The 576,716-nt window shown below is 37.1% G+C and overlaps 11 protein-coding genes and 2 long non-coding RNA genes across 26 annotated transcripts in view; 5 read left to right on the top strand and 8 right to left on the bottom strand.

Annotated features, from left to right (window-relative positions):
- Positions 1-1,929, bottom strand: part of osgn1 (oxidative stress induced growth inhibitor 1) — a 7,314-nt gene extending 5,385 nt beyond the window's left edge. Inside the window, exon 1 of one of the 2 annotated variants that reach the window (XM_082137093.1) lies at positions 1,727-1,929. The gene's annotated coding sequence lies outside the window, so the exon portion shown is untranslated. The remainder of the gene's footprint in view (positions 1-1,726) is intronic. The other variant, XM_082137092.1, reaches the window with a different exon arrangement.
- A 3,441-nt stretch (positions 1,930-5,370) lies between these two features.
- pigu (phosphatidylinositol glycan anchor biosynthesis, class U) lies at positions 5,371-15,369 on the bottom strand. Its single transcript, XM_082136468.1, has 12 exons — positions 15,222-15,369; positions 14,320-14,384; positions 14,151-14,210; positions 13,789-13,851; positions 13,524-13,633; positions 13,299-13,399; positions 12,265-12,362; positions 11,292-11,446; positions 11,068-11,211; positions 10,848-10,972; positions 9,049-9,191; positions 5,371-7,554 (listed from the first exon to the last, which is right to left on the bottom strand). The coding sequence occupies exons 1-12, from the start codon at positions 15,349-15,351 to the stop codon at positions 7,441-7,443; spliced, it is 1,308 nt and encodes a 435-aa protein (XP_081992594.1). The 5' UTR covers positions 15,352-15,369; the 3' UTR covers positions 5,371-7,440.
- Positions 15,370-129,849: 114,480 nt separating this feature from the next.
- On the bottom strand, positions 129,850-376,130 carry ptprt (protein tyrosine phosphatase receptor type T). 11 transcript variants are annotated; one of them, XM_082136321.1, is made up of 35 exons: positions 375,794-376,130; positions 325,752-325,873; positions 295,098-295,369; positions 289,047-289,128; positions 287,284-287,399; positions 286,061-286,235; positions 264,435-264,728; positions 239,589-239,885; positions 232,394-232,503; positions 223,442-223,643; positions 221,581-221,683; positions 219,183-219,456; positions 210,792-210,828; positions 208,806-208,862; positions 200,929-201,064; positions 195,886-195,918; positions 189,250-189,279; positions 185,118-185,269; positions 181,585-181,662; positions 180,405-180,440; positions 170,903-171,090; positions 163,829-163,916; positions 157,034-157,110; positions 155,451-155,487; positions 153,555-153,652; positions 152,549-152,665; positions 150,638-150,792; positions 146,720-146,855; positions 144,059-144,208; positions 141,012-141,185; positions 139,383-139,514; positions 138,103-138,228; positions 134,845-135,008; positions 133,637-133,772; positions 129,850-131,574 (listed from the first exon to the last, which is right to left on the bottom strand). In XM_082136321.1, the coding sequence occupies exons 1-35, from the start codon at positions 375,871-375,873 to the stop codon at positions 131,521-131,523; spliced, it is 4,518 nt and encodes a 1,505-aa protein (XP_081992447.1). In that variant the 5' UTR covers positions 375,874-376,130; the 3' UTR covers positions 129,850-131,520. The 11 variants fall into 11 exon arrangements, with proteins under 11 accessions (XP_081992447.1, XP_081992446.1, XP_081992449.1 ...); XM_082136320.1 differs by lacking the exon at positions 189,250-189,279 and having other exon boundaries at positions 139,374-139,514; XM_082136323.1 differs by lacking the exon at positions 195,886-195,918 and having other exon boundaries at positions 139,374-139,514; positions 189,250-189,276.
- Positions 376,131-410,203: 34,073 nt separating this feature from the next.
- Positions 410,204-418,901, bottom strand: LOC309474128 (uncharacterized protein). The gene is made up of 3 exons (XM_082136494.1): positions 418,275-418,901; positions 413,213-413,519; positions 410,204-411,183 (listed from the first exon to the last, which is right to left on the bottom strand). The coding sequence occupies exons 1-3, from the start codon at positions 418,783-418,785 to the stop codon at positions 410,862-410,864; spliced, it is 1,140 nt and encodes a 379-aa protein (XP_081992620.1). The 5' UTR covers positions 418,786-418,901; the 3' UTR covers positions 410,204-410,861.
- LOC309474201 lies at positions 414,119-414,481 on the top strand. Its single transcript, XR_014197236.1, has 2 exons — positions 414,119-414,199; positions 414,349-414,481. It is a non-coding gene; the product is annotated as an uncharacterized lncRNA (long non-coding RNA).
- Positions 418,902-419,454: 553 nt separating the features above from the next.
- Positions 419,455-433,550, bottom strand: rbl1 (retinoblastoma-like 1 (p107)). 2 transcript variants are annotated; one of them, XM_082136361.1, is made up of 22 exons: positions 433,269-433,550; positions 431,925-432,058; positions 431,287-431,487; positions 431,142-431,206; positions 430,323-430,451; positions 429,467-429,612; positions 429,290-429,354; positions 428,993-429,179; positions 427,463-427,629; positions 427,199-427,311; positions 427,006-427,109; positions 426,672-426,809; positions 424,708-424,872; positions 424,461-424,596; positions 423,853-424,083; positions 423,550-423,740; positions 423,277-423,453; positions 422,607-422,678; positions 422,354-422,438; positions 421,637-421,773; positions 421,371-421,532; positions 419,455-421,016 (listed from the first exon to the last, which is right to left on the bottom strand). In XM_082136361.1, the coding sequence occupies exons 1-22, from the start codon at positions 433,425-433,427 to the stop codon at positions 420,846-420,848; spliced, it is 3,135 nt and encodes a 1,044-aa protein (XP_081992487.1). In that variant the 5' UTR covers positions 433,428-433,550; the 3' UTR covers positions 419,455-420,845. The 2 variants fall into 2 exon arrangements, with proteins under 2 accessions (XP_081992487.1, XP_081992488.1); XM_082136362.1 differs by having other exon boundaries at positions 421,637-421,770.
- Positions 433,551-434,046: 496 nt separating this feature from the next.
- Positions 434,047-476,199, bottom strand: chd6 (chromodomain helicase DNA binding protein 6). Of its 2 annotated transcripts, none has more exons than XM_082136294.1 (38): positions 474,877-476,199; positions 472,428-472,479; positions 464,610-465,118; positions 462,822-462,969; positions 461,514-461,663; positions 461,339-461,404; positions 460,942-461,000; positions 459,446-459,563; positions 459,136-459,222; positions 458,908-459,042; positions 458,583-458,704; positions 457,608-457,851; positions 456,846-457,022; positions 454,933-455,076; positions 453,080-453,335; positions 452,755-452,965; positions 452,174-452,369; positions 451,871-452,035; positions 450,977-451,156; positions 450,373-450,483; positions 449,915-450,117; positions 449,469-449,668; positions 448,648-448,807; positions 448,274-448,363; positions 448,057-448,160; positions 447,683-447,812; positions 447,499-447,574; positions 447,346-447,394; positions 446,312-446,567; positions 445,418-445,626; positions 443,446-445,305; positions 442,617-442,756; positions 442,154-442,369; positions 441,433-441,909; positions 440,552-440,785; positions 439,927-440,070; positions 439,731-439,835; positions 434,047-439,061 (listed from the first exon to the last, which is right to left on the bottom strand). In XM_082136294.1, the coding sequence occupies exons 2-38, from the start codon at positions 472,452-472,454 to the stop codon at positions 437,988-437,990; spliced, it is 8,832 nt and encodes a 2,943-aa protein (XP_081992420.1). In that variant the 5' UTR covers positions 472,455-472,479; positions 474,877-476,199; the 3' UTR covers positions 434,047-437,987. The 2 variants fall into 2 exon arrangements, with proteins under 2 accessions (XP_081992420.1, XP_081992419.1); XM_082136293.1 differs by lacking the exon at positions 474,877-476,199 and adding an exon at positions 474,585-474,870.
- LOC309474222 lies at positions 461,673-462,301 on the top strand. The gene is made up of 2 exons (XR_014197258.1): positions 461,673-461,997; positions 462,135-462,301. It is a non-coding gene; the product is annotated as an uncharacterized lncRNA (long non-coding RNA).
- Positions 476,200-480,285: 4,086 nt separating the features above from the next.
- ripor3 (RIPOR family member 3) lies at positions 480,286-520,097 on the top strand. Its single transcript, XM_082136369.1, has 23 exons — positions 480,286-480,608; positions 499,629-499,737; positions 504,353-504,502; positions 504,594-504,672; positions 504,756-504,779; positions 504,880-504,933; positions 505,034-505,183; positions 505,435-505,498; positions 505,594-505,637; positions 506,510-506,635; positions 507,260-507,405; positions 510,341-510,470; positions 510,949-511,161; positions 511,734-512,114; positions 512,601-512,737; positions 513,613-513,814; positions 513,929-514,058; positions 514,345-514,500; positions 515,456-515,614; positions 515,826-516,028; positions 516,439-516,522; positions 517,096-517,186; positions 519,766-520,097. Exons 2-23 carry the CDS (start codon positions 499,640-499,642, stop codon positions 519,861-519,863), a joined length of 2,919 nt encoding a protein of 972 aa, XP_081992495.1. The 5' UTR covers positions 480,286-480,608; positions 499,629-499,639; the 3' UTR covers positions 519,864-520,097.
- Positions 520,098-521,649: 1,552 nt separating this feature from the next.
- On the bottom strand, positions 521,650-523,736 carry blcap (bladder cancer associated protein). The gene is made up of 2 exons (XM_082136601.1): positions 523,615-523,736; positions 521,650-522,498 (listed from the first exon to the last, which is right to left on the bottom strand). Exon 2 carries the CDS (start codon positions 522,375-522,377, stop codon positions 522,114-522,116), a length of 264 nt encoding a protein of 87 aa, XP_081992727.1. The 5' UTR covers positions 522,378-522,498; positions 523,615-523,736; the 3' UTR covers positions 521,650-522,113.
- A 931-nt stretch (positions 523,737-524,667) lies between these two features.
- On the top strand, positions 524,668-532,838 carry tmem74b (transmembrane protein 74B). Its single transcript, XM_082190294.1, has 2 exons — positions 524,668-524,895; positions 528,019-532,838. The coding sequence occupies exon 2, from the start codon at positions 528,068-528,070 to the stop codon at positions 528,755-528,757; it is 690 nt and encodes a 229-aa protein (XP_082046420.1). The 5' UTR covers positions 524,668-524,895; positions 528,019-528,067; the 3' UTR covers positions 528,758-532,838.
- Positions 532,839-536,793: 3,955 nt separating this feature from the next.
- psmf1 (proteasome inhibitor subunit 1) lies at positions 536,794-544,893 on the bottom strand. The gene is made up of 7 exons (XM_082190154.1): positions 544,520-544,893; positions 544,133-544,285; positions 543,958-544,040; positions 542,738-542,926; positions 539,333-539,386; positions 537,179-537,337; positions 536,794-537,057 (listed from the first exon to the last, which is right to left on the bottom strand). The coding sequence occupies exons 1-7, from the start codon at positions 544,646-544,648 to the stop codon at positions 537,006-537,008; spliced, it is 819 nt and encodes a 272-aa protein (XP_082046280.1). The 5' UTR covers positions 544,649-544,893; the 3' UTR covers positions 536,794-537,005.
- A 10,160-nt stretch (positions 544,894-555,053) lies between these two features.
- On the top strand, positions 555,054-575,786 carry rspo4 (R-spondin 4). Its single transcript, XM_082136549.1, has 5 exons — positions 555,054-555,256; positions 560,814-560,996; positions 561,403-561,540; positions 563,694-563,891; positions 573,394-575,786. Exons 1-5 carry the CDS (start codon positions 555,112-555,114, stop codon positions 573,483-573,485), a joined length of 756 nt encoding a protein of 251 aa, XP_081992675.1. The 5' UTR covers positions 555,054-555,111; the 3' UTR covers positions 573,486-575,786.
- Positions 575,787-576,716: the final 930 nt, after the last annotated feature.

Genomic DNA, 576,716 nt, shown 5'->3' with positions numbered 1-576,716 from the left:
CAGGAATTAGATTTCTACTAGTAACAATTGTTGATATCAAGAACAGACATTTGCACTAGTAACCACGTATTTATTGATATTAAAAATTATGATTTAAAAAAAATAAATGCATTTCTGATATCGATATGTGCAATCGGAACTTCAGAAAGTAAGAAATCTATTCTTGATATCAACAATTGAATTTGAATGACAGGCAATGGTGACATTTAACTAGTGAAAATACAATTACAGATATCAAGAATTAACATTTTTACTAGTGGAAATTTAATTCCTGATATCAAAAATTAGCATTTAAACTAGTAAAAATTTAATTGCTGATATCAAGAATACATATCCTGGGAATGAATACAAAGTCAAAACGGCTTGCCATATAACAGGCATGATTACAGAAGTTCGGTGTAACCATGACTGTGCAGAATTTGTTAAAGTAACCGTGTCCTCTTCTAAAGCTCTTCGCGCCACGGTCGACCTCGCTGAGTCATTCCGAATAGTTGACCACACGACGTGACACTTTATTTACTCAAATACACTTTAAATATAAGCTCTGGTCATTATATGCATGCATATAAATATATACATGTATAATGCACGTAGCAGCAGTTTAGAGACTTTTCCCGAATTCTTGAATGAAGTCCAGGGCTGCGTGAGTGGATTTTATCTCACAGAATTTAAAGGGATAGTTAACCCAAAAATGAAAATGTTGTCATCAGTTACTCACCCTCAAGTTGTTCCAAACCTGTATGAGTTTATTTCTTCTGCTAAACACAAAAGATGATATTCTGAAAAATGTTGGTAACCAGACAGTTGATGGTAACGTTAGCCACGGACTTCCATAGTAGAAAAAATAAAATAAAATGCTTTGGAAGTCAGAGGCTACCGGGTTAGCAATATTCTTCAAAATATATTCTTTTGTGTTCAATAGAAGAATGAAACTCATACAGGGTTGGAACATCCTGATGGAGAATTTTCACTTTTGGGTGAACTATCCCTTTAAGACACTTGTAACAGCCATTTCCTACTTGCTTATCAAACAAAAATGATTCGCTATTTGCAAGTAGGGCACCGTGACAGCGAACCGCGTGCACAGGTCATTCAAGGAACTAACGTTAAAATAAGGCGTTCTGCGCTTCACAGAATTTTCCAGAGATGATTTGCGTTTCCCAGCGACGACTTCATCGTTTCTCAGACGCATTTAACGTTAGCTGGTAGGATGAGCGAATAGCCTTGATCAGATACCATCAGAATGCAGCTCAACTGGGTTGCATCTACGGAAGATTACACGAAAGCCGGTCACCGTCCGATGCGTACGGTACGTAACTCAGATGCTTGTGTTACGTGCGCGTGCGCTTTCATAAGCGTGCTGTCCAATGTGTCTGTATCCAGACCTCTAATGGTCCAGACATGCCCACGAGACAAGACAATTTCAATATCCGACGGACACATTACGACGCAAACACCTTAGATGACACAAAGATGAGTTATAATGACCTAGGAGATGAGATCAAATATGACGTAATTCATCAAATCACGTTTGGTAATTATGTGATGCGTCTTACATGAACGATCCGTTGCATTTGTCACGTGACAAATGAACGAAAGACTCGGAAGGAAAAGTAATTATTTGTGTTCCCTGTAAATTATTTTTGACTGCATTATAATGATTTCTTAATTCAGAATATGATTAAGATTGCGTAGGTGGACGGCTTGAATGTTAAAAGACACCTACCTTTAATGCAAATATCCGAGATCCAAATAAGTCACGCTTCACTTAAGACAGCAAAGTCTTGAATGTACAAGCATGCAACGATATGTTAAAACAAAATGTAAAATACACACGTAGCTTCCTCCTGACTGTAACGAGAGAAGCCGCACAGTGCAGCCCACGATACTCGACTCGTTTTATAATTCTTCTTCATAGTCCGTCCCATACGACCCAATCATCGCGAGTGTTAAGATATGACGCTTATGATTGGTGCAGTGTGGGGTGACGTATGAGCGTCTTGTAGCTTGTAGTTTTCCACTCACTGACAATGATATCGTCCCTGATTGGCCTGAATCTTGCTGTCATTCTACATCCGCCAATAGGCAAACGTAGCGGCTTGAACTATCGCTACCATTGCACCTCCTTTAATGATGACCTTTTTTGACTCCTTAAACAATTATTTTAGCCTTTCTTTTGTAATAACAATGTTAATTATTTATGGAAGATTCTTTATTCACAAGATTAAATCTCTGAACATTTATTCATTACAGAATTGCAGATTTCTCATGAATGACAGAGAACTGCCAAAGGCTTGTGTATTTTTTGATCATATATTTTGTTTGTATATTTTGTAACTGTATCGCTTGTTTTAAAATATAAATAATCATTTTAATACCCCTGACTCTTTCCCCCCGTAAACCAATCTCCATATTCTAGTTACATCAACAACATGACATAACATCTAAAATTGTACATCTGTAAATTACATCATAAACGGTACACTTAATAAATATCTGTATTCATTAAAACAATTATATATATTTCTACTACTGTATTAGATTGCATTATTTAAATCTTTATTTCTTTTATTATGTCTGTATTTTCTTCTGCTCTGGAAGCTCCTGTCACCAAGACAAATTCATTGCGCGTGTGACTAAACATACTTGGCAATAAAGTTAATTCTGATTCTTATTCTGAACAATTGTTTATGGCTGGATATGGTAACTTGTTCAGGTGACACTCACTTCCTGTTACTTTCTACGACCCTTTTGTTTTAATTTGTATTATTTTTGGTTTGAACTTCATATTCAATTTGCTTCTTGTAAAAATATATGTAAATCAATGTTAGTATTTTAGTTACAGCCTAAACAATAATTGTACGAGACTATGAGACATGCTAACTAGGTCAGGTTATGCAATATAACTAAACTTTTGTGTTACTTTCTTTGACCCCCTCCCTCCTCAAAATGGAAAGAAAGTTTCCATTGTTGGGAACTAATTACTTAAATCCTCATTCAAGGTCTTTTCTCAGGGGGGTGTTTGGGTTTCCATGAACATTTTTGTTTTGTTATGAAAGGATACTTTTTAATACTTAATACTTTTTAATGGGAAACAGCTCCTGTTTTGCAGCTTCAGTGTGTGACTAAGAAGTAGAACAGTGCCTAGAAATATGATCACACATTTTAAAAAGGGAACCATGTTGCCTGTAAACTGAGGTCATTGATATTGGTGTTTAATTGAAGGACAAATATAAAAGTATGCTGTGGTATATTACATATATCTTGGACCCAATTCATATGCATTCACATACTCAAAGGTATTTAAAAGAATACTATAGAATGTTACAATGTTGCAATGGGTTCCAAAACAGTATATAGCCTATATATATTATTTTTTTTTGGTCAAGATGGAACAATCTTGTGCAATGTAATGGCAAAAAAACATCATTACAACATTGATTGAAGCTTGGCTACAAGTTTTGAGGTTTGAGAAGACTGCTTCATTATGTTCTTGGATATCTACCAAACAATTTACTGAATGAATATTGTAAGAATATACTGTCTTTATAGCCCTCCATTAACACCTTTCATGCTGTACCTATCAGCACTATAGACTGTAAAAGATCAGCACATGACTCGACAAGTTTCCAGTTAGGCAGAATGAGGGGCCCTCTTCAAAAGGCTCGCAAAAGCATTTCCCTTTAGTCTATCCAAGAGTCAACGGCACTCACAAAGAGAACCAAGTCTGTTATCACAATACATCGCTTCATCAGCTCGAGGAAAGAATGGTGACATGAAAATCTGATTCAACAGGTCCTGTGTAGTTGTCATGGTAGCTCATGTAAATGCTTATGCAACATTGTCCAGTGAATCAGCACATAAACCACACGAGAAAGAAAGAAATTGTGGTGTTAAGCAAACTTCAGTTTAAGTATGGTTTGTACTGTATATTGTACGCGTTGTTAACATTTGTAAGCATTTGAAAGATTATGTGTATTTTCAGTTAACTTTAGTCAGATGCATTTACTTTGTTACTGTGCCTCAGATGTAATCAACTCTGTGTTTCTTAAGGTGTGAACCAAATGGCCCATACAGGTGTACGACCCATAGAGAATGATTGGTGTGAATGACAAAGAAACAGCATTGCAGGGTTGATCGATCTCCTGTGGAGGCCCTAACAGTTTTCTATTGTTTGTAGCCCATTTGTCTTCATGCATAAAGTTCTGTCTCACACACAGAACTCTGGGTTAAGATTGCTGAAGGGTGACGTGCTAACATCGCCGCTGAAGGACTGCTACACTACAAACCTTCAATAAATTCTTCTCTCCACAAGAACTCTGGTCAAGCTTACTTATTTTATGTATTGGAGAAATCGAATACATTAACGAGCCACCCAAACCACTGCTCGGCCAAATACAGCAAAATCTAACACATTAGATTAATTAAATGTAAGCAACAATTACAATCTTTACAGCTTAGATAGTTAATTAAAAACATACTATTATTCATTTATTAACTTTAAATGTTAAAAATGTATGATTGTAGAAATTAACATTAACCATAAAATGCTGTAAAAATTTCGCTCATGGATGGTAATAGTTCATGTTTTCTAAATGTGTTAGCTGTTAACACACACAACCTTGTTGTAAAGTTTCACCAGACTTTGATTCCATTGACAGGGAATGACAATTTAATAATGTAAAAAAAAAGCTATATCATTTACATATTAACTTAATTTGACACTTCTATAGCTGAAGATATATTATACATTCAAATGTAAATGATCTAAAAAATAAACATCTCAAGATAAATATGATGTAATATACAAAACAACCCGGTAGTTATATAATAATTCAATCCATTGGTAGGTCAAAGGACACCAAAACAAGCGAGAAAAAAAAAAGTAATTATGCGGAGTCATTCTGACTTTCAGGCAGGATTGATGTACAAAGTAATGAATGTAAAATAGTTTTGTATTTTGTGGCAAATGCAAACAAGCAGGTCTGTACAACTAATTTTGACAATCAGAAGCAGGTGGGGTGCGGTTGCTCAATTGCAATATATATATATATATATATATATATATATATATATATATAATGTATACCGTCATTTGTCAGCTAGACTCACAGCTCTCATTGACCTTTGCCAGCATTTAAAGGAATGCGTTTGCAAGAAGTCTTTTATTCAATTCATTCATCAAGTCATGATATCAGCAATTTGCTTGAACTGTGACAAACAATACCTGCTGACATGAGAGATTACACTTCTTGTTTCTCCATGAAATCCCATGACAGGCTGAATATAAATTGCACTTTTACCTTAATGAAAAGATTACAAAATCTCTTAACTCAAGAATCAACATGTACTTTAACAAAACAACACAACTGAGAAATAATCTTTATTGGCATTTTAATCACAACATAATTTACAAATCATTTAAAATCAGTGTCTTGACATCCTAAACGGCCCAAACTCCTTTCAGACCGAATGTGGAACCAGAGTAATGTGAAATGGAGTTCATGTAATGCGTAATACTTCAGTGTGTACATTTATGAACCGCTGGCAGGCATTCAAAATAAGAATCCTGAAAAAAACATAGTATTTAAAATTTCATTAACAACTTAATGAAGATTCCCTGCAGTTCCACCTCTGATGCAAGCAGGAGAAAAGCCCTTAATCGTGCCAACATTTTCACAGTTCCCAGTCCATTCAGTTGTTTCTAGTTTGGTACCAATAGCATATTTATGAAGTTATGTCTGCGTAACCTTGTTCATCCAAAGTAGAACAGGGGAGGAAAATCATCCAGAAGAACACAATAAATAACCCTCATGACGCTAGTCCAACTTAAACAAAGGTTACTATCTCTTTTTACCCACTCAAACTGGTCGGTGAAGGTCAGAAGCTTCAGTCAAAATGCTGTATTACACTAATAAATTTTTTTATTAAAAAACACGTAATCAGTGTTTCTGTCTTGAGTTCGAGTAACAATATCTAAATATCGACAAAATACAAAATAAGATATAAGATATAAAATATATAACACAAAGTGTAGTTCTTAAGTCAAGAAGAAGTCCTTAGGTTAACAAAAAAGTGAGGCTTAAAATATTTTTTAAAAGTATTTGCCAATATGGTAAGAAAAGTTAAATTAATTGAAAATTAAGCTTATTTTTACTCAAAATCAAGACAAAAATGATTACAAGTTATTCAATTAATTTCCTGTTAGTAACAGTTTAATATACAGTATGATATAAAATACTGATGACAATTTAGTGGTTTAAGGAAAATATGTTTGCGTTATACAGGAAGTATGTCATTTAAGGTCAAAAAAGGTACGATAAGGATGCGTGATAAGTCATTACATGTGTAAATAAAATGGCAAGCATTTGTTTGTAAACCTTTAGTATCTATATCTTTATGACATTAGAGATGACTTCCACACACTAGACTTTGGATCAGGTGACCTCATAATCAAAGCCACCTGGATGTCTACACCTTCCTACCTGGCCAAAGGGCGGATTATTAGAGAAGTCTGGAAACAATACAGGCAATGGAAAATCTTATCATTTAAGGACAACAAGGAAGGTCTAACCACAAGATGGCCGAGTCGTACAGGTGCGCAATCGTTCGATTCACGTGCCCTGGAGTAAGATCTAAAGCACAGATCTACAGTAAATCCAGACGGTCATTTCCTAATCCCAAGGAAATCATTAATTAGAACAATGAACACAATTCAAACCATCGCCAATTAAAAAAATAAATAAAATTGCAGTGCAGTTTAATCCCTCATTCTGTAATAACACAACTGTCGTACAAAAAAAGCATAAAATCAAGAAAAGAAAAGCAAGTCAAACCAAGAAAAGCATTCCCAAAGCATAACCACCTCTTCATGTTCTGCTAAAACGTCCACAAAGGCTCTGAGGGGTTTGTCATTTTCTGCAGTCAAAGTTTGTACCATCACTGCACATTCATGTTATACCCTCTGCTGACCATGACGTCAAACTGCACGTCCAACTAAACAACCTCACTGTTTAATAAAGAAAGCAAATCCTTTGAAACAAGACAGACAACAAGCAAAACAAAAGTTTTGTGAAAATAACCATTCTACTACCCACCTCTTTTTTCATTGCATCATTCAAGGGATCCGAATAAAGGAAAAGCAAAGTTCCTGTATCATTCACATACCTTCAGTCAGTCCCATTATCAAAAAAGTCTCTTACAAAACAGCTTTGGTCCAAGAGGGGGTGTCAACATCCAAACATAAGGTAAAACTCTCAGATGTGAGAAAGAAAGTAACAGGTTTTGAAAAAAGAAAGGAGAGAGAAATTGAAGTGAAAGTAAAAGACCTGGGAAAAAAAAAATCTGTAGTGTGAATGGAAAGTTAAATAAAAAAACAAGTAAAGATGTGGGAGTGTGAGGCAGTCGGTGAGATCTCTTAGTCCCGTGAATGAAAGAAGGTCACTTTAACACAAGAGTGGCTTCAGTGCCATCTTCCTTCTTCAGGTAAAGGCCGTGCGTCAGGTGATGTTCTCGACGCAGGTAGGCATAGAAATAATCTGACACCAGGAGGATCTGTGGTGGCATAAACACACATGACATTGGTTCATGTAGTCTGTAAACTTTACTGTGAATTTTCATAGAGCTCACTAAATGAACTTTCAGTTTCGTTATGAATTCAAACTATGACAAATATGTGTTGAAAAGGTCATTTATAGAGGAAACCACATGCTTTAAATTCCTAGATGTTGGGTGCACTTGCCTCATGTGTAATGCGTGCTGCCAGCAGTCCTGGTTAACCTAACACGGGACTGTTTAGCTGAAACTAATACAAGCTAATGAATTATGAAACCTCGTTGCTACAGCGATTTTTCCACTCACAATTTGTTAGTCAAGTAGCTTTAAACACTATCGTATCCAAAGTTTTCAATCATCAAATGCTAGGAGTGGATAGCTATATTTGCGGTTAACCTTTATTTGACTAGTTTTTTTTTGTTATGCATTTCAATAGGTCCTTCTTTCTGACATCTATCTTGCAACCTGACACCAGGTTTTGTGTACTACTTCCATGAGTACAGGAAAATATCTGGCATGACAGGCTTCTGCCATGGTCTAATTAGCATAGAAACTGACTCTCTTTTGAGAGCTATAAGAAGAAAATTTCCTTTTTTGTTACCTTAAAGTAGGGGTGTCCAATCCTGTTCCTGGAGATCTACCTTCAGCTCCAACCCTGATCAAACACAACTGAAGCAGCTCATTAAGATCTTCAGGAGCTCTTGATAATTACAGACATGTGTGTTTGATCAGTGTTAGATCTGAACTCTGCAGGGAGGAAGATTTTGAGGAACAGGATTGGTCACCCCTGATGTATGCCTACTACAGACTGTGTGATTTCGGCAATCCTATAAGATCATTACAAATCACATTGTACGACACGGATCTAATAAACTTGGATACGACATGTATGTAGTGTAGACTGTTTGATGATGACACCTATTGAATCTTAGACTACGACACAAGTTAGTATCGAAGAATAAAATTTCATCAGCATGTGCTACTGGTTAACAAATAGAGCAAGATGAATCATGCTTTGGCAATTGTGGTTTTTATGGGTGTTGAAAAAAAGAGGAGGAAGCGAAAGAGGAGAATATGGCTAGGGAAAAGAGGCCAACTTGGTACGCCAATTTTGCAAATGGAGCTTGAGGTAAGTAGTTTTAAGTTTTAGCGGCATGATCAATACGCCATTTCATGTTGCATTTTTCCTGGCTAGCCAGTAGACGTCGTTCATAGCAGCAAACACACTGTGAGATGATCATGCTACATTTTTGACACTGTCAGAAAATGATCACACACTATCTTTGGTCTCAAGACCGTGACAACGGCCATCTTTGAACACCTCTCTCTGTATGACGTACGACCAGCATTTAGGAGTCAAGACCACAGAAATCGCCACGATTGGTCAATCTTTTGTCTGGGAAAGCCCAAAATTCTACAATGTGTACTGGGCATTAAAGACTTGTTGATTAACATATCAATATTGTTTTTAGGTGTCAAGATGGGACCCTTTACCTGTCCAAAGTTGAAGAGCAACGTGATGGCGTAGTAGAAATTAGAGTTGGCACTGCCAGCGTATATCCACAGATGCCAGAGTACAGGAAAGAGCGCTGAGCACGCCAACAGCACACATGACACCAGAAAGATGTTTCTCAAAACTGAGATAAGGGAAAGAAAAAATATATTTTTTTAACAATTTCTACAATTTAATACATGCATCTGATTTCATTAAAAAGCTAGCTGGCAGATTTCAACTCACTCCACTTGCACAAAAACAATCTGTGAAGCTCAGCAGAATTTGAATAACTGTCATTCAAAGTTTGTCTGCCAATACAAGTCATGCACTCTTAAAAATAAAGTTTCTTTATTGGCATCAGTGGTTTTGTGAGGAAACTATAACATCCATGTAACCTTTCCATTACACAAACAGTTCTTTATAGATGGAAAAGGTTCTGTAGAATTTTTAAATGTTCTTCACATAAAAAAAAAAAAAACATGGTTAACATGGAAAAACATGGTTAGTTTAAGACTGAAATGTTCTTTAAATCACTGTGAAAACCCCCTTTTAGAACATTAATTCTAACATAAAAATGATCTATAATTATTATTTATTATTAATTATTATTATAATAAAAATAATCTACAAAATCGCTGCAAAATTCTTTGTAAAGGTGCTTTGGAAAAGTGCTAAATATATGACAGTATTATATATATACTCCACATTTTATTAATTCACAGAGAAAAACACACAAAAGAAATGACATTAAATAAAGTATACTTTTGCACAATCTACACTACTGTTCAAAAGTTTGAGGTCGGCAAGAAGTATCTTAAGCCTCGTTCAGACTGTCAGTCCAAATCCGATTTTTATCAAATCATATTTGTCAAGTGTAAACAGCAACAACAACAAAAATCACATGGAACGCAATTTTTACAAATCCGTTTTGAGCTACATACATATGTGGTTTGAAATCCTATTCAAGTCGCATTTCTGGAAATCCGTTTCAGTCTGACTGCTCTGATCGGATTTCGCGTGGTTTATGTTATTTTATTATATATTATGTTATTTGTTATACGTAAATATGTCCAATGTTGTAATAAGAAACATGCTGAAAGTTGCGGCAGAAATAAGGTAGTGTTGTTGCAAAGTGTCGGTCGAACAGAAAATTACAGGTTTTGAAACCGGCGGAGATGACGGCTCGGAATAAAGCTGGCTGCATATTGTCATGTTGTAAATAAGACAACATCTGTATTGCAAACCCGTTGCTGTTGTTGTTTTTGTTGTATGCCAACCAATGCAACACTATTGACATAGTTTGAAGATATTATGGAAAACAAAAAAGCGCGAAAGAGAAAGAACGAAAGGGACACAAATCAGATCTGAACAGTTGCGATACACAGCGTGGACAGTAAATCATTTTAATCAGATTCCAAATGGATAAACAAATAATCGGATTTGGACTGACAGTGTGAACATAGCCTTATGCTCACCAAGGCGGCATTTATTTGAACAAAATACAGTAAAAACGGTGATATTGTGAAATATTATTACAACTTACAAAAATGATTTTCTATTATATTTTATTTGAAAATATTCCCGACTAACTGATAACTCATATAATAATACAATTTTTGCAATCAAATGCTCTCTAGAATGAGTCCGATTAGCAATACCAAGAATCAAATGGTTTATGTCTATGATGTAATTGACGAGTGACCATTTATTGTTAAAAAAGGACAATGCCTTTTGATATGCCCAAATTTCCTGTTTCATTAGGAAACCTGTAAACATATTTAAATGAAAAGAGACTCACATCGGTAGAGGTGACTCCAGGCTGGCAAAAATGCCATGTAGAGGGCGACATCTCCCACGGTGGGGTACGACTTAAAGATGGAGATGATGGCAATCTGCATGAAGATGAGGAATACTGGATGCTCCCTGTTGGAATAAATGTTACCCATAAGCGTGCTCTACATGCTAAATGACTGCATTGCTGTATGTATAGCTCATGTTCAGCCATATGCAGGACCTACTTGAGTTTGACGGAAAGCGGGATGGTGTAAAAAAAGACATTGATCTGGAAGACGCAGATGAAAAAGAGACGGAAGTGCTCAAACATCTCTGCGAAGAAGTACCAGAAGAGTCCGATGTTTGGAGTGAGATCTGGAACAGAAAATCTGTGGAAAACACACAAACACATACTGTAGATATCTGAATAAGTATTTGGCTATAGTGTGATGTATGACTGCTGACTGACATGAATCCGTAGACAGAAGGGATGAAGTCCCAGGAGCCCAGGAGAAAGAAAGAGAGTCCAGTGATCACCACCAGACTGCCCACATATATGAACGCATACTGAAGAGTGAAGGACCAGAAACTACTCCTCCTCAGGTTCACTGGGATATACAACCTCTGAAAGGGAGACACACAGAGAGAGGTTTCATTTTGGTCATCAGTGACTACGTTTACATGCACCCTCAAATTGTGGCTATAAAAAAGATTTAGGCAATATTACGATTAAACTTTACCTCATGTAAACACAATACTTCAATCAAATTGATGCAATTAAGCTCATAATCGTAATAAAATATGTGGCGTTTGCCATTTGTAATCACAATAAATAGGCATGTAAACACTTTAAATCGCATCTATATCCACTCAGACCACTGTGCGCATGTGCTTGTGACGTACACGGATGATGTCATCATGCGCAGATTCGTAAACATAACAGTAATGAGAAACCAGACTTCATTCGCCCCAATGGAAAGCAAATTTACACTGTTTGAATCATTCCCTATGCCCTATATAGTGTACTATGTGCCATTCACCGACCATATAGAAAATAGTAAATGTGTGAACAAGTGACCGATTTCAGCCGCACCTTCAGCATCTATTTATAGTTTATAGTGGGGCGGGGCGCTTCAGAGTCCATAGGACATTTGATTGGACAGAAAATCTGATAAGAAGCTGAAGTGCAGAGTGATGTCATCAAATCATTGATCCATACTGACGTAAGTGAAAGATATGAGAAGTTTTGAATGCGTATATCTTCTATATCTGATTTTGTCATTGTTTTGGAGCACATACATAACAGTAAGGCTAACATATTCATACTAAAAACGTAAATTTTTATTTCATGGGGACTTCAAGGCCTTACTCTGATTACTGGAAATCCCATTATAGGTGCACATGTAAATGGTATCTGCACTAGTCTGAATTCTAACTCTCACCTGCAGGAGGAACAGAAGTGCAGGAGCAAACAGGGTCAGAGGATAGATGGATTGATATGTGGCCAAGGCCAACATTATCCCGCTCAACAAGGCACTACCTGAAAAAATAAAGACAACAACACAATATACTGTAAACCTGTCCATCTATATACATAATGCCATGATCTATAAATAGTAGTTACTTATGACCTGCTGTCCATTTCTTAATAATTACACAAATCAAAGACTGTTGAAGCTGAATGTGTTTCCGATTGATGTGTGCTGATCTCTGTCATTCCAGAATAAGACTGGTGATGCTTCATAACCATTACAACTTCTTTGCATATTTGCATATTACCCACTACCATTCAAAAGTTTGGGGCCGCTTAAATGTTTTAAAAAGAAAATCTCTTATGCTCATCCAGGATGGATTTATTTGATTAAAAATACAGTAAAAACAGTAATATTGTGAACTATTATTACAATTTAAAATAACTGATGGCAAAGCTGAATTTTCAGCATCATTATTTCAGTGTCACATGATCCTTCAGAAATCATAATAATATGCTGATTTGCTGCTCAAGAAACATTTCTTATTATTATTATAAATGTTGAAAACAGTTGTTTCAGGTTTCTTGATGAATAGAAATTTAAAAAGAAGAGCATGTGTTTCAAAATAAATTATTTTGTAACATTATAAAGGTCCAGATCTAGTAAACAGGGTTAGCGTGCGAGCACAATTCCAAAAAAGCGTGATGGGTGTGGAAAGTTCTGCGAATTATCTACAGAAGACACGCAAATTAAAAAACAAAGACGCAGCCGGATCATTTGGAGACATGTTTTTTTTGGGTGGCATTCGATCCTTGCTAAATAAAAGTATTAATTTCTTTCAAAAAAAAAATCGTATTGACCCCTGACTTTTGAACAATAGTGTACGCACATGCAAACAATGCTTGTATAGTGGCTCAGTGGCTCTATGATATCAAGACGCAATGTCAAGACAAAGTCACAATACTCTGGAAGTTTCGATTTTAAGACGTTTGTATTTCACTCACCTTTTAATGTACAGAGAATGAAGAGCGCAATAATGGCATTGTTCAGCCCACAAGTCGACTTTGCCACACAAGACAGGATGGTGAAGGGGTTCAACAGATAACTGGAAGACAATCAGTCAAATGAAAATGCATGCCTTAGTTTTCTGGCTGAAAACATATTGTTGCTTTATTTTAAATGAAAAAAGTAATAGCATAGTCTTGATTTAAAGCTTGATCAGAACTTACAACATGGCAACTTTGAGAGGGATGTAGAACATCTCCTTAGGAGATCGGAGGAGCTCCAAACAGTCGACGGGATACCGGTCCGATTCCAAGGCATATTTCTGTTTTCTAAACTATAAAATACACCAAGATGAAAGATATTTTAATCTATCAAAAAAACAAAAAAAAAAACAACGTAATAATAAAAAATGAATAATAACAACTAATAAAAAATAAATTAATAGGCTCTAACTTATGAAACATACACAAATATCAAGCTATAACTTACCACATTCTTGTTATAAATCTGGATCGACAGATAAAGAGCCACTGCTGTGATTCCATCTGCTATCTGGTGACATAATGTTATTTGAGTAAGTTTACATGTGTGAAGTTTGCACAAAAACACAAACACAGTAGTTCTATCATTCAAACACACTTTCTGCATATTCAACATCTTGTTATGAGTTATGACATCTTTTTACTCCAAACCGCTTTTTGTTTGAAATGTACAACCAACTGGAAAATATCATTGAAAATTGCATAGTAAATCACATCTGGGATTGTCGCTACCACTTGCCTTTTTAGCACGGTCCAATGATGTAAGAAAACAGGAATGACAAACAACAAGAATAAGGACTTAGTACTTACCATAAAAACAAGCTCTGCATAGTCGACCACAAAATGAAAGAGGTATATGATAAGGGGTGTCTGGAAGAAATAATAACAAAAAAAAGCTGACATCTGACAATAGAATTGAAAATTTAAAGAAAATAGATCAAACATATAGATACTGATGTGTAATTCAAATAGAACTTACTTCATGAAACACATCTCCTGAGTAAGGCGAGACCCCAAGATCCAACAAGGCAAGACCCTCCACAACTGTTTAATCCACAAATCATATTTTGCATTAAAAAACTATAACAAAGAATTTGAAGACCATTGCATGACCCTTTAAAAATATATTTTACAATGACAGCACTGTCCTACAGTGTGACATGGCATAGCCTACTCCATCTAATACTATTTTACACAACAATTCTGGTATAATTATTATACATACATATTATATTATACAAGAACAGCATTATAATAATTAGAATATTTATACACCACAGAACTACCTAAATGAAAAATTGTCTTATATAATTTTTTTTACAAATAACCTTAATGTGGATGAAATAAATAAAACAATTAGATTACATTTAGATTCAAATGTACATTTATTTAAATTCTATGTATTTATAATTATAATAATAAATCAATAAATCACATGCAGGGAAGTGAAATGACTAATACTACTGTCAGGTGTAAATCACATCACTTCAATGTGGACTCCAGGTAATCAATATTTTCCACAGTTTATATATAACATGGATGATGGTCACATGCTAAATCAAACTGAATAAAGCAATTTGCAAAAAGCAATCAATGCAATGCAGAACATACAGTAAGTACAACTAGATATTAAGGTGGGTGCCACAACTAGCTGGAGTCCAAAATTGCATATTCCATTGATGCTGAACACTTGAGATGAGATATTACAGTAAACAATAACGTTATTAACAATAATTAACTTAAAAATACAGTATGGAAACGTGATGTGCAGTCAAAATCTTCAAAGCATGTCTTCATTTGACAGCTCAGCAATGAGGCTGCTATGCAAGAACAAATCATCAGTAATACAGCCTCCCCATACAGAAATATACACGAACAAACCTCGTTTCCACGCATTCAAAGGCGACACCACCTCGACCCTTTCTGAAATTAATTCTGCCAAACTGGATCGGAATAAAACGGCTCTTATTGTCACAGCCACTATCAGCAGGAATGTTAAAGGAGCCGCCATTTTTGTCGCGAGGAAGAAGCTATCAGTGCGATGCACTCTGGGAAACGTAGTTCACCACCACTTTCCTGTTTAAAGATTCATAAGGAAGAAAATGGAAGCTTCGTTAGTAGGACGGACCTGTAATGGAATTTATTAAAATTTGTTCAATGATCATGGATCTAAGTTACAACTCTTTCCTGGAGTAAAATTTTCAGATTTCCATGATAGCTTTTGTGCACTCATTTAACACAGCACAACACAGTAAATAGAGTAGGCCTAAATCATGACGGTGTCCTACTTCAACCCATAGGGCCCTATTTTAACGATCTAAGCGCATGGTCTAAAGCGCACGGCGCAAGTACACTTAGGGCGTGTCCAAATCCACTTTTGCTAGTTTAAGGATGGGAAAAATTATCTAAAGCGCCAGGCATGGTCTAAAAGGGTTGTCTCTATTCTCATAATGAGTAATGGGTGTGTTTTGGGATTTACGTGCGTTAAACCAATAAGAGTCTCATCTCCCATTCGCTTTAAATGCCAGTTGCGCTCGCGCCATGGCGGATTCGCTATTTACATGACGGAATTTGACAGTGGAAAGACCGAAGCCGTCTGCGCGAGGTAAAAGTGCGCAAGCAGACGATCTACGGGACAAGCCAGATTCCACCATATCTTTATGTACACAATAATAATCTTTTACATTGTAATCCTTTTATTTTAAATATTTGGCATGTTTGTGTGCTGATGTGTGTTTAATAAGCAGAGTGTATGCGCATTGTGGACCCGCCACATAAAAAAATATTGCGCCATTGACTTTAGACCAGGTTTCATTGGTCAATGGCACAGTCTATTTCTGTTGCCTCAAAATAGCAACGTGCCAACAAAGTCGCCAGAACACACCTCGTTTTCAGACCAGCACGCCCATGGGCGCACAAATGGGCACAAATGCATTTGCTATTTAAACAGCGTGGCGCAGGACATGAAAATGATAACTGCGTCGGACTGAAACTAGCAAAAAACACTTGCGTCGCGCTTGCCGCTGCATTGCGCTGGGTGTAAGATAGGGCCCATAATGTTATTCACTGGTCTGAAAGATTTATTTATTATCTGTACATTTGCAAAGGGCGACCATTGTCCAAACAACATACAAATGTTAAGACTTTATGAATTGACTTTGACTATAGCCTACATAAAAAGCGTTCCATTAATTCTAGACATACATATAGTATATACTAGGCTACTATATGACTCATCTAAAATAATACTTTTTCATTATGAAATTAGCATGTTACATTTTCATATTTTCTCCTTCATTGTAATACATCTGACAATAATTTAATCCAGCTGCTCAACAAACCATGTAACATTTGGTAAACATTTTAAACTGGTATAATTTTTGGTTTGTAGTAAAATATCTAAATGACTGGTTTGGATATTGCACGGCTACTAGGCTACGTTAACATGAGGCTTCAAAATACTGCCGATGCCACTGTTTTAAACGGTATTGTCAATACGGTGCCGTAAGGTGTATCTGCTGCAGTTACACTATTTAAAACGTTCATTTGTTGTTTATTGGTAACCAGACAGGTGGTAGCCATTGACTTCCATAGTATTTTTTCCTACTATGGAAGTCAACGGCTACCATCAACTGTCTGGCTACCAATCTTTAAAATATCTTCTTTTGTGTTCAGCAGAAGTAAGAAACTCATACAGGTTTGGAACAAATTGAAAGTGAGTAAGTAATGACAAAATTGTAATTTTTGGGTGAACTATCCCTATAAGAACATTGTATAAAAATGTGGTGCAGGATTTCTAACCGACCACAAGATGGCAGTGGATGAACACTCAATAGCTCCTGTTCATAAACCAACAAGGGCTTTCGATGGTAAATGAGTCTCTTGTATTGCCAAAGAACATGCCCGGACTACCCATAAGCTTGTAAAACATTTTTTTTATTTTTATATTCAATCCAGCTTTTATGTCCCATTATGGTCTTACTGAACCTACCAAGGCTATGCTGACCCAGAAAGAGTCCCATTACACAGGCCAAGAAACATTTATGGTTATGGATACATTGTCAGATTATAGAGAACCCATGTCAATAAGCTATAATGACACATCAGCCAGTGAAGGCTAAATTGAGCTGATGGGAAGATGACTAGAGCGTGTGTCAGATGATTACTGAGTGTGTGTGTCATAAACCAGAGAATCAGGTAATTTAAAGATGTGACTATGAGCTTGATGCGCACAGGATTGTGGGGGTCTCAGCGGGGGAAGCGGCAAAGTTCAAGGTCAAGAAAGATGATGTTGGTCTGGGGATGTAATGAAATCGGGAGGAGAGCGCATTAAATCTTTCCCCCCAGACACACTACAGTCTGCCCCTGTTTCTCACTCTGGGCAAGGCTGGAACGGGCCGGTGAGTGGATAAAGATTATCAAGCAACCGTGTTGACTGACACTGGCTCGCCCTTCTGAAGAGTGGCCAAAGCACCAGGCCAGGTAACAGCATGTGGAGAGAAGCTGAGCAGTGAGTCAGTGAGATGTGGATTGAGGATTAGAAAACAGAAAGTTCGGGATGAGAAGAGTGACCTTAGAAAGAGAAAGAAATAAGAAAGTGTGACTGAAATACATTTTTAATATTGCATGCTGAGCTACGTGTTCTGTTGAGATTCCCAGAGACCCAAATTAATCTATATTTCTCTTTCAAATATTTTAATATGCTCCTCTGAACTAATCAAAACTCAGCAGATAGATATCATTGAAGCTTTATTCCCCTTTTGATCATAAGCATGCATCTTTTCATTTTTTTTTTTATCAAGAATAGTAATATTACCTAATATTGTTTCTGATTGTGCTCAAGAGGACCCTGAAACACATTGTACAAAAAAAAGTGTTAAGCCTTTTAAAATGTTTAAATTGATTAATAGTAAAATTCCATCAAATTGAATTGAATGATCCTTTTAATTGAATAATTGAACAATCCTTATTCAATTAAAACATGTAAGGATTATTCAATTTCATTTTTATGGAATTTTACTATGTATATTAGTGTATATTAATAATAAAATATAACATATTTTGTTGAGTTTATAAACAGGTAAATTAATTAGCAGTTATTCATGTTTTAACAAATGATATTGGTTTATTGTTAAACAATAGCCAAATACATTGTAAAAAGGAATTGCTGAGAAAACATAATAATTCAACTCAACTTGATGCATTCAATTAGGTTCCCTGAGAACAGGGAACTCGCACTGCATCGATGACACTATTGGGGAATGCCCCCAACTGATGTCTGAAAAGCTATCCAATCACGGCAATCGATATTGACCGGCGACAGCCTATGGGCGCCTAGAGAACATGTCATCCTCTTTTTGTCTTCAGGTACTGTTTTGTCTGATTTGCAATCACCTGAAAAAGGTAAGAACAATTATGGAACAAGTGAAATAAGCATTTCAAGAAGTGTGTGGATCCGTGTCTCAGGTTTCTGACACCAGATTACACACACAACTTGTGCGTTTACTGTTTGGGCTCAGAGCACGCACTATCAGCTCTTGAGGGATCTGATTGTGCAGAATGTGAGAGTTTTCCTCTAAGAAATCTCTGCTCTCGTCTGGCCCTCTTCTCGAGGGAAGAGGGACAGACATCTATGCCAGGAGATTCAGGTCCCGCTCGCGCTGAGGCATAGCAGAGACTAGAATCGTGGGGTTTCAGAGGGAGCTCGCCGAGGAGTTTCAGAGAGTTGTTTATCTCTCATGTCCTTCGGAGGCTCGTGAGTTTGAGCTGCCGGATGAGGATGTGTGTCACTAACATCCCCTGATCTGACAGCGAGTGCTCTGCTGGCAGCCCAAGAAAGCAGGAAATGGCTGACGAGGGTGAAGAGGATTTACAACCCGAATCCTCACAGCCACCCTGCCCCGCGTATGATGAGTTGTAAGTGTTATGGAACGTGCTCACCGTGGCTTTGCTGCTGCTGAATGCGCAGGGGAAGAGACCGCTTGTGGCAGACTTTACGAACCGTTTCTTTCCAGCCATAATGCTCCAGCTCCCGTGAGCCTTCCATTCCTGCATGAGATTGAAAAAGCATGGAAGAACCCGTGTCCATTGGCATCAGCAAGCAAACTACGCTGATGTTAGGGGATGCGTGAACACGGGTACGTGTCGGAGCTTCAATTGACGAGAGGTTCGCGAAACTATCTCGCGGTTGGATAGGCAACGACACTAAGTGCTCTGGCCCTGCCTTTTAAACAAACATTGTGCTTAAAAGGCAGGGCATACGCGATGGCTGGTGAGGCCTTGCACACAATGGCTGTGTTGCAAACATATCACGCTGATCTGCTGAAAGATTTGGACCAAGGTCAGGGTCTTTCCCCTCACGCAGTGAAAACAAGCTGCGCCTCACTACAGATTAGCTCTCCTGGCCACCATACATTCAGCCGCCGCGATCGGAAAAACTCGATGGCGGCGATGGTGGCCAGGGAGAGGCATCTGTGGTTGAACTTGGATGACATTGGGGAGAAAGAAAGCTTTCTTCTCGATGCACCAGTGTCGCCTTCTGAACTTTTCAGCACCTCTGTTGAGATGGTGACTGGAAAGTTCAGAGAGGCGAAGGCGTGCTCGGCTGCATTAAATCCTGCATAACACTGCGGTCTGAATCTGCACACTTCCTACACCAGGCACTTCTTGCATCAGCCCTGAGGCAGGACCTGTGATGAGTGATTCCTTCAATTTGGAACCCTTCTGTAGGTCTGGCGTCAGGTTTGGTTGTAAGTGCGCTCTTTCAAGCTTTTTATGGTGATAGGCCTCCATTTTGTGAATGTCGTTTAGGCCATTGCTCTACGGGCAGCAGGTTGAGCTCTGTAGGTCTCCTCCCTTTACAAGAGTTTTTTAGTAAGGTTGAACAGTAGACCTCGGTTCTCTATTAGAAAGTATTAAGGGGTGTGTTAGGTAGGGTTTTTATAGGAGTAGAAATAGGGCCCTGAAGTTCCCATATATAGGTAGGCTATGCATACCCTTCCCATAGGCCTCCTCTGATTAGAGTCGTTAGGCTTATATAGTGTGTAGTGCCAATTTGTGGTAGTGAACAGGTTGGCCGTATTATACGGAACATTTCTAGTCAGGCCACCGTTCATCCGAGCATCAAACAGACATTTCATCGTGAGATGGCTTCCTCCCTAGCAGGAGTTTTTCTACTGAGGCCACCGCTCTGTCAAGCTCCAGATATATTACTACAGAATCAAGCGTTGGCCCTCGTCAGGCCATCTTGATAGCCACCTTACACTAGAGCAGTAGTTCTCCTCTCCCTTTTGAAAGTCGTTTTGAAATTATAGCTCTGAACTTCAGAAATATTTGTTTGGCTTAGGCTGAGTATCTAGGATTTTTGGTGGCGGTCTACTAAGCATTCTCGCCTCGAGCCTCTCAGTATCTGAGTGTAGTTTCCTTAGACCATCAGGAGATTTTATTCCTGTAAATCTAGTTTTTCCTTGTACTAGCCTCCTCTTACTCAAGAGTCATCTGGCCAAGGCCCGCCTTTTGCATTAGGTGTAAATGCTAGTGGTGTAACAGGGTAGATAGCAGCATGGGTAGCAGGCTACCTTCAAAAAGCCTCCCATGCAGATATCTATGGGCGTTGTCAGGTCTTTCTCTCTAGAGAGTAGGAAGCAGTGTGCTCAGGCCTCCGCCCTTTACAGCTTTGAGTGTGGTAGCTGGCAGCACGGCCTTAAGTTTAAAAGGATTTTTCTTCTGAGCCCCTTGAATATAAAAATTCAAGTCATCAGGGCAAATGTCGTTGGCCACTTACTGAGGCCTCCATTCCCTTGGGGAAGTTTAGTAGAGAATATAATATCTGTCATGTACATTTACAAGATAATAGGCCTCAACCCTGACACATCCCCTCAGGGTCATGGCTGATATTGCTCCCCTTGTTAGGGTCGTTAATTAGAGTACTTTGTTACCCATAGCTCGTATGTTATCCCCCTTCACCACCCATGCTCAGGTAGAGACAGATTAGTGACTCCCTCCCACTTGGGATGGTTGAGTATGCTCCCTTAAGCCCTCATTATGCTTCTGCGTCAACTCCACGGCGTAGCTACGCCGTCACTCCAACGGCGTCGTGACCGTTTTATGGTTCTGCGTCGGGTTGCGTTGCATCGCGGTGCATTTCACCGCCAGAACGCTAGGGGGGTGGTGTGGTTCGCGAATCTCTTTCCTAGTTTGTTTTGGTTCCATGCGCCGGTTCCGCTTTTTCATTTCCGACAATGGCGAGCGAAAGAGAGAGAGTGTTGTTGCAGCTGGAGCTAATCAACAAATGATTTTATTGCAAATGTTTAATCGTAGAAGAAAAAGACGTCAGCGAAGGTGGTCTGTACGACCAGTGCACGAAGACAGGGGAAGGATTGGCGAATTTGTTACGGTTGTTCGACCGCTGAGGGACTTGGACGAAGAAATGCACTTTAAGTATTTTCGGATGTCGAAAGGTCGATTTGACGATCTTGTTCATCGTTTAAAGCCGTTAATACAGCATCAGACTACACACAGTATGCCTATTGACCTCGCTCAGAGACTGGCAGTGACTTTAAAGATTTTATCTTCGGGTGCAAAGATCACCGGGTTGGGCTACAAAATGGGTTCGACCACGGTGCCATGGCAGGATAATGTAGTGTCCCGTGGCAGACTTGGTTAATTACTTGATATCCATGATGTACCCGTGAACATTGTATTGTAAATAAACAACAAACTTTTTTTCAAAACAAACATTGATTTGATTGATTGAAGTTTATTTCTAGCAACAACAAAAAAAGAAAAGAATATATATAAATATATACATATACACTACCGGTCAAAAGTTTTAGATCGGTAAGATTTTTTTATGTTTTTAAAAGAAGTCTCTTCTGCTCACCAAGGCTGTGTTTAGTATATAAAAAACAATAAAACAAAACATATTTTATGACAATTTAAAATGACTGTTTTCTATTTTAATATATTTTACTCCGGAAATGATGTATAATCTGACCAATCACAGCCCCTGCGGTCTGCGTCACCGCGACGCGTAGTTACAATTTTTTGGAGGTGCACGTCAAGCTACGGCGGAGGGGTCGCGTCGAGGTTCGCGTCGACGCAGAGGGGTCCGCGGGGGTACGCCGTCGATTCGACGCAGAAGCATAAAACAGGCTTTAGAGCCAAAGCACTGCCCAGGCTGACGCCCGTGACTTTTGAAGCTGTAGGCCTTACAGTAGGCCTCCTCGATACTCCGGTAGCGTAAGATTGTACTCTCCTTGCTTTGAAGGATTGATTCCTTCTGCTGAGTACACTGCCTGTTGACAATGTTAAATAAGTATAACCAGGTCCACAGAAATGTCTGTGAGAGCACCTAGGCTTCTGATGGCTCTGCATGCATCCTTCCTACCAAGTAGTTAGGCCTTAACAGGCCTCCTAGAAGGCGGCTCCCCTACGAGTTGGATGCTTAGCATTGCAAAGGCATTAAATATCATGTTGCAGGCCCCATGGAACCTCCCTGATTTTAGCCCAGAGCCTGGTCAGTACTTATCAGATTGAGCATAGTGTTCCAGAATCTATCTGAGGATCGCTCTGTTTGAATACTTAACTCCCTAAGTCTGGTTGGAAGGTCGAAGGACTCTTATGAGGCCTCCCTGTTAGATTAGCCCAAGAGCTGGAGGTGCTTCCCTTATAAGAGCCCCTTTAGAGTGGCCAGCCTCCACAGGGCTGAAGCACTGTGTAGATCCAGGACCAAGTAGAGTTACTCCCCTCGTTTGCAAGGGTTACAAGCGCTATGCTGAGTTCTACTCTCCAGGATGCCCATTTCTATGATCCGGTTTGTGAGTGAACTACTGCAGTAAATTGCAGTTTTTCCCTATTGGATTTTGTGAGAGACTCTGTTTAGGAAACAGACAGGTTGTTGGCAATGCTAGGTCAGTAAATTTTACCAGGTCAGCATCCCTGGTGGTATGTGGGGTTGACTTTATGTTCCCCTCAGAAAGTGACTGGACGGTACTCCTTTCGGACCCCCTGGCCATATTCCCTTAAACGAACCCCTTCCATGGAAGCTGTTGGTTCCAATCCTTTGAGTGGCCTTGAAAGGCTTTCCGTTGTTCAGAGGCCACTTTGAGGCTTATAGTTTGGGCAGTGACCGTAGGGAATAATGTCACTGACAGCCTGTATGTGACCCGAAGGGGGAGTTCTTGGCATTTCAGGTTGAAACTGCCAGTTCTGACGTTTTGTCATGAGCCATGATTGGCATGCACTCCCCTCAGCATGGTGGGATTGTACACCGTTCCCCAATAGCGTTATCAACGCAGTGCGAGTTCCCTTTCGAAAGGGAACGTCTAGGTTACAACTGTAACCTCTGTTCCCTGAGAACAGGGAATGAGACACTGTGTCGTTAGCTATGCCTTGGGGATGCCTGCTGAACAGTCCCTTCAGACGAAAGTGGATGACATGTTCTCTAGGCGCCCCTTTTATACTTCCGGGTCGCACGTCATAGGCTTGTCACCGGTCAATATCGATTGCCGTGACTGGATAGCTTTTCAAACACCGGTTCAAGTGGAGGGCGTTCCCCAATAGCATCATCGACGCAGTGTCTCGTTCCCTGTTCTCAGGGAACAGAGGTTACAGTCATAACCTAGACCTTTTCTCAACTATTCTCGCAACTGTTTACTGTTCTGAATAAAATCCTGACAGCAGTATCTGCAATAATAATTTATCCTCCACATCCAGGTCAAACAGCCTCTGCAAAAGTGGATGTCGACTGCAAACTCACATTCAAGTCAGACTCTATTCAGGTGTAAAACGCCCACGTTTCATGATGTTCATGGACGTTCCATCCAGATCCCAGTGAGTGAAATCAAAATTTTTTCCCCTTTCACATTGTGGAAATCAAATGGGTTGTGAATTGATTTCTTGAAGACTTCTTATACATACAATTTATTATTTACTGGGTTAAATGCAAGTTTACATTTTTTCCCTGTGGTCTTATCATTAAGTTACTGACAGCTGCCATCAACATTATCAACCAACTCAAGTTGACCCAAACTTTAGAATGTTTGCTGCAACTTTGAAAGGATTCTTTGAAATGATGAAAAGTATTACAACAGAGGCAGAAGTCAGACAGCCTGTGCTCACCTTTTAAACCCCTGCCTATGATGTTTTCTCCATTCTCTTGCTTTTAATTCAACAGGAGTCTCTTCTGTTTGACTGAGGATAATTCCGTCCTGCCTGAAACTCAATGCATGTCTTTCTCTCTCAGAATCTCAATGTTCTGCCTAGTTCGTGAAGATCAGCAAATAAAAACTTGGCATAGGATGTGCTCTCATAAATCAAGGTGACAAGTATTTACACTCAGTCAGAGATATCCTGGTTGACTTTGAACATGGGATTTTTATTGACAGAATGAATAATATCCAGAAGAACAAGGTAATAATGCCACAATCAATGTAAAAATTTAGAACACACCTTAGTGTCTCAGAATAAATTTAAATGAATATTTATTCAATTCTTTTTTTTTTTTGCTTGAGTTAGGCGAAAACATGACAACAAAATTATTTTAAATGTAATCCTGTTTCGCAGGCATGTATAAACATACAAACCGTTCACCTGCCCAGAGGCCTCCACTGATCCGAGAGCCCCGAACTGTCACAGATATTGTGTATATACAGTAAATGCATTGTTTTTATAGTGTAGGTGAAAATTATGCTAATAAGAATTCATTTCGAAATCAGGTTTTGTGACAAGAAGTAGTTAGTTATATCGTTTTGCATGGAGGGGGAATGGAGTGCAGATAATGATCAACAGAAAAGTGTTTTAAGGTAGCTGCACAGATATATTTTATTATTACACTTTTGCCCAAGGCGATGCAGGTAATCATAATGCTGTAGGAAAAGGCCCCTTTAATATGAGACGTGTGTCAACAACAACAGTCCACCAGGACATCTATCTCCAACTCTGATCTCTAATATTACAGGGATAACCAGGGATTTGGTGACCCAGTGTTACAGACAATGCCAATAGTGATGAGGTGAGAAGAATTCTGATGTACGCTACAGTTCAAGAATGATTTTTTTTATTCAGCATCAAAAGTGACAGTAGAGACTTTTATAAAGTTTATATTTACAATAAATGCTGTTCTTTTGAACGTTCTATTCATCAAAGAATCACGTTTTTCACAAACATATGAAGCAGCACAACTGTTTTCAACATTGATAATAATAAGAAATGTTTCTCGAGCAGCAAAGATCGATGCTCAGGTAGAGACAGATTAGTGACTCCCTCCCACTTGGGATGGTTGAGTATGCTCCCTTAGAGCCAAAGCACTGCCTTTGATTTTTAATGATTTCTGAAGGATCATGTGACACTGAATATTGTGAAATATTAAAATTTTAAACAGCAGGTTTTCTATTTTTATATATTTAATTTTATTCCTGTGATGCAAAGTTTTTATTCTTAGGAATCCGTTTTTATTCCTGTGATACATACTGTATATAGCATATGCATGTGTGTGTGTGTGTGTGTGTGTGTGTGTGTGTGTGTGTGTGTGTGTGTGTGTGTATGTATAGCATATTTATACAGACCATGCCTCTGCCGTATTTTTGTAAAGGGAAATAAAGGTCTAAATAAATCAAAATGATTGTTCCTGTAAACATTTTTACAGAATCTTAAACTGAATGATAGACCTATATAATGCGTTGACATTATAGTTCTGTAAAGCACATTTGTGTGAACACGGGAGAGTGCGGTGCAGATGAAGGGCTTTGTGAAGTGTTTGAGCACTGGCATGAGTTCCAGTTACATGATTACCTGGAAAACATTATGACATTTCCAGCAAATGATCACAGGCTGAATTAGGAAGAGCCTACTTACATATTACTTGTACTTTTACTGCCATATGGAAGTAACAGAGTAGTACTGCACTGTGAGATGTTTTAGGGAACAAACATTTCAGCTGTATTCTGGAATGGGACAGTACTAGCATTGGCCTATTGGCCAGTGCACTAACTATTGAACTAGCTAAAATGTTACTTGATGTAAGAATGGTTTATTCGGTTGCATTTAATTTTACAGTACGTGTACTTACCTAAGAAAGTACTGGTTAATATAAGATAAATACATGGGTTACAGTTAGGTTTAGGGGTAGATTTAGAGTTAGTACCTTATTACCCAGTTATTGTACTTACTATAATAAGTACATATGTACATGGGGAACATGACTGTAAAGTAAAGTGCTGCATGAATAACATGCATTCATTGAATATTGGCATCTTTTATCATCATATTGCAATACTTCATTCACGGCCATGTGCACAGTGATTTTATCTAGGATTGTCGCACCTCTTACCCATGGTAAAATCATTGTAACACACTGCCTCAATTGGCTGATTGCTTTAATCTAATAACCCGAAGGCACTACGGCTGCCTCAGTCGGTCTATTCACAGGTAGTTTTCTGAAGGCATCGTGGCAGGACAGCACGGTTAATGTCTCCTGTTCATTTTTCTTCGTAATAGAACTGTCAGTGGGAGACATGTGGCAAAAAGGACGCGCTCTGGCTCAATAGAAACAGAGTTTCCGCACGGCATGTGGAAAAAACGAGACACCCGCTGGTTGGGGGGGAAATGAAATTCACACCGCCTGCCAAGAACCGAGGCGATTCATCACCTCTAAACTGTTCTGCCGTGGCTGGTGTGGAATAATTCACCGTTGGGCGACAGGTCAGGCCACAACGGGAGCAATCGCACCTGCCCTCTGCTCCTGATGTGCGTCGAACGCCCGAGAGACACACCGCCATGCGTGCCCTAATTGGAGCGATGGTAGCTATTAACCCTATTAGCACTAAAGACCCATGACCCCTCTGATGGAGGAATTAGAGCCTCAAAATGGGACTGATAACCTTTTGAACTAGTTTATTTACACTGCTAAACCTCACAATAAATATAAATAATTAAATCATAATTAGGAATTTTACATGCTTAGCCAACCAAAATATACCATTATAATCTAAATGCGTGGTTATGAGTGAGAAACTTTATCATTTATAATTTACTTTAGGCTACAATTGATAAACTGTAAATTGATAAAAAATATTGCACTTTATTCCTGTTGGTTTTGTATTTATATCAAAAGATGGTAAAAAACAACAAACAAAAAAAACCCAGCAACAACAATGTTTTTGTTCTTCGATCGAGAGTGCTTTTACCATAGACAGTATAAGAAATGGACATAGCGAGTCAAGTCAATTAGAAGCACTCACTTCCTGATGGTCGAGCGTACTGCGCAGACTCAAACTGAGCTTGAGGACGTAGATGTCACGTGAGCAACCCATCTGTCTTCTAGTAGCTGTGCCAAGAGAAATCTGAATCATTCCCTTCCGAAACTTGCAGAGACGGAGAGTGTGAGTAGGAGGTGTCCATAAGCTAGGAGCAGGAGCAACTTTTGCTAAGTATTCTGATTAATTATTTTGTCATTTTGCCTCCACGTCCCCCCGATTGACCGCGAGCTTCTCCTCCCGTCCATACGGTAATCTCTCTACTGTGCGACAGAGAGTCGCGTGGTTATGACGCAATCGTTAGCCTATTTTTACAAAAACTGCTTCTACGGGGCCATAACGTAAGATACAAGGTAATGGAGCCTTTTACACATTTTCGTGTTTCTTTAGAAATAAATAATGGACAAATGGAGTCTTTAAACGCCTCAGATGTAAAGTTATTCGCTGTCAAAGTGACGCCAAAATGAATGGGAGTCAATGGAATGCTAACAGCAGGTGGGGGTCCACTAATCAATGGCGGCGCCCGGGGAAGCTTCAGTGTTTTCTGAAACATTTCCCCCCTGGCTTTTACGTGCACGCCATGTGGAGCCAGTGCGCGCTGCCGGAAGTGACGCGACGACACCACTTATTTCGCGATACATTTCGCTTGTGGGAACGCGTCAAGACTTTTTTTGAGGAGGTAACCATGGGAACACCTGCTTTATGGGACTGTTCATCAACAAAATGTAAGTTAATATTGATATTATATTGCTTGTGTTTAGTTATCTAGGAGACAAGGGACTACGCGGGTTGCACGCGAGCAAACCTTGACAGATTGCGATCAGAAAATTACTGGCAAATATTCTTAAACATTTAAAAGTAATATTGATCATATTACCTAGGGAGATCTGAGTATTGGCAAAGTTGTGTTTCATTCAGGACAGTTTGTGGGTGAATTTTAACTTTAATTTAAATGAGATTTGGTCTAGAATTTCATGTGGATTTATTTTGTTATCACGATAGTTTCCACCAAAACAATATAGGCTAGTTACTACTGCTACAGTACAATTTACATTCATATTTACTATTTGGCAGATGCTGTTATGTAAGGCAGGGACTTGCATATATTTTCAGACTCAATATAATTATAGCCTCAATTTTAAAATATTATAAAAATGTATAAAATATTATTAGGAAAATATTTTTAATTTCCTTTAAATTACATCAATATTTTTTTCCCACTCACTATTGTATTGTACTGTTAGATGTCAAATGTTATATCAAATTGTATTTTTTATTTATTTATTTTAATCAAATAATTTTTTTCGTTTCATTTTATTTCTATGATTTCTTTTTTGTCCGATTTTTTACACTGTTTTTCCTCTGAACTGTTCCACGAACCCCCTAGCACTCTCTTGATCCCTGAACACCAGTTTGAAATATTTTATAATGAAAAATCATAAATTAATATGGGATCTCCCTCTGCTAGTGTAAACCTCATTTTTTCTTATTCTTTAATGAATTTATGTGGTGGATAACAAGATACAGCACTTTTATTGGTAACACTTTATTTTACAGTGCCATTGTTACATATGTTACATGTAGTAATAACTATAAATTATGCATAATTACATGCAACTAACCCTAAACCAAACCAAACTCATTTCCTACCCTAAGTACAGTTACTTAATTTCCCACAGTACTTAAATGTATAATTACAGTGTAACAACACTTTGACACCTTAAAATAAATTGTAACCCTTTTATTGTAGTAACAGTAGCCTATGGTACTTTGGTGTAGTTACCATGGTAAATTCAGACCCTCCCTTACGAAAATGTCACATTTATAATACAACCCCATTTCCAGAAAAGTTGGGACGTTTTGTAAAATGCAATAATATTCGCAATCTGTAATTTGTTAATTCTCTTTAACCTTTTTTTTTTAACTGAACAAAAGTTTTCCAACATTTCCACTGAACAACATAATTATATTTTGTAAATATAAACAAATTTTGATATTGACGGCTGCAACACACTACAAAAATGTTGGGACAGAGGCAAAATAAAAGTCAAAAGATTATCCAAGTTAGATTATCCAACTCTTTTTAAACAGTCCACAATGAGTATAGGTGAATAGGTGAGGGCATCATGTTTGGGTGTAAAAGAGCTTCTTAGTCTTTGTAAGTGAAGATGGGTCATGATGGCTCACCACTTTGTGCCAAATATCATGAGAGAATTGTCAAACCATTCAAAAATCACATTTCTAAATGCAAGATTGCAAAGAATTTATGTATTTCACCATCTACCATACATAATATTGTAAAAAGATTCAGGGAATCCAGAGAAATCTCAGTCCGTATAGTGCAAGGCAGGAGACCTCTGTTGAATGTGCGTGACCTTTGAGCCCTCAGACAACATTGCATGAGAAACCATCATGCTGGTCTGTTTCATACAGCCACATGTGCTCAGGAGTACTTTGGAAAAAACGTTTTCACTGAATTCAGTCTGACACTGCAACAAGAAATGCCTCTTGAATCTCTGTTATGCAAGGAGAAAGCTATACATCAGTCCTATGTGGAGATGCTGGTGAGTTCTCTGGGCCCGAGCTCATCTCAGATGGTCTAGAAGACAGTGGAAATGTGTGCTGTGGTCAGATGAGTCCATGTTTCAGCTTGTTAATGGAAAAAAATGGACATCGAGTTCTCAGTCCCAAAGACGAAAGGGACCAACCAGGCTTTCATCAGCGACAGGTGCAAAAGCAAACATCTGTCCTGGTATTGGGGTGCATCAGTGCAAACGGCATGGGTGACTTGCATTTGTGTGAAGGTATGGAGGCATATATTTGGATTGCACAGAGACATAAACTGCCATCAAGATGACATCTTTCCTGGGAAGCAAGACAATGCCAGGCCTCATTCTGCACGCTAAAACTGAGTGGTTCTCTGCACCATAGATGGGATGTGCCTGACTGTCTGCCGTCAGTCCAGATCTGTCTCTCATTGAAAATGTATGACCCATCATGAAAAGGAGAATCAGAGACAATGATGACCACAGACTGTTGAGTAGATGTCAGGCGAGATTGGGCAAATATTCCACTTGCAAAACTTCAACAAAAGTGTAATTAAAAGGAAAGGTGATGTGACACCATAGGTGTCGATTTCGGTGGGGACGGTGGGTATACGTTACCACCAGATTTCGTCATGAGTCATTTTGCACCCACCACTTTTAACTTAACGTCCATAATAATTGGACTTTGGGTTATATTTTTGGACAGTTTTCAGTGGTTATGAGGAGCAATATGAGAGAGAAAGGTGGTGATCGTTGTTTAGGTACATTAAACCACGTAAAGCTTTTTCACGTTATATATAAAGCATGAGAACCGTGGGGAGTCAACCCACAGCCTGTCCTGCTGAAAATGTGAAGCAGAAACGCTTAATGTCAGATAACGTCCATAATAATTGGACTTTATTTAATGATTGTGAGTTAATATTGTTGATTGTATAGTTACTGGAATAGGACAACATAGATATGTGTCAATTGTCTTCTTGATTATAGTAAATGTATCTACTGCTCAAATGTATAAAAGTCAAGTCAAGTCAAGTCAAGTTTATTTGTATAGCGCTTTTCACAATACAGATTGTATCAAAGCAGCTTCACAGTATTAAATTAAAATAATACAACAAAGTTTGTTTCAAGAGGAATTTATTGATTGATAAAATTAAATTAAATATCCCCAAAATATCCCCAACTGAGCAAGCCAAAGGCAACAGTGGCAAGGAACCGAAAAACTCCATCAAGTGACCTAATGGTGTCCTAAAACTCCATCAGGTGACCTAATGAAAAAAACAAAAAAAACATCTAAAAACATCCTAATGGAGAAAATAAAAAAACATAAAAGGGGGTAGGCGTCAATAAGCTTAAGCTTCTGCCTACTCCTTTTGAGCATCATATCCACATTGTTATTTATTTACTTACTTATTCATTTGCGCATGTATCCTTCTTTAGTTTTGCCTACTGTGCTGAAACTTGTTACTATGTAGAACTTTGTGGAACTCAGATGCTCAAATAAATAAAGAAATGAAATGAAATGAAATGACTTTAGGTTAGATTTTTTGACAGTTTTCAGTGGTTATTATGAGGAGCAATATGAGAGAGAAATTTGGGGATCATTGATCATTGTTTAGGTACATTAAACCACGTCATGTCATATTGTCATCATGGTAGCCTACTTATGAAGCAGAATAGTGGGTCATATGTCTAATGCTTTTTGAAAACTTAAGGCTTTCTTCTTCATAAAACGAGTCGGACATCATCACATTTTTGTATACATTTTTAGGTATTTACATTAGTAAGCTACAGGACATCGTCTTTCAAAACATAACCTGCACGAAAAAAAATAAAAAATAAATATGCGTCATTGTACCCAGCACTTCTGAAAATGCACTTCCGAATGCGTCTCTGTCCCCAGCACATTTCAGACCACATGTGTGACACAGTGGTAAACATGCCTTTTTTGGAGTGTGTAGCAGCCATCAAAATCAAAACGTAAAAACAATTTTTTTAACTTTTTTTTTATTAAGTTGGTCAGTGAAAACATTGGAAATATTTTCTTTGTACATTTGTCAGTTAAATTCGAGAGGATTAACAAATCATAGATTCTTGATTTTATTGTATTTTACCAAAATGTCCCAACTATTCTGGAAATGCGGCTGTAAATTCTCTCAGACTTTTCCACCTTCTTTTATTACCTGCTCTATGGGTTGTATAACATGCTGGGCATGATTGGTAATATTCTGTACCCTGTTCCGTTGTGTGATTTATAATCTGTTTTCCTACCTCTAAATGAATCTCTGAAACACATACATTTATAGCTTACATAAACAAGAGAGGCAGAAAAAGACGAAAACTTCTTTGATTTGCAAGTATGTGTACTTTCTGCAATATTTCATTTAGATTCTTTTATACTTGTATACAGGACTTTTTTTGTGTTCCACCTTAGAAAGAAAGTCAATCAGGGTTTTAGACGTGAAGGTGAGTAAATCATGACAGAATTTTCATTTTTGGTTGAGCGTTCCCTTTAATTTACAGTCATTGATAGTGGGCTAAACAGGTAAGAGCAGTGCTGTAAGTGAGTGTTCATTGTGAATCTGTTTCTGAGCGTCATATCTACACACTCCACACAGCACCCTTGGCTTGTCTGTTCAGCCTCTTGTCTTGATGTATTCTCTCCTCACACACACACACACACACACACACACACACACACACACACACACACACACACACACACACGCGCACTCACACATCAATCAGCTACCCCAACTATCACGTCTCAATCTCAGACAGACCTCGGTCTGGAACCTGATCAATCAGTCCCCCTCTGTGGACACTTGCGCACCCGCGACAAGACAAGGTCTCGGCTGTCCCTCGAGATGCCTGTCTGAAACCTGTCACACATAAATAATGACAGGAACATCATTAGAGGCCTTATTTATAAGGACTCTGCTGGATAAATCCTCTTAATCTCTCTCTCTTTTTATCCTCCATTAAACTTTATGCACTAGTCCCCGTGGAGGAGAACGAAATACCGAGGTTCATTCAAGTGAAGGAGAGAGACTACAGACTGAAGGTGGTTAAAGAACAGCGCTTTGACCTAAAGCCCAAAACATGCAACTACGTGAACGCTGTCGTTTCTAGCCACGCAAGCTCGATTTCATGCGTCGTTGCGTCTGGACTTTGTCGGGCTGCAATTCATATTCATAGCATTCTCAGCGTTGCTGCGAGGGCCAATATAGCGGACATTAGCAAACACAGTTTCCGTCTGCAGACAGTTTTCTTGTTCAGATCAAATACATTTATGGCAGAGCAACAGTTTAAAGAAAATCCTGCTGAGGAAGTTAGTTCAAGTTGATCTAGCCACCTGCATAATAACATCGATTTTGATGATGCAGACATTTTCAAGCAACTCTATCGCAAATGCAAGTGTGTCTGCATCGTTTGCAAAGCATTCATGTTTGCATTTGTGTACTAGAAGTATGTGTGAGGTCATAAACATTAAAATTGAATCCACAAAGAAAACCCAATTCCTAAATTTATCTGCAGTACAGCTCCATTAGCATATTCACATGCATATTAATATATTTCCATTTCATATTCATAGCAGCGTACTTATTCTAATGGAGGTTAATGTAATCCAGAGAGGCACTTAAAAGCATATCACATGACTGAGTCTGCTAGTCCTCTAGTCCTTCACAGTCTAGAATCTCAGTCTGCTGCTGATGTCATCTCATATAATTGTATTGTTCTCGCTACGCTTATTATCACATTAATAATATTTGGAAAGTCTTCAAGGGCCATTCAGATCCACTCCTAACTGGGTTTAATCTAATTCTGTGTTTGCCACAACAAAACCAGTCCTGGGGCAAATTATTCAATTATTACATATATGTATTAGGTGCATGAGAGGCTAGCACAATGACTTGAAGTTTGGGGAACTATTTGTAACCAACTAGATTTTTATAGCGATATGATTTCATTTCAGCTCCACATTTTACATCAGCTTCTTTCCATCAACATCATTCCATCTCTGAAGCTGATTTAACCTGATATGAGTTAATTGTTTGGCTTTATAGTTTGCATTTATCTCTCTAGTGTTTAATAAAATCATGCTAAGACCAGAAAAATAAAACTCGGAGAGATAAAAAGCAAAAAATTACAGCCAAAGGGAATTTTTTTGTTTTGTTTAATTGTTATTTGATGAATTTTAACCTTTTAAACTCAATTACCATGCTGACCATTTCTCCGGTATTATTAACAAAATTATTGTCCACAGTCTAAACATATAAAGCTCAAAAACCATGAAGGAAGAATAGTAATATTCAGCAATATGTTTTTCTTTCTAAGAGAGTAACAAACGTATAAAAATGCATCCTTAAAGGTTAAGTGTGTAATTTCTGTGCCGTTGATTGAAAATGCAGGACTAATGATTGTTTTCCAGTGTTGTAGTGTTCACACTTCTCAGGGAAATCAACCCATGAATGGCTTATTAAAGTTCTTTGTTCTGTATATGGACTGGAGGAAGAAGAAATCTGCTTCATGTGGTATGTGAACACACAGTCACGAGTCATCAGTATGCAGTTAAAGTTATCATGCCGTGCGTTGACCTTACCCTCAGACTCAGGACTCTGAGCTCAGATCTGTCTTCATATCCCAGAGCAGTGAAATATGTCCACATAGACATTTCAATTATTCTGAATTAAACTGGAACCCTTCATTAATATGCCCTCCCACCAGATGGAAAAATGTGTTTAGATTCAGTGCAATGAGAAATAGTATGTAAATTGAGACAAGATTGTGTTAGCATTGAACGTTGGCATTTAAACACAGAATAAGAGGAATCTGTAAACGTAGGATGACTAGAATTATGGTTGAAGAAGTTCATTTTGCATATATGCTCTTGCAACCTTAGTAAATCAATGCATTTGACCTTTTTATTTTCTCTAATGGTAAGTAAATTAGTTTTGAGCTGGCAAAGTGTCTGAAAGATGGCAACAAGTCAAAATGAATGATCAGATGCACCATACCGCATGATGCAGCAATAATTGCTGGAAAATCTCACAAAAGAAAAGGGAAAGTTAAATGGATACATTACAGAGACTCAGACAGGAAGATGTATTTGAACCCAAAACATTTTATTAAACAATATGAAAATTGATGGAATAGCACAGCACTGAAGAGAACAGGCAATTATTCAGGTAAGTTGAAATCTTATAACGAAAGAGATATGGCAAGTAAATGAGTTTTAAACTGAAGAGTAATGGCAAGCGGGTGAACTTGACAGGTAAACAACAGTCTATTTGAATGAATGAGAGTTACAGAGTCCTTGAAGTGGGCAAGAAGGTGAGTGTCTGTGTCCAGGTGAGTATGAGGGAAAACCACAAACCAGAGACTTTGTCAGGAATGTTCAATCCTACTCCTGGAGGGCCACTGTCCTGCAGAGTTCAGCTCCAACCCCAGTTAAACACACCTGAACCAGCCAATAAAAGTCTTAGGCATACTAGACACTTATAGACAGTTGTATTGAGGCAAGTTGGAGCTAAACTCTACAGGACAGTGGCCCTCCAGGAGCAGGTTTAGACACCCCTGCTTTTGGCAGATAAGGGAGAACACTGGAGACTGGAGAATGAAGGAGACCTGGGGAATCAGGTAAGTAATCCTCAGGTAGACAACCGAAGGATTAATAACTTTCCAAATCCGAAGACAGTGGAAACAGTCTGAGATTCTAAGTTGGTGACCAGACCTGGGGTGCGTTTCCCAAAAGCATCGTTAGCCAACAAGTTCAACAAGTCAGTGTTTCCCGAAACCATCGTTCTAACAAACATTCGCAAATAGCATTGCAAAGTTGTGTGTTTGGGACGACAGCTCTCGACCTATGGTTAGAAGCAGAGTTTTTAGTTTGCATGACATGTGGACTTAATAAATCCTTATCTTGAGCAAAATAAGCAAGCTGACATTCAGTACAACCTGTGTCTTTTATTTAGAATACATACAAATGTCATTTACATCTTTTAGTTTGTCAAGAGATTTAAAGCACCGTTTTTGAAGACTGCGCATGTGCGAACGTGCTCTAGGCTACTATGTAAGAACGAGCCTGTAAATGAATCTGAAAATAAAGCAAAATAACTGAGAAAAATGAGAAATAGTCCTCAGATGTGTCTGTAATTTATAGCAAAACATCTAGAGTTAATTCGATCTCAAACAGATTCATTAAAGGAAGTTATTACTCCACCACGTGCGTGACGTCATAAACCAACGTGGTTGAACGACCACTTTGCGACAATACAGTTTCGGGAAACAGTCGTGACTAGCTAGTTGATTTCTTCAACGATGCATCATACTATGGTAGTTAAGCAGCGAGTTACGTCGTTGTTCGGAAACGCACCCCAGACCCAGAGTGAGTAGGGGGTTCGCGTTCTCCAAACGAAAGTGAAGAACTGAATCCCTTCACGAAGGGCCTTTCCACACGTCCGTTTGCGAAGGGAACATGCAATGGTCACTTCAAGGAAGTAATTTAATCATTTATGGACATGTTCTGCCCTCCGGAGTGAGATGATCATAGGGATGCTCACTTCTGATTGGAATTTGCCCAGAGTCTCTTTTGTAGAGCTGTAGTGTCAGGTACAGGATAGTAGGGGTGTTCGGTTCCGGTTTTTTTGGAGTCGACTCCGACTCCCGACTCCTAATTTTGGAGTCGGTGGAATCGACTCCTCGACTCCATTTACTTTGAATTAAAATAGGGTCAGGATTCAGAAGGTGAGTCTCAATATGCTTCCTCGTTTCTCGCTCGTATGTCCTACGACCCTGAAACCGGGGAAATTAAACCAAGGCCCACCATCTTGTCTAATCTTATTCTAAAAGTGACGTATTTTTGTAAGGGTTGTAAAGGATTTTACTGTCATTTAAATTTGGTATATATGGACATTAACTCCTAAATAAACTCCTTATTTGGATTTACATTTCATTAGCTGAATTACGTGTTTTATCTAATTAAATATTTATCTGGGACTGTACAGGAAAACATATAACTAGCGTTACAGCGTTTACCTCATCCATCTCATCTTGACTGGTGCTTGGCCGTTGAAGACTTGCGAGTTCTGTTCGATGAAACGTTTCCACATGCACGACGTTGAACTGTTGAATTTTAAACAACGTTTACAAATATCACAACGAACTTTAGTTTTGTCTTCGGTCTGGTTGAAATATTTCCACACGGTTGAGGTCGGGGTTGCCATTATAAGTTAACGTTACTGTATTCAAAAACAGTCATCACTCAACAGTATCACTCAATCAACCACCACTTACCAATTATGGGCATGTCCCACTCTCACCCTGAGGACTGGTACATGATTGGTTCGTAAAACCTACTGCAGTGTTTTGTGCCAATCACAACCAATTGACTGTATTGAAACACATCATGATTGATTGAGCCGCAAAACAGACCCAACAGAAAAAAACTATTATTGTTCTTTGTTTTCCTGGCATTACTTATTTTTTCCTCTCATTTCTTTATCTTTTTGTTTTAATTTCCGTATCTTTACATTCATTATAATCTTTTCGTTATAATGAACTGTTGCTGTGTTGAACTTGAAAAAAACACTCGACACTGGGAGTCGATTCCTGACCTGGAGTCGATTCCGACACTAGGGCTAGTGAGAGTCGAGGAATCGACTCTTTTGGAGTCGACTCCCCATCTCTACAGGATAGTTCATCTAACAATGAAAAAGGATTATTTACTCGCCTTCATGTAGTTCCAAACCTGTATGCACTTCTTTTCTACTGCAGAAGATTTTTTAAAAATGTCTCAGTGTTTTTGGTCCAATGTTGTTAGGCTATGTGCAATGCAACAGTGTGCTGTAAAAGATTATTTTCAAGCATTATAGAGGGTTGGAGAGGCCATATCAGCATTTCTTTATGACACTTTAGCCTGATATTTTGCTTTCACAAGCTTTTCAGAAAAACTGATACATATGTCACCATGCTGGAGTAGCAGTGAGATTTGTAATAGGAATGGGTATGCCTTCAGTTATACTGTTAGTGACAGTACACTAATGTCTTGTCTTTACTTTTCTTTTACTTTATCTGTTGATTAAGTGATTTCTTTCCCATCGTCTGAGGCCAGTGGTAGGTCATTATATTGGCCATAAACATATACTCGTAGAAGGTTAAACAAGTTCATTTATTTTGCCACTGCTTTGATGATTAATTGTGTCTCATTATGGAAAATGATGACAATAAAGTGCATACTGCTGTGTGGCGTGAGAGATGAAAGGAGGAAACATTTCAGGAGTGATTTTGTTAGTTTTTTTAGCAGCTTGTCACTCATAATTAGAAAATTGCTATATGTGTTTGTGGACAACTGAAGTGTTGGTAAAGGTTGAGGAGGGAGGAGATATATCCTCTGCACATTTCACTAATTAGAAACCACTTGTCCCCAGTTGATTGAGCAAGCGAAAGAAAAGGCAAGTGTTTCTTTATGTGGAAGATTCTTTGAAACCCTGGTGAGAAATCAAAGGATGACCTTCTCTGTCTGCTCAGCGGCGTTGCTGTGGAACTCCTGTGGCGAGTGGAACTCAATGCTCCGAAGTGGGAATCAATATGACGGAAAGGTGGGATAACTTTAGTTCCTCCTCAGTGGATGTGTGTGCCTTTTACTCTTCAGAATAGCAGTCTTTTATTTATTTTTATTTCTAATGTCACTAGGGGATATAGTAGATCTAATTTAAATTTTAAGTTCTCAGTTATGTTACTTTTTATTATCAACTTTGTCTTTGATGTTTCTCCCAAAATTTGTGTTAAATTGTTCACACGGTGCATTAATTTGAATAAATGTGTATGCTAATTTAATTATATTAATTTATTGTGTATGCAGTTGTGCACATGTATATTCATACATTTTATTTGCCATAATTGTTATTATATATAATGTCACCCTTCTCTCTCTATATATAAGCAATGCCCATTGAAAAACTCATATCAGTCAGCCATAAGCCCAGTTTATTCTGTGTGATTTTGGTGTATCTGTGCCCATCTGCTTACCACATTTCAGCTTACCCATATCCTATCTGGCCAGTGATTTCCCTGAGCAGAGATATGATTTCATTACCCTCCATTTACTTCTAGAATGGCCTTCGTTTTGAGACGTGATGACATCTTATCCTTGGAGGTAATGCTTCCTCTGGGGCTCTTGATGTACTTTATTTTTAAAAACTACTTGGAGAAGTCATTGTGACCCAAAAGAAGAGATTTTTTCCCTTTCTCCAATTATCCCCATTTATGAAGCAAATCTATGAATGTATCCATGTATTTGAAATAACTTGTTCAAAGTTATAGTCTAAGAATGGATGAAATCTAACAAAACTACTGCGAAACATGGATAGAATTATATTAGTTTCAGTGTCCAAGAACAGGTCCCATGTTTATGGCCTCTCATATATACGTATAATAGATATAAATGGCGAGTATTCATATATATTCAATTCAAATCATGCATTTTCTTCAGATTTTGTTGTTTTAGGCAAATTGGTTGAATGTCAGCAAGAGAAAACTGTACTTCTCTCATGGAATTTTTTAATCATTGTCCGCCCACCCTGACAAGCAAGGTTCCCTTTGAGTAATTGAAAAATGTTCTGATGATTAAAGTAATATTCTGCTAAGGACCCTTTTCATTATTTTCAGTGCGCTTTTGAAATTACATTTATTGATTACTCACTAATGGCTAAGAATACACACAGGGCTTTACCTTTAGTTCATTAATGAACTCAAATGTTTACAAATATTGATTTTAATACACTAATCTCTAGTGATGAAATGGTTTCTGTCTTCTTTTCTCCCTCATGAGGGTATGGAGCCATCACTTTAGCTTCATTTTCCATGCAGGTGTGCAGTGGGATTCAGAGATGTCATTCAAATGTAGCGTCCCTACTCAAGATCTGCTTAAGACTGCTTTTCAGGTACTTTTTTTTCTTCTAAAACCATTTTTTTTCCTAGCACAAATAAGTTACTATATTAAATATAATATATATTGTTAATAAATATAAAGGTTTTTATTGTATAGTTTAATTTTACACCATGTTTACAGAGTGGAAGACTTGTGTAGTCCAGATACATTATGTGAATGGCACAAGTTAGATGGATATTAGATATTTTTCCATCCGAATTGTGTTTAATTTATGAGAAAACTGCAATATCGCAAAAACAGTTAGCGAATAAAGCATTGTTTCTAGCCCACGTCCTTGAGAGATCAAAATTGTTTCTTGCATGGAAATTGGCACTAATTTGCATTTCAGAAGTGTATGAGAGCAACATGTTTTATTTCCATCTTTGAGCAAATTATTCAGTCACATGACTTGAGGCAAAGTCACTTGACTTTTTTTGACGTGTACAGCAGAAATGAACTTTGGTGGCGAGACACTCCCTGCATCCCGATGTCCATATTATCCATCCTAAATAGTATGTGAGATTAAAATAAGTGTGTCCCAAAACATAGTATGTTGAAAAGAGTATGCCAGAAGTCCCCGGATGGTCTACTATTTCCGGTAGATTTTCGAAATGTGGATCCGTGCACACTATAACAGCTAATATTGCCCACAACCCATTGCGCTTTGGAGGAGGATTTGGTTCAGAACTACAAACACAAGTAAAAAGTGTTCAAAAGACTACAAAACATGGCGGGTTTGCACCACCGACGGTTGAGAGGTTTAGAGAAAGGGTTTCGAGTGAATTATAATCATCATTTAAGCTGATAAATGTTTTGTATTTAATGTTATATTTCATTTTTATAAACTTTTATAAAGATCCGTTTGGCCATTAACTTTTAAATGCATTTTGTATTATGAGGAGAGTCTCCGCATGAAAGACCCGCGACTGGCAGTTTAACATGCAACTTCTTTTCTCTCCAATACGGTAGGAAATTAAATTAAATATAATGTAGAGGATTTTAACTGTGACAAGATGATTGACATGCTAGTTAATGGTGACATGGATGTGTGTAACTAAGCGATAGAGAGCAACCGATAAAGACACAATTTTATGACGTGATAGTATGTCCCAAAGCTTGTCTACTCTTCTGCTACACACTTAAAAGTATGTACTTTTTCTTTACAAAAAGTGTACATACTTTTAGGGCGTAGTATAAGTCGGTGAATTGGACGCAGCAACTCTGTTTGGTAACCAGTGGTAGATTAGGAAAGGCGTTTGGGAGAACACTGTTATTTTTGTAATTTTATTTGGTGACATGCTGCATTTACCTCATGTCGTAATTACCGTAATTTCCAGATGACAACACATGTCATTCTGTTCATAGCTGTTATTTGCTAATTGTGCGTTTTTATAGCAACACTATCAACGCCTAAACTAATCTGCAGGGGTTAGTTGGTACAAGTAGGACATCTCAGAAAATTCCCAGCTTACATGTAGTAAATACGAGCTCCATGAAGTTGAAATCTCGCAATTACGGTAATTATGACATGGCGTGAACGCAGCTATAGACATAACATGTTTCGCAAGAACTTTGCCAGCAAACAGCCAATGCGAGTACTTTTGTGTTTGCCTGAATATGTTGTGCGGGCAGGCCACAAGTCTTATTCTCCTGTCAGAATCATGTGTTTACACCGTCACTCGTTTACTTCTTAGTGGGAGGCAAATCAGTGGAGCTGAATTCACAGATAAAACGACACTGTCATATAAACAGTTACATGAAAAGGTTCCATAAATCATGCATGACATTTCAATCTTTCCTCCCTTGTCACTTCAGCGGGTGACATTTCTGATGAGATGGAAAAACACTGACATGTACCGTGTGGTTAAAGGGATTAGCTTCGTCTCTGAATCAGAATATCTCACTCTCTCTCTCTCTCTCTCTCTCAATTTACCACTGTGGATGAACTTAAAACTAAAACGAAATTAAAAACACCCTTCACCATCAATCTGTTGATGGATGGCAGATTGTGTGCCGCAGTATGAGGCAGTTCAATCAAACTAAAGTGTCTCAGACTGACTATTTTTGGATATAGTCTGTTTAAAGATTTAATGAACCAAGGCCAAAAAATTTTCATATTTTCCCCCCATGTTGCTGTATGCCGGTCATTACGTCTCAAGGTAATCTGACTGTCAAGTATCTACCAATTTATCTTTTTAAAAGTAACATGACATATTTGTCATATTGGTCTGATTCTAAAACCAAACCTAAATTATATTTTAAATGATTTAGAAGATGGAGTAGTCAGCATACCGTAACCTCAAATTTTACATAAAAATTTATGTACTAAAACTTGCCAAGTTTCTTGGCTTACTTGCTAAGTTTTGACCATTCTGACATATGCTGCAGATCATGAGTTATACATGGCAAAGCACTTTGGTTAAAAAGCATGATATACTCATCCAACTTTTTAAAGTAGAGAGTTAGAAAAGTGAAGATTATCAAGACGAAAATATGGGCTTTGTGGTTGCTAAGTTCTTTTTAGGTACTTGATAGATATAGGAGGGACTGCAGTCATAAATATGAATAGAAATCTATGAGTTTGGGAGAGTTTTTGCTTGTCAGCTAGAAACTGATTCAGATACAAAATATATAGGCATCTGATCAGTTATGATCAGGCTTTATGCATATTTTGCACATTTCAGATAAATGATATAAATGGCACAAAATAAATGATCAAATTGTACATTTATGTAAACATCTGGAATATTGCCTTTTATTTTTTAAATATTGCGATTTTGTTTGTTTTTTTGCTCTCTATGAGTGTGTCTTGCTGACCCTTGCAGAAACTAGTAGTCTTGCTTGCAATCTTATACAACCTTTACTATTCTCAACCAGTTTGACAAAACAAATTTGAAAGTCATTTTAAATGAATGACAGCCCTTACAACAAGCTCATTTAGATGCCGTTCATGAGTCAGGTTGCCACATACAATGAGTAATTGTTGGTTGCTTCCGTCCTTCATTTCAGCAGATGAAAATGTCTGCCAGGTACATATCAGTGGAACATTTTCATACTGATCATGCTGTGCTATGCAGTAATTCATATTCAAAGGCAGTGAATCGCCTTTAACTGAGAATATGAAGCCCCTTTAGGGGGCACGACTTTTATTATTGTGTTGTGCTATGAATACTGACACAGTTAAGTAGTGAAATTTACAACATAATGCCATAATATGCTATATTGTTTAGGTTGACATGTTTTTAGAGGAGCCAAACAAGTGCAAAAGAGATTCCAGCTTCAGGAGCCCATGAAATCAGAGTTTTGTGGCTTTTAGTCCATTCCTGTTAGCTTTAACGTTGAGAAAATAAACCTTTTGGAGATACAGTGGAGATACAGATACAGCATTTAAAATGTAGTCTTTAAAGTAAATTTTTTGCCATTATTTACTAAACCTCATGTTGTTCCAGACCTGTCTGCTTTTTCCACTGAATGTGAAAATAGTCCTTAGGACATTATAGAATACATTTATCTTGTGAAAATAACCAACATATACATCAATAAGCACTGAAAATCTTGACAATAGTTACACTTTACAATAAGGTCTCATTTGTTAACATTATGTATTAAATGAATGAACTAACAATGAGCATTACATTATTTATTAATCTTTGTTAATGTTAGTTAATAAAATACAGTCGTTCATGTTATTTACAGTGCTTTAATGTTAACAAATACAACTTTTAATTTGAATAATGTATTAGTAAATGTTGAAATTAACACGAAGATTAATAAATGCTGTAGAATTATTGTTAATTCTTAGTTCATGTTAACTAATGTTGACTAATGAATCTTTAGTGTTACCCTTTTTTGTACTTTGGAGCTAATCCTTTTGTCTTACATTTAAAAAATAACAGCATATGGGTTAGGAATAACATCAGGGTATGCAAATAATCACAGAATTCAACCCCTATTTAAATTTTTATTTTATTTTTATCCAATATGCCATTAAGAAATAAGTCAAAAAGGCAAAATTGTGTCTCGCGAGTCTTTTAGGTTTGGTTACAGTGCTGAAACACAAATTAAAAGACATATGAACAATAGTGAATATTATTAGAGATAACTAAACCATCACAGTCTCTGTGATATATCTTGATTCGTTCCAAACTACCTATCTGCCCTCTATCCTCAGATTATTGGCCACATTAGAAGTCATTTCTTTGTTCCATAGGGCTAGTCTGATTTCTTTATCTAATAAACCAGTCCTCCGCTGTAGAAACATAGTGTGAAAATGTAAGAATGCGGCTATATGATCTGTTATGGGTTTTTAATAGTTTAATATGTATTGCAGATATCTGAGGTGGCAATTCTGAGTCGTCACCTAAACTGTTATCATATATAGACTGTATATGTGAAACAATAAATGCAATTTGCACGTGTCTACATTTGCGGCATCTCCATATGTGATGTCCTTGTTCTTTTTCTTCCTTTTTTGTCCTTTTGGTTTGCCTGCAGTTTGATCTGTGAATGTTTCAGACTGGCTTTGAGTGACTTTTTGTCAGTCCGATTTATGAGCAATCACAAATTAGCATCTGCTTAACACCATAAAACCACTTTAAACCACCGGATCAATTAAAACGAATCTGATAATTTAATTCATTAGGCTGTAACATCAAAGTGGATAGCCGTCCTCACTTCCCGTGAGAATTAGAAATGTGTGGCGCGTGCCATAAAATGGGAAAACGTTTTGATTAGACCCACATACCCCAGATAAATTGACTTTTTGAACATTTTCTACTGGAAGTTTGCCAAGGGAAACATGGATTTCTGTCCTTCATTTGTCAGTGAAGGCTAACAAAGCTAAGGAGTTGGCTAAAGCCGCCTTTCTTTGCTATTTGAATCAAATAAATGCAAGGCGATCAACTCAGGGATTCATCTGTGTCCTTGGAGCATTTACATAGGTTGTTTGTCTTTCGCATGAAAAGCAGGAGAGAGTGGGCGTTTATCTGCTTTGAATCCCACCTGATTCCTTCCCCCTCATTCTCTCCTTTCATCCAAACATCCTTTGCCTCTCTATCATGCCGAGCATTAATCCTTGAGGAACACCAACAGTTTCTGTTATCAATTATTAATCCATCTCCATAGCAATGAAATGCAAAGATGCCATTCATTGGTCATTAAAAGATTGTTCCCACGCAGGAGCACATGCATGTATTTAAGGATTACATTTAAACTATTAACGTTTAAAAGTCATAATCTGTGTACCATGGTACAGGAAGGATATTTTCATATATGAGCCTAATTAAATGATTCTCATATTCATACAATGTGGCATTTTCATAGTACTCCAATGTGCTTCAATAAATAAATAAAATATTACCATAGTACATGTCCAAAAAAGCATGGTACACATAAGTTTTTTAGACCTGTATCATGGTGTTCTTGGAACTACCTGAAGTACCATGTAAATACCATTGTGCATACATTTTCTTTGCTGTACCATAGTACTGTCCCAGCAGACATGATATATACCATGGTATTAAATGATTAACATGTTCATATACATAACCACAATGTTCAATCGACTGTAGTTTAAATAATAACATGGTATTACCATGGTACTATATCAAAAAAATTATAATAAAAAAAAAAATGGTGTTGTTATACAGTACATCATGGTGCTAAATTATTTCCATATTCCATATTCCACATCTATAGAATATACAATATGTGTTTTTGGGCATGGTACCATGGTGATATTTTATTATCTCAAGACACTTTGTAGCATTTTTTTTTTTTTTTTTTTTTTTTGAATATTGAATAATGTTTTTAATTGTTTGAACGTCACAGTTATTTTTAACCATTGATTTAAATATTTCAAAATATTTGAAAAATACTATAGTATAATCATTTACCAATATGACATGACGCCTTTGAGCAGTTTGTCTGCAGTTCTGTGTCGTAAGCGTGTCTTTCCAGGCTGTTCCATCTGAGCCCACGTACAGACACAACACTACGCCTGCTGTGCCGGTGTTTATCTGTGACGCTTTACCCCTCTCAGCCATCCATGGGAAAAACAGACGGAATAAATGAGTCTTCTGCCAGGGGGCCGGAATACACAGGTAGAAGGAACCCCCAGCTGTTTCGGCTCAGCAGCAATTTTCATACTAATGCAGGGAAAAAAAAGGGAAAAAGTCGCTCCTGTGGCGCAATCTAATCACTGATATTGACATGAAAGAAACAGGTTTAATAAAGAACAGATATCTTTGGAGTGAGGTGGCGGCTGACGGATGCGGTTTGTCAAATAGACCCCACAGAGAAAATGTTTATAGAGCCAGTGAACATGGAGAAGGGACATGTGTGAAAAATGAGAGCTGGGGGAAGTTTATGCAGGTTTATTTTGAGTTTCTCTGTGGATATGAATTTAAAAGAGAGGAGAAAGTGTGTGTAAGGCTGTGGTGGAAGAATGCAGCTTCATAACTATGGCTAAATAGTGTTTTACAGGAGAGTTGGTTTTCATACAATGATATGAAATGATCCAAAATGGACAAAAAAAACCCAATAGAGGTAGTGCATATGACTTGCATGCTGTAGTCAGAATCTTCCGAAGTCATACAGTAGCTTTGTGTAAAGACTTCTGTTTTTACTCAATATAACGTCCCCTCCTTTCAGAGAAATCTCTGGCTTGAGGGCGGGGAAACCTGTCACTCACATAAGATCAACCAATAACAAACCACAACCATCCAATCAATTCCCAGTGGTCAAAATCAAGTCTTGCACTATTTTCTTCTTCTTTTTTCTCTCTCCAGAATTTTGACTCCATTAGAACTGTATTGAAAAGAGTAGCTCAAATATTTTGCAAGCATTTCCATTTCTGTTGAAATGGCGTCAAATGGGTTTAAAACAGCGAGTAAATTATGAAAAACGTTTAATTTTTGAGTGAAATGAAAGCTTTAGCATAAGTTCTGCCGGGAAGACTCAATTACTACGTCACCTATTGCCTTCACTTCTATCCAATCATATTCTCATGCTCATGTATAAAAGCTCGGTACTTACACATGTTTGAGTTCGCAGATACTGAAGCGACGATTACCCCCATCCTCCCCACCACCACCAGGATGGTCCTGTCCATAACTCCCGGGGGGTCTGCTGCGCCCCTGCCTTCATCTTTAGGCAGGAATTGCAGATCCGATACTCTCGGATTATGCACTACGGACAGGGCCTACGCCAAATGACTTTGTAGATTATCAGCTTGCTGAGCTGTCAAAAAATGTACGGTTTATTGAAATAATTCTCCCGAGTCTTTCTGGTAGAACTGTCATTGAATGATTGTCTGATATGAAAACAAACCATGGTATGTGTGTGTAAAAGCCGTAAAAAAACAGTGCATAAAAGGTATCCAGTGGTGTGTATTTACCTCTTAATATCTTGAGTTTTTTTTTTTTTTTCATTGGTTTCCATTAAGAAACATCCAGAAAGTTGTAGTGTGTACATGCTCATCTTTGTTTAACCTCTGAATAACAAACACACAGTCTAGATTCCAAATTTCTAACTGGGGATGTTCTAGATTGTTCCTACAATCATCTCAGAACTACTTTAGCCCCCATTTATGAGGAATTTTGTCACTTCTGTAGAGAATGCTCTGGATTTAGAGTGCAGGTTTTATATTTAAATGCTAACTAAGACCCGTACCCTACCTGAAACTGAGTGATATATGCCTTGATTAATATCCCCCTGGCTTAAGCCTGATAAGAACCTGTGCGTCTAGCTATCTGCCTCTGCCAGACCTGAGACAATCCATCAGACAGTCCTAAGAGAGTGAAGCATTCAGGGTTTGGTAAAGGATGTAAAGGCGTATTATCTCTAGCTAACGGCTGCACACAGATAGAGGCTGTTGGTTGTGTGTGTGTGTGTGTGTGTGTGTGTGTGGTGAAATATAGCACCTGTAAGACCGGATTGGTCCCAGTGTTATTAACCTGAGAGCGCTGGGGTAAAGGTGAGTAAATCGCAGTTCTATACCATGATAGCCCTCTAAAGCAGTTACTGACGAGTTAACGAAAACACCCACTGGCATGACACTGTTGCTGCCTTTCTAAATAGCATGCGAGATAAGATTTAGTGCATCCCAAATATATGTGGAAAATAGAACTTTCTCCGGTGGACTTTGGAAGCGAGCAACTGTGCATGCTTTTCCAGCTAGTTCTGCCCACAAAACCTGTGCACCTGAAGAGGTGGTGGGATGTCTTCAGGTTAAGAAAAGTAGTGGAATATAAGGTCAAAGGTGTTACAGAGTATTTTAAAATAACATGAAATTTAAAAAAATTATAAAACAATGAATGTTGATTGATGCTAATGTGCAAAAGCAAACTCTATGCGATTAAGAGGGAATGTGTTATCAAGATACAATTGAATGATGTGACAGAATGTCTCGGTACTGATACACACACACAAAATACACACACTATCATTCAAAAGTTTGGAGTCTGGGATATTTTATTCATTATTCTCACCAAGGCTGCATTCATTTGATCAAAAATACAGTAAAATAGTAATATTGTGAAATATTATTGCAATTTAAAAAATGGTTTTCTATTATAATATACTACACTGTATGAATGTGTAATTTATTCCTGTGATCAAAGCTGAATTTTCAGCATAATTACTCCAGTTTTAGCATCACATGATCCTTCAGAAATCATTCTAATATGATGATTTACGGCTCAAGAAACATTCCTGTTGTCAATGTTGAAAACAGTCGTGCTGCTTCATGTTTTTGTGGAAACTGTCAGTGATAATTTTTTTGCAGGATTTTTGATGAATAGAAGGTTCAAAAGAACAGCATTTATTTGAAATAGAAATAGTTTCTAACATTATAAATGTCTTTACTGTCACTTTGGAACAATTCAATGCGTCCTTGATGAATAAATACATTACATTTATTTCAAAACAGAAAAAGGCAATCTTAATGACCTCTAACTTTTGAAACGGTGTACCATTAGTTCATAGTTAAGAAATGCGAATTGTGAGATTGCTTAACTCGACAAGAGTAAAATGTGATTAAAAAACGGGCTTAGGTGAGTTTCTTTCTGGCTGGCTGGAACTGTACATGGTTAAAGAATGATAATCTGGCCCTCGCTAATATTAGTGACGTGAGCGTCAAATCAAACAGTCTACTAAAGATTTATGGCCCTGAAATTTACTCAGTTCACCTGTCCAAAGTTCTTTTTGGGCCCTGGATGCATGGAGTTGAAAAGGCAAGAAATGTCAGATTGATTGTTGAAACATTTGCATGTTCTAGGCAACTCTGTAAAGATCAATTCATCCTGAACCTGACTGTCGTGAACAATCTGGCTAGGCTGATGTTTTGAATTGTTAATTGCGTAGCGTAGTCAGCTGTGCTGAACGTGGCACAATGTTTGATGTGGATCTGGAGAGACAGGAGCACAATTTATAGTAAATAACAGATGATTAATTTACATGGAATTTATTGGATCATTATGATATGAATGCTAACAAATTTGAAAATGATTTCTTCTCAGCTCATAAAGTGCAGAACACTTCACCCGGGTGCGGATTTTAATGCCAAACCTACATTATTAAAATCTCATCAATCAAGAATTTAGAGAACTATGTGCTTAGGGTAAAAATTGTCTTGTCATTCTCGCAAAATTGTTCTCACGTGTGCGGTTTTACATTTTCTAAAGAAAATGTGCACTGCAATCTCACTGCAATGATGCTTCGGTATCATGGGTGGGATGAGACAAATAATATCAATGGGAGATAATATCATTATTTTGCCCCCAAACCCCCACCCCAACCCATGAGCCTATCCTGAACCTTTCTCCAGTGTGAGTTTATGGGATTCCTATGGAAGCTTGTTTCCGCCACTGAATAATAAATAAATAATAATAATTGCGACTTTTTATCTCACAATTCTGACTTTTTTTCTCACAATTGCGATATATCAAGTCAGAATTGTGAATTTTTTTCTCAGAATTGCGAGATATTAAGTCAGAATTGTGAGAAATAAAGTCGCAATTGCGAGATATAAAGTCAGAATTCTGAGAAATAAAGTCGCAATTATGAGATATAAAGTCGCAATTCTGAGAAAAAAAAGTCCGAATTGTGAGATATAAAGTCAGAATTGCGAGATATAAACTATTCTGAGGTAAAAAAAAAAAAAAAAAGTCCCGTCTTTTTTTCCCCTTAGAATTGGACTTTATATCTCACAATTGTGAGTTTATATCTCACAATTCTGAGAAAAGATGTCAGAATTGCGAGATATAAACTCGCAATTGCGTGTTATAAAGTCAGAATTGCGTGATATAAAGTTGCAATTGCGAGAAAAAAAGTCCGAATTCTGACTTTATAACACGCAATTCTGACTTTATAACACGTAATTGCGACTTTATTTCACGCAATTCTGACTTTATATCTCGCAATTCTGAGAAATAAAGTCAGAATTGTGAGATGTAAACTCGCAATTGTGAGATAAAAAGTCGCAATTATTTTTTAAAATGTTTTATTCTGTGGCGGAAACAAGCTTCCATAGATTCCCCCTCCAACCCACCGCAGAATTGTAAGTTAGATTATTTAGAAATAATACATTCTGTTCAACACAGTTTGAAGTATAACTCATGTCTCTAGCAAATGCAGTGCAGGACGAGTTATGCATTTAAAGATACCTTTAATCTGAACTTTTTTATTGTTAATGTTGCTTCAATACTATATGTATCTGACAGAAAGGACTAAATTATTAATATACTGGCTTAATAGCTTGTCTTCTCAATGATCCAGTTCCTTCAACTATGGAGAATATAAACAAATAGGCAACTGTATAGTTCTCTTCTTTGCATCTGTTATCTGATTTCCTATTGGCTTAGAAGTGACATACATCTGTGGCTTGTCACACCCCACCTCCCTGCTATGTTCAACGTTTTTAATGTAACCTGATGTCAAAACTGATTCCAGAATGCAATCCAGGTGTCTGTTAGTCAACCACCATAGCAATGACAACCACAGCAGAACATGCTGGAATATTCTGTTTCAACTTGGAAAACTGTATCACTTGTGATAATTCAGCCTTTTAGATGTCTGTGTGGGAGAACTTAGCTTTGATTCTGAATCTGATAAATGCTATTAACCTGTTTTTGATGCTTTTTTAAGCAATACACACATTGATCACATTGATCATGGATATATAGCTGAATACTTTTTCTACAGTTGGGGATGGGAAGTGAAATGACTTGACCTTAGTACATTCCTTGCACATTTGGCATATGAAAGGTGCTATGAGTAAAATCAAAAGCTGTACCAACCTGGCTTCAGTTTACCCTTTATTGCATACTGTGAATTTACAATCAGGTGATCTCAGGGTTTCCCAAACTGGGGTTCCCCAGTGCATTTCCCCATCCAGAGGGTTTAAATCTGAAATATTAAAGTAAATAATTTTAAAATTAAAATAATCAAAATAAAACACTAAAAAGGATACAATATTTTAATTGTTTACCTGGATGTCATGTAACCATTAACCAACATTAGATATATTAATTTGTAGGATGCCCAGATTTGTATGTAGTCATGCATTCTGACAAAAAAAAAAAATTTCAATCAACATATACAGATTTTAATATTGAATAGTAAAAAATTAATATAATACATAAATAATAATTTAATAATATTTAATCATATTATTTGTAGATCTTCCACCAGGGCCTTTATTTTTATGTTATGTATGTTATGTATGTATGAATGTATGTATGAATGTATGAATGTATGTATGTATGAATGTATGTATGAATGTATGTATGAATGAATGTATGTATGAATGTATGAATGTATGAATGAATGAATGAATGAATGAATGAATGAATGAATGAATGTTTCTACAGTATCACAATCTCCCAAACCCCTGAACTGTAGGCATTTGGGAGACCCTGCTCTAGACAGCAAATGTCTTACATTTCCCCTCATAACACTGCCAGCACATGTTGCCAAGATATTAGGCTCTTCAACATAATCTGTTTCATTCTGTCTGTCATATTCATTGTAATCATTCTGACGTTGCGTTTCATTTGTTTCAGCAGGAATGCTGGGTACTGACTCCTGCTCCCAGTGTCTAACTTTACACAGGTCTGGCATTGGGCCTAGAAAGAAGACAGAGCCAAGAGACACACTTGCATATCTTTCAATGCCACAGATATTCAAGGACAGATGAGAACTTCATTTGAGCACATACATTTACATATTGGTTTCAAGTTTAATTGACAGTTAGTCTATATACTGTACTTGAATTTTATGAGCTGAAGAACCAAAACTTAACTTGATTTTATGATTTAGCTGATGTGAGCTGATGTCGGTATACAAGCTCTGTTCCAAAACCAGTGAGCTGTCTACAGACAGTATTAAAAAGCACCATAACTGCATTCTCAACACTTCTCATATATTGTGACTCGCTATCACACAGTTGGATCTTTGAAATTTATAAGTGTGACTTAATTTTAAACTTCATTTGCAGAAATGTTCTTGCAGTTTCTTCAAAATCTTACAATTCAATGGCCCAGATTCATATTTGCCCTTTTTAAATCTAATCCTCCACCTTTACTTCTTGAATCTGACCATTTTTACCCCGCAACATCTGTAGCCATTTATCAAATATTGACTTTTCACCAAACTTCTGCATTTATCCACTGCTTATGTATAAACATACACAGCCTAATGTTAATGAGGTCACCATATTGCTTATTAGCATCAGTGGTGGCTTCATTAGCTGTGGTTAATATGGTGTAAAGGGTTCACACTGCTGGGCTGCAGCCAGCTGGCGCTTTAGCACTACAGTGGCAGAGGATTGGAATGATGGGATTGCATGTCTAAAATGAGAGCATGATTTGGGGGGTTAATGACACAGTGTCCTTGTAGTTGTGTAGACAATGCAGATGCCATTGCTGGAGGCTTGTGTCAATCTATTAGGCCTTTCCTGCAGAGAGAGACAGGAACTTTAAACCAATCCACTGAAGAGATATGAATCGCTGACTAAGAACCTGAAGTTTAAGAAATGCTGTTCAATAAGTGCATTTCATTATTATTTATTTAGGAAATCTGCTCATACACCACTGTTCTAATGTTTGAGGTTGGTATTTTTTTTAAATGTTTTTGAAAGAAGTCTCTTATGCTCATCAAGGCTGCATTTATTTGATTAAATATATATTAAAAACAGCAATATTGTGAATATTAGTACAATTTGAAGTATGTGTTTTCTATTTTAACATTTTAATTTATTCCTGTGACAGTAAAGCTGAATTTTCAGCATCATTACTCCAGTCTTCAGTGTCACATGATCTTTCAGAAATTATTCTAATAAGCTGATTTGATGCTCAAAATTTTTTTTTATTATCCATGCTGAAAACTGCTAAATATTTTTGTGGAAACAGTGATACATTTTTTTTCAAGATTCTGTAGTGCAATAAACAGCATTTATTTGAAATAGACTTGTTTTCTAACAATGTGAGTCTTTACTGTCACATTTGAGTAATTGAATGTGTCCTTGCTGAATAAAAGTATAACAAAAAAACATAAAAAAAAAAATCATACTGACCCCAAATTTTTGAACAGCAGTGTAATTATAAAAAAAAAAAAAACCAATTAAAGCAGACCACAGTATGCAGTAATAAATGTTTCAAACATTAGTATATTGTATTCACATGACTATTGGTGGATGCCTTCATTCTTGTTCTGGTTTTATTTCTAATCCAGTTTTGAGTTAAAATGTCCTTGCTCATGTTATGGCAGTCCAATCATACAATGATATGCTAAAAAAAATGCAGCAACATTTTTACATTTAATAGCTGTTAACATTGTTTTAGTAAATAAATGTTTTAAAATATCATGTCAAAATGACCTTTATTTGTTGCATTTTCATGTGTTGTTGCTAATGGGGCAGAAATGACATACTTGACCTTCCGAGGAAACCTTAGTGAAGGGATTGCATTCCCCACTTTCATTTGGAACAACCCCTCGAAAACTGTTTCTTTCCAGCTGTGCCCTTCAGGGGCTAAAAGTGTCATTTGGAATTCGCTGACATTGACAGAGGGTTTTCTGCCAGCACTTCACAGCCAGAGCAAGTCTATAATACAAAACTGGCTCACAAATATTTAGCATTTCAGGTGGTTTTGGATGTGAATTCTGATCATGGTACTGAAGCAGTAAGTACTGAGATTTCCATATTGATAAACTCTGCTTTGATCAACACCCCTTTTCTCAGGAAGTAAATTAGTAATACTATTGCAGGGTAATGGCTGGCCTGAGATAAATCCCTTTTCACCTCCTTAATTATTAACATTGCATTATTTTTCACCATAGGGGTCAATACCTCTCTAATGACACACAATAATTTCAGGCTGAATTACAGCTATAATCCTGTCCCTGCTGGCGTCATCCTTCAACACACACACACACACACACACACACACACACACACACACACACACACACACACACACACACACACACACACACACACACACACACACACACACACACACACACACACACACACACACACACACACACACACACACACACACACACACACACACACACACACACACACACACACACACACACACACACACACAACCTTGCAGAGTCTTTTGAGTCTAGTCTGTTCAAAAACATTTAAAATCATTTGAACTGTGATGACCTTACAATTTATAACTTATACTTACAATAGAAATGATTAGTTTATTTAGATTTTGTATTATTCAAACTAACCAGGACTGAAAATGTTTGAAAATTGTGGTTCGATGTAGAGGTTTAGACAATTATCAGACCAATTTTCTATTACTTTGTTTTCTTAGATATTTTTTCTTTGTATCCTATGATTGCCACCAAATCACTTGTGCACTGTATTTTTACCTGGCAGACTCAATTTTCATGACATATTGTAATTATTTTCTTTTAGAACTTGATCCATATGTGATTGTGTGAATTCTGCAGTTCAATAAGTGTCTTAACAACCTTCAGATGGCGTGTATGTGAGTTGGGGATACTGGCCAGACAAGATTTTTGCAATTCGTGCAAAATCAATATGCTTTTTCAGTAGCAATAATGTAAAATGGTTACTTGTTAGCAAAGAGATGCTCTCTAAAAACTGAACCATGGAATACAATTGTGTAAGCAATTCATATAGTTAAATAATGCATTAGTCTCTTTGATCTGGAATATTGTGGGATTTTTATATATTTTTTTTCAGGACAAGGACCAGTTGAAATTAATTCTGCATAAGTTTAGGCCATTATAATATTACATTATAAAAAATAAAAAAATTAACTAGAGCTCCACACAAGACTGGTTTCTTTAAAACCCCAGTTTTATTGCCATGGTTTAACTTGAATTAAATCACCAAATAATATATATATTTTTAACAACAATCTTTTTCTTTGCATTGTGCATTTTTCACGCAATGCATGGCTTTGTCTAAAATAATATATATTATATAATATAGTATAATAATAGATTTTTTTATATATATTAATTCTTTCCTGGTTGCATGCCCGTAAACATAAACCAGGAACATAAAGAGTTCCTGTTGACTAATGCACTGATTTTCTATCATGTTGCACGTGTTAAAGGTTAATTAAATCTTGTTCATTTCTAAGCTGAAATGACAAACACATTGAGGCTGATAACTCGGGCACCTCTAATGGTTTCCACGAAGATTTGACTTTCTGTGATGTACACCTTGATTAACAATTCTTTTAATGGAAGAATTAATTGGTTCAATTCATTCACCTCAGATCTTGACATTTGACACAAATGTGTGTTTTGGTGCCTGAATCATGGCATTTGAGTAATTTGGCACAACAGTAGTCAGAAATTACTCTCTTATCCTTTCCCCATCAATTATTAATATATCACCTAATTTATTCATTTTTGAAATAACACTTTTGACACTGATAAAGAAAGAAAACCCATCTAATGTGAATGCTTATTCAGATTATCATATTTATTATCATGTTTGAGGTTGTTTTTATTAACAGCTCAAAATAATGTGTTGTGTTTTGAAATATGGAAACGTGAGACAAGTGTTAAAATACAAAAACATGCATTATATTTAGGTAACTCAAAATATGCTTCATTTGGTAACTACTTTTTACAGTGCAATAGAAATATAGGGTTTGGATAGCACAGGTCAGATTATTCTGTCAGATTTTGATAAATTCATATTAAAATCTCTTGAATTCTCATCGCAGACTTTGGCATTTTGTAAAATCCCAGCACCGAATGAGACATTGAGGAAATTGGGGTCTTCTTATGAGCTGAAGCATCTGGTTCTTCAGTGGACAGAGGACAACTCAAAAGGTGGAGCTCAAAGACAAACCTGAGTAATTATGTATTATAGAGTAATCACGTGTATTCATCTCATAAATATGATAATTCTGAAATTACTTTAAGGCTGCTGAAAGTCCTGGTGGACTCTGAGGTTGCCAGTGCTTCTTTTGTCCTCCTTCATTGTGTTTTAACAGGTATTGTTATTACTCCTCATAATCACAGTTTGTCCAGGAGAGGTCTCGCCCTCACTGTGCACTAATGAATGTGTATTGTCCTTTGGCGTGTTGGCACTGGCCACTTTGTCATACATGTGGTCCTTGTGTGTACGGTACTTGTGCCTCAGATTCCCTCTCGCAAGCAAGTTTGGCACTGGACAGCGGGCATCCGCTTTGCCAGCAGCTCGATTCTCTTGGCACCGTCACCTCTCGCAAAGCAAAGAATCGAAATGAGCTTTCAGCTTCAGAAAAAGGCCCTTGTAGGCACACTCGTCCAACGTCCAATTCTTCATCCAAAAGCAGCCTTTGAGCTCATTTTGCATGCTGGGAATTTATGCTAGTTGGTATGTTTAATTAGTATGTTTTGAGGTGTGTAATTGTTTCTGTTAACGTAGATGTGTGTTCTGAGCACAATGGCCACATTGGGATGACAAGGAGGAACAACAGAAGGTTCTGGATGGGAATGAACTCACATTCAGTGTTGTTCTGTAGTGGTCAGAAATCCCCTCTGGATCCCCAAAGCCTCAGTGCTCTCCGAAGCCATACGTACAGAAGGAGAAAACATATCTCTGTCATTCTATCTGTCCGTCACTCAATGGATCCTGGGCTCTCAGAAGCCGAAGTCGTCATAGTTGGGTAAACTATGACACAACTAAGACTCTATCCTAGTTGTGAATGGGAGATGAAAGCAAATATAATTATTGTATTCCCATTTGCTCCAAAATCTGTGATAGTGTCTCCACGACTTTCCAAAAAAGGCAAAAAATATAGAGAGATTGATTACCGTCACTCCTTTAGGCGTTGAACTTGAAACACTCACACAGTAGTAATTCGTTGAATTTACTGGCAAGATAATGCAACACAAAGTATATTCAATTCAATTAAACTTTATTTCCAGACTCAAGGTCCATTAGAGAGAAAGCAAACATCAACCTACACAAAATCACATACAATACAAAACATTTAAAATAGACAATTCTGCCAATACTTTCTCATAGATGACTGGTATTGCTCCACACTTAGCTTAGGGTTTGACAATAATAATAGCATTCTGTGAAATATCCAGCCGACAAATACATTTATACATCAAATTTCTCAGTAAAACCATAAAGGTTTTTACTCTTGACATACAAAATAGATTACTTGCACTGCTCCACCTTGTTTTTTTAAATATAATCCTCATACAATCATTGTAGGAAACCTTAAGCTTACATATGCTTACTTTTTCTTAAATTAACCCACAAAGGATCAGTATATAAAGAAGGACAGTATGCTCTAAAAAGGTTTATCTTGATCCTGATCCGAACACATATAAAATGTCCTCACCAACATATTAGCTTGGGCATATAACATTCGGCGCTGCCCAGTGCCTATACATATCGTCATCATCATACATTTCATCATTAATGATATGTCCCAAATATTTTGTTTTAGTGCATAAATTTAGTATTTGCCCTGACAAATAAAAATCTGGAAAATGAAGGTCCTTATCCCCTTTTGTTCTACATATCATGGCAACACTCTTCTTTGCATTATATTGCACATTACATTTTACACCTCATCATTTATAGCATTATAGATGTATATAATAAAAAATAAAAAATAAACTTTACTAGATTTGCGATGTTGATGACTATGGAAATGCTTCATCACAGTCCATAAAAAGGGTCCATCGATCTATCGTTCGATCTGTCAATCACTCTGTCATTCTATCATTAACTCTTAAGATATATTGGTCTATCTATCTATAATTCTTGGAAAGTTGCCTATCAATGCAGCATCCTGGCCAAATTTGCCCCTTGGCCTCTGTCCATCATGGCCTCCTAATCATCCCCATATACTGATTGGCTTCATCGCGCTGTCTCCTCTCCACCAGTAAGCTGGTGTGTGGTGGGCGTTCTGGCGCAATATGGCTGCCGTCGCATCATCCAAGTGGATGCTGCACATTGGTGGTGGTTGAGGAGATTCCCCCCTTCTATGTAAAGCGCTTTGAGGTCTCAGAAAAAGCGCTATATAAATGTAACGAATTATTATTATTATTATAATGCCCTAGCAACCACCTAGAGCACCCTAGCAACCACTCTGCACATCTTAGTGACCACATTAGCAATTTGGCTGTGGGTTTTGCAAAGGCACCACTCATTTTTTATAATTTTTTTTTAGATAGTTGCACTTTTTAAGAATTAATAAAGCCACATTCATGAGTTTTCATCAGGCCACTCTGATATTGAAGTATTTTTTAACTATAAAATAATGTCACAATTATTCCAGATATTTGTTTACTGTGAGGGAACAGACTCATTTATCACAGCCAGTGTGAGTTTTTCTTCTGAGCAAAGGCGACGCTTCTCAGCCAAACGGTGGCAATAAAAGAGAGTTTTATTTGCATGAGGTGACAGTGCGGTGGAAGGCATCAGCCATTATCTGTTATCATAATAACACATTAAAACACCACAAACTCTCTTCTCACATTTCTCGCCCAGCTTCTCAAAGTGCTGTCTTAGGGTTCTCCTGCCTTTGCCGTTCTCATCCTTCATTGAAGCGTTCAGATATGCAAACCGAGCCCAGGGGGAGGCTATCTGCGCTTGACAGAGGGGTTAAGATGGTTAAGACGTGGAGCTCGGTTAATTTCCCGACTCTTTCAGAAGGGGGAGTGTGTCGCTCCGCTTTGGAAAAACAGCTTTTGTGAGATTATCGCATGTGTGAACAGAGGGAAAAACTCGACAAAAGAGATGGCTCTGTTTAAAGCCAACACAAAGCTGGGAGTGTTTTTTTCACCATGCTTTGGTGATTGTTCACAGGATTTTATGTGCATAGCTGTGTATTTTTCTTTTCTCTTTTTACCCAGCCCCTTTCTCGTCTACACACGATTTCACACAAACATCCTTTTTTCATCCCTGCACTTTTTCCTTATGTTCTCTTCTCATTCCCTTCAGGTCAAGCATGTGGCTCTGAGATATGTGTGCATTATCAGATGAAAGATGAGAAGAACCAGCAGAGAACCTCTCCGTCTGAGACTGAAATCTCTGATTAGAACTTCAGTGAAGTTACTGAGTTCCTCACAAAAAGACGTTTGGGAAGAGAATGTTCCCTGCTGGAAAATCCAGATAAAGCCGTATTAAATTGGTAGATGGTCTTGCGTGATTTCTAGCTTGTTCAGACATTTATGGTCACTGATTTAAACTCATTGTTTGTAACCATTTGCTGGTTCAATCTGGTAATTTATTGTCTTTAGTTGGTCCAAGCTGTTCTTAACAACAAAGTTCATTAGAACAACCTGAAGCTACTAGTCGGTGCAAGTTTTACTGTTCATATAAACTCATCATGCTGTGAGTACATAAACGGCCTAAAGGCCCGTTCGCATCAAGGACGATAACGATAAAGATATAGTTCTAAAAATCTTTAAATATAAAAGAAGAGCATCCACACCACAACTATAATGGCACAGAGGAACGATATCGTTTGAATAACTTTCATAATGATTTTTTTTTCCAGTGATAAAAACATTAACAGCCAATCAGAATCAATCCTTCTTTAAAGAGCTCGAGCATTTAAAGTGACAGATGCTGGTATGGACACTAATAGTTCTCATTATAGTTAATAGTTCTTAATGTGAATTACCAATTATTGAAGTCCTGAAATATATCTTCTACCTACTCAACTTTCACTATGGACAGTGAGCTACAATTGTCCCCCTTTTCCATATGTTACCTTTCCAATGCATTACATCAGTAGATGAGCGCTCTGCTACAAACCCTTCATCTGTGAGAATTACTCTCTGACCTTATGCCTCTGGTGTGTCTGTGTGTGTGTGTGTGTGTGTGTGTGTGTGTGTGTGTGTGAGAGTGTTTTGGAGTGGTGGTCATGCTGCTTGAAGATATTTTTTTTGTCAGTGTCAGTGTCAGTGTCTTTCGGAGGATGAGAGCATGCTGTCTCACTTTCCTCTCGCTCTCCCTTTCTGTCTGTCTATATGTGTGGGTAATCTAGTTTTAGTTTTACGAGATTTTGCAATATTATTTAATGCTATTGTATCAGCATGCCCTCTTACATACAGTATATAAATATTTTGGGTAATCTAGTTTTAGTTTTACGGGATTTTGCAATATTATTTAATGCTATTGTATTAGCATGCCCTCTTACATACAGTATATAAATATTTTTATACATATTTTGTCTATAAGCCTGTTAATACGGCAAAGTTTCATATTTATTAAATAAAATAAAATATATAAATACTTGGAAATCAGAATCAAGTCTTCACCCTGCACTTCCACAGAGTTTCCATAGGGGGAGACAGAGCGATTCTGATGGTGCTCTCTCGCCCCACTGGCCTTTGAGGTCTGTATCAATATTTACAGCCAGGCGATAATTCTACAAACACGCATGAACCTTCAGATAGCACTTCAGAGGAGTAAATTTATATTTATATTTTGGGAATTTGCAAATGCACACAGTGCCTGAATTACGTTTCTTTTTTCTTTGAACAGAACTTTTCTATCAGTCCAGCAGGGTTTAAGCTCTGTCTTCTTCATAAAAGCAATAAGAGCATAGATGTTTCCATATCTTGTTGAGCCAAGAGTCAGGAGGCGGATCATTCCTGTTCTGCAGTATATATATATATATATATATATATTATTTTTTTTTTTTTAATGCATATGTTGCAATTTAAGGAAATATTTCTATAACACCAGTCTTTTGGAAAAAAATTCTGTTCAGACTTATTTAGTATGAAAATAAACTTGTTATTTACAAGTTGGCCTCTGTTTAGTGAGGGATTGACCTTGATATTGCTTCATGCTTCATTGCTGTTGCACTCATTTTATCAAAAGAATATGAAACGTTTTAGTGTGATACAAACCGACTAATAACACAAAACATCACAGAATTCCTAAAACTCATTGCTAATACATAATGATGTTTTCCTCACTAAAATGATGTCACTTCCTTAATGATGATGTCATTAGACACTGGCTTTTGTTAGTGATAGGGATGGAAAGTAATGCTAGGGACAGTCAATAATCTATAAATTCATTACTAAAATAAAAACAACATTTGATTAGAGAAAGCAAAAATTCTAGAAACACCTAGAATATTTAATCATAAAATATATAGCCCTGGGACAGGGTTTAGATTAAGCCAGGATTAGGCCTTAGTTCCAATAGCGAATTTCAGTAGCAATGTGCCTTAGAAAAAAATGGTGTGAATCTTCAGACAAAACAATGGCACTGACATATTTTAAGATATGCCAGCTCAACTTTCTTTCAGTTAAACAGCTCAAACATGCATTTTAGTCTGGAACTAGGCTTAAGTCTTGTCTTTGAACCCGGGGGATAGAGTATATATAAAATATTTAGACTATATAAAGTCAAGTTTTGGTTAATTTCTATGTTAAAAGTTTGTGCACCACTCAAGGACATAACAAAAAGGTGTCAACATCTACTTAAACTGAAATAGATCAATTATTTAAAGTTTGTCGCTAGATCACCTAATCGTGAATTTCATCTTTAATAAGTTTGAGTTTAATATTTTACCCAGGAAATTAAGACATATGATATGGGACATGAAATGAGAATGTCCGAGGTCAGGAAACTGTCTCTCTCCACCTGGTCTCACAGGGCGGATGATTGCTTCTAGCGCTGTATTAGAAGTGTGACAGGGTTTTGGTGTGAATCCCCATCCATAAATCCCTCCAGTCAGAGAGAGAGAGAGGGAGAGGATGAGTGAGATTGAGAGAGTGAGAGATAGTATGTCAAGTGCCACGCTTTAGGGGACTTTAATTAGGATTTGTCAGATTGGAAAAGCTAATGCTTCTCCCTGACTCCGACACGGATCAGAACAACTGGAGTGGGCTGAGAGAGAGAGAGAGAGAGAGAGAGAGAGAGAGAGAGGAAGAATAAATACTTGGAAATCAAATAAACTGCAAAATGGCCAACCATCTCTCCAGAGAGCACAGGGAGGTTACACTCGCTTCACTGGAGTGGAGAAATGTGGCAATGAAGAGCCGTGCTTCTCTTTTCCACACGCTTTCTGAGACTGAGGGGAGATTACCATGCTCTGTAATGTTATGAGGTTTATCACTCATTATTTGTATCTATTCAAAGTAGGTAGCCATCAGGGCTTTAGAGTAGATGGGCTCCATTTGAGCTACACTGAGAGTAGAACGATCCCGTCGAGTCCTCATCCAAGGTCATTTTGAGGATTGCGTGGTTGAGTTACATCCAAATCCCCCAAAATCCCTCTGCAGCAATTTAGGGTCTCTCAATCCAAGCTGACCCCTTTAGGTAAGCCGGAAACTAACCTGGATTGAAAGTATCATTCTCGTTGTCTACATCTTTTTATACTTCGTGCTTTGCTCCAAAAACTGTGTTACTCCCTTTGAAACCGTCTACCATCAATGCATCTTTTACATTTACAAATGTATGAATGTCTTTTGCATTAGAAAGAAGATCAAACCAAGTGGTATCTACAGTATAGATACCGCTGGAACTTTTCTTATTATTTTTGCACAATGACTTTGGTATTTTTATCTTCATTTTAGACATCATATCTATTGTTATATCATTTTATACCTAAAAAACTATTTTTTGTGAATTGCTTTGCTTAAAAATGTGTGCTTGTGCTTTATTCTGTCAAATAAATTTAATTATTTGCTAGTGCAATGACAATCTACTGTTAAAAAGTATAGGGTCAGTTTGATTTTATTTTGAATAAAGCTAATATTTTTTATTTAGACAGTAAAGACATTTACAATGTAAGATTTCTGTTAAGTGGCACTACTGTTTTCCACAGACTGTAATGGCTGCTGAAAATTCAGCTATTTCATCACAGAAATAAATGACATTTTAAAGTATATTGAAATCCAAAAAATAACTAAACAAAAAATGTTTCTGTATTTTTTTAATTCAAATAAATGTAGCCTTGGTGAGCATAAGAATCTTCTTTCAAAAGCCTTTAAGAAATCTTTTCAACCCAAACTTTTGAAAAGGTAATGTACATTTTTAAGTGTCCCTCTGTACTGTCGCTTCAAGAATTCAAAATCAAGCCAAAATGCCTCTTTAAAAGTTTTTTTTTAATAATAATTTACTAACACTCTCCTATAACATGAAGCCTTTAAACAAAGTCATTGAATATAATTTGTGTGTTTATGTGTTCATCCACCCATAGAAATCTCTCTAATACTGACTAAAAGACACAGTTGAAGTAATCAAGGACGTTACGGCCAGCACTCTGCTTTGTGTGTCTATCGGGGTTTGTGGGTCTCTTTCACCTTAGTTTGACTCAGTTATGTGTAAGTGTGTGTTTGTGTGTGTTGGTTGTGAAGTCATCTTTTTAGAAAACAGACTCTCAGACCCCCCACTGATGTGGCAAACACAATGCGCAAAGACACACATATTTGCCAAAAACATGTTGAGAAATCTCAAGAGCTGTACACACTGGAGAAATATAAACAACTAAGGAAAGAAACAACAGTAAACATTATATTTTTATTTTCTTTTATCAAACTAATGGAGCTGTTAGCATGTGTATATCAGATTCAGAAGTCTTTTAGAAGTGTTATTTCCAGAGCTTTTTGCAACTTTTGATTATATGAGAGACAGAGAGAGGGAATGGAATCGAGACAATTTACAGGCGGGTTCAAACTTGTACAGTATCTCCCACAAGAGCACCAGGAGCATCTGTTTACGTAACTGTTTTTTTTTTTATATATATTTGTTTTTTATATTTCTTTATGTTGTATGATGTTTGCCTGGTATACTTTTTCGTTAATCTTTGCAACACAATGATCTTTTTGATAAAATCTGACAGATACACAACTACCACTTTGACGCTTCAAAAAGTTCATAAAGAGATCGTAAAACTAATCCATATGAATTGAGCGGTTTATTCCAAGTTATTATGACGAGACCCGATCACTTTATATGATGAACAGATTTAATTTAGGCTTTTATTCACAGCTAAACATTGATCAGCAAACATAAACAGAAGTTCAACTGAACCTGCTTGACGCGTGAGTACAAGCTTCAGGTTCTTGCTGAAGCTCAAACGTGCTGCGTAACACGAGAATGAATCTCATTGGTTCTTGCTGAAGCTCAAATGTGCTGTGTAACACGAGAATGAATCTCATTGGTTCTTGCTGAAGCTCAAACGTGCTGCGTAAAACAAGAATTAATCTCATTGGTTCTTGCGGAAGCTCAAACATGATGCGTAACACGAGAATGAATCTCATTGGTTCTTGCTGAAGCTCAAACGTGCTGCGTAACACGAGAATGAATCTCATTGGTTCTTGCGGAAGCTCAAACATGATGCGTAACACGAGAATGAATCTCATTGGTTCTTGCTGAAGCTCAAACGTGCTGCGTAACACGAGAATGAATCTCATTGGTTCTTGCTGAAGCTCAAACATGATGCGTAACACGATAATGAATCTCATTGGTTCTTGCTGAAGCTCAAACGTGCTGCGTAACACGAGAATGAATCTCATTGGTTCTTGCTGAAGCTCAAACGTGCTGCGTAACACGAGAATGAATCTCATTGGTTCTTGCTGAAGCTCAAACATGATGCGTAACACGAGAATGGATCTCATTGGTTCTTGCTGAAGCTCAAACGTGCTGCGTAACACGAGAATGGATCTCATTGGTTCTTGCGGAAGCTCAAACATGATGCGTAACACGAGAATGGATCTCATTGGTTCTTGCTGAAGCTCAAACGTGCTGCGCAACACGAGAATGAATCTCATTGGTTCTTGCTGAAGCTCAAACGTGCTGCGTAACACGAGAATGAACCTCATTGGTTCTTGCTGAAGCTCAAACGTGCTGCGTAACACGAGAATGAACCTCATTGGTTCTTGCTGAAGCTCAAACGTGCTGCGTAACACGAGAATGAACCTCATTGGTTCTTGCTGAAGCTCAAACGTGCTGCGTAACACGAGAATGAACCTCATTGGTTCTTGCTGAAGCTCAAACGTGCTGCGTAACAAGAGAATTAATTTCATTGGTTCTTGCTGAAGCTCAAACGTGCTGCGTAACACGAGAATTAATCTCATTGGTTCTTACTGAAGCTCAAACATGATGCGTAACACGAGAATGAATCTTATTGGTTCTCGCACTTCACACGAACATGCTTGAGCTTCCGTTTACCACAACTGATGTGTGAGTTTGATGAATGTTTTTATGTGAATAAAAGCCTAAATTCAATCTGTTCATCATATAAAGTGATCAAGTCTCTTCAGTAAATTTGGACTAAATCGCTCAATTCATATGGATTAGTTTTACGATCTCTTTATAAACTTTTTGATGTGTCAAAGTGTTTGTTGCGTATCTGTCAACGGAGGGACAGAAAGCTCTCAGATTTCATCAAAAAGATCTTCATTTGTGTTCTGAAGATGAACGAAAGTCTTAACGGGTTTGGAACAACATGATGGTGAGTAATTAATGACAGAATTTTTGGGTAAACTTTAATGTTTTTTTCCTGAGCGTATCGAAAAAAGCGCAAATCTGTTTCCGATTCTAAATTCATGTTTTTAATGTGATATTGAGTATACTTTCCACTCTCTTGCTGGAAACCTCATAAAATTATCATTTGAGACACTATCTGCAACAACTATCTGCAACAGTCATGTAGAGGCCAAAGCGGGACATGCATTTACATAAGTCATGTGAAAGAGCCTTAAGTCTTCACAACATCTTAATATAAAACGTTTTGTCTTGACAAACCTTGTTTGGTTCTGTAATCCTGCTGTGGCCAAGCTCTTGACCAGCATTTGTGCCTGTGAGGGTTTTGGCTGGCGTGAGAGTGTGTGACAGATGAGTGGGGAGTGTTCGCAGGTGCTGGTTGGCTCAGAGTAAGACATACAAAGGCTGGAGCCACACAGAACAAACAGAAACCTGGTAATTGTCCAAATTTGATCTCATTTGTTTTCTGGACCACAAGCCCTCAGGTAAATGTGGATGTATACCAACATACTGGTTATGGTCTCAGTATTCTGTATGTTCACAGTATTTCTACTCAAGACAAAATACATACACACATGACATTAACACCGTCAAATGCGGGTGGATTTCAGCAATGGTGTGTAACGCAGTCACTCCTACTAGCCACTTTGTCGAGTTGAAATTTTTATATAATTTTTGTTTTGTTTTTTTTGTCAAAAATATAGATTTTTCGATACATATCAATACTGAAATATCTAAAATGCTTCCAATACACACAAACTATCCTCCTCTCAATCACTTGTTTCATTTGATCTGGATATAGTTGGTGTAACAGGGCTTGAATTTAGGCGTGGGATTGCACGTATTGCGCAGAATTTGACTCATAGTTTTGATTTTGATTTTGTGCTCACACCGAAGTTGAGCGCACATAAAGCGCCTCCAGTACTAAATTGAGTTCTTTTTCGATGCTTATTAGGGGTGTAAATCGGAGCCTACATGACGATTCGATACGATACCGATTTCTTAAGCCAACGATTCGATTATTTTCGATACTTCAGAATTCCCCGCGATACGATTCGATTCGATTCGATACGATTCAATACTCGATTTTTACATGATATCTATTAAGTTTCAAATAAATCAACAAAAATAATATATAATTTGCCTTTTATTGAGTATACAGAATACAATTGCATGTCACAAAGAAATTGTTTTTCCACCTCCACAAATGAATGTTGTTCATTATGTCGCCTTGTTGAGGTAAATTGTAGTTTTCCTTGCTTTACCCCGGTCTTAAAGTAAAAAAGATGACTGTGAAAAATAGTAGAATTAAATTAAATACATTTATGGTGAGATTACTACAATTTATTTAATTAAACTCATTTATGGTGAAATTACTACATTTTCATGTCAATCTGTGTTCATTTTGACCACAAAACATGCGCTGTCACTTTAAATCAGCGCGTGCAGCACAGCATGAATAGACTCATGGTGCGTTCAAGTCCTCCTGGGAATTTCGTACGTACGAGGTGGGAAGTCGTGTTGACGACGTGAGGTGCGTTCAAGTCAGTTTCGTCGGAGCAAGATGGTGGTGTACCTTCTTTTAATGAATAACACGAAAATATAGCAAGTTTTGTTAACTCTGCTTATAGAAAATGAAGAACAAAGAATGCGCATCGGGTGTGTTTTTCTTTTTATGTTTTTAATTAACTTATGAGGCCAATGTAAATTAACTGTATCATTATATAATTAGTTAATTGTTATATTACAAGTAGGCTATATCATATTTTGTGCAGAGAGCTTACTTTGTTATAAATGAAAAAGCCTTACAATGTCACTGCTAAACCTGTAAGTGATAGGCTATATTTTACTATCACTTTGCTCAACTACAGACGTTGCATTCATTGATTCCGCCATGCTTCTCACTGACACGCCCCCAACTCGTACAGATCGGGGCTTAAAGAAAATCCCGAGCTCCCCACTGGTATTTACGACATTGTGGTGGCGTTCATGTGCATTCAACTCGTAAATACGATCTATACGAGATGACTTGAACGCACCATCGGTGTGGAAACGATCTCTGCACTGCTGTATACGCACCGCAACTGGAACGGATAAACGGACCGCAACCACGTGCAGTGTGAAAGCTCTGACCTGTTAACATGGGTACTGAAAACAATACGCACCGCAAACGGAGTATGTGTGAAACGGGCGCAATCAGACAAACGGCAACATCTCTTACCACTGCTCCATCTGTTTTCCTGAAGCCAAAATACATCCACACCCATGACTTGACGCCGACTGGAGTGTGTAACATTTCACTGTCATTGCCAGCTCGCTCTGAAGGATCCATCGCTCTTGAAAGTCAGACTCAACAATGTGTGTGAACATTGATAGACTGTGAAACGTAAGTAACGCATGTGAAGCGTGTGAAGTAGAAGACAATAATGAGGTTAGCGCCACCCGCAGCTTATTGGTTGTACGCATTTTTCGGAGCAGATCGCTGAAAATAGACAGGCGGCAAAATAAACACATGAATCGATACTCTTGCGGACGCATCGATGCATCGAATCGTCGGCTGTATAATCGATGCATCGATACGAATCGATTAATATTTACACCCCTAATGCTTATTGCACTTAAACAGAGAAATGTGCACAAAATCATGTCAAAATAAACAAACACAGTCAGTGATGTTTTAAGTGAACGTAAACAGTTGAGAAAGAAAAAAGGTTAATATCAAGCCCTGCATGTATATACAGTGCTCAAAGTGCACTTCTATAATTTATTCTGTTGCATACCCTCACTTTTTCTTGTGTACTGGCACTTCTCACATGTTGCCGGGACTCTGACCGCCCCGTCCACCGAGAAGCGATTTCAACTGAGGAGGACCCCTTGCAAAATCCGGTGCCATTTAAACTTGAAAATAAACCCTGACTTTTTTCATTTACATCAGAATTAAAGGGATAGTTCACCCAAAAAATGACACGTCTCTCATAATTTACTCACCCTCATGTTGTTCCAAGCCTGTATGAGTTTCTTTCTTCTGTTGAACACAAAAGAAGATATGTTGGTAATCAGACAGTTGACGGTAGCCATTGACTTCCATGGTATTGTTCTCCTACTATGGAAGTCAATGGCTACGGTCAACAAAAAAGGGTGATCACAAAACAGATAATGTTGCAAAAATAGGTATTTTATTGCAAAGTTCTAGGGGAAAACATAATGAAATGAACAACAAAGAAAAAATTCAAACGCCGACCAGTTCAACCATGGCCACAAGGTTGATGGGACAAACGAGTATCTCATGATGGTAGAGTTCTGCCACTCGTCCATTTCTGCAAACCGCTAGAAAAGAGCAAAGAGCATGAAACAAGCCTACACCAACACCACTGGTTGGCAAACAGACACTTAAATACCAACAGCCCATCCAGACCAGGTGTTCACAATATCACAATTACATACGGGTGGTGAAGAAGAACTGACAGAAAGAAAAACAAAAACAAAAGAACCGTGACACACCATTAGCATTTGAATTAAGATTTCAATGATGAAATGAATTAATTTAGATTTTTTTTTTTTATCTCCCCAAGGCCTAGATTCTGTTTAAGTACTTCAGTGGTGTGAAGTGATTAACTTTCCTGTGGGACTGCAAAGAAGATCAAAGAACTTTAGTGTGTCCTTGAAATAATGCCACTACGTTCATATTACAAACATTAGTGGGACTTGTTTAGGTAAGCATCTATATTATTAAGCAGGCCTATTAAACGTAATTAAAAGTGTAACTCGTCTGACCCCATTTGTGTTATAGAAATGTTTGTAGAATACTGGCTTATATCATAAGTGATCAAACTTAAGTCAAGACATTTCTATGCAAAGTGGATTTAAAAATGCAAAACAACGTTTTTGTTTTTTTAATTATACCACAACATTATTTTTTCAACCCAAACAAACACCCCCCCCCCCCCCCCCCCCAAAATGCACAAACACACAGTGTAAGAGTGGATGTCTCTTTATCATAGCAGAAGCGAAGCAAAATAATGCTTTGCGAAAAATAAAGCGAAGATGGTGAATGAATGACAAGGAAGAACAAAATACAGTACACAAGAGTACATAAAAGCAAGAGTTGGTTGTTAGTCGCCAGTAGTACAGCAGCTCCAGACAAACAATGACTCTAAAAACTGTCTTGTTACTAAAGCTAACATTACAACAACAGCATATCTTAGTCCTGTGAAAAATAGAAAAACCAATGTTACTCAAAGCAGTATTAATGGAAACACGTTTTCAGGCCTTCCTGGGTCTCTTTAGCACTGGAAAGCTGTGGAAATGTGTCCTTAAGCTCTTGCCTGATCAACCCTTCTTTTTCAAGTGATATTCCTCTGACCCTTTCTCTTTTGTAATGTCTCTCAGCCATCTCTCTTTCTACAGTCGTTCTTCAAATCTCCCACTTGCTCACTCTCTCACTCCCATCATGAGTGGACACGCCCCCTTCTGCTGATTGGCTATTGTTATCTATTGGAGTATGTTGTGGTGCTCGGTCTGATCTACTTTCAACAGCGTTTCTCAGAATCACTTACTGCACCTTTAATAAAATAAAAAGGTGTACTTTCATCTCATCTCTTCTCTGATGACGTGTTTACTAACATGAAGGCGGGAAAACCTGTCACTCACATGAAATCCATTAATAGCAAACCACAACCATTCAATCAATTCCTTAATGGGGAAGGAAAGATTTTCACAACTTCCGTTTCACCAACTTTAAACATGCAACTCAAATAGGTGAAATGATTAACTAATTGTTTTTGTTAAATATCTGATCGATATTACTATCACCAATATTATAGATCAGATATGGAAAGTTGAGCATTGCTTTGTAGGATACAGTATAGTGAGTGTTCAGAGAAAATATGCATAGTATACATACTTTATACTGTAGAAATAGTATAAATAATATGGTAGTATGCTATTCTGAACACAACCTCTGCCAGACTTTTAACACGTGTGTGTGGTGTCTGTGTGTGTGTGTGCGTGCGCGCAAGGGATCCATCTCTGATTAAATCATGTTCCAGCTATCACACCACCTGTTCAACACGTCCTGACTCGCACACACCTCATTACCCAATATGGCCATTACATTGATTAATCACGAATGTTAATTGAAATATGGATCTAAAGCCTGCTACATATAAATTAGAACATTTAATGAGCATTAGCGGCAGTGGAAAATGTCTCAGCAATGTGAGACTCACTGAAAGAGTGATCCCCTTCTGATTTTCCACTTTCCACTCGTTTTCCAATAAATGGTCTAAATGTCCTAAAACAAAATGCTTTTAATAAATTAATGAGATATTAAGATGTGTTTTTAGAAAATATGGCTAATTAGGTTTGTTTTTCTGACCTCATTGGCCAATTGTTTTTAATCAAAATTCTACTGAAATTTAGTCAGGTTTGTGCCTAAAAAGTATTTATAACATTTATATATGTATGTACAGTATGTATGTATATTATGTATGCATGTCAGTACGTATGTACTGTATGTATGTATGTACAGTATGTACAGTATTAATTTATTTATTTGTCTGTTCCCTGAAAACAAGTCTCATTATTTTACACAGTTTCTTCTCAAGAAAATGTGTCTTGATTTAAGGATGTTTCGATTTTTTTTTACTGAAAAATAAGACAATCTATATTTGTATTATTATATATTATTGGCGCATTGAGTACTCAGAAGAGGCTGAAGGGAGCAAGTACCACCCCTTGTGTCTCCACAAAAATAAGGCCACGATACCCCTCCTTTAATAAATGTTTGAGTGTATAAATAAAAAATTAATAATGCTGCAAGGCGCTTAAAATGTTATATAGGTAATATTATACACGCTTTAGGTCATGGACTGTAAGTTGCATGTGGGTAAACATGCATGTGATTTGAGCTAGTGAGATATTGGATGGTGAATTATTTATGGTGCTCCCAAACAGCTGAAAAATATTGAATGAAAAAGGAAAGAGAATGTTTTTTTTATGTGACTTGTCTCATCTGATGAAACATCACGCACAAATGTGGGCCTCCTGTTTTAATCATGCACACTCGACGAGGATCACCTGTCATAAGCCTCAGAATAAATAACCACATAAGCAGAATAAATAACCATGAATGTGAGAAAACTCCCACAGACCTTAATTACCACAGTAATGGAGCCAGAATTCCCATTTGTCTTTCTGTAATTCCAGAGCTGGAACCTGAGCGTATGTGTCCTGAGACAACCAAGATTTACAAGTGCTCCCGATGGTCGAGGTGTAGATTTATTCGCCACCGCACACATACACACACTTACTCCGGACAATGAAAGTTTAATGTATCAGAGGCTGTAAGGCAAATTACCCTGCTGATTACAGAGGGAGTATGTCCACACACACACACACACACACACACACACACACACACACACACACACACACACACACACACACACACACACACACACACACACACACACACACACACACACACACACACACACACACACACACACACGTCAAGTCACCTTTATTTATATAGTGCTTTTTACAATACAGATTGTTTCAAATCAGACACACACACACACACACACACACACACACACACACACACACACACACACACACACACACACACACACACACACACACACACACACACACACACACACACACACACACACACACACACACACAATTAGAAATTACTGATGATGATCTTGGTGAAATCCAACACCTTTGTCATATTATTTCTGTCTCTCTCTTTGTAAATGGGATGGTTTGAAAGTCTGTAGGAGATCCACAACACTGGCCAGCTTTCATAATATTTGTCAAAGTGTAAAATGATAGATGAGATGATGAAGTGATGCCCTAAATTTGAACTTCATTTTATTATATTCTCTCTCTATAATTAAAAAACTGCTGTGAGTTTTATTTCAATAAAGAGGGCCTAATTCTTTTTCTTCTTCTTTCATATCGCAAAATATGCTAGTGATCTCACGTTTTAAAATCATGTAAAATTGTCCATCTGAAACATTCTCAGGACGTGACTATACCGTTCAAAGTTTGGGGTCTGTGAGATTTTTAAATGTTTTTGAAAGAAGTCTCTTCTGCTGCACCAAGGCTGCATTTATTTGATAAAAAATTAAGGTAAAAACAGTAACATTGTGAAATATTAAAAGAACTGTTTTCTATTGTAATATATTTTAAAATGTGATTTATTCGTGTGATGCAAAGCTGAATTTTCAGCATCATTACATTGCAGTCGTCAGTGTCACATGATCCTTCAGTAATCATTTCAATTTGCTGATTTGTTGCTCAAGAAATTTTTTGTATTATAATCAGTGTTGAAAACAGTTGTTCTGCTCAATATTTTTGTGGAAACCATGATTCTTTTTTATTCCAGGATTCTTTCATGAATATGAAGTTCAAAAGAACAGCATAAAAAACCCCCCAAGAATCTTTTGTAACATTAAAAATGAATTTACTGTCACCTTTGATCAGTATTCACTGAAAAGTATTAGTTTATTTTAAAAAAAAATTAAAAAGCTCATTACTATATACTTTTCGGACCCTCAAACTTTTGAAATTTTGACCCCAAACTTTTGAACTCCTCCTGTATATTATTGTCTTATTTGTTTCTTTTTGTATTGCTCCAAAGGGATCTTTAGGAGAAACATATGAGACATCTGAGTTGATACTCAAATAACTGAGAACTCCCTTTATGTATTTCAGGCTATGAAAGAGCAACTTCTGAGAAATTAGTTTTCTTTTAGGCAGATGTAGATGAAGGAAGTAGAACAAAGAGGCAAATACAAAACTAAATCAAGATAAGCATTTAATTGTACAAAGTGCCTGAACATTACAAAACACAATTTATCATCAATTTCAGAAGTCTCTTTTGAAAGCCAAATGCTTACTGAGGCATGCAAGGAAAGCCGACATGGACACAGCGACGTTGAACTCCCACAGACTGGCAAATCGCTGGCTAACAGACTGTTTGAATCCCTTTATAAATGTGACAGACACTGATGCCTTGGCCACAGCCAGACAGTTATCTCCAGACTGAAGAAGACCTTTTCAAATGTGACGGTTTGAATCACATCTGTCAAAACTGAAAGGAGAAAATGAAGATTTCGTCCCAGTTAAGCATAAAAGATGGCATTAACCTCCACTGAGCTTTATGCAATGTTAAAATACTGCTTTAGAACCTCAACAGAGTTTTCACAGGCCATAAGACATGTTTATGGATTCATATGTGATGTCTTTTGAACATTAGACAACTTCTCTTTTTGATCTAGTCCATTTTGAAAGTGTAAATTTGACATCTAATTCATCTTTCTAGTAGTCTGGGAAAACCCAGACAAACTTCCGGCAAATTTAGATTTGCTCTGCAAGTAGTCTGGCAAAGAGCCCATTCAAGCCGATTTATAATCTGTCCAAATCGAGGCACCAATCAGAAACGTTAAGGCGGGCTTTACACGATGACGATCGCTCTGATTGGTTTTAGGTCTATCTTGCGCCCAGAGGCATTTGAGCGACGTCCGTTGGTGAAGCGCACCAACTTTTAAATGCATTATTATATTCAAATTGCAAACACATGAGGACAGTCTCCATGAAAGACCCACTGGCAGATGAACGTACTACTGCATTTCTCTCGGAAACGGTAGGAAATAATTAAATTAGATTTAATAGAGGATTTTAACTGTGACAAGATGATTGACAGGGCAGTTTACGTGACAGGATGCACGCGACAGATCCGTCCGATAAAGATGACGAAGTAGTATGTCCCAAAGCTTGCCTACTTTTTTGCTACACATTCAAAAGTAAATACCTTTTCTTCACAAAAAGAGTACATACTTTTATGGCGTAGTGTAACTTAGGTTAATTGAGACGCAGCATATGGCTTTACATGATGACGATCGCTCTGATTGGTTTTAGGTCTATCCAATTGCGCCCAGAGGCATTTGAGCGACGTACGTTGGTGACGCCCCTTTGGAAATGAGTTAATAATGAAGCTTTGCCAGACCATAACTCAGTTACTACTGAGAATGGTCTGGTTTTAACCAGGCTATCTTTCTAGTTTATGTACACGATTAATTGTTGCACATTATTCCAAAGAAATGTTTTTCTTGGTAATCTGTCATCAAACTTGTTCCACCTCTGAAAAACTTTTCTTTTCTGGTGAAGTTGTCGGTTGCACTTTATTTCGATGGTCAACTTTAGACATTCTTCTTAGTAACTACATGTCAACTATCTCTCATTGACTGTTAGGTTAGGGTCTAGGTTTTAGGGTTTGGGTTAGTAGAATAAGTTGATGTACTTGCAAAGTTACTTATATTCAGTATGTCTGTTGGGGACTTGTTGGTTTTGTTCATGCTTTCATGTCTTTTTTTTTTTTTTTTGTCTCAGTCATGGCCCTCATGTGATGCTGTCATGTGCTAGCCTTGGTTCATGGCTGTGTCCCAATTCAAAGGCCACGTCTTCAAAGGCCGCAAAGGTCAGACTGAGCTTTGTTAAATAGGACGGTCTAGTCTACGGAGCAACTAGCAACTGTGAGAGCTGCCGTTGATGAGTGGCAGTAACATTTGCACTGGACTTTTTTTAAAGTTATTTTAAACTGTCTGAAAACAAAACTGTCTAAATATCTTCACCATGGCCCGATTCTGTATGTAACAAAGAGTATATACTATATCTAATCACATCTTAGTAAGATATAAGTCAACATTTGAACCGCTTTAAAGTTTTATTTTTACATTTGTATTATTAGATATTTGAGAATGCTGAAACCAAATACTTGCATTTAAAAGTGTAATTCAGCAATTTCTCTAAAAAAAGTAGTCGACTTGTCACTGGCGCGCAATGAATTCTGGGGTAGGCAAGGCCACGAAGGATCCATCTGTGTTATCCTTCATTACACGGGAAACATTGGACGCATTTGGAGGAGGCTTTGAATTAAGACCTTCGTCGTGACGCAATCGGCCTTCGAATGCGCCCTTCGAAGGATGCAGCCTATGAATTGGGTCGCAGCACATGTGTTATGTTCTCATTAGTTTGTCTAGTCGTATGATGCCCTGCTCTGTTTGTCATTGGCTCATTATTTGATTGCTTACAGGTGTTTCTTGTAAGTCATTAGTCCATGTATTTAAGCCCTCATGTTTGCCTTGTTACTTTGTTGGGTATTGAAGTAAGTTGCTGTCTTATATATAATAAACTGCACTTGGGTTCATTGCATCATCGTCCTCGTCTGCTCTGTGTCAGCACTGTTACAGGGACCATCAAAATAAAGTGTTAGCAGATATTAAGCAGACAGTTAACTAATACTCTAATCAGAGTTAGTTGACATGTAGTTGCAAAGTTACGTATAGTTAGTAGAATGTCTGAAGTGGACAATAGAAATAAAGTGTTAGCAAGATTTCTTTTCTGATTATTCATTTCACCCGAATGTAGGCCTACGTCACAATATATCCGTCACTACTCCGGTTGCATTGCTTTAGGTACATAAAAAGTGGTCTGCAACACCCTAACCGTGTTCCTTACACAGTATACATCCACAATAGCTACATTAAAACCGATAATTATACTCTTGAACAGCCCACAAGTTTAAATGAATTTAGAAATATCCATCCATCTTCATGATCGGGTTTCGTCCCCCCACCTCCATCACCCCCCATAGCGCAGTGCTCCTCTTTAGCCTGCACTGGGATTAATTATTTTCATTCTCCATAATTTGGTCCCAACACCTGTGAGCAATGAGGACAGCGAAGTCTATAATTACTGCACTCCATCATCCAAACAAGGTTTCCACCCTTAAATCTAACGCAATGAAGTCGTGATAACGAAAGAGGCTGATGTGTGTTGTGGGAAATGTTAGGGGTTGATGGCGTACGTTTCTAATCATTCTAATCATTCTTTTATTGATGTGTTTCATGTGATTTGTTTTCTTAAGATGGAGAGTTTTAGGTTTTTTAGACAGCTGCACATGAAGATAAGGTAGATCTGATAGTATTCAGGATAGATGTTATGGAGATTAAAATGCATTTATTAAAATAAATGTACAATTATATCATATATCTAGCTAAATCATATATCACTAGGAGACAGATTGATTAATTCATTCAAAGCAGTGAATGTTCATTTCATGCCTCAGTATGTCACAAATATAAACTTCCTTTTAGAAGTATTTCACTTTTTTTCATGCCATAGGCTTTACATAGAAATGATTTTAATGTCAATGCATTTTATGCTTTGCTTTTTTGGAATAGGTGAAGGAGATTTCTTTAATATCTTCATTGTTTCTTGTAGACAGCGATGAGATTAAGTGGAGTGCAAATGAAGATGAAGTGTCTCACTTTCTCAGACCCATCTCACGATTCTTCTCTCGAAGTTCAGAAGAGATCTCAAAAATGTCTCGAACTGCTCAGATACCAAAGTCTGCAAGCAAAGGTCAGAGCTCTCAAACATTTCTCATCGAATTCTTCCTGATCTGAACTGCTATCCACAATCATTTTATTGCACTGCATTCTTGCTGGATGTCAAACACCGTCTTATTTGTGTTGATTTTTATTCACGTGAAGAAAATGTAGGTGAAAATTGAGTCTGAGTTGATACTTTTAAATGAGTCATAATTTTCCTCAGGGTTCAGAGGAGATGCTTTCATTGTACATGGCAGTACTGTAATTAGGATCATTGAACGATAGACTGTGTTGTTTTCATCTTTGTTGACTCAGACAAGTCTCGCTGTGTTTGCTGCAAATGTATTGTGAGGTTGTCATCAATAATCCACTCTGCAGCTGTATGGAACAAATCAGGGAGCATACAGGGTCTAGAATTCAAACAGAGTAGTCTGCAACTTCAGACAAGTCTTTCTTCGGAAAGCACACTGAAAATGCACTCAAAACATCATGTTTTCAGCTCATTTCTTTTGAGGTGAGCTGTTGAGATCACAATGTGACCGTGAAATGTCAGTAGTTAATGTTCTTTTGGCCCCTATTTTATCTGAAAGACGTTTATGTCCAATAAGAAGGTCATAACGTACATCTGTAAGTCAGGATATTTGGACATTTTTGAATGACATTCTTTAATTGGCATTTGACAACATGTTTAAAGTTATCATCTTAATATTATTAGGTGTCATCAACTGGCATCTTGTCAGCTTATTAAGCTCATGTCTAAAATGACCTTCATACTGAGCGATTTGCAGGGATGATGCGACCAGTTGTCAATCATTCAGTTGTTTTTAATCGTCTTGAATCAATTGGATTTTAAAAGTAAATCCATTTTGATTTTAGGTGTACTTCAGAAAAGCTTCATTAGCGAATTTTTTTTAATGGCTATCAGGGATTTGATGCACATAGTAAACGTGTTGAATGATTGATGGGTCATGTGCACTTAAAAGCTTCTTTCAAACAGAAATAAAATCAATTCTCTGTGCAGCTACAGAACACATAAAGATGATTTAAATGCAAGCTTATTCAGAGAAGTGTCTTTTTACCAGCACAACGATTATAAACTGGCTAGTTGTCAGAAATCATCTCTTCATCAAAAAAATGGAGTTTCCCCATAGGATACTTCACAAAGAAGACCTCTCAGCTCTGACAAATGTCAGTAGATCAACCCAAACGAAGGCGCTGTGATGCCTGCAAGAATCTGCTCAAATCCGTTAGGATGTGACAATCAATTTGGAGAAGTAATTAGCACACCAATTAAGAGTTATTACATTGATTCTCATTATATATCAATTTTCCACTCTGTTCTCTCTCTCTCTGCTGTTGGAACATCTAATGAAATAAATTGAATGTAATTGATAAAATAAAAGGCATCATTTAATATGTCAATTATCAAAACGAGGTTTTTCTCCATATTAATTTTTCCCAGCACTAGGGGATTATGTGAAAGCATGTGCCAATTTTGAAAATCCAGTAACTCGTGAAGAGAAAATAATCTGAGCATTATGTAACTGACATCCTTTGCTCACATTTCATGCCAGAGTTTTGTTTTAGCACCCAAACTTTTAAAGATGAAAGATTAATGTGTTGATCTCTATGAGACCCATTTTGTTTACTTTCTTTGATCATTTTCCCTCCAATAATTATTGATCGCATGTTTCATGGCAGAGGTGTTGCACTTTATTCTCTCTTTAGTCAGTGTTTAGTTTAATCAGTCTCTAGTCTGTTTTTTGTATGTTGAAGTATTTGAGAAAGTATTTGATCTTGGTGCATGTGGGCTGAGTTATTAGAAAACACACATCAACCACACGTACATTTTAAATGCTTTATTTTGATTCACAATTAAACCCAATATCTTTTTTGAAAAAACTTTTATATTTTAAATTATATATTTTTGTATTTTTAAATATATAAAACTATTTTATTTGTGCCAGTTTATTTAAGTATTAGAGTATGGCGTTCTAATTTATTATGCGCTTTATTTCAGCAACTGCAAAGTCAAAGTTCTTGTGTTCCATCTACATTGCCATTGAATAAAAATTACATTTTTGTTTTGGTTCTACTTTTAAACTAGAGCACATTCAAATATTCAATTTCACAGATTAAAGAGTGAGTCTGTGTATAGAACCGTTTTCTGTTTTCGAGCGAGGCTGAAATCAATGAGCTTAGGTTAATGTGCAGCCCACACACTACTCCCTAATTAATGACAGTAAACATGTCATAAAGGTCGTAAAGGATATATGAACATTCAATAGTTGCTCATTTCAAAGGATGTTCAGGAGGGACTTGAGGAATGTTTATAGTAATTACTTGTTGACCGGGGGAAACGTAGGCGTGTTTATTTGGCGATTCACACACCAGCACGATTAGATCTGCCTGACATAAGATCCTGATAGAAGAGCTGCAGCACTGAGACACAACTGAGATAAAAATGTTTTAATGTCCATCTAATCAGCCCTTTTCTTGCTTTAGAGAACTCTATATTGTAATCAGTTGTCTTGTTTACATTTTGTTTTCTGTAGTCTATTTTTTTGGAATAAGTATTATTGTTCATACTTTGGGTTAGTGATTTGAACAAATACGTAACCCTAAGCTTTAATGCATAATTTTAATTGTTTTTGCCACGGATATGAATAATACCTCAAATTATGCAGCATGATGAGGAGAGGTGTGCTAACACTTTCCTAATTGTTTGGATTTACAGGTGAAAAAAATGTATAATAATCACATTTCCTTTGGAGGAGCTACCGGAGACATATCTATAGAGATTTTCACCACCCACACCATATTGAGCATGCTCTATTATTTTCCTTGTTTAAATTGAATCTATATTTGATTCAATTGATATCTGTATTCTGGGAGTATTCTGAGGCCACTTAATAACATACCGTATTAATACTGCCACTTCAAAACAAAGTGCAGTTTATTTACCATTTCTGGTTAACATATTAAATATGCTTTTCAGTCGAAATTAATTGTCAGCGCTAGCCTTCAAGAGTGTCAGGACAGGCTTTGCCTTAGGCAGAAGTGTTGTTTAATATTACAGAACTCTGGAATTATTCCGTTCAGATAATGGCATTATCTGGCACCTGCCTCGGGCTGTAACTCTATACATATTTAATTAATTTGAGATTTTATGGCTGACTATCAGAGTGTCACCTTCGCCAGTCATTGTTTGTACTCTTGAATCACTTCAGAAGTCAATTTTCTTTTTCAGAAAATGGTCAGTGAACAGTAGAAAATATTGATCATCCACCTCAGGATTTCAAATCAAATATTAAATGAGGTGTTTAATTTTCTATTCATTTTGGGTTTGCTATTTCATTAATTATTATGTCAAAAAAGATATTATAATTATATCATAAATATTATATCAGAATATTCATTATATCAAAAATAAATAGACAAAATGTATAATATAAAAAATAAGCCAGAATGGGTAAGTGTATGCGATAAGATGTTACTTCCTGGGTGTTTCTATTTTGTATACTGGTAAACATTTTTATTGCTAAAAATAATTTTAATACAATTTATGGAATTCAATGTGTAAGGGGCTGATAGGTCTTTAACTCAATTTGCTTGTAATCACGTCATTCTCTACAGAGCACAGCTGATTTGTTCCTGCTGTATCAGTGGCCAATGAGCTCTCTGCTCAAACTTCAAATATTTGAAGAAAAATCTGCTTTAGCAGTGCAGCGCGCTTTCAGAAATCCTCCACCTTCCCCAGCTCCACCTGTATAGATCTGATATGGGTAATTGATGTACGCTTTATTTTACAGCAGCAGCAGCAGCATGTCTTATTTGCTCACAGCAGCGTGTCGTGTATGTATTGGCAGTAGCAAGTCCTGTACTTGCTCTACTGCAGCATCATAGAGCAGATCTATTCCGCCAAAACAAAACATATCAACACTGTCAAATCTATTACCATGCAAAACACTCAGAGAGTTGTCATGACAGAAATGAGTGTTAACGAGTTCCGGTTCAGACTTTTTGTATGTGCTGTGTTAAATATATAGCGGTTTTACTCAAGATGCCTTCAAAGGAGTGAGCAGAAATGAGCATAATCATTGTCCATCGCATATGCAGATTGATATCTAAAAGTTTTTTTTTTGTTCTCACTAACATTCGGATATTAAAATGCAATAAACGGCAACAATACAAATAACTACCTAGGTGATGTGTTGATTACCTTAAAAGTCCATAGATATTGTAAGGCTGGAAAAACTGGAACAGAGGGGAACTCTCTGAGAGAACAAAGGAAATTAACATTTGAACTCCCTCTTGTGAAACTAGCACCATCATTCAAGACACGATCACACTTGAGTTGACCACCTCCCAATTTACACATCATGCCCTTCACCCATCCCCACCTAAATTCACCCAAGAATCTATATGGTTTAATGTGAATAATTATCATACAGTATTACACATGTTTGGTATAATTTGAAATGTCTCAGTGCGACTGGTACAAAGGTGTCATTCCCAAAGAAGTAAAACAAAAGGTAATACGGTTTTTAAGAGTTTAGAGATAACTGGCACACAAAAGAGGGTGGGTCTCCAGGCAAATGGCCTCCGACTCCCAAAAGGTGTAAACTCAATGCAAATTCTGCCCCCAGTAAGTCTGTGACGGTGATCAATGCAAATTCCCATTGCTAGCATATGTTTCCATGTGAAAGAAGTTTCTGTCTATATAATGAAATGCAACCAGAGGATCAGCGCGATTCTGTACCTCAGATCAGCCTGTGATGCAGAGAGTTGCTGAGACTCTCAGCATCATGTATTTCCTAATGTCAGGTTCGCATCTCTTCTCTTTATTCCAGAGCATTTGATGTTTTGTATTGATTATCTTTTAACTGATTATGTAATTGGCATGATACATTTACCTGACATAATAAATTGTAAACATTTGATTTTATTCTAATCGACATTATTTTCAGTAAAGAGTTAAAAAGAATAGTCAAACATTCGCTCACATTTAATGATGCACAGATATCATTAAAACCTTTTCATTCATGGAGTCAGAATAATGAGAAAATGTATTTTATTTAATCAAATTACTTTGTCACGAGGAAAGACCTTCACCCGCTGACCGGATGCCTCCATTGGGCTGATCGAGCCGGGCCTTACAATATCGCAGTCAGTTCATACTGCTGTTAACACTTTCTCCGACAAGCAGATCCGATGATCCCTATTTTCCCATTTGTTCATGTGACGTTTGACATAAAGCCTGTTGTAAGTAATTTGTGTATCATCATGTTCTTACAACAAAAGGGAGACATGGGAAATGTAATGGGACACCAATTTGTACGGAAAGTGTCATTTGCATTGCTCCCGCATTGCACCTTTCTGTCCCTTTTTCATATTTTCTCTCCTCCCCCCCCCTTCTGTCTTTCAACCTTCTCTTTTCTCGGTCACACTTTTTTTCTGTGGCATCAAGGGAACAATAGCAACCTTGAACTGTTGAATTCGTTTAGTTAGACCGGCTGACTTCTTGTTCAGAGGAAATCATCCAAGACCAGCATGTCTGTTTAGATTAAAGGGATGCTGGGGAGGTTCTGAGATGTTGAGGAGAGAGAGAGAAAGAGAGAGTAATTAAACCTAATAAGTCAGAGGGACCTTTCATTCGCCCAGGGTTACTAATGAGACCAGCTCCACCAAATGCTATATCCGCTAACCGGAGACCACACGAACCGCAGGTGGAAAGACAAATGAAGGAGAATGAAAGAGTTGAGCACAAATGATTCTGTTTATCTGGGTGTAAACTAATGGATACATCTGAGTGAATGCTGGAGCCTTAGATGATGTAAATGAACCTCACTGTGACTTTTTGTTTTTAATGTTGCTGTAAACCTTGTTTGACTCATTCTGACTAGTCATTAACAAATCAAAGTTCATTTTTGGGTGATAGTATAATAACATTAATGAGAAGGTAACATGATGACTCCTGAAGCACAATTGAACATCTTTGTTGCATAAAAGTTTTAGGGCTGGCAATTAAACATGTTAATTTAGTGTGATTGATTATTTATTTATTTTTACAAAAAATCTACAAATAAAACCTGAATTAGTATCAGTAGATACAAGAAGTCCTTTATTCCTGTTGCGATCATGTTTTTAAATGAATTATTACAAAATGTGTGTTATTGTGTGCATGTACATGATATACATGTATACTGTTGTCATAACCAATTTTCTTTCGAGTATAATTAAGTAAAGTAGCTCATCACATGTTTCATTTCTGAATGAATCAGTGTTTGGAACATATTGAACAGTTCAATGACTCCCATAGAGATATCTATTTGTTTAATTCCCAAACATATTGAATCGATTTGGTGAATGTCTGTATAAAGGAGTCATTGAATGATTCATTCAGCTAATTAATTTAAAAACACTGATTCATTCAGGAACAAAACAAGTGAATGTTTTAATGAGTAAGTCATTGAACCAGTCACTTTCTTCAATTAAATCATCATTGGCTGTGTCCCAATTCAAAGGCTGCATCTTTTGAAGGACTCAGACTTAGAAGGCCACAAAGGACAGACTGAGCGTTGTTAAATGGGACAGTCTAGCCTACGGAGGACTGTTCTTGTCTCCTAGCAACTGTGACAGCTGCCGTTGATGAGTGACAGTAACGTTTGTACTAGACTTTTTTTGAAAGTTATATTAAACAGTTTGTGAACCCTGTTTTGTTTTTAGACAATCTAAATATGTTCACCATGGCCCATTTCTGTATATAATAAAGAGTATAAACTATATATAATCACATCTTAGTAAGATATAAGTCAACATCTGAACCACTTTAAAGTTTTTTGTCTTTTTTTAATTTATTTTTTAACATTTGTATCATTAGATATTTGAGTAAGTTGAAACCCAATACTTACATTTAAAGAGTAGTTTGGCAATTTCTCAAAATAAAAAAATAAAAATTATAAAAAAAATGATAATTCCTGTCGTCTCTGGTGCGCAGGGAATTCTGGGATAGGCAAGGCTGTAAAGAATTCATCTGTCGTATCCTTCATTTCACGGGAAACGAAGGGCGCATTCAAAGGAGCCTTCGATTTGGGACACAGCAATTGTTTTTAAATTAATTAGATAAATGAATGATTTGAGGATTCACTCATAAAGATAGTTACTTGTTGCCACCTACTGGCGTTTGGATGATTTGAACTCTGTTTTCCAAACCCGCTAATCGTACCCACGTCTGCATAAAAACAGTGGTCTGGTGTACAGTTCACGTGAACTCTGGTACATTTCACTGCTGATATGAACGCAATTGTACTAAATCTCAGAAGTGAACCACTGTTGATGATGTATGGGTTAAATACAGTAAAACTGTGTGTTTGTGTGTGTTCTCGCTCACTTTTCTGGCAAGCGTGACTGACACACTGCAAGCAAAGAGAATGTATATCTCATCTCTGCTCGCCCTAGGAAGACGCGGACTCTCGCGTTCTTTAGAATATTTGCAGTACATTCGTGGCAGATTGATGCAAGTGACACCATGTGACGCTTCGAAAACTAAACCAAGGTAAGCATTAGCATTAGCTTTTAGCATTAGGGGGAAGAAATCGAACATGGGTTTGGACCAGGCAATCAAACTAAATGTGAAAGCATCCTATGATGTACCAGAATCCAAGTTTACTATTATTACAAATGTTTGGTTTACTTTTTTTTTCTTTTTCTACTTTTTACTGTCGTCCTAGCCATTACAAAAAGTTACTCATCAAAAGCAATTTTTACTTTCACTTGGAAAGTGTTCATTTAGGACTGTGGATGTGCTGTTGATAAAACATACTTTGACAATACATCACCTTTTCCATTCTTTTCAATCCCACTCATCCGCCCCTTCATCTACCCACCCTTTCATTAAAATGACAGTAAACACCCCTCAAGTAAAACTCACCCCAGGCTGCAGAGGCTGGCAATCGGAGTGATTTGTGGAGTGCAAAACATCTCGCAACATTGATCGTCACAGATTGAAACTCTGTTTCCTTAACCATTCATTTGGCATTTATAATGGCCTGCAGTTTTCCTGCATCAAACCCCAAATCTTCTCCGCCTCACTAGACTTTTACCATTTAGCCAAGCTGTAAATTCTATCATCACAATTTCATCATTATGTGTTGCACTAATCCACAAAGCTATTACTGTTTGATTAGATGTTTAACTTTCTCAGCTGCACACTAAAGATATCTCATCCTTTAATTGTCTTTATTCCTTTCTTTCCTAAAAGGTGAGAGTGACAGTAATCAATTCAGTGAGGAATGAAGCACAGCTAAATCTGTCTAGAGGACTGTGCATGACACAAGAATGACTCATTACAAAAGAATAAATATTTGTGCTTTATGTAATGTATTTCAAAAGCAATTTCAGCACAAAGCCATGCATTCTGGGAAGATGTTTTTACGGGAGCCAATGCTTTTGAAATAGTTTTCTTTTTGGGTAATAAAGGAGATGAGAAATGGTCAAATGATAGATGGACTTGTATTAACTTGAATAAAGTTAAAGGGCAAAATAAAGGGATCTTGTGAGATTTTGTCATGAATGGAATGCAATTTTCTGAATATAGGAGATGGACCCAAGGACAAAAGTAGTCAGGGCATATGGTTCACAATGAGCACATGCTATACGGCTCGCTCTCTACCAGAGAACCCAGATGATTTATGAGCACGGCTCATGAATTCAGACACAGAAGCATAATATTTTCTACGTTTGTCAGCGTGCCCAGCCCAATGCTTATGATCCACAGAACATTTTTATTGGCTAGAAGTGGCTCTGTAAGGCTCAGGAGAATTAATGGAGTTCTCAATCATGTCTCCTTAAATGCTTTAGAGAAGCAAATAAGACAATCGTTGACATGCAGTCAGAGAATAAAGCTTTGAAGTCAACATGAAATCAAACTTTAACCCATTTACTTTCTTGATCCAATCTATTCACAATGGATAACATCTAGTCCTGGCCAACGTTTTATTAAACTTTGTTTTGCTTAGAAATATGGAATTATGGAAATTAATGCAATTTCTTGTTGACTTGAAAATTAATGTGACTCAGATATTTTGGTTTTGGAAGATTATTTGTATTTGATGAGAAGTGTTTGAACTCATTTTTCGTTAGGAAAAGTCACCATATCCTGACCAAATTCCTTTTAAAAATAACCCATGATGCCCTTTTACAAAGAGTTTTTGGATGTGTTATAATGCTTCATTGTTAAAAAAACCACATTATTTTCACATATTTTGACAACACAACCTCTCTTCCCAGTTTGTAACACTGTTTAGTTCCTGTCTCTATGAAGCCCCTCCTTCCAAAAAGCATAATGTGCTTTGATTGGTTGGCTGGACCAGTGTGTTGTGATTGGTCGACCGTTTGGAAAGTGTGACGCCCCTCACCATAACCGCAAGTTTTAACACACTGTAATGCAACTCAACCAGGCCTCGTTCCTTTTATTTTGCATATTTGGACGGGAATTATTTAAATGAGGAATATTGTGACATGTACGTTCTTGGACGAAAACTCAAGACTAAATCGAGGCGTTTTAGGTTGTTCAGAAACACTGCACATTGATATAGAGAATAACTCTCTTTGGAGTGACATTGTGCTTTGTAACTTTGCAAACCTTTTTCATGCTCAAACAGCAACATTACACACTAAAGAAAGATGAAAATGTAAAAAAGAATAATAGGTCCTCTTTAACACTTTACATTTCTCAAATCATCCCATCACTGGGCAGCTGAACCCCTTTCTGTTATCTCTCCTCAGAAAGTAGAGATATGTTTATCACCCCTTGACTCCAGACCAAAAATCTCATTAATGTAATTCCATTATCTGTCCCTGGTAATTCTCCTCTAATGATCAGCTTTTTGTAAGAGTTTTATCTGACATGGAGCTAGCCCTCCACATCAGTAATCCCTTTTACGACCCGCCATTACTATCTAAAAAAGAGAGAATGATGAAAAAGAACAGAAGTGTACTTTTTTCTTTCTTTCTGAGAGCCTACCTTATCTGTAGCATTTGATATCTGTCTCCCCTCTCATTTAAGACCCTATGACCAGGCAATTGCTGAAGTAAGAGGTGTCAGTATACAACAGCTAAACCTCAGCCAAAGGTTTCCTGTGATGGTGACCTTTACTTTTACACCTTGACCTCAATCTTGGTTTTATCTGTCCTCTGCCCTTCATAAAGGCAATACACAATGCTTTCTTTGGAAGAACTCCAGCAAAGATAACTCACAATGATATTTTGCTTTAAACGGTGATTGAAGTCATGGTTTTAGTGATTGGTCAGACAACCTTGACTTTTCTTTTTTTAATTTTTTTTACAAAAAACAAAATAAAGTCTTCACAGGTAGAACAATTAGTCTTATTTTGGCAGTCTACAATTTGAATGTTCTTGTCAGATAATTAAAACAAACAGGTTTAAAACAAGCAGTCTTTACAGCTTTAATGTGAAGAATATTTACATTTATTTTCTCTTTTCACATGGTTACAATAAATTGTTACTATAACTGTTTTCAACATTGATAATAGTAAGATATGTTTCTTGAGCAGCAAATCAGCATATTATGATGATTTCTGAAATATCATGCGACTGAAAATTCGAATACAAAATTATTTTAATTGTAATACTATTTCATAATATTATAATTTTCATCCTGGGTGAGTATAAGAGATTTTCAAAAACATTTTACATAAATATAATTTAAATTTAATTAAATACATCATGGTAGTGTTTGTTGTACTGAATCTACTTTATGCTGGTTTTAATAGAAACACACACACACACACACACACACACACACACACATTAAAACATTTTACATAAATATAATTTAAATTTAATTAAATACATCATGGTAGTGTTTGTTGTACTGAATTACTTTATGCTGGTTTTAATACACACACACACACACACACACACACACACACACACACACACACACACACACACACACACACACACACACACACACACACACACACACACACACACACACACACACACACACACACACACACACACACACACACACACACACACACACACACACACACTGACAGGATGAATTGTATTAATCAGAATATGTGGGGAAACACACCTAATTTGTGATTAAAATAATGTCACGAAAAAAAGAAAAGAAAATGTAATGGTCTTCATAAAAGGTTTTTTGTTGTTGTTGTTGTTGTTGTTGTTGAATAAATTCTTTCTTTTTTTTTACCCACTTGTTGGATTGACTAAATTAGGCATCAGTGACAGCGAAACAAGAATTTCCAATGATTGTAAAGCCAACCAATATACTAAACAAATGTTAACATTTGGCCTCATAAGATATGGAGGAAGGTGCCATGTCCTTCTATGCTATTAGATTCAGTCCCAAATGTCTGCCTTTTTTACAGGCTTATTCTCTCATTAAGGCTTGTTTGCCCTCTGCAATCAGGAGCTCGAGCTTATTGTTGGACATTAACAATTTAAATCGTTTTTGCTTTTTATCCTGCCAATTGCAATTACACTCTTCCAGAGGCACCAACTAATGAGTTTCCTCTTTCATACTCCCAAGACTTACGGCTGAATAGATCATCTTTCCCTCTCTGTATTAAATATATAAATAATGGCCGACAAAGATTAACACAAAAGGTCTGCGTGAACATCTCGGGCCGCCTGGAGACCGCTGTTAGTGGAGATTGTTTTAATGAGAATGCAGTGGAGTAGAAAGCTGCGCTCACAGGTTCTGTCCCAGCGTCATTTCCACACATCTGAGGTTCTCCCTCTCTGGCCTGTTGAAGCGAATGGGGGTGTGTTGGTAATTATCAGACCTCCGCTATCGAGTTCTTCGTGAATGGACAGAAGGAAATTGGTCTGTCCTCCTGGAGAATCTTTGAGCTTCTGGGTCAGTGCGGGTTCATAATCATCACTTCTGCGGGCACCAAAAGTGATCTAAACCCACAGCACATGATCATTTAGAGCTATTTACATATAAACCTATATAACAGTGAGTATTTACTGTAAACTTTTACAGATTGGCCCTATTCGCTTCCATTTTACGTGGCTCACTGTAAACCCAGAAGTTTTTTTTTAGAGAAAATGTTTGTTTTTTTGTGGCTATAAAAAAAAAAAAAAAAAAAAAAAAAAGTTGCCAGCCACCAGCAGCATTTTTTCTCGAAATATTTTGTTGTATGAATATCTGAACATGCAATATATCAAAATAAAGAAGAGAGCCTCTGCTTTTAAACACTTTATTTATTATCAACACAAAAAACCGAAAGGCTGAGAAAATCATGTTTTTGTCAAAGTAGACTATGAAGCATTGTTTTTATCCAGAGATTCTGAAGATTATTCTTTCAGAAGATGCATAACAGCGCCCCCTACCATATAACAGTAAAAACATGGATTGCGGAAATTTCCGTCAATGGCGGGGAAAGAGTTAACATATGCCACAAGTGCTGTTCATTGAGTCTAACCCTTAATATTCCTTTTATGCATCTTTCTCTGTTGACGGCCATTCAAAATTAGCACTGCATTCTGTCTTTTCAGAAGTCTTTCTCAGTGATATTTCTCAATGGATTTAGGAAAAAAAAGGACAAAAATGCTTGAGGTTGTATTAAAATGTATGACTTTTTTTATTTTATTTTACTAATTTTAGCACAGAATATCTCTTCTGAAACTCTACAGTGGACCAATATCTGTAGCAAAAAAAAAGTCAAGTGTAAAAAACAAGCACATTTGTGGGGATCCTCCACATTGTATCCAATTACCGGCAATGTTACACTGCAAGAAGGAAGTTCCCTCTATAGAGATTAACGAGGATCGATCGGCAAACAGATTCTCATCTCAGAATCAATTAGCATCCCCTTTAGCGCTCTGAGAGAGGTTTTATAACGGTGACTTTGTGCAGGATGCTGTGAGAGCATCGATCAGACCTACATCACTTCAGATTCTTAATGCTCTCTGCACTCTGCTCTCTCATCCCTCTTGTGTTCTGTGAAGCTTGTTTTTTCTCTAATTCATTTAATGTAATTAAAGCAGAGGATAGTAAGTCAACAAACCTGAAGATCCACTAAAGAATGAGCAAGCGGCTTACGATGAAGAGGATGTGATTACACATGGATGCAAGTCAGTAAATAAAAGTAGGCTATACTTGATACAAGACTCACCATTGTATTTGGCTGTATTGTGTTTTAAGTACACAACCACTTGAGGGAATAAAGTTTATTGATTAAAAACGAATTATCCATATTGATATGATAGCAGTTGCTGCAGATTTGTCGGCTGCACATCCATGATGTGAATCTCCCGATCCACCACATGCCAAAGCTGCTCTATTGGATTGAGATCTGGTGACTGGAGGCCATTTGAGTTTAGTGAACTAGTGAAACCAGTGTGAGATGATTTGAGCTTTGTGACGTGGTGCATAATCCTGCTGGAAGTAGCCATCAGAAGATGGGGACACTGTGGTCATACAGGGATGGACATGGTCAGCAATAATACTCAGGTAGACTGTGGCGTTTAAACGATGCTCAGTTGGTACTAAGGTGCCAAGAAAAAATCCCCCTCGCCATTCAATCACCACTAGCGGCCTGAATCGTTGATACAAAGCAGGATGAATCCATGCTTTCATGTTGTTTACGCCGAAATCTGACCCTGTCTGAATATCAGAGCAGAAATCGAGACTCATCAGACTAGGCAACGTTTTTCCAATCTTCTATTGTCCAATTCTGGGTGTGAATTTTAGCCTCAGTTTGCTATTCTTAGACAGCAGTGGCACCGAGTGTCTTCTGCTGCTGTAGCTCTTCTGCTTCAAGGTTGAAATGTGTGGATATTTGAGTTACTGTTGCCTTTCTATCAGTTCGAACTGGTCGTTCTCTTCTGACCTCTGGCATCAACAAGGCATTTCTACCCACAGAACTGCCACTCACTGGATATTTTCTCTTTTTTGGACCATTTTCTGTAAACTCTAGAGTTGATTGTGCGTGAAAATCCCAGTTTATCAGCAGTTTCTGAAATACTCAGACCAGCCCGCCTGACACCAACAACCATGCCACGTTCAAAGTCACTTAAATCATCTTTCTTCCCCATTCTGATACTCAGTTTGAACTTCAGCAGATTGCCTTGACCAGGTCTACATGCCTAAATGCATTGAGTTGCCGCCACGTGATTGGCTGTTTAGATATTTGTGTTAATGAGCAGTTGAACAGATGTACCTAATAAGTGGCCAGTGAGTGTATATATATTATTTTGTGTTTCACAAAAGAAAGAAAGTCATACAGAATTTCCATTTATGGTTGAACTATCAAACAGAAAGCTTGCATGACCTGGTACAACAATTTAAACAGTAAAGCTGTTTTTCATATGATAGCATGTTTGACGCCCTTCCTCGTACATTATTTGCATTGACTGTCTCTCTTTATAGAAACCTGGCAGCAGACTTCCTCAATCTCACAGTCTGTTGGAGCTGCACATGACCTCCTGTTCTGTCTGGCACGTTTCAAACACACACGCACGGCAGACTGACTCCCACGGAGTCGTGAAGGTGCGTGTGTGTAAGGGGAAAGTCAGCCGTGTCAGACCTGAGCGCTGTGGAAAAATGTGAGATCTAATGAGAAATAACGTGCTGAAGCTGCAGTTGCAACTGCTGCTGTTGTTGTTGTTGTTTTTTATTCTTACATTTCTAATTTTCAGCTGGTAGTCACATCAAAACACAAGCCACATAAACTCTTAATTAATTATAATTCACTTGGCCATACTGTAATGGTGAGGCAACGATAGATAGATAGATAGATAGATAGATAGACAGATAGATAGAAAAGTTGTTCCAATTTAGCAGATTTTTAAGTATACCAATTAAGTATAGCCTACCGTACAGTAAGTACAATTGCAGGGTATTTATATTTAAGTACATAAATATGTAAATGTATTTGTAGGATAATTAGGGTTCCATTATGGCCCCGTGTTAATTGCCCAGATGGATTTCATGTCAGATTGCACTTGGTACTAGGTGGGACCCAAGTGGGCAACATGCACAAGACCCATCTCGGTCCCAGCTGCCATCGTAAATCTGATCGCTTAGAAAAGTAATGAGACACACCTCTCCTCAATAAACATCTCGATATGCGTTATTATTCATGTCTGTAGCACAAACGGATGGTTGCCTTCGCAAGCACCAATAATAAAGCAACTGACCATATAAAAACACATAAACGCACTGAAGAAAGATTAAGCTAAGCTAAGCTCTCTACTCGCTACTTCACTGATATGTCTTTGGCAGTTTCATTATTGCTCATTATTGACTGACATTTCAGCTTTTGTTTGATTAAACTGTAATGTCTACATCATGTATCAGCACATTTGACATTTACCACCAGAGTGAGTGTGAGGTGAACACTCATTTACTAAATGAGCTCTCTCGCTCAGCTGAAAGATATGAACGACTGAAGAAAATGGATAGGGCCATTTCCTGCCCGATATGACCCGCTTCTTATTCCTCCTCTTTCTGAGTCATACTCCACAGCGCTCATGTTTCTGTTTAATTATATAATATCTGAGTATTCTGATGAGCATGTCCTTCATATGTGATTATTTAGTGGAAATGATTGTAATTGCACATCATTATGGCTAAAATCATTCATTATATTAACACAGACACTTTTTTCATAGCTCCCAAGTTCTCGTTTTCAACTTTATCTCGGAAGTTTCTTGTAAAAAAGGATGAATTACTAAAATTTGTATGAGAAATGTTTGAGTTCATTTTGGAAATCCTGATATTTTGATTGAAATATTTTATATTTAGATACTGAGATTTTCAGTGAGTTTTTAAAAAAAAAGTATTATTATTGAGATACTATAAAAAAATTGTATATTGTTTTGAATTAGTTTTTATTTTTATATTTTCCATTTTCATTTTAGTTAAAATTTTTGTCATTTTGTTGAGCATTTTTAGCCTGTTTAATAAAGCTTTCCCCCCAATTTTTTACCCAAATTTCCCAAATGAGCTTAAAGTGGCTGACCAATCACAACACACTGGTCCAGCCGACCAATCAGAGCACGTTACTCTTTTCGCAAGGAGGGGCTTCATACTGGGAAGAGAAGATCAACAATGCAACAATGTAAAATATGTGAAAATAATGTATTTTTTTAACATTTCAAGCATGAAAACCTATTCTAGTAGAGCCCAAAAACTAAATAAGGATAAGACATAATCGGTCCCCTTTAACGTTGTGGAAAAAGAAGGGGTCAAAGAGCCATTACTCTAATGTGATTAGAGTAATACATAGGCTACATACTTAAAAATCAGGATACTCACAGAGTTGTTTCCTTTTACTGTATATCACCAGCTAATACAGTGAAGATTTGAGTGTGGACGGCTCTAAATGTTCATTATCAGTGGAAAAGGGCCATGAACTCTAAATCATATTTAACAAGTCCTGTCCTTCTAGTGCTCCATAAAGAGCTGCCAGCTGAATGATACTAATAGACCTTCGTAACGGTTTGATTTGCCACATGGGAAGTGCCTCCAGAACTGCGATGTGTCATTGTTCATTCCTATTCTCTCTCTCTCTCTTTCCCCAGATGTTATTCAACTTTCAATCCGTTCTATTTTTCCTTCCCCCCAGGATATTATTCCACTTTTAATTCTGTCGTCTCTTTTTCTTTTTACCTCACCACGTTCGTTAACGCTGCTCTTGTCCTCATTCTTTTCCCTTTTGTTCCAGCTAATAGTCTCGGAGATGGTAATAAATCTCGACTGGCCCGGTTGAGACAGACGAGCGGCGACGTTGACGGATGGTGAGGAATTTACAGGATTACAGGTGGAGTCGGCTGATTGATTGGGTTTGCGTTGCACACGAGAAGAATTACTGTCGGAAGATGCGAGATGATGGGCTGATGTATTGCTCAGCCAAGCCTGATGAAGAGGAGAAAATGGACTTGAACAATGGTTTTACAAGCTTCCATCTCACTCCCATTCACATCTGTGGCAGCGTGTCTTTGTGTACCTGGTGCTCTTCCAGAATTAAAAACAGAACCCAATTATTCTTAGACAAGAACAAGCTGGCAATAGCAGTTCAGTCATATGCTTCTGTAGGACCTGTAGGCACAAACACACTGCAGCTAAACACAGTTGTCACTCAATCCTGTTGTGTACGCAGCATTTGGTTATTTATGATAGTAGCATTCTACAATCAAATCTGCTAGGTGTTAATGCAGTGCTGATGCTGACAGCTTCTCTGAGGTAAAAAGAGTTCGAAAACCACATGAGGTACGTTGACACACAAAGGCTGACATCGTCTCTCTCCATCAAAGATGTTTCCTCCAGCCATGCGGTTGCAGAGTAACCAATACGCTACATGTTGCTGACAGCAGTTTATTAATGATTGCTAGATAATTATACATTACTGTCCAAAAGAGCTCCACCAAACAAATTAAAACATTCCTATGGTTATCAATATGCCAATCATCACAGTTTTGGCAGTTACTTGCAGTGGTTCTTAACTGGTGACCTTGGACTGAATATTTTGATAGAATACTTAATTATACTTTTAAGTATATCTGGAAGTATACTTTGCTTGTAGTTTACTCTTTTGATATACTTTTTTCACATAGTTTTACTAGTGTCTTATAAACTTACATTGTTTGAAAATACTGATTTATAAAGAAAACAGATCATCAAACAATAAACAACATATAAATCAAAACTGCCCAATGTTTCCGAATGAAATGTCGACCCAGGAATAACTGTGAAGCTTTGAGGGAGTTGATGGACTCGATCTACTCCATCTGTTTTGATCTGGATGTAGTATTTGACAAAACTGCGTTTTTCTCAGCTTTTTTGTTTAAAATATTGCAAAAAAAAAAAAAAAAAGAAGCTTACAAGTATACTTTTAAGTATAAAACTATTACCTAGTAGTTTACTGAGAGTTTACTACAAAGTGTACTTTCATAAAAAAAATATTTTGCTAAAAGTAGACCTATCGACTAGAAAACAGTACACATAAGTTCACTTGTAGTATAGTTGCTGTACAAACGAAAACTTTTTGTAAATTAGTTTCATTTAAAGTAAAAATATACTTGAACTTTTCTTAAGTATACTTAATAAAATGAACTTGAAGTATATAGGTACACACTAAATCAGTGTGTGTATATGATGTTCATACAAGATTATCCATGGAATAAATAAAACATTGAAAATGAAAGTTATATGAAAATGATATGAAAGATATATTCAATCTTGTTTACTAATGTAAGAAAATTATGAGTTGAGTTGCCACTTGATGTTCAGTGTAAAATCTTATACCTGAAGCAAAACCAGCAAAGAACTATTAAGGTACTTTAGGCATTGAACCAACATTAAAAATAAGCATAATGCTTTTTTTGCCAATAGCTTCAATCAGCCGTATTACAGAATCCAGGCATGTAATTATGGCTGTATAATGATGAAGGGTATTTGGCTAATATTATCCAGTTCATAGCCCCTGAATCTGAACATTCCTTTAGTGTTTCATATGTATTGTCTTATGAAAATATATGGAACAATGTCAGGGAATGAAAACAATAGGCTGTCGTTTGATGTTTTACACATGATAATTATGTTGTGTGATTGGATCTGGCATCTGAACCTAACTTTGAGGTTGAGGAGTACTGTTAATGAAGTACTTTAATTATGTCGCATAAGCAATTAGTCATAAACTAGCAGCTGGTACTGAGAGATAGATTTGCTGTAGTTTTTCTTTGGTAGAGCAATGATTAAAAGCCATCTAGGGTCCGACCCATTGACACCAACTAAACAGCTAATTTGAGCTCAAATTATCCATAATAACTGTTAACACTTCAGAATACTTCAGTATATATAGAAGTATTAGATGGATAGATAGATAGATAGATAGATAGATAGATAGATAGATAGATAGATAGATAGATAGATAGATGGATAGAAAGAAATGTAATAATGTTCATTATAATTTTCAATGTTTTATTTATTTTAAGAGTAATCAATTAAATATATACAGGTATAGATAGACCTTGTTCGAACCACTCAAACAAACAGCGCAATGTTTTGAAAGAACCTCAGGAAGTCATTAAACCGAGACGGACAAAAAATATTTTCATTTATAATGGGAAAGATTAGGGCCATTTTTATAAAAAGCCTGTAGAGATTTTTGCCTTCTGGAAGCTGAAAATAAAATGAGTAGAAACTGGATGGAAACCAGGGGAATGAGCAAGTGAATGTTCATGTAAGCGTTGAATCACATCGACTCTAACCTACACCCACCACAGACTGATCCTCTTCAGCCAAGAGCTGCATAAAAGACTTCATTAACCTCAAATATATGTTTATAAGTCACAGGGTATATTTACAGAGATTACATGTGTAGATTAGATGCTCAGAGTGGTACTTAAGACATTTGATGTGTTTGTGTGCCTGAATATTTATTGTGAAAATTTCATTTCAAACTCTCCTTTTTTATTTTATTTATTCCCCACGAGGTTTGAGTGGACAGCTCTCCATCACAATGCTGTGTTTGTTGCTTTTTTCTTTTGATTGCTCCATTTGCACTTTGCCGAACTCTACAAACCTTTTTCTCGCACAGATAGCTACTTGAACAGGGACAGAGAGTTTGTCTGACACATACTGAGTGGAGTAAAATAAAAGCTCTTTGTTGCAATGTATTATTCATTTTATACATTGTAAACATGTACAAACAGAGGGAATCTTCCAGACATTAATGCATACTGAGAACCATTGATGCAAGCCTATTGATTGCCTACAAAATCCATAATGTTTTGTAAGTAGATGTGATCTTCCCCACTTCAGAGTAGTTCACCCAACAATCTGAGATATCCCTCTTTTTTTCTTCTACCAAGGAACACAGAAGTTTTGTGATTATAAATCAAGTCAATCTTGTAGTAAAATGAACGCTCTATTTTTGTAAGAATTCTAAGAACGACACAAATCGTTCAAAATTATTCTCTGATTCATCAGAGAATCATGTCCTACTTTTCACTGAATCTTTCTTAAAAGATTCCATCTCTAATTTTATGAACAATTTTTAATAACCTTCAATAGTGACTGAATATTTTTTTAGCAGCTCATCAACATGTGCACCTTTAGTTTGATGATGGTTTTGAGGGTTAGAGAGAATTGTTCTTTATTTGGAAAGAAATCTTTTTCAGAAACATCTATTTAAATTAAAAGCTAAGCTATATATAGCTCTCATATTCTAGCTCTCTCATTAAATAGATGTGTATAATTAAAGCACACACTGGATTGTGATGGGTCGATACGAGCACAAGTTTCTCAATATGGAGTCCAAGCCGATACTCGTAATTGAGTGCGACACGGAAACGACTGCACATCAGTTACGTCTTTACTCCATCGGTCTGCCTGATGAGAGCTTAGCTCATCGTGCTGGAAAAGTCATTTATATCATTGACTTTCTCCCTGACGGCCGACCAGATGAAGAGGTTTTCCTAGACTGTCCGTTAATGAGCAGACAGTAATTATCACAGCAACCTGAGTGAGTCAGATACGTCCATTCAGCTGAATTCATTCATTAGGCCTGAAGCTGATATACACTGCACATTTAAGACCTGCAGTTCACACCAGCACTGTTGCTCTTGTATGAAATTGCTTTATATTTGTGTTAGTGCCCTGTGCCTAGACCTGCACACCCACCTGAAGGGATTTCTGGGTTTATTAAAACTTAAAACCAGCTTTCGAATCTATTGTTTGTTTGGATGCAGTAACGAATGTAGTTAAATAATAAACCAAGTGGCATCTGCAATAATACTAGAACTTTCTCAAAACAAACTTTAAAGTTTGACAACCGAAAAGTGTCCAAATAGGAAATATATAAATTATCATAAAAGTGTGCTTGTCTTATCTTTCTTTAACAGAAATGTCACTTATTTTGATATTTAATGCAATGACATTCATATAACTTTCCCTTATTTTCCCTTATTTCCCTTATTTGACAACCGAAAAGTGTCCAAATAGGAAATATATAAATTGTTAACATAAAAGTGTGCTTGTGTCTTATCTTTCTTTAACAGAAGTGTCACTTATTTTGATATTTAATGCAATGACATTCATATAACTTTCCCTTATTTTGTCTCAAATATGCCTTTTATTAGGACAGCTTTACGGACAAATATACAAAATGTCTGCTGTAAATGGCAGAGTGTAAAAAGCACTCATGGGTGTATCATTCTTTACATAACGCACTTCTAACAGCTTATTGTTAATACTCATTTCCTCATAAAAAGAGATGATCCCTTAAACTGCATTTCATATTTAAGACACATCACATGCACAAAGTGCCTTTGTTGTAAAACGGGGCTCAATCCCTGATGTTATTTACTGTTGTCTGGCATTATAGCGCCTAATCTTCTTCTCGAAGGCAGTATCCGGTCATTGTCGAACGATATGCTAAAGAGGGTTTTAGTCTCTTTTCAGCGTCACAAAGGTTTTTTTAAGTACTTAAAAGGACAGTTAATCTTTTAAGTGTGTTTGACAAGTGCATTAGGGTCCCTTGGCCTGCGCTCTGCTCTTATTTACAGTCTGTTTTTTGGCACTCAGACCCACTGACCCAGAAAGCAAAGCCCTATTGTTTTTAAGCCTCCTTTATCTCACAATAGGGATGGTGTGGTAAAGGGAATAGGACTGCGGAGTCCTGATCTTTCATATTTTTTAAACACACAATGGTTGCTTTTAATGGATGATAGTGTTAAGACAGATTTAAAAGTCATGCAAGTGCAATTGCAGTTCATTGGAAGATGGAATCAGCCATGGGATGCTGAGTTATATAAAATAAAGCATAGGAGTTGTTCATTTTCAGGCAGCACAGCAAAATGCATAAGCTGCATGCCCAGCTTTCCATTTATTGTATTCTGTCAACACAAATGAACTCTGAGCTGCAAAACAGGCATAACAACACGAATTAAATGCCGTAGGTTCCGTCTCAGACACATATCATTACACCATTGCGTGTTTGTTACTGTCAGGGCCGCGGTCGTAAATCTGGCAGCGTGTCAGTTAGAGGTGGCTGGAAAATTAGGATGTTATGGATGGGAAGCTCTCGTGCACTTACACACACACTCTCACACCCTTGAGATGGCAGATGAGCGATTTTCAAAGAGTAGTAAAGCTGTCTGTCTCTCCTCTGCATGTCCTTGTCCGTTTCGTTCCATACCACCGTCTGTCAAACAGAGCCCTCCTATGGAGACTGGCACTCTCTCAAGAATCACACTGTATTTCACTGTCTCTTGCAATACTTTTTGAGTCTTTATCAATAAAGAGCTGAAAGTCTTTACTGTAAAAGTTAATCATCCAACACTCTTGGGACAATTTTTTGTACTTTTACAGAAAAAGATGCCAGTACATTCACATTCTCTGTAGTCTTTGTTATACTTACCAGACCAGAAGACATCAATAAAATGTACATATCAGTGTATAAAGCACAGTACAAAAAGCATACAGTTATGTAGAGTCATTTGGGAATAAAAAACATCCTTGTTCATTTTTAATCTAGTCTTTCGTCAGTTTTTTTAGCAGTCTAATCAAGGGAAATAAACAAGAAAATCATGGTTGCTATTGCATCCTGGTTGACCTTTGACCTTAAATACCCTCTTGCAAAAGCACTCAAACACATGCTACTTATTTAAACTTCAAGATAAACTGACTTTATCATTATGGAGCTAGAGAGACTTGTCTTTGATTGACTGCACATTTTCATATATTTGTTACTGGTGCCGTGTGCATTGATGCTACCTCTCTTTTGATGGATTACCCCTTTCATCCAAAGACTTGATGTGAGTTTTGTAACAAATTAGAATAAGAGTGTTGGATTTGCCAATTACTGTATGACAGAAACAAAACAAATCACCTTATAGGAAATTACATTTTGAATATGCCTGGAGATTTCGGCTGATAAATACTGTATAAATAAAGGGAGCTTGAGATTTTTAATGGAAAAGTCAAAGAAATAGTCCACCCAAGAAATTTAAAACTCACTATCATGTTGCTCCAAGCCCATATTTTATCATTTTTTCAGAACACAAAGCAGGATCTGAAGGCTGCTGTTTTACACTCTTTTCAGTGTTTTACAGTCTTTTTCAGCTGTGATAATGAATAAGTAACATTTACACACTGAGAGTTTGCTCTGACATAGAAAAGAAAGCCACAGCAGAGGTGTGCAACAGATAGTAGTTGTGTTCAGTTTCTGAATGATTCAGTGTTAATGACTCATTCTTTGTCAGGCTGCATCCGAAATCGCATACTTCCCTTCTATAGGTCGAAAAAACGGATGTGACAAAAGAAGTATGTTGAATTCACATACTCCTAAAAGAGTACCCGGGTGACCTACTTCTTCCGGTGAGATCCTGAAGTGTGCATAGGATAGACACTTTACTATCCGAGGCCACAGTAGAGGATTTGTGAATGATGCAACTGATGCTGGTAGGTCACATGATAATGACAACATGGCGAATGTAGTATTTCCAGATTACATTCATTCACAAATGTATAATATATAACTATATAGCCTACTATATAGGCCTACTTTTTAAGCAGTTGCTAAGTAATTACTTATTCAAAATAAGTAACTTCTCAAGATGCAGTTTTGGATGCAGCCTCAGACGTGTGTTTTGTTCCTCAATGAATCTGCGTTTGTGAAAGAATCGCTTGAATGAATGATTCAATCACTCACTCATAACGATTTCGGTGGGTCCGAAATTGCTGAGGTACATTTGACTTCTCAGAAATATAGCGTTCTAATGTACTTCTCAGAAATATACTTAAAATTGCCCTATAAACTTGACTTATACTGACAGAAAAGTCTAAGGGCCCTATTTTAACGATCTAAGCCATGGTCTAAAGTGCAGTTAGGGTGTGTCCAAATCCACTTTTGCTAAATGGTCGGCGCGCCAGGCGCATTGTCTAAAGGTTTGTCCCTATTCTCTTAAAGAGTGTGTGTTTTGGGCTTTACGTGCAATAAACCAATCAGAGTCTCATCTCCCATTCCCTTTAAATGCCAGTTGCGCTCGCTCCATATGGCGGATTCGCTATAGCCTACATGACGGAATTGGATAGTGGAAAGACTGAAAGTCTCTCCAGAGGCAAACAGATCTGCTCGTGCGCGAGGTAAAAGCGCGCAAGAAGATCATCTACGGGGCAAGCCGGATTCCACCATATCTTTATGTACACAATAATAATAATATTTTACATTGTAATCCTTTTATTTTTAATATTTGGCATGTTTGTGTGTTGCTGCGCGTGATTCATGCACAGGGATTCATGATCCCTGTGTGTTTAATAAGCAGAGTGTACGCGCGTTGTGGACCCACCTATAGGCGCACATTACTAACGCGCTCTTTAAATAAAATAAAATAATTGTCAGACTTAAAGTAGCAAAAAACACGTGCATCGAGCATGGCGCTGCATTGCGCTGGGTGTATGATTATAAGATTATAGATGATTATAAGCCCCTAAGTCTCTTTGGCCTAGACTTGTACTCAATCTTTTGATCGAGATATACTTAAAAGTATACTTGGCTTGTAGTTGTGTACTCTTTTGATTGAGTATCCTATCAAACACTTTTCCCCCACATATTTTTTATATACTGTCTTATTGATTTATAAAGAAAACCGACATGTTCCTAATTCTGAGTAGGCCTATCTGAATTTTTGTGTAGGCCAGTCCACTGGCAGTGTGCAAAGGAATTTATTTCAATTCTAGGCTACTTTACTCTTTCCCCACCACTGACTGAATGTTTTCACTGTTATACAGTAGGGGGCGCTATTACACATCTTCTGAAATATTTCAGAATCTCCAGATCAAAACACAGGAGAAGAAGCAGAAACAAGTGATAGATGATTGCAGACAAATATAAAATTACGCGCATAAACAGCATATACGTTCAAAACTGCCTAGCATTACCGAATGAAATGTTGACAAAGGTTAACAAATGTGAAGCTGATGGACTCTATCTACTCAATCTGTGTTTTGATCATATTTCTGAATCCCATTCGGACATCTTTGACAAAAATGCAATTTTCTTAGCTTTTTTGATAAAAATTTTGCTTTTTTATGAAACGTACCCACATTCAAGTGTTGATAAAAAAGAATGCATGAAGTTAGAATATAAAAGTATACTTTTATACACTAAAAAGTGGACTAATTTAATCCCAAGTAATATTGAAACATTACACTTACAAGTATACTTCTAGTCCACTGATATCAGTATACTAACATAAAGTATAGGCCTACTTACTTGAACTTTACTTAAGTTCTAAAATGGACTTAACTAAAATGAACTTGAAGTAGCCTATACTTATTTTTGGTGAGGGAAACTCGCCATATTGTCATTATCATGTGACCTACTAGCGTCAGTTGCGTCAGTTCACTTCCATTCATAAATCCTCACCTATGGCCTCGGGATAGTAAAGTGTCCATCGAATGCGCACAGAATCTCATTGGTAGTAGTTAGGTCATCTGGAGACTTTTCGCCTACTATTTTTCGGAATATTATGTATTTGGACACACTCTGTTGGCGTACTGCTTTTTGCATACTATATAGGAAAGTAGGCTATTTGATTTCGGACAGCGCTTGTTTTGTTCCTGCATGAATCAGCGGTTTGAATGAATCGTTTGAGTTGAAAGATTTAACCAACTCACTCATAAAGTCACTTGCCACCACCTACTGGTGCATCAATCTAACATACAGCACTGAAAAATAAAGGAGGAAAGCCATACAGTTTGGAAACAACATTAGGGTGAGTAAATGATGACAGAATTTTCTTCATTTTTTGGGTGAGCTATTCCTTGAAAAGAGATTTGTGAAGCTGTTTATGGAAATGACACTTTCACTGCATGAGCTGTTTGTGATTCAAATCTGATTTAGAGGTTTGCTGCACACAGTTACAGAATGGCATTATGTAGTTTTGTCATTTATTGCAAAGGTGTACCGCAGTTTGGCATTTTAGAACCACAGGATGAGTTACCTGTAGAAGTGACAGAAGATGACAAAATCTCAAGTGTCATTTTGTTGCTCTTTTTGTTTCTTCCTCATCTTCTTTTGGTCTTTCACAATGGATATTTTTTTCTGGACTGTTTCAATCACCCTTTTCTGCTCCTCTCAGCAGTCCTCCTCTGCAGGAGACAAACAGCACAACATAAAACCTTCTGCCTCCCGCTACTTCCCCTTTCATCTCATCCTTTTCTTCCTCTCATCCTGGCATTTTGTCATAAGCTGCAGTCAGAATCAAATCCTCCGATTGCCACATCTGCATCAGAAAGGAGGACAGAAGATTATCTGTGTAACAGTACCATTTCGGATACAACAGGTGCACAGCAGACATTTTTCTTTGTCCCTTGCTGAAGAAATGTTTACCATCCAGAAAAGTTTGGAAACTCTAAACTAGGTTTTTACTTTTGTTGATACAAAACACACCAAACTAATGGTGGGGAGTTGTGATTGGTTGCCAAGGTGTTGCTAGGGTTTTGTGTGGTCGCTAGGGCTTTGCTATGCAGATGTTGATGCATTTTGAATGCTTTTTAAACATGTGTGTTCTGTGTGTGGTTGCCAGCGTGTTGCTGTGCAGTTGCTGAGTTGTTCTGAATTGCTTTTAACATGTTGTTTTACAGTTGCTGAGATGTTTCAAAAGGTTTTTAGCAGGTTGCTATGCGGTTAGTATAGGGTGTTATCAATGGTTTTTCTTTGCAGTTGCTTGGGTGTTTGTTTGGAGTGATAACTTATCCAGCACCACATGAATGTATTTTGATCTGGGTAAGTTATGTTCTGAAATGTAATATATGAATTTGAAGATTGTTTAAATGTCTAACACTAAGGATGAGCAATAATAACAACAGTGATGCTTGTCTTATGAAGTCTGTCAGGACTTCATGCATTGGAGGATTTTATCCAGTCTCCTGCTATTACTAATCTTGAACTTTAGCTCATAATAATATTGTGTTAATACAGCGAAAATCAGTTTAAAAAAAGAAGTCAATGAAGTAATTATTTATGTGTTATTTGGGGTGAGAAATGTCATGCGCTTCACTGCAAAGTTGTTCATTGAGCAAATCGTGAATTATTGAACACTCAATTTTCCAGCCAGCCATACAAAGCAGTACGGCATCTGAAGAGCAGTCTAGAAACTTGTCGTATAACGTGGTCATGTAACACGTTTCACTGAATTGTTTCTGCTTTTTTCATTGAACTGGAAGGGGGAGACAGCGAGTCTATTGATAATGTGCCTCTGGGCATTCAGACAGCACCTGTAGAGATGTGGCTCCTCAGTGACACTGTCCTCTGTAGACAATAAGCTGCTGCAATATGACCTTCAGGCTCCTGAACTCAATCTGTGTGTAGCTGACAGTGCTGTTGACGTCCTAGTGGTAGGTAAGGGATTTTACTGTACATAATCTTAGTAGCAAAAACATGTTACATTTGAATAGTCAGAAAGAAGGCGTCAAATGGTCACATAAAACTAAATTACAATAGCTTTTGGAACGAGAAACTAATATTACAAATGCACCCCAATGAAAACAAAAATGTATGTGATATGATAGATGATGATAGACACTATATAGAGTGCAACAGTTGGGATCCGGAAGTAAAAACTAAGGAAATTGATTTTGAATGATAACTTATAAACCTTTGAAGACAGACCTACTGTGAGCTATGAAGTTGTCAGTTCATGGTATTTGCTTCTGCTGAAGGCGTCAGCCCGCTTTATTTCAGCTTATTTTTAAAATAATCGTGTTTAATAATGGAATTCCTGCTGAAAAACTACATCACCTATGATGCTGTACAGAAGATTACACCAATCAGAGAGTCGAAAAAAGCAACATGCTACAAAATATCTCTTTAGCTCCACCCACTCCCATGAGCACTGCGAATGACGGAATCGAGTCGATCTCCCTATAAGCTCTAAAAATACTGAAATGTTTGTATGCATATTTTGCAATAAACTTATTGTTTTATGTTTACATATAATCAACATTTGTAAATGAGTAGTTTAACATGTTTAACATTTGTAAATGAGTAGTTAAACCCTAACCCTATTTCTACATAATTTTTAATTTGATTATGCTGTTCGCAATGCTTCATGGGATTGTAGTTCTTTCCCTCACTAAAACCGTTAAAGGGATACTTCAGGATTTAGCCTTAAGCTTTGTATTAGTAGAAAACCTGTAGTATTTTCGAATTACCGTGCTTTCCACCCTCATGTCCCCCTGAGAGGAGAGATTTATGTATTTTTTGTCTGGAAAAAATCCTCCGATGACGCAAAAATCGTCATTTTGCGTCATTGGAGGATTTTTTGGCCAGAGGCTAAAGACTACAGCCAGTAGTGGGAGCTGTCCTGCATGTTTTCAACCCGCCCATAGGAGGTGGGATCTCATCTCACTCACACATAGTGTCAGCCATCTTTCTTTGGAAGCTAAGCTAGCAGGCTCTTGTTCTGTGGAGAAAGCTGAGTAGTAGGGGTTAACATCCTCTTTTTCCCAGACATGTCCGGCCGTCAAGATCGTCCAAAATGTCCGGGATTCGGCTTTTGCTTTCTGCAGTTGCCATTCATTGTTTACATGCATACCTTTTGTTTCAATCTAACTGAATTCATTCCGATTGGTGAATCTGAATGTAGTGGTTACATGAACGCTAAACAAGTGATCGGTTGATGTGCATTTTAACATTGCTGAGAAAATTCCCGCTCCTCCGTGAGAGATACGAGACCGGCTCATCAGTAATCACACCACCGGCCTCGCGCCGTTCTCCCGCGCCCCTCACAGCCTCTTCCTGCTCGCCACAGTAAACATAATGAATGGCGACTGTAGAACGCAAAAGCCGAATCCCGGACATTTTGGGCGATCTCGAAATCCCGGCAAACTTGTCATGGAGACTCACTAGTAGCCTAGCCTTGTTGTTTTCAACTGCGCTCTCTTACCGGTAGGCGTGGCTTGGGAGTGGCCTCCTAGGGCAGCGAAGCAAGTGCATTCTGGGAGTTGTTGTCTTTCATCCACATAAGCCAAAAATACATTTTCTGGCTTTTCTCAGTCTAGAAAGCTCCAAATTCAAAAATAATTCCACATTTCTTCTACATAAATGACCTATTTTAAATACACATTCATCTTTCCAGAGGTGAAGTATCCCTTTAAGTACACAGTCTTGTACCTCATGTCTTTTTGTCGGATTTTCAAAAAAGTGTTTTGCTTCAAATCAAAATATGTAGTGTTATGATTCACCTTGTAGCTGATTGGCTTGGTTCATGGTTTAACTCTTTAACGAAGACTGTTTTAAAATCCCTATGGGAAAAATGAATGAAAAAAAATTATAATTCCGGAACCAGCGCACTATTTACAGTTCCATTTTTGCTTTTTTCAGTGAGGGGTTTTAGACAACATCTAAAAAGACAGCTTTAATATCATAAACAACTAGTGCATAGAGGAAGGCAAAAAGCCTGTGAAATGTGTTTGGCCTGATGCTTCCTGACGCTTTCACTTTATCAGCAGCTATGGCCTGTCTAACCCCACTCGTCCTCCATTCCCTCCTTTATCAGTCACTTCTTCTCAGGGGTGGTCAGACTCACCAGCAAACATTCGATCTAACTATACGCCACTGCTGCTACTTCTGTCTGACACTGATCTAGCCCTGGGAAGATTTGTGAGCGAATGGAGGAGCGACAGCTGGAGAAGGTGCTGGAAAATGGAATCACAGCTGAAAAGGAATATTTAGAGATTACAGGAGAAGACCATATAGGGAAAGGGAGGGAAAACAAATAGTAAACTAGATTTGTGACATTATCTGAAGAAAAAGTGGTTGCTAGAGTATTGCTGCGTAGTTGATAAGGGGTTCTGCGTGGTTGCTAGGGCATTGATATGTGGTTGCTAATGTGTTTACTTTAGTGCATTCCTATGTTATGCTTGGGTGTTCTGTATCATATTTCTCTGTGATATTCTGGTCCATGGTTTGTAAAAGTAATACTCGTCTTAGCAAACCCATAAATAAAGCAGAAAGATATAGAGAGAGAAACAGATCGAAAGAAGCTGTAATTACACTATCCTCTCACTCTGGATGTCTGATATAATTAAATTTAGCTGGGCAGCTGTCACCTGTGGACTGATTTGCGGATGATAATATTGCAGATGTGGTTTGATGCTTGATTATTTTACAGCAATCTACATCTGAAAGAGTACCGCCTCTGTAAAAAACAATTCTACACACTTAAACTCATTCTATGACATCTATGCCTGTTGTTTTCTCGAATCCGCATGCCACCCCCCCCAAAGCTGCATTTTCACGCCTTATTGAACACAGTATGCTAACGAGAGGAATTACTCATCAAGAGAATTTGGAATAAAAAAATAAAAATAAAAAAAGCATTTGAATGATGCATGATTCAGTCTGATTTGTGATGGTCATTGAATGTCACGAATGACAGAGATGTGATTGATGTGAAAAATCACAATGAGATCACAGTGAGAATGTCCAAACAATTTCTCCTTGACAGTAATGAGATTAAAGTGAGCAAAAGGAGACTTGTGATCTTTTCCTCCATATTGTGACATAATCGGCCCTATTTTAATGATCTGAAACGCAAGTATCAAGCGCGAAACGCAAGTAACTTTGTGGGCGGGTCTTGGGCGCTGTTGCTATTATACCAGCGGGATAAATGACTCTTGCGCCCGACGCAAATCTAAAATGGGTTGGTCTGAAGTAGCTTCATTATTCAAAGGTGTGGTTTGGGCGTAACGTGAAATAAACCAATCAGAGCGTCATCTCACATTCCCTTTAAGAGCAGACGCACTTTTTCCATAGCGGATTGATATTATAACGGCGGATTTGCCAGGAGCGGTTCACAGCCGAGGAGACCGACGTTCTCATCAGTAAAACACAGAGAAGTGACATTGGGGATGGAGAAACACACCCAAATAAGCTTCGGTTAAACAGGTGTATAATAATTTTGGTAAATGTGTAAGCTAGATTTATGCCTATTTTTTCACATCTTCATGGACACAACAATGATTTCCCTCGTGTGTTAATATTTTTCCTTGTAATAATGTATGGTTTTCTAAAAATGAGAACTGCTGCGTCTGTGTGTAGATGAGATAAGCAAAGTGTATGCGCGTTGTGCACACGCTACATTGATTATGGCCAAGCATGCGCCCTTAAAATAGCATATGAATAACATGCGCAATGCGCCACTGACTTTAGACTAGGTTTTTCCTGGTCAGTGGGGGAATTGTTTTCTAAACCTGCAAAATAGCACCAGGGAACGTTTGCGCCGGAACACGCCTCCTCTTTGCGCTGAACCGCCCCCAGGAGCGCAAATGCATTTGCTAGTTTACCGACGTGCTTCTGTGGAGGGAAAAGTCCGCTGTGCGCGGGTGCAAAATAGGAATGATACATGCGTCGGTGTACAAAGTCAATTGCGCTGGGTGCAAGATAGGGCCCAATATGTGAGTGAAATGGCTTCTCAACCAAAACACAAAAAAAGTGATTTTGTCCAATGGGAATTGATTGGATGGTTGTGGTTTTCTATTGGTGGATCTTATGTGAGTGACCAGTAGTCCCGCCCTCGTGCCAGTAAACGCGTCATCAGAGAAGAGAAGAGATGTAAATGCAAGAGGGGTAAGTTATCATTTATAATAAATACTGTAATATTCCATAAAGCAAGAATGGTCCATTTTCATTTCATGTTGACTTTGAGATATTTCTCTTGAAAAAAAAGATAATCTTTTAAATACTCTGAGAAGTATATTTCGTAACTATTGATATATTTGTAATGTTTTAGTTTTTCTTGAAAATCACATATACACACACATGCATGCATCCATCAGATTTCTTTTCTACGAGTCCAAACCAACAAGATGTCTTATTTTTTTTCCTCTCTTACACAACCAATCAAAAAAGACAGGAAATTACCCTTCACCTAAAGCCACTTCGGTTTTGTAAACAACAGCACTATCTGTCCTGTGTTGCTCATGATGGAGTGCTCCTCACATGTGTGTCTTCGTGTATAGCTGTCTGTCAGCCAGTGAGTGTTACACACGTGTGTGTGTGTGTTTGTGTTTGTGGGGGCCTCTGGATTGAAGCTCCTATCTCTGGTGTGCAGCTGTGAAGCAGGTCGTAGGGACACATCTCCAGCCTGTAAATATAGCACACACACGTACACACAAGCACTGCCAAACCAGATTAACACCCAAATAAATCACCTTCAGAGATGCTCTGCTGAACATAAAGTAGAGGATCAGGCTAAAAAAAAAACTCTCTGTACTGTCCTCACCACAACCCTCTTCTTTATCTTCTCTTAGTTAGTGGATTTTGATAAGTTAAGTTTGGTCATGGGATGTTTTACTTGCGTTAGACGTGTGTGGATATTTGTCATGTTGCAGATGTGCTTTTGCAATGTACAGTACAAACTACAGGGACAATCTCTCTGGAGCAACTAAAGTTTAAGTGATACTGTATTTTCAGTGGTTTATGTTAGTAGCCTTCCAGTATGTGGTTCACTTCTTAACTGCATGGATCAGACCTGTAAAAAATTTATTTGCATGAGCTCCTTACCTATGTAATTCCTATGTTTTAATATTCCCATTGTATTGGATCAAATATATATTCAAATATATTCTATAATTATAACATAGGATATTAAAACATAGGATATATATATATATATATATATATATATATATATATATATATATATATTTATATTTATGTTTTTTTATATAATACAATTAATTAAATATAATAATAATAATAATAATAATAATAATAATAATAATTAACAATTTATGTTAAAAATCCCCCTTTCTCTTATCAGAATGATACAAACAAAACATGTTTCCCTTGAAAATATTATTTTAATTGGTAATCAATTAGTATCACTTTTCATCCAGTTGGTTGTTTGTAATATACCTTTAAATGTGCTGTATGTCAGTTTTTGGACTGTACTAAAGCATAAAAATACCACAATATATTTGCAGAGATTTAGGAAACATGCTAAGTTCAAATACTTGTTTCACCGAAAAACAATGCTACAGCCAGTTATTATATTTTAGAAATATATGCATTCTGTGTTGGAATGTCTGTTTTTGTTCGGGTCAGTGTGATGCCGATGCCACTGCCGATTTACCCAATAGTATTTTGACACCCAGAGTAAAGCAGTGTATTGCAGCCATGAAAGCTAGCAAATGAACTGGGTCAGAGATCACAGATTTTACCTGACCTAAAAAGCCTTGCCTATAAAAACATTGTAAATGTATACATTAGCTGATCATCTTACAGTGTGAGGCTTGTCGCTCTCCACTGTCAATTACGTGCGTTCCTGTTGCGTGTCCTCATCTGGCAACCCGCGTGAGCGTCGAGTCTGCGGAGGAGGAACAACTCCAGTATTTAGAATTTGGCCTGCAGTACCCATTCCAAACACTAGTAGTCCATATTACATACTGCACCTTTAACAACAATAAAAAAGCCAAATCCTTAATGACATCATCCTCCAGGAAGTGACATCATTTTGGAGTGAAGTCAACAGCACAAACATGATGACAGCACAACCCCCCCCCCCCCCCCCCCCCCTTCTCATTCCCCCAGTGAGCAGTGGATAACTTCAGCTCTTTGTTTAATCAAGTTACAGTGAATACATTTTAAAGGCCAGAAGAACATCCCAAAGTCTCGTAACAAAGTTTTATTCATTCCAAATAATGTGGGTGCTTTTGTGTAGTTAAGCAGCATGTTTGGCAAATATCACTTTTTGCCACGCTCATGGTGTGCTTCATGTTTTCTCACTCATTGTTTTCCTTCACAAATCCGGCATGGATTTAAAGCCCATGTAAATGCTGCAGCTTGTGTATGCGAGTTAAGAAATGTTTCTGAGGAATTTCAAACACCAGTCACTGATGTAATTACATTTTCTGCTTTTGTAATAGTAAGACTTTGCATTTGAATTCAGTATTCTTGGCTGAAACCAGTGCTGTGTATGGTTGCAGTTTTCTAAAATGGCTGATTAGCATAGTTACATAAAAACATCAACAGTGTCTTTGAAATAGGCCTTTTATGTTATATGGGAACAAGAATATGAAAGAACCTGTATTTTAAACCTGTTCCATGTCAGAATAAAAATATTATATAATTTTGTCACCACGAAGTATAGAGATGGTTTGCCTTGACAGAATGCCCCTGATGGTAGATGTTAGAACTACATTTTATGACCATAGCTGTAAAGTATAGTATATCAAGTATATCAAACTTCTCGAATTTATTATAGTGTGCTCTTGCTGCTTATTTTTCACTGTAATGGAGACCTAGAACATTACTGTTTAATTCAGGGTCACATAATTGTCAGACTCAAACTTCATATGTCTAATTCAACTAATTACTGCACCAAAATTACATTTCAGCCATGCACAACTGATCACTTGGCTCTCTTTGAGTAAAGAATTTTTAATTTTCAACTCATTTTTACGGTTGAGAGGTTAGTTTGTGAATGCGCTGCGTCCAACTGATAAATTATGCTTTCCTAAATTAGATGTTTTAAAAATTGCTTTAGGAAAATAGGCTCTTATTTTATACCCGTGCACAGATGGTGTCAACCAGAATGAGAACTGGAAAATGAAATAGCTGACAATGGAATTAAATATGCTACACGTAGAGCCAGTATTCAGTAGCTGTAATAGTCTGATTATACTGTACGGTTCATTACAAAGTAATGCACTCCTTTAATTGCATTTCCTCTATTTGAATATTTAAAAATAATTATAATAATTATTAGATATTATGTATAGAAAAGCCATAGATATTTGCTTATAAGAAGAGAATATTGCTCACCGTTATTTTACATGACAATGGATACACTCAGTTTGGTAATTAAAACCATGGTAATTATGTTTAAAAATCATTCGTTATTTTGCCATTATGTTTGATCCATACCACTGTAGTTTGAATAACGTGAATACCGTGGTATGAACATCGGACAGCATTCGTGTATTTACATAGTGCTCCAAGGTACAGTATTTAAAATAATAACATGATGTTACTATAGTTATGTATGCAAAAATAATACATAACATTACCATGGTGCCAATGTCCAAGAAAACACCAACATTGTACTTTTCTGTACTTTTGCTAGTGTAAAACAAGTAACTATGAGGCAGCGTACATCCCCACTTTCGGCACAATGAGTGCGCTTCTAAATGCAGTGTGTTACTTTCAGACAAATTGTTTTCCTAGAGGCTTCTGATCATTTGGAGGCAATAAGACGCTCAGCTCAGGTGAGGCTGCAATGGAGAGAAAAAATCTAAATAAAGTGAGAAATTTAGCGTGGATTGGATACCACAAATTCCTTTTTTGTTTGTAAAACAAATGCTGATATCACAGTATTAAAAAGGCATTGAGGTTTAACACGATTTGTGGTTTAAAATGAAATAAAGCCCAAGCGAGCGCGGCTTTATTGCAGAGAGAGGAAATTGTGCTCCCCTATTCCCCCCGCAGTTCATTTGCAGTCATTCTCCACAAAATCAATTTTCAATTTCCTCCATAGGAAAGCACCTTGATGCACGCCGCAACAGCCATGCTATTTACGCTTCATTAGCCTAGCCCTACATTAGTTTTCTTTTTTGTGAAGATTGTGTACTTTAAAAGCAATTTTGAAATTTTTCACAGCTATGTGGCATTACTTAAGCTAATGTCCACTGGGTGATGTTTCGCATGGCTTCTGAATTTCACTTAGTGCCAAGGCAACTTTAGCTAATGTTTTAGCCTGGAGTGCAATTCAAGCATTTACCACCAAATGTGCTCTGTGTCTTTAGTAGAGGTGTTTATTGGATGTGAGTATCAATGACTTTGACATGAATTACAGTAAGGTGTATTTGACTGTGTAACATAAGCATGCAAATAAACATGGTAAATAAGGAGCTGTAGTGACTTAGGAGATGCTTTTATTGAAGTGACTTGCAGCATAGTTATTAAAGGGAGCAACCTAATAAGAGAATCTGCTGAAAGTCTGTATTACCTTGAGAAAGCTATCCATTAGCATTCCCATTCATCTCAATAGCTCACATCAAATGCAATTTGAAATGTCATGCGTCTGAAAACTAGAGTACTTGATGCGTTTATAAGCAGTTAATTTACATTTGCTATTTATGTATTTATGTGTAAAGTATGTATTTAGTCCAAATGCACAGCTTTTGAAGAAACTTAAATTTTGCAAGCATAATAGTGTAGTTACGACATTTACCAGCAGGGTCTAACTGGACCATGCTAACCAGCCAAGCCTTGACCTCCTGCTTGGACTGATTTTATAAAAAAAAAAAATAAAAAAAACTAATCCTCAATGGAAAAGGTGTTTCTCTTGACATGCAGAATTTTTTTTTAGATTTAACACTGAATTGCAATTATGGAAAGAAGGTGAATTCCTCTGATCTTTTTGTCCTTTGACACACTGTTAAGTCTGCTTGTGGTAATTGCTCTGAAATAGAAGAGAAAAGGCACTGGAAGACATTTGGGTTTCAGGGGGAAATTAAGAGACTTTCTTTCGTTTCTTGCTGAAATGACAAGAACAGAAATGCACAGATGAGCCCTGATGGTCTATTCAAGTGGGAACATGACAAATGGCTTAAAAAGATTATATTTCTGGAAAAGAATAGGTTAGGCTATTGTTGGTATTTATTATATTGTAGGGTATTGGTAGAAAGTTGATTAATGTAAGTGCTGTATTTTGAATTCGGGCTGATTTGAATCAAATGACATGATATGCTGATTAATTGCCTATGAAAATATTTGCAGAGAAAACAATGACATTAATTCAACGAGATTACATTATTGTCAATTTATCGTTGTTTATTTCCAGATCTATTGTCAGTATAATTTTTTCCTCAGAAGTTGCTGTTGTGTGTAAATTTATAAATAAATAAATCTCTTTTTTTTTTATTTTTTTTTTATACATAATCTTGAAGTGAATTTCCCCTTAAAAGTGTGGATTTTGTGACCTGAATTTACAGGAAACCCATCTAGAATTCATTAAATCTGGCAGAAATAAATAAGCAAGTAAACAAATACGCACATGCATGCATACAAATAAAACATGTGAAAATGTTCAATACAAGGTTGTCTGCTGTGAATGAATCTGTAAATAATAAGAGATGCATGCCCCCCTGCTGCATTCACTTTAAAACATGTCTGTATGCTAGTATGCTCCCTCTTTTCATTATAGAAATAAGTCTGTCTCTTTGAGCAAAACCTCTAGGCCACAGTTCCGTCCTCATTCATGTGCTGCTGGTACCAGTTTGCTGTACGCAACCAGCTTATGGCAAGAGAGAGAGAGAGAGAGAGAGACAGTATACAACAAAAGAGAAGTTCTTAATCCAGGGAAAGCCTGTTGTCTTGCTTTGGAGTGGAACAAAGTGAGACATTTTTGGCACATTGCGGAGACACCGCCACATTCTCGGAGCCTGACTAATAAGACTGCTGAGGTAGGGAAAGAGATGTTCTGAGGCTCTCAACATTTGTGGCAGATTTTTGATTCTTTTGACAAGTTTTCTTTTAAAAAATGGTATTTCAGTAATGCACTTGAAAGTAAAAATGTGTGCATAAGTTTATAGAAGCGTAAATATGGAGATCTTTTTTGTCAGCACTTGAATTACTTCCAAGTATCTTGCCTCTTAACTGGTTTTGATTCAGGACTCAACCTTCGTTTTATTCAGGCTTTTTGCTTGTTTCCAGCAATAGTCTCTTTCTGGCCTCTTTGCATTTATCATGAAAGATTTGTCGGGTTCATGACACTGAATTTGAAAGACTAGATGTAACTGTACACAGACAAGATCAGGATGCAATTCTATCAAACTAGTCTAATACCAACACTTATAATTTTTCAGTTTAAAAGAGGGCACTATGCACACAAACACGCGCACACACACACTATATATATATGAGTGTGTGTGCATGTGCGTGTGTATGTGTGTATAGTGCCCTCCTTCAGATATTGTGTGGGTAAATTTGATTATAATGTCGTTTAGATAGAGAAGAAGGAACTATAAAAATGCATTATGCTTTAAAAATCCATATAGAGATAATTCAGACACTACAGAAATACTTTTAAGGATTTAAAGGATATACAGTATACTCACACATACATAGAGTACATGCATACACACATACACACACACATGTATGATTTTCTCTCACACTTTCTAGGTCCTCCCTCTTTATCTAAAGGGCATTATATTCAAATTCACCCACCTGATATCTGAATAGCAAAGCCAGTTTAGGTAAAGCAAAGTGCCTTTGTTAGAGTCTCAAAAGCCAATGGCTAAGCGCAATAATTCAGTTTGATAGATTTGTGATTCGATGGTGCAATTAAACCCAGGTGATGTGCGCCACTAAAGATCCCAGCCTTTGTGAGCGTTTTGAAATGAAGAGGATCAGAGAGGCACAGGCTGATCTTGGACCTGTCAGCCCAGCTATGCCATCAGCATTCCTCATTTATCTTTAATGGGCTCTCGCTGACACGGGTCCTGTCAGATCTGACTTCTCAGCTCAGTATTAGCTCAGCCACACTGTTTCAAAGAGAAGCAGGACCTGGCGTGTTTGATCAGGCCTGTCAGGCTGTCGGGACACAAGCGTTGCAGAGCTAGACCTGAAACCAGATCAGAAGATGTGAGGGCAGTTAGACCTCCACAAGCATGACCAAGCACAAATCCAGAGAAAAACTAAAATCATACAGTAGTGGGCATCCATATAAATACTTGTTTTACCCTTCATTCCTGTAGTTTTACAGTACATGACTATTAATGTGCCTTCTAGCAGTTTTTGACTATATATTTAGTAAAGACACAGCATAAAATATACACTCTGAGATGCGTTGGTGCAATGCCACCAGTTGAGAAACATTATACTATATGCTAAAATGAAATATTAGTTATTTATATTTTGTGTAATATGTATATATGTGTATATATATATATTTATTTATTTATTTATTTATTTATTTATTTATTTATTTATTTATTTGCATGTATATTGCATGTGTATTTTGCTCACAAAATTTGAGCAGGACATATACCTTTGAATGGCCGTCAATGGAGGAAGATGCTTTTTGGCCAGTGTTATTGTTTTTATGAATTTTTAATCATACATTTAGTTCTTTAATAAAATATATAGTCAATATTTCAGCATGCCAGTCATTAACTTTAGTCAGTTTTACTAAAAGGGCATCTAATTTTAGTCAATAAAAATAACATTTTAGTTAATGAGAAATTAATTGAGTGCAAAATTTAACCAATTATTCAAACATTTTATATATTAATTTAAAATGTTTGAATATTTGAGCTGGTAGATAACTATCATGGTTCTATGTAAACCAGACCAATCTTGACCACACCATCCAAGGGTTCAGTGTTTGGCTGGTTAGCAGTGGGTCTTTTAGTCTCTATAGGACCTTTAGGAATAGCTCACTCAAAAATTTAAATTATACCATAATTTACTCACCCTCAAGCCATCCTAGATGTATATGACTTTCTTTTTTCAGCCGAACACAATCAGATTTATATTAAATAACCTGGTAAGAGACAGGAGGATAGTATTTAATGTAACTCCGATTATGTTCGGCTGAATAATATTTTTCATTTTTGGGTGAACTATTCCTTTAACTTGTCATTTTATTATAATTTGTAATGTTTTTAAAACTGTTATGATGCGTATCATGCTTTTTAGAATTATTCCAGGACTTGTGTCACATAAACCTGTAATCACACACCAATCTTTGTTTGAAATCCATTAGAGAACAAAAGCAGATGGTTTAACCATTCACTCACAAATACTCCCTATCTGTCTCGATCCCTATAGGAGCCGGTGAGTTGAATAGTTTCCATGTTTGAAAATGCATACAGCGCTTCCCAACACCTCAATAACTGTGCAATCTTGCAAATTGCATCCAAAACGATTCTCTATGGATGGTGTTTCTTCTTCCAAATCCATTCAATCAGTGAAGCCTTTAGCTACTGTCTTTATAGAATACTAATGAAACTCAACTTATCATATAAATAAGAAACACGATGGGGACGAATCATAGGTGTTTGTCTATACATCAGCGCACCACTCGCAGGTGCAGACGTTAAAAACATGTTCTTTTGCTGCATAATCACATTCTCCTTCAGTTCTTACTGCTCAGACAGTGGTCTCTGCTTCTGCAAGCTAATACATATTTTGTTATGAAACGAAAAGTTCTGGAACTTGGTAAAATAATCATTGGCGTGCTGCAGAAAAGTGAGTGATGCCTATCTCATGAAAATACATAAACCCATCACGTCTGTTCTCCCAAGGATGAACTCGTCTTGTAGTGCCTAGGAGAATTGATGGTTTTCAAGCTGCCTTACCCGCATAAATCCTGTCTGACATTCATAATTTATTATTTTAAACCTCACAGTTACTATTACAGCCTGTATAATGCAGCTCTTAAAGTCTGCGTTCTTTCATCAAAGCTGTTGAAATGAGGTAGATGTTAACAACCACCGATGTTGGGGAAAATATTTCCAAATCCCAGCTTCCCAAGCTACTCGTACTTTAAAGAACTTAAACTCAAACTACACATTTGAAAAAGTACTTAGATATATACAAGATACTAAAGAAACATTGCTGGCTATATTTAAGGGAGAAGTATCCAAACCTGAATGACTTTCTTTCTTCTATGGAACAAAAGATGTAATATTTTGGTATGTTTAAGTCTTCTCTCTTAGCATTGTGTGGGGAACAGACTGAACTTTCCATGTTTCCCTCAGTGAGCTGTTGACCCAAGAACTGCTGCGACTGGAGTCAGTGAGTTACAATCGAATTAATCGAAATGAATCAATCAGTCCATTAATCAGCAGGCTTATTTAAAAGAACCAGCTCAAAAGAACGATTCATTCACTGATCCTGTTCCAACTTCCAACTATTACATGCCTTCAGAAGACCTATAGCTAGGGTGACCATACGTCCTGTTTAACCAGGACATATCTGGCCAGGATTTCGAGATCGCCCAAAATGCCCGGGATTCGGCTTTTGCTTTCTACAGTCACCATTCATTATGTTTACATTATTACGTTATTTGACACTGACACGTACGTGCCAGCTTTGCAGGTCATGCATTCTGATTCACACGGATCCCGATCGAGACGAAAACACAGGAATTTTCTTAGCAATGCTAGAACGCACATCAACCGATCACTTGTTTAGTGTTCATGTAAACACTACATTCAGATTAACCAATCGGAAGTAATTCAGTAATACTGAATCAAAAGGTGTACATGTAAACAAAATGAATGGCGACGAGAAAGCAAAAGCCGAATCGCGGATATTTTGAGCGATCTCGAAATCCCGGCCGGACATGACCTGGAATATGGTCACCCTACCTATAGCACAACTGCCAGTTTGGACTTTAATCTGTCCTTTTGTGTTCAACAGAAAAAAAAAGAAAAAAAAGAAGAAAAATCCAGATTTGGAACAACATGATGTTAAGTAAATGGTTACAGAATTGTATTTTTACTCTTCCTTTAAATATTTAGCAAAAAATATATGTAGAATTACTGAAATTAATGTTGATTGTTAATGGACCGCTTGATGTACATGATCCGTCTGAACATATGATTTACTAAATATAAGAATATGTGTAGTTTAGGATATTATTATTGAGCTACAGATAAATATACACTACTGTTCAAAAGTTTGGCGCCAGTACGTTTTTTTTTTTAAATAAATGAATATTTTTTTCAGCAAGGATATTTAACTAATCAAAAACAATTAATGTTACAAAGGTTTCAAATAATTGTTGTTCTTTTGAACTTTAAATTAATCAAATAATCCTGAAAAAAAATTATGACTCAAAAAATATTAAGCAGCACAACTGTTTTCAACATTGATAATAAAAAATAAATGTTTCTTGAGCTGCAAATCATCATATTAGAATGATTTCTGAAGGATCATGTGACACTGAAGACTGGAGGAATGATGCTGAAAATTCAGCTTTGCATTACAGAAATAAATTATGTTTTAAAATATATTAAAATAGAAAACAGTTATTTTAAATTGTAATAATATTTCACAATATCACTGCTTTTATTGTATTTATTATCAAATAAATGCAGCCATAATTGGTGAGCATGAAGAGATTTTTCCCCCCAAAAAATATAAAAAATATTTTGAACGGTTTAGTTATTTCCGTCACTTTTTGTTTCCATCACTACATTTAGATAGCAAGTTTCCTAGGCTGGCAGTCTCATCAGCTGATTTTCTTCTTGTTTTCGTCTTCCATCCCTCTGGTTTTGCAGTCGATCTTCGCTGCTGCTCTGGCAGTTCCCTTCATATTTATAACTTTCACAATTTCACCCCTCCACACGTAAACCAATAACAAATTCAGCGGGAGAATCCCATGATTCAATTCCCTTTAATACTTTCTTATTACCCACACTGCTGGGGTGTCAGTGCTCCGTGAGGGGGCGGCGCTCATTCCCTGACCTGGTTTGATGAAGTCACGAAGGACAGTAGGTGGGGGAACCTCGGTTACTCAGTGACACTGAGATGAAACCCGGCCCCGAAAAGCATCATCGACCGGCAGATTTAAATGACATCAGAGCAGCGAGACACAGGGCAGAAAGCTCGACGGACGCGCTGGTCATTTTTCAAGGGCAGCGATGTGTGATGAGGAGAAGAGGTGTGAGGAATTGCAGTGCTAAGAACACAGGAGAGGAGGATATAGAGTCTATCCTCAGGAGAACAAACCTTCAGACTTATAGTTCAGACTCAGATAGAAGACTGCTTACCGAAGCACCAAACTGGTTGTGGAGAGTAAAGAATGTACTAGCCAGTTTGAAAATAATATCTTAAAGTCACCATTAAATCATAATATTGCAGAATTTATTGTAAATGATTTATCCGTGCACATCATTATTTGTTACAATTCATGTGCTCATAATCTTTAATCAAAATATAACTTCCTACTTTTTGCAGCATCACCTCTTCTCTTCTCGGATGATGTGTTTGCTGGGATGAGGGTGGGGTAACCTGTCACTCACATGAGATCCACCAATAGAAAATCTCAACCATCCAATTAATTCCCCATGGACAAAATCAAGTCCCGCCTACATTTTTTCTTGTTCAAGAAGTCGTTTCACAACTAACGCAACTTCCGTTTGCCGACTTTAAGGAAAAAGCAGCTTTTATAAGCAGATAACAACCTTAAGCCCCTTTCACACCGCCAGCGATTTTGTCGCTGCATGTCGCCAGCGACAGAGATTCATGTCGCTAGTGGGCGTTCCCACTACGGGTTGCCTATAAACGTCATTAGCATTTAAAAAAAAAATGTGTCTCTGTATGTACACAGAGACATATCGTAAAGAACAGGGAAATTGCTAACAGCTAAAATCAACTTCTCCTCCATCTTGACACGACACCGCAGTAGCAGTACAGCAGACGGATCACGTGCACTCCACTGACTTCACTCCTATTGGTTGTCGCTCGCGAAAATCACTTCTCATTTGCATAAAGTTAAAATTTCTCAACTTTTGTCATGTCTCGCGTCGCTTGACACGCCCACATTCTGTCGCTAACGGTCACTGTCGCTCGTGTCGCCGGAAGTCGCCAGCGCTCCATTGAAATGAATGGGATCATGTCGCTTTGTCGCTGCGCGTCGCTGGCGGTGTGAACGGGGCTTTAGGCTCATTTATGCTTAATTTTGTTACCCACCATTAATAGTGTGGCATCATACACTTTCATATTGGTTAAATCAGTTTTCAATTTGCATCACAGCACCAAACGACAAAATAGTGAGAAAAGAGCCTTACAGTTCAGTGTTATTGTTAACTAAAACCCCAAACTAAAACTATTAAGAACTGTTTTTGGTTATTGAAATAAAAATAATAATAAAATAATAATATATTAGATTAAAAAAAACTACAAAAAAAATGAAAGCTAAATAGAAATATAAAAAACATAAAAATGTAACTTAACTTAACATAAAATGTAAACATAACTAAAATTGTAACTAAAGTTAAATTTAAACGGTATAATTTTTTTTTGAAAATAACTGATCAAATTATTAAACTAATTCAAAAATAGCCATTGAATTAGTTGAATAATTTAATTAGTTATTATTATACATTTTTTTAATCTATGGCATGAGGGAATAAAACAAAATCAAAATCACTGTCAAGTGTAAGAAAATCTCAGTGATTGTCACACAAAACTTTTTTCTCACTGGTAAATGTGGCATACGCACCTTAGCTATGGTGCTTATAACTAAATCACGAGTGTTTACTTTTGTGCAAGATCCCACGAAGATGAAGTGCAAATATACAAAAGAAAACAGCGGAATAATTCCTTTGTCATATGGAAAACAATGTGTGATGGGTAATGTACAGTCATCTGGTCATTATCACAAAATAAACCCCAACAGCGTGATCTCGCTGACTGCATCCCGCTCATCACATGGCTACTTTGCAAAATAAGTAAACAAATGCTCAGTAATTATTAATGTTGAGTTAAAATGACTTCAATATGTGAGAGGAAAGAGACATGCTTTGGAGGAAACCAAATATACAATCTAATAAAATATGCATTCAATGAAATAATGCAAAATTGAGTTTCACCCTCTCTTTAGGTCGCTGTAAAACGATGAGTGTGTGAAGTGCTGTAATTGGATCTTCCTCGAGACCTTTCGAAGGACTCGTGCACCATACAATTGAATCTAGTCACTTTGCAACAGTCAGCCCTTCAACGCAAACATTTCATCACCGCTTTTTGGAGCGCCACAAAACAAGCCACACGTATTTACACAATTAAATTAGCACGTCCGTCTTCGAGAGGCAATTACTTTGGGAATGGTAACGTCTGGCAAAACTGTTGCCTAATCATAGAAGATGCATCACGACTCGCATCAGACGCTGACCTTCACAGTCGGCTTCCGCGACTTAAAATTAATCACAAAAGATTGTGTTCAAAGAAAATTGCTATCTTGTGGCACATGCAATTATTGTGTTGCATAACCATTATCAGAGTGACCTTATACAACACGGCAAAATGCTGCTCTTGTGGGCTTTTATTGGAGGTGTGAAAAGCTCGCCGGAGCCACCGTGTAATTGTATGTATGCTTATACAACATCCCACTTACACACTGGACCAAAGAGTGTCTATGAGGAAAGCACGAACCTTTGGCAATTTCGCAAAATTACATTGTGCTTTTTGTCGTCTAACCCCTGTGATTGGCCCTGTTAGAGGAATAGCAAATAATGACAGAAATGTACTGAGAAATGATACTATTAGAGGGTATCTGGGCCGTGCGGTTTAGAGTTATCTTGGCTGTCTGAGGAAGAGGGATTGGAGTTTGGCTTTGAATTGTCTGGTCGTGTGATTGGCCATCAGGCCTGGTCCAGCTGTCTCTTTAGTTGTAATGTGTGTTATGTGGGTTCAAGCCGAGGTGGTGTTGCCCAGAGGCTTCAATAATATCATGGTCATCATCATATTTGTTCTGCAATGAGCTGGAAACAAGAACATTGGATTTGCCACAGAAGATTGTCTTTTCCAATCATCTTATGCAGTATTATCCAGTGTTGGTTAAGCAAAAGTTTGGAATCTGTAGGATTTTTTTAATGTTTTTGAAAGAAGTCTCTTATGCTTATCCGGGATGCATTTCTTGGTTCAAAAATATGATAAAAACAGCAATATTGTGAAATATTATTACAATTTAAAATAACTGTTTTCTATTTGAATGTATTTTAAACTGTAATTTATTTCTGTGATGCAAAGCTGAATTATCAGCATCATTCCTCCAGTCTTCAGTGTCACATAATCCTTCAGAAATCATTCTAATATGATGATTTGATGCTCAAGAAACATTTCTCATTATTATCAATGATGCGGAGAGTTGAAGAGAGCTGCTTTTTGTGTGTGTGTGGAAAATGTAAAAAAAATAAAAAAAATAAAAAGCATTTATTCAGAGATAGAAATCTTTTGTGACATTAAATGTCTTTACGATCACTTTTAATCAATTTAATGTGTCCTCACACGGACACACACACACACACACACATACACGCGTGTGTATGGAAGAAAAAAATAAATATATACATATATATATATATATAGTCACAGTGCATTTGGATGGAATGTATGGTTAGAGCAGGTCTGACATTTTTATAATATCTCTTGTGTTATTTTGAGTTCCATAGGGAAAAGTCATAGGGAAAATGTTTTGAGTGACAAAACAATAATTTTTTATTGTCCAACTGAGCCGTGGTGCATGCTGGGAGTTGGAGCTCCATCCCCAGGTCTGTGGATACATGATGAAATTTTGTTAGTTCAGTATAACTATATCAAGTAAAACTCGCACTGGTCTGCCTCTACTCAAAGAGCTTTTACTTTCTTGTCGCTTCTTGTAAGTAGTTACATCCCAACTCTAAGGTCACCCAACACAGCAACATTTCCCTTGTCCAGCTCTGTACTGTGGTTTGTGAGTCACATCATCTCTCTCTCTCTGTCTCTACTTCGTCCCTTGTGGTCTCTCCATTCCCAGTCCCAGTCTGCCACTCTCAGGAATCAATGGCGTCTGACTTCCTGAATTATTCCCCTCTCTCTGCTCTCCATTTCTAAATCCGCTGACCTCCACTTGTATCAGAATCTGGCACCATCTGCAAGGCCCGCAGCCCTCAGTCCTCTCAGTCCTCTCAGTCCTCCCTCCGAGTGTCTCCAAACAGCCCTGACTCTGTGCCAAGATCCTCCGCCAACACCAGAGCGGACAGACCGGGGCAGATCCCGTCTCTCTGACCGCTTTCCCAGCTTTCAAGGTCGGAGAGAGGGGAAAATCTCTGTACTTCAACCAAATCTTGTGCCACTCGGTGTAATGTTGGCATTATTTGCCAAATGGGTAACCTTTACAGATTAAATGTGGAATTCCCAGTGGATGTGTGATTCCTTGTTGCGAGCCCAGATTTAGAATTGAATTCGAAATGATTTGCATTAAGGGATTGGCAGAGGGAGGATTCCAAATTGTCTTACAAATGACTTGAACAGTTTGTCATTCATTAAGGCCAACTAATGAATTCTACTTCATCATGGCCTTAACTGTGATTCCTAAAATGCATTTTCACATTGCTTTTTCCAACTTTTGAATGTAACTCTTCCCACATTCTTCTCCGGATATGAATGATGCTTAAATCATTTGCTAAAATATTAAAATTAAGCAAGTGCTGAGAAGCCACTAGATATGTGACAACCAGCAGCACATTTCCCTCTGAAAATGTATAAATCGAACTGTTGTTCTGATTTTGGTTACTGTACTGAATGACAGCTGATCTGATCACACTGACTTGATCCTCACCGGGGCATTTACTCCAGTAACTCAGCCTCAGGTTTGTGTTAATGTCACGGCCATTAGTTAATCTTGCTGGAGAAGGTTGCAGTGACTGCCAACCCGCCCTGCACTTGTCTGATAACATCATGTCAAGTCATTAAAACAAGTTATACAAAATATAAATGCAGAATAATAATAATAATAAAAAAACAAACATATTTTAGAAAATAATTAGCCATTAAAATAATTATTTGATTACAAAAAACAGTAAAAAGGGTGCAATATTTTTTTACAATTTGTAATAACTTTCATATTTGAATATAGATTAAATAAAATATATACCTTTGATGGCATGGTTGAATTTTTATCATCATTACTCCACTCTTCGGTGTCGCATGATCCTAGTTCATATTAGATCATCATTCTAATAAGCTGATTTGCTGCCCAAGAAACATTTCTGATTATTATCAATGTTGAAAACAGTCGTGCTGCTCAATATTATTTAAATGGAAACTGATGCTTTTTTTTGCAGGATTCTCTGATGAATAGATAGTTCAAAAGAACAAACTTTACTGGAAATAGAAATCTATTTGTTACATTATAAATGTCTCTCACTTTTAAGCCCAAACTCTTAACGGTACAGGGTATACACTGTATGTATATATGACATGTACAGTGTTAAACATCATTACATTCACATTTTTATGAAATTTTAAGGGTAGCTGATCTTCCCAGTCACATATGCATTGACATACTGTCATCTTGTCATTCAGTTGTGATTATTTAGTATATGTTTCATCATCTGTTCGAGCCTGTAATCTATAATTAAAGCAAGACGGTTCAATCAAACACAAATCCACATGTGATTTTCCATGAGATCAAAGCATCATTTTCTTGATTTTCGCAGCCTTCCCGACGGATCACGCAGTAGTGCAGTCCAATCTTCTGGCAACCTTGGGTGTGCTTTACTCTGAGTGATACCGCTGGCAGCAGCTCTCCATAGGGTTCCTCACATATACCACAGGTGTGAAAAAATAATGTTTATAAACAGTGTTAATAATTCATCAGTGCTGACCTGCCTCGCAATGGCCTTGCTGCGAGAGGGGGATTAATAATTTGTGGATGTGAGAGAAAAAGCCCGCTGGCGGACAGAACTGACTGACAGACGCTATGAAGTGATGTCTGCAACAGACAGGCTGGAGTACTGGACCACTAAACCTTCTAGAGATGATGGAGCGGCCACCATTACAGCACCGTCCGTGGCTGAAGCGTTGCATTTTTAACCTCTTGTAGTGTCTCAAACCAGATCAGAAACCCTTGGAATAAGACTGCCGCTTTTTTCAGTAAATAAAATTTGCAAAGTCTCACAGGGAAGTAGCAACGTGAGTTTGAGCCTGGCCTACATCATTTCCTGTTTTACAAAGGTTCAAACTCTGCTGATTTAGGAACCACTAAAGGTAACACCCTTTTACTAAACCAGCTAACAAACAAACCTTTAAGTCTTTCTTAAAGCTACACTGTGTAGGATTTTTTCCCATCTAGCGGTGAAACTGTATATGTATATGATTACCAACTGAATATTACTTTCTAGCCCCTCCCATTCCGAGGGCGTTTTAACTCCTACGGTGGCCGTATTATTTCAAATCTGCCGGCAGTCATGAGTAATCCCCCCCTCGCATTCGTCACGGTGCCACTGAGTGTAAAAACGCAAAAGACGAAGCTTGAATTTCCAGGTATGTCCCTCTTTGTCTAATGTATTTTCAAGATGGATGCGCAACATGGCTTCCGCCATTCGAGCGACTCGCTCGTATGTATTCTAAATAGCAGATTATACACTTACGAGAATACTTAATTAGTTGGTTGAAGTGATTACACATTAATGAGAATGTATAATTTTGAAAGAACAAAGTGTTTTTTGCTAAAAATCTACTTAAAATATTACACAGTGTAGCTTTAAGCAATGTTCTAGAAAAGGTTTTTCAATATGTTGAGCAATAAGGAACAAATCGTCCTTTTTACACACCGCATCACTCGGTTGATTTATAAACTCATTTAAATCAAAAGTTGCCATAATAAATTGATGAGCAGAAAACAAAACATAATATAATAGAACAAACGATTCCGGACCTAAACCTACCTACCCGTAACCTAGCTAAGACCTCTCTGGTCTTCAGAGGGTACCAAACGATTCCGGACCTAAACCTACCTACCCGTAACCTAACTAAGAACTCTCTAGTCTTCAGAGGGTACCAATTGAGAGGCAAGCCTCCCCGGAATACCTCCAAAAACAAAAACAAAAATAATAAAGAAAACAATAAATCAGTAGACCGTAGTGAGAACGGCGCTAGACACGGCTCCCTGGTTTACTCTACCTACCCGGAGATTGCTTAGCACCACCATTATTATTATCAGCTCAACAAAACAAAATGAATCAGAGTAATCCCGGACGAGCCCCCAATTTATGTTACGAACCTCTGTTTAAATTTGGTGGAAAGGGGAACATAACACAAAGAAGGACACGTGAAAGAAAAATACAATGCTCAATCATTTATTTAAATTACGAAACTAACCGTAACAAAAAGGAAACACACATCATAAGAAGATTTCTAACCTAACACAATATAAAAAGAAAAACAATAAGAGGACAACTCCAAAGTACCAAAGCAACAAATTATTAACAAAACCACAATTAAGAAAAACCCAAAGAAGACAGAACAAAACAAGTCATTATTCACTAAAAATTGTGGTTGAATACTTTTTTATGGTACTTTTTTGTCCTTTTCATAGCTTTTGGTAGCCACTGCTCCCAAATCACTTTTTTTGGGTGTAAATTGAAGTCTGTTCCTTACACGGTTTTTTTCTTCTTCATTTTTTTGGGGTGAACTATTGCTTTAATTTGAATCAAGATGTGCTTGTTTGTCTTGGTGCAGTGAAATAAGAATTTCAGCGTAGCACAAACTTCTTTTTTTTAAAGAAGAATCTTTTACCTCTTCGTTTGAACGAGTAACGCTTTTCCAGCTCATAAAGGAGCATAATTGCTGTGTTGTGTGTGAAATAGCAAGAAGAGTTATAATGGGTAGTCCTCAATATAGTGAACGCTTCACCTATAAACCCACACAACAGGCTAACAACACAGTGATGAAAATTCAAGAATTACATCTCTCTAGTGTGGCCGGAAACAAATATGTACTGTCAAAATTACATTTTCAAGAAAAACAGCCCCTACTTATTATTGTGGAAAATGACTTTGGTGTGAAAATTTTTGTGTACATGCAGGTCATGAGTTAGTTTTAAGGATGACTTTAGGTAACAGTGTTGGGAACGCTACAGGTACTTTGAAACTGTAGTTTGCTATAGTTTACTATGTATAATCTATAAGTTTACAGTTTACTATAACTATATAATCGCATCTCTCGGATTTACATCATGTAAATTCATCAATTTATCCCAAAATACATAAAAGTAAGTGGCTGTTGAACAGGGAGAAGAATAGATTACATTTTATATTTTCACTTCGTCAAATTATAATTGAAATTATAATTGCAGCTTCCATCAGTGTATGGAATTTATATTTAACAAACTAGAAATGTCTTTTTTATAGTACTTCATTAAATGTCTATTTGAATGTCTGAAACCTAAAATAAACATTATGTGGTATAGTTGGGGGGACAAATTGAAAACTGATCTGAGGGGTCAATACCCGATTTTGCCCCCTCCTGGCACGGGCCCTCGACTGAACATGTAATACGCATGCGCATGATGTCACCGTTTCCACAAATTTGTGTTTTAATAGTTTACACAAAGACAATAGAGGTATCGTCTACAAAAACGCGCACTTTGAAACCTGTTTTCCACTCTGCTCTTGCTGGGGAAACCAATTTGCAAACTTTTCATAAATTTGTCTCTAAAGCTTTTCAGTAAGATGTAATTTAAATAGAAAACAGCACAACAACTTCTTTCTGTAGTTTTAACTCCTGTTTTCTATCAGATATCCTCTGCTTATATGACATCAAAGGTTATTTCTGTACTAGTCTGGAGTGGATCTCAGAAGACTCGTCTGGCTTTATACGAGTCTCTGCTGCAGTCTGGGTCTCGACTACTTAAAGAAGCACCTTCACCCTTCACAGTTCTCATTGTCTTTGATGTCGGGTCTGTTCATGAGGGCAGAGGAGATGAACACAGTTTACTGAGCGCACGGCCCATGCAATGACCTTTTGTCTATCACAACTATCAAAATCATTTTCTTTCAGTGTTTTTTTTCAACATCTTGACTTTCTCTGATTTTTAATAGTACATTATATGCAATCTGCAAATGTTTTAAACAGTATTGGTTTAATGTATTCACATAACCTCGCTGCATTTCCTGATGTCATAATGCAATGCTTTTATGATTTTTGTATAAAAAAATTTGTTTGCAGGCCAATTAAATGACTAATGACTTTACACAACCCTGTTTTCAACTAAAAACTTTTTCTGCATTTTGGGCGTTCATTTACATGACCGTGTTTTGGGGGCCTGAAAACACAAACTTTTGAAATGCAAGTTTTTGAAAACGATACCGTTATCATCTCTGTGTAAACAAAAACTGTGACGTCATGCGCATGCGTATTATGTGTTCAGTCTATAGGAGCGTAGTTTCTTTACAAAGTGACATCGCCAGCTACTGGGCCTGGCAGCAGAATACAGTGTTTTTTGTGGGTTTCGCAGATCCATGAGAATGGGGATCATTTTGACAACGTTGTCGTCTGTACAAGAAAAACACACAAGAAAAGGTTTTCCATTTTTAGTACATCATAATCGTGCAAATGGACCCTACAATTTTTTTATTTTATTTTTATATGGCATCCGGTTCATGCAATGCAATGGAAATGAAAGGTCAAGTCGAGTGCCTTGCATTATGGGATGCAGCCTCCCACCTATTTTAAATGAAATGACACAGATGGCACTGTTTCCTCAGAATGACCCCATAACAGTTTTGTTTCCTCAGTGTCTGTAGAATTGTAAAGTGTTGCAGATGTTCGGATGTCATTACTGGGAACTGTGGGATAGTGAACGAGAAACAGAACTTCAGCGCTTAAGAAAAGTTGCTGTTCAACATTTTGGTCCCTTTATTAATGCTGTCACAATTCCAAACAACAGAACCACCATGGTCATGAAATTACCAGCTCTACATACCACTTTGCTAGACAAATAAATGATAAATAATCATCGAAGAAAATAATGAAAAATACACGTAGTGAAGTCAAACAAAAAGCAGGCAGTGAATTCATTAAAATTCAAAAGGATAAAAAATAAAATCACAGTCCAAAAAAAAAAAAAAAAAAAGGTGCCGTAACCTTTGTTTTCAGTGAAACATTCATATATTCTTCTGCAAAATACGTTTCAGCAGTTCAGAAACAAATATCACAGTCAAGTCACAGTTTTCGTGCAAAACTCTTGGATTTACAGTTAAATTCACTTGCTTTTTATCACACTGAAAACATGTAGATGTTTTGGAAAGTTTCGGAAAGCTTGAGGAGTTTGAAAAGCCTCTCAACCAAATTCTGGTTTAGAAAATGTTGTATTCAGTTGCCAGCTGTTTATTAGTCAAAATGTAGCGACACAATGTTCCTGATATGCATCTCGTCTATGGTTTGGTGGCTGTCCTTCAGTTTAATGTGAGAGTATGGCACTTCAAATCAAACGATGCAACAGGATTTACACATACTGTAGATACAAATATACTTTGGGGGTAAATCTCACAAAAAAAGTTCCAGGACATAAAAAAAAAAAAAAAAATTACATGATTTCAGTTAAATTCTGTTTTTTCATAAAGCAATTTTTTTAGTCTTTATTTTATAATTTTTTTTGACAATGCAATTATTTTCTTTTTTTTGCCTTACAGTAGACAATTAACGGTCTTAAAATAGCCTCTATTTTCTTGATGCTAAATATAATTTCTTATTATACAGTAGTATATCATTATTTGTGAGATTCACCCCTGGAGGTAACAGACATATAAAGTGCAAATGACAAACAGAAAATACTTCAGATACATTTTTAATCTTTACCATTCACTGCCTACTAGAAACCAAAATGGCAACATCTATTTCTAGAAAGAACAAACACTAAAAGAAAAGACAGAAACAGCAATAGAACAAATATTACCCAAAACCTCCAACTTTCGAACATCTTTATGCTGGTCTGTAGGCGAGCGGCATACGTGTATGAGAAAGCAGGCAGAGTGAAAACGCACCGAAGGGAGGAACCACAAAAATCATCAGAATAACAAAAATATCCATCCTCACACTTCTCTGCAAATGCGCTTAAGCTTTGTTTTGAAATTTTTTTTTGTTGAATTTTCTTTAAATCTGTACAGAGCTCAGGGAAAGTCTATTTGGTTGATCCCAGCTGGCATGTAGAAAGAAGCTTTTTTTTTTCACCGTTGTTCTTTACATTGATGGGTAACATTCAAGGCGTATAGCTAAAAAGGAAAAGAACTGTACAAGATCACTTCACGGTCCAGGATACACGCTCTGATGCTGGACATTGACAGAAGAAGAAAGAAATGGCAAATTATGTTTTGTTTTATTTATACAGTATTTTACAGTGAAGGGTTGAACTTTAGTTCCCTGTTCTCATCACAGAAGCTCAGAGGAAAGCCTGAACGATGAGTTTGTGATGAGATGAGATGTCATTCTGGAGGAGAAGAGAAGATTGCTTTGCTTGTTTTTCCCTCTTCTTCATCTTTCGTTCGTTCAGAAGGCGTTCAAGCTTTCCAGAGCCACCTCGTAACAGAATTTGTACTGCTCCTAAACAAAAACAGAAGCGATTGCAACATGTCATTAGCAGTTCAAAGGCAGAGAAAAGGACATTGTCCCTTTAACCCCTGCATTAATAATGCAGTATGATCAATATACGCTTTATTAGAGGAAAAACATCTGCTTATAATGGAGAAACAGGGTCAGCAGCCATACCTAGTTGATACATTTTCATTGTGCACACTGTAATAGGAATGTCACTCTAGCCAATGGCTTGTCTAGATAATTTTTTTAATATTATTATTATTATAATTTTTTTTTGCAAGCAGGAATGCAGCTATTTGTATAGAGACACTACTTTTTACATTTTACATTTTCAATATCTCCCCAACCAACCCGGAACAAACTGCCTTAGAAGAAATTAATTATTTCAAATTCAAAATAAATTAGCAAAAAAATTTATAAATATTAAAAACAATAATTAAAAATAAGTACTAAAAGAATTAAGAATCGAATAAAAATTTGATTAAAAATAAATGAATGAATGAATTCCGGTTGTTTCTCATAAACCTGTTTTTTTAAACTCACAAATAGGAAATTATAGCTGCTAACGTATTTTATTTAAGTGAGTATAAATAACATAAAAATCACAAAAGATATTTCCATGAATTTATTCGGATAAAAGATTAATTTCTTTTCCAGGCCCGGAAATCTCAGGTTTTCCATGGCCATGGGTAACCTAGTCTCGCACAGCCAGACCTTTCATTGGCCCAGGATCGCCCAGAGGCCGTTTGACTGACATGTAAAGAAACCAATCACAGTTCATTTTGTTCCGCATCATGTTTAGGGGAGTGAAAATTTAACGTTTGTCCCTACAATATTAGACCGGTGTGTAAAACTCTTGGATGTATTTTAATGAGTCTATGCCGTGAACATTATATACTTCACACTTTTGAAAATCCAGTGTTTAGTTGATCCTGATAAGCACTCATTGGGTGCGTTCCACTTCACTTTTAGACATACACTCACCAACTTCCCTAAGCACTTCCCCCGAGCCTCCATTTTGAAGTGAGTTCCACTTTGTCAAGGGGGCGAGGGAAGTTTATGTGAATAAGCCCTCGTCCCCTCGATTTACACTTCAAGCAGCTCTAAATCTCACAATTCAGTTTGAATGTGACGTCACAGCAGATAACTGTAGTGTATGATATATTCATTATTGCATAATAGTTTATAATATATTATGTTGAGATTTAATCGCATAATACTTCGCATATCAATGTTCTTATGCATATCTATGCTTATGTTCATACGTCAAGTTTATACGATTGATATTTTTTTCCGTTATTTTATTTTTCTCCAACAGCTCACCGATAGGATTTTATATGTTTCCTCCAACGACTTGTATGCATATAGAATGGTGCATAAAAAAATAAAAAAAATCATGCAACACACACACACACACATCTCCCGGAAATCCTGTAGAATTCAACCAATCAAATGACGACTTTGAAACTCCTGAAGTGTTTCCAGTTAAGTGTGCCATATGCATTAGACGTTCATCCAGCAGTCCATGGCCAAGACGTCTGGGTAATATTTTCGTCAAGGATCATATCAGATGCACAGCTGTGGAATCGTTCAGTTTTCTCCAGCTGAGCGAGATGTTTCGAGAGCAATCAGTGAAAAAAGTACAGGACAGATGTCTAAATACGCCTGAAATGGCCTTCAATTGGATACAAGATGATTTTTTTTAGAACTGCAGAAAGTGCAGCTGTCTGTCTCGGGTTTGAGGTGAACCAATGATTACTCTCTTTTTCTGTCTCAGAGCGATGAAGATCAGCAGACAAGAAAATAGCAAATAAAAAAACAAAAGCTTCCCACTAGATGAGACTTGTGATCGGAACTAGTGTAGAAGAAGCTAACTACAAATGACTAACAAAGAATCAACTCATGTTAATGCCTGGAACGTAACAAGCCTATTGGCTTTGTCAAAAGTCCATTTATTATGTCCAGCCACATACTAAATATAAATACACATTAATTATAAATACACAATAAAACTAAAACACACTAATTTATAGCAGATATACTGTTGTGACAGACAAGTGTAGCTCACCATTGTCTCCACCATGTTGGCTTTGTTGTTCCTCAGTGTCTTTACTGTGTGGAACACGTCCACGATGTTCTGCTGCTGGATCATCTCACAGATGCTACAGATGGCACAAAACGTCCCGCTGCGTCCTCCACCAGTCCTGAAGAGATCAACAACAATAAGCCATGAGAAACAAATCACACATCCCGTAATGTCACAGATAAGCAGAGTTAATATCCCATAAAATCACAGCTTGACTTATGCTACATTTCTGAAGATCGTAGTCCTCACAGCTCCAACCTTAAAGCTGATGTGTGTCGTTTTATTTTCATGTTAAAACAGTTTCTCGTATCCCAGTGTAATGTGCAGCCATTCGTAGGCTGATTCCCTCCAACCTCCAACCATTGATGTCGTATTATGTAAGGTTTAGAAAGGTTTAGTCTTTACTAAATTGCTTTAGATTACTAAAGCAAGACTGAGGGTTGGTATTTGAGTCTGGATGTCTGCTTAAACAGAGGACATTGCAGAAATAATGTTAAATCAAATAACTATCACTGATCACGGGTCAGTTTTACACGATTAGCATCAGTACAATAATGTGAGACAATCATCTTCAAAATGAATCGTGCGGTTTGCAGAATGTCAGCATTACTGTGACATTTTTAAATAATTTCTCTCAGGGAAACTGCTCTGCATTCAACAGCTGAACTTTTTTGACAGTGATGGGAAAGTAATGAAGTTGTCAGATCTTTTGTATCTCTCTGTCTTTAATTTGTGACGGTGATAAGATTGTCCTTGGCTCAAAGGCTGGGCGGTTTTATCCTTTAGTCCTTTTAAAGCTGCAGTTTTAATCTACGATTCTGTATCGACTGGTTTGAGGTGCACACAGACTTGGATGAAAAGCTGTGAAATGCACATCTTGAATGGTCTAAATGTGCTGTATTAAACTCATTTGAGCTACATTAACAGTGTCTAACATATGTCAAAAACTATAAAGAAATAAGTCTGACATTAAGCACAAAAATTTTACAATTAAGATATGATCAGAAAGGCATTATAATCAGGTTTATACAGCACATACCATACAACATTGTTCTGCTATGTGTTTTTCTCAGTTTTATTAGTCAAATCTGCTCCTCCCAGGATTTCACCAACCAAGACTAACCCATTCATACGTTTCTATGTTTCTGGGTTTGTGCATAATAGCGTTGTGTTGTGGAGGTCACACTCACAGGCAGTGGACCACCGTGCGTCCATCGCCTCCGTCATACTGCTCCTGCCACTTGGCCAGTCGTCTGACCAGCTGCAGGATGGAGCGTTTGGACAATGGTGTGTCTCTGTACGCTGGCCAACCAATGAACTGGAAATGCTGGACCAGCCGGTAGCCGTCTTGAGGCTGGAAGCAGAACAGGAGATATTTTGAGAACATTTATCCAGAAGCCATTACTGTCAACTCATGTTTCACTAAGTAGAGGCTTTCACTTCATGATCAAATCAATTGATGGATAGTTTGTAGGGTTAAAGTAAGAAGCTTAAATGCATTTTCATGTTGACTTTAACATTTTAGTTGTCTCTCCAAAAGCAATTGGATTTAAGAGGCCTTATTATGCCCTTTTAGAGAGTCTTGATTTAGTTTTTGGAATCTACTAGCTTGAATGTTAAAAAAACATTATTTTTTTTGACATTTTACATTGTTGCGGCTCCTCTCTTCCCAGTCTGTCAGTAACACTCTGTTTAGTTCCTGTCAATATAAAGCCCCTTCTTCTGACAAAACACAATGTACTCTGATTGGTCAGCTGGACCAGTGTGTTGTGATTGGTCGACTACTTTGAGTGTGTTTGGGAAATGTCACGCCCCTTACCTTATCAGTTTCAACACACTCAACTCAAAAATTCTTTAATAATAATTCGTTACATTTATATAGCGCTTTTTCTGAGACCTCAAAGCGCTTTACATAGAAGGGGGGAATCTCCTCAACCACCACCAATGTGCAGCATCCACTTGGATGATGCGACGGCAGCCATATTGCACCAGAACGCCCACCACACACCAGCTTACTGGTGGAGAGGAGACAGAGCGATGAAGCCAAAAAGGCTCCACCCACTTTTTTTCTTGCATATGCCTTGGGGGAATTATGTAAATGAGTGATATTGTGACGTACGTTCTCACGTATTTTTATCTCTACGTATTTTAAAAGAAACATCTGAAACAAAGTTGATACTTAAATTAAAAATAACTGAGAACCCAGTTAATTCTCCCTAGCTTTGAAATAGCACCCTTGAAACAATAAGCAATGCAAGCTGGTAAACGATTGTAAGCATTTTGTCTGGATATATAACAGTCACAGTACCTCCAATTCTTGCAGTGACACTGAAAAGCAAAAAATAAAACATCAAAACAGAAGCAAAAGCAAACAGAGACGTCAGCTGGATACTACAGTCAGACTGGATCAGCTAAATGAGAGTCATATTTCACACAATTTGCCATCGATGGAGCCATTTCATGGCAAATTTGTGAAGCTGTGGCACTTATTTATTTTGTGCCGCTATGCTGCGCCGACAATGATTAGCTACCCGGTAAACCTCGCCTGTCACCAGCGGTTAAAGAGAATGAGGGGGAAGAAAAGAGAAGGAAAGCAGGAGGAGGCGGGATGAGTCTTCTGTAACGTTAGACGCTTGGAACACGTCAAGCTTCAGTAATGACTGCTAATGTGCACCAACAGAACGCTGAAGCTAACTCGCATGGAAAAGAAGAAAGAAGAAGAAAAAAAAAACTATGATCTGCTACACAAAACCGATCCATGGCTTATATCAGCTGGTGCAGGGTGGTGGTCAAGTTAATGTGATTTTTGTGCTCATGCATATGTGGCTAGCAAAACGAATCACGCTGAAAGACGCATGAGATGTGCTGAGTGTTGAAATCATGTGGATTGAGAAGGACTATATAGTCGTGGACCCTTTTTGGCTTAATGTAATTTCTCACTTCACTAACTCAACTGCTGTCGCATTAGGAGTCAAATCAAAGGGACTTAAGTGAATTTTTATCTCTTCTTGAGCTGTAGGATTTTTGTGATAAATAAGCAGTTTTATTTTAGTGAGTCACAGTAAGGATTGTTTGATACAGTGCACATGTACTGTATATAAGGACATACATGGGGGTTCAAAATGGCTAATCTGTTGAGGTTCATCATCAGGAAATCGGTTTGAAAATTTTTTTTTTTCTAGTTCAATTTGATAGTGCTAGTAGCACACACACACACACACAAAATCACATTTAAAAAGTAAAAAATAAAAATATCAAAACACTAAAAATTTAAGTTTTAAACAGTTTTTATTTCTTGATAATGACACTAACAGGAATAATTTGATCGTCTTACTGTTGCTACGGTTTCCTCTGGTGAACGTGACTTTTGTTCACAAGCATCTATTTAGCAGCAGGAAAAATACACACTAACTTTTAAATTTATCTTTTGTTTTGATGCTGAAATGTTTGAAAAGTTCTTTATGAAATTGGTTATTTTATGTAAAAAAGCATTTAGTCAGTCATTATCACAAAATAAACATATGATCAGAAAGCAAAATTAATATGTAAATATCATATATGTATACACACATATTGTCGCTGTCGGGCGCAAACCTTGTTTCTCTATATTTCGCCTTTTTTTTAGCATTCCTATTGGTCACCCTTTACATCTGTGGGTTTTGCAAATATTGAATGAATGAAAAGTATTGAAGGGAGCATGAGACTAAACCTCGTAACTCCATTGGATCCTCAAACTGTCATTGAAAACTCGTAACTCTGCCCAGCCTCAATCTTGAATGAAGTGCCTCACACATTTTGGACAGTCTCTGCTTGTTTGCAATGCAAAGGTAAATAAAGAACTTGTTCTTTGAATGAGTACAGCATTTCTTTACTCAAGAAACACTAAATATAAAGGTTAATGTTTAGTGTATTTGAGGAGAGGAGAAGAGTGTCTTAGTCTATCATTTGACATCCAATCATAGCCAAACTGCCATAATAGCTTGTGCGTAGCACTTCATCTTTAATAACATGGGATTTTGGCCAAATGACATAAACTGAGCTCCCATATAGCTACAATAAACTTTATAACCTGTAAGTTGATGAAAACATAATGCAATGCACTTACTGCCGCAGATGTCGCCGTTCTAATGATGGACAAAACATGTATGTCAGAAATTCGCAGGTCAAAAACCTCTTAATTCCATTTGAGCTTAATTTTGGTAAAGTGTTAATATAATAGAATGACACATGCAAGTAATATCTTACAGACCCCAAACTTTTGAATTGTAGTGTACATATCAAATTTGCACCGTGGCCTGAAAAAAAAAACCACACACACTGACAACGCTCTGACAGACCTGATTGGAGCTTGTGGATCAGCCAAGGATAAAATGAACACATTTCTGACTCCGTCACGCAGAGTTATTAAACATCCAACAGTCCCTTCCCTGTGCACTGACCCCACTTACTCGTGCCATGTTGCAGATCCTAAAAATGCGATTGATAATGTCCTCGTCAATGTCAGCGGAGATGAATTCAACCTGAATGGGGCCGTAGCAGCAGGAGCCTTTCTCTGGCCAGTACTGCATGCAGAGCTGCAGCGGGGGCAAGAATTACGGCAAATAAGAACACTGAGCAGAAGTTCACATCCAGACAACGTGACTCAATAATGGACATCTAAAGAGTGCAGGAGAAATAGAAATAACTCTATCATTTTAAAGTCTACTAATTTGAACTCAAATTGCAGTGTGCCAAAGAAATCTGTTCCAATGATCCCTCACTTACTCAAACTTAAATGAGTCACATCACGATGAATCAAACTTCCTTTGATCTTCCGAGATAAAAGAGTTTGTTATACTATGAAAATATAATGTAACTTTCAGAACTCAAAGGAAAAGAGTGGAGAACTTCAGACCATTTATTGAACTGAATCATCTCATTCTTAACTTCTGCAAATTTCTGACAGTACACTAAAATGCAGACAGTGATGGAAACAAAAATACAAATATGTTATGTTATCATTATTAAAAGTTATATTAGTTATATATTTTATATACACTGAATGCATATATTTCATATACATACTGTATACACTTCCGTTCAAAAGATTTTTATGCTCCCGAGGCTGCATTTATTTGATCAAAAATACAGTAAAAACTGTGCTATTGTAAATATTAGAATTTGAAATAAATATTCTCTATCTGAATATATGTTCAAATGTAATTTATTCCTGTGATCACCAGTCTTCAGTGTCAAATGATCCTTCAGAAATCATTCTAATATGATGATTTGCTGCTCAAGAAACATTTCTGATTTTTATCAATGTTGAAAACAGTTGTCATGGTTAATATTTTTGTAGAAACCAATTTTTCAGGATTCTTTGATGAATAAGAAGTTCAAGAGAACAGCATTTATTTGAAACATAAAGATTCTGTAATGTTATAAATGTCTTTACTGTCAGTTTTGATCAATTTAATGCATCCTTTCTGAATAAAAGCATAAAAAAAAAATCTAAAAAAAAATCTGTTGAACAGTAGTGTCAATTTTTTATATTATATATAATTTATTATATTAATGTATGCACAAACACCTTTTGCTTTAGACTGCAATTTTGGATTAGCCCTCTTATTAGATTGAGAATCATCCAATAAAAGCAATCTAACAATATGAGGAAAACGAACCCTATCATCCACCTTAAGAAGTGCAATAGATAACAAATGGAGGCGAGGGGGTCAAGTACCTCACATACCTGCGCAGCGTCCATTTCATTCAGCATCACAATGGTGGAGCAGTTGTAGTCGAACACTAGCCTCCAGAAGTCGGCCACGGTGTTGGGCAGAGGGTGCTGTGTTACGATGAAGGCTGCCGGCTGTTTGTGACTCTAGAGCAATCAATAAGAGAACAAGTTAACTCTTCCTTCCAGCACTGAAGATGTGCCTGGACCCAACACATCCCAACGTGCCTCACATGTGTAATGACCAAAACTTAATGGAGACCTGCAGAGGGACAGGAAACACAGAGACTGAGTGATAACCTTGCCAGGGGATTCATTGACATGGACTGCCGAGGCTCTGTTTGAGACAAGCACACAAACTCTTCTACCACGGGTTGGCCGTTCAATTCATTTGCTGCTTATCTTCTTTTTTTCATCTCGTTGTTCTTTATCTGAGGTGCGTGTCTTCTGCCTTGATTATCCTTTTTGGATGCTGCGTGAAGATGCTGGTTTATGGTACGAGTGTGATTATGATCTATGTGTGGAGATTACGGAGATGTGATCTAATCTTGTACTTGTTAAATTGGCTTGTTTGTGAGATTGTCACTGTGTGATCTCCTGGGCGTTCTGCTCCGCTTACGTGGGATTTATCCGAGCGCACTATGAGAAGTGATGTAATATAAAGTGTTTTAGTTATTTACTTTAAAATACTATACAATTATATATCCGTTATAAATATATAAAGCTAAGTATATTAGCGTCCACACCAGCGGATGATAACGTTCTGTTTATAATAAGCGTGATCTGCAAATTTGTCGTCTGCAGCTTTAAAGGTTTGATCTCTTTAAATCAGGATGGATTCTGATTGGCTGTCAATGTTATTATCATTCATCAGCTAGAAAAAAATTATTGTGAAAGTGATTCCAATGATATCCGTTATAGTTGTGGTGTGAAGTCTGCTATTCTTTTATATTTAGAACGATTTTCAGAAGTCAATCTTTATCGTTATAGTTTTCGTCCTTGGTCATTCATTCTAGTGAATCTGTTTGTTTAGTCCTTAAATAAACCAATCCAAAAATGACTAAACTATTCAAGGCCCTACATGGCATTTTAGGTATTTTAATTATGTAGCATTTTAGTAGTATATAGTGTAAATGTATCAGTTCAAGTTTGATGATCTTAAATGAGTTTATTCGCTCAAAAAACCCTCATTGTTTTTGTGCCAAAAAACTATTGCTCTGATTACATTATGAATTGCATCATTAGAAAGTTATATATCATCTCTTATGTAACTTCAGTGTTGCTAGCTACTTGTTAGTAGCTTATAGCTAACTAACTTTTAAAAAGAGTATAGCTTGACTCTAGTTTAACTATTTTAAATTACAAGTAACCTATAGCGTCAAGCTACATTTTCATAGTGTAGTTCAAATGCAGCCGCCAACGATTTAATTGCAATCAATGTAAAAAAAAAAGAAAAGAAAAAAAAAGGCCTATTTATTCCAGTGTTGTAGAAAAGATGTAAATTGGTCATAAATACCAAAATAATGACTGTTATACCATTATAAGTAGGAAAAAATATTACCCCTTTAAAGTTCAATGCAAGACTAGACTTTTTACATTAAACAATGTAGGCCAGGTGACCTCTAACAAAGCAATGAAACTTACGTCCATCAGCGCAGCATTGATGTAATTGCTGGACTCGCCGTCAACAGAAATGAGGAAAGGCAGGCAGCGGTCTACAGCGAGGACGTCCATGCTGCGGTTCTTATCGTGGTTACGCGGGAGCAGACCAACGCTGCAGTCCTCCGGACGAACACGCGGTGTCACTATATTCAGAGTCTGAGGAAGAAGACATGAAACACCTTTAAAACATAGAAAAACAAATTGCTCTCAAACATAAAGCTGCTCACTTGGGGAGAAATGGTGCATTTATAAAAAACAATTCCACTCGCACTGCTGGTCCAACCACAACCAATGCAAATATTTTAGTAAACTGAAGGTCAGTCATTACTTATGTATAAGACACACTGAAGAACATAGAGACATTGAAAGAGATGCAGATGGAGAGAGAGAGAGACAGACAGTGAAAAATGGCTTACAAGAGAGAAAGATGCAACGCTAGATAGAGAACGAAAGATCTGGTAGGAAAGAAAGATCGAAACATATTCATCATATTTTATGAGACGCCTCACAGATCTGAAGCTTTGCTTCCCCTCAGACGGCAGCAGCTCACTCATTTCACAGGGAATACAAAACATAAAGGCACCATGAAAAGAAACAGCTCAGCTCTGGGCTTTATGGGGCTCTTGCAGATCGCCAATGGCTCGTACAAAGCGTTTCTCCCCTGACGTCTGAGTCACTGTCTTTACTCACCTGCCTCATCTAATGCATTAAGGACACCACCACGCTTTGCCGATTGACTTTTTTAAAAGCACTTCGAATTTAGGGGAAATCATGCTGAAATCACACCAGAGAGCTTGATAAAGTTGTTAGAAATAGCCGCGAGGGCTTCAGCCATAATACAGTACTGCCAATCGACAGCAAAAAACCTTGGAGGATTCAGTAAATTAGGCCTCCATGTGGGCTGCGCACTGATTATAGTTTAAGAGCCGCAGGAACACGAAGCATGAATCTTTAAAAACACGTATGTTTCAACCGTTTTTAAGATAAATCACAAATGAGATCTCTTCTGTGTCTCAATTGTTCCTCCTAGATTGTAATGAGATTGAATAGAGAACAAATGCAGGACAATATTCTGAGAAATCGGATGTTGTTTCAGAGGAGATTTCAAACAATTCCACAAGCTATGTTTCCATTCACCTATTTTTAAGCAAATTTGCAAAAATGCTGGCTGGAAAGCCAAGATGTGCATAAATTCTAAAAGTGTGCATAAAAACAATTATGCACGCTCAATTGGGGTGGATAATTTTTTTATCCAACAAGAAGATATAAGCATGATCTACGTTGGAAACACATTTACTGAATTAATCGCTTGATGCGCAACAAAAAACTGACTTTGCCTCAACAGAGGATGTGATTAGATAGCTGGACTAATTAGCAGACCAATTTCATTGCACATCATCTCAAATGTTGGTTTGGTTATTCTCAAATGCCTGCACCAAAGGTTTCATGTTGTATTCCAATTTTGTGCACAAGTTAAATTCTCAACTTTGGATAAAAACATAGCTGCAGACCAGTGGTGTAGTGGTAAAAAAAGAGGTGGGTAAACTATAAATTCTGGTGGACCACAACTTGATCACCCGGTATGTGGGCCACTGCCTACTGGTGTATGTGTATCCTGATGACATCGATATAGGCTATCATTTGATGGTACTACCAAGGGTATCACTGGTTGTTCCCTCATCATAGGTCACACAATCACTATTCAGTTCATACATTAATCTAAGTTCTTGTTAAAGAGACTCAAAAAGGAATAATATGGTTGAAATCTATAAAGTTCACTAAATGACAAAACAGAGAGAACAAAAATATTCAAGAGAGATCGAGAGGGAGGCTTATACCCAGGGCTTCCAATGCAATGCACTTGTGCATAATGATTAGGGATTTGGGATTATTTTCATAGTTGATTAATCTGTTGAATATTTCCTCGATTAATTGATTAGTTGTTTGGTCTATCAGAAAAATGTGGATCAGTGTTTCCCTGTAGAGGGAAAAGTCTTTAACCTGGTGCAGGCTTGATTCCCTCTGAATCTCTTGTACAGTTGGGTTTTGACATGCTCCCTACATTAAACCAGCTGCCTGTAATGAATTAAAAAAAATCTCTTTTGTTTGCATCATTTTAATGATTCCCTATTGCGGCTGCGATCAAGTTTCATTCTCGCACAGCTTGTTTAGTAACTTCACAAGCGTGTGTTTTCTGCTACGTGTGTGCGCCGTTCTCTTTGTTCCGTGTGTGTGTGTGTGTGTGTGTGTGTGTGTGTGTGTCCGCGCGCTGCGCTCTCTGCTCCGTGTTTGCGCGCTGCGCGTTCTGCTCTGTAGTTAACGGCCCAAATGCACGAATCATGTGCCGATCGGCGATCACGCACTGGAAAAGCAAAGTCCGCTCACATCAAGTGAAATTTAGAGGTGAATAAACGCAATGTAGAGGTGGATAAACGCACTTTGGAGGTGGGCAAACGCTATTTCCAAATTATAGGGAGGTGCGTAAACAGCGTTTACGTGCGTTTAGCCTCCACTACATCCCTGCTCCAGACTGTTCATATCTACAACTGCTCAAAGGTGAGAGATCTCAATATGAACTCCTGTTATTTCTGGTCAAATTCTAATAAGACCAAATGATCTGAGCTACGCTATTCACAATAATGTTTTAGGTCTGCACTTTTACTGTATGTCTACAATTGTCCCATTTTTGTCTCCTGAGCTACAAAAGAGCAACCCGTGAGAAGTAAGATTTATAATTTAGACACAGTGATGCACTAATTCTTGTAAAATCATAATACAATTTTTTTGTAAAATAATACATTCAAAAGAAATCTCCTGGTGTAAGAATCGATTTCAGATTTTTTTCATAATGTTGAAATGTTGTTGTTTTTGTGTGTGTGTGTGTGTGGTGGCAAATACCAAATTATCAGCATTTTGTTGTATCTACAGTATTTTCACATCTAAGAAGGTATCTACAAAAAAATGTATAAAAAAACAATGCTATTTTGGTGGAAATGGTTTATCGTGGTCCATTTGTGTGGATTTCTCACCTGAAACTCATCTTTGATCTGGCTGGAGTTGGTCTGAGGGTCCAGTCTGCTGATGTTGTAGTAGATGGCTCTGAATTCACACACTGGGATAGCCGTGTTCCCACACAAACACGCTTCCAGAATGGCATCATGCACAAACACATACTGCTCCTGCAGAGAGAGAGAGAGAGAGAGAGAGAGAGATCAACACTTACAAAAAACACTGTGGTACAGAGATGCTAATATCACGGTGCTTATGAAATTCAGTACCATGGTGTGTGTGTATGATATATATATATGGAAGCACTATGTTTTATGAATCATGTCTTGTGCTTGGTGTCCAACATTTTCTAGTTTGCCTAGTTGTTTCTCTGCTGTGAGCTGTTTTAAATTGTAATAATATTTCACAATATTACTGTTTATATATACATACAGTATGTGTGTGTGCTACAAATATATTTGAATATTATTTAATCAGTTTAAGATTTAAAAGTAATGCAATATCTAGATTTACAAGTCAACCATTTTGAAAGCACTTTTAATTATCTCACTGATAATGACTGCAGCTGCTGGTAGGCCACATGAGAAAACCTCCCTTTGGCATTTTAGTGCTACTTTTTTAATAATAAAAACAATAATCACAGTTCGAAAATAATTAAGGGTTTGATTTAAACTTTTACATCTTCAAACCAGCCAGTGTACATAATTCATGAACATCCAAACACATACAGTACGTTTCAGAAGCCCAAACTCGAGCTGAGAGTGAATGCCGCACAGCATCATTGCAAATCATCAGGGAAATATGGAGTCGATACCCCTCACAAACGTTCGTATGGAGCAGTGCATGAACATTGATGCATGAACCGCAGTTTGCTGAAGGGAACTCCTGCCTCAGGGACGTTTTATATTGATTTAAGCGTTGCAACTTCTGATGCTAAAGTCCTGCGGCGACAGCAGCATCCCTCGAAACTGCTTCAACTGCTGCCTTAAAAATGAGATCAAGGGGGCTAATATTAAACTCCTTCCTAAACCCCAGCCCCACATATTGGCCTGAATTATCCATATTTTAGCTCAACAATGCCTCCGGCTTAAAGGTTTGAATGCTAATGTAGGCCTTTGATCCACGCTAAGCTACAGTCAAGCTGAGCTGACCTCTCGTACCTATTACTCCATAACCTGGTGAGCACTTCTGCAGAGGTCTGAGGACAAAAGACGAGGAAAAAGCCTTTTAAAAGATTAATTGCTGTGTGTTGTGTCTGTGGAGGATTATCTTTGAATGAAGCTGCAGGCTGACACAAAGTGCCTCCCAGAAGCCATTATCACCGGCACTGTGTTTAGTGTTAGGCCTTTAAAAGCATGCTGTCCTCACAGCAAAAACCTGTAATATCTGAATAGAGCGAATAAAACAGCACGTTGATTTGATGTAGTATGTGATTTAGTAATTTATTATTATAAATGATTTATAATAATAGTACCTTTTATATTAATAAAAGTAATCAAATGTATCCAAAATGTTATATTATTTATAACAATAGTCATTTATTATTATACATAGGCTAATAATAATTATAATAATTGTACTAAATAATAATTAGTACAACAGTAAGAAGGTTTTTCATGTCAAATGCTTGAAAATCAAGGCTTAAAGAGTTTTTAATCAGATAACACTAGTGTCAAAATATCAAAAGTGAATTAATTAATAAATACATTTATTAATTTATACTTACAGTGTATCGTTATTGCTTTGTTGCATTTTAAAACAGTGCAATACTAATTTTCATCCACCACTAGGGGGCATGAATTTAAATTCCAATATTCAGTCAATTCTGCCTGTCATGGTCTGGGCAATTTCATGTTCAGGCTGTTTTGATGTTATAGTGTGTGGATTAATGTAGGGAAAAGAAAGGTTATCTAAGTTTTAAGTTGAAAATAGATGGCTTCAATATCATCTTCACAGACTGGAGAGCTTAGGCTATGCGAGTAAGCGAGTGAGGTTGCAACTGAGTGTTGAAAGTAACACATTAAGTAACACTTTTTTTAAAACAAGTACCACAAGTTTCTTTGTTTTCCCATTTATTGATTGGCAGCTCTCCTGTCCTCATGTTGAGAGAAATCAGGAGTAAGTGCAGAGGCGTTGTGCGAGCTGTGTGAACATGAGGATTATTGTAGTTCTGGACTAAATGTGAGCAGGCATTCACTCATCTCACTCAAACTTAAAAACAGTGAAATGCAAACTGAGAATATTACACAAACCTGCAATAATTAAATATGTTAACTTACAAAAATATACTTTATGTATTTAATCTCACTTTATTATCGAATGTGTTTGCTGCTGACTTTTTAAAAAGTAACTAAGTAACATAATTAGTTACTTTATTTGGGAGTAACACAATATTGTAGCGCATTACTTTTAAAAGTAACTTTCCCCAACACTGGTGACTGAAAAGTACAATAGTGACACAGGATAATAAATGACTGCATTAGTGAGACTGAGACAAGTTTAGTGAGTGAATAATTAAGAAAGTGAACAAATTATTAATTTAGCAAATGATTAAATAATTCAATGAGTGAGCATCTAAGCACAATCTGGTTGCCTGAACGACAAACTCTGCGGTGAAGTTGTACAGGGTCATGTAAGATACATGGTGAAACAGTGTTGTTCAGGGCTGTAGGGCTGCTCACCTCAGTCTGGACCATGTTGACTCTCTGTGAGCGCAGCTCTCTGATGCAGTTGAAGATGTCCACTACACCCTCACTCTCTGCCATGTCCAACATAATGTCCACTGCAATGAAACAGCCTGTTCTTCCAGCGCCAGCACTGCGGAAATCACAGAAGGATGAGATTCTTCTAACTGCATGATAACCTTCCACCAGCTCCATTTCTGATGGAAGACTACACTGTGATGGAGAGGATGGATCTAAATTCTCATTTTAAAATATTAAATGAAAAGACAACTTAATAAATGTATATTCAATTGTATAAACTATATATTATATAAATTTATATTAAGACAATATTAATAAATAACTCATTCATTAATTTAATAATTCATTCGTTATTCTTATAGATGAAAAGCAAAAATGCATTTGGTTTGATGTCATGGTGGAGACTTTCCATTGAATACTATGGTTTTATTTTCTATCAATGAAAATTTACACAAAAATATTGAGCAGCACAACTGTGTTTAACATTAATAATAATAAGAAATGTTTCTTGAGCAGCAAATCGGCATATAAGAATATCATGTGACTGGAGTAATGATGCTGAAAATTCAGCTTTGCATCACAGGAATAAATTACATTTTAAAATATATTACAACAAAAACCAGTTCATTTAAATTGTAATAATATTTCACAGTATTACTATTTTTGCTGTATTTTTGATTAAATAAATGCAGCTTTGGTGAGATTAAGAGACTACATTCAAAAATATTAAAACACCTTAATGTTTCGAAACTAGTGGAAACACTATACACACAACACACACAATTGTTCAAAGTATGGGATCAGTAAGATCTTTTTTAATAGAAAATAATACTTTTATTCAGCAAGGATGCATTAAATTGATTAAAAGTGACACAAAGACGTTATAATGTTATACCTAACCTACAGAAAATTATTTTGCTTTTTTTTTTTTTCATAAAGGCATGTGTATTTATAGCATTCTTCTCGCAGGAACTGCTGGTCTCCACAATCCACGCATTTTAAGATTTTACTATGCTTCTGGGGACATTCGGTCCTCACAACATGGATAAAAACCTGACCCACACACACACAACACATTCATAAGGCGGAGATTTCTGCTAGGATCCAAATGTTAGGTGTTACGAAAACAAGGTTCTGGCAGACCAAGATGCTTGTGTGTGAGAGAGAGCATTTGGACAGAAGATGTGCTATCAGTCACTCCAAAACGGCTCTCACACACACACACACACAAATACAGAGCAGCTCCACGGTGCCACAGATTGGCCGTCACTCACAGTGATTAATGGTGCGAGTGGTAAACAACTGACAGAAAGAAAGCAAGGGACGGAGAGGGAAAGAGACAGGGAGGATGTCCTTTACACCTCACATCTTCAGTCACTCATTCACTATTATTATCATCCCCGAATTGCCATAAGATACAAAGTGTTCATTAGTTCAATGTGCCAAAAAAACCCCCACATTTCATCTTCACACAATCAATCTAAACTTAATATTTATTTGCTTGTGTTCCTTTTTAAGGAATAATACCTAAAATGTTCTGTCATTTACTCAGCCTCATGTTTTAAATCTGTAAGACTTTCTTTCTTCAGTAGAACACAAAAGGAGATGTTTAGTAGAATGTCTTGGCTGCTCTTTCACATCCGTTTAAGTAAATGACAGACACTATCAAGAAGCAAAAATGACAATAGAGCTTCATTAAAGCACCATAACAGTAGTCCATATCACTCATAAGTCTTTAGAAGTCATATGATAGGTTCTTGTTACAGTCCAAAATGTTTCAATGGTTCACTGGTAATCTTCCCCTCTGTAAATCTTAAATTTTAAATGCACTTGCGTCGAGTAGAGTTCAATATGGCACATATTCAGGCACAAAAATCAGTTTGTTGGGTCAGGTTTAATATAGTGACCAACATTATTGGTTCTCAAAATGTTCCTCAGAAGTAAAGACGGTTTGTAACGTTCTGAAAAACTTGCTTGAATCAAAATCTTAATCTCTGCACCAGGAGCACTTGACACTTGAGCTAATCTGTTCTGGAAGTTTCTTTGTCACATCTGCTTCGTCTCCGGCATTGCAAGGCCGACTGCAAATTTACACTGCCACTTCACAGTCTCCTGCTGTCACCTTTCATTCCCAAACCTTCTTCCCAAACGGCTCCCAATTACTCCCCACAATTGTGAGTGCGTTTCTATCTATCCATGCATCCATGTTGCGGACAGATTAATGGGTGAGTGTCTATCCATGTGCCGAAACTTCCAACATTTGTGAATGTGTCAGCTCGTGAATATGTGTGAAAATCATCATTTCTCTTGTAACTCCCTGGGTTCTTTTCCCATTACATGTAAAATTAGTTTTAATAAATTATTTATCAAAACACTCAAGGACACCTTACAAATAATAAGATACATGAACAAATAGAAAAAGAAATGAATACAAAAAAGCTGTATCAAACAAGCTATTCTCTGTCAGATGAGCAAGTACCTGTCGAGCAACAATTTTTACCAATAATTTAGAAAGAAAATATAAATTAGAAATGGGTTGAAAATGTTCAGGGTAATTATGATCCGCAACAGGTTTCTTAAGTTTGGGAGATATAGCTGCTACTGAGTACTGAATACCAGTATTAAGGGAAGAATGATTTGAGTTGAGTTATCAGGACTTAACCAGATGTGTAGGAATAGGATCAATAGGACAGTTATGCTGAAAGCAAGTTCTGGACTGCCAAACATTTGAGATAAAATAAATGTGTTTCATTAAATACAGTTAATGAAATCAATTCATTTGCCTAATTTCACATTAAAACAGTTCCACTTTGTTCTGATCTTTTACTAAATACTCATGGGAATAAAATAGCAGCAGTATCTGTGTCCAACACAAACACAACAATCCTGTACTCATACTCTCCTTTATCAGTAAATGATGGAGAAGACCTCCTGAAGGGCAATGTTTGTCAGGCGCTATTTAACATCATGGAAGCTTAACACAAATAAAAAATATAATCTACAAGAAAATTAAAACACTTGTGGGTGGCAGTGTTATTTTTATATAATTTATATACTATTACAATACTTATTATATTATATAATATTTTGAATTACTTTTGTTTTTAATATTTTCATTTTAGTGTAAGTTTTAGGAAATGTTTTATGTGCTTTCTCATTTTTTTTGTTTGTTTTCATTTATATTTCTTTCTTGCTTGAATAAATTTTTTTTTTTTTTTGAGATTTACTCATTTTAGTACTTAAATTTACACTTAAACAAGACATTTGATTTCGGTTACTCTCTATTTTTAGGTGTCTGTGTTACAGTATAATTATACATTATGTACTGAGTAATAGTAATTATCTACACTTACTATAGGGTTAGGAATAGGTTTTGGTTTAGGGTTAGTCACATGTAACTATGCATAATTTATAGTTATTACAACAGTAACTACATGTACCGTGGAATAATGACACTGTAAAATAGTGTTACATTTATTTCTAATAATTAAAATGCTTTTTAATAGTTTTACCCTAGCAACTGCATAGCCTTAATCAGCAAGTTTAATTCAAAAATTTTAGCAAATTTAATATAGCCTATCTATTTATTTATTTATTTATTTATTTATTTATTTTTATTATATGTAATGAAATCCATAATAAAAATGAGAGTTTATGACATCACCTTGAAGATCAGCCTAAACAAACCTAAATTATTTAAAATTATAACTGGATATTTGTAGCAGCCACTGAAAGGCCTCAGAGAGGATGTCTAATTTAAATAATCAATGGATTTCTCGTTGTACATTCATAATCACACTGTTAGCCCAACTTTACACCATACTTTGAACTTACAGTAAATGTATGTAAGAAAAGGAAAAAAAAAAAAAAAAAAAAATCAAGATAAGAACACACCTGCAGTGCACAGCGATGGGCCCTGCGTCTGGAGGATTGAGGAACTTGACCTGGCGGATGAAGCCCAGCAGGCCTGTGGCGTAGCAGGGAACGCCGTGATCGGGCCAGCTGGTGAAATGGAACTGCCGGATTTCCCGGATCTCGTGGTGACCCTTCTGAAAACAAGAGCATATGGTGAGCTTAATATCTACAGGTGTCATCAACTGAAGGTACAGTAACAGGTATGTGATTATGGTAGAAGATGGGTAGGATTACGACAGCCAATAAGTGCATGTCAATAAAAAGCAACACCATGTGGTATATTTTGCAGTGTTTATAGTGTAAATACCAAGGTGTAGTGCAAGGCTTAACAATATGGAATAAAAAATAAATAAATAAATAAACAAACAAACAAAAAAATATATATAAAAAAAGAAACATTTTTTAATTAAAATAAATGTATTGTTGAACCCTCTTATAATTAAGGTATCATGAAATACGTCAACGCAACACTGTAACTTAGTTCCCCAGAATGAGTGTAGAAAATGCGCTGGAAAGTCAGTCAGGGCCTCATGGTCAGTGTTTGAACCACAGCACAACAGCACACATGTGGTTCGATCTGTGCGAGCGCTGAGGCTTTTCCACACACAGTGTTGTGTTACAGTAGAAACCTTTTCCCATTACTTCCTTACTAGCACTTAATGCTCTGATAAGCTTTTAATTATAATTTGGGTTTGAGAGCGGCGTAATCCATGCCTGGAGGTGCTGATACCACCAAGCGAGGACCCATGTAGCCGTTAAATGCAGCTTGTGTGCATTAGTGTGTGTGTCTGGAGAGTCGTAACTGAGCTGCTATAGATGACGAGAAGTACTGAAAGCTGGAAAAAAAAAAGGAGAAGACGCTCTAATGTCCAACACTTGGGGATGAAATGCATACCTAGACACACAAGGACACTCAGAAAGATAATAAATAATTAATTAATTATTATTATTTGGTATGCAATGTGACCCAGACATGTTGGATTTAAGGAGAAATTTCGAGGGAGAAAATTTTCTCTGGAGAAATATCTGAGAATCAGAGATTTAAGCTAAAGTCCCCAATTGATATCCAGAAAACATCTCTTGTCATTTTCTGCTCACACTCATTATGAAGCACAACTATGTGCTGAGAGGAGGATGTACCCTAACAACTCTCTTTCAAAGTTGAGGAAGCGTTTGAGAGGCAGCAGCCTCGTGAGACAGATGGATTGAGTGATTTAAGAAAGTTGCTGATGACATGCTGCTCCATACCGCGCTCTCCCCCTCAAAAACGACTCTCAGACACTAATTTCACCCACTATCAAAGCTTCCCTACATCTGTTCTGTTTGGATTACAACATTCAACAACAAAACTCTACCGTTCCTTAGAGCTTTCTTTGCGATTTACTTTCATTAGCAAAATATTGTCTGTTGGCTTTTGTTAAGATCTTGTAAAGTTTGTTTGTTAAAACATCGTGGTTAGGTTTTTTTTCTTCAATTTATGCAGATCTGACATCAAGCTGTTCCTGTATAATAAGAACAATAAAAGTGATTGAGTGAGAAATGCATTATGAGCTTAAACACAAGCTGATGGTTCATATGGTATGGATGAACACAAGTCTGGATGAACATAAGTCTGGATGAAGAGATGCATGCAGAGAGTGCTGAAAAGTTTTTATTTCTGAATGTACTTGCGAAACAAAAGGCATGAGTTTTCATATTTTGAATCAAGTTTATTTTTGGCAAGTTTTAATTCAAGAAAATGGTTATATATATAATATAATATATACAAAATTCCATTTTGAAGCATTAGTATAAAAAAACTGAGAACACCCGAGCAATGAAAGAGCAACCTCTGAGCAAATTGAGAGACATTTCTTTTGTATGGAGAACAGATGGAGGATGGGTTTTTACCTTCTGAACAGTAAAAGTCCTGATCACATATTCTGCAAGAGGCTCCGTTTCGATCAGCGTTACTTTGATGTCTCCGTACACCTCGGTCTCGTCAGGCCAATACCGCACACATTTCACCTTTACGGACACATAGACACCCACATGTACACATTATAACACAACACCTGCATCTTAATTTGTTTCAGTATTAGTCTATTTTACAGCAAGGTCTAAGTCAAGTCGGCATTTGCAGAAACAAGTCCCTGATGACATTTGAAAACACAGAGAGGTGTAATTGGCCACCTGTCAGAGAGGATGTTATCTCTGAATGAACAACCCCTGTGGTCCGAGTTCACTGGAGCCAATCATTGAACACCGCTCAATTATACTCATTGTGACATCAAATGGCTCTCGTTGGGGATGTTGTGAAGGACTTGTGCACCTAATTGTGCTCCATTTTAGGATGTCCTCCAAAATGCTTGACTCACTCGTTTAAAGTTCCCCTTGTATATACAGAAACATCCTTCTATATGATTTCCGCTTGCATTTACAATAATTGGTAGATCATTCATACAAACTGTAAAAAGTTATGACAACATATGTTTTAACATTGCTTTAACAATTTTTTTTTTGTCATGTAATTTAAGTTGAAATGACTTAAACATCCAAGTTCATTGTACTTAAAATTCAACACAGCAACCTTTTTTTGTTTGCCATTTAAATATGCCATATTTTGTGGGATGGAACCCACAACCATAACGTCGATTGCTATGCTTTATTCTTTGAGATACAGAAACATATTGCACGTTTGTATTGGTTTCTTGCTAGATGCTACTTCTAAAATACATTGCGCAAACATGCACCTAACTGACAGATTTATATATTTGCGTGTTGTATTTAATGTCGACACACTCAGTTTAACTGCTAGACCGTAGTTAAATGTGTAACAATTGGAGGAACGCTTTGTAAATAACATTCTTAATCCTGTGATATTTATTAAGGAAAGAGATAATTACAAGAACCCTACCCTGCCCACTTCCACCAGGTTGGTTACCATGACGATACTGGCAGAATTCTCTTGCCAAATCATCCTCCAGAAATCCCTCACGGTCTCCTGCATGGGGCCTAGAAGAGAGGAGGAGGGACAAATTTAGAAGCAAACCACCACCAAGATCACGCAACACTCACAAATCAACTAGAAATAAGATGCAATGTTTCTTTATGGATTCACAAACAGTCCCTGAGGGAAACAGTAGTTCATGCTATATCCTGGGTTGATCTTTCTGGTGACCAATACAGGTGAAGTTAATTAAGCAGCATGGTGGAATACAGCACACTAACAGTGAAAGCTACTTCAAAACTAATCTAGTTAGTAATTTGCATTTTTACAGTTGTACTATAAAATCTAATTATTTTTAATAACTAATTTAAAATATTTTTTTTTTGTTGCAGATGCACTAACTCCAGTAAAACTATACTTAAACTAGTAAGCTACACTAACAAACACTACTTACTCTGATACTATTTAAGTGGGCAATATCTTTTTAAATATGAAATATTAAAAACAGATGACATACTTTCCAGTAATGCTTTTGCAGTGTGTACCTTGCATATTAATCAAAAGGATCTCAATTAGGGTGACATTTACTTAATTTACAAATATTTTACACTAAATACAACTAATAGAAGCAGAGTAAGCATTCAAAACCCAACATAATAGCTGTGTCCCAATTCAGAGGCTGCATCCTTCGAAGGCCGATTGCGTCACTGCGGCTCGGCGAAGGCTGTCCCAATTCAATGACTCCTTCAAATGCGTCCTTTGTTTCCAGTGCAATGAAGGATAACACAGATGGATCCTTCACGGCCTTGCCTACCCCAGAATTCATTGTGCGCCAGAGACGACAGGATGTTTTTGAGAGAAATTGCCAAATTACACTTTTAAATGCAAGTATTGGGTTTCAACTTACTCAAATATCGACTCATATCTTACTAAGATAAGATTATATATAGTTTATACTTATTATATAGAAATGGACCATGGTGAACATATTTAGACAGTTTGTGAACCCTGTTTTGTTTTCAGACAGTTTAATATAACTTTCAAAAAAGTCCAGTACAAACGTTACTGCCACTCATCAATGACAGCTGTCACAGTTGCTAGGCGACAAGAACAATTCTCCATAGGCTAAACCGTCCCATTTAACAACGCTCAGTCCGACCTTCATGGCCCTCGAAGGATACAGCCTCTGAATTGGGACACAGCTATAGTCTTTTAAATGGGTCATGAGACATCAAATGTGCCTTGATCTTTTGACATATAAGATGTCTGTACCAATTTAAACATTCTGCAAGATTCATAGATTCAAACATCCTCCTCATTATAAACAAGGCTTATTTAATCAAGCTCTGAAAACGGCTAGTTTTGATATTGGGGGATCTGTGACATCACACAGGCAAATTAATTTGCATTTGACTGTCATCAGGGAAAGACATTGACAAATCCATTCATCAATCATACATCATTGCAACATAGGCCCCGCCCACTGTTATTCAGTCACTTAATGGCTGACATTTGCCTCCACTGGATGTGAGCGTTGTGTCGCGTTACGTCAAAAGAAAATAGAAAACATTATAATCACTGACGCTGTCTACAATGGATACAGTATACAGATGCACGTTCAGTTTCTAAAATACTCCATGCACTTGAGTCTGTCGACAGCAGGACAAATGGAAGAGTGAGAGAACGTTCGCTTTGACGCGTCCATTTTAAACAGCTCGTTCGCATCTCTGTACAGACTGTTGGAAACAAGTGAATGCTTTAATCTAGGATGTTCTAATTAATCATATTTTTACTTTGGATATATCAACATAGATGTGTAGATTGCGTTCATGTCAGAAGAGTTCTCTTGGTTTTGTTAATTACCTTGAGTGGCTATGTAGTGCCTTGGTCTGTGGTAGCCCTGGGAAACAGAATGAAAAGGGAAGATGAAAATTATTCAAATGAAACTAATTTCTCTACCTGCTCAAACCACATGCAACAATGAACTTGCATAAAGACTTTGTTTGAATCAAATTCAGCACTCAATGAGACATTATAATTTCACCTTTCTGATACCTTGGGTTCATTAGCATTTTAACCACTGTGAAACAAACTGGCAACCAATGTAGCTTTGCTCCTGTCAAGCTTTTAAAGCATCGCTGCAGTTTACGACCGGGTCTGTGGTACGACGGAGAACATAATTGTTTTATTATCAGGAATAAGATTGGGTGGCCTGATTATAGCTGCTGCGGGGCGAGAAGCCTCGCGCTGAAGCATATCTGCACATGTTTACTCTCCATTTTGTAATGATCACAATCATATCGACTGTGTCTTTATGGTGTTTAGATCAAGTTAGTGGATTTAGAGGAGCCAGGGAAGCACTTTCATTTGAGCTGTCGCTAGCTGTGGACATGGAGCGTAGAGTCATTTGCAGCAACTCAGAAGAGCGTTTAAGAGCAGAAATCCCCTGTATCTTCTATTTGTTGTAAGTGAGGCTCTCGGAAGCGTAACACATAAATGATGCATTAATCTATTAAGCCCTTCTTTGACAGCAAAGACTGAAGTTGTTCTGGCATTTTAAGGTGGTTACGCAAGACACATTTTAAAGGTCATTAATATTATATTCAAACTTGAAGATCATTATTTCTTTATCAGCATATACTAAGCTTGTTTGATGTTTAAGTCAACTTATACATATACGAAAAACAAACATATACTGTACCAGAAATCTGGATGTATGAATATACATCACCGTTCAAAAGTTTGGGGTTGGAAAGATTTTGTTATATTTTTGAAAGAAAGTCTCTAATGCTCACATAGTAAAAAACACTAAAAACACAGTAAATAACAGTAATATTGTGAAATATGTTTTACAATTTAAAATAACTTTTCTATTTGAATTTGAATTTTAAAATGTAATTTATTCATGTGATGGTAAAGCTGAATGTTCTGCATCATTACTCCAGTCTTCAGTGTCACATGATCCTTCAGAAATCATTCTAATATGCTGATTTGCTGCTCAAGAAACATTTCTGATTATTATCAATGTTGAAAACAGTTGTGCTGCTTAATATTTTTGTGGAATCCATCATAATTCTTTTAAGGATTCTTTGATAAATAGAAAGGAACAGCATTTAAATGAAATTTGATCAAATTTTGACATTATTTGAAGCTCAGAAAACGAACAGTTATGTCTGGGTGAATGTGATTTCACCAAGTACATTTAATCCATACCAAGTTTTTAATCCTGGAACAACACTACTATCAACCAATCAGATTTGAGGGACAAGTTTACAGTTTATGTCAGGTTTAGGCTTGCAACTATGGTTAGGTGCTCATACATCACCTTTCCCTCTGATTTTAGGTTTAGGGCAAAATTTTCAGACAAAAATTGTTGATCCAGGAATATGTCTTGGCAAAATCATGGTGACCGTCATGTATGCTGAATGCAAATGTGTCATACTCACGTCTATATAGTTGGCGTTTATGTAGTCAGAGTGGGGGTCTCCCTCCAGCAGTTGCAGTCTGACACGAGTGTGATCGTCTGTGGGGTCAAATATTCACAGAAGAGCCGGTCTAAAGTTACACATACACTTTAAAGGGGAGCTACACACACATGAGCGGTCCAGGAACCACATCTCTTGTATTCACAATGTCATTTACCCATGGCAGACGTTTTGTGTGTGAAAAATGACAAACTCTACAAACAAATTTGCTGTTTTTTTTTCCTCCAGGGTCAACAAGGATTGTCAATTTGAGTATACCACTTCAATATAAGGCACAGTATGAGATCTATGCCAGCAATCCATTTCAACAAAAGACAACACGTTTAATGTGATTTACCAATGGGGCCAATGAATTGTGTTTTTTGAAAAGACCTGCAAACCACAGCATCTTCTTTTTTTATATATTTTAAAGCACTAGTTTCTAAGCAACTCAAGTCTGGGTGCCCCAAGTTCAGCATTGCACTCGGAATTGAAAATGAGGATCAGACAATTTTCCCGATGTACAGTTGGTCAATGATGTAATTGATTTAATTAATCCAGCACCGCCAATCTTCATCTTGTCTTTGCTATAAACACTTGACCTGCTCATGTTTAGCACGGGTACCATGCCTTTCCACCCTTGAAAGGTGAAGCTGCATGTCTTGGCAATTACGACGACACTTCGGGAAAAGTGGAAGAGGGTGGAAACGGAAAGAGAGGAGGGGTAAAGGAAAGGTCTGACACTAGCTCCGCAAACCCGTGTGGCGTTCTGCTTTGATCACATGGAGAATGCAAATGCGCTGTTGAGGCATGTCGACTCCAAGCCAGCGGATGTTCTCTGATGGCAGGCAGCTCCACAGAATCCCTCCAGATTTCTCTCCGTCTTTCAGTTTATTTCATTCCAAGGAGAAGCAGGCCTGTGTCTAGAGCTGTAAGCGGGTCGTGAAGGTTGTTTACTTTCAGACAGCCCCTCCTTCCTGTCCAAACCTATTGCGTTTTTTATTCTATCTGCTCAAAATTCACAGGCTTATATTTTTTTAACTTCACACTTTCTTCATTTGCTCCTCCTCTCTCGCTCGCCTCACAAACATCTCAGCTGTCTCTCACCGGTGCTTTGGTCTGCCTGCTGACCTCTCTGCTCCCCGAAAGGGAACATGCGTGAAGGAAGCAGAAAAGAAGGAAATTGAGGGATGCGGAAAGAGAGCGAGATGGGGCTAATTAGACGCCACCGAGTCAGTTGTCATAACAGCGAGCGCTCGGCAGGGTTCTTCTCCGCAGTGAGGGGCCAGACACAAAGCTCTAATTGGGAGAGAATGTCCAGACTACAGACGAGTGCTGTGATGCATGGGTACAGTAGCTCTGAGTCAGCCCTGCTAAACTATCCAGATGTCTGGATGATCACCTAGACGTTACAGTGACGTATGATGATGAGTAGGGTTGCGTCAAAGTTTGAACTTTGTACTCTGTGATTTTTGTACAAACTGGTACTTTTGTTTGTTTAAAAGAACCGCCCCAAAAATGTCAGCAGTCTCTTAATCAGCGCGTCCTCTCTGCTGCTCTTATATATAACCTCAGTGTGTGAGTGCATTATACACCTAAACAGCCTATTAAATCCCCGCTTGGCAGAAAAGAGTGTCAAATGGGCCAAGTGCTGTCGCACACACCTCGTGGCGTGAGAGCGAGGCACTCTAATCCAGTTTAATCCATTTCCATCCGCTCTGGGATAAGACGCTCTGCTCATGAAGTCTACCTGAGAGGGTTTAAGAAAGTAGCAGAAGTGTTTATGCGAACGCTTGAGCTTTGAGAGCTTGGTGTTAGGACAAGTGTCATCCTAATCTGAAAGAGATTCATTTCGGATGGTTCATTTGCACCAGTGGCAACAAAAAGGATATATTTCCCCACATACACAGGACTTATTATTAAAGAAATTAATTTCAATCTGTTATTCGCACCATTTTGAAACCTCAGATTGTAATGAAGTGATCATATTGGTTTATATAACTAGCTAAAGGAAAGAAACAACACAAATTAGATTCATTTAAAATCTCAATTGGTTTCTCCTAGACAATAATGAGATTAAATGGAGCTCAAATAGAGACTCTTGCTGACCTTTTTTCACTTTTGGAATGTTTTACTGAGAGAAAGAACCCATCTCACATATATCATCTCACATATATCTCAAATGCTTCTCAGGTTTTTCTCTAAAGGAAAAGGCAATTACAAGGCAGAGATTTGTTGATAGGCAGATGAAAAGTTGATACTGAGCGATGGAAGAGCAACCTCTATATTGATGATGCCTTAATCGATTAATCGTTTTAATGTAAATAAGGAATGAATCTGACTTGGTGTTTATTCTTGGTTAAGAGCATTAATCGATGACGATAAACAAACAAACAAAACCAAGGGCATAATACACTACACTACACGGCTCATGTGAATGCTAATACTCTTGCTTTGGTCAATACATCAGAGGAGTTTTTTTTTTTTTTTTTTTTTTACCAGAAAGACTTCAAGGGAACATGATGATTCTGGCAGCACTACGTGAAGGGAATAAATGTCAGAATTTTAGGGAGCTCAGAGAGAAGAAATGAGAAGGTGTCTTCATCCAGACACATGGATCCACACATGCAAAGCACTTAAAAGAGCAAGACACGCTCTCTTCTGTGTTTGGACTAATGAAGACGAACAACCTGGACATTTATTATTCAGCAGGTGCCTTACCTTGCATATTTTAACCTCAGATCCACAAAGGAAATTATACTAACTGTTTAAAATGAGTGACAGTTTGTATAATGAGCCAATGTGTGCTGGTTATCCATTGGGGTTTCATCCCTCTTCATGGGATGATTGTGTGATGTTAGTGTTAGCTACATGAATTGCATCATGTGAGAGTTTTTTTCTGTAAAATAACCGAATTTAGCTCATACTATGACATAAATAACCATTTCCGCTGCATTACGAGTACAGCTAACAAATCGGGTAACAGCAAAATGATGCAGCCAAAAATAAAGATGATGTCATCATGTGCTTACCCCTCATGTTGTTCCAAACCTATATGACTTCTGCAGGACACAACAAAAAGATATTTTGAAGAACGCTGTTCCAAACAACATTGGATCCATTGACTTTCACTGTAATAACACTGATACATTTTTCAAAATATCCTTTTTTGAAGTTAGACAGGTTTTGAACGACATGAGGGTAAGTAAATGATGACAGAACATTCATTTTTGGGTGCACTATCTCTTTAACTATTTTTACATGCTGTCTTATAAACAATCATGTTTTTGGCATCCAATACAATAGATTTGTTTAGAAATATACTAAAGAATGGGCCAAATTAGTCCCAAATAGTAAACTTACAAGTATACTTCTAGTATACATTGAGATTAGTATACTTACTCCATAAAGTATATTTAAATATACTTGAACTTGAAGTATACTTATTTTTTGTAAGGAAACTTATCACAGCAGCCAGTGTAATTTATCACAGCAGCCAAGCAGCCATTTCTACAGATAAAGTATTGATTAAAAATCGCTCCATGTAATATTTGCATGTATTTCACTCATGAGAATATTTAAGAAGTTAGCTTAGCAACAGGTTTAGGGCCAGGCTCTATTTGTGTTCCTTTACAAAAATAAGGTTGTCTTGGCAACTAACTGAAATAACTACTAAAATTACTATAACTGAAACTAACATTAAAGTAATATAGAAATATATTATATATATATAAAAAAACTAATAAAAATGACAAAAGCACATAACTTAATTACTCAAACTTATGAAAACTAAAACTAAAATATGAATACATTATATAACACTTTAATACTCAATACTAAATGAACTCTTAATGGAACAGACTTTGCTTCAGGAACATTCCTGTGATGCCTATGCCTATTTTCTTCTGCTTTAAAGATCTAAGCTTTATCTCTGCAGCGAATGTTTATAACTTTTTGAAATTCAACATTAAATTCATGAAATTCTTGTAAAATACTTTATTTTAAAGAGCTGCTATCTTGTTTGATATTTTTAGGTGCTGTTTTAACATTCCATTACCAAGCTCTCTCTGTTTCACTGTCTGTCGTGCATCGTGATGTCATTGTCCTCAGCTTTGGGATCAGACCCTTAGCTATGCTGTGACTCATCCGTTCCTTTACAAACCTGCTGCCAAAGCATTTACTGCAATCTCAGTCCAAACAGAGCTTGCGAAGGTGCTCAACAGCATGCATCTGTCAAACGCCCTGTGCCAAATTATAGTATGCTCACTGTCTGTACATACCTCCCTCCCGACCATAATGGACGAAATGTAATAATGAGGAATCATTTGGAAAAGATACAAAAATCTCAGTGTACACAGGGAAGGAGAAATTGGTTTTGAAGGTGAGCAGGAGTAAATACGAGCCGCCGTTCCAAACCAACCCCCCCCCCCCCCCCCCTTCTCATTCTCTGATATGTAAATGTTTGCCAATAACAGTTTATTTTGGGTGTAGAGTCTCGTGAATTATAGATGACCATATGGGCTTGAATGGCTGACACTGCCTGCTGAAACACTGAAGGGATGAGCGAGACTGGACAGATGTCTCTAATTGAAACGGCTTTCCTCGTCTCCCATAAATTGTCAAAGTTAATCAAGCAATGCACGGCCAATTTTGTTTGTGGGTTAATTTTTTTCTTGGCTCAGTTTGTAAGACATCGCTCCAATTTGGGGTGGTTAAACATGAATTCACATAATGAAATGCTTCACAAAACATCTTCCTCCTTTGGCTGGTTGACTTAAGACTTTTCAGTTACTTAAAAACCCATTTTCCAAGTCCAAATGCAATACAGTTTGATATTAAATGTAGTCACACATTAAAGCTAAAGCATGAAGCTATTATCATATATAGTAGGATGGGAACTATCTGCTTCAGAATATATATAATCATAATTACTATATCATTTTCATATTTTGACCATTTTTTGTGCTACTCTTTTAGTCAGTATGAGGCATGCTTATTTAACTATTAATGGGATGTTTTGTTAAATGCAATATATTATTTCAGGCTAAAGTCACAGTTACAAGCAAACCAACGCCCTAGGCACATGGTGTTAAATAAAGCCATCAACATTTTCACTATTTTTCCACAAAAATGATCCTTTGTACTGATGAACAGCCTGATGGACAGTTTTCATTAGCAACTCGTATAATTAAGCGGGTTTAACTAATAGCAAATTCATCATAATACCCGCTGGCCATCAGCGACTGACAGGTTATTTCATTTAGCCCACTGTTTCATCTCATTTTTAGAGCGCCGTGGCAGTGACAACTAAATGATGTAGAAGAAATATATGTCAACAACTAGATATTACTGAATGCTGCTACATTAACTAAATAATTAGCAAAGTGTACCATGGCAATACCATGTTTTGACATTCGAAAGAATTCTTTGAAATGCTTTTTTTGTAAGAAGTGGTACAATATTGTGTTTTTTGGACATGGTACTACCTTAAAGTGCTGTAAATGTTGTAAATGAATATGCTAACAATTCAGCACCACACTATCTAAAGTGCCATGATATTACTTTCTGACATCCTCACTGTAGCAGTGTACTTTCATAGTACTTTTCTTATTGTAAATATGATATATTAAAAACAGTGATGGGAATAACGGCGTTATAAATAAACGGCGTTACTAACGAGAGAGACCGAGTGTGTCCGAGAACGCGCTCGACAGATACCGAATGTGTCCGAGCATAAATACTTTATTTATAAATAAATTACACATATCAGCATTTGAATAATCTCTGTAGCATATTGGTATCATATGCAATGTTTTAATTAGTTTATATAACATAAACTCCAAAATAACCTGCAGGGAACGTTCAAACATATTTGTTTGACGGTTGTGAGCACGTGCGGCAAACACGACTAGAATTTGGCTAAAATAACCTCTGATGATGACGTTCTCTGTAGGTTATAAAAATAAACCCCCAAAAGATTATATTGTATTATTATTATTTATGTTGATACATTGTTCAGTATTATATTGAAAGCACTTTTTGTTAAACTTACTATTGTGCGGAAGAAAATACTTCAAGTAGGCTATACAGAATGTCTACCAGTTGTAAAGGTGTGTGAGTTTTATCATTTTAATTATATGCACTAGTGTATGTGTATGTATATTTTTATTAGGCTACTATTTATTTATTACATTTCTTAAGAAGCATAATTTATTTTTAGACTTATTTGTTGGCCAGTTGTGGTCTGTGCAATAAATATTAAAAGTTCTAAACCATCTATTGTTTTATTGTTGCACTATAGTAATGATAATATTTTAATATTTAAGTTAATAGGTGTCTCTCACATTGTCCCACAGCAACATTAAAATAGTGTAGATTAGTGTACAATGTTTTATAATAATAAGATGTTCTATTTAGTGTCAATTTCATTAATTTAACATTTCATATTGGGGGTATCCAAGAAATTTCTTATATTTAAACTTTTTTTTTTTTTTTTTTTAAGTAACGCAATAGTTACTTTCCCTGGTAATTAGTTACTTTTGTAATGATGTAATTCAGTTACTAACGCAGTTACTTTTTGTGAGAAGTAACTAGTAACTATAACTAATTACTTTTTTTAAGTAACTTGCCCAACACTGATTAAAAACAGGGCTTCTCACAGAATATAAAAATAAATAGTCATTTGTGTGATCGAGGTGATGAGGTGAAAGAAGCCCAACATTTGACTTTTTAGAATTTTAGAACACTATTTGGAATCCTTGTTGTTTCAGTACTCACAAGCGATGATGTTGCCGTAGCGATTCTTGTTGCGGTTCTCGTCCTTCTTGGCAGTTTCCCATGGGGCCGTTTGTCCCTCAGCCAGACCCTGGAATCAAATCAAAAATACTTTCAAATCCAAATGTTCATCCATTACAGAGACTGTGTATACATACACAAATATAACTAAAAGACATGTTAGAAGTGAAACTTTTCACACTTTGAGATGTTTTTCTGAAATAGCAGGTCAGGTTAGGTGACTATTTTTCCTTGATATCACTGAAAGACTCTTGAGTGTGGAAGAGTCCGGTAATTGTAGACTCATTCTTTTGCCTTGGGGCAAAGACAAGACTCTGAAATTTCAGACAAGAGTGCTGAATGGTGGCCACTTAAAGCTGTAGTCCAATCTTCATCCTGTCCACCACACACACAAGACAAGCCATTTACTGTGACAGATCAAGAGAAACAACCGTGGTCTGTGTCTGCATTAAAGAAAGACTTCATGGACAATGTGATTCAAAACAAGCACATTGTAAAGATGAATTTGAGGGTTGATGCCGCAGTTAACCGAAGGCCTGTGAAATAGCAGAAACAGAGATTCGGACGAAGATAAGAGTTCGTTCGCAGAGCTCATGATGTGTCTCTTTTCTTTGCTTATGTTTTTCACATTTAATTCATGGTAAAACAATATAAAAATTATGAAAATTCACTGGAAGGTTTCCATAATTGATAATGTTATTGACATGAGCTCACATACTGCCAGTCAAAGAACTCATTATAAATTCATTGCCAGTTTGTATAATTAAGCGAGTTTAATAGCAAATTCATAATAATATAACATCCAAGATATTTAATTTGGCCCACTGTTTCATACTGACAACTATATCTTTTAGGAAAATCACATAGTGAATTGTGCTGCTGCATTAATAAAAAAGTAATACTAAATAAATGAAAATGAAAGTATTAAAATAAAAAATATATATAATAGATCAAAATTCAAAGATCACACAAAAAATTTATATTTTTGTATATAACATTCTTATATAAAATGTTATCATTTTTTTAATAACATAGATAAAAATATCTATTTTTGTTCTCTTTTCATAGAGTGGATTTTACAGATTGTTTTGGTTGGGTGAATCAATCTGCATCAGATGGGGTCATGTATGTAGAAGAAATGTTTCTCCCTCCCAAGGCTGTATGATGCATCCCATCTGGAACTAGTGAAGCATCGAAGCCTGAACATAAAGACCGTATCATCTCTGCTGTACTGTTCCTTCACGTGCATTAAACATGATCTGGCACCTGTGAAAATCCAAACCTTACAAAACCTCATTTTTGTTGAACCTCTCTTTCATGTGTGAAATAAACATGATCTGGCAACCCTTCCAATAAATCAGTCACATTCCACTGCAGGGAAACTGGGATCTGGCAACTCTGTCCATGGTCTCTTTATAACCACGGTACATTAAGGGTAACTGAGTCAGTTATAGCCAAACTCTCTGTCTGTCTGTCAGAATGTCATGCTAAAACTGTTTGAGGGCTTCTTAAATGATACATTTTGAGACATCTGGTGAGAATCGCTACACAAAAGGCCTTAAACCTTTGTCTTCTGGTAGTGAGCCAAACTTATTCTTCATTTGTTCTGTACTGGATTTCTCATGCAACCGCCAAAAATGTACTCACTGGAGCCTCTCTCGTCTTGTGATCTTCTGTTTTTGACACTATTAAAGGTGGGATCAGTAGTTTTTGAAAAACACGTTTGAAAACTGTGTCGGGCCGAGTACCAAAACACACTTGTAACCAATCAGCAGTAAGGGGCGTGTCTGCTAATGATGGGGAGGAGAGAGCGCTCAGTGCACACAGCACAGACATTAGATGAACCACTACAGAAAGAGAGAGAAGGCAGATAATATTAAAAAAAAGAAGCTTATGATCAGGCAAGAGGTAGAACTCGTGTTAATATCAGAGAAGCTTGAGAGAACTCAAGGAGCGGAAAGGCCAAACATCGGACGCCGAGTTTGCTTTATTTCTTCTCGATAGGCGAGTAATATTGTTTAGCTTTGTTTCACAGAAATAATATATGCTGGCCATTGCTTGAATATGCTTGTGTGTCATCTTTGCTTGTTTTTTTCATTTGCGATCTTATTGTCATTCGCTTCAGCTATGAAAAAGACACATTCATTTCCACACCATATAAGCCTGGAGCGTCTAAACCTCCTCCACTGTGTGTTTCACGCGTCGGCTCCCAAAGTGTGTCTGAAAAGTAAGATAATATACTCCTAATATATGTTTGTTTCCTTTGGTTACTCATTTAGTGATCAATATAACCCCCTAATCTTGTTATAGTTGTAATATATTCGTTACTATGACTGTCATGCTCGTGCTATCGAGTTGATCATGATTAACTTTGTGTTTTTGGGATGGGTGTTGAGCATTGTTTTCCACGTGAAACGGAGCTGAACCATTGATGCGTTAAAACACGTATTACTACCAAAACACATTCGACATGGATTACCATAGTAACACACTGCTTTCACTGATTGATGACATCATACCCTCGGCTGGCAGGTACAGCAGATTCCGCCATAGTCGTTGCCTGGGTTACGGTCGCGTATGTAAGAGTGGGGCGGAGCTATCGAATTAGGGGCGAGATCCTTTTGGGGTAGTATAGGGGCGTGTTAGTTTTGGTGATTTCAAATATCAACATTGGCCAAAAGTGTTTTTCAAAAACTACTGATCCCACCTTTAATACTTCATAGAAGTGACGAAAAGACAGGGAACAAAAAACAAACAAACCGCCTTTACTATGTGTGTGGGCACACAGACAGCAGACAAACTGTTAGACCTCTTCCAACCCCACATGACAACCATCATCTTCATCTCCAATACCAAACATTTCATAACCCTTCCACACTTTCTACTGTTCATCACTTTGTTATGTTGTTATCTAATGCAATGCCATTCACACATTAAATGTGTCTTAAATGTTGAAATACTTTATGGGACCACTGTAACCTTCTCCATTTTTTAACGTACCATTAACTACTCGCTTTTTCTTCTCTCTCTAACATGAGCACAGATGCAGGATCACACATCTGTCAGGCTGAGATTAATGATGCGATTGTGCTGACATACACACACAGGTGGCCATCATCAGCTTTTACCAACATGATCAGATCTGCATCATTCACTCCCTGTCCATCATATCTCATCCGTACCCTCTCCATCCCTTCTCAACACTCTCTCTCTCTCTCTCTCTCTCTCTCTCTCTATATATATATATATATATATAGACACAGTTAAAACACATAAAACTTTCAGAACAAAATATTTTTTTAAATGACTGATATAGCCACTTGATATATTAATAACTGGGAAAATTATTTTGAACAACAGCCAATAATTTTAACTAATAATATGTTATTAATTAAATTCATTCAATTAATAAAAAAAATTTTATATGAACTTAAATTAAATTAACTTAAAATATTAAATTAAATCAAATGAGTCAGATTGTCTACTGATGAATCATAAAGTCCAGATTCAATGCATTTTATAACACCTATCTGTCATGTGAGTGGATTTTAATTCATTAGCTAAACAGCTCATCGCTCTATTTTAGAGTGAAGGCAAAGTTAAATTATTGAGTAGCAGCAACATTAAAATCTCATTTACAGTAAAAAAACCCCAGCTCTAAATTCACAGTAAAACATGCAATATGGGAAATGCAGTATTTGCCCCTAATGTGCTCTCGCTCATATCAGCCAGTCACAAGCCAGTAAGCAAACACTCCATTCAACTCAGTGTAAATGTATTGAGTTTCTCCTCCTTCACTGCATATAGGAAAAATGACTTATTTCTGAGGCAAGGGTAGAGATGGGCTGATGCAAAAAGCTGCCAACTTCATTTGCAGGAGCCTGAGAGGAACTTGTGAGGCAAATCAGGTTAGAAGAGAGAGGCGATAACAAAAAGGCGTTATAAAAACGTCTGCCTTGATGAATGACCCTTTAAACAAGGAGGCACGAGCTCTGGTGCTATCAGACTGCCTATGACAGGCATGAGCTGCCAGCAATACATCTATCTCACGTTTACCTCTACACTTCGGACGGCCCAAAACAGCCTATATAGGCTAGTCCCATTCCAATTGTGAAATTAGGCTAGACCTATCCTAACTCTTAATAATCAAGTGATCCTGAGAAAGAGAAGAGGTTAGGGCTGACCTCTTTCTAGATCTCCTTGGCTAGATTTCTTTATTTGTGAAAATGTAAATTGGACAAAATATATATACAGATCAGGTGCCGCAATTTTGATATGCATTCTGTTGTCTCCGAATAGTAAATCAGATGTATGACAGACATTTCTTCTTTAAAAATCCAATATCTTTGCCCTTTTAAAGATGCTCTCAATCCAGGTGATTGAAAATTTGGACGCAGAGAGCATTCCCACTTTAATTCAATGATATCTATTGTTGCCAGAGCTATCCATCAAGACTGGGTCTGAATACACAATAATAAGCAAAATATGATTTATACACTTACTCAAATAAATTTCTCTGCTGAATCATGTTTATACACTCTTTTGATAGCCTACCTAAGACTATACCTACATTATTAAGCATGCTCAGAATAACTGATTCCAGACAATAAAATTCTGAATATGTTTACAAGCCAAAATATTCAGAACATGCCAACACTGCTTTCACTAATAATCTAATAAGTATGATCATACTACAATAGTTACTACATGACAACCATTTCTCTCATCTTGGAGGGCAAAAGGATAAAAAATTTCAAATAGTTATTTTTCAAGAAACACAAATTACTCAAATTAAAGGAACATATGGCCCCAAAAATGCAGAATTGTGCATCCTCGCATCCTCGCTTTCACTCATCCTCGCATCTTTATGGTCTGTTTGTCAAAAAAAAAACTACTTCATAGCTTCAGAAGACTTATATAGCTCAATATAATTTTTTTAAGGTGCTTTATTTGATGCTTTAAAGCTCCACTCCCCATTCATTTTAATTGCATGGACAAGAGCGGACAGATATCTCAAGCTTGTGTTTCACAGAAGAAAGAAAGCGCTTAGAATGACACAAGGGTGAGTAAATGATTACAGAATTATAATTTTGAAACTGGAACTCACACAAAGCAGCTAATTCAAAGCCACAACTGGAAGGAAATAGATTTAGAGGAAAAATAAATGACCTTATCCTTCCTCGAGTGCAATTCAAGTTCTAAACAAAATGACAGAGCCACAACAATGCCAATGCACGCTTTCCAATCATAAAACAGTTTACGCTATTGAAACATCTGCAACTTAATAATGGAGAAAATCCACACACAAAATTTTTATTTTCAAATGACAAGGAGACAATCTAACAGATGCAGTTTTTATGTTGGTGACCTTAGTGAATAAGCAAAGGAATTCTGTATTTGTTTTATTAAAGTGAACCGATCATTTGTAGAGACTGCAGACATAAGTTATCCTTCAAACTCGAGGTTGGCGTGCTTTTTTAAAAACTAGAGTATGACATGCTATTGACACAAAGGTCTTTGCATATTCCTACCCATACAAGTTTAGATAGTGAAAGATAATTGGTTTTATTGTCACGGGGATTGATGTTTTGTGAACCACTGTGTGGGCAGATTTTTCCTAGATGAGCTTCGTATCTCACGTGACCTTTTCTGAACAAAATGCCAGTATGTCATAGAGATCCACAGGCCTGCTTCTTTTAATAAGCACAGAGGCACTTTAATTAGTTATTCAAATGTTTTGGAAATAAAACAATATGAAAAAACACACAAGAATCTGGCAAACATGATTTAAAAAACAAAACAAGTATTTTAATAACCCCCTAAATAAAACAGTTTTAAGATTCATTTCACATCAATTTTCTTTGGGTTCACTGTGCATACAGAGGCAAAAACAAATTTCATAGTTGCACGGCTGTTATAATTACCACAGAGAGGCTTGGTCTAACAAATTCAGTGTATTCACTTTTATATTGTTTTTGAACATAATCATGTGTCCACAGTGTGTGTACACAGTCACCCTATGGTGGTAACAATTCATCCACTCCGTTTGTTATTTTCCCCATGAATCTGAAACAGTGTCTCAAAATGAGACGTTCAGGAATGTGCTCCAATGTGATGTCACATCGCACAGGCCCCGCCCACGACTGGCGACAGAATCTGCCCTATTAGCTTAGCTCCTCCCCTGAGTGAGCTCTACACAGTCCGTCATGTTTATCTCCTTGCCAGAGCATTTAACAGCAACATTGCATCCAGATAATACACTTTCATGATGATGAAGAACTGCAATGTCAGGTAATGGAGTGAGAGGTTAACCTCAAAAAAACCTATTTAATTAGTTTTGGCAGAGTATCCGAGGCACAAGCTGTAAAGGCACAGCGCTATTCTGGATAGGGGGCGGGGAGCAGCAGCTCATTTGCATTTAAAGATACATGCACAAAAACAGTATGTTTTGCTTCTACTAAAAAATGGAGATGGTCCTCACTGCAGAACATGAAATCCACGGGGAGGAGTCGGATCTAGATCCAACTCCTCCCACCTTACATATACCTAAACCTACCCATCTCCACCCCCTGATCCCTAAACCTACCCATCTCCACCCCTTAATCCCTAAACCCACCCCTAAACCTACCAATCTCCACCCCTTTATCTGGATCCAACTCCGCCCCCCGGATCTCGTGTTCTGCATTGAGGTGCTACTGAAAAAATGGGCATTTACAACATGATATAATAAATGATCTGTGGGGTATTTTTTTTTTTGCTGAAATTTCACAGACACATTATGGGGACACCTGAGACTTATATTAAATCTTGTAAAAAGGGGCATTTAAAACGTAAGCAAATGATGTTTTGAGAGCTACAGCAGAGAAAGATTTTCAGCAATGTCTCACATAAAGATATTTTATGGCTTCATTCATGCATCATTATAAGACTTAATGCAAATCATTGTCAATATTCTTTAACCTACTCTTGTGTTCAGGGAAGAAAGAAAGCAATATTGAAAGTTTCATTCTCGTTGATGTCCATCACTCAAGCTCAGCACACAGATTTCGTTCTTACCTCGTACTCCTCTTTAAACCCGTAACCCTGCCCACACTTCATCTGGGTGATGTGTTGGAGTAAGTCTGCCACTCTGATGGCCGGTTGGAACTGGCCGGCCTGGTAGGACATCTCGACTGACTCACAGCCTCCATATGGGTATGTCTGGATGGTCATCGAGGGCTGGGACATCTCACTGTGGCTGCCATCTGTGGAGGAACAATTCAAAATCCTTGAGTATCCATCACCAATGTCCGATTGCTGGTTTTATCCCCGAACCATGAGCAAGGCACCGATCCCTGGGTTGCACTTCCCTTTATTTATGGCATAAAGCAATGTACAGGCTCTACCAGCCCTGGTTATTTTATGTAGTGTAAAGTTACCTTAGAGCAGTGTGTTTAATTTACTATTTATCTTGAAAAGGCATAATTCATTTTTACAACCTGTTGGATTTACAATCTCCCACGTATGTTACAATCTATAAATGTAAAAGCCTTAGGCAAACTAACTAGAAAATGTGCAGGTTGAACTGCTATAATTAAAAGTGGATATCTGTTTCAGACCATCTGAAAATCAAATTGGATTATTTAAATTTTTCCTACTGCTACTAATATTATAAATATTTAAATATTATAAATATAATTTTTTTTAAATATAATAAATGTTTTTTTCTGCACATGTATATAATCCCTATACAGAAAAAAAACAAAAACAACATCTGTACCATTTTAAATGTGTATAATAGGCTTGCTGCAGTCGTCTGTGTTATCGGTGTCAAACGGTTTTCGGCTGTACACCAATTACATTACTTGCCAACCACAACACTGGCCCCCACTGCCTTTTTGATTTTTTTTTATAGAAATAAAAAGCATTTAATTCAGTTGGACAACGGACACTACAATTATAAACTAAAAGCGTCTGCTTTGCTCCATTCAGCAGGAGCTGCAGGGTCACAGCACCGTTCAGCAGGAGTCAGATTTCACTTATCACGTGACGAGAGTAAAGAGAGATGACTGACAAGACAATGACAGAGGATTCTGTGTGCAAAAGATCCTGAGCGTTACTGACAAATATCTTATCTTGTAAAATGTGCAGTCAGTACCGCCGCGTGATACCTATGCATGATCATGAATTCGAAAGCGAATGTGAATAGCGAGCACGCATTCAAAAGCGATTGCAATACCCCGCATATTGATAGCAGCTCCCTGATGCCCGCAAATTATAGGCCTATACACAGAGTATGCATGATTGTGAAATAGAATGCAAAAGTGAAAAGCGAGCGCATACCCAGTGTTATCGATAAATACCGGTGTTGTCGCAAGTTGGCCAGAGGGGAACTGGTTTCTCCCAAGGTTTTTTCTCCATTCTGTCACCTGATGGAGTTTGGGTTCCTTGCCTCTGTCGCCTCTGGCTTGCTTAGTTGGGGACACTTAATATTCAACCATATTGATCTGACACTGTTGAATGAGAACTGAACTGAGCTTGACAATGACATCATTTTTTGCAGAATTGCTTTATAGATGAAATTAACTGATTTAATAATTGATGATCTTTACAACGGAACTGAATAAACACTGAACTGACTTCAGCTGAACAACAGCTGAAATGCATTATTTTCCTGTTATCACTGTGAAGCTGCTTTGAAACAATCTGTATTGTATAAAGCGCTATTGAAATAAAGGTGACTTGACTTGATTTAATTTAAAAAAATGTCCTCACAGTGACATCCCTAGTGTATACTTAATTTCATATATAACTTTTAGGAGTATGCTAGCTTATAGATGAGCATAAAGCAAACAGACGTGGACTAAAATACACAAAACATAATTTTGTTTTTATGGGGTTTGATTAACCTAGCCAATCACAGCATACAGATGCCACAAATTCTGTAGAACAAAAAAAAAAAAAAAAACTTTTTCAAAAAGAAAACAAAGAAAAAACAAATATTTGCAATCTAGGATATCATGTTGCTCTCAAAAAGAGCACAGCTTTGTTTACTGTGCACTAATACCTCTCAATCAAGACCAAACCCGTGAAATCTCAGCTAAGACCTAGACTACTGTGAGCTATCTCTGCTTCATTCAATCACAGACTTCAGTGAGCATTTATGGATGACAATATACTGAGATGCAGACAGTCCGTCATTGCAAACTCTTTTATTAGGATAAGACTGGGAAGTAGTTTATTGATGTTAATGAGTTCATTAACTAGAGGAACGGGGGAAGCAACTGATAGAGATTTTTTTCATTTGGCCTCCTTTAACCAGATAAAGCATAATTTAGATGCATAAAGGGATGGAATATCACTCAACAAATTATTAATGTGGCTATTTGCATCTTAATCGCCTTGAAAATTCATTATACACTTAAAGTAATTCTGGGGCTGAAAAATTTATAATCCACACCAAACATCTACGCTTTCGACATGGCAAAATATGAGTAATTTTGCATGACGTGTTAGTGCCATTGCATTTCTAGCGCCAGAAGCAAAAAGTTGAAAGTATTAGCGAAGACGGTGCATTATGAAGAAAACGATTATGCCAGAATCATAGCTTCAGGAGGGTCTTTTTAAAGGGCACAAAAAAATAACCAGCAAAGAGATGCTGAGACTGCTCAATGAAACTGAACAAGTTCACAACCGGCACACACAAAACATCTCTGACTGACTGATCAGTGCACTTTGACGTTTGTTAAGCCTTCAAAACATACTGTACATAGGCAGCTACTGAGTAATGCAGCAAAGAGTTCCAGTTCCCGTTGACTTGACAACGTATGGACAAAAAATACAATGGAAGTCAATTGGAACCAATCTAAAACTGTTTGGTTACCAGCATTCTTCAAAATATCTTCTTTTACATTCCATAGAAGAGAGAAAGTCATACAGGTTTGGAATGAAAGGAGGGTGAGTAAATGATGACATAATTGTCTAACTATCCCTTTAAGTTAGTTATTTAAGTTAGTTATTTACAGAGACCAATAATTTTTCAGATATTCACACTTTTCCAACAATAAATGGTCCAGTGGATCTCTAAAGAACAATGCAATCACACCAAGCCAACAACTAAACCCAACAGCCTCAAGTGAGAAAAGCATAGCATTTTAACCTTGAAAGAAAGACATTACTCAAGTAAGACATTGGTGTATTACTCAGTAGCTGCCTACAGTATGTACAGTATGTTTTGTAGCAAAAAATTAAATAAATGTTCAAATTAATGTCTATAAACACTATTGTGCACAAAACCATGATACTTACACATTCCAAGTCATGAATATTTATTTTGGACTAGGCAAATTCAAATGGGAAAATATGTGCTTATGACTTACAGTAGATGGTAACATACAAACAGTAAAAGAGAAAAAAAGTGTGCGATAGAGAAGTATACACTGGAGACTAAGGTCACTCAATTTACTGCCCCTCCTTCTGCCTTTCTCCTATCAATTTTTTCTTAATTAATTATTCATATGTTTTTGTCTCAGCAGCATGAAGCGAATCCCAAAGTGCCGGCCCAGTGGGTGTATTATGTTGTTAAAACGCGAATATAATATCGAAGAACTCCTGCTCTAGAAACAAAAGGTCAGCTGCACATTGTAGGTGATCTTATATATCAGACAAGTTAACAGTTTATGGAAAAACTGTTAGGTTTTGTAGTTTTGAATCTATAGAATGAAGAGTTCTGACAGTTGATACAGTACAGTACAAATTAAACTAAACCATTAGCATATTCTACTGTGAGGTCATATGGGATTTGTTTAGTCCTACAAACACCTTAAGATGATGGGAACATAAAACCATGTCAAAAAACCCATATTGAAAAACAATATAAATACTAAACAATACTCTTATATACGTCATTCCTTAAAGATAAAGTGCGTAGTTTCTGCACCAAATAATAAATTGATTTTTACATTTTCTGAATTTTTTTTATTCATTAATAATGTTTTACATTGAAAAAAGTCACATCTTTATTTGTGTGAAAATTGTGATAAATGACAAACAGCAGAATGTGACTTATCTGCATGGGTAACCACTATCCATGTGCATGAAAGTACACAAAAGAATATTTCTTTCTATTACATTCCTTTTTCGGACAATAGCGATATTCATACAGGCATAGCGAGATGTGATTCATACAGGCCCAAATTGCATTTGGAGATCTTATATTTACTCTATTTCTCTACAAGATCAAAATTTTGTTCTAATATATTGCACATCTGCACATCTTCTCTTTGTAACACATTGCTCTCTCTGCATTCCTCACAGTTGCAAAACATAGGTTTGAAATGATAAAACAATATAAATACTGTTCAGAATGAATGCAAAAACAAAAAGGTAGCAAGAGATTGTGTGGTTTTGAAACTACTCATGCATTTAATGCACATGCTACGCAACTCAATATTACAATGTGTGTATTGGACTATATTATTAAGCATACTACAGTTCATGTTATATATCAAGTGAAAGAGAGAGAGAAAGATGCATGCCAACTAATCTCCTTAAAGAGGTAATTTTCTCATTTCTGTCCTGTTCCATCCCATAATGGCTTCTTTCATTTGAGCATGAACTCTTTGTGGCCACAGCATAATGTGCATTCAGATGTAAACAGCTAAAATGACATTAAAGCTCAATTATCGGCATGCACAATTACATTATGATAAACTACTATGGTGTTTGCCATTAACAATAATTACCTATTGTTTATCACAATAAAGCACAGGTGACTAAATAATGACATTGCAAATTACTTTCAGATGTCATATGTGAATGGGTCTGCTCTATAAAATATGAGTATATGTACACAGTGCTGTCAGGTAAAAAGAAATTAAAGTCATTATTATTATTTGCAAAAGATTATAAAAAGCTTTACCACAGGCATTGTTGCATCACATAAAATATGCAATATGAGGCTTTGTTATTGCTAACTTTTTGTCCTTGGCTACAAATACATGTCAACAATGGATGTCTCGTTTGTGTCTATTTTTTATTTTTAAGACACTCCATTAAGTCTTGCGAGCTCTAAAAGAGCAACCTGAGCAATGTTATTACGCTGAATGCCATTACGCTGAGTTACGCTGGAGTTGTCAGGCTAACCAGCAGAATCAAGCCCGTCCCATAGCGGGTTATCCATTTCCCGGCTCTAAAACTATTGTTTCTCCATGAAACAGAACCCTTGTGTCTCTCTCTCTCCGTTCCCATTTCTGTTCCTCCATTCTGTTTTTTTTTTTTTCAGTTTCCATCGATCCTACAGATACACTCCACTACAACATCTAAATCTTTCACTCTTTATCTTGCTCTAATACACTGCACATGCCCTTTTTCTCTACCATTATCCTCTCTTTCTAACACAATGTCCTCTCTCTCAGGTGCAAAAAAATTTTCACCATTGGACTATACTCATCAGATGCATTGATGATCATCATCTCAGCGTGGTTTACTGGAGAAATGATTTTAGGAAACAGTCGGCTCGAGTCCTCCCTGACAGTTCCTGTATGTGATTACCAGGGCTTTCATCCCGCAACATGATCGATAGCCTGTAAATGAACTGGAAGCCTCACATAATAGGCAGGTTTATAAATGATTAGGGACCGCCAGTCTTTCTCGACCTCGTAATCTCAGCGACATCATTTCGGCAGGGAGCATCTCCAGAACAGAAATATGACCGTCTCCGCTCGGAGCGAGTGGTGGTGTCTGTAAAACACAATGAAAAGGCCTTCTTCCTCATTTATTGCCCCATTCTTTTATCTACACTAGTGGCTGTATTTCCTGCTATCTTCTCTCCATCTCACTATCTTTACCCTCCACTCGATTTCACCTTTTCAATTCTTCTTTACACAATCCCTTCTTATTACAGTGATTGTTACACTAATCCATTCAACCATTGTTTTGTAGATACTCTCAATCTTAGGTGTGCTATCTATTCCTTTTTAAATAAACGTTTTTACTTTAAATTTTTTTAAGCAATTCAACAATAGAGTCAACATGCATTTGAAACACATTTTACTGCCGTGACATGATATTCAATAGGGAAAAAGCAGGTCAAGACATAATTTTACCCAACAGAATCACCTGAAATAGAAAGTCATTTCATATGCAAAGGCACTTTATTTTGAACAACATGCACTGATGGATTGCATGTGCACAATAAAACTAGGAGCGTGTTTTAAGAAAGCAAATTGCATGTTGATATTAAAATTTGAATTTGTTTTAAACTGTATCTTACTGACAATGATTACATCATTCTAATTTGTACCTTCTGATTTGTGATTGGTCATTTCTTCTTTTCTATTTAATCATCTACAGCAAAGACTTCAGATAAACACAGAATAAATCCTGCCCTCTGAATAAAAGAGCCAATCGCTGATTGGTAAAGTCATTGAGCCTCTGGATCAGAGGTGCGTGTTTAGAGACCCCTGATCCAGCCTGAATTTTTTATTTATTTTTTGTCATTATTTGAGCATTTTGAAACAAAATTTATGAGACAGTTGTTGTCAGATTAAAAGTAAGCTTTGGAGAATTTGATGTTTCCCATTTCAATTAAATATAAGCTGTACTTGCATGACTGAAATAGCTGCCCGAGAGGCGTTTCAAAGATGGCCGCTGAGTGAAATGACTTGCCTTAAAGGGAATTTGTCTTGAGCCACAAAGACAGTTTTGTATTATGTGTTGATTCCTGTGCACAGCAATACACGAGCAACATACACTGAAAACACTATATATAGTACCATTCAAAAGTTCAGGGTCAGTGAGATTTAAAAAAAAATTTTTCAAGACTTGTACTTTGTTACAAAAAATGATATTTTAAATAAATGCTGTTCTTTTTAACTTTCCTGACGTTCCTTAACTTTCACAGAATCCTGAAAAAAATATATCATGGTTTCCACAAAAATATGAAGCAGCACAACGGTTTTCAACATTGATAATAATAAGAAATGTTTCTTGAGCAGCAAATCATCATATTAGAATGATTCCTGAAGGATCATGTGACACTGAAGACTGGAGTAATGATGATGAAAATTCAGCTTTGCAATCCGAGGAATATATGACATTTCAATATATACTAAAATTGAAAACAGTTATTTCAAACTAAAATAATATTTCACAATATTACTGTTTATACTGTATTTTTGACCAGATAAATGCAGCCTTGGTAAGAATAAGAGACTTCTTAAAAAAACTGTTAAAAGAATCTTACAGACCACAAACATTTGAACGGTAGTGGATAAACAATAGACAATATATCATATTTATACAGAATTAAAGACTAAAATCTAAATATACAAACAGCTTCAACACTACTTTGGCTTGCGATTGCCAAGTATTTTCTTTAGCATATCTTCTGACGTCACAGAGTTCCACTCTAACTCGTATTCTTTTCCTCTGATCCATTCCTTTCTTCCTCCAATAACTCCCTCTCATTGAAGTTCATCTCTCATCCTCCATCACTCCCTACTGCGCTCCCTCAATCTCAGATTTTCTACTCTTATGTTATTTGTTTGATCATCCCTCTGCATCACTGGGTCAGGTTGGGATGAATCTCTCATACAAGAGCTATGAATGTAAAAGTATATTCCACGTCCAGTTTCCAAATATCTCAGTCCAAATGTATTGCTCCAGTTGATAAATGCCAAAATCAACTACACAAGTGCTTGATGGTTTTTCCCCACTTTGCTCTCTCTCTCTCTCTTCCTTTAAAACATCACCTGTGTGATCATCTTGCACTAAGCAAGCCGTCTCCACCTTCATAACCTCTGTAAATACGTTTATTCTCAGTGGTTTATTGGCGTTGAGTGCGTTTGTGTATGGGGGAGTCACAGTCTCCACTGCTGAATGTATCCGAAACCGAGAGTTTTCAAACTCCTACTAGAAGCTGTCTGGATCAGAGGTGCGTGTTTAGAGACCCCTGCATCTGAGCCTTTTTAGAGTGAACCTTTGAAATGAGCTTTCGGACTGACTTTAAGCCCCGAGCCCACAAAGATATCTATCAGAAATCCCTTTTGAAAAGCTGCCTGTAAACGCTTTCAATATCTCCTGAAGAATGAGTAAAGGATGAAGCTTTCCGTGACCAGGAAAAACTTGAAAATGTCAGCAGTCGAGCTGAAATACTGTAGTTTACTGTAGCTACTAAAGTGAGTCCCTGGTATGTTTTCATTCATCAGACGTTAGTCAGTGAAGGCCACGTAAAATGGCGGGTTATTGCTATAAATTTGAGACATTGTTGAAATCCAATAGTTTGATTTTACAATTCAGAAAATGTTGTAAACTGCTACTTTGCAAATGTCTCTCAAAGCTTTCAACGAATCAAGTGCTGCTGAGATTAACTGGAAATGATAAATAATGATGAAAAATAGTGATGACTCGAAACACAAGAAGGAAACCATGCAAGAAGGCAAGCAAGAAAGCTAGAAAGGAAGAAAACACGAAAACATACAAATAAATGTTCAAATGAAAAACAAAAGATAGAATGAAAGGATGGATGGAAAGAAAGAGGGAAGGAAGGAAGAACAATTGAATTAAAAAAGAATGTCAGAAAGGAAGGAAGCAAGGAAGGAAGGAAGGACAAATAAACAAATACATTAACAAATGAATAAAAGAAGAAAGACAAAAAGGAAAGAATAGAAGAAAGGAAGGGACGAATGAACAAAAAAGAAATAATAGAAGAAAGAAAGAAAGAAAGAAAGAAAGAAAGAAGGAAAGAAAGAAAGAACGAACGAAAGAAAGAAAGAAGGAAAGAAGGACAAAAGAACACAAATGAGTGAATGAAAGAACAAACAAACAAACAACAAAAGAACAAGAAAAAACAAAAGAATCAATAATTAAAAGGAGAAAAATGAATTAATAAATGAAGAAGTTAATGAAAGAACTAAGGAGGAAAGAACAGAAGAAATGAAGGATGGATATGTGTGTATTATAAGCTATTGCCATTGGCTGTGAAACGGTCAAACTGTCTTTGAAAAGACACATTTGTGTGTGTGCTTGTGTGCTTGTTTGTGTGTGTTTGTGTGAGCGTGCAAAACCCTGTCACACACCAATCTGCCAAATCTGAAAATTAGCATTCCGACAGCTAACGATCCGATTCAAATCACTTTCCACACATTGGGATATAAACATAGACTTTGTTTGAACTGACAGAGGGCTTTCATTCCTGTAATCTTGCTCAGCGTGGGACGGAGGCATCAGCGTGAGGAGGACGCCGCTGACTCTACTTAAACCACATTAGCTGCCGCAAAATTACAAGCTGCAATTAGTTTGATCGGATGGGAGCAAAAGTCTACAGCGCCTGCTTTTGACTTCAAAGGTCAATGTTATGATCTTTCATCATCTAAACCCATACTTTATGACTCAGAGAGATTTTTCACAGATACACACGCAGGTTTGGAATGGAACTGGTGATTCACCTATGAATATTCATATTGTCTAAGATCAGCTTCCTCCTACATTCAGATCAAAAGTTACAGAAGTAAGGGTTTAACATCTATAGAACTGAACAGCGTGATTTATAATAAGTAGAGGAGGAAAAGTCTCTTACCTATAGATGCTGTGGCAGGGACTGGCTCCTTAGAAACTGTAATTAAAAACAGAATACAACTGAAACCCAATTTTTGCTTTGACACAAATGCCACACAGTTATTGTTGTAGAGTATTGTTCTGAGATATTGAGCCAGATTTACTGAACAGGGCAAATTAGTGTGAGAGGGCAATCCCATTAAAGCACAGATGGAAGTGGAAAGTTCTGCGTGTGATCTACTGACGACGTGCAAATTAAAGACCACAGTCACAGCTGGATCATTTCCATAATGGAAAACGCAATCTACCAAGAGTAGCGCAAATTAGCGTCTGGTTTAAGACATGCTTTTTTTGGGTGGTAAATAATGGCGCAAATACTAGTAAATTGACTAGCGCAAACCTTAGTAAATCACCTAGCATGAGTCAGCATACTCTCCTCCTCCCATAAATTTTGCATCTGAAAGGGAAACTTACGGTGGCCCAGTAGTGCACACCACAACGAAATCAAGCCGCAACACAACGGAATTGCTCCCGACCACTAGGGGCTCTCGGAGCGCGGTAAAGTTTTTCTTGCCACTGTTCTATAGAGTCGGCAGTCTTACAAAGATATCAATACCACGATTACTTTTAACAGTATGTAACCATTGTATATCGACATGAAATATTAATTTAAAATCACTTATGTGCATTATAGCTTATTTATACTCGAGAATGCTTTGACACACTACAACGGTGCATGATGCCTAAGGTAACGTCTGCCAATTCCACCAAGTGGTTAAAATGTATAATTTGTATTAATTAAAATTACTTTTGTCCAAATTCTTGGTTGTATTGGTAAGACTGACTTACTACCGGTGACATTTTGCCAATACCTCCCTTCATGTATTTACAGTAAACAATTAATTTCAGGAAAAATTACTGTATTTCACGTAAAGAGTTTTTTCCATGTTCCAATGGTTTAAACATGGTAAACTGCATTAAACGTTCTGCATTCCTACTGGAAACTGAAGGCATAATAAAATTAGCCTAAATATTTAATAAAGTAACATAAAAGTGGTAGGAGAGCTTCTGCAGTTCTGCAGCTCTTTCTGTGATGGCACTGCTGATACATTGTAGGGTTCAAACCCACAACATTTTGGTTACCAGTCCAGATATTTAACTACTATGCCTCATGAACGCAGTCAACACAGAATGCTACATACCTGAGTAGTAAGAGTTGAGGAGGGTTTTGCTCTGGAGGCCTTTACCCTGGATGGAGAAGGAGCATGGAGAAGAGGAGGCTGGGAAAGAGAGAGGAGAGCACTTAGACAATTGCTTTACATCCACCACATCATGTCTAGATTAATAGCAGTGCTGCGTTGTGACAATATCAGTAATACCAGAATACTGGATTATTAGGTCATTTTCTGCAAAGGAGACATCTCACTAATAAACTGCATCATGCTGTAGTCAGCAAGACCTTTAAATGCCATGGACTATTTTGAACATAACCTAGATCTGTATAGTTTTATAAAGGATTTTTGAAGACTCACACACAGAAGGACTTGTTGAAAGTCACAAAAACACACTCCGAGCATCACACACTCCAGCAAACTTCCTTTACTCTTCTCGGCTGGAGCTCATATCCTTTTTTACTTTCCAGTTTAATCACCTATCACTCCAGATCTCCATTTACACAAATCCCCACGTCTCACACGTGTCGGAGCATACGCATTCACTGACTCACATAAGGATCTCAGAAAATGCTTTCACAGCAAAAGCTCATGGGCCAGTGAGGTGAGATCGAGAGCGTCTGAATGAGAGAAGCGTGGAAGGTTAGAGGCAGGTGTCTCTGTGTTCATTTAAATGGTAATACAGCTAAAATGCTGAGTGTGTAGGCTGGGATCGCTATGATCTCTATCTCACACATCTTACGCTGAATCATCTTTAAAAAGCCCTGATTCAAAAAAATATAATAATGTGTAATTGTAAGTGTGGAGCCAGTGAGAGGAAGGTCTGGATATAAATGAGAAAAAATGTCAGTTCCAATATGAGATACAAAGGCCCACAAGAATTTGGTGCCCAGATTGGAAGGTCTGTCATTCACAAAGTTCTATTCTCTACTCCAAAGATTTTCCTCCTGGAATCGACGCAAAATTTCAATTAAATTAAAAATAGAAAATTCATAAAAAGAAATTAATTGGAACAAAAACACAGTAAAGCCAGCTGTGGACTAGTGGTTAGTACACATGGTCTGACATCGTGAGCGACCAATTTTTTTCACTAAAAGAGGTACGATGATTAGTCTATATTTAATACATTTTGTAATGTTAAGATCATGAGAAAATAGGATTTGCACTGCAAAAGCAAAAAAATTAATCTAAGAAAATTAAGCAATTAAATAAATTTGTTTTCCTGTCATTTTTTTTCTAATATAACAGGAAATCTTAATTCAAGATATATCCACTGAAGACAAGTTTTAATATCATACTCATGTAAATGAGAAAATGTATCTTATTGAAAGAATGTTTAGATATTTTTCTGAACAACAGGACAAAATATTGATTAAGAAAATTATTTTGACAGATAAAAATCAATTGCAATTTGCAGTTCCAACACAAAAACTACCTGATGCAGCTTTAAAGTTTTAGATTAAAGTGTCTGATAGTGTATCACAAGGCCTTTGACACTTTTAAAGAACTGCTTACAAACAGCAGTTATGAGCTGGGCTGAGCTCTAGATTGTTTTTGCTTCAACACCACAGCTGAGATTCATGTCTATAATAAAGAGCCTGTACTTGTGCTATAATAGTGACTCTCAGACCATTAGATAAACAACAGATAAAATAACAGTCTCCAACTACCCCGTGCCTGTAATGATCCGAAATAAACATACCAAATGAACTGCATTTGCACATCAACATACCAAAGACATTCAAAAGAACTGAGAAACACTACACACCCAGAACACATTGCCAATCAATGTTGATTTTAAAGGAAATAAATGTGATCATTTTGCATAATGACATTCTCTCTCTCCATGCATCTTGCTCTTACTCTCTATTGCCTCCTCTTCGTCCAGCTCCATTCAAATTATTCTGTACACAAAGGCCACAGTGACATTTTGTGCAGAAAGCGACTCAGAAAGACCCGTCCTAATTACAGCCCCTTCACAGCATGCCAGAGCCCACTTAAAACTGAGAATGAAAGCACGAGAATGAAAAAACGCCTAGTCCAAATGCCACTTGCTATTCTTCTCTAGCGCCTTAAAGCAGCACGTCAATAGCGGAGTCTCTTGGTATGTAGAACGCTTTGGTCCATGCTGTTTAGTGACAAAATAGCTCTCTGTGATTAGCGATGCTCAGATCTGTGAATGGCAGGTGCGAGACGGTGGCGTCCCATCATTTGGTTTCCTGACGGACGCTTAGTACAGACAATCAAGGAGAACGGTGAGTTGAGTTAAAATGACAGATTGTTGACCCCTTTTGACCCCTTTTAGGGCTTCCCGAGCTCATCACCGGGATGGTGGGACGTGCAGGAGGTTCGTGTGATTGCAGTAATGAGTCCTGAGACTGGAGCGCACACACACTTCAAAAGTGCTTCAAAAGATCGAGGTATTTGGGGAACGTGGCTATTCTGTGACCTTTGGACTATGACTTTTGAGATTAGTGGAAAAGAGCAGGAAGTTCTCTAAAGAGAAGCAGTGTAAAATGTCTGACAGAACATGAAACTATTTCTGTATCTTTGAACATACCCTCTGATGTTCATTTGTGTTTAATTTGTGCCACAACTAGTAAAGAGGAAGAGATGATCGGTTCACACTGCTTGAACTGAAGTGGCTATCAAAATTACATTTAGTGTTTGGATTTCGTAATAAAATTGACATTTTGAAAGCTGAGACTCTGTTTCATATCAAAAGTATAATTGCGATTATTGTGTGACAGGTGCGCTACAAATAATGTTTAGTGAAGTTTTCACACAATAGAAAACAGCATAGACGAAAAGATGGATCTTAGGATTTAAAGAATAGATTATGGTTCATCAAAATGAAGATCGATTAAAATAAAAGCCCTAGCATTCATTCAGCTTATGTTTACCTGTTCATGAATGCTTGTCATTTCATGTGCAGAAAATAGATGCTGACAGTCAAAACATACCATTGAAAAAGTGTTCATTAAACCTCACTCTTTCGGACAATGATTTTGGTCTCTGATAAAAAACTCCAGCTGCCGGATTTTCAGGTTGTCAGAAGTCCGGTAAATTAATAATAGCTTCCCAATTTTGAAGTATGCTGAAAATAACACTTACGTTTTTATTAAATTATTAATTCATTGGTTCATGTATGTATCCATTCATCCATGTGTTCATTTATTTCATTCATTTGTTCATTCAATCATTTGCTTACATTTTCAGTATTTCATTCATGCTTTCGGTTAATTATTTTTTTTATTTTGTTCATTAATTCGAACATTTGTTAATTTATTATTTCCTTTATTTGTGCATTCATTAATTCATTTGCATGTTCTTTTAATACTTCAGTTCATTCATTAGTTCATTAATGTATTCATTCATTGCTTAATTTTTTCCATTAGTACATTTGTTTATTCTTTAATTCAGTCATCCATTTATTCGTTCGTTTCTTCATTTGTTAATGCCAACTTTCCTCTTTAACTCATATTGTTATCAGAGCACAGGAACATTTGAAATAAACAGGTAATATCAAAAAAACAGGGCTGCACAAAATTTGCTGAACTCACAGAATCCATTGAGGTCCTGGTTGCTGGTGGAGAACGGATCGTCCTTGTGTAACGTGCTGACTTTTCCTGTGCTTTTATCCGCCGTGCCTACGGGTCCCATCTCTCTCTGCGTACTGCTGCTGGCTGTCTCCTTCTGTTTTTTAGCTAGTTTCCTTCAAATTCAGCCACAACAGGACAAGTTTATACACATGATCAAAAAGAGAAACTTCATTGTTTTGTTGCAATGCTTTTGGCTAGTGCAAACCGTTTCACTGTTTCCCAATGCGTACTGTAAATGTATGAAAAGTAAAAGTAATGACTTTACTTTTTTTTTGGGACAAATTCTTAAAAAATGTTAGTTACTGCAAGACTTGCCAGTTTTAGGTTTGACATTCAGTATGTACAACAGCAAGAGAGCACTAAACCAAAGCACCGCCAAAACACTGCTGAAAAATTGACATACAAGACAAGCTCGCACAGACAGACACTGGGCACATAGAGGAAAAGAAGTGAGAATGGCTTTTGACTATTCAAATGGCATCGACTGTAAGATTTCTGTAATATAATCTAAAAAAAAAAAGATTCTGCAGTGATATTTGCCAGTAAACCTCAAATCAAGAGAGAGAAAACTCAAAACCTTGCCATGCAGAACAAAGACACTAAGTCTATTGATCAGGAAAATGTTGCACATAAACATATTCACTCGTATATACTGCAAACAAATACATTAATATACTTTAAAAGAGATGCTTTTTATTAAAGGGTTATTATAGAACTGTTGCAATGGGTAGATAATATATAAATTGACACAGGATAACAGATGCAATATTTCATTACCTACAGATTTACTACTCCTTGAAAGCTTCTTTTCCTGATTAAAACTGTGGCACATAGGTAGTGACCTGGCTTTTAGCACTCTTGACACATTAAGCTGTTTTGTTCAAACCTGGTTTGCAACATTTCCTGATCTCATCCCACCTTTTCACCTGTAATTCCCTGCATTATTAACCATAAAAATGGGCCAAAAAATTATATGGCAGTCTTTATAAAGGCAGCAGACTTCACTTCTGCTGGTCTTTGATTTGTTAATTTGTCTGGCAGTTCATAAGCTGGAGTCTCCCCACACGTTAGTACACAAAACTTCAAGGAAGATATTAGTGTCAGCGATGGATTGGAGTCATCCAATAAAATGACTCTTTGATTCTCTAGGTCCCACAGAACACCATTTGACCTCAATATGAGCTCCCTTCTCTTACGGGGCCGTGCTGATAATAACTCTTTGTTTTGTTATTTTCTCTGCTGGGAATTTATATAAAAAATATAAAAAAAATCAAATAAAGTTTCAGCTTTCACAGAAACCAGGCCAACCTTTAAAATTGGGGCCATTCTACCTTGGTTAGAAAATAAATTCAGTGTAACATTGGTTTTTAGTGAATGAGGATCAAAAGAGGACCAACTACTGTTCAGAAGTGGGCCTCAACATCAAGCAGCAATAAGAGAAGGGTCACGACTTTCCAATTAAGCAGTCAAGCTTCAATGTGATTGCTAGTGCTGAGATTTCACTGTAGAAACGGCAAAACACAAACTCTACACCAAAACAGCATGTTCCTTAAATAGATGGCATTTTCAGACAAAAGCATCAACAAACCATCAGCTTGTCTCACAACATGCTGAAGGTCACAGTATTTTATAATAAAACACCCATCAAATGATAAAACTAATGGAATACTGCAGTAATGGGTCTCGTTTCAAGTGCCACAGAATCTAGACACATTGTAAGTGGAATAAACTATAGATAATCCTTATTTAATTAATGTCAGAGCAGCACCTCATTAAAAGTGAAGGCTATACTATAGTTAGGGCACCATAAACGTCTTTATAGCACCAACTTTGTTAATGGCATATTGTAAAAGAGAGAGAGATAGAGAGAGAAGCGGGGAACAAGAGAGACATAGCTCACGTTGGTCAAATAGAGATGAAACGGTGTTAATTATAATGACACAATTATAATGACCAAAATAATCACGGTTATTGTTAAAATTAGCTGGAAATGTTAAAAAAAATAACATTACACTTAAATTTAAAGTTTATATTGAAAACCAACAAACAAATAATAAAATTAGGAGCACTATGCATATTTTAGAATGCACATTAGCTTATTTTTCATCAACTGGTTAAAATGTACAAAAACTCAGGCTGAATGAAATTGTAAATCCATTCTCTGACTCTGACAGTAGGTGGCGCTTATGGAAAAGCAAAAATAGAGCTGTTTCCTTGTACACAAAACAGCGCTAAGCTAATAAACACTACTTTATTAGACATTACATGGAGGTAAGATGAATAGAAAATCCCATCGAAACCTTTCTGAAGACAGTCGTTTCATTCAAAAATACATTCATATACTTAATCATTCATAAATTCATATAATTTCCCTCAGCACTCAGTTTTAAAGGTTGTAGCGGTGGTAAAACCTCACTGCCTTACGTCATGTTTTCACACAAAACAAAACCTATGGACAGTATTTACCATGACTCTTTCAAATCGAAGGTAATACTAACCTTCAAGAATTTTATCATGGTTTATCGTCAAACCGGTAACCGTTTCATCTCTACAGTAATTTTTTTTCTTCTTCTCTTCATTTAAGCATGAAATTCACCAAATGTTCATTGATAAAGCTATCACATTTGGTTGATCTAAAACTTCAATGGTGGAAATAGCACAAAGCATATGCATTTGTGACATCAGAACATGCAAAGACAAGGCAGCTAGCCAGGAGGTGCATGTCAAAGCAGAATTAGTAAGCATGCAGAACATCTCAAAATAGCATTTACACCATCCCCTATTTTTCAGTTGCATGCACACACAAGGTTGCAGTAGGTTAACTTGTAGGGCAAGGCATTAGCAAGGATAAGGTCATGGGTTTGATACCCAGGGAACACAGTGTTAAAATTGTATTGACTTCTTCGAATGTCACTTTGGATAAAAGCATCTGCCAAATGTGTAAATGCATGCACACACAACCTTAAACATGCTGATAAATCAGGAATAAACATTAACAGCATATTATATTATGATTGCTATATCACTATACCATCCTAAAATCATAGTACATACTAAAAAATATGCCGACAGTGATATTGGTTTTATTACAGTATATTCTACTAATATCTTAGTATACTTAAAAGTATGTACTTTTGTATGGAAAAGTTTCAGATTACATATTGCAATACTAAATCCGCATGTGCCGACCGCAACATGCATACTGAAACCATCACTCAATCACTCCCAGAACATAACCCCATTGAAACTGAGAACGAATCGCTCTCCGGATTTGGGGAATATATTGGCGTCACGGCTAGCTTTAGCCTGTAGCTGTCTGTCTATGCCCTCTCAGATGATATCCTTTTGAAAGAGCTCCTCCTGGCTGTGTTGTTACTTTCATCTATATTTCAGGAGCAGGGAGAGAGGAGTGAGAATGCACATAGTAGTCCGACTGTGAATCTGAGCTTTCAAATCCTTTAACGTGTGAGGTAAACATCCTGCAGCTAGGCTCTGTTGCACACAGAGCAAATTAAACAATCCCAAGTAGCAAAATGCTGAGGAAGGCATAACAGTCGAGGTAACAGTAAATAGTTTAAGCGTAATGGAAAAGTAATAAAAAGTATAGGTGGAGTCCGCAGACCAAAGGGAATAACATAACAGTGGAGCCACATCAATTTACGTGCACATGAGAGATATTTATAACTGTAGGCCTGCTAATATTTCAATGCAAACTGAAAAACTGTTAGGTTTATGGCACATAAGATGGTTTATGGGTAGAAATGGGTCGTGTTTGACGGAATATGGAAGTACAGCGAAGTTAAAACATTGGTGCAAAGTGTGATGAAGTATAAGAATGATTTAACAGTTTACTCCAAATTAAAGTTCTCTTAGTTTCGAAAAGCTTTGTTCGCCATGGCAAAGTTAAGAGATATTTGGTTCTAAGATAATTGTCACTTATTTTCATTTAATTCTTTCATTCTCTCACCTTATTCTTTTAATGAAATAAGTAACTTTTACACTGGTAAAAGTACTTTGTAGAAATGGATAATAGGAATGCATCAATTTAAGACAGGGATTGTTGATTAGATGTTTTGTATTTAATGCTACTTACAGGTAATACGAGTAGGAATACGCATTTCTTCTGGAGCAGCAAGATGAGGACAAAATAAAATAAAATAAGAATATGTAAAATAAATTAAATATAATATATAAAAAGTAAAAAATAAGAAAATTAAGCAATTGTCAAATAAAGTATAATTTTTTTTAAATATTAAAGTTTTAGTGAAAATAATCACAAAATAATGAAATAAAATATCAATATGAATATGTAAAATATTATAAAATTAAATATAAAATTAAAACAATATGATAATTAATACATTATCAATTAAAATGTAATAAAATAAAAATATGAAAGTATTAGTGAAAATATCACAAAATAATAAAAATACCAAATAATACCAAAACAAAATAAAGGACAAAAAAAAAGACACATTGATTAGTATCAGTACTGTAAATAAATAGATATTTAATGATAAAACTAGTAAAAACTGTTTCATGTGCTAATGACCACATAATGTTTGGATCAAATAAAAGAGTGCTACACAGCTTCATGTAGATCAGCTACGGATGTCTGCTACCTGAGGCTGTGCGGCTCTAGTTGCATTTAGGTTAGTAAATATCCTTTGCATTAGTAATAGTTAATAATAGTAAAATGACCATTAAGCAATAAATGAAATGTATGAAACTGCACATCTGGCTCCCCTTCAAGTGAAAATAATAATGGAAGAGAAAGAGAACAAAGAGAAGGAAGAGAGTGTGTGTGTGTGTATACTGTATACATGTAGGGTACAACGGAGCTAAAGGCACACCTCAACAAAAATGTGCATTTCACTGTTCTCATAGTGTATGATTGCAGACAAATTAGACGTTTTTATTAAACATTGATGGATCAACACATTTTGTGTGAAAATAAATCATAAAAGTGGTTTGTTTTGTTAAAAAATCAATTTTTAAAATGTTAAAAATATATATATATATATTTTTTGTAAAGATTCTGAAAACATTCTGGGAGATCCCATCATTTTTTTATAGCTTTACAACATTAACAATAAATGTGATATTTTATAGTATGATATAATTATTATTATTTTTTTATTTTTTTTATGATGGTTTCCTTTTAAATATAGTGATTGATTATCTCTAGGTGGATACCTAACTTAATATACATGATATTTACCATTTGAATCTAACCATGTCATGTCAACAAATGGAAAAGTCAGCCAGCTGTTTATTATCATGTTATTTATTGTGCCTTTTACCCCCAATTCTGTACTTCCGTTATTGAAAAACTGTTGCTTTAAATACGTTAAACAAAACTAAAAAACATTAACAAGACTTTTGCCTCAAAATATAGTCAATTTCATCGATTCTCATTTGCTACATAAATCTACATTTACAAAAAGAAATAATTTTTTGATAAATATTAGATAAAATTAGCACAGAATAAACGTTGTGTTGCTTTCCACGATCGCGTCAAGGATCAGCCAAATTTCCACGTGCATAGTCAAAAGTGGTTGTTAGGAAAAGTGCTGAGCAAAATTGTATTTTTCCATCTAGTGTTAAAGGAGAATGAAGTCAATGCGCCTTTAGCCCTGTTGTACCCTATGGTGGGAGTGTGCTTGGAAAGCTAAAGGGATGGATAGGAATGGTGGGGGGTTCACAGACATATTGTAGCTCTGTTCTCTGTTATGAGCTTAACAGAGACAGAAAGAGAAAGGAGGAGGACAAGAGACACCAAAAGCAGTTGGCAAACACATCACGCTTTTGCTACTCCAAAATGAGGCCTTGTCATCAACGTGTGTCAGTGTTTACGTCTCTGTGGACTGGTTCTTTCCAGGTAAAGACAAGAGGAGATACGCTAGGACAGCAATAGTCTGATATGGTAATAAAGACCAGATGGTGTCTGTTAATGGCGATTCGATTAACTGTAATATTGGTGATGACATGCAAGTGAAGTTGTCAATTAGCGACTTCGTGGCCGTCTGCTTCCTGACTGCGCTCTCACTGATTTTTATCATTCTCCTGAAACATATTTTACATATTTTTATTTTTTACAATTTACAAATAACCTTCACATTTGCCACTTTGTGCAAATCTGTACGCTAAAACGAACCCACTAAAGGAATCATGCATTAGCCTGAGCTATTAGCATGTTTATCATGCTAACAACTGACAAACCCTTTTTTTTTGCCACTTTAATCCAATTAATAGTCACTCTATTGAAATAAAAATAACATTCAGAATTTGCCACTTACTGTAGCGCAAAACAAACCCACAAAAGTAATGATGTTTCAGCCTGAGTTATCTAAACAATATACAAATATCTTTCGAAAGTCCCCACCATGTATAAACCTTTATGATGATATGAACTTGCTTAAGAAACCATGTACTAGCCTGAGTTATTAACATGTATTTCACACTAACGATTTGTAAATAATGTTCAAAACCTGCCACTTGTCACAAACCTTTACAATAATACACACCCGAATAACCATGCATCAGCCTGTCAGCACACACAGCTGCATTAAGTCACACACACACTAAATTCCCGCCTGTACGCTTCCTGTATCATAAAAGCAAGCTATAGCACCCAAACTGCTCGCTTTATCGCTAAAGCAGCACCAAAGTAAATATATTTAATGACCCTGTGACTTCTCTGTAGGCAATAAAAACACAGTTTGGATATGGGCCGTTATGGCAAATGTGTTTTGCGGCGGGCTGACGGTGCTAAAACAGATGCAAACAGTCGATGCGTTTGGCGGCATGCATATGCAGCGGGGGCATCCATCTTTGGCCATTTCATCTCAATGGCCCTTTAAAATGGCCTGCTGACATTGTTCTGATGATATTAATAAAAGAGAGCGAAGTGAAGAGCACCACGGCGGGCGAAGGTGGCCATAAATATTAATAGAGTAGAACTGCGAGGAGCTCACAGCATAAGTGGCCTCTTTATTATTTTTTGGGGGCTCTCCCGTGATTTATCATCATTTCTGCTGTGAGGAGAAAGTGTGATACTCACAGTGATGTTACACGCCTGTATTGTGACTTTACATGGGAAAGAATGAGGGTGAGGGTAGATGAGAAATGGTTTGTTAACTTGACAAAGGCTGGTTTGCCAAAGACTTTGTAGAACTTTATTTCAGCTAATGACTAAATAAGATGCTCTGGTTTATTAGATCATAAAATTGTTCATTCATCCATTCAGGCTTGAAAGCATACGCACAATCGGCTGACAGGCACGAAGAAGTGTGCACACATGGACAGACTCACACACCTACTCTATTGAATTTATAGAACACTATCTTTCTGTCCGTCCGTCCGTCCGTCCGTCCGTCCATCCATCTGTCCTATCTATCTATCTATCTATCTATCTATCTATCTATCTATCTATCTATCTATCTATCTATCTATCTATCTATCTATCTATCTATCTATCTATCTATCTATCTATCTATCTATCTATCTATCTATCTATCTATCTATCTATCTGCCTGCCTGCCTGTCTGTCTGTCAGTCCATCCATCCATCCATCCATCCATCCATCCATCCATCCATCCATCCAATCATCCATCCATCCATCCATCCATCCATCCATCCATCCATCCATCAGTATTTAGTACCATGGTAGCTAAATCTGACATCCTCAAAAATAAAAATGTATATATCTGAAGCATTATATAATGGCAATACCATAGCACTTTGCTATATACCACAGTAATGAATGATTATCATGTTCACATATTATGGAATTTACATGGCACTACATAGTGTAAACCATGTACAATACTACCATGCACCAACTACCATGGTAAATGTTCAAAAACAAAGTATTACCATGCCATAATATGTACTAGATTATAGTTACAATTGTGTTGGTATTTGCATCAAATATGCTAAACACAGAAATTTGAACGTGTTTGTGACGCGCTGGAACAGACCTTTTTGGTTCTAGCCACCGTGCATACACGTTTGAGTTTCCGTGTTTAGCATACCGCCACCTACTGCACGACACCTGCACTACAGCTGATGTAAAATAAAGGATTGTGCGTAGAATAGCCGGTATTGTTTGGTTAAACAAAATGCTTAATTGGTCCCGATACCGATCCTTGAGATCGTCTCGGGACATCCCTAAATATATAGTGTTTTATGCTATCACATTGCCCTCCGGTAGCAATCATCTATTATTTATGTCATGCTTTATGTCTAGGTCTGTCATTGATCGAAAGCGTAGATGTGCAAGAGCGTCACTCCTGTGTGTTGAGTGCAGGGTCTCACTGAAATCTCTGTGTGTGTGTGTGTGTGTGTGTGTGTGTGTGTGTGTGTGTGTGTGTTTAATGGTCTGGGACTGAGTAGTGTCCAAACGAACTCTGTCCGAGATCGACTCCCTCATTGCTCCATCAGAATGCTGACCGAGGTAGAAATAGATCAACACTTTGTGAAATAGCTGTCCTGCCTATGCATATGATTACACACTGAATCATCACATCCATCTATTTTCAGCATGGTCAGTCATAAGCCACTATATTTTACATATAATATATCTGCACCTCATGAGAGCTCTTAGCAATAAAGCACTGATCTGGAATCAGATAAAGCCACTTGTGCACTTCTTGCTTCATGCCAAAACGCATCCTAAACCAGGATATCTGATTGAAGGTATTTAAAGGGGCCATGTCATAAAAAGTCCAATCTTCCTCAATCTTTTGAAATAATAGGGTTCTACGCAAATGAAGGATCCCAAAGTTGATTTTTAACAAGGTATTTTAAGCGTTCAGGCAGAACAAGAGCAGATCAAATCAGCGTGGATTGTTCTATGAATCTGTCACAAAGAGTCTGCAAAGAAGATGATAAGATGGGGCAGAGCCAATTATTTTACCTGACATTAAGCACTGATACTTATTTCACCTGCACAGAGGTTAGCCAATAATAACAGAGAGTGTTCACAAATACACCTCAGTCTTTGCAGATTCTTTGTACTGCGAAAAACTTAATTGTGGAAAATTATCTTTTACTTTAATTTGCAAGAAAGCATGACTACTGTACGGAGCCTGTGAAGTGAAATTTACAGAAAAAATATACATCAGCTGCACATTTTAATATTTTGGTTTTGTTTTGTTTTTCAGGAAAATAGCATTTCAGTGCTTTGAAACATAAAACCGAAATTGCTATTAAAAGGGGCTGATGCATGTCAGCTTATGGAATATTGCTATAAATATTTCAGTGCTGTTATGTTTAAGAATTTCAAAGAGACCTTATTTTTATTTATATTGATTTATGGTGCTACAACATTCTATTTAACCGGCTGTAAAGAAAGCCCACAACGCATCGGTTTCTGGTTCCGTATTACAAAAAGCCACTTTATTGCCTATGCGATTCCAAAAAGAAAATGTACCATAAACCATAAATCGTTTACCTGTTACTGTTGCCCTCTGTAATCCAAGCCAAACGACCTTAAGCACTGACATTATAATGTCTTCTCAGTAATGTTGCAGTTGTGTGGATTTTATAAGATTTTAAAAGACCTGGCAACCTCGGAGCTTTAAGCTAAATCCTCTATACAGTTGGCTGTGTAGGTGGCTTGGCGTAGGAGTAATCATCCTTTGCCTTCATGAACATAACATATTAGCTTAACGGCGTAGTGCAGCACACGAGGCAGGGTTGTGACAGTATTAAAGAGGAATAATTACCAGCTAGCCTGGATTGTGGTATAAAGTGTCGTTTGAAGCCACTCTCAAAACGAACAAGAGCAAATGAAGTGCCCTTTTCACTGTAATTGTTGCACCATGGGACACATGCTAATGCTATTTATGAGAAGGTGATCTAACAGGCAACAGGATTCGCTATAGAAATTAAACTTATTTTAATATGCTAATGTAGTGACATTTGAACCGCCCTTAAATTTTTCCGGCACAAATCACTGCAGATTTCGCTAACATTTAACAGCGACAATGCACAACAACAAGCAATTAAAATAAGAGTGAGAATGCAGAAGAAAAAATAAACACATTAAACACAGGCCACATTGATAGCGAGCAAAAGCGTAATACTTTCACAATTAACACCAACAACCATTATTGCTCTGCTCCAAAACCTAGTGAACTGCCTACGGAGTAAGCGTTTTAAGGCATCATAGATGCTCAAAAGATGCTGCCTTGTTTTTAATGAGTCATCGATGTATCTTTCACCTCTAGGTATATATTCAATGCAAACCCAAAATGCATCATGAGCTCATTAAAAAATAAATCTAAAATAGAGACGACGCAAGAAAAATCTCAGTTCTTTTTACTGATAGTTTTCAGCATTGAATAAATTATATACGCTATTTTAGGCAATTTAGTGTTTTGCATGGTAAATTCTATTAAAATAAACATTCTGTATGACGCATGGAGTTGTTGCACATGTACAGCGTGTTCCAAATCGGTTGTGTTAGACGGCAGGTGGCTAAGTAGGCAGTGAGGCAGCTCACTAGGTTTGGGAACAGAGCTTAAATTTAAGCACTAATACAAACAAATCAAGATGATAGATTCCATGCATGTGCCAAAATGTGAATGGCAAATACAAGCTAAAAAAAAGTAAAATAAATGAAGATACGTGTATAACACGACACAAATGGGATCAAATAAAACAGAATGGTGTGCGAATGGGCTCAGGATGCGTACTGTGGCTAGAATTAAACATACAATACCCCACACTTAGAGTTCTCCAGGTGTGGATTTCTCTAGCAGACGTAGCCCAGAGGAGAAGAAATAAAAGACAGGGTATGATTTTAGGTTAAGTAACATACGCTCACACACGCACACAGACTAACATCACCTCTTCATACTTCACAGCAAATAATACAGCATCTGAAGGTTTCCTGTGTGTTAGGCCAAACATTGCGCTGCATGTAACTCATTGAGGTTTGACTCTAGCTGAAATGGAGAAGCTTGAGTGCTGAGATGGAGATGTTACGTTGTCCCATGCCTCACATTTAATGTTTCAGCTTAGCGCTTGTTATCCACAATCTACATAATATATATATATATTAATTTTTTTTTTTTTTTTTAAAAAGCACTATACAGCCAGTATGCCTTAAAAATACAAAATGGCCAGTATACATCTGATATTAATCCATGTGAGGTTAGTTTTGAAGTGTCAGGAACATGTCTGGGTCACATTTCTCCCCAAAATCAAAAGAAAAAATGAAGACCTTTCTTTAAAAAATTTTTTAACTAAGCTGAAATTCTCATTATGGTACTGTGGAGAAAAAATATTAACATATGAATATATAAAATGTACCATGTGTGTATTTATATATATATAAATATAAATATGAATGTATGCATCATGATAATGGTAAAGTGCTAATGAATTCTGAAGTATTTAAAAATGAATACAAATCTAATGACAATCACCATAATGAGAAATGAGAATTTGAGGGAAAATGTGTTTAATTGTCATGAAAATTGTCACAGTGCAAAAATAGCCCATAATAGGCTTTCTTTTATTAAAAATACTTTGATTTGGATTGAAATGTGACCTAGACCTGTTCTTGACAGCTTTTGTGAGAGAAGGAACAATATGGAATATTGCACAGGCAGAAATGTGAAACAGCACATTAGACTTTATGGAGTACCATCCCCAATGCATGTTCTTTCAGGTTGAGTACGTTTAAGTATCCAAACTGAGCGGCACCAGAGCCAAATCTCCTGTGACTCAATGCAAGAAGAGAGACACAATTCCAACTTTGAAAAGATATGCGAGCCATCCATTATTAATTACAATCTATCCAAGGCTTGGTCAAAGATGCCTGAGGGGACATTTTAGTACCAAGAAGTAAAACATCAATTTGCCATTAGACTCAGCCTGTCCACTCTATTCGTCCTTGTATTATTAGTTTAAAAATGAAGTCCATCTCTCCTGCCTTTAAAAAAACATGCTTTACACAAGCTCTGAGAGATAAAAAAGCATAGCTTATGAGCTCGCAAGCATTTTGATGCCATGCACAGAAATAATTCATGGTGACTGAAAGACATGTAAAATGCTGCAATTCATGAGACATCATCGCCTGACTTAAGTGCTGGTGTCAGTGGCTAAAATATGAATGATCAAAAGAAGTTGAGGGATAAGCAATTTAGTCTTTTCTCCCAAATACAAAATGCATTAGTAAGCAACTAAAGAGCAGACATCTACAATCATTGCAAATTGAATTCTCGGATGTTAAATTCTTGTGCCCTAGAATTGGTTCCACGTCCTCGTGAGCTGCTTCCCAAATTCCCTAAATTCACCTCAACGTATTTGAAAACAAAAACTGTGTTATCTATTAACATGGCTGACCTTTTAAACAGCAAAATGAACATAGACGACATTGCTGCATGATAATCAGAAAATTACCAAATATCTGACATTATCACTGCTGATCTAAGAATGCCTTTAAAATTCCAATTGAATTTCTGAATTTGAATTGAGGTGGAAAACGAGATGCAGAATTGCAACACTGCCTGATATACTAGTCTTTCACTGGTATAGAAAGGTACTTAAAATGGTACTACCTTAAAAACTACCTTTAAAAGTGACTAAAATGTTTAATTCAACATGTGCATGTGCTATGTATTTTTGTTTTTGCTAGCTCAGCAACAACATAAACTTTAACCGACTGCCCTAAAAGGTAGCTGCCTACATAGATAGCTGACAGGGAAGAAGCTCACATGCTACAATACATTGGTGTCTAAATGTATGCATGATAGCTGTAAAGTTTTCAAACCAGCCACAGTCTGAGCTATTTATGTGAATCCAGACTTGTAGAACTTTTGTATTTGCATATTACTTCTGCTACTATGACTCCCACATCAGAAAACTGACAAAAAGCACAAACTATTATTGTAATATTCAAGCTTCAAGATTCTGCCTTATGAATAGCAGAGGAGCCCTTCCTTCATCGACTGTGGAAGATGAACACCTACAGTACTAAGGCCATTCATGGTTAACCTTTTGATTCCTGCTCTTTTAATAGCGAGATCTATCATTAAGTTTCAATTCACACAGCTCCAGACAGTGATGCATTAACAATAGTGCTGTCAAGCACTCCTTTACAATTCATGGTAATTAGAGCTTAATGATTTAGCTGGTGTTTTCAACCACTATTGTATTTCTGACTGTGGCTCGTATTGGCAATGTGCCGTGCACTCTAACTAAGCTCCCCGTGATCACCTTGTCCTTGTGAACAATCAAACAGGTTTAAAAAACAAAATATAAATAAAAAAAAGTCCTAGGTTTAGACTAATATGCATAAAGACGTAGTCAACTTAATCAGCTATTTGAGTATAGCAGCATGAGTGCGGACCATAACTATGCAATGAAGAACAGGAATGGTCACAGTGGGATCTATATTCACTACTGCCCTCCTAGTATTGGACAATGTGCAAATTATATAATGACTTTCATGGATGTCTATGTTTTAAAGGACTTTCCATTGGTTCTTAAATGTGTAATCCATATATTTAAATTTTTTAAATATCTTCTCCAATTATAAGTAAGATACGTATGAGTCAATTATAAGTAAGATTTTAGTAAGCAAGGACTCGAAAATCGCTCTAGACACTTAAATTGGCTATTTTAAATGCAGAAAGTGTGCTTAACTACAATGTGAGTCTGGATATGTGCCTAGTTATCATGCTCTTCTCCATCATTTGATGAAGTATTTCTGTTGTGTCTTCAAGAAAATGTACACAAATATTCCTTTAAAATAAAATACTATTTACTACCAGTTTTCAGTGGTCAATAATAGGACATTATTAATTGTATCAGGTAAATTAGTCCAGATGTTTGTAAAAATATTAACCTAAATTGTGGCAAACTTACTTTCTTCAACTAGTATTTGAATGCAGCATACTATGTTTAGTATGTGATATATAGTAGCTGGTGGTCAATGGCCTATATTTTGGCAATATATTATAAATAATTCAATTTAATAATGCAAAATGAGACATGCATAAACTTATTTCTTATACAGACATATATATTTAATAATAAACATTAATTTTTTTCATTGTGAATTTTCATTCAATATAGTTTCATATTGAATGTCTCATTTTGCAATATTAACATTAAATTATTATTATCTATAAGGTGAATATAGTGGCAATTCATTTTTATTATGTTTAAAAACAGAAACAGTTTATCATCAAATATCTATATGGACAATATAATGCCAATCTAGTAGTGTTGTCAAAAATATAGTTTTTTCGATACATATCGATACTGAAATATATAAAACTGTTCTGATACAAATTTCCCACGGTATCAATACACTGATACCTGCTGCACTTTCTCACTCTCTATTCTCTCTGACAGCGAGTTGACACACACCCGCCTTCTCTTATCTCATCTTATTCACTCTGGTTGTATAGTGTTGGTGTTACAGTGCCTGAATTTTTGTATAATTTTACTAATTCTCGCAGGTTTCGCATGCACACATAAAGTCGCCACGTAAAACAGCTCACAAGTTGTAAACACAGTCGGTTACGTATATGCTGTGTGTTAGCTATTGCAACAAAATTACCTCATTGTAAAAACACAAATACATTGAGCGGCCAAACATTTAGGTGAGACAACTGTAATTCCCTTTCAGTCGGTCACGTTCGACGTACGTTTCCGTTCCCTCCTTCAGGGGACGAGGATTACATATGTAACCGAGACATTGTAACTGATCAATATAATTTGAATAAAAGCCTAAATTAAAATCTGTTCATCATATAAAGCGATCGTGTCTGTTAAGAAGACTTGGATTAAACCGCACAATTCATATGGATTAGCTGTTATGATGTGTCATGCACTTTTTGAAGCTTGAAAATATTGACTGACTAAATTTTCAATGGATAGACAAAAAATTTGAATAATATTAAAAACATACAAATGGCAAAATAGTATCAAATATCAGTATTTTTCAAGGTATCACATCACATTTAGAAATTCCAGTATCATGACAACAATACAATATAGGATAAACATTTATGATGTAATATTATTTATAAATATCAATAATGCAAAATGAGGTATGCATAAAATGTCTAAAAGATTTAACAATATTTACTGAAAATTCACTAAAATATTTAAAAATAAAGTTTATTATTAAATACCGATACATTTATAATGTAGACAAGACTGCAGATATATTTTGTAACTGACAAAAGGCAACTATCACTTCTATTAATCTCAAAATGGCCAAATATCGGCTTATCGATATATCTGATATATCAGTTTATTGCTAATAGGATATTTTTAATCGCATCCCATCTATCTCAAACTTTAGTTTGACTTCAATTTAAAGGGTTCAAACCTTAAATAGCAGGTCGGACAAACACCCCCGTAATTCCTGTCTAGACTGAATAAACTGTTCCAGACAGACACTAGAGGAAAGACCTACGAGCGAGGTGTGTTGGCGTGCGGCAGGGACAGCAGAGGCACTATGGTGGGCTCTTGTAAGGCACAATGACATGAGGGGGTGTGCTGGGGGGGGGGGGGTAAAGATGGTGAGAGGAAGTGATGTAATGAAAGAAAGCCAGTGTGCATGTTTCACCAGGAGACACAAAAGCTGATTATGTCAAAAGCAATGCTAACTAACACCTTCAAATTCCCCTGAAAAGACATGTCTCAGCTATTATACATTCAAACATGAGCAACTATATATACAGTACATACATTCTATTATTCATCATAATGTTAAGCTAAAAGTGTGTGCTAGCAGTACCTGCGTTTGAAGGTGAGAAGAACGCCCAGGAGAATGATGACAAACATGAGGATTCCCGCAATGACGCCTGCCATCTTTACAGTGCTGTCCACCTGTTTTTCAGGCTCTATGTCATTGGAATTCTGGGTAGATGCACCTTTAAAGCAACAAGTACATCACAAAGAAGAGAAACAGTCTTTAACTAAGACAAGAGCTGTTGAGAAATGTTCTATGGTGACACACACAAAACCAACACATACAAGAATAAAATGAAAACACATAATAATGAAGCCCAATCAAGCACGTCCCACATTCACACTCTTTCATTGGCACAATCAGTCCAAATGAAACATATTCAAAAGAAACACACATTCAAAATTAAAATAATTAAATGCATTTAAATTTAGACAAAACAAATGCACTAGTGACACTGATCATTACTGTGTGGCGGGTCTATGGCAAAGGGGAATCGTTTATTGAATGGCATTAATTAACAGGCAACAGACAAAAAAAAAAAAAAAAAGACCTTAAGGAGCTTTTCAAATACTGGATCACTGTGGTGAAATGAAACACTTTAGGGCCTTTGGATTTTGGGTTAGAGAATGCAAATAAACTGAAAGACAATTCAATGCAATAAATGCAGGCGTGAATTATGGATACAAGAATGATTAGAAAAACAAAAAGAGGATGAAGGCAGAGAACGAGGGTAGAGATTCATGCAGATGTACAGTATGTGTGTCTTTGTGTACATACGGGTGTTGCATACTCGCATGCACCACATCTTGCAGGACGTTTTGTTGACGATATATTGTTATTTTGATATCTGTATAAAATCTTTACAACCATGCATGACTTTTAGAAAATACTGTTCGGATTAGCGTGGCTCCACACCAACGGCTCATTTTTCCTTCATCGGGCATGTAATTCTACTGTGAAATTGCCATTATTTCTATGAAAGAATTTCATCTGTTTGCTGTTGCCGTAATTCACTTTTGAAAAGATTATAATCATCTTGATATTTTTGCATTTTATTTTCAAAACATGAACTAAATGAAACATTCCACCACTTAATAATCTATATCAATCTTAACAATGCAAAGAAGAAAGGATGCATATACATACACATTTTTTTTTATATATAAATAGTTGCATAAAATATCTAAAGATGCACAAACCTTAGAAAAGCATGTAATCCCTGCCTTCAATGATTAAACAATTATGTTGTTATTTTTACCTTCACTTTACACTTCGAGAATTTTTCTTAAACTGCCAGTGCGACATCTTTAACAATCTGCTGCATATTAACACATTGATCTCTCTATGTGGGTGGTTTGCTTTCATGTAAGCTCAATCATTTGATTTATTTATTTCCCTCAAACCGTACAGTTCTTTTAAGCATGAGAAGATTAAACATTCAAAAAAAATTCTGGAACTGTATGCTGAAGAGATAAACCTACACAAAAAGTCCTTTTATTAATCAGTATTTTTGGCTTGTTTTTCAGTTCAAAAAAAAAAAAAATATGTATAAATGCCAATGGTGTAAAAACACATTCAAGAAATTCTCACTGAAAAAAGTCTCACTATTTCATGCAATTTTGTTTAAGGATGTTGAGATTTTTTCACATAAGAAAACATGACAAATACTGTGCCGACAGCGATTTGCAGTGACATAACAATAAGAAATCATTAATTTCCAGTGAGTTATTATAAACTACTTGTATATGTGTCCACTTATAATGAAAACAAAACATTGTGCTTTTATAAAATAAAGAAAAGAAAACGGTGCGCTTTTTGCCGTCTCCTGATTGTGAACTTTTTCTGAAGCACGTCACAAAAATTAAACAAAACTCAGCGAATACTTGCCACACCAGCATGAACAAATATAGAAACATTTAAAATATTTTCTAATTCAAAACGAAAAACTAATATTTTCTGTTTATGTATGAGCATGCATGAGACGCTGCAAAAAACGCGATACAATTGCGCAACAGTTAAAGACGTCCATGTATCGCATTTACATTGAAAAACAACAGAAAAGTAGCGCAGTGGAATGGAAAGATGCATTACGTGTGAACTTGCCCAAAGGCAACGTACGCAAACCCATGGGTGTCGGTAGCCTGGAAATCCAGACCTAAATCTAAAAGATTAATGGTCTGGTGTCGGTCAATGAAAATCGGCCAGCTCGAGGGGCGGCACCAAGCATGCATTTGAAAATCTCACAGCACGCAATTGGATAACACTACGACCAATCACAACAATAAACCCCATACGCTTAGCTACCAGCGGAGCTAACTGGTAGATTAGACTCTTCCGGTCGGCAAAACAGCAAAAACACCCTTCTTGCAAAGGAACGATTCGAGCGGTGTCTTCTGTTCCTCTTTTGGGAAAAAGCCAAGTCTAACTCGTTCATTGTAGCGGCCAAAGCCGTTTCAAACAACTGGTGTTCATCCATAGCCATCTTGCAATGTTTACTAATGACTTCGACGTCGCAGCGCTGTCGTCTTCTGTTTAGCTCGCCTCTGGCCCGCCTATATCAGATAACCCGATGTGATTGGTGCAGCTCAGATCGAGGGGCATATTTAATGAGCTCCATTCCTCGACACCAGAGTAACTCGCTGAGCAAATTCAACTTGTGCTCTCGCGAGAACTCTGGTTTACCAGGGAAGGGTGTCGGAACCATTGTATATGCACTTTTCAGAGCGCTGTCAGTCAAATCCATTCCACTTGAGGAATGCCCTAAAAAAATTAATGAAAATTAAATCCATTACACTTGGCTCATTCAGAGTCCAGGTAGATCTAAGTCAGTTTAATCACCGTTATATATATTAATGCGTTGTTTTCATTGAAGTGCGCTGCGCACACACAGAAACATTCAGGAGCACAGAAACTTGTTATCAATGTTGCCCCACAACTTTAAGTAATAAAATAGCTTGGCTACTGAAACGCTACATTATATTTCTCAGCAACGAAAGGTTACGTCACTATTCTATTACTATTAATAAGTAATTAAACTCTGCTTCGTTGTTAATAGAGAGAAGCTGAACAGATGCAGATTTGAATCTCTCTCTCTCTCTCTCTCTATATATATATATATATATATATATATGTATAATTAATTCATATAAATGCTATAGTTTGTTCATTCAAATAAATGTAACCTTACGCACTTTATCTCTGTGTCTGATTCAAAGCGGGCAGAATGCTAGATCTAACGAGCGTGACTGATGAAAATAAATCATTAAAATTAAATAATGCACTTCGCGTCAGGTGGTTCTCTGCCTCTACGTTGTGCATTAAAATCGTTTAATGCACAGCTAGCCAAGGATTAGCCCCTTACTTGTTTAATTAAAATGCCCCAGAATCCCGGAAATGTCATCTACTACAGTAAACATTTTCTGGGGGAGGACCCACCCACATCTATTTATTTGCTTCTGACGCCAGGATTTCTATTTCCTGTCGCTGTGCAGGCTCTTTTATTGCATACTGTAAACAGCCCAATAATCCTTTTCTTTAAAGGCTTAATTTATGTCGCGTTGACCAGTCTGTCGATTAAAAGCAGTATCAGTTAAGTCAAAAATGTGATGTGCAGTCAGGTTCGAGTGTGTGCGTTGTTCAAACGAGTGTTCTCACTGATACGCTTGTTGTGATTCGCAGAGTTTTGACGAGTTTTATAGTCTTGATATTGTTTCTTATTCAAAAGTGGTCAGCACTCCCAACCTAAAACCTCTTCCCGCGCCCCTGTCCGACGCCCATGTGCACTGCAGACCCCTAATGCCAGGTTGAGACTACATGATTTTTGTCTGTTACAATAGTCACTATGACAGATTTGAGATTTTGACTACTAAATTCATGTCGTGACATGGACAAGAAATATGTCTTTACTGGCTACCGAAGTGGCGTGTTAGGTAAATACTAATTCTAGAACTCGCCGGGTTGCTGAGGCGCCTCCGCAATCGTATTTATCTTTTTTCACTCTGTTGTGGTAGTCCCTCGAGGACACATCATTAAGGCAGGAGTATTGTTGCCATAACTTCACGAACCTTTCCTCCATTGCATAATTCTACCAGGCAACAGTTTTGGTTTGCCATGTTTGAAAGCTCTGTATGGAAGAGCTTCTGTCCTCTTATTGGTCAGTGTCACAGATGTGACAGAACCCGTGTTGGAGGACCGAAAAAATAAATAAAAAATGCTAGTCTTTCTGTGGAGACGTTGTGAAGATTTGCAGATGCGGCATCGGTTGTCGTCTACTATAACACACTACAATAGATAAAACAAAAGATTCTTGCGTCCCCATGCCCATTGTCGTTTACGAATCACCACGACACCCTATGCCAAATGAATCGTGCCAAAATTGGGCTGATATTGTTTAGTCTGAACGCGGCAAGCAAGACACATATATTTTAAACTGGAATTTGAAAACGATCACAAGTTTAGTTTCTTCTGACCTTTGAAATAACACTAAGCCAATCTCTTCTAACCTTGCTAGTCTTTGGAGTGTTTTCTAGCCAAACACTTTTTAGCTCCATCCAGAGCTGTCAGAAGGTGAAGGCAGCGGTATGGATGGTTTACGCGGATGGACTATGTGTTCTCCTGACTCTATCAATGTGGTAACTGAACTCCATGTCCTCCAGTCTGCTCTGATCTGATTGGGTTCAACAGTTCATGATTCACACACACAAACACATTCACACACATAATAGACACTTTCGCCATGATGTGGTTCTTTTCTGATACCATCCTCCCAACCAGCACTATCTTCACAACAATATTAATCTTGACCTACCAATTTTGACTCATTTTACCAACCCTTTAAAGACATCACAAAATCACTTCTCATAGAGCTCTATACGTCAGCATACACCAAAAAAACAGATGAATTTATAGCACATACATTTAAAATACTGATCAATTTAAATGTGTGTCCAATCTACCCTCAAAATGCCATCTGGATAGAAAATGCCACCTACTTCTGACCAGTAATAGCAAGCAGTACATCATAGTTTTGGAAGTGTGTCTTAAAGTAAAATGTATTGGCCACTTTGATGTGTTTCAAGAAAGCTTATCCAAACAAAATTGCTAAGATAATGCTTCCCAACACAGTTCCACAATGTAAAAGATGGCCAATACAATACGGAAAAATTACACACTTCAGCTTTCAATAGTGATTTTTACAACAGTTACCACACATACCACCCACAACCTAGTAAAGGCAAAGAAATAGCTATTCTATGTGCTTTTATTTCTATAATTTTGACATATTGTTGGTTCTAATGACTCTCACACCTATCTGAATCTTAGCAATCATGCAGAAGTGCTCTTTTAAGACCTATGCTATTTCCTTCCCAATATACGATTGTAAAATTATACAGAAAAACTCAAACTCCCCTTGATTAGAAACACTCGCCATGCATTTCCCTTCAACCACTTGCTCTGCATGTATGCCCAATAAAAATATGTGAGTATGCAAATCCTTATATTTTGATGGGGTAAAATTAAGTATCAAAGAGGAATTATTATCAATACCCATCATATTAAAACGTAATCCCTACCATATACAGGGGGCGTTGGAGTGGGTGCATTTTAATTGCCGGCATTCAGCGATACTCTGTGGTTCTGTTAGCATGTGAAAAAGGTACTTTTGTGTAACTTTATTTAAAGCAGGTCTGTAGGCCGAGGGATTACGCAAGGGTTTATGGGGGTGCATATCACCGTTGAAATCTCCACGTCTATTGTTCGCCAGTCGACAGGATTACGGATGCATCGTTGGATGCATCTAATAGGATTATAATCTCAAATGGACTCAGATTAAGACTAGGCAGTCATGTAAACAACCCATGATGCTAATGGCTCAAAGAAGTGTCCCCCTTTAACAAATACAAAGAGGTTAAAGGGTGGATTTTAAATACATGGGACTTAAAATGTACCAGCATTGCTGGTGTTTTTGTTAAATTTAGTTAAATTCCAGATGGGAGCATTGAGAAACAAAGGGTATTTGTGTAATCAAACTGTCAATTGATTTCAAGCTCAAAGTGTCCATGCATAATGCATGATGTGCTGTGTTTGTTTCTTTTGCTTGTTTTAGGAACTGTTGGGACAATGCGGCAAACACAACTAGGTTTTGCTTTCTAATGCTTTGTGAATATTACTGGCACAAAAAAGTGTTTGGAAAAGTCACATCTAAAAATGTATGAATTTCATTGCATAGGAAACAAAATATCAAACCGAGTGACATCTGCAAATAGATATTATTTATTAATGCAAATTTTAAGTTAAATACTGTATAAATGTTCATTTAAAACCCAACAATCTTCTTTTAGTAAATTGTGTTGCTTGAAGAGTGTGCTTGCACATTCTTTCTTTACAATAAAAGCTGCTTGCTTTGATATTTTGCCATCTGTGCATATTCAAGTTTCAATTAAGTTTGCAATTATTTTTTGGGGCCAGTGTGCACTCAAATTCAACTCTCAAAATATAATTATGATCCTTATAACTGCATGTCAATATATATATTTAAAATGTAAAATGACGACAGCTTTAATCTGCATAATTCAGACGATTAAGCATTGTAACGGTTCACTAGCTGGCTAAAAGTCGACTATCTCCTGTGCAATGCAGATATCCAGCAAGACCCTTCAGAAATGTGAGACATTTTAGTGCAAGCAATTTGTAATTTCAGTCAGGGCAATTGAGCATATTGTATGTGACTGAAGAGTGAAATGGAGAAGCAATGAGACGTGGACTATATTGCACTGGAACTAAAGAGCTGACACCTGTGCATGTGCATGTGTGTGTGTGTGTGTGTGTGTGTGTGTGTGTGTGTGTGTGTGTGTGTGTGTGTGTGTGTGTGTGTGTGTGTGTGTGTGTGTGTGTGTGTGTGTGTGTGTGTGTGTGTGTGTGTGTGTGTGTGTGTGCAAGGGCTTGACATCTGATCTGAACAACAAAATCCACCCTTCAATATATAATAGAAATAGAAGAATTATATGAACATACAATAAGCAAATATAACAAACACACTCAATACTTCCACACACACATTGTATATGTGCACATGAATATATATCTGGAATAGAAACACACACAAACATACAAGCGTACTTATGTACACAAAAAACATGCTGGCAAACACACTCACACTCACATGCACACACACACACACACACACACACACACACACACACACACACACACACACACCGGTTAGGCTGGCAGGGTCAGAGTGTATGACTGGGGTTATGTTGGGTGAAGCGGTCACATGTAAGGGGTGGAGTTTTGAGGTAAGGCAACGTATATCACTTTACGCTCACATTTTGCTCAGAAACTTATTAAGCTCTAAAATATCTTTAGGCATATCCACATTTAAACAATGGTCTGAATTAATAAAACAATGGATTTAAAGCCAGCCATAAAAAAGTATATATTTTATATACACACACACATTTAAAGCCAGCCATAATAAGTATATATACTGACTCCCGGTAAGCAACAGATCATTCAGAAGCAAGATTATGTAATTTCTAAGAAGGCAATATTTGAATAAAAATCATAATGAAATCAGTTTTTCAGAGCATAACAAGGTCATGAGCAAAACTAAAGTAGAAGGGGATATTTGTTGTTTTTAAACATGAAATATTAATATTTAATATGATCATTTAAAACATGTGGGCGGCACTAAACATTCTCAGGGTACCAAATTACATTAGTGTCAATGAAGTCAATGAGAATCAGCTAGACTTTTTAGTGGACCAGACATGCAAAAAATGCATTAAGATGTCGATGGAGAGAAGCAGAATAAAGGAACAAGGTCTGGGGAAAAAAAGAGAGAAGGAAACAACAGCAGAAGAAATGTGGATGAAAAGAACAAAGAAGAAAGAAAAGTTTGACTATGGTATAATATTCACCTTCACTGGGAATGACAAGTATGTAGGGCGTGGTATTTTGTCCCCTACCTATTACCACTAAGACAAGGTTTTACGTTCCAGGCCGGCATGCATGAGAGAAAAGAAGGAAAGAAAAAATAGTCTAAAGAATTATGTTTTCAACTTGATCATCTGAGCTTCCTTCCAGTGAGTAATATTTGGCTGGAAAGGAAACTGAAATGTATATGATACAACAGGTAGGCTAATGCGCAAGGGAAAATTTAAATTACTCCAGAATCATCTAATGGAACTGACAGAGTAGGCATAAGAAAATTGTATAAAAAAAAAAAAAAATGCAATTTATTTTTCCAAGTTGAGGCCTTATGTGGCTTTTGTCTGCAATTCTATGAAAACTGCAAAGAATAATAAAACTGTAATAAAAAATGTTTTAAAATAAATACATTTAGGGGGAATACACTAAGACTGAATTGCGTCTACTGTCATTTATTTGCATTTGCATTGTTTAAGCACTCGATTCAATAAAGGAATTATGCAAATGAGGTGCCTGTGCTACAAAATGTGTGCTGAATTCAAAATTGCATGTTAATATAATAGTGCTAAGATGTGGAGGATGCAGCAGATTCCTGCATTTTGACATACTTAACTGCGACCCACCTGAATTGGTTCTTTAAAATACAAAAAGTGCACTCTGTGATCACTAGAAAATGAAGACAAACATATCTTAATGATATTTTGCTGACCGCCTACTCAACGTGGGAGGTAATATTTCCACAAATAATCGTACCAGGCACAAAACACTGGGTTTCATGAATAAGGCGCAATCTTAAACCAGTTGCACACAAAAAAGAAATGTGTTTGAATTTAAATGAATGGAAATTACTTAATTTAAATACAGTGCAGTGCTATTTCATTCTCATTAAACTAGAATTTAGATGGAGAGTGAATAAGACGAATAAGGTTTTTACTTACAGTAAATAGAATGCACAAAAGTCACGCAACCGTTTTAGTGAATTCACCCCGTAATCTAAACCTACTAAAAACTCCAACATTAAAAAGACAAGGAAAGGTAGAGAAACCTTTAATGTCTGTATTCAAGGCATCACCAATTTTAAACCATGTCTTTCTAAACAAAAGTTTTTTTTTTTTTTTTTTACAATCATAAGAACCCAACTCAGGACGGATCTATCTGGGATATGAAAGGAAAACAGGCCATGGGAAGAAAAAAAAAGCCTGACATGGAGCAAAATAAAATGAGTTCAGCAAAACAAACAAACAGGTGTGTGCAGAAGCAAGCTTATTGAATAAGATGGAGAATAAACCATAAGGTATGAAAGAAAACTGGAAAAGAAAGAATGGGGAAGAAAAAAAATGCGATGAGGCTGAAGCGCTGCACGGCTATAGTGTCTCTTTATCCGTGATGTCCATTAAATAATAGAAAGTCTCTTGTGATTGCTCTTTTCCTGGAAGTGATTATGTAAAAGGATCTTTTTTTACGGAGAGAGGGGGAAATGAAATGGAGCAAAAGAAACTGAACAAAATTGTTGGCCAGAGGCAGATAATCATGCAGGTAAAATAAAATGGGATTTCAGTTTTTTTCAATGAAACCGGGAGCGCTAATCTCAGTCTGATGCAAGTGAGGTTTTTCAGACTGTACAATGAAAAAAATTCGTCCTTTTTTAAAATATTTATATATATACACCTCATCATGTTTAGTAATGGGTTCCACTATAAAATCAAAGGTCTATTAAGAATACAGAGGAAATAACATTTATAATATTAGATCTGCTTAATTTCAACCAAAACATGACTTGAGTTTCATTGAGTGTGTTGGGCTACAGGAACTTAAATTAAACAGAATTATCCAAATATCAACCCAGCCAAAGAACTTTTCCAAAGCATGTCTCATCTGAATATACAAAGAAACAAGCAAAATAAGTGAATAAATCAATAATAATAATAAAATGTGTCATTCATACAAACTAACAATAAGTGAAACAATTCTCATACCTTTGGTAGCTAGTCGCACACAGTTGATTTTGGTTTCCTGGAAGAGGAGAGGAAAGTTTGTGTTTTAATTAAATGTCAAAATGATACTGTATTGAGGAACATTGTTTTTGTCAAGCTTGAGTTATCTTAGTAATTGCAACACAATGAAGTGCGGGTTATTTTCCATCATCAGGTGCATGACATTAAGAAACAGTTAATTATATAACAACATTTCTAATGATAGTGAAGGATTCACAAATGCAGTGCTGAGGCCAAAACAGAGAGAAGCCAACATTACTGTTACATTTCCCCATGCATGTAAAGTCACTACAGCTACTGTAAGTTAAGTATAGGCATTTAAGGTGACAAAACTTGTACATATCATACCACATACTACTTGTTGTGATCTACTTGAATAATATGAATACAACTGTTAATTTAGATGACAGAAAAACATTTCTATTCTATTCTATTCTATTCTATTCTATTCTATTCTATTCATTCTGTTCTGTTCTGTTCTGTTCTATTCTATTCTATTCATTCTGTTCTATTCTGTTCATTCTGTTCTATTCTGTTCTATTATATTCATTCTGTTCTGTTCTGTTCTGTTCTGTTCTGTTCTGTTCTGTTCTATTCTATTCTGTTCTATTCTATTCATTCTGTTCTGTTCTGTTCTATTCTATTCTATTCATTCTGTTCTATTCTGTTCTGTTCTGTTCTATTCTATTCTATTCTATTCTATTCATTCTGTTCTATTCTGTTCTGTTCTGTTCTGTTCTATTCTATTCTATTCTATTCTATTCTATTCTATTCTATTCTATTCTATTCTATTCTATTCTATTCTATTCTATTCTATTCTATTCTAAAGCATTCATGGCTGCCTGGAATGCCAGTTATGATGATAAAAATCTCGCTCGCATCCTTGGAATGCCATGTGTGGCGTGACAGGTGTTAATTAGTCGGCAGATTTCGGTGTGAAGTCTGCATGGAAGTTTAGAGCTCTGAGACAGGAAGCCAGATGCTACCATGTGTTTCTGTGAGCGTTTACAACAGCCTCTTGTTTTGAATAGATCTGCTGTCCTTGTGCACATCATCTCAGTAGACACGTAAACAATAATGCCTTCACATCACAGGGTCTTGAAAGGGTTTGCTAATGGCAATATTTCATTAAGTTATATTGTATAGCAGCCTGTGTTACACATCTGAAAAGTGTGCCAATCTCAGCGTAGCCACAGGGAGCTCTTTAGCATTCATTGTTTTCTTCAATGCTCATCTTTCTCTTTTAGGTAAACTACTGTCTTGGAGGAGCAACAGTTTGATGAGAATATTGCAAGCTAGCTGCCCCCCCCCCCCCCCCCCCCCCCGTTTAACTCTGGTTTAATAGCACAGACATTTGAAGATAAGTTTATTACCAACACAGCAATGCAAGAATGAGCATTAAGTTGCATTTGCAATGCACTGGCTGAGCATTCACACCTGTGTTTGAGCACATGCCCAGAGTGTGCTCATACCCTGATTAGTGCACTACAAGTTGCATTTGATAAAATAATCAGCTAAATGACAGCCTACTAATAAATAAATCTCACAAACACACAGTTGTCAAAATTCACTATTAATTGTTCTTTTTTGCTTTTTTTATCACCACTCAATATCACTTAAATGTATTCTGTATTAATCATTCAAATTAATCTGCCAACTGATTCTTTACACCGGTGATTTACCAGTGTTTTGTCAGATGAGAAGTTTATCTATGTATAATCTTTTTACTCTTAATTCCTTTTATAACTGTATCATCTTTAAATCATTTTAAATTCCTTTTATAACTGTTTTAATTTTCCTTTCTGTGTAAAGCACTTTGAATTACCATAGTGTATGAAATGTGCTATATAAATAAACTTGCCTTGTCTTGCCTTTCCTTTACAAGTACAGTATGTTGTTACCCAGAGACATGAAAAAAACAGACTAAAAAGTAGTTTGTTTGCATAGTAAATGCTTATTTTTTGCTATAAAGGTAACGTGGGATAAAAATTGATGCTATAGCTAGTGTGTGGTTGCTAAAATGCTGCTAAAATGTTGTTAGGGTATTCTGGGTGGTTGTTAGATGGTTACTTGCTGTCTCAAGTCAAAAGAGTCAATCCTAGAGTCTATGACATTCGGACCCCTATGTAGATATGGCCCCAGTGCCTCCTTTAAAGTAAGTCTATGGGATTTATCATCTGCCAACTCAAAATCTTAAGTCTGATTGCTTAGAAAGGTAAAAGCACACATGTCCTCAACAGGACCCATGATTTCAGGTATCATTTGCATGTTGCAAATTATTAAATGACTAACCCTAACATAATAGTAATGAAGCTCACCTTAGAAAACACCACTAATAAATCAATCGGAAAAGCATATTGAAGAGGCAATACAGGCAGTCTCTTCTCCTAGCATTTATTTTATAACTTCACTATGCCATTATCAGTGCCACTCTTCAGAAACATTAAAAGTCCTCTTGGCAACACTTCATTGCACGTATCAATTTGGCTCACGAGAATCAAAACCAATATGAGTTTCTCAAATACATTCAATGCTGATGAATGCAAACACAACACAGACCTCAACTCACACTGTTGACACTGAAAAATTAACCGTCAATGCAGTGGAAAAGGGCAAATACTAACATGTGACCTTGCTGTCAGTGGCGGTTTGTCCCATCTGATTGTGGCATTGAAGCAGGGGGTGGATTGACACAGTGAGGCAGAGAAGGGTCCATATGTGAGCAGACCATCTGTCTGTCACAGAGTGCTATCGGACATGCAGGGTCAAACACACTAGCCAATGTAAAATGGGTGAAAGTAATATTGTTCAAGTTTTAAGAGGATTTACCATGCAGATATGGATATATACTGGATATATATGGATAATGTTTTTATATAAAGATTTCTATTCCAAATAAATGCTGTTATTTTTTAACTTTCATCAACAATCCTGAAAAACAAAAATATGAAAATGAATATTAAAAGCATGACTGTTTTCAACATTGATAATAATAGTCAATGTTTCTTGAGCAGCAAATCTGCATATTAGAATGATTTCTGAAGGATCATGTGACGCTGAAGACTGGAGTAATGATGCTGAAAATTCAGCTTTGCATCACAGGAAGAAAATACTAAATTCAAATAGAAAACTTATTTTTAATTGTAACAATATTTCACAATATTACTGTTTTTACTGTATTTTATATCAAATAAATGCAGTGACTTCTTTCATTTTAACATTTAAACATAAAAAATAAAAAAATGACTGACCCTAAACTTTTTAACAGTAGTGAATGGCTCTCTGAAATATACCAAGGTTCTGAAATTCATGTGTTTACATGTTATTCTTTGGTACTTCCAAGAAAAATATGATTGTACCATGGTAAGGTAAACTAACTGAGTAATCATCATGATAAATGAACTTCAGTACCATAGTACATATCGAAACTCTGATACCATCACTGAATTATCCTCCAGTACTTTTGGTAAGAGAAAAGGGTGAGAGGAAGGAGGTGAGGGCCGCATGTTAACAGTGCTTCGTTTCTGAGAGCAGCCTGAGCGCTGGGACTTGGGGAATGGAATAATAGGAGAGGGTCTCGGCTGATGGGAAACATCCCTACAGGAAGTGACAGCTGAGCTATACTGTCTGCCCCTCCAGTCAAATAATTCACTGACAGACTGTCAAAGGCTTTTTACGATGACTGGGTAATGACGGGGAGAAAAACGCAGAGAAAGATGGAGAAAGAGGTCTGAAAAAGAACAAATCTTAGCAGCTCAGGGGAAACTGCAAGGTGAGAAAAGAGACTTCATGTAAACATTTAACTCAATTATTACTGATAGACTACACTATGACTGTTGGCAGATCGCATATCAATACTGGATTGTTACATTTTCTAAAGGAAAGGAAAGTGATGCTGGTCTGTGCAATGATGCTAAAGTGTTGTGGCTCATTATCAGGGTGTTGCTAAGGTATGGCAAGTTGCTCTTAGCACATTGCTGTGCGTTTGCTATGGTGGTTAAGATAATCTGAAACAAAATGGTAGCAATAAAGAGAAATGAAAAAAGGGGACATGCATGACAGTTTGGAAAGAACGTAAAAGCAAAAAGAGAGAAAATAAGCTAATAACTCCACAGACCAATCCAACTGACTGCAGTTTACTAAGCTTGAATGACACGTTTGCATTGATGTGTTTAAAAAGAACATGGGACTCTTATGACAAATGCTTAATGGTTAGCTTGAGAAGTTGAAGAATATGGATTTCATGTCACTGTCCAGCTTTTTGCCATGTCTACTAGAGCTAATCCACATGACAGCAGATTTACAGTCAATACGTTTTTCTAGTTGGTCACTCACTCAATTCTGAAGCATGTTATGGATTAGTTAGTCATTACAGCAGTTTTCTTGACACGCTGGCCACGATTCTCTTCTGATGACAACAGCTACTGCTGGAACCCAGGAACACATATCTATCTATGGTGACAAGGGAAAATACATTGTTTTCTGCAAAATTTGGGCCAATAAATTGCAAACTGTATACGCTATAGACACACTATTAATTTCCCCCAAAACCACAAAGCAACCACCCAGAACTCACTAACAATCACTAACAATGCCATAGCAATGACACAGACATTCACACCATCAGCAACTATATCATGGGACAAGAATGTAAACGAGACTTAAACTCTTTTGACTTGGGCCAGTAAGCAACTATCTAATAACCACCCAGAACACTCTAGCAACCACATAGCAACACCCTGGTAACCACCCACAAGACCTTGGGACGGCGAGTTCTGCACAGGCAAGCACTATTTGTTTTTATTTTAAATAAAAGCAAATATCTAGTTGTTTTCTATTTTTTTTATCTATTTATTTGTCATAATCAACTGTTGCGTGTTGCACAATCAGGCTGATCAAAAAAATCACTTCCTAGAAGACGAACAAAAGAGAGATAACAAAATCACAAATTAAAGTATATCACAATTTAAGCTGACTTCATCCAGTTTCTGCAGTGTTTTGAACAGATTTTGAAATGGATGCTTATAATTATGAATTATGAACACGGGTATGAATGATTACAACAACCTCCTGAGGCAATCATCTACACATTAGGGGCTCGGGAGGAACAACGCTCCAGTGAGAATGAATAAAAGAAACGTGCAGTACAAAATGACAAAAGGAAAGTGTCATCATCCAGTCGTCTGGAGGTATTTGAGACAGCGGCGCTACAATTTCAGGAGCTGTTGCTTTCGAGAGTAACACCTCCAGTCTGGTGAAATGTATTACCAAGAGGATTAGGCAAAAGAAACTAAGAAACAAAACAAAAAACAATGGCACGAGTTGCTTTCGCTGTCTATAGTCTTTCCATTAATACAGAGCACTCTGTTTTTCATAAAGAACAAAGGAAAGCATGACAGCTGAGTGCAGTGTTAGGTGTAAATGAAGAAAGAAACAGCGAGAGATTCTTAAAAAACGTGTGAAACAAGCACAAGATGCTTTAAAAACACTCCCAACCGCCGCAAGAGAGAAATGTTTTGTCTCCATCCAAATACTATCAGCCGCTGATGAACTGTACAGAACAACAGGAAGAGGGTGATATACTAATTAACCCTTGATTAAGGCTATTCCTATTTCATTTCTTCAATTAAGAAGCAATTCATCATTTTCATGAATATATGAATACAGCTAAGTATTTCACTGCACTTATAAACAGTCCTATTAAATCCGCTTCGAGCAGGATTCGAACCGGCGTCTCCGGCATGGGAGGCGGGCGAGCTAACGCTAACGCGCTAATACGCCACTTGAGGCCGGGGGAGTGAGGTTTACTTGCACAGCTTTTACTAGCTTGACACCGTTACGCTAACCACCATAAACGACACTCCCATCCGAGTCACGGCACCAATGTAACCGGTCCTACTTGACCAGCTCCAAGCGGGATTCGAACCTCCATCTCCGGCATGGAGGCGGGCGTGCTAACAAAGATGCTAAAAACCACAATCTCCATTCCACATTGAGCAAATGAAAACTCTAAATGCAAACCTATTGGACAGTAGGCAACAAGGCACACAATTTGGGCAATTCATAGGGTTTTAAAATAAATCAATAAAAAAAATCTAATCGATTAAAATAAATAGATATTAAAATAAATCAATAAATATTAAAATAAAATAAAAACCTACCAATAAACCAAAAGAACTAATAATAATCATCTTAATTTTATTATTCCTAATATAATTTGTATTATTATTATTTAAATTCTAAAGAGCATCTTGTACTTCAATTGCCTTTCCTTACAATTTGATTTAGAAATAGTGCTGCTAAATAAATATTTCTTAAATATTTCTTAATTTATGTGACATGTCAACTGACCATTTAACACTTGACCATTAAACACTTTGTTTGCTTGGTTATTTTTTTTAATAATAGCTGCCACACTCCAACAAACAGTGATTTCCCCTTTGACAGGTCGCGGCTTTTAAATGCAAGCTGTTTTCCTCTAGAGTGTTTGTTCCTATTAGAGCGACACGTCAGTGGAAACAAAGTGCCACAAACTTATCCTTTCACCCGCCACACACCGAAGACAGGACATTCTTTGCAGGTTCCATTTTGTTAAAAGCTGCATGTGTCTGTTTCAATCTCTGTCTAGTGTGAGTTCAGCCACTTAAACGAGTGAGTGCCTCTTCACAACTCCGTATCCCTCTTTCAGAACAAAAGACGCCTGCAGCGGCAATTACTTGCTCTTTTAGCCCGAGTGTCTGTGGTCCTGTTCACAAACACACCGGAGGGACAAAAGCAAGTGGAGGAATCCTAATTTAGCTTAGAACAGTTTGAGACCACTATTCCCCTGACTGTCCCTCCCCCTCTCGCCATCTCTGGCAAGACTGATGTGATAAAGTTTATCGAAAGCGACCTGGTGCTATTAGCAGTGCCAGGAGAAGCTCTGTGGGCAGCGGCGCTCTGAGATGGCATCGTTTATGGACTGCTGCTACACTGAGAGATCAAGAAATCACAGTATTTTTGTCTCTAAAGGTCGAACTGAAGATGAGGAGGAAGCAGCCTATGATTGGCTTAAACAGAGATAAGAAAAAGTATTTTAACACCCCCAAAATTACACACTTCATCTTTAAGCAAATGAAAAGGCCTTTAAAAGTCATGCTGGCATTTCGCCTCTATGGGAAGTATTAATGATGACTAGCAAATTTAATGTGGACTACAGTTCCCTGCTCATGCTGACATTATAGAGCAAAGATCGTTCATTAGAGAGCATTGCATTCTATTACTCATTAGAAATGATGTTCTGGTTTTATGAAGTAACTTTTACAGTGGCCCCTACATGTATTTGGACACTTAAGTGACACTTTAACATCTCTGAATGTTTAGATATATTGGGATACACTGAAAAAAATTTGATAGAGAAAGACTAGTATTTTCTTTAAAAACATACTCCAATAATCTTTGGATATTTACAGCTTTATTTTTAACAGTTTAATACAAGACTTGAAACGTGCACTTGGAGTGATATTTTGTTATCCAGTGTAATCACATTATTCAGACATTATTAAGTGATGAATTATTGTCCCAAAACATTTTGGGGACACTTTATAAAGCAGTGATATTGTTTTCTATTTGTATGCTTAAATATCATTTATGCACCAAATGCATCAAGTCAATAAATTAATCTACTAATGACAACTGCTGGATCAAGCCGGTTTGAATAGCTATCAATATGACAGGTAATCTAACCACCGAATTGTATTGTGAATTTATTTGTTACTTTGCGCCGTGGAATAGAAATTTTTTTAAACGATTTTTTTTTTTTTAATGGCACACATTTACACCGAGCGTTTCTCGAACACACTTGGAACAAGGTAAGTTGAAAACAAATCTGAACTACCAACCTAAATCCATATTTTATGCATGAATCTCCAATCAAATTATCTGGGTCACGGTCTGAGGTTGTTTTTGAGTGCTTTTCTCCAGCCGCCTGAGACTGAGAGATCGAATTGAATCAAATCCAATCAAATCGGGAACCACATACTTCAAAACGTGCAATGCAGCAGGCCCAAGCAGAGCCTTTACAGAGCGCATTATACCTGCTAAATGCTAATGTGTGAAATATATATATATATATATTATACATATAGGCCATGTTCTACTAGACTTTTTACCATGATGAGAACTGGGGGGAAATATGCTTGACTGCCATGAAGATAATGACATTGCAAAGAAGTTTCATTTTTAAAATATAATTCATCATTTCATTATTTTTCATTCTGGGGTGAAATATGACCCAGCCAGGATTCATGAGATTTCCAAATCAATACTCAAGCGTCAACATTTATCAAGAACAATGAACTGGTAAATGAATTAAGCAGTAAATGAAATACTCACCCCATTGGCTTTGCTCAGGGCCTGAAAGTAAATGCTGTAGCTTTTGGCTGGTGACAGCGGTGCGTTCCAGTAGCCATTATAAGTCTTGTTATCTCCTATAGTAAAGGGCTGTACCACAGCAAGGCTAACAGGGGGAAGTTCAGCAGCGAAATAGTGAGGTGAATCCAAGATGGAGGCATTTCTGAAACTAACAGGAATGGAGAAACACTCCAACACATCAGCGGCTCGGCGAACTTTCTTCTTCCGTTCCTCTTGAACCACCACTTGATAAGCACTAGAGAAAAAATAAGTTGCATTAATGAAATAAATATCAAAACAAGGACCTTATATGTAATTATTGTAATTTCTCAAGAATATTAATGAAGAGGCTCTATTTAAATAGGGTTCTTTTAAGTAAAACATGAAACCTGTTCACAAGACATTTAATGAGAAACAAGATATTCAATAAGAAAACAGTAGGGCATGACTTGATTCAATGCATTGGGAATTATAAAAACTACCCTTCGTCTTAAGAATAACATGCACTGATGAATTGTGCACAATAAGACCAGCAGCATTGCATTAAGAAAAGTAAAAAGTGTCCATTTTGATTTCATATTTCTTTAAGCATATGTTTGCCGCCTCTTGATTTGGGAAATATCTTCAGCTAGCGATGACACATCCAAAAAAAAAGAGAGAGGCAGTTGTGTCCGAGGCAATTTAACAAGCCATTAAAACCATCAAGAACTTCTCTTCCCGTAGCTTTCTAAGAATGACAGAAGGCCCTGTAGACCATCAAGGATTCTCAAACGCTAACAACTAGCTGCTAAACACCTCTATTAAACCCTCTTTTTGAAAAGAAAAAAAACTCTTTAAACCTGCATGAGATCCAAAAATACACAGCTTCTCCTCATGAGAGAAAACTATGAGGCAGGCGATGCGGTAGAGTGCCAGCAGAGGGAAATCTCTACTACGGTAATTAGCTGGAGGGGAGGTGTGCATGGGGCTTTTTGAAAGTGCTCATCATGGGGAGGGATTGGAGAGAGGCATGTGTGTGTTTCAGAACACGGTGAATAGATAAGGACATTTTTTGAGCTCCCTGTGCTAATAGTACTTGTTTGCAATTATGTGGTCTTACGCCAAGAACATACTTCCCAATTATGTGCAATTAGGGAAATGTCTGTTTCGCCGAAAAGATGTGGCAAATTATCCTAGCCTCTAATCTGGCATCTTTCATAAGGGATAATTTCCCATGACCAAAGAGGCCTGCCTGCATTTCTCTTTTAAATACACAGGATCTCCATTTCAAACTAATGGCTTTAAGTGCACACTGGATGTCGTGTGTTGTGTGTCCGCTGTAACCTCGGTCGAAAGCTTCCGTAATTATAAACAATTTTCAGTTGCGGATTTTTCATAAAGACGCTTATGGATTGCCAGGGTCATATGATTTATAGAGCACACTAACAATGGAAAAACATCCCTAACAGTGGCAAAATTATTTTCACACTTGCTTATTATTCAACATGCATCAGTTTTTTAGGTTTTTGTTTCACTCTTAAATATATATTAAATATAAATACGCAAAAATTAAAAACAATTGTACAAATATAATATAATATAATATAATATAATATAATATAATATAATATAATATAATATAATATAATATAATATAATATAATATAATATAATATAATATAATATAAAAACAACTCAGAATAGTGCATGCAATCAAATCATTATCATAATTACTGATGAACTCCCATTGCACATCAACTGTGCAGTTCTTCCAAGTTAGTGGCGACTTGCAATTTCGAGAATTTGCCAAAATCTGTTGCACATTCACAGACTGAATTTCCACACAGAGAAAGACTCTGTTTGTGTGCCAAAACACAGCCAAATGGACCAGGATCCCCTCGAAGGCCTAGCATACAAATGATGCTTATTTGAATGACTGCATTTAAAAACCCTCAGGACCCTGAGTGAATCAACAGTAATGCACTTCTTCTTTCAGACTATGTGCTGGACCCCTCTTTGATGATTGGAGAGAGGGATCATGGGTAATTTAATGTATTCTTGTGTGTGTTTCGCATCTGTCTGCAGATTTAAAAATAATTCTTAAAGGATTTTTTTTTTTTTTTTTAGCATGTCAACGAGTATCTACAGCTCTACAGCTGATGTTTGGACCAACTTTCAGGCTCCAATCTCTTTCATTTATTAACAGCAAATTACAATTTTAAATTCACTCATCATATCCTGTCCTCTCTATATTCACATTTGAATAAAAGTGTCAAAAGACCACAATTGACAAGTACTTTCCAAGACAATGTGTTAATAATTGCACACAATATCAATCAATGTAAAACAAATAAGCAAAATAGATTGGACTGGCCAGTGGCGTGATGAGAGGCAAACTCACCTGACAGGAGCCCCTCGTGATTGGGCGGGTTTTAAGAGGACGGTGATTGTCGTGTCTGTCTCATTGAGAGGAGAGTCGGTCTCATATTCAGGCATGGATGGAGCTGCAGACACAGAATTATGTTAAAGGACAAGGACTATAAAGAAGGAAAGGATATAAAGAAAGCACATACTGTATAGCTCAGAAAACCTCATCTCAAGTGACAAGGACAAATGGAAGAGAAACAGATGTATAAAAACTTTTATAAAAACACTTTTTGTCTAAAAAGCCCTTATTTTCAGTCTATGTAACACAAGCATGAATTAAGTATATTTGCAAGTATAAAATGACCAATATTTCTGAGTATACAGTAGTGGCCAAAAGTGATATCCAGCCTAGGAAATGAGACATCTTCACGCTTTATTCAAATATTATATTTTAATCTAAATTATTATGTAATAATATTTTTAAAAAAATGTTAAATGATTTTTGTAAGCATATTGCATAGTTGTGTAAGTAAATTGCTTTATTTGTGATAACACAGTGAAAACTGCCAAATTGTGTGATATCATTTTTGGCCGGGCTGTCAAACAATGGAATTATGAACATATGCAAGAATAAGAGAAAACCAATAAAATAGTAATATCTGATTATGTTGTAGTCAATGTATGCTTTGTATCTATGAATTTGTTTTGCATATTAAAATAAAACCTGTAACTGCAATTACTTGCTCTTTTAGCCCGAGTGTCTGCAGTCCTGTTCACAAACACACCGGAGGGACAAAAGCAAGTGGAGGAATCCTAATTTAGCTTAGCTAATTTAGCCTGTGTTGTCTTAAAAAAACACTTTTTTTAGACAAATACCTTGACCAAGTTTAGTGTTTTGTTCTTCCTTCATATTTGAAATATTAAAAGAAAATCAAAAAAAAAAAAATCCTCATATTTTGATGGTTTAATCAAACTTACAGTGTCATAAAAAAACAAATACCCCCTCCAGACATGACTTTTGACCACTACTGCATGAATGCTCCACTGTAAGTACTGTACAACTTCTTGACTGTTTTTACAAACTAAGAGATATGTCGAAGTTGTTGTCTGTGGCAATCGACAGCATGCTGTAGAATTTAGAGTTTAGCTTGTTTTGAAGCCTGAACTCAGCTGCCATTCAAACCCACTATGTTTTAATATTATGTATAATTAATATTCATGCTTTTGTAAAAACATTCATTTCACAGTATTTACTCCTATTAGAAAGCATACCGTTTGGAAGCCTGACTCAGAGGTCATTACTATGTAATCATACTGAAAATGTCACTCTCTCATTACAGTGTTTAGATTCAGTGAACAATACGGTTTTAATAAATGGTGTCTGGCGTGCTGCACAAATGCCACGTCATTATGAAACGGAACGAACTGACAGCCGCGGGCCACAGAAATTGGGCTGAACTTGTGGAGGATGTTGTTTACGATTCATGTTCTCATTATTCCGTTCACTTTACATTAACTGTATTCCAACGATATTCATTCCAATAACACAACACGCTAATGAGATTTTCGCTCCAGCAAAGCTTCTTTAAGATACAAGAAAAAGTCAAAATGACAAAACTAATTATGCAAATTTTAGCAATGCAAGTGATAATTAGGTAAGCAATCAAATGAAGCTTATTTAACCCAATCAGTTCATGTTCTCTGAAATAATTTCATACATTAGCATCAGTCTGTCCGACGTGAATGCTCTATATCCATGAAGAACAAATGTCTGTCACATTAACTCAATTAAAATGGAACCTGAGGGTCTGTTTTACCATAATTGTGTATAATTATCACTTCACTGTTGGAAAATACCCAACAATCTGAGCTGAACCCTTGCCTGAAACCCTCACCTGCGATCTTGGTGGCTATACGGCTGGTCACGGGTGGGCCGAAGCCTTTGTTCGTGCTGGCTTTCAACGTAAAGTAGTATGTGGTGCCAGGATATAACCCAACGAAGAGATGATGGGTCTCATTTTGGAGTTTGAAGACCCGGCCACGTTGTGTTGTCAAATCTGCACTGGGGTCCAGGGAGCCAAGAGCCTTATAGGTGATCTAATGAAAGAGACAAGTCCATTCGATTATCACAATCACTTCATCAAGAGTCTTGGAGACAAAAGCATGCATTCAAATGTATTATACTAAGAAATTACAATTATGACATAGTTTGTTTACCATTATGTCGTTTCAAACCCAAATTACTTTTGTACATTTGCATCAGTGAAGAGAGAAAGTCATAAGGGTTTGGAGCAACATGAGGCTGAGCAAATAACAGAGATTAATTTTTCCTTTAAGCATTATTCTTAATAACATCAACCTTTTGAAACATGGAGAGCAATTTAGCACTGAATTTTTTTGTTTGGCTGGATCTCTTTCAGTAACTTTGGCTTTTCTGCACTTATTTTCTCTCCAAATATTTGAGAGAATTTCAGTGACTAGAAATGCATCCCAAATCCAATATTCTGCTTACAATGAATAACAAGCACATTCAGTGCACTGTGCTGTAAATTCAAGCTGCTTATTAAAACACTTTTACGTGGATCTGCTTCAAACATGTATATGTTGGAAAACAATATCCAGCAAAGAATTAACATGCCCCAAAACAATGACTAAACTAGGTTACAGATAACCATTGTCATGCTAAGACGCGCATTCGTCATATCTCAGAGGAGGCTGATGGAAATTGATGGTCACAGTGTATATGGGTAATCAAAACATTTTAGCCCTGACGTTTCACACTTCATAACTCCATTCCACAATTCAAATCAAATAAATTGACAGCTGGGTGCCTGGCAGGCCTGCTGCCTAAAAGCTTTTCATGCATAGTGGAGTGATTCAGAATGCCCTCTAAACACTCTCTCTCTCTCTCACACACACACACACACACACACACACACACACACACACACACACACACACACACACACACACACACACACACACACACACACACACACACACACACACACACACACACGCACACACGCTCGTGACTGCTCACTGACCACAGGCAAAAAAAAAAAAAAGAGTCAGGAGAAGCAAATCTGCACATTCAAACCAAATATCACTCCAGAAAATCCACACACACGTACAGACACAAACATGAGAGAAAGACGCAATGATGAAATTTTTCAGACATCAGAATAAGACGACTTGTCATTCTAGTGATTCTGAAATTAAGAATAATATGACATCGACATGCTGTTTTTTTTTTTGGGAGCTTGACACCCCTGGAATATACACTACCACTATATACAGTGTGTATATTTAAAATATATAAGACATGCAGTAACAGTCTCCAAATATAGGTTTTCCTTTTCAAACTATAGTATCACATTTTTATGCTTTCCAGTGCCATAGTTTTGATTTAATATGCTATCATGTTTAATGTTCGGTCAGTAAATCACACAGTGCCACTGAGGTGTGGCGGAGCAGCCCGATGTAATATACTGCCAAACACAAGTTTACATGTTATGGATTATAAATCAGTCTTAATAGAGAATTACAGCCTGAATGTTGCTTTTACAGCTGACAATTTACTGTACATGTGAACTGAAATGTTTAAAACCCTCTTCATGCCTGTTTGGACAAACAGGTATTTCCCTCTCTCAACGTTATAAACAGCATGCTCAATTCAAAAGACATCATCCCATTCTTATTTTTGCTCTTAAATGTAGCCTTATCTTGCCACAGACAACATGTTTGACTTATCTCTCAGTTGATAAAAACATTTAAAAAGTTGAAGCAGTCAGTTAGATACTTTCACAGGTTTTCCTGTAAATGAAAGGGCATTAGTGATTGATGGCAGGCTTTTTATTAAAGGTGTTTTTAAAATACCATCTATTGCCTTTAGCATAGCTCCTGTGTAAATTTGTGCCCTTGTTCTGTGTTAATATACTCAGCCAACAGCGGGTCGTATTGTTCTTCACAGCCCAATGAAAAAGAAACCGTGAGTTGGCTGAAGGGTATTGTTCATGTAATATACAAGCAGCTGGATAATTCGGCTGTAAACTGAGATTAGATAGATAGATAGATAGATGATAGATAGATAGATAGCTAGATAGCTAGATAGATAGATAGATAGATAGATAGATAGATAGATAGATAGATAGATAGATAGATAGATAGATAGATAGATAGATAGATAGATAGATAGATAGATAGATAGATAGATAGATAGATAGATAGATAGATGTCCTGCATCTCTAATTTATTATATGTCATTAAAACAATGTGTCCTGCACAAAAAATGTCCAGTATTATATTCCAGTAACTAAATGGAGAAAAAAAGTAAAAATAAATAACCATAAGAGATCAAAGGCCAGCATGGAGATCAATAGGCCTCCAATTACTCTGTCATCACTTAAATGTCCTGATGGGGAAAAAACACAAGGGATGATCAATCCTGTAGAAGACTGAAAGTATGAAATGAATAGGCGAGGATGGGGGGATATATCTCCTGTTCTCGCCTGTCCTCCCTCTCTCTTTTCAGACTCTGTTGTCAGGGGAGACAGGAAGTGTTGGCCAGGGGGCATTTGATGCCACGCGACAGACTGCTAAAAGTGGCCTAATGCACTACTGAACGCACTGTGGCTCTCTGTTAAAAGAGCCGCTTGAGTTTAATTGACCACAGCTGATTTCAAAAGGGTTCATTTCCCAGTTCAGTAAGGCAGCGGAGATGGGAATGCGGAGAAAACAGGCCTGTTTGTGGGAGATATTGGATTTATGGCTACTTGGCTTCAGCAATAAGGGGAAAAAAAAGAGAGAAATGCTGTTCCAAAACATAATGAGTGGCCTTTTAAGGCATCATGTGCACTTGCAACAAAAAGGTTAAGTACGCTGCCTCTCTTAAGGTACTGTACCTTGTTTTGGCTAAATGCATTGTGATGCAAAATGCAAAGCTCAATAAATAATTACTAAATTATTATGTATAATTAAAAGTTGAGAATTATACCCATTATTATTTATTTTTTTAAATGTATTTTATGCTTATTAGAGTATACCATGGTTAGCAACATGCTGTTGTCTCAAGTCTTCTGAGTTGCTGCCTATATAACTCGTTCCTTATCGGACATTTATGAGAAAAGTAGGCAAATCGGCAACTGTTATCTAGAGTTATACAAGCAGAAACGTGAAATGCAAAACTAAAAACCCAAGCTGGATTGGTTAGTAATTCCTCGGCAGGAGCCTCGTTGAAGCTAGTCATCTCTTGAGATTTATAATTGGTAAACAGACATGCTGAGAACAGAATATTTAGTATTTTGTAAGTTTTGAGGGTTTGGGATGCCAGAAAGAAACTAGGTTACACAACATTTGGTGTAGAAAATAATATTGCACTCAATTCTGCATGCATAAAATATAAAATCAAAAAAGTATAGAAGAAAATACAGCACTATACAAACACTAGAAATATAATAGTAGTAACAGTCAGACAGAGTTCCAGTTCAAAATTTATAGAATTTCCATATTTTATCTGCCAAACAGATTCCACAAACTATGCAAATTTCATACACAAATAAAGTGGGAGTTTCTGCATCTATGGATAAAAAAAATAAAATATGTCCCCAAGTCCCCCAGTGAATCTCTGCAATTTCATCACTGCTTTAAACAATGATACCAGACGAATCATTCAAATAATGGTGCAGTGTTCTTCTAACAAAAAAAGTGCACAACAATCGTAGAGAAATTAATGGAAAATGTCTATAGACTTTGTGATACAAACTTCTGTCCTCCTAAAAGTAAAAAGTACACATTACTTTCCATGTATGACTCAGAAAAAAACATGCACAATATGCTCATGAATATTGTGTTTGCTTGCTACTAAAACTCTGAATATCTTTCAAAGATGCTATAAACCTGACAAACCCAGTGACTACAGCTCACTGCATCAACCGGGTACGTCCTTCTTCTCTGCCGACTACTAGCAATGATACACTAATGTCTGCTGTGTCGGACAAAACAAGAGCACTTAAATCTCACTGTCTCATGATACACGACAAATGGTAAATAAAAACCACACTCTCAACATTAACCCAGATTTAGACCTTCCTCCAGCTGTCTCTAGACCACACATGCAGGGCCGTGAGCCCATTAACCGGGTTTATCTGCTCTAGAGAGCTAGGGGTTACTGCTTCTCTTAACTCGAGTGCTTGCAACTCAACCGTTTATTGATGGAAATGAAAACAACACCATGACGTGAGGAGGCTGGATGTGCACAGGTTTTCCTCTATCCCGTAAGGGCAGATCAGGCTGTTTATCTTCGTTAGAGGTGAAAACTTTCCCCACCACATCAGCACACAGAACGACAGCTCTTTACTTTGACTTATTTAGAGATTTATACTTACAAAAGACTATTATGGTGGTACCGTGGTACATCGATGTCAAATAATAATACCATGACACTGAATTATAATTTTTATATACTATAGTATTTACACTAACATTCAAAAGTTTGCGATCAGTGTGATTTTTATTTATTTTATTTTTTAAGAAATCTCATGCTTAGCAAGGCTGCATTTCTTTGATCAAAAGTAAAAACAGTAATATTGTGAAATATTATTACAATTTTAAAATATATATATATTTAAATATATTTTAAAAAACAATTCATTCCTGTGATGCAAAGCTGTTTTTTTTAACATCATTACTCCAGTCTTCAGTGTCACATGATCCTTCAGAAATCATTCTAATATGCTGATTTGCTGGTCAGAGAAACATTTCTGATTATTATTAATGTTGATATAATAATTTTTTTTATGCTTTGATAAATAGCATGTTCAAAAGAACAGCATTTGCATTATAAATGTGTCACATACTTGCGGAATAAAAGCATTACCTTGTTTTGCTGACCCTAAACTTTTGAACAGCAGTGTAACATTCTAACAGTGTTGGGCAAGTTACTTCGAAACTGTAATGCGTTATTTATTACTTGTTACTGTCATTTCAAAGTAATTCGTTACATTACAATATTACTGTATTTAAAATGTAAGGCATTACACTACTATTGCATTACTTTTAAGTTACTCTCACCAAAATAACTGCAAATATGGATTTGGCAATCTAAATGTAGCTCATGATGCTCAATTAGCTCATTACACTCAATTAGCTCATTACACCCAGTAGAAGGTGATGTGGTATCCGACTGAGCTTGGACCCATAAGAAATTTTACCATGATGTACTATAGTACATACCATGGTATACCATAGTAGTACCATGGTAGTACCATGGTACCTTACATCTAACCATGGTACATACTATATAGTACTTCAGATATTATCATGGTACCATGGTACATTGCATGGTACTGTAGATGTTACTATGGTACATAGTATGGTACCTCAGATTTACCATGGTACATACCATAGTACCTCAGATATAACCATGGTACATACTTTATAGTACTTCAGATATTATCATGGTACCATGATAATATCTGAAGTACTATACTGTACAGTATGTTACTATGGTACATAGTATGGTACCTCAGATTTACCATGGTACATGCCCTAGTACCTCAGAAATAACCATGGTACATTCTGCCGTACATATTACCATGGTACATACTACCTCAGATATAACCATGGTACCTCAAATATTACCATGGTACTTTGCATGGACGCATGGTACAGACATCTTTTTACTTTAAGCCCGGGGTAAACTTTAGGCTTAAACTTTAGCAAAAATAAAAATAACTAATGAATAATAACTAAGCCAAATATTTTTATTTTATTTTAATTATTATTGTGAGTGACTGCAGTAGTGTGGGCATAGGCCATTTGGTCTATGAACGAGTCATAGATCTCCAAAATCAGTTTTAAATGTATAATTTAATATTAATGAGATTTTTATTTAAGTAATGTTCTAATTCTAGATGTTTGTAAATGCTGCATGATTTTGACGTGGTTTAATCAATTGCCGTGCGCGTGAACTTTGAACATTCATGTCGCTTTCAAACACTGGAGCGGCCGCGGCGCAGAGTTGCCATGGAAACGGCGCTGGACCACTGCGACTGGTAAGTAGGAAACTCCCTCTCTCGCTGTTGAGAATGTACTATCCGCTGCAGGCTCACTAATCTCGGCTCTGTCTGATTAACGTACAGGAAGTGAAACATTTTGCGCGGACGTTTCTCCTCTGCTGATCTCGCGGTGATTTTGGCGAATTTGTATGAAGAAAAAAAAACTACCACTTTATTCCAAGTTAACTGCTTGTAACGCGCGTTACTGACATTTGTACCGAGTAAAATATTACTTTTTTTCCCCCAGTAATGCCTTACATTACCGCGTTACAGCAAAAAGCAATGCATTACAGTAACTAATTACTTTTGTAACGCGTTACTCCCAACACTGCATTCTAAGAATACTATGCAATCATAATCATGAATTACCATGGTATCATGACCCTTACAAAGAAGTACAATGTACATTTATGGTCTCTGTTGCTAATACTATGGTACTTTGAAATATACAACATTACTGAAATTACTGTACCATGTTTTTTAAATGGTACTCCATTGTACTTATAATATCATGATGCTAGATGTCTAAAATACCATGATAGTACTGTGGTACTTTTTTGTAAGTAGTGCAAAAAGCCATGGTATAATACCATGGTACATTTTGTTACATTTTTGTTGATGAATATTCATAATCCATAATATTTACATGATGCTTCATGTAAAGGGTATATAATACAATGGTACATTTTTGTTAGTGCAGTATAACTTAAAATACAATGTTAAACTATACTACAATGGTGCAAAAAACATGGTATGATAGATATGGTAGACTCAAGTTTCTGCATAAATAACAGTAGCCGCAGAGAGTGTCAATATCCCTGTCCATCACTTCTCCAAAGAAACAACCGTCAGACATGTTCTTTCTCTGTAAACAAAGTGGGTGGTTTGTTTCCATGTAACTCCAGACAGGAAGCCATCAGAAACGGCATACGAGACACAGCGGAGGGGGAAAGACATCACGTCATCGCAAACTCACAACATGTCACGCAAGTTAAACAAAACAAAGATCAAGAATTAAAAACCTGGCGTGTGTAGAAATGTTCCGCTATTTACTCTTCCTCATTTGCATGGAGATAAAGAAAAATAAAGAAGCATGAGGACAAAAGACACCTTCCTTTTACACAACTCAGTGTTGATTAAGGAGCTGTTGAGGATCTTCTCTGTCTTACTTTCCCTGCGCCTTTCATATGCACACTCTTATTTTGTCAGCAAAGCAATTAATTTCTGAAAGGCTTTGATGGTTTGATAACAGGAGGCTGTTGTGCAGAGAAATGAAGGCAGAGGAAACATACAGAGAGAGAGAGAGAGAGAGAGAGAGAGAGAGAAAGATGGGGGGGTTGATCAAAAGTATGGATTTTGATGCAGGACATCTCAGGTACTCAGAAACTGATCTGAAACCTATCTATCTATTTATCTATCTATCTATCTATCTATCTATCTATCTATCTATCTATCATATAATGTGTATATATAGCCTATATATAGATAGATAGATAGATAGATAGATAGATAGATAGATAGATAGATAGATAGATAGATAGATAGATAGATAGATAGATAGATAGATAGATAGATAGATAGATAGATAGATAGATAGATAGATAGATAGATAGATAGATAGATAGATAGATAGATATGTATATGTTGTTTTTAATATGCTTTATATATAAACAGTATTTTTATACATTTATAATAACATAACACAGTAATTAAAGCAATACGTATTCATATGGTTTACAATATAGTGCATTTGATGATATATAATACTACATATGAAGAATGTTTAAAATATTAAGGGTATCATATACAGTATATTGCAAATAATCTTTCACACTATCCAAAAAAAAAAAAACACTATAGATTTTTTATGTTTTTATTGCTATTTTTTGCACCTCTATTTTATTTCCTTCTTTGGGAGTCTAAACTTTTCTAAAGCTGTGAAGCAAGAAACTTGCTTGCTACAAACAGGGTCTTTCTGTGACCCTTCAGCTGCATTCATCTCTGCACCTTCCCTTTCCTGCCTCTGAGCTCTTTGTCCTAAGTCTAATTTGTCTGAATCACTAAAAGCGAGGAGAGGAGGCATACGGCTGCTCAGATCTCCAGGATAATTCTATTGGACGCTTCTAATTAAATCAATGAGGGCTATTATAGCAATTATCCGGCCAAATGGGACTGCATTGTGTCCGCTCGATACATTTAGTAAATTCTGTCAATCTTCTTATCACCAAGATGGCACATGCAGTAACCCCATTTTAATGATGTCCCAGAATATGCGCAATGTCTCGCGTGTGGTTTCTCTTCCTCATCAAATCAAAGAGATTGTGAGGCTCTTTTGTGCCTCCAGCCCACTCAAACACACACACACACACATTAAAGCACAATCTGGCCATAATTTGTTTTTGTCATGCAGTGACTTCATTTCTCTGCTTGTAATGTGCATTACAATAAATATACATGTATATCCATAAGGCTGTCCAACAAAATGTCCTGCAACAGAAAATAACTTTTACCAAAACGTATACTGCTACCTGATTTTACCACAGAAATACACAAATAAAGATAAAATGTTCTAACTGTGTTAACAATCACCATTGTGCCCTTGAGCCAGGTACTTAACCTCATTCAAATTCAATAACTGTATAGCCTACCTTACTTATAAAAACTTCTATAAGTACAAGTTAGATTGTGTGTCAATATGGGAAAAAACATTCAAGTCGCTCAACACCTTCACCTCTGCTGTATAGAAGCAAATAAAATAATATAAAATATATATATTTAACATTTCCTCACCTCATAGAGAGTAATGACTCCATTAGTTTCATTCGGGGCCTTCCATTGCATGAAGATTTTCTCCTCGTATGGGCCTGTCTGAATGGACTCCATAGGAATGGGGCCAGGAACTAGTGTAGAAACACAAACACACATTCACACACATTTAGCATTCTAGGTTACATTTACAAATGTTTAGTCAACAGTATTGTATCTATAATTCAAACACTCTCCCATTAAATCAACACCTTGATAAAAACACGTGATTGTTTTGAGAACAGAGGTGACGTAGGGTGACAGAAATGGCTTCGGTTGCTGGGTAAAAGGTAAAGTGAGGCGGGCAGAGATTGGCTGACTAAAGAAGTAAAACTATGTCAAACACACCTCAGCCGCAATATTCGAAGTGTGAATTGTAACAGCTTTGCTACCCTTCAGTACCGAGAGGTGTTAACAAGTGCTACGAGTACAACTGCGCGCATTTGCGTGTGTCTATTTGCATATTTTGTGTGCACATCCCCTCTGGCACACATTGCAAGTTTTCCAAATATATTCTTGTTAGAACATCATTAACACCCTAAAAACCTGTTTCCAAGATGTCATCATCCACACAAAGCTTCATCCTGCTCTCATATGCCAGCATAGCATTTTCAGAGATGCTATGACGTGACAATTTTATAAATCACCATGCAAATGTGATAATTTGTGCCAGTTTGACAATAGCCCATACATTATGTTAACTTGAGGCTAGTTGTCTTGGTTTGTGTCTTTAACTTGACTGTTAGCGATGACACACTAATGAGTCAGACTGTTCCTGACGGTGTGTGTAAAAAGAGCTAATGACTTAGCTAAAAGGCTGTTTAGTCCAACTTAGCAGCCCTATAGCGCTGTTGTTTGCTTTGCACTTAGTCGTGGCTAATTGGGAGGGCAGATTAAAGAGATGAGCGTAGCAAGGCCACAACGGGGCGAACGGGAGAAGCGTCTTGGGCACAAACAGATTAGCTGGCGGTCATCTTGAGCGCCAAAGAAAAGAACTAAAACATCTATTGTTCATGCAGCATTTAATTTACACGGAAACAACACAGAAGCCTAAACCTTTGGCACTATCATTGCTCGGCAAGCACTGATATTTCCTCGAGGAAAAGCTAATCTAGCTGTACTTTTATTTTGGAAATCTTTTATATTTCACAAAAGACAAAGTTTCTTCGATCTCATGATTTTTGCCCTTAATCGTAATTAAAATCTGAATAGTCTTTGGCATTTATTCTTCAATGGGAAAAGACTTCAAATACAAACACTTTTACTGTGAGTGTTTAAACTGAGATCTGAGAGGATGTATTCTTAAAACATGAAAATCATTCCACAAAATTATGATTTATGCAATAATGGCATTTTTATCCAAAAGTTTCACCATTACGGAACAACAATTTAATGTGCATATGAGTTTAAGTTCAAAACTGATTGATTTAACTGAAGTACACTGGTTTGCTTTATTATTAGCAGAAATAACTTTCCTGAACTAATCACCTGAGAACAACTGCAACAAACTATGGGCCCTATTTTAACGATCTAAGTGCATGGACTAAAAGAGCAGTGCACAAGTTCACTTAGGGCAAGTCCGAATCCACTTTTGCTAGTTTAAAGATGGGGAAAATGGTCGGCACGCAAGGCTCATGGTCTAAAAGGGTTGTCCCTATTCTCTTAATGAGTAATGGGTGTGTTTTGGGATTTATATGCAATAAACCAATCAGAGTCTCATCTCCCATTCCCTTTAAATGCCAGTTGCGCTCGCGCCATGGCGGATTCACTATTTACATGTCGGAATTTGACAGTGGAAAGACTGAACGTGTCTCCAGAGCGCAAATGGATCTGCTCGTGCGCGAGGTAAAAGTGCGCAAGAAGATCATCTACGGGACAAGCTGGATTCCACCATACTGTATCTTTATGTACACAATAATAGTCTTTTACATTGTAATCCTTTTATTTTAAATATTTGGCATGTTTGTGTGCTGATGTACGTGCGTACCTGTGTGTTTAATAAGCAGAGTGTACGCACGTTGTGGACCCACCTATAGGCGCACATTACTAACGCGCTCTTTAAAGCCACACTAAGTAGAAATTGTGTTTTTGTCAAACAGCGACCCCTAGAGTCGCTGTGGAATACTTGCACTGTCGTAAATATATTATATTATAACGTTTTTACATGATTGCAGTAAATCACAAGTAAATAGTCTATAGTCTAGGCCTACTGTATAATTTAATTTGTGTTGTTTTTATTGGAATGTAAACATTACAAAATGCCAGATAACATCAATTAAGTTAAATGTACGTCGCATTATTTCATAACATTGGCCGTTATGATGTCATTAGACATGATTATTGCAATTTATCATAATAGTTTGCAAATTGTGCTCGTTTACACTATTTACAACCTCTACGTTAGGCTTATTTATGATAATTATGTGAGATATTGAAAGCTGTTCTCATGATAATCGCAGGAATCAACGTCAACAGCGTCGTCTGCTATCCCTCAGGACTACGTGATAAATACACCTCACAACACCTGAGTTCAGCTGGCAAACTAATTCGTGAGGCATAGCTATCTGATTTATCAAAACGATTCCATTTACACCTGGTCACATAAATGTATTTTTGTGAAACGGTTTCTTTACTTTTAATGATGAAGATTGTGTGTTAAGCGTCTGCGACTTACTTTCACTTTGATTTGCGATACTTTGCACGTTGGCTTGATGCAGTTGCTCATCTGCGGTGATGCGTGTTCCAGCGCGTCGTCATATCTGGATATAACATAGCCTGTACAACGCTCTCACACGTTTTTTTATTTATTTTTTTAGCATTTTTGGGAGGAGTACAATTTACATATGTGGTTTCAACAACCATATGCATTTACAATTGTCCAGTTTCGTCTGGAATGCGTCTCAGATCTCCTCCTGAAGTGGTATGAGGGATCGGATTCAAATCCGTCTCAAATGCATTTCGGAGGGCATTTAAACCTGGACTTTGCACGATCGGATAGCTATCCGATCTGAGAAAACGCTGGTTGGCCTCTCACGTCCAAATTTGACGAAGTGGTGGGGGAAGTGACGTATGCCGTAAAGCAGTCGAATTTTGTAGTTCTTTTTGTGCTCTGGTTACTACCCGAACCCCGAAGTTACATAGTGCCAGTAAAAGCGACACAGACCCTGTCAGGCTATGGCAGACGTGTCATTCAACCTATTGTAAGTTGATGTACCATCACAAGGATCTTGGAAATATATTATGAAGGTTGAAAAGTTACATAGTGTTGCTTTAAATAAAAAAAATTTAAATAAAATAGCAACGTGCCAACAATGCGCCAGAACACACCTCGTTTTTAGACCATCACGCCCATGGGCGCACAAATGGGCGCAAATGCATTTGCTATTTAAACAACGTGGCGCAGGACATGAAAATGATAACTGCGTCGGACTGAAACTAGCAAAAAACACTTGCGTCGCGCTTGGCGCTGTATTGCACCGGGTGTAAGATAGGTCCCATTATAAAAATTATATGAATATGATACAAATTAGAGTGAATACAGATAATTTGTCAATGGAAATCTCACTTATGCCGAAAAACAGAAAGTTTCTATTTACCTCACTGAACGGATCTCATCTAATATAATTTTATCTGTTTAATTATATCGCGACTAAGTTCCTCTTGAAAAGGTAACGAGGTTGAGATATTTGCCCTCAATAGCTATTACAAGCTGAATAGTCACTGGCATTTATTCGTCAATGGGAAAAGAATTGAGCTAATCAAAGAAAAGGTGAAAAACACTCTCTCACTGAGAAGCTGATGTCAGATATTGTACTGCAAAGTGAGGCCAGTTAAATTACATTTCCAACAATTCTTCAAAAAGCTTGATTGGGCACTAGCCAACAAGCATATTAAATCACTGTTACAATGAAATATAATTAGATCCAGTCCTCCGTCCACTGTCTTTTCCACTATATAACCATGCCTGTGGCTGGAATGCTTCTTTACATATTAAAGTGATGATACAAGACTATGAGTGATGTTTCATTAAGTTTGAGGTGCAAATTTATTAAATTTTTTACCATTTTATGCTTGCCCCTCTCAAGATACAAATACCTTTTAAAAGGTTTCGTAATTGTCGCACGTTCCATTTTGTTTCTGAATCTTACTGATTATTTTCATCTCTGAATAAATCCCGAACAACACACTCGCTCTTTTCCTGTTTATGCTTGTTTACGGGTAAGCAGGTTTCAGTACAGGGTTCGGTGTTGTTGTTGACCTTATAAGGTGAAAATTGTCTGCCGTCCTCATGTTAATTTCACCCTCCTTCAATTATCACCATATAAGGTTACACAGAGAGACAGAACAGCTTCACTATTGATATGTTGCAGCTGTCCGTCAATTTGCTAACACAAAGGACAGCAATTATAGGTTTTCATATGCAAAAATACATAAAAAAGGAAAAACATCAGTGCGGCAACCAAGAGCAGATACTGAATAACCAAAAGAGTTCTATCCATATCAAAACAGACTCATCAGAACATGAAAATGAAAACTGAAAGAACATGAGATGAGCTTGAATTATGCACAATAACCTAATAATCTAAGGCCTGACAACAGGCTTTATTTCACATGGTTTTATAGCACAGCATTAAAAACAAGCTGGGAGAAATTAACTGTAAATGGAGGCTGAGCGCTTCCCTCTGGGAAATTTTCAAATTAAGCGCTGCAAGCAAACCTTCCCTCCGTCTGAGAAACATTGTGTCTTTTCACAGACTGTGAAGCTTTAACATGCTCTACGTTTGGGATTTCCTTTTAACTGCAACACATCAATGGAACAGATGGATTAAAGGAGGATGGCTTTCATCATCTTTGTTTCATATTTGTTGCTTTTCTTTAGGAAGAGCAGGGCAGTGCTATGGTCTAACAATTCTGTTTCCATTTACTTCTCTGAGTGGATCTGACTTCTATACAGAACTGTAGTGATTCCCAAATACACAACGCAGAGAATCTAGTATCTTGTAATACAAACACTTTCACAGTGAACATTACAACTACTGAGATCTGAGAGGATGCATTATTAAAACATGAAAATCATATCCAATGTTCACAAAAGTATGATAATAATAATAGTAATAAATGTTTCTTGATCATTAGAATGATTTCTGAAGGATTATGAGACAAGAGTACATTTTAGATTTTAATAATATTTCATATTATTACTGTTTCTACTGTATTTTTTTTATCAAATAAATGCAGTCTTGGTGAGCATAAGACACTTTTTTTTAAAACATCAAAAATCTTACTAACTTCAAACATTTGAATGGTAATGTACATGTATGTAAATAATCAAACTAGCTACTACAGGCAACTAAAACGTACAATTATTCACACATGACCACAGTCAAAATCGAATCTAATCTAATCCAAAAAATAAAAAAAATTAAATAAAGATTCTCTTAGGAATAAATGTTGCCAATTAATCTGCATAAACTGCAGTATGTGTGTATACCGTTTATACACACATACAGATAAGCAATTAAACAACCCCAGAAGAGATTGTGAATCTCCTCCACTAATTACAAAATTACATCCCTGAGATTATAGTTTAATAAAAGGCAAAAAGCTGCTTTTTATTTTAGAATATCTCTAGAGAGATTAGTCTTTTGTTGTCACTAAAAACAGGACTATTGGTTTTCTTTGTTCTTATCATGTTCCAATGCTTTTATAAAATAAAGAAATACCGAAAGACAGTTAAAAGCAGTAACTATCCCTCCCCTCCTAGGCTATAAAATGAAACAAAGTACAGAATTTGCTGTCTTTTAAATCACTTTTGGCAATCTAAGTTTAGTTCTGCAAACTAAGTTTATTTTTGACCGCCACACAAAAGTAAGATGAATGACCACTATTGAAGAGTACTTCCCAAAAGATCACGGCATTTCCATCCCTGCACTTTGAAAAGCTTCAGAATTGCATTCAGCCGGAAAGAACATGTGAGCGCTCCAAGACAAAGACTTGAAAAAGACCCTTCAGTCCTCAAGAACCAGAGGTAAGAGTCATTCATTAAAACATGGATAATTGAAATAATAGGCTGGGATTATTGAACTTTTCCCATTTCCGCATTTAAGGATGTGGAAAGTGCCGTGGCATGTTGTGAAACTAACTTGCAAATAGCTACAACTGTCAACATTTATCTATAACAGCAGAGTCCCTGATGCAAAATACTGGCTATATGAAAGGATGTTCTAGCCTGTAATAGCTGTGTTTACTTCACTGTACAAAAGAAAAATATTAACCTCCAGCCTTTCTGTACATGTGCCATTCCTCCAGCGAAGGTTAGTGGTTAATTCACTTATTCTTGTTTAATTCAAATACCAAGTGCGATTAAATGCCATAAACCAGTGTTAATCATTTCTGTACCCAACAAACTTCCATTTAAAATGTTCCTCAAACAACCTTCAAGTAAAAAGATATAAATTCAATGAGAAATAGACAATCAATGTATTTATAATGCTTACAATTATACCTCTCTTCTGGGATTTTTTTCTGATAAGGCTAAACCAGTGTTTTGGTATTAAAAAGCTATGCTTTTCATGCTATTCAATTTCAAATTTAGTTGTTTTAAGAGTTTTGCTGTCAGTATACAAATATATATATATATATATATATATATATATATATATATATATATATATATATATAATGTGAACATGACTCTTTGAAATACCTGAATCTGTAATAATGAAATATAATGACCACTAAACTGTATAATTGTGTCGTCTGGCAATTGATTTCCTACAAGCTGTGTTTCTTTCATGTTTCTCATAGCACTCCATGGTCTCTTTCCTTTCAAAATATAAAATAATTTCCTCTTGAATCAATTTTACATTTATTTATTTGTATATTTTAAGTAGCCATGGTAATGTTCAGTCAGGTCTACTTTTATAACTTATTTTAAATTAAATGAACCATGTGAACCATGCAAACATGATTAGTGCATTTATAATTTGTTTAATTTGTAATGAGAAAAAAATTTATTTGGATGTTTGTTTGCCTATCTGTGAGCTAAAGTTGACAGCATTGACAGCAACACTAAATGTAATCATTTGTATGCATACTATAAAATACTCATATTAATTTTGCTTAACATTTACGAAAGAGAATTCTTTTCGATTCCACCATCTTGCTTATTCAAGCTCACCGTCTTCCTCTGTCTGTTTGACGATCTCCTCGCTCTCCTTGCTGCCCTCAGGGTTGGCCAGCACCAGCCGTAGTCTGACCGTCACGAAAGGCCTGAGTCCCCTCAGAGTGTAATGAGAGGAGGTCGGTATCAGCTCCTCAGCGGCAAACTCCTGCTGGTTGAACACATACTGGTACTGGACGGTCAGGTTAAAACTGTGGCAGCGTGTCACCGCATATCCAAAGGTCTCCCACTGCAGGGTCAGCTGACGGGCACGGATGTCCACAACGTTCACGTTCTGGGGACCGTTGACTGGATCTGTGGGGAGAAACGGGAAGGAAACGGAAGGTCAGAGATAAATTTGACAGGAAATTTTGATTACAAGGTCATCTTGACATTGAGACAATATACCAGAACAATTATCAGAAGAGATATTTTTCCTCTTTTGCTTGTTCCATACTCTCCCAACAGCCATGTTGAATGGATAATGTACATTTCTAATATATGTACACGACATTTCAAACGTTTTGGGGTTGGTAATATTTTTTTGTCTCTTATGCTCATCAAGGCTGCAACTATTTGATAAAAAAAATACAGTTAAAACAGTAATATTGTGAAATATTATTACAATTTAAAATAACTTCTCATTTAAATATTATTTTAAATGTGATTTATTTCTCTGATGTCAAAGCTCCATCATTACTCCAGTCTTCAGTGTCACATGATCATTCTAATATGCTGATTTGCTGCTCAAGAAACATTTCTTATTTTTATCAATGTTGAAAACAGTTCTGCTTAATATCTTTTTTTTTTGTGGAAACCGTGATAAAAGTTGACAGAAGAACATCATTTGTTTGACATATAATTTTGTTTGCGACAATGAACTTTTTTCTGAAATACTTGATTCTGACTGGTCAATTGTTGCAGTTTGCAGTTAAATATTTAAAAACATGTTGTACAACAGTGGAAGTGTTTGCATTGCTTTGAACAACATGGCAGCTGATCAGGCATTAGAAGTTGATGTTCAAACTTTGTTGTTTATGTGCAACATGTTTCGTGGTCAAATCACAACTTTTTTTCCGATTATGACTTCTTTTCAACGTGTTAATTCGTTAAGCCGTCATTACATTGTGCGTCAAGTTATCACTACGACACACCCCATACGGCAATGATCCTGGCTTTTGTTCACACAGGGCGCGTTTCGGGACTGATCCCGGCAATGTTACTAGGTCCCCATCCCGGCATCAATCCCGGGACGTGTTTGCGTTCACACAGAAGACATTTTTACGGCAATTTCCCGGGATCAACATGCTGTGTGAAAGGGGCTAAACAGTATCAGAGACTCGCCAGTGGATCCAGTGGGCTTGTTGGACAAAATCTCTCACACTAAGTCCTCTAGATTAGAAGAAAAGCATAAAAGAGGCAGGCGACTGGTTTTTGACTTTGGCCTTGGACGAATCTTTAGGGAGCCGAATGTGAAAGGGAGTTTTAACGTCTTAAGATAGTTTACATCATGGCTGCTCTCTTAGGGCGCTTTCATTCTCAAAGTTCTTAGAGTTCCTGTGTGCAAAGCAATTTGAGCAATGTGAGAACTGTGTCACGTCTAGGGCAGACATCAGCGTTTTTCGGCTTCAATGGCTCATTCATCAGTGGTTCACACATGGGAGGCTTAGACTTAGACTTACAAAGTTTGAACTGAATTGTGTTCAGTTGCATTGTGTTCAAGATCAAGCAAACCAGACAGATTGGTAGGAAAGTCGGGGGAAAAAAAGATCCATAACTGATTTTTTGTCTGTACCTAATAATAAACAGGAAGCCAAAGCCTCATTTTAGGTCCTCTGTGGTACATTTGCACTGTTGCTTAGCTCTTTTGCTTAATCTTAGCTGAACAAATTACAGAAAACAACAACAAATGACCCAAAACCCCAAATCCTTTGTTCCTGAAGGCCAGATTACAGCTAATCTATTAATCAGAGTTGGTTCTTATCTAAAGGTGTCATCTAAGCAGATTTGAGACTGTAAATCCTACGTGACTAAGCCTCACTAGAATGGCTATAAATGCAGAGACATATGTCGGATCGAGCAATGTTTAGGCTCTCGGCCAGCAAGGGTCCATGGCCAACATGTAGCCCCCCGTCGAGGGGAGGTGTTGGAGGGGTAGGGGATTTGCCTGGTGGACAGGTGCAGGGTAACAATATCACCATTAAGCTGACAGAAAGAGGTGAATGTGTGAGAGCATTAGCAACACGCTAATGCTCGGCTGCGGGGTACGCCGTGGTGCCATAGGTGGGCTTATGGAGCCTGGATGAGGGCTGGTGTAGTTTAGCAAGGGGAGATGCTGATGGATGGCGAGCGTATAGGGTCATTAATCGCAGACGTTGGGGAGAATTGCATAAGAGAAATCAATCTTCAGTACTGCTGCTGCGCTGCTTTGGCGCGATCTCTTCAGACCCAAACGCCCTGCAACATTTATCACACCTCCACCATCCCTCTTGCTCTCTCTGGAACGGGAGAGGAAACTGCAAGCAATAAACATATCAATAGGTGTCCACCATACCCAGATGCGTGGGGTTTTTAAACTGAGATATTCAGATGAGGGAAAAACAGAGGCAGGGAATGAACAACAGCACAAAAACAACTGTGAAAAATGAAATAAAACAAAATGCGTCTCATTCCAAAATGAAATTATATATCGGCCAAAAGCCACTCTGCTTCCTAGATATCAGCATAGAGCATTGAAAACGACATGATGACCCATTTTAATTTTTCTAAATGAAAGCATTTTAACGGTTATTTGCTGTATGAAACGAAGGGAAAAACAACAGTAAAAAATATACATATAAAATGAAAGCATCATAAAAATGGAAAGATTAATACAATTTTAAATAAAATGAATACATTTTTTTACTATTTATATGATCAAATAAAATAATTAAAAAAAATTAACAATCATTTACTTAATTATTTAAAAATTACGTAATACCCATTTATGAATTATTTTTTAGATTAATTAAATAAAAATAAAAAATACTAAATTATAACAATAGATATTATAACAGGTTTACATGCATCAAAAGGTAAAAAAAAACTTTCATTTTCTCATAGTATACATTGCACATCACCACATTTTTCAATTATTCTCAAACCACTCAGTTGGATGAATCAGTCTACTCTGCTCTGATTGGCCAGATGGCCCAGTCTGTTGTGATTGGTAGATTCCTAAAGCTCAGTGATTGTACACACCCTAAAGACAATAACGATGACGTCGATCTTACCATATCAATCCGATGATATCAAACCGATGTGTAGCCTATATTTCAAATTTATTGCGGTGCACATGCAGGAACTATCAATAACAGCGCATATGTTAGCCCATGCACTAACGTGAATGACTAATGTAATTAAAGTTTGCAAAACAAATCTTGCTCCATCCTTTATCTTTAGTCAAAGTAGTAAGAACGACAGATAATCTGCATTAATAGACACAGCTTTAGGTAATAGTGGCCCACAGCTGATTAGCATTAACTATTTTGTTAAGACAGTAATAACGTGAGTTAGCCGGTAAGCCGGAAACTTAAACAACATAAAACACTAAACTACATATTTTGAACACCCGGTAGAAAATATATACATCAATAATTATTCATACTTACAGGTTGTGATTCTGAGGAACAAGCTGGGCCAAATAAACTGGGTACTGACCCATCTTTCAAGAGCAAGCGTTTTGCAAATCCCGAATTGAACTCCGAGATTTGGGAAGCAGTTGACAGTAAAATGACGTGTTTAAGGGCGGGTCAAGTTGTTCGCGGGCAGACAACGTACAACATAGGCAGGCATAATGCAAATATATTATCTAGCAACATAGAACCAAAACACAGTGGGATTAGAATTACAGACGACTCGTTTAGGCGGTTCAGAGTTGATTCTTTTTTTTTAGGAGACAGTAACTTTATCTAGCGTGCACTTTTGACTTTTCATAACGTTTACATTCACAAACAGCTATATTACACACTGCTTGACAGGGAATATGCGAAAAACCATAATAGGGGCACTGTAATTATTATTACTCAGTACTTAAATGTATAATTACACTGTAACAGGGACACATTAATATAAGTGTAACCAACAATAAAAACCAGCAGGCCGACAGATTCATTAGTACAGTACTAAAGAGCCTGTGCTTTTCTTGAGTGAAAATGTTCAGATATTTGTTCAAGGTTGCACTTTGCCTTCAAAACTCACTAACCTTCACTCACAATGGTCATTTGTAGGCCAAAGTGGCACCATCGGTTACATGAAAACATGACCAACCTTCAAAAACATTTCCAACCAATCGAAGATAAAAAAAACTTCAAAGGTTAAAAGACAGTGTAGAGGGACACAAAATACTGTATATAGGCTTTGCTCCAAAAACCAGTGAGCTGCTTTGCTGTATATTGCCATAGACTGCTGTCTTGATATAAACAAAGAAAAGATATGTCATAAAGGTGCAATTCAAGATTATCTCAATAAAACTGATAATCTGATCCCACACATGCCTTAAAATGCTGTCTTGGTAGGCATCTCACAAAGTTTTGGAACAAAGCTACAGTATAGTCATTGTGTTCACAGCACATAACACAATTAAGGAATATTGGATGTGGACAGGAAGTACTGTTAATGCATTTATAGTATTTGATATCCAAAGTCTCCCAAAGACTTGAGTCACCCCATGCAGTGACACGACTCAAATCAATTAGATTAACACTGGGAACAGATGTTGGGTCGTTTCTCTCCAGAGTGTTTTTTAATTACTGTCTGCTTTTTTGTTGATGCAGTAAACAATACTTAGCATTTAACTCTGGATGTAACTTTAAAACTTCTCTCTTAATTAGGTGATGCGTAAAGCAAAACCGCTGTACTTTGCGCAGCGTGAAGTGAGAGTTTGTGAATCACGCTGGGACTTGACGTTTATGTCGGGTTACATTTACAGCTAAGGATCATCTTACGGCTGCAGAAGTCACAAACATTGACATCATATAGAGGAGTTTCCTCATACATGTTCAGCATAAGCAGTTTTCACCTTCACTACAGCATTGCGTACTAAAACACAAAGCAAAGTTCTGCTATACTGTGCTACTGCATTTTTGCCAAGGGCATGCTGAAGGATCGAGTGTCACTGTGTGGCAATGTTGAACATTTTAAACTGTGTTATATAAAGAGGAAAACTCGATTTTCATGAGGATACCAGAAAAGATGCTTCGTTAAAGTGCTGCGTTGCAATTTCACACGATTCAGTACGTTCAGTGTGTGGATGGAGGAAAGAAGGGTAATTTAAAGGGATAGTTCACCCAAAATTCTAATTTTGCCATCATTCACTCAACCTTTTGTGATCCACAGAAGAAATAAATGAATACAGGTTTGGTACGACAAGAGGGTGAGTAATTGGTTTCATCATTTTTGGGTGAGCTATTTCTTCAAGCGGCAGCAGCTGGCAACATCAGCAAGAGTTTCAAAGGCAACAAAATACATTTGGTTTGAAGACGCTGCGATTTCACACTGATGATCTTGAGGGGAAAAAAGTAGAAGGGAAACAGGGGAAACGGAGAGATAGACTTGGCAGATCAAAGGCAATATACTCTCTGTGAGGCCGACACTGCCGTCTGTCTGGTTGTCCCTTTGTGGGTTTGCTGTTGTTGTGGTTTATCCTGTAGAACACAATAACCTCCAACAGCCAACTATACTGTCTATTCCATAGTGCTTGGCATTCATCTAAACAAATAAACCCTTGACTACATCCTTTTTCCTTTCCCTTTTATACCTACCTTGAAAATGTAACAGCAACATGGTATACTGGACATGTTCCACACCAAGTGTTTTTCTGAACATGTATCATAATGATACTATGGTAATGCCATGGTATACACTAGTATTCAATAGTCTGGAGTCAGTAAAATTTGTTTTTGAAAGAAATTAATACTTATTCAACAAGGTCACATTTGACTGATTAAAAATGACAGTAAACCATTTACAATGTTAAAAAAAATCCTATTTCAAATAAATGCTGTTCTTTTGATTTTTATAATAATCAAAGAACCCTGATTTTTTTTTTTTTTTTACAGTTTCCACAAAAATATTAAGCAGCACAACTGTTTTCAACATTGATGATAATCAGAAATGTTTCTTGAGCAGCAAATCAGCATATTACAATGATTTCTGAAGGATCATGTGACACTGAAGACTGGAGTAATGATGCTGAAAATTCAGCTTTGCATTACAGGAATAAATTACATTTTTAAATGTACTGAAATAGAAAACAGTTATTTTAAATTGTAAAAATATTTCATAATTTATTTTTGATCAAATAAATGTAGCCTTGATGAGCAAAAGAGACTTCTTTCAAAAACATCATACTTACTCCAAACATTCCAGCAGTGTTATTGGTTTATACTTATATTTTGGTATGAATATGGTCATCATTCAGTAGCATGCTATATATATCAAAATATAATGGTATTATCATCAGGTACCATCAGGAAGTTCTCTCTTGCTTATCTTTGTTCTTTCCTTCAATATCTGTAAGAATTCAATTATCTACCTCTTCAAATCCCTAAATAACTGAGATTGCTTTGTCAACCAAACTATTCATTGACAGACAGGAAGACAAATCCAAACTGAAAGCTGAATACAAAGACAGAATGCTGAAGAAAATGCTCAACTGAAAGATGTGGAGAACAGCAGTTGGTCTGAAAGTGGAGAAGCAGCCTTTGCATTGACCAAAAATATAATAATTCTTTATCATATCTTATTGGTTCATTCACTTTTTTTTACAGAGAGCAACTACAACAAGACAATGTGAAGTAAGGTGACACACTCTGTTGTTGTCAGGTTACCCCATTGCTATGGGAACTGCTGAGGTGATAAGAGGAGGTCAGATGGATTTTCTCATTGTACACACACAATATTTAAAATGACCAAACTTGATATCACTGTCATCTGATCTGAGGACAGTGTTGAGGCTTGTAGATCAGATGTTTAATTGCTGATTGCAGATGCTGAGTATAATTTCCCACAATTGCAGAAAACAGCCATTTTAACTTTCATCCACTGGTACTCGGTGGTCATAAATGGGTTAAAAATGGACAAGAAGCAGAGAGATGCATTGTTTCAATAAAAAATCTGTACAGAAAAAAAAAACAATACACACAGGGGGGTTTTAAAACGAAAAGCCATAAGACACCCTCACGCAATCCATTCCCAAAAGATGACTCCAAGTCTGTCTTGTTATTGTTCAGCCTTCAACTGGTTGCTGGATGGGGAAAAAAGCAATCACCCTTCCCTCTTCCCAAGTCAATCATAAGCTCCAAGATTCCAATCATTTAAACCTTCCAAGATCAAAACAGTGTGAACTGCCTTTCTCTCCACTTCCTGCCGTAATGACTTCATGCAACGAGGATCATGATATATCAAACGGCGGGCGGCGAGGAGGAGAGCAGATCGGTAGGAGTTGGGATAAGAGTGGAGGGGAAAAGTGCTTATATTCATGAACTCCGCGGGGGGGGTTCAGGACATTACGGAAAGAATGGGAGTACTTGTAAGCAATCTGTTGCAGAAGGGGGGCGATGCAGGGCAATTGTGAAGAGACTTGGAGAGCTTTTGAATCAGAAAAGGTTGGAGCAGGCATTAAAAAAAGACATACGAGAGCTTGTGTGGTGGTCGCGGCTGTGTTTTTGTGTGGATTGCTGGGGTGTGAACACAGTTTAACTAACATTAAGAACTCTAATTCTACAGACCAAGAAACCAAACAATCACATTCTGAACCCACAAAGCAATTCTGCATGCTTGAACATGCAATTTGATTGTCATATAAAACAAAATTGAGCTTTGTCTCCTCAAAGAGGTGATTGTTCCTTTGCTTTTTGTTCAGAGTTGAAGTGCTTTCTGGCCTCGGCTTGAAAACCAAGAAAAATATCAACTTAAATTAATAAAAAAAAACTGTGATAACTGCAGAAAAAAATTATGAAGCCACAAGCATATACAGTATCGGCCCACTGTGATGAAAAGATGAGAATAAATCCAAAACATCACATTATTCAACCCACTTTCATGCATAATCAATGTCACACTATTTAATTCAATCATCACACAATGATCGCTTTCTCTTAACTGCAGACAGACGTTATAATTAGTAGGGATGTCCCGATCCGATCACGTGATCGGAAATCGGGCCCGATCACGTGTTTTCAGACTCGATCGGAATCGGACGTTACCTCCCGATCAGGACTCGGATATATATGTATATATATTCTCATTATTTTTTAACACATCTATAGTTATGCGGTGGCACAGAGTTACGTCGGTTTCACACTGCACGCGAGCAGAGCGTAAGCAGCGCAGGAGCAGTGCGTATGGTGAGCAGGAGCAGGACACGCGCGTTTTGCTTTCACACTGGCAGCGTTTGTCACGCGCGGCTGAACCGCGGGTTGTGTAGGCTACAGACAGAGTAGGTTACTCTATAATGGATAAGTTGGCATTGCTTTATTTCGTTTTCAAATACATTTAAGAGAAAAGACTTGTCAAGAAGCTTATTTTATTAATAATTTCATTTATATAACTTTTGGTTCATCTTTGTTTTTATTGTTCTGGCAACAAGTTTGTTTTTGGACATTTGTTTTCTTTTTAAATTGCTGTTGGTCATTTGATTGACTGTTTAAAACACAATAGATATCATCAATGGCAATGCACTTTTTGGATAAAACTGCGGTGTATTTTGGCCATGATCAATGCAGTCACTTTAATTCAGCATAAGCGGCGCAGCAAAAATAGACTCGGCGCCGAAACGATCGCGGCACTGCTGCTCTGCTCTACTACGCACTGCCGCGCCACCTCTGCGTGCGGTGTGAATGCTCTAATCTGTTAACATGGGCGGCGAAAAAAATACGCGCTGCACGCGTGCAGTGTGAAACCGGCGTAAGAGTTAGGAGTGCAGTTCCTAAAAGCACATTACTGGCTTTGCAAACACTGTGGCACTTTTATTTGTTTACATGCCTGCCGGGTATTTTAAGTTGAGGTGCTATTTGTTTATATATTAGACTTTTTTTTATATTTACTGTTGCACTAAAGTCCAAAAGTGAAGAATTTATGTTATTTATTACTTGATTGTTCAAGCTACCTCACAGAAGTGCTCTGTTTGTTAACAGAGTTGTTGAATGTTAAAATAAGGTGAATTAAATAAAAAATAAGGAACATCCTGGATCAGTTTTTTCGCTCTTCTTTATTCTTTTTTTAATGTATTATAGAAGTATCGGATCGGGACTCGGTATCGGCAGATACTCAAAATCAAATGACTCGGACTCGGACTCGAGGGCAAAAAAACCTGATCGGGACATCCCTAATAATTAGCATAAAAATATTAATGCACATGTGTGCGTAATTTTCTCAATAGCCCCTTTCACACTCCAATCCCGGTAAATTGCCTTAAAATTGCCAGAATTAATTTACCGGTAAATGCACATATATGCTGTTCACACAAGCAACGCCTTTCTGGCTTTTTACCGATAAGAGACCATTCACATCAGCTCCAAAATACCGGTAAATTCTGTAATGTCAATCATCGGAAGTGATCTTTAAACGCTGCGTCGTTGTCTTCATCCGCCCGAATGAGAAGCGCTTTAGTTTCACTACCTGCTCAATTTGACAAAATTATTTGACATCTAAGTGAAACGCATAAAGGGATGATCAAACAGAATGTGTTTTTTGCTCTTAAGAACACGAACAGCGCATAATAGTATCCATTCGACAAGTTGAACAAGGCGTGGCTTAACGGTCAATGATGATCATTTTGCGCATATTTACTTTTATTTATATACATTCATCAACTCACACATCAGTTGTGGTAAACGGAAGCTCAGGCATGTTCGCTTGACTTTCGAGAAGCAATGAAATTGATTGACTGGAGGACATCTTCAGAACAAAACAGTTCCAGCTGTATTTATTTCAGTTCACTGTTGGCCTGAAAAACTATGGAGTGTGTGCATAAAAGTGCTGATTTAGTCATTTCATCAAACATCTGATTAATTATTATTTCTGAAGAAATAATGTACTAGGAACAAAGACTTCAGCTGTAAGGGTGCTAGTTATAATGCTTAGTCCAAATGAAGAAGACGGTAGATGAGGTAATGCCAACATAAACGTTGTTTGTATCACACTTTTTCAACATTTTATCACAATGGTGATAAAATCCACAATGGTGATGAATATAATGACAAACAGCTGTGATGATTCATGAGTGTCCATGGAAACTGATCAAAGGAAACGGAAACAAAGGATGAATACAAACTAAAAGTCCATGAAAGTGAAAGTAACATGAACATAAACGTGACACTAGTATGAAGCTTTCCTGTAGCTCAGTGGTAAGAGCATTGCGTTAACAACGCAAGGTTGTGGGTTCGATCCCAGGGGATTGCACATACCTATGTATAAATGTATAGGATAACGCAATGTAAGTCGCTCTGGATAAAAGCGTCTGCCAAATGCATAAATGTAAATGTAAGTTACATGATATACATTTTAATTGGCCGCTCAATCAAAGGCTGAAAAAGGTTACAATATTGCTATTCCCCTCCTATCGAGAATGAAAGACCTCTCTGTCTCAGATGACCTCGACTGGAAAAGGCCAAGGAGCACATTGCTATGCGTGAATTATGAAGTCACTCTGAGCAGCCTGAGTCTCAAAGGACCCAAACGCCTCAGTAGACAGTAGATCTGTGATATTCACTCAAAGCTCTAAAAGAGAATTGCAGCTAAATTTTTCGTATGATTAATTAAATGTAAAATTGTTGAATTAAGTGCAATGAACATAAACTACAGCAGACTCAAGTATTTGGACACTTGCAAGTCAAATGTCTGAATGCCATTACATTAAATGCAACAAAAAGATTTAGAACGGTGTAGTCTGATTCATGAACAAATTACTCTTTTTTTTATATATATATACTTTAATATCGAACCTCAAATTCAAAAGTATGCTTATGCTAATTTAAAAATATATATACACACCACTTGGTTTGCTTTTTGTATTTTGATTCAATAATCTATCAATCTACGCACTACTCTATCAATGAGGAAAATGACAAAAATTGCGAGATAAAATCACTGCTTAAATGGCAAACGTTGTGACCCTTCTCAATGCCAAGTTGACCAGTATATATCTAATTTACAATTATATATCTAATGCAATGACATTTAGACATTTGTAAGTGTCCAAATACTTTTGGAGCGACTGTAAGTTGCAACTTATATCACTTTGATTTTATTCAAAACATTAAGAAAAAAAAAAGAAAAAAAAATTGTTTTCATGCTGAAGTGGGTTAAAACTGTTTACAGTGCATGCAGCATTAATAATCACATTATACGGTTTTTAAATGTTTTACAAACCAACAACAAATGTAATTGAATTTTCACTGCATTCTATTTATACCCGTCTGCTGTGAAGGAAACTTCCTCATTTTTCTGTCATTTTTGGACACACTTTAATGGTTGTGCCCAACGCTGTGTATTTGGTAGGTGTTTCTGGGAGCCTGAATGAGGGGGGCAGCTCCACCTGTCAGCCGCCTCTGGTCAGCACGCTATCTGCAGTCATGCACGTCAAGACGGGTGACAGCTCCAAAGGGAACTAAAGAAGAGGGCTGTGCTCGCTTTTCCCCTCCAACTCTCTTTCTTCACATTGTTTTCCTGCTCTCCAGTCAAATAGCTCTTCAACCAGCCATTCCCCTCAAGATAAGCCCCCCATCTAGCATCTCTCTCATTCATTTGGAGAACTAACTCTCTAATCCCTGCACAGATCTGTTGATCTTTAAACAAAAGGTCGGTTCATGCAAAAGCGAGCACATGAACAAAATGCACCATTAAAATGAAAGCGAACACAAGCCTTTATGCCTTACGAAACGTCGTCCTCTGTGAGTACATTTCACTTTTCTAGACAAAAAAATCTGACAGTGCAGTAAAACACTTCACTTGCAGCCCCCCATGCTGCACAGCGCTCGTTCACGTCTCTCTTTTTACTCTCCTTCCAGCTCTTTTATCAAACTGAGATGATTACGTTTAGGATGGGTTGCCTGGAAACAATTTACAGAAGAGTTGACAATTAAATCATCGTTACTCTTTTAATGTGCTGCGGTGAACGTACCACCTGAGTCTGCCTGGGCTGCTTATTAATGATTCCTCATTTTTTGCATGCTGAGAATCTGACATTGTCATTGGCAGCTTATGTACCTGCTCCCTAATGCACCAAAACCCACAGTGCATCTGGTTGACGGGTCCAAATATAGTCATGCAGAGTAGAATGGAAGACTAAAAATGTTACTTTATCAATGTGGATGAAACCAAATGTATCATTCAGTGCTAACCGACAACCTAAGTTTGTGATTTCATGGCTGATATAAATGATTAAATATGGCATCTAACAGAATCATTAAATTTTTAAATGCATAACATTTTTAACAGTGGTGTTAGCTAAGGTGAGCATCACAATTATATGTTTCGAAGGTGTAATTAGCGATTTGAATGAAGGATTAAATGTTGATAAAAAAAAAAAAATCTCAAGAATTCAGTCTATTATGTAATATTTTGTTCACTATTTTTCACAGTTATCATGTAATTTAATTCATTCCAAAAATACACATCTACTGGAAAATGATGCAAAAACATCACTGATTAATTTGATTGGTTTTTGATGAATTATTGTTTCTAACTAATGTTCATAAGACCATGACAAATAATTTTTGCAAACTTAGCCAGCTATCTGTATTAGCCAACTAATTATCTTGGTGACACATCAAACGAATTGAAGACAACAATGTAGAATAAATCACAGAAAATAAAACTTAAATTTAATAAATGTATAAATAAAAAATTTATACTGTAATTGAGGTCAATATACAAGTACAAAGACAACGCACTTTTCAATGGCAACGCAGGTCTGGGCCAGTACGACATCCTTATAGTTGAGCCCTGATAAATGACTTATTGACTGGAGTAATGGACTCGTTTCAAAATATTGCTGTTTTCACTGCATTTTTTTTTTTTTTTAAATAAATGCAGCCTTGGTGAGCATAAGAGACTTTGAAAACCATTGCAAAATCTTACTGACCCACATCTTCTGAACAGTGTAGATCAAGAGAACAGTGTGGAACTCTGGGACGAAATTTCCACACAATAATTTGGGAAGAGAAATGCTGCAAACAAACTCATTTTAAAGTAACTGATAATGACCCCAAGATTACTGAAAGCCTTCATCAAGAAAAGCTGCATTATTCATGGACAAGTAATTAATGCCATTCTCTTCTTCTTCCTCCCTCTCTCTCTCTCTCTCTCTCTCTCTCTCTCACCCTCCAATTTTTTCATTCTTCTATGTTCATTGGTCCATCAAAATGGAAAGATGGCCTAAGGCCAGGCCTACAAGAAAACACGACTCCAGTCTCGAAAAACATCTGGTTGTCAGAGAGGCGAATGTGAACGCGGTGTTGTAAGTCTGAATCACAGTAGGATACAACCTAGAGCTACATCACAAAGTCTGCTTCTCCTGTAGATAAGGGGGTCCTTTGGGGGCTATTTTTAGAATCGGAACTCATAATCATGAGAAGTTCATTAAACGTCACCCAAAGCCAAACACAGCCTCCGTATGTTGGTGCCCAGTGGGCGCTACTCTCCCAACAAGCAACCGCCTCGTCCTCCCTCTATAAGATGTTCAAATTAATTAAGGAAAGGTACATTTTCCTCTCATCTCCATTACTGAAACAGTAGCTGCATTTCCAAATTATTTGAAATACATTTCCTTCTCTCCGGAGCAGTCTTGTGTGAGACTGAGATTTATGTGGCTATCTGCAGCAATTACACCCACAATTCTCCTTGTTTGATGTATTGTCATCTTAATTTATATGCAATACAAACAAATAAAAGCTTGACAACCACTTTGGAGGGAAAAAAGTTCATTTAAAACAGCAGAAGAACTTGAAAAAAAAAAAGTATTGTGTACCATTACATTTAACCTGGTTTCCCGCTCTCTTTCTAATGTGTTTACATTAAACAAATCTATATTTGTCCCTTGTAGTAAACATATTGATTTATTCATTGTAAAAGTTTGATTTATGTCCACAGATAAATCCTTTTTTTTTTTTAAATCAACAAATGTGGTAAAGCCACATTTCCCACGATCCAGAGGGATTGCTGTGATTCTGTATTGAAGTATTCCATGTTAATATAGGCATGAAATGAATAACAAAAGTATTTGAGAGGAATTGGATTCCACTGAGGATCCGATTGGGTCATTTTTGTTGAACAAAAGAGAAATTAATATTTATGCTGAATGTTTCTCTTCTCCTCCTCTCAGTATTTCTCCCTCTGTTTCTCACCCATTCAAGTCTTTTGTTGAAGTCAAAACAAATTCACAATAACATTCATTACAGTTTCTTCAAAATGAATCTTTGAACAAAGTCACCTGACATTATTGAGCACCAGCTTTTACCAGAAACTCCTAAAACTTAAGAATAAAGCAACAATTTGTATATATATGCATGCTACTTGGGGCACAAGTTACTGGTATTTAAAATAAAGAGGTTTTTCTATAATGAAATTTCCCAGGTTTAATATAAGTCCTTGATTACTACAAAAAGTAATTTAACTCATCCATCAGTCTTTAACCCCTTAGAATTCCTGCAAAATGTGCCCTAAAACGCATAAAAAGGCATACCCAAAATAAATTGGATGCTGTTCTTGAACCATTTGGAGTATATGCATGGTTTTGGTCTCTTTTGAAAGGGGACACTTTGAGGTTTGTTCATTTTTTCTCACATACAGCAAACATCTTCTCACTATCCGCTAGCTGCCTGTCCCCTGAACACACTGTAAAAAAATGCGGTCTCTGTTGACAGCCCAGGCTCCACAAACGGCAACAAAAACAAACTGGGCCAGCCTGGACCAAGAAGCATAACAAACAGTGTTCCAGCCAATAACCGACAAGAATGATTTGGGGGTGGGGGTTGGGGGGTTATTGCGCGTACACATGAAGGGGGGTGTGAAGGAAGGAGAGAGAAGCAGGAAGAGGGAAGTTAGCTAGAGGAGAGATGTCCTAGACAACGACAACGACTAACGTTAGAATTATATTCTCTTGCCTTTTTGACATGGCCGACACACGACCAAAGAGACGACATTCCGATGAACAAAAAGCAAATAGGAGGGAAAAGAAGAAGGAACACGTGAAGTCCCGAATTTACATCGGAAAAGCCTTCCAAAGGTGACGAGAACTCGACGGGATGAGGAGGAGGAGGAGGGAGGGTCGAGCTAGCCTCCGTTTTGTTTGACGATACTTCGAACGTCAACAAGAAGTGATGTCACCCAACATCGCTTAGAGCATCTTTAATAACAGACAAATGCTAAACATTAAAATGTACTCCAGTCCCAAAGTTATTTGGAAATTATTTTGTAATATAGATTTTTTTAAATGTTAGTCTCTTATGCTCAAGGTTGCAAAACAATAATATTGTGAAATGTATTACAGTTTAAAATAACTGCTTTCTATTTGAAAATATTTGAAAATGTAATTTATTCCTGTGATTTTTCAGCATCATTACTCCAGTCTTCAGTGTCACATGATCCTTCAGAAATCTTTCTAATATGCTGATTTGCTGCTCAAGAATATTTTCTGATTATTATCAATGTTGAAAACAATTGTGCTGCTTACTTAAGCATTACAGACCCCAAACTTTTGAACAGTATTTTCAAAGACTTAAACATAAAATATAAGTTTTAGAAGTATTACATGACGCTAGTGTGATAAAATCACTTACTAACCCAGTCTTTTGAAAGTTATGTCCAATATTTCAACTCCTGTAATGACCATCTAAAGCCAATAAACCTTGTAACTTTCAAATATTATGTGCAAACATAACTCAGTTTACATGGAGAAAAATCTCAGGAATTCATCCACCTAGAAAAGTAGTCCCACCCGCTAAAAGATGATTTAGATAACTTTAAAACTCAAACAACACGTTTGTCAAGAAGAATTAATAAAGTGCTTTAACAAAAATACATTTCTTTTAAACCCTCTTAAAAGCATCATAGGCTTTCATAGTATTACTGTACGGCACATTCGATGTTTGCTTGTTTTTACAAACTGAGGGACACATCATAATTATTCTTTGTGCTAATCGTCTATGGCATGTTACAGATGCTGTCAACAGAGCTTAGGTTATTTTAAACCCGGAGCCTTCCTTTAAGTACAAGCATTTTAGGAGCTCAATCCCTTCACTCACATTCAGTCGGAAAGCCACATTTGATGAGAGATCGTGATGACAGAGTGAGAGGGGAACTACAGCAGCTGATGTAAAATACAGAACGGCAACTGTATTGTAATTCAGGGAACATCTCCCAGAGGGCAATCTGAGGGTGTGATCAACCATCAAAAACTCGAGCAGACATACAATGTATTCTGATGTGGCTCAGGGAGGCGGACGGATGCTGTGTTTGGCAAATGGGGTGTGATGGGGCCTCAAACGTGGCACAAGAAAGATTTAGAACTCCTGTTGGAATACTGTGAGCACCTAAAGCACACAAGCTCACTGCATTACAGAAACAGGTGTAGAAAGGCCTTATGCATACTAACATGTCTGTACTATTATATGGACATATTTTTAAAGGCACAGTTCACCTGAAAATGACATTCTATCATCATTTACTCAGCCTAATGTTGCTCCAAACCCATATGATTTTCCAAGTCTTCTGAAGCTATATGATAGTTTTGTGAGGAACAGACCAAATTTTAAATTTAGATTCTCTAGAACTGATATATATATATATATATATATATATCTTTTTTAATTTTTTTTATTTATATATATATATATATATATATATATATTTAATATACTGGAGAATGTTTTACAAGAAAATCTTTCTATTTCGAATTGACATGTTTAATTCAATGTGTTGCTGTTTCTTTGTACTTGTCAAATTTACTAGCAATCTCTGAGTGAAAAATATTTCAAAGTAAATCCTATAATAATTCAATTGGTGTAAATACTACAGTGCATTTATAGTGTTTTATAGCTTGATCATGTCGCCATTTCCTTTGACTGTATGGAAATCGACTGCAAAATATTCTTGTCCTGACCCATGACATGAAAGAAAATAAGTCAAATAAAAACAAAATAAACAAATAAAGTTCTGTATAAAACAAGTTATTAGACATTATTTTATTTACACTTAAATTAACCCCCCGGAAATGACCGGAATTATTTTTTTTATTTTTTTTTGAGCTATCCCTTTAAGGCTATATGAAAGTTAAGAATAATATTCTTGAGTTTCCAGGGACTTAAATAATCACTGCCACAGGCTCCACTGCAGAGGCATCACAAAACCAACTTTAGAATCACAAAAAACAAAGTTTCTATCTCTCTTTCTCTCTATACTTGTCTATCTCCATCCTCTCTCTCTCTCTGCCCCCTGTGCATTATTCACCATCTCTGCACCGTGACCGCCTGGCGTGCTGGGAAAGACAATACAGCGTATCTATGTGCCTGCTCTGTTCCGATACAGAAATGTCCTCTCCGTTTCTCTCCTGCCTCATTAGCCTTTCTTATTAAAAATAAAAGCTGGATTTATAAAACATTTTTTTCAAAAAAAAAAAAAAAAAAAAAAACTCTAATATACACCATTACAAAGAAACTACAGTAATCAAGAAATAAAGATGTCCATGCTTCAAAAAGGTAAGGAGGTTGCTAGGTGATCATTATTAGATCATTATGACTACAAACAGGGAGCTCCGCCCAAAACTCATGCCATTGGCTAAACCACAAACAAACAATGTTTTAGTCAGACACTCTTCAGGCAGTTAACCTAGAAATGTCTTACATGAAGATGTCTATGCACGATGATAACAGTGTTTTTTACATTCTGTGGTTTTAAAAAACTGCATCACTGCCCCTTTAAAGAGTCAACTTTCATTACCATTCTGTCACTGTAAGGTTCCACTCACATGTTTTATGCAACTGCATTTTATTCAAAAGTCAAAAATCCATTACAAAAACCTCTCACTGATAATGATAAGGCTGTGTTCTCCATTACTGAGCAAACAACTATTTTCATTCAGGTAAGACAATAGAGCACAGGCATGTGTGTCATCTGCTGCCATGCTGACGTCCAATGATTCATGACAAAAGTTGAGACTGTAATTGTTTTATGAGGACATGAGGTCATCTACAGGAGCTAATAGGTGATTTTATTGCTGTCTGAAATGAAAAGTCTCCTTTTTCACACCCATTATCCAGAGGAAAAAGTCTAGGCTGATTGACCTACTGTTTAATTTAATTCCCATCTGAATTGCCAACTCTGAGTTTAAAAAAGAGAAAATGGCCAAAAATGAGTTTTGAGAGTAATCTTTGACTACTGATAAGTGCCACAGGGCTATTATTTGACACTTAGCACGGTAAAAAGAAACTGGATATTTGGCACAAAGTTGGCCAATTAAATTTGATTTATTTTAAATTAAACACATGAAAAAAATTTAACAGACTCGTTGGAAAATTTTAAAAAAAAATCATACAATTTATTGCAATTTCCAGCAGAAATGAATACTAAGCTGTTTTTCCTCTGTCGGGCCGGAACAGTAAGAATGGTAAGGAACAGTTCCAGTTATATTTTCACTTGCGCTTGGTTTGGTTCGGCACCGGACCGGATTCTCAGCACGGAATGGAATGGGTAAGTGATAAGAATGGTTCAGCCCGACGCTGGAAAAGCGGCTCTAGTGGCCATAAAACACCAACAACATTTATTCCTTTTCATACAAATTATAATCACAGGGCAGATTATCGATATATAAAGATTATCCTTTTGCTGCAATTCCTTACACAATACTATTACCTCAAAACTCTTTCACCACAGTCGATGTTTTGTATAATAATACATTTTGATGTTTGCATCACATAACCAGCTCCATATGTGTGTCTTGTCTAACGCAGCACGCTTGCTTGGTTGATAAACCCTATCAATTCACGCTTATATGTTTCGGGTGAAACTGGATGCACTTTTATCGCCACTCACTAGATATTTCACTTTGAAAGTTTCGCGAAATGTGCACGAAACGTTATATAATTTGCAGGAATGTCACCACAGGCATTTGTTTCCTGGGTTGATAAAGTGACATTGAATATCAGCAATAGATGCCTGCTGATTCCATACGAACAGTGCTAAAGACAGTAAAGGACACGTTAAGCTGCCTGAATCTCTGCATATATATAATATCATTAACTGATGGAATGCAGAGTGCAGGTCTCTCAGAGCATATCCGTTCATAATGTTAGGACATAAGCCAGAAGACACATTAGGCCCTCTAACTCAGAAATATGTTGGTAATTAACTCATAAAGTGGAGGTGTTTTAAAATGTCATAAATTTAACAAAAAATAGTCCCAAAGGCCACAGCAAATCAAAGAGGTTCTTTATGACAGGCCTTATCTCAAGGTTTCAGGCTAGAGGGGGCATGGTAATTGACCTTAGGGGTGTGTGTGTCCTGCTTTTCCACGAAAAGCAGGAAATGATGATGAAGGACCGTCTACAGGTAGAATAAATTTGCTTTAAGATCTCAGTGTAGAATTTATAGCGAGGGGATAAAAAGATGAGATATTGCCACTGAGAGCTTTGTTGTTGAAAAATTGCTATATTAAATATTAAGAGCAGCACAGTCACTTCAATGGATATTCAGCAATTAAGAATACACACATTATCACCTCCATCTTCCTGCCCCTGCAGAGGATGAGGATTTATCGTGAGTGATATGGAAATATATTCAAATAAATCCACTTTGCTGGAGAGTCAAGCAGAGGACTACAGTCTATCCATCATTTGTTCTGGATGGAAGAGAAGAGAAAGAATGAATTGATGAGAAATCTTTAGACCTGAATATGTCTGTGCCACAGAGAGTGATAGAGCAGGTCAAAAACAAAAAGGTAGAGGGGAAGATGTAGAGCGGTATAAAGAAAGCAGGGGTAGGAAGGAAGGAAGGAAGGAAGGAAGGAAGGAAGGAAGGAAGGAAGGAAGGAAGGAAGGAAGGAAGGAAGGGAAGGAAGGAAGGAAGGAGGGAAGGAAGGAAGGAGGGAAGGAAGGAAGGAAGGAAGGAAGGAAGGAAGGAAGGAAGGAAGGAAGGAAGGAAGGAAGGAAGGAAGGAGGAAAGGAAGGAAAGAAGGAAGGAAGGAAGGAAGGAAGGAAGGAAGGAAGGAAGGAAGGAAGGAAGGAAGGAAGGAAGGAAGGAGGAAAGGAAGGAAGGAAGGAAGGAAGGAAGGAAGGAAGGAAGGAAGGAAGGAAGGAAGGAAGGAAGGAAGACTAAATTATTGACTAAATTAAATGATTATATGAAATGAATTAAATGAAATAAATTAATAAAACAAAAAAGACAGCATTAAAGGTCAGAAGGAAAGAAAAGAAAAAGGAAAGAAAGAGCAATTTATTTATCTTTCCGTATGAATCCTGCTAGTAAGTCTGTGAAACTGAGGATATATCTCCCGAAGGATTACACCAGTGCTGTAGATGAGAGGCTGAACTGCAGGAAAGTTATTGTAATAGATCTCAACTGTCAACAGTATTTTCATCTTATCCAAAACTTCCTTCACTGACTCGAACAATATTAATATTACTGAGTCAATATCAGATGGATATTGGGTGCCTTTCTTTGATCATGGCCTACTTAATAGGATAAGATAACTAGGCATAAATCTGAGGTATACTGGAACGGATAACCTATCTTTTCAGTAATATTGTGAAAAATCATTACAAATTAAAATAAGCATTTTTAAAATATATTTTGAAAGTAATTTATTCCTGTGATGACAACGATACTTTTTACCATTTTTAGCAGTTACACGTGTTACATGTAGTTACTATAGTAATTACTGTAAATTTTGTATACTTACATGCAACTAAACTTAACCACACCCCAATCCTCAGTACATGTAGTTAATTATTATTACTCAGTATTTGCATGTATAATTACACTGTAACACAGACACCTTAAAAACGAGTGCAACCAAATTCTATAGCTTGTGTCAAAGTTTGAAACCCTGCATTGACTCATGGGTAATAATAACTGAAGCATGTCCAATAGCAGAACAAGAGCCCTGAAGAGTGTGTGTCCATCCTAATTGTCCTGCAGCACACACACAAACACACACACACACACACTCAGTTCCTCAAGCAGGCCTCACCTGGCCAACACCTCCACACCTGTCTGCTCTAATCAGTGCTGTGTGACAGATGTGCACCGCTGTGTGTGCGCGCATGCGTGTGTGACAGGTAGACAGTGCCGTCACTTCATAAACACATGTTCTTTCCGACACGCTTCACCTCTTTCCAATCCCTCTGTCTGTCCTGTCCTCTCACTCCTAAAATGCCTCCCTGCCTGATGCGATGAAAGCTGACAGTGGATTTCACATTGATCTCCACACACAAACGTGCCTCATGAGGCTTTGATAGGTGCTGCAATCAGCCTTATCATTGCGTTCTTTGACCTCTCTCTCTCTCTCTTATTATCCCTCAAACTCTCCTGCTATATCAGCAATTTTAGACAGTGTGGATTTTTGATAAAGCCATAGACGTTTTTTTTTTTTTTTTTTTTTGGTACCTGAATGCCAATTGGACCCTTATACACCAAAAGTTGAAGAGCTCATTGTGCTGCGGGCAAGAGTCAGAATCGTGTGAGTTAGATGCCTGGCTTCCAGCTCATTAGATAGGCTGTAGCTTGAATCTCAAGGGCAGCGTGTCATCGGGGACAGTAGTGGTTTTGTTCCATTACAGAAAGTGTACGAAGGTAAAATACAAACATTATGTGTCCTGGGGTTTATATTTGTAGGTCTTGTACAATATAAATTGTGGACATGGCTTGTAAAATAACAGGTGTAAACATACTAGGGCTGCCCCAGACTAAAGATGTTTCTAGTCGACTAGATGTCGTTCATTTCAGCCATTAGTTGACTAATTGCACATTCATATTAATTTAATTACTTAACATATATACTGAAGTGAACCATCATGAGCCTTTAATATATATAGGCATAATATAGCGTTCAAGCGCACACATAAAGCTAGCCGCAAAGCACCGGCCAAAGTAATGATTATTAATGTGTCGGAAAAAAATTGCAAGGAGACATTTTAATTATTTATTAATAAACTAGTGTGTTCTGAGTCAGTGTCAGCTGCAAAGATGAAGTAGTCGACTATTAGGGGGCAGCTCTAAAACATACAGACAGGAAAATTAGAGAGAAAATGTAATACTTTGCTATGCGGTTGCTAAGGTGTTGTGAATGGTTGCCAGGTCATTGTTATTGTTATGTTAAGTTCTGATTATTACAAGGTTAGAGGGTTGTACAAATCCCTGCACTAAGTATAGCAGCTGTATTGTTTACATGCAATACTATCCTTGTATTTCTGAGTAAATATTGAAACAGAAACGCAAGATGTATGTGTGTGTGTGTGTGTGTGTGTGTGTGTGTGTGTGTGTTTCTGTACACATACAATGACACCCTCCAGTTTGCTGGTGTATTTTAAAGAGGACACACTTCTGTGTGACTGTATTAGCATACCAATAGAGCTCCTGTGCTGCAGAGCGGAGGAGAAAAATTGAATTGGAAGGACAAGGAAGATCAGTGCTGTCGGCTGGAAGCAACTTCATTGGATCAAATATGTGTGCGAGTGTGTGTATATATTTAATAGACGGCTACCTGCGGCGAGCTGGCATGAACGCACTGATTATGCAGAACAGTCTCACCTGGACAAGTAAAAATCTGAAACAAGCACACACACATCCTCAACTCGCACACATATCCATGGCAAAATACTCTAAAACAATAAAAAAAGAACAGAAAATGGATGGTGAATATTCTGTCATCAACACGCCTTCACCTTTACGACACGTGCATATTTTTTTGCTTCAATACAACCAGAAGTGCAGTGCACATCACACCAGAACAGGGATTTTTTAACTACTTTTTTGACGTTTGGGTTATCCAAATAAAATTTTGACATTTTCAAGGTAAACTTTCGAAGCCTAGTATGTTAGTAAAAATACAGAGGCCAAATTTGTAAGGAACGGAGTTGTGCAAAAATTCAGAATTGAAGAACTGGCTCCCTTTCAATTCATGTTCAATTTAAATTTGTCTTGGAATAACAGGAAGAGGAATGCACTAAAGTACTAGTGCTGGGAAATGAACTGTTGTTCCACTCGAGTCCATTAAAAGCTCATTTCTCTAGGCATCCATAAATTCATCCATCTGTCTAAACTTTGTCTAGTTTGCAAAAAAAAGTTTGCTTTTCTTTGACTAGGAATCTAAAACGCATTCTCAATTCAGTTCTGAATGGTGCACAACTCTGTCTCCCCCTTCAGATGTCCATCAGGATGTTTCAGGCTGAATTTATGAGAGACAATGTGTGAGCACTTGCACATGCACATACATGTATGCATGATCATGTCAAAGAATGAAAGCATCTGAGGAAGTAAGGTAGAGGGAAAAGAGAATGAGGGAGTGTGAGAGGAGAGAGAGGAGCCTCTCTGGATCTCCCCCCACTGTTTCATCAATAACAATCCAGCTCCTTCATCACATAACCCTCACCTGGATCTCACACTCACACACACAGTGACTTCCTTCACCTGGATCACAGACTTCCCTACTTCCAAGGGCTCTCTCATCTGCTCCCATCATCTCATTACCTGTCACTTTATCAGATCAAGAGTGTATCTGTCTATTTGAGCGCCGCTCCACATGCCACCCAACTGCGTTTATAATTACACCCGAAAATTGTTCCCACCTACAGCCTTTGTCTTCTCTCCTGCTCCCTGCCATCATTCTGCAGTGGAAATGTAACAATGTCAATTATCATTACAACTAACACCTTCACCCCCTCATAAATCATATCAAATCATCCCAGTCTCTCCCTATAGCTCATCAGGAAACTAGACAATAACAGGTTCTCATTTTGTCCCTTTCTATCTTTTCTTTGTGGGTATCTAGTTCTGACTGACAAAGGGCTTAAGCGCTGTCTATTCACTCACTCTGCCATTACTCCAGTCTTCAGTGTCACATGATCCTTCAGAAATCATTCTATATGCTGATTTGCTGATTTTCTTAGTATTATCAATGTTAAAAAAAAACGGTTGTGCTCTGCCTACTTTCCAGGATTCTTTGATGAAAAGAAAATTCAAAAGGACAGCATTTATTTAAAATATAAATCTTTTGTGACATTATGACATAATGTATTAGTCACTTTTGCTCAATTTAATGCATTGAAATGCATCATTTCTTCAAAAAATAAAAGATCTTACCGACCTAAACCTTTGAATGGCAGTGTATTATACGAATATTGGTATATACAAGCATATTAAAATCATACTAAAATATTAAAATCAACACTAGCTTCAACATAATAGCTGTGCATATTTTTTTATTTTTTTTGAGTTATGTTTTTTCATGTTATGTAAATTAATTTCTAAATAAAGGCTTGTTAAAATTCAACAAAACTCAAAAACATCACATGCAAATATTACACAAGCCTCTGGGAATTCAGTTAATTTCAAATAATTATTAAATTAAATACAGTATATATAAAAGAGTGGTTTAACTACTAATAACACACAGCTCCTGCATTAGAGCAAACTCGGATGCTTTAAGTGTGAAATCCAATGAAACAAACAGAATGGGCACTTTATTGTAGTGATTGAGTTTCCTTTGCAGAATGAGAGAAACACTGAAGAGCAACAACCAGAAACAAGTATGTTACTGCTAAACTCTCCAAACATTGATCTATTACATTGCTCATCTCATCGTATTGTGTGCAGTATAGAGACACTTACCAGCACATTTGGTCCGAGTGATGAGGGGCGGTCCCGGCGGCCCAGTGCCACCCTCCCCAGGTCGGGTCAGAAGAACTTTAATCTCATACTCCACATCTGGGTCCAAATGCCAGAGCTTGTAAGTCGGCGCATCCACGACGTGCGTCTCGGCCCAGTTCCCAGTGGTGGTGCGGTACTCCACCTCTTTCAGGATGATGGGGCCATCGCCGATGATGGAGTTGGCGTTTGGTTTGATCCACAAGTAGGTGGCGCCAACTGCAAGAAGCTCAGGGGGAGCAATAGGTGTGGGGGGCGCTGAAGAAGAAGATGACAGAAAGTTTACATCAGGTGATCTTTAATTATCACCACACAACCAACTTTCATGCATCAGCATCATAGAATGGCAAGTCTTTTTGCGATTTTATAATTATGCTACCTTCGTGTCCTTCTGGGAAGTTCCTACTTACAAATTAAGATGACATAATCATTTAAATTTGTTGATTGATTCTCTCTTTTTTTTTTTTTTGGCGCTTTAAATCGAAAAGCTTTTTAGCACTAGTGCAACAAAATGAAGAGCAAAAGATGTGCATTCGATCTATAATCCATATTTTATCCATATTTTTGATTCTTCTTCATCAGTAGCACACAAAACGTTTACAATCTAATGCAAACTATACCAAGCAGGTTTAATACATGAACAAATCCATATTTAAAGAAATAAAGTGACTGCACTAATGTTCATGAGCCATCACGGGGAAATTTTTTTCAGCAAATTAAAAAAGTTGTTGAAAGAGCAATTAAGGGCTGTAGCAAGTAATCTCACTTCACTGTTACACTGTATTCAGCCATCATTTCATTTGCTTTTGTAGTGCAAAATGGTGAGAGGAAAATGAAGGCTGGAATTACAGTGAAGCGTGCGGCCGAAGCTCTGGAGCTCATTAAGGGATATCACACAGACTTGCTTGGCCGGCAGAATTGTTAGAATAAATGGAATGAAACGTTTCCTGGAATCCCAGTTGAGAAGGTGGGCTATAGCTTTTCCCTAAACACTTAGCTAAGCTCTCTCTCTTCCTCTCTTTCCCCATCGCTTCTAACCCACTCACATTAAATCCACTGGAGACAGCTTATGGCTTGCACTGCATTAACTTCCTGTCTCTGCCCGTCTCTTCCTTCTTTCTCTCTCTGCCGTTGAGCACCCAGATTTACCCTCAAACCTGTGAAAGGTAAACAATACTTCTTTGTTTCTTGCCTCCTTCCTTCATTCCTTCCTTCCTTTCTGCTTTGACTTCTTCATTACTTCCTTTTGCTCTTGATTTCTTCATCTTTTCTTCCTTCCTTTCCTTCCTCCTTCTAGTTTCATTCCTGATTTCTTTCCTTTCTTACTCCGTACCTTCCTTCCACTATTTGTTGTCCTCCTTTTTAGGATAGCCTACTTTCCTTATCCCTTCTTCCTTCCTACATTTCTCCCTTTCTTTTCTCCTTTTCCATCATTTAATCCTTTCCTTACTCCCATTAATTTTCCTTCTTTCCTTTCTCTCTTTTCTTAATTTCTTCCTTTTTTCACTCATTCCTTTCTTTTCTCCAAGTTTATTTCATTCATCCTTACTTTCTTCTTTTCTTCTTTTTTCTTCACGTCTCCCTTTTTCTTCCTTCCTCATTTCTCTTTTTTCTTTCCCTTCTTCCTTACCTCTTTTTTTCCTTATGTTCTTGGTTTCTTCCTTCTTTCCTTCCTTACTCCATTTCCTTCTTCCATTCTCACTTTTTTCTTCGTTATATTCTCCATTTTTAACCTTCCATCTTTCCTTTCTCCCCTTTTCTTTCTTCTTAACGTTCTCCATTTTTTCTTCAATCATTTTCCCCTTTCTTGCATTTTTCCTTCCTTTCTTCTTTTCTACATTTTTCTTCTTCCTTTCTCCTCTTCTCCCTTTTTCTTCATTTCTCCCTTTTCTTCATTTCTCTCTTTTCTTCTTTAATTCAGTACTTTTATATTCCTTCCTTTTTCTTCCGTTCTCCCTTTTCCTTCCTTTTCCAGGCTTGTATATTTCAAGTAAATAAAAGAACCCTAGCAACCACATAGTGATGCCCTGGCAACCTCTCAGAAAACCTTAGTAATGACCTGGCAACCAGCCAGCCACCCAAACTAACATTTTCTTCATAAAATGTAACAATTCAATTATTTCAAACAATATTGTTTCCAAATTCATATTATATGTCCCTGATGTAAAAAAAAAAAAAAAAAGAAAGAAAAGAAAAGAAAATGAAAAATTCATTTATTTGATTTGATTATTTATTTCTGAGTTCCTGGCTTCCATCTTCTAATCGTCTTCTTGGCACTCTCTCTCAGCAGGAGAGGGGGCAGACAGACACTAATCCAGGGTTAGAGGTGAGTAGCAGTGCATGAAGGGTTCATCCGAGCATGGAAGAGCCACCCAGGCCCACTCTAATGAGAGGCTGCTGTCTCTACTGTGCCATGTAATCAACTGAGCCAGATTACCAAAGCCCATTTACCCACAGCTGATAACCACTGACTCCCTCCGCTGCCCGGAAAGGATACGCTAAGAGAGTTTAGACGTGACCCGTCAACCTCCGAAGCTTAAGAGCGTTTAGTGCTTAAAATGAAAATGAAGGTGGGAGAAAATAAAAAACGATAACAGGAAGGAAGGTGGAATAATAAAAAGTAAACAGATTACCACAAAAAAAAAAAAAAGACAAGAAAAACTTTGTATTTTACATTTTTCTGCAGAAACTGTCATCCCAAAGTCTCTATGATATTCTGGTTTTTAGACTAATTTAATGTAAATCTATTAATTTATTATTTAGCCCATTTTATTGTCTTAGAAGACTAATATACATGTAATACTGAAGCACAGGTGTTTTAAGCATATGGTTCAAATCCCTAACCTAACCATAAGCTATAATTTGCTTTAGTAAGCCCCAGTAATGATGACTGCAAAACATATCTTCAACACTTTAGTGTGAAATGAGATATTGCTCATGGACAATGCATTATTTATCATATAATGTACTCCAGCTTGTTGTTCATCAAGGTAGCTGTCACATCTAAATTGCAATTTTGAAATAGTGCCTTTGTTCAAATCATTAATACACTTCCATCGTTTAATGCACTTTCAGCAGTCTTTATGTCAGCACATTGTCCTGGCGTGGGCATTTATGGTCCTGCAGTTGATAAACTCGGCGATTAGTGGAGTGTTTTTGGATTGCACATTTATGATTGCAGCTGGATTGAAATGAGGTTTGGGTGCTATTGATGACTGGCTGAATCTTGATGATTGCTTGTTGATGATCGGGTGTTGAGTGTTATTGTGCTCTGGATGATTGACACACTATTTTGAGCTTCCAGCCCTGATGATGTGTACTATATATATAATGTGGTTGTTGATTAGCACAGTGGTTTGTGGCTAGAGAGATCAACAGATGTTCAATATGGGGATGTTAAATCATTTGATGTCTATTACATACTTTGTAGTGGCATTCAGGTCACTTATTGCTTATAGGAAGCAACAGTTTTGACAAAGAAATAAGATATTTTAGTATCATGACAAACAGCAACTAATAAATGAAAGTGCAAGAAGATAGAGAGGGAGTCCTTGTATATAAATACTTTGGCAGAAAAAAGCAAATATACGAATGACACAAAGGCTTCAGTTTAGTTAATCTCAGCTACTTTTTAAATTCTCCAGTTCTGATGTCAGTAAATTCTCTTAAATAGTAGGATTCACGCAAGATTAGAATAACTAAGGAAATATGCTAAGCTCAGACAGACTAGACACACACTGCCACACAGTATGGATACAGATAACAAAAGGAGCATTACCCATTCACCAGGGGTCCCTTTCACTCCAGGAAAACCCATTTCCTACAGACATGAGAGGTTTCCTGCACACACTATTTACTATTTCAAGTGTAGAAGCACAATCCTAAACACTCTCTTTTCTTATCAAATTCCCTTGATACGTAAAGTTCATTCCCATTTCCACTCATACTTTGCCATACGTTCAGGAATATAAGCAGCAATGTGGTTATTGGAGTCGGCTCGAAGCCCCCGTGCAGGTGTGTTTGTGTCCATGTGGCCGAACACCCCTGTAATTTTATCCTTTATCACCTGGTGTCCGCAGGGAGGTTTTAAAACCAGCTGGATTTGCGAGAAATCTCCAGAAATCCCACCCCGCTATCTGATCAAAGCCCACCGGGTCTGTCTGATAACGGAGCTGGGGGAGAGAGAGATGAGCTCCACCGTCAAATGGGAATTTGTAGCTGTGAAACAACAATAATTGCAATATGGTTTTTCACCTGTCAGAACAACCAATTCAACAGAGACCAAGAGCCAAGAAATAGATAGAGAATATGGCCACAGTATGAGAAAGTTAGATTTAACCTAAAACTGGAGTGTTTCTTAATATCCAGATTTCAACTGGCGCACAAAATGATGCATACTCATGTATGCGCAGGTGTTTTGTTGGCAATGTGACAATGAAATTATACATATTATATATATTACTTTTTTTTTTTATCAGAAATACAGCACAAACAGAAATATTGTGAATAGTATTTAATTTATATATATATATATATATATACTGCTAAAGTTGACTTAAAAGAGGAATAAAAAATCATCTTTTGGAAATTGAACTTAATGCCTTAATTAAATTTTTTGGGAAAAATCCAACCTTTAATGACACCAATTTTCTTTGTGAATGAATAATGTATCGTAAATAAATAAATGTTCTTACTTAAAATACAGGGTGCATAAGTCTGGACACTCCTATGTTAAATTCCCATAGAGGCAGGCAGATTTTTATTTTTAAAGGCCAGTTACTTCATGGATCCAGGATCCTACGCATCCTGATAAAGGATTCTGATTCTGAAGGATCAGTGTCACATGATCCTTCAGAAATCATTCTAATATGCTGATTTGCAGCTCAAGAAACATTTCTGATTATTATCAATGTTGAAAACAGAAATTTCAAAGTTCACAGTTCAAAAGAACAGCAATTATTTGAAATAAAAATCTTTTGTTTTTCCTGTCACTTTTGATCAAATGAATGCATCCTAGCTGAATAAAATTGTTAATTTATTAAAACAAAATCTTAATGACCCCATAGATAAAATATTGTCAAAAAGATTTTTTTTTTTTCAGTCAGTTATATAACCCATCTCTATAACACAAACACACACAAACCTTAAACCTATATTTAGCATCATGTCAGGCTCTTCCACATTTTGTTGCTTTTATCATTGAAAAAGACATGTCTAATATGTTGGGCAAGACATGAATGTTCATGCCCAAAAAAAACGTAATAATAGGACTAGCAAGCTCTCTGCACATCTATACATCAGACCTCAGCAGCACCCACAAAGATCCTCCATACCCTATACCTGCAGTCTCATGGGAAACACTTCTGAGTGACTTAGACAGTTGTTTCGTCTCATTCACTTTATTGTTTGGATCAAACCTCAAAAGAATGGCTCAGGGGAACCAGACGAGAGATGCTGTCTGTGCCTTTGACCTGACCCTTATCCCTTGATGCAGTATCTCTTTGGAGGTTTGATTCTCTTTGTCAGGGCGAGGAACTACATTTTCCCTTTTTTCCTCCTTCCATCTAAAAACTAATTCCCTTCTATTTTTTTTTTTGTTGTGCATTGGTGTTAGAAAGGTTTCTGTTGAATGCCCTAGCAGAATGCTTTAATCAAAACACCATATTGAGAATTGTGGAAGAGCAGGGAACAAGAGAAATACAGAGGAGGAATGCTGTAAACATACAAGCGCAGTAAGAACAGCGTGAGGTGAGTGAAGGCTCTTCAAACCCTCTTTCTGAAGATGTACATTCAGGTCTGGACAAATAAAAGCAATGCACGGTGAACGGATGACAAGAGAGGGAGAGAGTGAAAATAAGGGAGGAGGCGTCTTTCGCTAGACTGAATTCACAAACCCGGCGCTGTTCAAAGGCAGCATGCTGAGGACACCTGTGCATAAAATTCAAAATTCAGCTCTAAAAACATCTCTGGATTCAGTGGGACGTAAATCACACTTGCACACACACACACAGAATTTCTGTTCAAAAACCTAGTGAGCTGCCTTACTGTCTACTGCCTTCAGAGGCCGAAACAGAGACTCATAAGGCCTGAAACATATGCAAACACAGATCTGAAATACAAAACTGACAGCAGAAGACAATTTACATTCATTTTCAATAAAATTAGATCAATAATTGTGTTGATGCAATTGCATATTTGCATAGAGCATGTTTTGGGACTAGTGACCGATTTGGAATGCTCTACAAAGGTATAATAACTACACGAACAGCACTGCTTATGTGAAGGACACAATACAACTTTACTTACAACTGATTTCATGACCTTGAGATAAGAATGATGCTAAGCTAAAGATGCAATACTCTAATATGCATAAAAAGATTTTCTAGACTTGAACACTATTTGAAATAACTTCATTGAAAGTCCGTTTACACGACACCGTTTTCAACTAAAAACGGAAAACATATTATGCATTTTGGCCGTTTATGTACATGAAAACGGCGTTTGGGGGAGCTAAAAAAAAACACAAATTTGGAAAATGGTTATAAAGTGCACATTTTTGAAAACGATAACGTTACCGTCTCCATGTAAACTACAAAAAACACAAATTTGTGGAAACGGTGATGTCATGTCCATTGGTATTATGTGTTCAGTCTATGTGCGTAGTGTTTCTTTACAAAGTGGTATCGCCAACTACTGGCCTGGCATAACAATGTTTTTAGTCGTTTTCCCATTTTGACGATGCTGTCGCCTGTACACGAAAAACACGAACCTTTCTGGTTTTAGTCCATCGCAGTTGTGTAAACGTACCCTTAGATTGCCACAATTGCATTCTCTGTAAAGTATATGCATAATGCTTCCTTATTTTTTATCTAAAGTCAGTTCACTTTGCAGCCATTTTGGCTATTTTCAACTTATGTAATATGCATATCAATACAGCACAAAGAAAGTTTATCCCAAAATTTGTTAAACTGTTTGTTTTATTAAAAATAAGTTGAGCAATAACATCTGACAACAATGGTATAATAAATTATGCATAAATGACTTTCAGTGTGTTCTAGAGAAAACATGGGCTCTTTTAATTGAAAGGAGTAACTTACATTTATACAGTCCCCATATGGAGTGTTGTGATTCTTCCCATTTATTCTTCTACAAGTGGTCTGTCTTATATTCATTATACTCTCTCTGCAGCCTTTGTATCGGTAGCTCACCTACGATGACTTAAAATGCTATCTAGGTAGGCAGCTCACTACTGTATTCTGTGAAAGAGCTATGTATTTCAATGCATATACTGTATGCTGCGTATACTTTGAAGTCTGGGGTACTTGGAGAGCAGTGCATCAAACTAAATAAATAAATATTCACACAGACAAATAAAGTGGCTGCGAGTGTTTGAAGTGCTAACTCCTCGGCTCCTGCTTATCTGGGCTGTAGTATTACTGTGCTCTAATCCATCTCTGTAGTGAAGCCCACTCGCAGGCAGTCTACGGACACACACACAGACTTCCAAAATCCTTCACTAATACTTCTCTCTGTTGCTGTGTAGATAACTCAGTGCATCACCATCACCATCACAAACATAAACACCTCTCTCAAAAAATGCACACAGACCAGCGATGTTGGCAGACAGAATTGTGTTGAAACTCTAAATGATCAAGCTGTAATTCTATCCGATATCCTGAAACCACACACAAGCTCTGTTCAAAAACCTAGTGAGCTACCTACTTAGAGAGCTGCCTAACATGGCACCTCATAAATAATTGATGTGGAACGCTCTACATAGGCTGAAAATCAGTGCGGACGTCCAAGACAAGCACACAAGAGATGCGACTAACAATTAAATCCAATATTGTGATATTAGCATGTTGCTTAAGGTTTTACAATATTTTAATATGCATACAAAATGAACATATAATTAGATTGAGCTCTTTTCTTTATTGATACTTTGCAATACTGAATAAAATATATTTATAATATTAAATGTATGTACATGTATATTATATGTACATTTTTACATTTTGGATGAATTTAGATGATCTTGTCACAGGACTGCCTTAATTTAAATAATAATAATTTTCAAGATCCTTTTTTGTTGGATTATTAAATTTTTGGTACAAAATGTAAAAACAAACAAACAAAAAAAAACCTTCAGCATACTGTTTTAAATGCATGCTTTGGATGCATTACTATGTAATCTTACATAGTGCAAAATAATAAAATAAAATAAAATAAAATAATTGCCAACTTGAAAGAGAGGACAGAAATTGATACATTTATTATTATAAAAAAGAATTATTGATAAAATTAATTATTTATAAGCAGTATTTCATTAGTTAATTATTATTTATTTACTCAATGTGCACTATTGTTACTTTAATTTATTTTATACTGCTTTGGCAATCAAAAAGAAATCTTATTTAAATGCAGTTTCTGTGTCAAGTCAATTAAATGTCAAAAAGAAATGAAAAATGAATTTTTCTGCAGTCTACTGCATTATTTTACAGTAGGTTAATATTCCATACATGTCCTTCATCAACTACACGGACATCATACCAAACAGGAGACTACAGAGAATCGATCCAGATTACACCATGAAGTACAGTCCCAGATTACAGCTGTCACCTGTCATTAGCACCTCTACCTGAGGCCATCCCTCGGTCTATGAATGCATTAGCTATATCAACACAATATTATTCTCTTTCATTCATCCTCACATGAAAGGTCCAACGCTGACCAGCAGCATATCAATAAGGCCATACTGGACAGAGCTTGCTATTATTCTGCTGATGTGAGTCAGTGGGGAGAGTGTGGTGTGGAGGGCCCTGAGGGCTCATGTCTTGTCAGAGGCAGAAAGGGGTTTCATGAACCATGGGGATGCCAAGACCTGCATACAAACTAGCCTAGCGCATACTGCCTCTGTCACACCGTGAGGTTACAGCGCACAGGCCCGGGATTCAACGAGAGATAGTGAATCTTCAAGAAGAGGAGTTTTTTTCAACATTAGAATACTGCAGATTTTATAAACATATAGTAATTGCATTCATTTTATATCAACGATGAACCAGATAAAACAGTTCCCTCCAAAATCCCCATTTAATCCATAGATTTGTTTTAATAACCAGAGCAAATGGTTAAAAAGTAGGCCTACCTGTGCAAATGTACTGTAACTATACTTTCTCCCAGAATGAACTAAAACGCTTCTTTCTCCCACATCTCTCAGCCTCTGACACTGTGATGCAAATGTATATAAATGGGCTAATAAGGCACAGAGGGTTTTGGGTTAAAATTGCATCAGGGTGAGATTGAGAGAGGACATGAGAGAGTGAAAAGTGACTGTCAGAAAGAATATTACTTAACACAGATTAGCATACATTAAATATGAAAAACGGGAGAGGTTTGACACCACATAGGCTTGAAGTAGAGATAAGAAAACAGAAACGAAAGAGAAAAAAGGAAATAAAGAGGATAATGCAGGCAGATTAACATTTTTGTGCGTCCAAATGTATCTGAGACAGAAACCAAGAGTAATGACAGGATAGTGCTGCCCACAGGAAAGATAAATCGCAAAAGACATCTCAATTGTTTCTCGTAGACGAAAGGTGATTAAATAGAGAGAAAATTGAGAGGTCTTCTACTTCCTCCCGAGAAAAAAAGAACCCTAAGTCTCCTATATGTTTGTCTTCTGGAATCTCAATAACGTCTCAGACTGTGTTCAGATTTGCCAAGATACCAAAGAAAGAGTATCTATTATACTATATTATAGAGTAGCCACTATCGTCAAAGATGATTGACAGTTAGCATACAGTTTGGATTGGCGATGTGTTTCTGTTATGGGCAAGAACTCTCTGCCCATCCATGCAGCCAGGGGTTAAAGTGGGCCGGAACGGTCCGGAACTGCGTTTCGGCACCTCAGATAAATTGATAAATAAATAGATTAAAATCAAATCAAATCATTCTCATCAATTTCAATGATTCTCATCATTCATGAAATCAAAACGTAATATCACCCCCTGGTCCCGCCTTCACAAACACGCTTCCCGACGTTATGTTCTCAGTCACGGTTCTGACTTCAGTGCATCTACACCGGTTCAAACGCGAGCGATTACAAATGCCTGAAATGCACTCACGGGTTGAGCGCGGTAAAGTTAGTTTTAGGTTCGATTTTCGCCGGACATTTGTTTTCCCTTGCCACTGTTCTAAAGGGTCGGCAGTCTTACAAAGATATCAATAGCAGGATTAGTTTTAACATTATGTAACCATTGTATATCGACATGAAATATTCGTTCGAAATCACCTACGTGCATTAATGCTGCACAGTTATACCTGAGAATGCTTTGACGCGTTTCCACAGCGCATGATGTCTAAGGGAACCACACACACACACACACACACACACACACACACACACACACACACACACACACACACACACACACACACACACACACACACACACACACACACACACACACACACACACACACACGCATAATAACATATCTCCCACTTCCACCAACTGCGGTAATTGAAGGCTATCATTTCTATTATTTAAAATTACTTTTAATATTTAAAAGTTTTCAAATTCCAAAGCTTGTAGAAGGTTCCTTTAGGCAATACTGACTTAGGCTACAGATTTCCTGGTAGCCTTAAGTAAATTAACTTGTCTAAGAAAATGATTCATAAAACATATAAATATCAGTTGAGCCTATGTTTACTTTCTTCACTGACACAGATGGAAATGAAAAGACTATCTGTCAAAGTTCAGCTTTAGGAGGGGAAGAAATAGGGCAGGATAAGGAGACTGAGAGAAAAGGAAAGATGAAGATGAGGAGAGAGCGGGTAGGCTATTGACAAATCATCTAATGGTAAGGTTTTAAAGCTATTTCTTATTAAAAAAATTGGCCTTCAAAAGTCCTAAATTGCACATACGTAGGTCAGAGAAATCCAAATTTTCTCGGGGAAGCATGCCCCCGAACCCCCCTAACTACCTCACATTTGAATGCCCATGTCTGTGGGTGGGTGGGGTGGAGTAATGTGGGATGGTAATGTGGGATGGTGTGGCTACAGTGCCAGGGCTACATTTTTGTCCCAGTCCGCCCCTGACAGTTGCTGTTCTAGCCAGAGCAAGTGGGTGTTGCAGTGGAGTTAAAAGTTGAAGGTGAAATAGGCTAATGTCAAATTTCCATAATTGTGATTATAGTTGTGTTATAATTGTCTTCAGCCAAATGTTAAATTTGAGTCAGTTTTGGAATTCCCCTTTTTTTGTTTAAATTTACATTGTGGTGTTCAGCAATTTTAACATAGTATCTTCATCATATCAGTGTAGATGTAGATGGACCAAAATAAAACCATTAAAATATCAAGAAAATACGCATTGTGATACTTGGTGCCACAGTGACACTTGAGTGACAACCGCGTTTTACAAACAAATTGACTCCTCAAAAATCCAGAGAGTGGCAAACACATTTACAAAACTTCTACGCAGTGTGTATGGAATCGAACTGAACAGCTAGTTGTTAATGGTGTATTCACATGCGCATCATCAGAGATCTCTCTTCTGTATGTGCACAGTGCAAGAAAACCAGGAAAAGCCCTATGAGCTTTGACTCATTCGTGTTTCCAGATCTTGCTTGAAAATTAAGACATGCAGTGGGACAAGAATAAGCCCATTATAAAATTTGATAAATCCAAGTGCTTCATTTTCAAAACAAGACCAAAATATCTTACTGTACTTCAACAATCATCTCATTTGTCTCTATATTTATTTGTCTAAATTAACTTTAGGATAAATTTATCTATGAAAAGACTAATAATTAAACTACATTTAGATTTCCTTGCAAGGCGGTAAAAGAACAGTGTTTAAGTTGTTAATGAAAGTTTAGGTTTTCAGGTTTTGGATCTATATAAAAGGAAGCCTCATCTTTATGCAAGAATGTCAAACCAATCACAATTCAGTATGCAAATAAGTGTTAGAAAGAAGACCAATAGCAATTCTATATAAATATATCAATGACATCATGAGTGTGTCATGTACATTATGAACACATGAATGGAAGTCAATGGGAGATTTTCAAACTTTATATCAAGCATAACATTTACCAATACAAAAATGAATCTATACAGAATACATTTTAAAATTGTAGTCTGTACATTATGTCAAAAGATTTAGGCTCAATTAGTTGCAGAAGTTTAATATTAAGTTTAGGAGTTTAGAACAAACTAATTGTTTGAAGAATATCTACATTACTGCGTAATGTAATGAAACATAATTTTGAACTCATTAAAACTCATGAGCTATGAACGAGCAACCTGTTAGCAATAAAATGTTCCTGTGGCTGAGAAAACAATCAAGAAAGGGGACACATGCATGCATAAGGGAAACATATTTACAAAGCAAATCCCAAAGAGCCAAAGCAAACAAGAATAAAACAGCAAAATGAAAAAAAGACAAATAATGGGACTTTTTCCATGGTCACCAGCAGCAACATTCCCTCATATCACAATTACTACCACCTCTCTGCCTGTCTTTCTCTCTATCTCTCTCTCCTTGCCATCAGCCGGTGGTTATTAATGACCCCTGCACCCCTCTGTGAGCACCCCATTTATAAAACTCACCGTTTTAATCTCTCTCGGTGTGTGTTACTCCCCCGCGCTCCCTCAGCCTCCAAACACACTCATACATTCAGTGGCTGACACCTTTCTGGAGGATTGAGAATGCAATGGCCAGTACTTACAGTTCAGGCCCCTGCCCAAAACTGAGCACACTTCCTCATATTTACACACCATCCTTCTCTCTCTCTCTTTCTGTCAGATGCTTAACCAGTTATACAACTCATCCACAATGTTCCTTAAAGTCTTTTATGGTGTTTCCCTGCTTTTTAAAACTTGATTGACGTGTTAATGCACATTAAAAATGAGCCGTGTTAAGATTCTTTAAAATTAAGAAATTACAATTTTAAAATTATGAAAAAAAGAAAAAACATAGTGAGGTTTATGCTTAAAACAAGACATATTTGACAGTTTATTTAAACATACTCAGATATATTCTGATTCTACCATTCAAAAGCTTGTTTGTTTTTTTTACAGTAAGAAATGTATATTTATTTTCAGAAAGAAAGGTTTTAAATTGATCGAAATTGACAGTAAAAACATTTATAATGTTACGAAAATCTTTTTCAAATAAATGCAGTTCCTGTGAACTTTATAGAATTTTTACAGTTTCCAAAAAAAAACAAATTAAAGGGATATTTCCCCCAAAAACAAAATTTTCTGTTACTTTACTCACCCTCAGGACATCCAAGTGTGTGTGTTTTATTTCTTCAGTAGAACAGTAAAGATGATGTTTAGCTGAAAGCGTGGTCATTGGTGATTCATATAATGCAAGTCAATGGCTACAGTCACTTCAAGAGTCACAAAACATATACAGGCAAAACAGAATTAATACCCGTGGCTCCTGACGATACTTTGAGGTCTTATGAAGCAAAACAATCAGTCTGTGCAAAAAACTGAACATTATTACCTGTAATCCACAGCCTGGGCAAACAGTCCTGAGCACGAGCTTCCTGAGGAAGTATATGCGGGAACTCAAACGTTGGGAATCTGTGAAAAGTCAATCTTCCCGATTGGGATCGCGCAAGCCAACATAATCTTGGCATCCAGCAGGATAAGCACAACTGAGTACCATTTTGATGACTAATACAATACACGTGTCCACACGTGTAAACAAACACAGCGTCAGCTCACATGCGAGATTCTCCGCACATGTGTGATAATGTGACGGGAAGCTTGCGCTCCAGAATCTCATGAACACGCTCAGGAATGTTTGCTGAGGCTGTGGATTACAGGCAATAATGAGGAAATAATGTTCAGTTTTTTGCACAGACTGATTGTTTCACTTCAGAAAACCTCAAAGTATCGTCAGGAGTTTATTCATTCTGTTTTGCCTGTACTGTATATGTTTTTTGACTCTTGAAGTGATGGTAGCCATTGACTTATAAACATGTTCTTTACTGTTCTAATGAAGAGAAAAAGACACCTACATCTTGGATGGCCTGCGGGTGAGTCAGGGCTGGACTGGGTCAAAAAATCGGCCCGGGCATTTTGGCCCAGACTGGCCCACTATATGATCATAAACACCACCCATCTTTGCACGCCCTTAATTATATGCATACCAACTCCTATTCCTTAAAACCACTAATGCCATGTAATGAGTGAGTATAGGAACGAGTGAAAATTTGACATTTATTAATTAATACAGTTGAACTACTCCACAGTGATGAATCCCAAAACAAGCTATAAGCTGCAATACCAGTGTTTCTCACAGGATTTTTGGTAAAACTGTGGTGGGTGGACCTTGGTTTCTCTAGGGGGGTCCGGGGGCATGCCCCCCCATGAGAAAATGTTGTGCATTTTAATGTTAAATTCATCAATCTGGTGCACTTTGAGAGTTCAAAATTAAAAGCTCCAACCCATATTCAGTGTGCAAATTAAACGAAAAATTCAAACCTCTTTTAGTTACAGTGTCTATTTACATTACACCTACTACATAATAATAGTTATAATATAAATCCAATGACAGTAATAGCCATATTTTGTAAAACAAATGCACAAAAAAATAAAGGAAACTTTCATAATTAGTTTTGTTCCAATTTCTATACTTGAAAGAGATAAGCACATGATCTTTTATTTTGACGCAAACTGCATCAAGCTTTTATTTTGGCGGAAAACATGGTTTACAAACACCTCTCATTAAATTTCTAGTGAATTGCGGTAATCGTCTTTATATACTGTCAATGTAATCGTCAACTATGCAATGTGGAAATAATCTGTAACTGGTTTATGGGTTCCTACACTCGATCATGACATGGCTTAAAGCAGCACTCAGTAGCTTCAGGACTTCTTCGCTGTATTCTCGCTTTTTGCTCGCAGGTTTCTCTCTAGAGCTCCCCCCACAGCTTCGGAATAGATATTTGACAACACTGTTGTAAAAACTCGTTGTTGATTCTCAGACACCAGAGGCTATAGATCAACGACATCAAAACAGACGGGACATTCTTTAAAACGTCTTCTTCATTCGGGTTCGAACAGCGTGAGGGAGTGCAATAATGACAGCATTTTAGCAGATTTCTTTTGGCCGTAAAGCAATTGTTTACATCGCGAGACCTGATATCACGCGAGACTTCCTGACGCAGCGGCCGGCGGCCCGCCGGCTCAAAGTTGCAAGTGCGTATTTTCCGCTCACGGGCACCAGGGGGGTGCGAAACGACCACCATTCAACCCGAAATAAGTAATATAACCATTCCAATGACTCCGAAGCTGTTCAGTTAAGGTAAAAAAAGTTACTTAGTTCACCTTTAAGTGTTTTGAAAGTAGTTCTGCTTACCGCAGGCTCTACACTTTCTCATCTCTCTCCTGATCCTCCTCACTATCATCATCATCACTGGAGCTTATATTTAACATATATTTTGACACATGAGATGTATCGGCCCAAAAAGCACGTCGGGCATACCGGGCAAATGCCCGGTATGCCCGATGGCCAGTCCAGCCCTGGGGTGAGTAAAACTTCATTTTTGGGGGGACCATCCCTTTAAGCTTTTTCAACACTGAAAATGATAAGAAATGTTTCTTGAGCAGCAAATCAGCATATTTTTGAATGGTCATGTGACACTGAAGACTGGAGTCTTTGCCATCAAATATTAATAAATTACATTTTAAAACATATTAAAACAACAAAAATTTACTATAAATTGTAATGATATTTCACTTTATTACTGTTTTTACAGTAACTTTGGTAAAAGAGACTTCTTTTAAAAACATTTAGAAAAATCTTACCGAACTCAAACTTTTGAACATTTATTTAATTTTATTTAAAAGAAAAACAACAACCAAAACTATTTAACAAATGTTATGATATTCGTGCCAAAACAAGAAAAAGAAAAAATTTGCTAACTGGCTGAGATAAAAAAAAATAAATAAATAATGTTTTGCCAACGAGTCAGGCATGATTTTACTTCTCCAGTAAATGTATCTTGCATTAAGGATGTTATTTTTCTGCAAGTCTACTTAGTCTTCATATCTTCGGGTCAAGCTTTTGGCCCTTCCAGCTCAGCTAACATTGAAAGTTACGCCCCCAGCAAGTTCTCTTTATTAATTGTCAGTGTCTGGCTGGAATGGTGCCACTCATGCCATCCACGCTGCCCCCACCCTCTCCCTCTGGACTGAATCCCTGGCACTGCATGCATTAATTAATGCATATTTCATTTAGCATGCCTGTGCTGTGCAGCATATTGCTTTGCACTCTATTCATTTCCTCAGGGAAATGATGTTATACATCACCCCTCTGCTGGCTCTCCTAATCACACACATATTCAGACGCATCCACACACCTCTGAATTCCCAGGACGACACTGGAACCTCTGAGCACCTGAGGCGCTCACAGCCTGAGGGATATTGCCCCATTGTGAAACACCCCTCCCAGGACATGCTCAGTAAGGCCAGATGGCAGTGATCGCTGGCAAAGAAAGCAACAAACATGCCGCTCAAGAAATCATGCATGCAGCCACTATAAGTGACACCTCTGTTAGCTTCTATATTTGGCATGTTATTCAGACGCATACTAATACTACAAAGATGAGTCATTACTGTACAAGAAAATCTGTTTGGATGACTCACAGAAAATAGCCAATAAATGCAAATGATAATACTCTAAATCAATACACAATTTCACATACTAAACTACTGTATATTAGTTGGTAGAAACATTGTTTATCGCAATTATAATTAATAATCATAGATATTTAGGCAGTCTTATTTCAAGTTGTTGCAACCATTTCATAAAATCAATAAACCATAAGTTTGATTTAGTGCCCAATAAAACCACTGTTTGGGTTCCTCTGTTTAGGTTCAAGGAATATTCAATTGATAGATTAATTTAAGCATATTTTTTAATAAATGAGATTTACTATAAAATGTTAATCAGTGCGGAATCTTTAATTTAACACAGGTATCCTTGAAATACACTTAGTTGCATCCCTAGTTTGCTGTAGCTACTCGGAAAAGCAAAATGTACTCTTACAATTCATTCACATATTAGTGGCCTTTAATAAAATGTGGAATTCAAGCAATCACTGCTTAAACACTAGAAATGACAGATTTGACAACAGCCTTGAAAATAGTTCACCTGCATGCCTAACATTGTATCACAGGATAATATTATGTTGAACTTATTTGCATACTTGCAAATGCTTAATGAATAACTCTACTGTGCTTTACAAATATAGCTTCATAAGATGACCAAAATAAGAGATTATGTTCATTTGTACTTGAAATCCATATCATGAAAGCTATAACCAATCAAACTGTTCAAAAAGTTTCAGGGCATGTTTTTGAAAAATATCTCTTATGCTCAAGAGGTGGCATATATTTGATTAACAAATGCAGTAAAAACAACAACATTGTGAAATAAAATATATTTTAAAATGTCATTTTTATTATTATATTATATTAAATTATATTATATTATAATCATTACTGCAGTCTTCGGTGTCACATACATGCTATTCAGAAATTATTCTAATATGCTGATTTGCTGCTCAAGAAACTTTATTAAACTAATTATTATTAACAGCTGCTGTTTTTATAATTTTGAGGAAAACGATTTTTTCTGAATTCTTTAATGAATAGAAATCCATTTATATTATATATAAATGCATCCTTGCAGAATAAAAGTATAAATTTCTTTAAAAAACAAAACTTTCGAACGGTAGTCTATATATCCATATAATGAATCACATCACACATACAGTCTAAAATGTACATTTTTAAATTGTGAACATATGCAAACTATTCGAGGTATTAATAAGCAATTGAACGAATGATGATTGTGGTTTGAATGAGGTTTTTAGTTGGTACTAAAGCTAAAATTTTCCCCAAAATGATCCTGGGACAACCAGGTCTTAGAGAGAACTGTCCCGCAGTGTTCACTCTAGCAGCAACAGCAATGCTAAATCATCTGCAAAGAGAAGCTTTAGATTCGCTGTCATGCTGGGTACACCTGGGAAATCCAGAAACTCCAACTGTAATGCAGGTTTGTCAGGCCTTAAACTTACTTTTACTGTCTGAGTCAAAGATTCATTTCTTCTTGAATTGGTGCTTTGATTCAGAGTTTAATGTGCATTGACAATTATACGCAAGTCATATCTGTATACGCACAAAACATAATGGAAATAGGTTATACACGGGCAGTCTTACACACGAACAGTCAAAAGTGAAGCCTAAGCAATAGGAAAATATTAACACTCATATGTGTCTTCTCAAAAGTTCAACCAATTGTGTTAGCTTGAGACGAGACAATCTGTTTTGTCTAATGGCAGAAGAGGTTTGGGAAACCTATTTGAAAACATTATTTCTGCAATTTCACAAGGGCCACAACAATTGCACACTTCACCTTAAATGATTAGTCAATTTTTTTATTTTTTTTTACAGTGATCTCATTAGTATTCATAGATACTCATACATTTTTACATTTGACTAGACACTGATACATATAATATCAACATATGGATAGCTTTTTATGCATGACTTCACAGAAATACAAAATCCTCTGTTTAGGTTCAAAGAATATTGAACAGATAGATAAATTTTTGCGTATTCCTAAAAAGTGAGACTTATTATTAAATATGCTTGGCACCCACAGTTAGCACCCATATAACTAATTTGGCATATAAAAAAAAAAAACGATAATATATCAGTCTAAACTCAACATGAAACAAATTGTGTGCGGCAAATACACTTTACATAGAAATAAAGGGGTGATGTTGAATTACTGGCCAAACGATGTTCTAGTACTTTATAAAAAGCCAATTTAACTAATCTATTGCTATCTGAAATGAATAATAGCACCTAATAAAGACTAAAGACAATTAGCGGTGATGTCTCTGCAGTGATTAAAGGGTTTAATCATGTCTTTTTCCAAAAACAGCTGTGAGAAACTGCAGGATTTGAGCTATTTCTCCTTTTTTTTCTTTCCAACTGCCATATTTTAAGACATGCTTGAATCCCAGGCAAAGCTTGTCAGGGGTAGAGAGCATCACTAAAGATGTTTTTGGCCATGCTAATCACACACAGTTCAGCTACAGCAAAACAGATGCTAGCAATTTTCTCAGGTTCAGTGACCACAACCACACGCTAACAAGCCTTGCAGAAATGGACCAACACTTTTTGTTATTTCTGTCGGTACAATGTCTTTGTAGCGAAGCTGAGGCTCTACCCCATTATATTAAGAAACAGAGAGAATCAAGGCTTCTGTACTAGTCGTTAGCAATGCTAGCTGAAATAATGAAGACTCTGTGGGTAACAATTCAGGAGGAATCCTGCTGCTGATGGTTGAAGCTAGTTAGAAGTGCTGTATTGTGGGCTGTCTTTGTGTGTGTGTGTGTGTGTTTTAGTGATCTCTCAACGTGCACAGCAGCATTTGCAAGCCAATGTCCCTGTACACTGGGCCACATTTATGAAATGTGAGTTATAGTAATTTGCATAAAATCAAAGTAAACTTTCTGCATACATATAGGTTTTTCAGGACACAGACAACAAGAATGCAGAATGCAATTGTAAAATGTAAAACAAAAATTGCATCATTTTAGCTAAATCTTTGTTTTCATTTCAATTATTTCTGCTTGATTTTTCAAATAAAGTAAATTAATTCAAATGAATTGCAATGAAAAAATCCTAAACTAAATCAAAGTAACTTTTGATTTTGCTTAAAACATAACTGAACTTAAACTAAATTAAACTTAAGATTTATATTCTAGTAAGCAACTGATCAATTACACTGCACAATAATAGTAAACTAAAAAGATTTAAAGTCCTCCTGTAGTCAATTTTATCCCTTAAAACTCAGCTTTGATCACAAAAATGTCACATTTAAACGTTTTTTTTTTCCCTGTGAAATAATAAATGCTTCATGCCTTAAAATAGCTTGAATGTAACTCTTCACCCTTGCTTCATTTAGTATACATGGATCTATGAATATGCAAATTAGCCCCGCCTCCACTCACTCACACGCGCTCAAAGATCCACTCAAGTCAACTTTACTGAAGTAAACGCTCACTGCACAATGGTTTCGCTCAATACAACATTGGACACATAATAATAATTAATTTGATTAGCCTTTTGCTTGATTATGTTATCAAACAGCTAATAATGTACAAACCATGCTCCCGTTTGCCATCTAAAAATCACTATCCTTACAAACGCTTTGAACAACTTAGAACGTCAGTGGAGAAAGGCATATAGTTCATCATTACATCGTAATATACATCATCATAATTCACCCGCTATATTGCTAAATGTACCCGATTTTTCATATCAACAGAAAAATATACCGGGATAACCTGGCTTCTTCTTGAGACTCCACTGCTTCAGAGAATAGTTAATGATATGCTAAAGCCCGCCGGCACATTGACGTGATTGGTTACAAGGTAGTTTGGAAACACCAAGAAAAAGGTAATGGAGCCTTTTATACATTTTCGTGTTTCTTTAGAAATAAATAATGGACAAATGGAGTCTTTAAACGCCTTAGATGTAAAGTTATTCGCTGTCAAAGTGACGCCAAAATGAATGGGAGTCAATGGGATGCTAACAGCAGGTGATGGTCCGCTAGCCAATGGTTAAACCCTGCCCCCCTGGTTTGGTTCGGACCAATAAAAAAGAAAACATTTAGTACTGGTCCGATTAGCATTCACATTGGCATTTTTATCACCGAACCTAAAGATACCGAACCTAAAGGCATAGGGATATGTTCACAACCTGATTGGTCAGCTTTTATTACATAACTTACCAAACATCAAAAACAATGCTGTGTGCTGGGCTAAATGTGTTCATTGTATGTTCGTAGCCTACATATGATGGTATTTTGACCAGCTGAGAACTCGTAAAGAGCTTATAAAACGTGTAAAGGAGTCAAAACAGCGGCAGGAATCCCTCCGTCACACACACAAACACAGATCTGCTGTGAGGAGACGCGGTTCTGATGTCTGTACTGAACTGTCATGGGCAACATCATGACTATGACAAGCTATGCTTGAGCATTCTATCCTTTTTAGGGTCGCATCTTGTGACATCATGTCCTGTTTAAGGTTCGTTTACATGTCTTTGGACTGTGTTACATTCATATTTCATTCGAACCGCACCAGAGTTCGTTTGTAAGCGGAGCGAGACTCTTCTTTTCAGTGTTCTCGGTCCGCTTGTTTAGTGCACAACAGGGTTCGGATGGAAGCGTTCACACTTATTCAAATGAACCGCACTATGAGCAATCGCATCAGAGTTTGTTTTAATCCAACCAAACATGCCAAGTGTGAACACACCCTTAGATACAGCCAGTCAGCCAACAGAATTAAATAGCTTTTAATGTGGCCAAGTATAAGACTGACAATTGTCTTTGACAACTGAAGAGCATATCAAATACTATATGAATATAAGAACATTTCATAGGCCCAAACGCAATTGGATTATTATTACAAATTACCAATCACCGTTTGGAAAGAACAAATCCTTTAGAACCAGTGGCATACATGCTTTCATGTGTCCATACGCACCTTTGACGCTCAGCTCAGCGTAGTTGGACACACCAGATCCTCCATCGGAACGAATCACGCAGCGGTAACGGCTGGTGCTCCGCTGTGACGTGTCTGTTACGCTAACGGTGGCGGAGAATCGCCGATGGTTCACCACACGGGTTACCATGAGAGACGTGTCTTTACCGTTCCATTGCTGAAAGACAGGAAAATGATCATCCTTGCAAAATCTTATACAGTAACTGATAAGAAGCACACATAATATGTTTGAAAGATATTTTACAAGATGGTCCACAGTGTCACATCAAGACAGAGGCACAAGCTCTTATAACACACTGTACACAGTGAGAACTGGTGTTATATCTTCATGTCTCAGAGCTGTTGCACAGGATTGATGGAGGCTTAAGGTCTCCAGCCAAGGGAACAAGTAATTTTATCCAAGACTTCATGAACACCGACACTGGCTTAGAAATCTTGCTGACAAAAATCTCCAACAAGTTATTAAGTTTCCTCAAGTGATGTGTTCAAGGTTCAAAACCTCCCAACGCACACACATAATAGAGAAGCATAGAGATTTAAAAAACATGTTAAGCATGTATCATCAAACCAGGGCCTTGTCCACACTAATATGTTTTTCGTTTGAAAACGCAGGTATTAGAAAATGATGACGCATATTTAGTCATGTGACACATATTGAACCGATAGATATGTATGTTTATACACCTTTTGTGCCTGTTATGTGCTATTCACTTTTGCACTGTTGCTAAAGATATGTTACATTGTACACTTCTTATCGCAGTCCTGCAAAGATGACAGAAAATTTACTCGCAATTGCTGTTCAGTGGCAAAACACGAGAGCAATTGCGTTTTAGACCAACCATGTAATGGTGACTGAGTGCGACCTGGACGTATCAGCGAATGGTGAGATAGTTTGCTAAATAAAACGATCCTGCCAGAAGAATAGCTTTATTATGTATGTTCCGTCTATCATCTCAGTGAGCTTTTATGAGGTTGTACGCATGAACAGTAAGGTGAATTTAGCTTTTTCCGACGTTTCAGTGTGGGTGAGAAACATTTGGAAAACGCTAGTATGAACGGAGAGTGTTTTGAAAGGAAAACGCCATTTTCAAATGTATCCGGATTAAAGAAGACATAGCCCAGGTTTGGTGTGTCTATGAATGTTTTTATAGGTATGTTGTTGTCCCTTTGTGTGGGAAGTGTGTGAGGTTGTGTGCATAACTCACCTGTAGCCAGAGTTTGTCATGTTGTGACCATTTGCCTCCAGCAATACACTGGAAGGTTGCATTCTGTCCCACGTTCACCTCGACATTCTGCAGCCGCAGAAAATGTGGCGTCTTGCCTATTAAACAAAACACATATACCTTCAGAAACATCCCATAGCACCCATGCAAATGATATAAAGCACATAGACACTGATGGTTAACTATTTTGTGCTCCCTAAAGCCACTTGAAACAGGTGTACTTCATCACTTTAGCAATGAACATGTTCCACTAACATTTGACAATCAAAAAGTGTTCAAAAACATTTTTATTTTTATTAGTATCTTGTTTTAAGGGATATCAATTAATCATTTCAAACCTAACAAACATCTTTTTGTCAAATATTTAGCTTTTATATCTTTTCTAACAAAATATAAAAACAAATGTCTCTTATTGTACATTTAATGACATGTTTTTTTAAGTGTCCAAATGCTCTTTTGAGCTCTTGTATGTTCTATGATGGTAAACATGGTTCAAATCTGATTGTACATTTAGAATCAACATCTGAAACCAAGAAATTTAATGGAGCTTGTATTGTATTTAATACTATTTGCAAAAGACATTCACTCTCTTTACAGTTGCATTTGTCTTTTAACAACAACTCTTGCACTATCTGAACTCACTACAGCGGTCTCCACCCACTCTCCCAGCCAGCTTCATTATCTGTGAACGTACAGTAAGCATTCTGCGCAAAAGTAATATCATTCCTTTTCAATTAAAGTAATTCAGAATATGGATTTCAATTTTAGTACCTCTGCTATAACATGTGGAAAGCATTAAGATTTAATGATGAAATCTTAAAATTGCCCACACATATTCTTATGGCACATAAAGTCAATATAAGATCTATATTTGTGCCTTTTCAAATCAGCTCTTATTACATTTTTTTTTTTTATTCTGGTTGTGTAAAATAAAATACTAGCTTACTGCATACTGTGTAATATACACTGTACACTATCTACTGTTTTTTAAACATTACATGTGAAATGAAACTATCCATTATGCAAAGATCCATTGTGTTAAGATGAATTGCTTTGTTTTGGATAAATGTGTCTGCTAAACTGATGCATGTAAATGTCACAGTCACGTTACATTGGCTTTCAGTTATCACACAGGCTAGACCGTCCCATTTAAAAACACGGTTCAACCAATAGCCGTGTCCATGCCTTCGAAGTCCACGTCCTTTGAAGGATGCAGCCTCTGAATGCAATAGGTCATCTGAATGAAGGCGTGATACGTAACATGATGTGCCATTCGCAACCCATTTTACTTCTGTAATCGGACATAATTCTGAGTGAAATGGGATTTTCAACATGTTTTTGTTTTTGTTTTTTTAAGTCAACATTTTTCTGGAATAAGATGCAATGATGAAACATGCAATGCAAGACTGGGGTCTTCTGTAATACGCATTAACCTAATTTCCTCATTGGCACTGCTGGCTTTGCATTAGGGACAGAGAGATCTAGGACAATGGGTGTCAAAGGCTAAAGTTCTCCTGTCATAACAAGAATGATGGGGGCTTGAAGTCTGAGCACTCAGCTCTGCAATCTGTCTCCCCTCTCTCTCGCTCTCTCATCCACAGACTTGCTTGTTTGCTAGCCTTTTCCATCTCTGTTCAACCCTCGATCCACATGAAGTGCTTTTCACAGTAGTTGACAGACTGAGCTCCTACAGCGTAACCAAGACTGTGAAAGTAAGCAGGCGCTGTGTGTGTGTGTGTACTCACGGCAAGGGTGGGCCAAAACGTGCATCTCATCCACTGCGATGAACCCAGGATGCCCTTGTACAGATACTGCCTCAAAAATAACCTAAATGAGAGAAGAGGGGAGAGGAAACCAAGCGTTTAAATCAAGTCAGCTTGTTTCAGACTGAACTGAGATGGTCAATTTATTTCAAGCAAGAAAAGGATTGAAAATATTCAAATTGGCAAGTCAACAGGAAAGATCTTTTTGCTAGATTAAAGGCCAGTGGCTGGTAGCAAAAACTGCTTAGACTAGTCTTGCAAGTTGGTCACATACATTTTTCCTTCCAGACTGGTCATAACTTTAAGTTAGTTACATAAAAAGGTATCAATTATGAATTATGAATAGCTGAAAAGTCAATTGCTAGTTGGCCAGACTAATCTTAACTTAGCTACTATAAATTTATATTTTTAAAAATCATTTTAAATTTGAAAGAATAGCAGAGTCCACACCACAATTATACATATTATGGCACTGAGGAATGATATTATTGGAATCAGTTTCGGAACTTTTTTCCAACTAATGAATGATAAAAATATTGACCGCCAATCCGAGTCCCCAAACTTTAAGAAGCTCGAGCAAGACATAATAATCTGATAATCCTCGAGCACACACATATGAGACTGGCATGGTTTGCATAACATACTGTACATGCCATGTGGTGAAGACATGTGTGGTCTGAACAATGCCCTCTCTCTCTCAGAGCTGCCAAGGGCTGGCACTAGAACGCCAAAACCTGGACACAGGATGCACCCGAGTCCCTGGCTTTCCAAAAAAGGCCTCACTGTGATCAGTCTAGGGACTGAATCTACTTGCCCAGATTCAATTCTCACCATGTTATTCAGGGTGAGATTGTAGAGACTGAAGGTGTGTGTTTTCACAAACCACAACCAGAGAATGTCACGTTTCAGATAAGAAATGTTGTGGAAACTACTTTCAGTAGCTTTAGCTTTGTGTTGTTATTTACTGTAGATTGGTTCTCGATTCCAAACCCTACAAGAGACCAGTGTGTGTCCTGCCTCAAGAAAGTCATACAGGTTTGGAACGACGTGAGGATGAGCAAAATAATGGCTGTATTTTCAATTTTGAATGAGCAAACCCTTTGCATTGTAATTTTATCAGCCTTGCTTCTACTCAAGGACATTGCTGTATTCATAATTTATTCACAGCATTATGGCTGACTCAAATGATCTTTAAAATGGTCATGACATGGGGAAAAAAACTGCTTTTTTAAAACAAGTTCAAACAGAGACAGAATTAATTTGCCTTTTTTCCTTATGCATATCATAAAACTTTACCCTTTAAACACTGTCACGTTGAAAGTGGCACCCTACGATTTAAAATGCATCACGGCAGGAAACGAGTCAATTAATCCAGAGATTAGTTTTGGCAAAATTGGCCACTTATCTGGCAAATTCGTTGCTCTAATCAAACTCTTAGTGGGATATTTTTCAGTATAGTTTATGCTCCCAGGGGCAGATTTTCTAGTAGATATTAGTTCTCGATATTTAACAGGCAATTTATTAAGTTCAACTCAGCAAGAGAAGCGAGTCCTTTTAAAAACTTGAAATGCCGTTCGCTGAACACAAACTGGGAACAAGTGTGAATCTCACAGTTTTTGTCGAGAACATGTCCGGGTCATATTTCACCACAAAATTAAAATAAACAAAAATATGAAATATAAAATATAATTTTTATATTTTATCATAAATCATAAAATATTTTTTTTTATTATAAAAAAAAAATCTTACATTTAAAAAGAAAAATTGCAATATAAATGTATATAGACAAAATACTCCAAGGCACTCACATTTTGGCAAGCAGTTTTAACATTTAATCCTTAAAACCTACTAGTATCTATTTTAATGCTACTAGTACTTATTTTTTAGATCTATTTCATTAAGTACTAGTGCTTATTCTTTAGGTACTAGTGCTTATTCTTTAGATACTGGTACCTTTTTAAAAGATACTAGTATTTATTCATTAGATAGTTAATGTTCTTTTTTTTTAGAGACTGGTACCCATTCATTAGATACTAGTACCTATTAAGTAGACACTAGTACTTATTAATTAGATCCTAGTGCCCATTAAATTTGTACTAGTACTTATTAGATACTAGTACTTATTCATCAGTTACTAGACCTTATTAGATACTTTTACTTATTCATTAGATACTAGTACCTATTAAATAGATACTAGTTCTTATTAATTAGATACTAGTACTTATTTCGATAGTGACTAGTAACTATTCTTTTGTTACTAATAACACATTTAAAATGTTTGCCATTGACTTCTATGGGGATCTTTCATTCAGATATCAACTATTCAGTTCTGACTTGTATGTATTCCAATTGTGACTAGTAGTCATTAGACACTAGTAGTTATTTTTTAGATACTAGTACCTATTACTAGATAGTACCTGTTCAATAGATACTAGTAGTTAGTCATTAGATACTAGTACCAATTAAATGGATACTAGTACTTATCCAATAGATACTAGTACTTAGTCACTACATACTAGTACCTATTAAATAGATACTAGTGCTTATTCATTAGATACTAGTTCCTATTAAATAGATACTAGTGCTTATTCATTAGATACTAGTTCCTATTAAACAGATACTAGTACTTATTCAATAGATACTAGTACCTATTTATTAGATACTAGTATTTATTCCAAATGTTACTAGTAAGATTTTTTATTTTACAAGCAAGATTTTTAATTGAACTCTACAGTGGTCGTTCTGACTAGTCATAACATAAGACGAGTAAAAAAAAAAAAAAACTAAGATAAGAAATGTTACTAGTTACAATTAAAAAAGATACTAGTGTCTAATAAGTACTAGTACCTAACAAATAACTAGTATCTATTAAATAGGTACTAGTATCGAATGAAAAGTAATTGTATACAATAAATAAGTATAGCATTAATGAATACAAGTACTAGCACTAATGAATTCTTAGTAATATTTAAAAAGATACTACTCAATATTGGAATAATTACTAGTCATAAATTATGATATTAAAACAGAATAGCTACTAGTATCTATTAATTTGCAGATATTTTAAACCTCATAAGGAACTAGTAAGAAAATATTAAGAGATCTTTTAACAGATCATTACATAAACATGAGTATACTCTTAACCATCCAATCAGAGTTATTATGGTAATGTAGGCTAAACTAAAGGATAGAAGATTGATTTTTCATAAGTAACTGGCTTTGTTCATGTATCTGGCTAATTGGTTAGCATGAACACAAGGAAAGATATATACGTTTAATATGATTTGTTTTGAATGTACAGTAGGCTATAATAAAGACTTAACTACCAATAATAAAATTCAAACAACAGATCCAAAAACCGGTTCATACCAGCCAAACAACCACAATATCCAGAGATTGGGATTTTTGGTGAGCATTCTTACAGAAATTCCTTACAATTAAATTCGGAAAATTAATCTGCGTCTGAAAATGAGAGTCATGTCAAAATAACAGTATCTATGCACTATATTACATATGCCTATTCATTATATTTTTTACTCTAATACCAATAAAAATGTAGGCTATTATTATATTGTTATAAAAACTGCCTTCTGCAATTCAGTCCGTCTCCTGTGTCATCTCTCTTTGATATGTTGTTGGTTCATTAATATTCAACATTATTTGCATACTGATTATTTAAATAGTACTAGTATCTATTAAAGTAAGGATATCTTTGATCTAAAATGTTACTAGTAACTACAAAATAAGCACTAGTTTTATTTTTTCTTAAGTTAAGTATAATTAAATACTAGTCCCTATTGAAATAAGTACTAGTATCTAATGAATAAGTACTAGTATCTTTAAAAAGGTACTAGAACCTAAAGAATAAGCACTAGTATCTAACAAATAGGCACTAGTACCTAAAAAACAAGCACTAGTAGCTAATGAATAAGTACTAGTACTTAATGGAATATATACTAGTATCTAAAAAAATAAGTACTAGAATTATGAAAATAGATACTAGTAGGTTTTAAGGATTAAATGTTGAAATGACTTGCCATACTCACATGGTAAAGTAAACAGCCTTTAATGAATTGGGCTAATGTAATTTAGATGAATGAAAGTTCAAAAAGGTTTCTATAAACAAAATGTTTTTTTAATGAAAACAAACCCAAGTAATCCACAACGAAAAAGAGAAAGTAACAGCATGTGTAGCGCACACACAAACAACAATCAACAAACACAGAGTGAATGTGAGGAACTTAAATACACACTAATAATGAGGAGATGACGAACAGGTGTGATGATCTGATGAGTGTCCATGACAACTGATAAGTGGCGGGAAAATCAACAAAGGAACATGTGTGATGAATGAAAACAAACTGACCCTGTGTCTCAATGTCCATACTATCCATCCTAAACAGTATGTGAAATTAAAATAAGTGTGTCACAAAGAATAGTATGTTGAAAAGAGTATGCCAGAAGTCCCCGGATGGTCTACTATTTCCGGTCAATTTTCGAAGTGTGGATCCATGCTCACCATAACGGCTAATATTGCCCACAACCTATTGCGCTTTGGAGGAGGAACTACAAACACGAGTAAAAAGTGTTAAAAAAATCAAAAACATGGCGGATATGCGCGGCCGACGGTGAGAGGTTTAAAATAAAGGTTTGAGTGACTAATCAAAGTTTAACCTGATAAAAAAATATTATATTTCATCTGTAAGAACAATGTGGACTTTTATAAAGATCTGTTAATATGAGGAGAGTTTTCTGCATGAAAGAGCCGCGACTGCAGATCAACGTGCTTCTGAATTTGTCTCCGATAAGTTGGAAATCAAATGAAATGTGGAGGACTTTAACTGTGACAAGATGATTGACAGGCCAGTTTATTTTGACAGGATGCGACAGAGAGCAACCGTTAAAGACGCAATTGTATGACGTGATAGTATGTCCCAAAGCTTGTGTACTCTTTTGCTACACACTCAAAAGTATCTACTTTTTCTTCACAAAAAGATACATACTTTTAGGGGTAGTATAAGTAGGCGAATTGAGATGCAGCATGAAAGTCCATGAAAGTGAAACTAAAGATGAATAAGTCCAGATAATTGTGACAGGTAAATCGTTAAAACCACTTAAAAGATCTTTATGCATTTCGGCAACAGCCTTCTTCAATACAAATTTAATTGAAATTATGATATTTATAATATGCAATTACTACCAATATACTAAATAAATAAATGTATATTAGTGTTATATATTTGATCATATTTACTTTTTGTGAGATTCACCCCAAAAGCACACACACACACACACACACACACACACACACACACACACACACACACACAAAAAAAAACTCTTGATATTGCCTGCTGATCAAACAGATGCCCTCAGCAAATATTGCCTTTAGCAAATATTGGTCTGCTGTTTGCCAAGTGAAGTTCAGTATTCCCAGCACAGGCTAAATATTTGCTCTTCTCATTAGTTAATTCAATTACACTGCTAATCTTATGAGGGTATTTCAATCCACAGATTGATGGGTGAATCTATAGACAGAAGGAAGAGGAGGATAAGAGGCAGAGAGAGAGATCTGGGTGTAAAGAATCAAAAGAGAAAAAGAAGGAGGGGGCGAGAGTGAGAGATAATAAGCAAAAAGACAGATCTAAAATTAACAGCTAAAAGCTTATTCACCAGGGCCATTTGTGGATGAGATTAGGGGACAGAGATTGCAGTGGTAATTGGAGTAGAGAGCAATCTAGTGCCCCACTCTGCAGTTCAATTGGAGCCATTCACCACAAATATAAGGCAGAAAATAAACTTTAGTCGATTTCAGTGGCCAAGGGGACAACATTTGCAGTACATTTAACTGTGCTTGCTATGGGGCTACATCTTGATAAAAAGAGAAAAAAAGTTAGTTGTCTTGCTAATCATGACCAAGAGAAGAGAGCAATTATTTGCTCCACTTCCATTGTAAGTACATAAGAGTAAAAAAATGTCTTTATTTAAACCAGAAGAAACCCATGACTTTGGCATTGTTAGCGTCATGCTTACCTGGTAGGAGTTGGGCCAAAAGGTGCTGATGGCAAGTTCAGCCTTCACCCAGCCTTCAGTGACGGGTGCTGAGGCATTCCAGATGGGATTCCCCTGTGGTCCACCATCCACTTTTATGTAGACATTGAGGGTTCCGGGACTTGTCCCATCCCGGCTGGACAAGGAGTAGTGGAAGTCTATGCAGTGGGTGTCATTCTCTTTTAGTGTGGGGAGAAGCAGGTGGGCCTTCTGACCTGATGCACGACCTGAAGCATTCACCATCATGAAGGAACCTATAAGAGGAAAACAATGTACAATAGGTCAAACAAACTCCCAGAAACTTAATTGGAAGCAATAGAATAGAATAGCATAGAATAGAATAGAATAGAATCTCCCTCCCCTCCTCCTCTTCCTTTAAATGAAAAGGATGTTTTGATGTTCAGTTTCTCATACTCTTTTCACACACTGAAGGCTACACTGTCATTTTACACAATCATGTTATGGCCTTTTGTGCCTTTGTAAGCAGAACACAGCACATAACTGGCTAACTGCCTGCTATAAAAAAACACATTGAGATTGTAAGTGCTGAGACACTATTTATGAAATGATTCTGCAGACACCTTTTCATCTGTTTTACTCCAATTTTATGAGACAATGTGCAGCCTTATTAGTGGTTTTGTACAAGTCTTTATTAACAACGGCACTGCATTAGAAAGAAGAAAGGGTGCAGGGCTTTAGAGGATACAAAAATCATGATTTTTAGTTAAGTTAAAGGCCCAAAGGTGGCTTTTTTTTTTTTTTTATAAAAATTACAGTCATTACAAGTTCTTTAAATATTCCCACAAAAGACTTCAACTCATGTCGGTTAAAAGGTTTCGGCCTTAACAAAAGTGACAGCCTGGTAATCTATCAAAACTATGGCTATTCAATGGTATTTTTACAGCAATTATAGTGCTGGCCTGTTCATGGGTAGGTGACTCAAAGGCCTTAGAAACATTTCAGAAACTTTGTGCATATGCAGCTCCTTTCGCTGGGGACAAATCTAAGCTGTGACATCCAAAAATCTACTATACTCAATATATGCTGCTCGCAAAAATGTTATTTCATCAGAACACACGGCTACTTCGGAATGTCCGCCAATGCAGAACCAGGCTTTTTGGATCCAGATGGTATACATACGTCAAGCTATGTGCATATGTTAAGGGCTAGGTTAAAACATCACATATGTAGGTCAAAATCAGTCCCAATTTTCCTGACACCTTTCTGCCTGGCTGTGCTAAATCACAGTGCATAATTTGCTAGGTGGGCAGAAGAAGCCATTGCCATAACACCCTATTCATCACAAGTATTATCTAAGACATGACCACAAGACCCGGGCGCATCACATCTATCAATCAACACAACCTTGAGCCCTGGGATGAGGCCAATCAATTCCGCACACTGATCCAATCTAGCGAAGGCCCCCTAAACAGCGGGCTGGTAGTGAACTCGCCTGATTGCATTTCATATTCACCCCTCTCGGCCCACGTGCATTTTCCATCAGGTATTCCGAGCAGACATCTATATATTCCCTACCGTTGATGATTGCCAATATATATGTTCGGGCAAAACGAGGCCTTTGAACCAAGAGGCAATTTAGACCGAACCTACAAGCATGCAATCAGCCTCACTACCACGGTCAATACGAGTGTCCTCAATCACACCATCGGCCGCTTCAGTAAATTACACTGTCTTAAGCAGAGCTAATGAGAAATCGGATGTAATGGTTCCATGATAAATAATTCAACACGTTTTATTCCAGGTGGACTGTTGGATGCACAAATCACTCTTGATAAATCAGCCCGCACAAGCATGACAACACTACAAACATGGCTGTGATTGGCAGAGTCTTGCGGTGGGACTTTGCATGAGAATGTCAAATGGAAATTAATGTTTACATCACGAAGAATGCGATGTTGCCGCAGCTCTCGCAGGAAAACAGATTAAAAACATGTAGCCTCTAAATTGCTTTAATGGTATTACCTGATTTCAATTATTTCCAGGAGTCCCAATCCATTGGAGACACTCACATTCACTGTACGTTTCGTTTCTTTATGAGTTCTGGGGTGAATCAAAATATTTATATATATATATATATATATATATATATATATATATATATATATATTTGAGAAATACTTGCGCATTCTCAAGGGCAACACTATTTGGATGATAATTATTTTTCCTAGAACTGTGGGCACAGATAAACACAGATCAATGGCGATGAAGATTTCTCTCAATACTTACTGCAGAATGAAAATGGCTTCTGGAGTAAAACGCAGCACTTGGCGATCTCCTTTACTAAAATCGATAGCAATATGAGAGTCTTTCTCAGCTATCAGCAAATGTGCCGTCGAAATAGAGTCCTCAGAAGCTTCACGGAATCACAGCTACACTGCTGGTGATTTAATGTTGTTGACATCAACTAATAACCAACACATGGTTTTCGAGACCAACGACAAGACAGATCCATTATTATTTTTCTAGGACAGCGCAACAGTCTGTAAAGCATCTTCACAGGGGCCACACAAGGCAACCTGATAAGGTATCGCTTCAGTGCCGCTTGGTTGACAGCTGTCATCTCTGTGTTAATATGAAGAGATGTTATGTGAATTCATTTATGTCTATATGCCCTTGATTGGAAGATTTATCGGTTCAAACATCTAAGAAGCAGTTTAAGAATGGCGTGCAATTCACATCAATCTTTGAGACGCCTGGCCCTTGTGCAGCAATTTCAACTCATTTTCTCTGAGAGGATTCTTCTGCGCGTGACTGTAAAGTACCAAGAGGACTTGCCGGTGAAAGTCATTATTCCCTCTGAGTATTTCCACAGGGAGCTCTTTGCACTAAATGTCACATTCCCGCCATCATAATATGATCCCCAACATGACAAATAGCAAAAACTCTGCAAGTTGTCACTTTAATATGCAATTATGGCAGGTCTTTGTACTTTGGGCCCTCTGCTGCTCAGTCTGATAAAGTCACGGCATTCCTCATTTCTGCCTGGCAGTTTTATCCCGGGAACAATAAAGTACTTATTTACCATTGAGCCAGGCAAGGGCGGTAATCTGCAATGTACCATGGAAGAGCTAATACGCTGAGAGGAAAAACACAGGGAGGAATAAAAAGGAAGTGAGGAAATAGCCTCAATAGGTGTGACAGCATACAGTATATCATAGATCAGTATCGCTTTGTGGATCCGCAAAAATATTCAGACAGTATATAAAAAAGAACGTTACAAAAACACTACCATTAAAAAAAATGTGGTTTTCAGTATTTTCATTAATAATTTTACTCAGCAAGGTCGCATAAAATCTATCAGAAGAAATACAGACTTTTATAATATCACAAAATGTTTCTATTTCAAAACAAAAGATTTTATTTTGAACACTCTGTTCATCAAAGAATCCTGGGGGAAATCAGTTTCCACAAAACAATCAAGCAGCACAACTATTTCAACACTGATAATAATAAGAAATGTTTCTTGAGCAGCAAATCAGCATATTAGATTTCTGAATGATCATGTGACACTGAAGACTGGAGTAATGATGCTGAAAATTCAGCTTTGCATCACATGAATAAATTATTATTAAAACATTTTAAATTGTAATAACATTTTACACTATAACGTTTTTTAATGTAATCTTACCAACCTCAGAGTTTTAAATTGAGAAATTGAGGTCCTGTAGCGTGAATGTGAGGGGGAGAATTGGAAAATGCATGCGAAAAGTCACATGATGGGACTACATCGGTTGATTACACTGTGAATGAGATAATTCCCACGTATCATGTTCACAACTGATCCGCAAATAACCTGAGAGGGAAATGGACAGACTAATTGCTAAGTAAACAATTCACCCACTCGGACATTACATTTTGAGTCACATCCAAAATGACTTATGAAACACACAATGAGTCAGTTTGTATAGTGACTTCTCAGCTTGGTTAATACGTTTGTGTGTAAACCTGAGGAAGGTCAGCTGACCGAAACACTGCAAATAAAAAATTGTGATGATGCAAGCTTGAGTATTTATACTCAAAAAATTAAAAAATAAATGTGTAAAAACCAGATGCATCTGGGACTTCAATTTACATCAAACTAAATAAAAACCCACACAGTTTGCCTTCTCATATCAGAGGTCCACTATACGGCCCTGTTTTGGAGGAAATGGTAATGTGTCAGCTGCAAACATTTCATTTGGAGCAGCTGCGAGTGAGAGAAGATGCGTGCCTGATGCCCTCCCCCCAATGACAGGCTGCAGATGGGCCGTCCCATTATAAACGCATACATACTTTTCATAGGGGTCCCAAGAGCACATTGGATCTGTGCTGTGGTCCATTTGACACATTCAAGCACAGTAAATTCCCCAATTCCCTTCTCACCTCATCCAGGCTGTATATGTGAAAGTGTAAAAGGAATGGAATGGATGCTTTTATGGCAGAGAGGCAGGATGGGAGACAGTTGGGTACTTCCGTCAGGCCCCATATGTTTGCTGTCCTGGATGTGTAATGGACCTTCATGATGTGACACTATCCATGTCCTTTCCTCCTCTCCGAAGCCCTCATTATTACTTTTCACACATGCATGATCTCAATCAGAGCAGAAACAGCCTCGCCCTGCTTGTCGCGCCAAATGACACGTGATTGGCATAGAGTCAACAAGACCCACTGGCTGTATGCCGCAATTCGCCATGGCCCTTTGAAATCGCGCCAGCTTTTACTTCCGATTCCCTCTTTCCATGAGCTCTCACAGCTATTTTCAAGCAGACAGTGGACAGTGTCGCAAACCCCAGAGACTGTGATAATCTGATAAGTGGAAAATCAATAATTGAAGTGTCATTATCAGAATGAAGACGCCACGGTTGGGCACCTTAATGCAAATCAGTGAATCGGCCAATGGCAAATCCAATAGATACAACTTCATCTGTGGTTAAGGATTGCAGCTCACACTCTCTGCTTCACTGTATGTTTGCGGATTGGCTACAGAAGAACTGATGATGACTATTTAAATCAAGGGTAAATGCATATGTAACTAGGGATCCCACCAATTGCCTTTTAACAGAGCAGACATCTAACTAATATTCCAATAAGGATGTGTTTTGAAGACATACAGTGGACCCAAGAAGCATATGGAACCTTTAAGGAATAGTTCACCTGAAAAATGAAAATTCTGTCATCATTTACTCACCCTCATGTCGTTTCAAACCAGTATGACTAACACTCGTCTGCAGAACACAAAAGATATTTTGAATAATGTTGGTGTCCAAACAACATTGGACCCCACTGACTTTAATTGTATGGACATTTTTCTAAATATCTTCTTTTGCACTTTACAGAAGAAAGATAGTCAAACAGGTTTGGAACAACAGAGTAAATGATGACAGAATTTTCATTTAGATCTGAACTGTCCATTTAAGCCACATTTATGAAATTGCATTAGAACCAAGTAAACCAAGTGGCACTTTTTAAATGCCATTTAACTTTAATAACTGGTGATGAGCAGTGATTTTTAATAAATATATGAAATCACAAGTTCATCACATAAACTCTGAACATGTTTCAGTAGTGTTTGAGAAACTACAAAGGTCTAAGTACTTTAACTTAATTTTAACTTTTTGTTATTTAACTTTAAATTAGGTCTTTCTTTATAAAAACTTGTCACTTGCAATGATATTTGTTCATAATTCATAGTCTTTCCAGATAGTTTTGTGGCCGCTGTGCATGCGGATTTTAAGAATGCTGGTCCAATTTGTTATGTTTATTTTGGCATTTGGCATTTGAATGTTGCTTTCTGAAACTGGGCATCTTGTCATTTGAATTACTATACGGTTATTTGAAATTCTGAAATCTGCATTTCAGAATGGATTTTAAAAGAAAAAGGATTCTTCTGCTTCTTATTCTACTACTTTTGTGTGTTCATTTTGCAACAAAGGATGGCCTTTTATCAGTTCCTAATAAAGTCTCCCTCAGTGGCCAAGTAGTTGAATTATACTCAGGTTGTCTCAAATTGATTGTAGTCTGGCTATTTATTATTAGCATCTAAAAGGAATGGACTGAAAAGATCCAAAGGTGGTCAAATTGCCTGGTGAGATCATAGCTAGACTAACAAGGGAGAGGAAGAAGAAAGAAGAGAAGGTAGAAAGATAAAGGGAGATGCAAAAATGTCCAATAATGTCTAAAAATACATTCTAAACAGATACACGTCTCAATGTCTGGAAAAGTTTCATTTTTGCTGCGAAATGGTACGGAATAATGAATCTCAGTTGACAGACTGCAGATATGTGTATGAATGTGGAACCTTTTAAAACAAAAAAGGAACTGTCTAAATTGGTGCATTTGTGTCAGTATTTTCAGAAGCAGAGAAAGACTATTTCAACTCAAGCTCCATTTATACTCAAGTAACAAGTAAATTTAGCTCTAGGTCAAAAGATTTGTGTCAAATTACGAGTTGTGTTGGGACAGAGGACCTGTTTGCTCCAAATTTACAGTAGCCCTGGCCCTCTTATTGCCGGCTCACGTCCAGATTCATGACAGGAACAGGTGGCTGAGAAGAGGGGCACAATAGCGGCACCCTACTGGCAGCGTGCAACGAGGCAAACTTGATGCTTATTGCACCTTGTCACACTACCATATATCCAGTATTACTTCTATTTTTTGCTGAGACGTTCTTTCCCGTGCATAGACCAGGTGTCCTTGAGTTCCAGGTATGGTACAAAAGGAGAGCATAGCAAAGGCCGGCACAGAGGGCAAGGAGTTACATTGGTGCCGTGACCCGGATAAAAACACGTACCTGGGACAAACATGATCAAAAGCAAAAGCGATGAAGTTAGAGTACAGTTCATCGATGTTGCATGAGAAGTCTTAAATGAAATAAACAGAGGTTCAGAGTTCACAAGCAGGATAACACACATACTCTCCATTTTATTATCGCAAATATCATACATTTGACTCGACTGACAGAAACGGAGAGCTGACAGGCGTAAGGAGTAATATTCCTGTTTACATTTATTCTCATCATGATATCTTTTGTACACAGACATACAGTTGTGGTCAGAATTAATGGCACTCCTGATAAATATGATCAAACATGGCTGTAAAAAATTAATCTGCATTGTTTCCTCTTCTTTTTTTTGGGGGGGGGGGGGGGGGGGGGGGGTACTAGGAACATGAAATTGTCTAGCTATGACTTCTTGGTTCACAGGAGTTTAAATATGAGGAAACATAAAGGCCAAATTCCCTTAATCATCCATCACATTGAGTAAAACCAGAGAATATAGTTCTGAAGTGCATCAAAAGATTGTTGAGCATCACAAAAAAAAGAAAGTGGCTGTAAGAAAATAGCTTAAAAAATCATTTAAATCCCCATTTTGACCATCAGGGCAATAATTAAGAAGTTCCAATCAACTAAAGATGTTATGAATCTGCCAGGGAAGAGGACCTGTGTCTATATTGTCTTAATGCACAGTGAGGAGGAAAGTTTGAGTGGCCAAAGACTCTCAAAGGATCACAGATGGAGAATTGCAGATATTACTTGAGTCTTGGGGGTCAGAAACCCTAAAAAAAATATATCAAACAACCCCTTCATCACCACATGTTGTTTGGGAGGGTTTCAAGAAAAATCCTCCTCGCTCCTCCAAAAATAAACTCCAGCATATTCAGTTGTCAGACACTACTGGAACTTCAAAAGGAACCGGATCCTATGGTCAGATGAAACAAAAAAAGGGCTTTTTGGCAGCAAACACGCTAGATGGGTTTGGTGCACACAAGGATAAAAAGTACCCAATGCCTACGGTTAAATATACTGCTGGATCTTATATGTTGTGGGCCAATTTTTTTGCTGGAGGTCCTGGACATCTTGTTCATATACATGGTATTATGTATTCTAGCAAATACCAACAGATAAAAAATAAAAACCTGACTGCCTCTGCTAGAAATCTTATAATGGGCCGTGGTTGGATCTTCCATCAGGACAACGGTCCAAAACAAACATCAAAATCAACACAAAAATGGGTAATTGAGCACAAAATGAAGCTTCTGCCATGACCGTCCCAGTCCCTTAAACTGAACCCTATAGAAAATGAGTTGGCTGAACTGAAGAGAAGAAGCACAAACAAGAACTTGTGAATCTGAGGGATCTGGAGAGATTCTGCATGGAGGAATGGTCTCTGATCTCTTGTCAGTTGTTATCCAAACTCATCAGGCATTATAAAAGAAAACTCAGAGCTGTTATCTTGGCAAAAGGAGGTTGCAAAAAGTATTTAATAACAGGGAGCCAATAATTATGGCCAGCGTGTTTTGGAGAAAAGCATTTATTTAATAATGTGATCTACCCCCCACTTTCAATTCTTTTACTTCAATGAAAGGTTTGATTTTTGTGAATTCTTTTAATGAACGATCAAAAGGATAAACAATGCAGATTTATTTTTTACAGCCATTTTTGATCATATTTACCAGGGGTGCCATTAATTCTGACCACAACTGTATATACATACACACTAGATATAATTTATATATGCAAACACATGCAATACATATAAATTCTGTTTTATATGCAATAGAACAAAAATACAATGAATTTATGTGGGAAAATGCTTTAGAATCGAAGCAAAGACTGAAACAATTTCTCCACTGCAATGTACGACTATTCAAAAAATAAAATAAAAAAGAAAGGAAAAAGAAAATTGATTTGAAAGTGTGTTAAGCCTGAATTCAATGGATAAAAAAAGAAAAGAAAAATACTTCAGTCAGTCAGTCACATTTGTTTATGAAGCACATTTAAAAACAAGTGAAAAAGAAGCATATAGTGCAATTTATATTGTCATCGACCAAAATTGATATAAGATATATTTGCTTATATCATCCACCACTTATCATCTTGACACCTACAGAGATTTGTCTTGCCAGTTTGGTAGAGATATCTTGGCTTCTTTTAACTGTTATGGTGGGCAGAAGTCCGTTGCTGCTTAAGTAGTCCCTGTTACTACTCCCTTGAGAGCAATTGGACACTCTCGCCTATGCTGCTGCAATAAAATGTTTCCAGCTGAACTCTTCAACCTCACAGAGGGAAGTGTAGTCCTGGGCCCTTGAGAGTGAGCCACGAGCGATTTTGTCAGCCGGTTATTTGAGGTTGTCCGTATGCTTTCACACAGGGACAGCCGCTGAAAGCCAAGCTGAGGCACTCAAATCACAGCGACAGACAAGACGTTTACGGATAACAATCAGGATGGATCCACCTTGGGTGAAAATGAAAACAGAAGCTGCACTCGTAAAGTTGAAAATTAGACGTGTCCGATGAAACTCCATAGGGGTTTCCTGGGGAACGTACTGAAGGGTGTCAGAGCAGAAGGAGGAAGATCAGAGAGAATGACAGAGTTACAAAGGAAATATTGAGAGAGAAAGAATAGAAGAAGTCCAAGAGCACTGTCTGGATAAGGAAATGGTCATCTTCCTTCTACCTTTAATGCTGTTGCATTAAATTAATCCTGTCAATGCATTTTGGCTTGTAACTCAGTTTGTAAGAACAAATGGAAAAAGAGTTTACAGAAACGTACAATGGTTGTCTTGGACTCTCAAAAAAATTAACTTGCAGCTTGACTTGGAATTGAAGATAGAGACTCGTCATTTTGATTTGGTATTCCCGATTATGTTCTCTCTTTACTACCGTACATGACAGCATGAAACACCACATTTTACTATTCATTTTACTATTCATTCACTCCCTACAGTATCAATATGTGCTGTATCAGCAAATACCACAACAATTCATCTCTAAACACACCAAGCTAGCATTATACCTGTGTGACGCATGTCACAAGTCACCCATGTTCATCGCCCATTGGAAAAGTGTTGTTATCTATAGGAACAACAAACAATAATAATATAGCCAAGTCTTTACCTTGTCACAATCTTCATGTCATTTAATTTGAAAATCAGTTAATCTAAAGAGGAGCTCGCTGTACATTTTCAAGAAGTGTTTTCATGCCCTTTTCATGTACCCCCCTATTAATTAATTGTAAAATCAATTATTATTTTAAATTAAATTAACTTCATTTTAAACATCCAAGAATAATCCTTTATATACAACTATAAATAAGAGCCAAAAACAAAGGGTAAGAAAGATTCTCTCGACTAGATGGTGGCATCAAGATTACTTAGTAGAGTGTATTAGTCAGTGAAAGGGAAGTGCACTTGGCAGGAATCAGGGTGTATGGCGTGTAGGGGATAATGACCTACAACTGGAACATCGCCCAGTGCTCTGTTCTGCTTCAGTGGTGGCATGGAGAGCATCACGAGCCTGGGGTTTACAGCACTTTAGGACACACACACACACACACACACACACACACACACACACACACACACACACACAAAGAGTCATGATACAATGGTTCAACTGGAACCTTACACTTCGTTGGACACGGTGCATCATGCAACTGACAAGGGCTAAAAACATAGTGTGTAGTAATATCGATCCAGACATGCCCACACACACACACCATTTTTTAGTAGCCTCTCTGCTCTCTCTCACACACACACACACACACACACACACACACACACACACACACACACATACGTGTGTCTTCTATTAGTGTCAACAGATACACTCGGTGGTGCAAACACCAACAAAGCGCTAACCTTTTGCTGGTTGCTGTGTTGGATGTGCCTGAGATCATCTACTAATGATGAGGTCACAGACACCAACACAATAAAAACTTCAGCTGAGAAACTTTGGTACGGACAACTAATCAAAAAACAACATTGTATTGCTCAGAGATTGCTCTTGGACATTTCAGGATTAGTTAAAAAAATTTCTCAGATGTTTATTTTAATATAACATGAATTTGGCGAGGAATGTTTGAGTTTATATTGAGATTTCTGACCTTGTTATTGCAGAATTTTGTATCTTAGAACATTTTTTGTACAGTTTGAGACATTGAGAAACATGAAACCTCTGAGAAGCATCCTTCCATTGAACAGCACTTCATCTGATATAACTGATATAGTAAAGAGATCTCATTTGAGAAAAGAAACAAAAAAGCATCTCTTTTGCTTTTCACTAAATTTAGACATCAAAAAATGTATGTAACTGAAAGAGATTGAGGTAGAAGCAAAGTGTTGGTTATCTGCCATCACATTAGCTAATTTTAGATTGTGACAGAACAAATAGGACAAAAGGAAAAAAGGAGGCAGGCCTTTCATACCAGAGGCTATCTATCATTAAAAACCCTACTGGGTATAAAAATATCCCTGAGCAACAAAACTGTCATTGGTCCTGTAGGCTTGTCATTTATCAAACTCTGGCCAATTGTTGTGAGGCCAGGAGGGAAAATGGGAATTCTGGGAGACATTTATCCTGTTTTGGGGCAGGATGCTGTTTTTGTCTCTCTCTTTCTTCTTCCTCTGGTTTGATGTTAGTGATTTCTCTTCATAGGTATCTAGAGTGAGAAGCGTAAACCCAAGGGAAAAGATGACACCAGCAGAATGTACGTTATCCTATCTTTCAACGGCATTGCATTTTCTAGCTTGTGAAAAGAACAATAGTAGAGGTCGAAGGCAATGACAGGAGTGTTACATTTTAAAGTTTAACGTGTTACATTATTACTCCTATTACTCATGTTACTCCTAAAAAAGGTACTGCAAGTAGAGTGCATGTCACAAGCCACTTGCTATGTAGATCGCTTTTGTAATGAGAACAAATCTAGTTTGTCACACTGTCGTAACTTACAGGGCTGATATGGTGTTAGATGCACTGGGTAGTTCTACATGAATACTTTAATCAAAAGAGAGACTGCATTTATCAGTAAGTACATTTATAATTATTCACTTAGCAGATCCAAAAATTACTTTCAAATTAAGAGCATCACAAGTCATTTGTCATAAAAACCAACAATATTTATACAACAAAGGTAAGTTGAATTAATAGAAAAGTAACAAACATTTAAAATTCACTTGTTCACATTCACTTGTTTTAACGAATTGCGAAATAATACGTTTTATGTATTGTTTGCTACAAAATATAAAAAGAACATCTACATTTCATTTTCACCATTCAAAAGCAAGATTTTTTATTACAAGGATGCGTTAAATTGGTTCGGGGCGGGGGGGGGGGGGGGGGGGCACTAACAAGATTTCTATTTTAAATAAATGCTGTTCTTTTGAACTGTCTATTAGTCAAAGAATCTGAAAAAAATCAAGCATCATGGTTTCTACAAAAATATTAGGCAGTGCAACTGTTTTTAACATTGATAATAATAAGAAATGTTTCTTGAGCAGCAAATCGGCATATAAGAATGATTTCTGAAGGATCATGTGACACTGAAGACTGAAGTAATTCAGCTTTGCCATCACAGGAATACATTTTAAAATATATTAAAATAGAAAGAGAGTTATTTTAAATTATATTAATGTTTCACTATGTGGCTCTTGGCTCGAATGATAAATTGCTTCTGATATTCCTCTTTTGTAAGTCACTTTGGATAAGAGTGTCTGGTGAACGACAAAATGTAATGCTTTATGTGCGTACAGTGGATACCTAAAGCTTGCTCTTAAGATACATTTCCTCAAAACATCCATCCTGCTTCTGCCATTTTCATTCAAATCTCAAATCTCGAGGTTTGATGCAAAATTTCCACTAACATATAATTAAAAGAGCTGCCAGGGGTCAATCCAGGTGTCTACAGTGCAAAAGGGCAAAGAGTGGACACCTGTCCAAAGGTAATATTTAGTGTGCATTAGCCTGTCCAGATGATTTCCACATCAAACATGTGCAAGACGGCACACAGATCCAATGTTATTTATATATAAAACAACAAATATTAGAAATGTAAGTCTATAACGCAGGCAAGACAGCATGCAATGTATAGTTAACACTGGGCCTTGTGCACTAATCCATAAATGATCAAATCATGACCATAATTAGCTAATGGTTCCAGCAGGCATCTCTCATGAAGAATGCATGTAACCACAACTCTAATGACGTTCTGTCAGGGAGCTTAGAGGAACGGAGAGCGAGAGAAGGTGCAAGGTACACTCACACATTGAGATAAATCACCTGTCTGCCTTCAACAAATGCACAAGCGTAATAAATATCAATATTGCAGATTTATGTTCTTCAGACATAATTAGATCTTGAACAGTGATGTAATTCTCAGCAAACACACATTATTTTGTTCTTTACTGACTCCTGAGGATGAGAACACTTTCATTTTACATATATTTCAATACACATAATCAGTGATTCAATTTAGGAAGAAAGTGTTCTGAACACAATTGTAATCTCAACAACATCTTGATGTGTTCAGTGGTACGTGACAGCTTGTTAAAAATCAAACAAATAAAAGAGACAGTGTTGTTATTTTCCTTTTTTTTTATTCATTTAAATGAATCTGGAAAATAAATACTAGATGAAAATGTAAAATTAAAACTAAGAAATGTTTCCTTGGCAACTAACTGAAATAAAATAAGTTGAAGTAAACAAACATTTAAAAAGATAAATTAAAAGGTATGTAACAATATATTTTTTTTTAAACAAATAATATATAGGGCAAAAAACAATATCTATCACTAAAATAAAAATGAAAACTGAAAATACAGAAAATAACACTGTTGAGATATTAAATCTCAAACAAATCTCAACGGGCTAAAACAAACATGAAATGTCATTCACAAACTATTTTCCTTCTATAATGCATTTAAAAGTTACATAAAATATTCAACAAGAAATAAAGTAGCCGTTTCATATGGGATGCATTGAGACGTTCTGAAGGGTGAACTTTTATTTTCCCCGTTCAAAAGCTCATGGAGCTTTAAGTCCTTTGTTTCTAGTTGAACAACAGTTTTACTGACCTTTCACTACATCAAATGACAGAAGTAAAATGGATTGCGAATGCAGTTTCAAGTTGACACGATTTCCAGAGTACTGCAACTTGAACTCATGAAGGCCATAAAGACCATGGGCACATACACAAAGAAAGTACTTTTCTTGCTTTATCAAACGTTTTTGTCATTCAGGTTATCCAGACACAATTTCAACACTTAGAAGATTTGAGGATTGGGTTGAGAAGAGATGAAAAAAGCCAGTCTTAAGTAAAAAGGTGTGGTGGTACTACAAAAAAATGAAAACTCCACATCCACTGGATTTGACATGGTGGAGATAGAAGTAATTCACACTCACACTCTCTCTCTCAATCACTATAACTATCGGAGCAGCAATGAGAGAGAAAAGAGAGGAATTCAGTTTATTTGTAAAAAAAGAAGAAGAAAAAAGAAAAAAAAAATAGGTCAAATGACACTTTATCTGTGATAGGGGAGAACAGAGAATGGAAGTGATCCAGAAGTACTGACAGACCACGTGCAGCTGTGTAGTAAGTCTTGAGGACCAATGAAAAGGCTTCTTGTTGTAGATGCACTGCACTTATTACCTTTAAATAACCCGGCGAGGGCCTCCATTAGATCAAATAAAAGGAAATAGAAAATAACAGCTGTATCTAGCCCAGCTTTTCTTGTGGATTACCAAAACCCTGTTACAGAGGATTTAATAAAGCCTTGGTTATCCTCAGATGTTATCAAGTTTTTGAAGGATGCACAATTCAAACAACAAAACAGTCTGATATTTGTTAATGACAGCACCGTATGAACAACATTAGTTTGTGTAAAAGATGTTTACTCTGCACACTTTTAAGCACATCAACATGTGTAAGGAAACATGCAATTTGGCAGTAACAAGTCTAAGATATGGTTAGGATATGACAGACTCAGAGAGAGAGGTGGAAAGTAACAGTGCTTTCTTTGCAAGACAATGTCAAACAGGTAAGTGATGATAATGGTTGAGGTGAACACTTTAAGTAGAAGGTAGTCAACGGAACAACAGGAGACAGACGAGCTGGAGACTTCAACTGGTGAGTACAACCACACACACCTTTTTGTGGCCAATGAACTTGAGGAATGAACTGAAATGTCTTACAGGGAATGGAGAAAACGCATAAGAGACACTGGAGTTGGATCACAAGGGCAGGTAATGCATGTAATACAGGAACAAGGTAAGAAGGTAATCAAAGGAGGTAAGTGCATACAGTCCAAGAGCATGGAAAGATATCTGAGGTCCAAGTTGAGACTAGACAAGAAGTGCAACTGAAGTGTGTGCTTTTACACTGAGGGTGATAGATGTGGGAATGAGCTGCAGGTGCGGGTCATCAGTACTCAGGTGATTGGGATCATAGACATGTATAGAAAGGCTAGATGGCTCAAGGCGGAGTCAGCTGTGTCGTCACTTGGCGGCCATCTTAGGTCAGGAGACTGCGCTGCTGCTCCCTGCTGCTGTGGACGGAAGGTGAGTGACATACGCCAACTAAAATGCTCGTAACTTGCTGAATTCTTGACGGATTTACAAACGGTTTGGTTTATTACAAACCTTATTAACGTGGCTATGATTTGTGCTGATGCCGTTTGTGGCTATAATTTTTCACAAGTATGCAGTTAAATAGCCGCATCCCTGACGTTTATGACACACCAAGCCGTTTGAAAATCGGTTGAAAATTGAGCAAAATATAGTTATTTCAGCACTACATGCACAATAGACTTTAATGTTATAACTGGACGAGCGGTCCTGTCCTAAGATGGCCGCCGTGTGACGTCGTCGGGTCCCATTGGCTCTCAGCGCCGGTAAGCTATCTAGCCTTTCTATACATGTCTATGATTGGGATAGTAGTGAGGAAGAAATGTTGGAGCAAATATGTCACAGATATATAATCCGTGATTTAACAGGCAGATGAATTAAAGGAATAATAACGCTAATCTAATATATTTACATTAAAAGCTGAAGTTTTTAATACAACCAAATTATAAGAAACGCCACATGCACAATACTTTAAATGAGGTTGAACCTCCAAATTTAAAGACTTTACAAATTCTCCAAAACTAAATTAAATGTGTTTGCCCTTCAAAAACAGTAAAACCTTGCAAAAAAAAAAAAAGGTTTACAACTGTGTTTCAAGGTCAACATCAAACAATGTTTACTTCCGTAACAACATTATTTCCAAATACAACAGGCTATTCAAAAAAACGAAATGGAAATTAATTAGGAAATTATTGAATCATGAAATGAGGGGAGGGGTTGAAAAAAGTAAGAGGTCTTGGTGACGTTAGTAAAAAAGGAAAGTGAAACAAGTTATTATATTTTAAATAGTGTACAAATGTACCAAGTAGAGAGGCTAAAACTGCAATGGGGCAAATATATGAGCATTGGATGGTGAAATGTTTGCTAAACCTGCAATACAAAGGAGAAGTTCTCATTTAAGATCAGAGGAAGCTTTAACTGAGACATAAGGAACGAATCATTTTCTGCAAAATATCAAAGATGACATCTCAGTCTTTTCCCAAAGGCTGCAATCCTTCTAAACTAAGGCTTTCTCTGTGAAACAAGAATGATTCAAAGCACACTGAGGCAGCTGACCTTCCGCTAATACAATGCAACAAATGTGGAAAACACAGAGAGAGAGAGAGAGAGAGAGAGAGAGAGGTAAGAAATAAGTGGGGGAAGAAAGCAGATGCATAATTGTCCCCAAGGTAGCAGCAAAAGTGAAATCTGTTGTTGGTTTGGCAAAAGAAAAGGTCAGTGCTTTCAGAGGGCCTATTCAATATCGCACATACGCCCAGCCTGGTGGTTTTGGACGGCCACTCTTGAATCAAGCTTTTAGATGAGCCTTCATCGTTCCCCGAGGGTTGGAGAGAAACGCTCCGTCAACAAAGGCCACGCCGGGGTCTGATTGCAAGGAGGACAAAGAGAGCATTCAGCTGGAACCACCATATTATATCTGCTGATAAGCAATGGTTACAGTCTAAACACACACATGTGCATGAACACACACAGAAGAAGATAACCAGGCCAACAAAACAGTAAAGAAGGACAAAGACTTAAGATAAATGACTTGTAGCAACTAAGAAAGCCGTATAGAATGAGGTTTGTGTTGTGTGTTGTGATATAGGATGCTACTTTTGGGCTTGAACAGAGATCAAGAACAGAGATCTAAGGGCAAAGTAATGCTCCTTTTTGCTGGAAACACAATTTCTGTGCTTTGAACTCCTGTAATGAAGTTGTAATACTATTGGCAAGTCTTTCTAAAAGGAGTTGGGAGAAAAATGAGACCAGAGGGTGTCCCTTTTTCTTGCAAAGCATCTGCCGAGTTTGGCTGTTTAGTTTGGCCCTCCCAGCTTTATGTACTACAAGCTACACTCACACATGCAATATACACATAATAGGTACTTAAAAGCGAAGTGGTCATTCTATAATGAATAGTCATTAAGCATTATGTTACATGAGGCAGTTAGCAAGACATAACAACAGGTGCAAAACAGGAACAGCCTAATACGCTTAGCAAACATGAAGTATATCTGATGAGAGGAGGTTGCTTTGAATCCCTGAATAGATGACCGCAGATAAATTCTATTTCAATCACCAATTTAGCTAATGTAAACAGCCTACTTTCATGCTGATCAGTAATATTACTTAGAACGGAGAACTGATATGTTTTTAGAATTTGTAGATGTCGGTACTCAAAATATGATTAGCAGATGATGGCTTCTTTCACAGATGTACTGATGATGTATATGGCTGAATCTCACAAAACTGTCATCACATTTAAACCCATGAAAGAATAGACCGTATATATTTGTTTTACTTTGTATGAAATGATTACAAAATGTTACATTTAAAAAATATTTCGGTTCTAGGTTCAAATTTCACATTGCTGTAATGCCGTTACTTTTGAGGGATTTTTTAATTCATTACATTGGATTTTCATTAGTCTAATACAATGATATTTTTTACTGTATTACAGTAAATAACTATTTTAAAATCAACATAAAGGAACTAAAAAAAATGTTTTTACCATGAAGTTTAATTACTTAAAGTGCCCCTATTATGCTATTTAAAAGTTTTGTTTTGTTTTTTTAAAGGTCAAAAAACACTTTAATTTTTGCATAACATACATTGCACATCACCTCATATCTCAAAGTGTCTGAAAAAGGTTCTTTCAAAGATTCAGTCTCTCCCTCCTCTCCAAGAGCCTTCTCTGCTCTGATTGGTCAGATGGCTCAGTCTGTTGTGATTGTTCTACCGCTTACAATGCGTGTTGAAAACTAAACGTTTTCTGGTGGTAGTGGTGGTAGTGGCGCAATGGATAAGACACATGCCTTTGGTGTGAGAGACCCGGGTTCGAATCCACTGTGAGACACCAATGTGTCCCTGAGCAAGACACTTAACCCCTAGTTGCTCCAGAGGCGTGCGACCTCTGACATATATAGCAATTGTAAGTCGCTTTGAATAAAAGCGTCAGCTAAATGAATAAATGTAAATGTAAATGTAAACGTCCATTACCATATCTGAATTTCAGCTCCAGAGGCTTCCTCAGCACTTGATACACAGTGGTACGAACAGTAACAATGGCGTTGGGTTTTTTTCTGTATCAATTCCAGTACAAATCCTCATCTTTTGAAGTGGAGGCAACATGGATTTGCAATGCTGAAAACATCGTCTTCTCAACGTGTCGACAACATGAACCAAACTCTACCAGTCTCAGCTACAACCACAGTATTTGAGTGAGGGGTAAAGTAGATGTCATTTGTGGGCAGCCAATGAAGACCATAAGCTAGCATTATGCAAATGTCTTACAAGAAGTGAGACTGAAATTGCTGACGACTCTTACAGTAATTCAGAATCTATTCATTATTTTAGGAGTCAATAACTTTATTTGTCGTGCACTTTGATCATTAAAACTTTGCAGACCTTTTACATTCACAAACAACTATATTAAACACTGCATGGAAGATGATATTAGATGAAGATGATTATGATTCTGATTACGAAAAAGCAGAATATTTATTTATTTTTTATTTTATTTATTTTTTCATTTCAGTAATGACAACTTTGCTAAAATATGCTTAATATTGCCATTAAAATAACATTGCAAAGCAAAATTTTGTTTATTTCTTTTGATTAATGAGATGAGATATATGACCCAGACATGTTCTTTAGATTCTTTTCAACAGGTACACAAGAATCATGATATCAGGAATGCAAATCTACTTTTTGTGGCCTAAATCTCGGTCGGAGCAAGGTACAAGGTGAGAAATAAGATTAATAAAATGCCATGCCAATAATGTCAATCTTTTCTTATTTCTTTCTTTTGATTTTTGGGGTAATATATTGCCCAGACATGATCTTGAGAAGTTTTGTGAGTTTCAATAGTACACATGATATCTGAACAGCAAGATCAAATTGGTGATCTAATGTGTAGTAGGTACTGTGGACTAAATCCCAATCTGAGTAAGGTACACATTCCTGCAATTAGTGTACTGTTGGGTCTGAAAACCACCAGATAAATTAAAGTCACTAACTAACACTTCCTGAATTTAGCCTTTGTCACAAACTGGACCCAAACTTTCTTGGCGAGAGACTGAGGTTACATCACTTTAAATCCAGGATCAGTATAGATCTACTGGGTTCAACTGTTCCGAGTTGAAGCTCTGTTGCGGTATTTAATTTCAGCTGTAAAGTGGCCCTCTCATCGCCCAGAGCTCTGCTGTCTGCTTCACAATCTGTGGAAAGAGACAGTAGAACGTTTCTACTCTCTCTCATTCTCTCTCATTTTTATTCCCGCTCTCATTAAGCATGCCTTGCAGTGCCTCATATGTCACCCTGGATTTATTAAGTCACCATCAAATTAATTATGCCCTTCTCTCTGCCAGCCCAATGTAATCTTTCTGGTCACATTATTTCAGATTAAACTATTCCAGTGAAGAAATGGCTCCCATGAATGAAATTTGGTGGAACATAAGGTGCATTGTCTCATAAAATCATTTCAAACAGATGTAATGTGAAGAGAGTTAACTGATTTGTTGAGGACAATTTGCTGAATTGTAATAGCATGCTTACGAACAAGAGGCGAAAAATCCAAACAGATGTTCAAAAGAGAGATTTTAAAGGGACAGTCCACCCAAAGGAACTGAAAACGCTTTAATCTTTTACTCACCCTGATGTCTTTTCAAACCTTATCTATATCTATTAGATCTGAGGTCATTTATATGCTAGGGCACTCCTAAAAATATGTTACTTTTTTATTTGTCAAATTTATCTACTGAAAAAAAAACAAACACCTGGAAGCCAATCATAGTGCTATATTTGCGAAAACGAGAGAGAGAACTTTGGCAAAAGTAATGGCTAGAGTGATTAGAATAGAACTCAACAAAATGAATAGATCAACACAATCAGTTACTTTTATAGTAATTCAGTAACGTAATGTGCTACTTAAAAAGTATTACACAGTATTTTGCACAAAAAAGCCATTGTGCGATTCATCACCCATATGTGCAATACTCTAAATTAGCTAGCCTCTGTATTTGCTTAATTACAATGCAGAATATTTTCCTTTGTTTCTTTAATTAAAAAATAAAAAACTCATCATGAACACAACATATAATGAGCAACAGCTCCTCATCTCTGTGACTAAATCTAGTTTGCATCGTTTTGATAAACATTAATGATGTGTATAGCAATTTTTATATCTTGGTTAACAAATGCACATGCAAACTATTTAAAACTGCAAGACTCAACCAAGGTTGGTACAACAGGGGAACAGATTGCTCTTTCAAATGAATGCTCACTTAAATAGGTTTTATATATACTTTTGGTGGCTTTTCCTGGTCTGGAAAACTTGAATTACTTTTCTATTATGCATAATGTTTACACCTCTGAAATGAACTTCCAGGTAGCTACATCTTTTGATCAATGAAATGACTTTTTGACTTTGAATTGACCATGACTTTTCCAGTCATATGAGCACTGGATAAGGATTATTAACAACTATTTAAAGAGCGATTTTTGCTACAAAATGAACATAAATGGACAATTCTATAGTGAAAAAATACATGTTCTACATTTTAGGACATTAATATTTTAATTATGATATAAAATGTATTAGATATGATATTTAATTATTGTAAAACCCACTAAATTAATTTCATGTTTTCTGTGTGAGAAAGCTGGAACATCCATCTTTAAATATGCTGCTCTGTGTAGACATAGACATTACATGTCTTCAGAACTCCCATACAGCATCAACCTTAAGAACTGAATGACCTATAATGCATTACAGTATGATTACTGCAGCGCATGCTATTCTTAAAGTATGATCAAGACCACTGATTTGTTCTTACTGGGGTAGTGCTGCATAAAGCTTACTATATATACTCAGCATGAAAAGAAGTACCAACTCTCTGCATTTCTCTCTGGGGCCACATTGCTCCTGACAGCAATGGCTTTTAAATGCTCTGCTGGTCAAACAATGGCATTGACTTATGGTTACCCATCCCTGTTTTTTCTATGCGTACAAAGGAAAAAGGTAACCACGCACCGCTCAAGGTCGTCACCAGACAACAAATTTCTGGCCTTCGTTACGAGTGATGGATAACAGAAACTCCTTCATCCCGACAAATGATCAGAAAATTGTATTATCCAAGTACAGAGATAAAAGGATTACTACACAGTGGAGATGAGAATGTGAGCGATATGGGGACAATGAAAAATGGGGGATATATTGAAAAAAATATTGAGGGATAAAGGGAGGATGGAAAGATGAAGCATTTCACTTTACGAGGTGCTGTACGAGCGGAGAGACACTGTTTTTCTGGCAGGCGATCACAGGGCCTTCAAGCATGTATGTCTGTCAAATTCAACAGCCCAGAGAAATACACACACACACACACACACACACACACACACACACGGCAATGGTCTTTCAGTCAGAGAGAATCTAATGCAAAGTGAATTTAGGCTCCCAAGCTTCAAAAAACTGAAGGGAGAACAGGTAAATTTGTGAAATCAAAATGAAAAATTAAAACATTTTAGATCATTACTGCAAAAACATCATGAGGAATCAGGTTTGCCTTACTCTTTTGAGATAAGAGTTCACTTAAACAAAATGCAAACAAACTAAACTTCTTAAACTGAACAGCAAAAACTCATTAGAATGAACATCAGAAACCCAAAAAATTACCATATGCCCACCCACATTTACATGCCAACAGTGATCATAAACTTGGCCCACCCAATCGTGAGGATGTAAACATTAAAAACAAAACTCATGTTTTTTTTGTTTTGTTTTTCAAAAGAACTATGCTAACGTTATAAGTACACTTCAGGGAGGCAATTTAAATAATAAAACTGCATAATTTAACCTCTTTAAATCCTAATTCGCTCTTCAATGAGAAGGGAGGCATGAACAAGCAACCAAACAAAGCAGAGATGGACAAAAAAACATTCTGTTTTCCTGGCGAGAACAGATGCATGTTTTGTCCTGTTAATCACAAGCTCTGATTCTTGACCCAAGCCACCAAGTGAGTGAGAGTGTGTGTGAGTCTGAAAGTGAGAATGCATCACTGGGAGTATGTTCACCGAGGCATGTAAACCAGAGCAGAGACATGTAAGTCAGCAGAGGGCCCGAGCGGGGCTTTAATGAAAGCAGCGTGTCAGCGGAAGGTGTGATGAATTTGGGAGACATGGGAGGGGGAGAGCGAGAAAGCAGAGGAAAGAAAATGCAAACGGGAAGATCGAGACAGTGAGAGAAGGGAGGAGCGGAGGGCTCTTAGCAGTCGGGTCCCCAGTGTGAGAGCGTGATTCCGGCAGCTCGCAACAGGAGACTCATAGAGGCTAAAGCTTTGCTTTATTGGAGCCTGGAAATCAGTAAACAAGACTGATGTGTGTTGGGATATGCTGCTAAATCCACTACCTCACTCTCAATCATCTCCTTCTATCTGTCTTTTTCTGCCTATCGCTCTCTATTTCTGTCTATTGTCTCTTTTGACCTGTCAATCTCATTCATGGCAATGTGCTGCTGGATACCCAGCTTCCCTCATTCCCTATATCTCTCTCTGTGTAATATTTGAACATAGTAGTCACTGATGTTTAATGTTCAAAACCACCTACTCAGTATTTCCAAATTACCAGATAAGACTTTATTACCACTTTAAAATGGCAGATTGTCACAAACCTCCTATACAACAAAGCCTGTTATCCTATTACTTCCAGCTAAAACTTTTGAATTTGGAAGGGGAAAAAAAACATCTAATATTTTTCTGATAAAAATTGTGATTGCGTCAATTCAAAAAAGCTTAAAGTCTGGTGCACCTGTTTGTAGGGCTTCGCAATTTGTCAAAAAATGTTGTTATTATATATCAACAGGACTACAGTATAATAATAATAACAACAATATTGTTGTTAAATACAAATAAAATAAGAAATATAGTATTATTTCACTGTAAAATTATGCATTATGGATGCAGGTTAATAGCCAAGCAAACTGAAGCACTAAATGTCATCTAAACATTAACTCTTTCAAATGAACCTTTGGGAAGATTAATTTTAGTGAATCTGTTCACCTGGACAGTTAATTTAAATGCACCAGTTCATTGCTGATGTGTGTGTGCCCATCTTCTTTACTTCTCAACATAATATTTTGTTAAATTCTGCTGTTTGATCACTATGTTTTTACTCAATTATATAAATGTGTTTTATTATATATATTAGTGGCATTTCGTGAAAAAATGTGTTCATAAATCATCTTAATTAAGATTCTCAATGTTTTTGTGTCAGAAAAACACTGCTCTGATTTAAATTGTTTTTAATTAATTCATTAGCTTGTAGTGTAACATGACTAGTTTAACTACTTTAAATTATGAGCAACTCAAAGATTCACTCAACACTGGTTTTTATGTGTGTCTATATGATTAAGTGCATGTGTAAGTGGGTGTACGCAAGTGCTTGCCTAGAGCTCCTTCCCTGTCAATTTCTTTTCAATTGCAACCTTTTCCGCCCCACTTTCTAATCTTAGAGGACAGAAATCAGACTCACAATCAAGCACTGCTGCCCATGAGAGCCCTCAAATCATCACGAAGGACAAAAAAATATGAAAAAGTAAAAGTGAAAGGCTAAAAATGCCAACCCTCTGTAACACGCACATTAACGCAATACTGCCCAGACAACCTATAATTCAGACTCAATTACCATTCCAAAAAGTGCACAGTATGCAGAGGGACTTTGGACACCCAAGAGGACGGCTGCACAGAAATCATTTGTGATGATTAAATGACAGCTCTTTTGACTGGCTCTGATTTGTTGACAGCTCTGGCCAATCAGAGGATAGAAATAGTAGGACAAATATCATAAAGACATGAGAAACAAAGAGAGAAAAAGTGAAAGAACATTAAAAAATTAGGCCTTTCATCTGTCCGTCAAAGACAGAGTAAATACATCAGGAAATAAATTGCCTCTGTGAGTTCATTAAAGGTCCAAAAAGTTTTAGAAATCATACACATAGCAAAGCTATAAACGCAGTCTAAACCGTTCAAAAAGATACTTAGTTTTTCTTTAAAACAAACAAACTAGTGACCCCAAACCTCACAGACTAAAAATACCCAGACTAATCTTACATTTAAAGGGATAGTTCACCCAAAAAGGAAAATTTTGTCATAATTTACTCTCATGTTGCTCCAAACCAATTTTTTTATTTTTTTTATTTTTTGCCCCTTTCTACCTTGGAACACAAAAGCAGATGTCTAAAAAACATAAGAATACTATTGTACGTGTTAATCAGAAACTTTCTCAATTCATATGTGCACATTGTTGCCTAAAATTTGATGTTTTTGGCATCAAAGCCACTGTAGAGTTTGACTACATGAATTAACTCAACTAAAAGTACTGATGCACATTCCCTCGCTTAACATTTTAGAGTGTGACATCGAAGGGATGATTGGTCTCCTCTCTGAGAGCAATAAGAGCGTGTGCACCTGGCCACAACATCTCATTCGCAGATGTATTTTCCCTGGAGGAGCTTGTCTCTGAAGCCCTCAGAGGGCGGCAGTAATGAGAGGAATGGATTGTATTGATGCTAGTGACCCGCGGTCCACGGAGGAATAAAATGAAACAGTGGCGACTGACAGGCTTCATTACACTTCCTGTAAGAACACATTAAGGTGCCTTCATCCCCACCTGAGTCGCCTTTCTCTCTCTATCTCTCTACCTTTTCTTGCTCTGCCCGTAGAGAAAACAAAACACAAATGATACCTCCATATTATAGCAATTGATTCTCCTAGGCAGCAATGAGACTAGATGGAGAAGAAAAGGGGATATGCATTTAAATCCAAAAGATTTCTTCTAATACAAATATCCTAATACTCTCTCACACACTCTTGCCAAGATACTGAAGTTGACATTTAAAATCTCAATATGCCCTAAAACATTGCTCTTCAAATTCTTTTTTAAGATCATATTATGATTCTATCTTTTAGCTCTCTGAGAGATTGGCATGATAATAGAGATTCGCATGGTCATGAATATGGCAATATTAATGTATTTGGTCTTGGCGGAAAAAAATTTAATAACATGTAATAACATTACATTACAAGTAAAAACCCTATAGCAGATCTATACAGGTAGAGCTGAGGAAGGTGGAGGGTATCTGAAAAAGCACTGCAGTCTGCAAACAGCAAACAGTACCAGTATTTGAATGTTGAGCCGCAGCTCATTGGCCGCTGATGCAACAGCAACCAATCAGCTGCGCAATGTAGATGACAATGCAATCGCTACCAAATGAGTTACGGACCAATCAGCCTGCCCCATCTAGAGTTTCATGCCAGAACTTGGTATTTAGTCTAGATATATTTAATTCCATCATCATGGAATTTAGGATATTCTACACTGGCTGTAATCTAAGTAGCACTTATTACGCAAAGAAGCACACTTCCAAAAACTCCCTTTAACGCAATGACTTTACCAATCATTGATTGGCTCTTTTATTTAGAAGGCGGGATTTATTCCGCCATATAGCGCGTTGAACTTTTTTCCAATCATAGTAACATGAGTGCGTCGTCTTTTTATATCTAAAGTCTTTGATTAGGTCTCCTGAGCTATAAAAGAGCAACCTCTGAGCAATACAATTTTCCTGTGGATACACTCTTCAATTGCTACTTTTCATCAGGTCTTTTGCATCCTGGGTGTAATTCACTGAACACTGGATTAAGTGCCGCCAACAATCAGAGAGGAGAGACTGATATCGGTGCGTCTCCACAGGGCTTAATGACGGAAGGATCATGCCGCGGCCCAATTTCCTCCCCTGATTAGACAATCAGATCCTGATGACATCAACACGCGCAGATGGTGCTTCTTCAGCCGTTTATTTATTAATGAGTGCTTGTGTATTTTTATCAGATGGGGCCTGATGCTAGTGCCCCCAATAGAGAAAAATTACTAGACTTTGATGTTTTCGGCTAGATTTTGTTTGATGCTGTTGACGACCTCGTTTCCTCAAAACAGTGCGTCTCAACTGGTTTTGCTTCAGGACCCAGATTTTACTTTGGACATCAAGTGGCGACTCAATACAGTGTCCTAAACAGGAATCACATTATAAAGCACTGTACCCATTCTGGAAAAGGTGCTTTCACTAGAGTAATCCTAAACTTCTAGCGCTTTGAAAGGAGCACACTACCCCCCAAAATTGTCATTTATAAGGATGTCTTTTATAAGCATCTTTCCAATGGAGCGTCTGTAAGACGAGGTGCTTTTGTGTCAGATGTAGTGTGTAGGGAGCAAATGGGGTTAAATAAGCTGACGGGGAGAGACGCAGTTGTGTAGCTGACTCTATTGTCTTTAAGGGTGCTGTGAGACAGAGGTTGTTGAGCGCTGCAGGAGATGGCTGAGTGAGAGTGACAGCGAACTTGATTGCCATTTGTCTCACTGTGAACTACTGCCGAGCTTCAGAGAGAGATGGACTGAGAGAGAAAGAGATAGACTTCGAGACAGACTGGAAGCCAAAGTGCTTTCTCCACAGGGTTTGAAATTAGCTTTTTCACTCACCAGCCAATTTGGCTGCAAAATTTTTAAGTTAGTTGCCATTAAGAACTTCTACTAGCCAAAACAAAAATATCAGAAATAAACCAGATTATTAAAGTCACAGCTTAGATTTAAATATATTTATTTTTAAATGTTATTCGGAAATCAAATTGAAATCCTCTGTGACTTCTCTTATAATTGCCATGAGTTTACCTGCACGTAGCAATAAAGATGTCAGGGCGCTTTTTGCCCAAAAGTCTTGGTCATACGGCCTTTATGAGAACGAGTTGGAAAAAGTGGCTTCCCGCGCCGAGCCTCGGACATCTCACATGCAGGCTTATCGCACACCGGTCGCGCCATTCTGTATTTCAAGGCGGCAGTCCAAAACAGTGAATCTAATCACCATACAGGACAAAGTTCACTTCAAGAAGTGGCATCAATGAGTTTGAATTAAGGTATTTGAAGAAAAAATTTAACGAAAACGGAAAGGGTGATCTATATTATTTCTTTTTTGGAAGCATATTTATTCAAGCCACAAAAACAAACCTGTTTCTGAAAAATGCACAATACACATTTCTTATATACTCTCCTAGGGTGAAGTCAGTACGTGTCCCAAATCGTTGTATTTTAATTTGAATGTTAACTATATGTGGGTGACGCTGTGGCGCAGCATGATTTTGAACAGCTGGAGTCTCAGTTGGACAGATGCCGAGTGGTGCCGCCGGTGTGCGTATGGTCATAGAAAGTGAAAGTGATGTGACGTGTAGCCACATCAGGAGACTTGCAATATAGTGCATCAATCTATATAGAGTGTAACAGTGCCCGCCCACTTTTTCCTGTGGCATTGGTTCCGAAAATATTTTTACTAGTGGTGGGCCGTTATCGGCGTTAACGTGCTGCGTTAACGCGAGACTCTTATCGCGCGATAAAAAAAATATCGCCGTTAATCTATTCTCCAAATTGGGTTGGGAGATGGCTCTATACTACACAAGCTATGATGACGCAATCTACCCGCGGCCGCGAGGTAAACTCGGCTGCAACGTATATTCGTCGTCATCTTAAGTAAACACGGCTGAAAGTGAAAGCTGGTGAAAAAGATCGGTGCCACATCCATTATTTGGACTTGGTTCGGGTTTAAGCCGTCAGACGAGCAGCAGCAAACTATAGACAGAGTGTGTGGGGTAACAGTTCGGTAAGTTAACACACGACTAATCCGTTCGACCACCTCAAATTCAAAACGAAACATGATATCACTGAATACCAGCGCGCGCGTATTATTCCCATTCCAATATATCTGAGTGGTGTAGCACATAATCTCGATTTTAAGAATCGTTGTTGTGTTTCTTTTGAACTGAAAAGACATCAGTTAGACAATATTCTAATTTTAAATTTGGGGTTTCATAAGCTCCAAGCCATAATAAACATTAGACCTACTTAAGTCTCTGCAGCTAGTGTACTTAAATTTTATTTATCTGCAAAATTATGTTGTATACTTACAGTTTTGCACAATATATGTTCTCAAAACTACATACACCCTTTAAAAAAAAAAAAACATTTAGCAGTTGTTTAGCATGGGTCTGTGTAATCTGTTCTGAAATGGTTTTATTATAATATACTGTATATCGTTATCGCAAGAGGCTGCAATGTGCAATGTATATCACAATATAGATTTTAGGCCATATCGCCCATCCCTAATTGATAGCCTATAGTAGTTGATAATAACATAGGCCTACCTAATGTTGCCTACGGACGGTAACAGTACAGTAGTAACCTTTTACAGTCTATGAGTAGAACAGCTTTCTCAAGCAGTTTGTGATGCATTTTGGAAACAGGAGATGAGCCCCTGGTCTAATGCGCCACCTGGCTTGAGAAACCCGTTCTCAAAGACTTACTTTTATAGTCATTATTTGGGTAGCACACATATTCTGAATGCCTTCGGCAGAATTCAAATGAGCCATTTTAATCTAGATTAATCTAGATTAATTTCAAAATTAATCTAGATTAATCTAGATTAAAAAAATTAATCTATGCCCACCTCTAATTTTTACCAATACATTTTCCTTAAGGGATTTTTTAAAAGTTAAAGAGTTATACTGTACGCCATAACCAAAACCGAACAGCTACGATGTAAATCACAACATCACAAATTTTGATTTGAAGCAAAAAAGTACTAAACGGCTTTAAAGAGGGAAAGAACTACAAGCCTTGCAAATTACATAATAGTTTCACAAAAGGCATAACTTTAAAACTACCGATTTAAAGCTGCAGTCCGTAACTTTACGTGGGTTGTGCCTCGGCACGGCACAGCGCGGATGAATCCAATGTTTTGAAGAGAATGTGCGGCTGTCAGTCGCCGCGCCGGAGTGGATACTGGCATTCGCAATCACAGATTCTACTTTTTGGAAGTATGACCAACATAAGAATTTTCACCGGAAAATGTCATCTGAACAAGTAACATCCACTTTTGGTCTGACCAACTAAGGGGAAAAAAAACATTGCAGTAAATCGCGCTTATTAAATCTAACGATCGCTTATGTCTTACCTGTCCAGCAGAAAAAAAGCCGTCTCTGCGTCTGTTTTGAACCCCTTCAAAACACGGAGTTCACGCCACCTTTCAAAAGCCCTTCCGATATTTATCCTTGTTTTCACTTTCGCACGGTTGCAGTCTCTTTTTTTCTGTAGCCACTCCGAAGTCCGAAGTCTTTTGCATTTTACAACGGGTGAATCTCCAGTTGTCACTGGCGATTGTCGTTTGAACCTTTCTGGATCCGCCATCAAATTGATAAGTTTAATTATATCAAGTGCTGTGAAAAAAAGGCTATAAATCTCCACCTTTCAACATCCTCACACGCAATATAGCCTACTGACGTAATGACGCAGAGACATGCTCGAATTTCCCGCGGAAATCCTAGCCTGGTAATACCAAACTCTGCTACTTCGCTTTGCTTCGTAGACAGAGTCTGGAAGGGCATAATTGAAAAGCGTTTTCTTTCTCGTGGCGGGGCGCTTGTCTGAAGTTTAAAATCATTGGTTACCCGTAAGCCAATCACATAACGTTTGGTTATGACGTGTGTTATGCGCTGGCTCAGCCGAATCGAACTTCCACTGTAAACACATGTATGATGCGAAAACAAAACCATCGAGCGAAATACCGGAGTGAACATGGCTGTGAACAACTTTTGCAGATTATGTGAAGTAAATCTACGCATCCACGGTACAATCAGCGTCTACGTCACGGCTCTCAGCCCGCCCTCTGTTCGTTGATTGGCCGGCTGTTTTGAGGCCGGAGGAAAACTGAGAGGTAGGTCGCTATCTCAGACTGAGTACAGAAGCGAACTGAAATTGAGCGGAAGTACGAAGTCTGACGTAGTCAGGCTACGGAAATCCACCAGTACCACTGGAATTAAAAACATTATTACAAGCTTACCGTTTTGAATCGAGCTAAGGCAAGCAGATAGTTTTGAACACTGGCTGGTTGCTCAAAAATTTATTTTGGATAATTATAACCCAAAAAAAGTTACGGACTGCAGCTTTAAAGATGTTGATTATATATATATAGCAAGAATATATATGTGGGATTTTTACTTCTGGAACTTTTACTGATGCACTCTATGTCAGTTTGGAGCATCATAGAAATGCTTCACATAAATGACCATTTTCATTTTTGAGTGAACTATTCCTTTAAAAAGTCTTCAATAGAAGAGAAAGAGAGAAATAAAACAGGAAAGAGTGAGGCATGTAGGTGTATCCCATACCTGTGGGAACGGCCGCGTCCATGGAGGGTCTCTCCCAGGTGTTGACTTGCTCCCAGGCGAAGCCATTAGTCCCCAACGCCACGCTGTAGCCACAATTACTGTAGTGCTCTTCAAACGAACAGCTGCCTACAGAACACACAGGAGAGAAAAGAGGGGAAGATGGCATATGTCAACATGATTAAGCCACGGAGTGCCATCATTACTTCATCTTCGCTAAAAACACGATTTTCCACCGCATTAAGCTTTATGCTAGCCGGGAGCTAAGGATTAGAAACCCAGGATGAAATAGCACACGTCTTCTTGTCTCCTATTTTAGAGAGAGGGATTATTTAAGCAGTAAGGTGCAAAAGGGTGTACTATATTGTGAATATAAATGGTCAATACTATATGACGTGCACTACAGCCTTGACTTACAGACTTTATGAAATAAAAAATATTACGTTCACAGATTTCTATTAAAATATTGCTTTATCAAGCAAATTTATATATTCTCTGAATATGTATTTATTTGTTGGTTTGTTTGTTATGGTTGTATTTGCTGTATTCAATTTAATTTTGATAAATTCCTATTTTAATTTTAAAATCATTATATTATATTATTTTAATCTGACTGAAATTACCAAAAAAAAAAAAAATCCAGATACATTATGATAATGATAATTTGGGACAAAATGTGAAACTGTCATTAAAAAAATTCTATTAAAAAATAAATAAATAAAATTCAAATATTATTTTCTTTATGCAAAAAGAACTCATTGTATTTTTTTATTTTTTTGTGTCAGACGTACAGACTTTTGTGAGTTAATAAACAGGTTTTCACATAATATTACTCTGATAGGACTACTGTATTGACCAATCAGCATCTATGGCGGGAACTATCCTTTTTATAAATAAGTTTTTATACTTCTTGCTTCCCTTCAGACTATTTTATTTCCTGAATCTTTGTAGGGTGGACTGAACGTGTAATCCAGACTTATTTGAATGGACGTTGTTTCTGTACGACACAACGCGGAAATCTCTTTAGCTTGTGTGCACGTTAAGTGCTCAGATTCAACATGATGAAACTTCTGCCTGCAGGATACTTACATTTACATTTCTGCATATTTCAAGGACCAAATATTCACTGCCGTCTTAATTTGCCCCTGCGTATTAAGCTACACAAGAGGATTAAAATGCTACAAAAATAATTAATTTGCCACGAGCGCCGAAAGGCGATGAATCCTACAATACTAGCAAGATTCGCAAACCACATCAAAGGTATTCTCAAAGAAATCGCACAACCGTAAAAACAACAATTGTAAAATATTCAGAATTTTCCAGGGGGAGCGATCGGAGGGCCTAGTAGGAAAGAATTAACCAGTCAAAGACGTGATTTTGTGGAACACTTCTGCCCACTGGGGTTCAGTTCAGACAGCAGCAGAAGAAGAAATAAGGTCTCATGTAGTTTATGTAACTCTCGGTTCCTAATTGACTTTGAAGTGTGCACACATTCATACTGCCACCCTGCTTGTCCTCAGCCTACGCTGGGGAAAGACGACGTTTTCATACTCAATAAATAAAAAAAAGTGTCAAACAATTAGCATAGCATAACAGTGCATGTTTTTGAACAGAATTTTGGGTTTGTAGAGGGATGTTTAGGTATTTGTACACATTAGTATACATTCAATAACACTGTATCATTTATAGCATATATATTTTTTTTTTTTTTTTTTACATTTGTACAACTTTAGTACAAAGACTTTTTAAATCTCTGATGTCACTCTTGTTTACTCCCACAGGTGACTGTTAAAAACTCAAACCCATTGCAGGACTTAGAATTTATCAATAAATAACAGAGAAACTTTCACAGTAAAGACCTTTATAAATGACTATTTTGATTATAAATTCAATTCAATTGAGACTAATAAAAGTTAAGTAATTTGCACTCTTTGTACGGCTCAAGAAAGCTCAATCACTATGAAATATAAGTGAAACAATATTATGGTAAAACAAACATATTTCAGTCATTCATTCTGTAGAAATCACACAGAACATACAGTCTTAGACAAAAGGTTCAGTGGGGTTCTATATAGAACCCTTAGGTTCTTGACTCAATTTTAAAGAACACTTTATTAAGGAGTAATGCCTTAAATGACTGCATAATACTTTCATGTTTAAACGGTTATTTAACATTTTCCTAGCGATAAATTAGGTTTACGAACCGCTTAATTCATCAAATTTAATTAAAATTAAAAATTAAAGAAAATGTGTTAATTAAAACTAAATCCATAAAATTATCCCATGATGGGAACCTATATGAAGCGCCTGACAAAATCCTGTTAAGTTCTGTACAGAAACAGAGTGTAGTGAAACTAATGTCAAAAAAAAAAAAAAAAAAAAAAGTGATTAAAAGTAATACATAAAAAAAAATAAAAACTTAATTAAAAATACAATAAAATCAACCTGGAAATTCTATGAAGTGTGTTCTATGAACCTCTAAGGATTCATAAACATTTTAAGTCTCTAAAGTCAAACAAATGTAAAAAGGCTTGTTTATGCTGTCAACATTGAGCACTTTTACATGCACACCAATATGGTGTTAACTACCAAAAATCTGTTCATTGAAATAAACCGATTTATCGATTTACATGCAAATCAATAACCTGGCAATGCAAGTAAACCACGTTTACAAGACTGTATCAAAAAAACTGGTTATTCCCTGATGGTGACGTCAAAACGTAGGCATCCATGTATCTCACGCTATTTATCATGCGAGTTGTGATGTTAAATAAACCCAGAGTATTTCAAAATGTCAGCGGGAAACTTGCAACTCATTCTCCTCTCATTTTTGAAGTTTGTTCAACTGTACCATTTTTCCTTTGGCTGCACAAGATGAGAACACATTTTTTATATTTCTTGGGTCATGAAAAAGTCAGAGTTTGCGATATTTCTCTACTGCGAATCATTCACTGTGGCTGGATGCGCTCAAATCTGCCAAATACAGACGCTTAGTTTCTTGTCACACAGCACACTTCAATAAGATGATGTATAGAAATGTACTAAAATAAGCTAGTACCAATATGCTAATGAAATCACATTGCACACACACTCGCACAAATGTATCTCTCCTCTAATTAATGTTGCCTACCAATTTGATCCATTATTGATAAGTTGCCCCACAGCAGACAAGCAAGAGTTTCCAAACTCATCAGTGGCAGACATGGCATCGGTACGAGCTGGACTCGTCCCTCACATCTGCTGCTCATTGCTCCACACCTCTCACAGCTCGCTGGCATATGCCCTACCGCTGGCACGCTGTCAATACCGTGTTTATCGAACAGAGCGCTCGTGCTGCCCTATCAGGAGCTCTTGATGAACTTCGAGATGATTTCACAGCTCAGGAAATTAAGAAGTGAGATTTGGGGCAGATGTGGAAGAGGTGGGTGCGTAACATCTGCTAGATTAACAGAAGGATTTGTTTACGCTCTGAAAAATAACTGGCATGTACAGACACAGAGGTGGCAGGGTCTTACAGTTCTCTTAATAAGTTGGGCCTGTTTCTGTAAAAACAAAACAAAACAGAAAATAATATGATGTGTCTTTTTTTTATTTAACTCTTTCCCCGTCAGTGTTTTTGAAAGAATTTTGCCAGCCAGATCCAGCATTTTTGATCCTTTTCACAAAAGTTTCATGGCCCCCAGAATATTGTTTTGTATGAATATCTGAACATGCAATAAATAAATAAATAAAAAGAACAGAGCCTCTGCTTTATAAAAAAAAAAAAAAAAACTGTTTTATTATAGCTTCAGGCATTCTTTTTTATCAACATTTGAATGTGGGTAAGTTTAATAAAAAGCTACATTTTGAACAAAAAGCTGAGAAAATTGTGTTTTTGTCAAAGACTACGCCTGGATCAGATTCAAAACATAGATGGAGTAGATCGAGTCCATCAACTCCCCTAATGCTTGCACAGTCCTATAGCTCGTCCTGGGTCAACATTTCATTCAGTAACCTTAGACAGTTTTGATTTATATTCTGTTTAATGTTGATTAACGCATTATTTTACATAAGCATCTGCTTACATATGCTATCACTTGTTTCTGCTTCTTATTCGCCTGCGTTTTGATCAGGATATTCAATGCTCTCAGAAGATGCATAATAGCCCAACCATATAACAGTGAAAACTCGGAAAGCCAGGCAAGCCGTCAATGGCGGGGAAGCGTTGTCTCATAAATTACGGAAAATTCTGTCATTGGCAGGGAAAGAGTTAAAGCTTCGACATGAGTACATGTCTATAATGCCACTAATTTGCTTTCAAAATATAATAAACTAACTGAATGTTTTCTTACTTTATTTAAGATCTTATATCTTAGTTAATAGATATTGAAGTTATGTTCATGTTTGAGAGTTTAACTGCATTAGTCATAAGCATATGCTGTGTCTTTCTTGGCCCTCACCAGCGGCATTTCCAGTCGAGCAGACAAATAGTCGGTTTGAAACTAAAGTGATTATGTCCACCCCACTAAACACAGATAATAGCTCAGATATCTGCTGTTAATGCAGCGATCAAAGTGATGTTTAAAATCTCATCATCTGTATAGTTTATTTCAGTTTCAAGCCACATTCAAATCTATCATATGTTAGAAATGAAAATCCAAGCCAAAGTGAATGGGAGTCATTTCTACCAAAGAACATGTTCTTTTCTCCATCCTAGAGAATATATAAGACAACATTATAAACTCACAATGATAAAAGATAAAAGTCCTTTCTCTAATCCAAATTTTGCACACCAAAAAAATAAAAAAAAATAATGCATAAATGAATTCTTAAGTTGGTTATTGATTTACATATTTTTCCATCATTTTCCATCTTGTTAGTCTGTTGTAAAAATCATTTTACTTACAAAAAACAGTTCCTGATCACCTCCAGAAAGTGACATAATCATTGTGTTTTTTTTGTTTGTTTTTGTCTTTTTTAGGTATTAGTTGGTTTGTCTCACTCTAATTGTGTGTGTGTGTATATATATATATATATATACATATGTGTATGCATGTATGTATGCATGCATGCATGCATGTATGTTTGTATGTATGTATGTATGCATTATAAATAAATGTATGTATGTATACATTATAAAACATAATACAAAAGAGCTAGGTTTTTTACTGTTTAGATATATAAACTATAAAAACCCTCTATGTTTAGCTCTATATGCTGCATGAACCAGGAGCAAGTCGGCCAATTTAATCCGTGAAACACGTACACACATACACACGTACACACACTCTTTCTGAAAGCATGGCTCGCATGGCTTGTCGCTCTGAATTAAGCAAGAGATAGGCCTGACACGGGCATACAACGAGAAAGGAAACTCCACATCACATACTCACTTGTTTCCCGTCTCCCAACACCTTTTAGCACATAAACACGTGCAGCGGCTCTCTAGCGAGCTTGTCACTCATTCAATGTAGCAACTCCGTCAACCTAAGCTAATGCCACTTTTTCCACCTCACCTGCCGCCTTTAACCTTGTCCGCTCGGGCCACAGAATCCATTGTGCGCCGCAAATCTCTCCCATCCATCATCTGTGCTACAGGTGCAGCCGTGCCTGCCGGACAGACGCTGATTTCCTAGTTTCACTTACAACAGAAGGACAAAGAGGTGCCAGTCCACCCACGCCCGAGCGGATATTTACCACCCTACTCAACGCCAACTTCCTAATTGTTCAAACTCATTCATACGTCCCCATGTATTAGCTGTACACACCTCAGTGATTCCTTCATTTAGTACACATTACACCCACACAAAGACAGCAGGACTCGGGTCCTCCAAGAACAGGCGCCCAACAGACATTCACACTTTCTCCAGCGAGAGTGGGAAGTGTTGTGTTGCTCGAGTAGGTTTTCGCACCTTTAAAACGCAACAAGGATTACGGGGTTCTGTTCCCCGCACCACTCCCATGGATCCACACGTTGTATGACTAAAAATCACATTTTACACCTTCGGCTGCAACACTCTGGAGTTAAATATCAGCATTAGAAAAGCAGTTTTGACTGGACATTCTGTGCCAAAGCACTTTCCCCCACAGACCAAGTGAAAATGCAACATGCCTTTGCCAAATACACAATTCTCACCTTTTACAATACCCTGCCGTTCTGCTGACAAATGCCGTGTTTATTCCTATACAGAGCTTTTTTGTTGAATAACTGGTAATTAACCAGTTACCAAATGCTTGTGTTTCAAAAACTCTGGGTATTTGATTAGTGCTAAAAGGTGACTCAACTGAACTTGGGAAGTCTTCTCTTGACCTGGCTTGTTCTCACACACAGACTCCAGCTAGAATGAAACTTCCTACGGACATCAGCTATTATGCTGCTTTCACATGCTATCAGAATTATCATAAACACAAGTTTCCTAGTTAAAAATTGGACATGAACACCCTCTCACCCTCTCATTTACGTAGTTCCCAAGTTGGGCGGGCCTTGAACTTTAAACATGGCAGAGGGAAGAACGATTCCTGCTGTGACTGGTATTGTTTATTAGTTTTTTCCACAACAGCTACATTACCTTGTCTTGTCATTAAAGTAGTGCATATTTACATATATGAATAATCATTTGAAGCATATTGTATGTTTTACATGTAGCGAAAATAGCCTGTATTCGACCGAACTTCCAGAATTGTCTGCCAGCTTATTATCTATATAGCGCTGTGAATGTTTATATAGTTGTCAATGAATGGGACACTAAGTATCATTTTGGCTTTAATATACATATGCCAATATAGCAAATAGTATATCTTACTATGTATTAAAAATGTGAACAAGGATTGCTCGTGCAAAACTTGCCACCATGATGCTAAGATGTTTGTCAGGACATTGCTAAGATGTTCTAGGTGGTTTTAATGCATTTTTAAAAGTGACCACTTATTAATGTGAGGAAACATTTACCATTGTTCGGCAATTTTTTTACAGGTGAAATAAGACTTCAATGGCAATCCATGCATTCAGGAATTTCAGCGAAAGATTTATTCAAGCAAAGATTTCAAAGATTTTGCATCAGTCATGCAAATTCTCCGCATTGATCAACAGAAAGCTGCTTGTTTTGGAAGTGATTTCCGTGTGAGCAGTGCTTCATACACTTTTTTGATCGCACCTTTAGGCAGTTGTTTAGATTTTCAATGTTACTAAAGTGTTCTGGGTGGTTTCTTCCTGGTCCAAGTTGAAAGTTAGAAGACTAATAGCACATGCAATTTGAGGTACCAACCATGTTTGAAGCACAAATGGTTTGTTGCTGCATAAATACCTGTTACTTTTTCCTGGTGATGTGTATTTGTCCGTTTAAGTCTTTACAGCTCACTTTTCTACCTCATTTTATGGAGTTTCCCCCTGCAGACAGACAGACTCATAGTCTCAATACTGTATGTCCTTGGAAGTTAATTATTATTTTTCCCCCTCCACAGAGGCCAAGTGGAGGTTGGCAGCCGAAACAGCAGAATTCACATTCGGGGAAGGTAGAGCCGCCTCAGGTAACACCGAACACACCTCAGGAGACTCTCTCTCTGATTAAAAATGACAAATGTTCCAGTGCTGCACTTCAGGTCTTAAAAATTTGCCAATAAAAATTATTAGCTGCCACAAACTGCATGTCCTGCAGTTTTTCTTCCCTTAAAAAATGATTACTAGAGAAATGAAAGTTCATTCGGGCAGTAAAACACGTCTGCGTGTGCAACTCTAAACAACTGTTTCTGCCGCTTTGGACGGGTCATAAATAAAAACGTCCTACCGCTCTCTTGTTCGTCCCGTGGTCGGCAATGAGAGGACATACACACACAGACAGCAAATGTCCTCACAAACTTCAAACATCACATACCAATTCTCACAGATTTTTATGATCATACTATATATTCAGCTCTTCTACAAATGACTAATTTACAATTTCATGTTTTTGTAAAAGTTATGGGGTCTCAAAAAGTGTCAAATTTCACCCCAAAATTGACAAAAAAAAACTCAAAAATAGTATCTCCGTAAAGACTATGAAGAGTGTTTGCTATGAGACATTAAAGGCAGGGTAGGTAAAACATTTATTAAAAACTTTCTTCCAAATTTGTTTAAACTTTATATATATATCAATGCATAATTAAAATGTAAGAACTCTGATAAAAAGAGTATAAAAATTGAGTGACTCTAGACCGTTTAATCTGTATTAAACACAGCTCATTATTTCCATTCGGGACGAAACATAGGATTGGCTTAGGCGGCTGTCACTCTCTCGCAACCATGGCAACCACCCATTTGCCACACAGAACCTGCCCACTTGCGCGTCCCGTTTGATTTGAGGAATTCAAGAGGCACCTAGGAATACCAAAACAATGGCAGAGAAAGAGCAAGCAAAATTCACAGTACCGGCCTATGCAGTTAGTGAAGGCAAACCAGGCAAAAAAAGGAAGACAGTAACAGTACAAGAAAAGGCATTGAACAAAAAGTCTTTGGATAAACAAAGAAATAAAACGCGAGTTAATATCGGCGTGGCTTTCCAGCGATGGCGAGAACTGAGGGACCTCAAGGGGCTGAAAAGTGACTCCTCGATGGCTTTATTTCTGCTGGACAGGTAAATCTTTCTTTTTGTATTTTGATCATACATATTTTTTTGTTTATTTTTTCATGAAGCATGTGTCATTAGCACACGTAGCTGCGTAATATAGGCTAGCTAACATAACATTACTTAGCGAGCTGTAGTAGAGATAATCTATAATCTATCGTACTATAATCTATTGGTCTAGCTCAAGATGATAGCTATAGTGTTGAATTGTGCATAATTTAAACTTTACCAATATCAATATGCTAGCTTGATAGTGAGTACTAAAATACATCTTATTTGTTTATATTCATAATGATAAAGTTCAATTTTTTTATTACATGTGATTCTGACATGATGTCACTGCATGCACTGCGCTCCTCTCCACTCGTCTCAGGTAAACAATGCGTCTTCAGCTCAGCTGTCGGAGTCGCGCGTTCATGTGTTTTGGGGGCGTGGCTTTGGAAGGAGCCCAGAAGGGAGGGGGTGGAGTGAATGGAAATAATGAGCTGTCTTTAAAACAGTCATGAGAGGTCTACAGACACTCGATTTTTATACTTTCTTTTTCAGAGTACTTAGATTTTAATTATGCATTGATATATATATAAAGTCTAAACAAATTTGGAAGAAAGTTTTTTTATACATTTTTTACCTACCCTGCCTTTAATTTAATCACAAATAAGCAAATTTCCATCACATTCGCTTACTGTAATACATTTTTTTGTAAATCCCATAATTCTCAATTATTCTTGTAGTAGATTGTCACTACGTTACAGTAATACACTTTTTTATTTAAATTTCTTTGTCAACTTTATTTACAGTAAAACTTACTATAATACAGTGATTGTATTAATCAGCATTAAAGCATAAAACAAATAAATACTTATAAATACTATAATATATCACTACACATTTTGCATTACAGTACAGAGAATGAGATACATGTAAACATGTCACAACAACAAATAAAATAAATAATATTTAATATATAAATATTTTATTTATTCATTTCTTTTATTTTTATTTTATTTTTTGACAAATGTTCCTGACAGGTTTCATAAGGTTAGCAGCGCACTTTTCAGACAGCTGAATTTTTTTATTACTGAGCCACTCACAAACACACACCCTCATGCACACAGCAGCTTTTATATGTCTGTACATTGCCATCCATCTCTGTCTGTTCCAATCAGCTCAACTGCTATCACTGGCTCATATGCACACACACACACACACACACACACACACACACAAACACAAACATGCCAGAGGAATACACGCTTCAAAGAGCTGTTAAACTTCCCATTTAAGGGATTTCAGCCCAGGAGGCAAAGGTTCTCTAGGATCATACTATATACAAGGACCTAACCCAAAGAATTTGGAGTTTAACTCACCCCACACCGATTGTGTTACGAACATGAAAAAAAACTCAAATTATGCATCTTGGTATGGAGACCATAAAACAGGTGAACAAACATGCCATAGAATTGCATGTAAAAAGCAGGCATCATAATTCTAATAAACAGACCAATGCATATAATTAACCGCAAACACTAGCTGATACTAATATGGTCTCCAATACCATACATATGTGTTGTCAGCCCATTTATACCAACCCTTAACCATTAATACAGTAGCGGCTCTCTATGAACATCCAGACCGCAGAGCACTTCCTGCGCCAATGCAACACTTCTCTGAAACCCCATGCACTCTGTACAAGCCACAATGGATCTCTGTGTCTGAAAACTGCAAACGTATAGTGAGTGTTTTCAGCAATGCGCTTTGTGAGATTTAATGTCACGCTGAAGCTTCAGGGTCATGCATGCCTCTTGGGAAATTTTCACCTGGGGAGATGCTTGTTACGTGTTACCTGTTCGACAAAACCTATCAGCCCAAAAAAGAAAAAAGAAAAGAAAAAGAAAAGAAAAAAATGACTGAAGTGGCAGAGCGAAGCTCTCAATATAAAAATATTGAGAGCGTTTTAGGAGGAACACTAAAAGCATTGTCAAAGTGCACTTCAAAGTGCCCTTCTGTACGGGGTTTGAACTGAACATGCTCATTTGAAATACTCCCGGCACCCAGGCTGTCAAAAACCTGAGCGTGTGAAATACCAGAGAGGGAAAAAAACCTAAAGTTCAAGTGCTGAGTGAGAAATGAGTGTCAGAGATCTTCACCTGCATGACTGTTCTCGAGGAAAGCTCACAGTGACGTGCTTAACTGTGCAATTTGCATGAAGTTTTACATTAACAGGTGTAATGTTGCAGTTTATAGTGCAATAATTGAACTGCTCTTTCATGCTGAGGTGCAAAGATTAAAGTTCACCCAAAAAATATATTTGTGCACCGCACAAAATAAGACATTTTCCATAGAAACTTCATAAAAGCACCATAAGTATATTCCAAATGTTCTGAAGGTATACAACTTTGTGTTAATGAAATTTAAGTCATTATTCATGGAAAACTTCCCCTCTTCTTCACATTGAGATTCAAAATGGCACATCAACATCATGCCATTGGTTCTTGAATATGTCGTGACCAAATGCAATGCAAACATTTATATAAGGACAAAGGAGAATTGCAAGAGCAAGATTTTTAGTAAATAACCTGAATTTTGGTCTGTTCCTCACACAGAGCTATCAACTGACTACTTTTAGAGAAGACAGATGTTAACACTATTGTTATCATTATTAATAAAAAAAAGTAACAAAGCAACAAACAATACAATAACATTTTCATTTATGGATGAACTATTCCTTTAATTATAAGGGGGAAAAAATCTGGAAGTCATATTGTGTAGCTAGCTGCTTGCTAATTTCTGCTTAGTTTCATTTTACATTAAAAAAGAAGAAAAAACTGAATAAAACATTTGTGTGTGTGCATGTGTGATTGTCAATTTGGCACTTATTTATGCAAATATGCAAGTAAAATGGAAACGTATTCTCATTTACTTCTTTTAAAGTTGTCGTTCAGCCTCAAGTGAGGTGTTAGTGAGAGTGGCTAATGAAACTCTGTCAGAGAGAAACAGAGGCAGTAAATTAGCATAGAAAAACATATTCCAATTGCCAATCTAATTTAGCACCCAGTGGCCTCTGGTGGGAGTGGTGTGTGTATTAGTATTCTACAAGGCTATTTGTGTGTGTGCGCGCACGTGTGTGTGTGTGTGTGTGTGTGCGCGCACGTGTGTGTGTGTGTGTGTGTGTGTGTGTGTGTGTGTGTGTGTGTGTGTGTGTGTGTGTGTGTGTGTGTGTGTGTGTGTGTACCGTTCTTAGGCTGTGATTGTCAGTATTCTAGTCCAGCGCCACTTGCTGAATTATCAGCTGCATCAGGTCCCCAGCACTGTGATCAAATTGTGTAACTATGCGCTGGTGTGTGTACACAACAGCTTTTATGCAGATGTTAAAGCAATAATTGAACCTCTACATTAACAGTACTGTACGAACACCACACAATAACAATGTGTTTTTGTTATTGTGTCAATGTGTCAGTGTGCTTTTGTGCGGGTGCAGGAGAAACACCGCCACAATTCTGAGCTGATCCTTGCTTGAGGATTGCAATATTTTTAAGCTTAACTCCCACTCTTTTTGTCTTTCTCCAACTCTTTCCATCCCTCTCTCTCAGGTGCTCATTACAGGTCCATCTATTGCTTCGTGCGCTCCGCAGGGATGCCCACTAACCCCCTTCTCTTCCTATCTTAGCCCCTCTCTCCCCTCTAACTCCCTCCTCTCTCATTTCCCTCCTTTCACCCTTATCACTGCCTGTAGAGGGAGTCGTGCTGTCCTGCAGTGAAGAGAGAAAGGCGGGAAAAGACACAGAAATGAATTAACGGATTTAAGAACTGATCTAAGAAATAGGGTGGATTCATTTACGAATATTTGTGTGGCTTAAAACCTGTATTATTTCTGTTTTTCTTCTGTGGAATGCAAAATAAGACGTTTAGGACAACGCATGTTTTTCAAAGAAGAGTTCTGCTCACCAAGGCTGAATTAATTTGAATAAAAATACAGCAAAAACAGTAATGTTGTGAAATATTATTACAACATAAAATAATTGTTTTCTATTTGATTATATTTTATAAATGGAATTTATTCCTGTGATGCAAAGCTGAATGTTCAGCATCATTACTACAGTCTTCAGTGTCACATGATCCTTCAGAAATTTCTGATTATTATCAATGTTAAAAACAGTCGTGCTGCCTAATATTTTTGTGGAAACTGACAAATTTGTTTCGGGATTATTTGATGAATAGAAAGTTCAAAAGAACAGCATTTATTTGAAATATAAATATTTTGTAACATTATAAATGTGCTTACTGTGTTGAATGCATCCTTTCTGAATATTTTATTCATAAAAAATAAAAAAAAAGTACAAAAAACGTACCTCAAACTTTTTAACGGTAATGTATATAAAATAATATAAAAAATGCCCCAAAAAATCTGTAAGAGTCACAACAATTGTACTGCGCATGAGTCGAACTTGGCCATCCGCGCTCATCCGCGGTTGAGTATACTTTGAAAGCTATGCCGACACGACTGCACGGAAGACGCGTCTGAATGCGGACAATTAAGTAAACCCGGGCCTTAAGACATGCTGCTGCTATACAATAACATGTATATGTATTAGCTTTAGCAGATCTATGCAGGTGAAGCTGGGGAAGGTGGAGGGTTTCTGAAAGTGCATTGCAATGCTAAGGCAAATGCTAACCAAGTATTTGATGGTTGAGCAGCGAGCTCATTGGCTACTGATACAGCAGGAACCAATCAGCTGTGCCCTTTAGAGAATGATGTGATTGCAAGGAGGTTGAGTTAAGGACCTGTGCCATCAAGAGTTTCATGACAGAACTTTGTATTTAGAAGATCTGTCCCTTTAAGGCATAAAGAAAAGTCAGTCCAACTGAAAGGAAAGCTTCAGAAAGATCTGTATGAAGCAAAGTTTCAGTAAGTTAAGTACAAAGTGGAGGCATAAAACATATGGGTGAGCGAAGGACAGGAGAAAGAGGACAGTCGGATGATAGAGAAGTGCTGGATGGAGTGATTAGTGAAACGAGAGCAGTAATGCATGCTGTCATCCTCACCATATCCCATAAGACCGTTCTCCTCATCAGCATGGAGGAGCTCAGATGAAATTGAATTCATTTGGCCCTCTCTCTCTATCTCTCTCTTTCTCTCTGAGGTGGGAAAGCAATGATCCATGTAATTATTATATATTATGGGAGGATTCCCAGTCAAGCAAAGCATCTAATCTTACAGTAATCCACTGCCCCTTACACATACACACACACACACACTGACACACAAACACACATTTTGAATGTCATTCTCTGGAATAATCTGCCACTGGATATTCTAAATGGACTGGGTTGCTGTCAAAGTCATGTATATGTTAACTAGATTGATAGACTCTTCACCTGTCCTTCATTTACTGTCAGGTCCTGTGTGGGCGTGTGACCTTCAGAATGAAGCGCGCATGCAAACGGTTCATTATCATCTGGATTGGTGGCATGTGATGGCAGATTCTGCGCAGGGACCAGAAAACGCACACACATGGCTTCACGCTCCTGTAACCTGTCATGAATATTTAGCAGACGTTCTGATTTCTTGCCGTTTAGCCAAGCTCTGCTGATATGACATTTTATTACTTCGCCAATTTAAACTCACACACACATACCCAAACACACACACACACACACACACACACACACACACACACACACACATGGTTAGGTAAACAGTACTATCACTGTCAGCACAACTTTAGGTCTGCCCGGAATCTGTCACACATTTTCTACATTTTAGTGCAGATTGTGGGACACACTGTGGAATTCTGCGAAATGGATTTAGATATGGAAAAATATGCTAAACAGCGCTAAGAATAGTACAGTTTTATTGGTAGCTGAAAGCATCATCGAAATTTGCAAAGATAAACAAACACACAGAGTTACACTTTAAAGTTATTAAATGGGGTTTTCGCGTCATGACATTGAAGAGCCATTTAAGGTTCCCCAAAGAACAGTTCTTAAAAAAATTATTCATAGTGCGAAGAACATTTTAATAATCTAAAGAACCTTTTTCCACAATAAAGAACCTTTTGTGCAATTGAAAGGTTCTATGGATGTTAAAGTTTCTTCATGGAACCATTGATGCCAAAAAAAAAAAAAAAACTTTTTTAAAGCTACACTGTGTAGGATTTTCTCCCATCTAGCGGTGAAATTGTATATGACTACCAACTGAATATTACTTTCTAGCCCCTCCCATTCCGAGGGTGTTTTAACTCCTACGGTGGCCGTATTATTTCAAATCTGCCGGCAGTCATGAGTAATCCCCCCCTCGCATTCGTCACGGTGCCACTATGTGTAAAAACGTGAAAGGCGAAGCTTGAATTTCCAGGTATGTCCCTCTTTGTCTAATGTATTTTCAAGATGGATGCGCAACATGGCTTCCGCCATTCGAGCGACTCGCTCGTATGTATTCTAAATTGCAGATTATACACTTACGAGAATACTTAATTAGTTGGTTGAAGTGATTACACATTAATGAGAATGTATAATTTTGAAAGAACAAAGTGTTTTTTGCTAAAAATCTACTTAAAATATTACACAGTGTAACTTTAAGAGTGAAGGGACGAGAGGAACTTTGATAATGAAAGATGTTCAAAATTGTATCAAATAGATAACATTACATTTACATTTATTTTCCAAAGACTCCAAAGTGGAAAATATTGCCAAAAATGAATGTGATGAGATAAAATTAAATTAAAAACAACCTGTGTACCGCAAAATAATGTCAAGAAAACTTTTGAGTTGTCCTCACAGACTGTACACAACAAACATACAGCAAAATCTGTAGTCTGAATCACAACAAATGACTTTTATCATTGACTTTCAAAAACCCAGCAGTTATGAATCTGAATCAGTCTGACAAATCCTTCAGTGAATGAACTCACTGAAAAGTGTTTACTGAATCAACTCACTTTCAATTAAGTTTGTTGGATATGAATCTGATAAGAATCTGGGGGGCTGGTCACAGTTTTCAACACTGATAATAATAATAATAAGTTATGTTCTTAAGCAGCAAATCAGCATATTACAATGACACTGAAGACTGGAGTAATGATGTTGAAAATTCAGCTTTACCATCACAGGAATAAATCATATTTTAAAATATATCAATATAGAACACTTATTTGAAATTTTAATATTTTTTCTAAATATTACTATATTCTTTTTCATTTTTTACAGTACTGTATTTTTTATATTAAAAAAAGCATTGGCAAACATCAATCATAAAAAGCAAAGTGAGAAAAAAGGCTGAAAACACTCCCCAACAAAACAAGTCTAAAGAAGCTTAGCCATCCAAATTCAAAAGTATGCACTCAGTACTCTTTCTATTCACTGTTTTCAGCTCTCCTACCTTCCTCACCACACAGAGCACCTGTTCAGACAGCAGATTTCTCCAACCCACAGATTCATGATCTCAGCCAAACGTGGAACACTGATCCAGAACCAGTCCCGCTGATCTCTGTGGAAATGACTCCGCTTTATTAGCGCTTCACTTTAGCGGAATGATTGCAGGATGGATTCTAGCCGGCTAAGGGCTGATGCTACTGATAAATTACACTCATTGTTTGGAACACCATCAAGATTTTAAAGTTAAAATGGAAAATGGACAGACAAAAAAAAGAAAAAAGAAGAAGACATACTGCTCAGATGGTCACATTGACAGACAGAGGAAGCCAGTAGTTTGGCTGTGGGGGGAGTGTGTCATGTGCACATGAACAAATCCACACACACCTGGGGTCATCCTGCCCAGCGCAGAGCATAAAAGAGGTCATGTCTCGCTCTGAGAGAGTGACGGTGCATTGAGGCATTGCTATGGGCTGCGGGCTTCCTATAAACACCTAGCAGAGGGTTTATAAGTTTGGACAGGTATGACACATGCACACACACACACACACACACACACACACACTGCTGATCCATGCTAAGCATTATTGCCTGCAAACAAAAACTTAATTGAGGTCACAAGTGTACATGTCGATCTGAATGGCATCAGCCCATGAGCTGCACTGAATATGAAGTGCATACTAACCCTAGCAGTTCATTTGAATCGTTTCGAGACTATACGCAATCCTCCATGTTTGCCTTTAGTCGTAAATGACCTTGCCATACTACAGGAGCACTTGCAACTCGTTGCCTAACAAGCAATTCATTACACAGCAATTAGACACCATATTAATTAGCAGTTTAGACATGTACCCCTGTTAAGCAACTCGTCATCATGTGATTAGTACTTCCTTCAAGTAAAATGGCCACTTAGGAACACATTCAGACATACTCTGAATAGATAAGTGCACACACACAAACATGCTTACAAAACTCTATGGTGATAATGACAAAAACACTTGTATGGGCCGAAACAGAACTGCTAGTACACACACAACACGAGTCTCCAAAGGCCTCATCAGTCACCACATACTCAATGATTGGGGAAGGGGAGAGATAGATAGAAAACTGTCCAACATCCTCCAACTTCTATAAATGTGCTAAGAGGATCCAGACACTCCTTTAGGCCTTCAGTACAGCCAAAAAGCTCATCTACAATCCAGACACTTCCAACTGTATAAAGCTATTTTATTTTATTTTTATGTACAAACATTAACAAATTTGACCTATTGCTACCACTAATCTAAAAGCACTGTGATTAATTGAAGAATGAACCAGAGAGGTGTGAGTGTGTGATTTGTAAAAATCTTGCCGTTTCATTACATTGAACGCTGCAATTTTCCAATCAACTAGTGGTTTACTCAAGCGAGGGATGCTGAGGAGGCCTGTCGAAGGTTGTGTGTTCAGCTACATCTTCAGATATCCCAGCCATACAGTTTACTGCACAACAAGCCAACCTTTAAATGGGACAGATATTTCCCTGTCAGCTCCTATATCTGAAGAGCACCTCAGACATCCACAGTCGTTTGGGTAACATATCTCAGCAAGGCAGGCTGAACCGAAACTAAATCACCCATAATGCCTTTCTCTGGAGTGGCCAAGCATTGAATTTCCACATATCAGGATCACAGCACAATTATGGTACATTTAGACATTTTGTGAGAGATACCATTTTATTTGTTTTACACTTAAAGCAGGACTATAAGGAAACGATATAAAAACCAACAGATGGACTGCATAAAGAACCGCAGTGGGAATAAAATGAGGTTCTGTGAGCCCGTCAAAGGCAAAAAAAAAGAAAAAGTCCACTGGCCCAAAAGACACAGATGTTCGAGACAAAAATGACAAGAATGATGAATGGCTCCATCTTAAAATTCACCGGAGTTACGAGAGACACTTTCCGAGTCTACCATTCAAAAAGTTCTCCTTCCTGACTCCTTACAGCTATAAAAGAGAGAGAAATAACTCATAAATGCCCAGCACTGTTATCCTAAGATCACAGCAATCTAAAGGACATTTTCTCTAATATGCAAGGATGTATTACAACTCATCTTCCTCGCAGGCAGCCGCACAAAATGGATCTTAATTAAAATAACAGAGAATTATAAGACTAGATTTTTCCAATTTTTAGCAGTTTGGTTTAGGTCACCAAATGCACCACCATTCAAAAGTTTGTGTTCAGTCAGATTTTATTTAATGTTTTTGAGAGAAGTCTCTTATGCTCACCAATGCTGCAAAATACAGAAAAAACTGCAAAATTGTTACAATAAAAAAAAAAAAAAAAAAAAAATCTACTTTAATATCTTTTAGAATGTAATTTATTCATGTGATGCAAAGCTGCATCCAGTCTTCAGTGTCACATGATCCTTCTAATAAATCATTTTAATGTACTGATTTGCTGCTCAAGTAACAGTTCTCTCCTTCGATGCAAGTATAATTTTGCCCATTTTATCATCTATCAGGCAAAGGTAGTAGATTGTTTAGAAAAATAATAGCACATCCCTCTCAACAAGCCACATGATTTAAGGTATCATTTATGCCTCAAGCACAAATGGTGAAGCTTCATTCTTAGCATACAAGATTTGTTCAAAGGTTTCTAAAAAAAAATATCCTCTCTTTCTTTCTATCTGCTTCCTTTCTCTGGTCTATAGAGCTGAAAGATTGACTGGCAGATGGAGAATACAAGTCTGTGTAAGTTGTTCGGTTCAGTTCATTTCAGTGGCCCTTGTGACCTCAAAGAGCTGTCAGCAGTTTTAGGGTCCAACATTGACAGAGAGACTCACAGAAACACACACACACACTTAAACGCTCAATCTGAGCGTACTCTACACAAAACAACACCTCTTGGAAAGAGATATGGAGCAAATATGGTCAAGCCAGTCAGACCTGCACAAACGTATGTGTTTGACAGAAAGCACCTATGATACCTCTAATGCCCCAAGAAATCAGTCTCTTTCTGTCTCTTGCAGTTTCATGTTTTACAATTCATACTTTTAAACTACCAAGCATCCCTCCTTCACATCAGCAAACATTACTGAATGCAGTGAAGATGTACACATTTCAACAATGTCGTTCAATCTGTTCAAAACAGCCAGAAAACAACAACTAAAAGAAAAGAGCCGTATAAAGAAGAATTACACACACATTTGTGAAAAGAAATTATATTAGTACTGTGATGTTTGTGTGTCCTTCAAGCAAATAATGGGCTTTACTACCCTGAGATCAAAGTCAATTTGTACGATCAGTTAAACAGGCATCCAACTGCGTCTTTTATTTGACTGCAAATACACAGAAATAAAGCTTTTGTTGATTTGAAAAAACACTTGCTCAGTATTCAGCGCCATTCATTGCCGTGGCAGAAAAGAAGCCATCTGAATGATGACTTGGAAAAAACAGACAGAAAACAGTTAATCATCAGAGTCTTATAAAATAACATTAAAAAGAAAGAAAGACAAGGATGATGCAAGGGCGCAAGGAAGGAAAACAGATGGATGGATAGAAGGATGAGGAAAGGAAAATGGATGGATGGATGGATGGATGGATGGATGGATGGATGGATGGATGGATGGATGAATGAATGGATGGGGAAGGAAAACGGATAGACGAATGGATGGATAGACAGATGAGGGAAGAAAGGATGATGGATGGATGGATGGATGGATGGATGGATGGATGGATGGATGGATGGATGGATGGATGGATGGATGGATGGATGGATGGATGGATGGATGGATGGATGGATAGACACTACAGACAGACAGAAAGATGGATAGACTGATGGATGGATAGATAGACAGATAGGAAGAAAGCCTGGATGGATGGATGAACTGAAGAAAGCGTATTGGTGAAATAAGTTTATGTTTGACACTATGTGAAACAAATAGATTCAGTATTCCATATTGAATTCCTCTGCAAGTACATGATATTCCTGAAAATAGAAACACAAACAAAGGATCATAGCCGAGGTCTTTACTGGTCCCTGCTAGAGTGAGACCGGGAGACCTTATTCCCTTGCCAATCTTAAAGAGGAAGCTTTTAAACACCAAACAAATTGTATATTCAAGGTCACACGCTTAATTTCTGGGTTCATTTGAGCTGCTGTGCTCTCCCAAACCTTGTCTACAGTGATAGCGGAGTGTGTTTATGCTTGTGTGTGTATGTTGATCGGAGCAGAGATGGCTCATTAAGCAGTGTGCTCTGTAGGGGCGAGCGCAAGGCCTCGTCCTCCTGAATTCAGCAGTTTTTTACAGCCATTACCTTCTCCAGTATTAGACCTACACATTAACATTCAAGAGATTTTATTACAAATCTTTCCCCTACACTGAGCATGTGTTTGTGGGTAAAGAACGGCCAGTAACGCAGCAGGACACTCCAATGCGTCCCACTGTCTGATGGACGGCAACGATTTGCTCCATTTGCACCTGTGAGCAGGTAATAAATGAGGAGGTTCGCAGAGAGCTTTTACCCACAAGGACAAAGACAGCAATTTTCACCCTGAGAGAGGAGAGTTTACCTTGCACTACTACACACACATGCACGCTTGAACCAGCTGCGTTGCACCATATGGACCATAATGGCCTAAAAATATGTGTGTGTGTGTGATAAAATGTGTGTGTGTGTGTGTGTGTGTGTGTGTGTGTGTGTGTGTGTGTGTGTGTGTGTGTGTGTGTGTGTGTGTGTGTGTGTGTGTGTGTGTGTGTGTGTGTGTGTGTGTGTGTGTGTGTGTGTGTGTGTCCATGTTTATTACAGCTTACATGGCTGTTTTTAGGGTCCATACGGTGCACAGACCGCTTTCTGCCACTTACAAAGAAATAGAAAAAATATTTAAAGAAATAGTTTATGGCAAATGTACATTCATTAATTTGAGTACTTGTGTATGTAAAAATAATAAATAATAATATATATAATATATTATACACATAATATAAATAAAAAACAACTATATAAACATTATAAATTAACAATCAATAAACACACAGACACACTGTCAATATATACACTCAAATGAACAAAGAATAAAACTCAATTAGTTATAAAAATGAATACAAATTTGGAATCTAACTTAATATGGTAGAATAACCTGAGCAGTCCAATTTTACACAAGTAACGTTACTTTAACTGTAGCCATTCTTACAATAAACATTCAATAATGTTCCTAAAAGGCAGTAAAAACCACAGCTACATGCACTAATTTTGCAATTAAACAGCAATGGAATTTAGTTAATTAACTATAATAATAATCTAGCACCATTAACATCAACATATTAACAATTAGCATGCTAATTCTCAGAGAAAATGTGAATAAAAGGCTGATGAAAATATCCCAAACCAGTGACCGCCTTTGAAAGGTAGGACACCACTTCTTTAAAGTGTTCTACAGATTGTATCTTCTTTGACCGCCAGTGTCACTCCTCTCTATTAGCATTCGTCTCCAGCTAATTTAAATGCTAATATATCCTAGCCTTTTCTCTGCATGATAAAGCTAACAATCGACACTGGAGGCCTTTTTGCAGCTGAGCTATGAGGCAATTAGCTCAAATAGTATAACCATATACAGCGAGAGGAATAGAATATTAAAAAAGTGATCTGACTGCCCTGAGAGAAGACGCAGGAAAAAATGTAGAAAGTGAAAGAGTGCTGGGAAGGGTGATGGTGAGCGGTCAGAGAATAATTTCATAGTTTCGTGGACTCCTATTGGACTGCCTGCGATAAGAGAGAGGTTAAAGGTGAATTGGTATAGGAAAGGATAGACTCAAACATTACTATCATGAAGTCAAAGATGGAGGGCGAAAGAGAGCCATTTCCTGTTTGCGATTTTATAATGTAATGCAGGGCGGCTTAGTCACGGTTAAAACATATTTCAGCAAAGGCATTTACAGATAACCAATGCAGAGGATTGAGGAGTTTCCTTTTATAATTGGGGATAGTGTAACATGATGGGATATGCAAATGAGGTGCATATACAGGCCTACCATGACTTCCAATTATAGAACTACAGACAGAAAAATAAAATGAATGAGAGATAGATGGAACGAACGATAGACGAAATGAACGATAGACCGAACAATAGAGAGACGGAACGAATGATAGACCGGACAATAGAGAGACGGAACAAACGATAGACCGAACGATAGAGAGACGGAACAAACGATATGAACGATAGAGAGACGGAACAAACGATATGAACGATGGAGAGACGGAACGAACGATATGAACGATGGAGAGACGGAACGAACGATAGACCGGACAATAGAGAGACGGAACAAACGATATGAACGATAGAGAGACGGAACGAACGATAGACCGAACGATAGAGAGACCGAACGAACGATAGACCGGACAATAGAGAGACGGAACAAACTATATGAACGATAGAGAGACGGAACAAACGATAGACCGAACGATAGAGAGACGGAACGAACAATCCGAACGATGGAGAGACGGAACAAACGATATGAACGATAGAGAGACGGAACAAACGATAGACCGAACGATAGAGAGACGGAACAAACGATATGAACGATAGAGAGACGGAACGAACAATCCGAACGATAGAGAGACGGAACAAACGATATGAACGATGGAGAGACGGAATGAACGATAGATCGAACGATAGAGAGACCGAACGAACGATAGACCGGACAATAGAGAGACAGAACAAACGATATGAACGATAGAGAGACGGAACGAACGATAGACCGCACGATAGAGAGACCGAACGAACGATAGACCGAGCGATAGACCGAACGATAGAGAGACGGAACAAACGATAGACCGAACGATAGAGAGACGGAACGAACGATAGATCGAACGATAGAGAGACGGAACGAACGATAGACCGGACAATAGAGAGACGGAACGAACGATATGAACGATAGAGAGACGGAACAAACGATAGACCGAACGATAGAGAGACGGAACGAACGATAGATCGAACGATAGAGAGACGGAACGAACGATAGACCGGACAATAGAGAGACGGAACAAACGATATGAACGATAGAGAGACGGAACGAATGATAGACCGAACGATAGAGAGACCGAACGAACGATAGACCGGACAATAGAGAGACGGAACAAACGATATGAACGATAGAGAGACGGAACAAACGATATGAACGATAGAGAGACAGACCGAACGATAGACCGAACGATAGACCGAACGATAGAGAGACGGAACAAACGATAGAGAGACGGAACAAACGATAGACCGAACGATAGAGAGACGGAACAAACGATATGAACGATGGAGAGACGGAACGAACGATAGACCAGAACGATAGAGAGACCGAACGAACGATAGACCGGACAATAGAGAGACGGAACAAACGATATGAACGATAGAGAGACGGAACAAACGATATGAACGATGGAGAGACGGAACGAACGATATGAACGATGGAGAGACGGAACGAACGATAGACCGGACAATAGAGAGACGGAACAAACGATATGAACGATAGAGAGACGGAACGAACGATAGACCGAACGATAGAGAGACCGAACGAACGATAGACCGGACAATAGAGAGACGGAACAAACTATATGAACGATAGAGAGACGGAACAAACGATAGACCGAACGATAGAGAGACGGAACGAACAATCCGAACGATGGAGAGACGGAACAAACGATATGAACGATAGAGAGACGGAACAAACGATAGACCGAACGATAGAGAGACGGAACAAACGATATGAACGATAGAGAGACGGAACGAACAATCCGAACGATAGAGAGACGGAACAAACGATATGAACGATGGAGAGACGGAATGAACGATAGATCGAACGATAGAGAGACCGAACGAACGATAGACCGGACAATAGAGAGACAGAACAAACGATATGAACGATAGAGAGACGGAACGAACGATAGACCGCACGATAGAGAGACCGAACGAACGATAGACCGAGCGATAGACCGAACGATAGAGAGACGGAACAAACGATAGACCGAACGATAGAGAGACGGAACGAACGATAGATCGAACGATAGAGAGACGGAACGAACGATAGACCGGACAATAGAGAGACGGAACGAACGATATGAACGATAGAGAGACGGAACAAACGATAGACCGAACGATAGAGAGACGGAACGAACGATAGATCGAACGATAGAGAGACGGAACGAACGATAGACCGGACAATAGAGAGACGGAACAAACGATATGAACGATAGAGAGACGGAACGAATGATAGACCGAACGATAGAGAGACCGAACGAACGATAGACCGGACAATAGAGAGACGGAACAAACGATATGAACGATAGAGAGACGGAACAAACGATATGAACGATAGAGAGACAGACCGAACGATAGACCGAACGATAGACCGAACGATAGAGAGACGGAACAAACGATAGAGAGACGGAACAAACGATAGACCGAACGATAGAGAGACGGAACAAACGATATGAACGATGGAGAGACGGAACGAACGATAGACCAGAACGATAGAGAGACCGAACGAACGATAGACCGGACAATAGAGAGACGGAACAAACGATATGAACGATAGAGAGACGGAACGAACGATAGACCGAACGATAGAGAGACCGAACGAACGATAGACCGGACAATAGAGAGATGGAACAAACGATATGAACGATATGAATGAATGAATGAATGAGGTATTTATATAGCGCTTTCATATGTACTACTGTACACCCAAAGCGCTTTACAATCATATCAGGGAATCTCTCCTCAACCACCACCAGTGTGCAGCATCCACTTGGATGATGCGACGGCAGCCACAGTACAACGGCGCCAGTGCGCTCACCACACACCAGCTATAGGTGGAGAGAGGAGAGAGAGTGATAGAGCCAATTCAATGTAAGGGGATTATTAGGAGGCCATGATTGGTAAGGGCCAATGGGTGGAATGTGGCCAGGACACCGGGGTTACACCCCTACTCTTTACGAGAAGTGCCATGGGATTTTTAATGACCACAGAGAGTCAGGACCTCGATTTTACGTCTCATCCGAAGGACGGGTCTATCGATAGAGAGACGACAAACGATAGACCGAACGATAGAGAGACAGACAGAACGATAGACCGAACGATAGAGAGACGGAACGAACGATAGACCGAACGATAGAGAGACAGACAGAACGATAGACCGAACGATAGAGAGACGGAACGAACGATAGACCGAACGATAGAGAGACCGGACAATAGAGACGGAACGAACGATAGACCGGACGATAGAGAGACGGAACGAACGATAGACCGGACAATAGAGAGACGGAACGAACGATAGACCGAACGATAGAGAGACCGAACGAACGATAGACCGGACAATAGAGAGACGGAACGAACGATAGACCGAACGATAGAGAGACGGAACAAACGATATGAATGATGGAGAGACGGAACAAATTATATGAATGATGGAGAGACGGAACAAATGATATGAACGACGGATAGATAGATAGATGATTGATAGATGATAGATAGATAGATAGATAGATAGATAGATAGATAGATAGATAGATAGATAGATAGATAGATAGATAGATAGATAGATAGATAGATAGATAGATAGATAGATAGATAGATAGATAGATAGATAGATAGATAGATAGATAGATAGATAGATAGATAGATAGATAGATAGATAGATAGATAGATAGATAGATAGATAGATAGATAGATAGATAGATAGATAGATAGATAGATAGATAGATAGATAGATAGATAGATAGATAGATAGATAGATAGATAGATAGATAGATAGATAGATAGATAGATTAGATATCCCAGATAGGGAAAATACAGAAATATTTGAATAAATAACACAAAAAGCCCATCTGGAAGTCACATATGCGTGTGTCTGCATCCGTGCGGGTGTTTCAAAGCATTTCGGCATTTCAAAGAGAAATAACTGTCCTGTAATCATAGCCATCCTTTGCTCAACTAGATTGTTGTATTAAATATTCAGAACCGGTCAGACTACATAAAAACCAGGAGAAAAATTATTCATAATGCAGGTAACACTAGCACAGGGACCCCTGGATGAAAGGAAATGTCATTTGTCACTGGCCTTTGTTCATCTTTCACAGCCTGTTGGGCATCCAACCATTAAGTAAGCATTATTAATTAATTTATTAATTAAAGTGCCCGTGGTCTCACCGTGATGGGCTGAGGGTGCAGCCTTACGTGTTATTTGCAGCTGAGGGGCCCACAGAGACAAATCCGACCAAACGAGAGAGACTTAATGAGAACAAATAGGTTGAGAATGCAAATGGTCGTTCCCTCAACTGCACTCTGCCACCAGTCACATCTCTGCGTGTGTGTGTGTGTGTGTGTGTGTGTGTGTGTGTGTGTGTGTGTGTGTGTGTGTGTGTGTGTGTGTGTGTGTGTGTGTGTGTGTGTGTGTGTGTGGATGTCAGCGGGCTTTGCAAGAGCTCCTCCTGTGGTGTTACTCATTACTGAGAGGAGAAACTAGTGCTTGTGACTTTTACACCAGATAATTTGAACACACACAAAGGCACACACACACCAATGCACACATACACACTTTCTGCTGATATTCAAGAAGCAATTAAGCTCTTCTCAGCACTGCTTCCTGACTTGATATCATCAGTATTACCTGAACTTCTCATCACTGTGGGTCACACACACACAAACATACACAAACACGTTTGTTTTTCTGTTACGGTAGCGATTTTCTATTGACGTATATTGTTTTATACTGAGATAATGTTTTTCTATCCCCTAACCCTACCCATATACAGTATATATAAAATTATATAAAAATATGTGTCAATTGAAAAATATACAGTATATACAGTACAGTGGACATACAGGCTTCATTTATTTGACCAAAAATACAGTAAAAACAGTAATATTGTGAAATATGACTACTCAAAATAACTTTTTATTTTAATATATTTTAAATGTAATTTATTCCTGTGATGCAAAGCTGAATTTTCAGCATCATTACTCTAGTCTTCAGTGTCACATGATCCTTCAGAAATCATTATAATATACTGATTTGATGCTAAGGAAACAAAGCTTATTTTTATCACTGTTGTTTTAAATATTTGTGCTGCTATATATGTTTGTGGAAACCGTGATACATGTTTTCCAGGATGTAAAAGTCTTTACTGTTACTGATACTTTTAGTATCATAAAAAAAAAAAATCGTATTATCCCCATAAACAAAAAGTCAATAGGTCACATTTGCTAATCATTTTTAATAAATAAATTATAAAGTTCTAATAAAGCAATAATAATAGTACTCATAATACTAATGCACACCTTAGCAAAGACCATAAAAGTGCACAAATTACATACATACAAAGGACACACTGACCTTTGCATAAGCAGAACAGCAGCACCGGTTCCACATGCAGTGCAGGTTCGAGACAAACAGCCGTAGGGTCAAGTGTCTAGAGTATTCATCGCAACTCCACACACACACTCACACTCACATCAACGTCCTTGAAAACACATGAGCAGTGAAATAAAAAATAAAGCAGAAAAACAAAAAGCAGGTGATCTACTTCTACAGCAGCCTGCTCTTCTGTGGTTCGTCAGCTGGCATCAAGAGCATCGGTACCCTGTGGCAAACGGGGCAACGGCAGGACCACTGAGGCAGAACGAAGGTTGTGTGTGTTTTTCAGAGCATAACGGAGGTCATGGGGTGCCAGGCCGAGCTGTGTAGGTTATGATCAGTGTCAGCGTGTGTGTGCGGCTTGTGTTTGTGTGTTTTCACACTCTAGGGGCCAGGGTTGATCGAGTAAAATGCTTCCAGGGCCAGCGGGGGGAATGGTAGCGTTCCATTAGGAGCTGAGTAGCGGGCACATTTGCCCTGATCTATCATTAGCCTGACAGGCAAGACTAATCAAGTGCTGCACATACAAATGAAGATCTCCCCCTGTGGCCCTCTGAAGTCTCTGGGCATGAGAGCGTGTGTGCCGGCATGCGTTTCGCATCACGCGGCTGTTGCCTAATCTCACTGGTCAACTGCATTTCAACTAATGCTGGAAAGAACACATGCAGTTACAAACAGACAAGCCAAAGAACTTTCATCGTAAACAACTTTCGTTAAAGCTGAAGCATGCCATTTCTGCTCCACTACTAAACAGACTTCAAAACAGACTTCCCAAACATTCACCAGCTGCCAGTGTTCAGAAAACAGGTAGTCCTGTCCTACATTCACAACACTGGCTGTTCAGAAAGTCAACCTAAAAATTTCACGTACTGTATTTTCATTCAAAATCCTTAACGCGTTCAAATAAATGAACGCAAATAAATTACTGATGCATGTGAAATCACTAAACCTAACCCTACGTCACGCAGTTAAATGATCTTAGGAGTCGGGAGTTTATCACACTGAGCATCTACAATGGCCTGCAACCTTGGGGGGAGGACATTTCTATTCTAACCCTTTATCCCGATTTCGCTTCTCTGTTTGTGATCAGATCATTTTAAGCCACTTAACTCCAGGAAAGTTTTCAGTCCAATGATCCAGTAAGTGTATTCATTCAAACAATCAGTCCAAAAACTAGGCTGATCACATCAAAGATAGCAGAGTGACTCAAGTTGCGTTTTCAGTGAATTATCCATTCCAGCGAGTGTTTCGATTTAAAACACAAGCTTTGTCATGGTTGTTTTTGAAGAGCTCGAGCCCTTACGTATCGTACAGACTAAACGGAATGTCAAAACATCCCACCATTGTATGGCCAGATGATACCCAAACTTTGTTTCTCAGTTGGATAAAGCAAACCAGCATCTCGTTACTAAGTTTCGATGGATGCGGATTGTAATAAAGGGTTAAGGCGATTGTGGTGACGTACAGGAGTCATACAGTAAACACGCGACAGTCTGTTATACTGATGTGCACACAAACCATAAAAAATATGTTTTCATAACATATTTATATTATATTATAAAAGATATATATTCATAACATTCATTGCATTCATAATATGTATGTATTTGTTCCAGTTTTTTTGCATCAGAAACACCTAGTGTTATTTTTATTTTTATTACATTGACTTTTATTAAAATTTTTACTTGATATAAAAAAAAAAGATTTTAACTATCATTTTCATTTACAAATATAAAAAAGCAATACATTTTCAAAAAAAAATGTTTTTGTTTACTGCCTTATTTGTTATGGTTCAGGCCAGAACAAATTCTCTTTTTCAATTTTATGGCTGTGGTTTCAAATATACTGAATCCCCATCCTTCAATATGCATACAGACAATAAGCCCTGTAAGCGTAAATGCAGCCTAGAGTGCTTGGGTCGTGGTTTTTAGCTGTTAGATTGGCGCCATGCGAATGCGTGACTCGCTGGCGTGCAACATGTCATTAGTGTACGAGATCCACTTTCCCTTGTCACACTCCCTGTGCACTGTTGACAGACTGAGGCTGAAACCAGGCGACACTTTGAGTAAACTCAATTAGTCTCCCCGCCATTATGACACGCATCAAAAATAAAAGAAAATATTTACATAGTGTCTGCCGTGGACCAATTACACACTGGTGTGGGGGAAGGGGAGTGCGGCATTAGCATATAATTTGCATGAAGTTTAACAGGTGACATTTTGATGTAACTTTTACACAACAAAGAGGGTGAGAGCGGGAGTTTATATGAGGGTTTGTGTTTCATTGCACATTAATACATCCTTTCCACCAAATGAAAAAAGTCTGTGATTGATCAGGGATGAAGAAAAGTGGAGGGACACAAATAGAACTTAACAGATTGACTCATGAATATTAATTACGTGATGCAATGTTTGCCCAGTAATCCTTAGGAAAAGTGCTGCATAGTAAAATTGAGGCTTTAACTTCATTTTCGGTCCAAAAAAACTGTGTGTGCATTACTGCATTCCAATATTACAACATAACGCAATACAAGTATGCATTGTTTTCTCAACGTTGCCACAAGGGGTGCTATAGTAGACATTAAAATAAACAAGCAGAAACCTGCACAAAAATTTCTTTATTTCTATACACCAAAATCTTTTTGCTGTCTTGGAGAAACAATTGAGATATCGAAGAGATCTCTTTTTTTATTTTTTATTTCTTGGCTAACTCTCTCTCTGTACTTTATGACAGACCGTCACAGCATTCACCACCAAGAGCGAATAAAGATATATTAAATATAATGGGTTATGGCTTTATGACAGTCATCCAACAATATTGCAATGTACAGCTGACACATCAAACACAGAACTAATAATAAACCTCTGAGGCTACGATACTGACTCCGCTCATAAAGAGAGGACGTTCACACACACACACACACACACACACACACACACACACACACACACACACACACACACACACACACACACACACACACACACTGTCTGCAGAAATAGTGTCCTTGATACAATGTTACAATTGCATTAATGAAAACAGTGAGGGATCAAGCACACACACAAGGACAACAGACTTTTATAATGTCACAGTGTCATTTATGAGCAGCGATGAGGAACATACGATATAGGTTTTATTAAAAGTTTATATAATATTCAACTCAACAATAAATATCAGCAGAGAAGCCAAGCTGCTGTTCTGAATGCAAAACTTTCGCAAAACTCACCACTACAATGCAACGGGGCATTGCTATCCTACATCACTTTTCAAATTTGCCACTGCAAAATTGCTGAATCTACAAAGTCATATAAAAACAAGATTAAAAAGACAGTCTTCTCACGCGAACTCTTACAGCTTAACCGATGTCGTCCGATTTATGAACAAAGCAGGTTTATGAACCAAATATTTTAAGTGAATCAAAAATGTATAGCATGATCAAGTTCAACACACAAATAAATGGCTTTTAGCTGACTCTTAAAGGGGTCATATAATGCCATTTTTGTACAAGCTAATATGATTCTTTAGGGTCTAAATTAAAAGTTTGTAATATACTTTAATTAAAAATTCTCATTAGTATTGTAAGAAAACACTCATTTTACCTGGTCAAACACAGCTCTGTTTTCAGCATGCCATTTAAGTGCATGCGTCTTTAAATGATAATGAGCTTTTCTCACCCCGCCCCTCTGTTCTGTGCATACTGCGTACACAGTTTTAATAACACAATAACCATAACGCGTTGTTCATTATAAACGTGGGATTATGAATTATATTGAGAACATCGTACATAGAAAACATGGCTTAATGTACCCTGAGCGTAAACAGCCGCGTTCATCATGAAGCGTGTAAGCGATCTGCAAAGATTAATATAAATATTAATATAAAGGTTAATATAAACGTTACTGACCCTCGTTTATAAAGCAGTCTGGTGAAATGATTCGCGCAAACATGAAAGCATTGCTGTTGATCGTGGGGAATATTCCCTTCGAAAACAAACTCAGCCACTGCGTCTTCAGTTCGGATTTAGAAACATCAAAATGATGCTGTGTTCCTTATTACACCCAAGAACAGAACACCACAATCGCTAGACGGCATTCTGCTCATAGACAGTGCTCCAGCGTATCAACAATGACCGTGCCGTGCCGGTCCGCGCGGAGTATGATTGACAGCTCGCTCACGAGCGAGGGCGGGTCAGTGTTGAAATGCTGCTGTCAATCAACAATCATGGGAGGGGCGTCGATTTTGTGACATCACAAAATCGAACGGCTTCATTTGAGATGGGGGAAAACATATAAGAAGATAAAAAATAAAAAACGGATGGATTTGTATCATTTTATGATGGTTGTGTACAGGCACTGCCAACACACATTTCAGTACAATCAACTTGTAAAAGTGCATGTACCATTATATGACCCCTTTAAAAGTGAATCAAACAAATAACATACGTCCAGTACTTTATTAATAAACAACTGCATTTTATGAGCAGGTTGTTTAAGTGAATTGGAACATGCTTCAATTCATACTACATACTACAATTCAACTCAATACAAATGACTCTTATCCATCAAATCTCTTAAAGGAATAAAAAAAAACTACTGCACAACAAATTTACAATCAATCAAATCATAAAGCAACTAGTGTAGTACAATTGACAAACGAATGAATCACTCAAAAAGGTTTCAGTCAGTCAGATGATTCTGGCCTTAGACTTGTGTGTTTGTACAAAAAGGTTTACATAGCAAGCATCACACATAATATAGGAAAGAATTATGCTTATTATGTCACATGGTGGGGTTTTAAAAGATTGATGTTTTCCTCTTTATCCCCTCCCACTGTCCGCATTCACTTTATATCCTCAGCTTTTTCATATAACATATTTACAGTCCCGATGAAGGAGAGCTGGCTATTATAGCGGCTGGAAGCCTAGTGCACTAAAGCTTCATCAAATAAACCACAAGTATGAAAAGACAATAATGATGATAAATCAACTAATGGCTGGGGGGTATTGACCAGACACAGGTGCACACGAGGCCTATGAAAGGAAGAGGAGAGATAGATGATACGGTGGATAGAGACAGAATGCAGGTCTGATGGGGGCAAATTACAGCTAATGGTATTTTAGTTTTCTTTCCCACCTGATTCTATTTGTCCATGATTCTATTTCACTGGAGAGTATAACTCACCCTCGGTGTCTAATAGACTGCGGGCCGAGCCGAAAGGAAGAAATGTGCGCACCAGGAAAGAAATGTGCATTCCTGGAATATCAATGTATTATCTATCATTTATTAAACAAACTGATCATTTCAAGGGATTTATTGATCATTGATCCAACTGACCAAAATCTATAACAATATCAATTTTAGTTAGTACTCTGCCCTGTCAAATTTAAAGTTTAAAAATGTGTCATTGTTTTGCTACTAGTGTCACCAAATGAAATTTTCAAAAACAAACAAACAGTTTTTAAAACACCACCCCCATCTTCCATTGGTTGGACAAACAGATAGCCCCACCCCAAACTGATGCTATTGGTTAAGCTAGTATGATTGTGTTGGGCTGGTCAGAATGATTGGATTGTACCCAAGAGCCAGAATAAGCATTATGGAGGGAAATAAACCTACACATTGCTTACTTACATCTCTGAATATTAAGCTGCGATAGTAAAAAGTATTATTTTATGTATTTGTTTTTAATCTTTTCCAAAGCATTAACAAATAGCTGAAAACAACTGAAATTTTGTATATATTCACCTACATTAACCCTTTCCATCAAAATAATCATAATATACTTAAAATAAATATCAATAATACACTATTGAATAAATAAAAGGCAACACATTTACATTTAAATACTTCACATTTAATCACTAAAATCCAGTGTATTTGATTATTTTTTGAGCACGTACAAACTGTGATGGAGACATGTATTATTGCTAGTGAGAAATAGACATCTGTGGTACTACATTAACTCTAAATGAAATTTGTGACCCTGGATCAGAAAACCAGTCTTATGTTGCACGGGTAAATTTGTGGCAATAGCCAACAAAACATTGTATGGGTCAAAATTATAGATTTTTCTTTTATGCCAAAAATCATAAGGATATTAAGTAAAGATCATGTTCCATGAAGATATTTTGTAAATTTGCCACCTTAAATATATAAAACATTTATTTTTGTGAATGGATGCAGCACTATCGCCAATAGAAATGGACAACTTTAAAAGGCGATTTTCTCAATATTTTGATTTTTCTGTACCCTCAGATTCCAGATTTTCAAATAGTTGTATCTCGGCCAAATATTGTCCTATCCTAACAAACCATACATCGATGGAAATATTATGTATTCAGCTTTCAGATGATGTATAAATCTCAATTGTAAAAAAATTACCCATATGACTGGTTTTGTGGTCCAGGGTCACATTTAACAAATAAAAAAAAGGATTAATATAAAATGGGCCAATGCACTAGTTTGGTTTGACGAAACATGGAATGATCTCCTGCTAGCTTATCTAACAGCAAAAAAAGTCAAAACACTGTCAGGATACTGCCAATGATCACAACACAATCAAATATTGTATTTGGGGATTTGCAGGGAGGATAAGAGGAGAGAGCAGAAACAGCGAAACACCAGCAGCTTTCATCATATTCTGCCACCTTCATGCTGATAGAGAAAATTAATAGCTTCTTAACCGGGGAGAATAAACCAACCCCCTGCAAATGTCATTTTACAAAATCTTTCACTTATAGCCTGAGCTAATAAAATATAAAATATGACGAGGTGTGAGGTGTGAGCTAGTCCACCTCCACAACTATTACTCCCAATGTTCCTATTAACAGCATTAGCATGTTGGTTGATTTTAGATTGTGTATATTGGTATATAGACCCATACACAAAAGAAATATATTTGAAATATATTTTCAGTATATATTTTAGAATATATGCAAATATTTGAAATTGGCCCAATAAATATATTTCACACTTAACATCATATATTTCAGAATATATTTCAATGTATTTGGAATATATGCCACATATATTTTGACACTTTTGGGGACCCATACAGAAAAAAATACATTGAAATATATTCTGAAATATAACAAAAATATATGATGTTAAGTGTGAAATATATTTATTGGGCCAATTTCAAATATTTGCATATATTCCAAAATATATACTGAAAATATATTTCAAATATATTTATTTTGTGTATGGGGAGTTAGGTTCAACTCCAATGTATTCAATGTGTATTTTAAGCTACACCACAGCCAAATTCAAAGAAAAACACCTTGTTTTATGCAAAACCTGCTGAAGTTATCACCTTGTGTTTAAGGTTAAAAGCAACCTCAAATAGAGTCCAAGAGCGTTTAAGCAGGAAGCTCTTATTTCAAACCTGAGCACCACCTCAGATCAATGTCTCTGCGTCCTTGAGTAAGTCAATGGATCCCAGAGGCATTTCCAGGTACTTGCGCGAGTAAGGTCAATCTATTGAGTGAAACTTTATATAAAACTATACATATACTATATCTATATACAAAGAGAAAGATAAAAAAAAAAGACTGAATTTCCATTGAAATGAATGAACCAGCGTTCCATGAAATTCCACCTCACAATTCAACAAGCGGCCTAATGCTCTGCCATTTCAAATAATGAGGGGTGCTTTGCTGGATTTAGGTCAAAAGTCATCATTTTAATACTTCCCATTAGTGGCGATCAAGGCAAATGGTCTGCACAAAGGAGTTCCTGTTGGGTTCTGGCATCTCACTGTCATGTCGAAGCCGTAACTCATCCATCATTTTTACGATGGCTTTGGTTTTCACGTAATTAATGGACGTCAGCAGGATGTAAATGTGTGAAGATGAAAGAATGGGAAAACATTCAAATTAACACTGTCACTTTGAACAATGGGGAGCTGGAAAAAGACGATTGCGTTCGCATTCACAGGAGATGAAGTAGCCACCAGAAAATGAGAAAAGCGGAGCATTTATCTTTAAGCGCAGGCAAAACCGATGTATGAACATCGGAGTACACCTTGAAAACAATACAATGTGTCTGAAAGTCATACATTTTGCTGACATTTTCAATATTAATTTTAATATGATTATGTAGAGATTCATGATTCAAAGAGAATTCTGGAAGGCAGAGCGTGACACAGGATGAGTTATGGATGTATAATGTTCAGTGAGGATTTGAGCTACAATGTACACAGTTTAATGATCAGGTAGAGTTATTTGGTTGATCATATTTTTCTCACTTTCTTTTTTGTGGATTTTAGTACTTTGGAAAATAATATAGTAGACCAGTCTTTTTTCTTCTTTTTGGACTGATCTTCAAGACTTACCACAGTACAAGGATGCAAATTTCTGCAAGGTTCTGACCCCCCACCAAAGGAAAATATATATATTTAAGTTGAGCCACCCTAGTCAAAAGCTTTCTCGCACACCTAGATCATTAGTTATCCAACTTTCCACCTTGTAATGGTTCTGTTATCTAGTTTATTGCTCGCGATACATTTCAAAGAGTGCAAAAGAGTGTGCACATTTCTCTCGCTCTCTCATTTAAATCCTTTTACCATGGCCTCCTCTTATCCTCTAACACACTGCTCTAGTGGATGACCTTTTCACAACGTCCAAATAATGCACCAAAGTGTGAATCCACTCCAGAAAATCGCCATTACCCACACCAATTAAAAACGTTTTTAATCTTCCACTGGGGAACAAAGCCTCCTTCTCGAATTGCCAACAGTATCTGTTGGATGTCCACCACAGACCTTAAAGGTTAATGGTGTCTCCGTAGAGGGAAATGTAAGGAGAATGAATGTGTGTGGGTCTTGTTACTCGCCTCTTCCTTCCCTTGACTTCTGACAGAGCCCTGACATAAGAGCCACCCAGTTTATTATGTTCATCCCACTGTGCTCTGAAAATATTACTGCCCTTGCCATCTTCATGGTCACGTTTCCTTGCACTCACTCCTTTTTATGCAAGCAATTTAATTCAACATGAACTAGCAGTCACAACTTCAGTACAGTGAGATTATTCAGAGTGAAATATATTATTATATTATAGGGACATTTTAAAAAAAAATTTATTGTAAAGGTAAATTCTTTCAAATAGGAACAGGTGGATGAAAAAGCTACGTAACAACAGCTGTTTTTAGTCATTGAGAAGCAGCGTGGGTAAAATAACGACAGTGAAACAAGCTGAATTACAAAAGCAAAGCACTTTCAGTGCGAAAATGAATCAGCCAATTAATCGTACTTCATCTCAATGCATTTGCCCACACATTTCCTTCTGTGAATCAACTGCAGGGTGCGGGGCAAAATGTGGCAGACAGTTGGGTTTCTAATGGCTAATGAGGGGGCTTGGATAAGCAGTGATTTACGAGGGTCTGACTTTATCTCATGGGTCTGGATAGCTTCTTATTTATTAGATTGACAGAACTAATTGTGTGTGCATACTAAAGGTGAGGTTAAAGTACTTTTTCCAATCTTGCACATTTTAAGGTCAGAATGCTCGACTACTTGTCAACAGTCAACTAGTAGGGTAATGAGTTTGATTAATGAGTTTATCTATATTTTCTTTCAATTAATTATTATTATTTTTATTAATTCTTTTTGCCTCTAAAATGTTTACACATTATGTAACTCAAGAAATATTTCTTATTGTTACATTTACATTTACATTTATTCATTTAGCTGACGCTTTTATCCAAAGCGACTTACAATTGCTATATATGTCAGAGGTCGCACGCCTCTGGAGCAACTAGGGGTTAAGTGTCTTGCTCAGGGACACATTGGTGTCTCACAGTGGATTCGAACCCGGGTCTCTCACACCAAAGGCATGTGTCTTATCCATTGCGACCCCACCCCGCCCCACCCCACCCCACCCCACCCCACCCCTCCCCACCCCTATTGTTATAAATGTTGAAAACAGATGTGCTGCCTAATATTTTTTTGGAAACTGTGATATACAACCATTCAAAAAGTTTTGGGTAAGCAAGTTTAAAAACAATCAATATGTTCATTCACCGTGGATGCATTAAATTGATCAAAATTAAAAGATATTTATAATACTACACAATATTTCTATTTCAAATAAATGCTGTTCTTTTGAATTTTTTCTATTTATCAAATACATCCTGAAAATGATTTTAACAAATATTAAGCAGTTTTCAACATTAATACTACTACTAATAATAATAACAATAAATTCTATTTCCAAAAATTAAGCAGTTATTTTAAATTGTAATAATATTTCACAATATTATTGTTTTTACTATAAATGTAGCCTTGGTGAGAATAAGATACTTTCAAAAAAACTTTTTAAAAAATCGTAATACTTTTTTCTTATTCTTTTGCCAGGTAGTGTATAGTAAATTCCTTTTCAATAATATCGCTGCATAAATAAGTAAATACACACTCAAAAGACAAAAGTTGCACACTCGTTCATGATGCTAGAACACAAACTTCTTGCATCTCAAAGTTTGAGTGAACTTTAGCACACTAAACTCAGCAGACCCAGAGATCTTCACTTGTCAGTGAGGGATAAAGCTTTGTTTCCAGCAATAAATGGAGAAACAGCTGGATTTGGGATAATTACCACATATTACAAATGAACAGCCAGGCCAGAATGGGGTCCTTCAACACCTTTCCAACGCTATTCAAATTAAGATTCACTTAGAACTGCAATCTGTCTTCATGGTAAGAGATTTATTATCAAATTAATCAAATCTTAACTGACAATCAAGACACTCTTCATCTCAATCAAATTAGACTGAATTTATTGATGGATTCATTGATGGCAATTACCGCATTTGTATGTGCACACACATCTGTGCAGGTTTCTTTGACTTTGTTCCTCTCCATGAAAGAACTGTAGAGTAAACAGAAGGACAGGATATTTCTCAATGCCAGCCATATGATGTTTGCTCAGCTCTCCAGATCTGCACCGTCTGAATCATTCTGCCAACACCTTCCTTTTCCTCTCTCTCTCTCTCTCATCCACTTCTAGAATAACCCTCTGCCAGAAAACCTGAGCCTCATCCTCTTTATCTCAACCTCCCCATACCTCACTCCCTCTCTGAGGAACATCTACGCCGATTCACTTCACTGCTTACAAACATTGAGTTTCTGCTGTGTCCAAGTCCTCCTCCAGGGAAGTTTGTACTTATGAGCTCAGAAGTCATAATTATGATGTGCATTTATTCACTCTCTTTTACACTTACTGACAAACAAAGAAAACTTTTTAGCACTACTGCAACAAAATAAAGAGCAAAGGATGTTCATTAGTTGTGTAATTGATGCATTATGTATTTTATCCATTTCGCGCTGCCACCGAGAATGATCACAAGCCACAAGCAATAAATTATAAGAGGCGAGCTTTATTGCCATTTTTCACAAAATGCGTGTAAATACGATCACATGACTTGAATGTATGCAGTAACAACATACTTTGTCTCCATTGGTTAAATACTAGTGTTTACATGATCCCAAAATTTCAGTAGTCGGTATCAATACCAGTCAAATTTCACAGTTATCGGTACCATAGCAAAAAAGATTGCAACTATTTTATTTATCAATTCAAAATAACAATAGAATTATTAATAGAATTTATTTAACAAGTAAATAATACATTAAAGATTTTCAGTTCAGATGCAGCATGAGCTCAATGACTGAGTGAAAATTATCATTATAATAAATAAAAAAAACTGTCAATTACTAATACTGCACAATGAATGTTTTATTTACATCGTGTTTATACTTTGGTAATAAAAAAATGATTGATTTGCGAGCATGTAGAGCTCACACAGAATAAATTTTATTCTGGCCTATTAGAAAAGCCTCTAATTGCCCAAATGCTGCAACAACACATTGCACAGAAACCTTTGACGCCCTTCACAGAGCGCTCATAAATAAGCATGGGAGCATTTGAAAGCATCCGCCGATCCGACCCAGTATTTGGTTGTAACAGAACATCATAAAGGCTGGTACCGTTACATTTTTAAAACTCAAGTATCGACTTGGTACCAAAGTACTGGTATTGACAACGCTACTCCATACCATAAATTCATTAAACAGATAGTTCTATTCCTGGATGCTGATTGTCCAATATATAACAATGCAAGAATTCTAAAAACCCAATACAGTAACAGCTGTGACACAAAACACGTCAAGGACATCTTCTCGTGTAAGAGTATTACATTTGCATAATAAAAATTGATGTTTTAATGAAAACGTATAACTTTTATTATAGCAATAAAACACTCAAGGCCTTGCTGTATTGTACATGCAGAAATTGCAGGTACCTCACTGTGTATATTTTCATAATACAGTGCAGCATCATTTACTTAATTGCATAATTATTCATTAAAACCAGCAGTTCTAGCTAAAAATCCAAATTTAAGAGTCACGTAACGTTTGAAGCCAAAATAAGCCAATCTGTGACAGGACATCAATCACTGCACCAGGTAAATTTTTATAAGCTCACGGACTACAAAATTTGATGAAATTATTATTAACAACAACCTTTTATGCTTCACACTGTGCTTAACGATTTAGTAAAATCATAAAGCATTTTTGTTGTCTTTCCTGTGTCTCTCTCCCTCCCCTCTTTTATCAGTTTGGTCTAAGTGGGAACCTCTTAGAAAGCTTTCTTTGAGACACTTACGGCTGTGAATGGAAATCCATCCCCTGCTTGTGCGCTCAGGACAGAGAGGTATAAGGTGTCACATTCAAATGAGTCCCCCGCTGTTTTGTCCAAAGCTCTTTATTGCTCTATTGATTCTGAGATGACAGCGCTGCACGGAGACTGACAGTGATTTGATGGGGCGTCAAATGAGTCTGTGTCTCTTTAATGACACTGTAATTGAACCTCACACGCTACGGAAACAAAAACAGCTCAATCTCCAACCCACACAGAGGTTAATAAACGAATGATGGGCCAGATAGTTAATTCCATCTAGAAGTGTTTTAAGAAAGTGCTGTATTTTACCAAATGGTGAGCCACTGCAAAGCGGTTCACATTTCAAAACACCTACAGTGTTATCGTGAAATAACGTGAAACATCGTGAAGTATCGTGTTATGTTACAGCGTTACCTACAGTGTTATTACAAAGCATCGGTGAATCCTTTGTGTCCTAATGCACAATGCAATCAACTAAATTTATTCTTGTGAATCAGTTCAAAATTCTGTTTACATTTTTCAAAAATTCATGTTAAATATATAATAAATACTTACAATATTTATTTTTGTCCACTTAACCAAACAAAATCACTTTAATGAATAAGACATAAAAAATATATTTAAAAAATTCTTTCTTTGACATTGTCTCTCTTTTTTTTTTCTTTTTTTTTTTTCTCTCTACTCTTAAACTCTCATGAATCTTTCAGGGAGAATGTCTGTAAATCCGGCCTAGCACACACAGTAGAAAAAATATAATTACTTTTTATCACATATTAAATCCCTCGACACCCTGGACATCAGAGAGGGTCTTTCTCCCCCTCCAGAATGAGCATGACCCTGCTGGAGAGTGCTGACTGAAGGGGAACGGATGTTTGTGCCCTGGAGAAATGGATGAAAGAAGAGTGGAAGATCTCGCTTTCATGTTCTCTCTTAGCATTCGACTGGATCACAGTCACATGCTTAATTGATTTAATGTCAATGACATTATACGAAACCTAGCCTATATCTGAGAATAAGATGCATGTCAAACCACAGGGAAAAAAAGAAATGTATAATTAGTTAGGCTGGGACTTCATTGTATCCATCTGGAATTAATAAAATATTTAAAAACAGTCTCCATGTGACAGGTGGTTGAGAAAAGAATCTAAGAAAATTAAGAAGATTAAGGTTATATTTTCCTATATAACATGGATTTGGAAAGTAAATAGGGTCGGTTTTGATTTCATGTTTAATTAAAACATGATTCTAATTTTAAAATTAAGAGAACTTGATGTCATCATCTAAAAAGGAAAGGTATTTCAGAGGCTGGTCAATTGAATTAAACTTTACGCAGACAAACATTGCAAATAACAAACCAATAAACCGTTCACAACGTGTTCTAACACAGTGAATATGGTCCATTTTTTATTTCATGTTGACTTTAAGGAGAAATTTAAGGGGGTTGATTAAATAATAAATAAAATACAATAAACAATAATAGAATGAATAAAAACAACTTTCACTTCCTTACCTCATACACTTTCACTGTATGAGCAAAGGAACTTTATTATCGACTAAAAAGTCTCTTTTCTGTTTCACAGGAGAAATGGGTTTTGAGTGACCTCAAATGCACTAATTGAGCGGACTTTCTCTTTTTAGGTGAACTGCGCCTTTAAATACTGACTGGCTCATAACGCCTCAGATATTAAACAAGGTTTTCACTTTCTGTACAGTATGAAAAGGAGACGTCTCATTTATAGTGGACTTGGCCCGCACTCCAGTATTGAGCTGTCATTTAGTCAGCCAAATAGAATAAGTGGGGAGGATTAGACCAGCACAGTCATGCAGATAACACCTCTGACAGTCTTCCTTTCTCTCTCGTTCTCGCTCGAATACTAAACAGGCCACTGAGTGACAGCTTGTCAGAGGGCAAGAGTGGAGCGCTGAAACCTGGCAACCCAGGAGCAGGGCGATAACAAGCAGGTCAAAGAAAACAATTACGGCCCTGGCGCTTTCTAATGGACACACGGGAAATAATCATGTTCCTGTGTGTGTGCGTGCGTGTGTGCGTCTGTGTGTGAAATCCATTATGTCCCGACAGCCCTTGCAAAGTCATTTGTTGGTCCTCTCAGGTGTCTCATTTTTTCGACCACTTCAAGTGTTGTTCTTCCTCCCCCTCCCCTCATCTCTCTTTTTCTGTCTATCTCTCAGTTGCGGCTTTCAGCGTTTCATTTCTCCCTGATTTCTCGCATTGTTTATCCACCCACTCAGACGAGCTTTCCATCTCTGTCTAGAGCAGCAATCACAACAAAACATAGATCAGTCACAGTAAGGCAACTCGTTTTGTTTCCATACGTTGAAACGGAGTGAGGCTCATTTAGCCCTGGCAGCCTCGGCGAGAATTCACTCACGATATATGTGGCGGTTTCTCTCAATTAAGGCTTTTTCTTTCCTTTTAAATTCCATTCATCATGTGACTTTACTCAGGGGTTTTTCTTCTACTTTTTACTCTTGTTTGACTTTGAGAGGGATGGGCTTATAGCACAGGGGCGGCCATTAGACATGAAGTGTCTCATTCAAGGGCTCAGAAAAAGTGGTTGGAGAAGGAATGAGATTTCTGTTCATTATATGGAGCTTTTACCCATTGGGCCGTGTGTTCAAGGCTCATATGCCGTTTCTAATGTCTGTAAATCAGACTGTTGGCAAACATAAAAAAAATAAAAAATAAAAAAAACACATTCAGGAAGTAGAAGATGTGGACATAATTTTGCATCTTAATTAAATAAAAATTATTCAGTCAAATTCAATTATAAAGCAAAATCTTGTCGAACACAATCAACGTTTCTTAAGACACTTTCCTGGTCTCATTGCGAAAGATTTATCAGTGCTCATTACTACAAAAGCACCAAAAAAAAGAAGAAGTCATCATTCCATTAAACTGTCCGCCTCTAAAATGACTTAATGACATAAAGTGGTTCTATATGACGGCTGAAGGTCAGATGAAAATTAATTGCAATGGTAGAAAATATCCTACACTTGTTTTTCTCCTTGAATATTCTGTTTGAATATTCTATTGACAAATCTAAACTAATTTTTGTATATAAAAAAAAAAAGATATTATGAATAACAAATCTTTGATAGCTTTGATTGGAGTTAACTTTATATTGTGGTTTTGATATACAAATTTACATATAACTTGTGTTATTTTTTCTGAATATATATAAATATATATAGACAGCAGCATAACAAAGTACAACAAATTAAACATACTATACAGATGTTATTATAGACCAGGCTTAAACAAAAACACATATTTTATACTATAAAAACATATTTTATACTATAAAATTTATGGGATGTTCTCCCCATCTTTACAGGGAGTCCTTGGCCTGAAAAAGGTTGAGTGTGGACAATGAATAATATGTATACATTGTGAAATATTCATTGTGAAGTAGACATTGTGACATATGAATGCATATGTATTCATAACCACACTCTTAAAAATAAAGGTTCTATATTGGTATCTATTGTTCCATAAAGTTCCATAGAACCCTTTTCAATGCATAAAAAAGTTATATAAAGTGGGAAAAGTTCTTCTTTTTCTTCACATTAAGGATTATTAAGGTTTTCTTCACACTAAGGGGGAAAAAAAATTGTTATTTTAAGAAATGGTGACTGAAAGGTTCTGAAAAAAATGGAAAAATGAAAAATGGTTCGTCATGAAAACCCCCTTTTGGAACCTTTATTTTTAAGAGTGCATATCAATTCAAAACTATAAGGGTTAAATGCATTAAAATACTAAGTGAATTCAATTAATGAATCCTTCAATAACGCAATAAAAACTCTCTAGAAACGGTCTGTCCTTGAGACAGACATAGCAAAGGTAAAGATGAACGGGAATAGAAGCAACAGTAGCCAAAAAGAAATATATAAACTCCTAAATGCCTCAGGCTCAAGGATTTATTTAAATTAATCTAGAAGCCCTAAAGAAACACACGCACACTGAGTGAACTGGATTATCCGGTAGTCTGGCAGTTTCTGGATTAGCTATTAGGCAGTGCACAGATGATAAGAGACTTCACTGAGCTGCAAACGAGTAGCTGTCAGAGAGCAGGAGACAGACAGAGAGAGAGAGAGAGAGACAAATCCTCAGCTCCCTCGGGGTATATGATCTCTCATTAGTTTTAATTAATCATTTTTATTAATAATAGGCGTCTCCTCACAACCTCGAAGAAATTAAAAATTCTGCCAGGCAAATAAATAAATAAAAAATATGCATCTGAGTTAGATAAACTTGCCCTGCAATAAATTATCATGCTGCTGCTAAACCAGACAGGGCCGGGGGCTAAATTTACATGGGTGGGCCGCCTCACCCCGGGCCTAATGAATAAACTTATGATTTATCATAGGACCATAGAGAGCTCACGTCATCACCGGTCCTTAGACAACCTTTATGGGTGGTTTTTTTTTTATACAAATTAATACATTTTTGCTTTAATGAACCCATTTTGCCATTTAAAAGGCGAAACTACACACAAAAATATTTAAAGACTGGGTTATTGAAAGAAATCTCTATTCACAAGCAAGCTTGTGTTATCATTAACAAAAAGAGCACCAAAAGTATACAATGGTAATACAATGAGTACATTTCAATTCCAAAGTTAAAGACATGGTACTTGAATATAGTGAATATAGTTCAGTACCAAAATATACACTACCAGTCAAAAGTCTGGGCTCACTTACCTAAGTTAAATTTCTCATGATTTTAATTCTTAAAAATTAGGATAAATTAAATTTAAATATCGGCATTAAAAAAGTCAAAAATTTGCATTCGAAATTTTCGCACGTAAAAAAATAAATACGACCTCACGTTATGTCAATCACGTTATGCACACTGCCTCCGAAACTTTCGTCCGTCATGAAAAAAATCGGATCGGGTTCGATTTTCTGCGTTTTTCGCATCCATAGCAAGCATTTTGAATGGTGTTTTGACAATTTAGAGCCCCCGAATCACGAATACGAAAAAACGCATACGAAAATTTCGGACTCAGTGTGCAAGGGCCTTAAGTGTCCAGAAGAAATGGGTGAGAAACACTGGAAATACACTGAAAAAAACACTGGAGCTCTTAAAGTCGCAGTTTTTTGAGAGGCCAATAGCTTTAGCTCAGTCCGGTATACGTCACTGCAGCTGTTTCACTCTCCGAGTCCTTTATCTATGTAAAAATACGTTTACATTTTTACATTTTGTTTATTTAATAGATTTATTCAGAACCTGAGCAAATCATTTTTTTATTTACTTTTTATATTGGAAAAGTTGGACCAGTTTGTGAAGAAAAAAAAAAGTCAAAAAGTGTCCAGCCCAAACTGAAACTCTTCAATGGTGTTTAAAAATGAAAATATAAAACAGAAATAACACTAAATGTTGTTATTTCTTAGTTTTTAGAACTAATTTCTTCTAAAACTAATTAGTTCTGAAATGTGCAAAATACATAAAGTGAGCAGGTCCATCAAAACCTTTCATTGATAATATACAGTATAACCATAGTATTACCATCTCATACCATCAAGGTATCACGCCACTGTACCAAAGTCCTTTTAGGCAAGTCGTGCCACTCGGCCGCCATCTTGGCAACGCCTCCGGGCAGCTATTTCGGACTAACAAGACCAGGCTCCTATCTAAATGAATGGGCAGAGAGCCAGAACTGCACTTTCACTGGTCACCGGGACATAAAAACTGCATGTATAGAAACAGCAGTAAAATATGATAAAAATCGCTGAAAAAGATTGATGACTTTGCCCCAAAATAAGGTTTAAAACGCCTTTTTCCCCGCAGGTTATACTTTACTACGCATGCGCAAGGGTTCACGACACCAACTTCATGTACGTCTCTATCCAGAATGCCGGTGTTGTGCAATAATCATTGTCAATATTGGTTTTTTCGTTTATTTAGAGAGTAATTTTATGTCAGCTGAATGTGCGGAATACATTTCAGAGAAGATAAGGCAACGTATTTTAGCACAATTCACACCCAGCGGTAATTCAGGAAAAAAAAATCTCCGAATGGTCCACATGAAACTTTGGTCTTCCGACCTTTTACCATAATGTCGTTTATTTTGATTAATATGCATGCGGGAGAGAGAGCAAGACAGCGCTTAATTTGGAGACGGTGAAGTCTTATTTACACTTTCGTCTGGCTCCGAAGAGGGAGAGAGAGAGAGAGAGAGAGAGAGAGAGCGCGCGCGCGACCGGGGCTCTCTCTCTCTCTCCGCTGTCGCAAAACCTCAACTGTGCGCATGCGTCAGTGGAACCAGACGATAGGCTTAAATGTTTCCCGGCTTGACTTTTAAAAGCAGATGATTGGCTTTCCAGCGGGAGGGGCGGGACATGTGCATACAACCGCCATCTTTGCCGTTACGGGTTTTCCTTATATAGTTGTATTGAGGATTAAGGAAGTGGCATGTCTCTTATATAAATTGTCTCTGACTGTACTCATTGTAAGGAATTTCACACTCTCGTCTATAGGCCGACCGATAGTGTATTTTACCGATAACGATAACTGGGTTGGACCACGCTGGCCGATAACCGATTAATCATTTTAAAAATGGATACTGAATGAAACAAACATAACACATAAAATAGTGCTGAACTTTAATACAAAAATAAAAAACAGTACTGAACCATAAAAATGTACTATACTTTTTAAATATAAATATTTACATATTAATTATACCTTGATCATTCATATTAGTTCATAGTGCATTAACTAAAGTTAAGAGAATCAAGTTTAAAATGTAAAAATGTATGATCAAATGTTGAAATTAACGATGAACAATACTTTTATTAACCTTAGTTGATGTTACAAATGGACTCTTACTGTAAAGTGTTACCATTTCATATAAATACAAACAGTCATGCTTAAAGATGGCCATATTTAAAAATGTACACAAGGCCATAGCATTGAAATTAGTCACATATGTATATTGTTTGTATCCTTTCCCACGTTATTTGCATTTCTGATTTGTTTATATTTCTGTCGGCTGCATTAACATAGGCCTATCCATTTGCTTATTTACATCACTAGCTTGAAAAATGCAACATCACTGAATAACAAATGCATAAATGCGACCAGCTGGATACAAACTAATTCAAATAGATGGTAACAATCGTGACATTAAACATTCGGGTCAGACTTGCGTGTGTTTTTGTCACATTTGCTTAGGCTACAACTAATGTTAGCGTCCTCTAAGCCTCGACAGCAAACATTCTGCTGTTCTGCACTCCAGTCAACAAATTAATTAGCCTACTTTAATAATGATATGTAAATATGTATTTGTGTACTGTATATATGGTTTTGTTGTTTTTGTTGTGTTTTAAATCCTCATCTAAAGTTTCCCACTCATTCTCACGTGTCAAAACAAACTCCTGAAGGCATCAGTGATTTGGCCTCTAGAGGCCGCTCTCGTACTGTATAAAGACAGCGGACGCTTCTCAGCTGCTCCAGCAATGAACGCAACAGGGAAAAACTATCGGTATGGATTGTTGCCGATAGCCGGAAAACGATCAGTTGGTCGACCTCTACTCTTGACACACGAAGACAGACAACTTTTACAGAGAAGACTACTGAAAGTGTGACATCTGACGACTGCAAGATGACAAGGAACGCTGAGAGTCAAGACACGTTAGGTCTTCCCTCTTTGGCTCTCTGCTGCCAGCTGAATATATTCAATTAAATGCCAAATGAAAATCTTTCAGAGGGATAACTGCCACTTTTAAATCAATTATGGCACACTCAACCGCTTTGCCCATAGGCATAAGACAGTTAGATCTACTGCACCAGTTGTGCACTAAAACAGCTTTTAAATTAAGCAAACATCAATAAAATATAAGAGACATCCATCAATATGCGGAATAAATGTAATGGAAGCATTTAGTCCTGTATGTCCTGAGGGTCCCATGGTACAGTAATGGAATCAAACAGTAATACCATGGTACTGATATATATAATGGTACTAAATGACTCGCATACCATAGTATTTTCATGCTACTTCAAAGAATACCATGCACTCAATAGAATCAAGTCCAAAAAAAGATGTACTTTTTTGTAATAGTCTTTTTATGTTGATAGCCTTGCTTTCATTTCCTCAGACTGGTGAATAAAGATAGGCCTTTACTTGTCAAGCTGTTCACTGAAGCACAGAGAAAGTCTTGTTGGCCCTGCCAAAATTACAAGCAAAGATAGAATGGAACACAAATTATCCTCGCAACAAGAGCCAGGCTACAGACGTGACACTAAAAAAGCATTGAAATTTAAAAACACTGGTCTATTGGGGCTTATTAAATGAACATGTTAAGCCATGAAAGATATTACAGAAGCATGTCGTATTTGCTCAACAGGTCAGCAGCACGTGAGAAGTGTGAAACAATCAAAGCTTACAGATATTTCTAAAAGTCAACTGAAAAATTGCCTTGGTTTCATTAGCCATGCCCAGAAAGAGAATTAGCAATTACTGTTTTAATATTTGACTATTGCGGTTGTCTGTTGTTATTGTCTGAGTGTCAGTCTTTAGCACACAGACCTACAGCCAAAAGCTGAAATACACAAACGGCAGGAAATTTTTTTACATATATAATAATCGGCATTACTTAACCTTTCGCTGAACTTAACATTCTGTCCTATTAAAATTATTGTGACAAGTTCTCACAGTTTCAACTCAATTTTCTACAATTAAATTCAAAGTGGTTGAACAAGTGCAAGGAACTTATTATCACCACAGGTTGCAATTTTGGAATCACTTTATTTCATTTAAGGCAGTAATTCAACTTAAGTTTTCAATTTTTGTGTGTTTTACAGTAATCCAGGACATGTTCTACTAGAAGTTATTGGCTTATTTCAACATTAAAACAGCTATTTGAAATATAATTGACTTTTCTAACCTTCCAGGTAAGATTAAAATTGGCAGTTCTCTATGTTGCTTTACAGTCAATAATTTCTTCTAAGCACATCTGAAAAACTTGCTTAGTTCTTTTCATAAATCATCCCCATCCACTGTATCATTATTGTTATAATTTAGCTCTTCAGTATTTTCTTTGAACACTTCGGGTTATTCAAGACAAAGAAAATATGATATTCAAATATATATATATATATATATATATATTAGGCTATCATATTTAAAACAAAAGAAACGGAGAAATCTTTCCTGCTCTAGGACAATTTCTCATCGACCCACGATTCAACCGGTGATGCTGTGGTTCGGGGTTTGGATGTGCCCAGAGCGCCACCCGCCGGCGGAAGGATGAACTGCAGTCATTCAGGACGGAACGGACGCGGTGGACGATTCCCTCACTCTATACGAGACTATTTTAAGATCTCATCGCCGAGCCCAACATTTCCCTTAAACCGATCACTGATAAATGAGAAACTTTATAAATGACCCCCAACGCAAATTATAAATAGCTAAAATTAGGAGAAGTAACTGAGTAAACTTTTCTTCATCCAGTCTGAGGTAGCCTATCATACAGAGAGAATATATATATATATATATATATATATATATATATATATATATATATATTTATACTTCAAAACAGGTTTGGTTAGGTTTAGGGTTTTTAATTAATTTTTTTAACCCAACGGTTGGGTTTGTCCATATTGACCCAAACATATAGTGAAAAAAAACAGCATTTTTATATATAATGCAATATGATATAGGCTATTATAGTGCAATACAATGTTTTATAACGGTCGTCTTTCCAGACAAAATCAAATAAACTTGAGTCCACATGCTAGTACTGAGGTAATAGCCTATCGATAGCTCCGTTTAAAACATGTCTGATATGACTATAAAAAGTCACAAACGATAAATAAAGCAAACACCAAATCTGGCAGAATTCATATTCATCTAACACTGACGTTGTAACATTAAGTTACATCTCTCGTCAGAACACCGTCATTAATAAACAAGATACAATTATTAAAGTTTCATCCCGTCTTGGGTTACGGCATTCAAACCTCGCGTAACCTCCGCAAAGTGGCCAAAAGAAAGAGAACGGAATGCAAACTTGCCTGGAAAGAACTCTCCAAATGTGAGTTGAACGTGGAAAACGAGCAGCAGAACGGCGAAGTAGTTCCTTTGGTCCATTCTTGCGGTCACTACTTCACACACTCGCTGTCCGTGCGTGCGCGAGAGAGCTGACTGCGCGGACGCTTTCCCGGCATTGGTGATGTAGCGCGCGCGACTCAAGCCGGCAGTCGACAGCTGTCTGATTGTTGGGTTTCTGTACTGCTACGACAGGGTGTTTGGGGAGGAGAGTGGGTGCGAATGAACGAGGAGAGGGTTCCAATATATCCCCCAGGTCCTTAGACCTGCCTGCCAGCCCGTTCTGACACGAAATACTGGTGAGATGATGGTTTACACACTAGCGCGCGCTGAAGACGCTACGGTGCGCACTTGCGCGCTGCCTAAAAGTAATTCTACACCCTCTGAGCAATGAGTGAGGGAGGTTTTAGGACACTCTAGTTTCTTTGTTTTCCATGGTGTTATATACAGTGGCCCCGAAAGTATTTGGACTGGACACTTAAGCCACACTTTAAACTGTATGAATAATGTGGGATTACATAAAATATCAAACCAAGTAGCATCTATTTCAAAGATAGCAGAAGCACATTTAATGCTGAATATCTAAAATAAATAAAATAAATAAATTATCCAAATAATGGATATATGATTATTGCACAACATGAATTTAAAAAGTATATGGAGACTTTCTGGTGGCCAAACTTTATGTGTATATACATACACATATACACATATACACATATACACATATAAACACATAGACACATACATTCATACATACATAAACACATACATACATACATACATAAACACATACATATACATTCATATGTACACACACATACACACAAACACACACACACACACACACACACACACACACACACACTATACAGTACCGGTCAAAACTTTGGAAACATTAGTATTTTTAGTCTCTTATGCTCATCAAGCCTGCATTTATTTGATAAAAAATAATAATAATGTAATAATTTTGTGAAATATTTGTACAATTTAAAATAATGGTTTTCTATTTCTGTGATACAAAGCTGAATTTTCAGCATCATTACTCCAGTCTTCAGTGTCACATGATCCTTCAGAAATCATTCTAATATGCTGATTTGATACTCAGTTATCATCAATGTTGGTAACAGTTGTGCTGCTGAATATTTTTTTGGAACCTGAGACACTTTTCAGGATTCTTTGATGAATAAAAAGGCTAGGGAGATCTGAGACACGAAAGTACAGTTAGTCTGAGCATAACTGATTTGCAGATGGAACTTGTTTGATATTTGTGTTAAATAGTTTTTTGTTGCCAATGTATATATAGCTTACAGCATATCCAACACCCCCACTTACTGCACACAATCCCCCTTTTGAGACATATTTTGTGCATGTGTGTGCAAGAGAACACAAGATCTAGTTTAGAAAATGCTCATGGTCAACTCCATGGTTCATTTATAAGATAGAAACTCCCTGAGTGGGCAGATTTCAGTTGCAGTGTTTTATGGTTAGGCCTAATTTATGAATTCATTATTTAGTGATGTGGAAATCAATGCCTCATTAACACAGAAAGGTGCCCTTTCATTCTTCATACCAGCCCACACTTGTCCATGAACCTTCACTCTACTCTCAATCTTCTATGATCATCTCATCCTATAGGTTTCAGTAGCATAAAGACATTTTTTTTTTACAAAATTAATCTCTGAATTAAAGCAGAACAGCTATAACAATGCAGGTTATGGCACATAGTGTATTTGGTATGTCTTATTAATAGTGCTTATTAAAGTGTGATAAAACAGAAGTAGCAACAGATATGTTCTTCCATATTGTGATGTACATCCAAGTAGAACGGATTATTGGAAAAAAAAAGTAGGACTTGGTTCAGTCCCTCAGTTGTTGATTGGACGGAGGCAGCACTGAATGCAAGCTTGCACACAATAGTGATAAAGGGGCGGGGTTAAGCAGAATCTTTACAAAACATTCATAAATGATTAGCAAGTGATATGCTAACATTTTATGTATGTTTTGTAAATTCCGTTACAAGTCATCTACAAGTGATTAGTAAATGATTAACTAATCATTTATGAAACATGACTATGCGTTCATAAATTATTAATAAGTAATATGTTCATTATTTTATGTATGTTTTGTAGATTCAGTTGTAAGTCATTTACAATTGATTAGTTAATCATTTACAAAACATGACTATGCGTTTCATAAATGTGTAATAAATTATGTTACTTTTTTTGTATGTTTTGCTCACATCAGGTGCACAGTGGTTAAAGACTCCATGTGTTTCAGAGAAGACAGCTGTCTATACCCTCACCAGTCAGCACTTACACTGCAGTACACACTACACACCAGTGGTGTAGTCTACGTGATACGCAGGTATACGCCGTATACCCACTAGAAAAGGCCAAGGATTTGCGTATACCCACTTAAAAAAGCGTGAGGATGCGTATCAACTTCGTTTTGTGTCAGAACTTTCACACTTTCATTCATAAATTCACCCCGTCTGTGTTTGCGAAGCGACGGATCGAATCGCGGAATCCAGTCACAAATGGAACTTGCTATATAAAGCAGAACGTCACGGATTTTGGCTATTTTTGAATGAATACATCAAAAGTAGCTGCTGTACAATGAATCAAATCTCGATATGGACTAGTGTCTATTAATATTATAGCTAAAAGAGATACGCGTCTCTGGGAATGAGCGCTCAATGTGTGCTCCACTACACACACACACACACACACACACACACACACACACACACAAAGAGAAGCACGGGTGACTCACGCTCGTGGTGTTTTCAGCATTTCACTGTATTGAGACATGATGTAGGCTACACATGTGCATTTCATCGCAGAGCTGCTATGAGAGTCACTTGACGAGAATTTGATAAAACTATCGTCATTCATTCGTTTCATATACACACAGAAACTGTAATGTCTTTACGACAACCTGTCAAAATAAAAGTTAGGTATAACTTGAAGAAATTATAACAGAAATATATTACTATTGCACAGTAGAGTATACTTCAGGCCTAATAATAATAATAATAATAGTTTATTAAAACACACAAACTCAAATGTCTACAACCCTCCAAAATAAAAGTTTGGTCTAACTCAAATTAATTAGAAAGAAATTGCACAGTAAAATGTATTTTAAAATAACACTTTTTTTTTTTTTTTTAAACACCATTTCTAAAAGTAAATTTTTATTTGTGCCTATAATGTTTAAAACATTTTTTTTTTTTTTTTTTGTCAGCTGATAAAACCTGTGCTTCAGGGACCATATTCATATAACATCTAAGGCTAAATGTAGCTCAACTGACTGAGTTAGATGGTGATTAACACTAAACAGTAGAAAATCAGTCCAGTCTCCTCAGCTGTAAATGTCATTGGCTGTTAAAGTCTTGTGTTGCTTATAATAAATTGAGATGTTGATAACACTTATTTCATAATGCTCTCAATTACATGTCGATGCATAGGCCTACTGTATGCATTAGTGAGTGTGGTGGTGCTTATGGGGTGACGCTCTGGGATGGGTGAGTATGCGGGGGGGGGGGGGGGGGGTGTATTAGAGTATACTCACTACAAAAAACTAGACTACACCACTGCTACACACTACACTACACACTACACTACACAACACTACAGTGTTCAACACCTGTTATAACGCATGAATAAATCATTTACAACACTTTCTGCATCCCCTAATCTAAAGTGTAAACTATTCATGACTTGTAAATGTGTTACACATCATTCGTAGATTACCACTTCAAGAATCAATAAGGCATAAGAAAATAACAATTTATTAAACATTTTTGAAACGCATGTTTTGTAAATGATTATTTAATCATTAACTAATCAATTGTAAATGACTTATAACTGAATCTACAAAACATACATAAAATAATGAACATCACTTATTAATAATTTATGAACGCATAGTCATGTTTCGTAAATAGTTAGTTAATCATTTACTAATCACTTGTAGATGACTTGTAACGGAATTTACAAAACATACATAAAAATCTTAGTATATCACTTGCTACTCATTTATGAATGTTTTGTAAATGATTAGTTCATTATTAACCACTTATAAATGACTTGCAACTGAACGTTATTATAAAGTGTTACCAATGTACTTCCTTAAAACTTCAAAATCAATGTGCACCACCATGACCCCAGTCAGCCACTGCCCATCTCATAACTCGGCAAGACAGCAAGAAATATGTCCATGCTAAATAGAATGGCTTCAGATCAGAATTACTATAAGAGGACAAGAGTCACCGATGTGTGATTTTCCCTCCTTCCTCTGATTGCACACAGATACAGTGTGATATTCAGTGTGATATTGTTTTCAAAAAAGCTTAGAAGGGTCAAATAAAGTGGAGCTGTTTCAAGCTTATGACATACAATGATAAACTCTAATATTGTAGACATGTCTGTAATAACGCTTCATTTAAAATATAATAACCAGATACTTTTATGACTGACACCCAATTTAAGGCATTTGGCCATAACCACAGAATCAGCAGATCTGTAAAGTCATCATGAAATCAAAATTGACAATTCTTAATTTTTAATGCAATATTCCAGTTTATTGCACATCATTATTATTGTTTTTTTAATCCATGTGCCTCAATCTTTAATCAAAATAACTTCTGCTCCCATTTGCAGCAACATCTCATTTCTTCTCTGATGATGTGTTCACTGGCATGAGGGCGGGACAATCTGTCAATCACATGAGATCCACCAATAGCAAGCCACAACCATCCAATCAATTCCTCATGGACAAAATCAAGTCCCGCCCTTTCTTGTATGTCACAATAGTCACAATTGAGAAGAAAAAACTATCGCAACTTCCATTTCACGCCGACTTCAAGTGCATTGATATGGATGAGTCAATCATATATATATATATATATATATATATATATTTGTCAGGTGCTAACAGAAATTTCAACATATTACCTCATTTAAATCAAAATAAGTATAGTGCCACAATGAAAATCTAGGATTTTATTTTATTATTTTAAATAAGACACAATAGTTACATTTAAATGTAATACATATAAAAAATAAACGTATTATATTTGAATGTAATACAATTTGAAAATTAAAAAGAAAAATTATGTAAAATGAATAACAAATATTTACGAAAAAAAAAAATAGCACAAGATGTTTTTGGATCTTTCTCAAATCATGCTGCAAAACATGATCATCATGTTTCACACAAACTTGTGCGGTTCATGTCAGTTCGAGTGATGTTGTCATTACAGCAAAAGGCAGACAAACTAAATACTAAGAAATAGAAAATTAATATCAATTTTTCAGTCCAACCTCCTACTCAAATGATTATACTGACACAATCACTTGTAATGAAAAAATCTGTATTAAATTAGAGAATAGCAAGATATATGTATTGTCTCTAGTGGTCTCAGACTTGGCAAAAGCAGAACTAGTGTCAGGCAGCAGAGTTATTAAACACTGGAGGGGGCAGTGGATTGAAAAGCTCCATACTGTAGGTGAAAATCATTGTGAAGCCGTCTTGGAAAGGAACATGTGGACATCAAAACATGCAAACTCAGAGCGAGGGTTCAAACTTACTGATGTGTTCTCTTGTGGTATAGCATAGGTTTATAAATGATAGCACTATCCTATTTTATATTATGATTTTTTTATTGTTTTAATATGTCGTGCAGCCTTACAGCCTAATAATGCAGTTCATGGATTCTTATCTGTGGAATGCATCAGTTCCGGTGTAAACCGACATGGGTAAATTGCAATCCAGGATTTTTTTTTTTTATTCGAGCACTCGAATTTACTCGAGGAATCATGGCAGCCTTAAAAATATCTTTACCATGGTTAAAGGTATAGGCCTACTGTGTGTGTGTTATATGTAGCCTACTCTGTGCCCAAAGGTTTCAACCATTTACCAAGCTATAATCCCAATCATTGGAAAGGTCATAAAGAACTGTTATAAACTTGATTGTCCCCCATCAAATGCATGCAATGTGCCAGCCTCACTTGTTTTCTCCAATATGCAGCGAACATCTCTCGGTTAGTCAATAGATTCAATTGGGTGGCTCATAGCCTGCTGGGTTGAGTTCGATGATTTAAGAGCCGCCCCTAAAAAAAAAGTTTGAACTATAACAGTATTTCTTCGGGCAGTATTTGAAATGGTGGTAGGGAATTAGCTAGACTGTATTTTTACGAGTTTAAAAATAGCTTTCTAATCACCAGAGAGATGGACTGGCTATTAAGGATTCAAAATGTCTCTAGCAAACTAGAAGACAAGAAAGATGTGTGGTGTTAAATTCATGCATTATGTATAAATATTAGTTCTCAACTTATTGATTCATCTATATGCCTGGAATCCACAACCTCCAAATGCAAATTATAAAAAGTTATAGTTAAATGTTTCTTCAAGTGATTAATGTAATTTTTTATAGCAGAGTTACAGTATTTTACACAATATTAGGGAGTTTCTTTTGGGAACTTTTATGATTAAAAACAACAGATTTCATTTAGCATTCTGTTATATAAAGGACACATTAAAACTTTTGCTAGCAAATGCATTTTAGATCTTTGTTTTACTCTCGTCCCAGAGCCAGTGAACATCTTTGCTATTAAAATCCATAAAATATTTAATAATTGCACTGTATGTTGACTGATAATTCATATAAATAATTTTCAAACAACATGAAAAAAAGGGTTATTTCACTCTTTGACTACAATAGTTTTAAAAATGTAAGGACAAAATAACCATAGACCATCAATAATTAATGCCCGATAGTGACATCCCTCAGCAATGTCATAATTTCCATCACAACCAACAGTTTTATATGATGTATACATTCAAATTAAACTAATAGTCCACAGGGCCAAGAGTGGCTAGGTGAAGAAACACCCATTAGTTCAGATAATACACAGATGTGTACTGAAATGCAAAGTATATCAGCCATCATCATTGACAGTTTTTATAATACAAAGGCTGTTGTTTACTGAAACTCCTTAGATAATATTCATTTTCTCTCCTATTGCAAATAGGCCCCACGACCTTCAAAACTCCTCGAGAAGTTCATTTTAATTCATCCCGCACACTACCTCCTAACACTTTCGGTCCTTCATTAAATACACTGTGCACAACAGATAATTGTGATCAGCCAGATCAGGTACTCCAGCACCCAGGAAGTTATTGGAAACCAGTGTTAGATTGGAGGTTGGTTTATTGGGATATTATGGCTGTGATGTGAAACTAACAAATCGCTCATTGGGACCTTCAAATGCCTCCTATCATAATCACAGGAACACTGACAATGTGATACATTTTCCCTCTGTTTAAAGGGATAGATAGTCAAGTCAAGTCAAGTCAAGTCAAGTTTATTTGTATAGCGCTTTTCACAATACAGATTTTATCAAAGCAGCTTCACAGTATTAAATTTAAATAATACAACAAAGTTTATTTCAAGAGGAATTTATTGATTGATCAAATTAAATTAAATATCCCCAAAATATCCCCAACTGAGCAAGCCAAAGGCAACAGTGGCAAGGAACCGAAAAACTCCATCAAGTGACCTAATGGTGTCCTAAAACTCCATCAGGTGACCTAATGGAGAAAAAAAACCTTGGGAGAACCCAGGCTCAGTCGGGGGCCAGTTCTCCTCTGGCATTTATGAGCTAGAGGCCGGATTGTAGTTTGAACTGTGGGATTATATGAATGCCTGGCTGAAGAGATGCGACTTTAATCTAGTTTTAAACTGGGAGAGCGAGTCTGAGCAACGAACAGTATCAGGAAGACTATTCCAGAGTTTTGGAGCCGAATGTGAAAATGCTCTCCCTCCTTTGGTGGTTCTGAATATCCTAGGTATGACCAAAAGCCTTGAATTTAGTGATCTTAAAGAGCGCGATGGATTATAGGGCGATAGAAGATCCGTTAAATAGACTGGAGCTAAGCCGTTTAGGGCTTTATAAGTCAGTAGCAATACCTTGTAATTAATACGGAACTTTATAGGTAACCAATGCAGTGATGATAAAATCGGTGTTATATGATCATATTTTCTTGATCTCGTAAGAACTCTAGCGGCGGCATTTTGGACTAACTGTAGCTTGTTTATTGAGGATGCAGGACAACCAGCTAATAAGGTGTAAATAACCATAAGTTTGTTACAGAAGAGGTGACAAAAAAAAAAAAGGTATTTTATTTTGAAATTGTGTTGAGGTGGCTGACTTCCGGTTTTGAGCTGCGCGCTTTTGTTTTCTTTTTGAACGCACGCTCTCTAGCTAGCGCAGTTTATAGCATATAGCAGCTTGTCATTCCAAATAGCAGCTACGGCACTTCGACACGGAGACCTGATAAACATTGATTTTCATGCTTGCAGCCCCTCCGAAGAGGCAAAAGGTGTGTTAATGTAAATCAGTTGAGCAATTTGTCTGTAAATATGTTCGTTTTTGCACAAATGTAAGACCATATGAATGTGAACAATGTTAGCTGATCAGTTATATCATTTGTATACATTTCAGCTCTTACGTTGGTGATATGGTGAACGGAGTAAAGTTTATAAAGGATTAAACATCATAAAACCATCAGTAAAAGTCTCATCCTTGTTCGGGGGGCATGCTACAGTAAGAGCTTCACCTCAGAGTGCTAACGTTACGTCGAGCGGCCCGTGAATTCAAAGGACAACGGCAACAGCACAGGCAGCGAGCTAACGTTACGACAACACGGAAAATGGACGACATTGAAGAGCAAACACGTAAGCTACAAACTGAAATCAATGAAACGAGAGCTTTATTACATCAAGGAGATACAGAGAGCAGGTCAAGGCAGGAATTAAAGGACGATATTGAACGCAAAGAAAAACAATTAGCTGAACTACATAAAATGGAGGCTGCGACCGAGTTATCATTACCCAGGCGTTCAGAGCGGCCTAGTGTGTTAACGGAGAAAATGCTAGTCTACCAAAAGGACGAACTGATTAAAAAGGACAAAAAACTGCTAAGTCTCTATGAACAATGGAAAGGGCTAATCAGAACATCCAGAGAAAGCCTAAAGACTGACTTATCAGAGCACGAGTTGTGTGAAATGGCCGATGACATTGAAAAGGGTCTGAACAACATGATGAAGGTGTACAATGAAATAAGGGAACGTACTATGCCATCTTCTGACACAAGACGCAAAATGGACTCTTGTGAAGCAGTAACTAGAGACATTATGAAAATACTTAATGAACGTATAACAGCAATAGATGGTGATTTTGAAGCAGATAGAGAAAGACAACGCCTTCATCAGCTACTGTCACACCAGTACGCCCGCTCCATCTACGGTACCGCCTCTCAGTCTAGTGTCGGTAAGCAGTCAGACACTTCAAGCATCGCAGCCAAAAGGATTGATGCAGCTGCGGAGTTGGCTGCAAAGGAAGCAGAATATAAAATTGTGCAGGAGGAAATTAAACAAAAGGAAAAAATGAAAGATATAGAATCTGAACTTGAGCGTTTAAAGGCAGAAAGGGAAATGCAAGCTGCTCGCGCAAAACTTGAGATCTACGACAGAGAAATGAACATGGATATGGACAATCCGCAAATTCAACCAAATAATATGCCTTTCTCTGTTGACCACCAATCTGTTAATGAAGCACCAGCTCTCTCTAGTGGCTTACCACCATTAATGCCACAAAACATGTCTATCCATATGTTAAATCCCACGGTGAACAATCCAAACCCTCAAATTGTCACTCAAGCACCTCCCACGGACATTTCCCAGTTGGCCCAAGCAATTCAAAACAGTATAACCATAAACAGAATCCCGGTGCCAATGCCCACAGTGTTCAGCGGAGATCCAATTAACTACATTGAATGGAAGGCTTCATTCTCTTCACTTGTGGACTGCAAAAGCATCTCACCTGCTGATAAGCTTCACTTGCTCAAAAGGTATGTCACAGGCCCAGCACAAAAATGTCTTGAGGGCATATTCTATCGCAGTGATGAAGAGGCATACAAGGATGCATGGCGAAAGCTTGACCAACGTTATGGACCACCCTTTGTTGTCCAGAGAGCTTTCAGAGACAAGCTGTCAAAATGGCCTAAAATAAGCTCAAAGGATGCGGAAGGATTAAGGACATTTTCAGACTTTCTAAATGCATGTCTCCAAGCCACACCATATGTAAAAGGTCTAGAAATACTAAGTGACTGTGAGGAAAATCAAAAGATGTTGCAGAAAGTTCCTGACTGGCTGGCAGCCCGTTGGAATCGACAGGTCACAGTTACACTTATGGATGGCAAGGATTTTCCCTCTTTCAAAGACTTTGCACAATTTGTGGCAGTCGAAGCAGAGATCGCATGCAACCCGGTCACTTCTTCATATGCTCTTCACTCATGCAGCTCATCCTACGAAAAAAGGACCACAAAGGACTTTAAACCAAACAGATCCTCACAAGTCTTCACAACGCAAACCACGGTACAAAACAACAAGGCAAGGACAAGCAACACAAAATTAAAGGTACCCTGCATGTTTTGCAAAGATGAAAAACACCAGTTGTCAAAGTGCCCTAACTTTTCAGATCAGCCCTTAGAAGAGAAGCGCACATATGTTAAGGACAATAAACTGTGCTATGGATGCTTAAAGGTGGGCCATAACGCCAAAGATTGTTGCCATCGCCACACTTGTGACATTTGCAAAGGAAGGCATCCCACTTGTCTGCACAATGACAATCACAAGGCATATGAAAGATCTCGCAGCTCTGGCAACACCGCTCCAAGCACTCCAAATGAAACCGCGACAGTCACAGCTCTCAACGTTACTAAGGTGGGTGAGTCAAGTAGCACATCCATGATTGTTCCTGTTTGGGTGTCTACAGTTCAGAGCCCGTCTAAAGAGCAGTTAGTTTATGCACTATTAGACACACAAAGTGACAGCACATTTGTCTGTGAAGAATTAAGCAACCAGCTACGCGCGGACACTCACCCTGTAAAGTTAAAATTAACTACCATGCTGGGTGTTCACTCTATTGTCAAGAGTAACAGAGTATCTGGTCTGCGTGTGAGAGGTTATGACTCAGACATTTGTATCGACCTACCCCTCTCATACACCAAAGACTTTATTCCAGTTAACTATGACAACATTCCCACTAGTGACACAGCAAAACAATGGCCCCACCTGACCGAAATTGTTGATAAGATACCACCTCTTCTGAGTTGTGATGTTGGACTTCTTATCGGATTTAACTGTCCCAGAACTTTAGCTCCAAGACAAGTTCTATTAGGAGAAGGTGAGGAGCCATATGCCATCCGCACTGACCTAGGGTGGAGTATCGTTGGAGGCTCCACACCAGCGCTCAATGAAACTCAGTCAAGTTTGTGTCATAGAATCACAATAAAGGAATTACCCCCTGTAACTCCCATGGACGTGATTAACGTGCTAGAGTTAGATTTTAAGGACACAAAGGCAAGCGACAAAACAGTCTCACAAGAGGATCTCATCTTTTTGGACAAGCTCAAGGAGGGAATAAGGAAAAACGAACAAGGACACTGTGAGATGCCACTACCATTCAGACAAAGGCCACACTTACCCAACAACCGAAAGCTTGCTGAAATCAGACTCGAACACTTAAAGCGAAAGTTCAACAAAGATGAAAAGTACAAAAGAGACTATATAACCTACATGAAAGACATTATTGAAAGGGGTGACGTCGAAGAAGTACACAATGAAGGGAAACAAGGTGAACAATGGTACCTTCCCCATCACGGGATTTATCACCCCAAAAAGCCCACTAAACTTCGTGTTGTATTCGATTGTTCCGCCAAACACAATGGTACAAGTCTAAACGATCATCTTCTCCAAGGGCCAGACCTGATTAACAATCTTACAGGCATCCTCCTACGGTTCAGACGACATCATATTGCTCTAATGTGCGATATAGAGAAGATGTTCCACCAGTTTCACGTCCAGCGGTGCGACAGAGGTTACCTGAGTTTTCTGTGGTGGAAAAACGGCAACACAGAGACACAGCCACGGGTATACAGAATGAAGGTACATCTTTTCGGTGCGACATCATCTCCAGGGTGTGCAAATTACGGTCTAAAGTATTTAGCTAAAGAACACTGTCACACACATCCTGTAGGATCTGAGTTCATGGAAAGGGACTTTTATGTGGACGACGGAGTCACAAGCACAGACACAGTTGAAAAGGCAATACAGCTCGCACAAGAGGCCACAGAGATATGCAAGCAAGGAGGGCTCCGTCTACACAAATTTATCTCAAATAGCCCTGCTGTTCTACAAAGCATCCCTCCGTCTGAATGTGCAGTAGAGACAAAAACAAAGGACTTAACATTCAAAGACATGCCACAAGAAAGGGCCTTAGGCATCCAATGGAACGTTGAAAGGGACTGCTTCAGATTTGACAACACTTTAAAAGACCAACCAGCAACACGTAGGGGCATCTTATCTACTGTTGCATCCATCTACGACCCCCTTGGCTTCCTGGCGCCATATGTGCTTCACGGAAAAAGGATCCTGCAGGAAATGTGTCATCAAGGTATCAACTGGGATGACTCTCTGCCAGAAGCACTGAGGCCAAGGTGGGAGAGCTGGCAACGTGACTTTGCCAACTTAGACAAGGTAAACATAACTCGTTGTTACTTTCCTGCTAGTTTTGGTGAGCTTAAAGAAATAGAGTTGCACCACTTTTCGGATGCGAGCACGAGTGGTTATGGACAATGCACCTATTTAAGAGCCAAAAACGTTAAAGAGGAGATTCACTGTTCGCTGGTAATAGCCAAAGCCCGTGTTTCTCCTACCAAGTTGACTACAATTCCCCGACTTGAGTTAACTGCAGCTGTAGTTTCAGTCTCAGTTAGTAACATGTTGCGAGATGAACTCTGCTACGCTCAAGTCAAAGAGTATTTCTGGACTGATTCGAAGGTAGTTTTGGGCTACGTAAACAATGAGGCGCGTCGTTTCCATACCTTTGTAGCGAATAGAGTCCAAAAGATTCGCCAAAGTACAAACCCTCAGCAATGGTTTTATGTGCCATCGGAAGAGAACCCAGCCGATAGTGCGTCTAGGGGTAAATCGGTCACTGAGCTTCTCTCATCCAACTGGTTCACCGGCCCCTCCTTTCTCTGGGAGAGGGACCTGCCCACAACACAAAGTGTAGAGCTGGAACCGTCCCTTGGAGATCCAGAAGTCAGAAGAACACAGACAATGTTAACCAAAGTTACAGTGACATTTAGCATTGCAGAAAGTTTGTCCAAGTTCTCGTCATGGTCCAAAGCAGTCAAAGCTGTAGCACGTCTCATAAGAAGGGCCAAGAAAGTCAAATCAAATGCACCGGCTACAGTGAGTGAACAAGAAAGTGCAGTGCATGTCATCATTCAGGATGTACAAAAACAAACATATGGAAAAGAGATAAAACTGTTAACCAAAGGCAACCAGCTTCCACATCACAACAAACTGTTCCACTTAGACATTTTCAGGGACACGGACGGTCTCATCAAGGTCGGAGGGAGACTTTCATCTATCAAGGACTCTTTCAAACACCCTATTGTGATTCCAAAGGAACATCATGTGACCAAACTCATAATAGCTCACTGTCATGACAAAGTAAAACACCAAGGAAAAGGATTCACCATTAACGAAATCAGATCCAGTGGCTACTGGATCCCAGGGATGAGCAGAACCGTTGCTTCTTTCGTCCGCCAGTGTGTCATCTGTCGCAGACTCCGCAAAGCTCCGGAAGGTCAGAGAATGAGCGATCTACCTGCAGAGCGCGTAGAGCCCTCTCCTCCCTTTACATATTGCGGCATGGACTGTTTTGGCCCTTTTGTAACCACAGAAGGCCGAAAACAACATAAACGGTATGGACTTTTATTCACTTGCTTTTGCTCTCGCGCCATTCACATTGAGCTATTAGAGGACTTATCCACTGACACTTTCATTAATGCATTAAGGTGTTTCATTGCTATCAGAGGTGCAATTCGCCAAATCCAATGTGATCAGGGAACAAACTTTGTTGGTGCAAAGAATGAGTTTAAGGCTGCCCTAAGTGAACTGGACACCCAAAGACTGAGTACTTATCTGTCCCAAAAACAGTGCGACTTTGTGATGAATGCACCACACTCCAGTCACGCAGGTGGAGTGTGGGAGCGTCAGATAAGAACTGTCAGGAGTGTATTGAATACTACTCTGTCCCTTGCGCATGGCAGACTTAATGATGCTTCATTAAGGACTTTATTCTATGAAGCGATGGCCATAGTCAATAGTCGCCCACTGACTGTAGACAACCTTAACAACCCTGACAGCTTGGAACCACTTACCCCCAACCACCTGCTCCACATGAAATCCAGCACAATACTACCTCCACCTGGTGCCTTCCCAAAGGAGGACCTCTATGGAGCAAAGAGATGGCGTCGTGTTCAGTTCTTGACTGAGCAGTTCTGGTGCCGGTGGAGGCGTGAGTATCTGCACAACATTATTGCTAGGCAGCGCTGGCACTCCCCAAAAAGAAATCTAAGAGTAGGTGATGTTGTGTTGGACATTGATGAACTGTCACCCAGAGGTGAATGGAGACTTGCCAGAGTCCTGGAGACTGTTACCGGAAAGGACGGTCTCGTGAGAAGAGTGAAAATCTCCTTTGGAGATAAGAGACTGAATAACAAAGGTCAACGCAGTAATAAGCTTTCTAGTGTAGAGCGTCCTGTGCAAAAGCTAATTCTGATATTAGAATGCTCATAAGTTGATTTAAGAGAAATGGTTATTTCATGTTGAAAATTCTTCGTTGTTGTTATCCTGATATAACAAACTCTCATAATTTGGTGGGAGTGTAAATAACCATAAGTTTGTTACAGAAGAGGTGACAAAAAAAAAAAAGGTATTTTATTTTGAAATTGTGTTGAGGTGGCTGACTTCCGGTTTTGAGCTGCGCGCTTTTGTTTTCTTTTTGAACGCACGCTCTCTAGCTAGCGCAGTTTATAGCATATAGCAGCTTGTCATTCCAAATAGCAGCTACGGCACTTCGACACGGAGACCTGATAAACATTGATTTTCATGCTTGCAGCCCCTCCGAAGAGGCAAAAGGTGTGTTAATGTAAATCAGTTGAGCAATTTGTCTGTAAATATGTTCGTTTTTGCACAAATGTAAGACCATATGAATGTGAACAATGTTAGCTGATCAGTTATATCATTTGTATACATTTCAGCTCTTACGTTGGTGATATGGTGAACGGAGTAAAGTTTATAAAGGATTAAACATCATAAAACCATCAGTAAAAGTCTCATCCTTGTTCGGGGGGCATGCTACATAAGGCATTACAGTAATCCAGTCTCGAGGTCATGAATGCATGAACTAACTTTTCTGCATCAGAAACTGATAGCATATTACGTAGTTTAGCAATGTTTCTAAGGTGGAAAAAGGCTGTTTTTGTAACATATGAAATATGATTTTCAAAAGACAGGTTGCAATCGAGTATAACACCCAGGTCTTTTACTGTAGCGGATAAAGTAACAGGACATCCTATGATGTTAAAGTTGTATTGTGCGAGGTTTTGTGGGCGTTTTTTTGAACCGATAAGTATTACCTCTGTCTTGTCTGGATTTAATAAAAGAAAATTACGCGTCATCCAATCTTTTATATCTTTAACACACTCTGTCAATTTGGAAAATTTAGCGTTTTCATCCGGCCTTGATGAAATATATATTTGAGTGTCATCAGCATAACAATGGAAACTAATTCCATGTTTCCTTATAATATTTCCAAGTGGCATCATTGAAAATAACAGAGGGCCTAACACAGATCCCTGCGGCACTCCATAGTTTACTGGAGTTATGATCGATTTTTCTCCATTTAAATAGACAAAATGGTAGCGGTCAGATAGGTATGATTTGAACCAGCTTAGAGATAGCTCCACCAAAACTTGTCATTGTTTACTCACCCTCATGTTGTTCCAAAGCTGTAGGACTTTTGTGTTCCACAAAAAAATTAAAGTCATACAAGTTTGGAATGAAATGAGGATGAGTAAAAGACAGTATTTTCATTTTTGGAGTCAGTGAGCATACAAAGATTTCAAGGGTTTGTAAACTGTTTGATGTAGTGGAAAAAACTTATAACCAACCTTCAACTTCCAATTTAATTAAATAACTCAGCTGGTATCAAGATAAACAAGTTGTAATTGTAAATGAAGATTAACTTTACAATAATTTGACACAATGTTAAAGTGTTTCTTCAATTAGCCTATGCGCACTTTTATATCCCAATCTCTGATTAAAAATTCATTTTTTAATTCATTCTGAAATCTTTTTTTATTTTTATTTTTCTTACATAAAGGACATTATAAAACTTTACAGATTTTTGTTTTAATCTTGTCCGATTTGGTTTTACTCTTGAGTGACTCATTTTTCACTCAGGTTAAAATTAAAGTTCAGCCAAAAGTTTTGAATTCTGTCATTATCCTTCTCCCAAAGATAAAAGAAAGTCATAGACGTTTGCAACGACATGAAGGTGGGAGTAAATGATGACAGTGTTTTAATTTTAGTATTTTATTTTAACGATTCATTTAACTAGGCTACTTATTCAACTACTCATTGTATGACAAAGAGCTGCTTGTTTTAGTAGTCTTGAGTAAATGAGCATACAACGATTTTAAGGGTTTGTAAACTGTTTGACAAAAGCAGAAAGAACTCTAGATCCAATTATGACCGAGCTACAACTTCCAATTCAATTAACTAACTCCGCAGGCGTCAAGCTAAACAAGGCCTACACAAACAGTCGTAATTGCGAGTGAAGTTTAATCAAACCAACTTTTGTGTAATGAAGCTCTGTATCACCGGTCACTGACTTTAATCGATTACACAGCTGTGAAACTTCGGAAACTTCATCTTGTTTGCCTGTCGGGATAGTTCTTCCGTGCAGGGCAGATACCGCTGCGTGACTTCACATGGACGCAATGCTCCCTCCCATGACTTCTCTTTCAATTAAAACTGTCTCTCCCCGTGGAGCCGCTTAATGAGATGACTAATGTGTGTAATATCAGCTTCACCTCAGCGCTGGAGAAGAACCTCACTACTGGCCTTTTAATACCAACGCATGTGTGCTTGAGAGACTCGGGACTCCCCGCTGTTTGCCAGAAGCGCGCGCTCCCGGGAGGGACAAAGACCTCTTGTGGAAATGAAGCGATTTTCCTCTGAACTCGTCTGGTGTCACGACCGCATCTCGAGGATGCAGATGATGACCTGAAGACCTCGTTGTTAGTTCAAAGTGTTTAGGAGAAGGTAAGTGGTGGAGAAGGGAAGTGTAGAGTGAAACTTGAGCGAATATGGAAGCCCATTACTCATCTAAAGAACTGCATGGATCAATGTTGATGCACTACCTTGGACATAATTTAATGATTGCATGATCAATAGTCATAATCTCATGTGCTGAGCACATTAAGAGGCTATCATTTGGAAAGCACCAAAGGGCATGGACGAGGACTGGGCTGAAAAGAGTCTGAAAACACAGAACTAGCATGCAATAATATTCTTAGTAAGTGCACATGACAGTTAATATATTTTTGATTCAATCACACAGTGGCTGAATATGGCCAATTATGGATAATTTGGAAAGCACTTCCCAAAAGCCCAAGATTAGATTTCAATTTTACAAAGAAAATTGATAAATTAAAGGAGATAGGCTATATCAAGGCAATGGAATTGAAAAATAAAAATATTAAAGGGATAGGTTACTTAATTAAGAAGATTCTGTCATTATTACTCACCCTCCATTTGTTTCAAACCTGCATGACTTTTTCTTCTGAGGAACACAAAAGAACTGGTGTCCAAACATTGGACTCCATTGACTTTCATTGCATTGACGAAATAATTAAATAAATTACATTAATATCTTCTTCCGTGTTCCACAGAATAATGAAGACAGAATAAAAAATTTTGGGTGAACTATCCATTAAACCTAGAACTATATTCACATGATTTATAAGGTGATTTATGTTAGACACACCAAAAGGGATGAGAGAAAGAACTTGACCATTAAAAAACAAAACAATATTAATAATAATACACAGACATACTTTAACTATTCCATAAAGATTATAACCATCTACCAACAACAACAACAAAAATTAGTTACAAAAGGTATTTAGAACAAGAAAAAGTGGAGGAATAAAAGTAATTGTCATTTCCATGTTTTAACGCAGCCTCACAACTTCTTTGTACGCCAGTCTGGATTTCAGCAGTCACTGCTGTGGGAATTAAGATTTTAACTATATGAATAATTCATGTGTTCAAGCATATTTCAAAATATTCATCTGTGCAGTGGAAGCAGTGAACAGGATGTTTGCCATCTTGAGTCTCTGTGTGTATATGCTCTCAAGTTTGTGAACTTGTGTAATTTCAGGTAAATATTTGCCAGATGATGCCAGTGCTCTGAACATGAATTAAAAATGATTGCCTGTCAACTATTATAACTTGCATGAATACAATTTTCTGGAATTTCATACAAATACAATACCCACCTACTCATACTCATGGAGAATATACTAGGACAAACTATTAAATTGGCAATAAGGCTTTGGACGTCAAGTCTCATACAAAGGACCTGATAGTTAATTTGTATTCTGAATAGAGTGTTAAATCTCACATTGTCCATGTCACAAAGACAGCTTTGAGATGTCAAATCTTTCCTTGACTGCATTATATTTAGTTTTGTGGCTTTTGGTCGATGTCTGTTATGCTTTGAGCTCATCTGCATGCTAGTGTACTTATAAAAGTGGACTAAACTATCTTTTGGTATATGTATTTTAAAAAAGCATTCTTTCTCTTCCATTAAAATGGACCAAAAAAAAAAAAAACTATGCATTATATTAAAAAAATGGAAGGTACATTCAGTATGTATTGTACCACTACACAACCAATACAGGTTCAGAATTTATAATGGCATGTCAAAACACATATATGGTTTTCATTCATCTCTCTTAGAGTGCTAGACGGTGCGCAATAGCCTACGCGCACAGAAAACACAGCATTTGTCTGCATTCCATCCTAAACAATACCTCGAAACCTTCGGGGAGACGAGGGGAGAGAAGTGCACAAGTGTAATATAAGAGGAGATGAAAAATAAATAGCATTTTTATATGATTTTCCACCCCTCCACATCAGTTTTATAAAAGTGGTGCAATGGGATGCTATGAGAGGCTTCTCTAGTAAAAGGTATTGGGAGTGCAGAGTAATAATTTTCTTTCTCTGGCCGCTCAACATTGATCTGTGCTAGTGAAATCATCTCTGGGCTGTTATTAAATCATCATAGCACAGTGGTATACCACACACACACACACACACACACACACACAACCATTTCTTAATATTTTACATTATTGCATCGGTAGAATATCTAAATGAATTTTATATCTTAAGTCAGGATCTAAATTGTGCAGTTTGTTAATCATAATCAATCAAACATAATTTGTGACATTTATCATATAAATATTTGATTGTTCTAAATTTCTATATATAAATACCACCATTCAAAAGGTTGTTAACAATCTCTTTTCCTCACCAAGGATGCATTTATTTGATCAAAACACAGTGAAAACAGTAATAGTGTGAAATATTATCATGAACATAACATAAGTTGCTAAGTTGAAGTAGATGGAAATCTATATAAATATATTTTAAAACATATTTATTCCAGTGATGCAAAGCTGAATTTTCAGCATCATTACTGCAGTCTTCAGTGTCACATGATCCCTCAGAAATAATTTTAATATGCTAATTTGATACTCTTATTATTATCAATGTTATATTCAAAGCCCAATGTCAATTTTCAATGCAAACATTATTTTATTTTATTTTAGGTTTTGCTTTTATTCACTAAAATATTTTACGAAATGCACCTAGAGTAATATATAATATATACAATAAATAGTCAGTAGGTTTTAGGAATTAATAGTGGGCTTGAGACAGTTACAGTTCTCGCTTCAGTTACAGACAGCTAGTCAAAGTAAGCCACTAAAGGCTAACGTGATCTTTACCTATATGAGGAAGTAGCACAGCTCAACTGCAACCAATTGGCTTCTGTAGCATTAACATATATACGTCTCAATGTTTTCGCTTTGCACACAACACAGTCTGACGCTACATTTCGAGGATACGCACAAGAAGCTTGCGAAGGCAGCACCCTCTGCTAATCCAATGCTAATACTAATCTCCTCACTGAGAAACACCCGCTCACACCTCTCCCTATGACTTCTGGGCAACGAGAGACATCAGTTATCAGTTGCCTACGGAAGAGAGACGTCAAACAGTGTGACTGAAAGAAAGACGAGGGAAGGCTTGAGAAAAGATATAAAATCCCTCCTGAAGGAACATAAAAACTTCAAGTTTGACAGTTAGGCCTCTAAGAATGGTTTTGGCTCAGAGTGTTTTTGCCGTGAAACTGTGGAGAGATGGATTTGGAGATGAAATGTGAATAGCGAGACGCAACATTTTGTAGTTGAGAAGCATGTTTTTCCATGAAAGCAATCACAAAGAGGATTTACAAGGTTTTCTTCGTTGATCTTTACTATTGTTAATAATAGGGCACGTAAATGGCAACCCTGATTCCGTATTTCATCACGTCGAGAGGTCAGGCAAGGATAGTCCCGTATAAAGACACTGCAGGGTTTTCGGAGCTGACAGAAACCTGGCCTTGAAAATCCCCCTCTTAGTCCTCGCTCCCAGTGAAAAGTGTCTTCATCATTAAATAAGGGCCAATGACACACACATGGCCAGTCACCTCCCTGGCTAAGCAGATAATGGATTAACAGATTATCCCATCTGAGCTGTGCTGTTGCGGCTTAGAAGACTTCGCAGTTCGTCAACATCCAGGCAGGTCAAGTTATCATAAAGGACGGATAATGACAAATGACAAAACGCTGGCACTGACTAGGAAGAGCTTTAGATAAAGATTAGGGCCGTCAATAGATTTAAATAATTAATTGGGAGTAATTTGTAGAATTAGCTCGAGTTTTTCTTTCAAAATGCAGTGCCTTTGGGTTTACGTGAAATCAAAATGGTCTTGGTTATGCGTTCCTTCTCTTATTGTGCATTCCTGCAGCTCGAACAGTAGAGCTCGGCGCTTGCAACACAGGGATCGTGGGTTCAATTCCAATGCATGCATGGACTTGAAAAATAATGTGTGCTTTGAATGCAATGCGAGTCGTTTTGGATAAAATGCATAATGCATTTTAAGGGGGGGTTGATCAATGGTCGGAAACTCATCCAGAAGGCTAAATTGCATCATACACGTCCAAGCCAAAACTTTTAAATTTGCATTTAAAAAGGCTTTCCTCCATCATTAACTGATAAGCGTAAGTCTTTAGGCGATAAACAAGCCTACAGCACTGTTTTAAACACAAACACATGCGCTGGTCCTCTTATTATGGCCAGTCAATCACACAGAACAGCCATTTTAAAGTCAAATTAGGTATAAGCATTAAATGCATCAAATCATTTAAAGGGGTTTCGATCTTTTAGATGCCACAGACACTCATGATCCTCCTCATCTGAGGAACTCCCATCCTAAAATTTAAAAGGCAGCTATATATATTTTGATGTATAAAGACCCCATTAATACTACTGTAAAAAATGATATTTTAAATGTGTAAAATATTATTTGTGAAATATTTAGTTTCCATTGTTACATTACATTGTTGCCTATGTATACTGTATTTTTAGATGTATTATTTATTGAATAAAAAAAACATTTTTTATTCTATTTATTTATTTTAAAACGTGTTTATTTTAAATCGCAGATTTATTTTTAATCAATAAATTTGTATTTATTATTTTTTTTATCAAATGTATTTATTTAAATAAATAAACTTTATTTTAAATGTTTATTTAATAAAAAAATTGTAAGTTTAATCTTATTTTAATTATTTATACACTGTATTTGGTAACACTTTATTTTACAGTGTCCTTAAAATACGTTACATGTACTTACCATGGTAATAACAGTAAATTATGCATAATTACATGCAACTAACCCTCAACCAGATCCTAATCCTACCCTAACCCTATAGTAAGTACATGTAGTTGCTTAATATTATTCAGTACTTTAATATATTATTACACTGCAACAATGACACCTTAAAATAAAGTGTAACCCTGTTTTTCCTCCAAAGTTTTTCATGGGCTCAGTTTTGAAAAACCCTCAAATAAATTACACTTACTAAATTAATCTCAAATGCTAATTTACTATAATTTTACAACACTTTGCAACATTTTAAACAGTTGAACAGTGAGAACAAACTAGCTCTCACCCTTCTAGTGTTCATAGCGGTGCGTCTGTTGCTCCACATGATTTCTGCCAATGCCAGTCCCCAGGAGAAGAACCTTAGCATGGGCTTGCTCTCTATTCATCCCGCTTGCTACCCCCTGGCGGTACAGAGACAACTGGGCATGTTAAAGCCAGGAACGAGCAAACAGAACATTATCTGGGATCCACGGATCACAGCCGAACACAAAAGCCTCAGGAGCAGCAGGGAGGATAGGCCGTCTGTGGCCAGAAGGCAGTCTGTGGAGCGGGAGCGGGACGTCACTCACTGCTGCTTCCAACTACCATATGCTAATGCTTTATGTCCTATCTCTGCATGGTCCTGCCTCTGCTCATTGTGTTTATATTTTAGCAGTGTGACGGTTCAAATTTTGTATGGCTCATTTTGTGTTCCGGTTCTAGTTCGGTAAATACTTGTACGTTGCTATGTCTATTAAATCAGTGCTTCTACCTTCTCAGTTTGGTTATGTCCCACTTTAAAAGTGAAAAAAATGGCTCAACCACCATAATATCATTGGCATCAGTATTGTTGACAAATTTGCCACTTAGTAATGTTGAATAATGAAAAATATTTTACTTTTTTATATATATTTAACACATGCTTTTGTTCAAAGCGACTGAAAAATTAAGCATAAATGGGCCAACAATGCTAGAAGTGAAGCAATTCAGTTTCTGTCTGCCAGCTATCCAATAATAATAATATTTAAACCTCAAACAAAAGCACACTGTATGTATATATATATATATATATATATATATATATATACACACACACACACAGATGAACCAAAACATTATGACCATCTGCCTAATATGCTGTCGGTCCTCCGATAGCCAATACAGCTCTGATTCATCGAAGTAGAAAAGCATGGACTCTTCCAGACCCCTGAAGGTGTCCTGTAGTTTCTGGCACCAAGCCGTTAGCAGCAGATCCTTCAAGTCCTAACAAAGACAAATTTTGTGTGAGTTGTGCCACACTCAACAACTTCTGCTGGCTTGGACTAGACAGGATAGCCTTCATTGCCCTCGTGTGTCAGTGAGCCTTGGGCGCCCATAACCCTGACGCAGTGACGCTGGTTTGTGGTTGGTCCCTCCTCGGACCACTGTTGGTAAACTCACACCACTGCAGACTGGGAGCAACCCAGAAGCCTCGGCGTTTCAGAGATACTCTGACCTAGTCACCAATTTGGCCCTTGTCAAAGTTGCTCAGATCTTTACTTCTGCCAGTTTCTCCTGCAACCAACACGTTGATTTCAAGAACTGATTGTTTGCTTACCATCTAATCTGCCCAGACCGGGCCTTGTTAGGATCATCGATATTCGCTTCAACTGTGACTGGTCATAATATTTTGGCTCATTAATGTATATATGTATAGCTCCCAGTCATCTCAATGGCAAAAAGTGTCCCAATTGAATTAACCTGAATTCACCCTTTTTTTTCTTCTTTTTATTTTTTTGTCATTTCATAATAGTCTTTATTTTATATTGGAGATTGAACAATATATATATTGGATATTGTTTTTGTCACAGTTTTTCTGAATTGCTAAAACACAATATCCCATTCTCTGAACCAAATTCTCAATAGCCTAAACCAATTTGTCGAATAAATCCCTCTTTCTGTAAAACATTAAACAAGTTCAGGTAGTTAAAACACTATCTCATGCAATGTTTTTGCAAAACTCTAAACACATTCTCACTCACTAAAACACATTTCACACTGTGATGCACGTGTGTTTCAAAACTCTAAACACATTTCACACTGTGATGCACGTGTGTTTCAAAACTCTTAACACAGACAGGCAAAAGTTAAACACAACTACAACACTCTTGTCATCGTTTACACACAACGACTCAAAATTGTTCACACTTATTTCTAATGTTGTGACCAAACCAACTGTACATAATACAAGTCAGGTTAGATTGCCAAAATTGACTCAAAATGTTGCACTGAATGTTGATACATACAATGGATGGAAACAATATAAGAGGGAGAGGAGGAAGAGTGCATGTAAGAGGTGGTGAACAAGGAGGAAGAGGAGTAGGATGAGGAAGAGCAGGTGTGGAGAACACTGTCAAGGCTGGATCTGGCTCTAGGGTTTTTCTCTTTGCCTGCAGAGACGACAGTGTCTGTGATGTGAACAAACTCCTCCGCCGGACTCAACATGAAGACGTGATGCTGAAGCAGAATACATGTAAAATCTCTCTCACTGACCTTGATTTTGCAGTTGCACAACTCTTCTGTGTGTACTGTAACATGCTTTTCATTTTGAGTTTTTTACTGTAACCTTTTTGGCTTTTGCAGTTGGGTCACTGTATTTTCACAGTACACAAGTGCTGAATATACAGACATTCAATACAATATTCAGTACAATACTATACTTGCAGTGCATACAGTATACAATTTATTCACCTTACTAATGTAAGCTGTCATTTCTATACTTTTTTACGTAATTGCAAATTTTTTTTTACTTTGTTACAATATACTTTTTTTCTGTAACTGCATGTTTTGGATTCTGTGTTCTCCATTTTTTGATGTAGTGTCTAGTGAATGATCTGTAGTGTTTATAATATTGACTCGTGTGTATGATTTGAAAGCATTGTTTGATTTTGAGCACAGATAAAATGGTTTTGAGGCAATTGTTTGATTGTGCCATAAGAGTCAGAGGTTCTCTGAATGTGGGGTGAAAATTTGGTTTTGTGTTTAAGGTTTTGAGAAAGTGAGTGATAGTTTCAAGAAATGTGTTTTAGCCATTCAGAAAAACTAATGAGAAATCTGTGAACATTTATGTGTGTGTGTGTGTGTGTGTGTGTGTGTGTGTGTGTGTGTGTGTGTGTGTGTGTGTGTGTGTGTGTGTGTGTGTGTGTGTGTGTGTGTGTGTGTGTGTGTGTATGACCAGGTTTCATAGACAGGCCATAGATTAAGCCAGGATTAGGTTTTAGTTCAATTAGGGCGTTTAAGTAGCTTTTATAAATGTGCCTTAAAAAAAAAAAACCATTACTGGTGTGAATCTTCAGACAAAACAATGGCACTGACATATTTTAAGATATATCAGTGCAAGTTGCTTTCAGCTCAAACATGCATTAGTCTGGGACTAGCTTAAGCCTCGTCTGTGAAACCGGGGGTATATTTATACATTTTTATTTATATATGCAAATATTACAAAATTGAGTCACATTATCAGGAAGAATGCAATGAAATTAATCGTGACATTAATTTAATCAATTTATAATCTATAATCTTGCATTTGACTACACTCCAAATGTTTATGCATGTGTGCCTATATGGTTAAGCTTTGATTATTTACCTGTTACTATCCTTCCTCTGTCTGATACCTTCACTTCATCTGGGAACTTGAAGAAGCTCATTGCTGTACAGACTCTGTGGTATAGTTTTGACATGTAGGGAATTGCTCAGTCAGCTAAAACTAAATACATTGACAAACAAGAAAAAGCCTTCCTCCTCCTCCGGACAGGATATAAATCTCTGTCAACGGAATGCACATCTCATTTTAACCAAAATGAAGCTTCTTTTCATCATAAGATGCAGTACATATGCAAACAGTCCTGGCTAGAGGCGCATATGAGAGAGATACTATCAAACCTGGGAATTCATGCATAAAACTTTGCACAGATTTCCCTTAAAATGTTTGTGTACGCACAAACGCTGTTTATGTTTTTTGAGCTGTTCTCCTGGGTACAAATTCAATGCGATGAAAATACTAGACCAATACGATTCAGCCTTTCAGAGGGCATCCTAATGTTCATTTGATAGTGTCTTTGCAAAATGCAAGATCAATAACACCGTTTCATTTGTTTTCCTATTTTCTTTATTACACTCATAAGTTAGAATAGTCTTTCCCAATCCCAACTAATTTAAGGGCTAAAAGCTGAATATATTGCTCTTCAATATTTTTTGAATAATGTTAATAGTAAAATATATGAAGCTCAGAATATCGGATATTTTCTGGTTTTGTTTCAGACATCCTATTCTTTTAGGTTGTGCAATATAGTGCTATAAAATAACTTGTTTTAGGCACCTGATACATTATCCATAATATTTAGTTGGTGACAGGAAAAACACAAGGCAAGGAAGATAACACTAAAAAGTCCACCAAAAGTTGTAATGTCAGAGATTGTATCAGTGTCTGAAATATTACATCACAGTACTACCACTACACAACTTCTGATGACACAATCAGTCACCGCTGGAGACATCTGATCCCAAACTTATCATGACCACTTGGTGAACCGAATGACTTGCCATTGGTAAGGTCAAATGATGGATGGATGGATGGATGGATGGATGGATGGATGGAGAACAGATTGACTACATTTTGTGATTGATTGTGTCTATCAACAGATGATAGATAGATAGATAGATAGATAGATAGATAGATAGATAGATAGATAGATAGATAGATAGATAGATAGATAGATAGATAGATAGATAGATAGATAGATAGATAGATAGACAGATAGACAGATAGATAGATAGATAGATAGATAGAATGCTGCAACTGACCAATCAGAATCAAATACCCTGAGCTGCATCAGGGAGTGCACAATCATAGGACTTACCCAGAGAATCCACCTAGAATGCTGAAAATTACAACAAACCTGACACAAGTGTTTGGCCTGAGCTACAAACATATACACCAGACAACTGAAAAAAATGCAAACATTTGATCAATGGTGGCTTGAAAAATAACAGTCAGTTCTCTGAGGAAGGACCTCTGTTGGAGGGAAGGTGGAATAACACGCTCAGATGTATAATGACTAACTTTAGCAATAAAGGCAAAGGCAAATCTTTTTAACAGAGTTTGAAAGCATCTCAGTTGATAACATTATGACAGGTTGCATGGTTATAATTTCCTCAAATCAAAAGCAATTGCTTTAGCCAGACTGCTGTGTCAGCTTTTACCTTATAAAGCCCAATAGAGTTGAGAGAAGATTATTGTTGTTATCGATATCAGAATGAAAACACTTAAACCACGGAAGTTATGTCATTTTATTGCGCGGCTCTCTAAAATTCTTGGTTCTTGGTAGCGTTTATTAACTCATAAGCAGATGAAGGAAACAATTAAAGGGAGATAATCAATAATCAATCTATAGTGTTGCAGATCTAATGGCCTCTCCTTTGTTATGCAGTTTCTACAAATCTCTCTCTGGGTGATGCAACCGTGGCAAATGTTTCCCTGTCTAAATAAGGCACAGTGCGTCTAGACCTGCCCGTTTCAATTTCTTAAATATGTGTACTTTTATATAAAACTGCACTAAATATGTTAATCATGCTCTGCTGGCTCTTATGTTGCAGTCCATGCAACTAAAAAGTCACAATTTCCAAGAGCAATAAATGGCTTCTAGAGCTAAACAAGAATGATGACAAAATCGTGGCAATAAAGACATTAGTTCCTACATTAGAGGACAGTAAAAGCTAGTTAGCAAACATTAGCAGAGAAGTGTGAAATAAATTTTTGTGTGACGCAGTTTATGCAACCGGCCACTGGTGGTTAAAGGTGCAGTGAACGATTTCTGAGAAACGCCGTTGAAAGTGGATTGGACTGTGTCCGCTCATGATGTGGGAGAGTGAGAAAGAGGGACATTTGAAGAAAGACTGTAGAAAGAGAGATGCTGAGAGACATTACAAAAGAGAAAAGGTCAGAGGAATATAACTAGAAATAGAAGGGTTATGATCAGGCAAGAGCTTTAGGAATGACGTTAATATTAGAAAAGCTTTCCAGTGAAGCTTTCCACTGGAGAGACCCAAGCGGGAAGGCCTGAAAACGGATGCCCAGGTTGAGTTGTTTCTGCTCGGAGTAATATTGGTTTTGAATGTGTGCTGCTGGCGACTAACTACAAACTCTTGCTTGTATACTCTTGTATGTTCATTTTATGTTCTGCCTTGTCGTTTTTGTTCGTCATCTTTGATTTTTTTTTCGCAAAGCTTTATTTTGCTTCACTTCTGCTATGATAAAGAGACATCCGCTCTTCCATTGCCTGTTCCTGCATTTTGTGGGCGGAGCAATTAAAGGGGTGGTTCGGGATTTTTGACATCGGACCTCATTTTTAAGTCAGCCTGGTTGTTATTCATCAGTGGAGACATTTTTTTTTCAAAATTATCCAGTCCTTATATTTGGATAGTTAGCCGATGCTAGGCTAATCAATTATAACACTAGACTATCGATGCAAATGTCCGTTGAGAGAATAATGTTAGAAATCAAACTTACCTTTCATCTCAATGATCCCAAAGGAACTAGTTTCTCAGCAGCTGCGGAATTTTACTTTGCTCCGGTTAGTAATGCGGCAAAAAGTAAACACAGAACAGAAGCGCACTGTTACATCCAGCTAACGTTAGCTAGCATTCCTCAGCGATATCAAAGTCGCGGCAGGTAAATACACTTGCGTCATGTGTGTACCGGCTCACTCGGTTGCCTAGGTAATCAATATCACTCCGCTGCTGCTGTAGACAAGGCTTATGATAACAGGGAACAAATTATAACTAATGCAATGTGATGAAAAGGTAAGTTTGATTTCTAACATTATTCTCTCAACGGACATATACATCGATAGTCTAGTGTTATAATTGATTTGCGTTTGGTGCACTGTGGAGTGGGTAAAACGGTTTTTAATGGCTGGCTAACATATACCATTGACTCGCGCTAGCCTAGCATCAGCTAACTATCCAAATATAAGGACTGGATTTTTTTTTTTTTTAAATGTCTCCACTGATGAATAACAACCAGGCTGACTTAAAAATGAGGTCCGATGTCAAAAATCCCGAACCACCCCTTTAAGGGAGGGGTGTGTTTGTGTGGGTTGATTTCAAATATCAACAGTGTTCAACAATGACTACGTTTACAAGCTGTCAATATTCGGGTTATGGTCGGGTTAAGGTCACTATTTGGGTTTCTGAAACATTCGGAATAACCCGTTTACATGCGTGAGCAGAGAGAGTTACTCCTGTATACATGGAATTTGTAATCAATTGGCAATATCCCGATGTAAACGGCGACGCACGGTTAGCGTCTGGACGTACGGACAACCTTAAGACGCAATATGCGTCATTTCCGATTCTTCTTCCTGTATCCAAAGACAACAAGAACAGCAGCAGCACGCAGATGATGAATAGTTCGGGGCAGATAGCGATCGCCTTTGTTTGCGCTTTCCTCCTCGCTCCAAAAGTGTGGTGCTGTGCTGCGTCTCGCCATGTTTACCTCTACTTCTTGTTTACTTCCGGTATACTGCACGCGGGTTTCTGTATGCGCCGTCCCTACTCAAAAGACCAAGATTCCTTGTGAATAGAACATGCGCAGAACACAAATCAATGTTCCTTTTGATGGGGATATGCCGATACGCGTTTACATGACCAAATATTCGGGTTAGAAAAGGGGTACCCCAGGGATCATATTCGGGTTTTTAAAAACCGGGAAATGAGCATATTCGGGTTTTTGCCGGTGTTTACATGGACGTGCGCGACTGGGTTAGTTGCTAATATTCCGGTTTTGAACAGGTTATTGGCTGCATGTAAATGTAGTCAATGATTCTCAGAAATCGCTTACTGCACCTTTATGTAAGCGTTCTACATTTGACATGCTTTCTTCTTAAAATGATCCCATATCCTTTGCACGGTAAGTGGGTTTTAAAATGAATTATGAATGTAAAATGAATTGGAAATATTGCAACTGTAAATGCCACTCCAAGCAGGTGACAGATTAAACTGTGTGTCACGGTGCGATCGTCAAACTTGTTCTAAATACAGACGGCCTTTCGGAAGGCAAAGCTATACCTTTACATGTGACAAGGATTGTCAACCCCTTCCTGTGACAGTATGGGAGGACAGGAAAAAAACAAAAATTAAACTAACATACAAGAATAGTCCTCATTATAATGGAACGCCCCACCAAAAGTGTCACTACCTCCGTCTGTTGAGGAGCAGGACACATTGGCGTGACAAGGGGGTTTCGCGTATTTTCAAAGTTGTTTACAGTCATTGTTGCTGCTCCTCTCAGCTCTTTCGCAACGTTTCTCTGTGACAGTTGACTCAGCCCCGCGCACGCCGGTTATATTTGGGCTCTTGAATGTCACAGAGAAATTGTGCGGATATATCATCCCTTCGTGTACAGTCACAAAGCCACCTAAAGCTGGAGGATGAGCAGAGCCCGTGTGCTGCCTTTTACCCGCGACTCGCAGAGATCTGCAGGGAACACGGGGTCGACGGATCAAGCGTCCTTCAAGTTTGCCCGAATAGTTCAGCTGAAAGATATTAAGACGCATAGGAATACAAACAGAGAGATGAGATGGACAGAGATCCAGAGTGCGGCTCAGGCAGATTGATGCGTGGGGAGCCATTGTTTAACCTGATAGCAGTGACCCATTAAATGTTCCTGCAGGCTGCTAAATGAGGCCCAAGCTGATTCTCTGCATCTGTGGAATGGATTCAAATAGTAAAATGTGCTCAAAATATTCCAAAAATTCGTCATAAAGGAGGAGGCGGAGGATGTATAGAGCTTTGTGAATGACAGGCGGTCCAATTCTGCTGAGCTTTCAGTGGGTGCAGATTCTGTGTGGGCCATCATCTAGGAAAACTTCAACAGACACAATAATATATCTCAGTACACTTGACTTATTAAATATTTAAGCAAACAAAAAATATCAGTTGTTTTTCACAGCAGAACCCATTCATAATAGATAATAGCAGCAAAACCGGAAATAAAAGAACCAAACAAATGATTTGGTTACACTTTTCAATAAGGGTACATTTTTTAACAAAGGACAATGAACTAACAGCATGATCTAACAATGACCAATTTATACATCATAAATCCACTGTATCAATCCATTTTATACACAAAATATAAATTAGGCTTTACTATTTTTTATTCAGCAAAGATGCATTAAAGAGAAAGTAAAATTAATGAAACCATGATACAGTTTTTAGAAGAATAGACAGACGTGGCAAAAGTGTTTTCAACATCAATAATAATGTTTCTTGAGCAGCAAATCAGTATAGAATGATTTCTGAAGGATCATGTGACACTAAAGACTGGAGTATAATATATACTGTATATATATATGAGAAAATATTTTAACCCATACAAATTTGAACTAAAATTATCTAGATTTTTGTAGCAAACTCTGACAGAGCATGCTCAGATTTCTCATTCATTCTCAAGTAAAATGCATATGAATTTTTCAACTAACCAGGCACTGGATATTCCCGCAATGTAAGTGTTCACTTTCAAGTGTTTGCCTGGGAATACCCTGTAAACGAGGCATAAATTCACAATAGCATCACAAAGCTGAAATCGTTCTGAGTAAAGTATTAATGTATTTTTTTTTTATTTAAAAAGAACATCAAATCTGAGATATTAGAGATCTAGGCTTAACTGTGCTGAACATCCAGACTCTAGACTAACTCGAAACTGGATCTCAAGAGTCGAGATGTTTTTCAGTTTGACTGGAGCACTTGGTAACAGTCAGTCATCTCTCTGAGTCTAAGGCCAACATTTCACCCAGGAGGGAAGTGTTAAGTGTAATCCCACTCAGCAAGACCCCAAGAGCAGCCGCTTCACAGAAAATCATGCCCATTATGTTTGCCATTTCTCATCAGCCTCTCGCTGGAAAACCACGGGAAAACTCTTGTGAGGTTCTTATAAATGTATTCCAGTTATTTATTAATTACTTTGTGCTTTCACAGGGGTGTCATTTCATGGAGCACTCAGCTTTACCACAAAGGCCTTTGGCCATTTTGTGGTGTACCAGGTTTTAGGAAGCTCTGACAGATACTTTCAGGTTACAAAATGTACTTTCTGCTGCAGACATCATGCTTCCAACAAACTTTCAGTCTTCAAAGTTTAACCAATCTTAACGTCTGTGGACGACATCTACTTGCCTCTCAGTTATAGAGAAAAAGTGTAGAGCATGTTTACAATTTAAGCCTATGGGGTCAATGAACTGTTGGGCTTAAAAGCACAGCTAAATCTTTTGTTAAAGCACTTATAATAATTATTCCATGTAGAAATAAATGTTATGTGAGCTGTAAAGTTGTTTAAATTATAGGCTACAATTAGTCATGAGACTTTTCAAGGCAAATAAACTACTTATGTATTATTGACCAACCTTGTTTTTCTTTACAAAATGTAAAGGTAAGTAACTTTTTTGTTCGTAATGAACAAAATTTAAATAACAAGTCAATTCATCATCAATCACGCGCTTGTATCGTCATATATCCATCACCACACCGGCCTGTCACTTTAACGCGTGTATGGAGTGGGACAGGTTAGTTGTCACAACAAATTCACAAAAAGGTTTACATGGAGCAGCTAAATCTCGAACCTCCAGGGAATCCAACGCCGAAACAGAGGAGAGTCTGCTGGCAAAAAGAGCTCGTGATAAAACCAGAATCAACACTGGCTTGGCTTGTCGGAGATAGCAAGAACTGAGGGATCTGAAATGTCGAAAAAATAGTGACGCGAGATGGAGTTTTTATTAGGCTACTCAACAGGTGAGTAAGGTATTTTATTGAACAGATAAGTTGTATATGTAGCTCTCTAACAGAGTTCATTGTAAAGCATTATCTATAGTGAAGGCTCATTTCATTATGGTTGTTGTAGTGGAATAAAGGAATTATGGTGTCTATTAATGGGTGATGCTACAGTAACCTCTTCAGCTAGTCCAATGGTCAGCTTGAGATACTTTCCATCTAAACTGGTTATATCTCTTTTACGCCTAGTAGTGAATATTTTATGAACAGTAGGATAACCATATTCATCCGCACAGTCACGCAGAGCCGAAGCACAACCAAAACAATGTTCTTCCACAAAATACATTCAGTTTCTTAACCACTAGAGGGCAAAAAGTTACATAGTGTACCTTTAACAGTCAAAATTATAGTCGCTGAAATCATGGGTTTATTTCCAGTCAACTTAATAAAATGTGCACTTTGAATGCAATGCAAGTCGCTTTATATATTATATATATATAAAGCAACAGTAAAGAAAGTGAAAATCCTAGCCAATTTGGCATCACATATTGTTTCAAAACAAAACCACTGCACAAAAGACAGAGGTCTGTGTCAAGTAAATGTAATTTCTTCCTGTGAGAAGTAATAGCAGGAGGGAGAAGGAGAGAGAGATGAAGGCGGAAATGGAGTGAAATAAAATTGGTGTGGTAGTGAAATAGAAACAGTGATAATGAACCAAAAAGATAATTTGGAAAAAAAAATGGTTCCAAATCTGTATGTTCTTATTTCTTCTGTGGAACACAAATGTTGAGGTTTTGAAGACCTGTTACACATCTCTTGCCATTCACCAACAGTTCATGGTGACTGAGTTTGACAGATGTAAGGGAACACAAAATACTCCATATAGCTTGTGTGCTATGATAAATATCTTCTGTATGAAACTGTCTTATGGCATTTTTGGTCCTTTTTAGAGTTTGACAGATATAGCTGTGTACAGAAAAATTAAGGGTTTCGTTAAAGTCGGCATGAAACAAAATTTGCGATAATCTTTTCTTTCTTATTCGGATGTATATCTGAGTGAAACTGCTTCTCGAACAAGAAAAAGATTAAGGGTGGGACTTGTTTTTGTGCATGGGAACTTAAATGGATGGTTGTGGCTTGCTATTGGTGGATCTCATGTGAGTGACAGGTTGCCCCGCCCTCGCGCCAGTAAACACATCATTAGAGAAGAGAATGCAAGAGGGAGGGGAAGTTATTTTGATTAATGTTTACGAGGGAACATCGTCATGAATTAAAATGAATAATGTGAACGGATAAATCATTTATAATAAATACTGCAATATTCCAAAAAAAAAAAAAAAAGAATTGTTCATTTTGATTCTATGGTGACAGTGACTAAGGAAATGCAGAGGTTTTGTGTGATACTGTAAAGCTAATAATTAATTAATTATAAAAACGTAAAATTAAAATAACTTTTAAATAAAAATCGATCAAATAAAGCAATTATTTAAAAATTCTTTAAAATCACAGAACTGTGAAATTGCAAATGTGTTAATAAATTATTGAAATATTAACTTAATATGCTGCAAGAAAAAAAAAAATCTGTTTGGAAATCTGCTTTACACAATTTCTATGAAAATGACCTTTGCTTTTGATTTAGTTTTTTGAATATTTGATTTTGATGAAAGGCAGACGCCTTTGAGTTTTTTTATTCATTTAATGAAAATCACGGTAACAGACATACTTCATGTTCGGAGCACAAAGTCTAGCTCATGCTCCTACAGTCCAAAATAAACTGCATTTCTATAACCCATTTTACTGCTGTATTGTGTCAAACAGAACTTTAAAAGAGGTAGAGCAAGACTTTTATCCATTAGGAATTGATTGGGAAAAGTGGGTGTTACATAACATAAATCAATGAATCATTTAGAACAAGTAAATGGGGACAATTTTGATTTCAAAGGCAAATTAATGTCCCAAAAACCAACAGCTGGTAGTAAACTGGCATTACGTGAATAAATATAAAAATATTCATGTTTAAAGAATAAACAAGACCTGCTTGAATATCTCTCTTAGATATGTCTAGTGACAACACCAGAGCAAATATGAAGTAACCACCTTGCCATCTACAGGTCAAAATATGTAATATGGATTACAGATGTGTAAAGGAACATGAGATGCACTTAAACACACAGGCACAGTACAGCTATATTCTCCACAGTCCAGCTGAGAACATCTACATTTGCAAAGCAAGCTTTTTGGCCAATCAAGCAAACTGTTAACACTCCTCTTTATCATTCTGTCCTGAATCCTTGGCCATCTTGTCTTTCAGATACTTGATTTTGAGTGAGTAGTACTCTTCCTGAAGCTGTAGGACTCGTTCCTGTCTGCGCAGCACACACATCTCCAGATCGCTCTGTCCTGCTGCTTGTGTAGGCGGGGGTGCAACAGTCTCTGTGGTGTTTGATTGGCTGTCATTTGCACTGTTTACTGGCTGAGCGTCCAGCGCCGGTGCAATCTCAGCTGGAATAATGTACTTCTCCTCTTCCTCCACCTCATCTTCCTCCTGTGAGACTGCACTTTCATTCTCAGTTTCAGCTCTGTGAGAGGACAAAGCTGTTAAATTAGCAAAACGGTGATTGGCAAATATGTTACACATGAAAATTCTGTCACCCTAATGTTATTCCAAACCCAAAGGCTGTTTTTAATAGTAGCCTATGCATTGTTTTGCTCATCAAGGCTGAATTTATTTGATCAAAAAATACAGTTTGTGATATATTATTACAATTTAAAATAAATCTTCTATATACATATTTTAAGATGTAATTTATTCCTGTGACACAAAGTTGAATTTTCAGTATCATTACTCCAGTGTTCAGTGTCACATGATTCTTCAGACATCATTCTAATATGCTGATTTACTGCTTAATTATTATTATTAGTGCCCAATTATTTATAATGGTTCTTATCAATGTGGAAAACAGTTCATAGTTTTTAATGCTTAACAGTTTTTGTGGGTTTTTTCAGGATTCTTTGATGAATAGAAAGTTTAAAAGAACAACGTTTATTTCAAATAGAAATATTTTGAAGCATTAAAAATGTTTTGCTGAATAAAATTATTTCTTCGTTGTTTTTTTTAAAAATATTACTTAATGTACAGATGTTATCTCCTAATATTTTTATAATTTGGGTGATTTTGTTGTAATAGCTTACACAGCACAGGGAGGCTTTATCTGAACCGTTGAACTATTTACAAAAAAAAGACAAGTAAACAGTCAGTAATAAAATAAGAACAAATAAACAAATTGTAAACGAAAGCACAAATAAAATACGATAGAATGAAAAGAAAAATTAAATAAACATGGCTTTACTTTTTTCAGGTGGGTCTAACAATATATTCAGGTAAGAAATACTACCGAAATAAAAGTAATGAAATGTAAAATAACACTGGATAGTTTTCATTGTAAAAATTAAACAGTTTCATGCTTACAACAAAAGTTATTCAGTCAAGAGCAGCGAGTGATCTTCTCTTTGAATGGCAGATGGCAGCAGGTTTATTTGGCCGCTGTCATTTTAAGGAATCACGGATCCAATATACTGTTCTACAACATGCGTTTTCTCTCATCTATTTATGTTCCAAAACGGTATTAAGCCGAATACTCGGCAAGACAAGCATTTAGACATAATTGTGTATGTATTTGACCGTTTAAGTAGCCTGGAAATCCAGACCTAAATCTGAAAGATTAATGGTCTGGCCTCGACTAATGAAAATCGGCCAGCTCGAGGGGCGGCACCAAGCATGCATTTGAAAATCTCACTGCACGCAATTGGATAACACTACGACCAATCACAACAATAAACCCCATACGCTACCAGCGGAGCTAACTGGTAGTTTAGATTCTTGCCGTATCCGGTCGGCAAAACAGCAAAAACGCCCTTCTTGCAAAGGAACGATTCGAGCGCCGTCTTCTGTTCCTCTTTTAGATAAAAAGCCAAGTCTAAGTCGATCATTGTAGCGGCCAAAGCTGTTTCAAACAACTGGTGTTCATCCATAGCCATCTTGCAATGTTTACTAATGACTTCGACGTCGCAGCGCTGTCGTCATCTCGCCTCTGGCCCGCCTATATCAGATAACCCGATGTGATTGGTGCAGCTCAGATCGAGGGGCATATTTAATGAGCATCATTACTCGACACCAGAGTAACTCGCTGAGCAAATTCAACTTGTGCTCTCGCGAGAACTCTGGATGTACCGTTTAAGCGCAATAAGCAGGAAAAAGAGGTCAAGTTGGTACTCGCAAGCTGTTTGATAGGCGGCTTTATGAGCGATCAGAGGTGCACGCGCGTCTGGTGTAAGCGCAAAACCTGCGGGAATCAGTACAATTATATTGAACCGGAGCGAATGTCACGAGTGAGTAAGAAGAGGCTGGTGTGTGTCAATTCACCGTCGGAGAGATGAGAGAGTGAGAACATGCAGCTGGTATTGGTGAAAAGCATTGGATATTTCAGTATCGATACATATCGAAATATCACAACACTACTAAATTATCACGTCGAATGCTTACATTTAGAAAGTTGGACATGATTAGAAATGAAAAGAAAACAGGAGAACAGAGTTCTGTGGGCATACCCTGGAGAAGCGTACGGAGTCATGTAGCTTGTGCTCGGAAATGAAGAGTGTCCTTGGTTGTGATGAGCGTGTCTGTGGTAAGACGGCCGGTGGATAAACTCCCTCAAGAGGTTCCCTTGAAACTCCATCATCTCCTTCCACATGGCCATCAGACTCGCCTGTTCCTCCTTCTGTTCCTCTCTGGCTTCCCTCCGCAACCGTTCCTCATACTCCCTCTGGTTCTGCACATGGAGAGTTTCTTGATCTCTTACAGGGTCAGTAATTATAGGATGTTTTTTGGCCTTCTTCCTCGCAGGTTGAGCAACAGCTGAAAAGAAGAGCACACAACAGTCAGTTACGCATGTTCATATCATGATGATTCACAAACCTTTTTTGTCCAAAATATTTTCTTGAATTTCCCTCTGAGATTTTGAGCTAATATTTCAATAAATTAACAATATATTTGCACATTCAATGTTCTCTGATGTCGATTAATGGCCACATGACATGCTGTTAAACAAATATTTTTTTTTACTTTTTGGGGTAAGCGTTTTATTTTGATTTATTTTTGAAATATTTAATTTTATTTAAATAATGACTAGCTTTTGGGGAAACCCAAATCAATCAGATCTTTTTTTATTACTATTATTCATTTCAAACCGATTTGCAAAACTTTCTTTTTTCAAAAGAATTATGTTTATATTTGTTTTAAAAACACAAAATAACCTTATTTATATCTAGGGTAAATTTTCGGAAACTTTCCATGGGAAGTTAAAGGGTTAGTTCACCCAGAAATGAAAATTCTGTCAGTAATTACTCTCCCTCATGTTGTTCCAACCCCGTAAGACTTTTGTTCATGTTCGGAACACAAATTAAGATATTTTTGATGAAATCTGAGAGCTGTCTCACTCCTTCATAGGCTTCTAGGTCATTTATATCTGCCATCCCAGAAAAGTTAGTAAAGACATCGTTAAAATAGTCCAAGTGACCACAGTGGCTCAACCGTAAGTTTATCAAGCGACGAGAATACTTTTTGTGCGCAAAAACAAACAAATATAACGACTTTATTCAACCATCTCTTCTCGTCCATGTCATTCTCCTAAGCTGTTCACGTAGTGTAACAGCGCAGCGCTTCTGGGTTGTACGTCAGAACGTAGGCTCACTATTGGCCGACGCTGGTCATGTGTGTGATGCGTGTGATGCTGGCCAATAGTGAGCCTACGTTCTGACGTACAACCCAGAAGCGCTGCGCTGTTACACTACATGAACTCACTCAGAGGCCCACACAGATAGTTGAATAAAGTCGTTATTTTTTTGCGCACAAAAATTATTCTCGTCACTTGATAAACATATGGTTGAGCCACTGTAGTCACTATTGACTACTGTAGTGGACTATTTTAATGATTTCTTTACTAACTTTTCTGGGCCGGCAGATATCGATTACCTAGCAGCTGTAGGAAACTCAGAAGCGAAGACCAGGAGACTTGGTTGTATCATCAGCAGGATTCTTCATTGAGAACACGAGCTGTCGGTGGCTGCAGTCATCAAGTCTAACTGAGGCGGTGTACACTGTAGTTTAGATGTACAGGTTTTAGTGGGCAGTGCTTAGATATGGAGACTAAGCACCTGGGTGACGACCTTAAACTAAGCATGCAAATTAAAGGAACACTCCACCGTTTTTTGAAATAGGGCTTATTCACTTTCTTTCCTACATTTAGATAGGTGGGCAAATGCATTTTTGTCTCAGTGCATGCATTGTTTTAGTTTGACAGGGTCGGCGCTAGCTTAGCTTAGCACAATGAATGGAATCCTTTGTTGCCAGCTAGCATGTCCTGAGTAAAAGTGATATAAAAAATGTAAAAAACCCACCTAATTACTTCTTGTGGCCTGCGTATTCACAACAAGTACAAATAGTGATGCAGATTAACACTAGGCGATTTCCTAGGCAGATATTGATTTATATATTAAGGACTATATTAGGGGGAAGCACAGGCGAAGCACTGCTACTTGGGCGTGATATCTCTGCGCCCAAGTAGCAGTGCTTCACCTGTGCTTCTCCCTAATATAGTCCCAAGTCAATATCTGCATAGGAAATCGCCTAGTGTTAATCTGGATCGCTATTTGTACTTGTTGTGAATACGCAAGCCACAAGAAGTAATTAGGTGGGTTTTAAAAAAAATGTATATCACTTTTACTCAGGACATGCTAGCTGGCAACAAAGGATTCCATTCATTCTGCTAAGCTAAGCTAGCGCCGACCCTGTCAAACTAAAACAATGCATGCACTGAGACAAAAATGCATTTGCCCACCTATCTAAATGTAGGAAAGAAGGTGAATAAGCCCTATTTCAAAAAACGGTGGAGTGTTCCTTTAAGTATCTAGGTTTAGGAACCCGCCCTAGACTCTAGTGTGTTACCAATCCTAATCCAATCAGCATAACTATTCAAAGACTGGGACAGGGGCTCCAAGAGCCAGTAAACACAAGAGTCTCAGTAATCTGACTCATTTAACTTACAATAGAGAGAACAGGACTGGCAGGAATCTCTTGCTGGAAACTTTGCTTAACAGCTGATATCATCATCATAACCTTAAATGCTAGATTCAATGTACTCTACCTTAGTTTGTTATGTAAGGACATAAGATCAGCAGATCTTAAACAGATTCTTAAATGTGTTATCCCACACAGCCTATGAAGGAGTGATCCAGCGCTCAGATTTCATCACAAATATCTTAATTTGTGTTCCGAAGATGAACGAGTCTTACGGGGTTTGAACAACATGAGGGTGAGTAATTACTGACAGAATTTTCATTTCTGGGTGAACTAACCCTTTAAGCTGGGGAATTTTGGAAATATTCCAAGTTGGAAACTTGATGGGAATTTACAGTAATGAATTGGAAATTTAGGGAAATTTATACAAACTATATCATAAACAAACATAAATATAAACATTTTGATGGCAGAGTGACCAGGATCTGTCTGAATCAGACTCATTGTCACTTTGAATGGAGGAGAGGAACTCTTGCCTGGAGCCGCTTGTTTTGAGCCCTGGGGAAGCTTTAGGCACTTGACTATATGCTGCTGCATTTTTGTGGCATTCTTAACATAGGTCTTTGCACAGTATTTGCAAATGTACACATCCTTTCCTTCTACATTGGCTGAGGTGAAATGTATCCAAACATCAGATGGCGCACGTGGCATTGTTCTGTAGAACAAGATTAGAAAAAAAAGCTTGTAATGAAAACTAATGCAATGCCATGGTATGATAGCTAGCCTCTTCAATTGTCAATGAAATTGTATTAGCTAGCTTACATTTAGCATATCTGATTTCCTGGATAGCTAGCTACTGTATAAACACGTTTTGATTTCGTATTTGATACCATAGACCATAGGTCAAATATGTTTACCCTGGTAATGTCATCAAAACTTACTTGACTTGATGTAGTCCTTGGGCTCAAATGAAGTATTGTGGCTTCAATAGTCCTGCTGTAGTGTCTGTGCGGATTCTAGAAATGATCTGAGCATGTGTTGGAGGAATGCACAGTGCATGCAGGGGGCGTGGCCTCAAGAGCTCTGCAGGAAGTAGTGTGCATGTGATTGAGGAATGCACAGGAAATTCAACTGAATTTGCATTAAATCTGGTCGTTTTAAAATGTTTTTTTCCAACTACATCAAAGTTCCCTGTTATAGGCTAACCTGCAATTTTGAAAATGTCCAGTTTATTCCCATTAATTCCCATGGAAAGTTTCCAACTTTGAAAATTCCCAGAATTCTGCAACCCTATTTATATCTGAGATTATGATAACTGGACACTACTTGTGGAATTAAACATGCAAAAGGGGTCGTATGACAATGACAACAAGATAGCATACTGCATGCATGCATACTTACAAACTATTTTGAACAACTTTGTGCACAGTACTAAGTGTACGCTATGCATTAGATGTATAAAGCTAGAATTGTACGCAAAACACAGCCTCCCCTTCACTTATTATTTGTTTGGGCAATTAAAAATGTAAATAAACCGTATTGCACATAAAATAGCCAAATTAACATCCAAGTAAGGTCATTTTACAGCAATGTACAGTACTGTGCAAAAGTCTTGGGCATATGAGTATTTTCACCCAAAAATAATAATGGTTTTACGCTAGTTATTTAGGCTATATCTTTTGCTGTAGTGTGTGATAAGAAAATATCAGTTTACATTTCCAAACATTCCTTTTGCCATTACTTGGAATAATCCAGTGAGATTTTTGTATGTACAAGGAGTCTGACAGCAGCCGGTATGATCTGATCTCACCATCATCGAGTCCGTCTGTGATTACATGAAGAAACAGAAAAAACTGAGACAGACTAAATCCAGAAGAACTGCGGGAACGTCTCCAAGACGCTTGAAGAAACCTTCCTGCAAAGCTACAGTACTGTGACAAGTTTGTATAAAAATGCTGTAAAGTTAGGATGCTTTAAAAATAAATGTCATTAATAGATTGTATTTATCAATTCACTTCTATTAACTAAATCAAATCAATATTTGGTGTGAGCACCCTTTGCGTTTAAAACAGCTTTTATCCAAGATAAACTTGCACATAGTTTTTCAGGTAGCTTTGCAGGAAGGTTTCTTCAAGCGTCTTGGAGATGTTGCTGCAGTTCTTCTGGATTTAGTGTGTCTCTGTTTTTTCTGTTTCTTCATGTAATCTCAAACAGACTCGATGATGGGGAGATCAGATCAGATCATACCGGCTGCTGTCAGACTCCTTGTGCATACAAAAATATCATTGGATAATTAATATTAATGGCGAAAGGAATGTCTGGAAATGTAAACAGATATTTCCTACTGACACACTACTGCAAAATATATAAATAACTAGCTTAAAACCTTTTTATTTTTGTGGTGAAAATACTAACGTGCCTAAGACTTTTGCACAGTACTGTATATACAGTGTTTATCATGTTTATAACTGCAGTGCACATTGCACAGCTCTGTTTCCCAGTTTGTGTAGTAAGCGAAATGCAGTGTATAGTGTGCATTATCTAGCATACTGTCTAGACTGCGTAGTATTTAACATGCATTGCGCTTCAACGCACCTCCTGTTATCATGTCCCCCGTCTCCGCGTCATGACTGACGGACACGTCGATGTCAGTGGACGCGCTCCTGCTCTCATTCCGCGCGTCCTCGATGGATGTACTCTGGGGCTCTTCGAGTTTCACATTATTATGAGGTGTTAAAGTGTTCGTAGGGCGGTTGCTGCCCCATATGGACTTGCAGAGATCATAATAATTCCAGTACACTCTGCCGTGCCCGGTGTTTTTGTGATGCTCGTGTATTTTCAGGAACTTCTGCTTGAGTGTTTTCAGTTTGGTGGTGACCTGTCGCTTGGTTCTGTGGATGCCCTGCGCCCGGAGGAGCCTCGATATTTCGGCGTAAATAAGAGAGTCGCGAACGGTCCCGCTGATTTGCCTGCTGATTTCTTCATCCTGTCGGATGTACAGCAGCGCCCTCGTCTCGGTGTCCGTCCAGTTTCTCTCTACTGACATTTCTTCATACATTTCGCGGCGTGGAAACCTTGGGGAATCACGTAACATTAGGGGGTTCATTGACTCAAAGCATCAGTTGATTCTACACTCGCGCATCACGTAGGCCTGCAAGTACATGACGTATGTACGTCACTCGTTCTGAACTTTCTGATTGGCTCAGACTGACGGGCCGCGGCAGCCCTCTAGCGGCAGAACATGAAATACAATCACAAATCGTTCACCTTTTTCAGTAATACACAGTAATAATGATGTGCTTTCATTGTGTATCTGCGTCTGTATGAATACATATTTGTATTATCCGTTTTCCCTGAGATGTTATCTTAGTAGTATATTTAAAAAAATATTATTATTTATTATTTTATATCCTCCTGGGACTCAGGAATAGACTTTTGTCCACTGTTGTGGACATTATATTTTAGTGAATTTCCCTGTAAAGTTAAAGGATATCAGGGACATTATCCAGAAATCCACATTTATTTTCCTACAATGTTGCTCAGATGAACGTGTACCCTTAGAGCCCAGTTCATTTTGCAGATGCCAAAGTTGACTGTATTGCAGGTAAATTTAAATATCATCTAATGTGGGTTTATGGTTAGATCAGAGGTCTCCAGATCACAAATATATCCTACATCTCTGGCTTAAACCTGCAGAAATGAGCCTGAAAACAGTGCCACATGAGATCTTCTGAAGCAAGCACAGCATCAATTCCTATAAATATAGAAAAACGAATTTGAAAATTGATAAAACATGTTTTATTGTTATGTACATGCTAAGGCACTGACTGTAGAACAGACCAAAAGCTGACTGGTCAAACCAACAAATACGATAAAGATAAATTACAGACAGTCACTGACAAAATAAAAAAACAAAAACATGTTTTTTGGGGAAAACATAGTGTGAAGAATTATTTCTAAACTTAAAATATGGAGGGTGTATAAGCAAATATTTCTGAGAATATTCCAAAGCTACAATACAAAGCACCAACTGCAAAGAGATCAACAGTGTTGGACATCGAGTTAGATGAAGGCAAAAGAACATAAATGGATCAAATAAACAAGGTATGTACAATAATTAAAATTTCAATACCAAATTAACCGTCAATACTGAGAAATATAGATACAGCTTGCTATAGCACTAGACTGGTCACATGATTTGAAGGGGGGGGGGGAGCAGTTCACTACTCATTTTTGGCATGTGACCAATAAAAGTTACTTGAGCAGAAACAAATAATACAATTATAACAGCAACTGTTAAAAAAAAAACCCAAGTGTTAAGCAAGTTATTGTACTCCACACACACACAAGACAATGGAAAAATACAACAACAAATTTAACATCTAAATGTTAAAATGAACTGTAAACGACCATTTCAGAAAACAAAAAACTGTTCTGATAAGAGAAAATGAATGAATGAACCTTAAAAGGCATAATACATAATTAATGTAGAGGTGTAGATACCACACATCTGAATATAGAGCTGCACAGAGCATTTGCAGGATGCTTGCAAAACTTTAATGACCTTTATGTTGGTTCACCAAACACACACACACACACACACACACGCTCAAATTCACGCTCACACAAAAGCGAGGTTAAATTGCCCTGTACATTGTGCCAGTATATAATAATAAAAAAAATAATAAAAAAACACTAATATAATCAAATTATTCCGTGTGATAAAATGTTCCTTTCATATTGCTACAGAATGTGAGGAGATATAAACGACTGGGAGATTATTTACCGACTCATCTACTGCAAAAACGATGATTGAGAAAGCAACAGCTACAGAATATCTCTGTAATAAAGAAACAATTCATTATGAAAGGATGATGCGAATTGTGAAAAAACGTGATAAATGTTTCTTAGATTCAATACAAATCATTTAAGTTTGCACTGATCTCCCTGATCTTAGTAAACCCCACATGGGGTTGATCAAAAATCAGTCAGGACACATTTTTGGCTTTGTTGTTGTTCTGTGACATAATTAATGCGCTGGATTCTAAACTGCTAAGAGACTGATTGTTGTCGCATCTCTCTCTACATCCTGGAGTCGTTGAGCAGCACATAGGAAGAGTTTTTGGCTTTTTCTTGTGTCTGTAATGAGACTGGGCGTCCCACAGGTCAGAGACTCGCTCTCTCACTGACCACATCCTGCAGGCGTTTGAGCAGCACGTCGTCGTTCTCCTGCCGGAGGCATTTAGAAGGAGACTCGGTCTCATCGCCATCCATCGTGAACGCCCGCTTCTTGCTCACCCCACCCTGACGGATCATCTGGTTTATGTCACTCAGCTCCTGAAGAGAAAGAGAAAGTAGAAGGCTTTAACACAGCCATAACTGAAAAACCTCAATCTATCTATATCTATATTATGGAGGTCATTAGGAGTTTGTAAATTAAAAAAAAAGGATAGTGATGAAACTAAATTAACTGATTTATAATTGTAATAATCAGTTATAGAGACTATAATAATAGGCATTGCATTTCATTCTATGGACATTTCTCAAATTATCTTCCTTGTGATCGACAGAAGAAAGAAAGGCATACAGGTTTGGAATGACATAAGGATGAAAAAATGATGGCAATTTTCATTTTTTTCATGAAATATCCCTTTAAGGGAATTATTGCTGTTGATGTGCGTTGTGACCAACCTTTGATGGGCTTCCAGTGAACTTGTACGTGTAGGCACTGGGGGTGAGACTCGAGCCGTTTTTATGAGGAGAGACAAAGATGGAGTGTCTCTGAGACACCCGGCGAGGAGAGAGAGGCTGAGCCCGAACCGATGGGAATGGAGATAATGGAGGAGCCTCCATCTTTATAGAGAAACAGAGAGTGAGAGTGAAATGCTTGTTTCCAAACTGTCTAAAAAATATTTTAAGAGACAAGATTTTCAAATGAAGCAAAGCAATTCACCAACCTTGTTGTCAAGCGTGGAATGTGCATATTTGAGAGCGAATGATTTCATCTTTAACACATAAACTGAGTTATAGAACTGGATGAGGTCTCCTCTGTCCTCTGATTCGCTGTCAGCCTGTTCCATCCTCTCATTGGCTGCTAACATAAACATAAATAAAAACATTATATATACACAGACATATACACAGAAATATTTTTTGTTTTTGAAAGAAGTCTCTTATGCTCACAAAGGCATTTATTTGATTAATATATAGTAAAAAAAAAACAGTGAGAATGTGAAATATTACAATTTAAAATACAGGTTTTGTATTTTAATACATTTTGAAATGTAATTTATTCCTGTGATCAAAGCTGAATCTTCAGCATCATTACTCCAGTCTCAGTGTCACATGATCCTTCAGAAATCATTCTAATATGATGATTTGATGCTCAATTGTTTTGTTTTTTTCATAAAACATTTCGATAAAAAAAAACCATTTTATCATCAAAAACATGATACCTTTTTTTCAGGATTCTATGATGAATAGAAAGTTAAAAAAATGAAATGGAAATATTCTATAACATTATAAATTAATTTAGAGTCACTTTTGATCAATTTAATGTCTTTGCTGAATAAATGTATTAATTTCTTACACTACTTTTGAACATTAATGCAATATTGTGCTTAAAAAAAATAAATAAAAAGAGATATCTGGGACTTTGTCTACATCATTCTTACACTGGTCTGCTGGTGGATCCACTTCCATGTTCTCATCTGCCTGCTGCTCTCTGGGACGCCCCTTCAGTAAAACACTGCGGTACACCTACAAACACACAAACAGGATGATGTGGATGCCTCATATGTGCTCTCATCACAGCAGCTTTTTGACACTAGGGAGCTGGGGCACGCATCCATCTTGTACCTTTATCAATAATATTTATGTGCAATTCCACATCGCAGGTTTGGAAAGACCAGGACTGTTGATACTCACGTGACTGTGGGCCTGAGGTTGGGTTCGGTAGCATTTCATAATGTCCTGAAAAGTGTGCTCTTCTTTTGTTATCTGCAGAAGAAGAAAATGAATAAAAAAAGAAAATTTAAATGAAAATGTTTGATTTTATATTTCCATCTGATGATTAGAGAATTCTTCAGTGATATATAATGTTCAAAAGTTTGGGGTCAAGATTTTTTACATTTTTCTTAAAGAACTGAAACCATTTATTCAGCAAAGATGCATTTATCTGATAAAATGTTACACTAAAGACATTTACAATGTTACAAAAGATTTATATTTCAAATGAATGTTGTTCTTTTGAACTTTCTATTCATAAAAAAATCATGGCAATTTTTTTTTAAACAGTTTCCACAAAAACTGCACAACTGTTTTCAACATTGATAATGATGTTTCTTGAGCAGCAAATCAGCATATTAGAATGATTTCTGAAGGATCATGTGACACTGAAGACTGGAGTAATGATGCTGAAAATTCAGCTTTGCATCACAGGAATAAATTACATTTTCAAATATATTAAAATAGAAAACCGTTATTTTAAATAGTAATAATATTCAGAATATTACAGTTTATACTGTATTTTTGATCAAATAATTGTACCCATGGCTGGCATAAAAGTCATTTCTAGTTCTGCATCTAAAAGACATACCTTCGATATAATGTAGACGGCACAGAGCAGCAGCTGGTCCAGGTGTCTGTCCTTCATCAGGTCAGTGCAGTGAAGCAGAGAATGCTCGAAACACGTCCAGATCTTCCCTCGCAGCTCTGAGGAGATATCCAGCTTCAGACACAGGTCTCGCAGACGCACGCTGGCTAAATGATACACCTGAAAGAACGAGCAGCAGAATTATGCACTTCCGCTAACAAAGATCTTCATTCAATACCAGATGTCAAAAAGCACGCAAAGAACACTCTTCCTCACCTTCCTGAAGAACAGCGCGAGGGATCCAGTGCGGCGGGGTTTGCTGGTTGCCAGAGGCTGTGTGTCGGAGCTGACGAGTGGAGCTGCGGCTCGGCTGGGGGAGGCAGTGAGTAACACATGGCTCGTGAGAGGGTTCATCTCACTGGACTGAAGTTGGATGACTGTGATGCCGCCCATCTCGTTTTTCATCACTAAAGGATACGGAACACCAGCACATCAACAACAAAATCGAACAAACATCTTTTTTGGGAAATGTTTTGCTTGCTATAAGAGGTTGAAATAGAATAAGAGTGGTACTCTGACATGGAATAGTGAGCTGCTGGCCGTTTATGGTTGCCATGGAGAGGACAGTCGTTGTGGCGGAGGTGTTATGGTTGTTTTCCATGGAGGTCGGGATGATTTTGATGGGAGTGACTGAGATTCTTTTCACTGGGGACTGTGGTGGAGCGTCGTCACCAAACAAGCGTCTCTTAGCGCTGCCAGCCGCTGGAGAGCTGTAGCGATCGTGGAGAGAGAGGGGAGATTGAGGGATGTCTAAGAGAGAAAGGACAAAAGTATGAGTACATCTGATTCAATATTCAAAGAAAGCATTAAAGCCAATCTAAGATGGAAACATTTTTCAGAGGGGCTTTTTTTGTGGTTTTAAGTCGGTTAGTTTTGAGGTCGTGTATGCTTAGGGGAAAACAATTTAAATGAATAAATTAAAAATAATAAATATAGAATAAATACAATTAATATAACACATTTATATATGCATTTTAAAATGGTAAATCGACCAAATATGTTCATAATCAAGTTTTTTTGTCCTATCAAATGCTCTCTAGAATATCCCTCCCCTTTAATTATAAACATTCATAGGGTCTTAAAGCCAAGCATCATAGAGGACAGCCTCATTTTGAGACGTACAGTACCTTTGCGTGCGCTGGAGCCCAGGCCTGTGCGGACCTCCCTGATGCGAGGGTGGATGATGGGGGATAGCGCTACCAACGGCAGGTGAGTGGGACCGCCTGCATTGTTGCCCGTGTCAAAACTATTAGAAAAATTTACCTAAAAAAACACACACACACAAAATAGGTAATATCTGTTATTTAAATGACCGCCATGATGCTTATACAATCTGTTCTCCCAACAAAGCAGTTTGTGAGTGTGTGTGTATACCTCTTCCACGGTAGGGATTTTATTGTTAGATTTGTTAAGCGCGTTCCACAGGGCCGAGTCTCTAGTCCAGGCTTTGCTTTCCAGCACCTGCTCCTCGATACTGTTCAAATGCTTCACCATGTCTCGGGACAAACCCTCCTCAGAGCGGATGAACACCTCAATCACCTACACAAACACATCATGAACATTTACTTTGCATTTCAGGTTCATTTAAAAGCACTTAACAGCTTGTTGTGATCTTCAGAGACACATCCATAATTACACAGCAATGTGATGCAACAGTACACTAAAAACTCTAACAAGGATAAAAACTACACCCTGAAACTGAAGCATGTCTCTGCAAGCAGATAATATGAGCTGACACTAGTGGTTCATCAGATCACAAAACTCATTGTTCAGATCATATTATAGTTTTTGAGTCACGGATAGGATCATTTTCGGTCAATAATAAAAAATTAAAAAAGAACAAAACTAATGCCTGTACACTAATTACAAGCATAGATAAACACACTATAACAAAGTTACAAATAATGTGCGGTCTAAATAGTATTCAGAAATTTTTACACCTAATTGTATAACAACAATATAGTGTTCACTGTATGAATTAAATATAGATTAAAGCTGTCTTTTGTTGATTGATTAACATTAATGACAGACAGCAGCAGGTGTTTATAGGCTGCTGTCACTTTAAGACCTAATGCACGGATCCAATATGATACACATCAGATTTCTTTCTCAGCTATTTACATTCACTTAAGACATAACAGACTGTTTTTACAAGAACACTTGCCGAGATGAGTATTTTGACATCATTTTGTGATACGTCCCATGTTATTTGTTTGGAGTTGTTTTTCCCCCCCTTCCCTTTCTCTCTTTACTTTCACTTTTAGCAGGACGATGTGGCTACCTGATTGGTTCATCCATCTGTCAATCATCGTGATGATACAACGCGGCTTCACCAATGAGGGTGCGTCATGTGCCTATAAAGAGCGCACCTGTGTGGGAAGCGGGAGATGATTTGCACGCTAGAGCACACTTACTCTGATTTGATCCTTTTGTGATGCATGTTTGCCTGACCTGTACTGTTATAGTGTTTTGAGAAACGTGTTCTTTGAGAACTTGGTAATTGAGGCTCATTTGGGCTGTCTTTTCTCTGTGAGTATTTCGCTGTTTATTTTGTTCTGGTGGTTTGATCTGTTATTAAACGGGGAAGAGAAAAGAACAGCTGAGATATCACGTGATATACATGTGCTACACTGCGTTATCAATCGTGTAGAACACTAGTTTAGCGACCTGTGCCACCTTTTGTATTTTTCGTTTTGTTTGTAAGAGTAGTTTATTTAGGGCGTCTTTGACGCTGAAGATCTTTTGTTTTTGTCCTTGCTGAATGTTGATTTAGTCAGATTATATATTGTTTTGTTTTTCTAGCCAGATTGGTTTTGGTTTTACTTATTTCTTTGATTTGGCATGGTCTAGTTCTTTTCTCTTTACCTTTTTCTTTTGTGAACCTTTTCTTTGGTTTATACAAGTTGTTTATGTAATCAATTACTTTGAGGTGTCCTTTTTCATATTGATTCTCATTGTAATAAATGTATCACTTTACTTAAACCAGATTGGTTTGTGTGTGAGATGTTTTCAAGTATGCGTTCAATATTTTAAATGTTGCATTAAACATTAATTCCTTATTCCCTCTAGACTAAAAGGGTTTGTAACAGTATGTGTCTGTTAAAGTGTAAGGACATGCGAAATAGGAATCAATTCGGTGTTCTGAAACGTGACTCACTGTGTGTGTGCACAGATAACAGTGCACGAGTATCGAGTAATTAAGTTCTCTTTCGCCTATTCTTGCAAATGATAAACTTTTACTCCATGATGGTTGAACTTTGCAATTAATACACGAATCATGGGGCCTGGTCCGTACGGATCACTGATCAACTACGATCCTAGCTGACACCGTTCAGTACCTTGTAAAAGTAGAAAGGTGGGATCTGTAAGATTTCCAGTATCCATGGGAAGGTTCTTTGAGAGCTGTACGAAAACAGCACCACCTCCAGACAGCACGCCAACAGAGAGCAATGGAGCACCTCCTGCTCTAACAGGACCTGATAGAGATCAGGAGGAGAGAGGAAGAGGTGACAATCTCACACAAAAGCAGACAGTGAGAGCTGTAGATATAGAACATTGAATTACTATTTGGAAAAATACATTTTCCTCTTACTGTTTGGTGATATAAACAGTGAAGTGAAGAGTTAAAATTTCCTAGCATATTTATATGATTTAGCAGGCATGGAGACTGACCGCCATATCTTTGCCCTGTAATCTCTTCATCTCCAGAGTCATGATATTCTCCAGGATCTTGAAGTATAAGATCTCTGCCAGCTTCAGACGATTCTCTGCGAAATCTACACACAAAAACCTGCACTCAGTTACATGATCAAATGTGAGGCTTTTCATAACAGTTAACTTTTTTTAGATGTGCAGCATGTCTGACCCATATGTGATCCTGGCAGGTCATCTGTGGGTTTGGTGTAGGCCTGTTTAAATATCTCTCCCATGGTCTTCACTCGGTTCAGAATGGATTCAGTGGGATTTCGAGAGCAGGAACTATAAAATCATGGTGAAAATAAAACACAAAATCTCTATAAGAAACCAGACTGAAGCCTGAGGGCCATCATGATGGGTTATGCATGCTCAGATGGATGTGTCATTTCAAAAAATCAAACTATTTGTGCATGGTTTTGGCTTTGATACTTGCTTAAATATCTGGACCAGAGCATCACTTGGTGCGTTTCGTAGGCCGGACACCATGCTCTGCAGTCGGCTCACACTTTGGGTGGCTGAGGAAACGGGGGTGACCAGCACCTCTTTCTCCTTCAAATACCGCCGTCCCGTTAGAGGTGTAGAGGGAGCAAGGGACCGTGTCTACACAAAAACACAGCAGGATAGGTCAAAGGACATACACCACCATTCAAAAGCCTAAGTTTTTTAAAGGATATAATATGGATAATAATAAGAAATGCTTCTTGTGCACCAAATCAGCATTTTAGAATGATTTCTGAGGATCATGTGGCACCGAAGACTGGAGTAATGATGCTAAAAAAACAGCTTTGCCATCACAGGAATAAATTACATTCTACAATATATACTGTAGACCTGGGCCCGTATTCATAAAGAATCTTAATGCAAAGAGTAGCTCCTAGTGACAAAATTCTAAGAAAATTCTTAGAAATGTGGGCGTTTACTCTTAAAATTAAAGAAAAAATCCTAGTAAAGAAAAAAGGAATTCAGAAAGCATCTTAACCCTTAAAAGAGGTCTTAATGTCAAAATTGTTAGGAGCACGGACGAGGACTTTTAAGAGGCTTAAGAGTTTCTTTAGCAGAGGAGAAAATGGCAGAAAGACGAAGAGGGAGAAGAAATGTGTTGCAGACAATGAATAACAGTGAGTTAATAAGACTCTATAGATTAGATCGTGCAGGGATCATGTTTGTGACTGATCTTATTAGAGACACGCTAACATCTCCGACACAGCACAGAAATGCCATAGCACCAGAAATGAAAGTAATCACTACATTACGATATTTGGCAACTGGGAAAATTCCATGTTTGATACATTAAAACCAACATTCAAACCACCACTTAAATAGACATTCCAGCAATCAGTGTAATTGGAAAGAGTGGAACAATTTTTATCATTCTAAGCCAATCAAATACCTTATAGGAAATTAACAGCATGGTAAATAAAAAAAAAAAAGAATTTATATACACATATATAATGTGTGTGTGTGTGTGTGTGTGAGAACGGTCAAATAGGAAAAATTACGCATGTAATTTCAAAGTGAAGGCTTAGAATAGACCCTATACTTAAAATCACTTTTTTTTTTTTTCTTCTTGGACAACCAACCAATCACAGTCTTCAAAAGATTGTGTCATACATAGCAACGGGGTCAACCCCGCCTCCTTACTAAGATGAAAGTTTTTGTCTTTTCCTTACTCAGAGTTGCTCTCAGATCGGTCCCGAATTGCTCTTAAGCTAAGACTCCTACGTAAAAGTTTTTAAGCTAAATTAAGAGTTTTCTTAGAGGATTCTTAGAATCTTTATGAATACGGGCCCTGTATTTTATCAAATAAAGGCAGCCTTGGTGAGAGACTTTTTAAAACTCTCACCGACCCCAAACTTAGATTAAACATCCCTCTATATGAATTACTAAATATGTACACTAAGTTTGACCATCAGGATGTTAAATGTAACTCTAATGAATCAACGGTAATAGAAAGCTTCAGTACCTTTTCAAAGTGCTGCTGAAGGTTGTTCTCCACCTGCATGCGGGCGGATAGCTGACCTGACGGAGGATCAGCGGTGGATTTGCGAGGTGTGCCGATCTCCTCATCTGCATCGGCCCCCAGAAACACTCGCTCGTCAAAATCCCCCACAGTCAAAACATATTCCTCATACTCACGATTTACGGCTTTACTGAAAAGACAAAAAGATTCATGTACAGGTGCATACTGAAAAAAGGCATTCAATTTGATGTGTGTTTATATGCATTTTGTGTTTAAATAAATGTCATGGCATATGCTTACTTGTTGTCTTGGAAATTTGGGGTGTCCAGTAATTCAATCAGAGTGTCAGCATCACCTTTTAATATCTGAGAAAAATCAAGGAATAATTTGAGAATGTGGGAAGCATGACCAAGCTGTAAACCAGCAATTGTGTTGTTCTAGCAGTGTAGATTGGTTGTAAACGTGTGTATTCCTCACTTTTTTCTCAAACAGTGTCTTTATGTAGGGTTTGAAGTAGTGCTCCTTTATGCCTTTGGCCTCCACCACCAAACCATCATGCAGTTCACACAACTTGTCAATGACACAGGGCATCTCCTCCAAGTTTTCTGTGTCCTTTGGCAGTCCTACAACAAAGTGAGCAACATACAGATTCAATACTGTAATTGAATCTGATCAAAACAATACAGCACTATGATTGGTGACTCAGGATTCAGGGTTGTTGTAGAGAGTTGTAAAAGCTTTTAATCCACTGGTATGCCAGTTAGAAATCAATACAATGCAAATGATGTATGATAGAAACACAAACTCCTGGAAATCTGATAATAAATTAATCTTTTAAAAATCATAACGTTTTTAGCTCATGGTTTAGTCCTAAATTGTGCCATATGTATGCTAGTGTACTCAAAGTTGACTACATAAAGTGGACTGAAACTGTCAAGAGCATTATTAGTCACATAAACGAAAAGCTATTGGGGACAAGCGCTTGATACGTTCTGTTGCTTGCCACAACTTCCTACTTCACCACATCATACAGGAAAGAAAACAAAGCTCAGAACATTTCATACGGTCATTCATTAGGAGTTATAATAGGCTAAGTTGTACTGTTTTAAATGCACTAAAACTTCAACTACACAGTCAACAGCACATTAACTTTATAAATAATCAAAAATATCTCAAAACTAAGTGCACAACCTTGGCTAGTGACTCCTCTAACGCAACCAATGGGCTTCACTTGTATCTCTGTCTGCCTTTTTAAGGATAATGATTTGTAAGCAGAAAATCAACAATCAATCAAGGTAACATATTCTCTCACAGCAAAGTGAAGGAACGTTACCTCTGAAGTGTTGATTGATGAGATCTTTCCTGTTGGAGCACATGAGAGCGTTGCAAAACACCAGGTCCAGACAGCAGAGCAGGAGGTGATAGGAGTTCACCAGGTCATCTCCAATCATGCGGAAATTACCTGGAATAAAGTACAAATCATGTCATTAAGTTTACAATGGCGTTCAAATCAGAAGAAAGTTTTGGCCAAATCTGTCAAATATGTACGTAGATTAAAATACAATGGGGTCAGTAAGATTGTTTTTTTTTTTTAAAGAAATGAATGTTGTTATTCAGCAAGTACATCCCGGTCTCCATAAAAATATTAAGCAGCACAACTGTATTCTACATTGACAATAATAAGAAATGTTGGTTGCACTTTACTTTACAGTATGTGCACTCACAATGTACTTACTTACCCACAAAAGTACTGAGTAGTGAAAGGTAACTAAGGTTTAGGGGTAGGTTCAATTATTACCCATTAATACAATAAGTTCATAGTACGTTCATGCGAAACAGAATTTTAAAATAAAGTGCAACCGAAATGTTTCTTGAGCATCAAATCAGCATATTAAAATGATTTCTGAAGGATCATGTGACACTGAAGACTGGAGTATTGATGCTGAAAATGTATTACAATATTCTGTAATTTTGATCAATGAAATGCAGCCTTGCAGAGCAGAAGAGACTTCATGCATTGGGTTTTGTTTGATGCTAAAACCACACAAATTATGCATTCGTTATTACTGTGAATTAATGAACTGATTTATTTTATGTTGTTAATAGCATGAATTATGGTTGAAACAGGGAAGGCTTCTTTAAGTCAGCTTACCTTTTGTATACACAAAGAGAGTCCAACAGAACTTGAAGACGTCACTGATGTGGCATGGAAGACGCCTACACAGATAGAAATATTTGTAACCATTTTCTTTTTCAAAAGAAAGCTGAGAAAGGCGATAAAAGGCCGGCCGTTTTACCGGTGTTTGCGGCTTCTGGGCAGGCGAGGAGGTTCGCCCTGAGGATTCTGAAACATGTCCAGAAATATTGGCTCAAATTTTCGGAAAATCACTGTCGACACTTCAAAATTGCGCTCTAGTCGACCTATGCGGCTACGGAAATCCTGAGAGAGGTTCGACATGTCCGACCATTTCTTCATCTTGCTGAAGAACTGGATCAAACTAGAAGAAAGACATAACACAACACTCACATCATACACACCTACATTTATTTGAAATAAAAAGTCTTGAATGCATGAAATAAATGAAGAGTTCAGATGCAAAAGCCTCTAAATGCCATCTGAAATGTTCTTATAGAATGATCATTTTTATCAAGCTCGTATATTTAAATTCAATAATCTCACTTAAATGGCAATGAAAATTACCTATTAATTGTAATTTAAGTGAAATTACTGAACTTAAATATACAAGCTTGATAAAAATGATCATTCTATAAGAAAATTTCAGATGGCATTTAGAGGCTTTTGCATCTGAACTCTTCAAATGCTCTCTCTCATCTAATTCTTTAAAACTAAAACTTTTACATTATATAAAACTGAAATTACGACAGATGATGTCCATCCCGCAGACATCTGTCCATGTCTGTTTGAGGTCCTTACCTGAGCTTGGCTGAGCGCAGGATCCTCGTGAGGGAAACACAGTTGCCCTCCATCACGCCCCGTCCCACTGTAGGGATAGAGCTCTTCCTACAGGCAACATACAGAGAACAGGCCAGCCAGTGCACGACATCACCCTGAGACAACCAAACACATGACAGAAATTAAGATATACATGTCGTACAGCTGAATTAACCCCATATAACCTAATGTATCAGTATCATATTTAATACATGAATGTTTAAGGCCTCTAAATTACCAACATGATCAAACCTGCATGACTTGCCCTCCAATTGATTTTTTTATCAAGTAAAATGGCTTTTAGTATAATGCTAAAATGTCCACCTTCAGGTCACGGTACACGTGTGTTTCTGCTGTGAAATATTTATTATTTTTATTAAGTACACATAAAAACAACTTTTATATTATTAGTAATACTTCAAGATGAACATTTTCTGGACTAAAGCAACTTGATTATATCGATCATTTTTTTCTACTCAATTATGAGCTCCATATACACACTAGACTAGAGCATACTATATTAGACAGCATGATGTATAAAATAGCATGATGTATAAAATCTGATAAAAAACATGCATATTTGTTTTATTTTGTCTTAGGTTATAAACTGTTCAGTAAAAAAAAAAAAAAAAAAAAGCTTGAATAATGAACACCACTAACTAAACATGTATAGAGAAGTTTACTATACATAGATCATCTATATCTGACAGTAAAAAATGTGTTGAAAATTTTATCTTTCCCAGAATACCCTTGACATGACTTCCTCGTCTTTTCTTTGTTTATGTCATGTGACATATATAAGCCTCTGTCACTTTAGACGCAGAACATTAATTCAAGTTTGTTTGTTGTTTTCTGTTTTGAAAATGGTCTCATAAATTTGACATATTTTTGGATATTGACCGTGATATTATTTGAAGTACTTTAATTACCATGGCACACTAATTACTAAATACTGTGGTGATACCATGGTAAACCAATGGAATCAGATGATGATACTATGTCACTTTGAAATTCATGTAGCAAAATACCTTGATACCACTAAGGTATTTCGTATTTGTACTATAGTATTCTTGGAAGTGCCATGTAAATAATGTATATGTTAAGGTACGCCAAGGAGAGCACCAGTCCAGTGTGAATCCCGTAACGTTACTTGTTGCAATCTCTTAGACTAGTTAGGGTCTGTAAAGGAAGCTTTACTAGCTGGTAATGGTTATTTGGACTATATATCTGCATGAAAACAAGGGTGAGTTGAAGGCAGAGCGCGAGATGACAGCTGTTCCTGTCGTTTGGTTGTTGTGGTAACGTTAATGTGAATTAAAGTGGAACCTCTAGCGTGTACGTGTTCCAGATGGAGCTGAAGTTCTGGAGCGCTTCGGCTGCCGTCTCCTCGTCCATATTGAGCTCTTGACAAAGCGCCTCGAGATTCCTCCGTATCGAGCCATCGTCCGATTTAACCGACTCCGAATCAGTTTCATCTCCCCGCATCGCTGTAATCCGTAAAATCCGTTAATATCCAGAGAAAAGTGTTTGGGTAAAACGGAATTGACCCGGAGTGCCGCTGACCTCCTGATGCTATCCCACAATGCCGAGACATACGAATGGCGCGAAAACGGGCTCCTCTCAGCCAATGGGAGAACAGGACGAGATGGCGTCATTACAACAACAAAGACGACAGCGAGGTAGCATGGAGGATTTAAATTACCCCACAGTGTTTACCAATATATACAAAATGTAAAGGATAAAAATACATGCGGTTTTACTTTTGTTCCATACTTATGTAATATGTATTTACCACTTCGTACAGAAACTGTCTATGCAATACTATTTGTGAATTTCACAACTGCTCTTATTTAGCTTATTTCATCTTTAATTGTAACGTTACTTATCTTGTATTATGTGACGTTTATCCGTGAGTACTTTAGTTATATACTTTATATAAATATAATTAGAAATAATTGTAATCAAGTATTTGTTATGTGTTATTATTATATGCTACACAATGAATATCAGCAAATCTACATATTAAAAGTAGAAAAAAGATTGGATATTTAAAAATAAAAGTTTGGCATACAACAACTAACTGATTAACATCAGACTTATTGACTTGAAAGTTGAAAGTCATCTTTTATTGCACAATAAAAGATCACATACCATGGTTTGAATTATATGATTGGTCCACATCGGTGTACAGGAGCTATTTGAACAAAACAAAATAAAATATCCCAAATAATAATAATAATAAAAAATAATAATATATAAAAACACCCACAACTCTCAGCATTGCTGCAGTTTCATACCAAGAGTATGTTCACTTTTTTGTCTTGTGTAATCATCCCAATATAGTGCACTTGCTTCAAATATAACCACAAACTTACGGTGCTTCCTTGTCATGAACACTGACCATTATTAGTTGCATCAAATCCATTCAATATTACTCTACAAGATCTTGAGGAACAGAACTTCCAATATAGGCTCAATAGAGATGAAAGCGCATTACTACATGGTACACAATGCTCTAATGTGCCTTGAACACTAAGGACTTGACCCCGGATTTTATTCTGTCTGGCTAAGCAGCTCTGTTATCAGAAACACTCCATAGTAGCCTGCCTTGCATACACTTAAGTTTGGGAACTGCTTCAAATGTAAAGACTGGGTCTTATTAGCAGGTCCTGGCATGCAAACACTGACAGTGGCCAAGCAAAATCCAGTCTCCTACTACGTGCATATTTAAAAGCATTGGAAATATTCAATGCAGACAGAGTCTGACCAAATGACACTGGCGTATGGTACCCAACAATTCCCAATTCTCTTGTTCCCCATCAGAAATGCACTATGCAAAGCTACTCAAATAATCTCCCTTTGATTAATCCATGAGAAATGGAGGTAGGGGGGCTGAGGGGGAAAGGCTTTTTGCTCTCAGAGTATCCAGAGACACATTTTTACACGTGGATACAGTCAGCATTACCATTTGCAGAACAGTTCAGCTTTTATGGAAAGTAAAATGAATCCGTGTTGAAATCAAATATAGGAAAACATCCAAAACCTGGAGACAGAAAGTTTATGTACATGTTGCAATACACAAGGAGACAACTTAGAGACAGTAAAACACAATAAATACAGGTAACATTTGAAATTGATCAGACTTTTGGATGAATTACCAAACCGTTTCAGTTGAAAGAGAAAGGCAAAAATGGTTATTTGGAGTGCTATTGAATAGATATTCATTGATCTTCAAATGGGCCCAGATACTGCACCAGGGAGACTTTCTTTTCAAACACCATGTTTCAAATTGAATTAAACGGGAGTGTTTTTGAGTTTGCAACAATATTGTTGGGTTTTCAAACTATATATTTCCAACAAACGGTACATTAATAAAATCAATACACTTACAACCAGCAATGCAGCATTCTCAGCCTAACAGTCTGAACTCTCCAGTTGTACATATACTGGCTGTGCTTCTCCTTGAAGTTTTGAAGGCCTTTAATGGAGTTACGAACTTATCAAAATGTCAAAAAGCGAGGGTAACGTAATCATCCACAGGTCTAGACGAGGTCTGTAGGTTTTGTTCACCAGATGTTACTGAGACAGCATTGTAGGGACAATAGAGAAAGATCAGAGCTAAGCTTTCAGACTAAAAATGAGACATTTTTGAAAGTCATATAGACTTTGTGCTTTTCTGTTTTGAATGAGTCGAGAGAGGAAATAGACCTGGTTATGTTATTTGAAAAGCACTTCACAGAGGCCAGTATCTGTACAACTAGAGCGTCTGCATTTGAACTTGTATGACCGAGTCTGCTTCCCAAAACGTTGACACTGTACACAAGTACTTTGATATATATTTTCCCAACATAAAGATGTAACAAACATCCATATATAAAATGCTAAATAAGGCATTGCAAAGTGAACACAAGAAGATAGATGTGATGAGAAAAGGGAAATGTCGTATTAGGTGAATCTGGAAAAGTAAAAAAGAAATAAAAGCAAAATAAATTACATTATGGTGTCACAAATAGTGTGACAAGGCAACAACAGCATGTTTTTTGAAGGTGACCATGATTTGTTTGTTTTTTGTTTAGACAAGAAATATACAGTACAGGTTTACATAGGTCAAAATGTACAAGTGACATGTGCAAGCGTGCGCATGCGTCCACACAAACACACAAACAAACAAGACGGAACACAATTACAGGTAAACATTCACCAAAAAGACTGTGCAAAAACGTTTTCACATCCGAAAACTGAAAAAAATGAGTAAGATGAGAAGGTGGAAAATGACTACTCCCACAAAAGAGAGACCCTGTTGCGATTGGGGGATAAAACAAGTTAAATTATCTCTGGTTATCAACTAGTGTAAAGTATTTCAAATAATAATAAAAAAAACCTCACTAGTGCTGCTTTTTTTCTTCACACGTCCCCCCCAAATATGAGACATACTGGCAAGGAAAAAAATAACGTTGTGTGCTTGTAAACAAAAGTAACAGCAAGATACAGCTAGATAGATTTACATGTTTTCAAAAATCTTGGTAGGTTTTACTTTTTTACAATATTTTCAAATGAACCAGAGAAAACAAGAGCAATGAAACCCATGAGAACGAGACGGTCTGACGTCTTCCCGTCAACCCACAGGGCTTTAGTGAACGGAAAAAAAAGAAAAAAAAGGAGGAGATTTGCAAAGATATTTTTGTCTTTTTCTGGGTGAAGCAATACATCACCCAAAACAAAACTTTCTGGCATCATTTACTCACTTTCAAACCTGTGTGACTTGCTTTTCTTCAGTGAAACAAAAGCACAATGACCAGAACTTTAAGCTCCAAGAAGGACAAAAACACTATAAACAGTCCAAATTAATTATGCACTATATTCCAAGTCACACAATAGCTTTGCATGAGGAAAAGTGTATTTGCATGGTTATTTTTGAAGCTTGACAGCCATTTTATGCTTTCATTGTATGGAAAAGCGCATTGTGAGCATTATGCTTTTGTGCTCCACAGTCAGTCATACATGTTTGAATGACATGAGGGTGACTAAATGATGACAGGGGACTATCCCTTTAAATTCACTAAAACACAGTTCTCACAATTTTGCTACAAACGCTTTGCGTCAGGCTTTTATTTTGTACGCCCATGAACCAAAACCTTTTAGAACCGAGTCTCATCTATGGCACTAATGCTTCGCCCTTGGACTTGCAGAACCCCCAAGTACATATAACCATCTATATAAACGATTAGTAGTATCGCAACGGGGGCACCTTATCAAAAGCGACAATGTGGAAACGATACCAAAAACAATAAAGACAAACAAAACAAAAGATAAATCAATTTCGTTTTGGATTGTTCTTTGCCATCAACTTCAAGCCTTGCTCTTTTTGAGTTTCCATTGCACTCACCATGTTGCACTCATGCCATCTATAGCTTTGTAAAAGATTTAGGTTAAAATCTTGACTAAAATGAATACATAGCAGCAAGCAACTAAGAACAAAATACTGTGGTCCATCAAGAACGAATCAGACGCAGCACTGCTGGTAATTTACCAATGGGATGAGCGTTTTCGTTACATTATTCAGAGAAATGTTTCAAAACATGAATCTAGGTCTTATGCAACTATAAAAGCATGATCCGAACCACCATTATGGAGTGAGACTGCCGTCTTTTTTTTGCACAATACCAACATCCTACCACTTTCTGAGAATCTGTGAAAGATGCTAGTGAATAACACCTAATCGAGGGGGGGGGGCGGGGGAATGCTGGGGTCACTAAGAGCGTTCTCCGTCAATAGACAGAATCTTCTGAGCGTCCATTCCCATGATGCAAAAGGAACCTGCTAACAACAATGATGATGTTGCCCCTTTGTAGGATTCAAGACCTCTGAGCGTTTGCATGCTTCAAGTGTCCATTTCTTTAGCCCACACCCAGAAGGTAGAGTAGATGTCAGTGAAATTACAAGGGCAGATCTATAAACAATACATTGATAATCAAAGTCCTATACACAAACTTTTACCGACACGACACACACAAAAGTACTGCGGCCCAAACGTGAGGATGCATTCTAGTCTCCACCGTCACACGGGCCTTGAGAATCTTGCTCAGGTTCTTCTCCCGTTTTGTTTTTTTCCTTTTCTTCAGTACTTTTATCCTCAGAAGGATCTTGTATATGGTCAGAAGAATCCTTGACCAGAGCTGAATTTACATCATGTCCATCTTCTTCCATTACACCCTCTTGGCTCTTTCGTTCGGGTGTCTGTTCGACTTTAACCCCCTTCGATTCCTCGGCGTTCATCTGCACACCAACGTTCCCGTTTCCCTCCACGAGTCCTTCCTCTCTGACCTTCTTCCTCTTCCTCTTAGGGCTGCCCGTGCTGTCTGCTGCAGGCATAGTGGGGAGTGCCATTATACTGCCCGGTGGCAAGAACATGTGCGGATACAACAGACTATGTGACATTCCCGGGATTAGAAAGGGGTTAAAGGTCAAATGGCTGCCGGTGCTTGTGATGCAACTACTACTACTGCTGCTAGTGGCCGCAGCTGTAGACACCGAAGCGGACACTTTTTTCTCTTCCCCTCCTTGCTTTGCTTCCTCCTTAATCCAGTTCTCCGTGCTCATTGGAGAGCTCGTGTTATCCCGCTGAAGTGCAGTATCCGAACTATCCGGCGGGCTTGAGGTTGAGGTTACGGTTGCGGAGTTCGTAGTCACGCTCGCTGTTGTGGATGCAGTTACGGTGGACATAGTGGATGTCGCCGTAGAAAGTGACTGACTCATCATCCCACTCATGTGAGCGCTATACATGGGCGGCTGCACGGCCGCCATGCCATGGAGCATCATGGGTAACATGCCGAGACCATTCTTGGCATCATCTCCTGATGTTACAGCAGTGGCGAAACCATGAGGAAAGCCCATGATACCGGTGAGTGGGATACCAGGGACATTGCGGAGATTGGGTAAACTAACCAGATCCATGCTGCCAATGAGCCCACCGTTCATGAAGAGCGGAGCCATGCCAGCGGGGAGCTCGGGAGCTTTGGGCATCTCGCTGCGGGGTCGCCTGCCTCTTCTGCGTGGACCGGGATCCCGACACACAGGTCCAGTGAGGATGCGTGCGAATTTGCCCTCCGGTAGAAAACCCTGGGATATGAAAACAATACATGTTCATTCAGTATATCAAAGATTGTATTAATAAAGTAGAAGTTAAATTTGGACATAAATGAACAAGTTTAAAGATAATTAGGTTTAATAATTAATTAGAAATGAAGTACTACAATATAGTTTATAACTCTCTGGAATTCTTGATTCTGATTGGTCAATTGCAGAATTCAAACTTGAATGGATTTCAGTAAAATACAGAATAAGCAGATTCAAAACTTTTTAAATTATAAAATAATAAATAATTTTTAGACATTTAAACAAATTTAGACACCCTACTTACCCTTATAACATATTAATATACAATAGAGTATTGCAGACTATAGCATAGACTATTACAGACATCCCTATGAGGGATTTCATGCAGATGACATGAACTCAGAATCTGTGAAATGGCATTAAGAGATTAGCAGACATTTAGCAAATGCTTTTCATCCAAGGAAAACTATAAGGATTTTGTGGTGCTTGAGCAAGACTGATCTTATTACGATTCTGTCTCAACTCTACTCTAAACCTTTAAACTTTAAGCAACATTTAGCTGCTTAACCTTGATAATTAAGATATATTCAGTTATTCTGTATTACTACAAACTACATATTCACAAGTGGCTTCGGTGTCTGTCTCTTTCTAGACAGAATATGTAGGACTCACTGAATGCTTCACCACATCCGCCCAATCAGGAGCCACAGAGTATTCTGAATTTGCATCCAGCCATCGAGAGAGCTCTTTAATGGCTGGAGCCATAGCGCCTCCAAGCTGCAACCAGAGGAATTGTTGTATTAAAATTAAATGAAATCAATCCGAGGAAGCTAACAAAAACAAAAAATGGTATGTGTGTGTTTGTTACCCTGCGGCCTGTGTTTCTGTGCACTACTGGGACTCTCTCCTCTCCAGTTAGAGAGCTGACGTCGAGCTTGGTGGGATCTTTGCAGCGATGCCTTCTCTGCTTTGGACGCTCCAAGAAACTGTGCAACATGCTCGCATTCTGAGACTATGAAAGACATACAATATAAATTAAGTGTTAAATGTCAATTATATTATTAATATTAAGGCGTATATAAGCTGTACACACTAAACATTCACAATTAGGATCATTCAAATATCTTTCTGGATGAAAAAATTGTGTTGTCAACCTTTTTTTTACACAAAAAGCACCTTAAAGTACACAAAAATAAAGAGACAATACCATTAAAGTCAACATGAAACAGCATTCACATCTATTTTAGCACTAATGTGAAGTACTACTACTAATGTGATCATTGTATCCAATGGAAATGTAATGGATAGTGTAAACTACGGAATAATGTGCACGGAATTATGCCCAATCACAAGAGCAACATGAATTCAGAAATAGGGTCAATTTTGATTTCATGTTGTCTTTAAACAAGAATGTTTATAATTCTCAAAAGAAAAAGCCACAGAAATATAACTTTTTAGCCTCACAAAATTAAACTGTTCTGTTTCTAACTAACCGATGGAAAAGCAGAAAGCTCCATGTTGTAGTTGGGGTTTTGTCTGAGCCATTCCATTAGGCCTTTATTAGCCGTTTCCCTGTCCACGCTCACACTCAGGGTCTCTGAGGCTGGAGGAGGAGCTGGAGAGTTTGCTGGAGGGTGAGTAGGAAGTGTAGTCGGGGTGGATGGAGGGCATTCTGACTGAGAGGATGTTGAGGACACAACAGGCTGGCTGATGCTCTCTGACCCACACTGTGTAATGTACAAAGATAAACATATGAATGATTAATATTTATTTATATTAAAACGATTAATAATAAATTAAATTCATAATATTGTTAATATATCAAATAAAATGAAATATTAATTTCATTAATTAATTTCATTAATATTAAATATGAACTATTTTAATGTATTTATTTTAGTGTCATATAAGCATCAAATGCTATTTTCATGGCAAAATGAAGTTTAAAATAAAAATTTCTTTCAAAATTACAGTAATTCAGATTTTTTATATTTTCCTAGTATAACTTATGAAAAACATACCAAAAAATACTTTCTGGAAAAAAAATAATGGCATTGTAAATGGAAGCCTTATAATAAAGGCTATTATAAAGCCTTAATCGTGATGTATTTTCTTTTTACTTATAATATAAACTCCAAAAAACACAAAAAGCAACATGAAAGCAGCCCATACGACTTCTGATGAAGACTTTAATCTTTGCTGGTGTTTTTTATTTATTTATTTTTCAAGGTGGATAGAAGAGAGCAGCAGATTCTGCCAAACATCTGCTTTTATGTTTCACAAAACTAATACTATGAGGCTAGAATGACATGGGGACATGTTCCTTTTTGGGTGTCCTATTGTATCTATTTCAGTGATGTGCGGTTCCACAAACCTGTTGTTCAGGCAAGTTCATGGCTCGTCCCTTCATAAAGCCGAGATCAGGAGTCTCTACATTTCTTCTTCGTCCTCTTCTCCGTCTCAACATTGAATCATCACGACGAAGACTGCCGTTGACAATCTGCCCTGTGACAGGGTGAATTAAGCCAGCCTGCAAAATGCCAGCCATATCCAATCCCAGTGAGCCTTGTATGGAGCCTATCCCGGTTATTTTGTGGGACGCTGACTGGACAGTGTGGCTCATATGACTGATTGGCCCACTGTCTCCACCAGCTGTTAGTTCTGTTGGTTTGGAGAGGTCAATAGCAGCATCCTGCCAACCATTAAGTAGAAGAGCGTTAGCACGATGAGACACGCCAACCTGGATCTTTTCTCCAAGATGGCTTGGTTTGGCAAGAACTTCTGCCTCGAATTCAAACCCATGCCTGGGGCGTTTGAGCTCAGAGAGAAATGCTGGGGCAACTAACCGCTCCTGTTGGGACAAGAGTTGTAAATCAATGGGACTGTATGTGTGTATGACATTTCAAGATCTCATTAATTTCCATGACTTTTCAGGCCTCAAAAATCACACGTTGGAAATGTCTTGATATTTCCAGGTTTTTCATTTAATCTCAAGATATTTCCAAAACTTGCTTTGAATTTAAGACATTTCAAAACTTTTGAAGGATTTGCAGACACCTTTAAAAACATCCTGTCTGTGGATGTGATCTTCTTACCTTTGGTAAGTGGGGTACTGTATGTGGGAGGTTGAAATTAAGGCTCTGAGATATAGGCATTCTGGTAGTCAGATATCCTGCCCTCTGGTGGGCACTGCTGGGCATGCAGGTGTTAGCCGATGCAGAGGGAGACTCATACTGTTGACTAGAGGAAGGCCACTTCCCCTTTAAGATAGTATGGCAGATACTGTCAATACGGTTGATGATCACTCTGTCCTGTAGAGAACAAAAACACAAGACGGTGTATGAAATGGGTCAAACTGCAGCAATAGGTGACTGATACATGTCTAGTGGTATGCTGTGAGCTGCAACCAACTTTACCATTTACATTACAAGACAAGATTTTCACATGTTCTGTAGAATATGCATTATATATTCAATATCTATTTTCAGTATAACTAATAAATGAGGCATGGAAAAAGACAATAATACAGGCAGGAAACAATCACTAGCATGTCAATACCTTAGGCCACTCTGAGAAGGAGAAGAGTGCCTTCTCCTGTAAAAGCTGAGCAATGGTTGGTTCCCTTATTTCATGGACACTGTCTGCCATCTCGCACATGGGCAGCGCAAAGCGTGGTGCATCAACATCTCCCATTAATGCTAAAAAAAAAGGTATACGTTTTTTCAATGCATGTTGATAGACAGAGACTAAATAAAACTAACTTCAATTTGTTTTCTTTGGTTTTAAAAACATTGTGAGAAACAATCATTCATCAGCATGTAATTTGTCTGAATAAGTTGGCAAAGTAAATATTAAGAAAATATTAACTGATTCCATCAACCAAATTGGTCTAGAGTTCGTCAACGTTTAGAAATAACTAATGACAAACATCCATAATTTTCAGTGAGGAGTCAATTATTCTGCTTATATAATCTTTTTGACCTAATACAGTTTAGTCCTTAAAACTGGTTTGTACAACCTCATGGTACCAAACAAGTGAGCTTAAAATAGCCCAAGTTAGTTTGCTGGTCTCTCAACCTGCTCAAGCTGATCTGGTTAGTTTGTGGACACTTATAAGGTGGTTAGACTTGGAGAACAGCTGCCCAACAAGCTGAACAACAACTTGGCAAGGCTAGAGGATCAGCAAGACAGGCTTACACAAGCTAAGACAAGCAAATGTTTTTCACCAAAAGGGGAAACAGCCCAAGCTGCCATTACTAGTTTTGTAAAATAATAATAATAATAAAATAATTTAGCTTATAATTTTGCTACTACATAAGTCAGTATTCAACAGAATCAAGAACAAAACATAAAAAAGGTAGAAAGCTGAAGCCTACAGCCACAATACCTGATGTCTTTGCATCTTCGTCTTTTATCTTGTCCTTTACATCCAAAACCTCAGTCTGCTCAAGGTGAGGGGTCTGCGTAGTGCTGTCTGGCTCAGGCTTCACATCTGACACCACTGGATCCATGAGGAACTCTTGTTTTGGGACTACATCAAGGACCGGAGATACAGAGGTGTCAGGTAAGGTAGTTGGAGATGATGGGAGTGAAGGAGGCAAAGGGTAATCTGTTGAGAGAGTAGTGTTAGTTAGATTGCACTCTTCTATTGGCTCTGTTGGTTCTTTGCAGGGTTCTTCAGAGGGTTCTTCCACCAATTGCTGTTCCGCTGAGTCTTGCTGAAACCCTTCACAAGGTTCCTGCAGGGTCTCGTCACAAGTCAAATCATAAGACTCCTCTAAAGGCACTTTTTCTGGCTCTCTTAGAGGCTTCTCGTAAGATTCTTCAAAGTCTCCTTCATTGGAATCATCAAATGTCACCTTGCAGTCCCCTTTTTGGGATTCCTCAAGACAATTTTCCCTTGGAGACTCTATTGAAGGCATCTTGTCAATTTCATCTTGAGAATCCTTAGTCTTCAGACTGTCTAGAGAAAGGTCTTCTTTCTCAAAATGGAACCCTATGCTTTCAGCACCTTCTCCTGGACTGGGAACACCATGTGTGATGTTGGAATCACTAAGCTTATCCTCTTGATCCTCACTAATGGGATCTGCCTGATCAAGACTAACATCCGGGAGACCAAGAGGTGGTGGAACATATTCTGGAAGACTGGATGATAAATCTGTCTGATCCACAGATGCCTCTCCAACATTAAGGTCTTTGAACAACATAAAGCTCGGTGCCAGTGGCTCGACAGGGTTGCTTTGAGAGTCCGAACTGGGCATGCTCAAACAGTCGGTTAGTGTTTCATCACCCTCCCGTCCATCGTCGGGTTGAGGAGCATCCAAAAAGCTGGGTTCCAAAGCTTGTGCTCCCAAAATGGGATCAGTCTCGTTGAACATGTCAGAGGTTTCAACATGGTCTGAGCTTTCCCATGGAGTTTGAAGTTCATCGAGTTCCACAGAAGGAGCCATCAAGCCAGTCTCCTCCGAGGACCCTTGCTCTCCCACCAGAACATCGCTGCGAAGTTTCCCAGCTATGGAGTCTGCCATATCTCCTTGAGTCCCATTTAGCTCCCCCTGCACACCATACGAATTTAGCATATTCAGCCCACCAGTTGCAGAATTGAACGGGAATCCGTTGAAGGCCTCTTTACCAGATTTGCTATGTAGTGTGTCTGATGTCAAGCCTTCATGTTGTAAAGACCCCAACTCCAGTGAGTCATCTAATGGAGGGCAGTCTAAAAACCCTTCCCTGTTTCCTGAACCTATTCCCAGGGAACTTCCTGGCTCTGACGCTACCACTTCAGTGGACTGGTGATGCCCATGGGTATGGACAAGTTGTGTTGGCGTGTGGGGTGAAGGTGTGTGGTGATACTCCGGAGGTTGTGGGGACTGACAATGTCCAAGGTTGGCATCATACAAGCAGCAATGATGGTGAGGCAAGCCTGGGACTGGATATCTGTGGTTTTCTTTATGAACATAGTTCCGATGGGCCTCCAGGAAGGACAGTTGAGGGTCATTGAGGATGTAGAAGTCAGTTCGACTCAAGCCATGCTTGGCAACACCGATGAGAAGATCCCGATCATGTTTGCCACACTCCCACCAGACGGGTAAGTACAAACTAGGACGACAAAGTTGCAGTCGTGCCCCCAGGAGTGGGTGCCGCAATACTTGCTCACGGACCTTTCTCAAAAGCTCAATACGGTATAATGTTCGGGCAGCTCGCTCTTCTGTAATGGGTTCCACAAACAGCGAAGGATCAACGGTACCTACATGAGACAAGAATTTGTGTATGCGTTATGACAGATTGAGTTGCTATTAATCTTCTCACCAAACTATCTCTAATTAGTTTGTTCGTCTCAACTCTAATATCCATTTTACCTTCATCTTTTCTAGGCGGCAGTCTACATGCAGTGCGGCACATTGAAACAAAGCTGTGGAAATATCTCTCCAAGCTTTCGTCAGTCTTCCTCTCCAATCGAGCAAGGGCACGGAACTGGCCCCAGTCAAAGATTTTCTTGTCTGGGTCATACACTACTCCAAACGAGGACACTGTGCGATAGAAGTCGGCCTGCTCACGCCGTGTCCACCTGTGGTAAAGGCAATTTGTTATCTCAGGAGTACATAAACCTTAAAATATGCCTCAAATACTGAATTAACAGATTTTCAGCTATCATAAACTATTAACCTCTTACCTGATGCAGTACCAAAATACTATTCTTCCAATGTTCATCATGACCTTTCAACATGTTTCAGTGTTCATACTATCCTCCAGGATTTTATGCTAACCAATAATCCTCTTTAGCTGTTGTTGCTGCCGCTAACTAATCAGTCTTATGAATGCCCTGTAAAATTAGTCTGGTTTCAGGTTCACCTCACCTCAATCAGGAGCCTTAAGACTTAAGAAAATGTACTGACATTTTAAAAACAGCAAGATAGGGTGCAATGAAATGGATTATTTTTTATATGACAGGGTATCTTAAAAACACAATGCTCTGGCGGGATGCTCAAAAACAGCATAGCTGAGATGTTTTAAAGGAAACATTAAAACAATTCTCCAAGAGGGTTTTATTGTGCTACCTGCCCAATGAAGAAAACCCTGAGATCTTGTGTGCTTATCGTTTATCATGATCATGTCTGCCTTGTACCATTAGTATCAGCAATAGTACAATTTTTCTCCAAATAAGCTGATTTTCCATTTGCAAAATCGCATGACAGTTTACATTTTATCTTGATAAAATGACTAAACAATAAAACTGCCGCCACATCGCCTACCTTCGTTGCCACTCCAAAAAGAGTGGGTCAGGCTCAGTTGCGCAGTGCCTAAACTCTCCAATTTGCCACGTCACAGGTGAAATTCCATCGTGTAAGAGGAAATCATGACGAAGCGGCTCACGACGTGTGTAACGCTGATACGCAGTAATGAGGCGGCGTAAACGTGCTGTAAGAGCCGAACCTGCCGGCCACTGTATCCGCCCCTGTTCCATCATCTCTGTAATTAGGTCTCCTGCGAGAGATGCTACGAAGCCCCCTTTAAAAGAAATGCTACATTAGACTCAACCTGAAATAAGATCATCTTAAGGGGTGGTCACATTAGGTTTTGTGTTGGATTCATACAGATACCAATGTGAGTGAGCAGTTTTTGGTTTAGAGAATTCTGACCTGTAATTTTGTTTAAAGTAAAATTATAATATCTGATCAATAGAGGATTTAAACTGACCTCCAATCTTTAAATGAAAAAAAAATTAAAATAATTCTCAGCAGGATCCAAAACGAACACACAAAAAAGCTTTGGCAACTAAGTAAAACAGTTACAATCTGCATGTGAAATGCAAATGGTCTACTAAGGATCAGTAGTAGTTGTGTATCACCGAAGTTAGGATGTGAAAATGTTTATAGTCTTAAAACTTCAGAATCAAAACTAAATGATCTTGCACAAAATGACAAGATAAAGTGGCATTTCTACAAGTATCAAAATGTCCTCATATTTGACACAAATATACAAGAGAATGCAATATATATATTTATAGTGTCAAAATATTTATGGCTGATCAATTTCTCAATTTATCCAGTATTGGAAGATGTTACAAAAGTAAATAATTTAGAATATATTCAAAATAGAATTCCTGGAGTGTGACATCATATCCTGTTAAGTTTGACGTAGGGTGGGAAATAACTGTGCACGCTGAAAAGCTAACGTGACCACCCCTTAACAGTATTAACAAACAATTAAATGTTTAGTTACAACCGTAACAGTTACATTTCAAAACATACATGCATGAATAAATACATAAGGCGGGTTTTAATACCTGTCACTGTAGTGTCATTTTTCCCTGTTTCCTCTGACATGGGCTCCTCCTTTGTGAAAGAAAACTTTACTTAAAGTAACAGTCTGTGCATTTGGTTAAAACTCTTTAGCATAATTAATCTGACTTCATATTAATTTGACTTCCTATCAGTACCTTGATCTCTACTTTCTCTTCTAATTCCTCAGACTTCATGTCGTTTTCCTCTTTAATTTCATCACTTTTGCTGATACTGCACAAGAAGAAACGTGTGTTTATGGTCATAAGAGTCAAAAGATGCAATTGTTGTATTCCCACATACAGCTACATTATCTCAGCTGCTAATTTTAAAGGATATTACCTATCAGGTGCATCTGAAGCAGTTTCTGCTCCACTTTGTTCTACCGTCAGTGCAGTGACATCAGGCATACCCACCCGCTCCAGGAAGCACAGAGCAGGGTCTGCACGCATGGCGTTATACCGCTCATACCCTACATGGGACACAAGGACAAGTTAGTGCAGATGATGAAAAGCAAGAGGAAGTCAATAGGAACCATATGGACATTTTAAACACTTTAAAAGATGCTCTAAATGCATTACATCTCTGTTATATTCAAAAATGACCTTTATGTATTTGTGTCTGCACATATTTCCAATGATATTGCGCATGCATGAGAATTGCATCACAAAACTGGGTGTGACGGTTGCACCCATTGTTCTATGATGATGTCTCACCATGTTTGTGAACTCCAATAAGCAGCGATTTATCCGCCTCAGAATCCCACCAAATAGTAGGGATCTCAATGTAGTCGATATCAGGCAGGGTTACCTCCAGTTTACTGCATAAAACACACAGATCCTTATATATTAGGCTACTCAACAATGACAACTGCTTTATCCAGAATTCATTGAGCATTCATGAGGTTACAATGGGCTGTGGGCCATGTAGTACCTGGCTGGGATCCCTTCAAGAGCCTGATTAGCAGCCTCCCCCAGAACTTCAACCTTCAGGTAGTACAGCATCCGCACTCTCAGTAGCACCCTGTTCATGACAGGATACATGATGATCACACCATTAAAACTCGTTCATACATTTTTATTACAGTACAATATTATTTGATCAGACATATTGCAAATATATTTGTATTACTGGCAGGATGTAGGAAATTGTTAATTATGCACCCCAATTATAGTACCAGGGTGCAAAATGTACTTTTGCTACACTGACATTAAATGCATACTAATGTTACACAATATCTACATGTTCATCTGCATGCATTACAACATGCAATTTTGAAGATGCTTAAGTTCTTTATGAAGTCTTACTTGTTGCAATGTTGTTTGAGGTGTTTCTTGTAGCTGTCGTCCTGAAGCACAACCTCTGGGTTACAATGGGCCAGCCAGTCAGCATTCTTCAGCTCAGGTGGACTCAACTGGTTCTTCAGTTTCTTTCCTTTACGACCACGCGGGACAGGAGCAGACAGACCTGGACGGGTGAAACGCAATTGTTATGGTTTTTTAATGTCTTTATTTTGATCATTATGCAACAATTGTATGAAAAGCAGTCAGTTCATTTAATTTGAATAATCAAATAATCAAGGATTAGAGATGCTTATGATTAATCAACATTCAATTGTCAATTTTATTGATTAAACATACTGATTGTCGATCAATTTCAGCACAAATGCTTTCAGTGATACTTCAAGCAGTGAAAGCATTCATGATGTGACTTGTTAAGTATAAAAAAAATTAAAAATAAAATAAAATAAAAAAAGTAGTGGATATATTTACTATTATATATGGACATATAAATAATATTATTATGTACCTTTAAATTGTTATTGGTAGATTAAATAATATCCTGACATTAAAATAATGATAATAAATTGCAAATAATTTAAACTGATAATTAATTTAATTCGTAATTGAATTGGTAGCAAACAAATTAAACTGTGAATTTAAAAATGTTTAATTAGCTCAAAAAAATTGGTTGCAATTGTAACATTAATGTTAATTATTAATTGATACATTTTTTGTTCTATTTAAATGTCAGTTGATTATGTCTAATCGTGAATAAAGTCATCCCAAAAATAATTAATGAATTGATGCAAAAAATGTCAGAGGGTGTGAAAAAATCCATTAATAACCTGAGTGGTTTTGCAGTGTTTGATTATGTCCATCTTTAGTGGGTGTAATCAGATCCCAGATGAAGCTTTTAATTTTGTCGTCTCCTTTATAATGGCGAACACAGTAGACCAGAAGAGCCCTGCACAGCACCTCCATGTCTCGCTCCGACAGGTGCCATTTAAAACGCCCATGATTGAGAATATCCTTCCAGCGACCCCACCTGTACAATCAGCAAAGACATTTCATCAGAGTCTGAGATGTATAACTTCATATAGCCTAATTTATGGGCTACAAACAAAGTCGATTCCAATATATGGTCTGCTTGATCTGCAGATCTGAAAACTTCTATGTTGAATTCCTTTAGTTGCTTGTAAAAATACTTCATTTGATTAAAAGTCTGTTGTAGGGCAACAGAAGGTGACCCAGAAGGAATGAGTGGGCAGCCGAAAGCAAATGAAACACTGACCCAAAAATAAGAAGGTTTTTCTCCACTCTGAAGCACTCTGCTCGGAGGTAGCGTCTGTTGCGATCACTGAGACGTCTTGTGCGACAGGGTCGTTCCTCTGAGTCGCTGTCCAGTTCAGAGAACTCCATCAGTTCATCGTCCTCAAAAGAATTATAGTGACGCGTCTGCTTCCTTACGCGAGGCGTGTCGATCACCAGACTCTCCTGGCAGAGACACAGACATTAGTCAGAAAGTGTTGCCATCTCAATATTTTTCTCCTTAAAATGTCACCAACACGCAAACTGTGCGTGCTGCACATTCACAATCACACATTAATCCAAGCCATCTGTTTTGAATCAGCTGATATTCAAATGACCCCCCCATACACTTTCTCTCTCTGGTGAAGTCTATGAGCTGATTCTCAGTCACAGTGAGCTCATATGCAAAGCTGAAGCTTTTTAAACCATCATACTTTTTACCTTTTCTGCCTTGGAGTCAATTTCCAGTTCAGCAATTTTGGCCCACTTTTGCCAGAAGTTTGGATCATCCAGAGAGATGTCTGTACGGTTCCCTGAAGACACAAAGCTAGCCTGGAAATGGTAAATAATAAAGCATTATAAGCACTTTATCAAGATAGAGATCACATATGTAAAAGCCTGTGTTTTATTGATACATGCAATGCTTATTCATCTTTTACATTCGCATAACTTTTCCAGCTCATCTGCCATATTTACGGGAAAAAAAAGATAAGAAGAAAAAAACGCTAATAATTGGATTTTATCCATACCACGCCTCAAAACATTTCAGTTTAGCACATAAAATACCAATATAACATTCGTTGACATAGAGATGGATTGTGGATGTGTAGAAGGATCATGTGACACTGAAGCCTGGAGTAATGATGCTGAAAACTCAGCTTTGCCATCACAGGAATAAATAACATTTTAAAATATATTAAAATAGAAAAAAGATTCTTTTTTCAGTATTTTTGATCAAATAAAATCAGACTTGGTGAGCATAAGAGCCTTTCAACAACATAAAAAAAATCTGACTGACCCCAAACTTTTAAACGGTAGTGTATACCTTGGCAAAAGTTGATCCCTTCCCCTCAGTCTGGATTGTGATGGTCTGTGTGCGGCGCTGCAGGATCTGATCAATATCCTCCTCGCAAAATTTAGAGCCCTCATCTTCCTCATCCATGAGCGCCCCGTACGCCCCCTTCCTGAGAAGATCTTCGACCTCCATCTTGGACAGTTGCTGAACCTGAAAGAGGAAGGTACGGTAATTAAACAATACTGTCCTAGTCAGTGTAGCAAGTCATGGCATAAACTAAATCTAACACTTCTGAGGAAGAAAATAAGACTCTGCAATTGATGTCTACGTGCCAGTCGTGGCGTACTGTTCAATTTCTGTCGGCCCAGGATTCAAAATTTAAACTCATCGAACACAAGCAGCAAATGTATCTGCAAAACTTTCTTAAAAATATTCTTACTGAAATTGTTTATCTCAGTGGTAAAAAAGGAAGATTTTTTTTTCCAAATAACGATGGGTCTTGATGTTTTATTTACATGTGTTTCTTGGAGAGACCGTACAGGAGAGATTCCAAAAGTTTGACACCTGAAACCCTAAAATATTTACTTAAAGTTCCCTTGAGATTTTATCTTAATATTTCAATAAATTTAACACCACATTCACATCTTTATGGTTCTCTCATGTTATTTAATGGTCACATTACACACAGACCAATTTTTTTTTATTAATTTTAACTTTAATTAATAATTTTTTAAATTTTTTATTTTTATGATTTAATTAATTATTAGCTTTTCATCACTCCCAGGGTTTCGCAGCCCACAGTTTGGGGAGTATATCATTTTCTTTCTTGCTTTTTTTGTTTAAGGCTGATACATTTTATAAATTCAACACTGGCAGATGTGGGAAGAAAAAAAAAAAGAAAGTTTAATGTAGTGGATCCCTCACCCCATTGAGACTGCCCTTGCGGTTGATGTCCTGCAGAACAGCCTTGTCCAATCCCAGTTTCAGACTGGCCTTGTCAAACATCTCCCTCTCGTACGAGTTTCGCGTGATAAGTCGATACACTTTCACCGCTTTGCTTTGACCGATCCGGTGGCAGCGAGCTTGAGCCTGTGGAATTCAAAGCATGTTTATAACAAATGTGATATTTGTGTTTTTTGGAAAGTTTTTTTTTAATATATATATGGGATGGAAATCGCTAAAGGAGAGAGTCAGTTACACTGTATATAAAAGACGCTCCGCATTCACCTGCAAGTCGTTCTGCGGGTTCCAGTCCGAGTCGAATATGATACAGGTGTCGGCGGCGGTGAGGTTGATGCCCAGACCTCCTGCTCGTGTACAGAGGAGGAACACGAAGCGGTCAGAGTCCACCTTGCTGAAGCGATCGATGGCAGCCTGCCTTAGATTCCCTCGAACTCTCCCATCAATCCGTTCGTATGTATATCTACACGCAGCATACAAATTTCAGATGATAAGAAGCAGTTTATGCATCTAACCCACGTAAAACTTACAGACCCATATGTTTTGACCAATGAATTTCCCAATTTGAAAAATGAGCATAGCTAGAATTTTCTTAAATAGGCATTACAGAAATTGCTATGACTTTTTAAGATTTTTATACCACTGTCTTTTTAGGCCTGGAAATATCAATTTTAAAATTCTGTTTTCCTTGACTCTCCTTGAAGAAAAGCAACAAATGACTTAAACCGTGTTTTGATTTCATGTTGACATTCTATTTTCAGTCTATTTTCTCATTTACCTGCAGTCTCAAAAACATCTTTTTTATAGAAGTATGACTAATGTAACTGGATAATAACCAGCTGTCTCACCTCCTCTGAATGAGGTAGTCCTCCAGTATATCAAGGCATCGAACCATCTGGGAAAACACCAGTACTTTATGTCCTCCGGATAGCAGTTTGGGCAGTAACTTGTCGATAAGCACTAGTTTACCAGCGGCCTGGATCATTGCCTGGAGCTGAAAATCCAGAGCGTCAGAACTGTAGGTTTTCCTGAAGCTCTCAAGAATCTTTTCTTCAGCACCTGACAGAAAAGTAGATGGGAGACTATGTCAGCACTACAAATTAGAGGTGTGACTGCTGAGATGTAGAGAACTGCAACCAAGATATTTCAAGAACTGTCATTTTCACACGTCACCTGTAATGAGGTATGGGTGATTGCAACACTTGCGAAGCTCCATCATTGTGTTGATGAGGTTGGGCATGTTGTGCTGGTTCGCTCCCTTGGCAAGGAAGGTAAAGTTTTTCTCCAGAATGGCACGGTAGTATTTCTTCTGAATGTTAGTGAGCTCCACCTCGATGATTGTCTCCTCTTTAGGGGCCAGATTCTTCTCCACATCATCCTTCAGTCTCCTCAACATCATGGGCTTCAGAATGGCTTGCAGTTTCTTTACCTGTGGGAATGTTAATGTTTCTCAGGTTAAAGCTGGGCATATTTGTGTTCACCTAAATCGTACTATTAATAATAAAAGATAAGCTAATCATGTGCATTGTAAATGTCAGTAATTAATCTTTTTTGACTCATTCTTTTTATAAAAAAATGATTTAAAGGCTGAAATATGTGAGGTTTATCTTTTTATAAAACCTTTTTTTGTCAAAACTTGATTTGAACTTGATGCATGTTAGTAGATAACATGTTGCAAGAAGACACTTTTAAAATCTGGCTATCATTTTTAATATTATTTTAATGTTTATGTAAACAAAAAGTTCATATTGATGCTAATTTTATTTCTTATTTGCTGGTTTTCGACATAAAACTTGGTGAATTGATGTCATTGTGTAGTGTTAGTACTTTTTGAACAGGATTCTGTGATAACCGCGATCGTTTTTGTCACTATAACCATGAAATGAAATGTTCATGCCATTTCATCTCTAGTTATGATCAACTAAAATCGTTTTTTTACAGTATAATATGCAAAGTAAAATTTTCTATAAAAAAAAAAAAAATCTCTGATTCTGTTCTTTTGTCTGACATTTAAGGGTGACATATTTAGGCCTACAAAAACTCTTTTATTTCTAAAACAGTTTTGATAGTTGTTAATATGAGAGTTATGAGACATTATTTAAGAGATTTAAGTATTGTATTACATGAGTAGCTCTTGGCCACTTTCCTTTTTAAAAAGTAGCTCTCAAATGAAAAAAGGTTGGAGACCCCTGACCTAAATCAACAATAATCAGGCCATGTTGCCTGGAAATAATACTTCTGGTATCGTCCCAAAGTCAATGGGTTTTCGGTTAAATGCCTAAAATAAAGTCTGTGGTTTATATACAAGCTCAAGATATTTTCACGTTTTATTCTATGACATTAAACACATCAGTGTTACCCCACTTGTGTTTTTTTAAAAGCTTTTACTTAAAAAGGTCTTTAAAAGATAGTTGCTAACAAGTGGCTAAACATAATTGCGCCGAATAGGTCAAATCATCTACTCGCTAGTTCACTTGTACAGCCTTGTTGTGTTTATACTCATGCTCTTGCAAACTAACTTTCCAATTTATAGATTTCTTTGAACGAGCTGTCAGAAGCTTTAGAGGTGGTGACGTAGAAGTCATGTGACTGTGGTGAGTTCGTTTATAGCCTAATATTAACTTTTTATTTCTGTTGATTGTATTTAGGCTTCTAAATTCAGTTGTGTTCATTTGTGAAGATCATCTTGAATCGTAAATGTTTCATGGTCACAGCTTATTTTCTGCACAAATCCAAAAGCTAATGGAAAAATCCTCTTGGCATTTTGTTGAGGGAATCAGGGTGATGCTAGCTTTCAGGTTGGCCTACGAAAACATGTCATCCCTGCAGCACTTTATTTGGCCATTTTGAGTTTATCAGCATTGGCTACTTAGGATGTTAACAAGGATGTTTCCTACTATCCTCTAGAATAGATGGCTCGGATAATTGGAGGTGAAGGTGTGTAGATGTTTATCGAGTCCATAGTACACATACATATTAGGCAAGATCACAAACTTCCTATCAAGCATTTGAGGATTAGTTCTCACCTGCTCCTCGGTCTTTAGGTCTCCGAACTCCTCCAGGAATGTTGTCTCGGAAGGGAACTGTGAGGGTTCGAGAAAGTTAAGAAGACTGAAGAGTTCCTCAACTGAGTTCTGCAAAGGGGTTCCTGTGAGAAGAACTTTATGTTCCTTGAGGGAGAAAACACATAGAAAATTTAAGTTCAGCCTAATGATTGGCTAAAATGTATGTACATTTTTAAGAGATCTATACTAACTCTCTCTCAACTGTCCATTTTTGGACTTTTTAATACTTTTATCTATATAGACGGTGAAAGACAGCACAGAAAATTATGGGGACAAGACTGGGAAATATTAAGCTGGATTTGATCTAGTCTCATCCATTTTAGCGCCAACAAGGGGGTATATTTCTATATCGTGGACCAAAAATATATTTGGACACTGAAGTCTCACTTAAAAAAAAAAGTTAAATACAAATTAAATACAAATTATCAAACCGGGTTGTATTTATTTACACATTTTAAATATAGCACAAATACACAATTTAGACACTTTCTGGTTGTCATTTTAAATATATGTTTACTAGAATTTTCTAATATGCTGATTGCATCATGTGCCTTATGTGTCCAAATACTTTTTGGGGCCTGTTACAGCCCTTCCCCTGTTTTTTAACTTAATTTTTTTTTTGTGAGAATTCTAGGACCGACTCCTCCTTGGTGGGCGGGATTGCCCTAATGAAAACCAGCTGCACCTGTGGCAACCTATTTAAAGGGATACTCCACTTTTTTTGGAAATAGGCTCATTTTACAACTCCCCCAGAGTTAAACAGTTGAGTCTTACCGTTTTCGAATCCATTCAGCCGAACTCCGGGTCTGGCGGTACCACTTTTAGCATAGCTTAGCATAGATCATTGAATCGGACAGGACCATTAGCATCTCTCTCAAAAAAATGACCAAACAGTTTCGATATCATATCATATCATTACGCCTGCTGGACTCATGGTACGGCAGCAAAGTTTCTTGACTATTACACAGGAATGAGAGTATAGTTCCTAGCCATATCAGCCTAGAAAATCACAACTTTACATTTTCCGTCGGTCTTAGTACACGATGTGACTACAGAAGAGTAAAGTTTTAAATAGGAAAAATATCGAAACTCTTTGGTAATTTTTTTGAGAGAGATGCTAATGGTCCTGTCCGATTCAATGATCTATGCTAAGCTATGCTAAAAGTGGCTGTTTAACTCTGGGGGAGTTGTAAAATGAGCATATTTCCAAAAAAAAGTGGAGTAACCCTTTAAGGAGCTCCTGGATTTTGTCTAGTTCTCTCTCATTTTTGTTTTGTGTCTTTGTTTGAAGCGTGGGTTCTTGAGTTTTTGTGTTCCCATATGATTTCCACGACTCTACAAACCGCATTTCCAACAGTTTATTGATTTGAGCTTGTATTGATATTTACTATTATTACCTTATGTTTTGACCCTGGACATTATTTGTTTAACTTTAAATAAACCTATATTTTCTCTATTGAAACCCATCTTGTGAATTGCCCTCTTTATGTTATGACTTTGAGCCGGGTCGTAACAAGGTCACTGTACATCAAAATGCATCTGTGAACACCTAATCAGCAGTGAGGGGAAAAACCAGCACTGCATCAAATGTAGTTTGCACACAGTGGCCATCGCTGCAGTGATATGTAAAGCGAGTGAGATGAGATTACTCATTCTGTGTCCAGAGAGGATGTGCGTATGTAAATGCAGTGAAGCAGAACTCGGCAGCTAAATGAGATGTGTGCAAGAGAGATAGCACAGTAGTTTAGATTGCAGATGGCTTTACTTCCCCTTTTCTGCATTTAAACCTGAACCCTATGACAAAAATGTCTGCTTCAGGTTCCTGGTCCACAAATGAGAAAACAAATAAATAAAAACAAGCATATTAAACTGACCAGGTTCATGAGTTTGAGTCCCTCCAGCAGTTTACAGTTGCGGTTTTTTAGGCGATGGGCCTCGTCAATCACCACACAGCGCCAGTTAATCTTCTTCAGCTCCGGACAGTCAGCCATAATCATTTCAAATGTAGTGATCACGCCATGAAACTTAAACTGACCAGTCATGATGTTTCCCTGAAGGAGCAAGAGAAAGAAAGAAAAAAAGAAGAAGAAAAAAAAAGGTGTAAAGTGAGGTCAGACATTAAAAAAAAAAATCTTACTGATCTGTGTCATGAACCCTAATATTAATGTTTTTGAAAGTCCCTTATGCTCAGCAAGGCTGCATTTAACGGATCAAAAATACAGTAAAAAAAAAAAAAAAAAAAGAATATTGTGAAATATTATTCCAATGCAAAACTATTTAAAAAAATTCAATCAATTTTAAATGTAATTTATTCCTGTAATGCAAAGCTGAATTTTCAGCATCAGCATAGTGTCACATGATTCATTTTTTTTAAAGCCATTCCGGCTTCTATGGCTATGTTCATGGAAAGAGCCAGGTTTAGTTATTCACACAATAAAAAATAAATAAGATGTTTAAGAAAAAAAATTCAATAAAATTCACCTTAAGAGTCATTTTCATGATCCTACAGAAATCAATCTAATATGCTGATTTCCTGTCTCAAGAAACCATGATAAATTTTTTCAGGATTTTTTGATAAATAGAAAAGAACCACGTTGATTTGAAACAGAAATGTTCTGTCACTCTGTTTGACCCACCTGTTCATCTCGGTAGTACGTCTCATACTGCAGGATCATCTGCCGACTGATCTGGCTGCCGTGATAGACAATGACGTTCATTTCAGTCCATGTGCGGAATTCCCTCTCCCAGTTGGTGATGGTGGAGAGCGGGGCGATGATGAGGAAGGGTCCTCTCAGACCCATGAAGAAAATCTCAAAGAGGAACGTGATGGACTGGATGGTCTTCCCCAGCCCCATCTCATCAGCCAGAATACAGTTTTTCCTACATCAGGAGAAACATGGTCAGGTGTTCATTAATCACGTCAGATTGCAGTTATGAGGAACAGGATTTGGAATCGGTCGCATGAGCATCTTTCTGCTGTCTGAAATTATTTTATCATGTTTACTAGAATTTTTATTAGGTAAAGGTTAGGTTAAAAAAATAATAATAAAGTATTTGCTTACAGCTAGGGTTGTCAATCAATAAAAAAATAAAAAAAGTATTACATTATGTGCTGATAAATTATCCAAATTAATTACATTTGTCAATTATAATATGATATTTGCTGAGAAAAGTCTTCAGATAAAAGATAAAGACATTGCATTGTATTAGACAATATCATTATATATCATATTATACATCATATATAATATTATACATCATATATGTATATATTTTATACATCATAACACAAAAATTGGATTTTGAAACCTATATAATGCTATTTTTTTGCATTTTTTATCATTTTTTAAAATAAATTGACGAAGTTGAAAGTCCGAATTTCAGCAAATTATACATATGAGACGAATTGATAAAAAACAGTTTAATTAGTATTGATTTGATTTATCCTAGTTTTTATTATTTTACAAATCAAATTGAGACTTAAAACAAGCATTATATTTCTGTCATTATGCTTGGCCTTAGTTTAATACTTAAATAGTTCTTTATACCTTAAACTAGGATCAGAATTGTGTGTAGACCCTACAAGAGCTGATACTAAAAGTCTCTTTCACCTGTTGTACCAGTTGAAAAGAAGCCAGTTCATTCCCTCTAATTGGTATTCTCTGAGCTGGTTCCCATTCCTGTATTCTTTGGACTTCTCCAGTTTTTGCCACTGTTCTGGCAGAGGCCTTTCCTGTATTATTACAAAAGACAAGAGAAGTGCCACTTCCTTCAAAATACATACTATAAAGAATAAAAAACATGTTTTGGATAATACAAATCAAACATAGAGCTGAACCATGTGATCATAATGTAAACAAACGCACTGGAAACATCCAATAAATCTTATCTCGTAAGGAAAAAACAATTCCCATTCATTTGCATTTGAGTGCTTACCATGAGTTTAATTTCTGGAATTTTCTTGAGGTCTTCAAACTCTCGGATTTTCACAGGGTCAACATCTTCCTGAAGCTCCCAAGTACTCTCCTCATATGACAATGAGCACCATTTCACCAGGTAGTGGGTAACTTCCTATTTTCATGCATGCAAACAAAACCAAACCTCAAAAGACTGGCACTACAATCACAGGTTTGTTTTCAGGTGTTCATCTGAAGAGTGCCTCACCTCTCCTGTTTCTGTATCAGTGGTGATAGCGATCTCTAAAACCCGATCAACCTCAATATAATCTGGATTAAAAAGGTCTTCATCCGGCTGAGGAGAAACACAACATCATCTCAAGCATATTTAGGCATAATAATACACATGTAGACAAGAAAGTGGTCTATAACAAAGCCACAGATTTAAAGGTGAAGTACTTGCAACAAAATGTTCCGCATGGATTTCAGCTTTTACGTCATAATTATTTTTGATGCATTTCCAGGTTTTAACTTTAAATGAGCAACAAACAAACAGCAGCATGTTATGGCAGACACACCTCCGTGAAAATGTGCTTCATTTGTGCCTGCTTGTTTCTGAAGCGCTTGATTTTTTGTTGAATGCGTGGGTCCTTTTCCAGTTCCTCCAAGGTCGCCCATTTACAGTGCAGATAGGAGCTGGCAATGAGAAAAAGCTTTCATTGCTGACAATGTGCTGTAAACAACACTGAATGCATTTATCATGCATGCATTTCATTTAAAATAGCATTGTTCACAAAATATGTCCTTGTAGCGTTTCTCCATCCATATTTGTGTGTATCACACAAAACTTCTAAGTCACATTTAAACTCAAAATCAAAAGACAGAAATAAAAAATTATATTCTGCAAAAAGAAAATGAAGCTTTTTTACATTAACAACGTTTGTATATATTAACAACATTTCTGTATTGAGGTATTTCTGACATGAAAATTAAGCACATAACCACTGTTTTATATCAATACTAAAAACTAAACAAAATGTGTTTTGTTTTTTTGTATGAGAAACTTATAAGAATTGCTTTGGATTACATTGTAAAAGTTAGAATTATTATGATGTACAATGATAGTGCTGCTATAATTAATAAAGTAAACCTAATTCAGAAATTGTGCTCTATATGAGTTCAATGATTCAGGTCAAATGATTGTGAAATAATGATTATGTTAAAACACAACCAATACTATCAGATTACCTTTTGTCTTTGTTTATCTGGCTGTTATAACTCAGGTACAGCAGCCAAACAAAATCTAAAGTTAATGACTTAAGGGTCAAGAGCCCAACTAAATCAAACACTGATCACCATAATGGTGACGTAAAATGACGGTTTTCTCCTTCAGTGATTGTGCTTGTTAACATCAGGTGTCTTCAATGTTGGCAATAAAAAATAAACTTCTTAATTCATCTTTGACGTCTGTCTATTATTCAGATTTATTTATTTTTTGTCATTTTAAATGGTTACCTTTTAAGGAATTAATTAGATTAATTATTACTCAATTCTAATTTGTTCAATTTAATTAATAATATTGCTTGTAATCTGTTGCCACAATTTTATTGAGTAGATTTAACGTATTCATTTTTACAGTGTGTAATGCAAAAATAAAAACGATATATTATATAAATTGTACATTATTTATACATTACAGTAAATTCAACAATAAAATATAAAATGTAAATATACAGTCATTTCTGTAAGATTTTTTGGGGAACTGTGCTCATCATGAAAATCCTAATAGCCATCTGTCTTTAAGCAAAAAAAAAAGTTTTTTGAGGTTAAACTTGACCCAATAACTAGTACTGTAATTTCCAAAACTACACCAGAAAAAGATCCACCCCATTGTTGATTCAGCAAATAATTTCATGAGGCAGAGTGTATTACTACTCTACACAATTTAATGCATAAATGATTTGAAGTAATGAATTACACAATAAAGGTGAGTTATGCATTTGACAAGCTGAGTGTTCTAGAGTTTGAGAGCACAAAAAGGTAACAGCAGTTTGATGCGCATGAGTACACTTACAAATTTCTGTACTTGACGTAAAACTCCTCCATCTCTTCTGGTGCTTCATCAGGGGATGTCTAAATGAAAACCATAGATCAAACACTGAGAATATTCTTTTTAGGGCAGATGTTATTTGCACCCCACTGTAATGAATAGTATATGCTGCAGTAATGCATTTAGGTGTATTCAGTACTTTGTTCTTTTAGCACAGTGGTGTAAATCACGAATTTAATCAAATGTTCAAGGTGGTGGTGGAAAAAATATAAAGGTTTAAGAATCACTCATTGAACAAATTGAATACACACTTTAAAGTTAACTTCATGGCCAAATAAGAAATATTGCTGCTTTATATAACTAGACAAACTGTGGCAAATTGTTAATCAAGTCTTTATAACATGTAATCTTATCGCTTTACCTCTTTCTTGACCGTTCGCACAGAGAGTATTTTCTCAATAATATTAGCCTCATCTTCAGGGGGTTCCTGGGAAGAAAGAAGGCGGGAGTGATTATTTCAGTGTGTGTTTGCTCTGCCCCTCCAGAAGTAGGGCAGGTGTGTTGAGTGGCATAATGGCAGATGTTGCCACAGTTACCTCAGCCTGCCAAGCGAGGGTAGAGGAAGACATGGCAGCAATTCGGCCCGTGCCCAACACAGCAATGGTCTCCCCGTCATCATCCACGACCTTGAAATCAAGATCTTCGTTGTACTTCCGCCGCTTCACTTGACGCCCTGATCTCCTCTTCTGCACAGAGAAGAAAAGAAAAAGAGGAAAGATTACTGGTACGACGTTACGTGATCAGTAAATGATTTCAAATCACACTAGATCACTCATAACACATTTAACCCTTTAAAACCGGATGTGTCGTCAACGACACAGCCAACCAAGCTGTATTCATGTCACTGTAACTCTTCAACCGTTTGCACTATAAAAATAATTCAAATAGTTCCTGAAAGTAGACATCATGCGCTTTTCGCCAATATACGGCTTATTACGGTAATGTTTTCCGTCTGCAAATGACAGCAGCGCGGGATGGAAGGATTTGAACAGAGAGATACGACGCGCGGCAAGTTAGAGTGTTTTGGATTGCATAAAATAATAAAAGAAACAAACAAATGCATGGCGAAAGAAGTGTTAGACAGCAGAAGAGGGGATTGGGATGATTTTTAATGAAATTTGGGAGGCGGATGGCCGTTACTCTTTCACATATCTAAGCATGTAGATGCATGTGTATGTGTGCGTGCCTATGAATGCGTGCATTTGTATGTGTGTGTGTATAAAAAAAAGTGTCCTAAATGAAAACTGTGCAACCCAATGTCACAAAAAAGACTTGTATATATGTATTATAGTTCATTTTTCAACTTTAAAGTGTTAGTTTCTTTCGTTCATGATTTTTTCTGTTTTTTTTTCTAAATAAAAATCAGTACATTTATTCTAGTTTTTTATTTTTTTTCTATTTAAATTCTATTTACAAACTCACCACATACAATAATGGTCAATAACTTTAATTTGTTGAAAGCTTATCTTTTTCTGAAAAAGATGACACCTTGCACATGAAGATAGCACACTGTTTTAGAATTTTACAGTAAAAGAAAAAAATCTAATTATGTGAAAAACACCTATTTTAGCTACAGGTTCTAAAGGGTTAATGTTCACATTTTCTGGAAAAACTCTTTAAAATACTGTGTACTTTAACATTTATCCAACCTGACTTCTAATTTAAAATTGCTCTCATTTAAATGGTTAAAAAAAAAAATCAAAACTCTTATTCAAAAATGTGCATTTAAATAGTCACTCTAACCATGTTTTCTTTCTTTTGTAGTTTTTATTTATTTAAAAAATGATGGAATGATGGAATTTGAAGCCCGGAGGCCTTATGAAGATCGGTTCAGGAGAACTCACAGTGTTATCCATAGGGTCGGTGCTTTCCTCACCGCCGGTGGCGAGCGTGCTGAGAGAGGCTGTGTCATCACTCTCCACCATCTCAAGTACAGCATCACTTTTCCTCTTTCCCTTCTTCTTCTTCTCCGGAGGCATGGCACCCTGCTCTCTGCATAACAGCAACACATGCTCTTAAAATCCATCTTACTGGCACAGTTTTGCACAGGTTGACAAATCGTATAGCAAACCACCAAGGGCTTCTTTGACAGATATCAGGCCATATTATGGTACAAAACACCAACATGTGCTGTGCAGACGCTTCCTGGGTTATAAGTGGACAACTTACGCAAGCAACACAAGAGTTTTGCTGGAGCACAAGCACTTGAATAAAATCATGTCACTACTTTACTGTTGGAGAGTGTTGAAAGGGAAGCACAAAGTGGATAAGGAAGTTAAATAAGGGAATGTATCCCATAAAAGACGATTGGCATAAACTTTACAAGTTCATGGAGGGTCATTTTTAAGAGCCATAATTGTGGTATTTATTGTTTATTTGCAACCCTGAGGCAAATTACATATTTGAATACCTTATGAATGCATGCATAAAACTGCACCTTTATTTCTCCAAATACACTATAAAATAACCAAAAGTTCAAATAGCCCTTCACATGGTTGCAGGTTTCATATTTTGACCTTGGTTTCAAATTGGAAACCCATAAGCACCCACATTCACCTTGTAACGCTCACAATCCCTGTATCACATTTCACCTAATCAAGATATGAAAAGGTCTATGATTGAGCGTAGCAAGAACAGCACTGAGATGTTAAATGCAAAACTGTGTCACATATAAAAGATGCAATTTACAGAAATGAGACGGTTTTGTCAGTCGACTTGTTAATCTAAACTAAAAATTATTTACTGACATAAAACTAGTTTTTGGTGCCTTCAATTAAGACGTCTCTTAGTAAACTAGGCACCAAGTGTGTTGAATATAATATACCTGCCATTATGGTCTTGTTATAAAGCTCATATAGAACTCCAGTGTAAGACAAATAATACTGACTGAATATTACTGTTTGTAGCACTGAAAACATCTCCATTTCATGTCATGTACAATACCATTCACAAGTCTGGGGTAAGTACGTTTTTTTGTTTTTGTTTTAGAACGAAATTATTCAGTAAAGATAATTACATTATAATGTTAAAAAAGCTTTCTAATAAATAAAATAAATAAATGCTGTTCTTTTAAACTATATTGATCAAATTGTATCACAGTTTCCACAAAAATATTAAGCAGCACAACTGTTTTTAACATTGATAATAAGAAATAAGAGACTTTTAAAAAACACTTAAAGGAACACTCCACCGTTTTTTGAAATAGGGCTTATTCACTTTCTTTCCTACATTTAGATAGGTGGGCAAATGCATTTTTGTCTCAGTGCATGCATTGTTTTAGTTTGACAGGGTCGGCGCTAGCTTAGCTTAGCACAATGAATGGAATCCTTTGTTGCCAGCTAGCATGCCCTGAGTAAAAGTGATATACATTTTTTTTAAAACCCACCTAATTACTTCTTGTGGCCTGCGTATTCACAACAAGTACAAATAGTGATGCAGATTAACACTAGGCGATTTCCTAGGCAGATGCATTTGCATAAACTTGCATTTGCCCACCTATCTAAATGTAGGAAAGAAGGTGAATAAGCCCTATTTCAAAAAACGGTGGAGTGTTCCTTTAAAAAAAAAAAATCATACTTGTTTATGTATATTTACCCAAAAATGACAATTCTGTTATCTTTTAACCAACTCACTTTGGCTTCCTCCCTCTTTTGGAGGGCGGATGTGTTGCAGTGTTCTTGGGCTGTGGTTTCACTTTCACATCTTGACCTTTCTTGACCTTTTTGACCTCCTTTTGACCTTTCGCCTCCCTCTTATGATCCTTTTGCTCCTTCACCGCCTTTGACTTTCTCGGAAGAATCTCCTTCCCTTCCTTTTGCACCCTTCTCTTTGGTTTAGCGTTGCTCTCTCCATCTTTGTTCCACTCTGACTCAGTCTTGTCTTTTTTCCTTCGTTTCTTCTTCACCCTGGTCCCGCCCCCTCCATCATCCTCCTCACTGTTGATTGATGAAGGGCGGAGACTGTGACTGCTGGCCGCAGACCCAGCCTTTGTGTGAGTCATGCAATGATTGGGCGGCCCTCCGATAATCCGTAACTGTTCTTTGCCCAAGTGGCCGATGGGAAATGTAGTTTGTGCGTTTTGGTCAGAGGCATTCGAGGCAGCAGCGGATGGAGTGTGCTTTAGTACATGGGTGGCAGACATCTGGGAAAACAGAAAACAGATTAGAATTCGCTCCTCTAATTAAACACTATTTGTGGTGTTTGAAACAGAGACATCAAAGACTGTCCTGTCCAGTCAAACCATCTGCTAGTTATCAATAGAACATATGTTTTGGGAAATTTCATGCTGGTTTATTATACATTATATATACACTGAACTAAAACAAACTAAAAAAGTGATCAGGGTCCATGGACCATAGACAGTGTGAATGCAAAATGAACTGGGTTTTTTTTCACTTGGTTCACTTTTTAATCCAATCACAGCTCTTTTAAAGAGCACTCAAGTTTTAAAAGCTGTTTTTATCTGCAGGGTAATGCATGTATTACAGGTTATTTTATGGCACAAAGTGAATGAGCTTTATGATGTATTCAATCCATATTCACTCCTATTTACATATGTGCTCTATCGTAAAGAAATCGTAGTGCAGTCATGAGATGCCCAATTACACATTATAGGGCAGATTAAATTAAAACTGTTCTTCTACGTCTTCTACAGGAAAAAACATTTATGAATTAAACAGAATTCACTGCCATCTGTGAGCTTTGTGTTTCTGGTTCACATTTAGCCCCATATCTCTTATTCCGCGAAGCACGTTTATTTTTAACTACGCCTTAGTGTTGCAGTGAACACGTGGAACAGCGCGCATGTGCAGGCATACACACACACACACACACACACACACACACACACACACACTCCCCGACAGGGCATGCGACTGCAGGCAGGTATGGGGATAATGTCAATGAATCACATGCTTTCCTAAGCAAGCGGGCTGGAATCAGGGCCGTCGTCATGGCAACAGGCTCGGGACCAAACTGTGGGAAGCGGGAACGTAAACACGCAGTCTCCGTGGTAACCCTTTCCTTTCTGGGGTCTAAAAAGCATCTACCTCATTGTTCCTGAAGGTAATATTGCCAAAATCTACATTGGTGAAAAAACATTACTTTTGTACTTAACTGCACTGTACAGACAACATGAAGTGTAAACGGCAACCTGCAACTGAACTGCTCTTCACTTTTGCCCTTACATTGACCTTTTTTTTTTATGCTCTCTCTATGCAATCACACACATATGCACGCAAAGCTAATGCACGGAAGCAAACACTGCAGACTATTCCCGTGACGTGCTGCAGTATGCATGCTTGCCAGGCAAATCTGCCAACCGCAAGCGCACACACATACACACGTTGCAATCAAATTCCCTATGAATCAATACCAACTCCCAACTCCCAAACGCGACAGCTGCAGTTCAGTCAATGCCAGATCCAAACCTGAACACACCTTGCTCAAATGTGCTTTATAAAACATGCACACACAATCGCTCCTACTAACATGCAATCACCTCTCCACCAAATGCACGATAGCAGTCAAGATAACTGCAATAACAAAAAGCAAAATCATGAAAGAATTCATTCATTGTCAAATTCAACTGCTCTATACATCTGTAAACCTCCCTTAAATAAAGTCCATATTGTTTTGCTCATGGATTCAGACAAAAGCCGAATAAAACCGCACACTTGGAATGAATGGAAAGACGATATGTTCTTGTGTTAAAAACAGACAGAGAAGAAGAGAAGGCATGGGTCTCAAGGAAACATTTGATCTTCTGCTGAAAAAAAATAATACATTTCTTTAAAAAATTAAATAAATAATCTTACTGAACACAAACTTTGATTGGTAGTGTATATGTATAAAATAGTTTCTTACTTTTGTAAATAAATTAATATATATAGGCAAAATGTTTATTTGTAGTTGTAAAGCCTCCTTTGATTTGTTAATCGCTTTTTATAAACCTGCAATGATTTCAAATTGGTCAAAATCAAATAACCAAATCACTGGGAATCCCTGCTGGTTCTTCAGGAAGACCTGATAATGAAGCTCTCAGGTTCGGAAGTGCCTTTCGAATCACTCATCTCGCAGTGAGGAAATAATACAACTAAATTGGGCTACTTTGATTTGACACCACCAAAATTCAAATCAAAATGTAGATCAGATCATTTGTATGACAGCGAGCACATTTACACACGCACACCTGTACACTGATAACTCACAAAAATCAGCTCATTGTAATAACCTGTTGTGTGGTTTACATGCAAACCAATAACCCGACAACGCAAGTAAACCGCTTTTACAAGACTTTATTAATAAATCAGGTTTCTTCCCGGTAGTAATGTCAAAACGCAATAATTTGCGTATCTGACTCGAGAGCATTTCATTTCTTTTGTCGGATGTGATGTTAAATAAAGCATTAAGAACCGAGGAAGAGTATTGCAACATGTCAGAGGGAAACTTACGGCTCATATATTATCCTCTCATGCAGTTACAGATGCAGCATTTTGATTATACCACTTCTGCTGCTGCACGAGATATCAAGAAAAGGGTGTGATGAAGAAAGAATGAGTTTGCGATATATTTCTTCCTCCCTTCCTGCAAAATGCTCGCTCTGTCTGGATGTGCTTAAAGCCAAAGTGAGGACGCGTTCATGTCACATATGAGCACTTCAATAAGCCAACAGAAAGCAGGTTAATGCGTTTCCATGCTGGGCGAAATCTAGATGTGACTGATCAGTTTATGCTTAAGCAGTTTATGGCCTTCGATAAAGGAAAACGGGTCAACGCGTTTACATGATCACGTGCACTGTCGGCTTATTAGCATAATCAGGTTAAGAATGTGCATGTAAAGGCACTCAGAGTCATGAACTTTACTGATAAGTCTCCCAGTGTGAAAATGTTTCTTTGGCCTTTTTTACCTTTTAATCTCTTATTCTTTTTAATCCGCTGGTGTCCCCGATGTCCTTCTATCGTAAATGCAGTGAAATTCAGGTGGTCACAGTTTCAAAGCAAACACAACACATGAATCCCATTGAACACTACACATACAACTGACAAAGTGACAGAGAGGTTGCTATACTGACTAGTACACACATCCACTCTTCACTTCAAGAGATCCCAGCGCTGAGTCTGGATCCTCTGCGCCTGACAGTAGACCAAAAGCCTCCCAGATCCGCCTGACAATCCGACAGCTCCACAGAAGTGTCCTCAGGTGGTTTTCCACATAAAGGTGCAAAACGCTGAACTTTTCTTGAAACCAGGAAAGATATACTACAAAGTATAACAATGATATGTATTTACTGACACAGCAATAGTTATCAAGGGGGAGTACGAGAGACAGAAGAATTTTGAGTGATGCTGACATTGATTTATGTTCTGCCAAACTGATACATGATCACAACGCTGACTAGGATTTATTCACAACTCATAAATGTCACAACTGATTCTTTGTGCTAATTACTATGGTACTATGGTCTGTGGAAACAGACAGGCACACTGGAATACACAGTCATGCCTGATCCATGATAAAAGGCAATTGATCAAAATGTTTAAAGTACTGTATTGTGGATTATTTTAGTGCACAAGCAAATTTTCAATTAAATCTCGACTAATGAAAATTTACCACAGAGATAAATACATATTAAGATATATTTAAATACTGATTTCACGCTCCAATGCATTGAACTCCCAAGCATAATGCGGCAACGTTCAACTTTGACCTCTTTTCCCATGGCGTTTCAAAGCGCAGCCAATGATTCCGTGACAATTAGCATGATAAGCTGGGTGTTGCTAGCCTGAAAATCAAAACAAGCTGGAAGACAGATTGGATCGAGATGTACAACACAACTTGAAAGGCAAATCATGAAAACGGCAAAGTGAATCTTTCTACACAATGCTACACCTCACACCATCTTTACACGTACTTAAGTTGGATTTCATAGGAAATTGCTAGAGAATGTTATTGATTCCTAATCAAACATTAACAAACAAAAGCAAAACTTTCAACAAAGTTAAACATTATCATCATCATCATCTCAACGTCCTCATCTGAAAGTATCAGATGAATGGTCAACTAACTGAAGTACTTATCAGACATAGGGGATTTCCAGACTCACATCACACACATATTTCCTTGCACTTTCTAAGACAATAATCGTTCTTAGCTCTGTTTAACAAATCAATTCCATTGCATTCAAGAAAGTTACATAAAAAAAATGTTATTTGTATTTTTTTATTAAATTTAAAAAGGTTTTAAAAAATTGTGCAAAAGCTTGTGCAAATAAATTCTCTGTACGCTTGATATTAATATGCAGTACAACACTGAAGTAGTAAGTGTAGTAGACAAAAGAGATGTATTGGAGATGCAGGTGTTCACTGATCACTTGCGATTGGATCACCAAAACCGAGTGTCAAGTGTATACAGAGCCAATACTTATTAATAGGAGGATTATATGCTAATGCTGTAATATAACAGGCACAGATGGTGCATATTAATTAGACATGTAAGCAGTAATGTCAACTAAATGCCAATGTGACTGTTTTGCCAAAATTTCTAATTTATATATTTCAAGTCAACTTCTTTGCAACTTTGTGCGCAACATTTACGCTGAGTTTAAGTCATCCCATGTAGGTGCAGCAGACAGCATATCTGCAGCATATGCCAACAGATATTAAATTAGATATTAAATCTTAGCATTTGCCTATAGGAAAGCAATCATTGCACCATGGCCTGCACTGACCGAACCTACTCTTCTAGAAAGCATCTGACTCAAGCATCAACTGAGAGCACACGTAACAGCAGTGCTGTGGTCAGGTATGTCAAACAGACGTTCTCCTGCCTGGTAACTTATTAACTGTCATTATAAAAACTCTTTGATTCTTCTTGAGAAAAATCTACCACCAATGTTTTCAATGAAATTTTCCAAACATTTGATGCGCCACAGGTTTTTATAAGCTTACGCTATGAAGAACCATGTAATTGTGACCATGATTATAAAATGTATAGTTATGACAAAATCTGATACCGAATGAGCCACATCCAAAGCCATATAAAATGCAAATATGAACACATCTGCACATTTTATATACCACGGAAAGCTGCTTTAATGCTCATAAACAGCCTAGAGCCGACAGAATTGTTTATTTAAGAACACACTTAAGGCATTTTGGTTGAATTTATCAGTCAAAAGAAATCAAAATTAAGACTAGATTATGATTGGAGTCTATTTACACATCTCCAATTCTAATTCTGGAAAAAAACTACATTGAATTAAAGAGTAAAACTTCTCAATCAAAAGGGCACAGTCAAGAACATTGTCTTAACTAGTTTTAAAATGTAGTAATTATAATTTTTTTCTTCAAGACAAGTCCTAAATTTTTTTTTAAGTCAGTTTCATAAAAAGGTAGATCGGTCTAATCTGAATTAGAAGTAAGACTGATTGCCTATTAGCAAAATGCGTGTTGGTCAAACTAGTTCATAAAACTCAGTCTTAACATATACCCCTTTTCCACCAAAAAAGAACTGGTTTGGAACTGGTGCTGGTTCAAAGTTGGTTCAACTTGCGAACCTGTTTGTTTTTCCATTGACTAGAGAGCCCAGCGAACGACGCCTTACGTCTTAGCTTTCCCAACTTCAAGCATAACAATTACAATGTTGGACTACATCGTCTTTCTGCAAATGTTTCTCCTGGCTTTGCGATCCTATATTGGGTTTAGAAGAAGACGTTTAGAACACATTCGTGCTGCTCGTCAGGTTTTACTATAGACGGAGGTTACGTTCGAGAAGAAGTTCGACAATAACCCCCGCCCCCAGCCCCCGACGTAAGCATGACGTGGTAAAAGAACGGTTCTAGTCCAGCAAAGAGCTGGTGCCGCTTTGGAACCAATTTTCCTGGCCGAGAACCGGTTCTTTGGCTGTCGAAACACAAAGAACTGGGTCACGAGTTGGCACGGGCTCCGAACCGGCACCAGCACTGCCTTGGTGGAAAAGGGGTAATAGTGGCTATGCAACTGGCCACAAATCTAATTGTGAAAAAGGATTAAAAGTGTTTTAAAAGTCCACAAGAAAGAGAAAAAAAACACAAAAAGAACTTATGAATATCTTGTTTCTCATAGGTAGTAACAGCTATGTTTCCATCCAAAGTTCAGAATTGAACATAAAACATTTGCGAATAAAGCAGCGTTTCCATCCCATGTGTTCAAGAGAACAAAATATTCACTTCATGGTAAATTGGATATCTGTAATAAAATTGGAAGTTGCTGCAATCAGTGAAGCCAGTGGCTCTTTTTTCCTACATCATAAATGACTTGCGTCTCAGAGCGCACAGATGAAACGCAATAAACGCCGTCATGTTATCTTGCATTCGGATGCCTGATGTTTGTGTATGCAATCGTGTGAGACAGTTCTGGGAGGTCATTATACCAAACATTTTGATGACAGACTTTGGGTCAGGCATTTCAGAATGATCAAACCAAATATTTGAGATGCTGTGCGATGAGGTTAGTCCAGTTATCCAATCACACTCACTGTTGAGGCAAAGTCACATGAGTTTTTTTGTTGTGCATTGAGGGATTTATTCGGTAAATGTGTTTCCATCTGTTTATGCACGTCTTCTTATCAGATAAAAATGTATACAGCATTATTGTGCGCATCTTGGTGTTTCTATTCAGCGTTTTTTATGCAATATCCCAAAATGAGCATTAAATCTGGAAGGAAACATGGCTGTTGAGATTAAATGAAGAAAAATATTTTCAGAAGAAAACTGAACACAAACTCTGCTCAGATTTGCCAGCAATCCAAATCCAGAGATGTCATTATGAATTCAACAATTTCTCATTAAATTCTTCCATGAGTAGATAATCGGAGCTATGCTATCCACAATTGTATAGCTCTATACACATACTATGTCTATGTGTCAACATTTTTCTCCTTCCTTTGATTATTTTTTACTTATCCTAAGGAATTGTAGGGCACACATCACAAAGTTGATACTGCTATGCAACATAATGGAGAACTCCAAAATCTCCTTGACTATGTAAAAACAACCTCAATAATCTTCAGGGAGGAAACAATGTTATCAAAAAAATGTCACTATGCAACTTAAATCCTATTCGTAAACCTATAGTCTCAAGTGTGTTGCCCTCGAAAAAGTTATCATTAGGGCAAGTTTACCTACCTAAGAAACCAAGTAAGGGAAAAAACTCAAGCAACAGACTTTGGGTCAGGCATTTCAGAATGACCAAACCAACATTTGAGATGCTGTGCGATGAGGTTAGTCCATTAAAGTCAAATATTAAAGTCAAAAAGTAGGCTAAATAAAACTGAGGATCTTTCTGAAGTATAGCTATAGTGCAAGGACTAAAAATGATGCTGATGACGATGAAAGTGTGAGAGACGGTGTGAGGGACAGATTGAGGGAACTCTCACAGAGTGTCTGACAGGAACACATGTGATACACTGACCTGCTTGTCCTTCTTTTGTATTTTCATTTTTTCTTGATCTTTGTGTCTGCGTCTGGAATACAGAGACATAAGGATTCATGAATATAGAAATTAAAACAAAGCATAAAAAACAACTGCTAAAATATATATTTTTTAAAGCATAGAATGTGATTCAAATTCAGAATTTAAAGGCAATCGTTGAATTCTTGTGACAATAAATAAATAAAGTGGGAAAAGTGAATATTATGAAGACAACTGCAGTAGACATTAATAATGTCTAAGATATAAAACTAATGTATATAATATAAATAAATGTATTCTTATTCAACAACACTAACTATAAGTATTGTTCAAGGTTTATATATTGTACTGGGGGTACGACTATAAGTAAGGAGTCAACTTTAATCTATCACTATCACCACCTGGGACCAAGGCATCACTTTATAACAACAAAAGTGTTTTGTTCAAATGAATGACTTGCATTAATAGCAGGTTATAACAACAAACGTCTTTCCACTTGTGCAGCCTATTTAATTAACTTCAATCTCTTAATGGGTTTGATTAAAAATAATTTGAAATAGTTCCAAATATTCACTAAAAGGCCCTGCACTGTCATTGAATATTTTTTAATTTTTTTTAGCAGTGTTTTTACAGTAATTGCAAGCAATATTATTAGCGACATAAATCCATTTTAATCACAGAATTACATCATGAACCAGGCGGGACCCCTGATACTAACTAACCCATTGCTTGGTGTAAGACAGCTGTCAGTCTACCTGTGATGCACTGTAATTATACTCAAAAGAAATTTAAGTTTCGTCACAAAATATTCACCATGACCCAGGTAGGACCCTTAACAATAATTAACTTATTGCTTGTGGTAAGACAGGTGTCAGTCTACCTATCATGCATTTTAATTGCATACGAAAGAGAAGCATAAAGTTTTGACACTAATGCAACATCATTAGTGATAAATCCATTTGAACACATTCATTTCAAAAGGGTTACATTATAAACCAGGTGGGCTACTTGATAATAACTAACCTATTACTTGAGTTAAGATGGGTGTCAATATACATGTACCGCATCTGCATTGTCATTGAATTAAAATTAAAAACATTTTGTCAAAGTGATGCAACATTATTAACGCCTTAATTCCATAATAAATCACATAATTGGCCTACATCATAAACCAGGTGAGACCCCTGAAACTAACTAACCCATTGCTTGAGGTAAGACAGCTGTCAATCTACCTGTGATGCACTAAGTATATTTAAAAGAAAAAGCGTTTACCTAAAGCAACATTATCAGTGACAAACCCATATGAACATCTCCTACATTTCTGATACACCATAAACCAGATGGGCCTCAGTGATACTAACTAACCCATTCCTTCAGTTAAGACAAATCAATCTACCTGTGGTGCACTGACATTGAATTAAAAATAAATATATAAAGACGTAACAGTACTGCAACATTATTAGTGACATAAATCTATAATAATCACATAATGACCCCAAACACAAACTAAGATACTGATTGAGGTATGATAGGTGTCAATCTACCTGTCATGAACTATAATTGTATAAAAAGTAAAGAATAAGTGTTGACACTAACGCAACATCATTGGTGATATAAATATATATAACATTATATATATATATATATATAAAACCAATTAATTTCATTAATTAAGTTTCATTATAAGCCAGGTGGGCCCCTTGATACAAACTAACCTATTCCTGGAGTTAAGACAGGTGTCAATGAAGCTCTAAGGCATTTTCAATGTATAAAAAAAGGAAAAGCATAAAGTTGTTAAAGTAATACAACATTATTAAAGACAAAAAAAAAAAAGTCAATAAATAACACGTTAATTTCAATAGGGATGCAGTAAAAACCAGGGGTTGAAGTAAACCACATGAGTGCTAGAAGTTACATTGTTCCTAGTACTTGATAACAGTCATGGGATGCTTTGTGCCTCAACAGATGCCAAACTTGCCTCATAAAACACTCTTATAAAAACACTAACATCGTGTCCCATATACATTAGCCCCTGTAGGGCGCTAGCCAGCTTGCTAACTGTAATGTCACGGCAACGGTGCTCTATATTTCAGGCGTTACACGCGTGAAGAGCCACTCAAACTCCGCGGAGGGACCGTCAAACGCGACCTCACCTACCTGGACACGCCGGCTCCGGACATCAGCTAGCGCAAAAACCTACACGTTCCTCTCTCCGCATTTATTTCCAAGGACACTAAACGCCATGACAGTTTAGAAAAATGCATAAAAAATTAGAGGGGGTGGGAGTCGGGGAAGGGAAAAAAAACTCAGAGCAATTTCTTTAATCCTAACGCACAAGAGCAGTTCATTCATGAGGGGATGCGAGAGTTTGACGCGTCCGCGCGCCACCTACCCCGTGCAGTTTTGCGCGCGACGCGTTAAAATTAAAAAAAGTTAAAAATGTGCTTACCTAAAATGGCTACTGCGGCAGCCAAAATACAAACAGCTATTATTTGGTGAAGTTTAGCGCTGGCCGCCTGCTAGAACAGCCTAACTTGCGTTTAGGCCCGTATTCTGCCGTTCGCCATTGGTCGGTTCTAAGCGCAGCTGGGCCGCTGGATGTTCCTATTGGCCAGCGAGCTGTCACTCAAGCGACGCTGCGCCAAGCTTGTCTGAGAGACACACATCGCCAGCGACCATTGTGTACTTTTAGCTCCTTGTGTGGATGTGGATGTTTTTGCTGTGATTCAAGAGGTTTTTCCGTTTCAGTTCTTCACCGGTGATCGAAAGCACGCGCTGGATTCATTCGCGTTTGTCGCGTCGCGTCCGGAGTGCAAAAGCAACGTTCTGGGTTTTATTTTTCTTCTCGCCTGCATCCACCAATCATGCTGCTTTTTACTCCATCATTACGGCGCATGAGAAAGAGAGAGAGAGAGGGGAAAAAAATGTAACATTCCACGTCTTTGCTCATGTTTCATATCCCGGATGTGAGAATAGCAGGGGTTATAATGAAGCGTGTGGGTGAAGCTGCATATGTCCTTGTGATGTGTTCGGTTTCCTGAAGCTCTTTTGAGGATTCCGAAGCTGTGTTTGACATAGACAGAAATTCACGTTGTGCATCAAACAGTCTAGTGTATGTCATTGCTGTAATTCAGGCGTACTTGTCTTGCACTAACCAAAAAGTACCATGGTAATATCATGGTAACATTGTTTGGACATGGTGCCATGGTCTTCTGGACATCTACTGGGTTTTCTTTGAGTACCATGCATGTACAGTAAAGTGCATGGTAAGACTATGGTATCAAATGGTAATACTATGGTACTTTGAAATATACCATGGTGCATGTCATGTATAAAAATCCTGGTAATACCGTGGCACATCTTGACATTAGTGCTGGTACCACCACAGTACTTGTTTTGTAATGAATAACAAAAATACCATCATATAAATACACAACTGTTCAAAAGTTTGGGGTCAGTAAGTTTGTTGTGAAAGAAATTAATACTTTTATTCAGCAAGGATGAAAATTGCAGTAATGTTACAAAATATACATTTCAAATAACTGCTGTTCTTTTGAACTTTTCATTCATCAAATCATCATATTAGAATGATTTCTGAAGGATCATGACACTGAAGACTGGAGTAATGATGCTGAAAATTCAGCTTTGTCATCACAGGAATAAAAAATATTCAAGTAGAACAGTTCATTTTAAATCATTATAATTATTCATAATATTACTGTTTAATGTATTTTTGATCAAATAAATGCAGCCTTGGTGAGCATAAGAGACTTCTTTCAAAAACATAAAAAAAAATATTTCTGTATAGTTGTTTGCACTTTCTGCATGCAATAATTTTTTTTACTTTATCAGTCTCACCTCCTTTCTTGCTAATTAGTGTCTAGACCATATTAGTTTATTCTGTGCCATTTATGAGCATTAAACCTGCTGGTACAAACTGAGTGCTGTCACACTATAACGTTATTCCAGATAAAACTATTTCATTTATGTATTTGCATGTATGAATGTATATTGAACTTGTTTGTAACCTTGCAAAACTTCCCAGGGAAAGGACAGAGAAGCTGAATTTGGCATCTTCCGCTAAAGGTTTCTGGCTGTAGTTTTGGCTTGTAATCGTGTTGTTGCGGGGCTGAGTTACATGTGCACTGCTGACCCAAACAACCTTATTTATAAAACTCCGCCAAGAGCATTGTAGATAAACTCTGCTGATATGACACTAGGACTATGAGGAGCACACTAAAGAGACCCTCAGCTCTCAGTGACTGCTAATGTATAAATTATAAATTTTTTGAAATTTTTTCATGCAAATTGACGTTTTTATGCTTGGAAGATGCTTTCTCTTCTATAAAGTCTAAGCTTATCTTAAACCACTATACTAATATTGTAATAAACTATTACAAAGCATGCAGTTTAGGATGCAAGTTATTTTTGTCAACATATATTGAAGTGCACTAAATGAGTAATTGTATTGAAAAGTGCAGAATGCAACAGAGCACACTGTCCCACAATCATGACCGTTCAGTCTCTTTCTTGACTCATATTATTATAGACTGCTAAATAAAAAATATTTAAAAAAAATCACAAAATATATTACAATATGCATAACCAAGATGATAATGGTATGCCACTCATTGACAAAAACAAAGCCATATGGTTTGAAATGTTCATGCATACTGCATATTATGTCACATACTATTTTTTAGAAGTTGTAGGTATATAATGCATAGTTCACAGCATGCATTATAGTCAAGGACAAATCTGCTCAAGGCCACAGAAGTGATGGCCCGTGGCTCACATCTTTCATATATATGACATCACACCTATAATGGAACCACTCACTTTCATTGACACAAATGGCCATTTTGCACATAACCATAATATTAAGGGCAAACACATGGAATACCTCTGTTGAGTCTGTTTTTAAGGTGTGTTCATTCAGCGCTGCAGTGAGGGGATGTGCCCCTCGTGTGTGTTCACCTGCACACGTCTCACTTTCACACTGATTGAGGTTCCTCGCAGCAGATGATCTCCAAACCATCTGTTCCTTCGCTGCACATATGGCAAACTGACTGGAAGAGATGGAAGCAAAGAAAGAACGATAGAACTATTAGGAAGTCAACGTCCCATCTGTATGTCCTCTGAGCATGTCTGACCATCACCCTTTAAAATCTTGAAGTCTATAGCAAAATGTTGAAATTTTAATCATTCAAATGCACGTTATTATTATTAATTTTATAATTAAGCAATAATAATATAATTATTAAATTAAACAATTCCTTGTTAGTCCTTTTCCTTGTTTTTTTAGCATTATGATATAAAATATCAGTATTATTGTAGTCTTTAATTCATATTTTGAATTTGTTTTTATCTTTCATTTTAATTTCAGTTAAACTTAATTATTTTGTTGTGTCTTTTGTCATTTTTATAAAGCTTTTTTACTGTGTCTATAGTTCTTATTAATTTTTATTTCAGTTTTAGTTATTTTAGTACATCAAGTTAAACTAAATGAAAATAAATAATGTTGCCTTGGTAATAGCTGAAAAAAAAAAAAAGTGAAGCCCATGTCATTTATTTTTGGCAATGTTTATTTTTATTTCAAGAATTTTTTTTTAATGGTTTTAGTCCCACTTAACTATAACCCTGCAAAATATGCAGATCAGCTGACACTTTAAGCAAAAATTTTTTTTAAATAAAAATAAATAATTTTATAATAAGTTTCAAATTTCACATTTTATAATAAGTATCAAATTATTCATACAACTATGTACTGATCCAAATAAATACAACACATATATGGAGGAACATGTTCTTAGAGGACCTTCACCTCCACCTGTGTGAACTTTAGGAGAACTACCTTCATACATCTATTGAAAACCACTAAAACACCAGCTGATTAAAAATGACAGCAAAAAATGATGAAGAAAAATGAATGCAGAGGAAAGATCCTGCAGCATCTGGGCACAAAAGGAACTTGATTTCAAGCAATGAAATTCAAGTGTCCAAATACTTTAGGGGCCAGATGAAGTTTGGTTCATGTTTATATGCATATTGTGTTACAGTGGTGAAGAGGTTGAGAATGCGCAGGTAAGATGGCATACATGAAGGAAATTATCAGGGCATCTGTTTAGGAGCACGTAACAAATCCCTTAAGCTCCATGCCTCTCCTTCGCTGGCTCTGAGCCCAGAGTGCCTCTGGCAGGAGTTGAAGAAGTTCATTGCTTTACTACAAACTTACAAACTCTATTTCTTTCTTTGTGTTCTTCTCAAGCCTAAACCTTAAATTCAACATCTTTAAAACAGCTGGAACCGGACACAAGTGTGGTGATAATGTACAACCAACAGAGGGCAGATGTGGCATTATTTTAGAAAGTAGAGAGGAGCAGAGTCATTTATCAGACTTTATACTCCAGTGAAAATTTCTCAAGGAAGGTCAATTCTATATAGACACAATTCTTAAGGTCTTGACTAGTTAAAAAGCTACTGAACATTTCCACCATTACTGTCCAAGGAAAAAAAAATATAGTGAGTTCACACATTGTGACATGCATAACGGGGCATGATTTCACCCTTTTTTTAACCTTTTTTATTTTTATTTTATTTTTACAAAAGATATCTTCCACAACATATCTGTATTAAAACTTATGTATAAACTATTGCTTTTAGAGCAAATATAGGAAAGTAACATAATTAAAACATATCAAATCATTTTTGGCCAGCAGAAATGAAATAGAAATCAAATAGTAGTTGATAATAATAGAACTGCATAAAATTACAACATATATATACCTTTTTTTTATTAATTTTTTTTTATTAAAGAAATTAATACTTTTGTTCAGCAAGGACACATTTGAAATCTTTTGCAACATAGTAAATGTCTTTATTTTTATTTCAAATAAATAATGTTCTTTTGAACTCAAACACTTCCCACAAAAATAAGCTGTTAATATTAAACTGTTTTCAACACTGATAATAATATGAAATGTTTCTTAAGCAGCAAATCATCATATTAGAATGATTTCTGAAGGATCATGTGACACTGAAGACTGGAGTAATGATGTTGAACATTCAGCTTTGATCACAGGAATAAATTACATTTTAAAGTTTATTCAAATAGAAATAGTTACTTAAAAAAATTATAATATTTCACAATATATCTATCATTACTGTATATATATATATATATATATATATATATATATATGTTTTGATCATATAAATGCAGCCTTGTGAGCATAAGAGAAGTCTTTCAAAAACATTAAAATATCTTACAGACCCCAAACTTATAAATGGAAGTGTAAAGTGTGACAACTTGCCCTAATATAAATGAGACAATCTACCACTCAGATTCACTTGAATGTGTGTGTTCCAGCATTACAAGAATATGATCTTGAACTTTAGTTTGTACGACAGAATGCACAAAAATTATGCCATCCTATATTTGCCCGTCCAAATCTAAATTCAGAATGCAGATCCCATTGATCCCATTAAAAGGAATGATTCCTCCTTCAACACAAGACTGTGTTTGGAAATATGTGGCAAGCAGTACGGTTTAATTCAGACGAGTCATTGGGGGTCTTGGCCAAGCGTCCCACGAGCGCATTCACAGGATATTTAATGGATTTGTACAGTTTGCACGGAAACAGTTCCAAGTTTTTCAGTTCATGCACACTGCCAAATGTTCAGAGCAGCCAAGAAAATATGGAAGATTTCTGAATTTACAGCTTTGATGTGTTTCCTGCCTGGTGTGACAGAGGAGAGAAATTTGTGTGTATGTGTGTATGTGTGTGAGAGAGACTCAAATGAACAAAAATGGGAGGAGAAAAGGAGAGAGAGTGAGAAAAGTTAAAGCCGACGAGGGAGCGTTGTGAGACCGGCTCAGTACAGGATCAGGATGACGGACGTAAGAGAAAGCTACAGTCGCATTTGATGCATTCAGTCGCTTTGCTTTTCGCCTTGTATAAGCAGCTTCTCAGAATCTGGTGTCATTTCTGCCTGCTGGAGAAACACACGCTATCAGGAGTCAACAGACATCTGCTGCTGCAACACACACACACACACACACACACACACACACACACACACACACATACACATGCACGCCGCTGCAGAGATGAGCCCAAATGTGCTTTTGCCTAGTTGTCAGACATAACCCGGCTCTGGAATAGAAGAGCTCTGAACCAGGTAAGACAAACTATTATAAATACAGACTATTATAATTATATACTGGTTTGAGCCGTCCTGCTTTGTTTTCACTTTTTAGACAGAAAGAACAGTTGTTTTTCCACTGAAAATGTGAAATTATAGTGTTTTTTTTTTTTTTTTAAGTAATATAACAATTAGAATGCTTAAAACTTGATATGAGTAATTTTTGGATATTTACTAACATTTTTACTACTACACGCTCAGCCAATAGCATGTGTTTGGGGCGAACTATCTGTTTGCCTGACCAATGGCAGACAATGGGAATGTCCAGGAAACCTGTTTGAAAACAATCACTGAACAGTTGATTTCACATTTAAAGTGAACACGAAATTAAAATGGACCTTGTTTACTTTCTTAAAGAGATAGTTCACAAAAAAAAAAAAAATCTATCATCATTTACTCTCCTTCATGTCGTTCTTAACCCATAAGACTTTCGTTCATCTTTGGAACAAAAATGAAGATCTTTTGATGAAATCTGAGCGATTTCTGTCGCTCCATTGACAGTCTACTCAACTACCACTTTGATGCTTCAAAAAGTTCATAAAGAGATCGTAAAACTAATCCATATGAATTGAGCGGTTTATTAAAAAAAATTCTGAAGAGGCTCGATCGCTTTATATGATGAATTTTATTCACATAAACATTCATCAACTCACACATCAGTTGTAGTAAACAGAAGCTCAGGCATGTTCGCTTGATGTGCGAGAACCAATGAGGTTCATTCTCATGTTACACAGCACGTTTGAGCTTCTGCAAGAACCAATGAGGTTCATTCGCATGTAACGCATCACGTTTGTGCTTCAGCAAGAACCAATGAGGTTCATTCTCATGTAACGCATCACGTTTGAGCTTCAGCAAGAACCAATGAGGTTCATTCGCATGTAACGCATCACGTTTGTGCTTCAGCAAGAACCAATGAGGTTCATTCTCATGTAACGCATCACGTTTGAGCTTCAGCAAGAACTAATGAGGTTCATTCTCATGTTACGCATCACGTTTGAACTTCAGCAAGAACTAATGAGGTTCATTCTCATGTTACGCATCACATTTGAACTTCAGCAAGAACCAATGAGGTTCATTCTCATGTAACGCATCACGTTTGAGCTTCAGCAAGAACCAATGAGGTTTGTTCCCGCACGCCAAGCAGATTCGGTTGAGCTTCTGTTTATATTTACAGATGAATGTTTATGTGAATAAAAGCCTAAGTTCAATCAGTTCATCATATAAAGCGATCGAGTCTCTTCAGAAAATTTGAACTCCACCGCACAATTCATATGGATTAGTTTTACGATCTCTTTATGAAGTTTTTGAAGCATCAAAGTGGTAGTTGCGTAGCTGTCAATGGAGGGACAGAAATCTCTCAGATTTCATCAAAAAGATCTTCATTTGTGTTCCGAAGACGAACGAAAGTCTTGCTGGTTTGGAACAACAAGAGGGTGAGTAATTTTTGGGTGAACTAACAGATTTTTTTGGTGAACTAACCCTTCAAAGCATGTTCTTGTGGTATTATGCCATGTTATCTAAAGACACCTGGGTCAAGGCTGTCAGAATCTCCCCTGCTGTCCTGTGTTTGTATCGCTAAATTAACACCAAACAGACGTCTTTGTGCATCAGTGGCCATCTGCAGTGTTTGGACAGGGATGAGGTTCACTGCACAGGTTTGGCTGAAAGAAAAAGCCTCAGGCTAAAAACTGTACGCTCTTTTCTCAGTCTGGGGTTGATGTTTATTTTTGCAGCTGCTGGCACGTGTTCTTGGAAAAATGGCAAGTAATAGATCTCTAAGCTAGTGAGAGAGAGAAATAGGGATGTATTCAGGTGATTAACCTTAGGGGGGAAAAAAACAATGAACAGATACATAATATTGGGCATTGTTAACTTATGGAGAAAACAGTCAATATAAGTTTAAGTTAAAATCAAATATAAATAGATACACGTTAAAATCTGTAGATTATGACTTGCACTCTAGTCTGTAAAAAAATTAACCAAACAGAAATTGAGTTTACAGTAATGTACGTAATAGACTTTATAGATTAATGCTGGCTTCATGTGCTATCAGGAATTTCTTCCCACTTCTGAAGTCGTGATTGATGCGTTCCATTGCTTTGTTGTCGGAAAGTACTGGAATCATGACACTAGGTTTATTCTTTTATTGGGAGAAACTTATTAAATATAATTAAAACCAAAATGATATCTAGCATCTCATTCATTGACAACCATATAAACATTTACCACGCTATGGATAATAAGCTTGCAGACGATTCTGGAATTTCGGTCGAATACAGGCTATTTTCGCTGTGTATAAAACACAATTTGCTTCAAATGATTATTCATAAATGTAAATATGCACTATTTTAATTACAAGACAAAAAGGTGATGTTGCTGTGGTGGAAAAAAACGAATAAAGAATACCAGTCACAGCAACAATCGTTGGTTCCTTTGTGAGTGCATTACTGTAAATACGTTTTTTTGTTTGTTTATATGAACTGAGTGAAGAGTCTAAATTATTTTCGGTGATAACCGACAGCATGAGATGCTGATGATAGGGCTTAACCTGCATTTAACCTGCAACACTGCTGTAAAGGCAATGAAAGAGACTAGGCCTACAAGCATTTCCAAGAAGACAAATGATGTTTAATGGAGCTCTTTGTCATGCGTTAATACAAACCAGCGGTTGTGGAAAAAACCCTCAGACAGGTTCCCCTGCCCTCGAAGAATGAGTTCACAGAGAGGCTCCTCACGATTTTCAATTTACACTCCTTCACAGTCCAGTTTAGCTCATCCCTCCATTCTCCTGACTTCCCCACCTCTCCCTGATGGCCCTTTGTAGGAATCTGAAACTCAATTCCCTGTTACAAGACTGCCCCGAAAACCGTGAGACTATGAAAATCGAGCGATCTCAAAATGCAGATTCTTCCTCTCTCTCTCTATCTCTCTTTCTCTCTCTCTTTTGTTTCTTACACTTGTCTCCCTTTGTTGGCCTTGTTTCCATTTGAATGGATACAACACCCTTTGAAAGAATCTGGGAATCTAGAATTCCAATTAAAAACAACAGTTGCTTCATGGAAAGCAAATAAGTCGACAGCCATTGATGGCCGTGTTACAGGATTGTCATGTTACATTAAGAAACTTGTCAAAGATTTGAAGACATGCTAGCTGTGCTGATGTTATCAGAAAGTGTAATTGATCAACCTAAACATGCAAATAAGACAAAAAAACAGGTTCCACCTTTCCACAGAGACATTTTATGGATTATGATATATGATATACGAGCATTCATGGATTAACTGTTATTGTGATGCCAAATACAAGATACCCTTTTTGACCCAAGCACAATATGAACAAATATGGAATATTTACATTGCTATGGCAAAGGCATTGCTATTTGACATATCTGTCCTGTGAACAAACAAGTATTGTATTACTCTGACAGACACACTAATAGAACAAGAATCACATTTTCTGCAGTTGATTAGTTGTGTCTGGAAGAATGCGAGTTCTCAGAACAGCCATAACTGATTCTTCAACATCTGTGTGTGAGTTGGTGGGGCTTTCCCAAGAAGTGATCGTCTCACAAGTGATGTTGTCTTCGCTTTTGCCTGTGAGAATTGAACACACCCGTTCAATCTAATTTAAACCCTCGACATAAACTTTTTAACTCACCAAATGCTTGATAAATCAATTGCTTTCCTGTTCAGGAAATATGTGCAAGGATTTGCATTTCATGAATGTACAACACTCTTCCATCCTGTTTATATATATGACCAAATGTGTACATGCAATCGTGTCTCACACTATCTACACCCATGCACATAGACGACAACTCCAGAAGTCAACTGGTGGTCTGCTTCAGATAGCACAAAAACACAAGTTACTATCTGTCTAAACTTTTATCATTGGCTCACCAGCTCAATCAGGAACTGGTGGAAAGGGTTAGTTCACCAAAATTAAATGTAATTTATGAATACAGCATACAATATATGAATTTCAGAGGCTATATGGTGGACTACATGATCTTATAGAAGAGAAAAGAAGTGCATATTTCAGTCTGTAAATTGCCACATTCATGCTATATGCCATCAGGGGGTGAGCCGATTTCATATCTGTTACATACATTAATGCCAAGCCGGAGAGCTGGAAGCAATTTTTTCCCCTTGCGATCAGATATGAAATCCAATTTCCATGTATTTTTATTACCTATAAAAGTACTGGAATGTGAGCAGATTACATTGTTAAAAGGTGTGGCATGGGTACACACAGAAAGAGAAAGCTTATGTACTGGAGAAGCAAGACGAACAGTGTTTTCATAACATCCAGTCATTGACTTCAGTGGTGGTACACCCTGCTGAGATACCCACATATCCAATACGCTCTCATCCCCGATGAACTCAAACTTTTTTCACTCCATTTCTGAAATGCTTTATTCGTTTACACAAGAAAAACAAAAGGAGAGAAGTGCAGGAAGTGCAGAAAAAGGAGGGATTTGCACATCAAACATGCAGCCAGAAGTACAATCGCTCGGGTGGAAGAACTTAAAGTGAGGTGGACCCAGGTGGACCGAAGCCAGAGCGGAAAGCCCCACTTTGTAAAAACACACCGCCAAAAGTAGTTCCATCCGCAAGAACGAAGGGCTACTAATTGTGAGGACTGTCAGAAAGGGCATATCATAAAATCAAGGATCGAGGAGGTTCATAAGTTCTTCAAAATCTTAAACTTTAGTCATGTCTACCTGACACCCATCAGACACGTTACTCTTGGTTATATATTGATGCTAAGTACAACTCTGACAGATATATAACAAATAAACAAGATAATAACACATTGCTCACATCAATCATTATGAATCCTGACATGTAATTATCTAGAAATTTACAGTAAAGTTCTTACCAACCAGTCTGGCCAAGCTGGTGTTTAGCCGGTCAGAAAGCTGGTCCTGAAAAGTACTCAAAATCCCTCTAAAACCAGCCTGGCTTGACCAGGACCAGCTTAGGCTAGTTTAAACAGTTTTTCAGCAGGGAAAATTAGTGCTTTGACAGATAGTGTTATCAATAAGCTAAAACATTCATCTTCACATAAAAAAAATTCATTTAAATATTTTAAGGCTACAAACAAATGGACATAATCTAATTGTTACTAGTCTAATTGTTGAACGCCTTTATTGCAGTATAGAAACTGAAGTTGAGTTCATCTTTTCTTCCCCACTGTGACGTATATCAAAGTGAAACGGCTTCTTGAATAAGAAAAAAAAAAGAGGACTAAACTTTGATGCCGAGTTCACACACTGAACGATTTTAGGCCCGATTTTTGCTCGCCGACAGATTTTGTGAGATCGCCCACAAATGCCCGAAATCATAGTCAAATCGGTGGTCGTTCACGTGAGTGACAGTCACGCAGTGTGAATTATCAAAGACGCGATCTGAGAGAATCGCTAAATATCTGGAGCTGTCGGCGATTCACAATCCTGCTGTGTGAATGTGTTCTGACTAAAACCTACATTGGCGATGACCTACAGCCAATGAGAGGGCAAGAAACAGGACAGCGCGGGACGTTCGGGGAGGAGTTATAGACCACAATATCAGTATTTTAGATACAGTTACAATTATATCAAACAGAAACAAAGCATAAACATTTGCTCGACCAGCAGCAACAGCAGCTAGGGGTCGACCGATTAATCGGCCGATTTTTTGCATTTTTTAACATAATCGGCATCGGCCAATATCCAGTATATCAAGCCGATTATTAGGCGGGCGCATCTGTGGGCAGCCTTGTGTTGTTGTTGTGGACGCACGCTGCGCCTAGAGTCATTCTCCAGCAGAGTGAGCAGACCTCATCCAGTGCCTAAGGAAGGAGCTAAGTTCCTTGGAGAAAACTCCTTTATATTTAATTAAAACCTTTTGATATGTTACTGCCAACTTCGAGAAAAAATATGAATAGGCGACATGACGTTCGGTGGATATTGATAGCGTAGTTGAGGTTGCATTAGCACAGCAGAAGGGTTGCTATCATGTCACAACAATAAGTAAGCAAGAATTTTGCAATTACAGACAGAGAATCTGATACTTTTATTTGTTCTGTTTTGTGTGTCTTATATTTGAGAGGGTTGTCACTCAATGCAGAGAAATAAGTAATAAAAAAGTGACCATAGGTTAGTGAAGGACTGGCTTTGCTTTGCTAGCGTCGTCGCTAGGGTTGGGTAACGTTAGCTACAGACAGACCCGGTGCTAATACGGCACTGGTGCCTTAACGACCGTTATTTACCAGACCGAATATCAATGCGTATTTCTGTGCTACTGTTATGCCTGTGCTTCTCTTGGATGCTCTGAAAACGGACGTTAGAAACGTGACGCTAGTCAGCAGTTAACTTTAGCATACTGTTAGCTAGAAGCTGGATTAAACACGGTTAAAATGCTGGCCAAAGTGTAATGTGTGACTGTATTTCACTGTAGACTAGGGGTGGAACATGTAACTGTTATTCGTATTGAACCGAAACGGTACGGGCGTCATGGTTCGGTGTATACATTTACACGGAGAATACATGGTATAAAAATAAATAAAACTCGCGTGCAAATTAATGAATGTACTGCGGAACTACTGTTAGATACGCGAGTTCTTTGGGGACACCTAATCTGTAGCCCCGCCTTAGCTCTGAAGCAGGCTGCGATGTAAAGATTGCAATGCTGGAGTATGGTGTGTGTGTGTGTGTGTGTGTGGAAGAGAGAGAGGGAGAGGGAGAGAGGGGCGCGGGCGCGATCGAAAAGTCGCGTGTGTTTAAAGTCGCAAAGTGTTTACTTATATTTGTGTGTGTGTGTGTGTGTGTGTGTGTGTGTGTGTGTGTGTGTGTGTGTGTGTGTGTGTGTGAGGCGCGGATGCGATCGAACAGTGGAAACATAAAAACATACTCCGTCATTTTGTTTACAAGACATCATTCAAACTGCAAAGTGTTTAAGTTAACGTTACTGTTAATTACAATTTTAAGCAAAACAAATATATTAATCTGAAATGTAGCAAATTAATTTAATTAATTCAGGTACAATTACCAAACATATCTCAAGGTCACAACAAGTGCAGATTGGTCAAGTGTTCAATAAATGTTTTTGTTGAGAAATCTTGTCTATCTTAAGTAATTATTTGTGTTATATTTTATCTTTCAAATAGAGGTTAAAAACAAGCACATAATCGGCCAAATATCGGCCAAAATAAATCGGCAGCATTAATCGGCCATCGGCCGACCCGGATTTCAAAAGATCGGCATCGGCATCGGCCTGAAAAAACCCATATCGGTCGACCTCTAAGCAGCACATTGCAAAATGATTTATTTACCCACAACTCTCTTTGTAGAACACACAATCCTTGCTCCCCTCGTCTCCCCAACCATTTCCTCTTGCATAATCAGTTTTTCTTTCTTTCTCCTTTTCACTGCAAATCAGCGCACAGACAATTTGAATCGCAATCTTCTTGCAGGCTATCATTTTTAATAACAATTTCGGTCTCACGCACGCGTGATCTTGCATTATTTCCTTATCTCTTCTCGCATGGGTTTGGTTGTGAAACGTAGTTTGCTGACCAGACAGAAGTTGTCGGCGATTCTTTCTTTTGTAAAGTCATGCAGTGTGAAACCTCCTGTCGCCGATCCATCGTGCAGTGTGCACACACCATGAACAACTGAATGTTACCCCAGATAGTCGTGCAGTGTGAAAACACATCATCAGAGAAGAGATGTCGCAAGAGGAAGGGGAAGTTATTTTGATTAAAGATTCTGAGGGCATGTTTTAATAATAATAATAATAAACACTACAATATTCCACAAAAAAATTATTGTTCATTTTGATTTCACTGTGACTTTAATCTTCAGTGCATAACTTTCCAAGCAACTGCATAGCAATGCACTCAGAACACCATAGCATAGCAACACCCTGGCAATCAGCTTTGAATTTTGCACTGGCAGCACCACACATTTTTATGAAATGGCTTTTAATTTAATTACTTATAAAATCTGCTTGGAAATAATATTTGAGGACTGTAAAATGTGACCTCAAAACTCAAGAACAAGTCTGACTTTTTGAAAAATGTCATGACTTGGAAGTGCACGAGGAACATCTCTGTAAACTATTACAGTGGAAAGAAAAAGAAGGATACTGAAAAGAGAGAGAGAGAAACAAGAACAGACAGAGAGTGAAGAGTAATTACGCTTAGACTGTTCATGGCCTTCTTTACTGACTGCCCTCTCACACACTTAAACTCATATGGCACACACAAACAGGATGCACAGCCCCCTAAAGCTCTGGGATCTATTAAAACTCAAATGCAGCCAGAGCAAGAAGTAAATAAATAAAAAGAATCCTTAATTGAACCTTTAGCTGGCATTCCCACTGTCTGCTTTGAAGACTCTTGCACTTTCAAGTGGCCACTGGTTTGCCGCCGAGATGCAAGGTAGTCATTTGGATTTGTTTACACTCTAAGAGCAGAGCTGAAGACAGTCAATGCTCTAACCGCGTAATGCATTTCCTCTGTTAATCATATAAATCATGAGATCTGAAGGCATTCATGCTGTTCTGAATTTGAGGACAGTCATTTTTGTCAGTGACTGTTTTTAGCGGTGTTTGAGAAAGACAAAACAACGTTGAAGACTTAAATTTTCTATAAAAAAAAAAGTGAATAGGCAAAACTCACTGTCATAATGGTGCCATGGCATTGCTATACGGTTGCTAGGGTGATTAGGTTAGGTGGTTATGTATATGGGCCTGATCAAGGAGAAAAATACATACATTTTGAAAAGAAAAACCCTAAGCAATGATAACAGTGATGCTTACAAGCACCATTCAATATTTTACAGTACACAAAGTATGCTTTAAAGGGATACTTCCCCTCTGGAAAGATGAATGTGTATTTAAAATAGGTCATTTATGTAGAAGAAATGTGAAATTATTTTTGAATTTGGAGCTTTCTAGACTGAGAAAAGCCAGAACATTTATTTTTGGCTTATGTGGATGAAAGACAACAACTCCCAGAATGCACTTGCTTCGCTGCCCTGGGAGGCCACTCCCAAGCCACGCCTACCGGTAAGAGAGCGCTAGGCTACTAGTGAGTCTCCGTGATGAATCTGCCCGGGATTTCGAGATCGCCCAAAATGTCCGGGATTCGGCTTTTGCGTTCTACAGTCGCCATTCATTATGTTTACTGTGGCGAGCAGGACGATGCTGAGGGGCGCGGGAGAACGGCGCGAGGCCGGTGGCGTGATTACTGATGAGCGACACAGTGAGACGTACCGGTCTCGTATCTCTCACGGAGGAGCGAGAATTTTCTTAGCAATGTTAAAACGCACATCAACCGATCACTTGTTTAGCGTTCATGTAAACACTACATTCAGATTCACCAATCGGAATGAATTCTGTTAGATTGAAACAAAAGGTGTGCATGTAAACAATGAATGGCGACTGCAGAAAGCAAAAGCCGAATCCCGGAGATTTTGGACGATCTCGACGGCCGGACATGTCCGGGAAAAAGAGGATGGTGGTAACCCCTACTACTCAGCTTTCTCCTACTACTCAGTTTTCTCCATAGAACAAGAGCCTGTTAGCTTAGCTTCCAAAGAAAGACGGCTGACACTGTGTACATTCTGTGAGTGAGAACCCACCTCCTATGGGCGGGTTGAACACATGCGGAACAGCTCCTCCTACTGGCTGTAGTTTCTAGCCTCTGGCCAAAAAAACCTCCGATGACGCAAAATGACGATTTTTGCGTCATCTGAGGATTTTTTTCCAGACAAAAAAAATACATAAATCTCTCGTCTCAGGGGGACATGAGGGTGGAAAGCACGGTAATTCGAAAATACTACAGGTTTTCTACTAATACAAAGCTTAATGCTAAATCCTGAAGTATCCCTTTAATAATCACTCAACTACATGTACATATTAAAATGAAATATTGTATAAACAATGGTTTATACAAAATAATGTTTATATTTCCACATTAAATCCACTATAAGAGACAAATGTTTGTGCACATTTAATGTACTGAACGAGTTGCATGAAATGAAAATGATACCGCATGTTACTCAGGTAGCATGGTACAATGTAATCAGATATGTGTCCCAAATGCATCACCCTCTTTTTCAGTACTACTCACACACTACTAAAACTATTTACACTAAAATTGGCATAGAATAGTGCACAAGTACGTGAATAGGGATGCACCTCAGGTAAACAAATACTAACTTACTCAGCAAGATTCACTTTAAACCGTTGCTCTACAATGCAAGTAGTTGACCTGAAAGACAAAACTAACCATAGAACAAGACAACACATGCTAATAATTATCTCTATAGCGCCCCTTGTGGAAAATCTGAGAATGCAACCCACATTTGTGTAGCATAACTTGCATTATGAATTGATTTCTGACAAAATACTGGCTTAGTGTTATGGAAAAATAAAGTTTGAAATGTAACTGCTCAAATTATAGAAAACAATAGCCTATATGGAATGAATATATGGCTTTTTTATATAGAACAAAAATCCATTAACACTTTTAGGAAATGAATGGCAAAGGATGTGGCTAAGCAGCATTAAACCCTTTTTGACCTGACGACAGTTTACAGAACAAACCATCTAGCCACAAACCCTTTCACCTAAATTCATCTTGTGTACATCTGCTGAATAATCTAAAAACCTCATAGATGGTTTGGATTGGAGAGCTGCTTCTCCAGTGTTTTGCCATCCATACTTCATGCCATCCAAGAAAACGTTCAAGCCGATGTTCAAACTTCACCAGAAACCAGCCAAGGAGGTGAGGGAGTTCAAAGTGGTTTAGGTAAAATGGAGACAATGCCTCACTGAGAAATACTGGATGAAATGTTAGCCCACATCCTCTGGCAACAACCTACATTCTCATTGGCTCAAAACTTTTTTATTTCACTATTTTTTCTTGTAACACAAAGCACTGTATTCACGTTACTGGACAAACGAATCCAGAGACCGGACTGAAATAACAACTTCAATATAAAGATTTCACTTTCTAAGCTATTATTCAGAGGAGATTTAGACGTCTAGTGACCTTAAACTCTCGAGACAATAACCAATTTTGTGGCTGTCGCAACCTTCCAGACGGACTCAGAAACCGAATCCATGCTTTACTCCCGGTAGTTAACCAACTTCACAAAGCACATGGAAAAATGTCTGTCTAATCTCAACTCATGCACAGCCTTTTCAAGAAACACTGAACGTCATACACTAAGTACACCCATAAGAAATCTATTAGACTTATAAACGTATTGCCAATACATAAAAATCCCCTTGTGTGCATGAAAGCTAAGCTTAAAAACTCGCTAACAAGCTTTCTAGAGGGATCTTTGCATGTAGCCAACCTTAGTAAACAAAAGAATTTCTATCACCAACTCTGGGCTTTTATATTCCTAGATTCACTTGGAGAAAAACAACCCCATGAATAATGCTAATCTTGAGATAGCCGATCATTCAGTAATACTATCATGAGAATACATAGGAACCTATTTTGGCATAGAAGAGATATGGGACAGAAATCAGGAACTGATTATTGAGGGACAAGGTCATGAATCATCATAGGACTGAGAGGAAGATGCAACATCTGGCAAAAACATTCCATTCAACCACCAAACATCAGGAGTTCTTATAAAGACCATCTCCATTAGCCACGAACATGCTAAGCTTTGCCACATTTGGGGTTTAAGGAGGAATTACGAGGACATTTGTTGTAATAGTAAAACATGTGGTTTTAGGTTACTAAATTAAGACAGGTTTACAATCAACCCACATTCTTACGACCTTTCAACAACAGCCTTCATCAAATGACTGTTAAAATGTATGCATGCACTTGTGCATGTTTGCATGAGGAAAAAAAAGACAGAAAAACAGAGAAAATTGTGCAACCTATTTATTATTATCCATTAGGCATCTGAACATAAAATATGTGTATGGTTGATTATCACGAAATACATGTCTAGGGCACATTTCACCCCAGAATCTAGTTTTTATATTAATAAAATAATAACCAAAATATATAACAATATAAAAAATGATATATATAATATGTATATTTATATAATACAATAAGAACATAATAATACAAATTTTCAGACTATTTATTTAAAAAATCGAAACATTTGTAGGTCTAAGGTACAGGTTTAGAAGCTGCCCACATTGAATATTTACATATTAGTGTATATATGAAAATGTATGAGTGCATTTTACATACAACTACCTATGAATACTAATGTGATCATCTTGAATTGTGAGTGAAAGCACATGAGTATGTGCAGAGGCCTCTGGGGTCCCAATGTGATGCAGTGGAAAAAAGCATTCTTAACAATTACGTCTGACCTCCCTGTGATTTATACGGCCTTTCTAAAGCATGCACACACACTCACTCATATATCACACACAACACCATATACATCACTGGGAAGCAGAGGGGCCAAACGTCCCTCAGAAAACATAAACAAAGCCATGCGAGCAGACAACCGCTTCCGTCCATGTGTTTACTGTCTCTACCCACTTCACACTGATTTTACAGGTGCAGTTAACTCATAAGTTTACCAAACTTTACAAAAAATTATAGATGGCACTAGAGAGAAACTTTTGATGACATATTGTTTAAAGGCCATGTACAAATTCCATCCAATCATTTGCTGTCTAAATTGAGAATGCCCCTCAATCTATGAATTCTAGCTTTAGCGCATGCGCACTATAACTAATTAGTGATACTACACCTAACCAGCAGAGGATAGCATGGAGTACAGGAAGAAGTACAGTAGAAGAGAAGTTAAAACGCCTAGATATGTTTATATTCTTGCAAGCAAAAGTTGAACAAACAAAATGCATATATCTTCTTACCTCTTTCCACGAGTGCACATAGATTTTTATTGTTTCCACCTTTGACTTCTGTTGCTTTTTCTTGCCATGCATTTTCAATCTTCTTCTTTAACTAGTTCTTGAAAGAAACAACACAATTGTAGTCGCCTAGTGGACACACAAATGAATGCAGACAATTCAATGGGCAAGTATGCATGTTACAAATGAACAAAAAAAGTTGCTTTGCATTATTATTTTCACTATCAGATCAACTTAGTCGAGCAGTACACATTAAAATCATAGTTGAAAGTTGTGTCCCAAATGACACACTATACATAGTGCACTTATGGTTGCATCCAAAATCGCATACTTGCCTACTATATAGTAGGGAAGTATGCGATTTTGGATGCAACCATAAGTGCACTATGTATAGTGTGAAACAGTATGTGACAAAAGAAGTATGTCCAAATTCACAGAACTCATAAAAGAGTAGGCAAAACGTACCCGGATGACCACTACTTCCGGCGAGATTCTGAAGTGTGCATATGATGGACACTTTCCTTTCCCATGAGGCCACAGGAGAGGATTTATGAATGGCAGTGAAGCAACATAACTGATGCTGGTTGGTCACATGATAATGACAACATGGCGAATGTAATACGTCCAGATTACATTCATATTACACGCACTCATAGGCCTGCTAGAACATATTTTTTAGCGGTGGTGAAGTAATTACTTATTAAAAATAAGTACCTACTCAAATATAAAAAAGAAATCATCTTGTATTGTATTGCTCCTTTCTTGTGGTAAGACCTCAGATGGCTGTGATTTAAAACATTTTTTTAAAGGTTTGTGATTTTGACTTTGCTATTCTGTCAAATGCCTCTTTCTCCCGAGGCAATCCTTTCTCTGAACTCCTCGTTCTCTATACTCACGTTTTTCATTACTGCAATAAAAACATGTTTCTGTCATCTAATATGGCCAAACTTGGACCACGTGTGATGTGTGTGTACTCATAATAACTTACAAGACTGATGTGCGTAACTCCCCAGTTAATCTCTTCACAAGAGCCCTTAAACACAAAGTAATTTAACACCTTTGCTAATTCATGACCTCCACATAAGTCTTATTAAAGAGATAGAGGTAGATTTTTACAATTTCAGTGACATGACGAGAAGGTCATGTAAGGTAACCCATACTTGGAATTTGTCCTCTGTCTACATTCAACCCATCCACGTTAGTGCACACACATTATGAGCAGTGAGTGGTTAACACACACACACACATAGCAATCCGTGGACACACACACAGCCGGAGAAGTGGCCTGCCATTTTTGCTGCGGCGCCTGAGGAGCGATTGGGGGTTAGGTGCCTTGCTAGGGCACCTCGGTCATTTCCTGCCGGTATTGAGAATTGAACCGCGAGACCTTCGGGTTACCAGTCTGACTCTCTAACCATTAGGCCCCGAAGAAGAATAGTGAGCTTTACTTGTGCAGAACTCACCTCTGAGTCTTGTAAGTTGCAGTTGTAAAGTTGTGGTTTAGTCATATGGGCAGATCATTTAGAAAATAATAGTATACCTCTTCTCAAAAATCAGGACAATTTGAGGTATCATTCATGATTGCAGCATGAACGTTATGGGAAGAGTTAAACTGCAAAGATTATTTACGTTTAGGAGCCCGTTTTAATCCCCAACTCCAAGTATGAGCATTAGTTATAGTGATCTTTGCCTTAGTAAGCACCACATAAAACTCCCATTACACATCGGCCCTGCTCGTGGGTATTGGGTAATAATATCTTAAACAGCAGAATAAAGGTGATGATTTTTCACAAAACTCAACATTATTCAATTAATGTTCTGTGTGCTGTCATCCATGGCTTTGTTCCAGAGTGGATTGATAGGGATGATGTGTTTGTGTGTGGGTGTGTATGAGGTCTATGGGGTTCGCTTTGAGGGGGGGCAGAGTTCATTACAGCTAAGATCCCCTGAGATCTATTTCTTGAAAGTTAAGAGTGAAATCTATGACTCAAGCACGATTCAGCAGAGATTCAGTTCCAGATAACAGCAGAACCATAAACAATGCAAAACAAAAGGCAGAACGAAAAATTGTGCAATCAAGGAGCTCACAAATCACTCTTAATACACAACATACGGCAGGGTTCACAGAAATGCACAAGGAAATGCTTTAGAATTTCTCACGTTAGAGATATTTTGTGGTCTTTAAAGTTTTGTCCGAGACTGTGTGAACGCAAGCGACGGCCTGACCCTGACTAAGCTACATTCCAAGCTGGTTCTTCTTGGCTGTAATGTATGGACATTTGGTTGATAGGTCTGTTTCTTGTTATGACTAAGTTCTATGCAATGTCCAATTTGATGAAGCTTATTAAATTCTGTTCACATCTGATATTGATGGTTGTAGTCTACTTGTCCCTACAACTTCCATCTGGGTCATGAAAATAGGCAGGTTACATATCGGCATGTTAATGAGTGTCATTAAAAACTCATTTCTATTTCAAACATTTATGAAAGAAGATGCTGAGGGACTTCAAAAGATGCTGAGGCTAGAGTTTCATCTCACATGAGGTGGTAGTTTCTTGGTTAATGATCAAGGCTAATGATTGTAGATTCAGAGGAGGGATAGTTCCTGTCATACCTGCATGACTTTCTTTCTTCTGAACACAAAAAAGAATTTTGAAAAAAGTCTGGTGTATTTTGTTGTTGTCCATATTATAAAACGTCAATCGGGTCCAATGTTGTTTAGACCCCATTGTCCTTTAAAATACGTTTTTGTGATCTGTAGTTTTATCAAATAACTGGTAAAATACCAGTTTTACCATGAATTACCTGTACAGAAGCTTTCATATCAATCATTACATTCGTTATGTCCTGTTACGTCCATAAAAAATCCATCCCAACCAACTGACCTAGATCGTGAACCCTCCACTCTTCAATGGCATCATTACCCTGTGCTTTTCTTGATCCACAGCTTTGTGTGCTCTGGACTAGTTATCTATTCCCTTTGGCGCAAAATCTCATGAGTCCACTGGGTAAATGATTAATGGCAATCTGGTTGTTTCCAGGAAGATTTACATACATGATTGCTTAGCGATATTGTAAAGTGTTAACACATATGCCGTTCAACTATCCCATGGCTGCAAATATACAAAATGGCAAAAAAATAAATAAATGTTTTTGGAATGACAGCCATCATACTCTGAATCACAGTTCAAGCCAGTAAATCCACAATACCTCCCCTCTACACCCTTCTGTTTTTCTTCCTCCTGCCAAAAAACAAATGGAAAAAAGTCTTAGTATGGCAGTTTCTCATGCTAGACATGATCCTTGTGCTAATATTTTGATTGGCCAGCCCTCAGATATCTTACTGTGCATCCCACTGAGAATTATGTGTGTGTGTGTGTATATATATATATATATATATATATATATATATATATATATATATATATATATATATAAATGCATATTCGCTATAGACACAGGACTAGATGTTATTTGCAAATAAGTATATTATTGTGCTTATCAAATGTACAGTATGACTGAAGCTTCTTAAACAATCTGTCTTAAAGGAATAGTACACACAAAATTATCATCAACGTTGTCATTATTTACTCACCTGCATGTTGTTCAAAGCTTTTATGACTTATGCCTTTGCACATGGTTTGGAATGCCATGAGGGTATGGTGACCGAATTTTCATTTTTGGGTGAACTATCCTTAACTGTTTGTGTAAATTTAGCCTAATTAAAATGCTGATATCATTTATTGTAAATTTGTAATGCATCTCTGTGATCTGTTGACATTCTGTGATTCTCTGTTCTAGTCTGGACGCACACATTGTCTCTGGTGTTTATGTCTACAAGGATTTAATGAATCCCTCAGTTTTCTTTGCATCTGGATGCCACCACTCACAAAACTTGTCACAAAACGCAGGCTATCACTTTTCTAAACATTCATACTTACAATTTTGCCTGGCAGTTGATAAAATAGGGTTGAATATACACAGTTTTAGACAGATTATTGCCAGTTACTTTAACTTTTTTACTTACCATTTTGCTCCTCTAACGAAAACAGGTTCACCACATGAAGAGCAGATCCTATGTGGAGATTCGTTTCTGAATGAATCTGTGTTTTGAGCGAATTGAACAAGCAAATAATTCAATGACTCAATTAAAAAAATTTTGTTTCTGAATGAATCTGACGAATTGAACGAATTAATATATTTCATAAAACAGTCACTTGTCGCTGACTACTGGGCTATCGATGCAACGTAGAGAAGGAGATTAACTTATAAAATATTGCATCCATCTATCTTGCCAAATATTTAAATATCACGGTATGTAATTTATTGTATAATATAATAACTGCAACAACGGCTTCAGTGAGTCAGGCTGATTCAAGCGAGAGTTCATGAGTCTTTTTGAATGATTCATAGTTCGCGAATCAATCTGTGGTTATTTACGCAGGACAACTCGAGGAGGACAACTTGATATAAATTTCGAGGTAAACGGACTTTTAACGTTACTCTTATCACATTTAATTCAGACTGCAAACTATTGTAAAGTATGACTTATTTTGCAGGTGGCTGTAAAGTTAGATTTAACAGCGGCGGTTTTGTCCGCCTCTAAAAAGCGGTGCAGGAAAAACAACTGACAAAAAGCTCGTTTTTGAGAGATATCGAGATCGATTAAATAAAGATTCCGATTAACTGGAAAATCAATATTTTTACCCAGCGCTAGAAAAAAAATCAACCTACAGACTTAATAGACTTACAGTGAATGACGGACCCGAGTCAAGGTTTATTTTGAGGTAACATAAGTTAGTAAACAACCGCCCTGAACTAACGTACTTAACAACGCCTTAGCAACCCACCCGGATTTTTATTAGATTTTTTACAGGCAAGCAATTCTCATTTTCTTCAGAAAAAAAAAAAAAAGTACTTTTGTTATTTTAAATTCTCATGGGCTGCACTTGTCATGGTAGTATAGTGCTGTTTCCATGGTTCTTACAAACATGGTTTTCTGAAACTCCCTGCTCATCTAACCTTACCCCCCACATTTCCTCATCTAGCTCTCAGATCTCTCTCTTCCTCTTGTAGGAAAAGAAACATGAGTTACTGTCCTGTAGAGAATGATAGTTGCCTCTGCGTTTGCAATCAAGACATATCTCTCTGTCCCTTTCCTGTCTTCCGTCTCTCTTCTTCATCCTTTCTTCCTCTCTCTTCTCCGCTCTGTCTCTCTTGTGTGCCACTGTCAACAAAAACGTTTTCTTGAGCCAAACAGGTGCAAAAGCTATAAGTGAACAGTATTTGGACACTTAAATCACACTTATGCACACAAATGCAAAGTGTCATTTGTGCTCAAATGCTGCAAAATTTTTGGTGACCATTTAAAAGGATCTTTCAATGTTGTGTTATCTTTATTTAAAACAAATGGCAGTTAGTTTTGATGTTTTTTTCTTATCTAATCCAAAGACATTTTAAGTGAAACGGAAGTAGCGGCGTATCTTTTCTTCTGTATTGTGATGTACATCCTGCCTGCATCACCAGAGAGAAATTTGACGTTTTCCCTAGAAGATCAAGCAATTTGATTAAACATTACAAGGTCAAAAAATGAAAAGCGCACAAATGAATGCCTACAATAAGATTTATAACATGCATTTAGAAAATTGATAGGATGAATTTTCATTTCACAACCACTTTAAGTGTCTTTTTGGGGCCACTGTAGGTGTTTTGTGGCCTTAGTGTCTGAGGAATGTTCAAAAACTGCGTACAATAACAGAGGAGAGAAGAATTATGGGATGAGGAGAGACATGGACATTTCTCATGGAGGAGAATGGGGTGGCTGTCACTGAGGTTGAAGGATGAGGAGTTCGTTATGAGCAGCTTTAAATCATTTTTGAGCTTTAAGCTTTGTGAATGGTTGCAAGAATGCTAAGGTTTTCTGAGCAGTTGCCAGGGTGTTGCTAAGGTGTTTTGAGAGGTTTTTAGCGCTTATATGTGTGGTTTGCATTGCCATGCAGATGATAATGTGTTCTATTTGTGAGTGTGTTGCTTTTTGGTTGTGGGTGGTTGCCAAGGTGTTGCTAACATGTTCTAGGCTAAGCTATGACTCTAACAAAAAGCAGATTTCTAACTGTTTTTCTTGTGTTTGTGTATGTTGTAGGCGGGGGCGAGATGTCTGTAAAGCTGAAGTTTGATTGTCCGGCTGACGGCGGCATGGTGCAGCGGAGCCGCTCCTTCACTGGAGTAAACGCACTCGGTGGCCGGAGAAGGTAAGCGAGGATTGTTTGTGTTTAAGACAAGATGATGTGTTGTTACCATCTGTGTCAGATTGTATTACTTGACTTTTCTTAAGATAAATGTCCTCAAAGCAGGGGCCATGGAAGCTCACGAAAAGCATGACTCTTGTTCACTGGAATTTATGAAATGAGGACATCTTGGGGAGGTTTCAAAATGTTGCACAAAACATTTGTGAGGAGTCTGAATCTTTTCTGTAATAAGGCCATGCATGTTGTTTTTAATAAATGAAACTATTTAGTTAATAAACTAATACTATTAAAAATCTGCAATTTACAGTAGGCCTAATTAAAATTAAGCTGAAATAGGATATGAAAAATTACTTTTTCTGAGGAAAAACTAACGTAAATAAAAATTTTACGTTAAATACTAATATTATTAAAACTGAAGTGAAAATAAAGTTATAGGACAAGTTCGGTATTTTACACTTAAAGCCCTGTTTACAGATCGTATCTGATGAAATAGAACGGTTAAGATTAAAATTTGGACACATGCTCCTGTCCCGAGAATTTTAGGTTTATTTCGCTTTTAAACCAAAACCAATAAACCAAAAATTCTCGGGACAGCAGCATGTGTCCAAATTTTAATCTTAACCGTTCTATTTCATCAGATACGATCTGTAAACAGGGCTTTAAGTGTAAAATACCGAACTTGTCCTTTAAATAGGACAGAAGTATAAAAAACAAGAACTTATTAAAATTACAAAAGCACCAATTACTAAAACCTTCACTAGAGTTAAAAATAAAAGTATTGTACTTTTCTAAAGAGCATTTTTTTTATGAATCGTAAATATATTTCACTCAGTACTAAAAAGTTGTAGTTCATCTTAAAAATTACCTATTTCATCCAATATGTTTCTGTTATGCACTTATTTAAAGAACTACAATCCTGTGAAGCATTGTGAACAGCATAATTAAATAAAAAACAGTAGAGAAATATGAAACTACTCATTTACAAATGTTGATTATATGTATAAAAACTATATTTTAAGTTTATTGCAAAATATTAATATATTGCAAAGAACTATTTTGGAGCGTGTTGCTTTTCCCGACTCTGATTGGTTGAATTTTTCTGTACAGCATCATGGGTAATGTAGTTTTTCACTAGGAATTCCACTGTTAAACACAATAATTTTAAAAAATAACCTGAAATAATGCGGGCTGACGCCTTCAGCAGAAGCAGATATAATGGATAAATAACCTCGGTAGTTCTGTCTTTAAAGGTTCATAAGTTATAATTCAAAATCAATTTTCTTATGAAGAAAATGAATAGAATTTTGACTTCCAGAACCCAACTGTTGCACTCTATTGATGTTCTAAATCAGTCACAGGCTCCATCTCAGTTAGGATGCTTTGTAGGGCAGATCACTAGGTTTTGGAGCTCAGCTTATATCGGATGTGGCTTACAGTTTTTCTTTGATTGCTTATAGTTCTAATTCGGCATTCCACACAATCCGAAACATAAACAAGCCTGAGTTATTATGTAACAGCAATAGTTATTTCAAGAACCAAAGGTCCTGAGAGGATGCACGGTTCGGACTCAAATACAAGCATCCTCTGTGAGCAGTGTGACAGCTTACATAAGTAAACACAGCTGTGTGTATGTGTGTATGCATTTGTTTAAGTTTTTATTTTGTCACAAAAGCATTACATTCCTGCATTCCCATCCAAGTAAAAGACTGAAACTAAATGATTGCAGACAAAGGCCAAAACAACTTCAGAGACTTATCCGCCTGCTTCCAATTTGTAAACTCTTTATTATATGGCAGAAGCTTCACAAAACTGCATTGTGAGAAAATGCTTTTTAAGCATTATTCAAAATATGAATCAATGCTGTCAGCTACGATTCTGTTAAGATCATGGATTTACAGTTATAAAGAAACAGATTAAACAACTCTTTTGACTTTTGTACAGTGAGTAAATTGGATACGGTTCATTTATCCCTTCTTTTTAAAAATCAGGCAGTATCATCTTCAGAATGACCTCTGACTGATATTTTTCTTATTTATTTTTTATCATTTAATTATTTATAACCTTTATTTTTTTGTGTTAAAACCATAACCCAGAGTTCTGTAACCTACCTAAACAAATTGTTTGGCTAATTTTAGATTTAGATCATTTCCATTATTTTAAGTAGGTCCTATTAGTAACTAACACAAGTATTATTATTATTGGAAGAAGATTAATGAATACCCCAGAACATGTTTAATAGATTAACTTTAATAAACGTGTTCTATTTTTCCAATTCTGTTACCAGTTTTGTTTAACCTTCATTGGTAGTTGGGTGATCAGTAGCCAAATGAGCACTGCATATCAACAATTTTATGTTGATTTTCTGCAAAAATGACCAGATTACTTTTCTTGAGACTGTGTACAACCTCTCTGGGTAGTGACTAATTTATGTAAGCAAAACTTGTATTAATTAGGCTACATTACAGTGGCTGTATTACACCAGTTCTAACCATAACATTCCAGAAACAAGCAATTAGTTTGTTCTCACCAGACGCAACGTGACTACAAGATGTGACAAAATCACTCAAAAATCACAGCCAATCAGAAGAGCGTGTGTGGCAGGCTTTCTTGGCAAGCGCAATGCACTCTTAACTAAATGGATAAGGAAGGATATAATAATTTTTTTTAATATTACACCATTTTAACAACATTCAAAATAAAAAAAGTTTTTGTAATATAGTCCCATTAAGTAAGTTGTTTTCCACTGAAAGTCTGCTGTTACACTCACATAAATAGCTTTAAAAATACACCCAAAGAGAAAGTATAGAGAATCAAGCTCTTTATTGAGAAAAAAGGCGTTACTTGTGTCATTGTCCGCTGAGGGACCTCGAGTTACAGCGAGTTACAGATGTCAGTGATGGAGCCAGGAAGGAATATACTGATGTGAGAGAGCCAAAGCTTGTGTTATTGGTGGTGACCCCCGGAGCGGCGCAGAGGAATGCCTTCCCTAAGAGAGTTTATTGACATTGTCATTGAGTCATTGAGTTTGAATGCTGTGTAAGCATACACTGTCAGAACATCGCTGAAATATGTAGATTATATTGTGGGTGTAACTAAAATGGGATGTGAGGATTAAATTCAGAATATAAAAACATACACTACTGTTCAAAAGTTTGGAATTGCTAAAACAAATGTTGTTTTTGGAAAGAAATCGATATTTTAGTGTTTAATTTACCAAAAATACATTCAAAAACATTATTAATGTTCGAAATTATTATAACCACAATGTGATCATGAAAGCCATCATTTTCAGTGGCCAACACTGTTTTAGGAAAGCATTCTAATGTGAGAATCTGTTCTTATCCTCCTGGCCAACTGAAACCATTGTGTTACTTAATGAAGTGTGGAAATGGCAATGCCGTCTTTTTTTGGTTTTTGAGTTATTACATGCACTTGTGAAGTTCAGCTATGTGTTCAGAAATGGCCAAAAGAAATAAATTTCTCTATAAATTGATTATTCAGTTCATTTAAAGTCCCCCTGTAGTCAATCATTTCATCCCTTAAAACTCACCCTTGATCACCAAAATGACATATTTAAACGTGTTTTTCTTGAAGAAAAAAATTCGTCATGTCTTAAAATAGCTTGAATGTAACTCTATTACAACCTTGCCTAATTTAGTATACACGGTTCTATGAATATGCAAATGAGCCCCGCCTCCACTCACTCACACAGCTCAGAGATCCAGTGTTTTCAAACCGTGTTGTTGAGACTGTCTTTGGTTCACTGCAGTTTTAAAGGGAAAATACTCAGCAATGGTGTCGACTTATGAATTTGCACATGGTTTGTCTTAAAGCATATTAAAAACACCACAGAGACATAAACAACATTTAAAAGCTTGATTTTCACCACAGGGGGACTTTAAGAGATGAAGGTTGTTCTTGAGGGTGTCCAACTTTATCTAAAATAGAAAGCAAAATGGATTTAATCTGGACAGAGGGAACAACCAAAATGCACAACAATAAAGTTGAAGTAAAAGGCAAAATGCAAATCAAATAGGCAGAAAAACATAAAGGTTTGGATAGTACATGATTAGACAGGACTATTATGGAATCACACTTATAGGAAATGGTGCAGAAAGCATAATGATAAACAGATTTGATAAACAGAGCGTCTGAAGAACATTTGTAAGAAGGCATTTGTAACATTCTAACTGTCTTTATTGTCATTTTTATTAATTATTGAATTTCACATTGATTTAATAGTGATTTCAAATGTTGAATTGTCGTACACCACCAATCAAAAGTTTGGAGTCTGTAAGATTTTTCTAATGTTTTTGAAAGAAGTTGTGAATTATTATTATTATTATTATTTAAAATAAATGTATATATCTTAAAATGTAATTTATTCCTCTGATGACAAAGTTGAATTTTCAGCATCATTACTCCAGTCTTCAGTGTCACATGATCCCTCAGAAATCATTCTATATTTGAAATATAAATGTCTTTACTGTCTCTTTTCATCAACTGAATGTGCCCTTGTTCTATAAAAGTATTAATATCTTTAAAAAAAACTTTTGGACAATAGTATATAAGTGTATATCTTTTTTCGCCATCTTGACTATTCCATCTCACCCTGCAGACTTTCCTCGGCTCGTAGCTCTCTCCGCACAAAAGTCATAGCAGGGAAATCTCCCAGAATTCCCTCTTCGGGTCGGGTGGGCAGCAGCGTCTGGGGGCAACAGCCTGAGCAGGTGGACAGAATCTTCCAGGCTTTGAGGAAAGGGCTCAAGTATGTGCAGTCATCGTAGTAGAGTAATGAAGCCATTTGTGGACCGCACACACTAGTTTTGTGAATGTTAATGACATCTCATCCTGTATAGGGACTACTTGGAAAACCATCAAACAGAGCTGGACTTCCTGTCATCCCAGCAGAGAGACACAAAGAGGAACTCCAGACTGGTGAGACTTTGTACTGAGAATAACTTCAACTAGTCCTAATCCAGCTTTTCATGTATTATTATTAACTATTCTTCATTCCTCAGGGTTTTTTCTATGACCTGGAAAAGGTACGTTGTCATTAACAAATGCTAATATTCAATCATTTGAGTGTTTTGTCAAAAATGGTTACAAAATGTAATCTTTTAATGCCCTGCTTGCTAACAACAGGAGATACGAGCCTTAGAAAGATACATACGACGCTTAGAGTTTCAGATTAGTAAGGTAACACAACCTAAAAATACTCATTTAATTTGATTGCATATGAACACTGGTCAGATTTGTTAAGAATAAACCTGTATTGTGTGAATGTGGATGTCAACAGGTTGAAGAGCTGTACGAGTCGTACTGTATCCAGTGGCGGCTGTGCCAAGGCGCTTTGAACATGAAGAGAGCGTTCTCTCTGTCCCCGTCTTCACGACAGTCTCGAGAGAGTTTACTGGAGCTGAACCGTAACCACAGACACAGCCTGGAGGTAAAGCCTGTCTTGGACAGCATACACACACAACAAACTATAAGTAAGCCATTTGTGTGGTCATTTTCCCAACAAGCGTAAACACTGTGGCTCGGTGGCTCTTTCAAAACATCCCGACCAGCCCAACATAACAAAACGGCCTTAACCACACTCCGCTTTTCCTTTGTTTGCGAATTATATCTAACCAGTGCATTGATGAAAAATAACCTATAATGTAAATTCAAACATCTCACACTCATCTCTACCTGCAGGACATGTGTGCAATGGAAGGAGAACTGGAAATCTTGCTGGGAGAGCTACAAATCAAAATGAAAGGTACATATACAGCACCTCACATATGCAGGAATTTGAGTTTGAGATGAACGTTGGTCGCCTAAACATCTAATATTTTCTCTCTTTTGCTGAGGCAGGGTTGATAGGCTTTGCCCGGCTTTGTCCTGGAGATCAGTATGAGGTGAGGAGGTTTAACCCCAACAGACCAGTTACTGTTGTTATACACTTAAAGGGATAGTTCACACAAAAATTATAGTTCCGTCATCATTTACGCACCCCCATATGTCAGTACACTGCTATTTTCCAGTGAAATTGAATGATGGGGTATTGATGGTCTCCCAAACTGACAAAAAAGCACCATAAAAATGTATCACTGAAAGAAAGAAAGTCATACGGGTTTTGAACGCCATGAGGGTGAGTAAATAATCACAGAACTATCACTTTAATACACAAAAGCAAAAAAGACGTGGAGGCATTTGACCCTAGCATTTGACCCTTAGCATTTGACCCTAAAACATCACTCTTAATCCAAGACTCGGTGTCTTATCAGCCTATGAAAGACACAAATGAGTTATGGTGCTTTTAAGTTAAAATATTAGGCAGAAATGACATATTTCACCAGCTATTCGATTACATTTTTAAGGCCATGTTTCCAGTGACTTCATGCACAATGGAATGTGGTCACAGGAGCCATCGACTGGCTGATGCACAAGACCACACATTCACACGCAGTCGCCCCAAAAACTATTTGGAAAATTTAGATGATGCATGATTTTCATTGTGTTGGATATCAAAATAAATGCAAACATTATGCTAGACATAAGAGAAAGTAATTCTTAATGGTTGTATGAAGTTCGTCACATTAACTATGGACGTGTTCATGTAACTAAAAATCTTTTACAACAATTTTCAACATTCTTTCTTGATTTTGAACAGACATTTTTTCAGTTAAAACCTAACATATTTCTTTTGCTAAATGTTTTGCTTGTAAAGTGTGCTCGTGCTATTTTTCTTTAACATTAATGCCACTTGGTTTGATATTTTGTTATATAGGTGTTGATCCGGCTGGGCCGTCAGAGATGGAGGATCAGAGGGCGAATCCAGACGGATGACCGACAGCTGTGGGACGAAGAAGAGATGGCCTTCCTGCCTCACATCCATGGGAACTTTGAGATCAAGGTGAGCTCGTCCACGTATACTCACGCTCACACCTGCGCAAATACCACTTCCTGTCAGGGTCGTCTGTGGGGGTTGTGATGACAGAAGGTTCCAGGCCTTTTGTCCATATAGTGTTTGTTAGATCTAAATAGAAGAAACCGCCCACAGACCCCCTGAGAGAGAATGATAGAGATGTTTAACAGACTGCCTGATGCTTTTTGGACCAGTGTTACAATGCTTATAAAAGGTTTGGTTGTCTGAAATGAATTCCGTCCCTGAAAATACAGACATGGAGCCAAACTAATTCAGATGAAAATTATGATTTCCTCTTTCTACTCTCTTAAACCCTTGACACTCAAAATCAGATCTCAAATATGAAATTTCAAATTAATGGCATGCAGCTTTTTGAGGAGAGGTGTGCTGTTACTTTTCTAAGTGATTTTACATACTATTTTTGTCTGATCAATGATGAAATGGGCAAAAAATCCCCTAAACTAGTAAGCAACCACTCAGCAACACTCTACATAGAAACTCGCTGATATGCATTAAGCTGATGAAGGTGCTTCCAATGATATCATGGTTTTATCATGGTACTTTTTGACACTGTTAATGCATGTTACACCGTGCGGTCTCTTGTTTCTGTAGGTAACAGAGGTCAAGGGGTTGAGCTCTATCCTGGTCGGTATGGTAACGTGCAGGAGTGCAGATTTTTTCACAGCACGGCCACAGATGATGGTTGTGGACATAACAGAGCTGGGAACCATCAAGCTACAGCTAGAGGTGGTTTGGAAGTAAGTGCATGCGTGGAATTTACAAGACAGACAAACTTTTATAAAGTGCTAAAAATGCTACTTAAAAAGTGAATGACAATGGGTACTTTATTGACCAGGTTTAATATCAGTGACACCAAACTATTGACTTTTACACACCACTTGTGAAAGTTTGGGTTCAGTACTTTTTTCTTTTCTTTTTTAAATCAGTACTTTTATATAGCAAGGGTTAGAGCTGCATGATTCTGGATAAATTGAGAAGTGTGACTTTTTTTCTCTCTCTTTTTTTTTTTTTCCAAATAGAGATCATGATTCTCCCACGATTCTGAACAGACAACTAAAATGACATGCCATTTATTGGAGGTTCTGACAAATTAAGTGCTGCAGTCTATCTAAATGCTTAATTAATTTCAATGAATTATTTAGCGTTAATTTCAGCGTTTTTGAACGAACCTCTTGAATGAATGATTCAATGACAAATACATTTTTTATAATAACAGTCACTTTTCGCCACCTACTGGTGTAACGATGTAATTGATATAATCGTTATTTTAAGCACCAAGTTACTTTCAAAAGGTATTTTACTCTATTTGGATTGCTTCTGATGACATCATTGTTTAGATCCGAACTATAAACTTTTATCCCAGTACGTCTGTGATAATATGATTATTTGTAACACAGAAATAATGATACCGTGTGGCTGAAAAGACTGTTTCATATACATGACCACTGCTCTCTCTGGTCAGTGGCAGCGCCAACGCAGATCTGAATGTTCTCTGTGATTTTGTCAAAGGTTTAATAGACACAGATCTTTGTCAAGTAGGAATGAGATCGCGCCGGTGTTTGAATCGAGAAAGTGATCTTTTAATGATTAATCATGCAGCTCTATAGCAAGGGTGCATTAAATTGATCAAAATTAACAGTAAACTTTTAAACACTGTTCATTTGAACTTTCTATTCATCAAAGAATCCAGAAAAAATGTATCAGGGTTTCCACAAAAATAAGAAATGTTTCTTGAGCAGCAAATCAGCATATTAGAATGATTTCTGAAGGATCATGTGACACTGAAGACTGGAGTAATGATGCTGAAAATTCAGCTTTCATATATCAACGGATACCAGCCACTGTTACAGCGAGGTTACCATTCGTAGGGATAGCTCAGATGCCTTGACAGCACACTTGATGGATAATTTAATGTTCTAACATCTGGATTTCACAAACATGTCAAATACAGTAAGAGTGCTATTCACAGAATATTTTAGGCCACTTTTTCATGTAATTGAGTCAACAAGACACTGATCTCGCACACAAACACACCCCCTGTAAAGTACGGCTTTGCTATCAGCTAACACACACCAGCTGTGGAAGAACAGCTGACTGCAGAGAGATGGATAAATAGTCCATCACTACCCCATCCCTCTCACACACACCGATCGAATTACATTGGTTTTTACACAGTCCAGGTGGAAACGATTTTTCATAGCCTCTTTTTTACAGCGTCACTAAATTAAACACATCTCACAGCCTGTTCAGCATCTCCATGCTTTACTGTGTGTGTGTGTGTGTGTGTGTGTGTGTGTGTGTGTGTGTGTGTGTGTGTGTGTGTGTGTGTGTGTGTGTGTGTGTGTGTGTGTGTGTGTGTGTGTGTGTGTGTGTGTGTGTGTGTGTGTGTGTGTTAGTTCACTGCTGTCACCTAATTTTCTCTGGTTCTGCTTAGTCTCTGTTTACAGTGTCACTCTCCATCAACCAGTGATGACAAACACACACTGCCACTCCACACATCATGTGTAATAATGTTTTGAGTAAAATAGTGAATGTCAAAAAAAAAAAAAAAACCTTGTTTGGAACAAAAGAAAACTATGTTTAGACATGACATCATCAGTCTCCATCTAGTATCAAAATTTAGTTGGAAAGTCAGATTACAATGGTTAGATTTTGAGTGCTAAACATTCTGATAAAGTAATTTAATGGGAAATTATTTAATCTTAAAAAGTCAAGATAAATAACACACCTAGAGAGAATATTTTATATTTAACGATATAATTAACAATATATAACTAACTAAAGCACTAATTATATATACTACCATCAGAAGTTTGGGGTCAGAAAGATTTTTTTTATGTTTTTGAAAGAAGTCTCTTCTGCTCACCAAGGCTATATGTTTATTTGCAAAATACAATAAAAACTGTAAACTTGTGAAATATTATTACAGTTTAAAAGAACTATGTAACTATAGATAATATAATTTATTCCAATAATGGCAAAGCTTCATATTTAGTGTCACATGATCCTTCCAAAATTATTTGAACATTTCTTATCTGTGTTGAAAACAGTTTTGCTGCTTCATATTTCTGTGGAAACCGTGATACAGTTTTTCAGGATTCTTTGATGAATGGAAAGTTCAGAAGAACAGCATTTAATTGAAACAGAAATCTTTTGTAACATTATAAATGTCTTTACTTACACTTTTGATCAATTTAATGCATGAATAAAAGTATCATATAAAATAAATCTTTTGTACATTTTTGTATATTTTTAACAACAGATTTAAAAGTGTAACTTAAAGCATTTTGAACATCAGTTGGTAGTTTATTGTTGGGTGCAAGTAAGTATAGGAGTTTCAGGGAGACTGAATTATGCTTAAGGACAGGAGTGGGATTATGGGTAAGGTTATGTTTAAGGTTTGAGGTGGGGTTATGTGTAAGGCTATGGTTAAGGTGGGAGGTTGAGGTCACACCTACAATTGTGACTATACGGGTAACAACTAGCTAGATCTGTAGTTAGCTCTAAACACAATGGACATTCCCGTTTAAATCCAAACACCCAATATTTAATCCTTCTGCATTCTGTTTACCGTTCGTGCCTTTTCAGAAAATAATTATTTTGGACATTTAAGCGCAAAAAAAGTCCATTTTTCTTGACAGTTTCTTGTTCCCTCACTTTTTCTTCCTTTAGTCCATTTGATAGCTCTGAGGTGAGGCCTCTCACAGCGTCCGCCAGCCGCCAGTCCATCCACAGCAGAAAGGGATCCGTATATAGCTGGACACCTCCCAACACACCCAGTTTCACTGAGAAATACTTTCTAGTGAGTTTGTGACCTACAACCACACATACACACACTCCCAGCATGACCGCTCACAAACACTTAAAGGTGAAGTGTGTAATTTTCGAAGCTAAAATATTTTCTCCTATCTTGGTTTAATATGCAGAGACAACGATAACTGAAGCCAGGTGTGCACTGTGAGACTTTTATCTGTGCTTTTTGATTGTTATGTGACAGATAGAACAATGTGACCCAAGTGAGATCTTGGGTGAAAGCCAATGCAGACTGTGCAACAAAAAAATAATCCTCATTTTGACATCCTCAAGTTGAAATGGTGCAACACAAACCCAAACAAGATTTCTGCTGATGTTGGAAAGGTTTAGTCTGGAGTTTGTCGTCATTGGACAAAAAAGACGCTAATTATGCAGAAATTACCCACTTCGCCCTCAATAAACTGTTGTCTTTGCCCTGAAGAGCTTAAATGTCATCACGTGATTTGATCTGTGTTTTTATGCTGTAGTCTATGATGCGTCAGATACAGGATGCAGATGGCTCTTTTTCCATTGGCTCACGTGAATCTAGGGGTGTGTCTCTACTCAGCTACCTTGCTGACTCCACCCAGGCACTTAGTCCTCCTGCCTATGAGAAGACAAGAAACCCGCCACTTACACACCTCCCTGTTCTTGACACTAAGTTACAGGATGATGATCTATCAAAGACGCCCACAGAAGATGTATGAATTGATAGTTTTTTTGTTTTTGTTTATATATACTGTGTGTATATTTTATTAAACAAAAACTTTTAATGTTAGATGCGACTGATTTGATAATACTAATATATGTGAATGATTGAATATATATATATGTGTGTGTATACGTATGTCATTGTATATAAATCACTTTTTGCTTTTGGTGGATTTAAAAAAAAAATATTTTAGATATTAAAATATTGAAAAATATGTCATAATAAATAATGTAATATTACTGTATTTTTAATTATAAGCAATAACCAATTTTATAATAAAATAAGTCATTATATATTTTTCATTATTGCTGCTTGGCCCCTAATGAGTTTAGTATATTGTTTTACGTTTTTATTATTATAAGCAATAACCAATTTTATAATAAAAGAAAAATCATTATTGTAATTTTTTTATTATATATTTGTTTTAAAATTACATGAAATTGTTTTAATGTTTGATATATAAAGAAAACATCTGTTAAGATATTTAACAATAAAAAAAAGCTAAACAGTTGCAAAAAAAAAAAAAATCAGAAATGACTTCTTTCCATGGATAACCTCTAGGCAGAGGAGAGTGTGGAATGGCCCTCGGAGACTGACACAGCTTCCCCCAGTCCTGCGGGCAGTAAGCGAGACTCCATATTCCTCTTCCACCGCTACAGCACGCCTGACATCCTCAAGCAGAATGGAGAGGTGAGCCCGAGCACAGGTGAAGGAGACGCTCAAGAGACGACGGCCGCTGAAGAGGAGACCACGTTCAAGCAGGGACTTGAAGACAGACTTGCACTGAAGGACAGGAAAGCAGGCAAAGCACAGAAGAGAGCCGTGGCTAAGAGAGTTGGTTCACTGCTAGAGGAACTGAATAAAGAGCTGGAGGAAACAAGCAATGTAGAGACGTTAAAGAAACTAGATCTGCAGATACGCCAACTCAGTCAGGTCTTGAAGGTGAGATCGGTGGATTGGTGGACTAGTAGAGTAATAATTATTTATTTTTTTATTATTACAAAAATAAATATATATATATATATATATATATATATATATATATATATATATAGATGGATGTGGAAATGTGTAAAAAAAAACATATCTGGGACATATTTCACCCCAAAATCAAAAGAAGGATTTTTTTTTTGAATTACACCTTTTATTTTATTTTTAAAGTTGTAAAGCAAAAAGGCATATTTTAGGACCATATTTATATATTTTGTTAAATATATATTTTAAATGATTTTTATTACCTTTATTTATATATATATATATATATATAAATTACTTTTTATTTTCATTTAATTTGTGGGGTGAAATTGACCTGAACATGTGATTGACCCTACATTGTGATGGAGTTGGACTGTTTTTCTCTATGCGTTGTGGATAAATATCTGTTTGCTGTTGTCTCATTGACATGCTTTTCATCTTTCCTGATGTTAGAAGGACCTCGACCCTCCACAGATGCCCTCACTAGCAGTAGAGGAAGAGGAAGTGCTGGGCAGTTTCGACTTCCTCTCTGCTGATTGTAATGAAGATGAAATCTCATGTACGGGCAGCATCAGACTCGGGTACACTGGGTAAGTCAACACCTTTTTAACTGGGCTGTCCAAGTGAATCCCATAAAGAAATGGCAAAACAATTGCCACAAATTCAAGAGACAAAAAATAAAGAACTTGAAGGGCTAAAATGTAAATTTATAACTAAATGTAGTACAAGAAATACTAACATGATGTATAAATACTTTCAAATAAAGTAGCTTTTTTTCTCATTACAGAGGTGGGAATGGAAACAAAAAAATAGTAAAAAAAATAAAATTAAAAATTATTGGGGGGGATACTGTTTGGACGTATTTTTGAGAGTTTAAATGGCAAATCTATTGGTGCAAAAGAAAGATTTTGATCTTCAGCATTGATCCGACCATATGGGCCAATGCATACAAGTCTGTATAAATACATGCAAAAAAGGAAAGTTGCTGAACTAACATGTTAAATTAAGACTTAAAGTGCCATCTTGTGGATGAAGTGGAGAAATGCATGAAATGTGCATTCTCACATTTATTTCTCAGGCAAAGGTCAGATGCCTATGCATATTATTTTATGTAATTAACAATCACATATTTAAATAAGATATTATGTTTAATTTACCTTTGCATGGATATCATGATATTCCACAACTTTTTTTGCATATACAATTGTAAATCTATTAGCTTATAGCAAATATTAATTCAGGTTTAAGGTTTCAGAAAAAAAATAAAAATTATATCTTTATAATAATTTAATTATTAAAATAATAATTTAATTATTAAAAATCAAATAATTTAGGCAAGACAGGTTTATTTATATTGCACATTTTATACACAATGGTAATTCAAAGTGCTTTAAAATTGCTTAAATATATAAATTGGTCTGTATGTATTTAAGGCTAAACTTTATTTGATTTGATTTGATTTCAGGATTGGTTCATTTAATGAGAACAGCCTGAAAAGCGTGGGTCTGTTATCTCAGGATAAGAACTCTCCATCCTCTGAGGCTATAGGTGAAGCGCAGGTCAGACAGCGAGGAGACGGTACAGTAAAGCCGTCACTCAGTACAGGAGTCTACAGTCTGGATCAAGCTCTTGAAAGCCACCTCAGTGTGTGTGTAGTGCTGCTGAGGGTGAGGAATCGGTCTCATTACACCAGTGTTGATTAATCACACACTAATCATTATGTAGCCTATTGTTACTTTGTGTAAAGTGTGTGCGTAAGCTCAAGTTCTGTCTCCTCCCAGGCACTGAAGCATTCTGACTCCGATCTTGTGCGTGAAGACATCATGGAGGAACTGTCACGCCAAGTTGACGTGCTGGAAAAAATCTGTGCTCTGGCGCAGAGGATGATAGATGAAATCTCAGTGACAGAGCGTAAGTCTTGCAAAATACCAGGCCTTGAATGAGTAGCAATACCACTGAGATATCTCTCCTTAGATCTTAATAATTGAGATTTATAGATTTCCCACAAACACTAATACTAATCTTTAGTTTATGATTGATTGTGGCACATTTTGGTTCCCATACCATCTGAGGGTAACACTAGAATATGTAATGTGAGCTATGACTGTTACTTTATACTGTTGGCGGTCACAGGCTCTTCCCCGTGTCAGTGTGAAGCGCTGTATATGCATTAGTCATGTGTGTGGATGTGTCTCAGTGTTGGCCAGAGCTCCTAAGGGGATTGAAGTATTTTGGAAGGACTGCAGCGAGAGTGATTCGCCTTTCTGCTGCCCTGCGGATGGTTTTCTCAGGACACTGCGCAAACATTACATCCACAAAGTCAAAGCCAAACAGCCAGGCCAGACTGATGCAGGTGCAGATGTTCTCTTCTAATGTTCCTTAAAAATGTAATCCACAAACTACTGAAATAAAAAAAATACCCGAGGCAGATTGGAATGAAATAAAATAATAATGTTACAGTATATTCTATTCTTTCTTGAGAATCTCATTCACAAAAATATTGTATTAATTTCTGCAGGATATTTCTATTCTATTCTATTTTTTGAAAAAGTATTTTTGTTTTTATATTTGTATTCTAATATATTTTTTGAAATAGTATTTTAATTTTTTTTTATAATTTAAAAAGCTTTGTATAAATAATTCTACAAGATAAAAAAAACGAAATAATACTTATTTGTCCTTGAAATAATCTTTGTATAATAAAATAAATGTATATTCTTGCCCCTTCGAATTTAATAATTAATTTTCAAACAACTGAAATCCCTCAATTTGTGAATAAATATCTAATAATCTATATATAATATCTAATAATCTATATAGAATAATTGCATATCATTTTATAGTATAATTTACTATAATAGTATAATTTTATTATATTTTCAATTATATTATATATTGTTATTTTACTATATTTTAATTATAGTATAATATACTATTTTAATTGTTCTATTCATTGTATCTTAGAATTAAGATCTCTTCGAAATAATATTTAATTGTCTTTTGAAATAATCTAATAAACTTTGTATAATAAAGTAAATGTATGGTTTATTCATTGTCATTGTCAACTAAAATATCTAATATTTTATTATATATAAAATAATTTACTATATTATTATTATTATTATATTTAGTGTTTCATCAGAATTAAATTCTTAAACTAGCATCCAATAATTTGTAAAATAATAAATATATTTTGTGTTGTCTGTTCTATTTTATTGTTCCTTTAGAATGTCATCCTCACACTACTGTATAGTGACTGAAATAGTCTTCTAAAGTATAGATGTTTGTGGTTTTCTATTGTCCTGCAGTGTTCAGTCAGTTGCTGTATCAGGTGCAGTGCAGCTGTATGATGGCATCTGTGACTCTGTGCACTACAGACCGAGTGACTGTGTTTCAGCTCTTAGTCTACCTCAACAGATGGAGAATAAGTGACTTTGGGGAGCACATCTCTCTCCTCTCTAAAGAAGGTAACAGCACAGAGTGTTTGCAGACACATCTCACTTTAGGATGCAAACGTCACAGAAACTAGGCTTAAATACAGATGCTTCTGTCCTCGATGGTTCCCTGCGAGATTATTGCTTTCAGCATCAATCAATCAATCACCCTCAAGGATTCTTCCCATTAGATCTCATTAAGAGACTTCCCCCTGTCTTTCTCCCTCGGATCGGCTTGCTGCAGTGTATCTGATAGCCTGTCTGGAGAGTCCCAAGAGGAGGCGAGCTCTGCAAAAGCTGAAAGGGAAGCGCATCTCTGAGCTGCAGCCGACAGGACGAGTCCTCCAGCTCCTGGCCAAGCTACAGACAGACGCCAATCACAAGGTGTCTTCAGCGGCCTCGTCCTGCCTCAGCAGAGCCTCGCGCTCCAAATCCTTCAGGACAAAGGTAGAAGAAGCCTGAAGGCCTGTTCACATCATGGATGATAATGAGATAGTATTAAAAATAACTCTAAATATAAAACAATTGCTGAGTCCTCACCACAACTATTACATTTTTTTTTTACAGCTTATGAACAATAAAAATACTGACAGCCAATAATGTGGCAGACCGCACCAGCTTTATAATACACAGAATGTTGTTGTGTGTTGGAGTGGACGCTAATATAGGTCAATCTTCATAGTTATCGTTCTTGGTGTGAATGGGCCTTAACTTGCTATCAGACACATACTATTTAAACCTTGTTTTTCACGAAGCTATCTTTCTTATTGTTATCTAATGTAATCACATTCAAGCATTTTCAAGCGTGGATTAATAGAGCTGAGCTTTTATGTGATCTAGTTGTGTGGCTTTTATAGGCAGTGGTTCACTACACAGACCTGTTGAGAAACAGCAACACACATGTGCGGCACGAGGCCTGTCTGGCTCTGAAAAGTCTGAAGGTAAATAACTGCTCTTTTATTGGGTTTGCTTTGTATTGACCTTTTACTGCTGTTCATATTTATGATGCAATCAAAAGTGACACTTGAGACATTTATAATGTCATTTTGAAAATTCTATCGAATCGATCAAAGAACCCTGAAAACACTATCATTTTCCCCCAAAAAAGTATGAAGCAGCACAACTGTGTTCAACATTGATAATAATAAGAAATGTTTCTTGAGCAGCAAATCAGCATATTGGGATGATTTCTAAAGGAACTGGAGTAATGATGCTGAAAATTCAGCTTTGCATCACAGGAATAAATTACATTTTAAAATGTATTCAAATACAAAACAGTTATTTTAAATTGTAATAATATTTCACAATATTACAGTTTTTGCTGTATTTTTGATCAAATAAATGCAGGCTTGATGAGTATAAGAGACTTCTTTCAAAAACATGTAAAAATCCTACAGACTCTAATTTTTGAATGTTAGAGAATATGCATTTGTGTGATGAGTTTTGTTATTTGTGTTTCTGTGTGTATTATTTGAGATGATCAGTTTAGATGAAGAGGTTTTGTGTTTTCTCAGGCCTCAGAGAGTGCAGAGCATGTAGCTGAGCTGTGGCGCTCCACAGATGAAGACCTGAGGAACGCCGCACGAGAGACCGTACTGTCCTTTGGTACGTGACCCTTAAGCTGTAATTACTGCATCTATGTCATGTGCTGTATTTCTCACTCTATCAGCACATACATACGCTTGCTTTGCTGCCTAGTCAGTCAGTCAGTCAGTTGCTATGTTTCCATCCAAAGTTGTGAATTTAAAAATTGGAATATCGCATAAAACATTTGCGAATTAAGCAGCATTTCCATCCCATGTGTTCAAGAGAACAAAACATCACTTCATGGGAAATTGGCAGAAAATATTATCTGTAATAAAAATGGAAGTTGCTGCAATTGGAGAAGCCACTGTTGCTCCTTTTTCACAAATTATAAATGACTTGCACCTTGGAGCACGCAGACGAAAGCAATAAACGCCGTCATGTTCAGATGCCTGATGTTTGTGTATGCAATCATGCAAGACAGTTCTGGGAAGTTATTATACCAAATCATATTGATGACATTAATCTATAAAGCAGTTCTGCAAAAAAAACGATGTCATCGTCCAGCTCAGTTCAGTTCTCATTCAGCTGCGTCAGTGCAGTCAGATCAATAACTGTTATAATATTGTTGAATATTAAGTGTCCCCAACTGAGCAAGCCAGAGGCGACAGAGGCAAGGAACCCAAACTCCATCAGGTGACAGAATGGAGAAAAAAACTTGGGAGAATCCAGGCTCAGTCTAGTTCTCCTCTGGCCAACGAACAAACACGGTGTGATTATGATTCAGGCTCCATCACAAGTCAGAATTCATCATAGCATTCAGATATTCATCTAGTTCCTTTTGCTTAAAGATCGGATTCATCACGCCAGAATGGAGTCGAAACTGGCCATAGGGTCTGTGCGGAGGACCTGTCTGGTTCTTGTGGTCTCTGCTGAGGACCTGTGCCGATGGCTGTCGTGTCGACGAGGCCTTCACTGGAGAGTGTCTAGTAGACAGAATCTCTGCTGACATTCAGGGATGTGTTGTGGTCGTGTCTAGGTGCAGGTCCACCATCTTGATCTGGATATGGACCAGATCCGGCTGACTACGGTAACCTCGGGTTAAGGATGAGACTGACAGACTAATATTAGCGTAGATGCCATTCTTCTTACGATGTAACAAGTACATCGGGTGTTCTAGGAAGTGTTCCCGGTTCCGGCTGACCTAATTCCAGCAGCCTAACAATCCTTTAACGCATGTGAATTATAGAAATGTGATAATGTGTATGCGAGGGTAAAGAGATGTGTTTTCAGTCTAGATCTAAACTGACAGAGTGTGTCTACCGAACAATGCTAGAAAGACTGTTCCAGAGTTTGGATGCTAAATAGGAAAAGGATCTACCAGCTGCATTATCAACTGGCCAGAATTTTGAGATCGCAATAGACGTGAAGGACTATAATGCGCTAAGAGCTCGCTCAAGTACTGAGGTGCTAAACCATTTAATGCTTTGAAAGTAATTAGCAAGATTTTAAAATGTATGCAATGTTTAATAGGGAGCCAATGCAGTGTTGACAGAACCGGGCTTATATGATCATACTTCCTGTTTCTGGTAAGAACTCGAGCTAATGTGTTTTGGACCAGCTGGAGCAGGGCAACCAGCCAGAGCATTACAATAATCTAGCCTTGAGGTCATGAACGCATGAACTAACTCTGCGTTTCTCATTGAGAGCATGTGTCGTAATTTAGATATATTTTTAAGATGGAAAAATGTGGTTTTACAGATGTTGGAAATAAGATTGGTATCAAAGAGCACACGCAGGTTCCTAACTGACGACGAAGACTTGACAGAACATCCATCAAGTGTTAGACAGTATTCTAGGTTATTACATGCAGAGGTTTTTGGTCCAATAATTAGAATCTCTGTTTTTTTCAGAATTTAGTACTAGTCATCCATTTTTTTTGGTTAGTTTTGTCAGGGTGCAAAGAAATATAGAGCTGAGTATCATCAGCATAACAGTGAAAACACCATGTTATCCAATCACATCCTCTGTTGAGGGAGTCATGTGAGTTTTTTGTTTCGCATCAAGGGAGATTTATTCAGTAAATGTGTTTCCATTGTAGTTTCATGTCAATGTCTTCTTAACACATAAAAAAATGATCAGCCTCAATTGAGCTCATATGTTTTTATGGGGATTAAAAAAATAAAAAAATAGCGTTTCCATCCAGTTTTTTTTTTTATGCGATAACCCAAACTTTGCATAAACATAGGTGGATGGAAACATAGCTAATGACTCAAGATTAACTAACTCAATCAAGTTTTTCCAAACCTGTATGAGTATGTTTTTTTCTTCTGCTGAACACAAAAGAAGATATTTTTGAAGAATGTTGGTAACCAGAGAGTTGATGGTAGCCACTGACTTCCATAGTATTTTTTTCCTACTTTTGAAGTCAGTGGCTATCGTCAGCTGTCTGGTTAGGTTACCTACATTTTCGAAATATCTTCTTTTGTGTTCATAAGTTTCTTATCATTCACAGGGAATCATATATGTTCACACAAGTGCTTATCTTCTTTTAAATTACATATAATTTATCCCCATTCAACATATAACACTTATTGTAAAGTGCAAAGGTCACCGTTGTTTTGTGTTGTTTCCCAGACTGAGCCCTTGTTCTTTCTTAGGTAAGAAAGGTCACATGGCATTCCAGCGCATGGATCAGATCTATGAGCTTCAGGACGAGGCTTACAAGAACCTGGAAACAGAAATCACAATCTTATAGGACGATCACAAACTCGATCTGTTACCTGATTGGATGGTGCTGAGAGACTGCGAGGATCCATCTGTGTGTACACATATTGCCAAGTATTTAATATGCAGTTTTATTATTTTCTTTTTATGTAATTTTAATTTTTAATTATAAGTGAAATATTTATAAATAAACTGTCTTCTATATTTCATATGTATCAAAATGAGTAAACATGAAAAATATTGATAATAAATGTACATAAGAGAACTTCTGACTTGTTCAGTTACTGTGTAAAACCACTATAACAACTTCCCCATAATAAACAACCCAAAACCAAATGATTAATATGCTCACATCTCCAAACATCAACAGTTTGGATTAGTTTACATAAAATTGTCTGTAACACTTTTCCATTTTTAACATTAGTTAACATACTTCTAAAGCATTTATTGATCTTAATTCATATTCATTTAAACATTTACTACTGTCAATTTAATAGACCTGAGCTAACATTAATTATAATGAATAGTTGTATTTTTTATCAAGTAACGTTATAGTTAATGTAATATATCTTACCAAATTGTCTTCTACATTCCCAAGCAATCCATTCCATGTCTATGTTTTTCATCATACCAGGATGAGTGTCACAATATTTTACAAAAAAGCACAATCTCACAAATGGAGCTCATTCTTCACATCAAAAAAAAAAAGTATTTTGGATAAAGGAAATGCAAAAAATTTCAGACTTTGTTACTTTCATGCTAATTAAGCACATTTCCCCATCAAATTCTCATATCTGTAAAATAATTATGAAATTATATTTTATAATTATTTTACAGTAATGCGAATTGAAAGTGAAAGTGGTTTGGCTTTTAGCAGTGTTCATCGCCATAGTAACTTAACCTGGTCCGGGTCAGGTGATGTTCCAGGTAAGAGGTTGCAAACCGAACTTGGACCAATCAGCTGTGAGCAAAGTGACACATGTCTGATGCGATAAAGTCACTCCACCTGTTTCTACTCCAGATTAAAGATCACTTCACAGCAAATGATTTTTAAAGACAAAATCGTCCGGCTTTTAGTAATGCTTGTTTAAAATAATAATTTTGTATGATTTAGATATTAATTATTGTACCCTTAATCGATCACACATATACAATTTTAGTTTATTAATTATCATTACGCAGTTTAATTGAATAAATATATAAAGGTAATATAAATACGTTTTAGAATCAATAGATAAAGTTATAAAACGACTACAAATGAGCTTAAATGTTACATTTTCTCAACCTTTATCAAATGTATAAACCAACTTCACAACTTTTACGTGCACTGATATAGCAAGAGTTTTTATTTTAGTGGTCCTCTTTCATAGACAGCTATTTTCATCTTGCTGTGTAAATTTGTATAAATTCTTCATATTTTTCAATCTCGTAATATTCTGTAGTGACTCGCACTGCTTCTCTCCTGAGAAATGAATCTCAGTTTCACTTTCTCAGCATGTGATTGGCTGTTCGTTACTGATGTCACACCTAAACTCAGGATCAAAGCCTGAGTCGACAGAGAAAGTTGATGATCAGCATCATGGTAGCCTGGTTGGATTGGTTTGGTTGTGTCAACTCAAAACTAATCCTGTAATCGAGTAAAACTGCACTATGGGTTGTTTTTGCTCAACCAAGAAATTCCCCCAGAGAAATGCATGTTTATTTTGAATGGAAAAAAATGTATTTCATGATTGATCCACACAGCCGTTCTGAAGTCGTTTATAGCATCACACTATCAAAAAGAAGACCATTTTTTATCTACACACACACACAGCAGCTGGACTTTGATCATTAGAAACTTTATTGAATTAAAAGTGGTGACAGCATTTGAGCTGACTCAGCAGTGTATAAGCACGCCTTCAGCTCAACGTACACAACAAAATTCATCCGCCGTTTATCCGCTTAACACTTGGACTCATACTGATTATTGACACCCAAAATCGCAATATACCAACGTATACACACGCACACACATTATCATCTACCCCTTTGGAAAAATTCAGCATTCAGAAATGAAAAAGTGCACCGAACACAATGAGAATGGAACCCATGCAAGCTTCAGACGCCCTTCGCCGCGGGGAGGAGACTCAAGTCAGGGAGCGAGGGCGCTTTGTTACGGGTTACAGCGGAGAGCGGTTTTCAACATGGGTAGAGCGAACTGAAACTTCCCAGCATTCCCCTGTGGCTCTTCTACTATCAGTCCGGGTTGAGACGGCCCGGGGTCTGGGGGTGAAAACCGAGTCTAGGTGCCCACAATGTTGGGGTCGTGTGCGGAGTCCGGCAGTGGAGAGTCGTGGCAGTGGTACAGAAAGCAGTTTCCCCAGCAGCTGTAGCAGATGAGGAACAGCGCCGCCAGGAAGACTAAGGCACAAATGGTACACGGCTTCCTCTCCAACAGGAAGCTGAGCAGGTAGAAGCCCATGAACATGGAGTGGTTGAACCACAGGGCTGGATTCAACGGTTTGGGGATCAGGAGGACCGGGAGTAACCACTGGAGGCAGTACATGGTCTCTGCGTGTGGGGGGCCGCCTAGTTTGAGCTCAGATATCCGACGTGACGCTACACAATCACAAATCCCCTGTGTATCTGCAAGGGATTAGACACAGTATCCAAATACCAGGCGAGGCCTTTGGAGAAGGAGAGAGAAAGAGAAAACAATTTGATACTCGACTCACACCACCTTATAAGGAACCGAGGTCAAAGCGATCCGTGTGTATTTTAAGAAATTGTGCAGCTGAAGGCTATTTTTAGTTCCTGGCCTTGAGTCTAACTTCTATCTACATAAACATGACAGCACCTTAAGTCGTATGTGACTAGCGCCATTTAAACGCTTGATTTCATCAAATGTTTCAGAAGAGGAAGATTTAATAGACAATCTCATACTGGAACAGTTAGGCTAGCTTAGCATACATTTAAAAGATTTAGGGGTGTGCAACATATTTAAAAAAAAAAAGAGCAAATCAACCATATATTTTTTTTCTTCTTCCTATTTTCCCCCCATTTAGACTGATATTACACTGTTTACATGAAGGACTGACAATCTACAAAAGTGATAGAAATTTGGCAACTAGTGTGACAATTAATTATGGACATATCCAATTGTTCAGTTTATGTTTTGATTTTTCTTTTTATTGAAATGTTTAGGAGTATGACAAAGGCAAAACACGTAATAAAAACCCTAGTTTTTTTAAGAAAATGATAAACGTTTCCCAATTTAGACTGGCATTCCTTACACAGTTTACACGAATGATCGACTAAACAAAACAAAAAAAGATACAAATTTAATAATTAGTGAGGTATTGTAATGAATTATGTATACTTACAATATTTCACTTTGTGTTTTGATAATTGTTTTTCTTTGCACACCCCAAACATTTTAAATGCGAGTTAAATTTCCCCATTTTGACTTCCCACACCGTTTACACGAATGATAGACAATAAACAACAAAAAGATATAAATCTGGCAAGTAATGTGACATTATAGTTAATTATGAACATATCCAAAAAGTCAGTTTGTGTTTTTAAATTATGTAAAAATAATAATTAAAAAAAATAGAAAAAACCCACATATGAACAATAAAAACATTGTGATGTTAGCTTGATTGCTAACCGGATATCTAGCATGTGGCTAGGTGTAACACGAAAATAAACTTTCCGACCACAAATGTAAACATATATAATTGTGGCAGTGTCAAATAAGCAAGCTTTAAAACTCAAAAAGACTGAAATGATAATGTTCAGACCTGCCATTCTTTAAATTCAATCCCGATCGTGCATATACGCCGTCGCCATTGAGCTCTTTAGGTGATTGCGTAGATTTGTGGAACTCTAAGGACCCGACCGACGGCCTGTGTCCCACAGATGCCTGATGAAAATTCATCCACTGTTTTTCTCTAAGATGGAAATGAACAAAGATTAATTTTTATATCGTTATTTTAGCACTTCTCTCTCAGTTTGTTTTATTGCATATGCATGCCCTTTTACCAAAGTAGTGTGTCCAAAAATACCATGGTTTTTGTATCAGTCTAGTTTACCCATCGATCACGCCCGTTTTCTAAATTGGATATCGGGTGTTTATTATTGATGTAAGGTTGAAAGAAAAAATGTGTATCTTTGTATAATAAAGCAAACTATTGTAATGTGTTTTGCTCACCTATATGTCTACATACTGATGCCATTGGTCCAACACCTGGTTTTTAGTGCTTATGATGCATCCATTTGTACATCCCATACCATTCAGACTGGGAACTAATTAGAAACGCAATGTGTGTGTGTGTGTGTGTGTGTGTGTGTGTGTGTGTGTGTGTGTGTGTGTGTGTGTACAGGTTTATTTTGCATTGTTGGGACCAAATGTCCCCACAAGGATAGTAAAACCTGAAATCACCTACATTGCAGCCAGCGGTCCCCATGAGGGAAATTGATTAATAAACATACTAAATGATGATTTATTTATTTATTTTGAAAAAAAAATTAAAATACAGAACGTTTTCTGTGATGGATGGGTAGGGTTAGTGTAAGTGGATAGAATATGTTTGAACAGAAGCCTATAAAAACCATTATGCCAGAGTCCCCACAAAGATAGCAAAACTGTGTCTGTGTGTTTGTGTAAATATAAAACATATTACTGACTATAAATAAAATATAATTGAATATAATATGCAATTCAGAGCAAAAAGTCTGCCAGAAGCCCTGACAGCATGTAAAAGCAATTCTAATAGTGGCATTTTTAATAATTAAACATAACCTATACCACATCCTTGATGTGGGCATCTTAACAGACACCATTGAAGCTGATCTAGTGCATACTAAAGGTGCACTTCAGAACCACGCAAAATGTGCCTCGACAGCTGTGTAGTGTGTCGTTCATAATGACGAATAGTCTGACGTTTTTTTCATTTGTGTTTAATGCTGCCTGAAAATGACCGTGTTTGTGTCGCGCATGGCTAAATCTCCCCTCGAGATCTTCCTGTCAGCATCCCACCGTTACTATGATATCTGTGGAGCGATCGCGCTCGCGCCTGGAGGTGAGTGCGCCTTCTTTCTTACCAATCACATCAAATATATTAGCACGCGCTACATTTGTCTTTTATTAAACCCTGGTTGTTAAATATTCAAATAGAAACATAAAACTCTTGAGGTGTTACAAGGTCATATCTGAAGCTATAAACGCACAGAACGCGTTAATGTGAGCTTTTACACGGGTAAATAATAGTCGACGCGCCTGACGCTATTATCGCTCGCTCTCAAGGAATGAGATTTTACGCGTATTCAGGGTGAAGTCAGGTAAAATGGGCCAGTCTTTGGTAAATCATCTGGAGCAGAATTAGATGGCATGTCTCTGCACATTGTCCAGATCTCTATTTGTGTTGTGTGTTATTAGGGTCTATTTTATTCGTTACAAATGTGTCGCAAAAACAAGCCCAAGTCCTCCTGGTCATCACTGCTTCTTTCAGGTAAAACAGGCCAGAGAATCTTTATGCAAAACCATCACTGTGAACAAAGAAACAAACAGCCTGTTGTAAATTAACAGTTAATTCTAATTTAGTTTATGCCATGGCATTACAAAAATGTAAGAAATTAGTTTATGGGTTGAGAGATTACGTTGAATATCGGGGTTATTTCTTTAAATTGTATTTTTTTTTTTTTTTTTTTTTTACATATATAATAGTTAAAATGTACATGTTTCCTACATTACCGTCTTTCTTTATGTTGTTTTTCTTGTGTATGTGCACATTTATAGACAGCGATTATAGACAGACTGTGGCTTTAAGGGGGAACGGTCTATTTTAAATCATTTTCGAATTTTCAAAAAGGAATTTTAAACATCTGACAGATGATTAATGGTAAATGTAAAGGTAATTTTCGAGGTGCAATCTATGCAAATTGTTAGACTATTAGCGTCCACTATCACAGTAATCTTAAAGTAGCCTAAATTAAAGATTTTAGTTGTGGTGATTGTATGATAAAGTGATGCTTAATGACCTTTGCCTGTTAGACGTATCGCAGTGGTTGCTATGGTTACCTGCTACTCGCGCTCTCTTGTAAGCTGTCTTTTATAATCCTATTTATACTTGTATGAAAAAAATAATAACTTCACACCCCACCCTTCATATTTTGCTTTGGGGAGGTGGGTGTGGAAATCACACCGTTATGAATATACGTAAGAACGTGTTGCTAAAGTTCATGTTAAGTTATGAAAACATTATTTCTGAATGTTCTCTGTTCAGAATGTCCATTTAAAAAAAAATTTTTTTTAAGTTCGTTAAAACGTTAAGGACACATTCCATTTTATCATTTTACATTGTGTGGGATAATTGGAATGTTCTTATTGGAATGTTCTTTGAACATTCTGAAACAAATAGTAACATTTAAAAATGTTAGATGGACATCTAAACTTCCGCGAACAATGTATAAATAATGTTTTGAGAATATTATTAAATACCACATAATTTGAATGAACATTCCATTAACATTATTGGAAGAATGTTCGCTAATAACATTTAACGTTAGTCTGTGTACAGTTCTGTGTACATTCCCTACATCTCTTTTTTCTCTGCTTATGCACAGATATAATTTATGATACATTTCTTTTGGATTTTCAGTCGTTTTTTATATGAATAACCTAATCTTAAATGATTCCCATCCATTTACCCAGAAAAAAAAACAACATAATATTTTGGCAATTGTTAAAAATAGATTGCAGTGATTGAATGTTGTTTCAGTTCAGTGTTATTATTTAGCCTAATACATTAATGAAACCACTAGATCAATATCAGAGTTATGCTGCTAATGTGACATTTTAATCCTTTGACTGTAAACACACATCAACTGTGTGAGATCATTAAAGGGATAGTTCACCCAAAAAAATGAAAATTCTGTCATCATTTACTCGCCCTCAAGTTGTTCTAAACCTGTATGAATTTCTTTCTTCTACTGAACACAAAAGAAGATATTTTGAAGAATGTTGGTAGCCAGACAGTTGAGGCTCTTCGATTGACCTCTGCCGAATCTAACCTGTAACATTTTGGTAACAAGCTCAAGTTTTTTTTATTACTCTGCCACACATCCCAACTTTGACATGTTTCCAAAGAGAAAGACAAGTTGAATTTCAATCCTTAAGCCATGAAAACAGCGCTTCTACACTTATACTTCTCTTGCACAGCCAGGCAATCGGTTTTGAATACCAGTATTATCAGTTTGATTACTTTTGTCAGACATGGTCTGAAGGTAATCTGAATTTTGGGAACAGTTTGTATGATGATTACTGAAACCACATTCAGCAGATTTACAGTAGTGCAGTTATTTTGTTTACAGTGATAAACAAAGTTTTGAGATATGTCACAGGCTGCCATGTTTATGTCAAAAAGTGTAATAGATTTAAAAACACACATAGGAACCTGATGTCCTTTAGAATGGACTCTCAGGCCCTGTTTACATCTGGTATTAAGATGAGTTTTGTTCGATCGGATCACGAGTGGATGACTCTAAATACAGGTGCAAACTGGGGCTAAAACATTTTGACCTTGTCCACTTTCAGAGATAGTCGAAAACACATTCAACCGGATTGCTTTCGTAGTTTAAACACTCATATGTTCGAATGCATTCGAACAGCCACTACTCTCCGCCTACTGACCTAAAACATTATGGAAGAACACTAGCAAGTCGGGATTCAAATTTTGTTGGCTGAAGATCCGAGTTTGGTTTAAAGTCGAAAAACATACCAAGCACAATGTTCTCTCACCATTCCTGATTTCTAACACAAACCCACAGCGTTCGGCTGGTCTTGTGGCTGTCAGAGCAGAAAGTAAAGCTGCCGCTCTACGCTTGTTTCTCCGGCTTCTCCGGTCACGTTCATGTGTAAATTTCTCAAGCTTATTTTGTCCATTAGATCTGGAAAAAAGGCCCCTACATTTACCTGCCCATAAACTCTCCACTTGAAGAAATCAGGACAGAAGTGGTTTAAAATGTGGACAAAAGAGACAGATTAAAACACCAGGTGTAAACCGGAATGTCTCCCTCGTCTACTTGTGATCCTATCGAAAACCAGGTGTAAACAGGGCCTAGTTTGTGTTTTTAAACATTTCAAAGATGTCTATTTTATGCTTTCTTTGTTTAAAGTGTAATCTAGGCTATGTTTTCTTTTGAAGGTGAAACAAGAGGCATTTGATTGAACATGAGTGCAAGCGCTCAGTGTCGATGGAGACCCTGAACGCTGTGGAGCTCCGTGAACTGGGGGATGGGAGCAGGCGAGAACCTCCTCAGGCCTCCTCAGGACCACGGCCGGCCACCGGCATCGAAAACGCATCGTTTGAGGATGAGGACCCGGGAACGAGGATCCGCGTTACCTCCAGAACATCTGGAATTGACTATCAGTCAAATCCGCTGCCTATTCAGAGAGAAGTGCCGTCACCACGCACTGAAGACGAACCTGAGCTTGAATACAACGACCAATCGGTGGACTACGGGTTCATTTTCGCGCTTGTTTTCCTCGTGAGCGGAATCATATTAGTGGTAATCGCATATACAATCCCAAGAGAAGCTAAAGTCAACCCGGACCAAGTGACAGCGCGCCAGATGGAGAAACTAGAGATGTATTACGCACAACTCGGTTCTCACCTCGACAAATGCATTATTGCGGGACTTGGTTTGCTCACTCTGGGAGGAATGCTCTTATCCGTTTTATTAATGGTGTCTATATGCAAAGGGGAACTGTATCGGCGGAGGACTTTCGCTAGAAGACCCATGAAATCTTATGGATCCATTAATATGAGGATGAGGCAGCTAGCTGAAGGTGATGGAAGGGAGACGCTCGTGGAATGTGAACCGAACGTCACCGCCGACGCCGCGAACGGTAATCGGGTTCCTTCGGAAACACTAAACACGTAGCACAACTGAATCAGATTGATAAAACACATTTGCATTCCCAAAAGGAAATAGTGCTTGCAAGGCAGCATAAATAACATGTTTAGGTAAGGTTACGGTTTTGGCTTCAATTATCAGTTGCTGTAGCCATGACACTCAGAATCCGTCTATTTTGTCTGCTGTGTTGCCAGATCTCAAAAAGCAACTTGTTATAAAAAAAATAAATAAAAAAAATAGCTCAAATAAAGCAAATTTCCTCACTAAACATTAAGAAAATAATAATAATATTATGAAAATTGAATAATTGCTTAATTTAATTGATCAACATAAAAACAATTATTACAACCAGCATAACATTTTTATTATATTCTTTTATATTTACACTCACTTATGAAAGGGAAAAGATGCATTTACCCAATAAATAAGCCCTGTGACTGCCCACATTAATAAGCGACTAAAACAAGAACCAAGTGGACATGACAACGGCGATCAATGCACAAGGCTATATAATATGAATAATTAGAAAACAAATACCATTCATGATTTAATATGCAAAAAAATTACCATAAATTACCATATATTGCAAAGGCAGATTTTCACACTTTAATCTTAAATTCCTTAAAAAAAATGTAAAATTAAAAAAACTGATATTTTCTACAAAACAAAGTTTGAAATGAAAGAAACCTTTCATGGACATTCTCATTTTACTACAAAATGATTCATTAATGTAATGTTAAAATCGATGCTCTTAAAACTAAAATATACATTCTTATTTTTTCCATTTAATTCTGGGGCAAAAATGTGACATGTTTTCATATACGCTAACTTGTTCATGCTGCCCTGCGAGCACTGGCATCATTTTAACCATTTTAATCATTTTTGTAGGCAAACACGCAAAACACATAATGTGATGGTGCAAAAGCGATGCTAAAGACTCAAAAGACAAGTGAATGAAAGCACAATGGTGAAGCTTCATAATAACGTAACATGCTGCAGAAACAAACCGCCATCTGCTACTTTACAAAACTTGAAATAAATGTCTGTATAACCTATAACATCACTAAAGACACTATGAGTGCAATATATACAAGCTATTATTATCCAAGGATGCAATATGCCTTAAGACATTACAAATGTTCACCGTGAACACAAACATTGGCTTGTTTGTATTTGTCTACTGTTCGTGTTTTGTATATGTGTCACACACTTGCTCGTTGTCATCAACCCACGTTCTTGGAGTAGAGGACTATGTACCGCAACCAAGGGAAGAGACATATGAATGCTTAATGTTTTAATCAAGATATCTATTTTACAATATCTATCATTATGGTACTTTAGTAGATTTGTGCTAACAATTAACAAAAATGTGAAGTTTTACTGTAATGGTGCAATATGCATAGATTCCAGTAGACAAATATATATATATGTATATGACAACGTTGTTGTCTTCTCAATGACACAACAGATTTAGGTTACTGTATGCTTTAAAGTGCCCCTATTATGCTTTTTCAGATTGTACCTTTCATGCAGTGTTTGTGAATGTAAAAGTTCTGCAAAGAGTTATTGTCTCCTAAAAAAAAAGAATCAATTCTGAATTGCCTGAAACAAGTCATCAGTAATTCCAGTCTCACTTTCATGCACAAACGACGCCAGTTCATATCACTGTGAAAGAGCTGAAATTCTTATATGGTAATGGTCGCTATAAGCGGTACACCAATCACAACAGACTGGGCCATCTGACCAATCAGAGCAGAGTAGGTCTCAGAAAGGCGGGGTTTATAGAGACCAAATCCTTTATCAAACCTTTTCAGTCACTGTGAAAAAAAGGTCATGCTGCAATGCATATTATGAGAAAATTTAGTTTAGTTTTACCTTGGATGCATTTTTAGGAGACCTCCAAAATTAAAGTAGCATAATAAGGGCACTTTAAGAATATGCTCATCACCCTGTTTAAAACAAAGTTATTGTAATAGCACATAAGCAGGTTACATTCGACATGTGTGTGTGTACTTGACCCCTGATGAAGCTGCCTGCACCTCGGTTTGGTTTTACTGCTGAAGTAACTATTTTCTAAAAGTACACTATTCAGAGATTGTAATCAAAACTAAGCAGAAACCTAATAAGAGCAGATGTCTTACACGTCTTAGATGTAGTAAAGATCACCCTGGCCTGCAATTATATATTTCCTGGTGTGAGGCATCCAATATACATACTCACCATATCGCTCTGTGCAGAACAGCTTTATAATGGTATTAATGGAAGTGGTAACTGGTATATAAAGTTAAGATAGGGGAAAGCAAAATTCACATTGTGTAGAAATATTTTCAAAAGTGCACTTGATTAACAGAATGCAAGTGAGTCACAGTAGAATAATGGAGATTAGCTTAAAAAACTTAAAAAAAACACAAAGTAACATTTCAACTAGAGTTTGTCAATGTAACGCTAAATCAAATGGTTAATGAGAGCACATTGTATCAGAGAGAGTATGTTACATACTATCATTTATCTCACATTCCAGCGTATTAAATATTCCTTACACAATATATTTACTAAAGTCTAAAGATTGTTTGAAATTGACTATATAATGTTGTTTGGTGGTGTAAAGTGTGATGCGTTCACATGCTGCTTGATGCATCACTAACTTAAGTGCTGTTTAAATGCTGATTAAAGTGAAATGGACTTCTTGTAATCTTTCTTTGACGCCATCATGTTTCTCATTGCATCCCTAAATTATAGTAAATATATCTGTCATGTATTACCTGTAAGATGTTGGTTATGGTGTGATGTAAAGTTATAAGGAGAAAGGAAAGTGGTAAATTGTTTTGATGTCTTCGGTTGTGTAAAGTATTGTCTTGTAAGCACAGAGGATCTAGTATTGAGCACACTAAGCATTTATCTTGCACCAGACGTGTGCTGTTGATCACACTGCTCATGCACAAGCCCCTATATGAATGTGAATGTCATTAAAATGCATTATGAAATGTTGTAACACTTTTTCAACACGACAGCCTGAACTGAGCAAGTCACATTGACTCTGTTGAGAGTGGAATATTAGTATACTTACACTATTGTTTAAATGTTTGGCATCAGTACGATTTTTTTAATTAAGAAATTAATACTTGTATTCAGCATAGATGCATTCAATTGATCAAAAGAGACATTTTCAAACACTTTCTATTCATCAAAGAATCCTGAAAAAAAAAAATGTATCATGGTTTCTACAAAAAATGTAATAAGAATATGTTTCTTGAGCAGCAAATCATCATATTAGAATGATTTCTGAAGGATCATGTGACACTGAAGACTGGAGTAATGATGCTGAAAATTCAGCTTTGATCACAGGAATAAATTACCGTTTAACATAATATTCACATAGAAGATAGTTATTTTAAATTGTAATAATATATCACAAATTTACAGTATTTTGATCAAATAAATGCATCTTTGATGAGCATAAGAGACATTTTAAAATCATAACGACCCCAAATTTTTGAATGGTAGTGTACTTAAAAAAACAGCCTCACCATATTGCATGTTATATTCAGCGAGTAGCATTAATATTTCCTGAATAAATGTGATTATTTCAATACAATTGTGTACTGCACATTTGATCAAATGTAGTAGGTTATCCGTGTATTTAATGCATACAAAAAATGTGCATATATTGCAGAAATAGTAAGAGTAGTATGATAGTATGCTGTCCAAATGAGCACAATTATGGGGCTTGTTTGGGCTGATTAGAAGCAGCTGCTCATCTTTGTTAAAATGATCATCGTTGTACAATCTGTGAAGGTCAATCATGGAGTCAGGCCAGAAAGAGTTCCTAGAAATCCTTGAGAATTACAAACGCAGCTTTCAAACACCGCAGAGGCTTAATGATGTGCATAATACTTGTGTGAACCAAACAGACTGTTATATATTCAGATTAAATGCAGTTCCACGGTACTTTGGGCCAATCACTCTGTTTTTTTTTTTTTTATGTGGAGAGCAGAGGTGTTTGAATTGCATGTCAGCTGTGCATTTTAAGTCTGTAACCACTTCATGTGTGTTCAAGGCAAATGTTTCACCTTTTTATACTGTTTCCATGCGTGAAATAAATATTTTTTGTTGCTATGCCTGTCTGACTGAATTGATACATGGAAATGGACAAATGCATCACTTAAAATGTCTGAATATCATTGCACAACAAAACAAAAGACCTATTTATTTGATTAAAAAGTTAGCACAAGCACACTTCTCAAGCAAGACATTTTTAAAGAGGTTTGTTAATGATAACCTTCGGATGATCAATGAAGTTAAAGGGTTATTTCACCCAAAAATGTAAATGAAAAGCTTCCAAACCATGTCGTTCCAAACCCATAAGACTTTTGTTCATCTTCAGAACACAAATGAAGATCTTTTTAAAGCAACACCATGTAAGTTTTGCTCTCGGGGTCCCCCTACAGTTGGGAAACAGTATTGTCTTCTACTACTGTTGTAAAATCTGTCATGGTAACACCAGGGGATACACGTGCATTTGTTGACAAGCCGATAACCCCGAGTTCTCACGTCTTGGGCAGACTGCCTGCGTTGCGTGTGAAATGTCTTCATCCCAGGTACAGTGGCATATATTTCAGCATGTCATATGAATATAATTTCATGGGTTTTATTTTTTTCATCGAAAACTAGCATGTTAGCGTTTACTAGCTACCAGATTGATAATTCGCTCCTCTACTAGCATTACTTGATTCATGAAGATAAATGGAGGACCAGATAGCTTCCGTAACATAGCCAGGCAGACAACAGATTCGAAAAACTAGAGATAGTATGCAAGCAATATACTTACTAGTCCAACAGCATGACGGCCAAGTCAGCATCGGTCGGGCACCCCCCCTCCTCCTTCTTTAGTTCACGCCAGCGAGTGAACGCCGGACCAGTATTGATCCTCGTACGGCCTTTGATTTTGTCATTCTCCCTTTTTCTCTTCTTAGTCTCGTCCGACAAAACCTTTGCCTTCTTCGGTTTCGATGCTGCTTCGGCCATGAAATAGGGGAGAGCGGGGCACAACCGAACGCTTTTTGACTTTCTCAGTTTGTGTAAATCTACTTATGGTTCAGAGTATTTATTTTATCCCACATTAATTTCCCACATGTCTAGTACAATTATGTGGTTTTGTTTTATTAATACAGTGTATACTTTTTTCTTGACATACCCCGAAAGAATGGAAGTGAAATGTGACAACATGCCCCATAGGTGGGGTACATTGTAACATGTGTGGGGGCACATTGTAACATGACATATGACAGCTTAAAATGTTATCTGATGATCTAATAAAAAATATATACAAAACAAACTAAAATATTTTCTAAATAAAATACAATTAAAAAACTTTTTCATATAAAATAATGGCAATTTTTAATAATTAAATATAAACACATTTTTGAGTTTTGACTACGAACACATGAAAACACAGCTATACAACATAGTTCAAAACAAATAAATAATTAGTCATTTCTGAACATTGACTCTCAGTCTTTATTCACCTTTTTCTCACGTTTTCCCAATCAAATGAATAAAAGTATAGAATATAATAGCATATATAGGGGCACATTGTAACGCAGTGTTACAACATGCCCCCGCCTGCACAACTGGGATTTAAACCCTGCTAGTTAGCGAAGCATTAAATAACTATCTCAACTGTGAAATAACATCTTGGAGATTAAAATAATATCAGATTTGTCTTATTTTAAATAAACACAAAAAATAGAGATGAAAAATTAACTTAAGTAAGAAATTTACTTTTGCTATGGTTTAATAAATGTCTATGGATATCTTCCAAAAAATAATAATTTTGGCGGAATTTTTTTTTTCTATATAGTGTTGATATGGCAACTAGTAAATACACAAAGTTTCGTCATCCAAGCATGTGCGGAAGTATTTAAAACAAGCGTGTTACAACTAGCCCCGCATTAGGTTGTGCCCCGCGCTCCCACGCTATACCAGCCAGCAAACAAACGCTAGTTGGGCTCTCACGTCCGAATTTGAGGAAATGGGTGGTGTGGGAAGTGAGGTATGCCGTAAAGCAGTCGAATTTTGTAGTTATTTTTGTGCTCGGGTTACTACCCAAACCCTGAAGTTCTGTAGTGCCAGTTAAAGCGATACAGACCCCGTCAGGCTATGGCAGACGTGTCATTCAACCTATTGTAAGTCGATGTACCATCACAAGGGTCTTGGAAATATATTATGAAGGTTGAAAAACTACATGGTGTTGCTTTAATGAAATCTGAGAGCTTTCTGTCCCTCCATTGACAGATACGCAACTGACACTTTGACTCTTCAAAAAGTTCATAAAGAGATCGTAAAACTAATCCATATTTCTGAAGAAACTCGATTGCTTTATTTGATGATTAAAAGTGTTTGGGCACTTTGTGGAACACATTTTCACATTAAATGTGAAGCACAGAAGTATTTTCACTCTATTGTGACTAACAGATCTATATCTTCTAAATTCCCTTAACAAATAAGCACTTAATTCTCCCAGTGAAATCCACTATTTTAGTGCAGTCATGCCTAGAGGACACTCGAGTGTCTTCATCTCTGGCTGTAAAGGACAGTCACACTGACATTGCGGACATCATGACTCACTGTGGACATTACAGGCATTGATTTCCACTGCATCTGCTTCTTCATGTTCCTCTCACTGAATCAACCTTCTCAGAAGCTTTTCATTCATCTATTGGTACTTTAAAGAGACTATAGTGAGCAAGTTCACTGCAGCTGCATGTAGGAGAAAAGCCCTCACACAAATCAAAGCAGTTGATTTTGGTTAAAGTATATTTTTACTTTTCTTTTTTAAAATGTTTATATTTTTGGCTTTATTTATTTAGGACAGTAGTAGGACAGACATAAAATCATGGGAGAGAGGGGATATGGACCGGGAAAAGATCTCAAGCCGGGACTCAAACTCGGGTCGCCTGAAGTGCAACCACACCAAGGGCCTCATTTATAAAATGTTGCGTAGAAACCTTCCTATATTTGATCTTACGATAATTTCTCGAATGCATACATGACATCAGTGTATTAGAGAAGGAATGCTTTCAGAGCTCCGCCTGGTAAACGACGCCAAATTAATGTCATTAACAAATAAAAGAGCACTAACGTCCAAATCCTTACTCGAGAACAGCGAGAGAATTGCTTAGATTTCCTAATAGTAGATTTTAGCGTACACGCACTCAAAGTTCAAATCTGTGCATACACACGTTTTATAAGTGAGGCCCCATTTTTACAACACTTGGCCAACTATGGCTCCAACTTTTTTTTTTTTTTTTTTTTTTTTAGAAAATGTGATTGGTCTTTTCTATTGTCTTTTTAGAGTTGCTTTACAGCATAAATCTGTTTGCATCATTGATCATTATTTTCCTCTTTATCACTGTAAAGATGCTTTGAAACAATATGCATTGTATAAAGCGCTATATAAAAAAGGTGAGTTGAATTGACTTGAAAACATTTTTTATTACTTATTTTTTTTAAATTTTATTTTAGCTAGTTGCCAAGGCAGAATTTCTCAATTTATTAACTTTATGTACTTAGATAACTAAAACTGAAATTAGAATTAATAAAAAATAGACACATAAAAAAACTAATAAAATGTACAAAAACACAACCTTTTTTTTTTTTTACTAAAATTTAAATGAAAACGAGAAATTTCATAAAATAAATTCAAATATTAATTCAAACTATTATAGTATCTCAATTGTAATAAAATATCACTGCTTCCTACTGATGCACTGCATGATCTTTTTATTCTCTTTTCGTTTTATTTGTTCTTAATTATATTTAATTTTAAATTAAATAATTTTATTATAACCTTATTTTTTACTTTTTTATTATTAATTTTATTCCTTAATCTGTAATGATTATTTTTAATTCCTTTTATGTATAGCACATTGAATGACCATTGTGTATGAAATTATATATATATATATATATATATATATATATATATATATATATATATATAATATATAAACTTGCTTTGCATTTATTATCAGAAAGAGATCAATCACATCAGAGAAATGGGACAGAATAAAAGCAGTTTAATTTACCAATGCAGAATAAGTCAGTAGCACAAATAACAGTGGAAAAAATGGAATTATTTTGTCAATGTCAAAATGAAAACGAGTTGTGCTATTTTAAGGAATTCTGTTTCACAACAGTTTATTCAAACACAAAGTGCATAAGACTGCAGAGCAGTGAGAATTATGGGATGTTGCGTAAGTGCGTCCTCCTTATTCTACATGAACATGTCATCATAGCCTGGTGGAGGCATGTGATCAGGGTCTGGCCTGAAAGAGAAAGACAAACCAAAGGCATTAGAGGTGAGGATATGATGTGAATGAGGTAAGTGCAGTTTAACAGCTAAACTCAGATCATTGGCAGCAATAAAGATCCCATTACAGCTCTTACCCGGGTCTGTGTCGCCCAACCGGACCGAAGGGGTCAAAGCGGGCACCAGGGGGCACAGCGCCTGGAGGGAGGACTCCAGGAATCCCAGAGGAGGGGTCAAACCCTGAGCGAGGAAACCCGGCACGTAATGGATCGACGATCATTCCTCCTGCCCTTCCCCTGGAGAAAGAACCAAGAGACAAGAACTATTAATAATTCAGCGAGCAAGGTCGTTCCTTGAAGGTACACTCATTCATTTTCATTCTTAAATGTTCTGTGATGCCTTTTAACTGTTTTATTATACATAAGGGTGGTCCAAAAATTACATTGTGCACATCTCAGGGTGCTTTCACAGCAGTTTAGTTTGAAACAGCATGCGAACCGCATGAAAAATTGTTAATGTGAAAGCGGTCATATGGACCCTTGAGCATATGGAGCAAAGACGTCTGTTTGCAAGCAGCAGAAAGCCGCGTTCATGCGACGCACATACAGTAGACAATGCGCATTCACTGCTGTGTTTAATAGCACTAAATGAATAAAAAAAAAATCACAATACACTGACCGGATTCTGTCTTCTATCATGCGCTGGGTATGTTTGTGATGATGTAAGATAATAATAATAATAATAATATATTTATTTTATATAGCTTTCTCAAAGCGCTTTACAGACAAGCATAACAGCAGAGGAATAACACAATGTAAATACAAAAAATAAACACATAAAATTAAGATAATGTAAAAGCAATCCTAAAATAAAATGTTTTAAGAAGAGATTTAAAAGTCACTAATGTATTTGCTTCCCTGATGTCGGCCGGGAGAGAATTCCAGAGCTTAGTAGCATAGACAGAAAATGCTCGGTCACCCCACGTATGAAGCCGTGTCTTCGGAACAACCAAGAGACCACTCTGAGAGGAGCGCAGATTGCGACGTGGTGTGTAAGGGATTAATAAGTCAGTCAAATACTGAGGTGCCAGATTGTGCAGAGATTTATAGGCCAGCATAAGGATTTTAAAATCAGCTTAAATTTGGCTGAATTTTGAAGATATTGCAATTTATCCAATGATGATTTAGATACCCCAGCTAGAGGACCATTGCAGTAGTCAATGCGCGAAAAGACAAAAGAGTTTATCAACTTCTCAGCTACCGAAAAGGACAACATAGGACGTAGCCGGGCTATATTTCTGAGGTGATAAAATGATGTCTTAACTGTATTCTGGACAAAAGGCTCAAATGACAGTGTGGCGTCAAATATGACACCCAGATTTTTTTATTTGGTCTCCAGTGCAACGCCATCAACAGACAGAGTAGGAGACCCAACCTTTCGCAGTTGATGTGGAGATCCTAGGAGCATAACTTCTGTTTTTGAGCCGTTTAGAGACAGAAAATTATTGGACATCCAAATCTTTATCTCAGCAATACAGTTAGAAAGATACCCAACGTTCACTTGCTGACCCGGTCTAGTATGTATATAAATCTGTGTATCATCATCAGCATAAAAGTGATAGTTAAGGTTGAGAGATTGTAGTAATTGACCAAGTGGATAGATGTACATACTAAAGAGTAGGGGACCCAAGACTGACCCTTGTGGAACACCCGTATGAACAGAACCAACTTTGGACCTATAACCACCCATAAAAACAAATTGACTGCGGTCAGTGAAATAGGACTTGAACCAGTCAAGAACAGTCTCTGACAAGCCAAATACATGTTCGAGGCGATTGAGTAATAGGGCATGGTCAATAGTGCCAAGGCTGAACTGAGATCCAAGAGAATGAGAATGGACGTGGAGCCGGAGTCGGAGGCAATAAGTAAGTCATTAGTGACTTTCACCAACGCAGTCTCAGTGCTGTGTAATTTTCAAAATTCTGATTGATGAGGCTCAAATAGTTTATTTTCAATTAAGTGTTTGTTTAATTGGGCTGCAACCACACCCTCCAAGATTTTAGACAGAAACGAGAGATTTGCAGCAGAAGAGACCGGGATTCGATAGAATCAAATGTGTGAAACCAGATTCTACAAGGAGCGCCTGAAACAAACCGATCGGGTTCGGATCGTGGCAGACATGACCAGTGTGAAAACCCCCCTAAGAAAGACTCTGTGTCTGTAATCTACAGGTCAACATGCATGACACATTTACTGATGAGTGTTTGGCAAGTAAGTGATGGGATTTCTCACCCAAAGGGATCCAGATCGGCACCACCTGCAGCAAAAGGAGCCATCGGGTCAGGCCTAAAACACACACACAAAGAGAGACATTTCAGAAGCATTCTGTAACACTGTTTTGAACATATACAGTATATATATATATCGATGTGATATATATTAATGTTATATATAACTGCATAATATTAACAATACTATTGTATGTTTCTGTTCAAAAATTTGGGGTCAGTATTATTATTTTTTTTAAATGTTTCTGAAAGAGGTCTCTTCTGCTGCATTTATTTGATCAAGAATACAGTAAAAACAAAACAGTAATATTCTGAAATATTATTACAATTTAAAATAACTTATCCCAAATTCATATATTTTAAAATGTTATTTATTCCTGTGGCAAAGCTGAATTGTCACATGACCATACTTTTTTTATTCTTTGATTAATATAACGTTTTTCAATATAAAGTAATTTACCTGAAACATAAATCTTTTGTAACACCATAAATTTCTTTACTGTCACTTTCAATCAATTTAATGCATTTTTTGTTGTATAAAAGTATGAATTTCCTTCAAAAAACCTTACAGACCCCAAACTTGTGAACGATAGTGTGTCTGTGTACATACATACATACATACATACATACATACATACATACATACATACATACATACATACATACATACATACATACATACATACATACATACATACATACATACATACATACATACATACATACATACATACATACATACATACATACATACATACATACATACATACATACATACATACATACATACATACATACAGACAGACAGAGAGAGAGAGAGAGAGAGAGAGAGAGAGAGAGAGAGTATTGTACACACAGTATATTGTATTTGTTTTTATATGTCTGAATGTCACTGAATTAAATAACAAAATCTAAAGTGTATATAATTCAAATTTTTTTTAACAACAACATATGGTTGTTTGATAAATGTACAGTATGTAGAAGATTATTTGGCTTAATCTGTGGATCTCCATCTGCAGAATGTGGATTGGCTGTGACTCGGCTCAATGTTTTGAAAGGCTACAGGCTCTTTGGCTTTAACCCGGGACACTTTCTGAGTGTCTGTTTGCCTGAATTACATCACGCCCACAGCAACAGCGAGTCGATAAATCGCTGACATCATAAAGAATCTGATAGGGGTCACCGTGAACCCAGGAAGGGGAAGTGGAAGACAAACACCGAAATCCACCTCTGGGTTTCTGCCATGACCTTACGAACACCACTGCGCAGTCTCTAACCACTGCTTTCCTCTTCTCTTTCTCCCTGCAAACTATTCTTTCTTGTTTTTGCCACTTTTTATTGATAGAGACTGCAGAGAAAATAGGAAATCAAGGTCACAGCACAGGCTGCATATCCCACAGCTCCTTCCTCGTATGTTACAAAAATATAAAAATAGTTTGAGTGGGTTTCAACCAAACAGACTTTACTAAATCTCCCAAACTGTGTGTGTTTGATGGAAGTGGTGCATCTCTCTCCCAGGGGTGCGTCTCAATCAGCTGTCGTGAATCAGTATATCGTGTACACAGATTCAGGCACTGGAAAGGACCATGCATGGCTCACTACACACTGATGGTGACAAGACAACGACTGCATTGTACAACATCACTACTGGTATCCATGAACAACAGCAGAACTGATATCTTTCTAAGATCATTTTTTAATATTACTTAAAGTACATTAGGATAAATACTTTGCTTGTTACATACGTGCAACGCTTCAGCCGGAAATAAACAATAAATGTTAGATAGATTATGCTCATTACCTGTCTAGCGATGTTTAATTCATGCTGAAATATAATGAAATTATGGTTTGTATTTTAAAAATCATTATGTGTAGTGAGTTGGCTTATGTTTAGGCTTCAGAACTTCCATTAAGGGAACATAGTGATTGTTAGACTTTTTAGGGAGTGAAAGTTTCAGTGCACTGGAAGGATTCTGTGATTGAGACAGTCCTTCAGATGTCCGCCTCCCTGATCCGTGCCCTCACTCCTGAACTAGGGAGCTGATTGAGACGCACCCCAGTCTCCCAGTCTCTCAGTCTGCAGTGCCAGACACACAAAATCCACAACACTCAGTGCTTCAAAAATAGACACAGTACAGCAGTGGGCGCTCTCGCAGGACTCACGCTGGGAAATATTAAACAGGACAGAGGACATGAGCTGACACCTACACAACACACATACAAATCTCGCTCGCAAAGTCCCAGCGCACCCCATAACGTCCTTCACACACACAAACACATTCATTTACAGGCAAACTCACAGAGAGATCTATTTGAATCTATTAGAATTAATATAGTTTGCTATAGTTAATATAGCAATATAGAGTTATAATATAGTTAAGAGTTAGATGGTTGTGGCTTGCTATTGGTGGATCTCATGTGATTGACAGGTTGCCCCGCCCTCCACCAGTGAACATGTCATCAGAAAAGAGACGTTATTTTGAATAAAGATTATGAGGGCACATGAATTTAAAATATATATATAAATATGATGTGCACGGTAGGTCATTTATTATAAACACTGCTATATTCCATAAATAAGAATAAAACATATAAAAATAAATAAATAAGAATTGTCTACTTTGATTTCATAGTGACTTTGAGAACATGGTTGAACTTTTATCATGCTGGTTCACTGTTCTCAGAATAGATTGCAGCATTATTTTTAATAACGACATTTTGCACCTTTAACATTTAAATAAATACATAATACTGCACTCTATAAATTTGTCTTTTTCGTTCATGAAATAACAAAACAAAAAATATTAGTCATACAGACCAGTGTTATTTTATCAAGATACTATTATAGTTTTTATTAATATATCGAATTAGATTTATGTTTATATTTTCCATTTTCTGTTCATTTATTTGTAATTTTGTTGTGTGCGTCTATATAGATTTTATCCATTTTTATTTCAGTTTTAGTTTTGAAGTTAAACTAAATGAAAATGGGATTTTTTTCATCTTTTATTTCAGTTAACATTTATTTTATTTCAAGTAACAAAAATGTTTTCATATGGTTCTAGTTTCAGTCATAACCCAGTGCAGACCATGAATACACAAACGCGGGGGACTGACCCTCTAAAAAAGGTCCTTATTTCATAGTTTAGCTGAGTTTTTAAACAGTACAGACCACAAAAGTGCATATTTTCACTGAACAGACTGCGAACAGAAGTTCGGATCACCTGAGGCGGTAACCATAGCAACAGCTGGCTGCTCCAGTGCCGTTAGGTCGGATAACTGTGCTATACAAATCTCCACAGACTGCACCTGAAAATGACCTCTAGACATTCCTCTAGAAAGCTGATACCCTTGAAAACCAATGTATTAATTGCATGAAAACAAGAATGAGAGAATGAGTGATATTCACCAGTTAGGAGGCTGTCTGTTTGAAGGGCCTCTGGTTGGGATCAGGAGCGGATCCCGGTGAGGGTCTCTTAAGTTTGAAGCTCTTTCACTGTCTGTCTTCCTCTCTGTCTTTCCTTGACGCTCCTCTTTTTTAGTGGGCAGCAGTGAGGACTTTAGCTTTGCGGTCAACTCATCTGTGTTCTTAAACACGCTGAAAGCAAAATAATAAGTTAGAAAATGCATCACCTTTTTTGATTTACCTCAACTGATTCCTCATTTGATATGGCCACTATCACAGATATGCTGGCATTGAGCTTTTTTTTACCAGAGAAAGTTTGCATATGTTCAGAAAATTGTGGGAAAACTAATGATTTTTGTAAAAATTGCATGTTTTTGAAAATAAGTCTCTTAAGCTCATCAAGCATTTGATCAAAAATACAGAAAATATTGTAAAATATTATTACATAATGGTTTTCTATTTGAATATCCTTTAAAATATAAATTTATTTATGTGATGCAAAGCTGAATTTTCAGCATCATTACTGTCTTCAGTTTCACATGATCCTTCAGAAATCATTCTAATATGATGATTTATTATCAATGCTGGAAACAGTTGTGCTGCTTAATATTTTTTTTAATAACCTGACACGGATGGATAACCCTTCTTTGATGAATAAAAAGTAAAATAATAATAATAAATAACAGCATTTATTTAAAACTGAAATCTTTTGTAACAAATACTAACCCTAAGACAACCTGTTCAAAAGTTTGGGGTCAGTAATTATTTATTACTTTTATTCAGCAAGGATGTGTTAAATTGATTTTTTTTTAATTATAGTAAAGATTTATATTGTTAGAAAATATTTCTACTTTGAATAAATGCTGTTCTTTTTTACTTTTTATTAATCGATGAATCCTGAAAAAATTATCACAGGTTCCCAAAAAAATATCAAGCAGCACAACTGTTTCCAACATTAATAATAACTGAGCATCAAATCAGCATATTAGAATGATTTCTGAAGGATCATGTGACACTGAAGACTGAAGTAATGATGCTGAAAATTCAGCTTTGCATCACAGAAATACATCATACTGTAAAGTATATTAAAATAGAAAACCATTATTTTAAATTGTAATAATATTCCACAATATTACAGTTTTTTCTTCTTCTTTTTTGCTCAAATAAATGCAGGCTTGATGTGCATAAGAGACTTCTTTTTTGCACTAAATAAATTCACAAACCTTTCAAACGTCTGCATATTGGCCTCATCAACATACTCACTGACGTTAATTGTGAGATCGGTTACTTTTTCTGTCGTGGAGTCCTGCAAAAGATTAAAAAGAAGTGTTGAAAACCATCCAGTCTAACACCATTCTGTCATCTGTGAAGCATTGCATTATAATACAATTGAATTACCATTAAATTGAAGATCAGGGTTGAATCCACTGTGAAGGCTTTGAGCAGTAGGCTTGACCTGTCATCATTTGACCTGTATCTGAGTGCATACAGCTCATTGCTTTCATTCCAGCCGGGTGGAAGCAGTTCTGACGACTTCTCTCCATCTTTAGGCTGTGTGGAAAATCGACATTTCATAATCAGGCAAATATTACGGCGCCCCTTCAAAACAAAACAGTAAAGCATTTGCTGCAAATGCCAATTGGCTCGATATTTTATCCTATTCAATGACATCATAATTTTTTTATTTTTTTTTTGTGGAAAAAGTGTCTTTTAGAATGACATTTCAGTTTGGACACAAGACTGCTAGTTTTTGTATCAGATTATCATCACTCGTCATTAACTTACATCATCTCCAATGCCGAGACATTTATAGCCACCTTTCACTATTTCCCAGTGTACGAAACAGATCAGAGCATCTTGAGAACAGGTTATAGAGTTTGATACGCAGTTGAAGAGCAGCTCCAGTCCAGCCATCTTTAAACTGAGTGATATTCAGCAGAAATGAAACCAAAACAAACAGCGGTCTGTGCAAAAATAAAGAGCGACTTCAACTCTGAATGCATGGCGTATGGACGCCGCAGATGTGACAGTAATATTCCGTTTGAATTGTAACGTTACGCGCGCTTTGAAAGAACTATATGTTTAAGTTAAAATTCTACCAAAGTTTATTGCTAAATTTGTTGGTCATGCACAACTGGTCCGACGAGAAATGTTCCCGACTGGAAACAACGACTGACCGAACGAACGTTCGTTCCGTTTATGGTAAAAGCGATAGAACACTTTTGGGAAATTGATTTTGATCATTTCTAAGTTTTGATTACTAACTTTTTTTGACTAATCCGAAACATACCTGATACAATATAGCATCCGTTATAGTAATTAAATAGATTTCAGCCAGTAGTTTGTTCGGAAATGTTTGTTTGCCTGGAAATGGGCGTTTTATCTGTGGAGTTTGTGTGCTATCCTACAAAAGATTACAGTGAACGCTAAGTATTATAGCTTTTATTTATTTATGCTTTACCATGTACCAAGGAATTACCACCTTAAACCATCATTGTATGGTACTGTCACCGTGCTTTCTTGTAATAGCAACTATAAATCGTTCCTCTCTCTTTATCACCACCTGCTTGTAATTGAGCTTTTTGATTAATTTATAATTAATTCATGAAATATGTTTTCATTATGTTTTCATTTGTTATTTATTTATTATGCATGTGATGTTTGCAGGCTGCAATGTTCATTTATAAATAGGATGAGAGAGTAAACACTAAAAGCTATAAAGCAATACTTGATCACAATGCAATGGTGCATCCCTTCAAGTTATCAATTTAATCATTGTTGTGTCAGAAATCATGAAAGAATGAAAAGATTCACATTCATTGTTCATGTACATGGCTTTACTTGACATTCTCAAGCTAAGAATAAGGATAACATCAGCATCTGGTTCGACTTACGGTGCATTGAAAACATATTGCACAGAAGCATACTTCAGAGAGCAGGCCTGCCATCTAATCAGTGCTTCAGTGTTGCTTACATTCAATTACAGTTCTTAAGAGACCTTTGAACTTTTATTTAAAGACCACTCATACATGTTCAGATTCACTGCTTTGACAGAATTTCTGTGACTAGTTGTATACTGTATTAAACTAAATACTGTATTTAACTATAAATCACAATGTACTGAAAATATGATCACTGACATGCACTGTTGATTTGTGCATATGAAGATATTGCATTACATACATTTCACGTAGTCTTTCAATTAATATGACCTAGTAAAAATTGCAATACACTATCGTTCAAATGTTTGGGGTCAGTACTTTTTTTATTTAAACAAATTAATATTTTTATTTAGCAGGGATGCATTATATTGATCAAAAGTGACAGTAAAGACATATTGTTACAAAGATTTCTATATCAAATAATTGTTGTGCTTTAGAACTTTTAAATGTTTATAAATGTTTCTTGAGCAGCAAATCAGCCTATTAAAATGATTTCTGAAGGATCATGTGACACTGAAGAGAAGACTGGAGTAATGATGCTGAAAATTCAGCTTTGCATCAGAACAATAAATTACATAAAACTATAGTAATTATATTTCACAAAATTTCAGTTTTTACTGTATTTTTTATCAAGAGATTAAGAGATTTAAAAAATGATACCGACCCCAAACTTGTAAATATAGTGTACATAATAATTAACATATAAAAAAGAAATCACAGAAACACTTCTGACTTTTCATGACAATTATCCATTTGCTCTCGAGGGCGCTTTGACGAGTGTCATTTTGTCATTATGGCCTCCAGATGTCTGTTTGATGCCAACATCCGACCCTGTATGATGGCACTCAAGGTTAAAGGGTTTATGAATCATGGCTCTCCCTCCTAGAAAGGTTTATTAGCTCAGCATTACATCAGTAGTACTGCCCTTCTGCATGACTCTGTCTGCACTGCTGTGCTGTGTGCACTCAAAAAGTGATATATCATGGCAAAAGTATCTGATGTCTAGCTAGACTTTTGACATCATATGGTCCAGTTTGTTTTGCTATAATTTTTTTTTCATTTTGATGTGCTGTTTAAGAGAAGAATAGAGGTATGATGATGTTACTTTTATGAGCAATATGACTTGTGATTTTCGCTGCCATATAATTAAAAATGTGTGAAAATCTGAAGGAGCTATATTTAGAGGCTATCACCCATATCCACTGAGATCATCCTAACAACATTGCAAATTACTAAAACAGCAACATCCTGGCAACCACAGCAATCTAGCATTTGTCAGGTTTGTCTCGTTGGACATGCAGGAAAACACAAAACAGGTGCTTTCATTACCGTGTTAAAGACTGTAGGTATTCAGCTTGGAAAGATTAGATCAGTTCAGTTCTCAAAGTCTTGAGGATTTACTGTAAGTCTGATAGGTATGAAGTTCTAGAGCCAGCCGTCTTGAAGGCATATGGTGACTTCAGATCACATACAAAACATAAGGTTTCAAAGCACGTAGTTTCAGTAGGTTTGTCCGCACAGGTTCAGGTTTGTCTGGAAATAAGGCCACCATGTGTGAAGGTTTTCCACTGGTTACCTAATGAGGTCCAGACATGACACATTGTTATCATGAAATACGAGCTATTCAGTTGCACATCAAAGCCGGACCAGCTCCATGAAGCTACCTATCACACCAAAGACATCGTGATTAAACATCCAAATAAACTGTATTATGACGAGTCATCTGAGAGTTAGTACTTCCATTTTATTTTATTTTTTATTATTATTATATTTTTCCTTTTTATATAGCATTGTGCCATTACATCTGCAGAACTTTAGATACAAAAACATTTCTGTATCTACAAATTGTGGTTATTTAGTAAAGGTTTCACTGCATGACAAAATTATGATAATAATGTGGTTGCTAGTAGCATTGTAGTAAAACAGTAAAACCAAACATTTCCAAAGAATGCATGAAATCCTGAAAGCATTTAATTAAAAACAGACATACAGATACACATGCAACAGAGCTATAAAATACAAAAGAAAATATTCCCATTAATATTTTTTTTAAATTAGCACACCAGGGTGACTAGGGTCTAGGGGCATGAAATTGTCTATGACTTCTTGGTTCACACAGGAGTATAAATATGAGGAAACACAAAGGCAAAATTCCTTTAATCATCCATCATAACAAGTAAAACCAGAGAATATAGTTCTGATGTGCAGCAAGAGATTATTGAGCATCACAAAATAGAAAGCGGCTGTAAGAAAATAGCTAAAGAATTGAAAATCCCCATTTCCACCATCAGGGAAATAATTAAGAAGTTGCAATCAACTAAAGATGTCACGAATCTGCCAGGAAGAGGACCTGTGTCTATATTGTCTTTGAGTGGCCAAAGTCTCTCCAAGGATCACAGATGGAGAATTGCAGAGATTACTTGAGTCTTGGGAGTCAGAAAGCATTAAAAAAAATCAAACAACCCCTACATCACCACATGTTGTTTGGGAGGGTTTCAAGAAAAATCCTCCTCGCTCCTCCAAAAATAAACTGCATATTCAGTTGTCAGACACTACTGGAACTTCAAAAGGAACCGGATTCTATGATCAGATGAAACAAAACTTTTTGGCAGCAAACCCACCAGATAGGTTTAGAGCAAACAGGGATAAGAAATACCCCATGATTGGATCTTCCATCAGGACAATCAAAATCAACACAATTCTGCCATGTCCGTCCCGGTCCCCTAAACTGAACCCTATAGAAAATGAGTGAGCTGAACTGAAGAGAAGAAGTCTCTACGTCACCGTAAAATGAAATGTTGGCGATGATCGTTAGCGTGCTTTATGATTGTTAGCGTGCTTTGGCCGCTCTTGTCCTGTTGAGCACATTACACACACAGTCCGGGTGGAGCATATGGTCCTTGTTTGGGATGCCCTGCTACTTTATAGATGTGAGCTAAAGTCTGTAAGCACTTGAACTTATTTTCTTTGCACCTCAGAGCTAGTCTCCACTTCGTGTCTTTCTCTTTTACAGACAGATAATGCTAGACCATTACGTACATCTCTTCAGTCTGTCAATCAACTCACATCGTTAAACTGTCTATTAAACTTGGCTGTCAACTGAAATGTTTGGGTTGGAAATATTTGACAGGATGGTAAATTGGCCCCTGGATGATTTTATAAATAACATTAATAATCAAACAGACATTAATAATAAAAAATGATATAAAACATGATTCTACATTATAGATATTTGACAGAAATATGATGTTTTCAAAACTCGCTCCCACATTCCATCTGTGGAATATTGAAGAAATGTGTGTTCCATCATGCATTCCATACATTCTACACTCCAGTCCTGCAGATTTTAAGAGTGTCAGTCATCATTATGTGTGTGTTTTAAAGTCAGATGATGAATGGGTTCAGGCTAAAGGGAAACAAGAAGGTGGCCAGGTCAGTGTTAAATGAAACTGCTTGCTTTAAAAGTCAGTAGCAGTACGTTATCTTTTTTTGGAGAGGCGAATCAATCTTCCTTCGAGGAAGTTATATTTTGAATTTTAAAAAAAGGTTTTGGATTTTGCATATAGGCCTAATAGCAACACTGTAAAGTCATGTTTGGTCTTTTGTTTTCTAGTAAAACTAGACAATATTTATCTAAACAATATTTATTTATTTTTAAAGAAAATATATCTTGAATTGTTTTCTGCCATCGGGAAACTGCATTTGTTTTAATATTTTTTTAAATCTTTTATTTTCAGTATAAATATTTAAACATCTTTGAAACAAGATAAAACTAAATTCTGCTAAACAAAATAGCTTTGGTGTTTTTTTATTTTATTTCAAAAATATATTAAATTATTATTTTCTCCCATTGGGAAATCTTTTTTTAAGAATTACTGAAATAGTGATTTTTATGCATATAAAACCTCTCTTGGTTTCACTTGTATGTAACTTCTTGTCACACGTATTAAGTTTCTAAGTTTCTGTTTTCATGGGCCTTCAGGGTATGTTTACAGGACAACGATATGTTTAAAACGAAGACGTTTTTCCTTTGAGTTTTCCGCGTACAGACGACACCATTGTCAAACCGATCCCCATTTACACGGATCCACGAAAACGATGTATTCTACTGCCAGGCCATTAGATGGCGATGAAACACTATGGCTTGAACACAAAATACGCATGTGCATGATGTCATTGTTGTTTACACGTGCACTTTGAAACCCGTTTTCAAAAGTTTGCGTTTTTCAGGCACCCAAAACGGCATTGTCGTGTAAACGAACGGCCAAAACGCATAAAAAGTGTTACGTTTTTATTGAAAATGGTGTCCAGCCCCTCAGTTTGTTTTTCTAAAACATAACACTTCTTATGTGTTTTGGCCGTTCGTTTACACGACAGCAGCGTTTTGGGTGCTTGAAAATGGGTTTCAAAGTAGGCCTACAAGTTTTTGAAAATGGTCTCTGAAGATGATGACGCCATGCAAATGCATATTACTTGTTCAGTCTATAGTGTTTCATCGCCAACCAATGGCCTGCCAGTAGAATACAGCGTTTTTAGTCGTTTTCGTGGATCCGTGTAAATGGGGATCGTTTTGACAATGGTGTCGTCTATACGCGGAAAACTCAAAAGAAAAACGTCTCTGTTTTAAGCATATCGTTGTAGTAGTGTTAACGTACCCTTAGTTTCCCGCCAGTCGTTCAGTTGTCATGGACACTCATCTAATCATCACACCTGTTCGTTATCATCTCATTATCACTGTGTATTGTATTTGCTCTGTTTCACCCTTCAGTTGTTAGTTGTTGTTTGTGTGTAGTCATGCTGTTACTTTGCCTTCATCTCGTGTATTACTTTAGTTTGATTTTCTTAAAGAACCCTTTTGTTTATTGAAACCTTTTTGAACTCTCCTTCATCTTCATCTCGTAACACTTCTATGGTTTTAATGCTTTTTGTCCTTTTATTAGCTTGACAAGCCAAGGACACAATATTCTTTCATTTTATGGAAAAGTGCTGCGTATTTCTTCGGAACGTCTTATTTTGTTTGATCCTGCAGGAATTGGAACAACATGAGGGTGAGTAAATAATGGCACAATTTTCATTTCTGCATGAACTTTCCTGCTGAAATAAAGCATGCTTTACAGGAGTCCTGTATAAAACATGATCTCAAAGGAAAAGTAATTTGACTTTTGAAAGGTTTGATCAAATGTTAAAAATATCTGCCATGGGGGTGAAAAATTACAGTAGATATGATATCTGTTATGTATCTGTAACTCTTTGCATGTCTTTATCTTCTGATAAGAGAGTACCAAGTACTTCAAGCCCATGGTGGGGAGCTGCCCCTCTCACTACATCCATAACCATCTCAAAGGAAACCAGAGAGAGAGACAATCCAACAAATGAGAACCAGCAGGGAAGTGGGCTCCCCGACATCACAACAGACCAGGGGCTGACGGCACGTTTTAAATCCAGTTTGATTGGAAGAGAGTGCAACAGAGACGAGTGGTGTCACTGCCTCATGGCGTGCCTCAGAACGGCCAGTGTCTTCCCCGCTGCAGCTGGTGTGTATTTAGTTGGATGTCATGAGTGCAACGGCGCCTATCCCCCTCCATGCACTTCCAGACCGCTTATCAAACAGTCACACAGAGCCAATTCAAGAGTTCACAACCTTACTGGAGCTGCACACCTCAGCGCTGGGTTTTTGACGTGTTGTTCATGACACAGCGTCTATAAACGAGAATGGTGCAACTGATAAAAGCAAATAGAACCCATTATAATTGGCGACGCTGTCTACACTGGATGCGGCGTGGACCGACGCGATGAATTACCGACAGTAAACTGATGCCCTGTGATACTTCTGATATGAAGAACAAATGGATTTGTAACAGTCGCTTCGTAGCGTCCAGTGTAGACAACCACAAGCTGTTGCGGGGCATCCGGTGTAGACATGGTGTAAGAAGATTTCAGTCGCTGTCATAACTCATAACTTAGCAAGAGTACTGTAGAGTAATATCAGATCCTAATACCATGATAGTTTGAAATATACCATGGTTCCATCTGACACAGTTATTGTTTGTAAGGATAATTATGTTTGATGAATGTTGCTTTTTAATATACCGTGGTACTGAATGAGTACCATATTAAGGTAGGCTACCATGCAATTTACATCCAAAGTACCAAAACATACCATGGTTCTACTATGTTTTTGGAAATGTACCATGGTTGTACTATGGTGGTTTTGGAAATACCTTCTTGGAGTACCATACGAAATACCATCGTACAATAATTTTAGGACCATGGTGTATTTCAATGTAGGCTACTACCCCCTTCCCATGGTAGTACCATGGTAACATGTCCAAAACACCATAGTAGATACCATGATAGTGTTTGGTACCTATTTTGTAAGTGCTATCATGTGATTTCATCACTTGTATAAAAAAATGTTTTTTTTGGATGAATGCCATGATAGTACCATGGTATTATTTGTTGTACCTTGGAGTAACATATAAAATACTACAGTACATACATTTTTGTTCCATGGTATATTTCAAAATACTATGGTATTCCTTTACCATAGTAGTACCATGATACCATGTCCAAAAAAAAAAAGGTAACTTTTGGTATTTTTTTGTAAGTAATATCATACCATCATCTAAAAAATTTTACATTTTCTGAAACTTTTTTTGATGAAAACCATGGTATTCTTCAAATTACCTTAAAGTATATTGATTACCTAATTCTTGTATTATTGAGAACATGGTGACATTAAATGAATATCAGTCATTTATTCTTTTTTAAGTTTTGATTTAAAAAGGCAATGCACGGGAAATGGATGCAGCAGTAGGGAGAAAGCCTAAAGAAAGATCTAACTGCATACTAATGGAATTTTAAAGTGTGTTGTAAACAGCCCTCTTGCCAATTTGGAAGCAAGAGTAACCTAATTACCCTCAAAAGCTGTTTTTGTTTTTTGGGGGGTTTTAAACATCAACAACAACAAAATTATATTTAGGTCCTCACACATAATTTTCCAAAGTAAAGAAAAAATATTTATATACATAACCAAAAAAGTTGTAGGCTGAAGCCTATATGCTTATTATGCCATTTAAAATGAACAAACAGTTACATAAGACAATTTCCAAGATGTACATACATGATTACAAAGGTACACATATCAGATAGCCTATTATTTCAATAGTTTACATATGACGTACACAAATTATTCATATTGAGTTATATAATTATGTACCACCTTGTTTTTTTTGTTTTTTTATCTTGCATTTACAGAGTGAAGTACACAATTTTAATTCCTTATCACAATTATTCCATAGGTTTACCCCTTTAATACGTTTAAAAAATACGTTTTTTTTTATATTTGGTCTTACTTTTTTAAACAAATACATTCCTCTTAGTTCATACTGACTTTCTCTTATTTCGAACAGCCTCTGAACACAATTTGGAAGTAAATTATATACTTCATACATGATCAGTGCAGTATAAAGGTAAAATAAATCAACAAATTTTAAATCTTGTAAATTAATAAGTAACATATTTGTTGGTTCATAATAGGCAGCCCATTTTACAATCCTTGTTGCTTTCTTTTGTAACATATATATTGCATTTGAATAAATACAATTGAGCAATACAATATATATATAATGATTTTTCTTTCAAAATATATTTTATTCTATTTAATATTGCAATAGATTTAGACATTTTTGTTTTTACATTATTTATATGTGATTTCCAGGATAATTTATGATCTATTATAACACACAAACATTTATATTCATATACTCTTTCTATTTCCTCATTACTAATCCTAATTTTAGCTTTGTTATTACTTTGTCGATTGCTAAATATTATGAACTTTTCTATTATGAAATATTTTGAACTCAAATTTTTCCCTAACAGTATAAATTTGTGTCATCAGCAAACAATACCATTTTTTATATTTTAGACACTTTACAGATATGTTGTCCTCTTATGTCCGTTTGGATTCAACAAACCAATGTTAAAATCTCCACACACAATTTGTACCCATTCCGTTTGTCAAGCATACCAACTATCTTATTTATTCCTGGTGTTCTATACACACAACTAATAATTATATATTTCGATCTTTCGATGTCAATTTCTATGGTTAAGCATTCCAAGATATTTTCTATAGTCATTGACATGGCTACTTTTAATCAAACCGCATCTTAACACTGTATCAACATACAAAGCAACACCTCCTTTTTTATTAACTCTGTTAATCGTAAACAATTTGTATCCTTCCAAATCTACATCTTGTACTTTCTCATTATCAAGCCAAGTCTCTGACACAGCAATCATATTCAATTTGTTAAACTGGCACAAGCAATCCTTAATTTGTATGAAGTTTCTATACTATTAAGATGTAGGCCTTTATTGATAATGCCCCTTCCATATCCACATTTCTATTAAATTGTTCTTCCGTATAATAGGCCTACTCACAACAATTATTATTTACATTATTGAAAAAATGGTTTTCCGAGTCAATTGCATTTTCAATATCACATATTTTATAAACTGTGTGATTGAAAGTTTTAAAATTCAAGTTTTCGTACTTACAGTATTGAGTTTGTAAGCGGTCAGGCACACAGTCCTTATGAATATTAACAAACCCCCTCGTCGTCAATATCTCCGAATGGGAACAAAAAATCCTTTTCAATGTCCATAATTTATTTTGGTGATATGAGTCCATATGATATTCCTCCACACAGTCCTCATTTGTAACACAATCCACAGTTGTCGTTTATCATGGATATTCCTCCACATTCAGTCCTCACTTATCCGTACTGATCCAGTTCTTTAAGTTCTCTTATTGTGAGTACTTTGGCTTCTTAGGGTTTCCATTTAGCCGTATCATAATTTTTGCAATTCCTTGTCTTGTTCTGTTTCCTCAGAATGCGTGCACATCATGCAATATCGCCGTTCTTCTTGGTAAGTTTTCACTGACTGATTATATCTGGTCATTTTCAGTCTAATTCCTGCATTTGTTTTTTCTGTGGTACATTTGCTTTAAGTTAAGACAAGTCCATGAAAAACTGGATGGCAGCCACAAAACGTATTTAATTTATATAAGCTCACTTTTTCCCCCCACATATTTTTAATGATAGAGAACAGGAAGGATATCTGCATGATCCAGGCCACCACAACCACAGCAAACTGCAATATGTCTCCCAATGTGTTTGGAAATATAAACCTAAAACCTCTAAACCGTCTAAATATAGAGTGATGAAATAGTTAGGCTATGGTTTGACGGAAAGGTCAAAAGTTTAGTCTTGCCTCAGGGATGCGAAATTAAAGGTGGAATACACGCGAAACAACATCCTGAAACGAGCACAATTACTCAACAGCTGAAAAGTAAATTGGACAGATGTTTGAGGAGATCAGGTGATGTGGGCAGGGTGAGCATCACGCTGTTAGCGATGAGTTTCCATGAGGCCGGCTCTCTTTCAGAGGCAGTCTTTCAGGCAGATGTTACGGAACCTGTTCCTTGTCGAGATGCATTGGCAACATTTGGCTCTCGTCTCGCTGTTTTGTCAGACGCTTATACTGCCGGTAACTGCGGGAAACAGAAGTGGTAAGACAACTTTTATCAGTTAATAATTTCTATTTCATATCTGCATATAAAAAAAAAAAAAGAAGCATTCTTGGAAGTACCTTCATTGATAAAAATGATTATGTGGTGAAGTAAATACTACAGAAAAAAGAAAAAAAATTCTATCTGAAAAAGTTAGTTCAGGCAAGAATTTAAAAAAACAAAGTAAATTCTATATTAGCGCTCAATTTAATCTTGTAGAAATTAAAGCGTAAATTTCAACGTTAAAAAATTAAGTAAAACCAACTCAACTTTCTGATACTGGTGTTCCCATCATGCACTGGGGCATTAATAATTAACAATGTTGCACTTTTCACTGTTTTCCAGCTATATTTACACTGTTTTATCATTGCTTTTGTTGTTAGGTTTAGTAGGCTAACTTGCTGTTTTGTGACATCTGGAGTTAATTTTCTACTCAAAATGACACATTCAAACTTAAAAATTATCTAACGAATATTACCGTTATTGTGTAATTGTAATTGTAATCTCTGTGTTCTGGTGGGTACCACATTACTTCTATTATGTAGATATGTTGTTTACTGTTTTATTTACTTGGATGTTCTAAGTAAAGCATACATATTAAAAGCATGGCTTAAACCAGTGTTATATATATGTACTTGAAACATAAACTTGTAAACTTCCACTAAGTAGAAATTACTCAAACTTTAACTGGCCAAGTTAAAGTTACTTATTTTCTTTGTTAATTGTACTTAACTTAGTTAAGTAGATTTAACTAAATGCAATATGTGAAATTTACTTAAATATGCGTGCAAAATCTTTCAAAAGAAAAATTAAGTACATTTTACTTTTTTTCAGTGTTGGAGTACTTTTATATGCACAATGGTAGTGCAATTCATCTGCCATGGTACTTTTTTGTAACAGTAATTTCATTATATGCACCAATACACAAATATTGCATTTTTATTTAGACAAATGTTAATTTCTTTTTATGGAAAGTATAGTTCCGTCTCCCAAATCCGATTAGATGAGCCAGATTCAAAGATAATGTGATTTCATAGGTGAATGATTATGTTGAATTTTATATTAATGTGAGGAATTGCTAATTTGTAAATTACTGTGTTGCAGTGATTCCCTGGGCCTTTTAATATGAAATATGGATGTCTGTAGTGTATTGTATTCTTGTTGTTGTGTTTTGACATCCTGTTGAAAGAAATTACTGAATAATCTACTAAGCATTATAGATTAGCTTTAGAACTCACTGAGATAAAATTAAAAATGATGCTTTGTGAGTGGTTTTAAATCCTTCATTTATATGGGATGTGTCCAATTGGGAGGCAAGGGTCTTACAGCTGAATGGAGTTGATAGCTGTTTATGAGTCTATATGTGATATAGATGGGTGTCTTATAGCATCCGTTCAGTGCTGCTATATAGAAGATTTCTCTCATACATTACTGCGATTTGTTCTCTTCTAGTAACAGTGTTCTTACAACAGCTATCCATGCTACCATGCAAGTGCTAAAATAGCTAGCACTGTAACAAGGTTTGTTGATGAGGGGAAAAAGGTGGCTGGAACCGGCGAACATTAAACATACAAGAAACATAAACAACAAAATGAAAGTAAAGCGGCAGCCCATCACGGACGACTGCTGCATAAATTAAAACAAAAAAAACATAAAGTCCAGGGGCCGTATGTATAAAGCCACTCAGAGTAAAATTTTAGTCTTAAGTCTCTCAAAATTCTAAGAATGACGTCATTTTACTTTTATTCCTAGACTTAAGAATAAGTGTGATTCATAAAGGTTCCTAAGTGTCAAGACTAGGTCTCAGCTCCTAAATTACTTAAGAGAGCTGAAGAGGTCTCCTAACCTAGTTAGGAGTAACAAGATTGCAGCAGAGAGGAGGCGGCCACGCACTTTTCAATGAAAATATGATGTATTGGAGTAAATGATGACGGAGTTGATCAAACAATAAAAGTTTGATCATCAAGGGATCCTTTTTCGAACTGACTTTTAAGAAATTTTATAGCAATGAAATTAAAGGAAAGTAATAATTACATTGTTGCTGACTGGAAAAAAGCAGCAGTGCTTTTAACTTAGTGAAGATATTTATCTGACAAAATTATTTCAAGTCAAGTCGCTTTTTACAATAGGGCCTACACAGTGTTTCAAAGCAGCTTTAAAGTGATAGCAGGAAAATAATGCAACAAAGTTAGTTTGGGCTGTACAGCAGCTCTAGAAGAACATAGTGCCATTGTGCAGCTTAAGTAAGTTCGATGATGATTCATTTCCATTGTAAAAGATCATTAGTCATTAGTTATCTATTTAGTTCATTATACAGTCGCTCTGCAGAAAACAGTGATGTACATCGTTCAGCTCAGTTCAGTTCAGAGACAATGGTGTCAATGCAGGCAGATCAATAATATCGTTGAAAAAAGGGTTAACTACAGCTACAGGTTAAAAAAAAAAAAAAAAAAGCTCACAGGAGAAAAAAAATCATAAAATCATACATTGTCTGCAACATAGTCAGTTATTAATATTTCATTGTCCTCTCTTGTTCATTTGTTTGACAGCCTGGCTAAAAATTATGTCTGTACAATTTGGCATGTTTCAGTGTGTTATCACAAATAAACAATTGACTCTAAGCACAACTACACAAAACGCGTACAAAATCTTTAACACATTTGTAACCCTATTTGAATAAAGGGTGAATCTGACAATTTTCCTTTGCCTCACTTTTGGCCACTACTGTATGGCAGTTCATTGACTTTGCAAATCTCGCAGCAAAATAAAGCCACTTAAATGAGTATTTCAGGCTTTCCTAAGTTGTTGGATCCATTGATGGAACTCATGTTTGCATAATTGTAAATGAGGAGTTGCAAAGCATTTTTAAAAAAAAATAAATTTAAATATTAAAGTGTCTTAATTAAATGATTTTATTATAATAAAATTAAATGATTGGTGTCATGCTGCAGTGACCTCACCCTTGCAGGCTCACTATTGGCTGATTCAGTGGTTGAGGGCGGCCATTTTGGGTTGACATCACTGTAGTCCTTAGTTCACAACACTTAAGTCCCACTTCAGTCAGCACTTAAGAATCAGTCTTATACTTTACTGAAAGTTGCTTTTAGCTGCTTTATAAAAGTCTCCTACTCTTAGAAAACTCCTACTCTTTACTAAGTATTTTCTGACACTTAAGTCAAAGCTTAAGACTATTCTTAAGAGCATTTCTTAGAAGTTTTATACATACGGGCCCAGGTCTGGTCTTCTCTCGTCCTTCACTGTCGTCACTCCTTCTTTTATCCTTCCGGATCTCCTCCGTGGGACTCAAGGCCGGTGTTGGGCATGTGACACTCATTAACACTGGCTCCATTCCCACGGCTCTCGGCCCCGCCCTGCTTGCCATAAGTACTTTTTGCTGAAGAAAATGACTGTGCATGCCTGTAAAAAAGTTCTGTGTGGTTGCTATTATGTTGTTAAAAAGTTCAGGGTGGTTGCTTACTTCCCTTGAAAGACACCCTTGTTTCTACGAAATGTCTCTCATTGTGCTGGGTAAAAATATAGATTTTCCAGCTAATCAGAATCTTTATTTAAACAATTGCTAGTATCTGATTTTAATGATCCCTAAGGATACAGTATAACAATTCAAAATAGGTTTTATTTAATATTAAGAGTGCAACCCTATTGTGTGCAAAAAGAAAAGATGTTTAGGGCCTCTAGATATGGCAATAGTGAGTGATTGCGCAAACTTCACCATATGAAAATACTTTTGATAAAGAATGCTAGTCATTATACATAAATCTGCAACATTGCTAAAAAAAAAAAAAACTATTTTGTTTTTGTTTTTTGTGTGTATTTTAGTGAGGCTTCGGTTTGTCCTGCATGAAAACTTTGTTTCCAAAGGTTCATAGGCACCCAATGGTTCAATTGTATAGGACTGTATATAGGTTTGTATATGATAGTGGAGTTATATTTGACATCATATGATATCTTTGTTAAATATTTTTCCTATAGAGCTGATATTGTGGCTTTTTGATGTGACTGTACTGTAAATAATCCACTTTTCCAAGTTTTAGAATTAAACATCCTTGAATTTCCCAGCATGAACAGTGTTACAATGAAAGTCTGAAACTTGATCTTTAAACAAAAAGAAAATTTCTATCTGACTAATATTATTTAATTTAGCCAGGCATTGTTTTATATAGTACTTTATATAGCACATATTTTGCCGCTGATGTCTTATCCATGATGTTGCTTCATGTGCTTATTTTCAGCAGAACATGACTGAAATATAGACCATTTGGTAATAAACGTTGATATACATCAGTAATATCTATCAGCTGATTTACCACTGATTTTCCAGAATAGTCACAAAGCTTTAGATGAGCCTCTACATTATGCATTGCACATAAACCTTTCAGGCTCAACCATTAAAGAGCACATTCACTTCTCCATAAGCATTGTAGAAGTATCTGGCCTTCATTTCTTACTGGTATTTTCTCCCATATTTTCTCAATTTCATTTGATTGACATCCATGTACAAAATATAGAAGGATATAATGAAGAGAATGCAGCAGATGCATCTCGGCTTGGCTCACCAACATCTTTTTAGACAGTGGTGTCTCTCTTTATTTCCCTAATGAAGGACATGAAGATAAGAACCATCTGCCACTTTCCTCACATCTCCCCCCTGTGAACCCTCTCTAGTGGCTCAGTGTGACACAACACACAGACAAGAGCCTTCAATCTCCAGTCTCTGGCTCTGGCATTAGTCGGATGTGAACATACATGCACTCTGTACATTAAGAACACATTTTGCGAAAAGAAAAAGAGAGATTGAGAGAGAGTAAATGGTTATAGCAGATGCTTTTAAACAGTTGAATTACTACAGTGACAAACTCTTGGAGCAGTGCAGGGTTAAGTGCTTTGCTCTAGGGTACAATGGTGAAGGCATATATCACCTTCTTTAAAGGGATTGAACCAGTAACTTTGTTTACTGGCCACGACCTTTGACCACTATAGGCCAATTGTTGTTGCTCATCCATAATGGGTTTAACCATGGTTTTAATGATAGAACATTCTAAAAAGTGGGCAAAAATATTTTGCTAAAATGTGTTTACATAAATGCATTTAAAAAAAAAAGTTACTTATGTTTACTTACGTATTTAAAAAAAAAAAGATATATTTATTTTATCCAATACATTTTGTTCCAATAAAGTTATTTTCAATTTGTGTTTCAAAACACACTCACACACACATATATATATATATATATATATATACACACACAAACCATACATATATGAACCATGATTCACACGTCAAAATTAAAATCTGTACTACCCTGACAAAATGCAAGCTGCAAAATACTTTTTTGAGTTTAGCAAGCAGCCAAAGAGATGACATGCGTGTTTATGGCCTTTAGTTTAGAACGTCACCTCAAAGCCCCAAATGTCAGCACAGAAGGTGAAATGTGTCAGAGAATATGATTGCACATAAATCCCAAAGCACAGTCCGAGACACGTCCCCTTGCGATGCTACATTGCCTGTTTACTAATAAATCATTTGAACTGTTTTTCAGAGAGCTGGCGACAGGAGTGCAGGAGCTGTCTGGAGTGTTCGAAGGAAAATGGCTGCCTGCGCTGCTCTGAGCGACTCTTCCTGTTCCTGAACCGAGATGGCATGAGTCACCACGGCTCCTGTCTTCACTCCTGCCCCGCTGGACACTTCGGCCTCCGCGCCACAGATCTCAACCGCTGCATGAGTGAGGCCAAATCAGTGTACAGTAATATCTATGAGTCCAAAAGTTTTTATTTATTTATTTATATTTATTTAAAATTCTAATATAAAAAAAAAAAAAAATCTGTGGGATGAATTTAAACAGTGAAATGTGTCATGATGTTATTAATATGTTACATAATAATGCATAATACATAATAAAACATTATCATGTTTTTTAAATTTAAATGTCCTTAATATTCAATCATATAGTTATGTATTTTTATTAATTCATTTATTTATTCATTTATTTATTTATTTATTTACTTCCTTCCAAAAACCTGTTTCTTAATCTTTTTTGGTGCCATTCATCTCTTAACTTAATCTCTGAATTTAATATCTGGAGAAAGCCTGTAACAATACCATGACTGTAATCCTCATATATCTCCCAGAATGCAAAGCTCCAGAGTGCGAAAGGTGCTTCAACAGGGACTTTTGCACCAAGTGCAAGGGAGGATTTCTGCTCTTTAAAGGCAAATGCTTCAAAAGCTGTCCAGAGGGCACATTTCCTCAGTCCACAGACTGTGTGGGTAAGAGCTTTACTCGTTTACAGACCTTCTGTATGGGTCGATGCCATTAAACTCTCATTACCATACTGAAAGAAAGCTATCAGTCATGTTTTACGTGGAACAATTACATCAAGATGTTTTCTCTGTGTGGCAATAAAAAGCAGCAGATTTGGGCTTTCTGGCTGCATTTACTAGTGTATTCACATGCCATTAATTTGATGTTGTGCAAAAACATAGCTTACTGACACAGTAGCTTTGATAAAAAAAAAAATCAAGTCAAGTCGCATTTCATTATATAGCACTTTCTAAAATACAGATTGTTTCAATGCAGCTTTAACATGAAAATAACAGTATTAATGTTGCAAAGTTCGCTAATTATGAAACGAATACAATTTCAGCTGAAAAAAAGACAATAGTGTCATTATTCAGCTCAATTTAGTTCAGTGTTGATTCAATTCAGTTCAATAACCATGTCTGTGCTGCAAAGTTCATTAATTTTGAAGCAAACTCAGTTCATCTATGAAGCAGCTCTACCGGAGATAATAGTGTCATTATTCTGCTCAAGTCAGTTCAGTGTTGTTTCAAGGTGCAGTATGTAATATTGACAGCTAGTGGTTGAAATGGGTACTGCAGGCCAAATTCAAAATATTGGAGAGAGTTGTTTCTCCCACCCACTCCTCTGACTTGACACTCACGCTGGTTGCCAGATTGAGGACATGCAACAGGAACAAGTGCGATTGACAATGGAAGACGACAAGATTTACATTGTAAGTTGATGTGTTGATTTATCCGCATTTTAATATGCCTCTGGTCATAGTGCTTTTTAGGAGGATGCCGAGGCATTTTAGGTCGGGTAGAATCTGCGATCTCTGACCTAGTTTGTTTGCTGGCTTCCGTAGCTACAATACGCAGTGTTTTCCGCCAAATGGCAACCCGGTGAGTCGAAATACTATTGGGTAAATTGGCAGTGGGTGGGATCACACAGATCCAAACAAAAACAGACATTCTGACACGAAAACACATTTCAAAGTAGAATAACTGAACTTAGCATGTTTCCTAAATCTCTCCAAACATATTATGGTATTTTTGTGCTTTAGTACAGTAAAAAATTTTTTTACATACAGCATCTTTTAGTTTAGTTCCATAATAGTGCAAAGTTCATCATGAAGCAAGCTTAAAGGGTTAGTTCACCCAAAAATAAAAATTGTGTCATTGATTACTCGCCCTCATGCCGTTCCAAACCCGTAAGACTATATAAGACTATATTCGGAACACAAATGAAGATCTTTTTGATGAAATCTGAGAGTTTCTGTCTCTCCATTGACAGCTATGCAACTACCACTTTCAAAAAGTTCATAAAGAGATCGTAAAACTAATGCATATGAATTGAACGGTTTAGTCCAAATTTTCTGATGAGACCCGATCGTTTGAACAGATTTCATTTCGGCTTTTATTCACATGTAAACATTGATCAGCAAACATAAACAGAAGCTCAACCGAACCTGCTTGACGTACAAGAACAAACCTCATTGGTTCTTGCAGAAGCTCAAACGTGATGCGTAACACGAGAATGAATCTCATTGGTTCTCGGACATCAAGCAAACATGCTTGAGCTTCCGTTTATCATAACTGATGCTTGCGTTGATGAATGTTTATGTGAATAAAAGTCTAAATTAAATCTTTGCATCATATAAAGCAATCATGTCTCTTCAGAAAAGTTTTAGTTTTACGATCTCTTCATGAAGCGTTAAAGTGGTATTTGCGTATCTGTCAATGGAGGGACAGAAAGCTTTCATCAGATTTCATCAAAAAGATCTTCATTTGTGTTCCAAAGATGAATGAAAGTCTTACGGGTTTGGAACGACATGAGGGTGAGAAATTAATGACAGAATAACGGTATTGTTGTGGTAAGCTCACACGAAGATGAAGATTCAATAGCCCAGTCTTTATTTTAATCCAACAACCACAGGAACTCACTTAGATTAAACGCTAACCAACAAGGTGAAAATAATGAAAGACAGGTGCAAATTATAAGTAACCACTTCAGTTCAATAACAATGTCAATGTTGCAGACCTCATCAGATCAGGAATAGCTCATATTTTGCAGAGTAAGTAAAGATTGGCAATGCAGTTTGCTTTTATGATTCAGTATTCTTAATCTCTTTGGACTCCAGAAGGGTGTGTGTTCCGTGTCTTTGGCGTCTGGGGTGAATGGAGCCCGTGTCAGCACAATGGCCTGAGCTGTGGCGTCAGATGGGGGCAGCAGATCAGGACCCATGAGCTGTCCAGCAAAACGCCTGAAGAGACAGAAGCACTATGTCCACCTCAGACTGAGAGCAGAAAGTGCCGGATGAAGAAAAGGTGTCCAAAAGGTAAATAATATTTTTAGTATTGTTCATGCCGGTTGCAGAATTTCTTTCAATAGCTGACATAAACCCAATGTGACATTATAAAGCACAGTGATCCTCTTTAAATCCACTCTTGTTTCCACATCGAGCTTCTCTATATCGTCTTTCTTGTAGCGGCTTGCGGCCCAATGATTTACACATTACACTAAACACAAGATCCAAACATTGTAATTTAAAAGAGTTGAAATGGTCCCTTTTCCATGACCAAATTTGGGAAATTGTGTTTTGTTTCCTGTCAGAGCCATTATGTTGTATTTGAATGTCAGTTGTAATTAATTTTTTTGACTCTGGGTGTCACACAATGATGAGGCTTGAAGAGCAGTTAAAGGGTTAGTTCTCTCAAAAATGAAAATTATGTCAGTAATTAGCGCTTCTGGGTTGTATGTCAGAACACAGAGGGTGAGTAATTACTGACAGAATTTTTGGGTGAACTAACCCTTTAAGTAGTATTTTAATAGAAACCAAGAAACAAACAGGGATAATCTAGTAAACAAACGAAGATAACATCCAGGAAGCAGTGTTAACACAAGACAAAGACCAGAAGCTAATAGTGGGAGACAGGTGAGACTCTAATCAATTAGACAATGAAACAATGAATGACAGCGGGAACCATAGATATCATATAATAAAGGCTAGATGTCTCGTCCGCGCTGCTGGCCAATGGAGGTCGACATCCGCACACGGTGGCCATCTTGCCACAGGGAGCTCGCTCACTCATAACATTGTGTTTTAATGGTGCATGTACTTTTAAATAACCATAACTTGCTAAATTTTCTACCGATTTTCAAACGGTTTGGTTTGTTATAAACATCAGAGATGTAATTATGACACTGCATACATATGAATAATCTTTTATTTTTATTTTATTTTTTCTATTTTTTATTTATACCTATGTTACTTGTAGGGTTGGGTACCGAAACCCGGTTCCAATAGAGAACCGGTTCCGACGTAAACGGTAGTATCGAGACCGAATAAGAACGCAACTTTCGGTGCCTGATTTCGGTGCCTGACTTTTTTCACCGCCCCCTATAAAACATCTCGCGGCACGAATGATCCAATAACAAAACATCTCCAGTTAACCAGCAGAGCATTAATTTAGTTCGTTTGTTAAGACGATCTAGCGCTGAACTGTGTTTTTTTAAATGATCAAAGTGCTCGTTATGAGGCATCGTCTATGATGTGCGCGAGTTTGTGTGTGTGTGTGTGTGTGTGTGTGTGTGTGTGCTCGCGTCTCAGATGAGTATGTGCGCGAGTTTGTGTGCGCTCGCGTCTCAGATGAGTATGTGCGCGAGTTTGTGTGTGTGTGTGCTCGCGTCTCAGATGAGTATGTGCGCGTCTCGTGTGTGTAGAGTTTGTGTGTGTGTGCGTGAGCGACTTTAGATGTGACGTTGTGCATTTCATATAGTTGGAGCATTCAGTAGTATACTGCTACATGTATGTGTGACTATATGTGTATGCAAGCGTTTTATGTGTGCGTGAATGAAGTTCGATTTAAGCCCTAGACGGCGCCTCATATCTATTAGTTCTGGTGAAATAAAAAAAATATAGCCTAATGCACTCAAAGTGTCCCTGCTTGATATACAACCACTGATGAGCATAATCGGTTTAAAAAAACAACAACAAACAAACAAACAAAAAACTACGAATGCGGATTAGAACCCAAAACCTCTGACACTCTTGACTAAAGTTCAAGTTCAGCTGCAGTGTTCCTCTTCGGGTAAGTCTAGTATTTTAATGCCAACTGCAAATCTTGCATATCAAGTATGAAGTATATCAAGTATATTTATATGAGGCTATACTATGTGTGTTAAATATTTCTGCTCAGTGTCAGATATTTCTCTGTTTTGTAAAAGTCTATAATATATAATACGTAATATAATATATATATATATATATATATATATATATATATATATATATATATATATATATATATATAAATAATATGAGAAGACACAATTTTGATCTTAACTTAAGTGTTTTCGGCTACATCAGTAGCCTTTTAAACGGCACAATTTTTAATTTAATCAGAAATCAGAAAATCTTTTTCAGAAAACACACACAGGTATAATTTTTTTGATAAAGTGTGTGCGGTTTCGTTTTCTTAAGTACCGGTTTAAGAACCGTTTAAGCACCGGCACCGTTTGAAAAATACCGAGTAGGTACTGGTATCGGATAAAACCCAACCAATACCCAACCCTAGTTACTTGTCACTTGTCTTGTCACTTTATATTGTATGTGTACTGGAAGCTACTGTCACCAAGACAAATTCCTCGTATGCGCAAGCATACTTGGCAATAAAGCTCTTTCTGATTCTGATTCTGATTCTGATAATTAAGAAAATCTGCAATTTCAACATGTTTCAACAAAAGAAGATATTTTGAAGAATGTCGGTAACCAAACAGTTGATGGGTCCATTGACTTCCATAGTATTTTTTTTTTCCCACTGTGGAAGTCAATGGACACATCAACTGTTTGGTTACCGACATTCTTCAAAATATCTTCTTTTGTGTTCAGCCGAACAGAGAAACCCATACAGGTTTAGAACAACACGAGGTTGAGTAAGTGATGACACAATTTTCATTTTTGAGTGAACTATCCCTTTAAGACATCTAGCCTTATATGGATATCTATGGCGGCAACCAAGGGAAACAGGAACTAAGCACAGGCAAAGTAAGACAAAAGAATATCAAAATAAAGGTCCATGAACCCAGACACAGAGGATTGGCGTGTGAGTCTAATTAGTATATACTATATAGGTAACGAGAAAGTAAGAGAAGTCAGGCGTAATGGAGGGAAGCACAACTATTTTTGACCATGGTTGTGTTCAAAATTGCCTATTCCCTACATTAGTCTACTAATATAATTCACTTGAAGGAGTGATTGAAAATGAGGGAGTGAATTTGTACACTGAGTGCTCCGGAAGGGATGCCGCTTGTGTGCATTTGTGCTTGCTATTAATTAATCATTTGAAACTTAGCAAACTGGCAGCTTCAGTAGTAATGAAAATACTTATCTTGAATTCTGTCATAGAAACTAATGTATAAATCTTATTAATCAATCAAAAAGGAATTTATACCTGAATAATATTACACTGTACCCACATTGGACCAGCGGATTAGAAAATGGATGGATGGATGATTCAGCTGAGAGCGCCATCTTCTGGCGAAACGTGGCAATTCATTCGGCACGCATGTCTCACAGTGCATTATGGGTATTCTCTAGCCATTGAGCATATGCCGGTTGTGCCATAGATATATATGTGTATGGGTTGTACACTCTTTATTGTGGTGCATTATGGGATTGAATAAGTGCACTTGATAACGTCCACTATGGTTTCAATTTGGACACCACTACAAATGGCTGTCCCCCTATTTTTTTTGTTGTGATTTTGGACACAGCCCATGTCAGGACATGAGCAGGTGGAAGCAAGCTTGTGGGATTTATGTTTTTGTGCAACTGTGAGTTTAAGAGGACCTTCACAGGCTTTGTGATAAATAAAGTTGATAAAAGCAGTACTGGAATGGGAGCGTTTCTTGTTTGGATCTCATGCGTCTGAGTGACGCCTCTTAGTGACTAAATGGTTATTTATGTCACTTCATTTCCATTTGATGCTCTACTGGAAATGATTTGTTTGCAGCAATCATCATTATCACTGGATGTCTGGTGGCATTTGGAAAACGAGACGTGATATTTTCTCTCTGTCACCTTCAGCCGCCCTTAATGGCAGGCATGTGTGATGGAAAGACTTCATGACATTTCATTCTATTTCTGTCATCATAATTTCATTGGCTGTTGTTTTCTTTTGACAATGTGGTATGGCATACTAAATACTATATTGGGGAGAATAATACTGTGTCCTACAGTGCAATGCGCTCAACTTGATACTAAATTTCTAGTTTGATGGGAAAAAAATCATGATGTCCTTGACTCACTGGGCAGAGGAAAACATTTTAATTGGATTAATAATGAAAAATAACATATTATTAATATTATATATAGTAGTGTAATGCAAAATAACATTTTAATAATATAAAAAAAAAGATATATGCAAAATTATACTTTTTATATTAATTTATATTATATTAATTACTTTTTATATTATTGTAAATTATATTATAATGTTAAATAATATTTGCGTACACTGCCGTTCAAATGTGTGGGGTCAGTATTTTTTTTTTAAAGAAATTAATTCTGCTATCCAGCATGGATGCGTTAAATTGCATGACATTAAAGGTATTTAAAATGTTTTAAAAGATTTTAATTCCAAATAAATGCTGGGGGTTTTTTTATGTTCTTTTCATCAAAAAATCCTGATAAAAAAAAACATATTAAGCAGCACAACTGTTTTCAACATTGATAATAATCAAATATGTTTCTTGAGCATCACATTATCATATTAGATCACAGGAATAAATTACACTTTACTATATATTCACGTAAATTGTAAGTTGTAAATTGTAAAAGTATTTCACAATATTAGTGTTATTACTATTTTGATTAAATATTAAATAAATGCAGCCTTGGTGAGCATAAGAAACTTCTTTCAAAAACATTTAAAAAAAAAAACTAAAGACCGCAAACTTTTGAATAATATAATATAATATAATATAATATAATATAATATAATATAATATAATATAATATAATATAATATAATAGATAAACATTAGTGAAGCAGAATTCAACAGAAAGTCTACTCAAATACAGTAAGAAGTATTTTACTGTTATTATCCAGATGTTCTCCATCAGTGCCATTGTGGTTTATCTCTGAAGTTGTCACCTCAAAGACTTACTCATGGTGTGACCAATGAGAACCCGATGAATTAATTTAGTCCTAGGGTGTCCTCTAGATTAACAGAAGATCATTTCCTTTCTTCTCAAGTTCCCTTTTCTTGTGTAACTCTGCGAGCTAATGAAAGGCAGGCTGCGCATCTCAGAACGGATCACAGCAGAAGATTTGCCAGTGTTTTCTTTCAGGACCCTACAGGTGACCCAAAATTACCTGCCGAAATCATAAAGCACAAACCTCTGATCTTAACCTGGAGATTTATGTTGGTTTTGGGATTAAAGGGTGGGGTGGTGCCGCTGTGGGCCTAAACCAGATGATGCAGGGCAGTAAATATCGGCTTTTAGTGCTTTGTCTGCGCATAAGTGGAGAGAATGAAAAAGATAGGAAGCTTTAATCATAACAAGTAAAAAGCAGGGCAAAGTTGGCCAATATTGAATAACAACTTATAAAAGACTGAAAAAGAGAAAACAAGAAAAATGATGGAGAATGTGATGTTCTTGCCAGGCCGTGGTGTTTTCCAGACCACAGACCCCATTCCTTAGGCCGTAATAACTGTTTACTCCAGTTTTATGATGCCTTTATTATGTCCCCTTTAAAAAGACAAACATGGATTATAATTTGGTTTAGCAAACAAAAATGTTGAATAAACTCGTAAGCACCCACCTCTGCAAACTATTTGTTCCGCTTTGGCTCCAGTGTAATTTTTCAGCTCTTCTCTGAGAATGACAGTACATACCACCCTGAAGCTCCTCTGTTGTTGATTTTAAATCTTAGTCAAACCAGACATGAACATTTGAAGCACTGTTAGAAACGTGACGCACCATTCTCAGGTTATGAGCTGTCAGACAGAAACTGACCACTAACACAAAAGTTATGTAAAAATGAATCCTTGCTTTTAGGATGTAGAATTAAAACTAAGGCAATGAAAGTCAATATAAATATATAATTTGAATAAAGAATTTAATAATAATATTATGATGATAAGGCATTTATGTGAATACTGCATTTTTTTTTTTTTTTTTTTTTTTTTTTAAAGGTACAGTGCTATGCATAAGTTTAGACACCAATGCTAAAGTTGACTAAAAAGAGGAATAAAAAATCATCTTTTGGAAATTGAACTTAATGCCTTAATTAAAAAAAAAATTGGGAAAATCCAACCTTTAAGGACACCAATTTTCTTTGTGAATGAATAATGTATCGTAAATAAATAAATGTTCTTCCTTAAAATACAGGGTGCATAAGTCTGGACACCCCTATGTTAAATTCCCATAGAGGCAGGCAGATTTTTATTTTTAAAGGCCAGTTACTTCATGGATCCAGGATACTATGCATCCTGATAAAGTTCCCTTGGCCTTTGGAATTAAAATAGCCCCACATCATCACATAGCCTTCACCATACCTAGAGATTGGCATGGAGTACTTTCCATAAGATCATCTCTCAATGCAAATCAAACCAGCTATTAGGCTAACTGAAATAAAACCATGCCAATCTCTAGGTATGGTGAAGGCTATGTGATGATGTGCGGCTATTTTAATTCCAAAGGCCAAGAGAACTTTATCAGGATGCATAGTATCCTGGATCCATGAAGTAACTGGCCTTTAAAAATAAAAATCTGCCTGCCTCTACTATGGGAATTTAACATAGGGGTGTCCAGACTTATGCACCCTGTATTTTAAGGAAGAACATTTATTTATTTACGATACATTATTCATTCACAAAGAAAACTGGTGTCCTTAAAGGTTGGATTTTTCCTAATTTTTTTAATTAAGGCATTAAGTTCAATTTCCAAAAGATGATTTTTTATTCCTCTTTTTAGTCAACTTTAGCATGGGTGTCTAAACTTATGCATAGCACTGTAATTCAGGTATTTGTCACATTGTTTCTAACCTTTAGATTATATGCTACAAACATCCACACAAATCAGTAAACAGAAGTTCATTTTGCTTATTAATTCGGAAAATCTCTCTAGGGATTGCCCAATTAAAAATTTATTTTGTGAGTCACTCCACAGGACTCAATAATTGGTGACAAATTAGTATTTTGAGAAAATAGTGCCCTATTAGATAATGCTAATATATTTAAACAGTATTTCTATTAACATTGTTCGTTTTGACATGTTTCACATATTTCACAGTTGAAGATGAGGACAGCCATCGCAGGATAATTTTCATATTTTAATTGATTTCTTAAAAAAAAAAAAAATGAAGATGCTATTAAAAAAAAATTATTGACAATTTGTGTTCTTGCTGTCCAAATTATTATTTTTTTTTTTAAGTCCTTTTTCTTTGAAGACAGCGAAATGTCATGTCAACATGATTTAAAAAAAGTAATTTCTGTAAGTGCTGATGTAATAAAAATGTCACTCGGGCTAGATTTTGGATTTGACGGACATCGCCAAACTGAATTCTTAATGCTTTACATCAGTAATAAACATATATGACTCAAAATCTGCTAATGGGTAATTAAATGTAACAAATCATTAAAAAATGTATCATCTTTTATTGGAAAATTAAACAATTTTATCAAACTTTTAAACGAATGAGAAGATAATGATCAAACTCCATTTGATAAAAATCACCTGTCAATTTTATGATATATATTAGATCAGCATATGAGTCAAATTGGACGACTATAGGGACTCGTCTCAAGATTACTCATTTAACAGCTCATCTATTACTAAAATTATGATAAAATATCATGTCAATGTCAGAATCAGAGTGTGTAATTTGTGCATAAAAATATCTGTCAAAACCAACACGTTGAACGATGTTCAACAACCCAGCGAAGTTTTTCAGTTGGATTGGGATTCATTCCCTTTAGCATGCAGTGTGAAGTATTTCACTCAGTTCCCTGATCCTTCCGATTCAATTTCAACGAGTGAAGAACAAATTTATACTTCCGTGCATTATGTATCACGTACGTATGTTATCATCTCTGACAGACAGTGTGTTGAAGCTGCTCATTCTGCCATTTTCTTGGAAAACGATGAGAGTAAAAACATCCGGTGTGTGTTTTCCAGGAAATGCGTGACTCGCTGGACCTCTGCTTCTTGTAAACACCGTGTATTGTGCACGTTATTTTTTGACAGACATCGATGTTGTGATATTCAAATGATGTGGATTTGAAAACAGTAATGGAATAATTATTTATTTCTTAGCTTGCAAGTATTCAGTGAAGTGATTGATGCCCATGAGTGTGTTTATATCGATGTTTTTAGCACTAATATTCCAACCGAAAGCCAGCATAGTTCTTGATGGACGTGATAACCTGCATGAGGGGTGAACTATCTTAGATTTGTGGGTAATTATGCAACTTGCTGGAGAATGGAGACGTTTGAGATGCTTTTTGTGTAGGTCATTTTACTTATTTTATGGAATGAAGTTTATTTCGTGGCTTGAAAAAATTATATCACTCAGAGACTGACATGTTTGGCTTGTCACAAGTGTTACATTTGTCACAAGTGTTACATTTGCTGTCGCAAATTTGTTGACTTTTTAAAAAATCAAGAAAGTATTGGTTTTGATGCACAAAGTAGGCAAGTTTTTATTGCCTCTTATAACAAAAATCTTTTAAACCCATGAAAATGCAGATCCTGTTGTAAACTAGATGTACCGCATGGTGGTACAAAATATGACCGCCGCTCAGGCCTGCACTGGCTTTCCACAAAAATAAAATGACGTGGAGCAATTTGGCTGTATTGCGTGTTTATAAAAAAGTAGTAGTATGTGCATGTCTGTCTGTGTGTGTGTGTGTGTGTGTGTGTGTGTGTGTGTGTGTGTGTGTTTGTGTATGTGTGTGTGTGTGTGTGTCTGTGCATGTATGTATGCGTGCGTACATGTGTGTGCGCGTGTGTGTTTGTGTGTGTGTGTCTGTGCATGTGGATTTGTATGTGTGTGTATGGGTGTGTGTCTGTGCGTGTGGATGTCAGTGTGTGTGCATGCTTGCGTTTGTTTGTATTCCTGCATGTGTGTGTGTGACAGTATCATCCTAAACCAGCAACCCTTCGCTCAACACCACCATCTACAGGCCGATGAGTGTACAGTCACTAAATGTGCACATAAATTAATTTATTTTATACCCCCCCATGGATGAAATTCTACGAAACTTAGCATACCCCCAGAGGATGTCAAGTTAATCATACACATGAAATATGGTGCAGTTCTGAACATCTCAACTGAAGATAGGGGCGATTAAAGCAGAATAATATTGCATTTTCATTTTTTATGGGAGGGGCGCAAATCACAAATGAGTGATTATGGGCTAGGTTGATGTGGGCCCTTAAGACCAACATACCATAACAATTTCTTCATCCTCGATGCCACGGTTCAGGTAGTTATTTAGGAAAAACTGAATTTTTGGGGTTTGGGGGGGCCCAGCGCGGGGGGGGGGGAGTGGCCCCCGGGGACCAAACGAAATTTTTCCGTAAAAGTCTAGTGGGGCTACATGCCCACCAAATTTCATGTTCCCCGGTGTTTCGGTGTCCCTGGTAACGTTGACGAAAAATTCAGTAGATGACAAAAAAAAAAAAAAAAAAAAACTTTGACAATCCCTATATTCATAATAATGGTGAATAATCACTTTTTAAAACTGTTGTTCTGTTAGCAGATTTTAACTATATGGTTCCTATTGAACTTGAATATGATTCACTATATGCTATGTTTTTATCTTGACAGATAAAAGGAAAAATGAAAGGATAGAAGAAAGAAGAAAGGCACAGAAACATTTGAAGCTCTCACCCGTCACAGAACCTCCATGGGGAATGTAAAATTCTGGAACGCAAGACACTTTTATTCCTTTTCTTAGTAATATATGTAAACAGTTTTTTATAAACAATATATTTTTGTAGAAATGTTTTAATTGTAATATTGCTACTTTAATCATCAGACAATCTGATATTGCACATCTTTTTTTAATGCAGATGTTTTTGTTTATAGTACATTATTACGGCAGATCCTAACCTGTATTTATGCATTTATTTTATTGACAAGTCGGGGAGGGTGGCTTAAACCCGTAAGCGGTTTAACAAAGACTGTATCCATGTTGGACTATGACACTGTACATTTCCATCTGATGAATAACAGACGAACAGCTTCATGTGGTTTGAGCTGTATCTCCACAGATTTCTGTACATGCCTCGGGCTGTTCTGTGTTTTCCAACCACATACTCTCCCTATATTTGCACTTCTTTACTATAATTGTATTAGAGTAAAAAAAAAAAAAAGAGACATGGAACAACGTAAAGTTGTGTAAAGAGATGCCAAGATCATGAACTTGTGCTCCATTAATTCAAGGTGCATTCACAGCATGTTGTAATTATGTGATTTCAACTTGTAAAAAGCGTCCTCGTAGAGCTCGTAATTACATCTTGTAAGCTGGGAATTTCTAACAGCTCCTACTTGTACCACATGACCGCTATATCACCTGACTGCTGCTGATTCATTTAGGCGTTGATAGTGCTGCCAAAGAAATTCATACTTCCCATTCTGATAACGTGAACAGAACCTCACGTTGTCATCTCATAGTTGTGGTAAGTACGACATTGCGTGAACGCAGCATCATTCCCATAGACACATATACATAGATTCCTCATTGATAGCTGTTTCAATGGGCCTCTATATGTAAGCCGTCCGCCATATTGGAATGGTCAAAGGTGTGTGAACATTCGAGAGCAAGTTAACTGAGCATCTGCAACCATAGTTAGACTCATTTATCTATATATGAAATAGACTTCAGCAGATGATTTTGCTCAACTAAAACAATACAACAAGATACAAGTGCCATGTCACATTGGAACTGAGCCATGTGATTGGCTCTGGAGATGTCATGTGACCTAATGTGTGGGACAGGTTTATTCTTAAGGGGTGGTATAATGCCCTTTTCACAAGATGTTAAACAAGTCTCTGATGTCCCCAGACTGTGTATGTGAAGTTTTAGCTCAAAATACTTGAGAATACTTTAACTTCATGTTAAAATTGACCATTTTTGAGGGTGAGCAAAAACGCACTGTTTTGTGTCTGTTCCTTTAAATGCAAATGAGCTGCTGCTCCCAGCACAGAGGGCGGAGCTACAAGAGCTTGTGTCCTTTTACCTCACACAGACATGCACTGAAAATTTCTAAACTTTTAGCCTTTTATGTTCAAACCGGAATCAGACAATGATGGAGAGACTCAAGAAGAAGTGACAACATGTAGAATGCAACAGGACGTTTCTGAATGGTTAGTTGATGAATTTATGTGCAGTTATCTTCTAGTCATTGATTAGCATATTCTGTCTTGATAATCTATAAATCGTGTTCCGGGGGTGGGGTTTATGTAAATTTTAGCGTTGGTGATGTCACTAACCCAGGAGGAATGTCGTGTAGTCCCGACCAGTCGTTGTAGTCCTTAAAAAGCGATTTCTTTAAAAGCAAATATCTCCCTTTGCTTTGAACTTTGAGCATTGTAACTTTGCAGATGTTGTTTATGCTCAAACAGCAACATTACACACTAACTAAAGTTAAAAAAGTGAAATCATAATCAACCACCCCTTTAATAAAAGTGATAAATTAATTATTTTCATGTAAATTCCTATAATAACTTGCCACCAGTGTACATTCTTTGTCTTAAGACTGACATAAAATATTGTCTGAAATTAAATATTGCATTATTTTCTCAGAGCCTCAACTGTACCGTTAAACTCATTGTATATTTTTATTTTCCCTTTCGTAACTGATTGTCATCCCCCTGTGAAAACTGAAATGTTGTACAACATGCTGCTTTTGATTTGAGATGGATGGGAATGTGCTGAAATGAATATGATTTATTTGCACTTCCACCTACTCTCTCAACTGTTGAATTGTATTTACTGGAAAAATCACAGTTTTGCTCTCTAAAGCTATTAGCCCCAAAGGAAGATGTTAAGAAGTTATGAAAATGATACTGATATCATGATATTATGAGTCTGCCAAGTTATTTGAGAATAAAAGCCTTTTCTGAAGAGGATTGCAGATGTTAACTTTGACTATTGTATTTTAACTAATTTGTATTTTTGCTATATACATTTACAACTAATTAATTATAATGCCTGTTTTTTATGTCACCTTATTAGTTTTTGCTGATTCATAAATCGTTTTGTGTTTCATAATTGCTGAATACATTTTTGTTGAAGAACCAATAATGCGTTTTAAATACACAGTGATTTTTTGTTAGCTGTTTTTATTTTTTATTTTTATTTTTAGAGTTTTATATGTTAGTGTCAATAAACAGCAGCTTCTTATAGTGGCATCTCTGTGCATTTAGTGTAACAACATATAAAGTCAATATGCATTTCTTCTGCAATTTCAGGAAATACATAAAAACTGACTTTTATAAAAGAGAAATATTCGCTGGAGTAAAAACTAACCCTGGCCTCCCCTTATACTTGTCAATAACCATTAGTGTGTATGTTTCAGCCAATTTCTAAATTGTTTGGTGATTTATAATAAGCCAAATCAACCCTGGTAACTGTATAACTTTGAAAGAAAATCATTTTTTAGCATTAAACTAGGATTGAATAGCATAGATCTGCTTTTAGGGTCCTGTTTTTGTTAAAGGGCAATGCTCAGAGCATTAACCCACATTCAATCTAAGTGAAAAGCTTAAAAAATATTGAATTTTTAATTGTTCCACAAATGAGTATAAACAACCATTTACCAGGCCTTGCTCTCAGAGTGTCGTTGTTCCATATTCATGCACTAGATGGCAGGGTTCACCTGAAAAATATACATATACATTAAAGTCAGTCCTTCTGTTGGAAATGAACATCAGGCACTAAGTTCAGAGGTCATCCGCTCAGTTCAGGGTCACCAGCTCCCAATGAAAGTTCACAACAAACCTTAAACATCTCTGTGGGAGTTTCGGAGAAAACATGCCAAATACAATGTGAAGTGACACATTATATGATGTGCTGTGAGCTTGATGCTGAGCGAACAGCATCAAACCTGACACATGTCTTCTTAAGAATGCAAACACCCACTTTT

The sequence above is a fragment of the Leuciscus leuciscus genome, assembly GCF_965113295.1.
Source record: "Leuciscus leuciscus genome assembly, chromosome: 14".
Classification (NCBI taxonomy): domain Eukaryota; kingdom Metazoa; phylum Chordata; class Actinopteri; order Cypriniformes; family Leuciscidae; genus Leuciscus; species Leuciscus leuciscus.
This window is presented reverse-complemented; position numbering and strand designations above follow the sequence as displayed.

Coding starts and splice junctions, on each gene's coding strand:
- pigu (XM_082136468.1), bottom strand. CDS start 15,351: ATGGCGGCTCCTTTAACATTCCTGCTGATAGTGGCTGTGACAATAAGA. Junction 13,852..14,150: donor ATGCAGAGCTTGTTTTTATG/GTAAGTACTAAG, acceptor TTATGTCACCAG/ATAGCAGATGGAATCACAGC. Junction 11,212..11,291: donor CCTTCTGTCTACGGATTCAT/GTCAGTCAGCAG, acceptor TGTTTTCCACAG/ATTTTCTGTTCCAGATCTCA.
- ptprt (XM_082136321.1), bottom strand. CDS start 375,873: ATGGACCAAAGGAACTACTTCGCCGTTCTGCTGCTCGTTTTCCACGTT. Junction 180,441..181,584: donor CCTCAACTCTTACTACTCAG/GTATGTAGCATT, acceptor TTTTAATTACAG/TTTCTAAGGAGCCAGTCCCT. Junction 155,488..157,033: donor TAAACGCCAACTATATAGAC/GTGAGTATGACA, acceptor TCTGTTTCCCAG/GGCTACCACAGACCAAGGCA.
- LOC309474128 (XM_082136494.1), bottom strand. CDS start 418,785: ATGAACCCCCTAATGTTACGTGATTCCCCAAGGTTTCCACGCCGCGAA. Junction 413,520..418,274: donor GGGGGACATGATAACAGGAG/GTGCGTTGAAGC, acceptor TCTTCTTTTCAG/CTGTTGCTCAACCTGCGAGG. Junction 411,184..413,212: donor ACTCCGTACGCTTCTCCAGG/GTATGCCCACAG, acceptor GTCCTCTCACAG/AGCTGAAACTGAGAATGAAA.
- rbl1 (XM_082136361.1), bottom strand. CDS start 433,427: ATGCGGGGAGATGAAACTGATTCGGAGTCGGTTAAATCGGACGATGGC. Junction 431,488..431,924: donor CTGCGCTCAGCCAAGCTCAG/GTAAGGACCTCA, acceptor TCTTTCTTCTAG/TTTGATCCAGTTCTTCAGCA. Junction 423,741..423,852: donor CCAGCAGCTCACTATTCCAT/GTCAGAGTACCA, acceptor CGTATCCTTTAG/TGATGAAAAACGAGATGGGC.
- chd6 (XM_082136293.1), bottom strand. CDS start 474,607: ATGTCCGGAGCCGGCGTGTCCAG. Junction 461,001..461,338: donor TGCGAACGGTCAAGAAAGAG/GTAAAGCGATAA, acceptor GTTTTCATTTAG/ACATCCCCTGATGAAGCACC. Junction 457,023..457,607: donor CGTACTACCGAGATGAACAG/GTGGGTCAAACA, acceptor TTGCTCCTTCAG/GGAAACATCATGACTGGTCA.
- ripor3 (XM_082136369.1), top strand. CDS start 499,640: ATGTCTGTAAAGCTGAAGTTTGATTGTCCGGCTGACGGCGGCATGGTG. Junction 504,934..505,033: donor TAGAGTTTCAGATTAGTAAG/GTAACACAACCT, acceptor GGATGTCAACAG/GTTGAAGAGCTGTACGAGTC. Junction 516,523..517,095: donor TGGCTCTGAAAAGTCTGAAG/GTAAATAACTGC, acceptor GTGTTTTCTCAG/GCCTCAGAGAGTGCAGAGCA.
- blcap (XM_082136601.1), bottom strand. CDS start 522,377: ATGTACTGCCTCCAGTGGTTACTCCCGGTCCTCCTGATCCCCAAACCG.
- tmem74b (XM_082190294.1), top strand. CDS start 528,068: ATGGAGACCCTGAACGCTGTGGAGCTCCGTGAACTGGGGGATGGGAGC.
- psmf1 (XM_082190154.1), bottom strand. CDS start 544,648: ATGGCTGGACTGGAGCTGCTCTTCAACTGCGTATCAAACTCTATAACC. Junction 544,286..544,519: donor GTCTCGGCATTGGAGATGAT/GTAAGTTAATGA, acceptor TTTTCCACACAG/CCTAAAGATGGAGAGAAGTC. Junction 539,387..542,737: donor AACAGACAGCCTCCTAACTG/GTGAATATCACT, acceptor TGTGTGTTTTAG/GCCTGACCCGATGGCTCCTT.
- rspo4 (XM_082136549.1), top strand. CDS start 555,112: ATGAGGCCGGCTCTCTTTCAGAGGCAGTCTTTCAGGCAGATGTTACGG. Junction 560,997..561,402: donor AGATCTCAACCGCTGCATGA/GTGAGGCCAAAT, acceptor TATATCTCCCAG/AATGCAAAGCTCCAGAGTGC. Junction 561,541..563,693: donor TCAGTCCACAGACTGTGTGG/GTAAGAGCTTTA, acceptor TTTGGACTCCAG/AAGGGTGTGTGTTCCGTGTC.